The 538,459-nt window shown below is 41.9% G+C and overlaps 4 protein-coding genes and 1 pseudogene across 12 annotated transcripts; 3 read left to right on the plus strand and 2 right to left on the minus strand.

The window, feature by feature from the left end:
- Nucleotides 1–29,020: 29,020 nt before the first annotated feature.
- Nucleotides 29,021–101,684, plus strand: TM9SF2 (transmembrane 9 superfamily member 2). Its single transcript, XM_049867212.1, has 17 exons — nucleotides 29,021–29,374; nucleotides 42,650–42,717; nucleotides 44,949–45,042; nucleotides 56,529–56,656; nucleotides 61,021–61,150; nucleotides 62,490–62,614; nucleotides 71,288–71,399; nucleotides 75,321–75,400; nucleotides 76,202–76,310; nucleotides 81,415–81,547; nucleotides 82,170–82,289; nucleotides 85,424–85,481; nucleotides 91,004–91,163; nucleotides 91,656–91,807; nucleotides 92,806–92,917; nucleotides 98,083–98,254; nucleotides 100,997–101,684. Exons 1-17 carry the CDS (start codon nucleotides 29,204–29,206, stop codon nucleotides 101,062–101,064), a joined length of 1,992 nt encoding a protein of 663 aa, XP_049723169.1. The 5' UTR covers nucleotides 29,021–29,203; the 3' UTR covers nucleotides 101,065–101,684.
- LOC126066212 (chromatin target of PRMT1 protein-like) lies at nucleotides 95,871–96,564 on the minus strand (annotated as a pseudogene).
- A 44,016-nt stretch (nucleotides 101,685–145,700) lies between the features above and the next one.
- On the plus strand, nucleotides 145,701–487,224 carry CLYBL (citramalyl-CoA lyase). Of its 9 annotated transcripts, none has more exons than XM_049867122.1 (10): nucleotides 145,723–145,770; nucleotides 151,318–151,438; nucleotides 313,111–313,297; nucleotides 418,246–418,434; nucleotides 422,533–422,634; nucleotides 424,393–424,486; nucleotides 425,726–425,893; nucleotides 430,869–430,993; nucleotides 449,738–449,857; nucleotides 487,147–487,224. In XM_049867122.1, exons 2-9 carry the CDS (start codon nucleotides 151,347–151,349, stop codon nucleotides 449,831–449,833), a joined length of 1,053 nt encoding a protein of 350 aa, XP_049723079.1. In that variant the 5' UTR covers nucleotides 145,723–145,770; nucleotides 151,318–151,346; the 3' UTR covers nucleotides 449,834–449,857; nucleotides 487,147–487,224. The 9 variants fall into 9 exon arrangements, with proteins under 9 accessions (XP_049723081.1, XP_049723079.1, XP_049723080.1 ...); XM_049867123.1 differs by lacking the exon at nucleotides 487,147–487,224 and adding an exon at nucleotides 451,255–453,156; XM_049867120.1 differs by lacking the exon at nucleotides 487,147–487,224 and adding an exon at nucleotides 450,847–451,167.
- Nucleotides 487,225–517,278: 30,054 nt separating this feature from the next.
- Nucleotides 517,279–523,596, minus strand: ZIC5 (Zic family member 5). The gene is made up of 2 exons (XM_049867482.1): nucleotides 522,147–523,596; nucleotides 517,279–517,721 (listed from the first exon to the last, which is right to left on the minus strand). The coding sequence occupies exons 1-2, from the start codon at nucleotides 523,579–523,581 to the stop codon at nucleotides 517,279–517,281; spliced, it is 1,878 nt and encodes a 625-aa protein (XP_049723439.1). The 5' UTR covers nucleotides 523,582–523,596.
- A 10,682-nt stretch (nucleotides 523,597–534,278) lies between these two features.
- ZIC2 (Zic family member 2) lies at nucleotides 534,279–537,782 on the plus strand. The gene is made up of 3 exons (XM_049867454.1): nucleotides 534,279–535,350; nucleotides 537,120–537,283; nucleotides 537,438–537,782. The coding sequence occupies exons 1-3, from the start codon at nucleotides 534,279–534,281 to the stop codon at nucleotides 537,780–537,782; spliced, it is 1,581 nt and encodes a 526-aa protein (XP_049723411.1).
- The last annotated feature ends 677 nt before the right edge of the window (nucleotides 537,783–538,459 follow it).

The following is a 538,459-nucleotide window of genomic DNA, read 5'->3' on the forward strand; positions in this document are numbered from 1 at the left end:
GAACGTATCCCTTCCTCTCCTGTTGATCATTTGTACTTTGTTTATACCCCTGATTGTCGCACCTCTCTGTTTGTTCCTAATGACAGTTTTGATCAAATCTCCCTTTTCTATTATATTGTGAGTCCCCAGAGGGCAAAGTCTATGCCTATCTGTTTGGTGCTCCCCACAGCTTCTCAGCAGAGCACCTCACACTAGCCAGCACTAAACTCATGTTTCCCATTCAACGTGAAAGAATGAGTGAATTAAATGAATACATGCGTAAGGGAAGAGCACTTTTCTCTAAAGGGAACTGTTTTTCTTCTAATATAGAACGACCTATCACCATTCTGAGAACTCTATGTTCTTAGGGACACTAAGTATACTTGCAATTAGTAACGTCCTTAACAATCATTGCCTCAAATTTGAATAAAGGGAAAAAATAGAATTATTAATACAGAGTTGTACATGTATAGAAGGTCACACTGATTTTTGTATTACTTATTTTTTATTATTAAAACATGTCAGGTTGTACCCAGAATAAAAATAATGGAATTTGAGAGAACCATCAAGGAGTCTAATTTTCTTACTTAGAAATTCTAAACTCTTAAAAGTGGGCTATATTTAATATTATGGTATCTTATTTTAGTGACTTGTCCCCTCCATGGCAGAACATTCTTCACTGGTACTTCTGTGAACGTCTTTTAACTTAACACAGTGATTCATTCTCCTGCGCTGAGTCACTGATCAAAATTTCCTAATAAAAGGGCATTGCATTATAAATATTCTCATTCTTGGTCCCCTGGAAGAAGAATTCCTTAATGGTGATGAAAGGAAGAAAAGAAAGACAAAGCCTCCTACTTCATTGTTACCATTACTCACCCAGGTGCAGAAGCATGCTTCTTAAAAAAAAAAATAGCTAAGCAGTGACTCAACCCTTTAGTGTTTTCTTGAGATTGACTCTTTAATTCACTTTCCCCTATACCGTGGGAGTTATTAACATCATATACTTCTTACAACGTTCCTCTAGGCATGATACCTGAGGTTATTCTTTCCCTCAAAGCTCTTCGCCAATTCTGATTGCTTTTATTATGTTGAACCTCGAAAACCCTCAGTTACCATAGCTAAATTTCTGGTCTTAGCAGTCCTTGTTTTTCCTCATAGTCCAACGGCATCTTTGGCGCTCCACAGTCATACTTATCTTTTAGATAGTAACCCAGTTTTCAAGTCCTCTGAAAAACTTTCCACATAATTTTGTCACCATCTCTTCTTTGTTCTCTTTTCACTTTGCGCTTCTTCTTTATGGAATTGTCACATTGAATTATCATCATTCTTTTGTCTGGCTTCCTCACTAAGCAGTGAGCTCCTCAAGAACTAGACTCACATTTTTCACTTTTGTAACCCTTTCCTGAGTAGGAATTCAGTGAAAGCCTCACATCATCCTTTCTTTTCACTTCCTTCCCAGTACAAAATGTTGCCACCTTCTTTTCAAGCTGACACACAAGCTTTGTTAATCTATATATCAGAAGGCCTCATGTGACCTTTTATGGTTCTTCATGTGAAATCTAGACACTCTCATATGACTGAGGATAGTTCTGAACCTATTGCTCCTACGCTGGGTCACTGCTTGCTCTCTTGTCTCCATAGGCTATATGCTCCCTTCCAGACCTCACATCTCTTCTCTCATGAGGTCACTCTTTGTTCCTGGATATTCTTCTGCTTTACATTCGCTCAGCAGTAAGAACGGAAATAATCCAATCTGAGAACTGTTTGAGTATTACAGACCATAAAATTCTATTGTATCATTTCTCCAAGGTTCTTTTCACAACCATCAAACCACCTTCCTATTCAGTTCTATTAAAACCCCATTCCATCTTTGGGTGTTGAGTACCGCCTCAAGGCTTCCATAAGTAAAGAAAGAATGGAAGACAACTTACTCCTCTCAAATTCGTTTGTCCTTAACTCTTTCAGAACACCTGTTCTGATAAGATGACAAAATAGTGAATTTATCCATCTTTTAAAAAAAAAAAAATGGTAAGAAATGATTTTAAATTAATTTTAAAATTCATAGATGATATAAGTTGTAAAAGCCTCAATAGTTAGACAAATCCCTTCACTTTCAGTCTTAATTATTGTCACCAAACTGGTAATATATCTTCCAGACCATATTCTATGCATTTACATACATACACACACACACATACACACACACACACACGTATATGTGGGTAGCTGGGTAGCTATGGAAATACATAGCAGTTGTTCTGTTTTGTTTTGAGTTCCACAACTACTAATGAGTGTCAGGGCCAAATCCCTATGAACTTATAACATTCCTGTCATAGTGTCTTGCAATATCGTTGCCCCTCTGTGGTATAGCCCCCATAGGCAGACAATTGCTCATTACCAAACTGTCAAACTGAAGCATAATGTCTGATAAAGGCTGTGGACTTTTGAGAAACAACATTGGCCTTAGGATGACTATGGCCTCATTTCCTGCTGGTAGCCATGGCAGGAAGAGATGAGGAAGGCTAGGGTCCCCAAAAGACTGATAAGAAGTATTGATTGCCCAGCCAAAGCAGGGGCCTGCTTCTCAGTGTCAATTCTGCTATCAAAATCTCGCTTCTCTCCTGGATGCCACAGAAAAAAACAGTTGTTACTATTAGGTTCAGTCGAGTCATTTCTGACTCATAGTGACCCAACGTGCAACAGAAGCCAACACCGCCCAGTTCTGTGCCATCCTCACAACCATTGCTGTTTAACCCCATTGTTGCAGCCAACTGTGTTAATCCATCTCATCGAGGGTCTTCCTTTTTTTCACCGACCCTCTACCTGACCAAACATGATGTCCTTCTCCAGGGACTGGTCCCTCCTGATAACGTGTCCAAAGCAAAAAACTAAAAAAGTGAAATGTGCTTGATTTAAGCTTATTTCCCTAGATCTTTGAACAAAACAATTCTAAAATTTCACCTAGCACAACTTCAGTTACTTTCTTAAAGCAAACTCAAAAAAGCAAAATAGGTTCTAATGCTTAAATCTTGATGAGAGACGGGAGTTGCTTGTAAGCGAGAATTGATGAGAAAGAGAAGTAAATACTTCACCTGTTACTGCATCATCACTCCTGATTTTTTTTTTTTTTTCCTTTTCATTTCATAAGGAATTCTGGCTGCATACCAAGAAGCAAAGTTGTGGGTTAATAGCAGCTAATGGGAAACATAATGAGGCAGCAGTGGGCAGCACACTTAGCGCTCTGGCCCATGACAAAGCACATCAAGATTTATCAAGAGAGGAGAGCACTGCCAGTTCTTTAATAAGTAAAAGAAACATCTCATCCAAACATATTTTTACAGCAACGTGATGAAGCCCCATTGCACTCAAATGGCTGAAACAGCAGGAAATAATGGCAGGTCTTATTCAAGTTTTCCTACAAAAAATATATTTACATATATAAATAAATATGTATGCTACCTATTTAGTGAGCCCTGGTGGTGCAGTGATTAAGCAATCAGCTGCTAACCCAAAGGTTGGAGGTTCTAACTCACCAGCTGCTCCTTGGAGAAAGATGGGGCATTCCGCTTCCGTAAAGATTGTTGTTAGGTGCTATCCATTTGGTTCTGACTCATAGCAACTGTATGTACAACACAACAAAACACTACCCGGTCTTGCACCATCTTAACAATTGTTGCTATGTTTGAGCCCATTGTTACACCACTGTGTCAGTCCATCTCATTGAGGGTCTTACTCTCTTTCACTAATCCTCTACTTTACCAAGCATAAAGTCCTTCTCCAGGGACTGGTCCCTTCTGATAACATGTCTGTCTTAGTTATCTAGTGCAGCTGTGATGGAAATACCACAAGTGGATTGCTTTAACAAAGAGAAATTAAGTTTCTCACAGTCAGGTAGGCTACAAGTCCAAATTCAGGGTGCCTGCTCCAGGGGAAGGCTTTCTGTCTCTGTCGGTTCTGGGGGAAGGTCCTGGTCACCAGTCTTTCCCAGTCTAGGAGATTTTCAACACAGGAATCCTGGGTCCAAAGGACATGTTCTGCTCCTGGCTTTTCATTCTTGGTGGTATGACGGCCCCATGTCTCTATGCTCAGTTCTCTCTTTTATAACTCAAAAGAGATTGACTTAAGACACAACCTAATCTTGTAGATTGAGTCCTGTCTCATTAACATAACTGCTGCTAATCCCACCTCATTAACATCATAGAGGTAGGATTTACAACACGTAGGAAAATTGCACCAAATGACAAAACGGTGGACAATCGCACAATACTGGGAATCATGGACTAGCCAAGTTGACACACATTTTGAGGGGGGGACACAATTCAATTCAAAGCAATGTCCAAAATACGTGAGACAAAGTCTCAACATCTGCTTCTAAGAAACATTCTGACCGTACTTCTTCCGAGACAGATTTGTTCATTTTTCTGACAGTCCATGGTATATTCAATATTCTTCACCAACACCATAAATCAAAGGCATCAATTCTTCCTCGGTCCTCCTTATTCATTGTCCAGCTTTCACACGCACAAGAGGCAAATGAAAATACCGTGGCTTCGGTCAGGTGTGCCTTAGTCTTCAAAGTGACATCTTTGTTTTTCAACACTTTAAAGAAGTCCTTTGCAACAGATCTTCCCAGTGCAATACATCATTTGATTTCTTGACTGCTGCTTCCATGGGTGTTGATTGTGGATTCAAGCAAAATGAGATCTTTGACAGCTTCAATATTTTCTCCTTCTATCATGATATTGCCTTATTGTTCCAGTTGTGAGGATTTTTGTTTCAGAAAACAAAAATCTGTAAACATTACAGCCTAGGAAACCCTGTGGGGCAGTTCTACTCTGTCCTACAGAGTCGCTGTGAGTCAGAATCGACTCAATGGCAACAGGTTTTTTTTTTTTTTTTTTAACCTATCCATCTGTATAAAATATCTTTACCAATTAAACATATATTCTTTTTTTTTTTTAAAGAAGTATTACTTAAGCTAGGAAGGAGTCACCTTTATTCTACTGCATGTAAACACCTACCGTTACTATTTCCATACACGTCCTTCTGTTCATCGTTCCTATGTGTATCCATACCTTTTCAGATTTTTTTAAACTTTTTTTTGTTGTTTAGTTTGTGAGTTTTAACAGGTGTATAAATCCATGAGGGTCCCTGGGTGGTGCAAATGATTTGCACTGGGCTGCTAACATAAAGGTTGATTGTTCGAATTCATCCAGCAGTGCCATGGAAGAAAAGCTGTCGATTTGCTGGTAATAGGGCACCCAGGGTTGAAAAGGGAGAGTGTCGACATGTCGTGGGGTTGTTAACCAATGTCATAGAACAATGTGTGTACTAGCTGTTTGATGAGGAACTAGTTTGTTCTATAAACCTTCATTTAAAGCACAATAAAAAAAAGTTTAAAAAAAAAAAAAAGATTACAGCCAAGAAAACCCTATGGAGTGATTCTACTATGTAACACAAGGAGTTGCCATAAATCAGAATCAACTCAACAGCAGTGGGTTCTAGATTCATGTATTCCCCGACAAAATGTAACCCCTACATGACAATTGTATCACTCCCTAAAATTCCCTCTTGTTATCCACTGGTAGACAAACTTTTCCCTCACCCTGCAGCCCTGGTAACCACTGATTTATTCTCCATTACTATAATTTTTTAATCAACTCTACAGCAGCCTTTTTTTTTTTTTTACTATAACTTTGGGTGTTCGAGAACGTCATATAAATGGAATCATAAAGCATGTAACCTTTTGAGACTGGGTTCTTTTACTCGCATAGAGCCTCTGAATACCCCGGCCAAGATATTGTGTGTATCAATAGTGCATTCCTTCTTATTGTTGAGTACTTTTCCACTGTATGAATGTGCTGCCATTTTTTTATCCACTTACCCATTGGGAACATTTGGGTCGTTTCCATTTTTTGTGCTTATGAACAGAGCTGCTATAAATATTTGTAAATAATTTTTTATGTGAACATAATTTTTCATTTACCTAGGATTTAAGTACGTAGAAGTGCAATTGCTAAGACATATGGTTAGTGTATATTTAAATTTGTAAGAAATGGTCAAGCTGTTTTCCAGAGTGGATGTACAATTTTACATTGCCAACAGCAATATGTGAGAGTTCCAGTTGCTCTACATTCTCATCAGCACTTAGTATTGTCAGTATTTTTTATTTTGACCATTCTAATAAGTACATACTGATATTTCATCATAATTTTAATGTGAATTTCCCTATATGGTTGATAACGTTGAACATCTTTTCATGTACTTATTTGCCATCTATGTAACATCTTTGGCGAAGTGTCTTTTCAATCTTTTACCATTTTTAAACTGGGTTTTTTTTTTACTGTTGAGTTATGAGAGTTCTTATATTCTAGAATCAAGTCCTTTGTTGGCTATGTGATTTACAAATATTTTCTTGTCATTCTCTTAATTGTGTACATACATTTTTTTTAAAAACAAAACTGGAATCAAAATGTACATACTGTTTCATTATATATTGTTGTTGTTATTATGTGTCCAACTCACAGCAAACCTATAGGACAGAGTAGAACTGCCCTATAGAGTTTCCAAGGAGTGCCAGGTAGATTCGAACTGCTGACCTTTTGGTTAGCAGTCGAGCTCTTAACCACTATGCCACCTGGGCTCCTCATTTTATACATATATATATATATTTTTTTTTAATTTAGCAACACATCCTAAGCATCTTCCATGTCATTAGATAGTTACATCATAATTTTGATGGCTGCATTATTCCATTGCACAGATACACCAGAATTTGTTTAACTAAAATCCTTTGTTAGACACTTAGGGTGTTCTCTCTCTCTCTTTTTTTTCACTGTTGAAAACATTACTGTGAACATCTTTAATGCTAAATCTTTTTGCACATTCTAAATATTTCCCTAGGATAGATTCTGAGAAGAGAAATGACTCTTTCAGATTATGTACATTTTTAAGGCTTTTAAGAAATACACAATGCCTCTCCTCCAGAGAGGCTGTTTAACTCCCATCCTCAGAGGATGAAAAGAGTGTTGGGAACTATCATTCCTTTTTAACTTTGCTTCCTTAGCTTAAAAATAAAGCATCTTATTGATTTTCTTCTTGTTTCTTTTTTTCATTATAAATAAGACTGAATATTTAAATGATTATTACCACTTGTATGTCTTTTTCGTGAATTGGCTCATCATGCCCTTTATGCGTTTTTATATAGAGCTAGTTCATCTTTTTCTTATGATCCTGTTACTGCTTTTTCTTTCATTACAAACGTTTGCCCACAAAATTTTATTTCAATGGACCTTGGTCATGCAAGCCTCTTTGAGTCCTTGTTTGAATCTTTGTAAACTAAAGATCTGTTAGAGGAAGGTTGCTAGATTTAACAAATAAAGATGCCAGAGGCCCAGTTACATTTCCATTTCAGGTAAATAATTTTTTAAACATAAGTATGTCATGTTGTTTTTGTTAGGTGCCATCAAGCTGGTTCCAACTCATAGCGACCCCGTGCACAACAGAACGAAACACTGCCCGGTCCTGCACCATTGGCACAATCATTGTTATGCTTGAGCCCATTGTTGCAGCCACTGTGTCAACCCATCTCATTGAGAGTCTTTCTCATTTTTGCTGACCCTCTACTTTACCAAGCATGCTGTCCTTCTCCAGGGACTGATCCCTCCTGATAGTATGTCCAAAGTATGTGAGATGTAGTCTCACCATCCTTGCTTCTAAGGAGCATTCTGGCTATATTTTGTCCAAGACAAATTTGTTGGTTCTTCTGGCAGTCCCTGGTATATTCAATATTCTTCACCAACACCACAATTCAAAGGCACCAATTCTTCTTCTGTCTTCCTTATTCATTGTCCACCTTTCACATGCATATGAGGCGATTGAAGACACATTGGCTTGGATTAGGAGCACCACATCTTTGCTTTTTAACACTTTAATCAGGTCTTTTGCAGCAGATTTGCCCAATGCAATGCATTGTTTGATTTCTTGACTGCTCCTTCCATGAGTGTTGACTGTGGATCCAGGTAAAATGAAATTCATCTTTTCTCGGTTTATCATGGTGTTACATATTGGTCCAGCTGTGAGGATTTTTGTTTTCTTTATGTTGAAGTGTAATCCAGACTGAAGGCTGTGGTCTTTGATCTTCATTGGTAAGCGCTTCAAGTCCTCTTCACTTTCAGCAAGCAAGGTTGTGTCATCTGCATAACACAGGTCGTTAATGAGTTTTCCTCCAATCCTCATGCCCCATTCTTCACATAGCCCCGCTCGGCTTATTTGCTTAGCATACGGATTGAATAAGTATCAAAAGGATACAATCCTGACACACAACTTTCCTGACTTTAAACCATGCAGTATCTGTTCTGTTCAAACGTCTTGTACGGTTCCTTATGAGCAGGATTAAATGTTCTGGAATTCCCATTCTTTGCAATGTTATCTGTAATTTGTTATGGATACCTGTTGAATACCTGTGCAGAGTCAACAAAACACAGGTAAACATCTTTCTGGTATTCTCTGCTTTCAGCCAAGATCCATCTGACATCAGCCATGATATCCCTTGTTCCATATCCTCTTCTGAATCCAGCTTGAATTTCTGGCAGTTTCCTGTTGATGTACTGCTGCAGCTGCTTTTAAATGATCTTCAGCAAAATTTTACTTGGACTTGATATTAATGATATTTTTTGATAATTTCTGCATTAGGTTCGATCACCTTTCTTGGGAATGGGCATAAATATGGAGCTTTTCCAGTCGATTGACCAGGTAGCTCTCTTCCAAATCTCTTGGCATAGACAACTGAGCACTTCCAGCACTGCATCCATTTGTTGAAACATCTCAATCGGTATTCTGTCAGTTCAGGGAGCCTTGTTTTTCACCAATGCCTTCAGTGCAGATTGGACCTCTTCCTTCAGTACTACTGCATCCTGATCATATGCCACCTCCTGAAATGGTTGAGCATCAACTAGTTCTTTTTGGCATAGTGACTCTGTGTATTTCTTCCATCTTCTTTTGATGCTTCCTGCGTCATTTAATATTATTTAAAATTGTTTAAAATATTCATAGGACAGCAAAATTATTCGTTGTTTTTCTGAAATTCACTTGTAGATGGCATCCTGTATTTTATCTGACAACCATAGTTAGAAGTCACAACTACAGTGGAAAATGACTGAATTGGGCACTAGTTTCTAAAGTCAGTACATGTGACAAAAATTGCATAAGGCCAGGGGCTGCGGAGCATGGTGTCAGGAGACATCTAGCTCAATTGGCATAACATAGTTTATAAAGAAAATGTTCTACATTCTACTTTGGTGAGTAGTGTCTAGGGTCTTAAAGCTTGTGAGCAGCCATCTAACATATATCTCTTTGTCCCATCATATTCGGAGCAAAGGAGAATGAACAAAATCAAAGACATAAGGAAAATATTAGTCCAAAGGACTAATAGACCACATGAACCACAGCCTCCACCAGCCTGAGCCTGGAAGAACTAGATGGAGCCTAGCTACCACCCCGACTGCTCTGACAGATTACAATACAGGATCCTGGACAGAGCTGGAGAAAAATGTAGAACAAAATTCTAAGTTAGAAGACCAGGCTTACTGGTCTGACAGAGACTGGAGAAACCCCAAGAGTATAGCCCCCAGATACTCTTTTAACTTAGTACTGAAGTCACTCCTGTGGTTCACCCTTCAGCCAAAGATTAGACAGTCCCATAAAACAAACAGTAATACACGTAACTCAACCATGTATATAGGCGACTAAATGGGCACGCCAGCCCAGGGGCAAGGACGAGAAGGCAGGAGGGAACAGAAAAGCTGGACGAATGTTAACGGGGAGCCCAAGGTCAAAAACAGCAGAGTGTTGACACATCGCAGGGTTGGCAACCAATGTCACAAAACAATATATGTATTAATTGTTCAACGAGAAACTAATTTGCTCTGTAAACCCCCATCTAAAGCACAATTTTTAAAAAAATTGTTTAAGGCGAAAATAACCCTTGGAAGTCCTTTCGATAGTTTTCAAAGTTAAGTATGCATGTTGTTCTGCCTTCAACCCTATATTGTAATTCTTATGCACAATGAAGTTAAAAACTTCTCAAGGAATAAAAGGAAGCTCATGGGTATATGCTTGGTCATTCAAACCATTTCACTTTTGTGTGAATAGCTATAGGGAGGGGAGGAGTGGGAAAGTTTAAAATGTTTCTGCTTGCCTTCAAGCTTTATTCTATTTTAATTATCAGGTTTCTATAAAATGTTTAAATAATGTATTTATTGGTAGTTGTGGTGGTTAAGCAAGATACATTATAAAATTCGTCTTACATGGGAATTATATGTAAAGTTAGCTCTCAAGAAAAACATGACCATGTTGTGACTCCACCGAATTATTTTTATACAGTTACCCTTCAGTCTATACTTCCCAACTCCCTCAATCTAATTTTTATTTCCAATAAACATTCCACCCCAAATTACTTTTTAAATATTTTTCTTCTGGAAGAACTTGTGTACTTTGGAGCATTTAGCAGCTACTTAAGAGTAATCCCGGAGCCTTAGTGGCATAGTGGTTAAGAGCTTGGCTGCTAGCCAAAAGGTCAGCAGTTCAAATCCATCAGCTGTTCCTTGAAAACTCTATGGGGCAGTTCTACTCTGTCCTGTAAGGTCACTATGAGTTGGAATCGACTCAAAGGCAACTGGTTTTAAGAGTAATTATGATAAAGAGCCTCCTGTCTCTTTCTGTGCAATAGTGTCCTGTTTCATGAGCTCATTGTCTTTGTTTCTTTTTATGGATTCTTTTCTAAAAACTTTGCCTAATATTTTACATTAGTGAAGTATACCTAGTGGTGCTCAGCAGTTTCAAATCAATCATCAGCCAGGAGTGCAAAGTAAAAGGTACAAAATAATGTATTCATTTCTCCTCAACACATTTCGTGAATGGCATTCAAATCTCATTGATGTCTAGCGTATTCAAAACACTCCCATGAAATAAAAAATTTGTAATTCAAACCAAAGTTCATTTTGATAGGATTTGACCTGTAAAAAGACACTGTCATATTGTCTACATTCTCTTCAAAATATTTAAATCACTACATATATATAATTGTATTACATTACGTTAGACTACACTCCCCCACATGTCTGTCAGTTTCTCATACTGTGGGGGCTTGTGTGTTGCTGTGATGCTGGAAGCTATGCCACCGGTATTCAGCTACCAGCAAGGTCACCCATGGCAGACAGGTTTCAGCTCAGTTTCCAGACTAAGACAGACTAGGAAGAAGGACCCGGCAGTTTACTTCTGAAAAGCATTAGCCAGTGAAAACCTGATGAATAGCAGCGGAACATTGGCCGATGTAGTGCTGGAAGATGAGCCCCCCAGGTTCGAAGGCACTCAAAAGATGACTGGGGAAGAACTGCCTCTTCAAAGTAGAGTCGACCTTAATGACATGGATGGAGTAAAGCTTTTGAGACCTTCATTTGCTGATGTGGTATGACTCAAAATGAGAAGGAACAGCTGCAAACATCCGTGAATAATCGGAACCTGGAATGTACAAAGTATGAATTTGGAAAACTGGAAATTGTCAAAAATGAAATGGAACACATAAACATTGATATCCTAGGCATTAGTGAGCTGAAATGGACTGGTATTGGCCATTTTCAATCGGACAATCATATAGCCTACTATGCTGGGAATGACAACTTGAAGAGGAATGGTGTTGCATTCATTGTCAAAAAGAACGTTTCAAGATCTATCCTGAAGTACAACACTGTCAGTGACAGGATAATATCCATACACCTACAAGGAAGACCAGTTAATACGACTATTATTCAAATTTATGCACCAACCACTAGGGCCAAAGATGAAGAAATAGAAGATTTTTATTAGCTGCTACAGTCTGAAATTGATCGAGCATGCAATCAAGATGCATTGATAATTACAGGCAACTGGAATGTGAAAGCTGGAAACAAAGAAGAAGGATCAGTAGTTGGAAAACATGGCCTTGGTGATAGAAACAATGCCGGAGATTGAATGATAGAATTTTGCAAGACCAATGACTTCTTCATTGCAAATACCTTCTTTCACCAACATAAACAGCGACTATACACATGGACCTCGCCAGAAGGAAAACACAGAAATCAAATTGACTACATCTGTGGAAAGAGGCTATGGAAAAGTTCAATATCATCCGTCAGAACAAGGCCAGGGGCTGACTGTGGAACACACCATCAATTGCTCATATGCAAGTTCAAGCTGAAACTGAAGAAAATGAGAGCAAGTCCACAAGAGCCAAAATATGACCTTGAGTATATCCCACCTGAATTTAGAGACCATCTAAAGAATAGATTTGATGCATTGAACACTAGTGACCGAAGACCAGACGAGTTGTGGAATGACATCAAGGACATCATCCATGAAGGAAGCAAGAGGTCATTGAAAAGACAGGAAAGAAAGAAAAGACCAAGATGGATGTCAGAGGAGACTCTGAAACTTGCTCTTGAGCGTCGGACAGCTAAAGCAAAAGGAAGAATCGATGAAGTAAAAGAACTGAATAGAAGATTTCAAAGGGCCTCTCGAGAAGACAAAGTAAAGTATTATAATGACATGTGCAAAGAGCTGGAGTTGGAAAACCAAAAGGGAAGAACATGCTCAGCGTTTCTCAAGCTGAAAGAACTGAAGGAAAAATTCAAGCCTCTAGTTGCAATAGTGAAGGATTCCATGGGGAAAATATGAGACGATGCAGGAAGCATCAAAAGGAGATGGAAGGAATACACGGAGACATTATACCAAAAAGTATTAGTTGACATTCAACCATTTCAAGAGGTGGCATATGATCAGGAACTGATGGTACTGAAGGAAGAAGTCCAAGCTGCTCTGAAGGCATTGGCGAAAAACAAGGTTCCAGGAATTGATGGAATATCAGTTGAGATGTTTCAACAAACAGATGCAGCGCTGGAGGTGCTCACTCATCTATGCCAGGAAATATGGAACACAGCTTCCTGGCCAACTGACTGGAAGAGATCCATATTTATGTCTATTCCAAAGAAGGTGATCCAACTGAATGTGGAAATTATAAAACAATATCATTAATATCACATGCAAGCAAAATTTTGCTGAAGATAATTCAAAAATGGCTATAGCAGTATACCGACCGGGAACTGCCAGAAATTCAGGCCGGTTTCAGAAGAGGACGTGGAACCAGGGATATCATTGCTGATGTCAGGTGGATCCTGGCTGAAAGCAGAGAATACCAGAAGGATGTTTAAAAAAAAAAAAAATTTTTTTTTTTAGAAGGATGTTTACCTGTGTTTTATTGACTGTGCAAAGGCATTCAACTGTGTGGATCATAACAAACTATGGATAAAACTGCGAAGAATGGGAATTCCAGAACACTTAATTGTGCACATGAGGAACCTTTACATAGATCAAGAGGCAGTTGTCCGGACGGAACAAGGGGATACTGATTGGTTTAAAGTCAGGAAAGGTGTGAGTCAGGGTTGTATTCTTTCACCATACCTATTCAATCTGTATGCTGAGCAAATAATACGAGAAGCTGGACTATATGAAGAAGAATGGGGCATCAGGATTGGAAGAAGACTCATTAACAACCTGCGTTATGCAGATGACACAATCTTGCTTGCTGAAAGTGAAGAGGACCTGAAGCACTTACTAATGAAGATCAAAGACCACAGCCTTCAGTAAGGATGGCACCTCAAAATAAAGAAAACAAAAATTCTCACAACTGGACCAATGAACAACATCATGATTAACAGAGAAAAGATTGAAGTTGTCAAGGATTTCATTTTACTTGGATCCACAATCAACAGCCATGGAAGCAGCAGTCAAGAAATCAAAAGACGCATTGCATTGGGCAAATCTGCTGCAAAGGACCTCTTCAAAGTGTTGAAGAGCAAAGATGTCACCGTGAAGATTAAGGTGCGCCTGACCCAAGCCGTGGTATTTTCAATCACATCATACGTGTGTGAAAGCTGGACAATGAATAAGGAAGACCGAAGAAGAATTGACGCGTTTGAACTGTGGTGTTGGCAAAGAATATTGAATATACCATGGACTGCCAAAAGAACAAACGAATCTGTCTTGGAAGAGGTGCAGCCAGAATGCTCCTTAGAGGCAGGGATGGCAAAACTGTGTCTTACATACTTTGGACATGTTGTCGGGCGGGATGAGTCCCTGGAGAAGGACATCATGCTTGGCGGAGTACAGGGTCAGTGGAAAAGAGGAATACCCTCAACGAGGTGGATTGACACAGTGGCTGCAACAATGAGCTCAAGCATAACAACGATTGTAAGGATGGCACAGGACTGGGCAGTATTTCGTTCTGTTGTGCATAGGGTCGCTATGAGCTGGAACCAACTCGACGGCACCTAACAACAACAACAACATATATATAATACATATTACATGCTTAATACATTTATGTTGATATATATAGAAAAATTTTCGCATTGTCATTTTACATGTTAGATATATTGCTCCTTTTGTTGGTTAGTAATATCTGAGAACACTGACCTCCTTATATGTTACTTTCCAAATCCCACATGGCATGAAAGAATCACATGGCTCTTGTCATATCCTTATGGTCTCTGGGAAATCTTGTTCACTTTTAAATAGATTGGCAGGTTGAGAAGCAACTCAAAAATTTACAAATAAGTATACATACACATGTACATATATAAATGTACACCTAAATATTTAAACTTTCTATCATGGACATTTTCAAACACATGAAAGTAAAGAGAATGACGTAATGAGCCTCCCTATACCCAATACCTGAAACAGCTCTGATGGCTCAGTGGTTAAAGCGATCGACTGCTAACGGAAAGGTTGGCAGTTCAAAATCGCCAGCAGCTCCGTGGGAGAAAGGTGTGGCAGTCTGCTTTCACAGATATTTACAGCCTTGGAAAACCTGTGGGGTTGCTATGAGTCGGAATCAACTCTATGTCAGTGGGTTTGATTTGGTTTGGTTTTGTACCCAATACCCAGCTTCAGTGATAACCAGCATTTTCATAATAATGACATATATTTTAATAAACTTTTTATTGAAATATATATGACACATACAGAACAGTGCACAAGTCATAAGTGTACAGCTCTATGAATTATCATAAAGTGACTGCCTCCAGATAGAAAAAAAAAAAAAAACCAGTGCGGTAGAGTCGATTCCGACTCATCGCAACCCTATAGGACGGAGTAGATCTGCCCCATAGAGTTTCGTAGGAGCGCCTGGCGGATTCCAACTGCCGACCCTTTGGTTAGCACCCGTAGCTCTCAACCACTAGCCACCAGGGTTTCCTGTGTATCATAGTTGGTTCATTTTCACTGCTGTGTAGTACAGTTGGCCCTCCTATCAGAGTGCTCTGCATCTGAGAATTCAACCAACCACACACGGAAAATTTATAAAAAAGAAAAGAAAGTTCCAAAAAGCAAAACTTGGATTTAGGGCCTGCTGAGCACTACAATGAATCCACACAGATGAGATGATGTGTAGGCATACCCTCCTACAGCCCCTGCCATTTCACAGATCCTCGGACTCTGTCCAGCGCTCGATGTTTGAGCGTTATTTGTCTTGCGTCTTGTTCGTTCGCTACTTCTATAGTGTGCACTGTATGATGGTTGCGTCTGTACTAAACATATACAGACTTTTTTCTTGTCATTATTCCCTAGACAATACAGTAGAACAATTATTTGCATTGTATTAGGTATTATAAGTAATTTAGAGATGATTTAAAGTATCCGGGAGAATGTGCATAGATAAGTTATATGCAAATACTCTACTCCATTTTGTATGAGGGACTTGAGCATCCTCAGATTTCAGTATCCTCGGGAATCTTGGAACCAATTGCTGCGAATACCAAAGGATGACTGTAGTCTGTTATAGAACTATATTACAATTTATTTATCCATTCCGGCTGGACATTCGAGTTCTGTTTTGGTGTACAGGCCTTTTGGTGAATATATGTATGCATTTGGAACTAGGAGTCAAATTTGTGGGCCACAGGATATGTGTACCAAATAATTTTCCAGTGATTGAACCAATTTATGCTCTACGAATGTTCCAGTTGTTCCACATCCTTGCCAACATTTGGTATGGTCAGTCTTTTAAATTTGAGCTATTCCACTCTGTGGATAGCAGCATCTTATTGAGGTTTTAATTTGTAATATCCTAATGATTAACGAATTTTATGGGGCAGTTCTACTCTGTCCTATAGGGTCGTTATGAGTCAGAATCAACTCGATGGCAATGGGTTTTGGTTTTTTTGGTTTAATGATTAATGAGGTTGACCATCTTCTCCTTTTTGCTGACCCTTGGCTATTATGGTTACATGAGTTCCATTATGTGACCTTTTGCCTTAGTTCTTTGAAAAAAACAGCTGGAGAGATTTTTCCCCTAAGCCCTGAGGAGTTACCTTTCCTCTAGTTTTCTACCCCAGATTTGTTACTTTTGTCTGGGTTGATTGACAGTTCCTGGATAAACTGTAAATGACTTGTGGTTTGATACTTTTTGTCTGGCCCAAGGCTGAGCGTGTCCTATGGTCTATTTGAAGCACCTTGCAGGGATTGATCAATATACTTATGCAAAAGAAGTGAATATAGCCTACTATGCAAATGAAGTGTCTGTGACCTACTGAGAGGAGATTGGTCATTTTGTGGCCCTGGTGGGAGGGCCATGCCTTGAAATTGGCAAGGAGTTTACTTATATATGAAGCCAACCCCACAGAGGCTGGCAGATACAGACAGAAAAAAGAAAGAAAGGAGAGGCAAGAAGACAGAAGATGCAGAGAGAGAGGAAGCAAGGAACCTCCTAAAAGAGCTGTCACACAGGTCAAGGGCTGTGTCATGAATTGAATTGTGTCCCCAAAAGATATATGTATCAATTTGGCTAGGTCATGATTCCCCGTTTGCGTGATTGCCCACCATTTTGTCATCTGATGTGGTTTTCTCATGTCTTGTAAATCCTGTCTCTGCGATGTTAATGAAGCGGAATTAGTGGCAGTTATGTTAATGAGGCAAGACAATCTACAAGATTAGATTGTGTCTTAAGCAAATCTCTTTTGAGGTACAAAAGAGAGAAGTAAACAAAGAGACGTGGGGACCTCACACCACCAAGAAAGCAGCTCTAGGAGCAGAGTGTGTCCTTTGAACCTGGGGTTCCTGCGCGGAGAAGCTCCTAGTTCAGGGAAGCATTAATGACAAGGACCTTCCTCCAGAGCCAACAGAGAGACAAAGCCTTCCCCTGGAGCTGACTCCCTGAACTTGGACTTCTAGCCTACTAGACTGTGAGAGAATAAATTTTTCTTTGTTAAAGCCATCCACTTGTGGTATTTCTGTTATTAAAAAAAAAAAAAAACACTAGTTAACTGAGACAGAATTTGATACTGGGAGTGGGGTGCTGCTCTAACAGATCCTAAAATGTGGAAGCAGTTTTGAAATTGTGAATGGGTAGAGATTGGAAGAGTTTTAAGATTGCCTTGAAGAGACTGTTGGTGGAATTATGGACTTCAAAAAGGATTCTGGTGAGAACTCAGAAGGAAGTGAAGAAAGCTGCTACACTAGAGATGGCACAGATGGCAAAAAGTAGCAGCATAGAAATGGCAGCAGCAGAAATTATCGTAGTGTGAATTTGAATGTTGGGGTTTACTCAGTAGTCTAATATTTTTGCAGAAGTTTCAAGAAAAAAGACAAAAATCTATACTGGTACAGAGGAAGGAATGGCTGGCTGATTACCCAGACAAGGCACCTAGTCTATGGCATTATCTTCATGAGAAAGAGAAGAGCAGCCCCTCAAATCAGGAGCTGGCCTGTCACTCACAACTAGACCTGGGCATTCTCCTGTTGAAAACAAACAATTTCACAGAGCATCATCATCAAGCAAGCCCACTCTGTGACCATGATGGATCAGGACAAAAATATGACCACTTTTTTTTTTTTTTTAATTGTACTATGGTTGAAGGTTTACTGAGCAAACTAGTTTCTCATTGAACAATTAATGCACATATTATTTTGTGACATTGGTTGCCAACTCCCGACATGTCAACACTCTCCCTTCTCAACTTTGGGTTCCCCATTACCAACTTTCCTGTCCCCTCCTACCTTCTAGTACTTGCCCCTGGGCTGGTGTGCCCATTTAGTCTCGTTTTGTTTTATGGCCCTGTCTAATCTTTGGCTGACGGGTGAACCTCAGGAGTGACTTCATTTCTGAACTATAACGGTGTGTGGGGGCTGTACTCTCAGGGTTTCTCCAGTCCCTCTCAGACCAGTAAGTCTGGTGGCTTTTTTGTTTTTTGTGAGCTAAAACTTTGTTCTACATTTTTCTCCACCTCTGTCCAGGAATCTCTATTGTGATCCCTGTCAGAGCAGTCGGTGATAGTAGCCGGGCACCATCTAGTTGTGCTGGACCCAGTGGTGGAGGCTGTGGTACATGTGGTCCATTAGTCCTTTGGACTAATCTTTCCCTTTCGTCTTTGGTTTTCTTCATTCTCCCTAACTCTAGACAGGTGAGACCAGTGGAGCATCTTAGATGGCTGCTCACAAGCTTTTAAGACCCCAGACGCTACTCACCAAAGCAGAATGTAGAACATTTTCTTTTTAACCTTTATTATGCCAATTGAGCTAGATGTTCCCCAAGACCATGGTCCCCACAGCCCTCAGCCTTGTAATTCAGTCCCTCAGGGAGTTTGGATGTGTCTCTGGAGCTTCCATAACCTTGTCTTATATAAGTTGTGCTGGGCTCCCCAGTATTGTGTACTGTCTTACCCTTTACCAAAGTTACCACTAATCTGTTGTCTATTTGGTGAAACCCTGGTGGTGCAGTGGTTAAGAGCTAGGGCTGCTAACCAAAAGGTTGGCAGTTCGAATCCACCAGGCGCTCCTTGGAAGCTCTATGGGGCAGTTCTACTCTGTCCAGTAGGGTCGCTATGAGTCAGAATTGACTTGAAGGCAACGGATTCGGGGTTATCATCTATTTAGTGTTTTTCCATCCCCACCCCTCCCCTCCCTCATAACCATCAAAGAGTGTTTCTTTTTGTGTGTAAATCTTTTCATGAATTTTTATAGTAGTAGTCTCATACAATATTTGTCCTTTTGTGATTGACTTATTTCACTCAGCATAATGCCCTCCAGATTCACCCACGTTGTGAGATGCTTCGCAGATTCATCATTGTTCTTCATTGTTGCATAGTATTCCATTGTTTGTATGTATCTCTATTATTTCTCTAGGATATATTCCTAGGAGTGGGATTGCTGGATCATATGGTATTTCTATTTCTAGCTTTTTAAGGAAGCACCATATCGTTTTCCAAAATGGCTGTGCCATTTTTGCATTCCCTCCCTGTAGCCTCTCCAACATTTTTTATTTCCTGTTTTTTTGATATGTGCCAGTAATGTTGGGTGAGGTGGCATCTCATTGTGGTTTCAGTTTGCATCTTTAATGGCTAGTGATCACAAGCATTTCCTCATGTATCTGTTAGCCACTTGAATGTCTTCTTTGGTGAAGTATCTGTTCATATGCTTTGCCCATTTTTAAATTGGATTATCTGTCTTTTTGTTATAGAGGTGTTGGATTTTCCCGTAGATTGTAGACATTAGACCCTTGTCAGATTAGTCATAGCCAAAATTTTTGTTCCAGTCTGTAGGTTCTCTTTTTATTCTTTTGGTGAAGTCTTTTGATAAGCATAGTGTTTAATTTTTAGAAGATCTCAGTTATCTAGCTTATCTTCTGGTGTTCATGTATTGTTAGTTATGGTTCGTATCCTGCAAATGCCATGCATTAGGGCCTCTAGCATTGACCCTATTTGTTCTTCCATGATCTTTATATTCTTATGTTTAGGTCTTTGATTCATTTTGAATTAGCTTTGGCGTATGGTGTGAGATATGGGTCCTGTTTCATTTTTTTGCAGATCAACATCCAGTTTTGCCAGCACCATTTGTTAAAAAGACTGTCTTTTCCCCATTTGATGGACTTTGGGCCCTTGTCGAAAATCAGGTGACCATAGGTGGATGGATGTACATCTGGGTTCTAAATTCTGTTCCATTGGTGAATGTATCTATCGTTGTACCAGTACCAGGCTGTTTTGACAACCCTAGCTATACAGTAGCTTCTGAGGTCAGGTAGTGAGAGTCCTCCTACTTCATTCTTCGTCTTCAGTAGTGCTTTACTTATCTGGGGCTTCTTCCCTTTCCATAAACAGTTAGTGATTAGTTTTTCCATCTCCTTAAAGAATGATGTTGGTATTTAGTTTTGGATTGCATTGTATTTGTAGATTGCTTTGGGTAGAATTGACACTTTCACATTTTTAAGTCTACCTATCCATAAGCATGGTATGTTTTTCCATTTATGTAGGTCTCTCTTGGTTTCCTGCAGTAGTGTTTTGTAGTTTTCTTTGTATGGGTCTTTTACATCCCTGCTTAGATTTATCTATTTTATTTTTTTAGGGGCTATTATAAATGGTATTGTTTTCCTGATTTCCTTTTCATAGTTCTCTTTATTGATGTATAGGAATCCATCAGATTTTTGTATGTTTATCTTGTATCCTGATACTCCGCTCAATCTTTCTATTAGTTCCAGTAGTTTTCTCATGGAGTCTTTTGGGTTTTCTATGCAGAGTATCGTATTATCCACAAATAGGGACAGCTTTACTTCTTCCTTACCAATTTGGATGCTCTTTCTTTTGCTTGCCTTATAGCTCTAGCTAGGACTTCCAGCACAATGTTAAACAGGAGTAGTGATAAAGGGCATCCTTGTCTTGTTCCTGTTCTCAAGGGGAATAATTTCAGCCTCTCTCCATTAAGAATGATGTTGGCTGTTGGTTTTGTATAGGTGCCCTTAATCATGTTAAAGAATTTCCCTTCTATACCTATTTTATTGAGAGTTTTTATCAGGAATGGGTGTAGGACTTTGTCAAATGCCTTTTCTGCGTCAATCAAGATGATCATGTGATTCTTTTATTTATGTGGTGAATTACGTTGATTGGTTTTCTAATGTTGAACCATCCTTGCATACCTGGTATGAATCCTACTTGGTCATGGTGTATTATTTTTTTGATATGATGCTGAATTCTATTGGCTAGAATTTTGTTGAGAATTTTTGCATCTATATTCATGAGAGATATTAGTCTCTACTTTTCCTTTTTTGTGCTGTCTTTGCCTGGTTTGGGTGTCAGAGTTATTCTGGCTTCATAGAATGAATTCGGAAGCGTCTTTTCCTTTTCTATGTTCGGAAATAGTCTGAGTACTATTGGTGTAAGCTCCTCTCTCAATGTTTGGTAGAATTCTCTTGTTGGGAGTTTTCTTTATTACCTTTTCTATCTCTTCTCTTCTTATAGATCTGTTCAAATTTTCAATTTCAGTTTGTGTTAGTTTGGGTAGGAAGTGTATTTCTAGAAATTTGTCCATTTCCTATAGGTTTTCAAATTTGTTGGAGGATAGTTTTTCAAAATGCTCTGTTATGATCCTTTTTATTTCAGTTGGGTCTTTTGTGATGTCCCACATTTCATTTGTTGTTTCCTTTATTTGCATCCTCTCCTGTTTTTCTTTTGCCAGTTTGCCCAGTGGTTTGTTGATTTTGTTGATCATTTCAAAGAACCAACTTTTGGTTTTGTTGATTCTTTCTATTGTTTTTATAGTCTCTATTTCATTATTTTTTTTTATTTCATTTATTTCTGCTCTGATCTTTATTATTTCTTCTTTTTTGATGTTTTTTCCATCCTCGATTTTTAATAAATTTATGTCTTTGTTTCTAAGGTGTGTCTCTTATGGACAGCATATTGATGGGTCCTGTTTTTTTATTTACTCTGTCACTCTGTCACTTTATAGGTGCACTTAAGCCATTTACGTCCAGCATGATTATTGATAGGCATGGGTTTATTGCTGTCATCTTGTAGTGGTCTTTTTCACGGTGCTGACATTTTCTTTGGTCCTCTTACTCTTCTCTGCTGAATTCTTTTTGTCTGTGGATTTTTTTTTCATTTCTTTCATTTTTGTGGATTTTGTGTTTACTGAGAGTTTGTTTTTCTTCTTTATTTTGATGAGTAGGTTTGTTAACTTTCTTTGTAGTTACCTTGAAATTTACCCCTATCTTCCTAAGTTTAAGCCAGTCTTTTGTTACTTGACAATGCCTTGACTTCCTCTCCATTTGAAAGTTCTATACCTATATGATTTAACCCCTCTTTTATTGTTCTGACATTGTCATTTACAGATTGACCTCTCTGGTTCCCTGCTGTAAATGTTTTAGTTTTGTTTTATCCTTGAAAGTTCATTATTTAGGCTGGTATCTGGCTGATGCTGTCTTATGTCTAGATTCAGTCTGTTGTCTGATGTTGGTTCTCTAACCGCAGGACTCCCTTTAGTAATTTTTGAAAAATATGACCACTTTGTAGTCATATCTAACCACAGACAAAAACCTGAGTATTGTCCAAATTACAAAATGTCCAAGGATCCCCTGTGTTGGCTAAGTATAGAGACTGCTGCTTCTTTACCAATTACAGCTTTAGCCTTAGTCTGGTCTTCCATCCTTCTAAATAAGATTTATTAAGATATCCAATCTTAAGAATCATTCTTGATTTCTTACAGTATCCAAACCAGAGCAAAGCTCCACTTCTTTAAACCCTCCCCCAAATCACCAGACTCAAGCCTAAATCTTACAATGAATTCCTTTCTAACACAGTCTTACTGAGACACCCCATGATTCCACATAGTGTGCATTCCTCATTGCTACAATGAGTAATAAATCTAACTTGGTCAACCGCAGATGTGTTCCTGGTAGAATTTGGCTAGAGGGCATTGACAATGGAGAATCCAGGACAATCCAACAGCCTGAGACAACTTGTCAGGAGACTAAAAATACGCCTATTTCTCAGAGGTGAAATTACATTAGTTGTCGTTGTTGTTATATTTGCCACAGATACAGAAACTAGTGGATAAATAAAATTATAAATTTATTTATTTATAAAAAGAAGTAAAACCCCAGAGAAGGCAAAAATAGGATGACAAAAAGTGTATCAGTGGTTGCCTGGGGTTGGATGTAGAAAAGGGAATTAAATATAAAAGGGTATCTTATTGGGGTGATGGAAATGTTCAAAAACTGTATTATCATGATAGTTGCATAACTCAGAAAATTTACTAAAAATCATTGATTTGTACACTTAAAAAGAACGAATTGCACAGTATATAAATCATACCTCAACAAAACTGTTAAAAATCCAGAGACCAGGTATTTGAATCCAGCAGCCAAACATTCTCCCTTTGTAAACAAACTTCATGGCAAGCCAAATTGGAATTGGTTGGTGGCATAAATTCAGACCAAGTAGAATTAATTATGTGCTTAGAATGTACCCATTTGTGTTACAGACATTCCATCAGCAACACTGCAGAGGCAGAATCTTTAGGGTTGCCTGTTGTCTTACCAGAGTGTTAATTTCATGTGTGCCTCTGTAGCTTTCATGTTTCTGGGTTCTCGTGGCAGAATAATTCCTCTTCTGCTTGGCACTCCTACTTTAGCTTATAAATCAAGTCATGCTGTCCTGGGAATCATTCTGAATCTTAAAACTTAAGATGATCTCTCATACCTTGGCTCTGATCTACTGTAAATTGGGTTTGTAGCCTATCAGTTAAAGCTTATTTATTTTCAAGTTGAGAGATTAGGCTGGGAGGGAAGGTAGTCAGTGATGACTCACTTTTTCTCCCCTGGATTATCACAGTTTTATATCAGAAGACAAAAGACAACAAGGTGATTTTTTTTTTTCTTCTAGAAAATCTTGAAAGCCCACTCATTTACAGGCATAGAGCTGGCAGAATGTTCAATTACTGCAAATGGAAGCGGCTTTGCTAATAATTTCAACTTGATACAGAAGTCAAATTGCCAGATAAAATGCATGCAGGTCCCGTGCCATACTTGAGATGTACTAAAAAAATTATTGTTTATCTGAAATTAAAATTTAACCGGGCATCCTATACTTTAATTTGCTAAATCTGGCAACCCTACACAAAAGTTGTAGAAAAATAGGCTGTCCAAATTATTTTGGTGAAGAGGCGTGGAAGAAACAAATGCCAGATTGTTTTTGGGTGTCATAGTCAGTCTGACTCATAGCAACCCCATGTGATAGAACAGAACTTCCCCCCAGAGTTTTCTAGCTTGGCAAAGTAGAGGGGCAGTGAAAAAGAGGAAGACTCTCAGTGAGATGGGTTGATACAGTGGCTGCAACAATGGCCTCAGACATAGCAATGACTGTGAAGATGGCACAGGACCAGGCAGTGTTTTGTTCTGTGGTACATAGGGTTGCTATGAGTCTGAAGTGACTAGACAGCATCTAACAACAGCAATCTTCAGGGAATCGCCATAGCCGCTGGGTGGGTTCAAACTGCCAATTTTTTGGCTAGCAGCAGAGCGCTTAGCTGTTGCACCACCAGGGCTCCTTTGCCAGATTATTAAGAGTCGTAAATCTGATTGGGCAAATGCCATCTGGGGCATAGGAAAGGAGAAAACCATATCCCTCAAGTTTCACAGCAGAGTCAGAAGTATTAGTACTTCGAGAAAAGGAGCGTCACAATTAGGGAGACAATGGAAAGAAAACTTCGTTTCTTTCTAGTTTCATATGGAAAACCCCACTTCTCCTTATGCCTTTCTGACTGGAGTCAATAGCAAGGGTTAGAGCCTGGGACAGAAGACCCCACGAGGCAAACCTGTTGCCCTAGAGTTCATTCCAAGTTACAGCGACCCCATGGGACAAAGCAGAACTGCTCCACAGGGTTTCCAAGGCTGTGATCTTTACAGGAGCCCTGGCGGTGCAGCGGTTAAAGCCCTTGATTGCTAACTAAAAGGTCGGTGGCTCAATCCACCAGCTGCTCCACGGGAGAAAGACCTGGCGATCTGCTTCCGTAAAGATTTCACAGCCTTGGAAACCCTAAGGGGGCCATTCTACTCCGTCCTATAGGGTTGCTATCAGTGAGAACTGACTGGATGGCAGTGGGTTTGGTTTGGGTAATCTTTACCCAGGCAGACGGCCACATTTTTCTTCCGCAGAGCGGCTGGTGGGTTTGAAAAGCAGACCTTTGGTGCGCTTAACCGCAGTGCCACCAGAGCGCCTGCCCACCAGGATGTGACTTCATTTAGTGGCCTGGTAAGGGTGGGTCATCTCTCCGCCACGCCCAGGCACCTCGCAGACACCAACCAGATAACCCAGGAGACCCCAGGCGACGAGCTTCCCTCAGACAGGCTGAAGCCGGAAAGACAGCGCGCTCCTCTTCCCGCGGCCGAGCCCTGCCCGGCCCCGCCCACCGGCCCCGCCCACCGGCCCCGGGCCGTGCGGGATGACGTGTCAGAACTCCGGAGGCGGAAGCGGGGAAGAGGTCGCAGGAGTAGGAATCGGTGCGGGGCGGCTGGTTGGATCTGCGCATGTGCGATACGCGCGCTAGTCGGACGGACTGTGTCTGGAGTCCAGAAACCAGAAGTGCTCCACCTCTCCAGGTTTTTGCTGATGCCTAGCGCGGCGGACTGAGGAGGTGGCGGGGTTTGGGACCGCAGGGCTTGTGGAGCTCTCGCCGCTGTGCGGGTCGGACCTACCTGTCCGCGGCGGGCTCTGCCTCGATCGTGGGGCAGTGTCTTCCTCCTTCTGAGCCTGGTCTTCCATTAAATAAATAAATAAAGGAGGACGTTAAACTTGTCTGGGAACCTCTTCGCTTTGTTTCAGGGCTAAAAGTCTGCGATTCAAATTCAGATCAAGAACTTCTGGGGTACCACTCACACAGTACTTTCGGATTCCTTGCTACTTTTGTCCTCTTTTTCCATTCGTCCACGATTATTTATTGAGATCCTACTGCGTGCTAGACACTACTGCTCTAGGCCCTGGGGATATAGAGGTGAACAAGACTAGGTTCTTAACTCTCATGGAGCTTATAAAAATGGGGGGGGGGGAGGTGATACAGTAAACAATTCCCTCCCCTTGCTGGGGAGTCGATTCCGACTCATAGCGACCCTATAGGACAGAGTAGAATTGCCCCATAGGGTTTCCAGACAGCGGCTGGTGGAGTCGAACTGCTGACTTTTAGTTAGCAGGCAAGCCCTTAATAGTGGTAGAATCTGTGGGATGCCAAGACGTTTAAGCAGAAGAGTCGTATTAAGGACTTTTAGGATTTTATAACATCACTCTTGGCAAGAGTGGAAGCTGGAAAGCTATTGCAGTAGTCTAGGGGAACTATGATTTTGAACTAGAGTGATGGCGCACATGGTTAAGCGCTGGACTACTAACTGAAAGGTTGGTAGTTTGAACCTACCCATAGGTGCTTTGGAAGAAAGGCAATCTGCTTTGAAAGGAGTTCAGTTCTCTGCAACACATGAGGTCACCGTGAGTCAGAATTGACTCACAGCAACCAGTTTGTTTTTTTAGGGAGATGGTGTCTCAGTGGTTAAGCGCTGGCTGCTAACCGAAAGGTGGGCATTCAAACCCACCAGCTGGTCTGCGGGAGAAAGATGTGGCAGTCTGTGTCCATAAAGATTTACAGTCTTGGAAACCCTGTGGAGTAGGGCTACTCTGTCCTATAGGGTCGCTATGAGTTGGAATTCAAGTAGAGGCCAGTGGGTTTCTTTGTTTTTGGCAGTGGAGGAGGAAAGCAGTGAAAGGATTTAGTCTATAGTTCCGCAGCCCACCGAACAGGCTTAGCTGATGAGCTGCATGGGGGAGTGAGGCAACCAGAAATTAAGGTTACCACCTAGGTTTGGGGCCTGAGAAACAGTGGACTGCTGTGCCGTTTCTGGAGGTGGGGAGAGCTGAGGGGGAAGAAGATGCCATGGGGGCGGTGAGACAGTGAAGGCCAAGCAGTGCAGTCATCAGGCGGCTGGGTTTATATGACAAGATATTAATTTGCCTAAAATATTATCAAAACAAACTAAATGTCAAGTTTTAAGTTAACTTCAGAAAACTTTGAAATTGTAATCAAAGTTATAAACCTTCCTTGGGGAAAACGTGTAAACACCCATAAGAATTTAGATACGATTTCATGGGGCTCAAAGGCCTCCTGAAGTTCATCCTTGAATTCTGAGCTGGACGTACCCCCAGGTTATGCCAAAAACCTATTGCCCTCCAGTCCATTCCAAGTCATAGCTGATCCTACAGGACAGAGTAGAACTGCCACATACGGTTTCTAAGGAGCTGCTGGTAGATTTGAACTGCAGACCTTTTAGTTAGCAGCCTAACGCTTAACCACTGCACCACCAGGGCTCCCCAGGTTATAGATATTCCCGAACTATGTGCCTTGGCGCAGTGGCATAAGTAGGGTGTGTGAAACGTGCTGTAGAAAATATTCTTGTACTGAAGAAACTAATTAGTTTTAATCTCGCCTGAAAACTTCACTGTTATGTTGGAATGATTCCAGACAGTTTCCCAGGTGTACTTCCCAAGTGCTATCCCTGTGAGAGGCGGACAGAACTGGGACGGAAGCAGGAGCACCGCCGGACATCGCTGGACCTGTTAGGCGCCCGAAGCTGTAAGAATTAATTGACAAGGATGCAAGCATATTTTTATTCAATTATTTTCCTTAATTTGTCCATTTGTTATTTGAAATAAATAAATAAGTAAATTTTTTTTTTCTGGTCCTTTTATGGTGCGTGCCGCCTACGCCCTCTGCCTGGGGCTGGGAAACGTCTTCCGCCTGGAGACCAAGCATTTAGCGGCATCAGGTAAAGAGAAGGTAGAGAACACCTAGACACTTTTCCACTGCTCAGGCCCCTACTTGATTGACTTGTGTTATAAAAATGGCTGCCATTCCTCTTTGCGAAGCAATAGGGACTTTACACGCATTTTTCATTTACTCTTCACCACCTTAAGATGGGCGTTCTTTTCTCTCCACGTCTCAGTTGAAGAACCTGGGACTTGATTCCTTCACTTGTCCAAGGTCACGTAACTGGAAAGTTGTGTCCAAGGCTGGAGCTCTTACGCAGTGCATACTACCTTTGTAAGCAAGAATTTTATTTCGTTGTTCTGTATAGATCAGTGGTTTGTCACCTTTTTTATTTTTTTTGGGGGGGGCGGTTGTCACAAGACTCCTTTGAAAATTTAATGAAAATTACAAAAGCTTCCCTGAGGGAAATGTATGAACACCCTTAAGAATTTAGATACGATTTCACGGGTCTCAAAACCTTCCCGAAGACCATCCTTGCCCATCCTTGAATTCTGAGTTGAATGTATCCCCAGGTTATGATTTCTTGCTAATAATATAGGCTAGAATGGTACACTCACCTAAGTCTACAATTGAAATATAAAGTTCAGTTGAACTGACTTTGTTATGTCACCAAAAAAGCAAGTTTCTCAATGAAAGGTGCTCAGAAAATGCACACACACACACGTATGTGCACATAAACTGACATCATGTCACGTCATCAATGGGGAAAGTGACAGGGCAGGGACTCACTTAAGTTTCTCTTTACCCAGAACTACTTTCCTTGAGCTCTCGTGTGTGCCCATGTTTTCTTTACAGAGATGTGTCCACACTACCTTTTTCAAACGTCTACTCCTTTTTCTCCCATTTCATTTCCACCTTAAAGAGGTCTGTTTATTCTGTGAACACAACCGCTGTCCCAGGCAAGAATGCGCCCCAACTCTTGGAAAACGCATCTATCTCTGAATAGCTGGCTATTTGAGCGTTCGTGGCTAGTTCCTCCCTGTTTGCTCATCTTGCTTCCAACCAGGTGTATCTGGAACTTTTCCTTCCCGCTGTGCCACCACCTCCATCTCCATCAGCAAATACTTTCAGGAGCACCTACCACTCTGTGATAAGGGTGCAGCGGGCAGTGTAGTGAGAAAACCGAGTGTCGTTGATGGGACATTTAGCACACAGCAAACGGCGAGCGCGGGACGAGCGGGACGCTCCACTGCGCCCCCAGGGAGTTCTAGATCTGAATCTGGAATCAGAACGGAAGCGCCGAACAGCTCCGAGTCCGGCTGGCGCCCGGAAAACCTGGAAAGTGGATTTCCCTCACGCTCCCTGCCGGAAGCTCCTTGGGCCTCTCGGGCAGCCCTCACTGAGCATGTGCAGAAGGTGCTGCGCATGCTCCGCTGGGATTCCGTTCGGCGTCTGTTGCGGGAGGCGCGGTGTTTCCTAGCGCAGCCGGAACTCTCCGTCGCTGGGCCGGCCTCCTGGGTCTCAAGTGGGCTCGTCGTCGTCTCCGAGCCTCCCCGTCCCTCCTTCCCTCTTACCCCGTAGGCTCGGCTCCTCTTTCCCCGAAACAGCCGTCATGAGCGTGAGGCTGCCGCCGTCGTCTCCAGCGCCGTGGCCGCGGCAGTTGCTGCTGTCGCTGCTCCTGCTGGGGGCGGCCCCAGGCCCGCGTCGGGGCGACGCTTTTTACCTGCCGGGCCTGGCGCCCGTCAACTTCTGCGAGGACGGGAAAAAGAGCGGCGAGTGCAAGGTGGGTGAGGCCTGGCGGACCCCAGGCGCCCTGGCGGACGGGGACGTCTCCTCCTGTCGGGGAGAGCTGGGGTCCCCGGGCCGGAGCCAGGGAAGGGGGCGTAGCCGTGGACGGGGTCAGGTTTCCCCAGAAGCGCCTGGGCTCGGCCGCCTTTGGAGTGGAGGTTCTGGAACGGTTCTGGTGAGGGTGGGTTCTGGAGGACCCGCTGGGCCTGACGTCTTGGCGGCCGAGTGGCGTGTGGAGCTGTGTTCAGCTTCCCTCGAGCGGGCGCTGTGTGAGTCGCGCCCCCTTGGAGTTGGGCTTCGCGCCTCCGAGCCTGTGAGTGGGATGATTGCTGGTCAGCAGTCGTTGCACGAGTGAGTCTCACGCCCGCTGAAGAAGTGGACGGTCAGGCCCCTGCAAGTGAGCGGCTCCAACTTCTTACAACTTCCATTAACTTTTAACTTCATTGCTTCCTGTTTCATTGTACTTTCCTGAACTCCCGGTTAGTTACGAGAGCCTGTTCATACCAGCACTTTGGTATCCTACTTCGCGATTAGCGGCTGATGCCTTGTATATGAATTGCAACAGTCAACTGCAAAAATTGCCGCGATAAAGAATTGTGGTAGTGGTTGAGACAGTTTTTGCCTTTGAAGTGTGAACAAAATTTTTAATAGACAAAAATATATAAAACCCCAGTATTTAGTTTATCTGAGGTTGTTTTCAGCGCCTAAAAAGGCACATGATAGGAGACACTGGTGGTTTCTTTCTAGGGCAGGTGTTGAAAACTTGGATCTTGTAAGACAGTCACACTCAAGGTGTTCAATTTAACTGATAGAAAAAGACACAGGAAGTAAAGTACCTTGCTTTTAGGTTACTCAGCGTAGGGGATGACAATGTACATACACAGATCTTTTGTTAAGGTGTTAAAAGTTCCTGTTTGGGGGATGAGGATTCTCTTCGAAACCCTTAATAGTAACAATTCAAGCTTTTACTGCCTATAAAACCCATAGCTATCCAGCAGATTCCAACTCACAGTGACCCTGCAGGACAGACTAGAGCTGCCCCACAGGGTTTCCAAGGCTATCACCTTTACAGAAGCTGACTGCCACATCTTTCTCCCGAGGAGCAGCTGGTGGGTTCTAACTAACTCCCAGCCTTTCAGTTGGCAGCCCAGTGCCTTTACCACTGTGCCACCAGAGCTCCTTTTACCACCTATTTTATTTACTCAGTGATTTTTTTTTTAAAGCTGGTGTTTATTTTATTGCTGCTAGTTTTACAGTAGCCGTGAATCTTGGTCATAGTTTAGGGCATTAAAGAGGCTATTAAATTTTTCATAGCGTTTTTCGGTTTGTTTAGATTTGTCACCTGTCTGGAATGACATATGGCTAGATCCATTCAAAAATTAGGTTCCGTATAAATATCTAAGGGTTTTTAAGGTTAGTCAAGTCAGCTGATAGCACTTGAGTGCTGAAAGTCTCACACCCTGCAGTGCAAGAAGCTTCCTCCCCGTTTTGGGAGCTGTGACTGAAAGAATATAGTGCTTTCAAGCAGCTGGAAGGAAGAGCTGTGCTTGCAAGCACATTGGTTTTTCCATTAAGTATCTTGGTGCCCTTAAACCCTAGCATTTAGCCTTTAATTTTAGCTGCAATCATATATTGTATTCTTTGTGTCTCAAAGATGAAAAATATATTCTCTGCCCTCTAGGAACCTCAGAGTAAGAGTCATAAGCTTACGAACATGATTACTGAAATCTGATAGGTTTTAAAAGATGTATGTCCAGAGTATTCTGGAACATAAATGAGGAAACATCTGTGGATTGAAGTCTTCAGGGAAAGCTGCAGGGAGGAAGTGATATTTGAGATGGGCCTCAGAAAATGAGTATGAATGAAATTTACAAGTGGTCTGCCAGTTGGATGATTTTTGCTTTCTCAGCAGGTCCTTTGATAGTGGATACTTTTTTGTTAATTTCAGAGAGCCTTTGGATTTTTCATTTTTATAGGTGTAAAACAGACATGGCAGATAATTTTTCTGAAATTTTGGATTTTCATCTTTGTTGCCAGGTGCTCTCGCATCTTGGTCTCAGTGGAAACAACTCTTATAAGAGCAAACGAATGTGCTTTTTTAGTGCTTTCTCACTGCAGTTTGACTAACTGGTGTAGGGCATTTGATGTAAATTTTACTACTCTGTTTGCCTCTTAAAGGAGAAACTGTAAATAACAGTGAGCAGTTTAATTTTTTAATTTCAATCAGGGTATGAAGCTCTTCTCCCCCATTTCATATTTGTTGAGGAGGACAGTCTTATACACCTTAAGAAAAGCTGGAGGGATTTCTTTTGAAGATTAGAAATAGGAATTGTGACATGGGAGTAACTGTTTTCGGGAAGATGCTGTCCAGAGTTGGATGGATTGGGCTCTTACTTGTTAGGCAGCCCATTGATATTGTCTCTATCAGCTTTTGCATCTGTAAAATAGGGATAGTCATATTTGCTTATTCTGTATTTCACGAGAAAGGAAAAGTAGAATATTTATCGTTGTAATATCGTAAAATAAAAGCGTAGAGATAAAACAAGTACCCTGGTGGTGTAGTGGTTAAGTGCTATGGCTGCTACCAAAAGGTCAGCAGTTTGAATCCGCCAGGCGCTCCTTGGAAACTACGGGGCAGTTGTGCTCTGTCCTATAGGGTCGCTATGAGTCGGAATCGACTGGATGGCACTGGGTTTGGTTTTGTTTAGATCTTCATCGTAAGCGTAGTTTATGTGGTAATGGCCTTTACGTGTATTGCAAAGCACCATGTCCTGCATTTAACTCACTACGTATGTTGAGAGTCAGAAGAACCCTGAGGATTTGGTCATTTTCTCCCCTTCAAATTATTTTATGTTCAATTTACCTCCAGAGAAACAGGACTCCAGTGAACATAAACTTTATATAACTCTTACTTCTGATTTGTGATCTTTATTAGGCTTCATAAATAATGAGTAACTATGCTCTGTGACTTGGACTTTTTTTTTTTTTTACTTATTATCATCGCAAGTACATACATTTATGCTCTGTGACTTACTTTTTTTTCTTTTTACTTATTATCATCGCAAGTACATACAATTGAATGTCAACATGGTATGCATTCTTCCTGTTTTTATTAACTGTAGTATTAGCGACCCTATAGGACAGAGTAGAACTGCCCATAGAGTTTCCAAGGAGCGCCTGGTGGATTCGAACTGCCGGCCCTTTGGTTAGCAGCCATAGCACTTAAGCACTACGCCACCAGGGCTTCCATGTAGCATTTCAAGGAGCCCTGGCTGTGCAGTGGTTAAGTGCTCCGCAGTTCGAGCCCACCAGCTGCTCTGTGGGAGAAAAATGTGGCAGACTGCTTCTGTAAGGTTTTACAGCCTTGGAAACCCTGTGGGGCAGTTCTACTCTGTCCTATAGGGTCACTATGAGTCGGGATCCACTCAACAACAATGGGTTTGGGTTTTTTTTTTTTTGTTTACTTGCATAGACCCAAATATGAAATTACTAGGTCAGTGGGCAGTTTTATAGCAGTGTTTAATATTGCCAGATTTCAAGAAAGATAGGTTTGATTACAGTACTGTTTACTAAATGATTGCCTGTAAGTAGTCTCCACAATGTTTTAATTTTTATTTATCAATTTAATAACTATGTGATGGTACTTAAACCATTTTTTTTTAAGCATTGCTTTTGTTGAGGTTTCTGTGTCTTTTTATTTTTCCTTTTAATTGTTAGTTTTTGAAACTATAGTAGTAAAGGGTTGGGACCTGGTATTCTTTTCTTGCAGAATCCATTTTACTTTCTTAAGATGAGGGGACGATATGTTGATTGCAATAAGTAGAATAAAGCCATGGTTGGCAGTGAATAGGTCCTCACAGAGTGAAGAGTGAAGTTCTTACTCTACAGAGTTAAGTATTTTTGCAGTTTCAGTTTGGTGGCACGCTGTTCAGCACATCTTAAGTGTGCTGTGTGGAACCTTGAGGGTTCATAGTTGAAGATTAGTGAACAGTTCACTTTTGCAACTTTTTAAGTTGCAAGTAATTCTTGGCTCCTCAACAAGAATTCAGGCCAAAGAACTAAAACTAGCAGAACTCTAAAACATCTGCCACTCTGGAACTTTTGTCTACATCATGTTCTTAGAGGAAAGACGAAGAGCTTCTTTCCTGTGCACTAGTAAAAATGACTGAATATATCCCCTGGTGGTTAAAAAGGCAAAATAGGATGTTTAAATGAATTAATGACCACGCTATGAAAAAAAGGAGACTTAACTCATAGTCCTACTTTTAACCTTCATTTCTTGGTAGTTATTTTTAGAAGCTTTTTATAAACACTATGTTATTTTGGGAGCAGTTCCATATAAATATGGAATGAATCAAATTACCAATCCTGAATGTTGCTCTGAACAAACAGAAGAATAAATGTATATCTACCTGTTTTAATTTGACCATAGAAGTAGTTTGAGGATTTTGAAGTATTAAGAACACATATAAATTAATTTTTTATCAGTATGATATATATTTATTGATTTATGGTTTCGTGTTTTCATAGTTTTCTCTGGGATAAGAGCATCGATTCTCAGCGTCTGGAAACTAGCTAGAGTGAGTGTTACTGGTACCATTTCAAATCTGAAATCTGTCATGGAGAATAATCGCCTTGACTATGAGAAATTCACACCCCAACAAACTGTTCTTACTTCATCTGAAAAAAGTACATGAAACCAAGTTAAAAAATTTGCCTTTCTTTTAAAACCCGGTGATCATTTATTATATTGGATTTGAGATGCAGGGTTGGGAAAGCAAGAAAAGTTGATAGGAGTAAAATGCTGTCTTGCTGCCTTTGGTTCCCCACAAAGGGAAGCCCCTTCTAAAGGCATCTGAAACGGAATCACAAACACACAGGTGTATGTAAATTCCACAGAGGCTGGTCTGTGCTCTCTGTCAGCCGTAAAGCCTTGGTTCCCCAGCCCCTACTTTCTTTTCCTGTTCTTCCTTGAAGTTTTCTATCATGATACTTTAAGTTTTGCAGTTAATTGTAACTACCTTAAATGTGCTCAATGAAGTCATCCTTTATTGTCATTAAAGTTAACAAAGTCTAGATGGAAGACTTTGGAAGAAATTGATGGAATATTTTTTCTTTGCTTCTCTTATTGTCATCTTTCAAATTTATTGATTTTCCTTTTCAGATAATAATGATAGAAACTATAATTTGTATGCTTTGTGTGTTCCAGAAATATATTAATTTAGTTAATCCTTGCAACAGCTCTGGTTTTTAGATGGGGAAACTGAAGCTCAGTAAGATTAAGTAACTCTCTCAAGCGTACGTAGCAGTGAGTAGTGAGGCCGATGCAAACCCACGAATGCCTGATTGCCAAGGCTGGGCTCTTACCCACATTGCCATGCTACTGTATCTTCCACTCTAAACATTCTTCTCCTGCCCTTGGAATCTCCCTTGAAGTTCATGACTGCTTATAATCCGGGACTTCCACAGTTAATGCAGCGCTCATCTAAAAGCTTTTTATGTACGTAGTTAATTTTTAAGTAGTCATATTTTATATTTATTACTTACTTTGATAAAGTCTAAAATTAAGATTTTTCTTTTTCCGGGAGAAGGGGAGAGAACCCTGGTTATCTAGGAGATCAACTCCTTGGCATGGCTGGTCAGATTAATTTAAAGCTCATGCAACATCTATTTGGGAGTTCCAGCATTCCTGTTAGGACTTTTTTATGATGTTTGAGGTACGACTTGCCTTCCTCAGAGTTTTTCCCACTGAAGACTTCTCTAACGTCAGGCACTCAGAGCTCCCATAGCTTTTCTTTCCCATGGCTGTGCTCCGTGTCTGAAACTTTGTTGTGACCAGTTGCTTGCTTTGGTTCTTGTACAAAAGTCACATTTCCTCACTGAGATATTTTTCTTGAAAACCCAATCGAAGGTGTGGGATGGGAGAAATCCGATGGCAGTTCAGTAAGGAGGAATAAAAGCAGAAACAAAGGAACTAGGAAACAGGAAAAAAATGTGGTCTTGTGATGTGGCCCTGTGTGTAAAGCAATAAAATAGAGTGTAGCAGTGACGAAAGTTGGAATCAGATGTAAAATGGGCAGATTAGGACTAGAAATGAAATTGTACATTTGGGAGGAGAAGAATTTAAAAGGGAGGTCATAGAACTCTAAATTAAATAAACCATTTCCAAAAATCTCTTCGTGTGGAATTGCTTTGTCTAAGTGATTTAGGATCACTTAAAATGTTAAACTTCGTAGCTTCCTTAAAATGTTAAACATTAATGTTGCATGCTTGTGATAACTTAGTTCCAAACAGTTTGAAAGTGAGAATGAAGTAAATAACCTTCAAGGCTATTTCTATAATGATAGAAACTATAATTTGTATGCTTTGTGTGTTCCAGAAATATATTAATTTAGTTAATCCTTGCAACAGCTCTGGTTTTTAGATGGGGAAACTGAAGCTCAGTAAGATTAAGTAACTCTCAAGCGTACGTAGCAGTGAGTAGTGAGGCCGATGCAAACCCACGAATGCCTGATTGCCAAGGCTGGGCTCTTACCCACATTGCCATGCTACTGTATCTTCCACTCTAAACATTCTTCTCCTGCCCTTGGAATCTCCCTTGAAGTTCATGACTGCTTATAATCCGGGACTTCCACAGTTAATGCAGCGCTCATCTAAAAGCTTTTTATGTACGTAGTTAATTTTTAAGTAGTCATATTTTATATTTATTACTGACTTTGATAAAGTCATGTATTTTGAAGTTAGCTGTCTCTACTTAGGAAAAATTTCCAGAAGGAGATGGACTTAATTGATTTTTGAATGGGGAATAAAGATGCTTAGACTGGAAAAGCACCTTAAAATTAATCAAATACTGCCTTCTTGTAAGCCCACCCTCTTTTAATGATAAGAAAACCAAATCCCACAGAGGTTCACTAGGTACCCCAAGAACACGTTAGTAACTCTGACTGGTTTCTTTTCCTTGAATGTATGTCTGCCTTGTTTCCTATTTGGATTATAAATTCTGCGAAGGCAAGTATTTGTGTGTTTTGTTTTTGTTATATCACCCACAATGTCTAGTGCAGGACATTGTTGATGTTAAATAAGTGTGTCGATTGAATGAATTTTTCATGACTTTTCAAGATTTGTTGCTGTTGTGAATGTTCTTCAATTTTCACATATATTGCAAATTATACTATTTCCCCCATTTAATAAATGGACTTCTTGTAAGGCCATTTTCTGCTTCTAGAACATCTTTCCACCCTAATTTTTACTCTTTTATTGCTTTGATTTGGCTTCCATCACTTTGTAATAAGACTAAGGTCTACACTCAACTTTAAAGCCTTTTTCTAATTTTTAATTATGACAATTTTCAAAATTCAAAAATCTTATAATGATCACTCATATACTCACATAGACCCCCTAGAGTTAACAGTTGTTTATATTTTGCCATATTTCTTTTGTCTGTGTGTATTTGCATTTTTAGGGATGACTGTCAGTATGTCTGCAGCATACTTTCATACGGTTCAGCTTTGAAGCACTTTCTTAAACCACATAAACTCTCTAGCAGTCTCATTTCCTTTCTCCACCCAGTTTTTTAACATTTGCTTACTGCCGTATTACTACCATTTCATTATTCTATACTACTATTGAAATTTTTTTGTCTTACTTTAAGTCAATATTTAAAAATAGAGTATATGGGGTGGTACGAGTCGGAATCCATTTGATGGCAACGGGTTTGGTTTGGTTTTTTACTGTAAGTGAAGCACATTTACAGGTATTGTAAATTGCTCTGTTTCATGTTAAGTATCTTTAATTCTCATTTACATTTCTGAGCATGTCTTAAGTGAGACAATAGTTCTTAAATTTTCAGACTCTCCTAATTTAAAAAAGGAAGCACGAATGAACGTGCCGTGGAAATAGCCAAGGTGGACTGGATACCCAGGACATGCTTGATTACCTCACTGAAAAGCAGGAAAGGCCCATGACTTAGGAGAGAATAACAAATAGGTATAAATAGGAAATAAGAAACTTACTGTCCCTTAAAAACACAAGGATAGTGTATTTCCATGGCTTTGATGGGAGGGAGAGAGGGACAGCCCACTTCCCACAGAAACCCTCAAGATTGTTTTTATAGTAATGAATATTTATTCAAATCCAGAAATGTTGTAAGCTACACTCGTTCATTTAACTTTTAGTCATTGTGTGCCAACGGTGGATCAGCGTTTACACTCTTTTCTGTTTATTATTACTTCAGTTCGTCCTTATATTCAAAACTGTTACTTGCCCAAGAGCACATATGTTTTAAGAGTAGACCTAGAATTTAAAATGAACCCAGCAATTTTTATGAGGCAGAGCATGACTGTGTAAGCATTGCACACTTCCACCCCCACAAGACATTCAGAAGAAAACAAGCAAAATAATTGGTGGAATCGACAGTCTCAGAACTCTGGACACCAGTCAAAGGGTTGGAGAACCATATGTGAGGCCTGAATCAAGAAAAGGGTAACACATAAACGATGGGAGAGCAGTGGTTCGCCACTCGTCTGCCCTACCCTTCTCCCTGGCTCAGTGTGGACATCTTGAGGTGGCTGCGGCAACTGGTGCCTCCAGGCAGGAAGTGGCACAGTGACAGCTGGAGCAGTGTCCGGTTGGCACACCCAGTGCAGTGAAGGCAGGTGTTTCTCGGCAGTGAGTCTTGTGTTGAGCAGCACAGACAAAGCAGTGGCTGATGCTCCCAGGTGTTGATTCCTGTGTCACAGTGGCACAGTTGGTGCTCCCTGCATGGAGAATCTTGTGCCACAGCTGCACATTCAGAGCGGTGATGGATGGTACTCCCGAAGGTGGGTGGTTTGTGTTGGAATGGCACAGCCAGCGCTCCCAGGCAGGGAGCCTATTGGTGAAAGAACCCATGCTCCTGGGGAGGGAATGCCATATTGGAGTAGCAAAGCAAGTGCCCCTACCTGGGGAGATTTATCAGTGAAACAGCTATGGCTGGTGCTTCTGGGTCAGGAGTCTGGTGGTGAATCTGCAACAGCTGCCATTTCCAGGTCAGAAGTCTGCGACTGGACCTGTACAGCTTCTGCTCCCAGGTGGGGTGTCTGAGACTGAAAGTCCATAGCGAGCACTTCAGGCTGGAAGTCCTGTGGTGTGTTTGCAGTGGTTGCTGCTCCCAGGTAGTGAGTCTGGTGCTGGAGTAGCAGAAGAAGCACTTATGGGCAGAGAGGCAAGTGGTGAATCGGTGACCACTGGCAATCCCAAATGGGGAGTCTGGTGCCAGGGTGGCACATAGTGTGCTCACTTGAGGAGGCTAGTGCTAAAGCAGTGACAGCTGCTGTTCCCAAGCAGGGAGACCAGCGGTGAAGTAGCCATAGCAGATACACAAGGTGAGGAGTCTGGAGCTGAAGCAGAGAACCACAGCCTTCAACAAATTAATAACAACAACAACAATGATAAAGAAGGAGAACCAACCCTAGGGAAGGGGAAGAAGCTAATCTTGAGAGTTACCACAGTATAATAGTTAAATGTCCCAGTTACAAGAACAAGAATAAAATCACAAGGCTTACTAAGAAATAGAACAGATAGCCCATGCAAATGGCCAAAATAAAGTGACAGAAACTGTCCCTGAGGAAGGTCAGATAATGGAGTTACCAGACAAAGACTTTAAAGCAACAATACTAAGTATTCTCAAAGGAAAACATATACAAAGAACTAAAGGGAATCAGAAAAACGATACAAAAACAGGCGAAAATTTCAATAAACAGTAGAAATTAAAAAAAAATACTAGACTGAAAAGTATAATGACAAATGAAAAATTCACTGGAGGTGTTCAACAGCAGACCTGAATTGGCAGAAGAAAGAATCCATGAACATGAAGACAGGGCGATTGAGATTGTCAAGTCTGGGGCACAAAAAGAATGAAGAGAAATGAAGACCCTAGGAGACTTGTGGGATACCATCAAGCAGACTAATATACACATTATGGGAGTCTCAGAATGGGAAAAGAAGAAGAAAGAATATTTGGAGGAATAATGGCCCAAACTTTCCCAAATCTGATGGAAAACATGAATCTACACATCCCAAGAAGCTCAACAAACTCCAAGTAGGATAAACTCCAAAGAGAGCTACACCGAGACACATTTTAATCAAACTCTCAAAAACCAAAGAGAGAATTTTGAAAGCCGCAAAAGAGAAGCAAATTTTCACACACAAGAGATTCTCTCTTGTGTTCTCTGTCAGGGCAGTGGTCTCTTGCAACCAGGAACCATCCAATTCTTCTGGTCTGGGGCCCTTTCTGTCTCTCGGGCTCATAATTACCTTGTCTTTGGTGTTCTTTATTCTCCTTTGCTTCAGGTGATTTGAGACCCATTGATGCATCTTAGATGGCTGCTTGCTAGCCTTTAAGACCCCAGACGCCACTCTCCAAAGTGGGATGCAGAATGTTAATAGATTTTATTATGCCAGTTGACCTAGATGTCCCCTGAAACCGTGGTCCCCAAACCCCTGCCCCTGCTACACTGGCCTTTGAAGCGTTCAGTTTATTCAAGAAACTTCTTTGCTTTTGGTTTAGTCCACTTGTGCTGACCTCTCCTGTATTGTGTGTTGTCTTTCCCTTCACCTAAAATAGTTCTTGTCGACTATCTAGTTAGTGAGTACCCCTCTCCCTCCCTCCCTCCCTCCCCACGCTCATAACCATCAAAGAATATTTTCTTCTCTGTTTATTTCTCGAGTTCTTATAATAATGGTCTTGTACAATATTTGTCCTTTTGCAACTGACTAATTTCACTTAGCATAATGCCTTCCAGATTCCTCCACATTATGAAATGTTTCATGAATTCGTCATTGTTTTTTATCGATGCATAGCATTCCATTGTGTGAATATACCATAATTTATCTATTCATCCGTTGATGGGCACCTTGGTTGCTTCCATCTTCTTGCTGTTGTAAACAGTGTTGCAATGAACACAGGTGTGCATATATCTGTTTGTGTAAAGGCTCTTATTTCTCTAGGATATATTCCAAGGAGCGGGATTTGTAGCATTTTAAGGAAGTGCCAAATCAATTTCCAAAGTGATTGTACCATTTTACATTCCCACCAGCAGTGTGTAAGTGTACCAGTCTCTCCACAACCTCTCCAGTATTGATTATTTTGTGTTTTTTGGATTAATGCCAGCCTTGTTGGAGTGAGATGGAATCTCATTGTAGTTTTGATTTGCATTTCTCTAATGGCTAATGATCGAGAGCATTTCCTCATGTATCTGTTAGCTACCTGAATGTCTTGTTTAGTGGAGTGCCTGTTCATATCCTTTGCCCATTTTTTTAATTGGGTTATTTGTCTTTTTGTAGTTGAGTTTTTGCAGTATCATGTAGATTTTAGAGATCAGGTGCTGATTGGAAATGTCATAGCTGGCAACTTTTCCCAGTCTGTAGGTAATCTTTTTACTCTTTTGGTGAAGTCTTTGGATAAGCATAGGTGTTTGATTTTTAGGAGCTCGCAGTTATCTAGTTTCTCTTCTGGTGTTTGGGCATTGTTAATAATGTTTTGTAGACTGTTTATGCCATATATTAGGGCTCTTAACGTCCCTGTTTTTTCTTCCATGATCTTTATTGTTTTAGATACTATATTTAGGTCTTTGATCCATTTTGAGTTAGTTTTTGTGCATGGTGTGAGGTATGGGTCTTGTTTATTTTTTTTGCAGATGGATATCCAGTTATGCCAGACAGTCTTTTCCTCATTTAACTGACTTTGGGCCTTTGTCAAATATCAGCTGCTCATATGTGGATGGATTTATGTCTGGATTCTCAATTCTGTTCCATTGGTGTGTGTATCTGTTGAGGTACTATTACTAGGCTGTTTTGACTACTGTGGCGGCATACTAGGTTCTAAAATCAGGTACTGTGAGGCCTCCCGCTTTGTTGTTCTTTTTCAGTAACGCTTTACTTATTCAGGGCCTCTTTCCCTTCCATATGAAGTTGGTGATTTGTTTCTCCATCTCATTAAAAAATGTCGTTGGAATTTGGATCGGAATTGCATTGTATCTATAGATCGCTTTTGGTAGAATAGACATTTTTACAATGTTGAGTCTTCCTATCCACCAGCAAGGTATGTTTTTCCACTTATGTAGGTCTGTTTTTGTTCCTTGCAGTAGTGTCTTGTAGTTTTCTTTGTGTAGGTGTTTTACATCTCTGGTGTGATTTATTCCTAAGTATTTTATCTTCTTGAGGGCTACTGTAAATGGTATTGATTTGGTGATTTCCTCTTCAATGTTCTTTTTGTTGGTGTAGAGAAATCCAACTGGTTTTTGTATTTTTATCTTGTATCCTGATACTCTGCTGAACTCTTTTGTTAGTTTCAGTAGTTTTCTTGAGGATTCTTCAGGGTTTTATGTGTATAACATCATAAAAAAAAAACCCAGTGCCGTCAAGTCGATTCCGACTCGTATGAATATGAGTATAACATCACGTCATCTGCCAATAGATGTACTTTTACTTCTTCCTTACCAATCTGGATGCCCTTTATTTCTTCATCCTGCCTAATTCCTCTGGCTAGGCCCTCCAACACAATGTTGAATAGGAGTGGGAAACCAGATTTTTTAAGACATATTAGTGTGATGAATGCTTTTAGTTAGAGTATGTTTAAGTTTTTAGAAATTTTAAAGCTTAAACACATTTAAAAATTTTGGAAACATTTGCAACCATTAGCTATTTTGGTATAATTTAAATGCATATGAATGGATTTATAAGAGAATTGTTTTAATTGGATTGATGTTATAGTTTGAATTGTGTCCCCAAAAATATATATATTGTAAATCCTAATTTCTCTGCCTGTGGTTATAGCCCCATTGGGGAATGGGTTAACTTTGTTAGGTTAATGAGACAGGATTAGTGTGAGATGTGTCTTGAGTCAGTCCCTTTTGAAATACAGAAGAGATTAAGCTAGCAAAAGAAGCAGAGTTGGGGGAAGAGAGATGCCAAGCCACATGAAGATTGCCCAGGAGCAGAAGCTTTCAGAGACAGAGACCTTCCTCCAGTGCCAACAGAGAGAGAAAGCCTTCCCCTGGAGCTGGCACCCTGATTTCTAACTTCCAGATTTCCTAAACTGTGAGAAAATTAATTCTTCTGTTTGTTAAAGATACCCGTTTGTGATATTTCTGTTATAGCAGCACTAGGTAACTAAGACAATTGTATACAACAAAATTTTGTATGTCAAGTTTTTTTTTTTTTTTTTTTTTCATTCTAAAAGCATGACTAAATTTTTCTCCTAGAGTTGACATTCTGTGTTTTCTCATTTCAGGCTGAAATAGAACTATTTGTGAACAGGCTTGACTCAGTGGAATCTGTTCTTCCTTATGAATATACAGCGTAAGTTTTTCAGCTTGGTTTTTATATAAAATTTACGTTGACTTATTAGAATTTTGTACATTTGGATCTTGATTTTTTCTATAGTTATAAGTTTATGTGCATGTACAACTGTAGAGAGCCTGAAAACATTTTTTAAGAAGTGCTCAGTTACCATCAAGCCAATTCCTCTGCTTTCAGAGTAGGGTTAAAATGTGATCCTCATTTTATGTTGCTTTATGAATACAGAAGTACCAACTATAACAGTGAATTTCATTTTTTACCTGACTAGCTATTTTCTTTGGAATTTTTAATAGTTGAAAAAACCTATACATTTTTAAATGAAATTTCTATGTTCCACATAATCGGTCCCCAGAAATAACTGCTTTGATGTTTAGTCCTCCACATTTTTTTCCCTGAATGACGTAATGTACATAAACACATTTCTGTATTTTTATTTTAAACCAGAGTAGACTCATACTGTTATATCTGATTTATACTCTGTCCTTCACACTGAATCTGTGATGGACATCTTTCCGCCTTAACACATACACAGCTTCCTCAGTCTTTTCAGTAGCTGGTTGTTATTTCATTGTAGAGATTGTATTGATTCCATTGTTAGATTCCATTTATGAATTTTTTCAGTAATTCCCTACTTATGAACTCTTGATTGTTTTATGAACATCTTTGTACTTGTAAGCACAAGTTACTGTATTCATTTGACCACTATATACCATATGAGGCATAAAACATAGTTCCTGAATTTTTCTTGGCTTCCACATTTCTCTAGTGTCTAAAAGTTTTGACAGAAAATGTACTCTTACTGCAGAGAAAAGCACACACAAAAAAGTAAGAATATCCTGTAAGAATCCATATGCCTAAATATGAGAAGAAAGTACAAAACGCATGCCTGGATTGACCATAGTTTAACTATTAGAAACCGAAATTCTTTCTCTAGTTTTTGTTTGTTCCTTTTGTTAAATAAACAACCGTCTTTGTACCTACATCTTCCTAGGTATTCTTAGAAAAAGTCAGTGGGTCTTTTGCACTGCATAGATGAAGAGTCTTCATTTGGGAACGGCCCAGCCACCGTTGTTTCATTTTTCCTCAGCCACAGTCTTACTTAATTACTTGAGATTCATCTTACCCTTAGCATCTCACTGATTTGTTGCCATCACTGTACTGGCCTCAGGTGCTCCCTGTGTCATTCCAGGCCGAACACAGAACTGTCCTTTAATCTTCTGTAGCCAAGCTGCAATCAGGCTATAGCATTTAAACAAAATTTAATTAAAATCTGATAATGCGAGGAGGCAGCTGGATGGTACAGATGGTTAAGCACTCCACTACTAGCCAAAAGGTTGTTGTTTCGAACCCACCCAGAGGCCCCTCAGAAGATCCGCGTGGTAATCTGCTTCCAAAAGGTCACAGCCTTGAAAACGCTATGGAGTAGTTCTACTCTGCACGCATGGGGTCACCATGAGTCAGAATTGACTGAACCCCTACTAACAGCAACAAAAATACAAGAGAATTAGAACACAGGGAGAAATTCACAGCTGACTGAATATGGCTTCTCCACAGCTCCCTACTCTCATAGGGTTTCTCTAGCCATGCTTCTCATATCGGGGTGTGTTGGTCAGTGTATCAGGATGATGCAGAACCCCAGGTAAACTTGACACATCCTCCTGAAATGTCACTTTTAAGTAAAGGTTTGGATTAGAAAGTTTTGACTAAAGATATATTGTGCAAAGTTTGCTTGATGAACAAGAATGCATTATTTTATCATTGGAATGAACAAAACTCTTAATGGGTTAAGAGTATCATAAGGAGCCCTGGTGGCGCAGTGATTAAGTGCTTGTTTGCTAACTGAAAGGTCAGCAATTCAAACCCACCAGCCACTCTGCAGGCAAAAGATGTGGCAGTCTGCTTCTGTAAAGATTTACAGCTTTGGAAAACCTGCGGGACAGTTCTGCTCTGTCCTGTAGGGTCGCTGTGAGTCAGAATCAGCTCGACGGCAAGGGGTTTGGTTTTTTAAGAATATTACTCAGAAATCAGTGTATCCTAAGGCATAATTTTCAGGGCGTTTGTTTTGTTTTGAGTAGATGTGATACACAGAGCTTGAAGTGTGGATGTATTTCTTACTCATCTACAAGAGCTACTGGAATGGTCAGTACATGATCTGCCCTTGAGATAGACTAGGTGTTTGATGTTTCATCGTTTCCTTTTATACTTAAAATTCTAAATGCTCTTCCTCCCAGGTTTGATTTTTGCCAAGCATCAGAAGGAAAACGCCCATCTGAAAATCTTGGTCAGGTATTATTCGGGGAGAGAATTGAACCTTCACCATACAAGGTTTGTACTTAGTATAATATAGAAACTAATTACTTAAAAAAAAATTTTTTTTAAGACAAAAGCTTGAGGTAACTTAGCTGTCGTACCTAAGGTAGAATTCATTTTCATTTTGTATCCAGGAATAACTTCTTAAAATCACAGTTTAGGAAAATCCTTTTCCTTCTCATGGTATGTCATGGATATGTCTGTCTCAACGAGCATGCACATAACCAGTGTTATAACTGGTAAAACAATGGCCTGAAGGAGAGTGCTCAGGCCACTCCTTCACCTCACAGAGGGACCTGAAACCCAGCTTTCAGTCATGAAGAGTCGTACCAGCTGCTTCTAAAGCTCTTTCCCCTCTTTGGGAGCAACACCTATAGACTTTCTGTATTAGCAAATACAGCAGTAGGCCTTGGGCGGGCTCTCACATTTTCAGAAGCTAACCTTCCTATTTTGACCATTGAAAGTATATTTGGAGTATCTTTGAATATATATTTAGGACATCAGTTAAACCAGACAAACTAAGCACAAAATAAAATACTGTCTTCATATGTGTACTTCATCATCACCCAGAATTATTCTACTTTTTAAATCTATTATCTTTTCGCATTGCACAGTCTCCTGGTCACTTATATCTGTTCTCCTGCTGCCCGAAGAACAGTGTTCTTTTTCTTTTAAAAATATTAGTTTATAAAAATAACATACGACCATATAAAAAATTAAATGGTACAGAAGAAAAGAAGATGAAAAGTCTCTCTTCCTCCCAGTTCCGTTTCAGTTTCTTGTTAAACTTTCTTGAAATGTTTTTTGCGCTTATGAGCATATTTAAATAAAATTACATATATATTTTATATTTTAATATATTATCCTGCACTTTTTTTTTTTAAACTTCGTACCTTGGGCTAAAGGAGCCCTGGTACCATAGTGGTTAAGCACTCAGCTGCTAACCGAAAGGTGGTCAGTTCAAACCTACCAGCCGCTCCACGGGAGAAAGATGTGGCAGTCTGCTTCTGCAAAGATTTACAGCCTCGTAAACCCTATGAGGCAGTTTTATTCTGTCCTACAGGGTCATTATAGGTTGGAATTGACTCAAAGGCAATGAATTTTAACTCCACCTCAAGTGTCCACCCCAACATAACAGCCCCCTCTCTTGGCCTCACATCCTCCTCTTATATGGCTTAGACCCCCTGGTTAGCCTCCTCCCACACTTTCTCACTAAGCACCCCTACCTGCCTCCGTACATAGAGCACCTGTCAGGGAAATTCGCAAGGCTTGACTAGTTCACTCACCATCATATTCCCTCCAGCACCTGTTCCCACACTGTGAAGCACTGGTGGGGAAAGACGCATAATGGTGCGAGTTTAACCCACGACAAGTTTATAGCTCTCAGTCTTAATTATACCCTTTTAAAATACTCTGCTATGAAAATTCATATTAAAAAAAATGCCAGTAATTTTTCCAAAGACCTAATGGTATGAAGGCATTTGGGACAAGAAGAAAATCAGTGTATGTGCACGGGTAGCATTGAGCAGGGCAGGCATGTTAACTGTGTAACATCTCCCTGATATGATCTTTCAAAGTCATTACTTTGAAAGTTACCATATTCTTTTTATAGCAGACAGCGATTTATAGCCATATTGATTAAATTGTGTGACCAGCTTCAATATTCCTCTGGTCTCTCAGCTCCATCTTTCTGTTTACCTGTGCCTTGGCCAGACCCCTGGTGGTGCAGTGGTTAAAGTGATCAACCGCTAACGGGTAGGTCGCCAGTTTAAAACCACCAGCGACTCCATGGGAGAAAGACGTGGCAGTCTTCTTCCATAGAGGTTTAGAGTCTCAGGAACCCTATGAGGTTGCTGTGAGTCGGAATTGACTCGACAGCAGTAGTTTGCTTTGAAGACCCTGGTGGCATATTGGTTTAGTGCTACGGCAGCTAACCAAAAGGTCGGCAGTTGGAATCTACCAGGTGCTCCTTGGAAACTCTGTGGCACAGTTCTACTCTATCCCGTAGGGTCGCTATGAGTTTGAATCGACTCAAAGGCAACGGGTTTTTTTTTTTTTTGATGCCTTGGCCTTGAGAAACAATGGGAGGGAAGAAGTTCAGTTACACTATCAGTGAATGTGAGAGACTGTAGTGGTCTCTTAACAGTAAACAGCCCCTACCCAATCATAAAAGGAAAGCCAGCAAAGTATTCCGACCCATGGAAAGGCTTTGTCCCTTTGGGACAGACTTTAAAGCCATATTACTTCCTTTACTGAGATCACATTTGTGATATAGTTCTATTTATGTGTAAAGACTACATGTTGCTTATCCGAAGGACCCTTCTTTAAGGCCTGGTACTTTTCAGATTTAACCCCAGGAGTTGTAAAATAGAAGAACTGAAGGAGTGCTTTAAAATGGAGAGAGGTGTGCATCTTAGATTTTCCCTGAGTTTCCGAGAATTTTTGAGGATCAAGATTTGTGCTAAAATTCTTTAGGCCTCAAGTTTAAAGGAACAAAGCAGGCATTTATTAAACGAAGGCATACATAAACAGAAAGTTGGGGCTGAAAGATCAGAATTTTTCCCCACGTTGTCTGTCAGTTTGTCGTACTGTGGGGGCTTGTGTGTTGCTGTGATGCTGGAAGCTATGCCACCGGTATTCAGATATCAGCAGGATTACCCATGGAGGACAGGTTTCAGCTGGATCCAGACTAAGCCAGACTAGGAAGAAGGACCCAGCAGTCTACTTCTGAAAAGTATTAGCCAGTGAAGACCTTATGAATAGCAGCGGAACACTGTCTGATATAGTGCTGGAAGATGAGCCCCCCAGGTTGGAAGGCACTCAGAAGATGACTGGGGAAGAGCTGCCTCTTCAAAGTAGAGTCGACCTTAATGATGTGGATGGAGTAAAGCTTTCGGGACCTTCATTTGCTGATGTGGCATGACCCAAAATGAGAAAAAACAGCTGCAAACATCCATTGATAATCAGAACCTGGAATGTACGAAGTATGAATCTAGGAAAATTGGAAATCGTCAAAAATGAAATGGAACACATAAACATTGATATCCTAGGCATTAGTGAGCTGAAATGGACTGGTATTGGCCATTTTGAATCAGACAATCATATAGTTTACTATGCTGGGAATAACAACGCGAAGAGGAATGGTATTGCATTCATCGTCAAAGAGAACCTTTCAAGATCTATCCAGAAGTACAGCATTGCAGTGATAGGATAATATCCGTAAGCCTACAAGGAAGACCAGTTAATACGACTATTATTCAAATTTAGACACCAACCACTAGGCCCTAAGATGAAGAAATAGATTTTTATCAGCTGCTACAGTCTGAAATTGATTGAACATGCAATCAGGATGCATTGATAATTACTGGTAATTGGAATGCAAAAGTTGGAAACAAAGAAGAAGGATCAGTAGTTGGAAAATATGGCCTTGGTGATAGAAATAATGCCAGAGGTCAAATGATAGAATTTTGCAAGACCAACGACTTCTTCATTGAAAATACCTTCTTTCACCAACATAAACAGCGACTATACACATGGACTTCGCCAGATGGAACACACAGGTATCAAATTGACTACATCTGTGGAAAGAGACTATGGAAAAGCTCAATATCATCCCTCAGAACAAGGCCAGGGCCGACTGTGGAACAGACCATCAATTGCACATATGCAAGTTCCAGCTGAAACTGAAGAAAATGAGAGCAAGTCCACAAGAGCCAAAATATGACCTTGAGTACATCCCACCTGAATTTAGAGACCATCTGAAGAAAAGATTTGACGCATCAAACACTAGTGACTGCAGACCAGATGAGTTGTGGAATGACAGCAAAGACATCATCCGTGAAGAAAGCAAGAGGTCATCGAAAAGACAGGAAAGAAAGAAAAGACCAAGATGGATGTCAGAGGAGACTCTGAAACTTGCTCTTGAGCGCCGAGCAGCTAAAGCAAAAAGAAGAATTGATGAAGTAAAAGAACTGAACAGAAGATTTCGAAGGGCCTCTCGAGAAGACAAAGTAAAGTCTTACAATGACATGTGCAAAGAGCTGGAGATGGAAAACCAAAAGGGAAGAACACGCTCGGCGTTTCTCAAGCTGAAAGAACTGAAGAAAATATTCAAACCTCGAGATGCAATAGTGAAGGATTCCATGGGGAAAATATTAGAAGATGCAGGAAGCATCAAAAGGAGATGGAAGGAATACAGAGAGTCATTATACCAAAAAGTATTAGTCGATACTCAACCATTTCGAGAGGTGCCATATGATCAGGAACCAATGGTACTGAAGCCAAGAAGTCCAAGCTGCTCTGAAGGCATTGGCAAAAAACAAGGCTCCAGGAATTGATGAAATATAAATTGAGATGTTTCAACAAAGGAATGCAGCACTGGAGGTGCTCGCTCGTCTATGCCAAGAAATATGGAAGACAGCTTCCTGGCCAACTGATTGGAAGAGATCCATATTTATGCCTATTCCTGAGAAAGGAAATTAGAGAACAATATCATTAATATCACACGCAAGCAAAATTCTGCTAAAGATCATTCAAAAACGGCTGCAGCAGTATACGGACAGGGAACTGCCAGAAATTCAGGCCGGTTTCAGAAGAGGGCGTGGAACCAGGGATATCATTGCTGATGTCAGATGGATCCTGACTGAAAGCAGAGAATACCAGAAATATGTTTACCTGTGTTTTATTGACTATGCAAAGGCATTTGACTGTGTGGATCATAACAAACTATGGATAACACTGCGAAGAATGGGAATTCCAGAACACTTAATTATGCTCATGAGGAACCTTTACATAGATGAAGAGGCAGTTGTTTGGACAGAACAAGGGGATACTGATTGGTTTAAAGTCAAGAAAGGTGTGCATCAGGGTAGTATCCTTTCACCATACCTATTCAATCTATATGCTGAGCAAATAATCCGAGAAGCTGGACTTTATGAAGAAGAACGGGGCATCAGGATTGGAGGAAGACTCATTAACCTGGGTTATGCAGATGACAGAACCTTGCTTTCTGAAGGTGAAGAGGACTTGAAGCACTTACTCATGAAGATCAAAGACCACAGCCTTCAGTAAGGACGGCACCTCAAAATAAAACAAAAATCCTTACAACTGGACCAATGAGCAACATCATGATAAACGGAGAAAAGATTGAAGTTGTCAAGGATTTCATTTTACTTGGATACACAATCAACAGCAGCAGTCAAGAAATCAAAAGACGCGTTGCATTGGGCAGATCTGCAAAGGACCTGTTCAAAGTGTTGAAGAGCAAAGAAGTCACCCTGAAGATTAAGGTGCGCCTGACGCGAGCCATGGTATTTTTCAATCACATCATATGCATGTGAAAGTTGGACAGTGAATAAGGAAGACTGAAGAAGAGTTGATGCCTTTGAATTGTGGTGTTGGGGAAGAATACTGAATATACCATGGACTGCCAATAGAACGAACAAATCTGTCTTGGAAGAAGTGCTGCCAGAATGTTCCTTAGAGGCAAGGATGGCGAGAGTACCTCTTACATGCTTTGGACATGTTGTCAGGAGGGATGAGTCCCTGGAGAAGGACATTATGCTTGGCGGAGTACAGGGTCAGCGGAAGAGAGGAATACCCTCAACGAGGTGGATTGATACAGTGGCAGCAACAATGAGCTCAAGCATAACAATTGTAAGGATGGTGCAGGACTGGGCAGCGTTTCATTCTGTTGTGCATAGGGTTGCTATGAGTTGGAACCGACTCAACAGCACCTAACAACAATAATATATAAATAATGTAATTTTATTCATATATCCTTGTAAGACTGCCACATCTTTCTCCTACAGAGCGTCCAGTGGGTTCAAACTGACGACCTTATGGTTAGCAGCCAAGCACTTAACCACTGTGCCACCAGGGCTCCTTTTGCCCAAGATAGAAAATTAAAAAAAAAAAAAGTATGGAATAATATGTTAAAATATAAAATATATCCGTAATTTTATTTATATATGTTTGTAAGTACATAGAAATTTCAAGAAAGATTAACAAGAAACTGAAATGCAACTGGGAGGAAGAGAGACTTATTTTTCATTTTCTATTCTTCTGTACCATTTTATTTTTTATATGGTCATATGTTATATATTTCATTTCAGTATTGATTTTCAGGTCCTTTATTTTCAAAGATTTTACCATTTTTAAGATCTGCATTAAAAACCGTGGTAACAACCAGTAACAAAACAAAACCCCACGTCTGCTTTGCTGTTTTTTATCTATGACTTCTGCTTCGGTCAGGAAAACAGCAGTGCAGGACATTGTCTGCATTATGCGAAGTTGGAGCCACATTTCATGGGATCATAAAATGTCATCTCAAACCTAACCACTCATTTATTCATTCCCTCAGTTAATACATTCATTGAATGTTTTCCATATGCTAGGCACTGTGGGAGGTATGGAATACAGCAGTGAACAAGAAAGAAATCGCTGCTCTCATGGATCTTATATTCTGGTGGGGAGAAGGAGACAAAGAAGTAAAACGTATAGTGTGTCAGTTGCTGATAAAAGAACTCCCCATGAAAACAGATCAGGGAAAGTAGACGGGGAATTGTAGTTACAAATAGGCCAGAGAAAGTCTCACTCACTGAGAAGGTGGTAGCTGAGTAAAAGACCTAAAGCAAGTAAGGGAGTGAGCTGTGTCAGTATCTGAGGGAAGATGATCTAGGTGAAGAGAGCAGCAAATGTGAAGGTCCTGGGGTATGAGCTTGCCAGGTGTGTTCAAGGTACAAAAAAAAGTAGTTGAAACTCAAACAGGTGAGCAAAATAGAGAATAGTAGGAAACGAAATCAGAGAATAGGGCCACATCTGTAGTGGCTTATAGGCCATGATAAGGACTTTGGCCTTTATATCGGATGAGATGGTTAGCATTGGAGTGTTTTGAGGAGATTTGGTTATAACAGTATCACTGTGACTGCTGTGTTGAAAACGGGCCATGAGAGGGCAAGGACAGAAGCTCGGAGACCAGTTCAGAGGCTTTTGCGGTGATCCAGATGTAACCTGATGTTGACTTAGACCATGGTGGTGGTGGCAAAGGAGTTGTGAAGTGCTCAGAATCTGGCTATATTTTGAAGGTGGAGCCAACAGAGTTTGCCGAGGGATGGGATGTGGGTTATAGAGTTTCTGTTTTCTGAGATGGGAAAGTCTGGGGGAAGAGCAGTTTGTGGGGGCAGGGAGGTGAGGGAGAGTTAGTTTTAGATATGGTAAGTTTGAGGTGTTTATTGGGCATCCAAGTAGAGATCTTGAGTACACAGTTGAGTAGTGTTTGGAGTTTGGAGGTGGGGTTCAGGCTAGAGATATATATACACTACATTCTGATGATTCTCAAATGTATGTATTGTCAATATATATGTATGTATTTTTTAAATATATATTTGAGAATCATCAGTGTGTAGATGGTATTTAAAGTCATGGAATTGATGACATTCCTAACAGAGTAACCCAACCCCAGTGCCATTGAGTCGATTCCAAGAGTAGGTTTAGATAAAGAAAAGAATAATTCCAAGGATTGAGTCCTGGGACAGTCATCTGTTAACGGGTCAGGAAGATGATGTGATGGAGATACAGCAGTGTGGGCTGAGAAGAAGCCAGTAGTGCAAAAAAAGGAAAACCAGAAGAGCACGGTCCCATGGCAGCCAAGGTAAGGAAGTGTTTCTGGGAGGATGGATTGATTCTGTTACTAATAGGTCAGAAATGGTGAGGACAGAGAACTGACCATTGAGTTGAGCAACATGGAGATCACTGATGAGAAAGCAACTCGGGGGGAATAACCAGGTGGAGAATAGAAAGAACAGTCGCAGACGGGCCTTTATACAACGCTTTTGAGGACTTTTATTGTAATGGCAATGAGAGAAAAAGAGTGGTAGCTGGAGAATGACTTTGTGTCACAGAACTTACATATATTTTGAAAATGTTTGTATCCTGATGGGCTGATGGGAATGATCCAATAGAGAAAGGAAAAGTGATAATTCAGGAGAGAGGAAGGATTGCTCAGTATGCCCTTGTACAGGCAGAAGATGGGATCTAGCGTGCGTACGTGTGGAGAGGTTGGCCGTAGTAACCTAGTTCATCCATAGTGACTGGAGGGAAGGCAGAGATTTTGGACATGATGCCGGAAAGTAGTCTGTGTAAATGTTGAGATCACTAAGAATCAGGAACAAGGAGTAGTGTTGGAGAGTGTGACAGTGAGCCAGGTACTAAAACTTTCAAGGAGCGGGGGGGCAGTGACCCGTGGTCAGTAGATGACAGCAACCAGAAGGAACAGCGGGCAGTGTAGTGTGATGACATGAGAGTCAACGCCGGGGTTTTCAGGAGGAGGGAGAGTGGGCTAGCCCAGTGCTCTGGGCCATGTGAGAGAAAAAAGCCACCCCTTGAGAGGACTGCAGCAGAGGTAGCACCCTTAGGGGAGAGCCAAGCTTCCATTAGAACAAATTTTCAGAGAATGTTCTGAGACAAAGCTGAAGATACATAGAGGGTTCTGCTGATGACACAGTGAGTTAGTTCCAAAGGACATAGGGAAGGGTTTAAGTAATTGGGTAGGGGTGGGAGGTGGGGCGTCAGAAAGGGAAATGTGTGCATCTATCTTGGCATTCAAGCATAGGAAAGGAAAGATAATGTGGAAAACCTGGGCTTACTGTGGTGACTAATATCAACGGGTTTAAGAGACATGATGAGATTAGTCCTGGTGGTCTCGAGGCAGAAAAGCCCGCATAGATATCTAACTAGGAACATGCAGCATTCTGGGTCTCCCTCAGAACGTGTGGGACTTTGATATAATTTCTCTACCATTTACTAAAAGATGATGAGGTATGGAACAATAACTATCGCTTAGTGAACAGTCGATTGTTGTCAGCATGCTAGGTGTTTTGCACGTATTACTATACTTAATCCAACAACCTTAAAAAAAAAACAGTGCCTTCAACAACCCTGCAAGACAGGTATTATTAAGCCCATTTGACACTTAAGGTAATTGAAGGTAAGGTGGATTAAGCCATGTGCCACAATCTTGTAACAAGATGGAGCTGGATTTGAACCTAGGTCTGACTCCAGCTTGATAAAGTATTTGATTTAATAACTTCCATAAAATTATTCCAGAAAGAATTTTAAACCCTCACTGCAATAATTCAAGAGAAATCATATAGCCAAGCATTTTTCTAAATAATTAAATCATTTGTTTCTGTATTTTAACGAGTTATATATAAGTAGAATAATAGGCTTTCATGTTATACGGAGAATTTTATTACCTTGGGGGCTAAAAGTATTTCTTAAAAATCCATAACTAAATGTAAAATACTGTTAAATCCATAGCAAAACTTGATTTAAAACATTATAAAACTCAGTTCCCAGCTGAACATTTTATAGGGAGAGACAGCAGGGTGTAGGGATTAAAAGCATTTTCTCTAGAGCTTATCCTGCTTGGGTTAAAGCCTGGCTCCGCCATGCTATGTGAGGCTTCATTTTTTGTGCTTCAGTTTTCTAATCTGTAGAAGATGAACAAGAGTAGCTACTTGGCAGGATTGTTGGGAGGATAAGGGAAGTTTTGTACACGTGGCGTGCACAGAGCATAGAAAGTGCTGGATGCGTGGTGACTGCTGCTGGGGAACGCCGCCGCCTTTAGTTCTGGTGTTTTCCTTCACAGTGAGACACACAGTTGACCTCAAGCCAGTGAGCACGGGGCTGAGGTGTGAGATTGGCCGCCTTCAATGTGACTGATAATTTCTGTCTCTGTTAAATGTAGGTTAGCTGTGAAATATATTTATTTTTAAATTTTTTAACCATTTGCCTTTTCAGTCATTTATTAAGTATATAATTCAGTGGCATTAATTATATTCACAATATCGTGTGACAGTCACCACTGTGTATTTCCAGAACTTCATCATCAGCCCAAATAGAAACTCTGTACCCATTAAGGAGTAGCTGCTGATTTTCTCCTCTCCTCAGCCCCTGGTAACTTCTCATCTACTTTCTGTCTGTATACACTTGTGTAGTCTAGATATTTCGTGTGAGTGGGATCGTACATGTTTGTTCTTTTCTGTCAGGTTTATTTCACTTTCTACTAAATTTTTCAAGTCTGACACCTATGCCTCTGGATTTTTAGTGTCTATCCTTCCCCCTTCCCCCCCACTTTTTGAAAATGAACATTTAAGGTTAAAAATATCAAATTTTGCACAAATATTTCTTTGCCATATTGACAGAGGTAGCAGTGTAGCCAAAACTAAACTGTTGGCTGACAGGTGGCAGTAGTGGACTGTACTTGAAACATTCGTTTGTCAGCTGATACACAGAAACTGGGTTAGGGATGTTAACATAAAAAAAAAAATTTTTTTTTCATAGACTGTATAAAAGAATGAACTGCTTAGAAGTGAAACAAATGCAAGTTGTTGGGGGTTTTGTTTTTGTTTTTTAACCACCTGTTATAAAGTTTGAATTTATTAAAAGATAGTCATGGACTGTCTGTAGAGTTAGTCTAGTAAGTTACAGCTTTCTGAAAACTAGGAGATATAGTGTTTAAAGTAAGACATAAATGAGTCCTGATAATTCACAGTAAACCCACATTATATGATACATTGTGAATATCATTATTTTCACACACGTGAAGTAAGCACTGGACTCCAAAATTGAATGCATGTTGAAGGAACCCTTAGTTTTTTAACTTTGGTTTAAAAAAAATTACCAGTTTCTGTTTCAGCTTTACTATTAAGAACCCAAAAATTGACAATCTTTTCAAATGTGTGTAAAAAGAATCATATTTATCCTGTTTTTATACATCCAAATTCAACTTTTTTTGTGTCATCAGTCTACCTTGTTAGCTTTAGAATCTCCATCACCTGGTACATTGGGAGCACTTAACAAGTAACGTAATTTTATGCAAATAACACTTACCTTCCATGTTTGTTTGCCAACCACACCCTCCCCCCTCGAGGTATTTTCGTAAGCACTATTATGCCAATTATTTTTTTACATGTTGCTGTTAAAAAAAAAAAATTAACATGGCATGCTTACGAAAATACCTCACAAGGGGAGGGCGAGGTTGGCAAACATAGAAGGGTGTGTTATTTGTGTAAAATATGGTATTTATTGAATGAATATACAAATTCTTCTGCTTATTACTAGAAAGCCATCAACTCCAGAATTTCTAAAATGTGATCATAGGACATTACTGTAATTACCATGCATTTTGTTCTACATATGGTTTTTTTCTTTTAGGATTCATTTACATTTTGAAGGTGTGTATATTGGGATTATCAAAAAAAAAAAGAAAAGAAAAACTTGGCTATCAAAAGGAAAATAGATTGCAACTTTTTAGAGAAACGGATTACAATTGAAATTTAAATCTGATTGAGCTATGAGGAATTGAAAAATGTTTGTTTCGCCAAGATGTAATCACTTAAGTAATTTAATGAAATCAGTAATTTTATACTATTTATAGCATAGCCGTGAAGGACCTGAATATTTTTTCTTAATTTACTTTCCACTTTGTTTTAATGCAGTTTATATTTAATAAGGAGGATACCTGTAAACTTGTTTGTACGAAAACATACCATACAGAGAAAGCTGAAGACAAACAAAAGCTAGAATTCTTGAAAAAAAGCATGTTACTGAATTACCAACATCACTGGTAAGACATGGAGATTTTAAAATTTTTGACATTTTCCTTTTCAAGATGCAACCTCTAAGCTATTTCACTGACTGTATAAAATAGAGCAGATTAACCGAATTTTGTTTTGTTTTAGTAGCTGCATGAAATAGTGAATTTTACTTGCCAAATGATTATTAAGGTTGATAGCGTCATTTGAAGTAGCATCTTTAACTGCGCTTATCTCTCTAATATCTGGTACTTCTTTGGCACGCAGAAGTATAACAGTTTTATTCATGTATAGTTAACATGAACATGTTATGCTTTAAGGAAAGGAGATGGATCGGTCTTCTAGAGAAATATTATATTCATAGGTGGTGAAGAAGACCATAAGAACACAAAATTTTTATTTGATGTTTGATAAATAGCATCTCCTTCAGATAAAATGGTTATATTTTGCTTAACCTTTTATTTTAAACATGATGTAACATTAACAAGGTCTTTACCAGTTTTTGTCAAAATCAAAGAACATTTAAAACTTATTTTTGCTTCCAAAGTAATATGTGCTTATTATGCAACATTGAAGCATGGAAAATAAAAGTCTCTCAGAATCTCACCTTCAAGTATAACCGCTCTGCTCTTCCAGATAATTTTGTTTGCAAATGCCTGTACTCTATGGGAGTTCATATTTTGCTTGGGTTTTGTCTCTTAAAAAGTATAAGGTGCTGGAGGTGGTGAACAGGAAGACTGTCTTCATAAATTGTCTCTTGAGCATCTGTTCTATCAGTGTCTTAAATTGAATCATTTGCACACTTCTGGGAAGGCTGGGAGCCATGGAATAAATAAATTTGCAAAGTTTGAAAGCTTTTGATAGTAAAGTTTACTGTACAGTTTATAGTGGGTCTATCAGTTGTAAACTTAAACCAATCTGCTTTAAAAAAATAAACTGGAAATGTACTAGCAAATGATGATTTTGCAGTTGAATCAGAAAAGTTTATTAATATAACTTCCATTACCAAAAAAAAAAATCTGAGTTGTATCAGAAATATACAATCTGGTAATTCTAGGCAGAGTGCTTCAATTCTTAAACCAGGTCATTACACGTTTAGAAAAACGTTGATTGACATTGATAAATTTATCTAAAACATGAGTTAAGTATGTTTCTGTCTTTGACTTAATTTCAGAAAGATTTTACTATGTAACTTGATTTTAAGCATAAATAGCCAAGTTGACAAAGAAGTATGTACCCATGGAAATTTGAAAAGCCTTTAAAAATACAGGGTTCCGTTATGGACTTTTACTGCGAAGGTAGCATGTTTTATTTTACCCTTTGCATTAGAAGTTCTTCTAAATTAATAATGCAGTATATGCCTGTAAAAGCGTAAGCAGTAGCGGAAAATACTGACTAAAAAGTAAATGTTCTACCACCCCAGTTTCTTTCATCCTATTCCCTACCAAAACCTGTTGCCATCGACCCTATAGGACAGATTAGAACAGCCTGATAAGGTTTCCGGGACTGTAATCTTTATGCAAGCAGACTGTCACATTCTTTTCCCTGGAAGCAGCAGGTGGGTTTAAACCGCTGACCTTTTGGTTAGCAGCCCAGCACTTAACCACTGCGCCACCAGGGCTCCATCCTTTTCCCCAGCACCCTATTATTTCTTAGGTGTATTTCGACGCGACGGCACTGGGGTTTTGGGTTATTTCCAAATTTTCTCTGCCTGTGTAGACGCTCCTTGGAAACTCTATGGGGCAGTTCTACTCTGTCCTATAGGGTCGCTATGAGTCGGAATCGACTCGACGGCACTGGGTTACTGGGTTTATGCAGGTATATAAAAGAGTATATACTTTTTAAAAAATAACACAACTGAGATATTGTTGCACACATTATTCTGCAACTTCTTTTCATTTAACACAGTATTAGGGGCGTCAGCTCCTGTCAAGTACAGCTGTAGATCTGTACCTTCCTGTTTCACAGCCGCGTGGCATTCTGTCACGTGGGTGAACTGTGACTTCTTTCCCCGGAGGTTATTTAACCTTACGTTTTAACTATGCCACCTTCTGAGTGATTAATAATGACTGGCTATTAGTTAATGCACCAACTCATTATCCTTATTATAGAGAACGATCAGTTCATGGACAGTATTTCCTTACCTGAACGGAGGAATTTTTTTCATTCCTACTTGGTGCTGTAGAACGTAGTCTGAGGACCTTGGCTTACTCCTTCAGTACCCTCAGCTACTTCCTGATTGTTAAGATTGACTGGTGTTTTGATACCAGCACCAGGCACCTGAATTCGTTCAACTGTGCCCTGCATGGTTTGTAATTATATTTCTTGTCTATTTACAAATCTTCGTGACATTTATACAAGTTTAATTATTTAACCAGTTATCAGAGTACTGATAATTTTTCGTTTTATAGACTCACTGGTTTATAGTCATGGGGCAGAAATGGGTTTCGAAGATTTCCAATCCAGGAGCCCACCAAGTTAGCAAAGGCAAATGATGAGCTGTTTTTAAAAATTCAAAATTTATATGTACAGTATGAATTTGCTCATGTTAAAACTGTGAAGAGTAACAGGAATGCCAAGATTCTGTACTTGGGGCTGCAGTTTTCTGAGTGCATTGTGTCAACATGGGTTATTCCATTGTGATCAGAAACCTAGAAATTTGATTAACTTATTAGGAAAATGAGTTATGAATAAATGCAGCTTGTTTGGTAGACACATTTCAAACAGAATCTATGGAAAGGAATCCTTAGTGGTAAGAAGTTGAGACCAGTCATTCACCCTTTGTCCTTTTGAGCCTTCTTCTCACTATGTAAGTTTGGGAATGTGATTTTTAATTTTTTTTTTATGTTAGAAATTCAAATAAATACTACTTCCTAATTTAGGAATTAAGTAATTTTAAATTATATTCTTTCAATTTTCTTATATTTATTTCCAAGATTTTTTTTTTCTTAAATACTTCTTATTACCAGGAGAGGAGTCCCTGGGTGGTGCAGATGGTTAACGTGCTAACTACAAGGTTAGAGTTCAGGTCTACCCAGAGGTATCTCAGAGGAAAGGCCTGGTGATCTCCTTCCTAAAAATCATCCATCAAACACCCTGTGCAGCGCAGCTCTACTCTCACACACATGGTGGTGCCGTTTGAGGACGACTGGTTTTATTGCCAGGAGAAGTCTTTTGTGTCGAGGCATTACATAAGTTTGAAATTTAAGATATTTGCTTTTACAAGATCTAAATTGTTGCCTGATTGCTCATTTTGTAACTAGAACTATCATTTTTATGTGGTAGAGATTGAACTTCATTCTCTATTTTAAAAAATTAAAGCAATTAACTGATTCTTTAGGTCTCTAGAAAATCTGAATTACTTATTTTATGTAGCATTGCTTTTATGCTCCTAATATTTTATAGCCTTTTCATTGCAACTGCTAGCCTACTGGCTATAATAATAAACAACTTAATAGTATAGGTGGTTCTAAAATTTGATACGTTGGGTACTATTAAATAGCATTTAAATGTGGCAAGACATATTTTATTAGGTTATAAATGTACACCTTGTGTGAATATAGAATCGTAATTTTACTTCCTAAGCCACACGTTAATTAACACATAAAACATTCCCTGGAGTGTCGTCTTATGACTGTAATATAGCCAGTGTATTTTTAGTGATTTTTTAATTTATATCCAGCAATATGCTCTAGGCAGAGGGGGGCACATGCTTGAACTTTAATCTTGTTATCCAGCATTGCAGAGCTTTAGTCTTTATTTTTATACTTTAAAAAAAAGAAAAAGTTCACTTTCATTATAGAATTTGAAAGATTTGGTTCTCAGGGCTTTAAAAGCAGTATTTCTTTCAGAAATAACTTGGGTTTACACATTTTTAATAGATAATATAATTCTCACCTGGCCCTTCATTTGAGTATTTTCCCATACTTGCAGTTACATTCTTCTCTTTTTTATTGAATATAAATACAATAAAAGACATTTACGTCTGTTCTGGTCCATGAGCTGGGTCCCTAGGAACTGGATATATTGCTTTGCAACTGTTGGGAGCCTTAAGTGTTCTGCTAAAGGTAAATTATATTTAAAAGTCTACAGAATGATCTTCTTAAATTACTAATTGCAATAAATAAATAAATTTCTAAAACTCTGCTTTCCTATATAAATTTATATAGTTTCAAAGAAATGAAAGTTTTCCCCTCATTATGATGTATCATATATTGGCATAATGTCATTACTTTATTGTAAAATAACCACATTTCATCAAAATCCTTTGTTGTGGTTTTTGAAATCTTAAGGTATTTGTTAGACGTTTAAATTTTATGAAGTGATGACACTTGAGTGGTAATTTTTAATCATGTTTGATCATTTCTCTTGTAACTTAACTTTTCTTTCTATATAGGATTGTGGATAACATGCCTGTAACATGGTGTTACGATGTTGAAGATGGTCAGAGGTTCTGTAATCCTGGATTTCCTATTGGCTGTTACATAACAGATAAAGGCCATGCAAAAGATGCCTGTGTTATTAATGTAAGTTCATGGTAAACTCTGTGCTGCTTTAAAATGGGGCTTTTTGGTAGAGGGATTCATTCCATCTTTATTGCACAAAAAGTGTTGCATCCATTGAATGAACACAATTCAGGTATTCTGAAGTACAGGTACTTAAGCCAGGTTAATAATGTATAAATTAAACTCCAGAATTAAAATAATGCAGATTCAGTTTGCAACTTTACCTCTTGTCAGAGGTCCATCTAGCTTTATAAATACACCGTTTACTGAGAGCATGTTGTATTCCAAACACTATGCTGAGGACTTGAACTTTGTTCTAGTTCTATTAAAGTTTCTAGCTCTACTAAAAGTTAGATCCTTCAATCTTATATTAAAAAATATAGATAATAGAGTATCCAAAAGGCCTTGTTATGAGGATTTTAAGTTCATGAAATTTGTATTACAAATTGAATTTAAGCCCATGAAATCTTGTTTCATAAAATTTTGGAATACCTTAAAGTCCTATCTCTCATTAAGGCCAGCCTTTTATTTTTAAAAATACTAATAAAATGAAGACATTAATATAGAAGGTAGCTAAAAATTATTTGAGAATAACCAAAACCAAGCCAAACTGATTGCTGTCAAGTCGATTCCAATGCATAGAAACCCCACAGGACAGGGCAGAACTACCCCATAGGGTTTCCAGGGCTGTAAATTTTTACAGAAGCAGACTGCCACATCTCTCTCCCGTGGAGCGGCTGGTGGGTTCAAACTGCCGATCTTTCGGTTAGCAGCCAAGCGCTTAACCATGGTGCCACTGGGGCTCCTATTTGGAAGTACACTATGTAAAAATAAATTTGTATAATCAGATCAGCTTGATTTAATCTCTTAATAGATATGATATGGTAGTAGAATTTGGCATGAACTGGATCATAAAACCGATTATATTGGTTAGTGCTTTTGTGAGAGTTGATTAGAGCTGCTTGAATAAATTAGGTTATTGATTTAGTGTGAGGTTATAAACTGCCATGGAGGAACAGTATTTCAAAGTGAAAAATCTAGCATGCTTATAGCATGCAGTATCCAGAAACTAATTTTTTTAGTTTTATCATAAACGAATACCTAGAAAATAGTAGATAAGTGTTCTTTTTAGCAGGTATTAAGTTTTATGTAAATATTAAAAAGAATACCTTGTACTTCCTTCAGATTAATTTTTGGCTTACAAAGATTTTAAGCTTAAAACCTAAACATTTTTATGGGGAAAGGTTAAAATTCTTTCTAAGCTTAAATTTTCCTACATGTAGTGGCCCAGCTTAAAGTTTGATGTTTTGACTACTGTATAGCCTGTTTTCTACCTTTAACTTTAAGTTCTGTTCTACAGTCAGAATTCCATGAAAGAGATACATTTTACATCTTCAACCATGTTGACATCAAAATATACTATCATGTTGTTGAAACTGGGTCCATGGGAGCAAGATTGGTAGCTGCTAAACTGGAACCAAAAAGGTAACTATAAAATTCATAAAAAGTAAATAAATATAAGTGAATTTGGGCTCAAAGTATAAGTCATTTGGGCCCAATTAACTTATTCCTTAATCAGTATTGGTCGTATAACCTGGGATTTCAGAATTGATTTTACTTAAACTCCCTGTACCATGATTTGTTAGTGAGTTATGGGCTGTCCGGAGAAACCCTACAAATACTTTTTTTTCTGCCATGCTAAGTGGTCAAGCCAATGTGCCGTTTTATTTTGTTTTTCAATCTTAAAATTTTGACAGCTTTTCACTTGTCAGCTTGGAATGGAGGACATGAGCGGCTGGGCCAGTGTTCTCCTTTATAATGCAAAGAATATTGCCTCAGATATTTGCAACTTTACCCTTTGTCATAGGTCCATCTGTTGCTATAATTGCTAAAGCCGTTACACAGTGTTAGATGCCAGTGTGAGATGAGCCATTGAATATCTCTTCAAGTTGTTAATTATTTTTTACTATGAAAGTATATATTAGTTATTTCTGAGATCCTTTTTTGATTGAATATTCCATTTTCTCCCTTACTTTTCCCCCTCGTTGAATTAGCCATTTTGTCAAGACACTGACCAGACCCGCTTCTGTCAAATCGATTTTAACTCATAGCGACCCTGTAGGACAAAGTAGAACTGCCCCAATAGGGTTTCCAAGGAGTGGCTGGTGGATTCGAACTGCCAACCTTTTGGTTAGCAGCCAAGCTCTTAACCACTGTGCCACTAGGGCATATGGCACTGATGGTTTTAAAAAAAAAAAAACTGCTTGCCATACTAAGATAGCAGTTAATTTGAACTCACTCAGTGATTTTTTTTTTTTTAATTTTTATTGTGTTTTAAGCAAAAGTTTACAAATCAAACCAGTCTCCCATACAAAAATTTATATACACCTTGCTTTATACTCCTAATTGCTCTTGCCCTACTGAGACAGCATGCTCCTTCCCTCCACTCTCTGTTTTCATGTCCAGTCGGCCAGCTTCTGACCCCCTCTGCCCTCTCATCTCCCCTCCAGACAGGAGATGCCAACTTAGTCTCATGTGTCTACTTGATCCAAGAAGCTCACTCTTCACCAGTATCGTTTTCTATCCCATAGTCTAGTCCACTCCCTGTCTGAAGTGTTGGCTTTGGGAATGGTTCCTGTCCTGGGCCAACAGAAGGCCATGAGCGTCTTTCTACTCTCAGTCAGACCATTAAGTCTGGTCTTTTTATGAGAATTTGGGGTCTGCATCCCACTGCTCTCCTGCTCCCTCAGGGGTTCTCTGTTATATCCCCTGTCAGGGCAGTCATCAGTTGTAGCCAGGCACCATCTAGTTCTTCTGGTCTCAGGATGATGCAGTCTCTGGTTTATGTGGCCTGTTCTCTTGGGCTCGTAATTACCTTGTGTCCTTGGGATTCTTCATTCTCCTTTGGTCCAGGTGGGTTGAGACCAATTGATGCATCTTAGATGGCTGCTTGCTAGTGTTTAAGACCCCAAATGCAGGATGTTTTCTTAATAGATTTTATTATGCCAATTGACTTAGATGTCCCCTGAAACCATGGTCCCTAGACTTCTGTCCCTGGTACACTGGCCTTCGAAGCATTCAGTTTATTCAGGAAACTGCTTTGCTTTTGGTTTAGTCCAGTTGTGCTGACCTCTCCTGTATTGTGTGTTGTCTTTCCCTTCACCTAAAGTAGCTCTTACCTACTATCTAATTGGTGAATACCCCTCTCCCACAGTCCCTCACTCCCCCCTCTCATAACCATCAAAGAATATTTTCTTCTCTGTTTAAACTATTTCTTGAGTTCTTACAATAGTGGTCTTAATACGATATCTGTCCTTTTGCAACTGAATAATTTGACTCAGCATAATGCCTTCCAGATTCCTCCATATTATGAAATGTTTCACGGATTCATCACTGTTCCTCATCGATGTGTAGTATTCCATTGTGTGAATATACCATAGTTTATCCATTCATCCGTTGATGGACACCTTGGTTGCTTCCATGTTTTTGCTATTGTAAACAGTGCTGCAGTGAACATGGGTGTGCATATATCTGTTCGTGTAAAGGCTCTTAATTCTCTAGGATATATTCCAAGGAGTGGGATTGCTGGATTGTATGGTAGGTCTATTTCTAGCTTTCTAAGGAAGCGCCAAATCGATTTCCAAAGTGGTTGTACCATTTTACATTCCCATCAGCAGTGTGTAAGTGTTCCAGTCTCTCCACAACCTCTCCAACATTTATTATTTTGTGTTTTTTGGATTAATGCCAGCCTTGTTGGAGTGAGATGGAATCTCATTGTAGTTTTGATTTGCATTTCTCTAAGGGCTAATGATCATGAACATTTCCTCATATATCTGTTAGCTACCTGAATGTCTTCTTTAGTGAGGTATCTGTTCATATCTTTTGCCCATTTTTTAACTGGGTTATTTGTCTTTTTGTAGTTGAGTTTTTGCAGTATCGTGTAGATTTTAGAGATCAGACACTGATCGGAAATGTCATAGCTAAAACCTTTTTCCCAGTCTGTAGGTAGTCTTTTTACTCTTGGTGAAGTTTTTGGCTGAGCATAGGTGTTTGATTTTTAGGAGCTCCCAGTTAGCTAGTTTTTCTTCTGCGTTGTTAGTAATGTTTTGTAGACTGTTTATGCCGTGTATCAGGGCTCCTAACGTTGTCCCTGTTTTTTCTTCCATGATCTTTATCGTTTTAGATTTTGTATTTAGGCCTTTGATCCATTTTGAGCTCGTTTTTGTGAATGGTGTAAGGTATGGGTCTTGTTTCATTTTTTTTGCAGATGGATATCCAGTTATGCCAGCACCATTTGTTGAAAAGACTGTCTTTTCCCCATTTAACTGATTTGGGACCTTTGCCAAATATCAACTGCTCATATGTAGATGGATTTATGTCTAGATTCTCAGTTCTGTTCCATTGGTCTGTGTATCTGTTGTTGTACCAGTACCAGGCTGTTTTGACAACTGTGCGGTGTAACAGGTTCTAAAATCAGGTAGAGTAAGGCCTCCCACTTTAGTTCTTTTTCAGTAATGCTTTACGTCTCCGGGGCCTCTTTCCCTTCCATTTGAAGTTGGTGATTTGTTTCTCCATCTCATTAAAAAATGTCGATGGAATTTGGATCGGAATTGCACTAAATCTATAGATTGCTTTTGGTAGAACAGACATTTTTATAATGTTAAGTCTTCGGATCCATGAGCAAGGGATGTTTTTCCACTTTTGTAGGTTTCTTTTGGTTTCTTGCAGGAGTGTTTTGTAGTTTTCCTTTGTGTAAGTCTTTTGCATCTCTGGTAAGGTTTACTGCTAAGTATTTTATCTTCTTGGAGGATACTGTAAATGGTATTGGTTCGGTGGTTTCCTCTTCGATGTTCTTTTTGTTGGTGTAGAGGAATCCAACTCATTTGTTGCATGTTTATGTTGTATCCCGATACTCTGCTAAGCTCTTCTATTAGTTTCAGTAGTTTTCTTGAGGATTCCTTAGGGTTTTCTGTGTATAAGATCATGTCATCTGCAAACAGAGATACTTTCACTTCTCCCTTACCAATTCGGATGCCCTTTATTTCTTTATCTAGCCTAATTGCTCTGGCTAGGACCTCCAGCACAGTGTTGAATAAGAACCCAGTACCCAGTGCTGTCAAGTCGATTCCTACTCATAGCGACCCTATAGGATAGAGTAGAACTGCCCCGTAGAGTTTTTTGCTAACCCAAGGGTTTGTTGAATAAGAGTAGTGGTAAAAGGCGTCCTTGCCTGGTTCCCAGTCTCAAGGGGAATGCTCTCAGACTCTCTCCGTTTAGGATGATGTTGGCTGTTGCCTTTGTATAAATGCCCTTTATTATGTTCAGGAATTTTCCTTCTATTCCTATTTTGCTGAGAGTTTTTATCATGCATCAGTGTTAAACTTTGTCAAATGCCTTTTCTGGATCAATCAATAAAATCATGTGGTTCTTATCTTTTGTTTTATTTATATGATGGATTACAGTCATTGTTTTTCTAATGTTGAACCATCCCTGCACACCCGCTATGAATCCCACTTGGTCATGGTAAATTATTTTTTGAATATGTTGTTGAATTCTATTGCCTAGAATTTTGTTGAGGATTTTTGTATCTAAGTTCATGAGGGATATAGGTCTGTAATTTTTTGTGGAGTCTTTACCTGGTTTTGGTATTAGGGATATGCTGGCTTCATAGAGTGAGTTTGGGAGTATTCCATCCTTTTGTATGCTCTGAAATACCTTTAGTAGTAGTGATGTTAACTCTTCTCTGAAAGTTTGGAAGAAATCTGCAGTGAAGTCCTCCGGGCCAGCGCTTTTTTTGCGGCGGGGGGAGCTTTTGGCTTACCTTTTCAATCTCTTCTTTTGTTATGGGTCTATTTAGTTGTTCTACCTCTGTTTGTGTTAATTTAGGTAGGTAGTGTATTTCTAGGAATTCATCAATTTTTTTCTTGGTTTTCAGATTTGTTAGAGTATAATTTTTCATAGTAATCCGATGTGATTCTTTTAATTTCAATTGGGTCTGTTGTAATATTGCCCATCTCATTTCTTATTCGGGTTGTTTGCGTCCTCACCTGTTTTTCTTTTGTCAGTTTGGCCGGTGGTTTATCGATTTTGTTAATTTTTTCAAAGAGCCAGCTCTTGGCCTTCTTAATTCTTTCAATTGTTCTTCTCTATTCTATTTCATTTAATTCTGCTCTAATTTTTATTATTTGCTTTCTTCTGGTACCTGAGGGTTTCTTTTGTTGCTCTCTTTCTGTTGGTTCAAGTTATAGGGATAATTCTTTGATTTGGGCCCTTTCTTCTTTTTGTATGTGTCTATTTATTTATTGATATAAATTGACCTCTGAGCACTCTTTTCACCATGTCCCAAAGGTTCTGATAGGAAGTGTTTTCATTCTCATTGTATTCTGTGAATTTCTTTATTCCATCCTTGATGTCTTCTATAACCTAGTCGTTTTTGAGCAGGGTATTGTTCAGTTTCCAAGTGTTTGATTTCTTTTCCCTGCTTTTTCTGTTACTGATTTCTACTTTGATGGCCTTATGGTCAGAGAAGATGCTTTGTAATATTTCGATGTTTTGGATTCTGCTAAGGCTTGCTTTATGACCTAATGTGTGTTCTATTCTAGAGAATGTTCCATGTGCACTAGAAAAGAAAGTATACTTGGTTGCTATTGGGTGGAGTGTTCTGTGTATGTCTCTGAGATCAAGTTGTTTGTGGCATTTAGGTCTTCTGTGTCTTTATTGAGCTTCTTTCTGGATGTCCTGTCTTTCACCGAAAGTGGTGTGTTGAAGCTTCCTACTATAATTGTGGAGCTGTCTACCTCACTTTTCAATGCTGTTAGAGTTCGTTTTATGTATCTTGCAGCCCTGTCTTTGGGTGCATAAATATTTAATATGGTTATGTCCTCCTAGTGTATTGTCCCTTTAATCATTATATAGTGTCCTTCCTTGTCCTTTGTGGTGGATTTAACTTTAAAATCTAATTTGTCAGAAATTAATACTGCCACTCCTGCTCTTTTTTGATTGTTGTTTGCTTGATATATTTTTTTCCACCCTTTGAGCTTTAGTTTGTGTCTCTAAGTCTAAGGTGTATCTCCTGTAGGTAGCATATAGACATCATGCTTTTTTATCCATTCTGCCGCTGTCTGTCTCTTTATTGGTGCATTTAGTCCGTTTACATTCAGCATAGTTTAGTGCTGTGATTTTGATGTCTTTTTTTGTGTGTGTTGTTGATAGTTTCTTTTTCCCATTTAATTTTTTGTGCTGAGTAGTTTATATGTTGTCTTTTCCTGTCATTCATTGTTGTTGATTTTGTTTCTGCTGAGTTTCTATTTTTTTCTTGTATTTTATTTTGCTAAGTAGGATAGTTAGTCTCATTTGTGGTTACCTTAATATTTACCCCTATTTTTCTAAGTTTAAACCTAAATTTTATTTCTTTATATCACGTTGTCTTCCTCTCCATATGAAAAATCTATGACTACATTTCTTAGGCCCTCTTTATTGTTTTAATGTTGTCTTCTTTTGCATAATAACGTCACTGTTGCCCTGTTTAGCGTTTTTTAATCTTGATTTATTTCTGTGATTTTCGTGTCTGGGTTGACCTCTTATCGTTCTGTCCAGTGTTCTTGTCTTGGGTTGATACCTGATATTATTGATCTTCTAACCAAAGAACTCCCTTTAGTATTTTTTGTAGTTTTAGTTTGGTTTTTATGAATTCCTTAAACTTCTGTTTCTCTGGAAATGTCCTAGTTTCATCTTCATATTTGAGAGACAGTTTTGGTGGATATATGGATCTTGGCTGGCAATTTTTTTCATTCAGTGCTTTATATAAGTTATCCCATTGCCTTCTTACCTACATGGTTTCTGCCAAGTAGTCCAAGCTTATCCTTACTGACTATCCTTTGTAGATGACTTTTTGTTTATCCCTAGCTGCTCTTTAAATTCTCTCTTTATCTTTGGTTTTGGCAAGTTTGACTATAATATGTCTTGATGACTTTCTTTTAGAATCTACCTTATGTGGAGTTCTGTGAGCATCTTGGATAGGTATCTTCTCATCTTTCAAAATACCAGGGAAGTTTTCTGCCAACAAGTCTTCAACAATTCTCTCTGTATTTTCTGTTATCCCTCCATGTTCTGGTACTCCAGTCAGTCGTAGGTTATTTCTCTTGATAGAGCCCTACATGATTCTTAAGGTTACTTCATTTTTTTTAATTCTTTTATCTGATTTTTCTTCAAATATATTGGTGCCAAGTGCTTTATCTTCAAGCTCACCAATTCTGCTTTCCACTTGCTCAGTTCTGCTCCTCTGACTTCCTGTTGAATTGTCTAATTCTATAATTTTATTATTAATCTTCTGAATTTCTGATTGCTGTCTTTGTGGATTCTTGCAGCTTATTAAATTTTTCATTATGTTCTTGAGTAACCTTTTTAATTTTTTCGGCTACTTTATCTGTGCATTCCTTGCCTTGTTCTGCATATTGCCTGATCTTCCTGATTTCGTTCCTGATATCTTGAGAGTTCTGTATATTAATCTTCAGAATTCTGCATCTGGTAATTCCAGGAAGGCACCTTCATTCAGAAGATCCGTTCATTCATTGTTTTGAGAGTTCGTTGAAGCGATCATGGTCTCTTTTCTTTATGTGACTTGATATTGAGTGTTGTCTCTGAGCCATCTATAAGCTATTGTATTAGTTTATTTTATGCTTGCTTACTGTTTCGTAGCTTCTTGCTTTGTTTTGTTTTGATGTGCCCTAATGGGTTGCTTGAGTAAGCTAACTTGATTATTTTTGCTGTTGAAGTTCTGAAGCCCTGTCACCAGATGATTAGAGCTGTTATCAGGTATACCAGTCTAGGAGTCCATTCACTTTTCTTGTATGAATTCGGCTCAGGTGTCCAGGTAGCTGATCATCAAGTGTGTGGTACAGGCTCTGTCCTACAGTCTTAGAGGGGCAGGAGTGATTGGTGTAGGTACTGGTATCTGGTTGCAGCAGGGGTCTCGCTCTGAACAAGGCAAGGGGCTGAGAACCATCCCCCGAATTTCTGTGAGAAAAGCACGTCCCTGTTCCCTAGAGTGTACAGGTGGGTGGGTTCTGCAGACAGACCATAAGCACCCAATGATTTTCGTATGTAAGGACTGGGAGGTACCAGTCCTTAGGCCCCTGATGTGGGTAGGCGAGGACCCTATTTAATAGGCAAAGCAGTGTCAAATATCAAATATCCACCTCTTCACCGCACAGCTGAAACATTTGCAGTCTGCCAGCAAGGGCCTATTCTCCTTAAATAGGCCCACACTGGTCCATGCAGGGGGAAGGGTATTCAGAGTCCACAGACCGTTTATGCCTGGACAGGAGCTACTGCTGTCCTAAGTTCCCCTGGTTAGTGGAGCTGGCAAATTATCTTTTCCCCTAATTGTGAATTTATTCCTTCTCCAAGGCCAAAAGGATGGCCCTAGGCACTCAACAGGGCCTATTCCAGGGCCAGGGAAATCAACAGCCACTGAAAACGGCACTGGGGGTAGGGCGTGGTAAAATATACGCAAGTATTTAGCTTTTCCCAAGAGTGCTGTTCTGTTCTGGTTCTGGAGGTGTGGGTAGGCTGTGCAGCTGGCTGCTTCTCCCGAAGGAAATTGTGGTCGAACACTACCACCAGTCCGCCACAGCTGCTCCTGTTGAATGGTGTCTGAGGGATCCCAGCGATTCAGGTCCAGTGACTCCTCTCTGCTTCTGAACCGTCTCTCCCTCCCCCGCAGTTCAGTCCATTTTCTAACTTTACCTTTGATGTTCAGGGCTCCTAGCTTGTCATAAATATAATCGTTTCACTTGTTTTTTCGGGTCTTTGTTGTAAGAGGGATTGCAGGAAGCATCTGTTTATTCTGACATTTGGCCTCGCCTGTCAGTGATTTTGTTTTAAAGATTTTATCCTGTTCAAATACAGTGTTTTTCAGTGTTTGAGTAATAATTTTGTATACACTTAAAATTTTTTTTATTATGGTAAAATATGAAATACACATACTTTTTACTATTTATGTGAAATAAATATTTCTACTGTTAAATGTGGCATGATTAATTAGCCTTTGGCTCTCATTGGCATTGTGAAATATGTACAGAATCTCTAACCTTTATTTTATCTTATATTTAAAACTGTACTTTCTCAATATCTTAACCAAAATGTTTCTTCCCACAGCTTCAAACATACGCATATAGATAAACCAGACTGCTCAGGACCCCCCATGGATATAAGTAACAAGGCTTCTGGGGAGATCAAAATTGCCTATACTTACTCTGTTAGCTTTGAGGTGAGTTTGTTTTTATCTTTAGTATAACTCAGAAATTGATTTTAAATTTGTACTACTTGAGCTAATTAAAAAATATTAATGATTGAACTTGTCAGATAAGCTTTTAATGAGTTGATTTTGGAATAGCTTGTCAATGCACCTTACAACATAGTCATACTGTAAACTAAGTCTTAGTTTAAATGAGAAGGCATAGGAAATCGGAAAATTGAGCCAGATTGTTTTAAGCATAAATGTACATAATATAAGGCAAAAAGGTAGAAAATAAGTGTGGAGGAGATAGAAAAACTAATCACCAACTTTACATGAAAGGAAAGAGGTCTTGGATAAACAAAGCACTATTGAAGAAGAAGAACAAAGTAGGAGATCTCACACTCATCAATATCAGAACCTACCGTACAGCCACAATAGTCAGAACAGCCTGGTACTGGTACAGTGGCAGACACATAGACCCAATTGTACAGAACTTAGAATCCAGAAGTAAATCCAGTCACCCATGGACAACTGACCTTTGACAAAGGGTTGAAGTCCATTAAGCGGGGAAGAGAAAGTCTCTTTAAAAAATTGTGCAGGCAAAACTAGATACCCATTTGCAGAAAAACGAAACAAGATCCATACCTCACACCATACACAAAAACTAACTCAAAATGGGTCAAAGACCTAAATGTAAAGTTTAAAACTATGAAGATCATGGAAGGAAAAAATAGGCATAACACCAGAAGCCCTAGTATACGGCATAAATAGAATACCAAACATAACTAAAAATGCACAAACACCAGAAAATAAACTAGATAAGTGGGAGCTCCTGAAAATTAAACACTTATACTCATCAAAAGACTTTGCCAAAAGAGTAAAAAGAGAACCTACAGGCTGGGGAAAAAATTTGGAGCTACAACATATCCATCAAGGGTGTCCTATCTAAAATGTACAGAAAACATCAACACGTCAACGACAAGAAGACAATCCGGTTAATAAATGAGCAAAGGACATAAACAGTTCACCAAAGAAGACATTCAGGTGGCTAGCAAACACGTGAAGAGTAGTTCACGATCTTTAGCCATTAAAACCAAACCAGTTGCCATTGTGCGGATTCTAACTCATAGCGGTCCTGTGGGACAGAGTCGAACTGCCCCGTAGGGTTTCTGAGGAGTGGCTGGTAGCTTTGTCCTGCTGATCTTTTGGTTTTAGCAGCTGAGCTCTTAACCGCTGTGCCACCAGGGGTACCCATTAGCCATTAACCCAGTGCCGTCGAGTTGATTCCGACTCATAGCAACCCTATAAGACAGAGTAGAACTGCCCCATAGAGTTTCCACAGAGCACCTGGTGGATTTGAACTCCTGGCCCTTTGGTTAGCAGCCATAGCACTTAACCACTATGCCACCAGGGTTTCCATTAGAGAGATGTAAATCAAAACTACGATGAGATGCCATCTTACCCTGACAATAATGGCACTGATCAACAAAACAGAAAACAACAAATGCTGGCGAGGTTGTGGGGATAGTGGGAACATAACGTTGTACAACCACTATGGAAAACAATATGGTACTTCTTTAAAAAGGTAGATGTAGAATTACCATATGATCCAGCAATCCCACTCCTAGGTATATATCCTAGAGAAATAAGAGCCATCACATGAATAGACATATCCACACCCATGTTCATTGCAGCATCATTCACAATAGCAAAAAGATGAAAACAACCTAAATGTCCATCAACAGATGAACAGTACACAGTGGAATACTATGCAGTGATAAAGAGTCATGATGAATCTATATAACATCTCACAACGTGGATGAATCTGGAGGGCATTGTGTTCAGTGAATTAAGTCAAATCACAAAAGGACAAATATTGTATAATAACCGCTATTATAAAATGTCAAGAATAGGTTTCCACACAGAAAGAAACATTCTTTGATGGCTACCAGGGATTGATTGGGGGAGGGAATCTCTAACTAGATAGTAAACAAGTATTAATTCTGGTGAAGGGAAAGATAGTACACAGTATGCGGAAAGTCAGCACAAGGTGACCAAGGCAGAGGAAGACACTGAGAGGTACGTGAGAATAAAGGCCAAATATAGTAAATGCTATAACATACACAATCCCGCAGCAACAGTAATAAGAAACAATAATTTATGAGTGGATACATAGGCTAACATGTATGCTGAATAGGTGAGGGAGGTCATACACCTCATATGTATTTACGCATGGTTGTGGATATTTTTATATGCATATTTGTAAATGCATGTATACATATATATATGTATACATATATATGTAAAAGAATAGAATACATGGCGGGGGGCAGTTAGAGAAACTACCTAGACATCAAGACGGAACAACTGGACTTGAAGGCTAAGGACCATAGTCCCAGGGGACATTTAGGTCAATTGGCAAAACACAGCTCATAAAAATAATGTTCTGTATGCCAACCTGGTGAGTAGCATCTGGGGTCTTAAAAGCTTGTGAGCAGCCATCCAAAAAGCAACTGTTGGTCTTTTCCGACCTGGAACAATGGGGAAGGAAGAAGACTGAAGGTGCAAAGAAGCTGTTAGTCCAAAGAACCAACGCTCCACATGAACCACAGCCTTCTCGAACCTGAGACCGAAAGAACTAGATGGTGCCCAGCTACCGGTAACCAACTGTTCTGACCAGCATCACAATAGAAGGTCCCAGTTAGAATGGGTAAAAAATGTAGAACAAAATTCATATTTAAAAAAAAAAAAAAAAAGACCAAACCTACTGGTCTGAAAGATTGGAGGAACCCCCGACTATTGCCGTAGTACAGCCTTCTAACCTGAAACTGAAGACACTCCCAGAGGCCACCTTTTAACCGACTAATACAAAGGGCTCTAAAATAAACAACAGCACCGGTGAAGATTGTGCTGCTGAGAATAACCAAGTATACAAGACCAAAGGGGCAACATTTGTCCAAAACCAAAGATGAGAAGGCAGGGAGGGACAGAGAAACTGGACTGATGGAAATGGGGAACCCAGGGAGGAAATGGGGACAGTGCTGACACATGGCAGGGATTGCAACCAGTGTTGCAGAACAGTTTGTGTAAGAGTTATTTGTAAGTAAAATGTTCAAAAGAAGAACAAAAAAATAAGCATAGAGGGTAGTATGAAAATGTCAAAGACATATGCAAAAAGCATTTGGGAAAACACCATTTTTAAAATCAAGATTTGAGTATAAACATTTAAGCATTTCCTATTGATAGATTATTTTACATGGGCTCTAAGGAAATTGAAAGGAGTGTTTTCCTTAATGGAGAAGTTTCTCGGGATGGAATCAAAAGTTCGTTTTTGTGAGACTCTTAGCCAGTATTCCACCTCTATTTAAAAAAAAAAAAAAAAAAATTGGCCATTCATTATAGTTGTGATGTTTACGATTCCTATGTAGAGTTTAATCTTGCAAGTCTCCAACAGCAGACGGTATATATTCCTTCTAGATATTAAGAGCTCGGTGTGTGTGACTACCGCCAGAGGCCCACTGTGCCTGAGTGATGGCTTCGTGGTCTGCTTAGGTGCCCCATGGGCATAGAGAGGTGGCATCACACAGAGTAAAGAATAAGTTATTCCATTTAGTTATTTTTTGAAAAATTTAAATACAGCTCTAAATTTTGACATCTGAAATAACCTTTACTAATTATCTTTTAAAGCAAGACTTACAAAATCCAACTACCTATGTACTGTTAGGAACTCATGTATTTTATTTACTGCTTAATCACATCCTGATTTCCTGTAGACTGGAGTAAATCTACAACTGTCTGAATCTCACCACTAACCCAAACTATGATAATTGGAAATTACAGTCAGTGACGGAGCAGAAGGCCTAGCTGTGGATTGAAATTTTGGGGTTCATAATGTGCTGTGTCAGCAAATGCGTATTTCAAGAATGTTCTTCTTTTTCCTCTCCCCTGTAGGAGGATAAAAATATCAGGTGGGCATCCCGATGGGATTATATTTTGGAATCTATGCCTCATACCCACATTCAGTGGTTTAGGTAAGAGTACACTTAACCTGCTTTCTGTTTTGTACTTACTGTAATTTTTGTTCCTTTGACCACCGCCTTTGCTCTCTAATCCTCTCCAGTTACTCAGAAGTCTGGGCTTTTGAATCACATAGACTTGTGTTCAAATCCTGGCTTCAGGTCACTGACTATGGGCCAGGGCAGGTCACTCTTTTTTTCAGAGTCTGTTTATTTGTCTAGAAATAATCACCTCGTGGGATTGTTGTAAGAATTAGATAATTAAATATCGAATTTAAGTGAGTACCTGTCATGTAAGAGCGTTCCATGCCTGTTATAAGCTGCTGTTATTGTTATTACTATTTTTTTATTATTCTTTTCAAAGCCTGACTCAAAACTTTTATCTAGAAAGCTATTCATGGTGCCATTACTCTTCTTTTCCTATTTTGCTGACTAATCTTTTTGATACTCATTAGTTTGCCACTTAAATGGTTCTTCAGTTAATTTATCAGGGTAGGGACCAGTTCTTTCTTAATTCCTTGCAGCTTGTGCTACAGTGATTTGGGGACAGTGGTTATTTAATAGTGTTGACCAGACAAAAAAATTCTACTTCTAAATAGACTACAAAATTGTACTGTATTATGATAAGTGTATAAACTTATGAATCTACTTAGAAGGAAACATGGAAAAACAGTTCATTGAATTTGTGGGGCTTTAGATAAAGTTTAATTTTGATTTTTCATCAGTGCTATTTAATGTTACTCAATAAACAGTTTAAGAGTTTTACTACTCCCAAGACAAAGCTAGAAATTAATCATGGTGTGCTTATTTCTATAGCATAATGAATTCCCTGGTAATTGTGCTCTTCTTATCTGGAATGGTAGCTATGATTATGTTACGGACACTGCATAAAGATATTGCCAGATATAATCAGATGGATTCTACGGTGAGTAGAAACATTTTAACTGCTCTCTGACAGCAGTCTTTATTTTTACTTTGGGAAAAGTTTAAATAGCTTTCAACAGAATCTGGTTCTAAAACACTGTTCTGAAAAGTTATCTTGAATTCACATTTTCCAAATAAGAAAGCGATACTTAAGAATTCGTGTTCTCTAGAAATCTCATCATTGCAGCATCCTAGAGAAGGAAACAAATTCTCAAAGCCGAACTGTTCATAATCTCAGCTGTGTCAGTGGATTGGTGCAGGAGAGGAGTAGTGTAAACTGTGTCCTCCTCCTTCACTCAGGCGCCACCAGCTTGGTCAGGTTCTCCATTGCCAACACACACCCAGTTTGTGAAATGGCGGAGTTGAGTAGAATATCTCCCAGGCAGTAGTTATTTGTGTGTATACGTAATTTTTTTTAATTACTTTTAACTGAGTTTTCAGTCATTTCAAACCTTTTGATATATTCAAAGCAATTTAACAACCCAGTCTTATTTATTCTCAAACATCATAAATTGCATAATGTTATGCATTTTATATATTTTCATTTTATAGCAGCAAACTAAAAAAATTTCCACAAGAATCACAGTAAAAAAAAAAACAGAAACTCAGATTTTTATTATTTCCTTTTCCCCAGTTTCTTCAGCCTTTTTCCCCCAACCTTTCCATCCTGTTCTAATTAGAAAAAGAATATGTTAACATTTATAAACTTTAAGCATTTCTACTTGTCTTTTTTTTCCCTCATGATTTTTATTGGTTACATTAAATGTTACTGATATAAGTCTTATTAAATATTTTATTAAAATAATTTCAAGATACTCTGTTCGTAATTGGCTATTCCAAATAATTGCTAGGTTAGTGGAGTTTTTTTCTTCATTTGTACGGAGACACCATATGGAATATGACCTGTGGCAGCCCTGCTTCCATTCTCGCTCCCTCTCTTTTCCTCCCTCCAGTCTCTTCAGCATAACAGTCAGAGTGAGATCACATCATTCCTGATCACAGCACTCTAGTGGCTTTCCGTTTAACTCAGAGCCAAAGTCAGAGCCCTCATAATGCCTGTAATACCCTGGATAATCTCACCCTCAGACCTCTGTTCCAACCGTCCTGAACACTGACCAGGTGCTGTCGTATCTCCAGTATTTCAAACAGTGCCCAGCATATAGTTGGTGCTCAGTAAATATTTGTTAGATGAATGCATAAATAAGTCAGTCAGTCATTGATGTACCACAGTTGTTGATGCATTGCTGGGCTTATGCTAGGTAAAAGTGGTCTCCAAGAACCCCCTCTCCATCCCAGCCCCCGAAAAGGTGAGCCGAGGCTAGAGCAGGAAACAGAATGCAAGCATGAGATGTTGGGGTCACCGCGTGGGTGGGTGTCTAGATCAAGTCTTTATGCATTTGGGAGACTAAGCCTTGGGTCAGTAGTGAAGTTGCTGAACGTCACTCTCCTGTTTGAAGACTGGATTCTGGAAGTGGGATCAGAACGGTTCTAGGTCAGTACGTGCCATCTGATTCTTAGCAGAGTCAAGTAGAAATCCTCAGAAGGAAAGTCTACCATATTTAAGTTGTCAGAATTCCTACAATTTAAGATCAATTAAATATGAGCTTTCCGTCAGAGTCACAAAATTTAAACTGGATTTAGACCCCCAAAGATTTCAGATACTGGAATTATTAGTTACAGAGTATAAAATACGTGAAAAAGTAACAGCTAAGAAATTTCCAGAACAGGTGAAAAATAAGACTCCATAGATAAAGGAAGAACAGTTTATCCCAAGCATAATAAATATTAGGAAAAAAAAATTCACACGTAGATCAGTTGTGGTAAAACCATAGAACATCAGGGACAAAGAGAGGATCTTAGAATTGGCCAGAAGGGGAAAAAAAAAAGGCCAAGCATCTGCAAAGGAATAACAATCAGATTGACAGGGGAGCCCCAAGAATAATGTGTTTACACTGGTGAGAGAAATGAACTCTTCACCTGGAATCACGTACCCAGAAAATTCATCTTTCACGAATGGAGGTAAAATACCTTTTTCAGACTAACAAAAACAGTTGACCACAAACAGACCTTCACTGAAGGAATTTCTAGAGAAATACTTTAGGAGAAAGGAAAACAATCCTAAAGGAAGATTTAGAAGGATGGGTGAGTGAAGAAATCCCAGATAAACATTTTCTGTATATAATAATAATGAGTCGAAATTTGGAATTTAGCAAAGGTGTATCAGCAGAGAAAAGACAGATTATTTGACAGATGGTATTGGGACAAAGTGGGTGGCCATCTGGAAAGTAATTAAGGTAGATTCCAACTTGACTCCTTATATTAAAATCATTAATGATTTAAATGCAAATGTGGCACACTAAAATACTAGAAGAAAACATGGGAAATTATCTTTAAATCTTGGAGGTGAGTGGAGTTTTGCAAGTATGACAGCCAGAAGTCATAAAAGAAGTGATTGCTACATGATTGGTGTATTAAAAAATAAGTGAATAGTGAACAGTGCCATAAACAAGTGGAGTGGAAGGGAAGTAGACAGATAAATACAGGGGCTGTTCAGGAGATGGTATGGAATGGTGGTTGACTTGTTGGCCCTGGAAAAAGGGCAGAAGAGAGAGTAAAGCCAGTGAATGACCCCAGCCAGGTTTCTGACTTAAGCCACCAGGTTGATGGTTGTTCCATTTACTAAGATGGGAAATAATGAAGAAGAACTAGGCCCTGGAGGGAGGCCAGATGAATTTTTGGACACAAGTGTAAGATGTTAGTGAGACAGCAGTATAGCTGTTAGCAAGTGAAGAGATAACAAGGATCCAGTAGTATAAGAGCAAGGTCTGGGTTGGAAGTGATCATTATAAACGGTAGCCAGACATGTAAAAAGATGTGCATATTTACATGGAAACATGTTTACAACACAGTAAATGCGAAAACAAGTTTTAGAACAATATTACAGCATTTCTTTTTTGTAGCAGAGAAAGAAGTTCCCACAAAGGTCTGGACGAATCGATCTTGAATCATTACAGAGCTTGGATTTTATATTCTTCTTTGTACATTTCTTCATCATTTAAATTTTATTTTACAAGGAGCATGTACTGTTTTTATTGTTAGAAAATAAAGAGCTTTCATTTTGTAAATTAAATAAATATCAGCATGCCCTGGTCAGGTGTCTTAATGCAGCAGTAGTTTAGAGTAGCAGTTTCCAAGTCGCGGCAAAAATCTTCGTCTCCTATTTCAAGTCATCCCAGGTGGCTCCATGTCATCCATTCTGCTGTTGGAACGACCCTGTTGACCACCGCTTTCTCATCTTTTAACTGCCTCTGCCTTAGAATAAACTCCTAAGAATTTGCAATGATTTAGAAGTGGTTTTCATAGAAGAAATATTTGAGTGCCTGTTCTAGGTACTGAAGATACTGCCTCGTACAAAACAGACAGACTCCCTGTTCTCTAGTGGGAGGGCATAGATAGTAAACAGCTGGTAAATATATAGCATGTTAGATTCTCGGAAAGGTAAAGCAGAGTAAGGAAAACCTCGTGTCGTGGATTTCATTTCATCAGAGACAGCCTCAGTGCAAGGGGACATTGAGCGGAAACCCAGCGGAGCTGAAGGGGTGAACCGTACACACATTGCAAAAGGGGAGAGCTTTCCAGGGCGGGTCGCAGTAGCTGTGGAGGCCCCAAGGTGACAGCACACCTGGAACTTTGAAGGAGCAGTGTAACTAGAGCAGTGTGATAAACACAGGCAATGGAGAGTCGGAGGTGACCTCATAGAGGTAGTGAGGCTCCACATCATGTAGGGCTGTGTAAGAGCTGTGTTTTTGTTTTTACTCTGAGGAGAAAGGGAAGCCATTGGATTGGAAGGAGGAGCGACATAGTCTGACTTACATGTTGAAAGGATCCATCTGGCTGAAGTATTGAGAATTGACTGACAGGGATAAGGGCGGGAGCAGATCAGCTTAATGTATATTGAACCAGGGGCTAGTGGTGGGTCCTGGGTATATTTTGGAGCTAGAGCTGTAAAATTTGTTAAAGGGTTGTACACGAAGTATGAAAGAAAGGGACAAATCAAGGATGACTGTGAGGTTTTGGGGCCTGAGTAACTGAAGGATAGATTTTATATCCATTGAGGGAGGCTGTAGGAAGAGCAGGTTGAAGTGGGGAAAGAGAGTCAGTTCAGTTGTGGATTCTTTTCAAGACGTCTCTTAAACCATCAAGTGAAGATGTTGATTGGGCAGATGTGTCTGTGGGCAGTGGTGGTTCAGTGGTACAATTTTCGTCTTTCATGAGGGAGGCCTGGGTTGCATTCCTGGCCAGTGCCCCTCAAGCACAGCCACCACCCATCTATCAGTGGAGATTTGCATGCTGCTATGATGCTGAACAGCTTTCAGCAGAGCTTCCAGACTAACAGACTAGGAAGAAAGGCCTGGTGAACTGCTTATGAAAAATCAGCCAGTGAAAACCCTATGGGTCACAGTAGTCCAACCCAGATGTGGTTGGGGTCACCACGAGTCAGGAGCCAACTCAGCAGCAGCTAACAACGTCTGTGTGTGTCTGCACGGAAGCAGTTTGGGCCCTAGTGGCACAGTGCTTAAGCACTTGGCTGCTAACCAAAAGGTTGGCAGTTCTACTCTGTCCTGTAGGGTCGCTATGAGTCGGCATTGACTCGATGGCAACAGGTTTGGTTTTTTTGGTTTTATAGCTAAGCCTATTGCACTAGCAAAGTAAGTATAATATGAAAGCTAATACCATTTGTGTATTTTTGAGATTAATAAAAGTAGACTGAAAAGGATAGAGTGGAATTAAAAATTAAATCAAGTTGGATCAGAAAGCTTGACTTAAAATAGAAATAGGTAAGTATCGTGTTGTCTTTATATTTCTTTTTAAAGTTTCTCAGTAGCTGTATTTATAGACCTTACTACATGATATTCCTTTAAAAACAATTTAAGAAATACATATAAAGCTCCAAGTCAAGCTTTATACATCAAATTTGAAATAGATGTTAGCATTTTTAAGTTTTTTCTTTAATTTTCTGTAACAACATATTCAACAGTGAACAAACTGTCTAGTTGTCTTGGTGATTCCACATGAAAATTAAACTGATTTCATTCTGGTTTTAGGAGGATGCTCAGGAAGAATTTGGCTGGAAACTAGTTCACGGCGATATTTTCCGTCCTCCAAGAAAAGGGATGCTGCTCTCCGTCTTTCTAGGATCAGGGACACAAATTCTAATTATGACTTTTGTGACTCTGTGTAAGTGTTAAGTGAAAATTAAAAAGTTAAAAAATACTTTTTCTAAATAATTATTTGAAAACAAGTTTTCCAAAGTGAGGTAGCTAGGCTAGATAGTTTCCAAAAGTCCTTTCAGCTCTCAGAATCTGCGTGCTTTGACTATAAATGACTGAGAAAGGGTTAGCTATGCCCAGAGGCTGACTCCTCATATCTTTGTTTAGTTCTAAAGAGCCCAAGTTTGAATGTTTCACCCTAAAGGAACCTAGTGTTATTTTTAAATAGAAGCAAAGTATGATTCATAGTGGGAATATATTTTATTCATATTCATTTTAAAAGCTGTATTTGAATCTCAGAAAAGCTGAAAACCTCTCAAGCATTTGGTCAGCCTCCCCCAGTGAAGAGAAAGCTGGGGTCTTAGGAACTCTGATCAACTTCCCAAGTGGAGTTTGCCATGCCTGTGACCAGATGAACACAGCGCATTAAATTTCACTAAGATTCAGCCGGCCTGCCGCCTGGTAGCATAGTGTGTACGTTTTCGTGAAGTTGTATTTTCTTGTTTGAAACCTGAGAGGCCACGTCTAACATTTCACGACAAAGGAGGCAGTAATATATTTACAATAACTTTGAGTTACTTATTTTATAGTTTTCGCTTGCTTGGGATTTTTGTCACCTGCCAACAGAGGTGCGCTGATGACGTGTGCTGTGGTCTTATGGGTGCTGCTCGGAACTCCAGCGGGTTATGTTGCTGCCAGATTCTATAAGTGTAAGTAAAAGCTACCCTGGCTGTGTCTCAAATCAGTCATCTGATTTGTAACATCAATGGCTCTGAACCTTTGTGCCGGATAATTAAAGCTGTTTGTAGTAGGTGTGTGTCATTATTTTAAAGGAGCCTGATTGGTGATTTCTTTTGTGAAGCAAATAACTATCCTTAGATTTATTTTTTCAAAAATCCTTTGGCAGTGAAATAAGCAAATTTAGGTATTGCTTATCCACCACTCCTTCCCTCTTTTTTGTTTAAAAAAGTTTTGAACTGAGAAGAACACATACTTTTGTGGTTACAAGGAGGGGAGGGAGGGAGGGGGTTTTTTACTGATTAATTAGTAGATAAGAACTGCTTTAGTTGAAGGGAAGGACAACACTCAATACATGGAAGGTCAGCTCAATTGGACTGGACCAAAAGCAAAGAAGTTTCCGGGATAAAATGAATGCTTCAAAGGTCAGCGGAGCAAGGGCGGGGGTTTGGGGACCATGGTTTAAGGGGACTTCTAAGTCAATTGGCAAAATAATTCTATTATGAAAACATTCTGCATCCCACTTTGAAATGTGGCGTCTGGGGTCTTAAATGCTAACAAGCGGCCATCTAAGATGCATCAATTGGTCTCAACCCACCTGGAGCAAAGGAGAATGAAGAACACCAAGGCCACACGACAACTAAGAGCCCAAGAGACAGAAAGGGCCACATGAACCAGAGGCCTGCATCATCCTGAGACCAGAACAACTAGTTGGTGCCTGGCCACAATCGATGACTGCCCTGACAGGGAGCGCAACAGAGAACCCCTGAGGGAACAGGAGATCAGTGGGATGCAGACCCCAAATTCTCCTAAAAAGACCAGACTTAATGGTCTGACTGAGACCAGAGGAATCCCGGCAGTCATGGTCCCCAAACCTCTGTTGGCACAGGACAGGAGCCATCCCCGAAGACAACTCATCAGACATGAAAGGGACTGGAGAGTGGGTAGGAGAGAGATGCTGATGAAGAGTGAGCTAATTGTATCAGGTGGACACTTGAGACTGTGTTGGCATCTCCTGTCTGGAGGGGGGATGGGAGGATAGAGAGAGTTGGAAGCTGGCAAAATTGTCACGAAAGGAGAGACTGGAAGGGCTGACTCATTAGGGGGAGAGCAAGTGGGAGTGTGGAGTAAGATGTATATAAGCTTATATGTGACAGACTGACTTGATTTGTAAACATTCACTTGAAGCTCAATAAAAGTTAATAAAAAAAAAAGTTTTGACTTACTGGGTTTGGGTGAACAACTTAGGTTTGTTATTTTCATTGAAGCATATGTAGACTAATAAAGGAAGAAAACTATACAAACAAGCAGTTGCTGATTTACTAACTAAAACAGGTAATACATATAGGTATATGTTTTCTTACATATGAGATGTCATATTTAAAATTGTATCAATATTTATAAACATCGTCTGTATTTAAAGTAAACTCCCTGCTTAAAAGAGCCCTAGAGTGAGTTACTTTTGTAATATAATTAGTTACAATCTCTTGTGTTCTACTTTTCTGAAATAAAATAAAGTTCAATGAAAAAAAGGGTCAGGGCCACAGAGTAAGGATGGGATGTGATTAGACGATATAGAAAGCAGCCTTACCGGGGTCAGTGAATGCCAGATTCTTCCCTTTTTAGGAATGCTGAAGCCCCTTGAGATGGTCCCATAGGTAATCTGTGATTTAAAGTGCCAGGGAGATGCAACAGAGCTGGGATTCCCCACAGCTTTCTGAATAAATTTGAGGTAAAACCCAGTAGGGTTACATAGGTGACCTTTAGGTGGGAATTACTGGTTTCAGCCCCAGGTAGGAACATTGGCTAGACTTTGCCAGATGCATTTCTTTCCTAAGCGTGAGAAGTACTATGTGTCAAGTGTATTAATTTCTGAGTATTTTGGGAGGTTTTTTCATTTTTCTTTCATGCTTTACTAAAAGACATAGGATTAGGGTAGTTACATGCGTATTTTAACACGTATTAGATCCAGTCAGGACTGTCCGCCCACCCCAGCCATCTCTCCTCTGCTGCATCCTTCAGACCTCCCAGCGGCAGGTTAAGCAGCGTGTTAGAACAGCACTGAGAGGGTCTGTCACATGATCCCAGTCACAAAAATTCTTCATTTTATAGAAGCATTTCTGTTTCAAAAGATATTTTTTAAGTTTTGATTGGAATTGTATTAAACCCAGAATTGGTAATTTCACAATTTTTTTGTCAGTAATGCTACGAATTCAAATCATGTTGTGTATGTATGTGTATGTATATATATATACGAAATTTTGTCATTTCCTTTTTTTTTTTAAGTGGTACTTAAATTTGCTTATAAACTATGTTTTTAAAAAAAAAAAAAACTTTTTTTAAAAAACCAAAGCTGTTCTCAGATCTCAGCCAGTTTCATCTCTTAACTTTTAAACTGGGAACAGAGGGAGTACCTTCATTTTTTACTCTATATCCTTCAGTATTTGATTTTTTTTTAACGAATTTTTTTACATGAAATAAAAAAAAAACACAAATTGGTAAAGGACAAAGTAGAATTTTTAAAGTTCATAAGCAAATTTGTTCTGTCCCGTGGCTATAACCCTTCTACTCTTAATCCCCTTACCTGACATGCTAATCTCCCCACCATCACTACCATTTACTAGAAACTACACTGCAGTGCTAGAGGAATCCTAAAGATTGAGACCTTTTATGAATATGTAAATGTGTTGCATATCAGGGTTGGGGGTTCCTAGTTTTATAATAAATTCTGCAACTGGCCACAAGATAAACCAGAATCCACGTTGTGCTTTTTCTGTACCCAGTCCCCTATTGGCTTAGAATTTAGGGGGTTTGTTTTGTTTTAAGTTTAAAAAATTAGAAAAGAAAAACTGGTTCAGATGAATTTCTTTTGATAAATTGAACTTGTTTTATGCTGAAGCAGGATTACTCAGGGCAGACCTTTGACGCTGCACATCCCTGGTTTGGATCACTTGATGAGGGAATAGCATATCATTGGCTGGTATCATCTCTTAGGCCGGGGCACCCAGGGGTATATAACAGTTAATGGAATGCCACTTGGAGTGTGGATTTTTGGTTTGCTTAATGAAAAGTCTGTAAGTTACACTACTTTTGTTTTCTTCCATAGCCTTTGGAGGTGAGAAGTGGAAAACAAATGTTTTATTAACATCATTTCTTTGTCCCGGGTAAGTGAATTTTTTCAGTAATTACTTTCTTACGATAGTCGTAGTTTAGTCCCCGAATTATCTGTTTCTTAAATCTTTAATTCTGTCTGTTTCTAAACCATGTAATTAAGAAAGTGAATTTAATTTTAAAAAAGGATAAAAAGCAAATATTTAATAAACACTTGTTGAATGGCTGTTACACCCATTATCTGAGAAAAGCACCTTTTAGACATGAGAATTTTTTTATTCCTTTCTTAATCGTCTTTGTATTCCTTAGTCTGCAGTAGTTAGGCTGACCTGTTGTCATGTAAGACTACATTTGAAGCTTTTGACTTAATCACAGTAAGGAATCCTCACCTGAAGTTAGCTCAGGCAAGTGTATGTTTTCAGATTTTTATCAAAAGTATCATTTTTTTAGAGTCCATTCCATTAAGTAGAGGAACATAAACCGAAAACAAAAAAAAAAAAACCACCACTGAAAAAAACAGCCCTTGGCCCTCTAAAGGACAGCTTCTGATACCAAGTATCTGATGTGCTTCTGCTCCTGGAAGTAGAGCCCACTTCAACCCCCAGATTTCCAGCAGCCAAGAACTAACCCCTGAACAGTCAGCAGTGATATTTAAAAAAAAAAAAAAAGCCAAAGGTTAAATCTAGAATACTAGGACTGTATACTTTGCAGGTCAAAAGTGAAAGAGCTTTCTGGCTGGAAATGACTGATAAGTGACATTTTTATACAAGTTTGGTATAAACATTCTCTCAGATTATTCCACTGAAGATTCACGTGCCTCTCAGCCGTTCGTGTTCTGTTCAAGTTTTTATGCTTTTCTCAAGCCACATCCTTTGTCTTCTTTCCTCTGCTGTAGACTCAAGAAGTGTCCCTCTTCACCAAGACTGTCTCTCATAAGTTCCTTCAGAATCTTGTTGTTCAGGCATTCTCCCAGCTTCCATTTCTCCTTTCTTCCCTTTCTCCTTTCTCTGTTCTGTTCGTGTGTTTAATCTTATTCCTACAAATATGCATCTTGTTGTTGGCTGTCGAGTCAATTCTGACTCATAATGACCCCATGTGACAGAGTAGACCTGCTCCATAAGGTTTCCTAGGCTGTCGTCCTTAAAGGAGGAGATCATGAAGTCTTTCTCCTGTGGAGCTGCTGGGTGGGTTTGAAGTGCCAGCCTTTCGGTTAGCAGCTAAGTACTTAACCATTGCTTAGGCCTCCCAAACCCTAAAAAGAGCTTCCCATAAGCAATCATCCCTTTTGTGCTACCTCATTTCTTTCCATCCCCAATAAAATGCCTTGGAAAAAAAAAGTCTACAGTCCTTAATTTTCATTTTTTCAACATATATTTATAGTATATATCTGTCTTTTTTCCCGTATCACTGAAGCGTTTTTCTGCGGTTTCTGGTGATGGTCCCATTTTCAAATCTAGAAGCCATTTTCTTTGTCTTTACCTTTCGACATTGTCTAACATTGGAATACTTTCTCCTTGAAACTCTTTCCTTTTGGGCTTCATAGAAATTATCCCATGCTGGTTCTTCTTTTACATCTCTGATCAGCTCTTCTCTGATTTATCTTCTTCATCCCCCCTTAAAAGTAGGTGTTCACAGCAGTAGGGAAGGTAAGTAGAGAAAGAAAAAGATCTAAGAACCTGAGTATTCCAGGGACAGAGAGGAATTGATGTTCACCTAGGATTGCAAGGATCATTTAATAATAGGAAGCCTCTTCATGTAATTGTACATAAGTAAACACCTGTATATAATTATTGCAATACGTGCAACACAATGGCATTTGATAACATAAAGCCGTTTCCATATATATTTTTTTTTCTTTTTTTAATGGATAGAAAAATACTTGCCTTATTAAAAAAGAAAAAACTCTTGTCTATAATTCAGAACCAACATCATATAATGGTGACACACTAGAGCCATTCCCATTAAATCGCTTTTATGGCTTAAGTTATTTAAGTTCTGTTAAACACAGTAAGGCATGAAACAGAAATAAGAGGAATATGTTTCAAAAAGGCAGAGACAATGTTATTATTTATAGATTTATAGATAACATGATTTGTATAAAAGAGCATCCAAGAATTTCAGCTGTTAAACTTAGATTTAATACTAGTTTGTCAAAATGGCTGGATATCAGCTAAATATTCCAAGATCCTGAACACCACCAATGACCAATTAAATGTTTGAGTGGGGGAGGACTCTGGTCACAGCAGTATTAGCAACAAAAAACCTGCACAGTAGGCAAAATAGCCTCTCAAATATGCAGATCCATATGAAAAGCATACAAAGCTTATTAATTAACAATAGACACCAGTTCACTCTGTTGCTTGATAAGAAGACCAAGTACTGTGAAGGGGCTTAGAGATGTGCAGTGGCTGCTGAGTGTAGAACACAGAGATAGACCATGTGTACATGGAAGCATGCTTCATGTGGTGTCACAAAGCAGAGGAACTGTTAAATAAATGACGCTGTTCCTGCATCACACACACAAAATCAGTTCCAGATGGATTAAAGCCGAAGTGTAAGAGGCAGGCATGACTCTTGGATGAAAATATAGAAGAGTATTAGATCTTTGTGACCACAGGATAGGAGTTTTTTTAAGCAAGGTATACAAGGGATAAAGAAAAAAATGATGAATTCGATAACATTAAAAACTGGGCTATATGGAAGTGATTACAATTGATTACAGCCGTGTTTTTTAAAATGTACTCAGAAGAAACAGAGGAAATCAGCTACGTACATTGAGATATTTGGGCTGAGAAAAAGTCACAGATGGGGAGAAAATATTTTCAAAGGAATTAGTAGGTGAAATATACAAACAATTCACATATATGATTTTGAAAAAAAAAAACATGAAACCCAAATGAAAAATGCACAGCGGGTGTAGCCAGGAGGTCAAAGAATGTGATACCTAAAAAGCGAACAGACCCAGGATGCTCAGCAACAGTTGTCAATAGGAAAGGCAAGTTACAGCAACAAATTTCATAATTCCATGTGCGATGAAGATATGTAAAAGGTAACTTTCCTAAACTGCTGGTAGGAGTTTAAGTTAGACAAAACTGATCTGAAGAGCAATTTGGCAATTTCTAGTAAAGTTTTAAATTTGCATAGCCCTTTTTAGTAATGACTCAGCAATTCCACCTTCTGTATATATATCCTAGAAACACATGGGCTCAAAGAGTTATGTTGAAAAATGTTTGTTGCAATAGGGGGAAAAAAAAAATTTCAGGGAGCCTAGTTTTTTTAGTGTCTATCAACAGGAAAGTGGATAAATTGTGTTACACTACATGGTGGAGTACTTTTCATCAGTTAATATGAATGCAGTAGAGCTACATGTTTCAATGTGGATAAATCTTAAAACCATAGTGATTTTTAAAACATGTTGCAGATTGATAGGTATAGTATGATATTTATATAAACTTTAAAAACCTACAGAAAAGCTTCTGTGAGTATGTATAATAAATACCAAGTTCATGATAGTGGTATTTTTGGAGAAGAAAGGAGTGAAATAGGAAGGAAGAAGGATTACACAATGGCCCTTAGCTGTAGCTACACTGTTTTCTTCAAGAAAAAAATGTTTTGAATCAAATATGGCATGATGTTAAGATTTGATAAAGCTGGGTTTGCATTTTTTAAATATTTTCAAACATTTTCTTAAAGTGTGAACCCGAGGTGACTAAGAAACAATAGTAGATGAAAGTTTGGCAGGAAGGAGCTCCGAGTAATGGAGTGGTGGCTCGAGGCCAGTGTGGGATCAGAGAACATGATTATATCCTAGTGGAAGTGATCTTTCAGGAGAAAAACTTTGATAATGGAAGAGGGAATGTGTGAAGTTCTTGAGAAAGTGAGAAAAGGGGTAGGTTTGGGACAAATGGAGGTATTGTAGGAAGAGCCAGAGCTTTGGTCACTTTCAGAAGCCTAGGGTTGAGGCATTTACACACACACACGTTTATGTGTATGTGATGGTAAGCTAAAGGACAAGCACATGGATGTGTTCATATTAGAGCCCCTACAAATACAGAGGCTTCTCTGTAGAAATATATTAGAAGCCAGAGATGTACTTTACATATTTCTGGTAGCCATTAATTTAAAAAAAAGGCTAAGTGAAATTAATTGTAGTAATATACTTTATTTAACCAATATATTCAAAATATTACCATTTCAACCTGTAATCCACAATTATTAATAGTAAGATGTTTTCCATCCTTTTTTTTTTTTTCCTTTTCACTGAGTCTTCAAAATTTGGTATGTATTTTATATACATCTCAATTCAGAATAGCCACATTTCAAGTTCTTAATAGCTACATGAGATTAATGGCTACCACAGTATAGCCATAAAACATACATAAAATCAAAGATGCCTTGATTTCTGGCCAGTTGCTAATTTAAAAAATATTCAATGCGGTATATTTTCATGTGTTGCAAGTGACTGGACTGGAATTGCTTCTGTGTAAGGCCTAAGAACAGAAACCTATGTCTGGTGTTGAAGCGCTGTGCAGTGCCTTGCACATAGTAGAGTCAGTAAACGTGTATTGAAAGAATACCTTCTGCAGGATGTTTTTGGGAGATGGTGTAGTATAGTGATTAAGAGCTTGTGTTTAAGTCTAGGATCTGCCACCTCCAGTTTCTGTGATGTAGGCAAGTTACTTAACCTGTCACGTATCTTTGAAATAGGGGCAATATTAGTACCTCTCTCATAGTGTTAGTAGATGATATTATAAAGCATTTAGTGAATGTCTGGTATTAGAAACCAGGCCCGTTACTGGTGAAAAATGGAGAGGTCATTTTTGAACCATCTGCCTCTTAAATGTAGGTTCTCTTGTAGGTGCTTTACATCTTCAATCAATTGGCTTTGAGTTTAGCTATACTGGCAAGAAGTATTCTTCTCTAGGTCCATAAAATAAAAGCTTTCGTAATTGGAAAGAATTATCCTTGTGAATTTTCAGAGATGTTACTCACTTACCTATGGCTTATAGAGAACAAATTAACAATGGTATACCTTTCCCCCTCTGGCTGGCTATTTAGTATTTTTTAACTTAAATTAATACCTTAATTATCTTTAGTGAAGAAACATTTCTAAACTATGATTTCTCAGTTCTTTTGCTTTTCTTTCACTAGGCAGTGATAGAAGTCACCTTGAGGAATCAGTGTTTGTGCTTGGTGACCCTCCCTTTCTACTCTCAGCCTCCTTTCCCTTCTTCCTGTATAAAAGGGCTCATCCTGTGGACCCAGGTGTTACTCAGTATTCGAAGTAGTAGCACTTCGGATGCGTGTAGAGGCTGGTTTGGTGGTGGGAGAGAGCAGTAGGAGACCAGTTAGGCCATGACTATAGCTTAGGTCAGCGACAGGGACCATGCATGTAATGCCAGAGCCGGTGAGTATGGAGAGGCAGGAGCCGAAGGGATTTTCCCCGAAAGCAGGTTTTCGTCTACTTCTTATTGGCATTTTCTTTCAAATTGTATTATTAATTGCATATTATATTGTTACTGTATCATTTTGCTTCCAACTCTGGTTTTACCCAGGAGCCTGTTGTGTCTTTCAGGATTGTATTTGCTGACTTCTTTATAATGAATCTGATTCTCTGGGGAGAAGGATCTTCAGCAGCTATTCCTTTTGGAACACTGGTTGCCATACTGGCCCTTTGGTTCTGCATATCCGTGCCTCTGACGTTTATTGGTGCATACTTTGGTTTTAAGAAGAATGTAAGTTTATAGGTGTTAATTTATTCAAATGAATTTCAGCTTAAAGTATATCACGAAAGTGCCTAAAAGATAGAAACTTACCCTGTGGGATCTCACCACCTCCAAATAAAAATGCATTGACAAAAATTTCAGAATCAGCTCTTCCCTTACAGTAAGTATGTAATTAAAAGGAAAAGCCTAACTCTCTCTTTTTGCTGACTGTTATTTTCCAAGTACTGTATTATTCGCTTCTGTGTATTGCTTCGTATAAAGCCATTAGTCAGTGGATAACTGCTGGAAACAGTGGTGACTTGTTCCAGTATTCAGAGTGAATAGTGTACCTGAGGCTAGCCTGGTTCATTGCTTCTAAACACAGATTTCAGTTTGTTGACTTAACGTAGATGTTATTGCCATCAGTGTCAGCGTGGAAGCTGAGGAAGAGCAGGCAGATAGGCTAGTACAGAGAAGAATATTAAAATAGATAAGTATGAATCCTTTCTTTCTTTGCTTTAGGCCATTGAACACCCAGTGCGAACCAATCAGATTCCACGTCAGATTCCCGAGCAGTCATTCTACACGAAGCCGTTGCCCGGTATTATCATGGGTGGGATTTTGCCATTTGGGTGCATCTTTATACAGCTTTTCTTCATTCTGAACAGTATTTGGTAAGCTCTGGACAACATCCTCTTATTTCCATTGACTTTCTATGTGATACTAGCTTTCTCTTTTTTTTTAATATGGATGACTATTTATAGCTTGTAAACAAAAACAGCTCTCCAGTAACCAGCCAACTTAAGGTTATTTTACCTTTTCCAAGGGGGAAAAAGAATTATAGTAACAATACCTATAAACTGAAGGCTTGTTACTTCTTACTTAATTCTCAGAACTTTCCCCATTTTACAGAGGTGAAAATGAGGCTTTTGAGGTTGATTTGCCTTTGTCACACAGCTGCCATGCGACAGAAAATTAACCTAAGGTTATCCAAACCGATGTTCTTAAAAGGCTAATCTGTACTGCTTCAGAGAGGAGATGCTCTGAGCCCTCGATAGAGGGATTTGACAAGCATTGGAGGAAGCCTTGAACTAGATCACCTTCGGAATCCTTTCCAGTCCCAAGATTGTTTCATTTAGTGATTTCATGTTTGCATGGAAAAACTCATAGTGGTAATTTTCAGCTGCTGCAGTGACAGACAGGGTTTGAAGTAGCATAAAGTTAGAACTAAATTTGAGGGTTTTAGTGATCAGAACCTGTCTCTCCTTCCAGATTGTTTTTATAGTAATTTTCAGATTCAGTGATTGTTACTGTATGTAACAAGAAACCTTATGTATCAAATGTGGCCTTTTCTTAGTTTGGCTCTGCCTGTCCGTTAACGTTTTGTCAAATGTGTCTGAGTCACTAGTAGACAAATCGACTAAGCATATTTGAGTAAACCTGAGTTTCAGGTTCTACCTGAGAAGAAAGATAAAGCCTGGTGACGTTCCCATATCCTTTCTTCCCCTGCCTGGTGCCCAACCTCCATCACCATCTAAACCTATTAGAACTTGTTTGATTAACTAGGAGAAAACGCAAACATTTTCAGTTCATGAAAAATGAAAAGAGTATATCATTTACTGTGTTAAAGAGAAGATATTTATAATTTTATCAATATGTCAATTTATTATAGGTCTCATCAGATGTATTACATGTTTGGCTTCCTATTTCTGGTGTTTATCATTTTGGTTATTACATGTTCTGAGGCAACTATACTTCTTTGCTATTTCCACCTATGTGCAGAGGTATGTATTAGCAATATTTATTTAACTTAGACTTTTTTTGTAGATTTATTTATAATTTTGTCATATGGCAATCTTGAATACTATTAATTGAAATATTTCTGTTTATTATGATAGAAATTGACCTGTATTCCTAAATCAAATGTAGGCCACTTTAAGATTGAACGAAGATAGTACCTAGTTCAGTATATTCATTTAGAGCTTGCTATTAGAGACTTTAAAATGTTAATTTCTTGAGAATAACCTCTTATAGAATTGTGCTGAATTTTCCTTGTTGAGTTTTTTTAAATGCCTAACTTAAAAATTAATTCTGTTTTTATAATACAGATATTTGTAGACTCAGAGTTTAGTAAAAATAGATGTTCCAAGTGGGACAATTCATTAAAAAGTTTCAGTCATTACATTTTAGTGAATTATGTTCGTGGCAATATGGCAGATGATGGCATCTCTATGTATAGGTAAAATTGAATTTTTAAGAATAAGGTTGTGTTAAATTCATTCTTTTATGGTTAATTTCTGTACAGGAGATGATATCTAAGCTTGTTAAACTTGGTATGTTTATATTTTTAAATTGCAGTGAAATTGACATAACATTGAAGTAACCATTTTAAAGTGTACAGTTCAGTGACATTTAATATACCTCACAGCATTTTGCAACCAGCACCTCTGTCTAGTTCCAGAACATTTGCATTACCCCTAAATAAAACCCCATACCCAGCAAGCAGTTACTTCTTATTCTCCCTGCTTCTGGCCCTGGCAGCCACGGTGGGCTTTCTGTGACCGTGGGCTCACCTGTCCTGGACGTTTCATATCATTGGAATCATACGATATGTGACTTTTTGTGTCTGGCTTCTTTTACTTAGCGTAGTGTTTTGTGGTTCATCTGCATTGTAGCATGTGTCAGTACTCTTCGATTTTACTGCCGACTCATATCCCATTGTATGTATATGCCACAGTTTGTTTATCCATTTATAGGTTAATAGACATTTTGATTATTTCCCCTTTTTGGCTATTATGAATAGTGCATCTGTGAACATTGGTGTACAGGTATTTTTTTGAGTACCGGTGTTCAGTTGTTTTAGATATATACCTAGGAATAGAACTGCTGGGTCTTAAAATTCTATGTGTAACTTTTTGAGAACCATGAAACTTTTCCATAGCAGCCGAACCAGTTTATATTCCAGCTAGCAGTGTCCAAAGATTCCAATTTCTCTACATCCTCACCAACACTTGTTAATTTCTGTTATTTTGATTATGGCCATCTACATCATCATCACCATCATCCCATAGCTGTCAAGTTGATTCTGACTCATAGCCATTCCAGTGGGTGTGAAGTGGTATCTTATGTTGGTTTTATTTTACATTTCCCTACTGAACAGCTTTTCATGTCCTTGTTGGCCATTTGTATGTCCTTTGCCTATTTTTTAATTGGGCTTTTTGTTGTTGAATTGTAAGAGTACTTTATATATATCCTAGATGTTGTTGTTGTCTTATGCCGTTGAGTCAATTTCAACTCATAATGACCCTACAGGGCGGAGTAGAACTGCCCCATAGGGTTTTCCAGGCTGTAAATCTTCATGAGAGCAGATTCCTAGGCCTGTTCTTCACGGAGCCACTGGTGGGTTGGAACCATGGACCCTTCAGTTAATCAGCCGAGGACCTTGACCATTGCACAACCAGGACTCCTTATAGTCTGGATACTGGACCCTTGTCTGATGTATGATTTTGCAGATATTTTCTCCCATGCCATAAGCTGTCTTTCTGTTTTCTTGATAATGTCCTTTGAAGTACAGAAGTTTAGTTTTGATGAAGTCTGATTTATCTGTGTTTTCTTTTGTTGCCCGTGCTCTTAGTGTCATATCTAAGAGTCTGTGGCCAAATCCAAGGTCATGAGACTATCTTCATGTTTTCTTTAAGAGTTTTAGCTCTTATATTTAGGTCTTTGATTCATTTGTAGTTTGTTTGTTTTGATTTCATGTCGTAACCAATACGAGATTCCACTGAAATTGCACCAGCTGACAAAATAAAGCTGACCTTAATTACGTCTTCAAGGGAAACGAGAGGGTCAGACAAAGCAAACGAGTGGGGACCCCGAGACTGGTGTGGAATAAACGTAAGGGTGAAAGCATTTCAGCAGGAGTCTGACCTGACCCCTGCCAGCGGTTAGTCCCATCACCCTCCCACACCCCCCTTCTGCAGCGTCTGCCAACTCAGGTGGCTCCTTTCTCTGTTGCAGGTAGAAGCCAATTCAGCAGCACGTCTTTGTACATGATACAAAGCAAAAGGTTTATCTCATTTGAGGGTAGAAAGTACACACTGTTTGTCATCTGTGTGGTGCGAACACACGTGGTAGTAACTTTAACCGGATCAGAGCTGCTGTCACTGTGTAACCTGTTATGTGATCCAACCTGTCACGTGGTCCTGTAGCTAAGTCAGTGTTCCCAGTTTGCTATACTAAATTGTCACTACAACAGAATGCATGTTTGAGTTCTGAATTTTCTAAACATTTCCAAAAGGCCATTAAAGAACATATAGAACAGAACTGCGTTTCAGAAACCTAGACATGAGGGAGGACTATTGATTGTAAAGTGAACCCTCAGTGACTCTTTCTGGGACCTCTCTTAGGGGGTACAGAGATGAACAGAGGAAACAGTAGAATGTCAGAACATAGAACAGGCATGGGAAGATGGAGCAGGGAAGAGGGAGTTCTAGCCACAAGGCCAACAAACATATCCATGTTCAAAGAGAAATCTGGGTGAAAAAATATGTATATAATACATAAAACGAAGTCAAAGGAAAAAGGGTTCCGTATAACACAGTATCAGAAAGGAACACACTAAATGCAGACGGGCAAGTCAGTCCGTAGCCTGTTCTGACAGGTCCTTCCAGCATCACTCAGGTTTCTTCTCTTTTATCTCAAGGGTGTTGACAGATGTGGTGACTCAACAAGAGTCTCTCACAGGAAGGTGAGCAGGCTTTGATCATTAGTTTCCGAATCTGTCTGCTCCATGTAGCATCCAACTCAGCATCCAGGTGTCCTTTTGTTTTTGACATAACACATCCGCCTGGTTGTCCACTTGCTCCTTGGTCAGCACAGGGTGAGAAAGGGCACCTCTCCCTCATCCACAGCCTCGGCCTCTGCTCCCAAAGCCCCCTCTTTCCCTACCTATCATACCCTGACCTCTACCTCTGATTCTGCCACGACGCATAGCTCCATGCCACGGGACCCCTCTCCCAGGACCTCCACCACCTCCACACCACTGCTTCTTAAGCCTGTTCAGGGAGCTATGGCTTGTCCACCTCAGCGCAGGTTTTGACCTGGGAGTGACATCCCACCCCTAAGTAGGGTACTCCTGGCACGTCCCCCATGTAGTCCTCCTCTGGGAAGGCCTCTCTGGATTAGGGGCAGGCCTTGTCCTCTCATCACTCCTCGCTGGGGCCCCTATGGGTTGGCCAGACTGTGCCTGGATGTTACTCTCACCCAGGCACTGCTTTAAGCTCTGCTTAGTTGTAGTGCTGCATGGACGGGGGCCTATTCTGTCCCTGCTGGGCCGCTCTTCTCTTTCAAGCACTGGCCAGCTGCTGCATTGCTGCGTCGAAGCCCAAACGTTCCCTGGCATCAGCTGTTTATTCTTTAGCGTATAGGTCATGCAGTTGCTGTTGAGCCGATTCTGACTTAGGGCGACTCCGTGTGCATGAGAGTAGAACTGCGCTCCGTAAGGTTTTCAGTGGCGGATTTCTTGAAAGTAGATTGCCAGGCCTTTCTTCCTTTAGTTAATTTTTGTATGCTGCGAGGTAGGAATCTAACCTCATTCTTTTGCATGTGGAAACCCAGTTGTCCCAGCACCATTTATTGAAGAGGCTGTTTCCTCATTGAGTAGACTTGGTACCTTGTCGAAAATCAACTTGCAGTAAATGTGTGGGTTTATTTCTGGATTATCAGTGCTGTTCCTTTGGTCTGTGTGTCTGTTCTTATGCCAGTACCACACTGTTTTGATTATGATGGCTTTGTAGTAAGTTTTGAGACCAGAAAGTGTGGTTCCCTCCAGCCTGTTCTTTTTCAGTATCGTTGTGGTTATTTGGGGCTCCTTGCAATTCCGTGTGAATTTGAGAGGCATCTTTTCCATTTGTGCAAAAAAGGCCATTGAAATCTTGTTTGGGATGGCGTTAAATCTGTAGATCTCTTTGAAGAGTATTGCCATCTTAGTAATAGTAAGTATTCCAGTCTGTGAACACAGGATGACATTTATTTAGATCTTTCGTTTCTTTCAGCACTATTTTGTAGTTTTCAGTGTACAGGTCTTTCACCTCCTGGCTAAATTTATTCCTAGGTATTTTATTCTTTTGGGTGCTTTTATTAAGTAGAATTATTTCCGTTTCCTTTTCGGGTTGTTGATTGCTGACGTACGGAAACACGCTGATTTTTATGTGTTGATCCTGTACCCTGCAGTTTTGCTGAATTCATTTATTGGCTCTGATAGCTTTTTTCGAATCCTGGCCACCCCATGGGACATAGGGTTGCTATGAGTCGAAATTGACTAGACGGTGCCTAACAACAAACAACAGTAATTTTTTTGTGAATTCTCGGGAATTTTCTAAACTTAGGATGCTTTTTAAGTCATGTGTTACAAAGGGTTGGAGAGATAGTGACCTGTCTTCTTTTCAAAGCTCTCCTAAGCTGTAAGCTGCTTTACATAAAAGCAGGAAGAGCTGTTTTAATAGCCTACCGTGTTTAAACCCTGTGAGTACTGAGAGGGAAGGAAGTTCAAACAGACCTTAGCAGAATAACCTTTCTAACAGAGAGTTAACTGGACCTGAAGGTAGGTAGTACAAATGTTTAGCTGTGTAACTAAGCTATTTGTACATTGCTTTCTTTGAGAAGCGTAAATTTTCAGCTATAGCCTAATGCTGCATTATTCATAAACAGTTTTAACAGTTTTTTAGCCAGTCTTTAAGTACTTTCACCGGAGATGCGAGTGCCTTTTAGCACCTTAAGGAAGAGGGAAATAAACAAAACTCAAATAAGAAAAAGAGGCTGGAACTTCTCTCAAACACTAGGTTTTAGGGGCTACTTTACTTTATGTTTCCTTGGTAACTTTGTTTTGCTACCTGTCATCTCTTACTTGGAAAGTAATTCTTGCCCTTGGCTTTCTTTCTCTTCCATCTAGGATTATCATTGGCAGTGGCGGTCCTTCCTCACCAGTGGCTTTACTGCCGTGTATTTCTTGATATATGCAGTACACTACTTCTTCTCAAAACTGCAGATCACAGGAACAGCGAGTACAATTTTGTACTTTGGTTATACCATGATAATGGTTTTGATCTTCTTCCTCTTTACAGGTAAGAATTGAAATGATTCTTGTTAGTTTTTAGACAAATAATGTATAAGTATTTTCCTCTTATAAAACCCATGAAGGTTTCTGCTACCTGGTGTTCCTGTATTTAGTCCTCACCACAGCTAAGCATAGTGGTCTGTCCGCCTGTGGGTTGAATATCAGTAAACCAAAAGTGATGAAACAGAACCTGAAGGAAGAAGGCTGATGGGCTCCTTGGGCTAAAGGCATAGGGAGCCCTGGATCAGTAAATCTCAAGATTTCCTTCTGTTAACCCCTTCATGGTACACACAGTCTTTCTTTTCCCACTTCAGAAATGGGGAAAAAAGCTATAGCTACCTAAGTTTGGGAGGAAGTAGAGATTGGAAAGAGCCAAAGTCAAGATGAGACTGAGAATAAGGCAAGATGATAATGGGGCACTCTTCATTCTGGAAGTTTTTATCTCCACTTTAAAATCCAAGTGCCTAATGGGACGTAGCATGTATTGATATTTATTTTATGTTTATCTTCTCCATCCAACTAGATAAAAGCTTTCTGTATCTCAGATCCCTACGGGTGCTTGGTAGACAGTTATGAAGTGAGTGACTGAGTGAAAATAAGGAAACTGGGACTTTGGTCACAAAAATGTAATATTACATTAAGTGTACACCTAAGATTTTATCTAAGATTGTCTTGAATGCCATATGAGGAAGTATCGAAGCCAAAAAGAAAAGACCAAATCTTTTGTTATTTTTTAATTAGACCTGTTCTACTTTTTACTTGTCTGTTAAGGTTTAAGAGCACCAGGTGGGGTTTGGGTGTGCCTCTGCTGCTGTATCAGTGCGTCCAGCACTGACGTCCATCTGTGTCCCAGGACACCGAGGAGACATGGCGGTGGGAGGGCTGTGTATCGTGGTGCCATATGATACAATAGTGTGATCCACAGCCATAGATCTTAATAAATGGTCTGTGAGATAGTCGTGGCCTACGAAACAGGGAATTACCCTCTTTGTGCATCTGTATTTGTGTGTCCATAAATGCATGTATGGAATCGTTTATTCCAGACCAACACACGGAAACAGCGATCTTAGTGAATAAAAAAAAAAAAGAATAGCTATTGTTTATCCAGGCATAGGATAAAGAAAATGACAGTTCAAACACGACCTAAATTTTATTGTTCCTGACTTTTAAAGTGTCATATTTTCACTCATTCAGAGTGAGACGGCTTTTGTAATCTAAACTCTGCAGCCACATCAAATTGAATCAGCCAGTTAAGCTAATAAATTGTGGTGTGTTTCTCTTTGTGAAGAAGGTTCTACATAAGGGAGTGGTGAGCCCTTTAAACGTATTGCATTTGTCTAAAGTAGGGTATGTCTGTAATTGCTTCGGAACATTCCAGACTGCAGTTATTTAAGTCAGTCCAGTTTACAAAGCAAATATAATTATTCTGTCACATAAGGAAAGATGCTATATTTAGTATGTACACTATCCAAAAACTAAAACCAATCCCGTTGCCATTGAGTCAATTCTGGCTCATAGCAAACCTATAGAACAGAGTAGACCTGCCCCCTGCAGTTTCCAAGGAGCCGACCTTTTAGTTAGCAGCCAAGCTCTTAACCACTGTGCCACCAGGGTTCCCTGTACACTATATCTGCCCCCTAGTAAGAATAAAATAAAGCAACTAACTTTCTTAGGGTTACCAGGATGGTGATAAAATATTTTTGTCTTCTTAAAATATCTTTTCCCATCATCTTGAAATTCTTGGTAAGCACAAGGTTAATTAAATGTATTTATGTTGCCACTATTAGTTTTACCAGTCCATAGTAAACATCTCAAATATCCAATGTGAGTATCTGTCTGTCTTTACTCTAAAACACACACAGTGCCTTGTAGGTTGTAGGTACTCAGTACATGTAGGATATACAAATGAGTGTAGTGACAGAGTGTGTGACCCCACACAGTCATGTTCCACATCTAGTCTCTTGATACAGAAAATCTCCTTTAATGCTTTTTCTCTATGTTACACTGAAAACAATTGTGAAAAGCATTTGGGACTTTAAATATAAAAATTACACAGAGTATATTGTATCACCTTATGTATTCTTCTACATTCCTACCTACTGAATATTTCCCAGGAGATAATCCTGGAAAAAATGGTATACCTTAGTTTATTTTTTAAATGTGTTAGGTGATTTCACGATTTAGTGTATATCTTTTGAAAAATTCTTTGAATCTGTGTTTAGTAAACCTGACCGTAGTATAACATAAAAGACTGCACTTGAAATCAGAGAAAAGTGAACTTGAGTTCTGGCCAAGTTCATTTACCAGCCACATTAAAAGTACGTGCCTCCCTTTTGCCTCGGTGCATCCTGATTAGCAGCCACAGCCCCTAACCACTGTACCACCCAGTCTCCTTAGATGAGTGAAGTTATCTGAAAATTCAGGCATTCATGTTTTCATGAATTATCTCATGTGGTCTAGATGACAGTCTGTGGAGGTAGCTAGGGCAGATAAATTTATCTCTGTTTAACACAGTAAAGAAAGAGGCTTGGAGATGACAGAGCTAAGTCTATAAAGGAGCTGTCGCTCTCTCTGGTACCACACGGCCCTCGTGGTTAGCTGCAGAGCATCTTTGTTATCCCCTAATTATGTAACTCTTAACGTTTTGTAAAATATGTTATTTTATTGTAATTCTTTGAAAACTAAGAACTCCCAATAACTATACTTAGAAAATATCTAATTTATTTATTTTTATTCTTTCTTTTTATAGGAACCATTGGCTTCTTTGCATGCTTCTGGTTTGTTACCAAAATATACAGTGTGGTGAAGGTAGACTGAAGAAGCCCAGTGTGTCCAGTTCAAACAGAAATAAATTAAATTCTTCATCAACAAAGACCTGTTTTTGTGACTACCTTGAGTTTTATCAGACTTATTGGCCTAGTATTTCATCAGAAGCAACATAATTCTGAATACACCTCTACCCTACACCTGTCCCCACAGAATGTGTTTTCAACACTAAACATTTGTATTGTGATTTGATTAAGTATATTTTCAGTTGTTCTCAGTGAAGAGCAAATTTAAATATTATGTGCGTTTGTAAATACAATAGCTAAGAAATTTTCAGTACTTCTAACAGCAGAATAGAGGAGGCCATATTAAACAATACTGATGAAATGCAGGACAGCTGATTGTAAATAGAATTTTCTAGGCTCGGTAGGTGGAAAGAATTATTTTTCTTTGAAGGAAATAACTTTTTATCATGGTAATTTTGAAGGATGATTCCTATGGTATGTTCACTGGGGGATGTGGCTTTTAAAAAGAATCTTGTAATGGTTGTAATTGTTCAGATCTTTTCCTTTTCTGTGTTGACTTCATTATTCCCATGGTATTGGCCTTTAAACTATGTGCCTCTGAGTCTTTCAATTTATAAATTTATCTTAATAAATATTGTAAAAACGTCTTCATTGCATCATTACCTGTTATATGTTCAAGGAGATTCTGTAAATACAAATCTATTTACTATGGGTATTTTAAAATGGTTTATACTCGTTTATCAGATTTTATTGAATTTTGTTAATGTAATGCTTTTTGAGTTTCAATCTAAATGAAATTCTAGTCTTCTGGGCTTTGTGATGGTTCTAAAATTATCATTGTTAGGCAAATATGGAAGTTTTAATCATGCATATTTGGCCAAATTATGATGTAAATTCACTACTTAATGCAGGCCTTCTAACTACATTAAGGATTTTATGTTTGTCTTGTTTTTCAGAATACAGTATTTTTTAATTTTTAATAAGTCAGTTCTTATGATCTATACATTATGTATACTAGCAAGTCTTCATCTTTTCCTTATAATTACATCATCTTAATTTGGATTTCACAGTTTTATTTCCTAGAGTTAAGAAGTATTTCTGTTGCATATTCATTTGACTAATTTAAATTAATTTATGTGAAATATGGAGATTTGGGATGATTGCAGAGATGTCTGCTTATAGCTATGAAGATACTCGTTTGTATTTTAGGAGCTGAATGCTTGCTGCTTACGAGAGCATATCAGATACCGTCATTAAACTTACAACTACAATTACTGGTGCCTATATGATGTTGCGGGGTTCTTACTGAATAATTTTATGTTAATATCCTTTTTTTATAAAACTGATCAATGTATTTGAATAGTGAAACTGTAAAAGTATCATTGTGTAAGGAGCCTCTGATCTTTTTAACCACTCACATAGAGGATTTCAGTTTAAAAAATTTCTTTCAATTTTATTTCAGATATCTCTTACGGTGTATTTCGTTTTTGTATAGTGTATTTATTTTTGTATATGTAATTCGGCTAAGGTACTAAAAGGGTTTTATTCAGACTTTTAATTGAGACGGCAACCTAGTTTTATTGGTCAACACTAAGTTTCTTCAATTTTTTCCTTCAGTGAACTAGTTTAGTGACTAAAACAGTCACCTTTATTGGTTTGATATAACTTTTATGTATTTTTTCTTTATACTTTGAAGTAATCGTATTTCACACTTAAATAATGGAGAGGAAGTTGGGAAAAGTATTAAAGGAAAAGACTTAGAAGGGAGGAAAGAAACATTCAAAAGGAAGGCAAGACCAGTGGTAAGAAGGGAAATGGAAAAAATTAGCCTCTTTTCTGTGACTTTGATCATGACTGTCTTCAGGAGATAGCTGCCATGATTTGTTTAAGATGTTTTCCAGGGAAAAAGTTAAGCGGCAGTGGTGGTTGGTTAGAACCTGTAGACCCTTTTCCATAGTTTTAGTATAAACTAAACCAAACCCATTGCCATCGAGTCGATTCTAACTCTTAGTGACCCTATAGGACAGGATAGAACTCTACCCTATAGGGTTTCCAAGGAGTGGCTGGTGGATTTGAACAGCTGACCTTTTGGTTAGCAGCCAATCTCTACCCCCAGGAAAAAAAAGAGTTGTGTTACAGTGTTTTGCGTGAGAGCCCAGAAACCCCTGGGAGAAGTTCTTTCCATGATCCCTAATAGCTGGAAATGTTAGTGGAAGAGAAGTGTAGTGGAATAAGATGATGGAGGTGTTTTCCTGCTTGAGACATGTTAGAGAGCTTCACTCTTTTTGTCTGATAATCCAGTGTCTACCTGGGTCATTTCTAGGATCTGTCCATTTTGCAGGACTGGTCCTGAGCACCATGTTAAAGAAAGTGTCATTTTGTCTTCAGCCTGTTGTCCTTGCCCAGAACATCAAGAAAGTAGCCTGGACTTTCATATAGAACCCTGAATGCCAAGGGTCTTCTTGTTCCTGCCATCCCTTCAACCCACAACCAAACTTACCTCACCTGTCTTTGTTCCAATCTGTTGAAGAATGGTTCCTCCTGCTATGTCCCAGTCCCCTTTCTTCTTCTGTTTTCCCTTCTACTCTGTATCAGATCCTTCCTCTGCTTCCTCTCTGCTTTTAAATACATCCAACATTTTTCCATGTTTAAAAAAAACCTTCCTCTTGACCCATTTCTCTGTCTTCTGACCCATACCTTTGTCCCATCCTTTTTTTGACATCCTGGCTTCTCACTTTCCCAGGATTTTACTGAAAATGATTTTAAAGTCTCCAGAGACCACCTAATTACGGCATGCGGTGGGTACTTTTCAGTCCTAATTTTACTAGATCTTTGCTGCACATGATTACTCAGTCTCTCCTTGAAACCTGTCCTTGAAGCAGTGTTTCTCAAAGTCTGGGCTGTAAACCACTGCATAGAATCTCAAGGAGATTGTTACAAACATGCCCTGACCCAGAGATGTATTCTGGAGAAGTACATCAAAACCGGAAACCCTGTAATTTTCCAGTTGGTTTCATTGTGTATGAATTCTGTTACAGCCTCTGTGGGTTCCCTTTCCTGCTCTCCCAACAAGATAATGGTGGTCTCCAGCTTTGGCCTACTTGTCTGTTGGTATTCTCTGTCTCATTTCTTGCTCTGGTTTTTATAAACATCACCTGCATCTCCAGGTAGAGCTAACTGCTTGCCGAACATCGCCTAAGTGTCCCTCCGGAACCTCAAGTTTCTTATCTACAAAAGGAAACTTATTTTTTCTCCATCCTCCAAACCTGCTCCTCATCCTGGTTTCTTCTTCTCAATTGAAGCCTTTCAGCTCTGACTGGAAGCCAGGAACTCAGGTCATCCGAGGCACCTCTCCAATTAGTCATCAAGTTTAGTGCATTTTACCTCCAAAGTCCTCAAACCCATCGCTTCCTCTGCCCCCTGCGCCCCGTAGCCTGCACTGTCATCTCCCCAGAGGACTGCAGGACTTCTGGGTGGCCTCCCTCACGCATTCCCTTCAGTGAGACCTGCAAGAGCTGCCAGAGGGCACCGTACCATCCACCTCCTTCCAGAATGTGTCCGTCACCACCAAGCTGTTCGCTCATGTTGTTCCGCCCTCATTTAGGGAGTTAGAAAAACTCCCACAGGTTTAAAGAAACAACATACAGATTTTAATATTAAAGCATCTTAAAACATAAAAGTAAGGATAATTTTCAAACCAAAAACCAAACCCGCTGTCGAGATGATTCCAACTCTGATCCTATAGGACAAAATAGAACTGCCCCCATAGGGTTTCCGAGGAGCGGCAGGTAGATTCGAACTGCCAACCTTTTGGTTAGTAGCTGTAGTTTTTAAGCACTGCGCCACCAAGTCTCCCAAGGCTAATTTATGCAAACTATAAAAAAAAAAAATTTTTTTTTTTTAATTTTGTTTGTTGGTCACAAACATTACTATATAAAGTTTATAGCACATTGGAGTTTGTAACAGAATTTGGTCTTGAGAAGAAAACGTAAAAGCTTTTCAAATGCCTTTGCTTCAGTCAAAGCCCAGTATGACATGTTAACCTCATGTTGCCAAAACTCTTGTTTTAATCCTGATAAAAATAACAAAACAAAAAGTCACATTTTATTTTAACATAGATCTGTTTCGCTTGTTTTATTTTAATACACCTTCTGATGATGTATCTAGTGGAAAACAAAGACTAGTAAGTAAGCATTCTCTCTTTTCTTCTTGACCGGAATCCTACAGCACTGAAGTTAAAAGCATCCATTGAACTGAATGTCATAGGGAATTCGTTTCTCTGATCACTGTTAAGTCAGTGACCCCTGTTGGAAGGAACCTGGTGTTTGGTGTCCGAGGTGGCACTCCTCTGGCCTGGGCTCACACGCCCCGACAGAAGACAGCTTCATGATTAACAAGACAGCAAGAGTATTAGCTCCGTGGCTGGGTTTCCCTGAGAGCAATTGTAGAGAAGTTGACCCCACAGAGTACAAAAGGATCTCAGGGCTGGGTTTGTATTCGTGCTGAGGCAAGTGTGTTGTTTGAGACATCCTGTTTCCGGTATCACCAGAGTTCCTCAGAAAACCCATGAACGTCAGCTCTTGATTGAAAAGGCTTTTAAAAACCCTCATAAAATAAATGATTTTTTACTTCATACTTTACAATGTAATTATTAGGTATCTATCTTCCCCCACTAAAATTACAAGTAAGTCCTTTTGGGACTGGGTCCTATCTTACTCATCTTGGTTGTCATGGTGCTGTCAACGCAGGAGGCAATCACACATTTTTTGAATAAATAATTGAATGCTTTAGAATCTTCTTCCTTTTCCTGCTACTTCAGAATTTACCTAACTAAACCAACAAAAAAGCCAAACAAACCAAGCCCGTTGCTGTCAAGTCTGTGGTGACTCACAGCAGCTGTAACTAGCTAGGTCTCATTTATTCACTGTTGCACTCTGTTGGCTGACTTGATAATCTAAGCAATACCATTGGCTGATTTGATAATCTAAGCAATGCTAATATATAAAATAATCTTAATAATGTTCCTTAATATTTGCATTTCAAGTTTTTTGGTGTGTATTCAGTGCTTTAATTGAAAGGATTGCCTTTTAGGTCATGAGACAGTTTGAGGGGAGGAGGGGGATGTAGTTTTTTTGTTATCCATTCTACCACGTGAAGTACGAAGCTTATGCGCAGATGCAGCCCAGTCTTCCTGGTTGCTCAGAAATGGGTATCTGGTTACTTTGTTCTATTTGATGTTGCACTTGAAAATTACTAATACCTTAATCTTTGCAATATCTTATACTTTTCAAAGACCTTTGCATGTACTAAGATTAGGTAATACCACAAGTCCCAAAACCCTTTAAAAATTATAAAGCTGTATAACCTGTTAAAAAAAAAAACCCATTGCCATCGAGTTGATTCCAACTCATAGTGACCCTATAAGACAGAGTAGAACTGCCCCATAGAGTTTCCAAGAAGCAGCTGGTGGGTTCAAATTGCCAGCCTTTTGTTTAGTGGCCAAACTCAACCACTGCTCCACCGGGGCTCCCATAAAGCTTCAAAGGTCTTAGCTAAAGATTTTTTTTATTGTTTGTTTTTTTGATGATCAGCTTTAGAAGGCTTTATTAAGTCCTGCTTTTGGTCTTTAATGGACAGAATGACCTTAACAGAGTACGTTCTGGACCTTCAGCCTATGAACAGCAGGACATTTTGGCAGTTCATTAATACATAAATGTATGTTACCCAGAGAATCTTTTTCCATGTTTATATTTTTCTCCTTTTAGCCCAAATAAATGCCAACCATCACATACAGTGCAATCAATATGCAGAAAATAATGCTGTTTGTCTGATATTTTTACTTTGATAGAAGTGAGGCCTCTTCCCTCCTACTGATTTGTTCTGCCTTTGACTCTGTAATCTGAAGTCTAAACACATTGTTTCTGTACGGTCCTCTACCGTTCCAAATTCTACTGGCTTTCTTCAGCCTGATCATCTGAACTTCTGATCTGCATTCTCACATTTGATTATCTTTTTCAACACTTCTTTCCTTGACCCACTGATATATTTGACATTCTCATTAACAGTGACTTATTTTACTTTGTAAACAAAACACAACTCTGGATATTTTTATCAAAAAGCCGTCTAGGACACATTGTCTTTGCCATGGTAAATAATAGCACTGTAATAGGTCGTATAATCAGTTTCTCTGGAAATAGTTAAGAATATGCTAGATACAAATTAAAAAGCATAGATTTAAGGATTAGTGTTTACTTTTTAAAAGCTAGTTTTTACAATTAACAATTCATATCTGACTGTCTAAATGTAAGCTAAATGGTTTTTGATTGGCATTATTACCCAAGAAAACTTGAGGCAGGTCAGGTCAGAGTGAGCAAGGGCCTTTTGGCTAACCCTAAAGCCAGGCAGGTTGTGCTGGAACATCTTAACTGTGACTCTCTCATATTCGGAGCATTGGTGGCCTAGTAGTTAAGAGCCTGGCTGCTAACCAAAAAGGTCAGCAGTTTGATCCACCAGCCTCTCCCTGGAAACCCTATGGGGCAGTTGTACTCTGTTCTACAGGGTTGCTATGAGTCGGAATAGACTCGACGGCAACGGGTTTGGGTTTTGGTGATGTCATATACAGCAGGAAGCTGTTTAACTCTAGGGCCAATCACAGTATAGAGAGTTGCTGCCCGATTTCATGCTTCACCAATGCTAGGGTGGAAGGAGCTGGGGACTCCCCCTTTCAGCCCCTCAGAATCCACCCCATGACACTGCTGACTAGCCATGGCCATACCTCAGGGTACCCGCTCAGGTGACCTCCACCGCCAGGATACCTTGACCGGTTACTGCTCTGCCCTGGATGTGAGTCTGGAGAACTTTGCCAACCCCTCAAGGAGAGGGCACAGGATGAGAAACTGATGAGACTGCAGAAACGAAGTGGTAGAGTCTTCTTTCAGGACGTCAAGAAACCAGATAGATGGTAAGGACAGGAACACCTGAGTGCTATGGTGCTCGCTTTGCAGGTGGGGAGAATGTGAATCTGTCATTGCTGGAATGGCACAAGCTAACCACCATCAAAAATGACCCCCACTCATATGACTTCCTTGAATCCATGAAAGAATTGGGTGATCAACTTGTGCAAGATGGAGACCCAAGAATCTGGCATGGTGGAGCATCTTTGACAAACACCCTTGGGAGATAGTGGCAACTAGAGACAAGCTTCAGGCTGGCTTCCCCAGAGCCATGGAAGGTGTTTTCGGAATTTCACCAATGCAGCTTTATGTTTTTGGGTTACCTTCAGCCATTCTAGACGCTGTTCATCCATCTTTGTAAGCTTCATACCCAAAATGTGTGTGTGAATATGTGTGTGTGTATAAAATGCCAGTAGCGGTAATATGGAAGGGACACAGGCTTTAGAGTCAGATGGGGTCATATTCCAGTCCTGCTCTACCACTAGTGAGCAAACCCTTAATGTAAAAAGTTTTTGACCAAAGTAATCCTTTTCCATTCTCTAAACTTAAACTCATAATAATTCATTAAAAAAAAAAAAAAAAACACTAATATTTGACAGGGCTCCTATTATTGTCTTAAATAGTACCGAAATTGTTATTTAACTTTGCAGGCTTATCCTCCTAGGTAGATGGCAAACTTCTCAAGTCCAGAACTACCGCTTATCTTCATCTTTGATTCATGCCCAGGGCATAATGGTACTTTGCATATAGTAGGTGTTCTATAAATAGCTGTTGATTGAAACTAGGAATTTAGATGATAAAGTAGTAAATTAGTTTTAAATATTTAAATATTGCTTAATAACTTAAAGACACCATTTCGGTATTTTGTTTAGTTTTAAGATTCCAGAACGTGCTATTTTGATTCTGTAAAATTATGCATTTTAATGTGTATCCAGCAACGTTGTCTTGTACACTTGTTCTATGTTCATTGACAGTTGTTAAAACAAATCAGCACTGGCAGAACTTGGCCAGCTCCTCTCTACACTTAGTTTGAACTGTTACCTTTGGAATCAGCCCAATCATAAAGCTACAAAGAGGCTAATTGAAATCAGAATGCTGGGTCATTTCTCATTCAAACAAAACAGATGGCCCTCCTTGCCACACTTCTGTCCAACTTGGGGGAGAAATGATTAAATGCATTTTTGACTCCCACACATGCTTACTGGGCTCCTTAAAGGAATTACACATGGCGGTTGGAATGCGGGGAGTCGGGGAGGAAGGGCTGCTGTAAATAGCAGAGCTGTTGTCCTTTATTTTGAAGGCTTAAGAAAAAAAAAGCACCTTAACAGGGATATTCAGTAACAGAGTTATCAACAGAGTTTCCGGAATATTTAATTTTCATGTATTTTAACTTTCCTTTGGAATAAGAAATGCGTGCACTTGTTACAGATTCAAAATGTACAAAAGAATAGAAAGGAAAGTAAGTCTCCTTTCATCCCCCAACCACCGAGTTCTCGCCCCTGGAGACCGCCACTGCCAGCAGTTTCCAATGCATCGTTCCAGAAACTGAATCTTTACCTTCAAATTATGTACCTGAATCCTCTTACCTGGATACTTATTTAATTGAAAATATTAAAAGTATTTGGTTTCAAAATTTGCCATAAGGTTTTACGGAAGCAGTTTTACAGGCATGTCCCTAGTACATGTGTTTGGGGTATTAATACCAAGCATCACTGGTAGTGTTATTAAGTGACACTTTTTATGAAATTTAGTAAATACATAAAGTGACATTTGAGGAAAGAAATGAGTGTATTCAGAAATTTGAAAAGGAAACTATTGTTTCATATCTCAACTACCAGTAGGCTGTACATAATGACCAAAAACCCGAGTAAAATCACTGCCAAACTCCAACTAATGGATGCATCATCTAAGTCTAGACATTGCTACATAGAAATATGGCCCATTATTAACAATCTTTTAATTTTCACCCTTTTAACTCAGTACTGAATTCACTCCCAAGGTTCACCCTTCCCCCAAAGATTGTTGTTGTTTTTAGGCGCCATCAAGTTGGTTCCGACTCATAGCGACCCTATGTACAACAGAATGAAACACTGCCTAGTTGTGCACCACCCTCACAATTGTTGCTGTGCTTGAGCCCATTGTAGCAGCCACTGTGTCAATCCATCTCGTTGAGAGTCTTCTTCTTTTTCACTGACCCTCTATTTTACCAAGCATGCTGTCCTTCTCCAGGGACTGATCCCTCCTGATAATATGTCCAAAGTATGTGAGATGTAGTCTCATGATCCTTGCTTCTAAGGAGCATTCTGGCTATATTTTGTCCAAGACAAATTTGTTGGTTCTTCTGGCAGTCCCTGGTTTATTCAATATTCTTCACCAATACCACAATTCAAAGGCATCAATTCTTCTTCTGTCTTCCTTATTCTTTGTCCAGCTTTTGCGTGTATATGAGACAACTGAAAACACCATGGCTTGGGTCAGGCGCACCTTAGTCCTCAAAGTGACACCTTTGCTTTTCAACAGTTTAAAGAGGTCTTTTGCAGCCAGTTTGCCCAATTCAGTGGGTCTTTTGATTTCTTGACTGCTGCTTCTATGGATGTTGATTGTGGATCCAAGTAAAATGAAATCTTTGACAACCTCAATCATTTCTCCTTTTATCAAGATGTTGCTTATTGGTCCAGTTGTGAGGATTTTTGTTTTCTTTATGTTGAGGTGTAATCCATACTGAAGACTGTAGGCTTTGATCTTCATCAGTAAGGGCTTCAAGTCCACTTTAAGCAAGCAAGATTGTGTCATCTGCATAGCTCAGGCTGTTAATGAGTCTTGCTCCAATCCTGATGCCCCATTCTTCATATAGTCCAGCTTCTCAGATTATTTGCTAGCATACAGATTAAATAGATATGGTGAAAGGATACAGCCCTGACATACACCTTTCCTGATTTTAAACCATGTGGTATCCCCTCGTTCTGTTCAAACGGCTGCCTCTTGATCCATGTACAGATTCCTCGTGAGCGTACTTAAGTGTTCTGGAATTCCCATTCTCCGCAATGTTATCCATAATTTGGTACGACCCACACAGCTAAATGCCTTTGCGTAGTCAATAAAACACAGGTAAACATCTTTCTGGTATTCTCTGCTTTCAGCCAAGATCCATCTAACATCAGCAATGATATCTCTGGTCCCATGTCCTCTTCTAAATCCAGCTTGAATTTCTGGCAGTTCCCTGTCAATATACTGCTGCAGCCACTTTTGAATGATCTTCAGCAAAATTTTGCTTGCATGTGATATTAATGATATTGTTCTATAATTTCCACATTTGGTTAGATCCCCTTTCTTGGGAATAGGCATAAATATGGATCTCTTCCAGTCAGTTGGCCAGGTAGCTGTCATCCAAATTTCTTGGCATAGACTAGTGAGCACTTCCATTGCTGCATCCATTTGTTGAAACATCTCAGTTGACATATTCTGTCAATTCCCAGAGCCTTGTTTTCCGCCAGTACCTTCAGAGCAGCTTGGACTTCTTCCTTCAATACCCTTGGTTCCTGATCATATGTTACCTCTTGAAATGGTTGAACATCTACCAATTCTTTTTGGTATAGTGACTCTGTGTGTTCCTTCCATCTTCTTTTAATGCTTCCTGCGTCATTTAATATTTTCCCATTAGAATCCTTCAGTATTGCAACTCAAAGTTTGCATTTTTTCTTCAGTTCTTTCAGCTTGAGAAATGCTGAGCATGTTCTTCCCTTTCAGTTTTCTATCTCCAGCTCTTTGCATGTGTCATCAAAATACTTTGTCTTCTTGAGCTGCACTTGGAAATCTTTTACTTCATCATTTTTTCCTTTTGCTTTAGCTACTGGACATTCAAGAGCAAATTTCAAAGTCTCGTCTGACATCCATTTTGGTCTTTTCTTTCTCTCCCGTCTTGTTAATGACCTCTTGCTTTCTTCATGTATGATGTCCTTGATGTTATTCCGCAGATTAGACAGGCCTACAGGGCAAACAGACCCCTGGTGGCCCAGCAGTTAACAGCTTGGCTGCGAACCAAAAGGTCAGCAGTTCAAATCTACCAGCTGCTCCTTGGAAATCCTGTGGGGGAGTTCAACCCTGTCCTATAGCGTTACTGTAAGCCAGAATCCACTCGACGGCAATTGGTTTGGTTTGGGGTACAAGGCAAGCAGAAACAAACGTGAGGAATGCGCTTTATAGTTCAATCATGTATATGAGACTAAATGGGCACACCAGCCTAAAAACAAAGACAAGAAAGCAGTTTTACTGGATGAATGGGAACAGGGACATTGGTGTGAGGAGAAGAGTGTTGACATATCACAGGGTTGGCAACCAATGTCACAAAACAATTTCTATATTAACTGTTTAATGGGAAACTAATCTGCTCTGTAAACTTTCACCACGAAATCATATATATATATAAAAACACTGACCCCTGGCTAAAATGGGCCCTGGTGACACAGTGATTAAGAGATCAGCTGCTAACCAAAAGGCGGGCAGTTGGAATCCACCAGCTACTCCTTGGAAACCCTCCAGGGTCACTGTGAGTCAGATTCAATTTGACGGTATTTATTTATTTATTTATTTTAGTTTGGTTTTCTGGCTAAAATGTGTAATTGACAATTTTGTCTTGATGCTTTCATCCCAGTAGGCCACCTCCCCCCACCCAGAGCCCAGTGCTCTCCTGTGTGATTTCTCTCCACCTCCCTACCCGCCGCCCCGCCTCGATTTTATCAAACCTTAATTTCAGGAAATATTACAATGTATATTTCTACCTTAGGTGTGAATTTTATTTAAATTTTTTTTTAAATGTCTTTCAGGATAGTTGCATTTTTTTTTAGCTATATGAGTAATATTGAAATGGTAAGCTTTATTTCTTGTATTAAATAAAGGATTAGTGTGAACAGGTGGTGTTATGGATTGATATGTATTCTCCAAAATGTGTGTGTCAACATGGCTAGGCCATGATTCCCAGTATTGTGCAGTTGTCTTCCATTTTGTGATCTGATGTAATTATCCTATGTGTCGTAAATCCTAGCTTCTATAATGTTAATGAGGCAGGATTAGAGGCAGTTATGTTAATGAGGCAGGACAAACTCTACAGGATTGGGTTGTATCTTGAGTCAATCTCTTTTAAGATATAAAAGAGAGAAGCTAGCAGAGAGGAGAGGGACCTCCTACCATCAAGAAGAGCCGGGAGCAAAGTGCATCCTTTGGACCCAGGGTCTCTGTGCTGAGAAACTCCTAGACCCAAGGGAAGATTGATGACAACCTAACCCCAGAGCCAACACAGAAAACCTTCCCCTGTAGCCAGCACCCTGCATTTGGACTTCTAGCTTCCTAAACTGTGAGAGAATAGATTTCTGTTTGTTAAAGCCATTCACTTGTGCTGTTTCTGTTATAGCAGCACAAGATAACTAAGTCAGGCGGGGAGGCATAGTTCTCAACAACCTTGAAATAGCTCCACTGAGGTGGATGCCTATTCTACTCAGAAGGTCCAGTTGTGGCTAAATTTATGTCTCTGGAGTAGCCCCATCTGGGCTGGTTTGAAGTTCACTCACCTTTGTTATCTCCCTCACCTGTGCTCAGGGCTGTGTTGAGGAAAACCCAATTATTGGACCCTGTCAGTTGCCTCAGGAAACGCTTCCATCTCAGGCTCCAAGATTCCGGCAATTTCCCAAACACATCCTAACTTACCCTTGCATCCCAGGAGAGTCTCCAGAGATTTTGGCACCTCCCAACAACCCAACCCAAATGTGCAGTGGGAGCCTCCTGTGAGAAAGGAAGGATAGACCTCCTGCACTTCATGAGTTGCCTTATTACCCTGTAAGACATAGCCTATTTTCAAAGCTGTGAAAAATCTGCAAAACCTGCTTTAAGCCTTTCTGACTTACATTCAGATGTTTAACATTTAGGTTGTGATGGTTATATATGAGTAAATATAAGTGAAATTCTGTTGACAAGTGACAAAGAACTGTAAGGGAATTAAGTAATGACCTCATATTGTCCCTCACGATGTTCAAGATACACAAACACAGTGTTTTGGCATCTGCAATATTTATCCTAATTTTACCACATTTTCTATAATTAGATTTTCTATACATTATGTACCTACTGCATTGGGCAAATCTACTACAAAAGGCTTCATTAAAGTATTAAAAAGCAAAGATGTCATCTTGAGAACTAAGGTGCGCCTGACCCAAGCCATAGTATTTTCGGTCACCTCATATGCATGCAAAAGCTGAACAATGAATAAGGAAAACCAAAGAAGAATTGACGCCTTTTAATTATGATGTTGAATATACCATGGACTTCCAGAAGAACCAACAAATTTGTCTTAGACACAGTGCAGCTAGAATGCTCATTAGAAGCACTTATATTTACCCATATATAACTTTGACTCACAGACTTTGGACATGTTATCAGGAGGGATCGGACCCTGGACAAGGACATCATGCTTGGTAAAGTAGAGGGTCAGCGAAATATAGGAAGACCCTCATCAAGATGGATTGACACAGTGGCTGCAACAATGGGCTCAAGTGTAACAATGATTGTGAGGATGGCACAGGACCGGGCAGTGTTTTGTTCTGTTATACATAGGGTCTCTATATGAGTTAGAACTGATTCAATGGCACCGAGGAACAACATACATTATCTATATTATAAAAAGTAACATGGAAAGGATATGAACATGCACTTCACTAAAGAAGATATTCAGGCAGCTAACAGATACATGAGGAAATGCTCTTGATCATTAGCCATTACAGAAATGCAAATTAAAACTAGGATGAGATTCCATCTCACTCCAACAAGGCTGGCATCAGTCCAAAAAACACAAAATAATAAATGTTGGAGAGACTGTGGAGAGATTGGAACACTTATACACTGCTGCTGGGAATGTCAAATGGTACAACCACTTTGGAAATCAATCTGGCATTTCCTTAAAAAGCTAGAAATAGAACTACCACACGACCCAGAAATCCCACTCCTCGGAATATATCCTAGAGAAATAAGAGCCTTTACACGAACAGATATATGCACACCCATGTTTATTGCAGCACTGTTTACAATAGCAAAAAGATGGAAGCAACGAAGGTGTCCATCAACGGACAAATAGATAAATAAATTATGGTATATTCACACAATGGAATACTATGCATCAATAAAGAACAGTGAGGAATCTGTGAAACATTTCATAACATGGAGGAACCTGGAAGGCATTATGCTCAGTGAAATTAGTCAGATGCAAAAGGACAAATATTGTATAAGACCACTATTATAAGATCTTGAGAAATAGTTTAAACTGAGAACACATTCTTTTGTGGTTACAAGAGGGGGGAGAGAGGGAGGGAGGGTTGAAAGAGTTATTCACTGATTAGATAGTAGACAAGAACTACTTTAGGTGAAGGGAAGGACAACACTTAATACAGGGGAGGTCAGCACAACTGGACCGGACCAAAAGCAAAGAAGTTTCCTGAATAAACTGAATGCTTCGAAGGTCAGCGGAGCAGGGGCCAGGGTTTGGGGACTATGGCTTCAGGGGACATTTAAGTCAATTGGCAAAATAAATTCTATTAAGAAAACATTCTGCATCCCACTTTGAAGTGTGGCATCTGGGGTCTTAAACGCTAGCAAGCGGCCATCTGAGTTGCATCAATGAGTCTCAACCCACCTGGATCAAAGGAGAATGAAGAACACCAAGGTCACAAGGTAATTATGAGTCCAAGAGACAGAAAAGACTACATGAACTAGAGACTACATCATCCTGAGACCAGAAGAACTAGATAGTGCCTGGCCACAACCAATGACTGCCCTGACAGGGGGCACAATAGAGAACCCCTGAGGAAGCAGGAGAAAAGTGGGATTCAGGCCCCAAATTCTCATAAAAAGACCAGACTTAATGGTCTGACTAAAACTAGAAGAATCCCAGCAGTCATGGTCCCCAAACCTTCTGTTGGCCCAGGACAGGAACCATTCCAGAAGCCAACTCATCAGACATGGAAGGGACTGGACAATGGGTTGGAGAGAGATGCTGATGAGGAGTGAGCTACTTGCATCAGGTGGACACTTGAGACTGTGTTGGCATCTCCTGTCTGGAGGGGAGATGGGAGAGTAGAGGGGGTTAGAAACTGGCAAAACAGTCATGAAAGGAGAGACTGGAAGGAGGGAGCGGGCTGACTCATTAGGGGGAGAGTGAGTGGGAGTATGTAGTAAGGTGTATATAAGTTTGTATGTGAGAGACTGACTTGATTTGTAAACTTTCACTTAAAGCACAATAAAAATTACTTAAAAAAAAAAAAAGATCACAGCCTAGGAAACCCTATGAGACAATTCTACTCTGTAACACAAGGGGTCGCCTTGAGTTGGAATTGACTCCATGGCAATGAGTTTACTTGCTATGCTGTACAGTTTTACCCATTAAACCTTGTTTTCATCTTCAAAAAAAAAAAGTAACATATTACTCCTTATTTTCCTGAAAATTGTAATGTGACCATTATAAGGAGAGAAACTATTAGAGATGCCACAGCTGGAGATTTTTTGAAAGTATGGAGAGCACCGTATCCCTAATCTTGCTCCCAGGCATCTTAGCAAGAACCAATCTTAGTTTGTTATGAGGGTATGAGTTGCTGATTGGCTAATGGGTGGCAAGCCTGATCCCTTCCAGTCAAGGGAAGGGATGGTAGTGGAGACTGGTTTGGAAGTTGACCACACATGCCCATAGAGTAGGATCTGCTGATTGAGGAGCCCAGATCTACTCATCTGCTAGTGAACAAAAATCAAACCCATTGCCATCAAGTCTCTCCTGACTCATAGTGACCCTATAGGATAGAATAGAACTGCCCTATAGGGTTTCCAAAGCTGTACCTCTTGTAGGACAAGCTGTTTTCTCACCACTCCCAAATGCCTTGCATTTTCCCAGTAGTCACTACCTATGTCTGTGTGGAATGATTACACCTTCGGGCATCCATCTCTTTCCCACTTCACACCTATTTACCTTTCTACCTGTTAAAGTATAATTTTTCAAAAGTAAAGTCATGACTATCATACAATATAAAATACTTGCATGTCAAAGACTATATTTAGATCATGAATTAATGAGAGAACCAATAGATGTTTAAATCGGGCCAAAAGAGATTTTGACTTTCAGAGATTTATATTCTCTACCGGACAAAATTCTTTTGCAGCACACCAGGAACAGGAATCATTTGCATTGCTATGGGCAGGAAACGTTTGCATTAGTAGCTGTTTCTTTGTTTCTTTTTAATTAGTTTATTTCTATCTCTACTCATTGTAAAATAGCCCAATCAGGGACAAGCAAAGGTGTGTGCACACACTCCTACAGGGCCCAGTAATCCTGAAGGGTCTGCTGGACAACACCTAGCACTCCACTGAAAGGATGCTAATACTCTCTTTTGCCCTTTCCAAATTTTGACAATTTTTCATGGCATATCTATTCTGCAATTATGTGAATGAATCCACAGAGCCATCCTTATATTCCCATCCAACTTTTTGGGTTAGGGAAGGAATCTGTCACTAAATCCCGGACTACAACCTGAACAAAATCCCTGTGGGCCTGGTCCAATCTGTCTTTCTGGGCTGAGCTGAACTCATCACTAGCTGACCCCTTCCAAGGCTTGAGTCCAACTTGATCCATACCTGCATCCCACAACTATTTGGTGACCCTCTGTGAGCCGTCCAGAATTTTCTGCTTCTGCATTTGTCGCTTTATCTTTTAACCTGTTGTTGTTAGGTGCCGTTGAGTCAGCTCCAACTCATATAGATCTTATGATAATAGAATAAAATGTTACGTGGTCCTGCACTGCTTGTGGCCAAAATCTTGAGCATGGTACCTTGTAGCTGTGGGGTGTTAGCTAAAGCCCTCAAGTTTGGTATCCACTTCCTCAGTTCCAAGTTAGGGAAAAAAAATATCTCTTCCTTTAGTATAATCCTTTCTCGCCCCTTGCTGTTTTAGTGCTCATTCCATTGCATTGGTGTGTAACAGCTCACAATGGGGCAAAGAAAGGAGTTAGCAAAAGAAACATTTTTTTAATTGAAACATGTTTATTCAATTTGAGTGCTATTTATGCATTAGGTTTGCTATTAAGAGCTAAGGTAGTTACATAGCTAAAAAAAGGTCAGCCTTCATAATCCAATGGGAATAACAGCCAGGAAAGCAGATAATTACCAAACTCTAAGTATCTGTACACGGTCTTCTGAAGTCCCCCTATTTTAGAGGTGTGTTGCTTTGCTGGATTCCTCATTGCTATAAACTTCTCAAAAGCATCTTCTGTGAATTACCCCAAGTACCCATGGTTGCGCACAAGGAATAATATGTTGGGAGACGCCATTACCACGTAGGCTGGGTCTTCCCAATCTCCACTCTAATATTTTTATTCGTAGGTATATATTGCTTAAAGAGCTTTCAGAAAAACCTAGGTTTGATTAGGAAGGAGAAAGAGATAAGAATCCTGAGTAGGCAACAAATAATGTCCCATATCCAATAGGGTAATTCTGTAATGTGGGGAAAGAACTGAAATAAAAATACCCCTCTAGGGAGCCTTTCACTGCCTAGGTCTTGACTTGACGCTAACCTAGATGACAGACAAATAATAGCCGTTTTCAGAAGATGACTCTTTTGACATCTTTCCAAAGTAATTTTGATTATTTTTAGTTTCCATCCTTTCGAAATTTGTATCAGGTTACAAATGCCTTTATTGCACTGAATGCCTTTGATCTGAAGAGAGTTTTAGCTGAAAATACAGGATTCTGAAAGAGACAGATGCTGAATGACCCATTAACCAGCTCAGGCCATTCTTGTCAGGTCCGAGTGTAAGGGCAGTATGGTAACAACTTTCATAAAGAGAGCTCACCAATCCTACTTGCAAAGTTGGACAATGGGGCATTTTCCCAAGGGTCAGAAAAAAAAGTTTCTTTTTATTTCTTTCAGGGGGCAGGAAGCAGCAAAATTTGCTCTTCTCTGGAAATCATAATTTGAACTGGCAACATAGAAATGTTCTCAATCTATCCGTTACTAGTGCCAAGGTTCTGAGGTATTTTATTTTCTGCGCCACTCACTTCTTGAAACTGGTGTTTCTCATTGTGGTTCCCAGACCAGCAGCATCAGCATCACCTGCAAACTTGTTAGAAATGCAAATTCTCGGGCACTACTAAACCAACTAAATCAGAAACTCTGGGGATGGGGCCCGGATAGCTGGGTTTTAACAAACTGTCAAAGTGATGCCCATTGCAATTTATGGGTCCCCAAGACCACTCTCAGGTTCAGTAGTTCACTCGAAGGACTCACAGAACTCAGAAAAGCCATTATACTCATGGTTATTGTTTGTTACCATGAAAAGATACAGACTAAAATCAGCAAAAGAAAAAGGTGCATAGGGTGTAGCCCAGGAGAGACCAGGTGTGAGCTTCCACCTGTCCTTTCCCTGTGGAGTCATGTGACAGTGCTTAGTGACAATGCATGATGATACACGCAGAGCATTACCAACCACAGAGGTTCCCCTGAGCCTTTGTGTCCAGGCTTGTTATTGGGGGTTGGTCACATGCGAATGACTGAGCATGCATGTGGCTGATCTTTGTCTCCACACTCATCAGAAGTCAAGCTAATGCAGAATGGCCCAAGACCCCACCATAAATCACATTGTTAGCGTAAACTAGCATGGCCCAAGTCCCCGAAATAAACACTCTTATTACACAGGATATTCCAAATTATTAGGGAAACATTGGTGGCATAGTGGTTAAGAGCTATGGCTGCTAACCAAAAGGCTGGCAGTTTGAATCCACCAGGCACTTCTTGGAAACCCTGTGGGGCAGTTCTTCAGTATCCTATAGGGTTGCTAAGTTTGATATTTTAAAATGTTATAAATAAGCTTAAAGGAAGCTATTGTTATTTTAATACTGTTAAAACTCATCAGCTTTACTACAAACTAAGAGATATAAAATAATATAATTCTAACAATTAAAAGGAGTTGGGCAAGAGCAAAACCTTTCTTTGGGCAAGGTTAATCCTTTACTGAACACCCACTAAGAACCAAAGCTTGAATCCATCACCATCCATGGCAATATATCATCTTTATTTTCTTCCTGCCCCTTCAGCTGCTTCTTTACTGTGCCCATCTTGTCTCATTCCTCCTATATCCCCCTGCCTGTATGTTATATACGTGTGTATGTATCCATTCATTCAGCAGACATCCAGGAGAAGATATCGACTTGAGGACAACTGGTTTGTTTATTTGCTTGTTTTTTAATGCTTTACATAAATTACCTTATTTATTTCTTAAAACAATCTGTGTGCTAGATATTATCACTATTTTCCAAAATTTACAGATGAGAAGAACAAGGCTAACAAAGATCAGGATAAGACCATTTGTAAATGGCAGAGCTGGGATTTCAATGTGGCTTTGTCCAACTCCAACGTTCTTGCCCTCGCTACTATACACGAGCCATGTTGGTATCAAAAGGAATGGTCTGAAACACGGTGGGATAATCAGGGAGAAGAACATTTTCTTGAGGAGGTGGTTAAGAGAGAAAAGGTCTAAAAAGTGTCTCTTTGGGTAATTAAGAAGTTAACATTTCAGCTTCAGTTGGGAGGGTCAGATTGCAATGAGCTGAGAAGGTTAGACAATGCAGACTATGAATATCAGCTGCAAAGGTAAGAGAGAACAGGGATGGGAACCTAATTTACTGTGTAACATTCCACCAAAAGCACAATAAAATATTATTAAAAAGAAAGAGAGGGAAGGTTTTTTGTGTTACTATTTCACTGTTAGGCATGTTAGTGATTGAATGGTGTCCCCCCAAAATATGTGTTGTAAATCCTAACCTCTATGCCTGTGGGTATAATCCCATTCGGGAATGAATTTTCTGTCACGTTAATGAGGCAGGATTAGGGCAGGGTGTGTCTTGAGTGAATTTCTTACAAGAGGTAAAAGGGGCAAGCAGAGATGGAGGAAGATAGATGCCAAGCCACATGGAAATCCCCAAGGAACAGGAAATAGAAGCTGAAGACACAAGGATCTTCCCCCAGTACCCACAGAGAGAGAAAACCTTCCCCTAGAGCTGGTGCTCTGATTTCAGACTTCTGACCTCCTTCCTGAACTGTGAGAAAATAAGTCTCTGCTTGTTAAAGCCATCCACTTGTGGTCTTTCCATTATAGCAGCACTAGATAACTAAGACAGATGGTATATGAGTTAGGGCTCATTCAGGAGTCAAAAACCACACCAGTAATTTGAACATGAAAAATTTAACATAAAAAATTGTTAAATTTGTTAAAGGGAATTAACTACTAAGAGGAGTAAAGAGAATAAAGAATACGAGAATAGCAGCGTAGGAGAGACCACCACCTCTAGGACTGAGACAAATTACCCAAGGAAGACAAACCCCCTCAAGGCTGAGATTAAGACCTCCTTGGAGAGAGTGGGGGCCCTGGTGGTGCTGTGGTTAAATGTTTGGCTGCTAATCAAAAGGTCAGCAGTTTTAATCCACCAGCCACTGCTTGGAAATCCTGTGGGGCAGTTATACTCTGTCCTGTAGGGTCTCTATGAGTTGGAATCAACTCGATGGCAATGGGTTTGCTTTTGGTTTTGGAGAAAGCATAGCTGAGGTACGGCAGCCCATGGCTGAGGTTGAGCATTTCTTCACTGGAATGCTGGGAAATCTCACTAGGAAGCCACCCACTGGGGTGCTGGTAAAGTGTGCTGGGAAGCTGCCTGCTGGGATGCCTGTCAAACATCCTAAAGGGTGTTCATCACTGGGTCTCCCACTGGCCCCTCTGGTTTCTATACAGGGTTTTGAACCAGTTTGTTCTGGTTTGAACCCCTGCTGAGAATTTTCATTTCTAACAAGTTCACAGTTAATGCTGCTGGCTAGGAATCAATCCTAAGAACCACTAGTAGAGCCCAAAAATCAAACGAAACCCACTGTTATCAAGTTGATTCCAATTCATAGAGAACCTACAGGACAGGGTAAAACTTCCCCATAGGGTTTCCCAGGCTGTAAATCTTTATGGAAACAGACTGCCACATCTTTCTTCCTTGTAGCACTGGTAGGTTCGAACTGCTGAGTGCTTAACCACTGCACCACCAGGGCTCCTTACTAATAGAGCAGTGGTTCTCAAAATTTATTATACATAAGAGTCGTCTCAGGGTCTTGTTAAAATGTAGATTCTGATTCAGTAGAATCTGGGGTTGAAAGGCAAATTCTTAACAGGGGTTCGTACTGAACAAACCAGTTTGAAGCCCTGCTTCTATGTTGTAGGAGCAAGAAGAAAAACATTGGAACCAAGAAGAAAAGCCATTTCCTCCTTCAGGGTTCCTCCAGTTCCTTCTACGGATAAACCTTAGCACTGTGGCTGTTGGAGATGGAGAAATGCTTGCAGGGTCTAGTTCTAATGTCACGAAGCAGGCAAAGAAGGGTGAACTTGGTGCTGAAGGGCAATCAATTGCTAACTGGTACACATGGGATATACTGCAATGGAATAGCCAAGAGAGATAAAAAGTTAAATATTTCTACCCATGAAAGTCATTCATATTAGGGCTTAAAATTACATTCTATGGATAACTCCCAAATTTTCATTCCTCGCCTTTATCTATTCACCCAAGTTCTATTCTAGTCCAGGAGCCACCACCACCATCTCTGATGATCTTCTAGTTCATACAATTTTGGAACCTAGAAACAGAGAATTTAGCTAATTTCACTTTTATCATCTCTCTGTATACATGCCCTTCGCATGTATGGCCCTTCTTTTATTTTTCTCGGAATCCTTGAACTCCACTCTGATTCCTACTCTACTCCGTTCTCTGTAATATCTTCGGATATGTATATAACTTTGGAAAATACACACAAATGTTTTGTGTATATTGCCTTACGCTGGCTTCTCTAGAGAAGCAAAACCAGTAGAACATATAAATATATAGAGAGGTATTTATATCAAGGAAATGACTTATATGGTTGTAGAGGCTGGAATGTCCCAAGTCTGTGGATCAGGATGAAGGCTTCTCCTGATTCATGTAGCCACAGGACCTGGCAAACCCAAGACTGGCAGGTCGGAGAGCAGGGCTCTTGCTCACAGGCTGTGAAAATCAATGAATCCCAGCTTCAGCCGGTAAGCTGCTAGCTCAAGTCCTAAGAACTGGAGGTCAGACGAACAGGAGCCAGCTGCAGGATCCAGAAGTCAGAATGTCGGCTTACATTCAGATGCAGGCCATACACCCAAGGAAACTCCCTTTCAACTGATTAGCTGTTCACAGCAGATCCCATCATGGGGATGATCACTTATAAACACTGACAGTCACAGCCCAGGAAAGTCGACACACAATCTGAACCATCACATATATGCACAGTGTTAAGCTGTGAATTTCATTCTGTTTCTAGCTTTCCTCCTCCACAGTGTGTTTTTAAGCTCTGTCTACATAGCTACATGTACCTCTTGCTCATTGCTTGTGATTGCTGCATAGCCTTCCACAGGATGCACCCGCAGTTTATTTATCCTTTTTTCCCACCTAATTTTACTAGGCTGACTCTAATAGTCAGCTACCACAAACCACCGGAATGAACATCCTTGTACATATTCTCTTACAGGCCAGGGTACAAGTTTCTCAGAAATACACCTAGAAGGGGGGTTGCTGGGCCATGGGGTATACACATACGGCTTTTACTGACTCCTGCTAGATAGCTCTCCAGGAGACTATGTAGTCTACACTCCCTCTGTAGGTATAATCATTTCCATTTCTCTATGTCCTTGTCAGCAATTGCTGTCATTTGACTTCTCCTTTGTCCTATGTTGTGGGTGTAAAGTGGTATCTGTTTGTTTTGTATCATTTGTATTTCTCTAACAGTGAGGTTGAGCATTTCTTCATGTTTTTCCTTTTATATCCTTGGCCCAGTTTTCTACTGGGTTCCTGACAGTTTCTTGTATAGTCTAGATAAAGCGTTGATAAACTTTTTCTGTAAAGGGCCCAGTGTTGTGGGTTGAATTGTGTCCCCCAAATATGTGTGTCGGCTTGGCTTATGTGATTGTCCACCATTTTGTCATCCGATGTGATTTTCCTGTGTGTTGTAAATCCTGCCTCTATGATGTTAATGAGGCAGGATTACAGGCAGTTATGTTAATGAGGCAGGATCAGAGGCAGTTATGTTAATGAGGCAGAACTCAATCTACAGGATTAGGTTGTATTTTGAGTCAATCTCTTTTGAGATATAAAAGAGAGAAGCAAGAAGAGAGACAGGGGGACCCCAAACTACCAAGAAAGCAGTACCTGGAGCAGAACGTGTCCTTCGTACCTGGAGTTCCTTCCCTGACAAGCTCCCAGACCAGGGGAAGATCGATGGCAAGGACCTTCCCCCAGAACTAACAGAGAGAGAAGCCCCTTCCCCTAAAGCTGGCATCCTGAATTTGGACTTCTAGCCTCCTAGGCTGTAAGAGAATAAATTTCTCTTTGTGAAAGCCATCCACTTGTGGTATTTCTGTTATAGCAGCACTAGATAACTAAGACAGCCCAAAAAAACCAAAGACAGCCCGGGTAGTAAATATTTTAGGTTTTGCTGGCCATATGTTCTCTGCTGCATCTACTCAACTCCGCCTTCGAAGTGTGAAAACTGTAGACACAATGTAAATGAATGAGTTTGGTTGTGTCCCAATAAAACTTTATTTACAAAACCAGGTGGCAGGGCCAGATTTGGCCTGTGGACCATAGTTTACCAGCCTCTGTCCTAGATATTAATTCCTTCTTGGTTTTTGACATTACGGTTATCTTCTCCCACTCTGTCCTTTGTTCAACGGAATGATTTTACTTTGACGGGTTCAAATCCATCACTTTTTTTTTTCAACATTTTATTTTGGTTTAGGTGAAAGTTTACAGAGTAAATTCATTTCCCAATCAACAATTTATACACAGCTTGTTTCATGACATTGGTTACAAGCCCTGAATGTGTCAGCACTCTCCTCCCTTCCTCCCTGAGTTCCCTGTGTCCATTCACCCAGCTTTCCTCCCCAACCTCCCTTCTGAACTTTGCTTTTGGGCAAATGCTGCCCTTTAGGTCTCATATAGTTGATTGTTCAGAGGCATACATTCATCACTGATGTTATTGTTCGTTTTATAGGCCTGTCTATTGTATGGCTATAATGTGATCTCTGGGAATTATTTCAGTTCAAAGTCTGAGGGTGTCTAAGGGCCATAGTCTTGGGTGTTCTACTAGTCTTTATCAGATCAGAAAGTCTGGTCTTATTTATGCATTTGAATTTTCTTCTACTTTTTATATTGTTTTTATTACTATGGCTTTGTAGTACGACTTCCTATTTGGTGGTGTGAATTTTTTTATATCTCCCACAAATCCATGTCTATTTCAGTGACGCAGACTTCTTCAGGCCTTCTCTGCTGCCACTTCACTTCAAGTCATTTAGAGGAAGAAGCAGGGAATATGAAGTGGGCATTTACCTATTGAATGTTGTGTAGCTACCATTTCTTGACTACCTGCTGTATTAGGACTTTTGGTTTCAACAGACAAAAACCCAACTCAAACTACCTTAATTAAATATACATATTGGCTTATGTAGTTGGACAGTCGAATGAATGTCACCGTCAAGTCTAAGTGTACAAACAATACCATTAAGGCTCTCTCCTTCTCTCTCCATCTCTTATTTTTGCATTTCTCTGTATTAACTTCACACTCAGGCAATCTCTTCCCTCAAAGCAGCCTCAATGATAATATGATCAGGCTTACAATATCCTTAAAAATCCATTGCCATTTAAGGGAACTTCTAAGTCAATTGGCAAAATAATACTACTATGAAAACATTCTGCATCCCACTTTGAAATGGGGCCTCTGGGGTCTTAAAGGCTAACAAGCGGCCATCTAAGATGCATCAGTGGGTCTCAACCCACCTGGATCAAAGGAGAATGAAGAACAAAAACACCAAGGTCACACGACAACTATGAGCCCAAGAGACAGAAAGGGCCACATGAACCAGAGTCTTACATCATCCTGAGACCAGAAGAACTAGATGGTGCCCGGCCACAACCGATGACTGCCCTGACAGGGAGCACAACAGAGAACCCCTGAGGGAGCAGAAGTTCAGTGGGATGCAGACCCCAAATTCTCCTAAAAAGACCAGACTTAATGGTCTGACTGAGACTAGAGGAATCTTGGTGGTCAGGGTCCCCAAACCTTCTGTTGGCCCAGGACAGGAACCATTCCCGAAGACTACTCATCAGACATGGAAGGGACTGGACAATGGGTTGGAGAGAGATGCTGATGAAGAGTGAGCTAATTGTATCAGGTGGACACTTGAGACTGTGTTGGCGTCTCCTGTCTGGAGGGGAGATAGGTGGGTAGAGAGGGTTAGAAACTGGCAAAATTGTCACGAAAGGATAGACTGGAAGGGCTGACTCATTAGGGGGAGAGCAAGTGGGAGTATGGAGTAAGGTGTATATAAGCTTATATGAGACAGACTGACTTGATTTGTAAAAGTTCACTTAAAGCTCAATAAAAATTATTAAAAAAAAAAAAATCCATTGCCATCTAGTCAATTCTGACTCATAGCAACCCTATAGGACAGAGTAGAACCATCCCATAGGGTTTCCAAGGCTATAATCTTTACAGAAGGAGACTGCCACATCTTTCCCCTCCGGAGCATCTGGTGGGTTTGAACTGGCAACCTTTTGGTTAGCAGCCAAGTGCTTAACCACTGTGCCACCAGGGCTCTTTACAGGTTCCTTACTGTCCTTTATATCAGAAGAGGCTTCTTTCTTACATGTTCATATCTACCCCCTCAAAATGGTCTCTGATTACCTGAATTGGTCATGTGCCCATCTCCAGATCAATCATGGTGACAGAGATGTTGGTCCTGTGAATGAATGACAGCCCTGTCAGGTAGAAGAGGAGCATTTCCAGATGGAAAGATGCTGAGCAGATCAAACACCCACAGATACCTCCCTCACCTCCTGCCTGCCTTATATTACCAAACTCTTGACCCTCTGAGGATTGTTACAGGGTCGGACATTAAGGCTCAGAGAGTTTAAGTTACTTGTAAAAGCCCCACAACCTGTTAGGGGTCAGGGCAATATCAGCAAACTGGTCTGCCTATTTTAATCAGTGACCTTTGCACTTGACCACCCCACCATTTGATGACACTGCTGTCACTTCAAACTCACCATGGTACAAACTAAGGTCATCATTTTTCCAAAGTTCAAAGTGTCCAAAAGATACCATCATTTCCTTGGCCTCCCAAATATGAAAATGTGGTGTTATTGTCCATTGATTCAGCCTTTTCTTTCATCCTCATAGCCAGTCCTTTGTAGGCCTCTTCCACCTTCCTGTTCCTTCTCATAGCCACCATCTCCACATTGTTCTTGGGCTTGTCACCTGACACCTGGACTAGTACGCTACCTATTCCCCAATGCAGTCTATCCTGTACAAGTCACATGTTAAAATCCCTAAAGTATAGATTTTTAAGTATTAATATTCTGATTATTTTTGCTTAAAAATATGTAGCAATTTGTATCACCACAACAACACAGCATAACATAGAACTCCAGAACTCAAGGGCTTGAAACAACATATTTCTCATTGCTCTTGCATTAGTGTGTCAGGTTCTGCTGGCCTGGGGTGGGCTGGGCTGGAGGCTCTGCCTCAGGCTATGGCTGCTGGGCAGATTTGTTTCTCACTACAGGTTTCCCGGGCAGATCTGCTTCATGTGTCTCTCATCCTCCATGGCATATTGGGCTTTCCAAGTCTTTCCTAGGTGATGGCAGCAATGCAAGAATGCAAGTGGAGATATGCGAGGCCTCTTAAGACCTAGAGTTGGAACTGGCACACAGTTGTTTTCCAAGCTCAAAGTCAAGGGACAAGAGGAATACTCTCTACTCCCAGTGAGGCTATGGCAAGGGTGTGGATACAGGAAGGGGAAGTATTGGAGTCATCCACTCAATCTACCACCCAGAGAGTCAAGTCTAAACTCCACTGCCTGGATGTCAAAGTCCTCTATTGTCTTGTCCCACCCCATCTACCAAACCCAAGCCCCTTTGGGCTATTCGTGTGGAATACAGTTCAGAGACCTTGGGAATTTTCAGAAGCTGCACAAAATCAGACAACTCCAGACAGAAAACTATATTCCAACTTCTTGCTAAACTTAGCGTGCCTTCCTGACTCCCCAGCACACAGACAAGAGGGAGCCATTGTCTACTTTCATTGCTATTGATAGTCTTCATAAAATACACAAACATTAAACAATTTCTCCTCTAGGAAATGAACTGAGCCAGCGGTCTTATTTGTGATTTTTTTTCTTTCTTCCCTTTTTAAGTCTTTGGGGGGAAAAAAATCTCAGGCAATCTTCAACAAACAATGGCAATAGTTTATTTTTGTTGAATTGACTTGGATCCTCTACCACTTCCTTTTTGTGGATTGAGAAGTTGACTAGAGAAATGAGGCAGAGAGAGTTTTTTATTCTTTTTTTTTTTGTTCAGCTTCTCTGGCTGGAAAATAAAAGCTCTTCATTCTTCCTGTATTCAGCACACTTCAAAGTTATAAAAATTTGGATATAGTACATCAGGGCTATGGTTGTTCTAGATTTCAGTCTTTTTATAACTTCCTCATATTTCACATTCGTTTGACCATAGGTTAAAGGAACACTTTTGAAAAGCATAATGATTTGATCCTAGCAATGGAAGGAGCAAAAATACTGGGGTCGATAAGTTAAATTAAAAGGCTTAAAATAAAAAAAGAAGAAGCAAAAGCTAGATTTTACAAACTTTAAGCTTAGGACTACATGCCAATCGGAGAATTTCCCAGCTATATTCTTATTTAAAAAAAAAAAAAATTTATCATGAAAAAAATAGTTTTTGAAGTTTATCAGAGTAAAAGAGTTTGGATTAGAGGCAACAAACTTCATGTTGTTGTTGTCATTAGCTGCCTTCCAGTTGATTCCAACTCCTGGCGAACCCATGTGACAGAGTAGAGCTGCTCAATAGGGTTTTTTTGGCTGTAATCTTAAAGGAAGCAGATCACCAGGCCTTCTTCTGTGATGCTGCTGGGTGGGTTCAAACTGTCAACCTTTAGGTTAGTAGTCAGGGACCTTAATTTCATGATACCCTGGATTATTTTCATGGCTTACATAGGTACTTTCTCTGGATCTGTCTTTGGTATTTTCACACATGTGGGCTTTTTTTTTCCCCCCCAAAAAAGGCTGAATATCCCCTTGTGTGTTGGGGTTTTACGGTATTACCTAAAATGTATGTTTCAGTGATTTATCAAGGGGAGGAAATCAAGTTTTAAACAGTGTGCATATGTGATGTTATTTTTGTTAAGAATAATGTATGCATGTGTGTCTGCACTCATGCACACGTGCATGTGTGAAAAATGAGGCTACTCACACGGAGCCCTGGTGCTGCAGTGGTTAAGAGCTCAGCTGTTAACCAAAAGTTTGGGAGTTCAAGTCCACCAGCTGCTCCTTGGAAACGCTGTGGGGGCAGTTCTACTCTGTTGTATAGGGTTGCTATGAGTTGGAATGAACTTGATGGCAATGAGTTTTTAACACACACACACACACACACACATACACACGTACACACACAGAAAATGCCTAAGAAAAATATCTAAAAGGAAGACATCAGAATATTAAGTCACTTTTGAGTATTAGCTTTCTTCTTGTCCCCTACTTATTTAATTTTATATGTTGCAATTTGTCTAGAATTAATATATCTGATTTCCTATATAATACTGAGTGGGATTTTTAAAAAAGATACAGCTGTTTAACAGCTTGGACTTTTCACCTCAGGAATTCTAAAACTCCTCTACTTCTAAGGAAACTAATTAGAAAACTTCCAGTTGGGGCCTATTTGGCTAGCTGTCTTGTTTCCTTCAGGAGAAAATTAGAACGAATACAGTAGAGATGGAGAGAGATGAGGCCTTCTTTGTCAGGCTGGTACCAGCACATTGCCAGATACCATGTAGGGGTCAGGGGAAGAAGTGCTCGGATTTTTCTCTGAGTCCAAGCCTTGCCTGTCTGTAGTCCATCAGCAACTTATTTAGGGAAGTAGCCAAATGACCAAGGGCCAGACAGATCCTGCAAAGTGACACATTCTCTTAGAAACGTTGGCTTGTGCAGAGATACTTGAAAACATACATCTATTGCCAATGTAATGAATAAAGTTAAATACTAACAGTATGTACTGTAAAAGTTTAATGTTTGGCATATGGCATTTTATTTCTTACAGATCAAAAGAGAAGTACAGAGCTAATTTAAATTAGTCTCTATTTGATTTTCCAAATGTAGCCTACTAAAATTTAGATAGCTGAGACCATTTTTTTAACTCAGAATTTTTTTATTTGAGGTATGCTTCTTCTTTTCTTATTCCATGGTAGTAGCATAGCCATATACAAGAAACTTTACAATACAAAAAACTTTTCATAAAAATATCTGCCTTGAACCACATTTTTTTTTTTTTTATTCTTCAGTGGTTACTACCGAAACCAGCTATTTTATATGATAAGTTAATTTCTTTGTGGTAGCAAGTATGTATGAAAAGGAATATTGAATAGCGACAGCTGAGACCATTTCACTGGAGTCTGTAAACAATTCGGTCCCACAAGGGTCTTAAAGAACCCTCTATGTGTTGTTGCCAGGAATACAGAGATGAATGAAGAAATGGATGGTGCCTTCAGATCGTCCAGCTTATCACAGCAAGAAACTTAAAATTCACTTTGTTCTTTTATTTTAAATAATTCTTAGAAGAACAAATAAAAACAGGGAAGAGCCCGCTACAGAACCTGAGTCACATAAACAATTATGAGGCTCTTGTTTGATGGACTGTCACAAAACGTCGAGCCATTCCAGATCAGGGTCATTTACGCCATCATGCACAGGGATGTGAAGGTTTATCAAGTGGGGATTACAGAACAGCTCAGAGCAAATTAGATAATATAAAGTCCCAAATGTCTGATTTATCAGGGTGGGTCCAAGTTTGGCTCCTGTGGCTAAAAGAGTAAAAAAAAAAAAAAAAAAAAGTGATGCGCAGAGGACTTATAAGCAAAACTGGGGGAGTGCTGTCTATCACCAGCAATAAACAGATTTGAGTCTTTTGGAAATGAGATTGTCAAGGTCCAGGGGATTTGTCAGCAGCCTGATAATCCGCAAACCATCTGCCCGCCCTACCATGGTAATAGGAAATTATCAGTAATAAGGCTGGTTAACAATCTTCGTGTCTGCTGCATTAAAGATAATTCCATAAAACTCAGAGGGTCTTTACCCAAATAGGCTTCATCAGATGGTTCCGTATCACACATCTTACCAAGCATCAAATCCATAGAGGCAGCGAGAGGAATCAGTTCCCTGTGCCAGTGGCTGGGCCCCCACCATGTGGGAAACACAGGCTGGGTTTTCGGGAGTTTTTAATCCGATATGGGATATGGAACAAACACAAAGCTCAGCAGCCACAAACATGCAGAAATCCATCTAGCAGCTACTCTGTACAAGCAAAGATGATACACTGGAGAGGTCTGGGTCAAGTTGAATTAGTGACCCAAGGCTTCGTGAAGGTGAGACTGCCATTTCTCTTTTCCTTTCTTTGCCTTATTGTTTATATGAGTTAAATTTAATGCTTCGAATTGGTGATATATTCACAAGGTTCAAAAATTTTTTAATTGCAATAGAGGTCTATTGAAAATCTTTCCATTCCTAGCCCCATTTTTTTCCCTTCCTACCTCCCTCCAGGAAACCTCGGTGGCGTAGGGGTTAAGAGCTGTGGCTGCTAACCAAAAAGTCAGCACTTTGAAATGCCTTTGGAAACCCTGTGGGGCAGTTCTATTCTCTCCTTTAGGGTCACTATGAGTTGAAATTGACTGGACAGCAAGGGGCTTGATTTTTTGGTTTTTACCTCCCCCAAGAGGCAATCCCGTCATCATCATTACTATTTTAATCTTCTCAGAGTTTTTTTAAATTGAATACAAGAAAATATAAAACTTTTTTATTTTACTCTCCCTTTTCACACAAAAGGTAGACTACAAGACAAATATTCTGTGCTTTGCCTTTTTACCTAACAATGTATCTTGGAGATCTTCCTATGTCAGCACAGGTAGTCCTCAACGTACAAGAGGGTGCTGTTCCATTGACTCCGTCCTAAGTCGATTCTGATGTAAGTGCAATACCTCTTTTTTGTTTTTTACGTTTTCATTATTATTGGATTTTATTATCAGTACCTTTATAAATCCGATCTTTGAACATCTGCAAGTGAACACCTGAGAATGATAAACCCAGATAGTCTTAAGTGCAGGTTCCTAGTTACTCGAATATGTCCTAAGTCGGACTACCTGTATATTGAAACAGTCCCTATTCTTTTTATAGTTTCATAATTTTCAGTTATTTCATGTATCATACTTTCAAAATTTGGTCTTATGTTAATGACATAGAGATTTTTAAAAGTATTTTGTTATAACAAACAGTGACATAATGAATGGCCCTGCACATACGTTCTTTCACATGGTATGATTACATACTCTTTTATAGGGCTGCCTGGTAGTGGCCAAGACAGAGCCTGCTCTCCCTGACTCCGTAAGTGAAAAACTAAAATTTTTAATATTGTCATTGTTGTTAGGTGCCGTTGAGTCTGTTCCAATTCATAGCTACCCTGCATAGAGCAAAACGAAACACTGCCCAGTCCTGTGCCATCCTCACAACCATTGCTATGTTCGAGCCCACTGTTGCAGCCAGTGTGTCAATCCATCTCATTGAGGGTCTTCCTGTTTTTCACTGACCCTTTTCTTTACCAAGCATGATGTCCTTCTCCAGGGACTGGTTCCTCCAGATAATATGTCCAAAGTACGTGAGATAAAGTCTCGCCTCTTCCTTTCTAAGGAACATTCTGGCTGTACTTCTTCCAAGATGGATTTGTTTGTTCTTCTGGCAGTCCATGGTATATTCAATATTCTTTGTCAACACGGTAATTCAAAGGCATCAATTCTTCTTCAGTCTTCCTTATTCACTGTCCAGCTTTCACATGCATATGAGGCGATGGAAAATACTATGGCTTGGATCTAAAGATTAGAGCCTAGAAAGCCCAGTTGACTTCCCCAACACTTGAACTGTGAATAAATGCTATGGGAAAAAAGGAAGAGTGGATGGGGAAAGGGGTTTAGGAGTGCAGCTATGCGGGAACCAGAAAAGGAGAGCCATCTGCCTTCTGACACCAGGGGGCGCTGCAGCGCATTTTTGGCCTTTGAGATTAAAAAAGTATCTTAGTTGGGAAATCATACTTAGGGTATTTGGAAGCCCAGAGGAATTTGGAAGGCCATCTAATCTAATTTCCTCAGTTTATGGAGAGGAAGCTAAGGCTCGGAAGGCCCACAATGTGGTCATTAGTTATTCTGCATTTGGCCTAAATTTGAGAGACAGTCTTCCCACTTCCAGAGAAGGTCAGACTCAGTCAAAGGCAGCGTCTGCGGGAGGTGAGGCTGGAGGGTTTTGTATTACAGCAGCAGGAGGGATGGATGATCTCAGGTGTAGTTCTATCGGAGCCAGTGTTTAAAAATCATTCCACAGAACTTCTAATAGGCCTCTTTCTAAGTGCAGTATTCTGAAGTCTTAAAGCAGTGATACGGACCCGCTCAGCCTTTGAGACTCAACTTTGGAGAAAATAACCTACATCAGCCAGACACCAAAAGGAGGGAAAAAAGGGATGATAAGAGAACCTCTGGTGTCTATAATGAAAGAATAATACAGCTTAATTTTCCTAATTGGTCCTGCTGTTTAAGCTTTCAGTGGTTACAGTAAACCATGGATTGATTCGATTAGATGTTTTTATCCCAAATCTCCTTGGCCCTGTCTATTTGCCAAAAGTATCGTTGAGTCAACAAAAAAGACAAATATTTCTAAGAAGACCAAGTGGTAAAAAGGTAACACGTTTCCTTTCAGGAGGCCTGTAGTTTTTAAGGGCAACGTTGGTTAAGACTTGAGCACACAGGTCCTGTCCTTTACCGGCTCCAGACGATACCTCCGAGCCTCTGCTGTGCTCTGCTCTCCTCTTTCCCTAAACACTTCCCCTACTCACTCTCCAAGTTCCAGATGGCTATCCCCCTCTCTGCAAACCCTTCCTGGTATCCCTCCCCCCAGACCTGGTGACGCAAAGGGTTAAGCGCTCAACTGCTAACCGAAAGTTTGACGGTTCAAATCCACCAGCCCCTCGGAGGGAGAAAGTCCTGGAGATCTGCTATCGTAAAGATTACAGCCTGGAAAGCCCTATGGGGGAGTTCTACTCTGTAACACATGGGGTCGCTATGAACCAAAATCGACTGGAGGGCACCTAACAAAAACTCATTAATTATAGCATCCTAAGAAAACCAAAAAAAAAAAAATTTTTTTTTTTTTTTTTAAGAAAACCTGGTGGCATTGTGGTTAAGAGTTATGGCTGCTAACTAAAAGGTTGGCAGTTCAAATCTACCAGGCACTCCTTGGAAACCCTACGGAGCAGTTCTACTCTGTCCTACCAAAAAAAAAAAATTTTTTTTTTTTTAAGAAAACCTGGTGGCATTGTGGTTAAGAGTTATGGCTGCTAACTAAAAGGTTGGCAGTTCGAATCTACCAGGCACTCCTTGGAAACCCTACGGAGCAGTTCTATTCTGTCCTATAGGTTCACTATGAGTTGGAATTGGCCTGACAGCAATGGGTTTGGTTTTACGCCGAGAGGAGCCCTGGTGGTGCAGTGGTTAAAGCGCTTGGCTGCTAAAGAAAGGTTCAAGCCCACCAGCCGCTCTGCAGGAGAAAGATGTGGCAGTCTGCTTCCATAAAAATTTACAGCCTTGGAAACCCTATGGAGCAGTTCTACTCTGTCCTAAAGGGTCGCTATGAGATGGGATTGACTGACAGAAGCGGATTTGGTTTTGGCTTGGTTAAGGGTCCACATTCCCTCCTCTCAAGCCACCAGCAGACCATTCAAACCATCAACTTTTTTGCGTTTATCTGTCTGCTGCTCTGCTTCCCACTAGACACCCAGTTTCTTGAAGTCAGGAACCATGACAATAAATGTTTAAGTTGAAAAAAGAGTAGCAGTGAATGTAACGAGATTGACAAATAATCTTAAAATGGGGGACGTTAACACTGACTGCGTACTTTACCATGTTAAGTCCTAGCTGTCTGTTTGCATGAATTACATTTTGAATAAGATTTATCACATAATACCCATTCATTTTTTTGAAAATGGGTTGATATGTGAGATTAAACGCAGTTTTGTTGAACTTCTAGGAGCACTTGAACCTGCTTACTAGTTTCAGAGACCACGTCTACTGGGGCTGTCGAGTGTTTACATCATGGATGTGGCCCTCTGTTCCGATCATCTACTTGTTCTGGTCACCGTGCACCCAAAGCTATGGAACCTCAGATGCATGCCAAAAAAACCTGTTGCTGTTGACTTGATTCTGACTCATAGTCGGACCCCATAGGACAGAGTAGAACTGCCCCATAGGGCTTCCATGGAGCAGCTGGTGGATTCGAACTGCCAACATTTTGGTTAGCAGCCAAGCTCTTAACCACTGCACCACCAGGGCTCCTCAGATGCATAAGGCATGGTTTTTTCCCACTAGTTGGAAACCCAAAATGAAAACTCATGAAAAAATTGGAAAGCAGTAAGTGCTGAACTGGTTGTAAGTACAACTGGAGTTTGGATAAGGGAGATAGTGTGAGGACGAGAGACAGAGAGTGTGGTAGAGGCTTCAGAGATGAATGAGGCATGAGCCAAAACCTGAGGTAGCCCTTTGGTTCCAGGTGGGAGCAGAAGTCTCAGAAATGGGAATAGAAATAGAACTGAGATTGAGTGTTGTAGTGAGTTCAAGGGAATCAAGGAAAATGACATGACCACAAGATAGCAGTGTCACACAACAAGCCATTTATTGGAGCCAAAGCATTGACAGCCACGTGCATGGGACGGTGGTCCCCTACAGCAGGAGGTCTTCCAGAGGCACAGGGAGCCAACAGAAGGTAAAGGTGTGAAACCCTTGGGGGGAGGGGGTGGTAAAGCTTACATGTCCCTAAGTGGTATCCTCCTGTGCTAAGGTGGGGAGACACTGGGTCACAGAGCTCCAAAGGCAGTAGCGCCTTAGGGTCCTTGTAACTACAGTGTTTCCTCTGAGGTGCTGTGGAGTCAATTCTGACTCATAGCAACCCCATATGACAGAGGAGAACTGCCCCATAGGGGTTTCTAGGCTGTAATCTTTATGGGAGCACATCGCCAAGTCTCTCTCCAGTGGAGCCATTGGGTGTGTTGAAACTGCCAATCTTTCAGCTAGCAAATGAGCACTTAACCGTTGCCCTCTTTCAGGTAACAGACCTTAGGCCCTGACTCTAGGGTGGGCATGTGACGAAGCCCATGGTTCATACTCCTTCCTCTGGACATAGTGACTAGTTCAGGGATGAGCGCATGATCCAATCAGAGCCCTTCTCTAAGGTTAATATATTGACGTTAACCAAAAAATCAAACCCACTGGCATTGAGCCGATTCCAACTCATAGCAGTCCTATAGACATTAGGAAGGAAAAATGCTCTTTTCACTGCAGTTGATAAATTGGAAAGCTGTGATTCTGGGATTCATCTTTCCCATAGCATGGAGAGGGCTTGTCTACAGGAAGAAACCAAGCAGAGACCATGGAGGTTTTATGTCCTGGTTTCAACCCCAGAAGCCCTTGGTCCTATAGATTTTTCTGCCATTTTATGAGCTATCCTATAATCCTTCCCAACGAAAGCTTACCTCTTCCTTGAGGGATTTTCTGCTCTCCCTTCTGCTACCTCCCCTAAGGCAGTGTATCCGTCTCTGGTATCAGTCAGAGTTCCATCAGAGAAGCAGAACTGCCAGGAGTGGTATAGAATATGGGGTTTACTAGAGGGATTAGACTTTATGCAATTGTGGGAGCTGGAAGAAACATCTATGCAAAGCCTCTGTTTCTGGTGTTGGAGTTTAAGCATTTATTTTGATCACCTTCACTTTACCCCATTGGGGAGGGAGGAATTCCCGTCCTATGGTTACAGGGATAGAAAAACACAAGACACCTAACACTAGACAGATGAGATGACAGCAGCTTATTAGTCACATATATCTCATGCCTGGGAGGAGGACACCACAGGTCATGCCAGGCCACATGGTGGTTGCCTTTGGGAGCATAGTAGACAACGAAGGACTGAGAGAGGCAGGCTTTGTAGTATCAAGAGAGTGAGGTGACCTCTGGTTCCCATGGGAGGTTGTGATTGGCTTGTTGAATAATTCCATGGCTGGCAGGGAAGTAAAGCATACTGCTCAGGGGTAAACAGGAATTGTGCCTGGTCCCTATGATTAAAAAAAAAAAAAAAACAACCCGTTGCCATCAAGTCAATTCTGACTCATAGCAACCCTATAGGACAGAGTAGAACTGCCCCATATAGTTTCTAAGGAGCACCTGGTGGATTTGTACTGCTGACCTTTCGGTTAGCAGCCATGGTATTTAACCACTACACCACCAGGGTTTCCAGTCCCTATGATAAGGAAGGTTATTTGGCGGGGGACCTTATCTACAGGAGCAGAGCGGGGAGGAAGACTTGCAACTAGGCCATTCAAGGTCCTCCCAGTTTTCCCATATATCAAAGCAGTACATCATATTAATTTTAGGCCTTATGCCACAATGCTATAGGTCATCTGGGCCAAAAGGCAGGAAGGAAAGCTGGACACAAAGTGGAAGAAAGCAAGGATAAACTAGAACCTATGTCTGTCCTTCCAGCCTCAGAGACAGGGGTGAGGTACAGGAGAAGCCAGTGCCCTTGCTATGGAGCTGTACACACGCCTAGATTAGGACTCAGAAAAGCTAGAGGAGGACAGCTGGTGGGAGCTGGAGGAGCTTCAGGCCAGGTGGTGCCCTGTACCAACAGGGTGAGCCCACAGATCACAGTTACCTGCACGTGCAGCCGCAGTGCCTGGTGCCCTATGCCAACTTTCACAGCATAATGGCTGCTGCGTCATGTCCCCTTCCAGATCTCCTGCAAACCTGCCCTGCGAACAACCCTAGCCAAGACCCACACGAGGAAAGAATCCTGGGACACGTGATTCTAGCTGAGCTAAACTGACACTGCAAGAATAACCACAACTCTATTAGACTATATTCCAGACAGGACAGAACTTCCATTTTCACCAGACATCAATAAGATGCAAACTCTGTTTGCAATTTTACATATCTGATGACTAAAAGAATTTTCCACAGATGATTTTCTGGTTTCATATATTTCAAACTTTGATTCTCCCTACTACTCGCATCATTCTGGAGCCAGGCTCCCTAGGGACATACTCTTATTGGGATATGACCTCTGACCTTGCACCAACACCAGGTGAGTCAGAACCATGGACAGGGGAAATATTTCTGGAAGTCATTCTTATACCCAGACTGCTAATAATAACTACACATGGAAGTGATTGCAAACCACATCAAGTTGCAAACCACATCAAGTTATTCTACTAAATCTAAGCCAATGTGTCCATAGCTCAATTTCCCCTTAGCTGAACCAAAAAAAATGCCTACAGTCACTCCAGTGCTACCCAGCACAGGGGAAGTCAGAGTAGACAGAGACAGCATCTCAACCAATGGCAATAAAAATATCTTACTTTTTTTGCATGAGGCCATCCAAGGTACAACAATTGGTCTCTATTTGCCTGGAGCAACAGAGGAAGAAGAAAAGTCAGGAATAGGAGGAAGAAATGAATGCTTGGCTAATTGCTTCCATAAACAACTGCCTCCTTTGATATGAGATCAGAGGAACTGGTTAGTGCCCAGTTACCATTACTGAATGTTTTGATCAAAGATTTTACAGAAAAATCCTGATCAAAAGGGGGGAAATGCGGAACGGAATTTAAAATTTGTATGGAATCCAGACTTTCTAGAGCCACTGAAGCCGGATGAACCCCTGAAACTATTGCCCTGAGATAATCTTTAAACTTCAAACCTTAAACCAAAAATATTTCCTGAAGCCTTCTTTAAACCAGACAATAATTCAGCTTAATTTGTAAAGAATGTCTGCCTTGAGCATTGTGCTCATTTAAGAGCTATCTATATGTGATCAAATTAACAATAACAACTCAAAAATATAGATAGGACACCTAGGGGGCAGTGAGTTTATGTTAATGGGGAAGAAACAATTTGGAAAAGGAGGGGGAGAATGGTTGCACCACTTGAAGAATATAATCAATGTCACTGAATTGTACGTGTAGAAATTGTTGAATTGGTATATGTTCTACTGGATATATTCTCAACAACAACACAAAAAAATATAATAAATAATTAAAAAAAAGAAGCAGTAGTTCATACAGGGGATACTTGATAGTTTAAAATTGGAAAACGTATGCAGTTGGGTTGTATCCTTTTATCTTACTTATTCAATCTGTATGTTGAGCAAATAATCGAAGAAGCTGGATTGTATATAGAAGAACAAGGCATCAGGATTGAAGGAAGACTCATTAACTACCTGCAATATGCAAATGACACACGTTGCATGCCAAAAATGAAGATGACTTGAAGCACTAATAAAGGTGAAAGACTACAACCTTCAGTATGGATTATGCCTGAATATGCAGAAAACTAAAATCCTCACGAAAATAAACAACATCATAAGTAGACAAAAATTGCAGTTGTCAATGATTTCATTCTACTTAGATCGACTATCACTGTTAGAGAAGCAGCAGTCAAGAAATCAAATGATGTAATTCATTGGGCAAAAAAAAAAACTTTTATGAAGTTCTAAAAAGCAATGATGTCACTTTGGTGACTAGGGTGTGCCTGACCCAAGATATGGTCTTTTTAATCACCTCGTATGCATGTGAAACCTGGCAGTGAAAAAAAAGAATTGATACGTTCGAATTGAAGTGTTGGTGAAGAATATTGAATATACTGTGGACTGCCAAAAGAACTAACAAATTAGTCTTAGAAGAAATACAAGCAAACTCTCCTTAGAAGACTTGGTCTCGCTTACTTTGGACACGTCATTAGGAAAGACCAGTCATTAGAAAAGGAAATCACGTTTGATAAGGTAGAGGAGCAGTGAAAGCTAGGGAAACCCTCAATGAGATGGATTGACACGATGGCCACAACAATGGACTCGACCACAACGATGATCATGAAGATGGTGCAAGACCAGGAGACATTTTGTTTTTTTTATACCTAATGTTACCATGAATCAGAACCAACTCAACCACAGCTAACAACAATAACAGCACTTTGGCTCAAGAGTTTCCCATCTCTACCAAATGGGCTATTTTAGTGCACTGTCTAGGCTGAAAAAAATTTTTTTTAATAATAGTCTAGGCTGTTTTAGTGCACTGTCATGGATTGAATTATGTCCCCCCAAAAATGTGTGTATCAATTTGGCTGGGCCATAATTCCTGGTATTGTGTGATTTTCCTGTATGTTGTAACTCCTGCCTCTATGATGTTAAAGAGGGAGGATGGGTGGCGGTTGTGTTAGTGAGGCAGGACTCAATCTACAAGATTAGATTGTGTCTTGAGGCAATCTCTTGAGATATAAAAGAGAGAAGCGAGCAGAGAGACAGGGGGACCTCATACCACCAAGAAAGTAGTGCCAGGAGCAGAGCACATCCTTTGGACCTTAGGTTCCTGCACTGAGATGCTCCCAGACCAAGGGAAGACTGATGCATCACAAGGAACTTTCTCAACAGAGAGAGAAAGCCTTCCTCTGGAGATGGCACCTTGAATTCCAACTTCTAGCCTACTGGACTGTGAGAGAATAAACTTCCCTTTGTCAAAGTCAGCCACTTGTGATATTTCTGTTATAGCACCACTAGATGACTAAGGCATGCACCAAGCTCAGAAATACGAAATTTGTTCTAATAAAATGCACCAAAAAAAAAATCTTATTTTTGCACATCTTATGAGAACAAATGACCTTGTGAATGCATTTCTGGGGCCTTGAAAAAGGCCTGTGTGAGTGAGGGGCACTGAGGCTTAATGTCCACGTCCATGGGTGAATTTGCCTTCTGGCTCTTGTATGCAAAGCATTGGTTGAATTGATTTTTGGTTTCGCTTTTTATCAAGGATATTTTCCAACATTCACGACAGTAAAGTAACAAGCATAGTAAACTCGACCTCTACTCCATGTATTCACCATCCAGCTTCAACAATTATCAGTGTTGCTTGTTTATTCTGGTATCTACCATTTCCAACCCTGTTACAGATTAAATTGTGTCCTCCCAAAAAAGATATGTTGAAGTCCTAACCTCCACCGCGCTGCACCTGATAATGTGACCTGGTTTGGAAATAGGATCTTTGAAGACATTATCAGTTAACATGAGGTTAAGTTAACATTAAGGTGGTTCTAATTCCGTCTCAATGGTGTCCTGTGAAAGAGGAGCAGAGACACAGAGGGAGACAGTCGTGTGATCATGGAGTTATGCTGCGCTGGAAGCCAAGGGACACCTGGAGCTATCAGAAGCTGGAAAAGATAAGAAGGCTCTTTCCGTAGGGCGTTTGGAGGGATCATAGCCTCGATGACACCCTGAATTCAGATGATAAGCCTCCAGAAAACAAGCCCCAATTTCCATCATGCTTTAGAGGTGTGATGTTTGTATCCCCTGTCTTCCTTTCTGAGATCCCTGCCGAGTTCTTACCCTGTAATACTGCAGAATTGATGATGGGTCTCACAGAGTTACTTCACTCTGCTGAATTTCATAAGTTCTCTTGCTGTCCTTGGGCAAATATGTTCTTTCACTTCCATTACAGTTGTAGAGGCAGTGAGCAAAGACAGATTTAGCTAAGCTCAAAGGGGAATGTCTGGATCCCTTTTTCTATTTTATCTGGAAATATCCCTCCAAGAAATCCGCACACTATGTAGGCAGATTTAATAAAGCTTTATTTTAAGATACACCAGCAAATAAACCGGTTCTTAAAACCTACAAAAGAGTAATCTCACTAAACCACCAAACCCATTGCTATCGAGTTGATTCCAACTCAAAGCGACCCTACAGGACAGAGTGGAACTGCTGCATAGGGTTTCCAGGGAGCGGCTGGTAGATTTGAACTGCCAACCTTTTGGTTAGCAGCCAAGCTCTTAACTACTGCACCACCAGGGCTCCCTAAGAAGCTCAACAAAACTACAATGTTCCTGGTGAGAATGAGCACAGCTACAATTTCTTCATCATTTAGCAAATACAGGCAGTCTCCAGGTTTCCAATTTCCAACCCATATTTACGAACCAACCCCCCCCCCAGCCTATTCTATTAAAAATTCAAGGTACATACAATGGTTATTTGTGATGTACATCAAAGCATTATTATTTTCATTAATGTATTATTATGTTAAAAATGTTTTATTGCATCTGGAAGTGTTTCTTTAGTGTTTTTTATTCATAGAAAGGCACCGTATATACCAAGACAGACATTTGACTAACTCACGTTAGATACGAACCACACCTGACTTTTCCGATTTACGTACTAATTCAACTTAAAGACAGGTTCAGGGACAGAACTTTCTTATAATCCGTAAACTGTTTGTAAGTCACTGGATGACCTGCTTACTGAAAAAGGTCATTTTTAATAAGGGTAACTACTCATATAAGGAGCCCCAGTGGCGCAAGGGTTAAGCGCTCACCTGCAAACTGAAAAGTTGTTGATTTGAGCCCGCTCAGAGGTTCCCCAGGAGAAAGTTCTGGAGATCTGCTTCCATAAAGATGACAGCCAAGAAAACCCTACGGGGCAGTTCTACTCTGTCACATGGGGTCACTAGGAGTCGGAATCAAATCTACGGCACCTAACAGCAACAACTACTCGTATGGTAGTGCTCAGAGCTTTATTGAGGCTGGTGGCACATTTTCACCATCTATTCACTGAGCCAGGCCCTGGGGGCACAGCAGTGAACCAGATGGACCAGGTTCCTGCTCTCAAAGGGCTTACCGTCTGGTGTTGCGGGTGGTGTTTCCAAACCAGGGCACTAGCAGCCCTTATACAAGGGGGACTGCCCAGCATATCCTTAGCCCTGCCCACTAAATAGCAGTAATGACTCCATTGATTGTGACAACCTCTGCCCCCATTCCCCAAAGCTCATCTGATAAATGGTTGATAATTCTCCCCACCACTGAGGAAATGCAGCAATAAGTAAATAAACACACATAAAGAGACACGATGATGAGAGCTGTGGTGGAAACGGTCAAGCTGCTGTGCAAAAAAAAAACCAAACTCACTGCCGTCGAGCCAATTTCAACTCATAGCGACCCCATAGGACAGGTGAAATAAATAAGGGGGCAACTATGAGTCAGAATCAATGGAACGGGACTTTAGTTTGGGCTATCAACACAGGCCCCTTGAAGCAGATCGCGCATAGGCTAGAAGACTTGGAGGATGAGAAGGTGTAGCCATGAGCCTGGTGTGGATGGCAGAAGTGTGTGTGAAAAGGCTTAGTGAATTTACAAAAAACAGGGAAAGAAGACAAGCAGGGCTGTGAGATAAGATCGGAGGGTCAGGCAGAGGCCAGATCATATAAGGCTTGAGGGCTGTGGTGAAAATTTTGGATTTAATCCTAAATGTGTCTTATTAAAAGGAAACCCAGGTGGTGTAGTGGTTAAGAGCTATGGCTCCTAACCGAAAGGTCAGCAGTCTGAATCCACCAGCTGCTCTTGAAAACCCTCTGGGGCAGCTCTACCCACCCTGTAGGGTTGCAATGAGTTGGAATAGACTCAACGGCGACAGGTTTGCTTTTTTGGTTTTCTTATGGAAAGGTGCCAAGGGGTTTTAAGAAGGGAATCAAAGTGATAATAATAATGAGAAGTAGTTGACATGATCAAGCCCTTACTCTGGGCCAGGCAAGGTTTTAAGCTCTTATATATATTAACTCAATATAGGGAAACCCTGGTGGTATAGTGGTTAAGTGCTACGGCTGCTAACCAAAGGGCCAGCAGTTCAAATCCACAAAGCACTCCTTGGAAACTTTATGGGGCAGTTCTACTCTGTCCTATAGGGTCACTATGAGTCGGAATCGACTCGATGGCACTGGGTTTGGTTTTTTTGGTATCCTATAACAAGTCTATAATTGTACTATTTATATCCCTATTTTATAGAAAAGAAACTGAAGCACAGAGAGGTTAAATGACTTGCCCAAAGTCACGCAGCTAATAAACTGTGGAACTGGGATGGGTGTCCTGCTTTTAAAAGATCAGCCTGGCTGTGGAGCAAAAGGGTTATTATAGGAGATAAGAATGGACACAGGGAGGTTTTGGAATAATCCACCTAAAAATGATAGCAGCCTGGACCAGGACTGGGACTAGGGTGAGGCAAGTGAGGCATCAGCCTTGGATACCAAATTAAAGGAGCGGGTACCAAAAAACTCACTAATTACAATAAATGGTATTTCAGTATAATATTTAAAACATCCAAGTTCATGTAAAAAAAAATCCATTCTAAACAAAATATCAAAATTGTAAATAAAGACAGAGTCAGCATTACTGATTTTTCCTTTTTCTCCGTCTCCAATATGGCTTGTGTGGGGACAAGGGAGGCAGCCTTGGATGGACTGGGTGTGGGACCAGGCTGGGGGGCAGGAGAATTGAGCACACATCTCCTGCCAGTATTGGATGTAACAATATTACTTCTGTCCCTCAGAAGATGAACGTCCACGCGGAACAGGCAGTAAATTGTTGCGTTGGGGGCCATCCAGTCCATTCCCACTCATAGTGACCCCATGAGACAGAGAAGAACTGCAGAAGGAGATCATCAGGGCTTTCTTCCGCAGAGCGGCAAAGCAGCTGGGTAGGTTCCAACGCCAACCTCTCTGTGAGCACCGAGCGCTTAACCGTCGCGCTACCAGGGCTTTTCAGGCAGAGGGAGGTAGAAGTACTCGTTGGATTAGGTATGGATTAGGTAACGTGGAGAAGCAGATGGCGCACAGTGGGACAGGGCCGAGCGCCCCGTCTGAATACCTTAGCCCTCCCAGGACCGAACCCGAGAGGAGCAATGGTCGCTGAATGACAGGCCGGGCTGAGAGGGAAGGGTGTGTCCGCGGCCAGCCTGCTCGGCAAGCGTTCCTGTGGCCCGGAGAGCGGCCCAAAGCTGCCTCTGGTCCTGTTACGGGCACGTGTGCCCCGCAGCGCAGCTCTTCCCGCCTTCCCTTGGGTCCCTCTCAGATTGATTGTTAACCAGGCTACGCACACGGTGAGGCTCACAAACTGATCGAGGCTGCATTTTAGCAACAGCCGCAGCAAAGAAATCCCCAGAAAATCTGGCCGGCTTCTGGCGGGGAAAATGCAAGGATCAGTGGTCTCAAAAAACCATTCAGATCGTCTCCTTCCTCGGGTGGGCACCTAAGCGAGGAAGAGTATTCGGAGAACTCGGCCCATCAGGCCAGCGACCTTGGGCCTCCTGGTCCCGACCTGTTAGGTCGTGCCTGGAGGAGGGAGGAGCGGCACGGGGGAGTGGGGGCGGAGCCAGAAGGGCGGGCCGAGGGGCGTGGCGTGGTCGGAGGGGCGTGGCGCCGCCGGAGGGGGCGTGGCGCGGCCAGACACGCGGCCGACAGGACGGGGCGGGGCGTGGCAGGTGATGTGGTCGTGCGGTCGGTGGGGGAAGGTGGGGCGGAGAGAAGCGGGATCTGGGCGTGTCGGGGGCGTGTCGGGGGCGTGTCGGGGGCGTGTCGGGGCGTGTCGGGGGCGTGGCGTGGCGGGGGCGGGGACGTGGTGGGGCGGGGCGGGGGCGGGGCGCGCACACGGGGAAGATGGCGCTGCGTCTGCTGCGGAGGGCGGCGCGCGGAGCGGAGGCGGTGCTGCCGAGGCTGTGAGTTCGGGTCCCCAGTTCCCCGCGGGCACCCCGCCGGCTGGTCTCCGCGTGCCGGGCCGGCCCTGCTCGGCCACCCACACCCCGCGAGGCCGCTCATACTGCATCCGGGAGGGCCCCTGCAGAAAATGGGTAGAAAATACTAGCCGGCGTAAACTGTACTCTTAACCCTAGTGCCGTCCAGCCCCCAAAACAAAACTAGGGTCTCCCCACAAATGTAAACCTTAACGTGCGCGTGATACTTTGTAAAGGAGCCCTGGTGGCGCAGTGTTGGAGCACTCTATTTGCCAGCCGGAAGGTCGGCGGTTCGAACCCCCTGCCCTTCTGCTGGAGAGAGTGGCAGTCAGCCTTGGAAACCTATGGGGCGTTTCCTCTCTGTCCTGTGGGGTCCCTGTGAGTCGCAGTCCACCTCGGGCAGTGGGGTTGGGTTTGGTGGGTACTCTATGGAAGAAACGGCCCCAGGTTGAAGAAGCTAGCAAGAACACGCTCCACTGGTTTGTTTAGCATAGCAGTTGCCAAACTTTTTTGGTCCCGGGACCCCTATCGAAAATAAAAAAAAACCAAACCCACTGCTGTCGAGTCGATTCCGACTCATAGCGACCCCTATACACTACTAGAAATTGAAGACCCCAAAGAGCTTTTGTTTTTTATCTAATGTTCGTGGTGTGAGAAATTAAAACAAACTTAGAAAAATTTTTATTCATTTAAAAATTAAACCCATTACATTTTAACACACATATTTTTAATGAAACGTAACTGTATTTTCCAAAATAAAAATATTTAGTGAGAGGCATCTTTTTACATTTTTAAAAATCTTTTTGTCTTAATAGAAGACAGCTGGATTCTCCTATTGGCACTTTTTTGGGGAAATATACAAAGAAATTCGGGGCTCACATAAATGCTGATAAAGGAGATTTCCCCAGACCTTTTCAAAGGGTCTCGGGGGACGGACACCCACCCCTCCACCCCATGTCCTTGGAGCGCACTTTGAGAACTGCTGGTCTAGCACTCACCATTTGCCAGATGAGGAAACAGGCTCAGAGAAGTTTAGTGACTCTCAAAGCTGAATGACCGGATATGGTGTTTAGAAACCAAGTCTATGGCTCCTGGTCCAGAACTTTTAACATCTGCTTGCTCTGTGCTTTTTGACTCACCAGTGCCCTGTGCCAGTACCCACCGGGTCTTATGCAGCCCATCTTCCTGTTTCCTAGATCCAGGCCTGGAGGAGCAGCCAGGGCTGTGTACCCAGACACTTCCAGGATGTTCCTTTTCTGACCTGTAGGGGGCCTGCTTCTGTGGGCCGTTCAATAATGTGTCCAGTAACCACACACAGTCACCCACCCCTAACACACGTGGGCCTCAGCTCACAATGCTTCTCACCTACCTTAGGACTCTGGCTCATGGTCAGCACACCTCCACAGTTCACCAAGACCACAGGCAGCAGATTTTCAGCAATGGGGTTTCGTGGAACCTACGGAAAAACCAAACCAAACCTGTTGCCATCAAGTTGATTCCAACTCATAGTGGCCCTACAGGAGAGAAAGAGTAGAACCGCCTGTAGGGTTTCCAAGGAGTGGCTGGTGGATTTGAACTGGCGACCTTTTGGCTAGCAGCTGTAGCTCTTAACCACTGTGCCACCAGGGCTCCAAGGAGCCTACACCAGGCGTTATATCAGTACAGGTTGTGGCCCCTTCAGAACACGGAGGCTGGGAGAAGTAAAGGAGCTGAGTGTCAGCTTGGGAAGGTCTGCTTAGAGTTACCTTAATTTCTAACGCAGTTGGTTTGTACTTCTGTAGCTTCAGATTGGTGGATAGCTTCTGGCGGCTTTTCCTTCTGTGTGTAGAGTATCGGCACCGTTGCTGATGTTGTTGTCAGTTGCTGTCAAGTTGGTGCTGAGTCATGGCAACCTTAGAACAAAAGTTGTCCAGTCCTGTACCACCTTCATGATTGTTGGTGTGTTTGAGTTCATTGTGGCTATTGTATCAATCTACCTCATTGGGGGTTTCCCTCCTTTTCGCTGACCCTCTACTTTACCAGCCGTGATGATCTTTTCTAGCAATAGGTCTTTCCTGATAATGTGTCCAAAGTGAGCCACAGTCTCACCATACTCACTTCTCAGGAGCGTTGTGATTGTATTTCTTCTAAGACTGATCTGTTCATTCTTCTGGCAGTCCACGGTGTATTTAGTATTCTTCGCCAACACCACAATTCAAATGCATCAGTTTTTCTTCTGTCTTCCTTTTTAATTGTCCAGCTTTCTTATGTATATGAGGTAATTGAAAAGACCATGACTTGGTTGAGGTGCACCTTAATCATCAAAGTGACACCTTTGCTTTTTAAAACTTTAGAAGAGGTCTTTTGTAGCAGATTTGCCCAGTGCAGTATGTCATTTGATTTTTGGACTGCTACTTCCGTGGGCGTTGATTGTTGATCCAAGTAGAATGAAATCCTTGACAACTTCAGTTTCTTCTTCACTTATCATGGTGGTGTTTATCAATCCACCATGGACGGTAGGTGGGGACCTTTCCTGACCTCTCCTTGCAGTCCTCTACATTTGCTCCTGTTGCAGTGCTCTCTCTGCTGCTTTCCTGCCTACCTTGTCTCCAGCCATGATAGTCTTGAGTCCCTCTTGCCCCGTGGCCTCTGCTCAGAGAAAGGCAGTGCCTCAGATTGTGGCTTCTTGGAGGGAGAGCTTTTCCTGCCCACTGCAGCCACAGCTGTTACCCACCATGTGCCAGGCATAGTAAGGCTCTTTGGCACCTCCCTCCTGAAAGTTGACTTACTCTTTGGTGAAGAATTGATTTGGAAATATTCCAACAACTTGGCCTCCTTTTCTCAGACCTTGCATATTCACTCCCACCTCTGGTCATTTGTACGACTTCCCTGTGCATGGTACGCTTTTCCCTAGATAGCCTCATGGCTGTTCCGTCACCTCTTCCAAGTCTTTGTTCAAGTGTCCCTTTCTCAACGAGGCCTTCCCTGACCTCTGATTTAAAACTACAGCTCCTCCTGTCCCAACACACACATCACCAGGATTCCTCCTTCCCTGTACAGGACGACACTCCAGATCTGTGTGGTGCACACAGGCTGTGCCCAGTTTCGAGGTAGCCAGGAGGCCAATAGAAAAAGGGCACCAATAACTAATACGAATTTCTCCATAAATATCACATCCTTCTGATCAGAGCCTGAACACACGTTAGCACGTGGAAAGTAACTTTTATTATTTTACAAGAATCAGACGGCATACAACCGGAAACATTCTGTAATGAGCCCAGTTGCCTCGACTCACTCCTGACTCATAGTGACCCTATAGGACAGAGTAGGACTGCCCTGTAGGATTTCCAAGGAGCCACTGGTCATTCAAACTGCCCAGCTTTTGATTGTCAGCCGAGCTCTTAACCACTACGCCGCCAGGGCCCCTCTGTAATGAGCAGTCCCCCCAAAAGCTGTCTGGACAGATAATGATTCTTCCTTGCACACCCCACTTTGTGTTGTGGGTGAAGGGCTTAAATGAGGCCCTACCTGCTGCTGGTCTTCCCGTGACCAGGTGGGTCCCCTAGGTGGACTGTATGCTTATGACATTTTGGGCTAAGTGACTGGGTGTATCTTTTTAATTTAACCCTGCTAACAGACATCCTATTGCATCATGCCCCCTGACTTCTTGGTGGGGGTGGTGGGGTGGGTGTGATTAGCCCAGAACTGTATCTTTTTAGCCCTGCTAACAAGGAGCCCTGTAGTGCAGTGGTTAAGCGTTCACCTGCCAACCAGAACGTCTGCAGTTCCAACCCACCAGCCGCTCCTCAGGAGAGATGTGGCAGTCTGCTGCGGTTAAGATTTATAGCCGTCGAAACCCCACGAGGCAGTTCTGCTCTGTCCTATAGGGTCGCCGTGAATCAGGATTCGACTCAATGGCAGTGGGTTTAACAAGCATCAGGCCTCAGTAGGCGTGGTGGTTTGTTCTGAGGCCTGAAGAAGCCAGCTGGGAGAGGAAACCATATCCGTCTGGCTTGTCTGAAGGACTGACTCCTCACACCTATTTTATTTTTCTCCTCAGCACTTATTCTCATTTCACATATTTTACTTGTTTACCTTATTTATCGTCTGTCTCCTACCACAAAATATACTCACCATGAGGCAGGGATTTTCATCTGTTTTGTTCAGTGCTGCATCCCCAGTGCCTAGTAAGTCAAATCCAAGTCATGGGGACCCCATGTGTGCAGAGTAGAACACTGCTCCACAGGGTTTTCAAGGCTGTGGCCTTTTGGAAGCAGATTGCCAGGCCTGTTGTCTTCTTAATTTTTTTTTAATTGTGCTTTAGACGAAGATTTACAAATCAGTTTCCCATTCAGTAGTTTATATGTGAATTGTCCCGTGACATTGGTTGCAATCCCCACGGTGCGTCAGCACTCTCCCCGTTGCCTCCCTAAATTCCCCATTTCCATTCATCCAGTTTTCCTGCCTTCTCATATTTGCTTCTGGGCAGATGTTGCCCTTTTGGTCTCATATAGATGATCATTCTAAGGAATACTTTCCTCACTGGTGTTATTATTTATTTTATAGCCCGGTCTGTTACTTGGCTGAATGGTGATCTCCGGGAATGGCTTCAGTTCCAAGTTAGAAGGGCGTCTTGGGGGCTCCTCCAGTCTCTCTCAGAGCAGTAAATCCGGGATTTTTTATGAATTTGAATTTTGTTCTACATTTTTTCCTTACTCTAACTGGGACCTTCTACTGTGGTCCTGGTCAGAGTGGTCAGTAGTGGTAGCCAGGCACCATCTAGTTTTTCTGGTCTCAGGCTAGTGGAGGCTGTGGTTCCTGTGGTCAGTTAGTCATTTGGACTAATTGCTTCCTTGTGTCTTTGGTTGTCTTCACTCTCTGCTGCTCTAGATGGAAAGAGACCAATAGTTGTATCTTAGATGCCTGCTCGTAAGCTTTTAAGACCCCAGATACTACTCACCAAAGTAGGATATAAAACATTGTCTTTATAAACTGTGTTATACCAGTTGACCTAGATATTCCCTGAGACAGAACTGTCTTCTAAGATGCCTCTGGGTGGGTTCAAACCACCGACCTTTCGTCTAGTAGTCGAGCGCCTAACTGTTGGCACCACCTAGGGGTTCCTGGCACAGAGTGAAAAAAAAAAAAAACACCTTGCCATTAAGTCAATTCTGATTCATAGCGACCCTATAGGACAGAGTAGAACTGCCCCGTAGGGTTTCCAGGGAGCAGCTGGTGGATTCAAACTGTTGACCTTTTGGTTAGCAGCCAAGCTCTTAAACACTGCACCACCAGGGCTCTACCCTCTCAATAAGTTATTGCTGAATGAATGAAATTCCAGAATTATTTTCTGAACACCCCATTTACCTAATATGCTTACATTATATACACTTTTCCTTCTGACCCGCGTCCCTTTCACCCCAGCTGTATTTATTAGAGACCCGTACTTCAGATAACATCAATATCTATGTGGTTGTGCCTTTTTAAAGTAAGGGATATTATGACTGCCGGGCCTTGGGAACTGGAACAAGCATTTCTTTTGCTTATTCACAGTTGAACGTGTCAGTTCTCTGATTGGCTTGATGTCTTTGGCTAAAGGGTGTGAATCTCAGCCAGTGGTGTGTTATTACCAGCCCGTAGCTGCTGTATGTACTGTTACCATCAGAAATCCTTGGTGAGTAGATTTATTAGAGAATGAATATATATGACTTTTGAGTTATGGAACAGATCTTGTCTAGATGTGAAAAACCTGAGCATGTTGGTATATGAAAACGTTCAAAGCAAGAAGTACAGGGATAAAGTTAACTTTTGAGATACAGACTTACAGACGCAGATAAACTTGTCTTTGTTTCTGTTATTATCTACTTCTCTGTTCAACAGAAAGGCAACAACTGGTTCTTGAAATTTTAATGTGTGCTTGTATTAAGTAGTCTTGACTTTCACTGTAGGATTTTTTTTAGGGGGCATGGTTGGCTTAATTTACATATAGTAATATTGACTGATTTTCAGTGTTCAATGAGTTTTGACAAATATTTAGTCACGTAACCACCACCAGAATGATGGCTGTAGAACATTTCCTTCACCCCAAGCTTCCTCATATGAGTCACTTTGCAGTTAATCCTTTCCTCCCCCACTTAGTGATGTGTCACTGTGTGACAGCTGGTTCTCTGGGGGAAGCAGTTGTGGGGAGACCTCATTTGTAGCATTTGCTGGATGGTGTAAACACTCGCACCCTGATTAATGGACTCTCGTGAGTCATTATACGCTGACCTGTATATGGCAGCCCAGGCATACCATTGCTGCAGTCGCTGTTTCCTGGTTGTCACTGAACTTTCACTATCATTTTGCCATTCCTAAGATTTTTAATAAGTGGAATGGTACAGTGTGTGGTTTTTTGTGTCCGGCTTCTTTCACGTGGCATAATGATTTTGAGATTCATCCGTGTTGTAGGTATCAGTAGTTCATTCCTTTTCTGTTGGTGAGAAGTATTCCTTGTATGGATATGCCACCTACTGCCGTCAAGTCAATTCCGACTCATAGTGACCCTACAGGACAGAGTAGAACTGCCCCATAGGGTTTCCAAGGCTGTAAATCTTTATGGAAGCAGACTGCCACATCTTTCTCCCACGGAGCTGCTGGTGGGTTCAAACCACCGACCTTTCGGTTCGCCGCAGAGTGCTTTAACCACTGCACCACCAGGGCTCTTTGGAGATACCACCACAGTTGGTTTAATCCATTCATCAGGTGATTTGAGTTGGGTGTTAGTTGTTCCCAGATTTTAGCTATTATGAATAAAGCTGCTGTGAACATTCAGATTCGTGTTTGGACACGTTGCACTAAATATCTAGGAGTGTAATTGCTAGGTCACATGAAGAGTGTATGTTTAACTTCAAAAGAAACCATCAAACTGTTTTCCAAAGTGTCTGCCTGTATCCCATTTTGCATTGCCACCAGTAGTGTATGAGAGCTTCAGTTCCTCCACATCCTTGCCAACACTTGGTATGCTCCGTTTGTTGTTGTTGTCATTGTGTGCCATCGAGTTGATTCTGACTGATAAGACAGAGTAGAACTGCCTGCTGGGGTTTCCTAGGCTGTCATCTTTACAGGAGCACATCACTGGGTCTTTTCTCCTGCAGAGTGGCTGTGAGTTTGAACTGCTGACTTCTCTGTTAGTAGCTAAGCTCTTAACCGTTACACCACCAGGGCTCCTTCTATTTTTGTAGCCTTATCTTTTTTTTTTAAATTAATTTTTATTGTGCTTTAAGTGAAAGTTTACAAATCAGGTCAGTCTCTCATACAAAAACTTACATACACCTTGCTATACACTCCTAATTGCTCTCCCCCTAATGAGATAGCACACTCCTTCCCTCCACTCTCTCTCCTCATGTCGGTTCAGCTGCAGACCCCCTCTGCCCTCTCATCTCCCCTCCAGACAGGAGATGCCAACATAGTCTCATGTGTCCACTTGATCCAAGAAGCTCATTCTTCAGCAGTATCATTTTCCATCCCATATTCCAGTCCAATCCCTGTCTGAAGAGTTGGCTTTGGGAATGGTCCTGTCTCGAGCTAACAGAAGGTCTGGGAACCATGGCCTCTGGGGTCCATCTAGTACCAGTCTGACCATTAATTCTGGTCTTTTTATGAGAACTTGGGGTCTGCATCCCACTGCTCTCCTGCCCCCTCAGGGGTTCTTTGTTGTTTTCCCTGTCAGGGCAGTCATCAGCTACGGCCAGGCACCATCTAGTTCTTCTGGTCTCAGGCTAATGTAGTCTCAGGTTTATGTGGTCCTTTCTGTCTCTTAGGCTTATAGTTACCTTGTGCCTTTGGTGTTCTTCATTCTTACTTGTGTAGCAGTATCTTATTGTTGTTTGAGTTGCATTTCCCTTATGCCTAATGATACTAAGCATCTTTTCATGAACTTATTTGCCACCGTGTATCTTCTTTGGTGAAGTATCTGTTAAAATCCTTTGCCACCTCCATTTTAAAAATGACTGGTTTGTCTTTTTAGTGTTGAGTTTAAGGAGTCCCTGGGTGGTGCAAACAGTTAAGCGCTGAACTACTAGCCGAAAGGTTGGTAGTTTAAACCCACCCATAGATGCCTGGGAATACAGGCCTGGTGATCTGATTCCAAAAGGTCGTAGACTTGAAATCCCTATGGAACAGCTCTACTTTGCACACAGAAGTCACAGTCACTTCAGTGGCAACTAACAACAACAACAACAAGAGTTTTTTATATATTCTAGATAAAAGTCCTTTGTTGAATATATGCTTTGCAAACATTTTCTTCAAGTTTGTGGTTTGCCTTTTCATTTTCTTAGTGGTGTCCTTTAAAAAAAATTTTTTTTGGAGATAATTTTAGACTTATGAGTTGTAAAAATAGTACAGAGAGCAGCCCTAAGGCCAGCTTCCCTTTACATTCGCATCTTACATAAAACCATAGAACTAAGAAATTTATTTAATACTAAGAAAGTAACCTTGTTATAATACTGTTAACTGAAGTATAGAACTTATACAGATTTCACCAGTTTTCTACTGAATGTCCTTCTTCTGTTCCAGGATAGAGTCCAAGATCTCACATTGCATTTAGTCATTGTATCTCTTAGACTCCTCCAATTTACGGGTTCCTCACTCTTTCCTTCTCTTTCGTGACTTTGACACTTTTGAAGAGTTGTTGCTGTTAAGAGCTGTCAAGTCCGTTCTGACTCATAGTGACGTTATGAACAACAGAACAAAACACTTCCCAGCCCTGCCCCATCCTCACAGTTGTTGCTATGTGTTAGCCCATTGTCGCAGCCACTGTGTCAGTCCATTTTGTTAAGGGTCTTCCTCTTTTCACTGACCGTGTACTTTACCAAGCATGGTGTCCTTCTCCAGTATTGGTCAATTATTTTGTAGAATGCACCTTAACCTGGTTTTTTCCAGTGTTTTCTCATGATCAGACTGAGGTTCTGCATTACTGGAAAGGATACCACAGGGGGCGTGTGCCCTTCTCAGTTCGTCATATGGGGTGGTGGTTATGATGTTGCTATGTATTACTGTGATATTAAACTTGACCACTTGGCTAAGGTGGTATCTGCCAGGATTCTCCACTGTAAATTTAATATTTATTTTATTGTGCCTTAGATAAAAGTTTACAGTGCAAATTAGTTTCTCATTCAAAAACTTAAACACAAGTTGTTTTGTGACATTGGTTGCAATCCCCGCAATATGTCAGCATTCTTCCTCTTTCTACCCCAGGTTCTCTGTGTCCATTTGTCCAGTTTTCCTGTCCCTTTCTGCCTTCTCATCTTTGCTTTTGGGCAGGTGTCACCCATTTGGTCTTGTATACTTGATTGAACTAAGAAGCACATTCCTCACATGTGTTACTGTTTGTTTTATAGGCCTGTCTCATCTTTGGCTGAAAGGTGGTGTTCAGGAGTGTCTTCAGTTCTGAGTTAGCAGTGTGTTTGGGGGGGCATAGTCTCCAGGGTTCCTCCAGTCTCTGTCAGACCAGTAAGTCTGGTCTTTTTTTGTGAATTTGAATTTTGTTCTACATTTTTCTCCCGCTCTGTCTGGGACCTTCTATTGTGATCCCTGTCAGAGTGGTCAGTGGTGGTAGCTGGGCACCATCTAATTCTTCTGGGGTTAGGCTGGTGGAGACTGTGGTTCATTGGTACATTAGTTCTTTTGGACTCCTATTTTCCTTGTGTCTTTGGTTGTTTTCATTCTCTTTTGCTCTGGATGGGGGGACCAGTAGATGTAGCTTAGATAGCTGCTCTAAACTTAGTACTTTTCCCTTTCTAAAGACTAAATATTTTGAGAGTGATACTTTGAGACTATGCAAATATCCTGTTTTCTGCTTAAATTTTCAGCCACTAATTTTAGCATACAACAGTGGCTCTTTCCTGCAGGAATTAGTATGGTGATATTTTAATGGTGATTTTATATTTCCCTCATCTCTTCTACATTTATTAGTTGAATTATTCTGTAAGGAAGAATTGTTGCATCTTCACTTATTTATTCGGTTGCCTTTATGTTTATTCCCCCACGTGTCTGTGAGTTTGTCATACTGTGGGGGCTTGTGTGTTGCTGTGATGCTGGAAACCATGGCACCAGTATTCAGATACCAGCAGGGTCACCCGTGGAGGACAGATTTCAGCTGCGCTTCCAGACTAAGACGGTCTAGGAAGAAGGACCCAGCAGTCTACTTCTGAAAAGTATTAGCCAGTGAAAACCTTTTGAATAGCAGCGGAACACTGTCTGATATAGTGCTGGAAGATGAGCCCCCAGGCTGGAAGGCACTCAAAAGATGACTGGGGAAGAGCTGCCTCCTCAAAGTAGAGTCGACCTTAATGATGTGGATGGAGTAAAGCTTTCGGGACCTTCATTTGCTGATGTGGCATGACTCAAAATGAGAAAAAACAGCTGGAAACATCCATTAATAATTGGAACCTGGAATGTACGAAGTATGAATCTAGAAAAATTGGAAATCATCAAAAATGAAATGGAATGCATAAACATCAATATTCTAGGCATTAGTGAGCTGAAATGACTGGTATTGGCCATTTTCGATCGGATTATATGATTGGGAATGCTGGGAATGACAACTTGAAGAGGAATGGTGTTGCATTCATCGTCAAAAAGCATGTTTCAAGATCTATCCTGAAGTACAACGCTGTCAGTGATAGGATAATATCCATACGCCTACAAGGAAGACCAGTTAATACAACTATTATTCAAATTTACACACCAACCGCTAGGGTCAAAGATGAAGAAATAGAAGATTTTTATCAGCTGCTGCAGCCTGAAATTGATCAAACATGCAATCAAGATGCGTTGATAATTACTGGTGATTGGAACGCGAAAATTGGAAACAAAGAAGAAGGATCAGTAGTTGGAAAATATGGCCTTGGTGATAGAAACAATGCCAGAGATCGAATGATAGAATTTTGCAAGACCAACGACTTCTTCATTGCAAATACCTTCTTTCACCAACATAAATGGTGACTATACACGTGGACCTCACCAGATGGAACGCACAGAAACCAAATTGACTACATCTGTGGAAAGAGACAATGGAAAAGTTCAATATCATCAGTCAGAACAAGACCAGGGGCCGACTGTGGAACAGACCATCAATTACTCATATGCAAGTTCAAGCTGAAACTGGAGAAAATCAGAGCAAGTCCACGAAAGCCAAAATATGACCTTGAGTATATCCCACCTGAATTTAGAGACCATCTGAAGAATAGATTTGACACACTGAACACTAGTGACCACAGACCAGACGAGTTATGGAATGACATCAAGGACATCATACATGCAGAAAGCAAGAGGTCATTAAAAGACAGGAAAGAAAGAAAAGACCAAGATGGATGTCAGAGGAGACCCTGAAAATTGCTCTCGAATGTCAAGCAGCTAAAGCAAAAGGAAGAATTTATGAAGTAAAAGAACTGAATAGAAGATTTCAAAGGGCGTCTCGAGAAGACAAAGTAAGGTATTATAATGACGTACAGAGCTGGAGATGGAAAACCAAAAGGCAAGAACATACTCGGCGTTTCTCAAGCTGAAAGAACTAAAGAAAAAATTCAAGCTTCGAGTTGCAATAGTGAAGGATTCTATGGGGAAAATATTAAACGATGCAGGAAGCATCAAAAGAAGATGGAAGGAATACACAGAGTCATTATACCAAAAAGAATTAGTTGATATTCAACCATTTCTAGAGGTGGCATATGATCAGGAACCGATGGTACTGAAGGAAGAAGTCCAAGCTGCTCTGAAGGCATTGGCGAAAAACAAGGCTCCAGGAATTGATGGAATATCAATTGAGATGTTTCAACAAACGGATGCAGCGCTGGAGGTGCTCACTCATCTATGCCAAGAAATATGGAAGACAGCTTCCTGGCCAACTGACTGGAAGAGATCCATATTTATGCCTATTCCCAAGAAAGGTGATCCAGCAGAATGTGGAAATAATAGAACAATATCATATCACATGCAAGCAAAATTTTGCTGAAGATCATTCAAAAACGGCTGCAGCAGTATATCGACAGGGAACTGCCAGAAATTCAGGCCAGTTTCAAAAGAGAACGTGGAACCAGGGATATCATTGCTGATGTCAGGTGGATCCTGGCTGAAAGCAGAGAATACCAGAAGGATGTTTACCTGTGTTTTGTTGACTATGCAAAGGCATTCGACTGTGTGGATCATAACAAACTATGGATAACACTGCGAAGAATGAGAGTTCCAGAACACTTAATTGTGCTCGTGAGGAACCTTTACATAGATCAAGAGGGATACTGATTGGTTTAAAGTCAGGAAAGGTGTACGTCAGGGTTGTATTCTTTCACCATACCTATTCAATCTATATGCTGAGCAAATAATATGAGAAGCTGGACTATATGAAGAACAGGGCACCAATGTACAAGTCTCTTTTTGAGTCTCTGCTTTCGAGTCTTCTGGGCATGTACCTGGGAGTGGAATTGCTGGGTCATATGTTAGTTCTGTTTTTAGGTTTTTGAGGAATTGCCTTACCGTTTTCCACAATGGGTGTACCATTTTGGATTCCCACCAGCAATAGATAAAAGTTCCAATTTCCTCGCCAATATTTGTTATTTTGTTTTTAAATCCTAACCATCCTAGCGGGAATGAAATGGTATCTCATTGTGGTTTTGATTTACATCTCTCTGAGGCTAATGACATTGAACATCTCTTCATGTGTTTGGTGGGCATTTGAATATCCTCTTTGATGAAATGTCTGTTCAAGTCCATTGCCTTTCTACCACTGGGTTATTTGTCTTTTTGTTATTAACTTGTCAAATTTTTCCATATATTTTGGTTATTAGTTCATGTTGGATGTATGGTTTCCGAAAATGTTCTCCCAGTCAGTATCTTGTCTTTTTACTTTTTTGGTAAATTCTTTTGATGAACAGAAGTTTTTAGTTTTAATGGGGTTCCACTTATTTATTTTTTTCTTTTGCTATTTATGCTTTTGTTATTATATTAGATAATCCATTGTTAAATGCGAGGCCCGACAGTGTTGCCCTACATTTTCTTGTAAGAATTTTATGGCTTTAGTTTGCACATTTAGGTCTTTAATCGATTTTGAATTTGTTTTTGTGTATGGTGTGACACACAGATCCTGTTTCATTTTCTGCATGTGGAAGTCCAGTTTTCCCAACACTGTTTGTTGAAGAGAGTCTTCTTTCCCCATCGAATGGACTTAGCACCCTTGGCAAAAATCAGTTGACCAGAGATGTATGGGTTTATTTCTGGACTGTCAGTTCTATTCCATTGGCATATATGTCCATTTTTATACAGTACCAGGTTGTTTTGATTACTGTAATTGTATAATATGTTTAGAATCAGGAAGTGTGAGTCCTCCAACTTTGTTCTCTTTCAACATGACATGAGCTATTCAGGGCCTTTGGTCCATAGGGTTTTCAAAGGCTGATTTTTCCAAAGTAGATCACCAGGCCTTTCTTCCTCTGGGTGAAGTGAAACCTCCAACCTTTTGGTTAGTAGCTTAGCTATGCTAACCGTTTGTACCATCCAGGGGTTCCTTTTGGAGAACAGCATTTAGAAATCAAGGTCTGGGCCCTAGGTTTCCCCATTGCTACTTCTAGCCTCTCTCAGTTAATAGAGCTAGGAGATATATGCATACTAACTCACGCATACATAGACATCTCTATCTATTTGTCTGTCTGTTTAAACAAAAACTTGAGTCCATTAATACCAGTGACTCCAACCCAACATTCCAGGCTCCAGTCTGGCATTATTCCTATCCTTACTTGTAACTTCTCTCTCAGACAGTGAGAAACCTAGTTCTCATTATCTACAATATTTTTTACTCATTTATTCAACCCTAGTATACAAATAAAAAAAAAAAAGTATACAAATAAGGAGCCCTGGTGGCCCAGTGTTTAAGAGCTACAGCCACTAACCAAAAGGTGGGCAGTTCATTTTCACCAGTTGTTCCTTGGAAACCCTATGGGGCAGTTCTGCTATGTCCTATAGGGTTGCTATGAGTCAATCAGCTCAACGGCAATGAGTTTTAGTACACAAATAGTTTTAGAATTTTTAACCTATATCCATATGAGAAATGAATTTAGAAACTAAAGTACTGTATTTGTGTACAGTTCTTTCTATTTTTAATCTTAAAGTATCCAGTCAAAAATGCACATTTTCTAAAGTTACTTAGGTCAGCTCCTTTCTGTCCCGACCCTTACAAGTGTGATTATGTGGTTCATTTGTCATACAGCTAGAGTCATTTGTCAGTCTGCATTCTACCTTTCCCTGCACATCCTAGTTGATTAAAAAAAAAAAAAATTACAGTCAGTAAAATACGCTTTTCTCTGGTTCTGTGATTTTAACAAATGCATAGAGTTATGTGTCTACCACCACACTTTCATACACAAAAGTTCTTCCACCTCCAAGTGCTCCCCCAGGCTACCTCTTCATAGACAGTACGTCTCTGTCTAAAAGCCTGGCACCACTGGGCTGTTTTCCTCCCTATAGTCTTACCTCTAGCAGGGTGTCATATAAATAGGATCAAACAATGTGTAGCCATTTGGATCTGGCTTTTTACTGACAAAATGTATTTAAGATTAAACTGTGTTATTGCATGGATATTCCTTTTTTTTTTATATAATTTATTTTTGTTGTTGTTGAGAATATACACAGTAGAACATATACCAGTATAGCAATTTATATATGTACAGTTCAGTGACATTGATTACGTTTTTTTGAGTGGATGTTCCTTTTTATTGCTGAGTAATATTTTGTAGTATAGATACACCACAGTGTGTTTATCTGTTCACTGGTCTCCAGTTTTTGGCAATTATGACTAAAATTCCTATAAAATGTCTTGTAAACATATTTGTATGAAAATGTTTTAACTTCTCTTGGGTAGATACCTAGGAGAGAGTGTTCTAGGTTATATGCTAGTTGTCTTAGTTACCTACTGCTTCCGTAACAAAGAATAACTACAAATAAAACCCGTACAACACCTGTTGCTGTTGCTGTCAATTCTGACTCATTGCAACCGTATAGGACAGAGCAGAACTGCCCCATAGGGTTTCCAAGGAGCGGCTGGTGGATTTGAACTGCTAACCTTCTGGTTAGCAGCGGAGCTCTTAACCACTGCCCTACCAGGGCTCCAGACTACAAATAGGTAGCTTTAAAGAACAGGAATTTATTTTCTCATAGTTTTGGAGGCTAAAAGTCCGCTTCAGCATCTTGGCCATGTTGTTTACTTGTGTGGACCTCTCCCCTAGTCTGGAGTCTGCCACCAGCCCTTGGCGTTCCTTTGCTTATAGACAGGTCCTCACATGGAGCCTGTCTTCCCCTTGTGTGTGTCCTGTGTCTGTTCTGCTCTTTGCATAACTCAGAAGTGATTAGGGTAGGACCCACCCTACTCTGGCATTGCCTCATTAACGTAACAAAAGAAAACCCCTATTTCCAAACAGGATCACATTCACAGGGACAGGGGCCAAGACTTCAATACATATTTTGGGGGAATGCAGTTCAATCCACATCAGTATTTAACATTGTCTTTTTTTTTTTTTTTTTAATTGTGCTTTAAGTAAAAGTTTACAAATCAAATCAATCTTTCATATAAAAATTTATACACACCTTGCTATATACTCCTGATTGCTCTCCACCTAATGAGATAGCACACTCCTTCCCTCGATTCTCTATTTTCTTGTCCATTTGGCCAGCTTCTGACCCCCTCTGCTGTCTCAACTCCCCTCTAGACAGAAGATGCCAACATAGTCTCATGTGTCTACTTGATCCAAGAAGCTCACTCTTCAGTAGTATCATTTTCTATCCCATATTCCAGTCCAATCCCTGTCTGGAGAGTTGGCTTTGGGAATGGCTCCTGTCTTGGGCTAACAGAAGGTCTGGGGACCATGACCTCTGGGGTCCTTCTAGTCTCAGTCAGACCATTAAGTCTGGTCTTTTTACAAGAATTTGAGGTCTGCATCCCACTGCTCTCTTGCTCCCTCAGGGGCTCTAACATTGTCTTTTGAGTGGTAACATTTTTTAATTTTTGTAATGTTAAATTTGTTGACTACTTTTTCTTCTATAGTTCATGTTTTTGTGTCCTGTTTCAGAAATTATTGACTAACACAAGGTCATGAACATTTTCTTCTAGAAGTATATTCTTAGTTCTCACAGTTAGGTCTGTGATTCATATGATAAATATAATTTTTGTATGTGGTGTGAGCTGAGTCACATTTCCTTTTTTCACATGAGCTTATCTAATTGTTCCGAACCCTTTGTTGAAAAGACTATCCTTTCTTCGCTTTTGTAAAAAATGAATTGCCTATGTAAGTGTGGGTCTCTTTCTGGACTTTCTGTTTTGTTCCATTCATCTACATGTTTCTGTTTATGCCAGTATTACACGCACTTGATTACAGTAGTCTTGAAATAGGACTTATTCTCTGTTTTTTCACAGAAAGTCCTTGTATTTCCATATAAAGTTTAAAATCAGCTTATCCATTTCTACAAAAAAAAAAAAAAAGTTTGGCAATTTTGACTGGGATTGTATTTTTGGATCAATAAATCAATTTGGAGAGAAATGACATTTTAACAATTTTGTATCTTCCAATCCGTGAGGGTATATCTTTCCATTTGTTTAGTTCTTCTTCAATGCCTGTCAGCAGTCTTCTGGTTTTCAGTGCACAGGTCTTCTACATCTTTTGTCAAAGTTATCACTAAGTATTTTTTTTTTCTTTGGTGATTTAGATGAAGGTTTACAGAGCAAATTAGTTTCTCATTAAACGATTAATATACGTATTGTTTTGTGGCATTGGTTGCCAACCCTGTGGCGTGTCAACACTCACCCCTTCTTCACATTGGGTTTCCCATTTCCATTCATCCAGCTTTGCTGTCCCCTCCTGCCTTCTTGTCCTTGCCCCTGGGCTGGTATGCCCATTTAGTCTTGTATACCTGGTTGAGCTGTGTGTATTGTTGTCTGTTTTATGGGTCTGTCTAATCTTTGGCTGAAGGGTAAACCTCTGGAGTGACTTCAGTACTGAGTTAAAAGGGTGTCTGGGGTGATAATCTTGGGGTTTCATATATTTTAATAAATGTTATATTTTTTCAATTTCAAACTTAATTGCATGTTGCAAGTACATAAAAAAGGTAGATGATTTTTGCATATTGACTTTTTATCTTCCAAGCTTCCTAAACTCACTTATTGGTTCTGGTAGCTTTTGGTAGTTGCCTTGGGACTTTCAATATAGACAAGTATGTCATTTTCATACTTCTTACTGTTAAATCTACTTTTTTTTTTTTTTTGGTTGGGAGTTTTTTGATTACCTTTTCAATCTCTTCTTTCGTTCTGGGTGTGTTTAGTTGTTCTACCTCTGTTTGTGTTAGTTTAGGTAGGTAGTGTGTTTTTCTAGTAATTCATCCATTTCTTCTAGGTTTTCAAATTTGTGAGAGTACAGTTTTTCATAGTAATCTGATATGATTCTTTTAATTTCAGTTGGGTTTGTTGTAATATCACTCCTCTCATTTCTTATTCAGGTTATTTACTTTCTCTCCTGTTTTTCTTTTGTCAGTTTGGCCCATGGTTTATCAATTTTGTTGATTTTTTCAAAGAACCAGCTTTTGGTCTTGTTAATTCGTTCAATTGTTTTTCTGTTTTCTATTTCATTTAAATCTGCTCCAATTTTTATTATTTGTTTTCTTCTGGTACCTGAGGATTTCTTTTGTTGTTCTCTTTGTATTTGTTTAAGTTGTAGGGATAATTCTTTGATTTTGGCCCTTTTTTCTTTTTGTATGTGTGCATTTATTGATATAAATTGACCTCTGAGCACTGCTTTCACTGTGTCCCAAAGGTTCTGATAGGAAGTGTTTTCATTCTCATTGGATTCTATGAATTTCTTTATTCCATCCTAATGTCTTCTATAATCCAGTCTTTTTTGAGCAGGGTATTGTTCAGTTTCCAAGTGTTTGATTTCTTTTCCCTGCTTATTCTGTTATTGATTTCCGCTTTTATGGCCTTATGGTCAGAGAAGATGCTTTGTAATATTTCAATGTTTTGGATTCTGCTAAGGCTTGCTTTATGACCTAATATGTGGTCTATTCTAGAGAATGTTCCATGTGTGCTAGAAAAGAAAGTATACTTGGTTGCCGTTGCGTAGAGTGTTCTATATATGTCTATGAGGTCAAGTTGGTTGATTGTGGCATTTAGACCTTCCGTGTCTTTATTGAGCTCCTTTCTGGATGTCCTGTCCTTCACTGAAAGTGGTGTGTTGGAGTCTTCTACTATTATTGTAGAGCTGTCTATCTCACTTTTCAATGCTGATAGAGTTTGTTTTATGTATCTTGCAGCCCTGTCATTGGGTGCATAAATATTTAATATGGTTATATCTTCTTGGTATATTGTCCCTTTAATCATTATATAGTGTCCTTTCTTATTCTTTATGATGGATTTAACTTTAAAGTCTATTTTGTCAGAAATTAATATTGCCACTGCTGCTCTTTTTTGGTTGTTGTTTGCGTGATATATTTTTTTCCATCCTTTGAGTTTTAGTTTGTTCGTGTCTCTAAGTTTAAGGTGTGTCTCTTGTAGGCAGCATATAGACGGATCTTGTTTTTTAATCCATTCCGCTGCTCTCAGTCTGTTTATTGGTGCATTTAGTCCGTTTACATTCAGCGTAATTATGGATAGGTACGAATTTAATGCTATCATTTTGATTTTTTTGTGTGTGTGTTGTTTACAGTTTTTTTCCTACTTAATTTTATGTGCTGAGTAGATTATATATTGTTCCTTCCTCATATTCGTTGTTAATTTTGTTTCTGCTGAGTCTGTTTTTTTCTTGTGTTTTATTTTGATGTGTAGGATAGTTTGTCTCCTTTGTGGTTACCTTATTATTTACCCCTATTTTTCTAAATTTAAACCAACTTTTGTTTCTTTGTATCACCTTGTCTTCCTCTCCATATGGAAGATCTGTGACTACATTTCCTAGTCCCTCTTTATTTTTTTAATGTTGTCTTCTTTTACATAATAACATTGCTGTTGCCCTATTTTAAGCATTTTTTTTTTTATCTTGTAAATCTGCATATCTTTTATTTCTTGTTCTTGCTTGATGGCACTGTCTGGGACCTCCAATACGATTGAACAGAAGTGGTGAGAAACCATATTCTTGTCTTGTTCCTGATCTAAGGGGGGGGGGAGTTATAATGTTAGTTGTTGTGTGGTTTTTTTTTTTTTGTAGATCCCTTTTATTGGGTTGAAGAAATTGTCTTGTATTCTTGGTTTGCTTAGAGTTGTTTTTTTAAATACTGTACCATAAACTTCACTCTTTTAAAGCGTACAACTCAGTGTTTGTGCTATATTCACTATGTTGTACAGTCATCACTACTACCCAATTCTAGAACATTTCATCACCCCAAAAGAAAACCCTGTACCCATTAGCAGCCACTCTTATGTGATCCCCTCTAGCCCCTGGCACCATTAACCTATTTACCGTCTCTTTGGACTTGGCTATTTTGGATATTTGGATTGGTTCCACCTTTTGGTCATCGTGAATAGTGCTGTTATGACCATTTGTATACAAATTTTTGTGTGGACGTAGATTTTCATTTCAAGTAGGCATATTTCTAGGAGTGGAATTGCGAGTCATATGGTAATCCTACATTTCTCGTTTTGAGAAACTGCCAAAGTGTTTTCCAGAGTGGCTGCATTATTTTATATTCCCACTGGTAAATGTATTAGGGTTCCAGTTCCTCCCCATCCTCACCAACACTTGTTATTGTCTGTCTTTTTCATTATAGCCATCCTGGTGGGTATGAAGTGATATCTCAGTGTGGCTTCTATTTGTATTTTCCTAATGGCTAATGATGCCGAGCATCTTCTCGTGTGTTTATTGACCATTTGTATATCTTCTTTGTAGAAATGTCTACCGAAATTCATCGCCCATTTTTAAATTGAATTTTCTTTTTATTCTTGAGGTATAAGTGTCCTTTGCATATGCTGGGTACTAGACCCTTAGCAGATACATGATTTGCAAGTATTTTCTGCCATTCTCTGGATTGTCTTTTCATTCCTTTGAAAGTGTCCTTTAATACATAAATTTTTTTAATTTCGATGAAGTCCAATTTATCCAATTTTTTTCTTTGATTGCTTGTGCTTTTGGTGTCATATCTAAGAAACTTGCCTAATCCAGGGTCACAATGATTTCCTGCTTGTTTTTGTCTAAGGCTTTTATAGTTTTAGCTCTTACACTTAAACCTTTGATCCATTTTGAGTTAATTTTTATAGATATGACATAAAAAAATAGTGGGCCAAAATCTATTCTTTTGTATGTAGATGTCTAATTTTCCAGTACCATTTGCTAAAAAGACTATTGTTTTCCCAATTCAATTTTCTCGAAGTCTTTGTTGAAAATCAATTATAACTGTATATGGGTTTATTTGTATCAGTTCCATTCTGTTGATCTATATGCCAGTCCTTTTGCCAGTATCACACAGTCCTATTTACCATAGTTTTTAAATCAGGAAGTATGAGTCCTCCAACTTTTTTTTTTTTTTTTTTCTAAATTGTTTTAACTATTCAATCTCTTGAATTTTGAAATGAATTTTAGGATCAGCTTGTCAATTTCTGCTAGGAAGATAGCTGGAAATTTGATTGCGATTGTATTGGGAGTACTGTCATCTTAACAATATTAAGGTTTCCAGTCCATGGACACAGGACGTCTTACTGTTTATTTACGTCTTTCATTTGTTTCAGTGATGTTTTACACTTTTCAGTGTACATGTCTACACTTATTGTGTTAAATTTAGTCCTAAATGTTTTATTTTATTTCTGATGCTGTTGCAACTGGAATTCTTTTCTTAATTTCATTTTTGAATTTTTCATTGCTAGTGGTGGTGGTGTAGTGGTTATGTGCTATGGCTGCGAACCAAAGGGTCAGCAGTTCGAATCCGCCAGGTGCTCCTTGGAAACTCTATGGGGCAGTTCTGCTCTGTCCTGTAGGGTTGCTATGAGTCGGAATCGACTCGACGGCACTGGGTTTGGTTTTTTTGGTTTAGTGTATAAACACAGGAGAAAGATGTGGCAGTCGGGCCCCATAAAGATTTACTGTTTTGGAAACCCTGTGAGGCAGTTCTGCTCTGCCCCGTAGGGTCACTATGAGTCAGAATCGACTTGATGGCAATGGGTTTTTTGGGTTAGTGTATAAACAAGGAGCTGGCGGCACAGTGGTTAAGTGCTCGGCTGCTAACCAAAAGGTCAGCAGTTTGAACCATCCACTCTGGGGGAGAGGGATGTGGGAGTCTGCATCTGTAAAGATTTACAGTTTAACTGACAGGGCTACATTGCTGGGGAAAAGGTATTTTTTTTTTAAGATGAGGGCCTCTCCTCGAGACCAGAACAACTAGATGGTGCCTCGCTACCATTACCCACCACTCTGACTGGGATCACAACCAAGGGTCTGCAGCAGAGTAGGAGAAAAACTGTAGAACAAAAAATTAAATTTAAAAAAGACCAGACTTACTGGTCTGATAGAGACTGGAGGAACCCCTGAGATTATGGCCCTAAGACAGCCTTCTGAACAGAAACTGAAGTCATTCCCAGCGACCACCTTTCAGCCAAACCATAGACAAGCCCATAAAATAAACAACACCTGAGAGGAATGTGCACCTTAGAACAGTCAATTTATATGAGATCAAAAGGGCAACATTTGCCCCAAAGCAAAGATGGGAAGGCAGGAAGGGGCAGAAAATCAGGACGAAAGGAAACAGTAAACCTAGGACAGAAATGGGGAGAGTGCTGACACATTGTACGGAATGAAACCAATGTCATAGAACACTTTATGTGCAAACTATCAAATGGGAAACTGATTTGCTCTGTAAACTTTCACCTACTGTACAATTAAAAAAAAAAAAGGTAAGGGCCTTTTACGAGTTTATACAGTCATGTAAAGAAAGGCACCATTGCACATTCATACGTTGTATCACTTTGGCTTGGAAGTCATTCAGGCTTGTTTTAAAGTACTTCTGCTTGATTTGTCTTCTTATTTAATCTCACGATATTCTTTGAGAGAAGGAAGATATGCCCAGTGAATTTTTTAGACAAAAATGAAGCTCTAGGGAGGAAAAACAAAGTCCATGCCAAATGCAGTTTTTGTACTGAGGCACTGGAGGGCGCTCTAGCAATGCAAGATGTAAATTGTCTCTGAAGTCTTGCTGGGCGGCTCCTTGCAAATATGCCTCTCTTGGAAAAGATGTGATATTCGGTTCTCCTGTTAATTTTTTTTACATGAAAGACACATGAATTGATGGTAGAGAAAATATTCCTATACTGGTCTATAAACGTTCCCTTTAAAAGTAGCTCTGTGCAACCGCCCTCCGCCTCTTGGCGGGCCTTTGCCCAAGTTGTGTCCTCTGCCTGGGGCCTGCTCCCCTCGCTGCCTGACGCTGCTCCCTGGCTTCCTCCTCTTCCTCTTTGCCTCTCTTCTTCAAGTCTCTGATCAAATGCCGCCTTGTCGGAGAGGCCTTTCCTGACCACCTGTACAAGATGGCACCCCACCCTCACCAGTCTCTGCACTCTAGTCGCCCTAACCCCGCCTGATATTCTTTACCACCCTCTCCTTTCCACCTGACATTAAAAAAAAAAAAAAAAACACTCGTTGCCATAGACTCCTAGCGACCCTATAGAACAAAGTAGAAGTGCCCCATAGGGTTCCCAGGGAGCAGCTGGTGGATTTGAACTGCTGACGATTTTGTTAGCAGCTGAGCTCTTAACCACTGCACCACCAGGGCTGACATAGTGTATGTTTATTTGTTTATTGTCTGTCGTATCCCCACCCCCACCCCAAATATAGGCTCCATGAGAGCAAGGACTTTATTCCATTTATTCCGGAACCTGAAATAGTGCCTGGCGCATAGTATATGCCCAAAATAAATTTGCTGAATGAAAAAAGAACTGATTTAGGACATAGAATTTAAGAGAGTATTTCTGGAGATTAGCGTATGTTGTATATAGAGGGCAGAAATGTGATGTTGAGGTTTAAGCCTAAAGCGAATTTCTTTGAAATGGTGATAAAATCTTTGATTTTTAGCTGTGAATTACAGATCACCCTTGGCTGGTTTCCGCCTTTAGAGAAGTACTTTTGGTTCAGATTAAAGTAGAAACTTACTTTGGCTCCTAAAAATCAGAATTGGTGGAACATCTATTGACACTATTTAGGTTTTTCTTACAAATGTCAAAAAAAACCCACAAAATCAAATCAATAACTCTCTGCTGTAAGCAGAAAGACCCTAGATAGATACTGTGGGCTTCCTAGTGCAGTGCTGACCCTGCAATTAGCCCTTGACCTTGTTCAAGGCTCTTGTCTGCACTGGGCCTTATGATTCTCACTATTAAAGAGGGTGGACTAGATGGCTCCCACCAGTTGCCATTCCATATTCTAGAAAGGAATTATTGCCTTAAAGTAAGAGGACCTTGGAGAATTCAGAAATATAAAATGTATGGCTTTTTGAGCTTTGAGTTATTTTGGACAATTTCAGCTCAGTTTGACCAAAGATTGAAGATAATAAAAACTCTGCCTCCCCTAAACTTAGGGGTACAGTCTGCACTAGCAAATTGACTTTAACTGCTTCTCCTGCCATCTTGAGAGAGTTTGATGATTTGTTGGTGTGTCGTTTATCCTCCTCTTTTAGGTCATCAGCTCCTCAAGATGGGGAGGGTGTCTTTGTCATTTTTCTCTGTCCGTGTGGCAGGGAGTACTAACGGGCACTCAGTCCCCAGTTCACATGGCCGGTGGCTGACACGGAAAAATCTGGAGGGGATAGGATTTTAAAATAATTCAGGTGTACTGGGAATAAACCCAACCTAAACCAGTTGCTGTCGGGTTGATTCCAACTCATGGCGACCCCGTGTGTGTCAGAGTAGAACTGTGCTCCACAGGGTTTTCAATGGCTGCTTTTCCAAAGTAGATCTCCAGGCATTTTTTCCCAGGCACCTCTGAGTGGAACCCCCACCCTTTCAGTTAGCAGCCGAGCAGTAGTATTAACTGTTGGCACAACCCAGGGACCTACTGGGAATATGGAACCTGAAGAACTCAGGAGTAAGCAGGGGTAGATGTCTTAAGATGTCAAACCCTCAAGATTTCCCCTCAGTTTTCCCATCCTTGGTCTTTCTGCCTTCTTATTGGCCTCATGCCGACCCACAAATGCCCAAGAGCTTGGACCACAGCGCCCTCTTAGGGCCTGCCTGGTCTGGGCCCCATAACCTCCGCAGTCGACCTGGCAGTGACCGGGAATCAGAAAATGAGTGTGTTGATGTCATGTGTGTAGCCTCTCCCAGGGACTGTGCCCTTAAACAGATGCCTTCTGCAAATGCCTTAGCTGCGAAGGAATTGGGCTGCCGGAGGGAATTTCTCCTCTGCCAAAATAAAAAAAAAAAAAAATTTTTTTTTTTTTATTTTAGGGAAGAAAATCTGGACGTAGAGGAGAGGCTTGTGGTGCATCTCCCCCGCCCCCTTCAGTAACCTCTGGGCAAAGGTCCAGGCTCAGGGGTCACCCCATGATTTGCCAACATTGGTGACAGAGGAGGAGCCTTCTCCTTAAAAAGCAACAAACAGCCTCCTCTCCTCCCCCTGCCACACGGACATGCATATGCGTGTGCGTGCACACACACACACTTCTTACTGACTAAGCAGGACTCTGATCGTGTTTCCCATCCCCGCCCCCTGCATAATTTCTCAGACCACCAGTTGTTTGCTGTGTAGGGTCTGGACTCAGCTTGTCGTGTGTGGACTCCTCACCTGTCTTCACTATGTTTCCCCCACCGCATTGCTGACCTACACACACCCCGTGTCTGTTCTAACCAGAAGACTTCCTGGTCCTCACGCCACTTGACACTCTCCCCTCTCTGCTGGCCACACTCTTCCTTCTGCCCCTCATGTCCAGCTCCTACTCACCCTTCCCCAGCCCCTCAGACCACAGCCATCTCTGTCTGCCCGCTGAAGCCTCCCCTGATGGTTTGACAGCTTTTGCCTTTGTTAAGGGGATCCAGGCTGAAAATGCCGAGTCTGCTCGATACTGCCCTCTCCCTTTCCTGCCTGCATCTCGTCTGTTGTCAGGACTTGCTGATTGCTCCCTCCAGTGCCAGCTCTTTTTCCCACTCTATTAGTTTTTTATTGCTGATGCAGCAAATGACCACAGACCTATTGGCTTAAAATAGCACAGATGTATTATTATGGAGGTCAGAAACCCAAAATAGGCCTCACAGAGCAAACTCAGGGTGCAGCCTGCCCTGTATTCCTTTCTCTCCTAGAGCCCATTCCCTTCCCTTTCCCGCTTCTGGAAGCTGCCAGCATTCCTGGGCTCATGGCCCCCTTCTTCCGTCTTCAAAGCCAGTTCTTCTCACGCTGCTGTCTCTCCAGTTGTCTCTCTTCGGCCTCCCTCTGAGGCTTATAAAGATCTCTGTGAATACATTGTGCTGCTTGAAAATCCAGGCTAATCACCCCATCTCAAGGTCAGCTGATTAACAGCGTTAATTCCATCTGCAATCTTAATTCCCGTTTGCCATGTACTCTAACATATTCACAAGTTCTGGGGGTTAGGACGGGGATGTCTTTGGGGAGCCGTTGTTCTCCTGCCATACTCACTGTCCCCGTTCCGGTTCGAGCTTTTGGAGTGGCTGTCTAATTGGCTGCCCACCTGGCCTTCCTCATTGCCTCAGTGTTACATGCCACCTGCATAGATATTAAGATGTATATTTTATCATCAAGACTTGTTGGTTTTACCTCCAAAAATACATATTCAGTCTGTCCCTTTCTTTGTCTCACCCTGTGAAAGGGTGTTTACCACATCCACTTCTATCCCTCCAAGCCATTCTTTAATGCACAAAAGAAACTTTCACTCTGCTTAACAGCCTTTCCGATATTCTCTAGAATACACCCCAGCTCCTTCCCTTGGCCCCCTGGGGCATGGACAACCGTGCCCCTTCTCTGTCTCTCATCTCACGTTCCAGTCTGCTCATCCTCCACTCACCCCAGCCACATTTCCTCAGATGTGAAATGCAGAGACCATGGGTGTTGGGGCTCAGAGAGATCCAGAGACTTCCCTGAGGTCGCACAGCCTGAGCCAGGGTCCTGGCCCAGCCATTTGCCAGCTAGCTCCCTCCAGTGTCCTTATCTGTAAAAGGGGCTCACAGTATTTACCACAGAGTGGTTGGGATTAAGTGAGATGATGCATTGAGTGCTTGGCATGACGCCAGCTCCTAAGAACATCAGTAAAGAGTGGATGTAAAAATAAAACAGGATGGACACCTCAAAGCTACCTCTTCGGGGAGGAGGATTGGCCATCTGAAGCACATCCCCGCCTCCCCCCGCCACTGACACAGCTTATCATGAGGGAGGTACATGTGCATTTTCCTGTTAATGTCTGGTCTCCCCCGCTCGACTGGAAGCTCCACGTTCCCCTTTTATGCCCGTGCCCAGCCCAGTGCCTGACACATAGTAGGCACTTACCAAATGATTCTTGAATGAATAAACCATCATGGTTGCAGTAAACAGAATGCATTACTAATTACCCGCTTGACATGAGAGGGTGGAAAGGCAAACTTTCTGTGTGTGAGTGTGGGTGTGTGTATGTTTTCCTAGATTATAGATTTGTCTAAACATTCCTGCTAATTTAAGATATCAAACATGAAGGTTCTTTCTTGGCTTGAATTTTTGAACACAGGCCAGGGCTGTTTTCAGATTCCTCAGTACTCTCCTTTTTGTGGCAGAGTTTCCGAAAGTGAATGGGGCGCCTTCTGAAGATACTTGTTTACGTTGTTTACAGAACTGCGCTGCTATATACAAGTGAGTTGTGGGTGGAAGGTGACTTAATGTCTGAACAGGGCTTTACCCTAGCACCGAGGTGTCAACCAGGGAGAGCGTGGTCTGTCTGAGCCAGTGTGGCCTAAAGCTCCTCCCTGGCGAATGTTTCTGTCCAAGGTACCCATTGGCATGGAGTCAATTTCAACTCATGGCGACACTGTGTGTATCAGAGTAAAACTGTGCTCCATTGGGTTTTCAGTGGCTGAGTTTTTGGACATTAATTGCCAGGCCTTTCTTCTGAGGTGCCTCTGGGTAGACTTGACCCTCCAGTCATTTGGTTCGCAGCTGAGTGTGTCAATTATTTGCACCACCTGGGGGCACCTTCTTTCCATGGTACATTCTGTTTATTTCAGATTTTCTCACCTGCTGAACACACTTCTTTTCCTCAATTCAGGACCCAAGACCAACTCCTCACTCAGATCCAAACCCACTGCCGTCAAGGCCATTCTGACCCATAGTTACCCCCTAGGGTTGCCAAGGCTGTAAGTCTCTACAGAAGCAGACTGCAACATCTTTCTCTCCACAGAGCCACTGGTGGTTTTGAACTCCTGACCTTTCAGTTAGCAGTCAAGCGCCTTAACCGCTATGCCACCAGGGCTCCTGTCATCACTCAGAAGGTGTATTTTAAAAAGTTACGATCTTTCAGTTCAATGGAGAAATCTTAGCAGGAACCAAAACAGTATTCACTTTCTCTCTGAAATTTTGTTTTCTTTTTTTTTGCCCCAACTCTCTTCACCCCTCTACCCTCTATCCTCCACCCCAAACACACCTGGGTTATTGCTGTAATGAGGTGTCAGGAGAGGGTGTGGACTCACAGCTTTGGCTGTGCCAACTCCTCAGTGCCCACATGCTGAAACCCTGGCTGCTGCTATGGAAGAGTGCCTCTATTCTCATGTTTAGTCCACTCTGGAATTAATTCATCAGCCCACAGGCTTAGCCTGGGCAGCCAGCGCCCCCTAACCTCACACCGTTTGGGAGTGCTGCGGTTCTCTTGATGCCCTTCGGACTGTGAACTCCTCAAGGACAAGGTGCCCTGCTGGACACATTTCTGTCTCCTCCCAGAACATGAGTGGAATTGCTAACTGTGATGTTCTTGAAACCAGCTGGATGGCTCTACACATTCTATTTTGTGTGGGAACCGCTAAACGTTAGCAACTAGCCAGTGATCAAGAGTGATTAGCAGTTTTTAGGCTCCACAGACATTTACTGTGCTAAATGAGGATCCCAGGCATCAGTTCCAGAAACAAATTATAAAGATGGGAACAGAGCGGTTGGCACAGGGGCATTTTACTAATTAGTATACTGTTTTTGGGAATTAGTAAAAATGTTAATGTTTCAAAGATTATTGTTAATGAGGGATTGGAAACTTATCTTCACAACCATATGGTTTCCTGCTTGATGTGGGTTTGTGTGTATGTGTTTAAGTTTGGGGTTTTTTTGGTAAGGACAAAACTTTTCTTGCAGGACCTATTATTGATTTTATTACGCAGGTAAATGGGAAAATTATTTACTTTGTGGAACGATTTTTTTCTTTTGGCAATTAAACAGTTTTTTTCATGTACAGTTCAGTGGCATCGATTACGTTCATCATACTGTGCAGCGATCACCACCGTCCTTTTCCAGACTCTTCCACCACCATTAAATGAGCACCCCTAAGCAACGGCTCCCCCTTCCGCTCCCTCCCACCTCTGCTAACCAGGTCTCTATAGATTCGCCTATTTTATATGAGTGGGATCAGACAGTATTTGCCCTTCCGTGACTGATTTGTTTCACTCAGCGTTATATTTCTAAGGTTTACCCATGTTGTAGCATGTATCAGGACTTCACTTTCCTTTATGGCAGGGTGCTGTTCCATTGTATTTATGTATCATATTTTCTTTAGTCATTTCCTCTGTTGATGGCCATTAAGGAGCCCTGGTGGCGAAGTGGTTAAAGCGATTGACTGCTAACCAAAAGGTTGGCAGTTCAAAACCACCAGCAACTCCTCAGGAGAAAGAAGTTTCAGTCTGCTTCAGTAGAAGTGTACAGCCTTAGAAACCCTATGGGATTGCTATGAGTCGGAATCGACTTGATGGCAGTGGGTTTTTTGTTTTTGTTGATGGACATTAGGATAATTTTTATAACAAAAAACTTTGGGACATATCAATGATATTATTTTTAGTAAGGGTTACCTGTAACATATATCTTTTTATCATTCAGTCGTTCCTTCATCCATTCTTTGAAAGGGATGAAAATTATGCTACCTCCTAAACCCCAGGCTCTGTAACAGTTACAGAGGCAGCTCCAGAGAAGGGGGTAGAGAAGAAAAGACGCTGAGTGTTCAGATGCTAGGTGTCAGGAACGTGGGAAGTGCTGTATCTGGCACATTTCGTTTAAGATTTGGTCTGTGTCTCAAGAAGCATTGCAGTCCAAATGGGTGGGTATGAGGGGGCAGTCCCTTAAAGGGGTAAATCCACTGAGATTGTATCTTGTTCCACCAACCAGCATAGAACCTTGGCACGCGGTTGTTGTGTGCCATTGAGTCGATTCCGACTCATAGTGACCCTGTAGGACACGTTGTACTGCCCCATAGGGTTTCCAAGGAGTGGCTGGTGGATTTGAATTGCCAGCCTCTTAACCTCTGCAACCTGGTGGCATAGTGGTTAGATGCTAAGGCTGTTAACCAAAAGGTCGGGAGTAGGAACCCACCAGGTGCTCCACTCTATGTGGCAGTTCTACTCTGCCCTATAGGGTTGCCATGAGTCGGAATTGACTCGATGGCAGTGGATTTGGGTGTTTTTTTTTTTTTAAATAACTGCAAAAGGCTGAGAAGAGAGGGAGGGAACTGCCCCTATGAAGGCAGGACAGTGGTGTGGTGAACAGGTCCCTGTGAGTGTGAGGGGCCTGGTGGGAGGGGGTTGGACGTGGCACTGAGTGGTGGGTCGGGCCAGACCGTGAGGAGCTCTGGGGGCAGACCCAGGATTTCAGATTTATATCCTATTGGTAACAGGGAGGCAGCGATGTTCAGTCCCTCTCAGCATCCCTCAAGTTAGTTCTTCGCTCTGTAACTGGGTCTAACTGTAGTCCCATGCCAGGTCAACTTCTCACCTTATTCTTTGGCATTAATTACCTCAGAATGCCCAAGGAAACCTAACTGGAATAGAGAAAAAGTGATAAAGCCCTGCAGCCTCCAGGGCAGGCCTGTTCATCCTTTCTTTAATACCGTACTTGCTACGAGTAAATTGCTGTAGTTCTTTGGAGCTTCCAGGTGACTTCATTTCTCTGAGCCCTATGCACTTAGCTTCCTGCATCTGCAGTTCATTTGTTGAGAGACCTTAATGAGAAACTTCAAACAGTTTAAATGTCAATTACCAAAAAAGTGAAGTTTTCAACTTCTAGCAATCTGCCCACATTGGTCATCGGAACGTGATCCCAGGTGGATGTAATTCAAGACAGGTGACATTCCAGAGCTTCCGTTACAAAGAGCTTGTGTGTTTGCTGGGCTAACGAGCTCTGGCCAGTTGTCGCTAGCTCACAGGACCCTCGGTCTGCCACGAGGGCTGAAATGCTGGCCACTCGCTGCCTTCACATGGGTGCCAGTTTGTGGTGGGTGCCTTTGAACCCTAACAGATCCAAAGCTACTATGCATACAAATATATGAGAATATAGTAAAAGTTGCAATAATTCTAAATTATGACCCTATAGTTTTAAGAGGGAAAAAAATAGTATTCACCATGTGCTTTATTGTGGATTTATTCTCATTTAGCGGGATAATCTTAAGTTTCTCGCTCAGAGGTACTGGTTTGTTTCTTGCCACGGCCACATTTTTTCCCGTGTGCCGTCCTTTGCCTCCATTGTAGATGAAGATAAAACGCAGGAAGAAAGAGTTGAACATGGAGATGAGTGTTATTTTTACAGAAAGTAAAACCAAATGCACACAGAATGAACTAACCCTGCGTTTTCTCTGCAGGTCAGTCAGTGGGTGTTACATCCTCAGTCCTTTGTGCTGCAAAGTCAATAATTTGGGGCAGCTGGTTTAGTCTTCACCACTGCCCAGCCTGTGACAGGTGATCTTGGAGGATCTTTGGTCTTGAAAAGGGGTGTGAGTGTGTGTGTGTGTGTGTGTGTGTGAGTATATATATGTGTGAGTGAGTGTGTGAGTGAGTGTGTATGTGAGTGTGTGTGTGTGTGTAAGCGTGTGTGAGTGTGAGTTTTACGTTTGGCTTTGTTGGTTTCTGAAGGCTTTATTATGTAAGCCACTTATGTGGAATTTGGTTTTGAATTTGAAATTTTTTTTTAAAGTTGTAAACTACTTAGGGCCTGGCACATCGAGCTGGCTTTTACATTTTTGGCATTTGAAAGTGGGTTTGCCTTTTGTAAGAGATACCGACAAAATAAGGTTCTTCCCACTAAGCACTGATTATTCATTTGTCAACTGCTTTTGAAAGTTGAGGAATTATTTTTAGTTTTTATGATTTCGGGAGAGGCGATATTGCTCAACATTCCTAGACCTACATTCATCCCTTTAACCTGCCATAATTCATTGTCAAAACTAAGAAAATAGCCCTACAAAGTTAAATATACCTGAACATGGAAATTTTACATACAGTATTTTGTGGTGCTAATTAGCCCTGTTTTGAAGGCTTCTAGGAATTGTTTTCTTTCAAAAGTAGCTTATCGGTACGGTATCTGGCATGCAGTATGTTATTAAAACTTCATATAAATGCAGAGCCACTAAAAGGTGCTGTTTACAGAACCCTTGGGGCCGTTTTCACTAGTATCACTAACGTGATCACTTTTCCAAGCGCAATCATCTGTATGTTGCGAGAACAGACACAAAACTGATGTCTGGCTTATCTGATTGAAAGGTGAAATTTAACATTTTCCAGTAGTTATTTTTCAACAGGCAAGATTGACTGATACCAACTAACTAAAAGAACAAAAAAAGATACCAGCTAAAGGTGTCTCTAAATAAAAAGAGAAGGGGTCGGGTATTCAGTCAGCCTTACAGCTGTGAGTTTAGGATGCGATTTCACATCCCCTTCTCCCTCCAGAGGGACAACTTGATGACTTACTCCTGGTTTCTTTCACTAACATGGTGGAGCCTATTTGGACTAATCATCAGCCTTGGGAGCTAAAGCCATCATTTAAAATGCAGAGTGGAAAAGTTCGCTCCACCTGGAAAACTCTGAAGGCCGGTGGTGAGAGACGTGTTCTCATCCTTTCCCTTGGGGCTCCTCACCTGTGAATTCACACCAGGGTGGTAATAAAATCATAGGAGCGTGTTTTATGTGAAACCATTAGCAGCCTGAGAATTTGGCACTAGCTGCCTCTCCTACTTTAAGACACTGGAAGGTGTCATTTATAAGCATCGGGGGCCTGCGGGGAGGCAGAACAGGCTTGTAAACCGTAGCTTTAGGCTTTAGACAGTAATCAGTTTGTAATATAGTTTAAAGTCTTAGGTTATCAAAATCACAAATGTGCATTTAAGTGTTGAGGGCAAATCCCATGAAACATCTGTCTATAAAAGGCTGGTACGGTTTCCAGTTATTTCCTATTCATTATTGAGATGTCGTTATTTTCCGTTTCTGCCTTCTCAGATAGGGCAGGAGGGGGAGGGACAATGCTGCGAACGTAACAAGTAAGTCAAAGCTGAAGTTTTTTTGAGTTAATGTCCTCATTTGGTAATGTTGCTATAACAGAAATACCACAAGTCAGTGGCTTTAAAGAACACACATTTATTTCTCACAGTTCAGGAGGCTAGAAGTCCAAATTCAAGGCACCAGCTCTAGGGGCAGGCTCTCTCTCTGGCTCTGGTGGAAGGCCCTTGTCTCTTTCAGTTCCATGACCCAGTGACCCAGGCGTTCCTCTGTTCCCTGGATCCTTATGTGGCAGCTGTCTTCCCCCATTTGTGCTTCCTTGTCTCCTTATCACAGAAAAGTGATTCGGTTTAGGACACACCCCGAACCGACATGACCCCATTAACGTCACAAAGAAAACACTGTTCCCAAATGAGATCATACCCACAGGTATAGGTGATAGGATTCTAACACATGTTTTGGGGGACACACAATTAAATCCATGGCAGTTAAAAGAAGAAAAAGTTTACCCTGGTAACAGTTGTAAGTATCACAGTTAATATGGGAGTTTTAACCTCGCAACAGCCACCGTTGCACAGTTCCTGCTTCTGTGTGTCTCTGGCTGGGTTTCGAGGCTGGGGCAGTTGTGTGTGACAGGCAGGGCCCAGGGGAATGGAGAAGCACTTCCAGCTTCTGTGGTGGGCAGTGGGCTTGGCCTCTGAGGTGGAAGGCTCCCAGACATGAGAACAGGATTCAGGTGCTCAGCCACCTGTGGGAATGACAGAAGCCTCTCACAGTGGGACAGCGGCATCAGCATTTCAGCTGATGATCCCCAGGAGGGCTTCTTTGACTGCAACCATGAAGAAAACCAAAAGACTAGTTGGGAGTTCATGAATCTATTCTGTAGCAAGAACAGTCCAGAGGATCTACCCGAGCTAATAATCTGTGTTATCAGGGTGCTCCAGGGTTGCCTACTGATGAGTATAAATGTGTTGTATTTAAATCTCAGTGACCTAAGTCCCCACCTGTTTGCCTTCCTGACTACTCCTGGACCTTCTCGAGATGTGAGATGTGCTACCTGAACTTTGCCTGGTTGATGCCTCTGGTCTGGTCAAGCTGCTCAGTGGTGTCCTTCTAGCCCTGGGTGCTTGCTTCTCTGTCGTGGTGAAAGGCCCTGGTTCTGTCAACAGCCCTTCTCGGCACTGTGGACTTCCACTACTTGTCTTTTTTGTCTGTCCAGTATGAAACATCCTTTTTGATTCTTATGGACAACTAAGAGGAAATCATAGTAATATTTCTTTCCTTCATATCAAGGCCTAATTCTTTTCAGAGGGTACTGGTGGGATTGGGCTAGAGCGAGGTGGCCCTGTGTCCAGAGATCACTTTTATCTGGGAGAAACTTCTGGACACTGCCGCTCAGAGTTCCTGTTTTAAGCCTGGTTCATTTTTAACACTTCCTCCTATGCCAAGGATATGTCATGTTGATTCTCTCTTGAGGATCTCAGAATGTCCCAGTCGAGGCCTTTTTGCTTGGAGATGGTGCTAGTTCATTTGAAGGCAATCTGTGCAAATGCTCCGGCTCGAAGTCACCAGGCACAGAGTCTTCTCCAGTTGTCTTGTCAAAAAGGCTTTGCTGGTTCCCACTGCCTCTGAGAAGTGCCCAGATCTTGTTGGATGTGGCTTCTTATATAGCCTTGCTTGTTGCCTCTGTGCTCTGTCCCCTTGTGAGAACGGGGGCCCAAGCTATAAGTGGGTTGTTGCCAGTGAGCAGAAGTGCTTTGAAACCTATGGGTACAAAGCCCTGTCTTCTCCTTCAGAAGCAGCTGAGGACATCGCATGTTTAACTTTATGCGAACCACTGAAGCAATGCTTTTTGGGGGAAGATGAGAGATACTGTCCTGATAAATTATAAAATGCCTCTTTCAGATCCATCCCATTCTTTGTCTCTCGCCCTTCTGTACTCTAGAGTCACATGTAGTATAAGCAGTGATGTGATAAGTGCTCTTGCTAGGACAGGGGATGGCTGTAGTAGGGCTGTTGGCTAGTACCATCTCTGAAAAATTTACTGTTTGAAAGGAAAGCACCAGACTGGCAGGAGCCCAGAGGGTTCAGAGAAGTGCTGAAAGTGGAAGGGTTGGGAGCAGGGGAGTGCTAGCAAAGATAGACTTTGCTTCATTTCACAAGTGTTGACCAAAGTAGCCAGAATAAGAAGTGTTTGATGCAATTTTACCTAGGTGACTGTCTTAGGCTAGGTTCTCTAGAGAAGCAAAACCAGTGAAGCATAGAGAGAGAGAGAGAGAGATTTATTTCAAGGAAGTGGCTCACACAGTTGTGGAGGCTGGCAAGTCCCAAATCCATAGGTCAGACGTCAGGCTAGAGGCTTCTGACTCACATGGTTGCAGGGGCTGACAAATCCAAAACCTGCAGGTCAGATGACAGGCTGCTGGCTCACGACCCAAGAACCAGAGGTCAGAGGATGATGAGAGAGTGAGCTTTGCTACAACATCTGTATGTATTGGATGCAGGCCACACCCCCGAGGAGACGTCCTTTTCAGCTGATTGGCTGCTCACATCAGATCATAAAATGGAGGATGATTACGTATTATCTACCAAACCACTAAGAATAATGGCTTAGCCAAGTTGACACATAACCTTAACCATCACAATAACCAAAACCAAAAAACCAAACCCATTGCCGTCAGGTGGATTCTGACTCATAGTGACCCTATAGGACAGAGCAGAACTGCCCCGTGGGATTTCCAAGGCTGTAATCTTGACAGAAGCACACTGCCACATCTTTCTGCCATGGAGTCGCTGGTGGGTTTGAACCACTGACCTTTTGGTTAGCAGCCGAGTGCTTAACCACTGCACCACCAGTGCCCCTTTTTTACTTAGATGCAAAGACATCATTTTTGGCCTCTCTTTTTTCCTTCCTTCTTCGATCTTTCACCTTTCCCCATGACCTCTGATTCCATCTGAGTCCTTTTGTCCCAAATCCCTCTGTACTACCCAGTTTAACCCCAGCTCTGCCCTTTACTGAATCCTGTCCTTGTTCTTGAGGAAGACTGTACTTTATCAATCTCTTCCTGTGTGCCAAGCTCTGTGCTTTGTATACAACAGTATCATCATGCGAAAAGTATTGTTTGGCCATTTTACATATGAGGAAAATGAGATTCGGGGGAAGCTAAGTGACTTACCCAAATTTGTACTCCTTGTAAGGAACGGAGTGGACTTAAACCCCAATTTCTGAAGCCTGTTTGTTGAACCCTTACCCTCCAGCCATCTCTAGCCTGGACATCTTAGGAAAGGAGGATTCTTTTACTGTTACCAGAAAGGATACTAATATAAAATGCTCATAAATTGGGGATCGGTTAAATAAATTGTAGTGAAGTCATACCACAGTAGTCATGCAGCTGTTAAAAAGCATAAGATCATCTCCATGCATGGAGAAGTAGTTTGATTGGGCTAACCCCCCTGTAGATAACAATGATAAAAATCTACACAAAATATTTTTTAAAAGCAGATATTTTAAGGCACCAGAGAACAAGCAATCAGGCAAAAACTAGAGGAAAATCTACCCTTGAAAGACAAACTGCAATGAGTAAAGTTTGCAAGTTTGTGGCTTTTTGCCTGAAGGCACCCCAAATCCACATAGCTCCAGTGGTAAAAAGCCACAGCTTTACTTAGTGTTTTGAGGTGTTAGAAGGCAAAGTTAGAGGCCGACAGAGCAGCCAAAAAGTTAGAAGGGAAATCCCAGAAAGGAGGAGCCACAGAGGGACTGAACCCCAAAATATGCATGTAGAAATAGCACAAATCCTTGACTGACCACTAAACTATGTGTATGTGGGAATTTCCCAAAGGGCCTGGCAAAAAAGCAGCAGCCGCAAGCTGACAGCACCGAGCAAAGATCTCAGCTGCTGCCCACCACAGGAGAGGCATAGTCTGGTGTTTTTATTCAGCCAAGTTAACTATCTGCTGGAACAAAAATCACTTTTCAGAGGAATGTACAGAATCCGGAGTCTCTACAACATATCATTCTTAATGTCCAATGTCCAATTATATGTCCACTAGACATATGAAGAAACAGGAAAACGTCCCATTACCAAAGGGGAGAGAAAAAGTACCAAACTCAAAATGATTCTATTGCAATTAGTAGACGAGAACTTTAAATTATTATAAGTGCTATTAGAAATATGTTTAGAATTTACTGGAAAATATATGCACAATGAATGAACAGCTAGACTCTCAGCATAGAAATAGGAACTATAAAAAAGAGCTTCACTTCAGTTTGTTACATTAACTAAATCGAACATTTTACTGAATGTGGTTAATAGAAGATTGGAGACATCAGAGAAGTCAGTGAACTCAAAGGTAAACCAATAATAAATATTCAGTCTGAAGAACAAAGAGAAAAAGATTGAAAAAAATGAGTAGAACCTCAGAGACCTTTGGAACAACATCAAGCAGTCTAATGTGTATCATTGTTGTTTCAGAAGGAAAGGAGAGAGAATGAGACAGAAAAATATTTAAAGAAGTAATGGTCAGAAACTTATTAAACTTAATGTAGTACATCAGCTTATAGATCACTCAACAAACCCCAAGGAAGATAAACTTAAAACATATATACACACACACACACTGTTGAAATCCAAAAATAAAGAGCCTTGAAAGCAACCAGAGAAAAATGATAAATTACATACAAGGGAATAATAATAGTGGACTTCTTATCAGAAACAATGAAGAGTAGAAGATAAATGGATTGACATCTTTAAAGTACTGAAAGAAAAAAAAATGTCAACCCAGAATTCTATGTCCAGCAAAACTATCCTTCAAAAAGGATGGCAACCCACCTGGAGCAAAGGAGAATGAAGAACACCAAAGACACAAGGTAATTATGAACCTGAAAGCTAGAAAGGACCACATAAATCAGAGACTACATCAGCCTGAGACCAGAAGAACTAGAAGGTATCCAGCTACAACCCATGACTGCCCTGACAGGGAACACAACAGAGGATCCCTGATGAAGCAGGAGAGCAGTGGGATGCAAACCTCAAATTCTCGTAAAAAGACCAGACTTAATGGTCTGACTGAAACTAGAAGGACCCCAGAGGTCATGGTCCCCAGACCTTCTGTTAGCCCAGGACGGGAACCATTCCCAAAGCCAACTCTTCAGACAGGGATTGAACTGGAGTATAAGATAGAAAATGATACTGGTGAGGAGTGGGCTTCTTGGCTCGAGTACGCACATGAGACTATGTGGACAGCTTCTGTCCGCGGGAAGATAAGAAGGCAGAGGGGGACAGATGCTGGCTGAATGGACATGGGAATACAGGGTGGAGAGGAGGAGTGTGCTGTCTCATCAGGGGGAGAGTAACTAAGAGTAAGTAAGTAAGGTATGTATAGATTTTTGTGTGAGAGACTGACTTGATTTGTAAACTTTCACTTAAAGCACAATTTAAAAAATGGGCAAAAAAAAAAGCCAAAGTAAAGACCTTTTGGATTTCCGGCCAATATGGCACCATAGACAGAAGCACCACACCATCCCTCCACAGCAAAGACCCAAAAAACTAAGTAAAGCAGAGACAAACGTCACTTCTGGAACCTGAAGTGTCAAATGAAGAGATAAAGAACTCAGCCAAGCACCGAATGGAATAAGAAACTGACAGAGGACAGAAAGCATGGCCCCATCAGCTAACGCAGCATGGATCTGCCATCTTGGACTCCTGTCGGGGATCGGCAGACCGGGAGCATGGGAAAGCAGCTTTGCAGAACTCCCAGCAGGAGACAGAGCACCCAATAACCAGCAATACATGCTTTCCCACTCCCCATTCTCTCCCTACTGCTCTGCCTCTGAGGTCCCTGGCTGGCTGCGGTGGGCTCGGCCGGCTGGGAAGTGCAGCATTGGTGCCACTTGGATTCGCCGCACCCACGTTGGAGATCAGCAGACAGCTTCGTGAAGTTCCCAGCAGGAGACAGAGCACCCAGTAATGAGTGATATACGCTTTCCTAACCGCCCCCCCTCCTTCTTCTCCGCCCTCCCTTGGCCTCCTCTGCTTCCCACCAGCTGCAGTCTCCTGCCTGGGAGGCAACTGCTTTGGCCTCAGGCTGCTTGGATTTGCCCTGCCCACACTGGCTGGGCCCCTAAGCTGGTGTTGGTTCTTTCTGTCTCTTTGGTTTCTTCTGTGCCTCCTATCACCTCCCCCTCCTTTATCTGGAACACCTGGCTCCGTATGCCATCTTTGCTTCTTCTTGAAAGGCAATGTGAAGCCACGCTCAACTGGGAACCACTCCCCCAGCCTCCGACACCATGCTGGTGGGATCCCTGGGATTTTTTCCTTGTTTTGCTTTGTTTGTTTTCTTTTTTCTTTTCACAGCTCGGGAGCCCCTTCTAGCCAGGGTACACTGCATGGGTTAGGAGCCACTCCCCCAATCTGTGCAGCCACGTAGGTAGGATCCCTGGGGGCACTTCTTTCTTTTTTTTTCCTCTTTCTTTTTTTTCCCCTTTTCTCTCTCTTTTTCCCTTTCTGTCTTTCTCCATTTCCCAGTTCTCATCTCTCTACACTTACCTTCTTTTGCTGTCTCCTGAATACCTGGGGCTGTGTGACATCTATACACCCTGTAGCCAGGCTATACTGCACAGCCTGGGAGCCACTTCCCCAGTCTTAGCAGCCCCACCGGTGGGACTCTGGGATTCCTGGAGGCTTTTCTTTTCCAAATTTTTATCTAGTTATTTTTTCTTTCTTTCTTTCTTTTTTTTTGCTTTTTGCTTTTCTCCATTTCTCGGTTTCTTCTCAATCCACTCCAGTGGCAAGCTCCCTTAACACTTTTTTTTTTTAATTTATTTCTTTGCGTGTTTGTTTTTGGCTCCTGTTTTTCTCTCCTCTCTCTCCTCTTTCCCATACCTCTATTAGCTCCATACATCACAACCTCCCCCCTCTTTCCTGCCTACCTGCACCGTGCACTGAGCATCATGCCCCCGAGCAGCATAGGCACGGCCTGCTGGAACCTGCCCAGCACTGATTCCTGGCCCTCCCTGTTGGCCCTAGTATGTGCTACAAACAACCTACCCCAGCCCCTCCCCTTCAGCTGCATCTGCCCTTCTGCACCATAGCTGAATGGCTGGCCCCGCCCACTGAACAAAGAAGGTGAAAGGTACCATGACTATAGACGAGCAAACAACAAAGAATGCACAGCCTGCCAGCTAACACATAACCAAATAAAACAAAAAAGCAGGATGAAATGAACAAATCTGCAATTAAGAAATGAGGAAAATAACTACTGAATGTCCCAAAGACAACAGACAATATCAAAACATATTAAAAAAAAAAAAAAACAGGACAGGATGGTTGTAGCAGACATCCAAAATAAAACACCAAATGACTTTCCAGTAGAAGAAAAGGCCCTAGAACTACCTCATAGAGAATTCAAATCTCTAATATTTAGAGCAATCCAAGAGTTGAAGCAAAAAGCAGACAAAAATGAGGAAAGAATAGACAAATTTATGGAAAAGGTAGACAAATTCATGGGAAATACAGACAAGAAAAGGGAACAATTCAGGAAAATAATACAGGAACAAAACACCAAAATAAATTCACAACTAGAAATCATTCAAAAACAACAATTAGAAATCCAAAGGATAAACAAGATTTCAGAAATAGACAATGTCATAGAAGGTGTGAGGAGCAGGTTTGAAACAATGGAAGACAGAATCAGTAAAATTGAAGACGAACACTTGGCTACAATTCTGAGGAAAAATCAGAAAAAAAGAAGAAAGAAAAACAAAGAAACCCTGAGAGTTATGTGGGATACAATCAAAAGGAAAAATTTGCGAGTGATCAGAGTTCCAGAACAGGGAGAGAAAATGGAAACCACAGAGAGGATCGTTGAAGAATTGCTGACAGAAAACTTCCCTAATATCATGAATGATGAAAAGCTGACCATCCAACAGGCTCAACAAACTCCATATAGGATAGACCCCAAAACAAAATAAAGACCTTTTCAGAAAAACACAAATTGAGAGAATTTGCTGCTAGGAAACCTGCATTTTAAGAAATGCTAAAGGAAGTTCTTTAGGCTGAAGGGCTATAAACCAAAATCAGACCTACTGCCGCTGAGTCGATTCCAACTAATACCAGGTAATAAATCTTCAAGAAGAAATGACAATCATCAGAAATGAGGAAGAGAAGAATGAAGTAGATCTGTATGTCTTTATATGAATGTGTAATAATAATAATAAATATTTATGTAAGTTACTATTCTGAGAGCTTTAGGTATGCTAACTCATTTAATCCTCACAATAATCCTATGAAATGGATACCATTGTTAACCTCAATTTACAAATGTGAAAACTGAGGCACAGAGTAACTTGCCCAGTCTCACACAGCTAGTATGTGGCAGATGTAGGATTCAAACCCAGCATTCCGATTCCAGAGACTGTTCAGTCAGTGACTTTGCTAAACTGTCTCTTAAAATGCATTATTACACAAACAAAGCAGCATGCACGTAGTATGATCCCATCTGTGTAAATAAAAATACATACAAAGGTATTATATACTTTTTTCAGGAAGGATATACAAGGAACCATTAAGAGTGGTTAGCCTTGGGGAAAAAGATTAGGAGCTTGGAGTATGGAAAAGGAGGCTAAAATTTTTGTTTTGTACTTTTCTAGATCATTTGAATGTTTATTTTAATGTGCATTCATTACTTTTATTTTTTTAAATAAAATTTAAAATATCGTAAAATAACTGGGAAAAATAGAGATACTCAGTATGAGGTGGGAAAATAATATTGTGTTTCCACCTTATAAGGACTATGACAGAAATGAATAAAATGTAGCTTGGGAGTCAGGATTCTGAGTTTCTTTCCTGCCACCAACAAGACTCCGTGCCCTTTGGTAAAGGCTGTGAAGGAGATAACATAGTGCCCTCTGGGCAGGACAGTCTTCTCTCTTTCCTGTGTCTTCTTCCCCATCCCCAGACTTACTCACTCGGGGGCCCAAGGCTCTCGTGTTATCCTTGGAGTACTCCAGTGAAGCACCTCGTGCTCTGAAGTAACCCCAACACTCCCGGTCCCACGGACAGTCAGGCATAACGCTTACTCAGCTATGAATGACTGATAGCAGAGAACCAGTTTTGTTCTACCCCTGGGTTCCTCATCTCAGGTGGTGGCACCATCACTTGCTCTTTGCCCAAGCCAAGAGGTGGAGAGCCCTCCTCGGCCCTTCTTGTAAACAACCCCCAGATACATTTAGTCACCAGGTCTTGCCTGTTGATCTAAACACTTCTCAGATCCATCTTCTCTCCCTGCCATCATTTCCACTAATCCACCCTGTGTCTCCCAGGGCAGAATTGACACTTCCCTGTTTGAAGGATGAGGTCCACATTATATTTGTTTTTAGCACAAGACCTTCCTAGCCACGTCCCTGCCTCATGTCCTGCCTCATCTCCCATACTTTAGGTTCCAGCCATCACATTTCAGGTTCCCCTCGCCAAGCTTTCACTGTACCTGGCTTTGTTCATAGTATTCCTCATTCCTGTATTTCTTCCTTGTCTTCTTCACACAGCAAATTATTTTCACCTCTAGAAATACATTGTCCTAGAATGTTCTAGAACCTATCCTCTACCAGGCTGGACTGAGTGGTCCTCCTCTGTCCTGCCATAACTCTTGTTAATACTTCTCTCCTGCCTTGGAGAGACCATGTAGACTGGTGGGAAGAAGACAGAGTCTGGAGTTGGGCAGATTTGGTTTCAATTCTAGTTCTTCAATTTGGCTATGTGAGCTCAGGCATACAGCTTCGGTTTCCTCATCCGTATAGTGGTAATACCACTACTTATTTTGTTGAGGCAGAAAGACTGAAAATAATGTATGTAAAATTCTTAGCATGGTGCCAATCATAATTGTTATTCTTGTAACACTTTGACCTTGTATTGAATTTACCTGATTATCTCACCCATTGGACTGTACATTCCTTGAGGCCAGTGGCACTTAATAAATGTTTGTTGAACTGAACTCTTGAAAATAAGTTTGAATTTTAAGAGAGTAGACTTAAAGGAGTGATTATCATTAACCCTAATTGTGTGGTTTCATGTAATGTGAAATTCAGAGCTTTACACATATTTTCAGTTGACTCCTCAAATCATATCTTCTAACTAAGAATTTAATTTCTCCAAGCAAAACACCACATCTTTCTCCCGTGTAGCTGCTGGTGGATTCAAATTGCCGACCTTTCAGTTATCAGCCCAGCGCTTAACCACTGTGCCACTTATGGGACAGTTCTACTCTGTCCTCCGGGGTCACTGTGAGTCAGAAATGACCCTATGGCAGTGGATTTGGTTTTATTTTTTTAATCAAAACATGAACCCTACCTTTGACAAATACTCTACTTCACCCTTGCATCAGATTACTAAATGTATGGATAAATAAGGATTATTCATTTTTATCAAGGTCTTAAAGTACTGTTAGAAAAATAGTGACTCAGTGGCCTTAAGTAAAAGATCACCTGTTAGCTCATGATGCTTGAACACAGGGGCAGGAGCCCTGGTGGTGCAGTGGTTAAAAGATCACCTGCTAACCGTAAGGTCAGCAGTTCAAATCCACCAGCCCATCCTTGGAAACCCTATGGGGGCAGTTCTGCCCTGTCCTGTAGGGTCGCTGTGAGTTGGAATCGACTCGACAATAACTGATTTTGTTTTGTTTCATTTTTTAGTCAAGATCTTAAAGTACTGTTAGAAAAATAGTGATTGAGTGGCCTAAAAAAAAAGATCACCTGTTAGCTTGTGATGCTTGAACACAAGGGCAGGACCTGGTGGGGCTGACTGTGCCCTGGCTCAGCTCGTGCAGTGCCAGCAAACATGTGGGCCAGGCAGGGCCGTAAAGACATTCCAACTAAGGCAAGTCTACCTGGGCAGCCTGAGTCTACCTGGTCTGCCTGGTCAGCCCAAGTTGCTCCCTTGGGCCTTAGACCCCCTGCTGCCTGCTCCCCACAGCTGAGCCAATTCCTCTTGCCAGGATTGTTTGGGATTGCTGCCTTCTCCTCTACTTTTTTGGAGACAGACATTTGATTCTCAGGGACAAAGTTTAAAAGAAGAGGTGTTATGTAGTAGCGGGCGTGGCTAACTTTGTTATACTCACTGGGCTTTGGATCTTATTTTCTTGGCTAGTGTACAGATAAAATGGTGGCTCTACTGGGGATGCCCATGGGGAATAGGAAAAATAAATGGCTGTGGCTCCTGTTCACGCCCTAACCTACTCTGTCATAGTCACAGTGGCAACGTGGAACATTAGCCACTGGGTACAGTCTAACTTAAACGTTCGTCTTTGCAAATGCCAGGTGGGTGGAGACTGTCAAAGTTGACAATGCATTCACCTGAGCACAAAGGCGCTAGACTGAATGGAAGAATTCTCAGTTATTAAGCTATTCATCTTGCTGCATTCATAACCAAAACCAAACCCTTTGGCATGGAGTCAATTCTGACTCACAGTGACCCTGTAGGACAGGGTAGAACTACCCCATAGCATTTCCAAAGAGCAGCTGGTGGTTTTGAACTGCTGACCTTTTGATTAGCAGCAGAGCTCTTAACCACTGCGCCACCAGAGCTCCTCTGCATTCATTATACTGTGTAAAAACCCATCGTTAGTGGTAGCTCAAGCAGAGCTGTCGCTGCCCTGTGCCATCTCTGCAAACCTAGCTTCTCTGGGTGGTGTGCACTTCCTGTCTTGCCAGTGAAGTATGGTAAAGGAGAAATAAAGTTGCCAGAGTGTAATATAGAAAAGCCACAAAATTCTTACACAGTGTATCTGTATGTGTGTGTATAAATGTCATGTCTGTATACATGCGTGTTTCTGAAATATTTCTGAAAAACTTTAGAGTACAATTTTCAGGCACAGCAGATACATTAATTTGCGTGCAAAGAAGCTAATTGTAGATCATTCTTGTCTAGTTATTGAAGTCAGTTCGACAGTGCTGTTAAACTGCGTCTGTTAACGTCCGCGTAACTTGCTTTATGTGATCGAGGAGTGGTTGTAACTGCATTTCTTTAAAGCTTTTTACTAATCCAGAGGCGCTTCCCTTTCCTTACTATAAATTATTGAGAATTTTATTAATACATAATTACACAGACATATACACGTAGTACACACCCCACATAATTATGTGTCTTATTTTGTAAAATCACTTGAACAAATATTTATTAACCACCCACTATGTTTCTGTGATTCTGTGCTAGATATGAGGGATTTAACAATGATCGAGACATATATGCCTTCATGGTATTAAGTCCAGCAAAGAAATTTTAAGAAAGAAGACAGTCTGTAGCCACGTGTGTGTGTACGTTTGTTGGGAGCTTACTATGTTCTCTGCACTATGCTACTGCTTTCAGTGTTATTTCATTTAATGCACACAATGGCCATATGAGAGGAACTGTATTGTCACTGTTTTACCAATGAGGAAACTGAGGCATGAGGAGGTCAAGTTACCTGCCCAAGACTGTTTAGCTAGTAAGTAGGGGAGCCAGGATTTGAACCCAGACACTGTGAGTCCATAGGTTCCCTTAGTGACTATGGAGTCCTGTGTCGATTGGCATTACATCAGTCAGCCCTCCCGATTTGCTTGATTAGGGAACCAAGGAGCAAAAGGGAAGTGGCTTCTCCAATATCAAACTAAGAGGTAGAGCTGGGATTCCAAGCACAGGTCTGCTCTACAGCTGGGCTTCTTTTGACAAGGCCGTGCTGGCCTAGTCGCTTGTGCTTACTTTCTTTCCTAGTCTAAATTTTAAATGACAACCAGTTGAATTTTGAAAAATCACCCCCTTGAAGAATCTGACGAGGATAGTGATAAAGACTGTTAGAAAACCAGCAATCTACAAATCTTCATGTTGATGAAGAGGGTGACCTTATAATTTGTCATCCAAATCTGGACATGTTTGAGAGTGAAAGGGGACACTATGAATATTTAGGCTGGGATCCGAGAAGTCAGCCAGGCAGGCCAGGCGTGTGGCTACTCTGTATACACACATGGTGTTATCCAGTGCCCACACAGTGTGCTACCGTTGGGATGAGGGTCTCTGAAAGAGCAGAAACAACTCTACTGTGCTTCACTCATGCCTTGTTTCCTAAATATCAGTAATCAAAACCATAAATACTTGGCCAAATCCAGACCGAGGACATAAGCACTCACAGGCGTTCTGAGTGGAGTGCTGTGGCGGTTTAGCAGTCGTTTAAGCACATTTATCTGTAACAGAAGAGCTCAGCTGCTAACCAAAAGGTTGGCAGGTCAAGTCCATCAGCCGCCCCTTGGAAACCCTATAGGGCAGTTCTACTCTGTCCTATAGGGTTGCTATGAATCAGAATTCACTCGATGACAACTTTATGTCTGTGTGTATGTATATATATATATATATATATAAAACAAACCAAAGCCCAAAACAAAGACCTCATCCTTTTTGCCTACAAAAGTGACTATGTTTTTTAGACTCATGAATTGGTATACATAGCCTGAGTCCATAACTTGAGTACATGTATGGAAGTGGTTAACAGGACAGAATATTTGAAATTGGAATTATCTGGGACAATCCCAGACATGTGATTGCTGCATAAGTAGTTGAAAATTTATAATCTCTGTGTACGATAGACTTTAATTAAACAAAGTGGCCTAATTTTAATCTTTTGATACTATAGGAGTAAGTTTTGAATTTGTTAATTTGTTTTTGGTATTTTTTTTTTTAATCACAAAAACTGATGCTGAAAGTACCTATTAACTTAAAATAATTATTTTTTCATACAGAGGCGATGTCATAGACTGGACGATGGAATACTTGCCTATTTTTTTTTTTTTTTTTTTTTGCTGTTCTTATGAGTTTTAAAAATCATTTAGTTTGGCGCTAAAGCCATATTTCACTATGGTTTTTGTACACTAATAGACAAAACGTGAGCCTTAAGCTTTCATTAGCTTTACTGTATAAAGCTGAAGGTATTTTTGTCATATCAAATACCCTTTTGTGTTTCATTTAAATCCATATTTGAAAAAAAAAAGTTTGAATTATTGCTAAGGCTAGTGGGAAAATAAGTGTAAAAATGTGTTATTTCCACAGCATTCTTTGGGGTAGTTGATAGATGTACAAAGCATTTAGCAGGTTCCTCTCTTTTCTACCCTCTAATCAGCTTCTGCAGAAGTATTGCTAGCAGAACACGCTGCACTATGTCCGAAACTGTGCTCCGTTGCAGATGCAACATCGTGGAAAAATTGAGTGCGGGTTTGAAGTTGACAAGCGATGAAAGTAGCCCCGCGTTGTCAGTTAGAAAGCAGAGGCCTGGAACCCATAACTTAATGGGTAGCGCCACCTGCTATTTTGTATTGAGGCCTGGGAGATTTTTACTGCTCTTGAAATATGTATGTACATACCCAGATGTAGACGTACGTACGTAAGTGCACGCATATATGTATGTGACTAGATGGTAAAAAAAAAAAGATGGTAGGAGGTAAAAATCCAAACTATTTATGCTGCTGATGTATTTCCTAAAAGCATTTCCTTTATGGGGTGACTTAACAAAAAGTTGGTGGCTGGTTTGACTTTGTCTTCACATTGTCTATTTTCCTAACAGAATTTTTGTTAGCCGTTTTTATGAACCGTATCGCCAAATGCCAAATGTGAAAAAAAAATGTAAATTTTTTTCTGTTTCTGATTTCTCTGAAAATTCTTGCATTCAGTCCTGCTGGGAGTCTTTTCTCTAATCAGCAATTCAAGTCTACACCACACATTGTAATTAATGCACCTCCAATTGACATAATATGCTTTTTGCTGATTTTAAAATGAGTAGTTAATCATTTATAACCGAGAGATTAAATTGAATGATACGTGGATAAAGGTGGGAACCCAAATGAGTCAGAGTTATTTACATTTTGGCATTGACACTGTATTCACCATCCCATTATCCATTATACTAAAAAAAAAATACTTTATTAAAAATAATCTTACAACACAGAAAGGAAAGAAAATAAAGAAATGAAAAGCCAAGGATCGAAGAGTAGAATAAGATGTTTCTGAGATCGGTGAATTTTCCTTTTTGAAGAAAGAACCAAAATGGCAAGTCAAATTACATTTTTTAACTTAAATTTGAGCATAGTCCTCCCCAAACTCCTGGACGAAATTTTTAAATAAAATATGGCAGACTATACCAAATGATGAAAACCCAACGGACAAATCTCAAGGAGGACAAACCCCCACCGGAAGGGACACCTGTACGGGACCCAGGTTCTTGGACACAGTGAGAGATGATTCTGAGGGAAAGTTGGGAAGAGTCCTTTTATGACCATCAGCTGTGGGCAGGTTTGGATGGGAAGCCCCACTCTCACTGGAGTGACGGTGGGGACCTCAACCTTTGCTCCCTCCGACCCTTCAGTATTGCTCCTTTGGCGAATAAAAACAACAAAAGACCAGCTGTTGTCGAGTCAGTCCCGACTCCTGATGACCCCGTGTGTGTCAGCGTAGAACTGTGCTCCGTAGGGTTTTCAGTGGTTGATGTTTCAGAAGTAGATAGCAAGATTGCCTCTGGGTAGACTCGAACTACCAACCTTTTGGTTAGCGGCTGAGGGCATTAACCATCTGCACCAGCCAGGGACTCCCTCTAATGGGGATGGTCCTGGCTCACTGGGAATATCCAGTCACTGTCAGCCAAAGACAGATGTGGGAGGCCTGGCAGAGGCCTTGCAGTGCTCTTGTGGATATTGCTTGTATCCACCAACGGGGTGAAAACCAGAATATTGGCTCATTTCTAGTATTTTGTTTTTTCTTTTTTTAATTTTATTGTGCTTTAGGTTAAAGTTTGTAGCTCAAGTTAGTTTCTCATTCAAAAATTTATACACGTATTGTTTTGTGACATTGGTTGCAATCCCCACAGTGTGACAGCACTCTCCCCCTTTCCACCTCGGGTTCCCTGTGTCCATTTGTCCATTTCCTGTGCCTTCCTGCCTTCTTGTCTGGCTTTTGGGCAGGAGTTGCCCATTTGGTCTCGTATATTTGATTGAGCTAAGAAGCACATTCCTCACGTGTGTTATTGTTTATAGGCCTGTGTAGTCTTTGTCTGAAAAGTGGGCTTCGGGAGTAGTTTCAGTTCTGAGTTAGCATAGTATCTGAGGGCCATAGTCTCAGGGGTTCTCTGTGGGACCAGTATGTCTGGTCTTTTTTCATGAATTTGAATTTTGTTTTACATTTTTCTCTCACTCTGTCCAGGACTCTGTTGTGATCCCTGTCAGAGCAGTCAGCGGTGATAGTCAGGCACCATCTAGTTCTTCTGGGCTCAGGCTGGTGGAGGCTGTGGTCCGTAGTCCTTTGGGCTAATGTTTTTTTGTGTCTTTGGTTTTCTTCATTCTCCTTTGTTTCAGATGGGATGGGACCTATAGATGTAGCTTAGATGGCCGCCCAGACACTACTCACTAAAGTAGGATGTAGAACATTTTCTTTATGAATTATGTTATGCCAGTCGGCCTAGATGTCCCCCCTGAGACTGTGGTCCCTCAGCCCCAGCAACTTGGTCCCTAAAGATGTTTGGGTGTTGCAACTAAAGTCACAAAACCGTATGTGTATAAATTTTGGTATGAGAAAAAAAATGTTTTCCTTCAAAAAAAAAAAAAAAGAGGTGTTTGGATGTATCTAGGAAACTTTTATGACCTTGCCTTGGTCAAGTTGTGCTGACTTCCCATATATTGTGTGTTGTCTTTCCCTTCACCAGTGTTGACATTTGAGATCAACTAGTGATTTCCCCTCTCCCCTCCTCACCCTTGTAACTATCAAAGATTGTTTCTTCTGTATGCAAACCTTTCTTGAGTTCTTATAATAGTCGTCTCTCATACAGTATTTGCCCTTTTGTGATTGACTTATTTCACTCAGCATAATGCCCTCCAGGTTCATTCATGTAGTGAGATGTTTCAGGTATTCATCATTGTTCTTTATTGTTGTATAGTATTCCATTGTGTGTATGTACTATAATTTGTTTATCCATTCATCTGTTGATGGGCACTTAGGTTGTTTCCACCCTTTTGCTATTGTGAATAATGCTGCAGTGAACATGGGTGTGTATATGTCCATTTGTGTGACGGCTCTTATTTCTCTAGGATATATTCCTCAGAGTGGGATTGCTGGATCATATGGTATTTCTATTTCTAGCTTTTTTAGGAGGTGCCATAATGTTTTCCAAAGTGGTTGTACCATTTTCCGCTCCCACCAGCAGTGGGAATGTAGAATCTCTCTGCAACCTCTCCAGCATTTGTTATTTTGTGTTTTTTTTTTCAGTGCCGGTTATTGTCAGGGTGAGATGGTATGTCATTGTAGATTTGATTTGCATTTTTCTAATGGCTAATGTCGTTTCTAGTATTTTGAACTCAGTAGCTCACGGGGCATAGCCTTCATAAGCAGTTTACTCCAGTGGACTCAGAGGAGTTATTTTTTAGGTGCTTATTTTTCCTGAAATCACCATAGTTAGTCATTCTTTCACTCAGAATATTCTGACTTTTTCATAGAGAAAATGCGGTCTGTCTGTACCGAGAGGCTAGAAGGCTTTGGAAACTCTGCATCCGTCCTGCTTCCAGAAGTAACTCCGAGTGGAGAGTGATGATGTGTATTCATTACCAGCCATAGTTTGTATCATCGCTCTGGTGACAAAAGCCCAAGGTTTATTAGAAATGATATCCATGTATTCTGAATAACTAGAAATACATATATTTTTTAATTTCCAGTTCTTCAGACTTTTCATCAGCATGATTTACAGTCTCTGTCTTTGTTATCTAGTATCTACAATTATCTATATCCTCAGGGTTTCTGCCAATGCCTACATCTTCAGGGTAGTGGGTTGGGGACAGCAACATGTAGAAAAGGAAGGGAAAGGATTTGCTTAAACAGGTGGAAACCAGAACCAAGGAACGCATACATTCCTAAGACATTTGCAGGAAATTGTCTCAATTTTCTGCCTTCGTTCATAATTACATTAAAATTTAAGCATGCAGTACAAGAAGTCATGGGCACCCCCATCAGCAACTACCACTCACTGCCCTTTGCTCCTCAGCTTGGATCATTCAGAGCAATGTGTTTTAGATTGTGGTTCCCAATCCATTCATGGGCTGTGAAAGTAATTTATTGGGTCATGACAAGGGTTTTGAAGAGTGAACTGTAACAGAATAGAAACTTCAATTCAGAGTCTACTACATATTCAGTTTTGTCTCGCGAAACTTTTGCCTCTTTTATATGTATGTATTTGTATTTAGGAAACCCTAGTGGTGTAGTGGTTAAGTGCTATGGCTGCTAACCAAAGGGTTGGCAGTTCGAATCCACCAGGTGCTCCTCGGAAACTCTATGGGGCAGCTCTACTCTGTCCTATAGGGTCGCTATGAGTTGGAATTGACTCGACAGCGCTGGATTTGGTTTTGGTTTTATGTGTATTTATGTTCATTTATGGGCGCTTGGTATAAAATCTATTTCTTGCTTAGGTTGCAATAAAAGCAAAACTTCAAAAAATGCTGCCATTGGGGAATTTCCAATCCAGGCAGATGGCTTTGTTTGTGAGGATGTGGAACACTCGTAAGCTACTAGCAATGACCAGGGCGTCTCTTCCCTGCTGCAGAGGGGTACCCGTGAGCATGTTGTTACAGATAGTGGTCGGGGGGAGTCCCTGGGCAGTGTGTGGCGCAAACAGGTAACACGCTTGGCTGCTGACCGAAAGGTCGGCGGTTCAGGTTCACTCAAAGGCACCTTAGGAAAAAGGCATGGTGATCTACTTTTGAAAAATCAGCCATTGAAAACCCTGTGGAGCACAGTTCTACCCTGATACACATGGGGTTGGCATGAGTCAGAATGGACTCAACGGCACGTGGGCTTTTTTCTTATAGTTAAGCTAGCACTCTGATACACTGTGTGGGTTAAATGGGCTTTCGTGAGCTCTCCTGAGTGCCTAACCATCATTCGTAACATGTTTCCACTGGGAAAAATTCGTTTTCAGTTTCAAAGATTGAACTTATTGGTAATTTTTTTTTTTTTTTTTTGAGCAGAACCTGGTCATACATTTTTTGCTGTTGTTTAGTGCCACCGAGTCAGTTCTGACGTATAGCACCCCGTAGGACAGAGTAGAACTGCCCCATAGGGTTTCCAAGGAGTGGCTGGTGGATTCGAATTGCTGACCTTTTGGAAAGCAGCCGAGCTCTTAACCGCTGCACCACCAGGGCTTCGGTCATACATCAGGCACTGCTTTTATACATTTTGTGTATTGTTTAACAATAAAAAAATGTACCTTAAGTGATTTGTCACGTTCCTTCACCCCCTTTTGATTTCTGATGAAGCGAGATGTGTTGTAAGAGCTCGGGGTGGTCTGTGGTAGTAGAGAATTCCTGGAAGACTGAGCTTCTAAGGAGGGAGCCTTAGGCCAGTCTGAATGTCAGAGCATTAGTGGAATCCACCAGGAGTCTGGGCCCCCTAAAGAGGTTTGGAAAGAATGACATCTTCCCTGCATTTACAAAGACCAATAACATGCCTAATCAGGCTCTTCGTAGGTCTGAACATAGGTGCTCTTTACAAAGCCGAGCTCAGACCAGGTCTGCCTGCGCTTCTTTCAGTAGACGGTGATGGAGCCCCTTTCTGTGCTGGACCCTTTTCCAGGCCCTGAGATACCGCAGAGAGCAAGGTGGCACGGTCCCTGCCCATCAACAGCAAAGGGTGCTGTTCCACCACGTCCCCACTTCTGGCCTTTTGGACCCTTTGGCATGATTGTTAGTGCCAAGCTGTGCCATAGATTTAACCCTCCAATGTGAAAACTGGGCCTGAGAGCCACTCTGCCATCACCAAAGTGGAGCTGGGTGTCAAGTATTTGAAAGGCTCTCAAAAGAGATTGGACGGGTGTTCCTTTTTGAGAAATACTACAGATTAAAAAAAAGAAGAAGCCATAGTAAGATTTTGAGAGCCCCATCTCAAATGAACAGTAAGTTGGACAAAAGCTCGTTCATAGACAACAAGAAGGACCCCAGCAATGTGCATCAAATGAAGGATTTATTGCCCAGTCTCTGAAAAACCTTAGGGAAGCACTCCACCTGACCAATAGCTTCCTAATTCATAGTATCAAAATCCTTGTGAGATCTCTCCATGCCACCCCACCATCCCCAACACTCAATCCCATACTAGGAAGGACTTACTCCAGTGCCTATTTTCCTGAGATTTATTTAAAAAAAAATGTGTAAAGGGAATGTATGCTGATTCTCTTGGGACTAATTAAACCAACAGATTCAAGGAAAGAAAGCAGAGAAGATTTAGGATAGCTAAGATGTAAAAATGTAATTTTCAGGATAACAGCCATCAATTTTTCTACTTGAGTGTTTTTCCGAAGGGCAGAGGGCAAGAAGCATCTTACGTCCTCTCAAAGCTGAGACACATTTCAACATGGAGATATTAGAAGCAAATTTGGTGTCCAAGACAGGTGCCAGATTTTAATTACAGTTGGCATTTCTGAGCATGCTTTTGGCAGTGGTGGCCATCTTGTTGGAAAAGCCATAGATTTTGACACTAGCAGTATGGGTGCCCAGTTGAAAACAATTTGAAAATAATTTCCCTCCTATTTTCACCATGTCGGTTGTGAGAGAAAACGTCAGCCGTTAATATTTAAACAAGATATTCTATGTTCGGAGAAAACTGTTGTTCATTGGAATTGTCTTGGTGATTTGGTTTGTTAGCTCTGGGGGTAATAATTTGTATCTTAGAGCCTTTAAAAAGCCCAATTGAAACAATAAAATAGGATGTTTCATTACAAGAAGTGAAGTTGGCACGCACCAGGTTTTCCATTAAGTTCCAGGTCACAGACAAATAAAGAAAGTATGTTAGGGGGAAAAAAATCCTTTTTAAAAATAATTAGGGAGCTGTCTGTTTTGTTCACCAGATGGAAAATCCGTAGTTGTGGGTGGTCTGTGTGGAGAGGGCATAGCACAATTGGCAGGACTATGCCTTTAACTTCTCAAGTCCTAGGACAAAAATCTGAACGCCACCGACTGTTCAGAAGGCTCCGGATGTATGTCAGCCCTTCCTGACTCTGCTTTCTGAATTTTACCCATTTTCGAAAATAGCGTATAGGTAAAACGATTATGGGATGCCAGAATAGTTCCTTGTTCCTTGAATTCTGAAACAATATTCCTGTCAATCCTTGTTTTCTGTGACTTCTCTCCCTGTCAGTACATTATGGTGATAATCTCATTAGTGGACTGCCTGGGCTACTATTTAGAAGCCCCTTTTTTATTACATTAATGTATTCATGATCAGATCAGAAGACCAAATGTGCCTAAAGCTTAAGAAATCCTCATAAGATTGTTATTTATCGAAAAAGGATATTGTACTGTCACCGATGTTTAGGGTCTTTTACAAACTTGCTTTGATATCCTGGTAAAACTCACCCGGTAAAGAGATGGTGCGTTTCTTCCTGCTTTCTTGGACTGATGATAGACTTAGTCACTGAGTTCACTAGTAGGCAGATAAGATACACATACAGATTTTTTTTTTCATGCAAAGTATTTTTTTCAGCCCAAATCTGTCTTTGAAACAAACATGTTTTTGTTTGAACATAAGAATACATCTATGTTTATGTTAATATTTAATTCATAAATCGAACCTCTCCCCGTCCCCAAAAAAGAAAACAAACTGTGAATGACTACGGGAGAGTTAAATTAATAAAATCATTTCAGCTGCCTAAATGTATAAACTTTCAAATTGAGTGAAAAAAAGACCTGGAACGTAAATCATTTTTCTCGGACAGCAAATGTCCTTGGCTCAGGCTATCCTGCGCTCTTCTGCTGAAGCGGAGTGAAAATGGCAACGATTTATTAGTTCCATATCCCCCCAGCACAGATGCTGCACAGTCTGTCCCTTTTCTGGGCACTAAACAGTGGGTTTGAGAAAACATGATTTCCTTCAAGTTTTCCGTTTGCGTTCTGTGTTGTGCTATTAATAGCAACCCTTGGGTGTTCACGCCAACTCACTTCTAGCATAAGACAATGGTGAGCGGTAACTGGTTTTAAACGAAAATACTACTAATTGGCCCCATTTTCATATGACAGTCCAGGTGCACTTTTAGGAAGAAGGGAAGTACCCTTAAAAATTATGCCAGGAAGGTAAAAACGCTAAACCGTTGCACCAGGTAAGTAGACTTAAACGGACCTTCACAATGCCATTGTTCCTTTGGCATGTCTTACTTATTGAAGGGTGGGGACAATTTGAGACAGTGATGGAGGACTTAAATGTTCTTTGATTCTTAATTTGAAAAAAATGTTTAGTAAGGGGCAGTGTTGGAAACCTTGGGTGTTCATCCACTTTTCCCCTCACTGCCTAGGGAGTCAGAAAATGTATTTCTAAATTCTCCTTTCTGTCTCAGGTGAGTCTCGATGTGTCCAAAGGTAAATGTGCTCTTCAGGGAGTAGAGGAAGTGGGGTGGCCTCTGTGTTGGGTGTGTTGTCCTGGTCATGGCACCACTCGAAACTGTGGACTCTGAGGCCACACGGTTAAGTTTTGTGCCACCTCTCAGCTGAAATCCTTGGAGTTATCCTTGACTGCCTTTGATTCTGCATATCCCCAACATGGCTCTTGTCCATCCCCTCCCCACCTCCCCCTGCGGGCTGTCCTAGCCTGTCACTGGTTACACTGATCCCTGGTTTCTGCTCCTCTGATCCCTCACTGTCTCCCCTTTTCTGGTCCTCGTAAGAATGAAGACTTTACATTGCCACGTTGTTGTTGGGGTTAGTTGCTGTCAAGTCAGCTCCAACTCATGGCAACATACATGTAACAGAAGGAAACATCACCTGGCCCTGTGCCGTCTTCATGATCATTGGTATGTTTGAGCCCATTGTTGTGGCTATGTGTCAGTCCATCTCACTGAGGGTTTCCCTCCTTTGGGCTGACCCTCTACTTTACCAAACATGATATCCTTTTCTAGTGATTGGTGTCCTTTACACACTGACCCCAGGCTACCTTTCCAGAATCATCTCTTTCCCATCCCGCGTACCGACCCTCGAGCCACATTAAAATTCTCATTGTGATGAAGCACCTTGTGTTGGTTCCTGCCCCCTGGCTGTTGCTGGTGCCACTCTTTCTGCCTGTGGGGGCTCCTCTTCCCCATCGTCCACCTGGTGGAATCCTGCTGAGCAAACATCGCCTTCTCTTGTGACATTTTCACCCACACTCACCCTGCTAACAGACCCTTCCTCTGCATCCCTATAGCTTTGTTCATACATAATTATTGTTCTTTGTACCTTGCCCTGTCTCCCATATTAGATTAAATCTCCCAGAGGCCAGGACTGTTTCTTGTACCTGCTTGGTGCCTAGCACGTGGCAGTAATTGAATAAATATTTTCTGAATGGGATGGAATTCTGAGATGTGGCTTTGTATCAGTTTAGATTCTTGGTTATAAACAACAGATACCAAATCTGAGTCACTTAGGCAAAAGGGGGATTTATTGGAAGGATATGGGCATACTCATAGAATCAGTGGGAAGTCAGTCGTATCAGTACCACTCAGTCTTGTCTCAGCTCAGCTACCGGAATGAATGTGCTCCAAGCTTGTTCAGTCTTTAACTCTGCTCAAGATGTGGACTCCAGGGAGGGAGCATCTGATTGGACCTGACTGGGCACCTTGATGATAAGGCCAGCAGACGGTAAGCTGTGGGTGGTGTCTTAGTTTGTTAGTGCTGCCTCAACAAAAATACCACAAGTGGGTGGCTTTAAAGAGCAGAAATTTATTATCTCAGTTCTGGAGGCTAGAAGCCCGGAATTGAGGGCGTTGGCAAGGCTGTGACCTGTCCACTATAGGGAAAGAGCATTCCTTATCTCTGGCAGCCCCACACGTTTCTTGATGTTCCTTGGCTTATCAGCGGATCCTCATGTGGCCTCTTCCTCTGTGTATGTCACTTTCCATGTCTGTTTTCCCTTTTTGGAAGACACCAAAAACAAAAAAAACCAAACCCGTGGCTATGGAGTTGATTCTGACTCATAGCAACCCTATAGGGTACCACTCAGAAGGAATTAGGTTTAGGACACACCTTACTCCAGGATGAGCTCATTAACATAACAAAATTTAATAACCCTATTCCCAAACAGGAGCCCTAGTGGTCAGGTGGTTAAGAGACCAGCTACTAACCAAGAGGTCTGCAGTTTGAATCCACCAGCCACTCCTTGGAAACCCTATGGGGCAGCTCTACTCTGTCCTATAGAGTTGCCATGAGTCAGAATCCACTTGAGAGCAACACGTTTGGTTTTTTATTTTTTAATCCCAAACAGGGCCATGTTCACAGGTACAGGAATTAGAACTTCAGCATATCTTTTGGGGGGACACAATGCAATCCGTAACGGGTAGGATGAGGCAGTTCCTCAAGAGGGGGAGTGCTACTGGGGTGGCCAGTAGCCAATAAACGTTCACCACGGGAGTGAATCTTCAGTTTCCAGCACTCTAGCAACCTGACTTGCTTGTCTGGTATGACTTGTTACGGGTTCCAGAGGGAACAGAGTCCTCTATTAAAATGCAGATATCCCTGGGAAGGGATGATAACATAAGCCCCTGCTAGGCAGCATCATTTCTTGACACTTCATCAAAAGTAACATCTCTGGATTCAGGGGACAGAATAGGTGTAGTTGAGGTGGAAAAAGGGCAGTGAGTGTTCAAGTACTACCACTGATACCATTGTCATGTCCCCCAAAAATATCTATCAACCTGGCTAGGTCGTGATTCCCTTATATGATTGTATAATTGTCTACCATTTTATATTCTGTTGTGATTTCCCTATATGTTATCAATCCTATCCCTATGATGTGATAAGATGGATTAGCAGCAGTTATATTGATGAGGTCTACAAGATTAGGTAGTGTCTTAAGCCAATCTGTTTTGAGATATAAAAGAGAGAAGCCAGCAGAGAGACAGGGGAACCTCATACCACCAAGAAAGCAGCCCTGGGAGCAGAGCACGTCCTTTGGACCTGAGGTTCCTGTGCTGAGATGCTCCCAGACCAAGGGAAGGCTGATGCATCACAAGGACCTTCCTCCAGAGCTGACAGAGAGAGAAAGCCTTCCCCCAGAGCTGGTGCTCTGAATTCAGATTTGTAGCCTACTGAACTGCAAGACGAAACCCTGGTGGCGTAGTGGTTCAGTGCTACGGCTGCTAACCAAAGGGTCGGCAGTTTGAATCCGCCAGGCGCTCCTTGGAAACTCTATGGGGCAGTTCTACTCTGTCCTATAGGGTCGCTATGAGTCAGAATCGACTCGATGGCACTGGGTTTGGTTTTGGTTTTGGAACTGCAAGAGAATAAACTTCTCTTTGTTAAAGTCGTCCACTTGTGGTATTTCTGTTATAGCAGTACTAGATGACTAAGACAACCACTAAATGGTGTCATGTCCTCCTTCACCTCAGCAGTCTTGGGGGAAGCCACTGAAGATGCCACCACAAAAGAGCAATAGTCATCAGATTCTTGGCTGCGTCCTGGAGGTGAGGAAAGGATGTATTTGAAGCCTGTTTCTCTCAAACACATCAACTAGAAACAATGGATACCCTTTTCATGCGAAAAGGGCTGTGCTGGCCACCTTGAGGGATTGAGAGAAGGGTGGGAGGCACAACCTAAATGATGACAGCAAACCCAGAAAAAAACAAACCCGTTGCCATCAAGTTGATTCCGACTCATAATGATGACAGCAGGTGGCAATAAAATAATATTTCAGTGATGAACATGCGGAAAAAAGCGATGACATTGGGGGCGGTGGGATTATATGAGCAAAATCATGGGAGTCAGAAAAGGGTACAGTGTGCTGGGAAAAGGCAAATAGGCCTATTTGAAGGTCAAGGGTATTTATAGGGGAGTGATGGGAAATGAGGTTGGAGAACCTTGACTGCTAGGCTAAGGATTTTAAATGTTACTTTGTAGGCAGCTAGGAGTGTCCATAGATATTTCAGAAGTGAGTGTTATGATGCATATGCTCTTTTTTAAAAGAGTAGACCTAGGTAATGAGCCAACACTGGGGGGCCCCTGTCATGATGCTAATAACGTAGGGGCAAAGATGGTGATCTGAAAAAATTAAAGGTAGTTGATGCTCGTTATTTGTAGATTCTGGACTTGCTAAAATGTATTTGTAACCCCAAAACCAATCCTTGAGGCACTTTTCATGTTCATTCTCAAACATCTCGAAGAGGTGGAAAATTTCAGTCACCCCAACACGCTCCCAGCTGAGGTGGACAAGGTGACGCTCTGCCTTCTTGTTCCAGCTTTTATACTGTAAACAAGTGTCCTTCCAGTGGTCCCTTTAGTGCCACATGTTTCACATCCTGGTGCTCTTTGTGGGTGATGTCGCTGTTTAAAACGGCCCCCAAGCGAATTGCTGAAGTGCTGTCTAGCGTTCCTATGTGCAAGAAGGCTGTGAGGTGCCTTATGGAGAAAATACCTGTGTTAGATAAGCTTTGTTCAGGCATGAGTAGTAGTGCCGTTGGCCCTGAGTTCAGTGTTGATGAGTCCGCACTGTATATTAAATAAGGCGTCTTTAAACAGAAACATCAGGTTTTGTATTGATTGGGTTGATGAAAATAATGTGACCAGAGGCTCGTAGGAGCCTAACCCAGTATTTCCCCCAAGAGCACTGGTTCAGTATTTGCTTATTTAGTATTCACGGTGACTTTATAGAATATGTTGTTAGTTGCTGTCGAATCAGCTCTGACTCATGGTGACCCCACGTACAATAGAAGGAAACACTGCCCAGTCTTTTCGCCATCTTCACGATCGTTGGTACGCTTGAGTCCCTTGTTGGGGCTACTGTATATTTTGACTGCCTTCCAAACAGGGGGGCTCATCTTCCGGCACCATGTCAGACAGTATTCTCTTGTGATCCATAGGGTTTTCAATGGCTGACTTTCAAATGTAGATCGCCAGGTCTCTGCTGGCAACCGTGAGAGTTGGCTGTTCAATATTGGAGGAAGCACCTAGGAAGCTTGAGTTCTGGATTCACATTTATCACCGACTCACTCGTCACTTGGAAAAGCAATTCCTTATGTAGAAACAGGCCATCTAAGCTCCCTCTCCTAGCTCTGAAGATAGTAGTGTTGAATTAGTCATCATTATTATCATCAAATAAAATGTTTCATTTTAAAATGTCTACTTAACCACATGCATCCATTTGAAAATTAAAAATGCCACACAAGCAGATGCTATTATTATTTTTTCCTTTTCTTGGCTTTCCACTCATTCTATTTTTTCCTGTTTTTTGGTCTTTTTTTCCCCCTTGCTAGTTTTATTAACTTTCCCTTATACTTGGGAATCCCACAGTGGTTCATATCTCCAGCGGGCAAACTGTAATTTAGCCTTATTTGTTCCTTCTCCTGCTCAAATTTAGATTGATTCACAGGATAATATGTTAGGTACAGTGGGCTAGGTGCCCATTTCATTCAAACGAACCAAATAGCTAGTATTTAATTAGGATATAGGTGAGGGTGTTGTGGTCAAAAAGACCCCAAAATACAGCAACTTCATTAAAGAAAATTTACTTCTCCCTCTCATTTAAAATATATATAGCTGGCGTAGGGTGCTGCGATGGCTCAGCGTGGACCCGGGCTTCTCAGCCCACGGCATGCGTCTTACCATCCAAGATGGCTGCTGCAGACCAGCCTCCCCATCACGTGGGGAAATAAGAGGACCGGCCCCTTTCGGTTATAGGCATGCAATACTTAAGCTCATATCGTTTCAGCTCACGTTTCATTAATCAGAACTTTGTCGCATGAACACACCTAGATGTAAGAAAGGCTGGCAAGTGGTATCTTTGGCTGGGCACCCATGGGCCCCTTTTGGGTCCCTCCTCAAGGGTAGACAACGCATATGGCAGTGTCAGCATATTAGGCTTGAGGGGTAACTGAGGGGTGGGGTGGGGTGGGGTGGGGTGAAGAGGCAGGTGGGAGCTTGGATGGCAGGCTGGCATGTCCACACACATATGGACTGAGCTAGGGGTGCAAAGAGCAGGAAATTGGCTGAGGACCTGGTCCTTCCACGGTACCCTTGCCCAGCTCCACATAGCAGGGGTGGGCCTATCCCACCCAGATCTTCTGGTTTCAAGTTTTCTCCACTGTATTTTGCTGCTCCGTGTCAGCACATTACCGTTCACTATTAAGATCTCTAAAGTAACCGTTGGGGCTTCTGGGATTGGTGAGGCTATTGATACAGGGGAGAGGTGCACCATGTTCTTGGGGACAATGGAAGCCTTGTGCCAGGACTGCTCCCAGACCTGCCTTGGGTGAAAGCATTTCATCCATTTACGAGGCCTAACCCGTTACCCCAGTGGAGATCAGGAAAAGCTAACTTCTCCAGAGTATAGTTTGCTATTATGGAAGCACTACCTAGAACTCTGAGTAATGGTTACGTGGTGCTATTCTAAGGCCTGTGTCTTTTGGAAAAGGTTATAATGACTTAAAGGCTCTTAAAACTAATAATTATGACTATAATTTATATTCTTTTATTTAGCTGGTCAGCATGGGCAGCGGGAAATGTGAAGAGCTCTGTGGCGTCATTATATGATATGCAGTTCCCACGGTGATGCACACCCGACCCCTCCTTCCTGTCTAGCAGTTAATATGCAGGGAGCCCCTCCCAGCTCTGAGCTGGGTGCTTCCTGTGACAGGTGCCAAGGTCCCTGTTCTGTGTCGATGAGCCCGAGACCAGAGAGCCTTACTACCTTCTAGGTTCACATGCTCCAGAACCACGGTTCTGGCCCACACAGGCTCCAAAGCCCGTTCTTTCTCTGCAGTGGCTGACCTCTCTGGGGACCTCCCTCCCTTCCGGGCCTGAGAACCGTGGGAGTTAGGGCCAAGCTCTACAGTGTACATTTTGTGACGGTGGGGATCATTTATGCTTTTCTGATGTTTACACACAGTGTGACTCACGTAATGAAGGCAGCACAGCGCCCCCTAGTGGCTGGGACTAAAGTGAGGGCCAGCTGGTCCTGGGCATCTCTGTCCCCCACCCCCTAGGCCATGGTGCTTACACAGAGGTATTGCAGGATGCAGCCTTGGTGGCTGGAGGAACATCTACAAGGAGGCAGAGCTGGGGAGGTGTACTCTCACCTCAGTAAAGGCACCCCTGAAGTATGAGAAATTGTGTATGCCTTCTCATGCCGGTTGTCAGCTCATGGCACAGCCCTCTGTGGATGCCCACGAGTCAGACAGAAGGGAATGGCTTCATGTAATAAAAACGAACGCCACTTATATTATGTTGGACCTTACTTTTACAGAGCACATCCACACAGATGCTGTTTCATTTTCATCACCCCTCTCCGAGAGACACAAAGCAGATACCATATCCCCATTTTACAGACAGACAAATCCATGTTCGACATTGCGTGACTGGCCAGGGTCACATAGTTGGGGAGTACTAACTACACGGTTCCCTCTCCCCTGCATGTCTACTACTAACGATCATGAAGATGGCCAAGGACCGGGCAACGTTTTGTTCTGTTATACATACGGTCCCCATGAGTTGGAGCCAACTCTACAGCAGTCAACAGCCATCTGCCTGCATGGTTCCCTCTCCCTTGCGTATCTGAGGGCTGGCCCCCTTTTTGCGTTCTTTGTTTAAATGCTTTAAATGCACACATTGTATTACACGAAAGGAAACATACTTCTATAGAAGCAACATGGTCCACAGCCAGATGGCCTGTGTTTCAATCCCAGCGTGGCCACGTTTTGTTGGTGGCCTTGGCAAATGACCTCACTTCTCTAGTTTCCTCACCCATGAAACAGGGGTAATAACAGTGCCCATCTCATAGTATTTCTGTGAGATTAAGAGAAGCAAAATATTTAAAGAGTTCAGGACATGCGTGGCCATAGTAAGTACGATGTGACCATTTACTATTATTATTCAAGTGAAAGGATGGGGGAAGCTGTGAGACAGGTCATCTTATTTAAGGAAAACCTGTCTCTCAGTTTACCACGCTCATATGACAGTGGTGTGCTGGAGCGGCCTTTGACTTAAAACTATTGTGCATCCAACTCAGTGACGACCCCGTGTGTGTCAGGGTAGAACTATACTCCAGAGTTTTCAATGTCTGATTTTTCAGAAGTAGATCTCCAGGCCTTTCTTCTGAGGCACCTATGGGTGGGCTCGAACCGCCAAACCCTTCAGTTAGCAGCCGAACACTTACCTGTTGGGCCACCAGGGCTCCTTTGCCTTTGACTGACACCCTGTAAATCCACATGTACTTTTGGTGTGGGGCTTGTTTCTAGCACTGTCTATGAAGAACCTAGGTGTCCTCATTCTTTCTGAGCTGACCATCCTGTCTCACAGATGACCCCCTCATGAGCAGGAGGGAATAATGGAATGGGTCCCATCTAGGCTGGGCTGCAGAGACCTGGATTCTGGTCTCAGTGAGGCCATTGTCTACCTGGGTCACCTGGGGAGGAAACTTCTCCACCTCGCTGAGTTTCAGCGTCTTGAGCTGTAAATTGAGAGTTGGATTAAACACTTTGCTGCTCTAATATATTTCTCTTTTTTACCTCCAAGTACCTAAGGAAGTAGGTCGCCGGGGTGGTGAAAATGGTTAACGTGCTTGGCTGCTAACCCAGATGCACCTCAGAAGAAAGGCCTGGTCATCTACTTCTGAGAGACCGGCCGTTGAAAACCCTCTGGCGCACAGTTCTACTCAGACACACATGGGGGCGCCATGAGTTGGAGTCCACTCAGCGGCACCAGGTTTTACCTAGGAAGGTACATTTATGATGAAGTGCTCGCTCAGAGAGCTATTTTCCCCTTCAAGATTAATAGACTAACAACAGAGAGTAGACATGCGTGGGTGGCTGAGGTCTGTTCATGGGAGCTGGTCCTTCAGGTGTGATCAGAGCGCCTCCTTACGTAGGAACAGCCCATCTAATCTTCCCCACGTAGCTCGGGGGCAGTCCTCCACGGGGAGATGTGTGAGGTAACCACCCTTCTGCTCCGCAGGACTCACTCCAATCTTTGGGAAGAGCCTTCTTACTATTTTCTTTTCTCTCTCCTTTTTTTTTTTAAGTTTATTTTATAATTAGGACAGAAAAGCTACAACTGTTGGGTTGAATGAACCAGATGGGAGGCGGAAATAGGGGTAGGGAGCCACACGGGGAACGTTTCTAGGTGTAGGTAGCCTAGGGTGCAGTTCTAGATAGACCACTAGATGGCACTCACACATTAGCATTAAGACGGGCCCGGGCCACTGTTCCCTTTTGGCTTTTGTAAAAGCTCAGGAGACTAGCCAAAGCTTTGTATCTCACCATATCTCGGTCCGTCCGTTCACCTCTCTTTATATTTTACAGATGGGCATATATACGTCTCTTTCTAGTTGATTGCTCTTTTTTCTCTCTCTCAATACTTAGTGACCTTAAAACCAGCAAAAATACCTTCAAAGCCTCCCATCTAGTGCGCTACACCCGTGTATTTTTTGCTGGTCTCCTAAGTAAATGTTTGCCTGGCAGTTAACCCATTTTTAGAGTAGGTAACAGAGACCTTCACATCTCTCCTCAGTCATTCTGAGGGTATGTTCAATGAAGGAAGGGGGAACTGAAGGGAAAGGAGTTATTAAAAACGATAATAGGTAACTACAATATTTTCCAAATATTTTCATTCACAATGATGGATTAGTAAATTGTAATGAAGTATTTGAATCATTTAAAGAAATGAATGAGTTATTAATTCGTATTCTATTCTTAGGGAATTCTCAGGAGGCCGAGATTCAAATGCAAAATGCCTTCTTGCATACAGCTGGGAGGGAAGGAGGGCTAGGCAGGAAATCACAGTTGATAATTTTTTATCTTTTTCAAGGTACATGTTGTATGAAAGCAAGACCCCATCTTAAATTTATCATTTGTTCTAATGAGCCAAAGAAACAATAAATTAATTTCTGTCAACTGGAATTGATTCAGTTCTGTCTTAGCCGCCTGGACCTCTTGGGGAGCAGTTCGGAGCAGGGAAGCCGGTGTGCTTCGTTTTAGCTGACCTGACAGTGTGCTCCGAGCGCCGCTGCTGAGGTTAACCTGTACGCTGCAGAAGGACCACAGATGGGAATTCTGGTTTGCAGCCACTGCAGAAAAATACAAACATGTTCCAGAGGGAAAAGGATCTTGTATTTCTGCGTTTGAACCTTTGGTCTGCATTCACATCTGAAGGGAAGGCTAGACCTTTTGGTGGAGACACATGGCTTTGCATCTGTGAAAACACAGCTGTATAGAGCAAAACAAGGCTCGGGGAAGATACAATGGTTTTGCTGTGTCAGGCTAGCTGCGAATGCTCAAATTCTATACAAATATTGTCTTTTGACAAGTCTTTCAAAAATCCTCCTGGACTTTCTATGTAATTGTTCAGTGATGTTATTCTTTTAAATTCACCTTTTGAGCTTTAAAAAAGGCAGTGAAATAAATGGCTCTTGGGTAAGTAGATCGTAACAACGTTATCTAAAATCTGACCCACAAAGGGGAAAAGCAGAAAAAATTTAAACACTTAAAAAATTTAAAGTTGTAACTTCTTAATCCTGAAAAAAAATTTTTTTTTTTTTTTTAGGGTAATCTCACATGTGCTTTGTACTACAAGATACATTCTGAAGGACTTCCAAGCACTCCCTAAACTTCACTGCCTTGTTTTGAGCAATTAAGATTTGTTAGTGAGCGAATTAAGCATCTCGGCTTTAGTTGATCTTTAAATAGTCCTCAGCTCGGCGGCGGCGTGGCCAGTTTCTCTTTTCAGCGTTTCCCGGTAACAGAAGCCGAGTTTGTTTCGTTAGGGAGGTATTTGCCTTGCATCTTCGTATTTCCTCTCCATCCCAGGCAGAGAACCCAAGTCTGTGCGCCTGCCTTATCCTGCCCTTTACAGTTTCCTACTATTGAACTGGCGATATTTTTCCATCCCTCCCCTTCCCGTCGACGCTCCGGGCCCTCTCGGCCCTCTCCACCCTCCTCCAGGCCCGGGGTGTAGGGACGTGGTGGGAGAACGACGCGGAGCAGAGTTTGATGTGCGCAGCAGAAGGCCGCCCGAGCCCCCTCTCCGCAGAGGCGCGTAGCACGTTTTCTAAAGGGCCGCCGCTGAGAGAAGGCTATTGTGCCGTCACCCTCCCTCCCACCCGCTTTTTCTAACGCCGACAGCTTCATCAGCCGGCCGACGAAGGACAAGAAAAGTGGCTTTTTGAGAGCGATCATTTTATTTTTATCAACAATAACAACCTTAAGCGTTAGTCTCGCCGGTGGCAAGAGCGCGCGCTGGGTAACAAGTCCTGCGCACCCAGAAAGTTTCCCCTTTGAAGTGCGCCTCCCCGCCTCACCCTTCCAGGAGGGAAGGAGGGCAAAGAAAACAAGTGTGAAGATCTGAAGCCACCGAGGAATGCTGAGTTGATGCCTCTCCTCGGCATCCCGTCCCCTCACCGTCCTCCCCCTCCTTTCAACCCTCTGCCCTTTGAAACCGTGGCGTTGGGGTGGCCAGGCCTTCCAGCCAGGCCCTCTTGGGCGCAACAGGCGCTCTGTCCCCTACAGGCACTGGGTGACGGTGTAGATAAGGGAGAAGAGGGGGGAGAGGCAGGAATAAGGTGATAAGAAAGCATCCTGCAAGTTCCCCGGGAGTAGTGGCTGAAGGTTTTATCCATTTTGGTTAAAGGAAAAAAACAACAACGAAAAAACTGCCCAAACTCCAAACCCTCATTCACAGCTGCATTTTGTTCTGGGGACTATTGGTGTCGCCAGAGCCTCTATTTTACAATTCTAGAATTTACGGTGAAGGACTTGCAAAGCCTATTAATTTTTCAGGCAGAACAGATCAAGCTGCCTTTGATGCTGCTGTTTCCTAATTTAGTATTCAGAGGTAAAGAACCCTACTTTCTCTCCACTTTTTACATAATTAAAAGTCCCCCCCCCCCCAGCTGTGGCAAAGAACTAGTCTTGTGTAGTTTTTTTGTTTTTTAAGTAAAAGGTCTATCTAACTTTTTTATGTAACATCTGTTCTTAGGATCTTTACTAAATATAACCAGTACTTTTCCCTGTTAGTTCAGTAGCGTTCACTCTGCATTTCCACTTTCCACTTTATAAACAGCACTTTCCCCCTCTAGCTTAAACTGAAAAACTATACATACATTTCTGTTCTAACAAACTGATAGTGCAATTAAAAATAAAACCGTCTATAACAGTCGATTGCCCTAACTTGTCCATTTCTCTTGGTTTCATTTTACACTTCAGATTCAAAAGTTCAGTTAAGTTGACTTGGACCATGCTTCCATCTGCTGGGTTTCCCAGCAAATTGTGACTCTCAAAACCACCTCAAGGCCCTTTATATTCTTATCTGTGCGTTTCAATACCTTCTGGGGACGTGTCTTCTCTTGTGCTGCAAATGCAAAAATCGGGGCTGGAATTTTTTGACACCCCCCTCTCCGTCTGTTTTGTTTCCATTGTTTGATTGTTGATGTTGGCAAAAGTCACTTATTTAGTGGGTGCCAGTGACACTGTGCCTTTTCCTTCATCGGAATGAAATCGTCAAATATCCCGGAGTATTTAAACATTAATGCATGCCACTGAAACTGTTAACGTATTAGCATAATTTTATTTTCACATCATAAGGTAGATAACATTTTAAAGGTACTATGTAGCAATAATCACCAGAAGCCAATTAAAACCTCTAGGACGGTATCAAAAACCTGTTTGGCGGCATCAGTAATTGATACATGGAAATAAAGCAGCGGCTCTCGGCCCAGAGGTCTGCCGTACCGCCTAGGTAACGTTTGCAGGCTCTTGTACTTTTATGAGCCATGGAAAGGTTTCTGGGCATTACAGGTCACCTGGGTTTTTTAAACTTGATAATAAGGCCACACACACACGCACAAAATTTTTTTTTAATACATCTCCCTTCCTTATGGAGGGGGGGAAGAGAAAATTACATTATTTTCAGGTGTTTGAGCTTCTTAGTGGAAACAAACACGGAGTCCCCAGGAGCTAGGTATGAACGGAATACATTGAGGCACTGTACAGACTCATCCAGCCTTTTTAAATGATGCGATTAAAGAGGACATCTGAGAACAAATTTATGAAGTTGTTATGGCAACTGAAATACTTGGATTGAAATGTGTGTATCTAAAACATGAAAGATTGTAGGAAGCCAGAGAAACAAGCCTGGCATTGTATTAGGGAAAGTGAATTGAACAGTGGTAGCCAAATATTATTCCTCCATCAGTTGCCATTCAGGGTTACTGCCTCGATTTCCACCTTAAAAACGGGTGGTGATGGATGCTTTCACAAACTGTGTCGCCCCAAGTCCCCCTTGCCTTGTACCAGCTTTTGCTCATTGGTCATTTGACCTGTTGAAAACACAGTCTCCCATTGTGCTCAACGTGGAGGTTGCACTTAGATTTGCCTCCGCTTTTACCCATGAGTTTATACTTCTGTGTTCTCATATTAATGTCCTTGTTGGGGAGTAGCCTCTGTATTCTTTTCATTGACTGTCTTTCCCCAATCCTAACCTACCAGCAACCGAGAAATGGCCACACTCAAAGGAGTAAAAATGTTTTTAATTATTTCTTATCATTCTTTGTGCTCTTAAAAGCTGTTTATCCGTTCTTTATAATTTGATTATATTTTAATTTCTCATGCCGTTTTTTTTTTTTTTTAATTTTCCTTACCAGTGGTGGCAAGAGTATTAAATAAGCATTCTTTTAAAAACAGGCAAGGATATTTAAAATTAACACATACAAGTTTGTATTATAATGTGCTGGAAAGTCAATAAGCCACATTAAAGTGCTTCAGATTTTTTCAGTTATTAGATTTCAGACGCACACAGTGTCCCAAAGAGTGGTTTTTAAAAATGTTGTTGCAAATTCTTCGTCGTATATTTTGTTTCTTGCTTGAAATGAAAAAATAGTTAAATGTCAATTATAATAATTTTCTTAGGCTAGCCTGTATGAAATACGCTGTTCTAAAAGTTTGCCAAAACATACTTTTATGCAAAAAATTCAAGTGAAATAATTTCTTCTTTAACAATATTGATCGTTGAATTTGACGTTCTCTTTGATTTTAAGAATAATAGTTTTTACTCAGAGTAACCTTCCTAAAGTTAAGCAAGGTTAAGTCAAAGAGAAAAAAAGTAAAATAATTTTTAGAAAATCATATTTCCCTTACGCTCTGAATTGGAACTCTTTAATATTACTGAAATTGCTGGGCTTTTTTTAGTTGGATGTGAGGGTGTAATCAAACATTTCTTTTATGTAATGGATAGCTTTCCTAATTCTTTAAGGACTAAGATTGAAACATTTTTCTACTCTTGCAAGATTAACTGCTGTTAATCTGTCAGACGAATATATTCATTTAAAACATTCCAGTTTGATTAAACCTGCACGTTTGTGGGTTTTTTTTTTAATCCCTTTTTTCATATACACATGGAAGTGATTCCATTTTGATTTAACTGGCTTGTTTTGAAAATCCATAGGTCTAAGAGGATACAATCAAAATAATAAAAAAAAAGACTAGTTCAGGTGTGTAAACCTAAGAATTTACCGTCTTTACCTACATTTGACTGTAATAGAAGTCCTTTTTTTCCTTTCTTGCATCTTTCCATTTTAAGGATTTAAAAAACTCTGGTTCGCAGGGACCTTTTGATTCTACCAAAGTGGATACTATTTTACTTCAGGTGGGCCGTTTACTAGTTTGTTGATGTTTTCAAGGTCTCTAAACAAAGTCTGATGTGTTAACAGTCTTATTAACGATGTTAAAATAGAATTAACAGCTTGTGGACGCCTCCAGAGCACAATAGCCTGTCAGCCTCCCCTGCCCCCTCATAAATTGTGCCCCTGCTGTCTTCTCTTTGTTTCATGCCCAATCAGCAAACTCAACTTTTGTGTGAGCGAGAAGGCAGTTCAAGTGTTCCTGCTGCAGCTGAAGGGAGGAGCTAATGTGGAATTTATTGGGAGACCAATCCGTGCTGGAGGGAAGAATGACCCCAAATTGGGAAGAAGGACTTTCTTGACCAGCCTGGCTCCCTGACCTTTGCCTTGCTATTTTGCCTCTTTAAAAAAGGTTTTCTCTGGTTGTGGTTTACTTTATGATGCTTTCGCTAAAAGCCCCAGAAGCTTTATAAGTTTTAGATTGTTTAAGATCATCTCAGCACAGGTTTAATTACGTTGTATGATTTTTAGTAATTTGACTATACGCTAGCACTCGAAATCATTTTCTTAACTGACATGAGATACTGATAAAAAAAAAAAAAAAGAGAGAGAGAATTTCACCAGTTTTCTTGAGCCAAAATGATTCTAAATATTTTCTGATAGCTCCTTCCCACAGCTGCTTACAGAGAGTCAGATTAGCTACTGTTGTTAGGTCATCGGTTCTGTCTTGTCGAATCTATGCTCTAAAAAAATAGATTTATGTCTTCTAAGTCTTTCAGGCATTATCTTTGTCAGGCAATAGGCACCAAAAAAAATTTTGTTTTTTAATCAAGGTTTTTATTTTTTCATTAATATTGCTACTAAAAAATCTAACAAATTAAATTATTACATTTAAAAGTGCACATTTATTGGGAAACCTGACAAGTGGGTGATACCACTTTATCCTCTGCAGTTGTCCTATTTAATAATTTATAAAGTATAGCACATTTATGAATATTTCTTTGTTCTCAGGAGCACAGTGTTGGTAAGGGGTAATGAGACATTACAGAGAATTAAGTATTTTTTAGATTGCACAAGTACTTTTTTTGTTCATTTATTGGGGTTGTTCTCACTTGTCACGTGGTTTTTTGTTTATATTTACTTTTAAATGGGCCACTGTTCAGGGGTTTAAAATACAGTGCGGGAATCTGAGCTGGTTGCTGCTGGTACAAGGAAAACACCCCCGGCTGCGTGCAGGACCGTGAAGGTGTTCTTTAAATCAAGGCTAAATAAAAAGTATTCAAATGCGTCCAGATACGGGGAATGAGATACAGTTAAATGAACAATGGGTTCAAAATATGATTATTTGTCGAGAAATATGTTACAATAAAAAACGGGGAAGTGCAGGCTGATGACTTCTGTTAGCTCATGTTGTGCTCCTTAGGTAAGCCCCACGGGAATATTTTCTTAGACCTTATAAACCCTAGAGATATGTATCCATTGATTGGACAATGTCTGAAACTGGAGGAAACAGGGCCTCGTTTGATACTAGCCACATGCACAGGTGTAAGTAATAACGTTTGCTGGTTAGCACCTCTGAATGTGTTGTTGGTGAGGGTCTTTTTACCTGGCCAAGGAAGAATGGCTCTGTGGTAATTCTCCCACTGTAGTAACTAACCCCTTGTCCTTTCTACCCGCAGCATTCCGTGCTGCCTACCCCTGCCCCAGTGACCCACCGTGTGCCTACATTCCACAGAACCATCCATAACGAAGTGTAACTGACCTCTTATTTGGTGTGCCCACTGAGCCTGGTTCTGGGCCCTGGAGCTGGGGATACACTTAGGTTTGTGGACAGTAACAAGAGCAGCACCCCTCAGGAGGTGGTCGACCTGATATAAGTGTCCAGTACATGTCTGCGTGACTTGGGGACACTAAAAAAGCCAAAGGGATTAATAAAAAACAAAGAAAACTTGTCACCTCTGTGCGGAAGGCAGCTGACCCCTCACAGGAACCACCTGAGCCTCACCATTTTCACAGAAGCTGGACTTGGATGGGTCCCAGTTTTCCTGATGGTTTTCCAGGACCATATCGCAGACTTGGTCACCAAAGGGAAAGGGCAAAGGATAAATTAGGAGCCCGATGCCGGGCCCGTTTAATGTGTATCACAGGGGAAGTGCTGGAACGGCAAGTTTAATGACATTTTAATAATAAGAACGCTTTTTCTCCTTCAGGACTGTAAATACCATTTATCTTCCAACAGTCCTTTCTCTCCTTTTTTTATGATTTATTTTGTAAACTTGGAGGAAGAAGAGAAAAAGTCAGTGGTCGCGTTATCTGCCTTAGTCGTGACCTAACTCGTGACCACTGACGTGTTACCAAGGTAAATCAGCGTCCTAGGCGTAGAGCCTTGACTGTGATTTGGCTCTCAGACCAGTCCCCTCGGATACAATTGTTCGCGGGCTCTTAGGGTTCTGGATTGGCTCCCTCAACGCCCAGGGAGCTAAAGGGTGTAAATAACGTTACTGACAGTTTGACTCTTTGCTTCTGCGTTTTCAGATTTGTCAAATGCAGAAATAATTTTTTTTTTTTTAATTTTTCGGACTCCCTGAAGTGCATCATTAAAGCCAGTTGTGAAAGGCTGCTTTAAAACGAATCCATGTAAATATGCTTCTTCATTTAATCACAAGGGAGATTTGGGGGAAGGATTTTTTTTTCCCCCATCGTTTTTGCTCCGTAAGAATATGAAATTATTATTATTGTGGTCACTAATCGCTATGAGTCGGAATCGACTCGACGGCAGCGGGTTTCTGGTTTAATGATACCTTACATCGGAATAGCACTTTATTATTTTTAGAGCATTTTCACAATCGTTATTACTGTGATCCTTGAGAGAGTTCTTCAAAGAAGGTATTATTATTGTGGTTTTATAGATGAGAAAACAATAAATACACGTACGTCCGACGCACCATGCACGCAGTGTCTGCTTTGGTCTAGCACAGATTTCTGTTTTAGGAGATGTGTTTGTCATGCGATACGGCCAGAAAGCACGGTCGAGAACTAAAGAAGATACTTCGGCTCCACATAATATCTATAAAACATTTCCAAAAAAAGGATAAAAATCCTGTGAATATACACAGTTCCCCTTTTAATGCGCAGTTTTGTGAATCTTGGTTTTACAGGCATTTAGTCTTCGTGCGTTTGTGATATACTGTGATACACGATGTAATTATAGCCGAGTAATAAAATAGGGGAATTAGCCATAGTTTTAAAGGCAGAAATTATAATCACGGTGTCAAAGCAGAAAAGTGTGTTCCATTTCCAAGGTAGCCTGATTGGTACTTCGTTGCCATTGTTCTTGGTTGCCGTTGAGTCGATTCTGATTTGTGGTTCAAAATACGATTTTTTTTTTCTTATAAAAACCTCAAAATTGCCAAAATATACTTACTCTTAAAAATTAGTGTTTTTTTTTCCCCCTTGCTTGTTAAAGACTAGGTAGCCAGGTTATTTGTTTTGGGGCAATTTATTGCAACGGTTCAGAAACAAAACTAAATTATCGGGCCCAGGAAAACCTGATTAGTGTTTCTAAGAATTATTACAACACAGCAAGACCGGGAAGCAGTCCAAAGCACTAAAGGTTAAAAGCAATTTAAAAAAACTAGGAAAAAGCCTTACTTGTTAAAAAAAAAAATCATGTTTCTTAAGAATAATTAAAATTGTCTATGTGATGTATTCTTGACTGTACTTTTTCATAAAGTACATTGGCAGAAAAGGAAGAATTAAACTGAGAAAGAAGACCTATCTAAATATTTTCTATTTTATAACATTCAAACTCTTATCAGTTTAGCTTTTAGTGGAAAAAAATTATGAAAATAAATTTTCACACAATAATCCTAAGAAAAGTCTCCACAAAATGTTTCCGAAGGTTTTAAAATAATCGTCTTATGAGATAATCATTTTATGAAAAGAAGTATATTTAGAATTTCACTTAGGGCGGCTCTTAGAATCAAATCAAGCATAATTTCCATCTTTAATTGTGATAATCAAATGTACACTTTTGCATACTAGAGGCTTAAAAAGGGAAAAAACTATTGGTGTTGTATTCTCTGGTTTTCTTTCGACAGCCCTAACATCAGAATGGCCAAACTGTTGGACTGATTCATGTTAGATAAAACAGATGGGATTCTCAGATCGTGCACCGTTCAGCCGTTTGATGGAATTCGCGCCACTCTGACCAGCGAGCCCAGATGGCGCTTAAATCTGTCACTCTTTAACGACCCTACTGTTTTTTAAAAATATTTTTATATTTGAGCACATTCATTTAATCTGAGAGATTAATCATTTCCAAGATATGTCTGGGGAGGGATTTACTGAGATGTGATAAAAGAGTTTCGTTTCGAGAAGCTGAGGGTGAGAGCAATGAGGAGGTCCCCCAAACACAGGTCTACCTGCTAGATGAAATGTGAGAGGAAGGACCAGTTGACCTTGGCTTTGAAATATGTTACAGGGCAGCAAGACCAAGTAGTCCACATAGAGACTAGTAGGGATAGTGCTTAAGGGAACTGGGAGAGAGGAGAGAAACACTGGTATCTACCAGAGAAGCTATTATGGTTGGTTGCCAAGGTTAAATCCCAGCAGGGGGCAGAGTGCTGGCTGTGACCTAGAACCAGGGTGGCTTCAAGGGGTCTGACCCTGTATGATGACTGTGGGTGGGGGACACCTGGAGCAGACCCCAGAGATCAGGTCCAACGTGAGATGGTTCTAGAAACAAACTGTTCTGAACCAGAACTTCCACAAATCTGAACAAGTTTTTCCCTGAAGATTCTTTTATTCTTTCTTAAATTATTCTTTTGAGTCAGTCCATCTACTGAAATGCTTCAGTGATTTGGGGCATGAGATGCTGGCCAGCTCCTCCCTTCAAAATCTCTGACCTTGGATCCATTTGCAGAGTTGCTTGGAACTGGTTTCTATCCCTGCTGGGATGGGAAAACGAATGGTTTTTCATTACACAGACTTTTTTTTTTTTCCTGCATTCAAATCAGATGTAGGAGGTGTCAAAATATGGTGCAGAATTTACACTCTTAATGTGAGAATTTCCACTGCCCCTCAGAGCCATCAGAGACTGGAAGACACCCTTACGTTAACAGAATTTAAGGCGTCCTGCTGTCTTGAAGGATGTTCTTGGTGGTATCTGGGCTGCTCTGTGGTAGTTTTTCTGGTCATCACATGGTGCTGCCTATACTGGGGGGTCTTGTGGAAAGCACGCTGATATGCACTCACAAGAGCACACAGACACGGAGTCAGGCTCCACTGTAATACCACGTGTGACGATTCCCTGGGGCTGGAGCCATATACATTCTGAACAGTGCAAGAACGTCAAGCACATAGTAGATCTGTCTCATCTTGAACTGCTGTAAACATTCAACGGTCAAGGTTACGCCAGCTCACACACACATATACATACATATGCGTTCGCACACAGCCCGTCTATGGAGGGGATTGCAGCATGGTCCTGATTACAGGAGATTGCTTTTTATAGGCAGTAAGCTGTTGCCGGAAGAGTTGGAGAGAGTGCTTTGCATCCAATTCTGTAACAGGTTTAGGATCTGATAGTAAGAGCTAAGTGTGTATGTGTCTGTGTGTGTCGCCTCTGTTTGCTAGGTACTTTTTGGGTGTTTACATAGTAAAATTGAATGTTTTAGGGAAAGTAACTAATGGCATTTTTATTAAAAATTATTTTGATGAGGGCATGTACTGTATTTGGTATTATCCAAAAATTTAATTTCTAACCTTTTTGACTAGCCTCAGTCCCATTGCGGTCGAGTTGATTCCGATTCATATTGATCCTAAAGGTCAGGGTAGAACTGCCCCATAGAATTCCCAGGCAGTAATCTTCACTGAAGCAGACTACCATATCTTTCTCTAACAGAGTGGTGGGTGGGTTTGAACCGCTGACCTTTCGTTAGCAGCTGAGCACTTTAACACTGTGCTGCCAAGCCTCCTTTTGACTAGATTAGTTATTAAAACCAAAAAAAAAAAAAAAAACCTGTTCTTGTTGAGTTGATTCCTACTCATAATGACACCGTAGGACAGATTTGAACTGCCCCATTGGGTTTCCAAGGAGCTGGTGAATTCGAACCACCTACCTAAGTGCTTTAACCGATGCACCACCAGGGTTAAGAGTAGATACTACTAATAGTCAAAATAAACATTCACTTTAAAATTTTGCTGTTTAGCTCGTTCCACGCTCACCCAGTTTCCTCTGAAGACTAAAATCGTTCTAATATTCCAATTGGCAAACGGTCTGTTTTGGAATAAAAGGGTAAATATATTTGAGGAATTCTGTGGTCATCTGGGAAATAAAGGTTTTGTCCATCATTTTCCATTAATGCTTGCCAAGTAATTAAGTATGAAAAGATGAGGAATAAGAGTAAAACTTCATCTTTAGTGAAAGTTTGGTCATTTGGAGAAGGCAAATGTGTTTTGGAAGGTGGGAGGAAGTAAAGGGAGAACTGATCTGCTCCACCGCATGGGTCTGGACCCCCTCCCCAGCCACTGAGGCTGGCAGCAACCCCAGCCGAGCTTTCTGGGGTGCCAGCTGGGGGTAGGGGGTGTGTGAGGGGGCTGGCCCTGTCCAAGGTGCTGGAGCCCATCCAGGAAATAGGATTAAGGGATAAAGTCAAAATCAAAGGCCATGGTGCATTCGGATCAAGGGTGTCAGTCTAGATGATGAGTTGCAGGGACAGGAGCATGTTCAAAACAATCAGGACTCCAAGGCAAGGCAAGCTGGATGCAGGGCAGAAGGCAGGAGGTGGGGCCCAAGGAGGTGCCCCCAGCAGCCAGGTGGAAACACAGGTGCCTTTTCAGAGCCTTCTCTAAAACCAGCTGCTGCTGTCAAGTCAGTTCAGACTCACAGCGACCCCATGTGTGTCAGAGTACGACTGCCCTCCATAGAGTTTTCAGTGACTGACTTTTGCAGGTAGATCCAGAGTGCCTCTGGGTGAACTCAAACCACCAACCTTTCAGTTAGTAGCCGAGAGCATTAACCATTTGTACCGCTCAGGGACTCTGAGCCTCTTCTAGCCATTTGCAAAAAACACAGTATCCTTTAAGAATCTGGGAATAATGACCATAAGCCTTGAAAACGTTGGGTATCCCCAGGAACCCTGATTTTCCCAATAGGAAATGTAAAGTTGGGTGGTTATTTTTCAAATCACTGTTTCATTTTCTTCACCTCTGGAAGATTTCCTAAATTCACCGAGAGCCTATTTTCAATTACCTGGATATGGTAAAGTTTCTTTTTCATTCTCCATAAAGATCCCTATTTTTAGCTTTAAGAGCTGTTACAAGCAGAGATATAAACAGTACTCTGCACCCCACACATACACAGCTCACAATTAGAGGCAGAGTTCCTAGAACTGCAAGACACATTTGGGCTTAGTCAATCTGTTAAGATTTCCTTATAAGCATATTCTCTCATCCTATTATTTAATTTTAGTAAAAGGCCTGTTATAAATTTCCATGCGTATCAATGATGCTTAAAAAGTTCTGGCTGTCCAAATAATCTTATGTGTGGAATTTCCCTTGGCTGCTTTCTCATTTCCTGAAACATAACTTGTTTGCAGTTTCCAGACACATGCCCTGAAAACAGGCATCCGTCATCCCCACCCCTAGTGAGATACAGGACTCAGTGCCCTGTCTGTGCCTTCTTTTAACTGTTTGCATAAAAAACAGGGATGTTTGGGCATTTCACATTTGTGGAAATTTCCTGTATTACTGACTCTTTAGAATTGTATGTAATGGTTTTTTGCAAAAACAACAGCAATGACAAAATCAAACCAAAAACCTGTTGTCATTGAGTTGATCCTGACTCATAGCAACCCTATAGGACAGAGTAAAACAGCCCCCTAGGGTTTCCAAGGAGCAGCTGGTGGATTCGAAATGCCAACCTTTGGGTCAGCAGCTGAGCTCTTAACCACTGCACCACCAGGGCTCCCCAAATTAATCAAGCACTGGTTACATGGAAAATTAACCCACTGATCTCAGCCAAACCATGGTCACTTTCTAATACTCAGCCCTACATTCTACCCTTGGAAACATGTCCACCGATGGAAACATGATACGTCTTCGCTCATCAGGGATGCTAGGCCATTGAAATCTCAGAATTTTCCGTGCCCTTCACTCATTCCTATTCCTCTAAATTCATTCTTCAAACAGCAAGCCGGAGAATCAGATCGCATCACTCCCTGCATATAACCTTTCTAAGGCTTCCCAATGAACTTAAAATAAAACCCACATCACTTAATGTGGCCACCAAGGATCTGCAATTCCGGCTCCCGCTGACCTCTCCAACTTCATTTTATTCCCCGCTCCCCCTTGGTCACTCCCCTGAAGTCACATTGGCCTTCAAATTGTTAAGCACTTGGCCACTAACCAAAAAGTTGGCAGTTCAGGTTCACCCAGAGATAACCTCGGAAGAAAGTCCTCGTGATCTATTTCGGAAAAATCAGCCATTGAAAACCCTGTGGACAGGAACTGACGACCCAGAAAGCAAGCTACGCATGGGCTGACTTACTGATCTGTAGCGCCCAATTTCACCCTTTTTTTTTTCCGTCTTTAATATGGCGAAACTCATGAAATGGTGCACTACAGCACAAGGAGTAAACACAAATAAACCCTTGCATCCGTTGCTTAATGTCAGCCTGTGCGTACCTTGTTTACTGGTTTATCCACCCCACCTGTGGAGCACAGTTCTGCTCTGACACACATGGGGTCCCCCTGAGTAGGAATCAACTCGATGGCAACTGGGTTTTGCTTTAATAATGTCACAGGCTATTTCCTACTGCAGAATCTGTGAGCTTGCTGGTCCCTCTACCAGTTTATGTTCTGTAACTGGCTCCTTCTCCTCCCTGAGCCCCTAAAAGCCTTCCCTGCCATCCTACTTTTAGTACCCTTCTCCACCCACCCATTATCCCCTACCACAGCATCTCATTTCTTTCCTTCTTAGCATTTATCACCGTCTGTAAAACTTTTTTGTCAATGTCTTTGTTTTCTCAAATAATGCTTGTCTCCTCACTGCAATGTGAACTCCCTGAAGCCAGGGACCACATCTGTCTTGTTCCACCAGTGTATCCCTAGAGTTAGTGAAGAACCCAGCACATAGTAGGTGCTTAATAAATATTCACCCAGTGAATGAGGACGTGAAATGGCTGACAGTGCTCATGCTGCCTTAGGTCGGGCTCCCTGTGTTACATCTAACTCCTCAGCACTCACCGTACCGTGGGCACTGAGGACTCTCTGAGGAGCGACTCCTGAAGTATTTTACTATTGGTAGAACTCAAGATGGAGTCCCTGGGTGGTACAAATGGCTAACGTACTTGGCTGCTAACCAAAAGGTTAGAGGTTTGAATCCACCCAGAGGGGCTAGAAAGGCCTGGTAATCTACATCCATACGATCAGCCATTGGAAACCCTATGGAGCACAGTTCTACTCTGACACACAAATGGGGTCACCTTGAATCAGAATCAGCTCCGCAAGAGCTAGTTTTTTAGAACTCAAGCTGGCACTAGGTGATCCAAGAAAGACCTTTTGTTTTCTTTTGAAATATGTGTTTAATGTCTATTAGAAGAAAATATAATTAGCACTTAAAATCTAGAACTTCATAGGGAATGTTACTAAGACAAGATTAAAGAATGTATGTTCACTTTAAGAAGTGAGTTGATTTAAAGGAAAAAAAGTAATAGGACTGGTGGAGTGTGGATATGGCAGACATTGTGAATGTGGCAAATAACTAAGCTCAACATCTCTGCAATAATAGAAGATGTAGTTGAAAACGTAGGTAGGAGCCGTAGTGTGAAGGCCTTTCTTTGGAATACCAGGCCTAGGAGTTTGAACTGAGCAGGGAAGACCTGCTGAAAGTTTTAAATTCGGGGAGTGACATGATTGCATTTTAGAAGATTAATCCACAGTAGTTGTCAAAATGGATTTAAGGGCTTGTTGGAGGCAAGGGAAATCCTAGAAGCTGAACAGCTAAAGTTAGGAAATTATTTTAAAAGCCCTATTGGGAGGTGACAAGGGCCCACATTTGTAGGTGGGAGAGGCTCCCCTTCTGCCTGGGCTCCTTTCCCTGCTCGTGCACCCCACCCCACACACACACTCGTGTGTCTCACCTTCTCTCATGGCTCCTTCATGACTCAGCCAGGCACCACCTCTTAGGCCCTGGGCTCCCTGTGGGAGATCCCTGAGCTAGAGTAGGGCCTCCTTGAGGCCAAGGACTATGTCTTATCATACTTCTAATTTTCAGTGCCTAACAGAATAAAAAAAAAAAAATTTTTTTTTTTTTTTTTTTAATAGAATAGCTAAGGAGCCCTCGCGCCACAAATGGTTAGGCACTCGACTGCTAACCGAAAGGTTGGTGGTTCAGACCCACCCAGTGGCTCTTCAGGAGAAAAACCTGGCAGTCTGCTTCCATAAAGATTACAGCCAAGAACGCCCTATGGGGTAGTATATCCACAAAACTTGAAAGCAAAAATTCAAACAGGCTTGTACACCACTGTTCATTGCAGCACTATTCACAATAGCCAAAAGGTGGAAACAACCTAAATCCCCATCAACAAATGAACATGGTACATACATGCAATGGAATATACTCAGCCAGTAGGAGAAATGAAGTTGTGATACAAGTTACAGTATGGATGGAACTTGAAGACATTATGCTGAGTAAAATAAATCAATCACAAAAGGACAAATATTCTATGATCTGACTTACATAGAAAGACAAGAAAAGGCAAATGTGTGGAGACCAGAGTTTATTAGTGGTTACCAAGGGCCAGAGGGAGGGGGGAAAAAGGGGGTTGACAGTGATGGAAAAATTGCATTGATTAAGGGCAGGGTTGCACAGCTGATTATTGTCATTGCTATCAATAATAAGTTGTATACCTGGAAAAAGTTGAACTGGCAAAAGTTACGTGATAGGTATATTTACAACAACAACAAAAAAGAGTAGCTGCTTAGGTTACTTATGTACAACCAAAAACCTCATGGGATTTGGTTCCTTGGTTTGGAGGTTTAGGGTCATGGTTTCATGGGACACCCCAGTTAACTGGCCTAGTGACATGCTTAGTGTTTCTGTTCTACCTTCTGTTTTGTTATACAGCGTAGCTCGTAGGGTCTTAAAAGCTTGCAAGTGGCCATCCAAGCACAACAATTGGTCTCTATTCACCCGAAACAATGGAGGAAGAAGGAGAGTCAGAAATAGGAGGAGGAAATGGAATGTGTGGCTAATTGAACAACTGCCTTGTTTGCCATGAGCCCAGAACTGGATGGTGCCTGGCTACCATTACCAAAGATGTTGGTCAAAGGTTCTATAGAAGAATCCTGATCAAAAGGGGGAAAATGCAGAACGGAATTTCAAATTCTCATGGACTCCAGACTTTCTGGAGCCATGAGGGCTGGATAAACCCCTGAAACTATTGCCCTGATATAATCTTTAAAACTTAAACCAAAAATATCCCCTGAAGCCTCCTCAAAACCAAATAGTCTAGCTTAACTAGTAAAGAATATCTGTCTTGAGCATTATGCTCTTTTAAGAACTATATGGGATCAAAGTGACAACAACTCCAAAGATTAGATAGGAACCTTAGGGGGCAGTGAGATTATGTTAATAGGGGAGGAACAACTCAGAAAAGGAGGGTGAGAGTGGTTGCACAACTCAAAGAATACAGTCAATGTCACTGAATTGTACATGTAGAAATGATCGAATTGGTGTGTGTTTTGCTGTGTGTATTCTCAACAACAACAACAACAACAAAAAAAACCCTACTGTGCAGTTCTACTCTGTACTATAGGGTCTCTATGAGTCTGAATTGACTTAATGGTGTCCAACAACAACAACAATAGAAACGCTGGCACATAGTAGGAAAATGGATATTTCTGAATCAATTAATCAAACATGAAAGCAATTTGTCATGCAAACTTTGTAACAGTAAATTTTCTTGTTGTTACCTGCAGTCAAGTCAACCCCTGGCTCGTGGTGACTCCATGCACAACGGAATGAAACGCTGCTGGGTACTGTGGCATCCCTATGTTGGGTTTCAGATCAGGCCATTGTGATTCATAGGGTTTTCATTGGCTGATCTCAGAAGCGGACTGCCAGTCCTTTCTTCCTAGTTCATCTTAGCCTGGAAATGTCAGAGAGGGCACCAGTGAAGCATTGGTGGTTCAGCGGGAGACTCAGATACAGTTACTGGCCACTGCATCTCAGGCACAGCCACCACCCATCTGTCAGTAGAGGCTTACCTGTTGCATGTTGCCGTGATGCTGAACAGGTTTCAATGAAGCTCCCAGGGTAAGATGGACTAAAAAAAAAAAAAAATCCATTGCCATCAAGTCGATTCTGACTCACAGTGACCCCGTAGGACAGAGAAGAACTGCCCCATAGGGTTTCCAAAGAGTAGCTGGTGGATTCGAACTGTCAACCTTGTGATTAGCAGCCAACCATTAACCACTGCACCACCAGGGCTCCTTAGCTTTAACAAGTTAGAACATGGTTTTAATTTGTTGACAGAATGGTGAGACAGGAGTCAGCACTGGATTAGAATCCCAACACCATGTTTATGGTTATGTGACCCTAAGCAAGTTATTTGAGTTTTCTGAGTCTCCATTCTCTCATTTAAAAAATGTAAATACTGTTGTAATGATCAAATAAGACCATGTATCTGAACTGCTTAGATCATTGTCTATCTAGTTAGAACTGTCATATAACTGTTCATCGTAATTTGTTATAATTTTAAACCCATTGCCGTTGAGTTGATTCTGACTCATAGCAACCCTATAGAATGGAGTAGAACTGCCCCATAGGGTTTCCAAGGAGTGTCTGGTGGATTTAAACTGCCAGCCTTTTGGCTAGCAGCCGCGCTCTTAACCACACTGCCACCAGGGCGCTATAATTATAGCAGTAGTCATGGAAGTTAATAAATTTAGGTTTTAGATATAAAGTGTACTGATAATAAGGGACATGTTGGGGCTTGAGATGATAAGCATTGCTGTTTCATTCAGTCCTTCACATTCTCTGGGGTTACTCATCTTTTAAAAATATTCGTGTATAAAACGAAACTTCTGGCCAGCCATTAATGTTTTGCCTGAAAGTGTATTATAAAGAATTGCTTTGAAAATATTAAGAGCTTTGTATTGAGCTGGTACAAAACTAAAAAATGCTCATGTTTAGGCCAGTCCTACCCAGCGCAAACTACCGTAGTCCCTGAGTCCACTTGCCGTCAAGTAGATTCCAGCTCATGAGGACCCCTCACGTGTTGGAGCAGAACTGTGTGCCACATGGTTTTCAATGGCTCATTTTTCAGAATTCGATAGCCAGATCTCTCTTCCCAGGGGCACCTCTCTGTGGACTCAAACGTCCAACCTTTTGGTTAGCAGCTCCGTGCACTAACTGTCTACACCATCCAGGGACTCCGATTCCTGAGTAGCCTGGGCAAATACCAACTGTCCTCTTTACTTAGTACGAGGACATGACATGGACTTCCTGTAACCCTAAAAGAGAAGAAAGAAAGAAAAAGAGATGCTTTGGTGCCAGGTATGCTGAAGGTCCAGAGTATAAATCATAGCTGATCACTCATATTTTCATTTTAGCTCTAAGCACCCCCTGTGTTGGCTGCAGCTGGGATCACAGGGGTTGTGAGATGATTCTCCTTGGAGTTGTCTCCTCTGAGGCTTGCACTACGGGCCTCCCAGGTGGTTCTTGGATGAGGATCTGTCCCATGTCTTCTAGATGATATGGCTCTGTAATACGGAGTTATATTATTATTACTTTAACTATCTGTATCTCTTATTCAAGTCTTTCTCAAGAAAAAGCAAATACACTGTAGATAACTACTTTAGGTCTTCTTTGAGAATTTCTTTAGTCTTAATTAGAAAACTCCAAAACGATAAGTTTTTTAATTTATAATTTTGTTACTTAGAATATAGCAGTATTTCTTTAGTCTCATTGAAAAATTGCATATAACATTTCTAAAACTACAAATTGTAAATGAGATGAATCTATTCGTGTTGTTTCCAAACTCAGTAACACCAGGGAATTGTGTTCACAAGACCAACATTATATACAAGATGGGCAAGTCTCTTTAACTTTCTCCTTTCATAGCGTAGATGATTTTCAGAACCTTTTTCCTGTTTAAAGCCTGTCTCCATATGTCATTGGCGGGCAAGGGGTCTTTGTAGAGCTCTGAATGTCTTAAAGATGACTTGTGTCCAATGGAAATCTGTAATCTGCTCTTTCTTCTCCAAGCATTTGTGCTTCAGCTCTTGGGAACTCAAGAGCACATTGTCCTCCATTTCCTGAGAATTTTCATTTGCTGAACAAGTGTAAGTATCCCACAATTCCCTTGTAAAATCATGGAGTTGAGAGAACCTCCTCTGTGTTACTTAGCATATTTCAGGGCTATAATAAATATTAAACTGCAGCAGTAACCCTTTACCTCAATTTCTTCCACTGTTCATTGTGTTTAAAAGTCTGTGTGACCACCAGTGTTCACTGCAACACTATTCACAATTGCCCAAAGGTGGAAACAACCTGTCTTAGTTATCTAGTGCTGCTATAACAGAAATACCACAGATGGGCGGCTTTAACAAGCAAAAATTATGTTCTCACAGTCTAGGAGGCTAGAAGTCCAATTTCAGGATGCTGGCTCTAGGGGAAGGTTCTCTGCTGGCTCTGACAGAAAAATCCTTTCTTCTCAACATTCCTTGGAGATCTCCACATGGCATCTATCTTTCCCCCTTTCCTGCTTGCTTGCTTCTGTGCCTAAACTGCTCCTTTTATATCTCAAAAGTGATTAGTTTAAGACACACCCTACACTGATTTGACCTCATTAACATAGCAAAGAAAACCCTACTTCCAGATGGGATTAAATCCACATGTATAGGGGTTAGGATTTACAACACGTATTTATGGGGAGATGCAATTCAATCCATAACACAACCCAAGTGTTCTATCAACAGATGAATGAATAAAAATGTGGTATATGCATACGAGGGAATATTGCTCAGCCATAAAGAGAAATGAAGTCCTGATACATGCCACAATGTGGAGAGCCTTGAAAACATTATGCTAAGGGAAATAGGAAACCCTGGTAGTGTAATGGTTAAGTGCTACGGCTGCTAACCAAGAGGTTGGCAGTTCGAATCCGCGAGGCACTCCTTGGAAACTCTATAGGGCAGTTCTACTCTGTCCTATAGGGTTGCTATGAGTTGGAATCGACTCAACGGCAGTGTGTTTGGTTTTGGTTTTATTAGAAATCTAAGTGGAGATGTCCAGTAGGCAGTTGTGTATAGGAGTCTGGCATTTGGGAGAGAGGTCTGGACTGGAGATACACATTTGGAAGTTGTTAATATAGAACTAGTCTTTAGCAGTGAAGCAGCGTTGGGTCACTTAGAAAGTAAGTGTGGATAGAAAAGAGGTGTGGACTCATAGCTGACTGGCAATATTCCAACATTAAGGGGTTGGGATGGGGTGGAGTGTAAAGAGCCAGCAAAGGAGTTTGAGAAGGAGTGAGCAGTAAGATAGGATGATAATCAAGGAGTGCGTGTCCTACACGCCAAGTGTGCACAGTGTATCAGGTTGGGGGAGTGACTCACTGTGCCCTATGGTGCTGATAGGTCATGTAATGGGGGGAATGAGACTTGACTATTGGATTTAGCAACATGGGAGTCATTGGTGGCAGCATGGGCCTTTCCTAACTTTCTTGCTCTTTAGGGGAGGACAAAGCTGAAATAAAACTGTATTGGGAGTACTCATCCATCTTTATAGTTAATCTTCCATCTTTTACTGTTAACACCAGACCCCTTGCGTTACAGAACATAAACAATTTCTATTTACACATATATTTGTATAACAGATTTGTTCAGATATTTATATACCGTACAATTCCCTCATTTAAAGTGTATAATTCAGTGGTTTTTAGTCTATTCCCAGAGTTGTACAACCTGACCGCAGTCAACATAGGAACATGTCATCACCCCCAAAAGAGACAACTTATGCATTAATATTCACTCGCCATTTTCCCCCCAATCACTCATCTCCAGGCAATCACCAGTCTACTTCCTCTTTCTGTGGATTTACCTATTCTGGATATTTCATATAAATGAAATCATACAATTTGTGATCATTGTGACTGGCTTGTTTCACTTCACATACTTTTTTCAGGTTTATTCGTCTTATACCATGTATCAGTACTTCATTCCTTTTTATTGCTAAATAATATTCTATTGTTTGGATATATTGTTGTTATTGTTAGGTGCCCTAGAGTCGGTTTCGACTCACAGTAACTGTACGTACAACAGAACGAAACACTGTCCAGTCCTGCATCATCCTTATGCTTGTTGTTATGCTTGAGCCCATTGTTGTAGCTACTGTGTCAATCCATCTCATTGAGGGTCTTCCTCTTTTTCTCTGACTGTCTACTTTACCAAGCATAGTGTCGTCCTCCAGGGACTGGTCCCTCCTGATAACATGTTCAAAGTATGTGAGGCAAAGCTCGCCATCCTTGCTTCTTAGGAGCATCCTGGCTATACTTCTTCCAAGACAGATTCGTTAGTTCTTCTGGCAGTCCATGGTGTATATTCATCGTTCTTTGCCAGCACCGTAATTCAGAGGCATCGATTCTTCTTCAGTTTTCCTTATTTGTTGTCCAGCTTTCACATGCATATGATGCGATCGAAAACACCATGGCTTGAGTCAGGCACACCTTAGTCTTCAAGGTGACATCTTTGCTTTTTAACACTTTAAAGAGGTCTTTTGCAGCAGATTTGCCCAACGCAATACGTTGTCCGATTTCTTGACTGCCTCTGTGGGCATTGATTGTGGATCCAAGTAAAATGAAATCCTTAACAACTTCAGTATTTTCTCCATTTATCATGATGTTGCTTATTGCTCCAGTTGTGAGAATTTTTGTTTTCTTTTTGTTGAGCTGTAATCAACAATTGCTTGGATATAGCACATTTTATGTGCCCATTTATCAGTTGATGGACCTTGAGTTGTTTCTACTTTTTGGCTATGTTGCTATGAACATATGCATACAAGTTTTTGTGTGGACATATGTTTTTATTTCTTTTTTTTTGTATATACCTAGGAGTGGAACTGAATTTCTACTTCCTTGATAATACTCCCAAATGGTCTATATTAATATTGTCCAGTTTCAGAGATAAAGATTGTAACACAAGGCAAAGTTGAAAGAAGGACCTAGAGCACGTGTTGTCCTCTTTTCATTGCCAGCTCCCAGGTTCCAAGTGCTCTTTGTTGAGTGCTGACTCCGGGGCTAAATGAATGGTGTCAACAGCCCATTTCTTTTTACTGTTTTGGGGATAATGCAATAAATAGTAAGCCACATCCAAAGGGGCAGAGAGTGAGGGAGAAAATCCATCTTCATTTGCTGATAGAAAAAATAAGCTTATTTCAACATCCAGGTTATTGTTTACTTTGAACCACACAAAAATTGAAAATTTTTATGCATTTTCCTACGGCCTTTCCAAAATAAAGATGCCAGGAAAGACAGCCAAATACACGGACTTAGAGAAAAAAAAAAAACTTGAAATGGCTAATCACTCCTTGGGTTTACTTCTGGGAAGCACCAATGAAAAACCTCAAACATGTGGCTTTTTCAGTGGAAATATATTAATATGAAAGTGGTTTTATCAAAGATGTGTGTGTGTGTGTTTTAAACATTTCCATAATGAGTTCCCAAGTGCTTTTTTGGCTGTGGCTATTAAAGCTCGTGTGTTCGTGATTTATTTGGCAGAATGCCAGTAGTGAAGAAAGGATATAGTGTTCTCTTGGTTCTTTGCCCAAAGTAATTTTGGAGAAGTCTGTGACTGTGTTCAGTTTCTGTCATTCATTGGAGACAAGTCACTGTAATTACATTTGATTTCAATCAGTTTACAGTTGTTTTATCATGTTTTCATGCTGAATATCTACGCAGACATCATAGCAAAACTTAATGGCTACCGTTTTATTTCTACATAAAATGTTTTATAGCTTTTTTTTTTTTTTTGCAATACACATCAGGTTTCAATCATCACTGCTCCGTAGTGAGAGGAAAACGATGGATCAAGAACTATCAAAAATCCTTAACTGCATAAAATTTTTTGAGTCACCTTACCATAAAAGATATTGAACGTATTTTGTGGCATTTTCTCCTGACATGTGAACCATCGTAGACGGGTTATAATATTTGGAGGAAACCATATGAGATGTGGAACTTAATTCACCCAAGATGGTTTACATTTGTGCTCGTTTTCCATTGGAAATGGCTATGCCAGTGTTTCGAACGGACCTGGGTAATTCAGAGTAAAAGGTAGCATATTGATATTCTTGAGATTTACAAGTGGGTTATCTTCTTTCTTTCTTCTTCTTTTTTTTTAAGTGGGTTATCTTCTTAACTGTGAGGCTACGCTTTTAGCTACCGTTGTTTCAGAGCATTTGCTCTGACATCTGTACTTTGTGGCAGAGTTACATTAAAAACCGAAAACCAAACCCGGTGCTGTCAAGTCAACCCTGGCTCACGGCTACCCTACGTGTTTCAGAATAGAATTGTGTTCCCTAAGGTTTTCAAGGCTGATTTTTTTAGAGTAGATCACCAGGCCTTTTTTCCAAGGCATCTGTGGGGGGACTTGACCCTCCAGCCTTTTGGTTGGCAGCCAAGCACGTTAGCCATTTGCACCACCCAGGGATCCCAGAGTTACGTTGTGGTTGGTGTTGGGTGCCATCAAGTCTGTTTTCGACACATAGCGACCCAATGTGACAAGGTAGAACTGCTCCATAGGGTTTCCTAGGCTGTAATTTTTATGGGGAAACCCTGGTGACATAGTGGTTAAGAAATACGGCTGCTAACTGAAAGATTGGCAGTTCCCATCCACCAGGCGTTCCTTAGAAACTCTGTGGGGCAGTTCCACTCTGTCTTATAGGGTCGCAATGAGTCGGAATCAGCTTGACAGCAGTGGGTTTGGTTTTGTATTTTTGGCAATCTTTATGGAACCCCATAGCGACCCCATAAGGGTTCCAAGGCTGTAAATCTTTATGGAAGCAGACTGCCATATCTTTCTCCGGTGGAGCCACTGGTGGTTTTGAACCATCGACCTTTCGGTTAGCAGTCATTCCTTTACCCACTGTGCCACCAGGGCTCCTTTTTACTAATCTTCACAGGAGCAGATCAGCAGGTCTTCTTCCTGCAGAGCCTTGGGGTAGATTTGAAGCCCCAACCTTTCACTTAGCAGCCGAGCACTTATTCGTTGCAACGCCAGGGCTCACCAGGATGTTATTTACAGCTACCAAATGCTGTAGGCTGTTATGCCTCAGGGAGTCCCCTTGATTCACCAGTGAATTTGGGTGAATTCACTAGTTATTTCCCAAATGTCTGTTCTCACCACTCCTTATTTTTCCCAAAACTGCTGCGGGTCTATATGTTGGAGTCTACATTGTTAAAGAAGCTTCTGGTAGGTAGGAAAGTGTAATTAATAGGCAACTTTGACATCCAGCTGAGAAAATTAGTTTGCATCAAAAAAAAAGGCAAGATATAGGATCAAAGAAATTTTACTCCTAATCTAATTAACACCAATTAAAAGATCCGGATGAATTTGCACTAACAAATCTTAATTACATACCAATTTGCCTTTTCTGTGACCAAACCAAAATTAGGAAAATATTTATTATCTTTTCTGTTTTAGGAGACTTACGCGGAGGGTTTGTTACAATCATCTTTTGTGTAATTAAAGGCAAGGTAGGAGGTACAAGTGTGAAGTCTCTCACTCTCCTGGTATTTTAATTTCAGTTAGCTTTTAGAAAACTGAAAGTGCAGGATAAATCTCTGTCCGTTCATAACTTTAGTGAGAGCCTACTATGTGCCGAGCACTTGCTTCATGCAGCAATAAACCGGGCACATAGGCAGCGATTTTCTTTTCTCACTCGAGGCATTATAACTGTTTGTATTTCTGATAGACTACTCTTTAGAAAGGAGCTCTTTGACCTAAATTGTATAATAAATTAAACTCTTCCCTGCAAACGCGTGTTATAAAAGGAGAACGGGCGTTTTCAACCTCAAGACAAGCTCCATGTCCCAGGACTAGGACCCACTTGATATCCTGACCTTTCAGGGTTCTCGGTTTATGTCCTCCTCACTTGACGGGTCTGTGTTTCTGTTTACCAGAGTGTTACTCAGATGTCCACTGTACTGGGACTTTCCTTTTTCCTTTTGATTCACTCGTATAGCTCCTCAGATGATGATCTGAGTAGTCGTGTGGGGGTGGTAAAGCACAGAGCTGTTATAGCTGTAAATAACCCATCTGTCCTGGTGTCACAGAGTAAGTGATCACAATCCACTTTATATAAACCACATTTCTTCTGTTTCCAAAAGGGGGTGGGCAGGAGAGGAGATGGCTGGTAGAAGTGGAAAGAAAACCATGTCTGTGGAATCCTGTAGCCGTGGTTATGTGCAGCATTCAACCAAGCTTATACTTGGAAATTTCATTCAAAGAAAATGTTTGGCCAATTACTTCCTGGTATGAGAAACAACTTTCTAAAGAGCACTGCAAATTACTGTCTAGCGTGTATGCTTAGAATTTAAATCACAGTATTTAAATGGCCATATTTTATTCTTGGGGCAGTAGTCAATGTAAAAATTTAATATGCTTGTATGTAGTCTTTCAGTATTTGTGTGTGAAACTTCCGCATTCACAACTTTGGCAAAAACACAAACTGCTGTTAAGTCAGGTTTTACAGGCCAATATTCTCATTGGCAATGCCTAAAACAACAAATGGAAGGGATTTTGTAAAAATATCGTCTTCTTCCAGACATTCACAAGACAATATTTGATACCCATGTTTGGCTTCTCAAGCACTCTTTTTGCTTGTCTGTGCTCAGGTGAGACATCTTTGGGGATGTGGTTTACGTTTCCACAAAAACATGCTCCCACTTCATAGATTCCACTTTAAACTTTTGGTGAATCAAATTAGAAGGTGAATAGCTTTGCCTGATGAAATGGCATTGGTAGGGTTAAGATAGCAGAGTTGCTTGGCTGATGTTCATATTGCCTTGAAATAAAAGAATGATAGCTAAGGTTACCAAGCCTTATAAAGGGTACTTTTACATGAGACTTCCAACAATCCTTGACAAAGGCTAGTCAGCCAACAGACCAGACCTCATACCCCCAATCCAAAGCCCCAAAGTTGTCACCAATAGTAGAAAAGCCTGTTTGTTTTATACCTAAGTAAGATCTTGAGAATCTTATGCGTTTCTACTGTGGAATGACCTGCCAGGATGGAATAGGAACTCTGACTGTTTTCTCTGGTGCTTCTGTTGAGTGCCTACAGAATACCTATGCTTCATACATTCTGTATCCAGCCTTCCATCTGACCAGTAGCGCAGACCGAATGGCTGCTGAAATTATAGAGCCCAGCCTGTGGCCTTGGGACAGACTACTGTGTTTCTCTCAGTAGCCTGAAACCTTGGTTGCATTGGCATGAGGCTTCAAGCAAATAAACCAGCAGCCTACTTTATATGCATCACACTTTGCCTGATGTTTTACTGGGGCCTATCCTACATGCTCTTTCCTATTCCATGAAAAGAAGAGAACAATGATTTGATTTCTTCTATAAATTTTATTTTTTCTTTGGTAATTATTTTAGTCCAGTGTCATACACATCAGAAGATTAGGAAAGGAGTCATTTGATCATGAATAATGGCTTTAAGAAGAGCTTAGTACCAGAATTTACTGAGACTAAAGAGGTGTGAAAACTACATGCTGTGAGCGATCCGAGATTGAATCTTGGACTGGAAAAGAAATTTCTTGGACCAAAAGGGACATTATTGAGACGATTGTGAAATTTGGATAAAGTCTATAGAATAAATAATAGTATTGTATCAGTGTAACACTTCCTAATTTTGATAATTGTAGGGCAGTTGTATAGGAGAGTGTCCTTGGATTAGGGAAGTATTTAAGGTAAAGGGGCATGATGGATACAACTTACAAGTGGAGAAAAAATACATAGATAGATAGATAGATAGACAGACGTATGTATATATATATATATATATCTTAGATCCTAAGCCCCTAAAACCCACTGCTGTCGAGTCGATTCCAACTCAGCGACCCTATAGGACAGAGTAGAACTGCACCATAAAGTTTCCAAGGAGCACCTGCCGAATTCAAACTGCCAGCCTCTTAGTTAGCAGCCACAGCACTTAACCACTATGCCACCAGGATTTCCATCTTAGATCCTAGGTGGCACAAATGGATTACACCTCAACATAAAGAAAACAAAAATCTTCATAACTGGACCAATAAACAACAGCATGGTAAATGGAGAAAATATTGAAATTGTCAAGGATTTTGTGTTACTTGAATCCACAGTCAACGCCCACGGAAGCAGCAGTCATGAAATCAAACAACACATTGCACTGTGCAAATCTGCTGCAAAAGACCTCTTTAAAGTGTTAAAAAGCAAAGATGTCACCTTGAGGACTAAGGTGTGCCTGACCCAAGCCATGGCGTTTTTTAATCACCTCATACCATCTGAAAGCTGGACAATGAATAAGGAAGACTGAAGGAGAATTGATGTCTTTGAATTATGGTGTTGGTGAAGAATATACCATGGACTGCCAGGAGAACAGAGAAATCTGTCTCGAAAGAAGTATAACGAGAATACCCCTTAGAAGCAAGGGTGGCAAGACTTCATCTCACATACTGTGGACACGTTATCAGGAGGGACCAGCCCTAGAGAAGGCACCATGCTTGGTAAAGTAGAGGGTCAGCAAAAAAGAGGAAGGCCCTCAATGCGATGGATCGACACAGTGGCTACAACAATGGATTCGAACATAGCAATGGTTGTGAGGATGACGAGGACCAGGCAGTGTTTTGGTCTGTTGTAGGGTTGCTATGAGTCAGAACTGACTTGATGGCACCTAACAACAATAACAACTAACTGGAAGGTTGGTGGTTCAAACCCACCTAATGGTGCTGCAGAGGAAAGGCTTGGTGGCCTGCTTCCATAAAGATTGAAATTAAAAACCCATTGCCATCAAGTCGACTCTGATGCAGTGACCCTTTAGGGTAGAGTAGAGCTGCCCCATAGGGTTTCCAGGGAGCAGCTGGTGGATTCAAACTGCTGACCTTCTGGTTAGCAACCAAGCTCTTAACCACTGCACCACCAGGCCTCTGTAAAGATTACAACCAAGAAGGTCCTATAGAGCAGCTCTACTTTTTAATACATATGGTTATCGCCAGGAGTCGAAATCACCTTGATGGCAATGGGTTTAGTTTTATATATTGGTGGGGGTGGGGGGGCCATATGCTAGTGATAGAGCAAGTGGGCAGACTATTACCAGCTGGGGAATCTAGGTAAAGGCCATCAGTAGTTTTTTGTGCCGTTCTTGCAGCTTTTCCATTAGTTTGAAATTACTTCAAAATAATTTTTTTTAAGTAGGAATGCGAGCTTTCCCCAAAACGAATAAATCTTCTTGCAGATAATTCTGGAAAGAAGACAGAGATTCAACGACGATGGGGCTTCCCAAACACTACTGCCGTGTCACGCACAGAGGATCAGTCTTAGCTGTTCAGAGGGGCTCTTAGGATGACATTTAGCAGAGCAGACTGGGGATACGTTCAACAGTTCAATGCATTTCTTCAAAATCTACCAACTCTACTGTGCCGTGAACTAAATTGTCCCCTCAGAGACTAGAAATAGCAAGATAAAATGTTCCCAAGCCCACTTATTTCTCAGGCATACCCTCCCCCGCCCCGTAAGACGGAGCCAAGGGTTTAACTGAACAGGAGGACTGAATTTCACAGTGTTGTATGTTCCCTTTCAGGCAGGACTTCACAAAGACCCTCTTTTATAAAGAAAACAACCAGCCAATAAAAGAGTATTAGAGTACATTATATATGTGACCAATCATTTTATAAAGTCTGATGGAAGCCTTCAGGCATAATTGGAGTTCTTAGCAAAATACTTTGGTTTTTAATATTTCTATGACCCTCTGAGGGGGACTTAGCAATTACTCTTAAATTTTCAAAGTGGTTCATGGAGGTTTAGCTGTGTGACTTCCATTAAAGCCCATAGGAGCCTTGTTGCTAACACACCACACAACGCATGAAAATGTGTTCCTTCTTGTGAACTTGGTAGGAGTAACGGCTATACAAGGTAGCCCCAGCATTTCTGGAACATTTACGGGCTTCTGCACTTGTTTCAGATTTTATACTTTTACAAAGACTCAACAGTTCTATAGGAATTGGGAGGGAGGGGGAAAAAAAAGCTATTATATGTCTTCCAAAAGTGATGGATAGAAAATATAGAAGCATTGATTTAAAAAAAAAAAAAAAAAAGGTTTTAAAATAATTTTTCAGGAAAATCCAAATGTTTTCAAACATTCATCATCTTTTTTTTTTTTTTTTGGCCAAAATTAATATATCAATTCTGAGACTTATACCATAATCAACATTTTGGTTTTCTGATGTTTCACATACAATGTTTTTGGTTTTTAATGCCTCCTTTGTTGAATCCTACACAAGGGAAGCATCATATGAGCAGACTTCACTGTTTTATATTGGGGGCGAGGGGGAGTCTTCCCTCCTGGAGAGGAGTATGGGGTCAAGGTTTACTGACTGCCCTTTCTGCCAAAACCTGACGTATATTACTCTTGTGCACCAAACAACCTTGTGATATGGCGCTGTTATTCCTATCGTAGGAGGCCTGGTGGGACAATGGTTAAGCGCTCAGTGGCTGCTGACCCAAAGGTTGGTATTTTGAACCCACCCAGAGCCTCCATGGGATTAAACACCTAGCAACCAGCTCCTATAAAGGTTACAGCTTAGAAAACCCTATGTGGCAGGTCTTTCCCTTTCACAAGGGGTCGCAGTGAGTTGAAGTGACTGGAGGGCACCCAACAACATTCCTGTTATCAGCCGAGGAAACTGAGGCTCAGAGAGGCTGAGCCCAGATACAGAACCCAAAACCCATGGCCGTTGAGTCAATTCTGACTCATAGTGTCCCTATAGGACAGAGTAGCCTTAATTCGAACTGTAGATTCGAACTGCTGACCTTTTGATTAGCAGCGGAGCTCTTAACCACTGGGCCACCAGGACAGAGCCCAGATCTCCCCTGTTAGTCTGTTGTGCTACCCAGTGAGAAGAGGGTGTGGTAGCTGCCCGTGTGTTGCTGTTGTGGGCACACTCTGAGCCAGGAAGAGGGTTGTGACACTGGAGGAGACCTTCTCCCAACCCAAGCTATACTTATTCCCCGAATTCTCCAAGAGAGTACCGCAGCTTAATTTGAACAGTGGGCAGCCACATGGACCAGGAATAACTCAACAGGCAGCATCTGGGCACAGAGTCCTAGGCAAAGCACCCGCACTGCCACCCCTCTGCATATCTAGTGGCTTGCCCGTGACACACACTCAGACTTTTGGGTTGCAGCCCAGTTCCTCTTAGAGCAGAAACATCTTTGGAGTTCTTTATCCACGGTCCTTTGGGGGACACTAGAGGCCAGGAACTGAACTGACCTCAGCTCTACAGGCATTTATTTCAACTCATTCATCATCCTGTAAAGAGAGAGGGAAAGAGAAAAAAAGAGAGAGGAACTCAGTGAATAGTTCTTGAGTTAATGATTGGCTTCGTTTCAATGGCGCCATGGCCTACTGTAGATTCTTTTACTAAGCACTATTGAGTTATCGTTTTTATTCCTTACTGAATCTCTGGAAGATCCTAAAATAGGCATTATTTTCTCCTGGAATCTCTATTAATGTCTGGATAGTAGGTGTGAGGATAGGTTTTTAAAATGGAGAATTTGACGTAGAACCAGTTTTTTCAAGGTAGCATTGATAAAATAGCATCAATTGGAAATGAGCTATGCCACTGACTTAAAGTCAGTGGGGTCTGCGCCGGGGACTGTCTAAATAAGGAGATTTCAGAAGGGTAGAGCAGAATAGCAAGGTATGAATGGGAGGAAATAAGCCATTGTTCCTTTAAAAAGCATAGTGCCCTCGATAATGAGAGGCTGTGAAATAGGTTCTTTTTAAAACAGTAACTTCTTAACCCCACAGCTTTAAGAGCTCCAGGGATCGCTTGCAGAGAGCCTGAGGGCTACACCTGCCTTGCATAGATTAGGGCTCAGGGCAGCTGTCTTCATTTGCAAGACTAAGGTATAGCCGGGAGAGACTGTGAGTCTCAGCAGGATACACTCCTTCTGGATCTCAAAAGGCTGGCAGTTCAGATTAAGATGGCCATTGCAAGCCCGGCTCAGAAACTGCAAGAGGAGGCAGGCAACTGCTTCCTGAGTTTTACCCATCAGACCTCACAAGGTATGAAGCGGGTGCCCTTGCAGAAGCCTGGCTTGAATCAGCCATACCGTTTACAACCAGCCCTACTGAAGAGCGGCTGCCTAGTGTATATATCCCTGGGTCAAGTGTGTTGGCACACGAGCATGTTTGTAAAGAGCTTGTAAATGTATTGGAAGGTCTGTTGAGGAGGACGGAAGGAAGTGCTCTTCTGGAACCTATAAGCTAGTCAACGTCCGCCTGTGTGGTTGGATACGCTTTCCCTCTAATATGCATTTGTTTCACAGAAAATACAATTAGGCTAATTCTTGTGTGTTCCCTCCAGGAAGGAAGTAGTATACTGCTTGTGAATGGTAGACTAAATGAGGGAACCATTAAAGGCCTTTTAACAGACTTTTGAACCAAAAGACATAAGGGACTAGAGTTATGTTTCCTTAAGTGAGAAATATTTTGCAGTGTGAGGAGACGTAATCAAATTTTCATTACATACCTGGTCAGGGACTGGGCTGAGCCTGTCTTTAAGCAATTTGATAAGATGCACATTGAAGACTGGTTAGTTATGTGAGAATATGTATGAAGGGCTTATCATCTCTCGCTCCTGTGGGTGCCTGAGTATCAGATACTTGGTTTACTGTGTTGGGTTGAATGCTTCTGTTCTAATTTCTATTGAACTTTACCAGCAGACTATTTGATCGTGACTAAGCCCATGAACAATGCAAATGGAATTGCCCCCTGATGGTGAGGAATGGGCCCAGATGGCCCTTAAAAGGTGATAATTAGGAAATATAGCATATCTGAGTAGCTAGAAAGAGAGAAACTTGTTAAAGACAGTCAATCTGTTTGAAGCAATAGTATTTCCCTTAATTATATGCATTTTCATTTAGAGTTGCTTTAAAGTAAAATTTTCCCAGGAAAAATTTATGAGGCTAAAACTTAGAACCAGACATACACATACATATATATTTTTTGCTACTCTGTTTCAGATTATTTTGAAAATTCTTTCCTTCATACATCCCCCCCCACCCCCGATCTGTGTAACAGACTTGCTGTGTGTGTTTTAGGTTTTTTTTTTTTTTTTAGGTTACTTTAGCTCTTATGCTTAAACAGTGGGGAAGTGACTAAAAGTGAGAAAAAATATTGGTATATATTTGTAAACTAAGCTTTTTTTTTTATTAACTTTTATTAAGCTTCAAGTGAACGTTTACAAATCAAGTCAGACTATCACATATAAGTTTATATACACCTTACTCCGTACTCCCACTTGCTCTCCCCCTAATGAGTCAGCCCTTCTATTCTCTCCTTTCGTGACAATTTTGCCAGCTTCCAACTCTCTCTATCCTCCCATCCCCCTTCCAGACAAGAGATGCCAACACAGTCTCAAGTGTGTAAACTAAGCTTTTAAAGTTAAAATAGTCGCAGGATATCACAGCCTGTGATTTCATATACTTTGTAAGAGTGCCTTCAACATATTGCCTTCCTGGGAGCATAACGTCCACACTCTTCTTGAACCTGTCACTCAAATAATTTTACATTGAAAAGCTAGACTTTTATATTTTTATTTAATTAGCATGTTTGCAGTTGCTAATGATGTCATTCATTTGGCTTTTATTTAGCCAGGGTTTTTTTTTTTTTTTAGTGCACAAACTTGTCATTACTACAAGAGTGACAACTAAACTGGGAATAAGAAAGTGGTGACATGAAGGGAGAGAAGATATACACTCAACCTGTCTCTTCCAGCTTCTGTATGGAATTGAGGATGGCAAAAAGGGCTGCTTCTGGGAACTAAAGTGCAGTGTAAAACCTGTAGTGGCCAGAAGCCAACTTTTTCCCTGGTTGCAAAATCAGAAAGTAAAATTACACAGGAGTGGTAAATTATATTATTTCCAAATATTTTGGCAGTAATGTTTTGGCAGATGAGTTGCTTTCCTGAAATTACTCAACACCATCATTCATCCTGACAAATGCCAGTTGTACAGATGCATCTTTGGGATTGAGGCCAAGGTAAGACCTGCCATTTTCCAGGTCTGCCCACTCCAGATTTCAAGGACTCTCCATAAAATAAGCCTCACCACCCCTGTACCATCCCTCCCATCCTTAGAAAGTGCAGATGTAGGGTCCCAGGATCTAGACTGCGGGGGCTTAATACAGATTCACAAAGTTATCTTCGGCCACTCAAAAATCTTTCATGGAGTCTTTGACATTTTAAGCCTATTAATTGAAAAATGAATGCAGTCCATCTCGGTTTCAGGATTTGGGGAGCACATGTACCAAGACAGAATGGCAAGGCATCAGACTCTCCTTCAGCAAGCTTTAGGAGGAACTAGAATTGAGAATAAGGAGCCCTGGTGGTGCAAGGGTTAAGCACTAACTTTAGGTTGCTAACCTAAAGGTTGGCAGTTCAAACCTACCTAGCAGCTTTGCTAGAGAAAAGACCTGGCAATCTGCCCTCATAAAAATTACAGCCTAGAAAACCCTATGGGGGCGGTTCTACTCTGTCTCATGGGGTCACAGTGAGTCAGAACTCAATGACACCGAACAACAACAATTCTTCCAAGCCAAAAAAAAAAAAGAAGAAAGCCATGAGTTTTGAACTGTATCTTTGCAATCACTGACAGGTTGTCCTGAAGGAAATAATTTGGTTTGAGCTTCTCTTGTTATCAGTGCAAAACAAAAATTATTTAGTGCAGACATGCTTAAGGGAAGACATAGTCAGGAGGAAAACTGTAGATAAAAATCTTTGCTCTTTAATTCCATGATTCACAGCAAGGAAGGAGCATGGTTCAAAGCACGTGGGCCACAACCATACCTGTAAATGAGAGTATGCTTTCGAAAGATTGTATTCAATTATCTCAACTTTAATAATGGCAAATAAGATCTAGCACTATTTTTGACAAACAGCTATGTTTATTTACCTTTATTTTCTGGATGCAGCCCGGCTTGAAAACCTTTATAGTTGTTGAAGTTTTTTATCCATCACAGAATAGTTGCCAAGGAGAGTAGCAGCTTCAACTTTTTCAAGTGTTTTTCAAGGAACTGAAATTTGGCCAAAACTTGTCTTTTCTTACGGTAACTGACAGATGATTGTTAAAACAATACTTGCAATTTTGTTTAACAGCAAATGTAAAGCACTGAGTTAAAATAGCCCAGGAGGTGAAAGGCAATTAACTCTGCATTCTTTTTAGACTGTTTTATTAATCAGTTCTCTATACTCAAACAGGTTTCATCCTCTAAGCAGTCACTTGCATCCATTTCCAAGCCTTATGGATAAAATCTGCATGTGGCCTAAAAGCTATCCACATTGTTGTGTTAAGTAGCATTTTCTCTCTCTGGATGGCTCTCCAGACCTCACCTCCACCTCCACCTCCACCCCCAGTAGAAAGTTTTATCCATTTGTCTTTGGGGAAGGAAGATGGAGGGTAGCCTGGTCATTTGCCGCCACCTGCTTTTTTATTTTTAAATCCACTAAAGCTGGTCATGCCTGGTGGTACTAAGTGGGCTCTTACCAGTGTTGTGGTTGGCTAAGCATTTGGTGTTCTTTGCTGTTTATTTCACCTTCTCTCTTTGCTTTAAGAGCTGATTAAAAAGAATTTTTTTTTTTTTTTTTTAAAAAGGAAGTATTATTGGTGTAGGCTTTTTCTCTCTTGAATCACCCCTGTTCCCTTTCCCCTCTACCTGCCCTCCCCACTTTCCCCCTGCCCCCCAACAGCACATACGATTTTTTTGGCTTTATAAGCAAGTTAGGAAGCATGTTAACATTGCACAGCGTGGAGGACCAGGCAGAACTGGATGCACCCCCACCACCCATTGACTGAGTCATCAGTGTTCCAGTTCTGTTGATCATTATGATTTGACAGTGTTTCCTATCAGCTGCCCTTCAGAGGATGTCGATACTTGTACAGCGCTTGCTGCCATTTATGTGACTCAAACACAGAGCTCTTTGGAAAGGATGAAGATCAAACTAACGTGAAAATCTACCGTTTAATAGGATGGCTTCCTCTTCAATACATACTTTTCAATTCAACAGAAGGGAATCCCAACTATTTTAAAAAATCATTAATCACAAACTTCTGACATTTTCCCTTTGAATTTCCTCAGGGGGGAAAGTTATTTGAATAACAAGCAAACAAACAAAAAGCCCTCATCACAAATAGCTGTCAACCTCCTACTTCAACAAAAGCTTTCTCTCTTACTGAGACCTACAGTGTCTTGTTTGGTTAGAGGCAGCAGGGTGGTAGAGACAGGGTGCAGAAAGGCTTGAGTTAATAAGCGCTTTCTGGATTTAGTATCTCTCCTAATTAACGCTTAGGCCTCCTGCTTTGAGTTTCTAACCCACTTCACTATGACTGCCCAGTCCAGAATTTCCAACATGGCAGTCTCTTCCAGAGATGCCCTCCTTACTTAGGTTTACTGGCAGTAGACAGTATGGAAATTTGTAAGCACTGTGGTTTTCAACCCTGTGGAGCACAGTCCTACTCTGACACACGTGGGGCCACCGTGAAGGGGAGTCAACTCCATAGCAACTGGCTTGGCTTTTTGTTGTTGTTTTCAAATGAACTGAAAGCAAAAAGCTTAAGTACTGGCTACTTGTTTCCTTGACCGAAAGAACATTTTCTTAATATCTAAGTTGTTACAGAGTTGTAGATAAGCTGTGCAAACTAACGTTTAGACACAGGTCTTCAACTCTTAGAGTGACATTGACTTGTTTTTGTTTTTCAAGTGGAAGAAATCCAGAATCAGAGTCCCTCATTCTTGCTCTTCTTTTGATGCTCTCTGAAGGAGATTTCAGAGTCCCACGTTTAAAAATCACTTTGTATAATGAAATAAAATTAAAAAGATATTCTTTCTTGTGACAATATGTTAGCATGACCCATATGAAATCGCCACAACTTGGCCAATTTTGGTGTATAAAAACGGCACCTAAGTACTAAAATTTTTTTAGTGTGATCATACCTCCTGATAAGAAAATGGAGAAATGAGAAAGCTTGAAGTCTTAGACTATAAAGCCATTATAACCAAGTCGTGGTTTCTTCCTTCCTTTCGCCCTTCCTCCCCCCATTCCTCTCTCCGGTCCTTCCTTCCTTCTACAATCACCTGTTGAGTCTCTTCCATGTGACTGAGAAAAAGTCATAGTCGCTGCCCCAAAGTACAGTGTGAAGGATAAATACAGTGTGCTCCATGCGATGACAAAACCGAGCCCCTGGGGCCATGGGAACACAGAGCAGGGGCGCCTAGAACCCTGAAAACCAAGCTGCGTAGAGCACAAAGTCCCTGAGTTTTTCGAAGACTGTTTCTACGGACCATAAGTCATAGATTCAAAAAGTGGAAATTCAGTATCCATTCTTCTTAACCAGTAGTCCTCAAAGTTAGCAATGAATCCAGTAACTTATTTGTAGAGTTTGCTTCATTCATTCCTTGAATTTAAGAAAGTGCTTAGAATCCTTACTTTGATCTTAATACAAGCACGGTGCCATATATGACCTCCCAGCTCCTTAGTCATAATACCCGTAAACCATAAGTTCCCACAGTGTTCTCGATCATAGCTTTATTGAGGTACAGTTCAAATAGCATAATAGTCACCCTTTTAAAGTATACAATTCAGTGATTTTTAGTCTAGTCACAAAGTTGTGCCGCCATCACCGTTATCTAATTCCAGAACATTTTCCTCACCCCAAAAGAAATCTCATACCCATTAGCAGTCACTCCGCACGCCTCCTGGCCCATAGCAACAGCTGATTTATTTTCTGTCTCTGTGGATTTGCCTATTCTGGACATTTCCTATAAATGGAATCATGTGATACATACCCTTTTGTATCTGACTTCTGTCACTTAGCGTAATGTTTTCAAGGTTCATCCATGTAGCATGTATCAGCACTTCATTCGTTTTCATGATGGAATAATATTCCATTGTATGGGTATGCCACTTTTGTTTTTACCCATTCCTCCGTTGATGGGCATTTGGCTTGTTTCCACCTCTTGGCTATTGTGAATAGTGCTGCTATGTATATCTGTGTGCTAGTTTTTGTGAGACTATATATTTTCATTTCTCTTGGATATAGACCTAAGAGGGGAATTGCTGGATCATAAGGTAGCTATAAGGAGCCCTGGAGGTACAGTAGTTAAGTGCTTGACTACTAATCAAAAGGTCGGTGGTTCGAACACATCAGCTGCTCTGCAGGAGAAAGATGTGCAGTCTGTTTCCATAAAGATCACAGCCTTGGAAACCTTGTGGGGCAGCGTCCTGTAGGGTCACTATGGGTCAGAATGGACTCAGAGGCAGTGGGTTTGGTTTTTTCAGTTAAGGTAACTGTATTTAGCATTCTGAAGAACTGGGATGCGTGATATTTTATACCTTTATTATAAAGCACCTTCTACTTATCATTAAGTCTGTCTCTTCCAGTAGCTGTTAAGTTTGTATCCCCTGCAGTTCAGCATCCACTGTGGCACATAATAGGTTCTTAGAAAATTGTTGAGGATGGAACTGTTTAATGGAATGTCCTCCTGCCCAGGAAATCACCAGCACTCCTGAGAAACACACACACACACACAGTATACATTTCTCCTGTACCAAGTGACAGCTTATAGAAGCAGCCTGGTATTGTCCACCAGGCCATCCAGCTGGGAGCCGGCCCTCCTTATCTGCTGTGGGAAGTTCACCAGGATCTCGGGGTTCCTTCCGGCTGCCTCCTTCCCACAGCAGGTGTTACGTGACCTGCTCTGGTTTATGCAGATACTTTAAGATACGTTATTTTCAGCACCACAGAAGCCCATGCAGAGGCAGTGTTGGGGGAAAACACTGGGTTTTTTTGCTGCACACTCTGCTTGATCTGGTTCAGTAGTAATGCTTCAGACATCTACTTTCGGGTGGCTTTGGACAACGAGGCACTAAAATACCTACCCATGATTTGACTTGTGAACATCGTGCAGGAGGTTTAAGAAGGATTATTTTAAGACATCCTCAGAAAGCTAGAGCAGCTTCTTTAGATTTACTCCGCTACCTTTCATTCAGAGCCATGTGACCTGTACCATGCATTTCAGGTTGGGTTTAAGAGACAGAGTTTGCCTCTACTGAATTGGCCACCTTTGATGTTACAGTACTGAGGAGGGGAGGGACAGATGGAACAAAAGTCGTAATTGCCCAAATTTACAATAGGCTCCCAGCAGCAGCCAGCACAAAAGAGATGTTAATACAATAAACTGTAAATGGAAGGAAGCTAAGCAGGATTTATGGCTGCCTCAAACCTCCACCAAATCACTGAAACGCCTTTCTTCCTCTGTGAAGCATTTCAATGGTCACAGTAGAATTTAGCTCATTTGAAAGTCAGTGGCCACTCTCTGTCCACCCCCATCTATCCCCCAACCCCTTAAACGACTAATTTCTGTTTTAGAAAAAAGCAAAACAAACTAAAGAGAAATGAAGTCCTGATGCACGCCACGACATGGATGAACATTGAAAACATCGTGCTGAGCGAAATAAATCCATCGCAAAAGATCGAATCCTGTCTGACCCCACTCACATGAGATAAGCAAAGTACATAGAAACCAAAATTATTAGTGGTTATCGGGTGGGAGGGAGGAGGAGGAGAGAGGTTTTGCTTGCGTTTATGTTAATGGTGGTGGACTAATTTGGAAAAGGATAGAGAGAATGGTTTCACAACTTGAAGAAGGTCATCAGTGTCACTGAACTGTACGTGTAGACATTGTTGAATTGGCATGTTTTGTGTATATTTTTACCACAATCTAAAGAAAAAAAAAAAGACCAACTGGGAGATCTGATAGAACAGTTGGGGAAGATATCCGTTACTGAGGGCTTGAACCTAAAGTCCTGGCAGTGCCAAGTTCACACACCAGTTGTGAGCCTGTGTGCGTTACAGCTACACCCAAACCGTTCATTTTCCTTCTCCTGGTATGAGTTGCGGATCTCTGCAGACAGAGCAGATGGCTGCGGTGTTGCCGAGATCCAGCCATGAAGCCAGAGGGCAATATGTCACTCACCAGTCAGGCGGTTACCCATCCGTCAGGACCACTGCTATAAATGGCTGTTTTTCACATTTGGGTTCCTGCGGGTTTCATTTCCATTTAGGCTCACACATACCTTTACCTGCATTGTAATGTAGGGGGGTGTTTGTTGTCTCCTCGTCCAGATTGGTGTCCCATTTGGTTTTTTAATTAGTTCAGGAGCACAGTCTAAATTGAAAATTGCTTTCGGAGCTCTCTGTGCCCCGGCTCCACGCTGTGAGGAGCTCCCTGTAATTAAACACGTTTTAAGAGCCCTTCTCTTGGGTAAGTGCTAGTGGCTGTCACTGCCTCTCCCAGCCATCAGTACCATTAGCTGGCATTCCGGCTTCCGGCCCTAGTCTTAAATATTAATAATAGGTGTAATTAAAAGTAAATTTTTATATCAATTGATTAGGTATGGGGGATTTGTCCCCTCTTTAGAAGTTGGAGAGAATAACTTATTGGTGGGAAAGTACTTTTTAATGCCTTTTGTTGTTGTTAGGTGCCGTCAAGTCAATTCTAACTACAGGGACCTCGTATGAGAGAGTGAAACTGCCCTATAGGTTTTCTAGGCTTTAGTCTTTATGGAAGCAGATCACCAGGTCTTTCTCCCGAGGAGCTGCAGGGTGGTGGGTTCGAACTGCCAACCTTTCAGTTAGCAGCCGAGTGCTTAACCATTGCACTACCAGGGCTCCGTTTATGCCTTAAAGGGATAGGAAGATAGTTAAATATTGTGGAGACACGGAGAGGAAAGGCCATTGGGCAAGAACTCAGGTCAGGAGCCACAGATTTCAGCAAATACGTGAAGTCCTCAGCCTCAGATTACGTGTGTATCCAACACGAAGAGGAAGGTGGCTTGGCTAGGCAGCAAGTCTCACAGCTCTAGACTCAATTCTAAAAACCTAACTTTAAAAATAAGTGTCCATGTTAAAAACTTCCTGTTGAAGTTTCAGATATTACACAAGAAGCTCTTCATAGCTCGGGCATTAAGGGACTTATCACTGGGGTCACTTTCTTATGGGAGATTTGTTCCTTTTGTAATTAACAAAGGGTGAAGGAAGCCTTTTTGACGTTTCTGCATAGAAGTTCAAAATACAAATTTAGAGTAATGCTGACTCGGCCAGGATGGCCAAGAGAGAAAGTTTGTCATTCTGTGTAGAATGGCAAGCTCTCCTCTGGCAAATGTAATAAATATTTTCTGAAAAAGCTCTACAATTTCTTTCTAATAAATATGTGGACGAAGTTATGGTGTGTATGGAAGTTGTACACCAAGAACATGTTTTTTTAAAAAAATTAATTACTAAAAGTTATTGGAATTAAAATCTACTATCTAAGACACCCTGATGCTATAGTGGGGCAACGCTGGTAGCAGAGTGGTTAAGAGTTTAGCAGTTAACCAAAAGGTCAGCGGTTCAAATCCACTAGGCATTCCTTGAAAACCCTATGGGGCAGTTCTACTCTATCCTATAGGGCTGCTATGAGTTGGGATAGACTCGATGGCAACAGGTCAGCAGGTTATCTAGGCCTCACCAAAAGGTCGGCAGTTCAAATCCACCAGCTGCTCCTTGAAAACTCCATGGGGCAGTTCTACTCTATCTTGTAGCGTCAATATGAGTTGGAACCAACTTGACAGCATCTAACAACAACAACATCTAGGTATTAACAAAATAGGATACATGGCACATGTCAAAAATTTGTCGATTTGATCACATCCCAAAAGGTCTATACTCATGAAAGAAGGACACAGAAAAGGATAAAAAAGAAAGATGAGAAAAGAGGAAATACCTAGACATACAGACAAATACTTGATTTTTTTTCTCACAAATGTACACACCTATATTTCATAACCTACTTCGTCTTTCAACTCTGTCTTCTTTTCATTTTATAGCAGAGCTTATATTTTTATGTATACTTATGCTGATAGTACTTTTCCAAGTCATGGACCATTGTACGCCAATGCTATAACCCATTTGGCTAAGCCCACTTGGCTACTTTATTATTTTTTAGTCTTAGCTAATGATTAGGGTGCTGTGGGACAATAGGAAACACATGGGATTTGGGTTTGGAGACCACCTGAGTAGAAATTACAGCACTCTGGTTTCCTCATCTATAAAATGGGAATAACCAGAGTCTTTGTAGGGTGGAGTGTTTGTGAAGAGGTATACAGACAATGGAGTTGTTATTATTTGCAGCCACCCTCCGCTTTAGTTTTCTCTGCAAATTTCACTAGATTTGATCTACTCCAACTTGTATCCCATTTTGTGCTGATGTTGGCTTCTGCTTTGCCCAACAGGGCTTATGTCTAAAATCAGATTTTAAGGCACCAGGTCAACAAGTATATTTGGCAGCATGCTTTTGGTTTGATTTGTAATAAAAAAGATTAATTGTAAGATGTTAACATGGCCTAACACTAAATCTCATGGAGTGTCACAGGGTACATGAAACACAAAACCATATAACAACATGTATATATATTCACACGCTTTGAACACTTTGAAGAAAATTTTGCCGTGATAGATTTTCTAAATTGTCTTATCCATCGAGCCTAGGTGCTGCCGTGCCTTGACGGAGTTCCTAGTCCACGGATTAGCGTCACTTACAGGCCCCCACAAGGACTGCATTCAAGCTATAAGTAGTTATGCAAAGTCGTAGGTTAAATGATTTGGGAATAAAATGTCATTTGACGTGACAGAAATGAACCCTCTGAGGCCCGAGCTTCCTCTGGGATTTGCTTTCACTTACAGTTCTTGTGTTAAGCATTTTATTAACCGAGGCAAGGAGAGGCACGTGGTGACAAGGGGAATATTTTTTGCTAACATTTTAATCTTAATCACAAAATTTATTGTGTGTGGCTCCATACACATCCAGAGCTATAAAGCCCTGGAAGACGATGAAAGTAAAAATGAGAAATGCATTGTTTTTCTTCCCAGGTGTTATTTAAAGCATTGTATGAATTGTCAAAAAAGATTAATTGTTGTTGCTTGCAGCTAAACAGATGATAAATTTTAAAATTATATTATGACTGTGTGTCAGCATAAAAGCTCCATGTCCCAAGTGTGTCACCTTTTTATGTTGCTGTTGACAAGGTTCACATTTTATAGCACGCCACCAGAAGGTGTTGACATATATTCAGATCACTGATTAAATGTTTTAAAAACGTGCCACTCAGAAAGTAACCCTGGTGTTCTATGAAAGAGTCATTTTTAGGAATAAGTTTTTTTTTTTTTTTTGCTTTGACATGGAAGAGATTTTAAACATTACCATTTAAAAACAAAAAACCAATGTTATCATACTTTCCTCTTTCAAATTGCAGCCCATGAAAGAAAATTATTTTTAGCATTCTCCTTTGTTTTCATTTTCAGAGGAAAGGCAGCCAGGCGGTGTAAAAAATATCAAAGGAGAAGGTGCTAAATGGTTACTTGTAAACAGCCCTTGTCAGGCGCTGCCGTGATTCAGGAACCAGGGCTGTCCAGAGGTTGTCCTTGTTTTGACTCCTTCATGTTTCAGTGGCAGTGACTGCCCTTGCACCACAACGAATAACAACAGACAACTTTTGCAGCAGCTGCCTGGCGCAGAAGCTGCGTATTTTTCATAGCGCGATGCTTAAATCGTTGGTTGTGACGTTTTACATTTTGTGAGTGAAAGGTCCAAAGACCTCAGTGAATCCAAATGCATGTTTGCTATAGTGATGAGTAAACACTGTAATGCCTCAGGAATCAAATTCTGGTATTTTTGGGGTTGTGTGTGTGTGTGTGTTCATGTCTTCGTGGGATACCTTCCACATAACTTCTATCTCTCTGAACATAGCAGGCAAGAACTTTAAAACAAATAGTTTAATATTCATCATGGAAAAGTTGCCTTTTTCCCCCTTTCCTGATTGTCACGATACCTTTGTGGATGTCAGCTTGCGAGTGTGCCGTTTCCCCTCTGAGCACAGAAGATGTTGGCATCGGTTCAGTGATGCTGCAGAAGAAGATTTAAGACTCTGTCTTCACCGTCAGCCGTAAGCCCAGGACAATTGTCACTTCACCCTGGTGTGATGCAGGCTCAGGGATGTTTCAGTGACAGCCTGGAGCGCCTCGGGGGGCCAGATCCCCAAATGATCTCCAGCACCAAAAAGTATTTGGGATACTACGAATAGCTCCCGGCAGCCGTAATGACAGCTGCCATTTACAGAGCACTTACCGTGTGTCAGGGACTCTACTTTACATGTATTATCTCATTTAATTTCAGTGGCAGTACAGCAGCTGTATAAGAATGTGGAGCCCTGGTGGCACCATGGTTGAGAGCTCGGCTGCTAACCAAAAGGTCGGCAGTTTGAATTCAGCAGCTGCTCCTTGGAAACCCTGTGGGAGAGTTCTGCTCCGTTTTATAAGGGTCACAATGAGTCAAAATTGACTTGATGGTGATGGGCTTGGGTTTTCTGGTTTTATGTAAGGATATAGGAGTTTTGGCTGCTCGTTTTTTGTTCTGAGAATGTACTTTTATCCCTGTTTTACAAGCAGTGAAGACTTGGTGGCACCACCCATGAGTGACAGCCAACATATGAACCCATGTTACGTCGGATTTTAAAGACACGCTCACATTCACTCAACAACTACTTACAGGTTATCTGCTATGTGTTAGGCACTGTTTTCATCACCTAAGTCTTCTTCATCTGCTTTTTAATTTAATTTGCTTATTTCGGGCTTTTAAAAAATAGGCTCACTGTTGAAAAATGAAGCTTCCTGTAGAATTCTCTGTAAGTTCAAGATAAACAGTGTATTTAGAGGCCTGAAACTTTCTGCCCTAAAGAAGGAGTGAGGGGAAAAAGATGAAGCACCTCCCTGGAAAATGCCCTGTTGTGGCTCCATCTGTTCACTGCGGTATCTGGAGGTGCTCCGTGCACCTGGATTGACCCTAGGTCCAGGTACTTAGCTCTGTTACTAAGAAACTGGCGACACGGGTCGCCTTCGCAGAGGCGAACTGGGGGCTGTGGGGCAGGGTGGGTGAGGGAGATGTTGTACTGTGAACTCCTTGGTACCTTCTGGGGCCTTGTGAATACAGTATCTTTTCTAAGAAAAGGGCACTTTTTCTGAAAAAGCCACTGCCCGTCATGGAGTTGACATGAAAATTTCCCTGGAGCCAGACTACCCTGCAAACATCCGTAGTCCTCTACTTGATCTTTTGTGCTGTGGGTTGCTGGGCCTCCATTTGTGCTTCCGTGGGTACCTTTGTCCTTTCCTCCCTTGGCCACCATCCCCACTGGGCCTTCTTTGCTTACATAATTGACACCCAGTGATTTTTTTTCTTCCCATATCCTACTCTTGTTTTTTAATGTGTGGGCTTATTTGGAAGGCATTTTTTTCTTATATATGTTCTTTTCTCCACATAGGCAATACATTCAGACATATAACTCAATTTTATTTTTTTATATGAAACATTTGTTTTTTGCTCTAAAGCTCATCTTTTGGGTTTAGACTAGAATGGATAATTTGGCTTTCATTCCTCCCATTCAGTGGATGGGAACTTACTTTTATGCCAATAGGCATAAAAAACATGGACACTTATGGTAATATATAGCATGCATAAAGATATGTAGAATGACTACATGCTTTATAAACCTTAAGTTTATAAATTGGGACCTCAGCTTAAAAAAAAAAATAGAAATACTTCTGTGTTTGCAATAGTCAGTGACTTCCAGAGAAAGCAGTTGCTGTAAAGGATAAAAGCACCTGTGGAAGTTATTTATGTACGCACTCAAGCCATCAGTAAGGGAATTAGGCTTCTTCTTTATATTGCTAATGACATTCAGATTCTCTCCTTTCCTCTTCTTCTCTATGAAGGTTGTCATTCATTTCCCCCAAGCCTTCAGATGTCTTTTTTCTTTATCAGATACATTTCAGGGAAGCAGAAAGGAAAGATTTATTTATATGACTTTGATGGTTTCATTCTCTTTTTGGAAGTCCAGTGACCCAGTTATAAGGGTGTTCTTGGAACATTTAAAATCCAGTTCTGAGTTATAAAATAGCTCAATTGGTAGAGGTTGATGTCCCATAAATTTAATGATTGTAAACTGATTTGGATGTTAATTAGGACTTCATAAGTGATGATCAATATCCATGTATTAACTTGTCTAGCAGTAAAGCATTTCTTTGATAGGTTATATAATGAAATTATGACCTGTGAACAGGGAATCTGACAAATGTGTAGAGTACTTTCTATGCGCCAGGGGCTCAGCTGCTACAAACAGTACCAGAAGGACCAGATCCGTATCCCAGGATTGGGGGCCGTTTGATATAGTTTAAAAAAACAAATAAAACCAGTTACGTCCAGTCCAGTCAACCCTGACTCATGGCAACCCCATGTGTGCACCATAGGGTTTCCTTTCTTTCTTTCTTTTTTTTTTTATTGTGGTGAAAGCATGCATAACAAAACCTATACCATAGCAACAATTGCTACATGTGTCCATAGGATTTTCAGTGGCTGATTTTTGGGAAGTACATTGCCTGGCCTTTCTTCTGAAGTGCCTCTGGTGAGCTTTCGGTTAGCAGCCAACCCAGGGGCTTGGTGTAGTTAGCATGCAATCAGTATCTGTTGTCTAAATTAGTGAAATTAATTTAAAAGGAAGTAGCACACTATGGCAGAACATTCCAGTGTCCTAGAATATTAGCTACTTTGTCATCAGCAGACAGACTTCCTTCATCTGAACAGGTCATCCTGTTCCCATAGGTCACTATGAGTCGGAATCAACTCGACAGCAATGGTTTTATTTATTTATTTTTTTGCACTGTACACAGAGCCACACTACAGCGAGAGTCATCTAAGTCAGCTCTCAGTCAAGGCATTTTGAAACCTCAGCTGCTCCATTTGGGCTGCAGGACAATACAAGAAATCTCCTGGTGTTCTGAACGATGGCCCTTCTTCACTGTGTGGGAATTCTCAATTATCCATAAGTTTGTTCTTATATACTTCATTCATTCACTCAGGCATTTATTTCTTGATTTAATTACAAAGATATCTGAATGGGCGGATGTTACGGGTTGAATTGTGTCCCCCCCAAAAATATACCTTGTAAATCCTAACCTCTACGAGGGCACTGGGCACACCTGTGGTTATAATCCATTTGGGAATGGGTTGTCTTTGTTATGTTAATGAGGCAGGATTAGCATAGGGTGTGTTTTGAGTCAATCTCTTTTGAGATATAAAAGAGATTAAAACGAGTAAGCACAGAAGCAGAGATGGGGGAAGATGGATACCAAGCTACGTGGAGATCTCCAAGGAACCAGGAAACAGAAGCTGAAGGAACAGGGACCTTCTTCCGGCCGACACAGACAGAAAGCTTTCCCCCAGAGCCGGCGCTCTAAATTCAAATTTCTAGCCTCCTAAACTGTGAGAAAATAAATTTTGTTTGTTAAAGCTATGGTACTTTTGTTATAGCATCGCTAGGTAACTAAGACAGTGGAACACTGGGCTTTTTACACTGCCTTATTATGTGCAGGGACCCTTTGGGCAGTACCAACAATAAACACTTTTGGCTTCTAACTGAAAGGTTGGTGGTTTGAGTCCATCCAGAGGTGCCTCAGAAAAAAGGTCAGTCTTATCTACTTCCAAAAAATCAACCATTGAAAACCCTGTGGAGCACGCACACGTGAGGTCACCACGAGTCAGAGTCAACATGACAACATCCAGTTTGATTTTTCTTGTTTTCTTCTATACAGAGTAGAGTACAGCGGTAAGGTAATAGCACCTTATACCCATATTGACTAGGTTCTGAAAGCGTTCTCAGCTGTTTGACCTTGGGAAAGTTATTCAGCTTCTCTGTTTTCCTCATTTATAAAATGAGGATAGTAGGCTACGATGATCCCATGCCGTGTACTTTGCACAGTGCTCGGCATATAATAAGGGCTCAATAAGTATTAGCAGTCATTATCATCGCCAGTCTACTGTGTTTCTCCTTGACCCCAGAACCTGCCTTTGCATTTTCTGACCAATGGGAGCTATCTTTGTTCCTTTTCACTTTGTATTCCTGTCCTTTTTTTTCTGTTTCATGAAATAGTATGCTTGCACATTCACAAACAAAAAATTCCTAGTAATAGGTATGCAAGAAGAGCCTCCTTCCCCTTCCAGCGCCTCCTTCTAGAAAGCTATCCTTGAAAAGAGAGGGCTTGCTTTCTCTTTTGCAGCCTTTCTTCTCACCTTCTCAGTTTGATTTTCTTTCTTTGAAAGATCGTAACCCCTTATAAATTATCAGCTCCTACAAATTGCTTCTTCCTCTCCCAAGTTCTCCACAAGAGGTGAGAGTTTATTTTGTTGGCTTTTTTGTGTAAATTCTTTCAATGAAAAGATGTGCATATAAGCAACTCTGTGAACTGAAAGCAGCAGGAAAGGTCTTGGCAAGAAGTGAGGAGAGCCTTGCTACTGCACTTCGGTGGGTGATTCTGTTCTTACCCTGGTTTTAAATTTGTGGCTTGGGTTTTTTTGTTTCTTTGTTTGTAAGGAAACTTGAGGCTGGGCAGGGCTTCTGCTTCCCCTCCAGAGGCCCAGAGCAATGTCGCCGGGTTGCATTCTGCACTGGGTGGTCATGGAGTAGCACATGACATTTGTTCTTCCCCAGGACCGTCTGCTAGATTTTCTTGCCCCAGTGGAACTGGGAGAATAATAAAGCTGTTATTATTTATGCTGCCCTGGTCTTTGTCATTGAGACTTATGATGACAATGTAGGATGTGAGGAAACTTGTGCGTTTTTATCCAGGCAGGGGAGAAGGGTAAAAGAGAAGCTCATTTTTCCAGGGATGTTTCTTTCCCAGAGTCCTGCCTTCCCAGTCCTTTTCTTTGCCCTTTTCCTATACTATCTTTTTTCATGCTTTAGGGTGACCTCTGAACTCCTCCCTACCTCTAGCCCTTTGTCTCCTTCCCTCTAAAACCACTGTTCTGTTCTGCCTCTTCTCATCTGAACTGTCACCATAGCTCCCAACTGGTTTCCTTGCCATCAGGAGTATATAAAATCCATATTTTTTAAAATCAGGTTTTGCTATGGCTGATCTCTCATTTTCCTCTCATTTAAATACCCTGTTCTCTAGGGCAAAAAGAAACAATCCTTGGTCTCCAAAAATGCCTAGGCCTTGACTCAAATAAGGAGCTGTGAGTTGGAATCCTGGCCAATTGGTTTGGTTTGGTTTGGTTTGGGTGGCACAAACAGTCAAGCACTCAATGGGTTGGCAGTTCGAATCCACCCAGAGGCACCTTGGAAGAAAGGCCTGGCGACCTATAGCCACGAGATCCCAGCCACTGAAAACCCTACAGAGCACCGTTCTGCTCTGACACACCACGATTGGGAATCAGCTCAACAGCAGTTGGTTTGTTCTGTGTGTGTGTGTGTGTGGTGTTTTGTTTTTCTAACTCAAATATCACTGAAAAGGCTAAAATCTCCCTCAATCTAATACTCTGCCCCCTCTAAAGGAGCCATCTTATTGCCCTCCTAACTTTCTCAAATGAGAAGTATCACTCTTTCCACTGTCAATTGCTTTTCACTTCTTTCTCAGGGAATCTTGGTACACCAATTTTTTTTTTTTTTTAAACAGTATTTTTACCGCTTCCCTCTTTGTAGAATTCTAGAAAGATATTCTAGACCCAGTTCTGTCAAAAATGGAATAAAACATAAACTTTCCTTTATCTCCTTTCCTCAAGCTTCTGCATGTCTGCCATCTTCTCTTTGTGTGTAATGTCTTAAAGTCTAGTCTACATCCACCCTCCTTATTTCCTGCTTAAGTTCCATTTAATTCTTAGTCCATTAGAACTGAATTCATTCTAATTGACTCTAAAACCGTCCCCCCTCAGGTCACAAACGCTTTCACAGTTGCTGCATCCAAGGCCCCATTTTTAATCCTCATACTAGTTGATCGTGTTCAGCTCTTGGTACTACAGATCACCTTCTGTTTCTCAAAACTCACTCCTTGCTCTCCCATTGACCTCAAGGATACTAGTCTGTCTAGAGTTTTATCCTTCTATCTGAGCACTCCCTCTTGGTTTCCTGAAATGGTTTTTTACTCTTTTTTGGACCCTAAAATCCTGAGATTGCATCTGGTATCTTTTCGTCTCTTCTAGGCCATTTCCTTTGGTGATTACATCCATTTCATTTACGATGGTTTCAGTGTTTTATTTCAGCCTTCATTTGGGTGTTTGTATGGCTGCTCAAATGTTGTGTGTGACAAACTGACTTCATTAGCTTTCTCCAAACATGTTCCTCTTTTCTAATTTGGTGTCTAAATAATGGCTTGGTTTTAGCACTTACTGTGTTGTGTTAAAATGATCTCTTTACATGTCTGTCAACCCAACTAAAATTCGAGAGCCCAGAAGACAAGAATTGTGTCTTTTTCGCACAATCTGTGCTTGATTTTTACTGGTGTATGGGAATGCTGCTTGACTTTTTAAATGTAAATTTTAATTTTTATGAGATACCCGATGTACGGAGTTTTAAAAGCCAGATAATTTGCTAAGGCCTCCCAAACTGCAAGTCTGGCTTCCAAAGGCAGCCGCTTTGAACTCTGGCTGTTCCATCCACTTGTACCCCCACACTTCTAAATAATATACTGTTATTCTTGATTTTTCTTTTAATTTTAGACCTAATCTATTGATTTCCTAAGGTCCCTGGGTAGCCGAAATGGCTTGTGCTGGACTATTAACTGAAAGGTTGGTGGTTCAAGCCCACCCCGTGGTACTGCAGAAACAAGGCCCGAGGTCTGCTTCTGTAAAGACGACAGCCAAGAAAACCCGATGGAGCAATTCTGCACTGTAACACGCGGGGCTGCCACGAGTCAGAATAAACTTGACAGCAATGGTTTGCTTTGGCTATTGACTTCCTACTATGAAAGATGAAGACATAGTTCTCTTTTGTCATATTGAACCCCAGTACACACGTCAGGGTTTATACTATGCCAATGAAAATATTCCTCACAGCTGAGCCATCTAGTATGCTATAATTTTCTATCCTTGTACAACTCTTTTTCTTTCTCATACAGTTTCATATTCCCCTGGAATTAGTAACAGACTCCAATTTTTATTGACTTAATTTTCAGTCTAGCTAACACTAATTTTTTTCTCCAAACTCTCTGACAAAGTTGTCAATATGTGGCGAGCCCTCTTTTCCACCCCTTTTTTTGGCGGGGGCGGAGGAGGACAGAGGTGGAGGTGGAATCCCTCCTGGAGCCTTCTATCCTGAACTGGTTACTTTCTAGGCTTGCTGCATTCTGTTTCTAAAACCTCCCTTTACCCTTTTGGTTTTTACCCCTCCAGTGAATCTCCAGCGTCTGGAAGACGTATCTTCTTTCTTGGCTTATTTCTTCATTTGGGGTTGTGTATCTTTTATCTTCTAATAGTTATGTGAGAAAGGGTACATGAAAGGTAAATAAAAATTTTTGAGACTTTATATGTCTGAAAATGTCTTTAGTATTCTTCGAACTGAACACTTAACGTTTTCTTTTGCAAAACGTTTTCCCTTAGAGTGTTAAAGGGATTTGTTCCTTTATCTTGCTTCTAATGATGCGGTTCCTTCAAAATCATATCATTTTGATTCTTGATCAAAATGTGGCATTTTTCTCATCTTGGAAACCTCTTTATCAAGCTATGTAAGGATGTACTTTGATAGGGGTCATTTTTCATTAATTATGGTAGGTACTTGGTAGGCCTTTCAGTCTGGAAACTCATGTTTTTCCCGTTCTGAACATTCCTTGTAATTCTTTGATAAATACCTATTCTTTCTTTTTTTCCTTAGTTTCTCATTATGGAATTCTTATTGCTTTAATTAATGTTGGACTTAGGTTCTTTTTTTCCTCTAATGTTTTATCTTTTCTATTTTCCATCTTTTTATTCAACTATCTGGAAGATTTTCTCAACTTTATCCTCCACCACTTTTTAAAAAAAATTATTTTGCTCCCATGCCTTTTATTTCTGACAGCTTTCCCTTGTTCTCTGAATGTTTCTGTTTATTAAATAAATGACATCCTATTGTTGTTTTTTAGAGGTGACATATTCTCTTATTTCCCATAGAACAGTAATAGTTGATTTTTGGAGCTTTCTTCTGCTCCCTGCATTGTCTCTGTTTAATTATTTTTAATTTCTCTTGAGTCCTCTCCCAGGTTGTTTGTTTTGATCTTTATCTTTCAGGTTAGTGGCTTTCTCAATTGTCATGTTTGACTATCAGTCCATATTTAAGAAGGAGGCAGTTAAAAAATCCATGGACCGTTCTTTGTGCATGTTGATCAATGATTATCAGATGGAGGTCTGGTGCATGTTGATCAATGATTATCAGATGGAGGTCTGACAACTTCACAGATCCCCAGATGTCACAGATCCCAAAATGGGTGTCTGTAGAGTGTTTCTCATAGAAGAATCTGCCAATCTCCTCTTCAGGGGACAAACTTGGCCACCAGCATTCAGGAAACCCAGTGAGGAAGGGGATTCTCACTATCCATATGCTGACTTGCACTTAATCCCTCTTTTCAGCTCCTTGACTCCCCCTCCCCATTGCTCTGTTTTGCAGCCACAGTTTGGAAACCATTTTGATTCAGGTTCTCCAGGAAGCAACTTCCTTTGCATTGTTGGAACTAGAAGGGTATGTAGGTCAGGTCTAAGTGGTCTTTATACAAATTTTCCAACAATCCTTTTTGTTCAAATCCACAGCTCTGTCTTCAAAGATACCAGGAACCTCCAGTTCTTAAGCTTTTCCAGGGGTCTGCTGTGAATCAAGCTTGATTCTTTGTGCTTTGTCACCCCTCTTCCCACCCGGTGCCGGCAGGTAACAGGTAGCTTTGCCACTTGTTGATCCACTTATCATTTTTCAATAGTTTGTTGGCATCCCTTACAAGGTGTTGTTTCTTCTTCCATTATATTTGTTTCTTGTGGATTTATTACCCCCTCCCCTTTTAGTATGGGATTTTGAATGGAAACAGAAATAAACATTGATAAATATTGAGCAGCCATGTTTCTATTTTTGACTTTAATGTTTTGATCTTGTATCCAGCAACTTTTATCAACTCTCTTATTATTAGTTTTTTTTCCATTGTGAGTGATTATTGAATTTTTTTCAAATACTTTTCCCATATCTTTTGAGATGTTAAAAAGGTTTTTCTTCTGTGATATGCTAATTAAGTGAATTATAGTACTATACTTCCAATGTTAAATCATCCTTGTAGTGTTGGTATAGGACTTTTTTTCTTTTCTGGATTTGATTTGCTAAAGTTTAAAAATTTTGCATTTATGTTTGTATGTAAAACTGGCCTATGATGTTCTCTTCTTGTATTGACTTTCTTTGATTTTTATACTGTTTTCAAAAATCAATTGGAAAAATATGATTTGGGGAATTTTCCCCCTTATCCTATTTTCTAGATAAGCTTGTATAAGAATTATGAACTAGCAGTTTGGATAAGATAGTTTATTGTTAAAACTTGTTTAAAATGACCTGTATCAGTTGTGTTTGTGGGTGTGTGTAACTTGACTTCTGATTCAATATATTTAATAGCATACGATCTCTTCAGGTTTCCTAGTTCTTATTGAATCACTTTTCATTAGTTATATTTTTGAGAAAATTGTTCACATCATGTGTTCTCAAATTTATTACCACAAGGTTATTTCTAGCATTCTCTTATTTTTAATTTTTTCTGCATCTGTAATTTTAGTTTCTTTTTCATTCCAAATATTTATTTGTACCCTGTTTTTTTTTCCCCCTTGCTCTTGGAGAGGGTTATCAATGTTATTTGTCTACAGGTTGAGAAATATTTTTTCCCTCTGATAAAATATTCTTTTATCAATAAATAATAATCCTCTTTATTCTTAAGAATGTTTTTTACCTTCCTCGATATTAATGCTAATTAATTCAGCAGTATTTACTGAGAACCAGAACTTATTCTCGTTAGGCATATCGGTGAACAAAACAGGCAAACAGGCAGCATCACCTGGGATTTTTTTTTTTTAACCTCTTCTTTATTTTTTTACTTTCAACCCATCTGTGTCTTTATGTTTTAGGTATTTCTCTCTTTTATAAAAAAAAAATTTACCAATTCAGCATTTTTACCTGTGCAGTTCAGTGATGTCGATCACATTTGTCATGTTAGACAACCATTGCCCCACTGGTTTCCAAGTTATTTCATTAACAGAAACTCAAAAAAATGAACAAATAAAAACCAAACCCATTCCTGTGAGTTGACTCTGACTCATAGTAGCCCTATAGGACAAAGTAGAACTGCTCCGTAGGGTTTCCAAGGAGCGGCTAGTGGATTCAAACTGCTGACATTTTGGTTAGCAGCTGTAGCATGCTGTAGCTCTTAACCACTGCATCACCAGGGCCCCCAACAGAAACTCAGTGCCCCCGGATAAAGACTTCCTCTTTCCTCCTCCCTCTCACACCTGGTAACTTTGGTCTATATACATTTGTCTGTTTCACGTAAGTGGGATCACACAAATCCTTTTGTGACTGACTGACTTCACTCACCATAATGTTTTCAAGGTTCCTCCGTGACGTAACCTGTATCAGGGTTTCATTTCTCTATATGGCTGAGTAATACTCCATTGTGTGGATACACCATTTTTTGTTCATCCATTTACCTTTTGATGGATACGTAGGTTGTTTCCAGCTTTTGGTTGCTGTGACTACTGCTGTAATGAACATCGGTGTACAGATTCATATGTTTGTGTTCCCGCTTTCAGTTGTTTTGAGCATATACCCAGGATTGGGATTGCTGGGTGATGTGGTAGTTCTGTGTTTAAATTTTTGAGGAATTGCCAAATAGTTTTCCACAGTGGCCCTACAATTTTCCATTCCCACCAGCAGTGGATAAGGGTTCCAGTTTCTTCACACCCTATCCAACACCTGTTATTTTCCACTTTTCTTTTTTTATCATAACCATTCCGGTGGGGGTGAAGTGGTATCTCATTGTGGTTTTGATTTGTATTCCCTTAATGACTTCCCAGAGCCCTGGTAGAGCAGTGGTCAAGAGCTCAGGCTGCTAACTAAAAGGCCGGTAGTTTGAATCCACCAGCCACTCCTTGGAAACTCTATGGGGCAGTTTCCCATATGGGGCAGAGTAGTCCGGCCTGTAGGGTCGCTATGAGTTGGAATCCACTCGACAGCAATGGGTTGGGTTTGATAATAACTTCCCTGGGTGGTGCAAACAGTTTGCACTGGACTGTTAACCAAAAAAAGATTGCTAGTTGGAATCCACTCAGAATTGTCATGGAAGAAAATCCTATGGAGCACAGTTCTACTCTGAAACACATGGGGTGGCTATGAGTTGCAAGGAAACTCCACAGCAGTGGGTTTGGTTTTTTGTTTTGTTTTTTAAATTACCATGGAATCGAGGCAACAGCAATAGGTTTTTGGTTTAACATCTTTAAGTATCGTTTCATGTGCTCGTCGGACATTTTATTATCTTCTTTGTTAAATGTCTAATTCTTTTGCCCATTATTTATTTTTGTTTTTTTGTTGTTAATTTTTGGGAGGTATATCTCTTATAAACAGTATTTAATTAAATCGTTTTTGTTTAAATTTAATCTGTGAGTTTAATATGAATATTTAACGTTTATATTTGTTGTGATGGAAACCCTGGTGGCATAGTGGTTAAGTGCTAAGGCTGCTAACCAAAATGTCGGCAGTTCGAATCCACCAGGTGCTCCTTGGAAACTCTGTGGGGCAGTTCCACTCTGTCCAGTAGGGTCGCTATGAGTCGAATCGACTCGATGGCAGCAGGGTTTTTTGTTGTTGTGGTTGTTTATTTGTTGTGATTACTGATATAATTAATTTTTACCATGAATTTACTGTTTTTATCTACTGTCCTGTTTACTTACTATGTTTTCCTATTTCTTCTCATTGGATTTACTTAGTTTTATTTATTCTTTCTGTTTATTTCCTTATATTGATTTGGAATTTGTATGTTATTTGCTTTTGGTGATGACCTTTATAATTTTAATATGCGTATTTGCTTTAACAGAATCTCAAGTTAACTCACATACCTCTATTCTCCTTCTGAACAAAAAGTCTTAGAATATTTTAGTCCTGATATCTGCCCTCACTATTTGATGCTATCAGCCTAGTCTAGCATTTTATTTTTTTTGTTTTAAAACCTCCCAAATGAGACACCGTTATTATTGCTTCTTCTTTTTTTAAATAGTCACAGCTTATTTAGATTTACTTACATGTTTATAATCCTCTTTGCTCGTTATTGTTTCTTGGATCCACTCCTTTCTTCTAGGTTCAGTCTCTTTTTATCCTGAAATATATTCTTGGCTATTTCTCTCAGTAAAGATCCGAGAGCAGTAAACTCTTTCAACCTTTGTTTATAAGGAGATTGTATTTATTTTGCCCCTACACTCGAATGATAAGTTTGGTTAAATGTTGTCTTCCCTTGAAACTTGGAAAATATTATTATTATTATTAGCCTCTTTTGCTGCTCAGGACCATTATACTGTGGAGTAAAATTATTCTTTTTCGGGGGTAGTCTTTTCTCTCTGGTTGCTTTTTCTTTGTTTAGGTGTTCTGCAGGTTCATGGTGGGGCCCTGGTGGTGAAGTGGTTAAGCATTTGGCTGCTAACCAAAAGGTTGGCAGTTTGAATCCACCAGCCACTCCTTGGAAACCCTATGGGACAGTTCTACTCTGTCTTATAGGGACTCTATGAGTCGGAATGAACTTGACCGCCATGGGTTTGGTTTTGGTTTTGGGTAGCTCATTATGTTTTTTTGATTTGTGTTTATCCTGCTCTTGACTGTGATTCTTCAATCTAAGAACTTGAATATACTTGTTTTAGTTGTGAAAAAGTCTCAGTCATTAATCCTTTTCTTTATATTCTCTCTTAGACATTTATTCTAACTTCTCATTCTACCCTTCTTGTTTCTTAGCTTCCTTTTTTCCATCTCTTAGCCCTCCATGCTATGTTCTGTATGATTTCCTTTGATCCATCCTATAGTTCACTAATTCTTTTTTCAGCCATATCCAATCTACCATTTTACTCATTAATTTAAGTGACTATATTTTTTCCTTCTAAGAATGCTATTTGGTTTTTTTTTTCAAATTAAATTTTATTTTCAATAATGCCCTGTACTTTCAATGGTTGCTTTTTCTTCTTTTATCTCTTTAATAACTTTAAACATATATATATTTCAGGTTCTTTCTTAGGTTTTCACTTATTTCTAGTTTCCAGGTACTGATTTGCTCTTATATTGTATTTCTTGACTTGCCCTCTTGGTGGTTCATGTCCTCAGATGGTTGGACTTCATTATTGTGAGCTCATCTTCAGCTTCTTCATCTTCAACAGGGACTGCTTTTTCCTTTGTTGAATCCATGTGTCCTAGATTGTAGATACATTCTTATAGCACTGCTTTGCATTTTTCTTCTGCAAACCAAGACTCAGGTGTCTTAAGGTCTTTAGCCAGTTTTTAATTTTGATTTCTCTATTTGTGACTTCCAAACCATGCAGGTGTTACATGCTTAATCTCTGTACATGCTCTTAGCAAAAGCTCATGGTTCTGATCACTCACATGAGAGGTTTTATGTTTCACAGAGTCCAAGCCAGGCCTCAGACTGCTGTGCTGGCATTTATTTGTTTTTTGTTGTGTTTTTTTTTTTTTTTTAAATGTGCATAGTTTTTTTAGTTCCCTTTTTATGGACTGGGCAGCTTGTCATCTTATCCAGTTCCCTTACCTCGTACAGTCCCAAATTCATGACTCCTGTCCCAAGTGGGCCTTGACACTCTAGCACCTAATGCTTGTTTTCGGGGCTGTCATGGATTAGATTGTGTACCCTAAAAAGAGACGTTGAAGCCTTAACTCCTATACCTGTGAACGCGTGAGCTTGTTTAACATGTTATCTGTTAACATGAGGTCATACCAGGGTAGAGTGGGTCTTAATCCAATCCGAATAGTGTCCTTTATAAAAGAGGAGGAGACAGACAGAGGGCACACAGCCATGTGATAACAGAGTTATCCTGAAGCTGCAAGCCAAGGAGTTCTTAGGGTTATCAAAAGCTGAGAGAAACAAGAAAGAATTTTCCCCTAGAGCCTTCAGAGAGAAGTGTTTCTGCCAACACCCTGAATTTGGACCGCTAGCCACTAGAACTGTGAGACAATAAATTTCTGTTGTTTAAAACCACCCACTTTGTTCCAGGAAACTAAGGCACAGGCTGATACACCCCTGAGTGGCCACAGCTTCACAGTGAGTTTCTTTCTAACTCTGCAGTTCGTGCTTTGTTTCTGACACTTGAGGAGTTCGCTCTTCTTTTTCTCTCAAGCTCAAATATGCAATAACCCCCCTTTTGGTTTTAAACTTTATATTATCCAATTTTTCTGTGCATTTTAAGCAGGAGTAGGGTTTGCATCAACTCAGCTTGCCTTAAACCATGTTATTGTGGTTAGCTACCCTTGAGTCAGCCACCAACTTGTGGCAACTCCATGCACAACAGAACAAAATGCTGCCTGGTCCTGTGCCATCCCCATTCATTGTGATCCATAGGGTTTTCGTTGACTGATTTTGGGAAATAGATTGCCAGATCTTTCTTCCTAGTCCAACTCAGTCTGGAAGCTCTGCCGAAATCTGTTCAGCATTCATCATAGCAACATGCAAGCTTCCACTGACAGATCGGGGGTGGCTGCACATAGGTGCATTGGCCAAGAATCAAACCAGATCTCCCGCATGGCAAGCAAGAATCCTACCACAAAACCACCGACACCTCCATGCCATAAACCATAAACCTGCCTTGTTCATCTTTGTACTCCAGCACAGAACAGAAACTGGCCCACACCAGGTGCTGGATGATTGACTGACTGACTTGAGTTTTTCCTCTCCAGAAGCAGATGGAAGAAGCAATCCAGTCAGTGAGCCTCCTACCTCTTAAGGAGCCCTGTGGAAAGCAGAATTTACTTTTCTGTGAGGACATAAGTGAAGAGAGCTCCTAGTGGAAAAAAATGAAGAGAAAACAGGACTTCTTACTTGATTTTTATTTAAGTAATGGAGCAATAAAGAGCCCTTTTGGCCCAATGGTTAAACACTCGACTGCTAACTGAACTGTTGGCAGTTCAAACTCACCCAGTGGCTTTGCAGGAGAAAGACCTAGTGGCTATCTGCTCCTGTAAAGATTACAGCCTACAAAACCCTATGGGGCAGTTTACTCTGTTATATATGGTCACTATGAGTTGGAATCGACTGGATGGCACCCAACAACAATGCCACAACATTTAACTGCCTCACACTGCTTGATATATGAAGGTGGACTGAGGAGTGAGTTCCCATACCGTTTGCTGGTGGTTTAACACAGCATCATTACCAAGAGGAAAGATTAAAGAAATGCAGAGAACAGGACACTGGGCCTGTTTGTTTCTCCCTTTCTCCCCTATTTTAAGAAAAGCGTGCCTTTGATGAGATACAGCCACAAGTTGTTTGACATTTTATGTCAGCTACCTTTGTCAGAGGCTAGTTATTGATGCCTTGCCCTGTTTTAATTCACACTTCTGTGCTAATCAATTACAGCGTTTATCCATTCATCAGCCATTCCGACAGGGTCAATCAGACAGCGTTTTGGGTTTTGTGAGGGGCTGTATGTTATCAGGCAAGGAATAATTCTCAGGAGCTAACTTTCAAACGGTCTGACTTTCCCAGGCTGGTGGACTTCCGGAGCAGTAAACATTGAGCAGGGATTTCATATGGTTGGTTTTTCATAGATTTGGCTGATGGGATTTTCTCCCTGAACACTTCATTAGCAGGGCTCAGCGTTAGTGAAGTGTGGACAGGTGTGCCTCTGTTTAAGAAAAACAGAAACATCAGAGGGTAATTGTTCCCATCACATACAAATTACTGAATTTACCTAAAAGTAGCATTAAATCATGAGCTTCCCTCATTCATATTAAGTGTTTATAAACAGTGTCCCCTTGGGCTTCACCACAAAGAAACTTAAAGTCAAAACGTTTGGAGCCGCTATCAGATGAAGATCAATCAGAAATTTAGATCAAGTATCTCTATAATTATGTGAGTCAAGAGGAGACTATTTCAGAAACAAAGTATCTTATAAACAAAAACCCATCTTTTACATAGTTTTAAATCATTGTATCCATGTTCTTATGTAGGTACACACATTTTGGTACTCCTTAGCCTTCATAATTTGTTCCGACATATTCAAATGTTATAAATTGGCCTAGAAATGAAAGCTCTTCGTCTTAGCAAGGCTAAGAAACAGAGGTGGCAACGTCTAATTGGACAGTTACAATTTTGGTAGTGAAGTTACCATCTACAATGATGGTAACGGGTTTCATTTATCTTTTTTTTTTTTTTTATGACAGATGTACCAACATTTGATTGTTTTTCATCAAGTGTGGAGAGAAAAGACACTTGTGTAGATTTTTCAATTCTCCTACGTGTCACTTAGCTGTCCTCACCATTGTCTGCGCTCCTTTCTCTCATCCTTTTTGCTGCAATGAGCTGTGTCATTCCCTCATGATCAGTACTTTTGTTGTCTTTGTTTTTTGCTGTACCTCAGAAGTCCATCTTTTCTTTCATCTCCTTCCCATTCATGCATGAGGGAACAGTTGTGCCCTGTTGTGGGGATGTTCCACTGGGTTTCAAACAGTAGGGTTTCTTTTTATTCTCTTCTAAGTAGTACAATGGGGCTGAATGTCTGTTGCAGAATGCACACACTAATATGCCAGGTTATTTGGTTTCTAAGAAGTCAATAAAAATACTACATTTAGGCCCAGTACTTGGCTTGCTTTTTCCCTGTTTGCCTTTCAAGGCTTTGGTTATAAATCTGTTTGTTTGTTTCTGGTCATAAAATATAATCTTCCATATTAAATCTAAGCGTGGAATCAACAAACACTTTAGAGGAAAATGTTACTGGCTGCGGAGTATCTTCACACAAACGGATTTGGCAGCCTGCACCCTCCCTTGATAACAGCCTGGAAACAGCCACCAGAGTTAATTAATGGCAGCTTCAGCTCAGAGAGGGTGGAAAAAAGAATGGACCCCAAGTTGGTCTTGGCAGAAGTTTCGCGTGTAAGAGCTCGCACATCTCCGCACTGAGAAGCGTGCAGCTGTTTTCCTCCACATCACCTTCCTGCTTCTTGGTTTGAGGGCGAGAGGAGCGTTGCAAGCATGAGCGTATCTAGTTATAAACACAGATTCAAAAGCCATCACAGCGGTAAAAGGCTAAAGACCTAAAAAGCGGAAGATGTCTGAAGACACTTTGTTCTCACATTCAGGAACAATCTTCAAAATCCTCCTTAATGAGGTCATAAAAGAAAAAAAAAATGGAACAAGTGTTCCTTGTGTACCTCGCTAGGGCGTGTCGCCAGGGTCACTTGCCACCAGGTTATCCTTTTTAAAAAGGGATTGGGGTAGTTCACTCAAGCATTGCATTAAGAGAGGGACTTTGATTAATTCCTTCTCTTTTCTATTGTGCCACGGATAATTTCTGTAAATTTGTGATACTTTCTTCTTAACCATCACCGGGGCTTAGAGGTCTTGATGCGTCATGCTGAGTATTAGCATTTATCGGGCCTACTTGGCTATGGTGAAGAGGAGCGGATGCTGCAGACAGCTCTCTAATCTTTGACAAGCAAGGCCGTTCTTTAAACATGACCGTTACCTGAGGTCTGGGCTCACGAAAGAGCCCGCTTTCAGGTTTGTGGCAGAAACAAATCTTGATGTAAAAGAAGGGAAGACCCAACAGTAAGTAAGATGGTGGTTTACTGTGGTTAAGTTTTTTAAAGAGACAGCGGGACCTGCCTCTTTACTCCAGACTCACAGTTTGGATAAGCCTTAGGGATGTCTCTCAAGGGGAACAAAAGCAAGGAAGGGAAAAGTGAGGGCTAAGAATGAGTGATTTTGCAGGGGCTGCTGTGGGAGGGCTGAAGATTAGCCCAGGGATGGTCAGGATCAGGTAGGAGACTGGACTCCGTTATTATGTGTTTTCTTGTATTTACCAACTTGCTTGTTTATTGAGAGGCTATCAGAGATAGGAAGGGACATTTAGTACAATGCTGTGGAAACCCAGTGGGGAATGTTAACTCTTTTGGTTGTTTTGTTCTAGAGGCAGGTTAGGATGTATTTAAAGTGCTTAGTTGGAAAACCCAGCCACATACCTATTGTATTTTATAAGCTGATTTTGGAAATGTATCTGATGTTTACTTTATTGCAAAAGCAAGGTCTGTTAGGGATCCATACATTTAGGTGCCATTGAAAAGTTGGATTTGGGTTCTGATGGACCAAAACAGCTCCCAGGGCGGTATTATGGTGGTTGTATAAATCCTGTTTGTTTCTGTTTACTCGCTTGATACACTGGAACGGTTCATAGGGCTGTTGCTTTCTGTCCCGTTAATCTAGACGTTGCACATGCGCAAGAAGCCAACAGGTTAATAGTCTTGGTTTAAGAAGACTTTTTTTAGAGTATGGAGAGATAAAATTCCTTCTTTTCCAGTAGAGACATTTGTTTTTCCAGTGGAAAGCAAAGCTGTAGTTGGGTTTATTTTAATGAATTTATACATCAGATATATTTCTCAAACAACAAGGCAAGATTTTAAAATTAATTTTACAGTGTGGTTCATGGTCATTATTACTGCCCTGCTAAAGGTTTAATAGCCAATCATAGGAGTTTTTTTTTTTTTTTAATATTTTTTAAATTAATAGGATAGATGTTAGACTTCTCATTGATTCTCTTTTGGTAGTATTTCAGATTAAACCTGAACGTGAACTTGTTTGTCCATCCAAATATTATTTATTAAACACCTACTTTATGCCAGGCTCATAGTATAATGTTCTTACCGTAATAGTCAGTGTAATTGGTTTTAAATTTATGTTTACAATGTTTATTGTAAACAGTGGAAACCCCTAAGTAAGCTCTACCTCTGTTTTTTGATAATCAGCTATAACTTCTCCGTGGGTGTGAACCTGTTCTTCCTGAAGTCTGTCTTCTAATAGATGACTCTGGCTTTACCACAGTTCATGGAATGCTAACTGAAGTTGTATGATTTATAGATTTCTTCTCCCTTTGAAACCGGAGGGATCCACGGGAGCAGGGTGGTGTTGTGGGAAGAACACAGGCTGTCACTTACTTTTCTTTCCTGAAAAGGGAAGAGTCACTAGCTCACAGGCTTGGTTTGAGAATTAAATCCCAAAGTTCTGAAAGCAGCCAGCACCTGGCTTGGCCCACGGTGGAGGCTCCCTCACGCCCCTCACCCGCCCACACTCTTATTTGTACCAGAATGGTATTTATAGGGCACCAGGCATTTTGATTCTCCTCTTGTATGCTGAGGGACAGAGAAGTTACCTGGTCATTATTTTTCTGTCTCACGGAAAAGGGGTGAGGGGATGTATATGTAGAACCTTATTCCTATGGAAAATGCTTTAATGGCTTTTTAGGTCCAGGGAATACCCACCTCAGTTGCTTGTTTGAAGCATAAGTGCAGGTATTTTTAATACTCCATAGGTTTCCCCCACACCCTTTCCACATGTTGCTGTTTTTTTCACAAAGTAATCCTGATAATTGCTGAGAAGAAAATGGCCACAGCCTTAACTTCCTTAATGAAATAGACTGCCACCACATTTCTTCCAGGGTTGCGGTTCTTTTTCAGATAAAGGTCTTAGAGTACAGGCAGGGCAGAAGGTCTCAGAATCAGAGGATCATGGTTCTCTGGACACCTCATTTTCCAAAATCAAGTGGAAAAAGTAATAAAAACATATTTCACCCTTCCCCAAATCTCTCTCAGGTCAGACCTAGTATTCACTTGAGCAAAAGTCGGCAGCCTAGCAAATAAGCCATATTCATACATACATAGTTCCCTCTCTCCATGGCCAATATATAGTACCTCCTAGCTGAAAAAAAACGGTCCTTTTTATCTTCACCCTGGTGGCACAGTGGTTAAAGTTCCCAGCTGCCAACCAAAAGGTCATTGGTTTGAACCCACCAGCTGCTCCATGGGAGAAAGATGTGGCAGTCTGCTTCCATAAAGATTATAGCCTTAGAAACCCTATGGAGCAGTTCTCATCTGTCCTACAGGGTCATTATAAATCAGAATTGGCAGTGGGTTTGGTGTGTGTGTGCGTACGGTTTTTTGGTTTTTTTTTTTTTTTTGGTTATCTTAGAATAAGGGACTGATACATCTTGGTCTTCTCTATTTAAGGAGGATATTCTAGTTAATATTACAGATCAAATCATATAGTTTTTAATGTGTTTTACAATGTATATTCCTAAAACCCTTTCAATATAAATTAGTTCCTTCTCAATACTTAATTTAAACACAGCAGTTTTTCCAATGTCCAAGACAGTTCTTTCTGCTTTGGAATGCTGAAAACTTTTTTTGCATAATTGTGTTCTGGAAGTTCCATCAGGCCTTGCTATTAGAGCCAGAGAAAGCAAAATGGTAAGGACCATCAAATTGTCCTCTTCCTGTAGGTCAGGATGACAGCGCTGCGTTAAAGAGCTCTCTCAAGCTTAACCTGAAAATAAATAGCACTGAACAGAATGATCTGGACCGTTTTCTCTTGTCCTTTAAAAATGTGCACCCTAAAGGGGGGGGGGAGGGTGCCTTTGTGTGCTGTGGTATGCCTTACACACTGTTGGTTATCAACAAATGTACTCAACCATTTACATGGAGATAATGTACCTGTGATCTTAGCCAAAAGGCCTTCCACTTGTAGGTCAATTACTGAACCTTTCTTCAGCAGCCTTAGATTAGACTTCTTTGTCAACCATCTGCTTGACTATTAATTGTGCTTAAGGAAAAGATGGAGGGAATGGTGGTTGGTGGTGGTTGCCATAACTGGTTTCATTTCATAGGATCTGTAAGATGTGTGCTTTTGGATACACGGGTCTGTTTGGGGCTAAATAGCTTCAGAGTTTGATGGGCTAGGCTGTCAGCAGGGCTTTAGAAATGTATATAAACGGAAGGAAGGGAAAGAGAGACCAGAAAAAAACATCAACTCTCCTCTCCTACTCTCCAGAGCTGGATCAAAGAGAGTTCAAATGGCCATTGGCAGGCTGGCAAACTTCCCTCATGGGGCATTCCTGTCACTGGAAAAAAAAAAAAAAAAATTTTTTTTTTTTTTTCAGTCAGTTAGCAAAAGTTGATTTTCTTCTATTGATAAATTTTTGGAAGAAGGGGAAAAATCAAAGCATTGAATCCTGGAACACTTTCAACCTGTAGTTACAGGGTTTCACATGTATTATTATCCTCCCTTCCTGAGTGCCACCTCACCTCTGCTATTGTTAGTACCAGCTCTACATTGCACTGTTGCCAGACACACCGTCCTAGCATGGCAGTGGCAGGAGTACTACTGAACCATCTCTTTCCAAGGGGTGGTCTGAAGCCAACACGTCCACGCAGCCATAGATCTCAAGGTGAACCCGCAGGCGCTCCGGAAACCAGCCTAATGGTTGGGCCGCCAGGGACTCCCTTTCCAGCGTTCACGTCTTCTGTTGGATATCTAGGTCCACCTTTTAAAATCTGATTCGGAGGTGATGTAAAACCGATCATCACAAGGGCCTGCAAGTAAGCTAACAATCTGGCGGGCCCAGCGTGAGGCAGGGAGGCGCATGAAGGCGGCCTTAATGGGGCAGGCCTAGGCCTGGCAGGATGGCGGCGTGGGAGGATTTGGCGGCATGCTCTTTGTCAGTAAGGAAACCCGAGAGGGTGACTTGACGCACTTTCAGGCCCGTCTTTCCTCGGGACCGGCCTTACTAGGCCAGAGAGGAAGGCAAGGGGGTTCCTTCCCCGAGTGGGGAGAGGGGCGAGGCTGGGGAGAGGGAGCCTCTAAGCAGCAGCTGCCAGCGCACAGGCTCCGGACACCCAGGGGTTAGACCACCACAGCCCTGAGTCCTAGTGAGGAGAGGCCTAGAAATCATGACTGGGGAGGGAGGCCGCACAGCGACTTTCTCAGGCCCATGGAGACCCTCTGCCCCAGTATCCCACTACAGACAGCCCCCAGCAAAATCTCCTGTGACAGGAATGGGGATCCGGGAAGAGAGGAGGTCTGGTTTGATCATACTTGGTTAATGTAGGCCACATATTGGCAGGCTGTGCTATATAAGAAACATATATATGAAATACATTATATATATATATATATATATATATATATGAAAAATAAATGTGGACCAGAAAGTAATATGGATGGATGGGCACAGTCAAAATGGAGCTAACCAGGCCTTGTTGGAAAGTTCAAGACAACTTTAATTTCTTGCCTTACATAAAAAACCTAGCAGCAGAAGAAATGACTCTCTTGGTTGCTTTAAAGAAAATGAGTAATTCCTGAAAGCACTGAAGTAAAACTCACTGATGATTTCACCTGAAAGGCAGAAACGTTTGCAGCTGGTTAAAGCTGTGATAGATGGTAGGGGAGGCAATACGCTGAGCTTCAAAAGTGTGAGAAGCAGGGAGTGAATAGCAAGGAAGCTTTATCTGGAAAGTTCCCCAGATATTCCTAATGGGCATGTTTAATGTGAGTATGGGAAAACATGGACAGTAGCAATACTGGATGATGAGGGAGAAGAGAAGGGATCAAGACATCTCCTGAGACAAAGAACAGCCTGTGCTGTTACTTCCAACCCCACTGCTTTCCAGCCAAGTAAAAGAAATAACAAATTCCACACCAGAATGGTTTTAGCTGCGTCTCAGTGCATCAGTTCTTCAGTGAGGACTGTCGTTCAGTTGCTTCTCCTCTGGAGGCTGATGTGATGACACCTTTTGGGACACAGGAAGTGTAGGTGCACTCACGTGAATAGCACCGGAAGCTTTGGACTGCAGTATATTCTTCTGGGGTTTTGTTTTTGTTGGGATATATTTGATTTTTCCTTTTCTCTCTCTCCTTTTTTTTTTTTTCCTTTCCTTCTTTATCTTTTTTTCTGGGTGCAATATGTTATCTAAAGACTCCTACATGTTCTGGACCAAAATGTTTTAATGGCTTAAGGATTTATATGACAGCATTTTAAACGTGTTTTTTTCTTTGCTTTTCAGGGGGTAGGGGTTCCTGTGTATCTTAAACTAAGTCAATAGGAGAGTTATGGTAATAAATCACTGTTTCACAGTTTTGCTATTTTAAAAGTTTTAAAACTTGTAGCCAGTTTCTGATGTCAGGGAACAAGTTCCTAAATTTAAGGTGTCATAAGCATCTCAGGAGTTTAAAAAATAGAGCCAAAATAAGAAAATAGGCTGCCGTAATATGAAGAGGCATTTATTACTTTTTCCCTACCCATCAGTCTTAACAGGACAACTTTATACTTCATCCAAAGGTATTTAAAAATATACCAGCCTTAGAAATGACCTCACTCTGAAACTTTTTCATTTAAATGATTCACAGAAAGACATTGGGCAGTGGGTAAGGAACAGAATACCGTTTGCTCTTCTAGTTTTTAAAATTCTTTATAAATCATTACTATCAATATCATACTATTAAGGAAAGAAAAATTGTATAAAGCTAATTCAAGATGAATTCATTGATTTACTCATTTATGTATTTAATTAGTACCTATGATATGCCAGGCATAGTACCAGGACTAGCAAAAAAAAATCCTAAAATCGTGACTCTCTAAAATCATGGCTCTTAAAATCAGTTATTTGGTTCTATTCCCCTCCCCGCTACCCCCATGTATTACTCTCTGTTCTTCTTTGTCATTGTGATTGGAGATTTATATCAGTTTTTAAGATCTTGTGATCCTAATGACCCAGGGATTGTTAGAGAAAACTTTTAAGAAATTTTAATTACGAAGGAGTCGACCTGACCAGGGAAATTAATAGACTTCTCCAAAATTATCCCTGTAGACATAGAGCGGACTGCCAAGGCTGAACCCCTGTCGTAATTTGAACGTTTAAAACTTTCCGTTTTATTGTCAAAATTACTGCCTTGACTTCCTACTTCTCCTCATTTGCTTATTTCCCTTGCTTTTTATCTTGCGCATTCCCCATGTACAACCTAGCGGTGGTTAACAACTTCCTGAAGGCACCATTAGTCATCCAGCAAGGCGATTTCATCAGGGATGCAGATAAATGGGCATTGAGCCCATCAACTACAAGTTGGACTAATTTGGAAAATATGGGTCCTTCCCTCAAAAGAAACAGCTCATTCTGCTTTGGACACTTTTATAAAATAGCTGTGCACATTTTCTCTAAAAAGCTTGTTTTGAACAACTAGAAATAACATGCCCGGCTTAAGGCCAGAACTGGAATTTCATGCACAGTGGCAAGGCGGCTTCATCTAGAATGTTTGTCCACAGAAAAGGCGAGCCAGAGCTTTCCATCTTGGTCTCCTTTCCCGGTCCTGGTGGGCTGGTGACTTTTCTTCCGGATAACGATTATTAACGGGAACGGCACCCCGAATCTTTTACCAGATGCTATGTTGCCATTTTAAAGGGAAGAAGAAAATCATAGTGGGTGTTTTGAACGTGCTCAACTTTTATTTTCTGCAGTCCCAAACGGAATGAGGCAGAGGTTAAACTCTTTTCTTGTTCCATTTGAGTAGGCATGAAAGCCTACAGTCCTTAATCTTTTAAAAGAAAAAATAACCCTCCTCTGTTCGTGGGATTTCTGATTCATTTCTTCCACCCTGCTCCCCGACTCTGCATTTTTTTCAGTCAAATACTGTCTGGACTTTTGTGAACCAATAACCTCCCTCCTCTCCTGTCTTCCCTTGCCTCCCCCACCCCTACCCTGTGACCACACAAAGAGCCTGCAGAGGCAAAGTTTCTTAATTATGTATTTTAAAAGGAGGATAAAACCCTTGATGTATGTAGAAACACCAAACTAATCTGTTAAAACTTTACCAAAAGAAATTTATTTGTGTCAGGATAGGGGAAATAAGGAAAGTGGGAGAAATTGGGATTTAAAAAAAATTTTTTTTCAAGCAACAATTAGAGGAGACTATAATGTTGCCTGTTATGGTTTACACCAAGCTGAGTTGCCTTTAGTGCAGTACAGACCAGTAGGTGTGGCACTATCTTGCCAACCTCCCAAGTTAACAAAGCGATAAAGACAAGAGTCCCATGGGGGAGCCCTGAAAGCTTTCTATTTGTTGATATCTCTTTGAATAATAACTAGGGCTGATACTCTAGCCCGTGATTTAGAAACCAAGGTCTTGAGTCGTAACCATTCCGCCTGTCACCATGACCGTGGTCGAGTTACTTCTCTGTGACTCAAGTCCTCTCCATGATATACTGGGTCTCCAGGCCATATGCATTTGCATAAGCCTGTAGACAGATATTCTAAACACAGACGCCTGTTTTTGTGCAACTCTTGAACTAAGAGTCGTTTTTAAAGACAAACATTTGCAACTGATTTGGTGGTAGGGAAGAATACCTTTGAACCCCCCAAAAATCAAAATATTACCCCCCCAAAAGAGTTTCATTCTTCTCATTAGTAGAAATGTGTTATAAAAAATTGTGTTCAATTTTATTTTTAATTTTGTCAACAAAACAGCTATGTTCTCTCGTTACGTCAGTACCTATAAAATATCCTCATTTTGGAGGTGATAAAAAACTTTTGGAGATAGGTAATTGTGATGGCTGCACACCATTGTGAATGTAATTAATGTCACTTAAAAATGGTTAAAATGGCAATTTTAAAAATATATACTTTATACAGTAAACTAAAAAAAAAAAACCTAGAGTTTTCCTCTAGGTCCACAGAGCCTTAAATATTTACCATCTGGCCTTTACAAAGGAGCCCTGTTGGTGCAGTAGCTTAGCACTTAGCTGCTAACTGAAAGGTCAGTGGTTCAAACCCACCAACTGCTCCCTGGGAGAAAGATGTGGCAGTCTGCGTCCGTAAAGATTTACAGCCTTGGAAACCCTATGGGGCAGTTCTGCTCGGACCTACAGAGTTGCTATGCATTGACTTGAAGGCAGCGGATTTGTTTTTTTTTTTTTTTTTTTTTGTGCCTTTACCAAGTTTGCTGAACCCAGTTCTAAACTGTCACAAATACAGATAATTTTGAAGGAGGAAAAAAGTCATTCTCACTATATTTTTTGCCTAAATCTCATTTTTTTTTGTCCTGTTATTTTCTTTTATCTTTCTTTTTTTAAACTCAAATAAAATTAAATATACAGATTTTTGTTAAAAATAGCATTTCTACTATGACACTGCATTTACAAAATGATTTCTCTCTGGCTGTCTGTTGTCTTGTGTATGTGTAAACCCATGGCTGTCGAGTTGATTGTGACTCACAGAGACCCTATAGGACAGAGTAGAACAGCCCCATAGTGTTTCCAAGGAGCGGCTGGTGGATTTGAACTGCCAATCTTTTGGTTAGCAGCCATAGCTCTTAACCACTATACCACCAGGGCTTTATGTGTGTATGTGTGTGTGCGTATATATATGTATATACACATATGTATGTATGTATGTATAGATATGGTATTTTTACATAAACAATGCATGCCTTCTATGTTTGTTTGCCAACTGCTCCCTCCTCCCATACGGTTTTTTTATTATTATTATTTTTAAGAGTGAAGCTTTTCTGGTCAAGGTAGGTGTGAGTTAACGTTCTTTGGCTAATCCAATGGCCTGAAAAAAAAACTGATACCATTTGTGAAATGGGGCATAATATTGTCAGCAGGTGCCTGTTTGAACATTTAAAGTTACAGAATAAACTAAACCTCAGTGTTTCCGTATATAAAATAGGGGGCAATAATAGGATCCATCTCATAGGACTGTTGAGAGGACTAGTGAGATAACGCAAATAAAAAGCTCAATAATTTTTTTTTTTTAAAGAATCCACCAGAACAAAATCTACTGTTGAGAAGCAAAGTTTGCTTGCCTTAATACAAGCCCCAGCACTTTTTATTTTAGCATATTGTATCTGCGTAGTCCCTTGTACACTGTAGATGCCCAAATAGTGTTTCTCATAAACTTTAGTTAACACAGACTATAATCTGGTTGTATCTCTTTTCAACACAATTCTGATTTTAAATGAAGATCCTGTGTGTTTGAAGGAGAAATTCTTATTTAAGTCTTATAAAGTTCTAGGATAATTTTAAAAGCGTAAATAAATCTCATAGGAGAGGAAAGCAAGGGAGATTTTTTTGGCTCCAAGAATTTTGGAATATTGGGTGTCACTGTTTTGCTAACCATCCGTGGCAGACTACCAATTGCTGTCAAGTTGTGACTTGACTCATGACTCTGACTCATGGTGACCTCATGTGTCCCAGAGTAGAGCTGTGCTCCACAGGGTTTTCAATGGCTGAGTTTGAGAAGTTGATCCCCAGCCCTTTCTTCCAAGCCTCCTCAGGTTGAACTCAAACCTCCAACCTTTTGGTTAGCAGCTGAGCAAACACAGCGTATTGCACCACGCAGGGACTGCTTGTGACAGACTACAGGATCAGAAAAAGGACACTGTCTGGATAGTTTCAGTAGCTAACGTTTATACCTGGGAACCCTCCACGTGTATGAAGTCAACCGACAAGAGGTAGAGGCCTCCGTGGCATTTCCAGCGAAAAACATCTCTCTGGTAACTCTTGAGGAGGTGAAGTTATAGACCTGCTTGTGTTCTTCCTCCTCTGCTGCACCTGCACATATTTTTTTTGCCTCTGAAGTTTAGCCTTCCTCTTCCAGCCATTGTCACCTCCTCTGAGAAGCCTTCTCTGAATCCCCCCTTCCCTGAATTTCAGACCACATCTTTGACACCAGCATTGGCGTTTGTCCTCTTCCTCTTGTGTCTGTCTCCCCAGCTAGACCTCCACTCCCGGAGGGTAAAAGTCTCTCTTACTCAGTTGATCTCCCGGGACCTGGTTTATAGTAGGTACCCAATATGTATTTGTTGAATCAATGAAAAACTGAAGAGAAATTTGTCTAAAATTAAGATAAAACAAAAGGCAAAATCCTTTTGTTTTCCCTCTCTTTTTTAGACGTAGATTAATGTACATAATCATAAAACCTTATTTTAGCACTGACTAAAAATTCACAGATAAGCCAGAATTCATATATAAAAACCAACCAGAGAGCCAAACCTGTTGCAGTCGAGTCAATTTGGACTCATAGCGACCCTGTAGGACAGGGTAGAACTACCCCATAGCGTTTCCAAGGAGCTGCTGGTGGAGATGAACTGCCAGTCTTTTGGTTAGCAGCAGAGCTCTTACCCACCGTGCCACCAGGGCTTCGAATTTCTATAGCTTATTCAGATGTTAAGTTCCAAAAACTTTGGGAGGTGTCAGAGAGTAGATGTAATTCATCTTTTTTGTTTTCTACGGTGCCAGCCCCTAGGCATGTAAGTGGGCTCCTAGTCCCCTTGGTCGGCGTGTTTCCCAGAGGTGACAAAATGCCTGCCACCGTCTATCTCTGTGTGAGAACTGGCATGCCGATTCAGAGCCCTAGGTGACAGTGTCTAGCTTACAGACCCACATGTCTAGCTTACAGAGGCCCAAAAAGGGGAGGGGAGAATGTCTTCTCCTTAATAATAGTGGCTGTTATTGATTGGACTTCGTACGTGTGAGCCATTCTATTAAGTCATCATTTCATTGACTTCTCCCAACAATCTTATCATTATATCCACCTCATAATGAAACTGAGATTTAGAGAGGATAAGTAACATGCTTAAGGTGCCACGAAACCCAGGTCTGCCAGATTCAAGAGCCCATGCTCTTCTCTATGACCCTTTCCTTACCCCTCACTTCCTTTCCGGCAAGCGGGAAACATAGAAGGAGGTGTGGCAGGTTTTCTGGCTCATGCCCCTTCTTTCTCCTTGAAGCACAGAATAGCCATGCGTGCAAGTTCATTATTAATCACTATCCTGCCCCCTTCTCTGAGCTCAAGAACAACTAACTCTCAGAGTTAGGAATTGTGCCCTGGTCACCAAGTCCCCTTGTTCCTCGAGTAACTCAGTGTGGTGTCATCACACATGTGCAGATGTGACTGGGCTGTAAACTGAAGACGGCTCACACCAAGCCACCTTTGTCATGCCTGTGCAACACATGAAGTCCTACAGCTTCTAGAAAGGGCTACCGTGTACTTTAATTCTTGCTAACCTTTTTCAGCAGCTTATATGGAATTACATGCGTGTTAAATCCATTGAGTACCAAGTGCTGTAAGTTCCAGGCAATGAGAAATGAGCTTCATAGTAATTGAGAATGAAGTTAAGAAAGAAAATTGTATTGTTAATCAAGGGCTTAATTGCCTCTGGGACGTTTTAAATAAATGCTCTGCCATACAGTACTTAAGTGCTGTAAGTGAGATGGCAAAAATTCTTTAATTAAACCATTATGGATATTCCCTAATTGAAATATCTGCCTCCGTCCTAATAGTTAAACCTTCATGATTCATGTAATAACTCAGTCAGGGACTGAGTAAATTAAGGGCTCCTTCGATTGTCGAAAATTGATGGAAATTGTTTTCTGGAATAGTCTTCACTGTAATTATTTTTATTGATCAGAGAATGGTTTTTGTGCATTTTCTATTTAGCGATCTTGTGAAGTAAGTTATTTTTCAGCTTTCAGGAAACAGGTGATGGCTATCGTTTAGTATAGGGCTAGTATTGGAAAAGTTGGTCTGAGAAATGGAACAAATAGAAGAGTTTCTTGAGAAAGGAGGTATTTTCCCAGATTATGACTTGGATTGTCCCTACAATTAACCAATTAGGACGTTGTAGTTGCTGAACAAGTCAGTCAACAAACCTGAGTGCCTGCGCAGCGCAGTGTCTTGTACAAGATGGTGATGAATGTGTGTTCAGGTCAACAGGCCTACAGGGCAGAATTCTTAGTGCTAACTGAGCTGACTCAGACGCTCAAGGAGATTTGCTAGCCCTTTCATTGCACATGGAAAAATCCCAAAACTTTTGACTTACTAGATTGCACAGTTAATGTGTGGCAGGAGTGCCTGGCACGGACCTTGGTGAGGTCTCGGAAGAAGAAGGAAAAGAGGGGGATTAGGGTTGGCACCAAGGAGGAGGGAGGGAAACAAATGTCCAGTGCATCTGTCATTATAGAAACTGTGTTCTTACCAGTTGGACACTCAACTGTGACTCTTACTGTGCCATTAGCAGAAGTTATCATGAGAACTCCTGAAGGTACAGAGAAATGTACATAAGTGACATTTTTTCAAATGCAGCTTGGTTTTGCCAAGCTAGCACTGTGACTTCATTTAATTCTTAAAAAGAAAAATTACTATCTAAAGTTACTGAAATTGTAAAACATAGGATTACTTCTATTTTAGAAAATTTATTTAGGTCAAATGGCACATAAATAACTGAAATAGTCAGCGGGTGACAGTGGCTATGAAATGGATCCATACTGAAATTTTTACCTTCTCTTTTCAGCCTTCATGACAGGAAACAAATGAGCCCTTTAAAAGTGGTTTCATTTTCAAATAAACCAAACCACCTGAAGACACACCTTGTGGACTGAGTTCTTGAGAAAAGGAAGTGAGGGGAGGAATGAAAATCTTTGAAGTCATTCTCAGATAGGGCTCTGTGGTGTTCAACCCATGCGGGCAGGTAAGGCCAGGCTTAAAGTGACAAGTCAGATTTTTGCCCACTGTCTTAGAACCACACTGGCTGGTGATTTTCCCTGCAAAGTCTCAAGAGTCTTCAAGAATCCCTGTATGGGCCCGCGGAAGGCCTGTGTGACGGCCGCCAACTACTGAAGGGTCCCTGTGATGCTTAGATGTAAAATCCCACTCGTAATTCCTTATCAGTGTTCTAGAAGTCTAGCATTGGGAGCATGGCAATCCCTTTGGAATCCTACATGATAACTCAGAGCAGTTAATTCTGTTCTAACTCGTATGCCCTGGGAAGAACTACATCTGTATAAACCGGGATAAGGACAAGTATATCTGTACATCCTACGTGGACAGAGAAAAATGAGCCATATACACCAAAGCAAAAACTACTGCTTTCCCAATAAAACCCATTGCCAATAGGCATAAATAAATCTCACTCCTCAACTTATTTGCAAATCCAAACGATTCAAACATGTTTAAAGAAATTTATATGCGCCCAGGATAACAAAATTACATTTCAGCATCCTCTAGCATCAAAATTTTTTTTATGATTCTTTCACGTCATAAGAGATACATTTATGAAATCATTTTCCTTGACTTTAGTAAAATTAAAATCTTCCACGAGAGCTCAGTGCTAAAGACATCTATAGCAGGTGTAGTAAGAGGTCCAGGAGTCTGCTGACAAGTTCTCCCCTGCGCTTTGCCGAGTAGCATGTTCATGAGCTTGTTTTCTTAAGCGCCCACTAACTTACTGGCTACGATTCAGAGCTTCTCGGGTCATCGCAAGAAAAGCCCCATCCGGACATCATGTTGCAGGACTCTGGCATTAGGTGTTTTGGGGCTACTTGAGTTCTGTTTGATCTTTTCCTCTCTCTGCCTGTCTTGTGCGTTCTATCTGCTGTCTTCAGAGGCATAGGGGAGGGGAGGTGGAGGGGTACCCAGCGCCCAGGGGCAATTTCTAAATTGCACCCCTCCCCCTCAATTTCAAGGGGAATAGATGTTGATAGCAGCGACCCATCGGTACGAACGTCTTCGCCCCTCTTGTCCGGTAGCTTCAGTCAGGCGCCTTTCAAGATTGTGGCGCCTCGGAATGTCATTCCGTGCCTCGTCTGGCCCCCCCTTGGATTTGCGCCCGGAGCAAGTGCCCCGCTCTGGGCCCTCCCCTGCCCCCCCATGCCCCCGCTGGTCTTGCCTTAGTTCATATGCATTTGGGAGAAGGTATCATTCGTTAGTGAATCGATGCCCGTGTTACGACTTAACGAGCTGGAAAGTCGGCGTGCATAGACGCTGCGTCCCTCAAACGGAGAGTTTTTATTTGGTGGACAGGTCGCCTGTAGATGCTTCCCGGAGGCTTTGGCTGCTTGGGACGCAGATTGTAATCACAGTAATTAGCACTGAATTTTCGAGTCCTGCTCTCCAGCTTGACCTGGCAGCATTTAGCCAGCGTTCACACGGTTTTTCTTTTTTTTTTTTCACACGGCTGGATCAATGGCAGGAATTGAAGGGCCCAGTTGTGGGGCTGCTCCTGGCCACCTGTGGTGGGCACCATCCCTGGGGAATTCCAGGGGTGCATCAGGGACAAGGGGCTCGGTGCAGGGGCTGAGATGTGAGTGGAAAGAAACATGATATTGATAAAGCACCTGTCAATGGGAATTGTGTCAAAATCGTTACAGGAGATAGATTGCAGTACAAAGTTTTGCCCAAATTCGTTATAAATTAATTCATTTTTCTCTCCCTCTTGCTTAGTTAATTCTATTTGGGGTGTTCCCAAAATGTTCCTTGTTAAGTTTGCACTTCCTTTCCCTAAGAGAAAGTGCCTGCATGCCTTAATCAAAAGCCAGTGAGAAAAACTGCAGGATATGAAATGGATACTGTCATAAATTATGTTTATTTAAAATGTTTGTTGTTGTTCGGTGCTGTGGAGTCTAATCCTACACATAGTGACCTCATGCGACAGGGTAGAACTGCCCCATAGGGTTTCCTAGGCCATAATCTTTTCAAAAGCATGTTGCCAGGTCTTTCTTTCGTGGAGCCACTGGAGTTCTGACTTAAAGATTCTTGCCTTAAGCACACAATTGTGGCAAAGAAGCACAGATGCCCGTTTATGAAATCGAGTGTCTGGAAGGTTTAGCGTTGGTGAACAGACAGGTGATCCAGCTCAGGTAAATGTTAGGGCGCTCCTCCACCAACCACTTCCTCTTCTCAGTTCCAGGGAGTGTATCCTCTCACCAAGGCAGCTGGAAGATCAGGTGACAGGAGTCTGGGCAGGGGTGAACACCAGACCCCCACCCATCTGCAAGCCATATTTGCAGACTGAGTGGATGCTGAAAAAGAAGTGGGTTTAAACTTACAGGAAATTCTTAACTCTCAACACGAACCACTCGAGTGTATTTCCTTAAGCACAATTGTGGCAAAGCATCTAAGATCTGACGCAGTGGCTGCAACTAGGGGCTCACACGTAGCAGCAAATTGTGAGGATGGCACAGGGCTGGGCAGTATTTTATTCTGTTGTACATAGGGTCGCTAAGAGTCAGAACCGACTCAATGGCACCTACCAGTACCACCTATGATCCATATGATATATAATAATGTGATGAAAAATAGTTGTAAAAGCATGGTAGGTGGATTTAAAATAAATATTTTTAAAAGTTGAGTTCTCCTAGAGCCGGAAACATATTTGGTTCCATTCTACCATTTTGCGTCAGCATTCCTATAAGATCGGGTTTTTGAGGGAGCACGTTTGCATTTTTCCATTTAAGGCATTTACACTGAATTAAGTTGCTAGAATATTTCTGTGGAACGTAAGTGCAATCCTGTATTGAAGTAAACGTTTATTGGAAGACTCACTTGACAGTTACTTTGTGATTTGAACATTCACTTGAAATATGACCCTCACATTTTCACACACAGTGGTTTCCAGGCAACAGTTAGGTTTGCCACTAATCTGTACCTTTGGAGGTATTTATAGATGCTGCTGTGATGCTCTGCGCTGGCGATGTGAAGTGGAGCGTTTCCAACCATCGGCTGCTCTCCAGGATGCATCTTATGCCAGGAGTAAGCCAGTGTCTTTCCTGGAAAGTTTCTTACCATCCAACAGCCCAGTCAGACACTTTGCGCTTTGCATTGTCTCCTGAAATTCTTTCAAAACTCAACAGGAAGCCTTCTTTCCCGTTTTTTTTTTTTTTTTTTTTTAGTATAAAGGGGGAAATGATGGCACCACTTATTGTTATTTTAACATCTAGGCTTGCATCTGTTCGGTAGTTGTGTTTTTACTTAGAAATATTTTAGCCAAGAATCAAAATGAGAGAATGGTGCCTGTCCCCAGTGTTCTGTCTGATGGCCCTGCATTCTTTTAAAAGCAGACAACACTGTTAAACTCCTGTTGGTTTCAAAAGCCAAATAAGCATACCTAAAAGCCTTCAGCACTTAATTTCTTTTCCTTTTTTTTTTTTTTTAAAGTATTTGATTAAGTAAAGCGCTTTAGAAGTATGTGCCAAACTTTTAAAAAGCAGTTTGCACATCTTGCCTTTATAAGTAACTATGGAAAAAAAAAATTCTTTTTTTTTTTATGGAATTAGTCTCACCATAAATTTACTTTACATATTCTTAATAAGGATCAATTTTCAAATAGCCTCTATTTTTGTTACAGATCCTACAAAGCTGTTTCATTGTGGGCTGAAGGGCCACATTTTCTGCTTAAACGTAAGAGTTGGTTTGGGATGGGGACTGTTTAATTTGGAAAACTTAAGTTTTCTTTTTTTCTCCTTCCTCTCCTTCTGCATTGATTTCATTTTGTCTCTGGAAGTTGTGGATTTTTTTCACTTGAGACTTTTGCTCTGCTTTTCTTTTGCTTGACAGTTCACACTAGAAAAGGGTTGTGGGCTTTTTGGTTTGGGTTCCTTTTATTTTTTTTGCATATTCCTCCCCTTCCAAGATATTATTGCTGGCCGAATTTAAAACTCTGACGTGTTTAGGACTCCCGCAGGGCCATTTTAAGTATTTGGACCTGTAAAGGGCCCCAAGCCATAACTACCTGAATTGCTTTTAATTACACAATATAGCTGCATCATTTTACGTCAGATTCTTTTTGATTGATGCTGCCAGGCAATTGTAACCACGGATGATGGGATTAAGTGCCTCTTGAAGTGACTTTAGCTTCTTGTGGGAACAAAGGAAAGAGGAGAACACTTAGTCCCTTTTTGCCCAAGCTGCCTTTTCCTTCACTTGCGTCTAAAGAAATACAATTAACAAACATCATCCCCAGAGGTAAATTGAAATGTACATGCCGACAAGAACTGCTCTTGACTGCAATTAGACATATATGATCCAAGGTATTCTGGCCATTCATTAGTGCTAATTGTTTGAGAAACAAGCCCAGAACAAATGATTAAAATGTAGGCGCCATAACTGGGATTATTAGCGTGTGTGATAAAACGCGTGCTCTGCAGCTGTTCCAATAAAACTCTCTGGAAAGTGGCTGTGATTAGACAAACACTTGGTTTGTCTCTGTGGTGAGCTCTTGGTGTTTGCTCAAGATCTGGTGGTGTTTATAACAAACAACTTATATCTTTCTTAATTAGCAGGAATTACTATGCAGATGTTGGTATTTTGTAATTTAATATCCTTATCTGCTCTCCTGCCTTTTGGGTTGTTATTGCAGTCTATCGGTCCCGCTGGGAATCATGACAAACTGTTCTTCGCTCTGCTTTCTTCACAATGGTGGATGCTGAGAACTACTCGAAAGTTTTGCTTTCTTAGTTGGGTTTTGAGTAGTCACTCATCACGTCTAAACACAGTTAAGAGAGGAAGGTTCCAGTAGATCCCCTGGTATTAAGAACTTATAGTCACAGAGATTTAGCAAGAGTAACCTAGTCAGACATAAACTGGGTGCTAGTTGCCTACCTGGGCAGTCAGCATTCTGCAGGATTCTGATGGTTGAGGGGACTAGATTTGGGATCTGGTAGAAAGAATCTAAATTTTCTGGACCCCTCAGGAGTGGCGAATGTCTAAGCCAGGCAAAGTGAGTGGAACCAGAGGGAACGTATTCAGAGAGACAGATGGCAAGTACCTTACCCTGGAAATAAAAAGTGCCTTTAGGAGTTTTAGGAAACCCTGGTGGTGTAGTGGTTAAATGCTACAGCTGCTAACCAGAAGGTTGGCAGTTCGAATCCACCAGGAGCTCCTTGGAAACTCTACAGGGCAGTTCTGCTCTGCCCTGTTGGAATCGACTTAATAGCAGTGGGTTTGGTTTTGGGTTTTAGGAGTTTTAGGTTAGCAAAGAAATGTGAGCTTGACTAAGCGTCGAAGACGGGGAGAGATATTAGAGACACAAATGGAAGGTGGAAGAAATAAAGATACGAGATGGAAGCATGCAACAAGGGTGTCAAAGGGGACTCATTGGGAAAAGTGTCAGGCAGTCAGAAGTTGAAATCCAAGGTAGGTCTGTCTAATAACGGATATCATCAGGCCTGCTAATTTGTAGCTCGATCTTTCTCCGTCCTCTGCTTCTGCAACCAGACCCAGAGGAGGGACCATTTGGAGATTGTCCATTTGGTGCCATGAAAACCTGTGACAACAGGTTTTCTCAGTCTCAGACTGGCCTGTCTTTGTCATCCAACATACTTCTGAGCCAGCTAGCTACCTTTTTACTGTATCATTAGTACCTTACAAAGGAAGACAAGTAAATATTGGTGATAGTCTACATAGAACATAAGGTCAAATTAGCTTTTAAAATTAGTTATGCATTCCAGAAATAAGTGTGAATGATTCTCTGGCTAGCTGGGGCTCTGGATTACCTATCCCATGTCTCTTGCTATTGTCACAGAAAATGGTCAATCAAGTCACAAATAAACTATAACCGAGAATTATTATGGACATAAAGCTTGGGAGAGGATTCACCACTTAAATTTTTATTTTATTCCTCTTGTATTTACAATAAAAGCTTGTTACTCTCTGAATTTAACCAGTCCATTCCACCGGAAACTAAATAACTATCCAATCAATTAAATGGGTTTTTGAAGGAACTAAAAATGAAGGCGGGGAAAAAGATGCTTTGCCTTGTGAGCTGGTGCATTGCTAAATGTGGCACTGAATTAAGAAAAAATATTAAGCACTCCTAAAATTACGGCAAGTTCTAGGAAATCTTACCTTAAATAGATATTTACAGGAATTAGTGCTTGTAGCATATTAAACATACTTAAAAAAAAAAGTTATGTTAGGAAAAAGCCTTCATGAACACCTCCATATGTTTAGTTTTAATTTTCATCACACTTAGCTCTGCATAATTAAGAAGGAAAAAAAAAACAATCTTAATCTTATTGTGGGTCCCACACAATCAAAGCCACGTACACGTGATTCCTGATCACAGCTTGTATTCACAGCTTTCGTGTGTGTGGTATGGGTCTGGCAATTAGACTGAGACTGGGTTTTTTTTCTAAAAAATTATTCAGTGCTAGAAAGAGATCAATATTAAACCCTCCCCAAATCTACAAAATGGAATAATCAAGGGATGGGGGCTAACAAAACATCAAAATTCTAAATCTTGTAACATTTTGGGCTCGTTTTATTGAAATTGACACTGACACTTGAAAGGAATTTTTGCGAGAAATCCAGGAAGAAAAGGGAGGTTCCATGAACCCAGATCATTTTCATGACAGTTACAAAAAAATTAAGATACGGAAAGAACTGTTTCTCAAAATTGCAAAGCCATTTTCTGGAGGGAGAAAAAAATTCTCCTGTGATTACTGTCCTATCAAAGAACCCAGCCATGAGGGAGATGTATTAACTTGACACATTTGGCAGTCATTGAGATTAGAAGAATTCTGTAAGAAAATCCATGGTTACATCTGTCAGTTTGACAGTCTTCTTGTGCCACCTTTAAAACAGAAAAGTGAAGGAGAACTTGATCTTCCTACTTCACTTTGCTCAGTTACCTCTAAAGCTCTGAACAAACCAGAAAATTATAATCTCTGTGTTAAACATATTATTTTTGAGATAGAATAACCCAGTACTAATGACATCTCTAGATGAAAAAATTTAGTAAATATTTCTAGTCCTATTGGAGCCTTGATGGTGCAGTGGTTAAGTATTTGGCTGTTAACTAAAAGATCAGCAGTTTGAATCCACCAGCTGCTCCTTGGAAACACCATGGGGCAGTTCTCTGTCCTTTAGGGTCCCTGTGAGTTGGAATTAACTCAAGGATAACAGTCTTGGTTTTTTTTTTATTTATTAATTATTTCAAATGACTCTTCTGTAATAAACTGAATAGGAAGGCAGTGAAAGCCTTTTTTCTACCTAACCAACTCGGAGTGTTTGATGCCAAAATAGCATATATTGGAATTTCAAGATTCTGTGGCCTTTCTCTACTCAAGTAACGTTCTTCCGTGGTTCTAATATGGTGGTGACTGGCTTCACTGCCTGTTCTCTGGCACCTTCTTCCTCCACACCTCACTACTTATAAAACTACGGATCGCTAAAGGGTTCAGACGTTTTTCTTCCAACAAAAATTTTCACTAAAAAAAAAAAAAGTATAGAGGCAGAGGGAAGTCAGGCTGGTATGCCTGTTGGGTTTTAATGATAATTTACTAAAAGTTCCTAGGTGGTGTGCTGGGATTACACTGGAAACCCCATCGTCAAATCTCTATAGGTAGAGGGTACTAAGCAGTCATTTCCAGACCAAGTTCTCCACAACATTAACTGTTAACTATTAATGAACAGCATCTTTGACTTTTTTGTGTCTCTGGGAGCCGGGGGTAGAAGCAGCCCAGAAACAGAAGAGATGCTAATCACGTAGTGTTCTCAAACATGTTCAGTGAAGGAATGCAGGTTTCCCTCTTGACCTCAGCGTCAGTCCAGAAAAAAAAAAAAAAAAAAACTCCCTTCAGTTTTCCATTCAGATAAAACCTCTGCTCCTCCCTAACGGAATGTGGAACAGGAAAGTGCAATTAAGGTGAATGCCCACAAACAGGTGCCTGCTTAACATCTCCCTGTCTTCAAGGAGCTTTGCAGAAAAACATGCTCCTCTCGCTTCCTGTCCTTTTCTCTGCCCTCCCCCATACTCCCTTTCTTTTCCCTCACCTCCATCTTCCTTTCTCACCTCCATCTTGCTTATCTACCACAGCCTTTCTCTCCAGCACCCGTCTCTTCTCCCTCCTTTTCCTCTTCCTCTCCCTCACCCACTCTCAAATACCCTTTCCCCTTGCCCTCCTTCTCCTCCCCTCTGCCTTTCTGGTTTAGCTTGTACTGAACTCTTTCCTTGCCTTCGTTCTCCTTTGGGTGAAAAATCAGTATTTACTCTCAGAGGTAGTAGCAGGTGTCAAAGTACCGTGAGGTGGAGAGGCTCTGAAAGCTGCTGCTGCCCTGCTTCAAGCACATTTATTAGTCCAGACTGACCTGTATGAGATATAGAACATGAGTTTCTGTTTTCATGGAAAACTTGCCCTCTCATTTGGGATCCATTAATGGTCACCACAGCTGTGTGAGGTTTACCCTGTTCCTGGAACTTAACCCCTGTTATGGATTGAATTGTGTCCCCCCAAAATATGTGTTATAAATCCTAACCCCCTTACTTGTGATAATTATAATCCCATTGAGAGTGGATTTTCTTTGTTACATTAATAAGGCAGTTATATGGGTAGGGTATGTCTTGAGTCAATCTCTTTTGAGATATAAAAGAGTAGATTAAGTGACAAAGCAGAGGAACCAGCAGTAATGGGGGAATACAGATGCCAGACCACATGAAAACCAACAAGGAACCAAGGAATACAGACCTTCCCTCGGAGCCAAAAGAGAAAGAAAGCCTTTCCCTAGAGCTGGCACTCTGAATTTGGACTTCTAGCCTCCTAAGCTGTGAGAAACCAGATTTCTGTTTGTTAAAGCTGTCCACTTGTGGTATTTCTGTTATAGCAGCACTAGGTAACTAAGACACACCCCCACACAAGCCATGCACCTACCTCGAGAGCTAGAGCTCTGTTACCATCCCAAGCTGATTCACTGAATGACTTTGTGGCGCTACTGGACTGTTGGCTTGTCAATGTTTGTACACCCACGGCCCTGACTTGGCAAACGGCCAGCTTGTGGTAGACTCAGTATGTATTGAATGCATGATCAATATTGAATTTGATCAATACCTTTTTGTTGATGAAATGATAGCACGGATGTGACAAGGGGAACAGATTTGATAACTTTAATTATTGAGGTGGATGTTGTTTCCTCATTTTGTGTGAAAGAAAGATGTCCATTTTTAGGGTCACTTGTAATAACTTGCTTTGCCCATTGGCAAGCTGGTAATCTGCGGAGGCAGAGATCTATACTCAAACAGCATGACAAAAACACTACCAAACTGGGCAAAAGTAAGGATTCTGCTTTTTTCTCTATTCCCACTAAGTGTGTCCCTTGTCCAACAACACCCACTCCTTTTCCTGGCGTTCTGGGGCAAAGGTGGCAGGGAGAGACCAGGAGGGAAGTCTTCTTTGTACTCAATACCTCATAATGGCCCAAAGGCAGGCCCAGGGCTCATGGGTTGCCCCCACCCTATGCCCTGTGTCCTTCCTTAGACACAAACCCATAGCGGACCACAAACTGCTATCCTGTTCGTGCTGCTGTGGACACAAAACCCTATTTCTTCATTTCAGCACAAAACGGAGCACTTGATTGAGGTGTGATATAATGGTTTCATGAGAGAGTTTGCCCTGAAAATATCTTCTCGGCTCTTCCGAAATGGGCTGCACGCCTGTTTGTGTCTGCACCACGTGCTAACCTCAGGAATGGCCCTGTTCTGCCCATGGAAGGACTGTTTGTTCTCCTGCTCTTATGCCCATGGAAAGCTCCCCTTCTCCACGCACTGTTGCCATAGTAACCAAAACGGACTTCTTCAGACTGAGGGAAGGAATCTCTTAGGGTATCGGGAACTTAGCAAAGTGAGACCATAAGTATCACTCAATTATTATAGCTGCTGCTCTACATACCTGGTTATTAGTAGTCAAAGCGTGGTTGAAACTTGCAGGTGAATTTTACTGCCACAGGAAGGGGTCGGTGAATGGGTTCTTATCCTTGCTGCACTTGCACAGCAGCATTGTCCTACTAGGTGGGCCTGCAACCCAGAACCCAGTTCTCTGCAGCATAACCGAGGAAGAGTCAATGACAGAGGGCAGCAGCGCTCCGCCAGCCACCCCAAAGGATTGGAAACGCAGCCCCCAGTAGGCTAATCCATCATGAATCTGTGGATTTGTGCAGACTTTACTGGAAGCTATTTTCACGTTCAGTCTTTAGGGTCAAAATCTCGGTAAGCTTTTAAAGGGCCATGATGTTGTTTTGTGGTATCCCAAATGGAAATTTATTGGCGCATTTGTAAAAAATGATACTTTATATAATTTTTTTCTTATTTCTGAGGTTTATCGGCAAATGAGTATTTACCAAAATTTATTAGAAATGGTGGGCAAAAGAGTGTTTATAAAGGGCCAAGACACATACGAGATGATTCTTTTTTTCTGGCTCTAAAACAGTGTTCATAGCAGCACCCCATCAGAGGTCACTGGGCTTGACTCTAGCATAAAATACTTGAAAATATTATTTGACATAGCAGGAGTACAAACTGATAGAATAAAGATCAGCTCAAGGAGGGGAGGTGGGCACTGATTTTGCAGGGTTAAAAAGATCCGTGGACAATTGTTTCAGCATTACTTAGAGAAGGCAGTTTATGAAACTTTCCCCAGTGCTTCGAATCTCCAGTTCCTTTTACATGGCTACCCTTGCTCACTGTATCACACCGCTTTTCCTTGAATGTCCAAAATCCTGGACATTTGTGCTGGCAGGAGCACAAATTACTGTAACACATTGGAAAGGCAACTTGGTAAAGTCTATGAAGAATGGTACGATGACCATGCCGTCTGTCCTGCTAGCCCTCTGAGGACAGAGGCTAGTGGAAACACGTGGTCCTTTCTCTTTGGACAATTCCCACCGTGCTACCCAGGCTAGCTCAGAGTTCATTTTTTCAGTCATCCATTTACATTTTTGAGTTGCTGCTATGTGCCAGGCATGGCGTGCTAGGTGGACAGCAGACGGGAAATTAGACCATGTCCCTCCCTGCCCACAGGGGCCTGTAGCAGGCAGGGTACGGAGTGGCACATTAAGGTCCCTGGCTCTGGCTGACTTCACAGGAAAGACATTTCTGGGAGGGATGTGTGAAGGCTGGAGAACCAGGTCAGAAAAATGGGCAGTGATCATTCATAGCCAAGGTCAGGCCAAGAGACAAGCTCGATAGGACGCCCTCTCACCACTGCCCCTGGCACTACCACCTCCAGCAGCACCGTCACTGGGCACTTGCTGTGGCCACCACCAGCTGCCTCCGTCTTTGCATCACTCCCTCAAGACACAAAGTCCCCGTCCGCAGCACCTCGTTGGCCAAGCTTAGGCTACATGCCATCACCCTAGCTTTTAAAGAATGGGGAGAAGGACCCTTGGATTTTTGCCTTCTGCCAAGACCCTTCTTCCTCTACCACCAGATAGGAAGAGAGTTCCTGTATGAGACAGCCAAAAATTGAAAAATTCCCTCAGTCCAATGGAAGACAGTAAACAAGTAAGCAAACCAATAAATTCATTTGCAATTGGGAAAGTTTGTGAAGGGAATGGACAGGATTCTGGAGTAGGGAATCGCAGGGTGAGGTCTATTTAGATAAAGGAGTTGGGGAAGCCCTCGCTGAGGAGGGAACATTTAAGCTAAGCTTGAGGGATGACCCTGGCATGGTAAGGGAAACCCAGAAGAAGAGCCTCCAGACCAAGGGGACAGCAAGTCCTAAGGTAGGCAGGAAAAACTTGGTATGCTCAAAGACCTGGGGGGAGATCCCTGTGACTGGTCAGAAGTAAGCAAATGGGGGGCTGCCCAAAATAGCTAGGTGTTGTCTGGGTGAGGCATTGGGTTTTTGTGTAAGAACGCCAGGAGGCCATTAAAGGACTTCAAGAAGGTGAGTATCACAGTCCGATTTACATTTTTAAAAGTCTGCTCCAGTTGTATAGAGAAGGGACTGGAGGGGGACAAAGAGGAACCTGGAAACCAGTTGGGAGTAAGATGACGGTGTCTTGGGCGAGGATGGTGAAGAAGCAGTGGTAGATGGGATATCTGATAGATGAAATCATGGTGCTTGGAACCTGGTAAACTCTGGATATGTGTTGACTATCTAGTTAGTAACGTAGAGTGATATTAAGGCCCATTATAAAAGCACTGGTGGCGAGCTTGTCCCTTGGCCTTCCCTACGTTCCATCTGGGCCCCCTAGCCTGTGGGCCTGGCTGAGGATTGTCTCTAGGTGAGATAAGGCATCTTAAAGCCAGGCGTCAGGGTCAAGCAAAGACGTGGAGTTCTTGGTTAGGGTCTCTGGAACTTTGACCAGCATGCCCAGAGCGGCATTGGGTTCAGAGGGCTTCTGCTGCTTGTTGTGGTTCCACTCTACCCACCCAGCACTCTGGACCTAGAGGTTTGCCTGGGCCTTGAAAGCTTCCTGTCTATCTGTGTTGACTGTAGCTTGGGTGGAGTCCAGCCTTGGGGTACTCTGGAGCCTCAGCTGCCCAGGCCAGTAGAGAAGGGTGGAAGCTGGGCAAGGCAGCTTCAGGGCAGGGGGACCAGCCCACGGGGCTTGTCCCTTGAACACTTCCTACCATGCTATGGCAAGCTTGGATTTGGATGTTGGCTAGAATCAGTGCCGTGGCAGAAACACTTGGAGCGTAAGGCTTAGGAACAGATGTTTCTAACCAGTGGGAGTACTCAAAAGTGCTCTTAGTAGTCTGTGCTATGCTGACCACCCCAAGAGCCAGAGTTGAGAGTCCCAGCAAAGCAGGTGAGTCCTGGTGAGCAAGCAGCAAGGTGGAAGCCATGGCGTCCTCACACAGGTAGAGTTCAGGGGGTGGAGAGCGAAGGAAGCTGGGGCTGCAGCCACGCTGGCCCTGTAGAATCTCAGCATGCACCCCTGGCCAACCCAATCCCAGGCTAAGGAAAGCAAGTCTAATTGCAGCCGCAGCTTTTCTATTTCTGGCTGCCTCATCAGGATTGACATTCGGGCTTGTTGGTGCCGAGTCTCCACGTCCTCCGTACCTGGTGCTGGGAGGCGCTGGGGAAAGGATGTTCTGACTTAAGATAGGGGAGAAGGGGAGGTCCTGGGAAGGATCCGCTCTCAGACTCCTGAGGGGAGGACAGGGTCCCTAGTCACAGAATATGACAGAAGTTTCATCTAATGCTAGGTTCCTGGAGTGTTCGGTCTTCATAAAGAGGCCGCAGCTTGACTCCACGGGGTGGTTTGCACGGCACAGAGGAAGCTTGAGAGTCTGCAGTGGGCCTTCCACACCCTGAGCCCTCCATGATTCCTCACTCTGTGGGTCACACTCTCCCCCATCTCCTTGGGGACTCTGGCTTCTTTCAATGCCTCAGCCACCTACACAGTCTGAGCTGTCGTGTCACAAGAATTGTAGGGTCTTCCCTTTATCTTTGTACTTTTCCCAAGGAGCTGGCTGCTTTCACCGGAATCAGATCTGAGATTGAAAGCTGCATCTCAGCCAACAGGCACCAGTTCCTGACATAAAAGTAGCTATGTATGTGTGTACTGACATAAATTTCTTCCTTTCCTGAGTCACCAATGTACTTGAAAAGTCTGCCAAATTTTCTAACAAAAATTAAATATGATATAATATTAAAATCCAATTGCTAAAAAAGAAAAGAAAATCTCCCAGAATCACAAAGAGGCCAACCCTACCGTCTTTGGTATGCTGAAACAATACCAACAGTGGTTTAGCATCTGATTTCTTATACAGAAAGCAAACAAAAAACAAACAAAACACTGTTTAAACCAACAGTTTTCTATTATCTATAGCTTAAAATATTCTGACAGGAGAATTAAAGATAAAGAATTCACTGGTTCTCAAGAAAAAAAAAATTCAACTGCTCTACAAACACATTTCATCCAATTAAAAACACATTCGTTAAATATGAGCTGGCTCAACCCTTGTACAAAGGTCTTCTGAATAGGGTTTGTCTTAGTTATCTAATGCTGCTGTAACAAAAATACCACAAGCGGGTGGCTTTAACAAACATTTATTTTTTCACAGTTTAGGAGGCTGCAAGTCCGAATTAGGGTGCCTACTCTAGGGAAAGGCTCTCTCTCTCTGTTCTGGGAGGGAGGTCTTTGTCTCTTCTCAGCTGTGGTTAAGTGCCCAGCTGCTAACTGAAAGGTTGGTGGTTCGAACCCACAAGCTGGCTGCTCTGCTGAGAAAAGACGTGGCAGCCTGCTTCCATTGGAAACCCTATGGGGCAGTTCTGCTCTGTCCTATAGAATCGCTATGAGTCAGAATTGACTAGATGGCGATGGGTTTTTTGTCATATGTACCAGTGGTTTACCTACATTTTTAAGAAGCCGAATCCTTTTTTTTTTCCCCTCAAATGAAAGCTTACTAAGCAGATCTAAAAGTCTAACTTTTCTCATCCTGGAATTACATTTCCACTGAAACTCATGTGTTGATATGAGAGATAACATGTGAAGACTCCAAGCAGCCCTTATAGACCAGACTGTCTTCCAAAGCTGCTGCACCATTTTACATTCCTGCCATCAGTGTGTGAGAGTTGAGTTCCAGTTTCTCCACATCCTCGCCAACGCATATTTTTATCTTTTTTATTATAGCCGTCCTAGTGGGTGTGAGGAGTTCTGGGTGGTGTAAACAGTTAACACACTTGGCTGCTAACTGAAAGATTGGAGTTTCAAGTCCACCGAGAGGCACCTCAGCAGAAAGCCCTAGTGATCGATTTCTGAAAAATCAGCCATTGAAAATCTCGTGGAATATAGTTCTGCTCTGAAACCCATGGGGTCACCATGAGTTGGGATTGACAGCACTGGTAGCTGATAGTAGGTGTAAAGTGGTGTTTCATTATGGTTTTGATTTGCATTTGCCTGATGGTACAGTGGTTAAAGTGCTTGACTGCTAATTGAAGGGTCACTGGTTGAAAGTCACCATCTGCTCCGTAGGAGAAAAACGTGGCAGTCTGCTTCTGTAAAGATTCATAACCTCGGGAACCCTACGAGTCAGTTCTACTCTGTCCTATAGGATCGTTATGAGTTGGAATCAATTGGACAGTAACGGGAACAGATAGCTAATGATGTTGAGTATGTGCTTATGGGCCATTTGTTTATCTTTTTTGAAAAAATGTCTATTCAGTTCTTTTGCCCCTTTTTAAATAGGGTTATTTGTCTTTTTATTGTTGGGTGTAAGGATTCTTTATATATTCTGGATACTAGACCCTTACCAGATATATGATTTGCTAATATTTTCTCCCATTCTATGGGTTGTCTTTTCACTTTCTTAGTGGTTTTCTTTGAAGCACAAAAAAAATTAATTTTGATTATGTCCAATTTATCTATTAGTTTCTTTTGGTGCTTGTGCTTTTGCTGTCATGCCTAAGAAACCATTGCCTAATCTAAGATCACAAAGATTTACCTCTATGTTTTCTTCTTACTGTTTTATAGTTTTAGCTCTTACATTTAGGTCTGTGACCCATTTTGAGTTAGTTTCTGTGCGTGGTGTGAGGAAAGGATCCAGCTTCATTCTGTGCACATGGATATCCAGCCGTGCTAGCCTCACGTGTTGAAAAAATTATTCTTTCCTCACCGAATCTTCTCGGCACCCTTGTCAAAAGTTACTTGGCTTTATATGTGAAGGTTTATTTCGTAACTCTCGGTTCGTTCCCGTTGATCTCTGTGTCTATCCTTATGCTAGTACTCAACTGTCTTGATTACTGTAGCTTTGTAGTAAATTTTGAAATTGCAAAGTGTGATGCCCTACAACTTTATTTTTCAGGATTGTTTTGGCTATCCTGGATCCCTTGAATTTTCTTTTGAATTTTGAAAAAATTTTCTATTTCTGCAAAATAAGGCTAGGTGGGATTTTGGTAGAGATTGTGTTGAATCAGTAGATAAATTTGGGGTGTATTGCCATCTTAACAATACTAAGCCTTCTGATCCATGAACATGGGATATCTTACCATTTATTTTGGCCTCCTTTAATTTCTTTCAACAGTGTTTTATTGTTTTCAGAGTATAGGTGTTACAATTCTTCTGTTAAATTTATTCCTAAGTATTGTATTCTTTTTGATGATGTTGTAAATGAAATTGTTTTTATAATTTTATTTTCATATTGTTCATTGCTAATGTACAGAAATATATATATATATTTTTTGATCTTTTGCCCTGCAAGCTTGCTGAACTTGCTTATTAGTTCTAACAGTTATTTGGCGAATTCCTTAGGATTATGTATATACAAGATCATGGCAACTGCAAATAGAGATAGTTTTACTTCTTCCTTTTCAATCTGGATGCCTTTAATTTTTTTTTTTTTTTTTTGCCTAATTGCCCTGGCTAGAACCTCTAGAACAATGTTGAGTAGAAGTAGCAAGAGCAGACAGCTTTGCCTGGTTCCTGATGTTAGGGGGAAAGTTTTCAGGCTTTCACCAATAAATATGATGTTAGCTATGGATTTTTCACAGATTTTTTTTTTTTTTTTTTTTTTTTACCCTTTATCAGGTTGAGGACATTTTCTTCTATTTCTAGTTTGTTGAGTGTTTTTATCATGAATAGGTGTTGGATTTTGTCAAATGTTTTTTATTGTGTCAATTGAGATGATCATATGGTTTCTGTGAAAACTATAAATTTGAGTTAAATTGGTTCCATATAAGGGGAAATGTGCTTTAAAAAAAAAAAAAAACAGGCAAAAATAAACATTTATTCAAAAAGGATTATTGTAAGGGTCAGGGAGGGATAAAGGAGGGGAGGGCGGAGCACTAATGAGGGGGGAGGAGACCACTATAGTAGAGAGAGTGAGACATCAGAATTAAGCCTGAGCTCCAGCTCCCAAAATGTGACTTTTTGGAAAACATATAGAGTCAATAAGATTCAACAGTATACCCAAGTTGGAGGCACTGGTTTTGGCAGCAGTAAAACTCAACTGATGGAGCTGTTTTTTTACCTTAGAGCTCATGGGTTGTGAGTTAGAGGTAAGAATCCCTTTTTTTCTCCCCTTGGAGCTATATTCTCACTGTATTGCGCTGAAGACAAATAGAAACTCTTAGAATAAAGAGTTGGGGAAAAGGAAGAAGGAAAGGCCAGATAGAAGCAAGGAAAGTAATGGTAGAAGTGGGCTCTGTCAGAGAGAAAGGACAGGAGTGCTTGTGGACCTCAGACACTCAGGGCAACTCTCTTCTGATTTATAAGTTTCTCATAAACGTGGTCTCTTTTAAGTAAACACTCAATCTTTCTGGCCTTCTGCTCCTCCTTCTTCTTTCTGCATGGTAGGGCTTCAGGAGGAGTTTATATAATTAATATCATGGCAGCAGAGGAGAGGTGTCTGAACCATCTGCATCCTTCTCTGCTGGCTTCATCTGACCTCTGGTGAATAGTAGCTCATTTCTCTTGGCCCTTGGACACTGGTCTCAGATGCAGTACTGATGGTTGGTGGACTTGTGGTCTGTCCTCTGGGTCCTGGCTATACATGGGGTTTGCCTCCAGGAGCTTGGTCCTGTACCTGCTGACTGTGCTCCCCACCTTAGTGCTCACTAGTTCTGCTCAAATCTAAGGCTAAGCCGGGTCCGTCATCCAGCTCCAGCCCTGAGATCTTCACCCTGCCATCTCTCATATGGGTGTCCTTATTCCTGGACTGTGATGACTCCCTTCCAGGCGTCCTAGTCCAGTTGCCATCAAGTTGACTCCAACTCATGGCGACACCATGTTGGCAGAGTAGAACTGTACTTCACAGGGTTTCCAGTGGCTGGTTTTTCCAAAGCAGATCATCAGGCCTTTCTCCTGAGGTGTCTCTGGGTGGACTTGAACCACCAAACATTCATTTAGCAACCAAGCACATTAAATGTGTGCACCACCCAGGAACTCCCCTTGCAGGCATACTGACTCTTAATTTTAAGCTATTTTCCATGCCCTCCACTGTAGAAGGAGCTTCTGGGTTTTTTCCAGACCTTGAGGAGTTAGGAGCATATTACTCTAGGCCATCCTACTCTCCTCCCTTGACCCATGTTAGAACAGAGCTCCCATGAGGCATTCTTCCAAAATTTGAAATGGGAAGTTGGCACAATCCCTTTCTGCTGTTAGCTTCTATTCTCAGCTTATCTTGAATATTCCCATATCTCTCTAACTACCATCACTCCCTGCAGGTTCCCTGGTCTCATGACTTGAACTCTTCCCCTCTGAGCTTCTCTCAGCATCTGGAGGGCAGCAACTTCCTTTACTTCAAATCCTCCATTCCTTTCTCATTCAGCCTCCTAGGAAAAGCCTATGGTCAGACCCTCAGGCTATTGGAAATTAGAAGATTTCCTTCTCTGTCAACAAAGAAAGCTTATTGTCTCACTATGGACTTGAAATAAGAACCTAGTTTAAAGCTCAAAGCTCACCAAGGACTTCTTAGTATTCACTCTCCGTACCTCCACCCTCGACAATGATGGCCACTGATTCTTTGGGGTAGGGGTGGGGGGATATAGGGCAACATGATTTATAAGCAAGGAAAACTACTGCTCCTCTCAAAATTATCATCCTCCCTTCACTTGATTAGTGGGAAGTTGCATGATTGATACCCAGCTCCCCTGCCTGAATATATTGTTAGTTGCTATTGAGTTGATTCCAACTCATGGGAATCCCATGTGTACAGATTATGACTACTTCATAGGGTTTTAAAGCTGTGACCTGTCGGAAGCCTGTCTTCTGAGGTGCCTCTGGGTGAGTTTGAACCACCAACCTTTCAGCTAGTAGTTGAGCACTAACCATTCAGGGACTCCTCTGCCTAAATATAAAACTAAAAACTCAAACCTGTTGCCACAGAGTTGATTCTGACTCACAGTGACCCTATAGGGCAGAGTAGAACTACTCCATAGCTTTGCCAGGTGGAAACCCCAGGTTCTGCTCCACATGACTTGTCTCAGCCAATAAACGAGAGACCAAGGTGGGAGAGTGAAAAGACACCTTTATTTTGTTGTGTAAGGAAAGAACAGTCAGGGCTGCTACTGTCGGGACTGCTCAGCGGGGGCAAGGGGGAAGGTTACTTTCAAGCAGCTTACAAGTACAAAGTTCATACAAGTTACGTCAGCAACGGTCTTAATCTTACAACGCAGGAGCAGTGGGGTTTACATATAATTTTATGCATCACATGTTCACAAACAGCACTTAAACTCCACCCAGAGGCAAAGAAGTTACTATGTATGAGGTATTTAATGAGCTGAAACGTTATCCTGAATGTCAGCATGGTGCCTAAACCGGTTTCCACCAATTTCCTCTAGTTTTAGGGCAGCAGATAAGGAGGAGGGAACCAGAATTTTAATGTAAAGTTACTGGGGGAGAGCAAGGGGGGGACAAGCAAAGGAACCAAGATTCTAATGTAAAGCTATGGGGTGTGCCAAGCAAGCCCCTTGAAGCAGTGCTGAATTTTCAGCAGTTTGGGGACCTCTGTCTTAATAGGATTTCCAAGGAGCAGCTGGTGGATTCGAACTGCCAACCTTTTGGTTAGCAGCTGAGTTATTAACCACTGCGAAACCAGGGCTCCCTGCCTAAATATAACCCCCCCTCAAAAAAAATAAAATAAAAAAAGTAAATAATAATTAAATGCCTAAATATACCCATAGTTAAATGCCTAAATATAAAAAAAATATAGTAGGGTTAAATTCTGGCAACTGTTAATGTCCAACAGCCCCAAGTCCTTTCTAGGATTGAGAAGACACTTTGGTTGTGCTTACAGCCCCTGGCGTGGAAGCTCTTATCCTGGCTGCACTTTGGAATCTCCTGGGAAGTTTAAAAAAAAACACTGACGCCTGGGATTCCCCCAAAGAGACTCTGATTTAATTGGTTTGGGGTATAACCTGGGTTTTGTTTTGTTTTAAGGTCCCTTGGTGATTGTAATGTGCAGGCAAAGTTAAGACCTCCGTTCTAGTACTAACAGCCAAGTAAAGAAACCATTAACTTGCGCTTAGAAGTCATATACTAAATTACAGATTCTGAAATGGACGTGAGCTCGTTTATTACTACTATTTTAAATATCGTTAGCAATTTAAATATCAATTTTTTATTGGAAAGATTTCAACATGAAGTTTTCAAGTTTGCTGCATTTTTCAGTTATGATTTTATTACATTCACAACATCTACTTGTATATAATGGTTATTAGGTCCTGTTGAGTTGGTTCTGACTCATAGCGACCCTATGTACAACAGACCGAAACACTGCCTGGTCCTGTGCCACCCTCACAATCTTTGTTATGCTTCAGCCCATTGTTGCAGCCAGTGTGTCAGTCCATCTCCTTGAGGGTCTTCCTCTTTTTCATTGACTGTCTACCGAGCACGATGTCCTTCGCCAAGGGCTAGGGCATTTGAAATGGTAGCGTGTAATGGTATGCATATGAAATGGTAGCACATAGTGGTAGCAAACGAAAAATATGGTTTACTTAAGACAATTTTTCTTTGGAGCGAATCATCTTTCTTACATTATGACAGTGGTTCTTGAGCTTGACTGTACGTTGGAATCATCTAGTGCAGTGGTTCTCCAGCTTGGCTACACATTAGAATCACTTAGGGAGCTTTTAAAAGTCCCAAATCCTAGGCCTAACCCCAGACCAATTAAATCAGACTTTCCGGGGCTAGGGCCCTGGCATTGGTAGATTGCCTTAGGTGATTCTAATATAACACATTTGAGAATCAGTAACCTAGACTGTAGTCCCTGTGTGGTACAGACGGTTTACACTCTCAACTGCTAACCGAGAGGCTAGAGGTTCGAGCCCATCCAGAGGCACTTCGGAAGAAAGACCTGACAATCTACTTCTGAAAAGTCAGCCATTGAAAACCCTATGGAGCACAGTTCCACTCTGATGTACATGGGGTCACCATGAGTTGGAATCAAATCGATGGCAACTTATTTAACCTAAACTAGAGCTTCTCGCTTTCATGTGCTACGCATCACCTGGGGATCTTGTTAAAATGTAGATTCTGATTCAGTAGGTCTGTGGTGAAGCCCGAGATTCTGCATTTCTAACAAGCTTTCACATGATGCTAGTGGTGCTGGTCTCCAACAACACATTGCATAAGTAGCAAGGACTTACACAGCTTTAAAAAATTTTGAAGCCTGGGCCCTACCAAAAAACCTGTTGCTGTCAAGTTGATTCCGACTCATAGCGACCCTATAGGATAGAGTAGCACTGCCCCATAGGGTTTCCAAGGAGTGGCTGGTGGATTCGAACTGCCAGCCTTTTGGTTTGCAGCCATAGCTCTTGAGTACTGCACCACCAGGGCTCCGAAACCTGGGCCCTACTCCCAGTGAGTTTAATTTAATTGAACCGAGTGGGGCTCAGAAGCTGGCAATTTTGAAAAGCTCCCCAAGTGATTGTTATATTGAATTCCCAGGTGGCGAACCCCGAAAGCACTGGGGAAATAGCTATGCCTCTAGTTATATGAATGGTGTCATGGTTTGAATTGTATTCCCCAGAAATATGTGTCTACTTGGATAGGCCGTGATCTCCATATTGTGTGGTTGTCCACCATTTTGTGATTTTCCTATGTATAATAAATCAATCTCTGCTTGTGGTTAAAGAGATTTAAGGTGGGATGTAACACCCTTACTCGGGCCACATCCCTGATCCAATATAAAAGGAGTTTTCCTGGGGTGTGGCCTGCACCATCTTTTATCTTGCAAGAGATAAAAGGAAAGGGAAGCAAGCAGAGTGTGGACCTCATACCAGCAAGAGCGCAGTCCCCGGAGCAGATCACGTCCCTTTGGACCTGGGGTTCCTGCATGGAGAAGCTCCCAGACCAAGGGAAGACTGATGACAAGGACCTTCCTTGTCAGAGAAAGCCTTCCCCTGAAGCAGACACCCTGAATTTGGGCTTGTAGCCTACCAGACTGTGAGAGAATAAATTTCGCTTTGTTAAAGCCATCCGCTTGTGGTATTTCTGTCATAGCACCACTAGATGATCAAGACAAATGGTTAATAAATGGCGTCAGGTGGGGGCGGAAGGGGAGCAGACAAAAACAAGGCCAGGAGGGGTCCCCCCTGCAGCCAGCAGAACCCTTGGACCTGCCGAGGGATGTGGTATCTAAAGAAAGGTCCCTCTGTAAAGAGAACCCACCATAAGGCTACCAGATTTTTTTCAACTGATCTCAAGCCCCTGTTTTGCATATTTTTGAATACATTTACATGTTGACTATCAAGAGGCCCTAACTCCAAATATGTATGATAAAATAAGTTAGAACTTGTCACCTACTGCCATTGTATTCATACACAGTCATCAGTGGGTAACACAACTCCAGTACATAACAGATTTTGTAACAGCCGGAGACCAGGAAGGAGAGGACATGTGGGCAGAGGGCGGCGGCTGGGAGAAGCCGTCCTTCTCTCTCTGAAACGTGGCTGCCACGACTGTGTTCCTGCCGCCTGCCGGTGACAACCCTCTTCCTAGACTTCAGAGTCTGAAACCGTACCTGAAGCCCGAATTCCTCTATACCTTTGTTCTTTTTATTATTGCAAACATTCTGTTGCCTTTGATCTCCACCCCCTGCCCCCCCCCCGGAATGTTCTGGTCCTCAACCAATTATGGACTGGCCTTTGCCTTTCCTGACCCTGTCATTCTTCTGCGTGTTCCTCCCTCGACCTTGAGGGCATGTCCTGTTTCCTTTGGGCCACCTCCCCACAGTGCTTAGCACAGGGCAGGCCAGGGCCACCACATGTGGTGTGTAGAGTGCATCCCATCCAGGGAATGAAGCCAGGGGGCACCAGTATGGGCTGAGCTTCAGCTTTTCTCCCCACACCAAACTGTGCTGTATCAGGAGCAGGAGGCATTTTTTTTGCACCTCCACTAGCTGGAACTGGTGAGGGAGCACCTTTTTCTAATTTGCACAAATGTGTGAGCTGGCTGAGGCCCAGTGCAGTTCACCCACTGGGCGCTCACTGGGTGAATGACTGAATGAATGTATTAATGAGCAAAAGAGCAAAGGTAGGGCAAGGAAAATAGATAAGAGGCTTTCATAGTCATCTAGGTAAAGGTTAATGAGGCCCTAAACTGGGATGGAAAGGGTGGTTCGGTGGTAGCATTCTCAACTTCCACATGGTTCCTGGCTGGTGCACCTGAAGTGCAGTGTCTTAGTCATCTAGTGCTGCTGTAACAGAAATACCACAAGGAATGCCTTTAACAAAGAGAAATTTATTTTCTCACAGTCTAGTAGGCTAGAAGTCCAAATTCAGGGCATCAGCTCCGGGGGAAGGCTTTCTCCCTCTTTTGACTCTGAAGGAAGGTCCTTCTCGTCAATCTTCCCCTGGATTAGGAGTTTCTCTGCGCAGGAACCCTGGGTCCAAAGGACTCAGTGTGTTCCCAGTGCTGCTTTCTTCGTGGTATAAGGTCCCCCGTCTCTCTGCTCACTTCTCGCTTTTATATCTCAAAAGAGATTGACTTAGGAAACTAATCTTGTAGATCTCGTCAATATAACTGCCACTAATCATCTCATTACATAATAGTGATAAGATTTACAATGCATAGGGGAATCATATCAGATGGCAAAATGGTAGACAATCATAAAATACTGGGAATCATGACCTAGCCAAGTTGACAGATATTTTGGGGGGATACAATTCAATCCATGACAAGCAGCTATCACCTGTCTCTCAAGGCTTACACGTTGCTATGATGCTGAATAGGTTTCAGCGGAACTTCCAGACTAATATGGACCAGGAAGAAAGGCCTGGCAATCTAAAAATCAGCCAGTGAGAATCCTGTGGATCACAACACTTTGATCCTCAACTGATCATAGGGATGGCATGAACTGGGAAGTGTTTCGTTCTTTTGAGCATGAAGTTGCCATGAGTCGGCGACCTGACTCAATGGCAGGTAACAGCAACAAAACTGGGATGTAAACTGTGTTTATGGAAAGGAGGGGATGAAATAAGAAAAGAAGCAACAGGTCATGGATTAGATTAGAAGGTTCAAGGATGTCAAAGGGGAGAAAACCAAAACCAAACCCGTTGCTGTCGACTCATAGCAACCCTGTAGGACAGAGTAGAACTGCCTCAGAGTTTCCAAGGAGCGCCTAGTGCATATGAACTGCTGACCTTTTGGTTAGCAGCTGTAGGACTTAACCACTGCATCACCAGGGTTTCCAAACCAAACCTGTTGCTATGGAGTCGATTCCGACTCATGGTGACCCTATGGGACAAAGCAGAACGGCCCCATAGGGTTTTTAAGGAGTGGCTGGTGAGTTCGAACTGCCGACCTTTTGGTTAGCAGCTGAACCTCTTAACTACTGTGCCATCAGGGAATAAAAATTACCTTCTACCCATAACTATCACAGACGTTTGACTGTTCGATGAGAAGATTAAGTACAGTGTGGTTGCAGCTTAGTCCTACACACCCACTCCTGGAGAACTGGCTTTGGTTAGGTGATAAGTTAACATGGATTGTATACCTACTATGTGTGGGGCCATGTGCTGAGCAATACTGGGGGAGATGTATCACCAGCCCTTTCCCTCAAAGAGCTTGTAATCTAGTTAGAAGACTGCACCCAAGAGTCCTGGTGCTGGGCTCTGTCAACTAGCATCACACATATATGACTTAAAAAAAAAAAAATTCCAAACCTGCTGCCTTCGAGTCGACTCTGGCTCATGGTGACTCTATATATACGTTAAGTGCCAAAAAATAGTAGTAGCTATACCTATGTGGCACCTTACCGTTTATATGACCTTTCACCTAAATGAGGTAGCTATTGTTTCTTACTGAAGAAGAAATTGACACTCAGAGTGGTGGGGTGGCTTGCTTTTCACTCCACCGCCTGAATCCTAGTCAAACTACTTGGTTGAACCAAATAAGGTTGCCATTTCTGTAGGTCCAAAATGGTTGGATCAAAAATCTCATATAGTTTAGCCTGATACTTTTCACAGTATTATGCTGCCATTTGAGACTTTTTAAATGGTTCTGTTGGTTGTTTTTTCACTTGATTATATAAGGAATAAAGCTCTTTCTGTTAAATGTGCAAAATAGAAAAAAAAGTGTGAAGAAGTAGAAAAATCTTAGTTCTGGTATCTATACTAACAGTTTGGCGTATTTCCTTCCAGATATTTCTGTTTGCATTTTTTTTGCAATGTTGAGATGCTATGATATCTTCTGATTTAAAATAACATTAATCATAAACTATCTTCATATAACATGAAATAATTTAAAACATGATTTCAGTGATAACATAGTATTCCATTGAATGCAGGTACCATAATTCATCCAAATGCTGAAGCTAAAGCTTTCAATTTCTTAATATTCTATACATCTGGATCCTGTTCCTGACCATTTCGTTAAGACAGATTGCTCAAAGTGAAAGTCAATTGGCTTTGGAGGAAACTTGTCGGCCAAATCCCTCCCTCACCTTGTTAGCCTTACCCATGAGGACAGAACCAACCATTTATTTGCTGGTTCTTGCATGGTTGAATGATAAATGCTATAAGAGTTTAAAGATGAATGATCAAGGAAGCCTTGGGGCAGATGGACCTTGAACTGAGCTTGAAGGATCCAAAACAAAAAAAAACAAAACCTATTGCCATCAAATTGATTCCAACTCATAGCGACCCTATGGGACAGAGCAGAACTGCCCCGTAGGGTTTCCAAGGAGCGGCTGGTGGATGCGAACTGCCAACCTTTTGGTTAGCAGCCAGGCTCTTAACCACTGAGCCACCAGGGCTCCATGCTTGAAGGATCAGTGGCGTTCAAATAAGAAGAGGGAAAAGGTTTTCCATCAGCACAGCAGAAGCGGGGGTACCATGGAAGCAATGAATATGGCATGTTGGGGAAGACGGTTATAATCCGCTTAGGGTACATAGCTTCTGTTTGGGAAGAGCAGTTATAAAATTTGAGAAAAGGTTTGGCCTTGAATATCAGCTAATAGTATACTTAATCCTAAAGATAATGGAGAGCTGTTGACATTTTTTGAAAAGGGGAATATATTTACAAAACAGCTTTTCAACGACTATAGAAGACTATCTGGGAAACCAGAGACATCTTTAGCAACGGTGAAAGATTTTTTAATGCTTGCGTGTCTTAAAAACTACACCACCATATAAATAAGGAATGACTTGCTCTACTGTGCTCAGCCTATGGTGACGGTGTGACTTGTCACATTGACCTGAAAGCAATGTCTGGGTGGCCCAGGCTTTGAGATTCAGGCAGGGCGGCTCGGGAATCACAATGGCTGGATCCAAAATGGTGGTCAGAGGCTATTTCCCATTGAGAATCACCACTGGGACAGAGATGTTCCAGGTATTCAAGCTGTCAGACAGGCGGAAAGGAAAGGTGAGGCAAGAGGTGTAGGAAGGAGCCACTGAAGGACCTTCTCACCAGAGTCGCTTTCATCCTCTCCTTTGGCTTCTACACGTGTGGTTACAAATCCTGCTGAGGGGGGAGTGATCTTGCCTCAAGCATTTCCTGGTAAATAAAAATTTCATGTGTTTTAGTTGTATTTTCACCATCTTTAGGGAGATATATATGTCGCAAGGACTGCTGGTTGCCCAGTGCTTAAGCGCTTGGCTGCTAACCGAAGAATTGGTCGTTTGAACCCACCCAGTGGCTCCCTGGGAGAGAGATGTGGCAGCCTGTTTCTGTAAGGTTTACAGCCTTGGAGACCTTATAGGGCAGTTCTGCTCTGTCCTGTAGGGCTGCTATGAGTCAGAATTTACCTGATGGCAACGGGTTTGGTTGTTTGTTTTTGGTGTGTGTTACAAATTCTGATTTCCTGTGTGAGTGAAAAATAAAATGTCGATGTTACTGTTCCATCATTATATTTTCCCTGTTTTTTAGATAAACCAGATATTTTCAATCAGTGCAAAACAATGACAGATATTTCAGCCATTTGTCGAGTAGCTGGCCATAATTCAACAGTAACTTACAGCAACAACATTTATGTTGAATGAAATATTTTGTAAGACATGTGCACTTTGAAAATCCATCTGTATCTCACTGTACCATACCACACAGCACAGGGCTTGTGTTGTGGAAAAATAAGACCCAAAAACCAATTTTAGGGTTTATTAAGGTTGTCTGCAGAACGGAATGAGGGGACCCCAACATACTGAAGCTCCTTGGTTACCTTCACTAAAAAAAAAAAAAATGCCCCCCAAAAAACAGTAGTTTTTCTTGAAGTGCATTCATTTTAAGTCATTAAACAAACAAAAAAGCCCCCAAAGCCTGTTGCTGTCTAGTTGCCTACAGCTCCTGGCGACCCCACGTGTTACAGAGAACTGAGCCCCATAGGGTCTTGGCTATAATGTTTATGGAAGCAGATCGCCAGGCCTTTCTCTCAAGGTGCCACTGGGTGACTTCGAACCAGTTAAGCTGAGCACGTAATCATTTGTGCTACCCAGAGATCTTCCTTAAATCACAAGGCACACTCGCGCCAAATGTGCTGTCGATTATGGCAAAATGTTACAAAGCCGCAGAATACCTGGTGTCGTAATTTAGGATGATTGCCAAATACCAAGAGCTTTCCAAAAGAGTGTGGCTGACATTTTTGAAAAGGATGATGCTGTTTATATAGGGGGAGTAAAACAGGATGTTACCAGTTTGCTGAGGCTTTAACCTATCCTTAACTGGCACTCTTTGTGACATTTAAAAAAAAACAAAACCCATTGCCATTGAGTCAATTCCAACTCATAGCAACCCGATAGGACTGAGGAGAACTGCCCCATAGGGTTTTCAAGGAGCAGCTTGTGGATTTGAACTGCCAGCCTTTTGGTAAACAGCAGACCACTGCTCGTGACATGTAGCTGTCTATGGACAGGGTTGGCTTCATGGATGTGGGACCTGTGCAGTTGTTTGTGGCCCAGCACTTAGAAGGGCCCCACGCTTGGTTTAATGTTCTGTTTTTGCTATCTGGAAATTGGTAATAATTTCTGAATAAGGGGCTCTGCATTTTCATTTTGCACCATGCTTCCAAACCGTGTATCTGTTCCTGATTATCGAAGCTGATTTCATCTGCATTTACTATAGCTTATGGGCTGAGACATTGTCTTCACAGGACCAATCTATCAAACAGGTTAGGGGCAAGTGCAGTGGTGAGCAGAAGGGCTTCTGGTCAACTTTTCATCATTTCCACAGGAGGCTAAACAGTATGCTAGGAAAGGGAAGGAGAGAGTGTAATTTAAGCAGGGGCTATTGATAGCTGTAGGAGCCCTGGTGGCACAGTGTTTAAGTGCTCAGGTGCTGACTGAAAGGTTGGGAGTTCGAACCCACCAAGCACACTCTGTGGGAGAAAAATGTGACAGCCTGTTTCCATAAAGATTACAGCCTTGGAAACTCTATGGGGCAGTTCTACTCTGCCCTATAGGGTTGCTATATGTCGGAATTGACTCGATAGGCAACTGGCTTGGGTTTTGTTATTGACAGCTTGAGTTTCTCCGCAGCAGCTGCTTCTACTCCTGCTATGCCAACCGTCATCTCATGCAGCTAATATCTGCCAGGCTCTGGTTAAGTGCTTTATGCGCATTGTTTCCTTTAACTTAATCTTCTCATCAACTTGAAAAACAAATATTATTTTTATACATAGAGAATCTGAAGTTTCTAGTAACTAAGTTGCCCATGGTTACGTTCACTGTCCATTACTGCTCACTTAGAAGTGGTCAAACCACCCTTGTCTGTTGTTAAAATTGAACTTGAATCACAGAGTTACCTATTTTAAAAAGACCTATAGAGCAATGCTTCTATAGATTGCTTATTTTTTACTTTCAAATAATTGTAGATCATGTTGCTGTTTAGTATCTTTTGGATATAAATTTCTTTTTGTCTTAGTCATCTTAGCCATCTAGTGCTGCTATAACAGAAATACCATAAGTGGATGGCTTTAACAAAGAGAAATTTATTTCCTCGCAGTGAAGTAGGCTAAAAGTCCAAATTCAGGGCGTCAACTCCCAGGGTAGGCTTTCTCTCTCTGTCAGCCTACTCATGAATCTTCCCCCAGACTAGGAGCTTCTCCTCACAGGGACCCCGGGTCCAAAGGACACGCTTCGCTCCCAGCACTGCTTTCTTGGTGGTATGAGGTCCCCCCTCTCTGCTTGTTTCCCTTTCCTTTTTATCTCTTGAGAAATAAAAATTGCTGCAGGCCACACCCCAGGGAAACTCCGGAATGTGACCTGAGTAAGGGCGTTACAATCCCACCCTAATCCTCTTTAACATAAAATTACAGTCACAAAATGGAGGACAACCACACAATACGGGGAATCATGGCCTAACCAAATTGACACATATTTGGGAGGGAAGAATTCAACCCATGATACTTTTTCTTCATGAGTCTTCTCTGGAAAGCATATTAATACTAGAAGTGTTTTTCCAAGAAGAAAAAGGTATCTTCGTCTTAGAAGATTGTGTCAATATACAGTGTTATATATTTTTTTGAACTTCAGCCAAAATGATATTTTGTTGTTTATTTTTGTTGTTTTCCTAGCTTTTTAATGTGTGGTTGTGTTCTGCCATAATTTAAAAAAGATGATTTCATGTTTTATATTTTAATTTTGCTTAAAAACAAGGTTTTTCAAAAATTTGTAAAAAAATCCTATTCTGTCCTAACCCAAGATATCTCTCCTTCAGGAAAGCGTCTCTGGCAGCTGATGTGCCCAGACTTGGATACAGTTCCTCGTCCAATCACAAGTACGTTCCCCGGAGGGCAGTACTCTACGTACCTGGAAATGATGAAAAGAAAATAAAGAAGATCCCATCCCTGAATGTCGACTGTGCGGTGCTCGATTGTGAGGATGGTGTGGCTGTGAACAAAAAGGTAATGGCATGATTTTTCTTAAGATGAGAAAAAGAAAGGAAATTTGGTGTTCTTTCAGTAGCATGGCTCACTATTTGGAAAGATTCCACCGTACTCATCTTTTGCTGGCTCTGAATATATTTTTGATCCAACCCTCATATGAGTTCTGAATATATGAGTCTCTTTCCTCCAAGAGAAAGAAAGAAAGCAACCAAAATATATTTTCAAAGCATGACCTTCAGTATATGTGACTATGTGTGCGTTTAGGTAAAGAGATAGACCATCAATTTTGGCCATAATATGTGCTGGTTTTACTCAATGAGTTAAATAATTCTAGACTTGTGGTGTAAAATTTTCAGATTAATAAAATACACTTAGGAACTTATTCCTTCTTTTTGTCACCAGATATATTATCTAATCTATTTCCTATAGGAAATCAAGGTACTCTCAGGCACTTTATCAACTTTTTCTTCATAATAATCCCTGGCCCTGACAAAAGGTTTCTTATCTCTTTCGGACAAGTGCCAAGAAAATAAAAGATAGTCTTCTATGGATAAATCACCATTTCCCCTATTAATTAAAGGGAGACTACACCAGGACATTAGAGTGTAGGTTCTGGCTGATTTTTATAAGGCCGGACCAGAGAAAGGAGCCTTAGAAAATATCCAATTTATAAACAGGTACAAAAGGTTTTCACTGGGTAGTGGCATAATGGGTGCTTTTTGTTTCATTTAACTTTGTTTTCCAGATTTCTGTAATGAACATGGATTTGTTCAATAATTAGGTGAAAATATAAATCATTATAAAAACAACTTATGTTTATGTGGAACTTTTTTTAGTTAAAAATACGTTTTCACTCAACCTTTAACTATCTGGTCCCTAGACAGTGAGGTTGGGCTGGGAATGGGCTGTGGGGCTGGGGCAGAGGAAACTGACCATCTGGATTTATACCTATTTGGATAGTTCTTTGTCCCAGGTGATCTGAATAATACATGACTGTATAATTCAGCTTTCTTGATTAATTGCTGTCCTTGGAGATTCTAGCAAACAAATATTTGTCTTTAAGAAAAAAAAAAAAGCTAATTTCCAGCATCCTTCTAATGGTCAAACCAAGGCTTTCCAAGTATTTGGAAAAGGATTAGAATAAGCTTGTGGAATCTAAACAGCCTATTCAGCATAGTTGACATGTGCCAAGGAAAATACAATTAATCTTCTTTCTCCCAGAGATTAAGGTAAATAGGCCTTTTCTTGAAGGATATAATGTGATTCCAGTATGCTTTCTCCTGAAACTCATGTAGTTCACGCTAAGATTAAATACTAAATTGTAATTCCAGTTCTCTGTGAGCCAAGGCGTTCAGTTTACTTCTTTACCTCAATTTCTTATCTGTACCGTGGGGATGACAATATCTTCTTTTGTCAGGGCCAGGGATTATTAGGAAGAAAAAGTTGATAAAGCACCTGAGAGTACCTTGATTTCCTACAGGAAATGGATTAGGTAAGTCCTGTAGTAATCATGATTAGAGGAGAATTTATTTTAGCATGTAGCAGAGTGAGCCATTAGGTGCCCTAATAAACTTCTAATTAGATTTCTTCACATACCATGAGGATCTTTTCCCATATCCACCTGAGGATATTTCCTACCACCAAGTGGTTGGAAATATGGTATATTCCTGCCCCGCATTTCCTTACTGTTCATCTATGCTCCAAAGACCATCTTTGCACCCGTAGTTCCCACCAGTCCTGGCCCCAGAGAGGAACAAGAAGGTTCTTCTAATGCAACTGAACACAACATTAGCTGCTAGACACACTATCATATGCATGCTGAGCTTGTAGTCAACTAATTTTTTTTTTTCTTATCCACAGAATGTTCTGGTAAACCAGGTTATCGTTGTTGTTGTTAGGTGCTGTTGAGTTGGTTCCTACTCGTAGCTACCCTGTGTACAACAAAACAAAACACTGCCTGGTCCTGGGCCAGTCTCACAATCATTGTTATGCTTAAGCCCATTGTTGCAGCCACTGTATTAGTCCACCTCGAGGGTCTTCCTCTTTTTTGCTGACCCTGCACTTTACCAGGCATGATGTCCTTCTTCAGGGACTGGTCTCTCCTGATAACATGTCCAAAGTATGTAAGACATATTCTCATCATCCTTACTTCTAAGGAGCATCCTGGCTGTACTTCTTCCAAGAAAGATTTGTTCGTTCTTTTGACAGTTCATGGTATATTCAATATTCTTCTCCAACACCACAATTCAAAGGCATCAATTCTTCTTCGGTCTTTCTTATTCATTGTCCAGCTTTCACATGTGTATGAGGCTATTGAAAACACCATGGCAGGCGGAGCCAAGATGGCGGACTAGGCAGACGCTACCTCGGATCCCTCTTACAACAAAGACACGGAAAAACAAGTGAATCAATCACATACATGACAATCTACGAACCCTCAACAACAAACACAGATTTAGAGACGGAGAACGAACTAATACGGGGAAGCAGCGATTTTTTTCAGAGCCTGGAGCCAGCGTACCAGTCAGGTACGGCACAAGCACAGAGAGCTGCTCCACCCCCCTGAACTAACCCCGGGAGGGGGCCCAGTTGGGTCGCGCGGGCGGCATGGGACGCAGCCGGTAGGAGAAGTCCCCGGGAGGCAGTGACTGGTATTGGAGCGGGGAGAACAGCGTCCCAGCCGGGACACTTGGTCACGGCACAAGCACGGGGAGCTGCTCCACCCACCTGAACTAACCCCGGGAGGCGGCCGAACTGGTTCTCGGAGGCGGCACGGCAACGCAGCTGGAGGGACGAGAAGTCCCCGGGAGGCAGCGACTGATTCTGGAGTCGAGAGTGCACTGTCCCAGTAGGGGAGCCTTGACGCTGGGCGTGGGGCCGGAAGCGGAGGATCTGACCGTGACTCCAGCGGGCCAGACCCCCCGGGGGCAATCTCCACACAGCCAGCACACATAGGCGACGCGCCCCTCGGGAATCTCAGATATAATAGTCATTCCAAGCAAGACAAGCAACTCTGGCTATATTCTGAGGTGCTACTCTCCTATCTCTCTGTTCCCTCCCCCACCCTCCCCAGGCGGCTTCATTAACATCTGAATAGCCTGAGCCAGAGGGAGAACTCTGATAGGGATCTGACTGCATTTTTTTTTTTAGCGGATTTTCTGGAAAAACTAGTTTCCCAGTGATGGCTCGGAGACAACAATCCATATCAAACCACTTAAAGAAGCAGACCATGACAGCTTCTCCAAGCCCCCAAACAAAAGAATCAAAATCTTTCCCAAATGAAGATACAATCCTGGAATTATCAGGTACAGAATATAAAAAACTAATTTACAGAATGCTTCAAGACATCACAAATGAAATAAGGCAAACTGCAGAAAAAGCCAAGGAACACACTAATAAAACTGTTGAAGAACTCAAAAAGATTATTCAAGAACATAGTGGAAAAATTAATAAGTTGCAAGAATCCATAGAGAGACAGCATGTAGAAATCCAAAAGATTAACAATAAAATTACAGAATTAGACAACGCAATAGGAAGTCGGAGGAGCAGACTCGAGCAATTAGAATGCAGACTGGAACATCTGGAGGACCAGGGAATCAACACCAACATAGCTGAAAAAAAATGAGATAAAAGAATTTAAAAAAATGAAGAAACCCTAAGAATCATGTGGGACCCTATCAAGAAGGATAACCTGCGGGTGATTGGAGTCCCAGAACAGGGCGGGGGGACAGAAAACACAGAGAAAATAGTTGAAGAACTCCTGACACAAAACTTCCCTGACATCATGAAAGACGAAAGGATATCTATCCAAGATGCTCATCAAACCCCATTTAAGATTGATCCAAAAAGAAAAACACCAAGACATATTATCATCAAACTCACCAAAACCAAAGATAAACAGAAAATTTTAAAAGCAGCCAGGGAGAAAAGAAAGGTTTCCTTCAAGGGAGAATCAATAAGAATAAGTTCAGACTACTCAGCAGAAACCATGCAGGCAAGAAGGGAATGGGACGACATATACAGAACACTGAAGGAGAAAAACTGCCAGCCAAGGATCATATATCCAGCAAAACTCTCTCTGAAATATGAAGGCGAAATTAAGATATTTACAGATAAACACAAGTTTAGAGAATTTGCAAAAACCAAACCAAAGCTACAAGAAATACTAAAGGATATTGTTTGGTCAGAGAACCAATAATATCAGATATCAGCACAACACAAGGTCACAAAACGGAACATCCTGATATCAACTCAAATAGGGAAATCACAAAAACAAACAAATTAAGATTAATTAAAAAAAAAATAATACACATAACAGGGAATCATGGAAGTCAATAGGTAAAAGATCACAATAATCAAAAAGAGGGACTAAATACAGGAGGCATTGAACTGCCATATGGAGAGTGATACAAGGCGATATAGAACAATACAAGTTAGGTTTTTACTTAGAAAAATAGGGGTAAATAATAAGGTAACCACAAAAAGGTATAACAACTCTATAACTCAAGATAAAAGCCAAGAAAAACGTAACGACTCAACTAACATTAAGTCAAACACTATGAAAATGAGGATCTCACAATTTACTAAGAAAAACGCCTCAGCACAAAAACACCATTGCTTGGGTCAGGCTTAGTCTTCAAGGTGACATCTTTGCGTTTCAACACCTTGGAGGTCTTTTGAAGCAGATTTGCTCAATGCAATGCATAGTTTGATTTCTCGACTGCTGCTTCCGTGGGTGCTGATTGTGGATCCAAGTAAAATGAAATCCTTGACCATGTCAACCTTTTCTCCATTTATCATGATGTTGGTTCTTGGTCCATTGCGAGGATTTTGTTTTCTTTATGTTGAGGTGTATCCATACTGAAGCCTGCAGTCTTTGATCTTCATCAGTAAGTGCTTCAAGTCCTCTTCGCTTTCAGCAAGCAGGGTTGTGTCATCTGCGTAATGCAGGTTGTGCAGATGCCCCGTTCATCTTCATACAGTCCAGCTTCTTGGATTATTTGTTCAGCATACAGATTGGATAAGTATGGTGAAAGGATACAACCCTGACACACATCTTTCCTGACTTTAAACCATGCAGTATCACCTTGTCGTATTCGAATGACTGCCTCTTGTCTATGTACAGGTTCCTCATGAGCACCATTAAGTGTTCTGGAAGTCCCATTCTTCGCAATATTAACCATAATTCGTTATGGTCCACACAGTCAAACGCCTTTGCATAGTCAATAAAACACAGGTAAACATCTTTCTGGTATTCTCTGCTTTCAGCTAGGATTCATCTGACATCAGCAATGATATCCCTGGTCCCATGTCCTTTTCTAAGTCCAACTTAAATTTCTGGCAGTTCCCTGTCAGTATACTGCTGCAGCCGGTTTTGAATGATCTTCAGCAAATTTTACTTGATTGTGATAGTAATGATATTATTTGATAATTTCTGCATTCGGAATAGGCATAAATATGGATCTCTTCAGTCGGTTGGCCGGATAGCTGTCTTCCAAATTTTTTGGCATAGACAAGTGAGCGCTTCCAATGCTGCATCCTTTTTTTTTTTTTAAAACCAGGCTAGTACTTGTAAAAAAATAAAAATAAAAGATAAATTTTTTCTTCTTAAAATCTCTATCCAGGATTTAATTTCACCCTATATATTTTATTGTATAGCCTTAGCCTCTCAAGGTCTTTTTGGATTTTGATTTCATCATCCAATCTTTATATCATCTGAAAATTTGAAAGCACACCCTATGAAAATTTAACAAGTTTCTAAGGAAATGTTGAAGAGGTTGGAGCCAAGCGTGCCACTAATAACTTCTGTTCAAATTTACTTAACAAACATTTATATAAACCAAAAACAAAACAAAACCCATTGCCATTGAGTCAATTCCGACTCTCAGCTACCATATAGGACAGAGTAGAACTGATTAAATGTCAGGCACTGTTGTAAGAGCTTTAATTTGTATAACAGCCCTATGAGATACTATTATTATGCTTATTTTACAGATAAGGAAAGTAAGGCACAGAAAGGTAAAGTTCATGAATCAGTACTCTCAATATGGTTATTCAGTCACCTAATTCTTAAAATCCAGTCTTTTCACATGGATATTATGAGAGATTTTATCAAATTCCTTTTCAAAATGAAGGTACATTCCCCCATCTGTTGTTGTTACCTGCCACTGAGTTGGCGCCAGCTCATGGCCAACCTCTCCACCATGGGTGACCCTGCGGGTACTAGAAATACTGGTGGCATAGATTCCAGCAGTGAGGGCAGTGGTGGAATTCTCGACTTCCACATGAGAGACCTGGGTTCGATTCCCCTCCAGTATACCTCACGCATAACCACCACTCATCTGTCAGTGGAGTCTTGCATGTTGCTATAATGCTGAATAGGTTTTATCCAGGCTTCCAGACTAAGACAGACTGGCAATCTACTGCATAAAAAAATTAGCCAGTGAAAACCCTATGGGTCACAATGGTTCACATTCCCCGTGAGTTGGTCCCCATGAGTTGGGGTCCACTCAACAAAGGTTAACAACAACATGCTTCCAGCATCATAGTAACATGCAAGCCACCACAGTATGACAAACTGACAGACAGGTAATGGTTCCCCAACCTATCAATCAAGAAATACCTTCCCCCCACCCCAAACCTCATGAACAAAAATGAGCTTAGGTAGATGAGACTTGTTCTTGACAAGCCCATGTCAATACCTAGTTGTTACCACTACCTTTTTTGAAGTACTGAAGATACAGAGCGGAAACCCTTGTGGCGCAGTATTAAGAGCTACGGCTGCTAACCAAAAGGTTGGCAGTTTGAATCTACCAGGCAGTCCTTGGAAATCCTATAGAGCAGTTCTACTCTGTCCTATAGGGTCTCTATGAGTTGGGATTGATTTGACAGTAATGGGTTTTTTTATGGAGATACAAAAATGGTAATGACTTCCAACTATTGAGAGTTTTCTATGTACTATGTTTTAGATATATTATCTCATTTAGTCTTTACAGTAAGGTTTGGGAATATGGCCAAGGTCACATTGCCATTAAATGGAAAAACCAAGATTTGAATCTCCTAGAATTTTTGCCAGGAACCTGCCTCAAATTTACCTCTCAGTATAATCTTTCTTGCAAAATTAGTGTCCTGGCCTCTTTTTATCTTTTGTCACCTTTTGTGTTCTTCGTGATTCCTTAAAGTTTACCCACAGGAGCTCTGTGTTCACATCTGCAAATTCTTTCAGTGTCTGTGAGTGTAACCCATTTAGACCTAGAGACTTCAATCCATTTTAATTGTTTAGGTAATTCTGAGGAGCCCTGGTGGACCAGTGGTTAAGAGCTCGGCTGCTAACCAAATGGTCGGCAGTTCGAATCCATCAGCCGCTCCAGTTCTGTTCTATCCTGTAGGGTCGCCATGAGTCAGAATTGACTAGATGGCAATGGGTATGGTTTTTTGGTTTAGATAATCCTGAAGCTTTTTTTTTTCTTTCAAGAAGTCATGTTTCTTCCTTGAATTTTATCCTTGATGGAGGAGATAGTGCAGAAACCATTTTTAATAAGGTTATTACTTACTAATCAGAAATCCATATTAAAATGCTCATTCCAGATTATGTAGTTATGGTTTTGCTAGATGGAACTATTAATGCCTAATTTAGCTTTCTTGGAATCATTAAAACTTAAGTCATTTCCTTTTATATCTCATTTTGTTTCCTTTTCCTTAATAGACTTATTCCATATTTTGTTTGATTGACTCTTTTTGGACTATGGGCTTGCAATGAGAACAATAGGAGTTTCCACAAAGCAGTTATAAGCGTATAATACCTTCCAGCAGGCTCTAATCCTGTCCTGTTAATCCAATTTGTGCTTAAGTAGCTCCTTCATGTCAAGGATGGCACTAACAGCTTACCTTCCAAAACACGGGTGATGAAAGGACTGCCTCCATTCTCCTCTTATCTCCTCCTTTTCACTGTTAAATGCATGAGGAGATGGGGAGCTATCTCAACTACTGTTTGCTGGGCCACAAAGAAAATATGCCAAGTAATGCGCAGATCTGTGCTGAATCATGACACTGGATGAAGCCCAGGAATGTGGGAATATAGTAGGTAGAGGTAGGATTCCAGAGCTCCTATTTTAGTTGAGAGTCTCTAGTGGGGCAAACAGTGAAGAGCTGGCTTGGAAGAAAGGCCTGGCAACCTGCTTCTGAAAGATCATGGCCTCAAAAGCCCTGTGGAGTACACTTCTACTCTACAACGCGTGGAGCTGCCACGAGTCAGAATCAACTCAACAGCAACTTTTTTTTTAGTCGAGGAATATTTGTCAAGTATCTACTCAACTAGGCATCATGGCAAGCCAAATGGATACGAAGATGGTTGCATGGGCGCCAACCTGGAGGAATCATAGGCTGGTAGTAAGAAAGGCGAAAGAGTAAATAATTATAATCTGATACTGTAACTCTATAAGAATGCATACATTTTAGTATCATTTGGTTCAAAGTATTTTTAATTTCCATTTTGATCTTTTTTTGAACCATTAGTTACAAAAGAATGCTTCCCAAACTCTATGATGAAGAATAACTTTATTGTTTTGTTTTTATTTGTTGTTGTTTTGTTGGTTTTTTTCCCAACCCCTTGTGGACCAATACTTTCGTAAAATACAATAAAAATGAATTTCTAGAAAAATTAAATGCTACTTGGATGTTGCAGCCATGTCAAGCACTATAAAGTTTTTTAAACTTCTACTCCTCATTTCTATACTTACTTTATAGGGAGTTTGCGAGCCAATAGTGGTTCACATACCACATTTTGAGTAGCAATGACTTTGAATTTTTAAATTTCTACGTGCATGGAGGTTTTCTATTTACCCTTTTGTTGCTGACCTTTAGCTTAGTTGCATGGTGCTCAGAGAACAAACTCTGAATCATGCTGACTCTGAAATTGTTGAGTCCTGCTTTATGGCCTACTACGTGAGCCATTTTTTAAAATGCTCCATGTGTGCTTGATTGGAAAGTGTGTTTTCTACTTACTAGAAGCAGAGTTAAATGTATTTTCCATTAGAATAAATTTGTTAATTGTATTGTTCAGATCTCCAAATCTTTACTGATTTTCATCTGTGCTCTCTGGATTCTAGGTAGGGACCCCTCAGCTCTGGGCTTTGGCTCTGCCTTCCAGACCCACTAGACAGCAACTCTGCTCCCTTGGCTTTAAGTGGCCACATTCTCCTAGTCCCTCTGAGTGTCGACTACAGTCCCTTGGCACACCTTAATGGCCACCACACTCTGGAACCAAGTTGGTGAAGATCCAACTCTTTGAAATCTAGGAGGCTGTGGCCCCACCCTTTGAGATCCAGGAGACTGTGGCCCCCCCGCCACCCCCTTGAAACCAAGAAGGCCCTGCTTCCCATGCTCCTTCCACCAGTTCTGCTGATCTCCAGGTTGCCGCAGGGATGGTCCTTTTCTTTTTTTGGATGACAAGAGATACAACAGCTCCCTTGGCCTATTTCTCGTCTGTCGAATTCTAAGAGGCGGGCAGTGTTCTCTCCTTTCGTTCTTTCTCTGACCCCTTCAGTCTAAGTTGATGGGTTTTCTGCTGTGGTAGTTGGTTAGATCCATCAGTTACAGGCTTAATTTCTTAACAAAAGATTGTGTAGCCACATCCTTGGTGACCACTCTAGGTCATGTATCCTTAGTTTGTACAACAGAATTTTCCAAGTCTTTGAGTTCTGTTTTCATTTTGCACAGTTCATTTTTAAGTCCATCTCTTTCCTCTTGTATTTTACTATAAGCAGCAAGGAGAAACCATTCATCTCCTTTAAAAACTTGCTTAGAAATCTCAGCCAAATATCCAAGTTCATCACTTACAAGGTCTACCTCCCACCAAACATTTGAACATAATTCAGACAAGTTCTTTGCCACTGCATAGAAAGCATCACCCTTCCTCCATTGGCTAATCACGTGCTCATCATTTTCTTTTAAAACCTCACCAGATGCACATTTAACGTCCACATTTCTTAGCACCATTCTGTTGCTGGTGCCATATGTGTTCTCTAAGATGTTAGAAACTTTCTCTATAGCTCTCCTCACTTCCTTCTGAGCCCTCATCTGAATTGCCTTTGATGTACATAATTCTACCAACAGTCTCTTCAAGGCAATTTAGGTTTTTACAGTTATGTACCTTAAAACTCTTCTAGCCTCTACCCATTACCCAATTCCAAAACGATTTCCACATTTTAGGTATCTGTTAAAGCAGCACCCCACACTTTCAAAACTAAATTTTATCTTAGTTATCTAGTGCTGCTATAACAGAAATACCACAAGTAGATGGCTCTAACAAACAGAAATTTATTTTCTCATGGTTTAGGAGGCTAGAAATCTGAATTCAAAGCACAGGCTCTAGGGGAAGGCTTTCACTCTCTGTTGTCACTGGAGGAAAGCCCTTGTCTTTTATTCCTTGGAGATCCCCATGTGTCTTGGCATCTATTTTACCACATCTTTCTCTCTGCTTGCTTGTTTAATTTCTTTTTATATCTCAAAACAGATTGACTCAAACCAAACCCTACATTAATCCTGCCTCATTAACATAAAGACATCCCATTCCCAAATGGGATTAAAACCACAGTCACAGAGGTTAGGATTTACAACACATGTTGGGGAATAGGGTCGTTATGAGTCAGAATTGGCTTGACAGCAGCAGGTTTTTTTGTTGTTTAATTCAATCCATAACATTTAAGTATATGTAAATTTTAAATGATTATATCTTCCTCGTATGTTGAACCATTTATTATTATGCACTGACCTTCTTTATCTCCTATAATGCTTTTTGCTTTAAAGTCTGTGTTGTCTGACATTACTATAGCTACGCCAGCTTTCTTTTGGTTAGGACCTACCCAGTATACCCAGTGCCGTCGAGCCGATTCTGACTCATAGCGACCCTATAGGACAGAGTAGAACTGCCTCATAGAGTTTCCAAGGAGCACCTGGCGGATTTGAACTGCCAACTATTTGGTTAGCAGTTGTAGCACTTAACCACACCACCAGGGTTTCCACCCAGTTTATCATTTTCATTCTTTCACTTTCAACTTTTCCATAACTTTATGTTATAAATAAGTTTCCTATTTTTTTTTTTTTCCTGTCCATCTCTGTCTTCTTACTGGAATATTATCCATTTACTTTTAATGTGATTAGATTTAAATTTATGTCTACCATTATATTTTGTGCTATTTTTTCTACCTGTCTGTGTTTCTTTTTCTCATCTTTCTTGTCTTTTAAAAAACTATTTAGCTTTTTTGGTTCATTTATTTTCTTAACCCATTTTTCCTCTCCAGGTTTAGAAGTTATAACTGTATTTCAGTTTATCTGCATCTTAACTTACCCCTGGATGACACAAATCATAGAGAATTTTAAATCTAATCACCTCACATGTAATATATCTGCTATTTTTTTTGCCTGATATTTTACTTAAAAAATTTTTTTTCTTACCTCTTTTTAATTCCATAAATTTTACATTATTGCCATTATATTCTTCTATATGTACACTATTTACTTTGATTTTCCTATATATTTGACACTTTCTTTGTTCCTCATTCTTTCTTGCATCTCATGCCTTCTTTCTGGGATCATCTTTCTTTCTCCTGAGGCACAGCCTTCAGAATTTTCATGTTGTGAAAGTTTGTTGATGGTAAACTCTCAGTTTTTGTTCATTTGAAAGTGTTTTTATTGTTTGACTAGCTACACAAATCTATACTGATAGTTATTTTCTCTTAGAACTTTATATATATTTTTTCGTTGTCTTCTGGTTACTATTATTGATACTTAGAACTCCATTGTCAGTATCTAAAATAGGCTTTCTTTCCCCCCCTCCTCTGGCTGTTTTTAAGACCTTTTTTGTCTTTGGCATACTGACATTTTACTACAGTGTGACCAGATGTGAACTTATTGTTATCTCCTTTCCTCCCTTCTTTCTCTCTCTCTTTTTTTTTTTTGGCTTTGTATAATTTGTGCTTCCTATATTTGTGGAGTCATGGATTTTACCAGTTCTGAAAAAATATCCACTGTTAGCACTTCAAATACTGCCTCTGTTCCATTTTTTCTATTCTTTCCTTCAGAGATACCCAGTAAACATGTTTAGGAACTTTTTCTTTTGTCCTCCTTGTCTCTTAATGTATATTCATATCTTCTGTGTTTCTCTGTACTACTTCCTGGGTTATTTATTCATGTCTGTTTTTCAATTTTCTAATTCTTTCTTCAGCTGTGTCTAATCTGTTTACCAATCTTCTGAATTTTTAATTTAACAATTATATTGTTTACATCTAGAAGTTTTGTTTCTATTTCTTATCTACTTGATGTCTTAGTTATCTAGTGCTGCTGTAACAAATACCACAAGTAGATGGCCTTAATAAACAGAAATTTATTCTCTCACAGTCTAGGAGGCTAGCAGTCCAAATTCAGGGCTCCAGCTCCTAGGGAAGGCTTTCTCTGTCTGTCAGCTCTGATGGAAGGTCCTTGTCATCAATCTTCCCCTGGTCTAGGAGCTTTTCAGTGCAGGTACTCTGGGTCTAAAGGATGTGCTTTTCTCTCTGAGCCTCTTTCTTAATGGTTTAAGGTCCCTCTCTCTCTGCTTGCTTCTCTCTCTTTTTATCTCTTGTAAGATAAAAGGTGATGCAGGCCACATTTCAAGGAAACTCCGCTTACATCAGATCAGGGCTGTGACCTGAGTAAGATTGTTGCATCTCACCCTAATCCTCTTTAACATAACCTAATCTTGCCTCATTAACCACAGGCAGAGATTAGGATTTACAACACAAAGGATAATCACATCAGATCACAAAATGGTGAACAACCAACCACATAATACTGGCAATCATGGTCTAGCCAAGCTGACAAACCTTTTGGGGAGACGCAATTCAATCTGCAACCCTTGGTATATTATGAATCTGATAATTTCAATATTCTTTGATCTAAATTATTTTTTGTTGTTGTTTCTGCTGATTCTTACCCATGTGTGAACTCATACTGATTAGAATTAATTCATGAGAATCCCAAGGGCCTAGAGTAGGGGCACTTTCCTACAAAGAGAGTTTGTATTTGCTTCTGCTGGGAGTCTGGGAAACTATTAACCTAGGAGTTTGTTTACTCTTCCCTACCGTGCAGTGATCTCAAGGCTTAATAATCCTGATGCCGGGACTGGTATAGGCATTTGGTTCCTAGCTTTCCTCTTTTGCTTACCTCTCACAGCTCAGAATTTAACTCCTTTTTTTAAATTTTTTTTTTTTTTAATGAGGTCAGCAATGCGTTAAAAATACTTTTGTTGAAAGTACCAAGGATTTAGTTGTTTTGTAGTTGAATGGTCCTTCAGAGAATGTGGCTCACCATTTTGCCACAAGTACCCATCATTTAAAAATGTTTCAGTTATAAACTTTTTAAAAATTAGTCCAAAAGCGTTTACAGGCAGCCCCCCAGGTTGTGAACCAGATCAGTTCCTAAGTGTGTCTTTAAGAATTTGTAGGTAAGTTGGAACAGGTGCATACGGTTTTTATTTAGCTTTACTTTAGTGCAATAAAAGGCTCAAAGACTTTTCAGTAATTTAAAAGCTGCATGTGCAGCAGGTGAAGGTGATTATGATGAATTTGTTACCAGTAAGGGTTGGTTCAGTCATTTCAAAGTGAGGGCAAATACGAGTTGTTTGTAAATCGGATGCTCGTAACCCGAGGACTGCCTGTATATGCACAGAATTCAAAGAAACAGGTAGATATAAAATAAAACATCCCTTTCTTAGTCTGGGTTCTTTAGAGAAGCAAAACCAGTGAAGTGTGTGTGTGTGTAGATTTATGACAAAGAAATGGCTCACAAGGTTGTAAAGGCTAGCAACTCCCAAATTTGTATCTCGGGCGTCACACTGGAGAATTCTCCTGACTCACGTAGTTTCAGGGGCTGACGAACCCAAATCGGCAAGTCAGATGCCAGGCTGCTGGCTCACAGGGCTGCAGAAGCTGGCAAATCCTAGAATCAGCCGGTCAGATGATAGGCTGTTGGCTCATGGGGCTGTGGAAGCTGGCAAATCCCAGAATCAGCAGGGCAGATGGTAGGCTGCTGGCTCAAGTCACGAGAACTGGAGGTCAGATGATGTTGACGAGCTGGATGCAGGATCCAACACGAGAGAGAGCCTTGCCAGAGCATACGTATATATTGGATGCATACCACACCCTCAAGGAAACTCCCCTTACTTGAGCAAAGTGGTGATTTCAGTATGGGCATGACTCAAGATATGCCCCATGCTAATCCTGCCTCAATAACATATAGAGTTTTAGGATTCACAACACATAATTACCAAACCAAAAAAAACCAAACCCACTGCCGTCGAGTTGATTCCGACTCATAGCGACCCTATAGGACAGAGTAGAACTGCCCCATAGAGTTTCCAAGGAGCACCTGGTGGATTCGAACTGCCAACCTCTTGGTTAGCAGCCATAGCACTTAACCACTACGCCACCAGGTTTTCCCACATAATTACACAATACCATAAAATGGAGCACAATTACATCATATAACAAAGTGGAGGACAAGGACACAATACTGGGAAACATGGCCTAGCCACGTTGGCACATAACATTAACCATCACAAGCCCCATAACCATTACTTCCACTTCTCCTTCCCTAGAGTTAAAAAAATTTTTTTTTTTTTTTTAGAGTTAACCACTTTTAACTCTTCTAGCTTATTCTTGTGACATATACTTCCATGTCTCTAAATAATATACTTCTTAAATTGTTTTTCCAATTTCGGATGTGATATATTGATTCCCCACTATGAGGGATGAGGGTTTATCTCTCCCTCCCCACCAGTCTATCTCCACCATATATGTGAATCATTCCCATTCTTCAGTTGTCCCGATACAACTATATGGTAACTTTGGTTAGATTATATTCAGTGTTAAAACTATTTAGAACCTGGCTTAGTTATCTAATGCTGCTATAACAGAAATACCACAAAAGGGTGGATTTAAAGAACAGAAATTTATTTTCACACAGTTAGAAGTCGAAATTCAGGGTGTGGCTCTAGAGAGAGGCCCTTCTTTGTCTTTCAGCTTCTAGTATCCGGCAATCCTTGGAGTTCCTGGACTTGTGGATTCATCTGCCTCTTGTTCGTCAGATAGCATCCGTCTTCCGCATGTGTGTGTCTCAGTGTCTCTTTTGGCCTTTTTATAACTTAGAAGTGGTTAGATTTGGGATACACCCAACACTGATATGGCCACATTAACATAACAAAGGAAACCATATTCCCAAACAAGATTACTATACATCCACAGGTATAAGGGGGTAGCATTCCAACACATATTTTAGGTGACACAATTCAATCCTTAAGAGCTGAACCAACCATGTAATAATAAACTGATAACCCTTCCTTTTCTGCCCAACCTGTTGTTTTTCCTGGAATTAATAATTGTCTTTTTCCTTTCCTTTTTTTTTTTTTTGCTGGCTTAGTTTTCTATTCAATTATTTAGTTGTCACTAATACAACACCCCCATCTTTATGAACTGCCTAAAGTTCTTCTTAGTATGTTTGGAAGCATGCATCAGTTTCATCCTGGAGAAATCCCTCCTTAAACCTCTGCTCCCCTGTAGTCTAGACTGCTTGGTCTCCAGGCCTGGTGCATAGCTGGAATCCTGGGCTCTCCCTTCTCCACCATCATGGAAACTTCCTCACCTCTCTCTCTCGTGTTGGCTATCCTCTTTTCTGTATCCCATAACTTTTTATTTCTGGACATGCTTTCTTGTTTGGGTGAGGCACACCCTCCAATAGCTCTTGAGAGATGGCTCCCCTCTGAAACACAGGCACAATTTACGTGGACATAATCTTTTTCTTTTTTCCTGATTTGGTTAGTCAAGAGCCAGGATGTGTTGGAAGTGTATGGTCATGACAGGTCTTATGCTTACCTTTCAGGAAGGAAAAGGAGTAATGCTGAGCTCTTCCATGGGAACCTATGCTAAGAAAGTCTGGGATGTCACTTGGGGTGATTTCATTTAATATCAGCAACCCTGTTCAGTGGCAAAGGTAGAGGACTTGACAATAGGAACAAAACTAAACCTGTTGCCATGGAGTCGATTCCAACTCATAGCGACCCTAGAGGGCAGAGTAGAATTACCCTAGAGGGTTTTCAAAAAGCAACTGGTGGATTCAAACTGCCAGCCTTTTTGCTTATCAGCCAACCTGTTAACCACTTTGCCACCAGGGCTCCTTGACAACAGAAGGCCCATTTAAATTTCCTGGTGTCAACACTCTTTAGCCCGGTGACTTGAGTCCTGTAATCTCTTGCACCTCTGTTTCCTTATCTATCTCGAAGGTCAGTGATAATGAAATGTGCACCACCATCACAAGAGGCTGTGAGAATCAAACAGGAAAGCACTTTGTCAGCTCTCCAAAGCCAAAAAAACCCACTACCGTCCGTCGAGTCGATTCCGACTCAAAGCAACCCTATAGGACAGAGTAGAACTGCCCCATAGAGTTTCCAAGGAGCGCCTGGTGGGTTTGAACTGCCAACCTCTTGGTTAGCAGCCATAGCACTTAACCACTACGCCACCAGGGTTTCCGTCAGCTCTCCAGTGCTATATAAATATTGCTTTTTTGTTGTTGTTGTTGTTGTTTTTTGCAGTGGTGTCATTTTTAAAGGGATAAAGCTTAGAAAATTTGCAAGAATAGATACTTAGCATTTCCTTAATATGTTTTTTTTAATATGTCTCTTTCACATATAGAAAAAAAGAAAAACCCCACTGCTGTCAAGTTGATTCTGACTCATAGCAACCGTCTAGGATAGAATAGAACTGCCTCATAGGTTTTCCAAGGAGCAGTTGGTGAATTCGAACCACCAACCTTTTGGTTAGCAGCCGAGCTCTTCACCACTGCGCCACCAGGGCTAGAGGAGCACAATTTGATGGTCCAGAACAGACTTCAGAGCCAGATTGCCCAAGTGTGGATTCTGATAACATCACATCCTAACAGTATGACTTTGGGTAAATTACTCCACCTCTGTGGAGTCCCTGTGTGGCACAAACAGTTAAGCACTTGGTTAGTAACTAGAAGGCTGGCAGTTTGACTCCACCCAGAAGCTTCTCAGAAGAAAGGCCTGGCAATCTATTTCCAAATAATCACAGCCATTGAAAACCCCATGGGGCACGTTTCTACTCTGACACACATGGTGTTACCATGAGTCGGCATCAACTTCACCATAACTGGGGAGGCCCTGGGTCGTGCTCACCAAAAAGTGGATGGTTCAAGTCCACCCAGAAGCACCTTAGGAGAAGGGCCTGGCAATCTACTTCCAAAAAATTAGCCCCTGAAAACCCTGCAGAGCACAGTTCTACTCTGACGCACATGAGGGTCCCCATGGTCGATTCAATGGGAACTAGTTTAGTGCCTCAGTTTTCCCTTCTGTAAGATAAGGGTAATAATGGTAATAATAGTACCTATCCCAGGAAATTACATTAAATGAGTTGATATTTTTAAAGAGCTTAGAGTACTGCCTGACAGATAAGTGCTATGCGAGTGCCTGATAAATACATAAATAGCAATTGTCTTAATGGCCAAGGGTCTGATAGCCTGAATTCAAGTCTGTTGTGATTGCTTAGAATACAAAGGTTTACTCTGCATCTAAGGTTTGGTTAATACCTTAGAGTCCTGACATCTCATAGGGTCATGTATTGGGACAGGTGAGTTTTTCCTCTAAATGTCATGGAGTTTGCAATTTTTGCTTTTTTTTTTTTTTTTTTTTAACCATTCGCCTCAACTGTGATAGGCAAACAGAGAAAAGGCTCTGGAGACAAACCTTCTCACAGATTTCTTAACATTAGGGGGCTAGAAACATCTGTCTTAGAAAGAGCCCACTTTCTGTTTCCTTAGGAAACCAGAGTGAAATTTATCTTTCTGAAGCTGCTGAGCAATAGGTTTTTATTTTCCATTTCTGTGCAGAGTGCTTGATCAGTTCTAGGCACTAAGAGGAGCCCTGGTGGTGCGGTGGGTAACAGCTCAGCTGCTAATCAAAAGATCAGCAGTTCAAATCCACCACCTATACCTTAGAAACCCTATGGGGCAGTTCTACTCTGTACTATAGGGTCGCCAAGAGTTGGAATTGATTCAATGGCAACAAGTTTTTGGTTTAGGCAGTAAGAGAATAAGAAATGGACAGAGAACGGCAGTAAACTCTGCCTGTGGGGGTTAGGGCCTCCCCAGGAATGTTCAGAGCAAGTGGAGGTTGGGCTGGGTCCTGGCCCTGGTGGATGCCCATTTAAATGCTTCTCCACTATGGAAACAGGAGGAGAGCTGCCCTGATGAGGGGTGCCCTCAGCAGAAGTGATGGAAGGAAGCACCTGGTGAGTGGGCATTAGAGCTCTCTTCCACCCGCCTGCTCTGTGTGGCAGAGGATCCAAGGCTGCCGAGGCTCACCTTGTCACAGCTGCACTCTAACCACACAAACCAAGAGGGAGTTATATTTGCCTTCTAAGAAACAGTCAGTGCTTCCTGAGAAGCCTCACGTTCTCTTCCACAGTGGGCCAAGTTCTTTGAATGCTTCCGCTCCCGCAGTCCATTTTGGATATCAGGAGACACATGAGACCGGAAGGAAGGTCAGTGTCGTGGAGGGGAGGATGATTGGAGGCAATGCGGAGGAGGCGAGGGAGCATTACTGTGTTCCCCACACTGTGCCACTTTTTAAGTGCCTCTTACTCCAACAGTAATCTATAGAAGCACTCCTTTAGTTAATATTAGTCCCAGGGTGGCACAAACAGTTAAGCACTTGACTGCTAGCCAAAAGGTTGGCAGTTTGAACCCACCCAGAGGTGCCTTGGAAGAAAGGCCTGTAGATCTACTTCCAAGAGGTCACAGCCATGAACAGCCCACAGAGCACAGTTCTATGCTGCTCACATGGGGTCGCTATGAGTCAGAATTGACTCGACAGCAGCTGGTTTTGTTTTTTGTATAGTTAATAGTAGAGTCTGCACAACCGGCGTGTTGTTTCATTTGCGAGCTTGAGTTATTCATTAAGAAACACGAAGTATCAATCAAGGTTTTTATTTTATTGTTAATTTTTTATTTGTATAAATATGATTTCCAGACAGTCATGATTTTAAACCACTTAACTTGGAGTTACTCTGCAATGCCTTTAGTTGTCATGCAGATGGAAGAGCCTGTCTCCCACTGAGCATATATATACTCTGTCACTTGTGCTATCATTTTTGCACTCCCTCTGAGGCGTGTGTGCATGCACACACGCGCACAAGTACATAGACTGAACTCACAGTTGTACTTACATACATGTACCATATATATACAAGAATCCATTTGGCTAAATTTTAAATTCCTCAGTGCTGCCACTCTTGTTGAAATAAATTAGTAGGGTAGCTAGGTGTATTCTCCCCACAGGGAGAAATCTAACTGATGTGCAGTGAATGGTTAAATGTATATAGGAACATGGGGAGCTCCCTCCTCTTCAATAAACCAAAAAAACCAAACCCACTGCCATGGAGTCAATTCCGACTCATAGCGACCCTATAGAACAGACTAGAACTGCTTCATAGAGTTTCCAAGGAGCACCTGGTGGATTCAAACTGCCAACCTCTTGGTTAGCAGCTGTAGCACTTAACCACTAGGCCACCAGGGTTTCCTCCTCCTCTTCAATAGTAGTGTGAAATTAGGATGGGAAGGCTCTTCTGCCAGGTGTCTTGCCTTTATTAAAAGACTTAAGAGCTCGGGAGATTTCTTCTGTAGGAACTGGGGTATCTGTGAGTCTTTTTGTAAAAGGATGGAAAGCTGAACTGTGCATAGGTACTCTGCAAGGTCTTTTTGATCCTTAAAGGTTCTGATACAAAAACCTATCCAGTAATACACCACATCAATAGAACAAAGAAAAAGAACCATAGGATCATCTCTATGAATGCAGAAAAAGCATTTGATAAAATCCAATACCTTTTCTTGATGAAAACCATAAAGAAGATTGGAGTAGAAGGGAAATTTCTTAGTATGATCCAGGGCATATATGAAAAGCCAACAGCCAACATTATACTTAATGGAGAAAGACAGAGAGCTTTCCCCTTGAAACTGGGAACAAGACAAGGGTGCTCACTCTCACCACTTCTATTCAATATTGTATTAGAAGTCCTAGCCAAAGCAATAAGACAAAAAAAGAAATGAAAGGTATTCAGATTGGAAAAGAAGTAGAATTATCTCTATTCACGGATGATATAATCCGGTATATATACAAAATCCCAAAGAGTTCACAAGAAAACTTATAGAGCTAATAGAGGAATTTAGCAAAGTTGCAGGGTACAAGGTCAACAAACAAAAATCATTTGGGTTTCTATAACAGCAGTGAGAAATCTGAAAGGGAAATTAGGGAAACAATTCCATATACAATAGCATCTAAGAGAAAAAAAAAACCTAGGAATAAATCTAACCAGGGATGTGAAGGATTTATGCAGTGAAAACTATAAAACACTTTTGAAAGAAACTAAAGAAGACTTAAATTGAAAGATGTCCCATGGTCATGGATTGGAATATTTATTATTGTTAAGATATCAGTACTACCCAAAGTGATCTATTGATTCAATGCAATCCTGATCAAAATTCCAACAGCCATTTTTACCAAAATGGAAAATCAATCCTCAACTCTATATGGAATGGTGAGAGGCCCCAAATAGCCAAAAAAAATGTTGACAGAGAAAAACAAAGTAGGAGGACTGATATTTCCTGATTTTGAAATATACTATACAGCTACAGTAATCAAATCAGCCTGGTACTGATATAATAATAGACACATAGACCAATGGAATAGGAGTGAGAGTCCAGAAATAAACCCACATTTAAAAAAAAAAAAAAAAAATTTTTTTTTAACTATGGTTAACTAGTTGATTTTTGACAAGGGTGCTAAGTCCATTCAATGGGGAAAGAAGAATCACTTAAGTAAATGGTGCTGGGAAAATTGGATTCCCACATGCAGAAAAATGAAACATCCATGCCTCACACCATACACAAAAACAAATTCAAAATGGATTAAGGACCTAAATGTGCAAATTAAAACCATAAAATTCTTAGAAGAACAATCAGGGGCAACTTTCAACAATGAATTATCTAATATACCAAAAGAACAAACAGCAAAAGACAAAATAAATAAATGGGACCTCATCAAAATTAAAAACTTTTGTTCGTGAAAAGACTGGAGACAGGCTGCATGACCTTGAGAGCTGGAAAAGGACAGGCATTCTCATACTTCCTTCCTACGTTCAGCTGGAGGACAGGGCCTCCTTGAATTTCAGTACATTTCTGAGCAGAAGGCAACTTCCCCACAATCATTCATTTATGCCTTTGCCCTTCCTGAGACCAGGTCTTGATGCTGATCATGGTGCTGAAGGTGATCTAAGAAAAATGACTCTAGAGAACATTTATTGAGCATTTCCTGCGTACCAGCACTATTTCTTGGTGCTTTACACAAATAAATCATTTAATGCTCATAGCCCTTCTATGAACCTGTTGCTGTTGAGTCGATTTCAACTCATATTGACCCTATAGGACAGAGTAGATTTGCCCCATAGGGTTTCCAAGGAGCAGCCGGTGGATTCGAACCTCCAACCTTTTGGCAGGGCTCCATGAAGTTCTATAAGGGAAGTGCTATTATTACTCCCACTTGAAAGATAAGGAAACTGAAGTTCGGAGAGGTTAAGAAACTTGCCCAAGGTCACACAGCTAATAAATAGGGAAGCCAGACAGTCCAGACCCCAGAGCTGCAGTTTTGATCACTAGCCTTACTACAGAGGTGCATTTACAGAGCTATACAGAGCCTGCTGAATTTTCACTTGTCCACATATCATCCCAGCAGGCCCATCTCCCATTCCAGGTGAGCCAAGGTTCCATCTCTCAAATTTTTAGGGCAGATTGCAGTGGTTTGACATCAGGAGAGCTAGACGCAGTAGTAGAGACTGTCTTGGTACTCATAAAAGAGGCCAGCCCCCTACTTTATCATAATAGTCACCACACTTTATTGTAATGACTTGTTCTCTGTCTGCTTCCCTGGTAGACTCTTAGCTTTGTGAAGAGGGTGCCATTGTATCTCTTACTGCTTATCATAATGCCCAGAACACAGTAGGTCCTCGGTAAATATTTGATGAATAAATGAATTAGGGGTGATCATTATATGATATATAACATGATAATTAATACCATTATATAGTATATATGATATGTAATTATATATGTTGTTGTTAGGTGCCATGGAGCCGGTTCCAACTCATAGCAACCCTATAGGGCAGAGTAGAATTGCCCCATAGGGTTTCCAAGGAGCAGCTCGTGGATTTGAACTGCTGATCTTTTGGTTAGCAGCTGAGCTCTTAACCACTGCACTACCAGGGCACCATGTAAATATATATAGACATACTATATGATAACTGTTATTAGCTCAAATATTATTTCAACATGAATGGAAGCACTGTGTTGTGGAGATTATAATCCCTTTATATTTTATATTTGATGTACACCATCTTGGGAAGTATGTGGAGTTTGGGGTGCATTTTAATCTCTTACAGAGACAAAAAGAAACAAAGACGACTAAGGTCATGATGTGGACAATCTGCACGGCTACACACATGTATGATTGAATTTTTGTTACATTGTAGGTTTGGCATCTTAGGAAGGTAGCTCTCCTGAAAATAGAGGATGCAAGAGAGTTCCATTTTAACCAAGCTTGCAGTGGCTGTTGTAGCAAATTTCAATCAAATTTCCCAATTCAGAGCTGAGATTATTGCACATTTGTTTTTTGATTTTAGTAAAATCTTGTCTTTGTTGCACATTAGCATGCAAGCCTCCAGTATCTGCCATGTTAACTGTTTTCCTCTGTGTGTGTGTACGTGTATGTATGTTCTAAGCAACCTTGCACAGCTGAGCTCTTGGAGGAAGAGGCCTATTTTGACAGCTCCCCTTAGTCCATGGATCACCAAGCTCTTTTTCTGCCAATATGTTTCACATGATTTTGTAGACATGTGTAACGCGCTCCTGCAACTTGCAAACACCCATACATTATTACAATAATAATTGGGTTTTGATGCAACTGGAACTCAGTACTACCAAGCCGCCAGCATTTCCTTTTGGGTACTAGGCAGGAAAATTATAGTCTAACTGTCTTCCTGTTTATTGATAAACAAAGTGGCCAGCCCAGCAATGGAGCCTGATTAGCAGTTTGCACCCTTTGTGAAAGGATAAACAGAACCCTACTGTTTTCTGTGTTTGAGTGCAATTTGCATCTTTAAAGAGGTTTGACTGCCCTGAGATTCATGTTCAACTTCCGAGTGCCGGGATATTCTTTGATATGTTCCTTGTCAGCCTCCTTGTTTGCCTCGCCTTCATCTTGAAACGACATTTGCCAGAGTAGCTCTCCTCCCATCTGGCCTACCATAAGTTTCCTGATAGTCACCTGTCTGAAGGAGGCGGGCAGGGGAGGGGCGGGAGAAAAAATACGTCTCTTTCACCAAGCCCCAGTTTTACATTCCCAGAAGGCACTTTAATGCCGACTCCACTCCATTTTTGAAGAGGGTGTGAAGCAGAAATGAAAAGCCAAAGACAAAAGAGAATCTGCTTCCCAGTCTCTCTCGCCCACAGGATCATTTTTGCCCCCTTCCCAACTCCTTTACCTTTAGCTTTTTACCCGCCCCTCCCTATTTTACCAAAAAGTGCTGTCCCCTCTGTAAAGTGAAATACGGTAGTAGCTTTCTACCTAGTGTTGGTGTAGTGTTCCGTTGTAAACTTCGTTCTAATCTAATTACCTTCTTAAACTAAACAGTAACAAACCAAAGAGTCGAATCCCCCTATAATTATTTTCAAATAAAAGAGATGAAGATCATTTTAACTTGATTTGCATGACGTGAAAGGGAGCGTTAATACATGTAAACCTGGATTAAACTGTTTAAATAAACTTTCCCCATAATCCTTACCGTATGTAAACAACATTTGTTCTGCCTTAGAGATATTGCATGATTGGACCCACGAGACTCCAGCTATCCTACTGAACAGTTGCCTTTTATAACTTCAAAATAAACGTTCTATATTTATTGGAGGTTGGAGGGTGTCAAGCGCAGTTAGACATAAATTGTACCTCAGCGATTTCAGTAATGCCAATAGAGCTTAAATTAGGTTTTATAGCTGTTGTAGAAGTCTCTTTGGTAGCTAACAAGTGGGATTTTTAAATCCTGGAAAACATAATCCTATTATAAAACAGGCGGCTGAATTAACATTACCCAGGAAGGGATTCTTCATGGATTAGCATTTTTTGACAATAACCAAGAAAATAATCAAATTCTGTAGGGATATTACATGCTTTTCTCAAAAGGGAGAACAGCAAATTGGGGAAAAGGGAGCAAGCTAAATGACCAAAAATGTTATTACTTAGACTGTTTTTTTGTTTTGTTGTAATGGGAAGGGCCATGGAGGATGGAAAGTAAAGCTGAGTGTAGCCTTGTCTACAATAGCAGCAGACACCCCCATGGTAGGAATGCTGTGGCCTGGCTAATTTGCATGTCAGCTCCTCACCTCATTTGTACATAGTTTTTTACATCACTAATCCCCTACTCCTGGTTTCCTTATATGGTCACCGAGAGAGTCACTAAGAACCTGTCTGTTAACGAAAACACAATGTGATGGGAAGAAATGTCTGCTACTTCCTGTGGAGTCAATAACTCTTTCTCAGTTATTATTCAACCCTTAAATCTGAGGATTTTAGAGCGGGAAGGACCTTGAAATTTATTTTATTTCATTTTATAGTCCTGAGTTTTACTTTAAATACTTTAGAAAGATGGATCTCTCTTTCTCTCTCTCTCCACACGTAACAGTGTGTGTGTGGCCTTTTTACTTTTGAAGAAGAACCTTCCTTAAATCTTAGCTGGTGCGGGTTATTATTAGAGCTGTGCAGGCCTTGCCAGTTTTCATCTGCGGGTATCGTCTTAGCAGATAATCACATGCGTCTCAATCATTGTGTTAGATAATTGCATGGGCGTCAATCATGTGCGTATCTGGAACAAGTCATCACGTGGGCATCAGTTCCATCTATATCAAGGACGGTAATTGCATTGGACGCAGGGAAGGGTGTGTCTTCATGGCAGATAATCACATGGGTATCAGTCACGTAGGTATCCAGGTAGATAATCCTGTGCATAGCCATGGCATGTACTAATGTGGACAACTCCGTGGATATCAATCACGTCAACACCCGGGTTTTCTGGTGCAGGTTTACATGGGAGGCAATCATGTCATGTGTTTGGTTATGTTGGAGAAGAGGCTGAGGTGCCCGTGTGCACACGAGTCAGGTGTCCACAGGCTGGTGGCGTGAGTAGTCTTCAAGGAAGCAGTGCGTTCCCCAGCAGAGCCTTTGAAACCCCATTATTAGAGGTCTGTTCTTTTGGAGCCCTGGTGAGTGGTTAAGCCTTCGGCCGCTAACCAAAAGGTTGGCAGCTCGGACCCACCAGCTGCTCCTTGGAAACTCTGTGGAGCAGTTCTACCCTGTCCTACAGGACCTCTATGAGTCGGAATTGACTCCACGGCAACAGGTTTTATTCTTCTAAGGTTTTGTCTCCTGCTAAAATGAAAAAAAAAAAAATACTCCCAGTTATTTTCCTAGGAATGTGAATGAGTATAAAAGACATTTGTGATTTACCACGAGCATCCAGTTTTCCTTCTTTAGCTATTGGCCCCTTGTTTTCATTCTCAACCTTGTGGCTTTAGCCCCGCCTTCTGGGGGTGGAGTATGTGACACACACACAGCTAGCCAATCAGGGAGTTGCATTCTGCTGACCACTGTGATTGGCTTAGGCCAGAACATGTGACATTAGCCAGTCCAATCAGAGTGAGTCTCAGGACTATTGTGGGAGCGATGGGGGAAAACGCTTTTTCTCACTAAATTTTATCCGAAAGGTTGTGAGTGTGGCATTGCTGCGGCCATGCTCCTGGGAGACCCCTCGTGTGTCCAGGGCCCCCCATACGGAGCATGAAAATGAAAGTCAGGACTGATTTCAGCAGTGCCTGAAGCAAAATCCTTGACCTGAAAAGCACTCAAGTGGTCCAGTAAAGCCTGTTTTGGCTTAAGCTAGGTGGAATTGGTTTTCTACCACTTGCCATACCTGATAAAGAGCCAAAACTGGTATAAATTTATCAGACGCTGTCCTGAGAACAAGGTTTAATTCCGAGCAGGCAGTGAAAGAGAAGGAGCAGTTCTGGCGGAGGACGGACGAGAGGGCAGAAGAGGAAGGCTGGGGCTGAGTTAAAGAGTAGTCATTCCTGCCCTCAATCTCTGCCTGGAGTCACACTACCTGCAGAAGGCGACTCTCACCAAGGCGCCTGCTCACAGCCACCTGGGAGTGCCCCAGCCTCCTGGCCTCTAAGCATCTGAGCTCAAGCAGTGAGGAACATTTATTCAAGACTTTTAAATGCAGGCTGAGTGTTTTCCCCTTCCCCCTGCCTATTCTTATTACTTTGATATTTATTAAATGCTCACAATGTACTGCTTATAATGCTTGAAGCACAGTTTCAACCACCAAATTTAATGAAAAAAATATATAAATGCCCACATGACAAGAACCACACTGTTCTGAGGCTGAGTAGAAAGGAGCTACTAATTATGATGGTACAAATAGACAGTTGGGTTTTCCTGTCAGACTGAATGCTACATCTGATAATTATCAGTTGGTTTGCAAAGAGTCAAAAGTTTTGGAAAAGAAAGTCATAGAAAGAAATAATTCTCCTTGAAATACAATCTGCTACCCTGAGTAGAATGCCTCAGAACTAAGTGGAATTCATATGATTTGTTTACCAAATTCTGTGTAGTAAGCAGCTTGTTCCTTTTCTCCAGTTCGTGTTCTTGTTGCTGCTGTCACTTTCTGCATATGCCAGGGTTTGAAATCTGAAGTTAATGTGGCTATCCACAGAAACATCAACTAACAGAACACAAATCACTGAAATTCATTTATAATCTTAAATCCTCTTGTAATTTAACAATTCCTAATTCTTTTTCATCAAACTTTTTATTAAAACTTTAGAGATGGCAAAATGTACTACACCCACCCCTCACTTATCAGCATGGTTAGGTTTCAAAGACCAGGTCGTTACTCAAAAATTGGCATTATGCAAAAATGGAAGATGACCACCTGAGATCACAAAGTGGAGGATGACTACATCATTACATAACTCCCAAACCACTGAGAATCATGGCCTGGCCAAGTTGACACATAACCTTAACCATCATAGCCAGCGTTACTCTTGCCTCACACCTCAGCATTTGTTACTGCCTGACGTATGTCATTAATGCCAAAATGGCGGGATAGTAGATTTTTTACTATTGTCATAAATGCGAAATGTCAGATAATGAGATAGTCAATAAGTGAGGAGTACTTATGATTTGAAATTCACCTTTTTTTGTTTGTTTAGCCTCCAGCAGAAATTCAAATAAACAATGAAATGGTGTCCTAACTACCTAGTGCTGCTGCAATGAAAAATACAAGTGGGTGGCTTTAAAGAACAGAAATTAATTTTCTCACAGTTTTAGAGGCTAAAAGTCCAAATCAGGGTCTTAGGCACGTTGGTTCCTTCTGTGAACCTCTCTCCTAGTTTCTGGTGTCTGCCAGCAATCCTTGGCATTCCTTTGCTTGTAGAGAGGACCTCAGGAGCATCTCTCTTTTGCCTCTGTGTGTGTGTCTCTGTGTCTATTCTGCTTTTTTTTATGACTCAGAAGTGATTAGGTTTAGGGCCCACCCTACTCTAGTATGATCACATTAACACAAGCAAATAAAACCCCTATGTCCAAACGGTGTCAAATTTATAAGTACGGGGCTTAGCATTCAATGTTTCTTTTGAGGGAACACAATTTAATCCATAGTAGACGGTTAGAGGGAAAGAGGGGAAAAAGTAAGGCTTGGCTCATTCACAGACTAATCATCTCTTAGGTTCCTTTCACCAATGATCTACACATATTCTCACCTACTGCAGGCAGATATTTGTGAAATGAATGAATGCGTGCATGAATGATGAGTAACTGAATAAATGATTGGTCTCTGGTGGTGAGGTATCCCAAAGACTTAAGGGGGAATGTGAGAATTGTACAATTGATTCTTGACTCCACACCTTCACTTGTGCCCTTCCCTCTGCCCAGCATCCTTGGGGTCTCATCAGAAACATTCTTCTCCAGTAAACCTCCCAGGATCACTCAGACTAAGTTGTTTTCCCACCTCTATGTTCTACACGTGCTATATGTCCTTTCCCCTTTGTAACATGCATCACACTTGTAATACTTTACAGTGTTTCTCTTTCTCACAGAGTGGAAGCTCCATGAGGGCAGAGATAGGGTCCACATCCGCAGTACCCAGCACTGTGCCTGGCGTAGGTCACGTTGCTGCTCTCAGTGCTTCCTAAGATTGTCATTATTTTTAAGCCATGTGGAGTTGGGAGTGGCTTGATTGTGATGGAGTCTCAAGATCTAGTCACTTCTCTGACACCGAGCATGAGGTAATGCAGTTTGGGGAATTCAGTCCAACTCAAGGGCTAAGGCTGTAGAGGCCAAGGACAACTAACACAGTCCTCCTTGCCAGCGATGAATTTTTATAGCTAATGAGATGTGCAGAATGGTTTGCTGAAGATTTCTAGTAAAGTTTTTCCCTCCTCTTAAAAGAGAGCCAAGGTGAGTCGGTCTTCTTTTCCGCTAATGGTGACAAAGAGGTGTGTTGCCCCAGTGACAGCTGACAACAGCCTGTCTTACAGTGAAGGCCACATCGTGTTGGCAAGGTGGGTAGAAGACAGTGGGCATGCTTGATGACATTGCTGAACTGTCGCCTTCACCGACCCAGAAGCCCCCTGCCCCCAACTCTGCACATTGTCACATAAATGCCTTTCGTGTTAATTAAGGCAGGCTACATTGGATTTTCCATTCTTTGCAGCCAAATATATCCTAACTGAAATGGAACTGTTGAGAAAAGCATATGCGCTTTGGTGTCGATACATTGGACTTGACTCTGCTACTTATCCATATGAACTTGGCCCCACCTTTCCTAATGTGGGTAGTGGAGAAAGTAATACTTCTCACATGAAGTGTAGATTAAATGAAATTATGTGTGTAAAATACCTACCAAAATGCCTAAAGCAAAATAAGTATTCAAGGGATGTTATTTCTTTTTCTGTTTAGGAGATATTTTGATTTTGTGGTCCAGTGAGTTGAATTAATGAGGAATGAAATGACTAACCTCTCCCTACAACCGCCACCAGATCTTGTACACATGAACTGTCAAGTAGTTTACAGTCTAGTAGGGGAGTCGGACAGACATTTCAAACCATAATTACAGCAGAGTTCAACAGCAACCCCCATTGGAGAAGAGTGTCCAGCTAAAGGAAGGGAAGAGTACTGGTCGGATGACACTTGGAAGCTGATGTGCAGGTCTTGAACCCTAGACTAGAAGACAAGGTTGAGGAACAGTTGAAAATGCTGAGGATGTTAATCCTGAAGAAAAGAAGACTTGAAGACAGAAAAGACTTTAAGAGAAGAGGAAGTAGATCCATTCCAGAGGGCAGAATAAGGACAAGGCCCGTAAGTGAGTGACTCAGAGATAAATTTTCACTCGGCAGGACAAAGAACTGTCTAAGAATTGTTGTTGGTAGCTGCCATTGAGTCAGCTCCCAACTCATAGCGATGCCATACACAGTGGAATGAAACGCTACCCAATCCTGTACCATCTCCAGACTGTTGGGATCCATAGGGTTTTCACTGGCTGATTTTCAGAAGCTGATTGCCAGGCCTTTCATCCTGATCCAGCTTAGCCCGGAAGCTCCACTGAAAGCTGTTTAGCATCACAGCAACACACAAGCCTCCACTGACAGACTGGTGGTGGCTGTGCGTATGGTACATTGGCTGGGAATTGAACCTAGGTCACCAGCATGGAAGGTAAGAATTTTACCACTAAGCCACGACTGTCCCCATCTAATAATTCCAAAAAACCCAAACCCATTGCCCTCGAGTTGATTCCAACTCATAGCTACTCTATACGACAGAAGAGAACTGCCCCCTAGGATTTCCAAGGAGTGGTTTGTAGATTCGAACTGCCGACCTTTTGGTTAGGAGCTGAGTTCTTAAACACTGTGCCACCAGGGCCCTGTCTAAAAATTAGCAGTGCATAAATGGAAGAGAGTGAGTGCCCCATCAATAGGCTGAGGCTCACCTGCAAACACTTCTTTGCAAGAGCTTGGGCCATCTGGCCCTCAAGGCTGTCTCAGAGATCTGGACTTGACATTGAACTCTTAAGACTGCAGGTGAGTTTAGAGAGCTTCTTTGTTGGATGTGTTATTGCTATGGTTTTTCTGCTTTCCCTCCCTCCTTTTCCTGGCTTCCTGCCCTGCTGCCGCCATGACCACCACCACCATCCTGTCTCCAGACTGACCTTTTACCTCTACATTCTGTTTCCATGTCCCCTGGATGGCCAGAGGGACCCTGGACACTCGGCAGAGTAATGAGATTTGTGTAGCTGCAGTGCAGTTTTTAGGGGAGGAAAGGCCTATCTGCCCTTTAGTCTTTCTGTCTGGCCAGCCATGATACCTTTTTCTTATCTTTCACCTCCTGAAGGTACTCGGTAAGCTGTAAGCATAAGCTGTAAGCATAGTACTTGGTAATATGTTCATAAGTTGCCCGGAAGAGGTGCCGTATTGACACCATATGCTTTTTAAACTATATGCTAGCCAAGAAGAAAAGAACAAGGTAATTTTGATGAAAAAAAATCAAAGGTGAAAGTGCCCAGATCCTGTTGCTCTCTGGAGGTTGTGGATAAACACAACAAAAACCGAGAGAAACACTCCTGCTGAGAAAGAGAGCGGTACCGATGAGAAACTTCTCCTGCCACATCAATGTGACCAGTGTTGATTCTGCAATCTGAGGATATTAAAGCTGGAAGGAGGGAAGGGTGAGGTGGCGGGCATGTGGAGAGACTGTTGAGTGCCTGCAGGTCCTATTTCTAGGTGCTTTTACATCCATTAACTTACTTAATCAGCAAAACAAGCCAGCAGGTGTCCTTATTTTTACAGGCAAGTCTTGTTAGCTGCTTCAAATTTTTAATTTTTATTGCTTTTAACAGCCATAAAAGATATTTTTAAAAGGGAAGAAATCATTCTGAATCCACCAGTGTAGCAGAGAATTCACTTCCCTGTTTTCCTGGGTTTTTTCCCAGTCTTTGTTTTTTTGTAGGTATAATTTTTACATGATTGTATAGTTATAATTGTGTATTATGCTTTTTTTTACTTTCTATATTGCTATGAAAATTATGAAAATCTTCATAATTACTATTTTAGTAGATTATAGAATTGAGCAAGTGGTTTCACTTTAATTCAGTTAACCATTTCCCTACTGCTAAATATTTAGTTTGCTTACCATTTTTCGCTGTAATAAATAGTTCTGGCAATAAAGAGCTTCATGCATATAACTTTTTCCTTTTTGGGCCTATTTCTTTGGTTTTTTTTTTTTTAATTTTTCTTTTTTTGTGCTTTAGATGAAGGTTTACAGAACCAACTAGTTTTCTCATCAGACAGTTAGCATATACGTTGTTCTATGACATTGCTTAACAACCCCAGGGCATGTCAATACTCTCCCTTCTCAACCCTGGATTCCCTATTACCAGCTTTCCTCTTCCCTCCTGCCTTCCAGTCCCTGCCCCAGGGCTGGTGTGCCCCTTTAGTCTTGTTTTGTCCCATGGGCCTGTTCAATCTTTGGCTGAAGGGTGAACCTCAGGAGTGACCTCATTACTGAACTGAAAAGGTGTCAGGGGCCATGCTCTCAGGGTTTCTCCAGTCTCTGTCAGGCCAGCAAGTCTGGTCTTTCTTTTTGACTTAGGATTTTGTTCCACATTTTTCTCCAGCTCTGTCCGGGACCGTCTATTGTGATTCCTGTCAGAGCAGTCAGTCATGGTAGCCGGACACCATCTCGTTGCACTGGACTCAGTCTGGTGGAGGCCGTGGTAGATGTGGTCCATTAGTCCTTTGGACTAATCTTTCCGTTGTATCTTTAGTTTTCTTCATTCTTCCTTGCTCGCGAAGGGGTAAGACCAGTAGGGTATCCTAGATGGCCACTCAGGCTTTTAAGACTCCAGACGCTACTCACCAAAGTAGAATGTAGAACATATTCTTTATAAATTATGGTATGCCAATTGAGCTAGATATTCCCTGAGATCATGGTCCCCATAACCCTTAGTCCAGCAATTCAGTCCCTCAGAGGGTTTGGATGTATCTATGGAGCTACCATGACCTTGCCTTGTGAAGGCTGTGCTGGCTTCCGCAGTGTTGTGTACCGTTCTACCCTTCATCAGTGTTTCCACTTATCTATTAAGTGTTTTTCCATTCCCACTCCTCCCCTCCCTTGTAACCATCACAGATTGTTTCTTTTTGTATGTAAACCTCTTCATGAGTATTTACAGTAGTGGTCTCATACAATATTTGCCCTTTTGTGATTGACTTATTTTACTCAGCATAATGCCTTCCAGATTCATCCGTGTTATGAGATGCCTCACAGATTCATCGTTGTTCTTTATCGTTGCGTAATACTCCATTGTGTGTGTGTTCCACAGTTTGTTTATCCGTTCATCTGTTGATGGGCATCTAGGTTGTTTCCATCTTTTTGCCATTGTGAACAATGCTGGAGTGAACATGAGTGTACATATGTCTATTCCTCTTATTTCTCTAGGATATATTCCTAAGAGTGGGATTGCTGGATCATATGGTATTTCTATTTCCAGCTTTCTAAGGAAGTGCCATGGCGTTTTCCAAAATGGTTATATCATTTTGCATTCCCACCAGCAGTGCATAAGAGTTCCGATCTCCCCACAGCCTCTCCAACGTTTGTTATTTCCTGTTATACTTATTCGTGCCAGTAATGCCAGGGTGAGATGATATCTCATTGTGGTTTTGATTTGCATTTCTCTAATGTCTAGAGATCGTGAGCCAGCCTATTTCTTTAGAACATTTCTAAGACTGGGATTCTCAGTCAATGGGTAGGATTGTCAATCAATTTATGGCTTTTTGTTACAATTGCCAAAATGTTTTACAAAAGACATACATAAAAATTACTTTTCAAAATTGATAATACTTTTATAAGTGGCAATATTGGAGTATGCCAGTGTTTCTACTTTAGGTATTGCTTTTAAGTTTGCTTTCCTGTTTAATATATAGAAATTATACTTTACTGTTGCATTAATTTGCTTTTTTAAAAAATAACTCACGTGGTGGAGCATTTTTTGTGTGTTCAGTAATTGTGTTTCCACATGCATTTTTTTCTCTTTTTGCCCTTTACCCAGTTCCCTATTGGGTAACCTCAGCAGTATTGTATTGTAACTAAGACCTTAAGTACTGGAGTAGAGGTGGACTCAGTTCCTACCTTTGTTACTTCCTTAACCTGAGCAAGTTGTATTTAATTTCATTAAGCCTCAGATTCTTCATCTTTAAAAACAGGAACCACAATAGTACCTACCTCAGTGGATTATTGCAAAGATTAGATGAAATAATATATATAAAGCACTTCAGCACAGTGCCTAACACATAGAATATGCTCAGTAAATGTTAGATATTTTTACTGAGTTGTTCACCTACCTCATTTTCCCTTCCTCTTCTTCTCAAAAAAAATTTTTTTCTTCTTCTTCTTCTCTGTCACCTTCTAAATCTTTTGTTCTGTTTCCTCTCACCAGTGGGAGTTGGAATAAACTCAAAGGCAACAATTTTTGGTTTTGGTCTTGGTGGTTGAATTGCTGGGAGCTGGTTAGAGGCGATGGGATGTGTTCCAGGCAAGCCCTGACATCCTGTTCACACAGGAGTGGCATGGTCTGACTAGACAGCTTTTCACTCCAAATATCTGTGTCTCTATTCTTAGGTTAAGTGGATGGATGGTCAACAGTGGAATTGCAGGGCCGGAAGGATGTAACCATGAACGCGTTGCCGTCAAGTCAATTCCAACTCACAGTGACTCTATAGGACAGGGTAGAATTGCCTCATAGGGTTTCCATGGCTATAAATCTTTACAGAAGCAGACTGCCACATCTTTTTCCCAGGGAGCTGTTGGTGGGTGGCAGGTGAGCACTGTAACCACTGTGCTACCACGGCTCCTTGAAGGATGTACAGTGACCTCATTTTAGCAGCCCTAGTGCTCCCAAGTAGAGCTCACATTCACATGGGATTGGTGAGGTAGAGATACCCCATTTTCAATGATGTTCCAGGAAGAACGTAGCCTTCTCTTCTCTGGCCAACCCAGGCTCCACTGCAATTCCTGTGAGTGATCTCCTACAGCAGTTGCAAACCCCACTGCATCGTTTTCTCCTCAGGTAGAGCTAGAAGGTGCAGAAAGTCCAGTCCACGTTTATTCAGGACCCAGGACTTGATAGGCACTTTATATATGCTTTTGTACAGAGACTTCGAAAAGGCAGACAACTTGCCCCAAGATCCTGGCTAACTCCAAAGCCCATACTTTCCACTGCATCACTCAACTGAATATTAGTCATTCTTTGTGTACCTCAAGATATATTATATTGTATATTTTTATGGTAGAAAGAAATTCCTTTTCTTTCTCATTCATCCTTTTGTCTTCTTTGGGGCTTTAAAAATTTTCCTTATTTTTGCCCTGAACCTGGACTCATTACTTTCATAGCAACTTGACCCTTGGTGAGATGCAGGTCCCCCTCTTTTGATTCAGATACCCTCATGAATCATGCTCAGGCACCTGGTGTGAGCATGATGACTAAGCCTCGAAAGTCTGAATTTGATGCAGAATCTAATTGGTTAGCATTAGACTCTCTTAAGAATTAGGCTCCAACCAGACCAGAAGAATACGAAAAGAAGTTAGTTGAAAGAAGTTAGTTGAAAAAATTAGCTGTGACTTTCATGTGAGAAAACTATAACTCAAACCAGAGGAAAGAATTATGCTGGATTGTAATTTAGAGTCAAGAAAGCCAACTCTGTTCAAAGGATATGAACTTCAAGTTCCCTGTTGTCATGGCAACCATAAAAGGGCTGAATATATCTTCTTTGCAGAGGAAAAATCACCTGGGTCTGTGTGTGCCGAGAGAAGACCCCTGGCCTATAAGTAGTCTGAGTCCCCAGGGAGGATATCAGATTTACAGGCATTGTGGAAGTGTTTGGGAAGCTTTTGCTTGTCAGGTCAAGCATTTGAAGCAGTTGAAAAGAAAATGTATTAAATACATAAATATAGTTTTAGTTGTTTAACCAAAAAAAAAAAAAAAAAACCAAACTCGTTGCAGATTCCGACTCATAGCAACACTATAAGACAGAGTAGAGCTACCCCATACGGTTTCCAAGGAGCGGCTGGTGGATTCCAGCTCTTGACTCTCAACCAGTGTTCCACCAGGGCTCCGTAAATGGCGTGGATTGAGATTTCAACTAGTTTAAGCCTATTCAGTTTGAATTAATCAATTTTATTTGTAAGTAGAAAATAGAAATGTAAGTGGAACATAGGGCTTAAGGAAAATAGATTTTTGAATTTGTAATTTTTATTGTGCTTTAAGTGAAAGTTTACAAATTAAGTCAGTCTTTCACACAAAAACTTATATACACCTTGCTACATATTCCCAGTTGCTCTCCCCCTAATGAGACAGCCCGCTCCCTCCCTCCACTCAATCTTTTCATGTCCATTTTGCCAGTTTCTAACCCCCTCTACCCTCACATCTCCCCTCCAGGCAGGAGATGTGAACCTAGTCTCAAGTGTCCCCACCTGATCCAAGAAGCCCATTCCTCACCAGCATCCCTCTCCATCCCATTGTCCAGTCCATTCCCTGTCTAAAGAGTTGGCATTGGGAATGGTTCCTGTCCCGGGCCAACAGAGGTCTGGGGCCCATAACCACCAGGGTCCTTCTAGTCTCAGTCAGACCATTAAGCCTGGTCTTATGAGAATTTGGGGTCTGCATCCCACTGCTCTCCTGCTCCCTCAGGGGTTCTCTGTTGTGTTCCCTGTCAGGGCAGTCATCGGTTGTAGCCAGGCACCATCTAGTTCTTCTGGTCTCAGGCGGATGCAGTTTCTGGTTTATGTGGCCCTTTCAGTCTTTTGGGCTCGGAATTACCTTGTGTCCTTGGTGTTCTTCATCCTCCCTTGATCCAGGTGAGCTGAGACCAATTGATGCATCTTAGATGGCCTCTTGCTAGCGTTTAAAACCCCAGACACCACTCTCCAAAAGTGGGATGCAGAATGTTTTCTTAATAGATTTTATTATGCCAATTGACTTAGATGTCCCCTGAAACCATGGTCCCCAAACTCCCCCCACCCCACCCCCCCGCTATGCTGTCCCTAGAAGCATTCAGTTTATTCAGGAAACTTCTTTGCCTTTGGTTTAGTCCAGTTGTGCTGACCTCGCCTATATTGTGTGTTGTCTTCCTTGTCACCTAAAGTAGTTCTAATCTACTATCTAATTAGTGAATACCCCTCTCCCAACCTCTCTACCTCCCCACTCTGATAACCATCAAAGATATTCTCTGTTTAAACTATTTCTCGAGTTCTTATAATAATGGTCTTATATATGTCCTTTTGCAACTGACTAATTTCACTCAGCATAATGCCTTCCAGATTTCTCCATGTTATGAAATGTTTCACAGATTCATCACTATTCTTTATCAATGCATAGTATTCCATTGTGTGAATATACCATAATTTATTTATCCATTCATCCGTTGATGGGCACCTTGGTTGCTTCCATCTTTTTGCTATTGTAAACAGAGAGGCAATAAACATGGGTGTGCATATATCTGTTCATGTAAAGGCTCTTATTTCTCTAGGACATATTCCAAGGAGTGGAAATGCTGAATCCTATGGTAGCTCTATTTCTAGCTTTTTAAGGAAGTGCCAAATGGATTTCCAAAGTGGTTGTACCATTTTACATTCCCACCAACAGTGTATAAGCATTCCAATCTCTCCACAGCCTCTCCAACATTTATTATTTTGTGTTTTTTTTTTTTTTTTGGATTAATGCCAGCTTTGTTGGAGTGAGATGAAATCTCATTGTTGTTTTGATTTGCATGTCTCTAATGGCTAATGATCATGAGCATTTCCTCATGTATCTGTTAGCTACCTGAATGTTGTCTTTAGTGAAGTGTCTATTCATATCTTTTGCCCATTTTTTAATTGGGCTATTTGTCTTTTTGTAGTTGAGTTTTTGCAGAATCGTGTAGATTTTAGAGATCAGGCACTGAATGGAAATGTCATAGCTAAAAACTTTTTCCCCGTCTGTGGGTAATCTTTTTACTCTTTTGGTGAAGTCTTTAGATAAGCATAAAAACCCCATTAAACGGGCATAGGTATTTGATTTTTAGGAGCTCCCAGTTATCTAGTTTTTCTTCTGCATTGTTAGTAATGTTTTGTAGACCGTTCATGCCATGTATTAGGGCTCGTAGCATTGTCCCTATTTTTTCTTCCATGATCTTTATCATTTTAGATTTTATATTTAGGTCTTTGATCCATTTTGAGCTTGTTTTTGTGCATGGAGTGAGGTATGGGTCTTGTTTCGTTTTTTTTGCAGATGGATATCCAGTTATGCCAGCACCATTTGTTGAAAAGACTGTCTTTTCCTCATTTAACTGCTTTGGGGCCTTTGTCAAATATCAGCTACTCATATGTGGATGGATTTATGTCTGGATTTTCAATTCTGTTCCATTGGTCTATGTATCTGTTGTTGTACCAGTACCAGGCTGTTTCGACTACTGTGGTGGCATACTAGGTTCTAAAATCAGGTAGAGAAGGCCTCACACTTTGTTCTTCATTTCAGTAATGCTTTACTTATCCAAGGCCTCTTTCTCTTCCATATGAAGTTGGTGATTTGTTTCTCCATCTCATTAAAAAATGTCGTTGGAATTTGGATCGGAATTTCATTAAATCTATAAATCATTTTTCATAGAACAGACATTTTTACAATGTTAAGTCTTCCTGTCCATGAGCAAAGTATGTTTTTCCACTTATGTAGGTCTCTTTTGGTTTCTTGCAGAAGTGTTTTGTAGTTTTCTTTGTATAAGTCTTTTACATCTCTGGTAAGATTTATTCCTAAGTATTTTATCTTCTTGGGGACTACTGTAAATGGTATTGATTGGTGATTTCTCTTCGATGTTCTTTTTATTGGTGTAGAGGAATCCAGCTGATTTTTGTGTGTTTATCTTGTATCCCGATACTCTGCTGAACCCTTCTGTTAGTTTCAGTAGTTTTCTTGATTACTCCTTAGGGTTTTCTGTGTAAAAGATCATGTCATCTGCAAAGAGAGATACTTTGACTTCTTCCTTGACAGTCTGGGTGCCCTTTATTTCTTTACCTAGCCTAATTGCTCTGGCTAGGACCTCCAGCACAATGTTGAATAAGAGCGGTGATAAAGGGCATCCTTGTGTGGCTCCTGATCTCAAGGGGAATGCTTTCAGGCTCTCTCCATTTAGGATGATGTTGGCTATTGGCTTTGTATAAGTGCCCTTTATTATGTTGAGGAATTTTCCTTCTATTCCTATTTTGCTGGGAGTTTTTATCATGAATGGGTGTTGAACTTTGTCAGATGCCTTTTCTGCATCAATTGATAAAATCATGTGATTCTTGTCTTTTGTTTTATTTATATGATGGATTACAGTAATTGTTTTTCTAATGTTGAACCATCCCTTCATACCTGGTATGAGTCCCAGTTGGTCATGGTGAATTATTTTTTTGATATGTTGTTGAAATCTATTGGCTAGAATTTTGTTGAGAATTTTTGCATCTAAGTTCATGGGGGATATAGGTCTGTAATTTTCTTTTTTTGTGGTGTCTTTACTTGGTTTTGATATCAGGGATATGGTGGCTTCATAGAATGAGTTTGGGTGCATTCAGTCCTTTTCTATGCTCTGAAATACCTTTGGTAGTAGTGATGTTAACTCTTCTCTGAAAGATTGGTAAAAGTCTTCAGTGAAGCCATCCCATCCGGGCCAGGGCTTTTTTTGTTGGGAGTTTTTTGATTACCTTTTCAATCTCTTCTTTTGTTATGGGTCTATTTAGTTGTTCTACCTCTATTTGTGTTAGTTTAGGTAGGTAGAGTGTTTCTAGGAATTCGTCCATCTCTTCTAGGTTTTCAAATTTGTTAGAGTACAATTTTTCATAGTAATCTCATATGATTCTTCTAATTTCAGTTGGGTCTGTTGTGATATCACCCATCTCATTTCTTATTTGGGTTATTTGCTTCCTCTCCTGTTTTTCTTTTGTCAGTTTGGGCAATGGTTTATCAATTTTGTTGACCTTTTCAAAGAACCAGCTTTTGGTCTTGTTAATTCTTTCAATTGTTTTTCTGTTTTGTATTTCATTTAGTTCTGCTCTAATTTTTATTATTTGTTTTCTTCTGGTACCTGAAGGTTTCTTTTGTTGCTCTCTTGGTATTTGTTCAGGTTGTAGGGATAATTCTTTGATTTTGGCCCTTTCTTCTTTTCGTATGTGTGCATTTATTGACCCAAAGGTTCTGATACGAAGTGTTTTCATTCTCATTGGATTGTATGAATTTCTTTATTCCATCCTTAATGTCTTCTATAATCCAGTCTTTTTTGAGCATTGTTCAGTTTCCAAGTGTTTGATTTCTTTTCCCTGCTTTTTTTGTTATTGATTTCCACTTTTATGGACTTATGGTTAGAGAAGATGCTTTGTAATATGTCAGTGTTTTGGATTCTGCTAAGGCAGAATAGACCTAGAATAGACCTAATATTTGGTCTATTCTAGAGAATGTTCCATGTGCACTAGAAAAGAAAGTATACTTGGTTGCTATTGGGTGGAGTGTTCTCTATGTATGTTTATGAGGTCAAGTTGGTTGATTGTGGCATTTAGATCTTCCGCGTCTTCATTGAGCTTCTTTCTGAATGTCCTGTCCTTCACTGAAAGTGGTGTAGTGAAGTCTCCTACTATTATTGTGGAGCTCTCTATCTCACTTTTCAGTGCTGATAGAGTTTGTTTTATGTATCTTGCAGCCCTGTTATTGGGTGCGTGAATATTTAATACGGGTATGTCTTCTTGGTTTATTGTCCCTTTAATCATTATACAGTGTCCTTCCTTATCCCTTCTGATGGATTTAACTTTAAAGTCTATTTTGTCAGAAATTAATATTGCCACTCCTGCTCTTCTTTGATTGTTGTTTGCTTGATGTATTTTTTTCCATCCTTAGAGTTTTAGTTTGTCTGTGTCTCTAAGTCTAAGGTGTGTCTCTTGTAGGCAGCATATAGATGGATCATGTTTTTTAATCCATTCTTCCACTCTATGTCTTTTTATTGGTGCATTTAGTCCGTTTACATTCAGCATATTTATGGATAGGTATGGCTTTATGGCTTTAGTGCCATGATTTTGATGTCTTTTTTTGTGTGTTGTTGACAGCTTCTCTTTCCCACTTAATTTTAGGTGCTGAGTAGATGATCTTTATGTATTGCCCTTTCTTCATATTCGTTGTTGTCGGTTTTGTCTCTGCTGAATCTCTGTTTTTTCTTGTATTTTATTTTGATGTGTAAGATAGTTTGTCTCCTTTGTGGTTACCTTATTATTTACCCCTATTCTTCTAATTTTAAACCTAACTTTTATTTCTTTGTATCACCTTGTCTTCCTCTCCATATGGACATTTCTTAGGCCCTCTTTATTGTTTTAAAGTCATCTTCTTTTACATAATAACATCACTGTTGCCCTGTTTTGGGTGTTTTTTTAATCTTGATTTATGTTTTTGATTTCCCTGCCTGGGCTGACTTCTGATTGCTATGCCCAGTGTTCTGGCCTTGGGTTGATACCTGATATTATTGATTTTCTAACCAAAGAACTCCTTTTAGTATTTCTTGTAGTTTTGGTTTTTATTTTTGCAAATTCCCTAAACTTTTGTTTATCTGGAAATGTCCTAATTTCACCTTCATATTTGAGAGACAGTTTTGCCCGATATATGATTCTTGTCTGGCAATTTTTTTCCTTCAATTTTTTTTATATAAGTCATCCCATTGCTTTCTTGCCTGCATGGTTTCTGCCGAGCAGTCCGAGCTTATTCTTATTGGCTCTCCTTTGTAGATGACTTTTCATTTATCCCTAGCTGCTCTTGAAATTCTATCTTTATCTTTGGTTTTGGCAAGTTTAATTATAATATGTCTTGGTGACTTTCTTTTAACATCAACCTTATGTGGTGTTCGATGAGCATCTTGGATAGGTATCTTCTCATCTTTCACGATATCAGGGAAGTTTTCTGCCAACAAATCTTCAGCAATTCTCTCTGTATTTTCTGTTATCCCTCCCTGTTCTACTACTACAATCACTCATAGGTTATTTCTCTTGATAGAGTCCCACATAATTCTCAAGTTTTCTTCATTTTTTTTTTTAAATTCTTTTATCTGATTTTTCTTCAGGTGTATTAGTGCCAAGTGCTTTATCTTCTAGTTCAGAATTTCTGCCATCCACTGGCTCACATCTGCTTCTCTGACTTTCTATTAAGTTGTCTAATTCTGTAATTTTATTGTTAATCTTCTGAATTTCTGATTGCTGTCTGTCTATGGATTTTTCCAGCTTATTAAATTTTTCATTATGTTCCTGAATAATCTTTTTAATTTCTTCAGCTGCTTTAGCTGTGTGTTTCTTGGCTTGTTCTGCATATTGCCTCATTTCCTTTCTGATGTCTTGAAGGGTTCTGTATATTAATCTTTTGTGTTCTGCCTCTGGTAATTCCAGGAATGCACTTTCATCTAGAAGATCCCTGGATTCTTTGTTTTGAGAGCTTGTTGAGGCGATTATGGTCTGTTTCTTTATGTGACTTGATATTGACTGTTGTCTCCAAGCCACCTATAAGTTATTATATTAGTTTATTTTATGTTTGCTTACTCTGTCGTAGTTTCTTGCTTTGTTTTGTTTTGATATGCCCAAATGGGTTGCTTGAGTGAGCTACCTGGATTATTTTCACCTTTGGAGCTCTGACATCCTGTCCCCAGATGGTTAGAGCTGTTATCAGGTATATCAGTCTAGGAGTCCATTCACTTTTTTGTGTGAATTCAGCTCAGGTGTCCAGGTAGCTGATCATCAAGTGTGTGGTATAGGCTCTGTCCTACAGTCATAGAGGGACAGGGGTAACTGGTGTAGGCACCAGTATCTGGTTGCATCAGGGGTCACACTCTGAACCAGGCAGGGGGCTGGGAATCGTTCCCCACATGTCTCTAAGGAAAGTGTGTCCTTGTTCCCTAGAGTGTACAGGTGGGTGGGTTCTGCAGATAGACCATGGTTACCCAATGTTTTTGGTTGTAAGGACTGGGAGGTACCAGTTATCCTTGGACCCCATCACAGGTGGCTAGGTGACCTGAGTGGAGCTACCAGTCCTTAGGCCCCTGATGTGGGTACATGAGGACCCTGTTTAATAGGCAAAGCGATATCAAACATCAAACTTGCACCTCTCTGCTGCACAGATGAAACGGTTGAAGTCTGCCAACAAGGACCTGTTCACCTGAAATAGGCCCACACAGGTCTATGCAGAGGGGAAAGGCACTCAAAGTCCACGGACCGTTTATGCCTGGAGAGGAGCCGCTTCTGTCCTGAGCTCCCCCGGTTAGTGGAGCTGGCAAATTATCTTTTTCTCCAATTGCAAATTCACTCCTTCTTCAAGGCCAGGAGAGTGGCTCTAGGCGCTCAACAGGGCCTATCTCAGGCCCAGGGAAGTCAGCAATGAAGCCAGTTTGGGAGTGGGGGGTGCAATAAAATATATGCAAGTACTTAGCTTTTGCCGAGAGCGCCGTTCTTTTCTGGTTCCGGAGATGAGTAGGCTGTGTGGCTGGCTGCTTCTCCTTGAGGAAACTGCGGCCAAATGCTAGTACCAGCCCACTGCCGCTGCTCCCAGGAATCGTGCCTGAGGGCTCCCTATGATTCAGGTCTGGTTACTCCTCTCAGCTTCTGAACAGTCTCTTCCTCCTCCTGCCCCTCAGTTTGTTTCCTAAGCTTGCCTTTGATGTTCAGGGCTCCTAGCTTGTCATAAATATGCTTACTTCACTTGTTTTTTCAGGTCTTTGTTGTAAAGAGGGCTCGCCGGAAGTATCTGTCTATTCTGCCATCATGGCTCCGCCTCCTGAATTTGTAATCTTAATGAATATAATATTAATTTCAAACCCAAAGTAGCCTACATGGGCTTTTCTGTGCATAAAAACTGCCCTCAGACAGCAAACAAACTCGTATCGACAGCTCCAGTCATAGTCTTATTACTGCCCAGCATAGGTGCTGGTTTATTTGTGGGTTTCTTCCACTAGTGTTTAAATTCCTTGAGACCACACTCCGGTTTGCATCCAAAGCACCCGGCACAACACTAGGTATACGAAAGACATTGGACAGATGGTTGAAGGAGGTGGATTAAGGGGAAAGATATTCTTGAATTTATCTAAATGCTCTCCTTGTTAATTTTTTTACACATACATCTCCCAGGTACCTGTAACAACTTTTAATATCTATGAGGACATTTGCTAGATGAAGCCATCCACTATTGTAATGAATTAACAAAAATATACTAGTAATAAATATGATTTAACAAAGAAATAATTGGGAACTTTAAATTATTTTCTGATTTCCCAAAGGATCCTTCTTCAGTAGTCCCTACACAACAGGCACTCCAACCATGTTTGCTTACATACAGTCCTGAAAGCAATATGTTACTTTTGTAACACTCCCTTCCATGTATGCCCAGTGTCACACAGAACACCTTCCACCATACTGTACTCAAGATCATGTCTCTGAAGTCCAGAGGCACTTCATTTGGATGAAAGCATCATGATTTTAAGGGTGGTAATGAAGAAATAGAGGTCTTCCAAAGCAACTCGTGAACACTGGGGGAAGAAATTCCCTTTCTGTGAGGCAGGAGCTGTGTCTTTGTGCATAACTTCCTCTTTTGGCACCTTCCCCCTGTGGCAGGGCAGATCCTGAAGTGAAGAAAGGGATGGCTGTAGGCCCTTGGCTGTCACACTGTTAGTGATTAGCTGTTTTCAGCAATTATGCCCTTCCATCCAGGGTGTGACGCCTGGCACCTCTGGTAATGAGATGATTTCCAGGGCTCGTGTGTTTAAGGCTCTGCTGGCTTCCTCTTGGCCTTCTCTTGCTGCTCTCCTTGGCAGCTTCAGAGTTTACTGACATTATTCCCAATGTGACATGTTCCTCTTGGCCAACACAAAAACTCAGGGAAGACATGCCAGTCTGCCATCAGAGTAGGAACTTTAGGGGAGAAACATGAAACTGGATATAGCCATCTCAGTGAGTGGGGACATTGGCTCACTCATTCCAACTAGTGAGCTCCAAACTCTTTAAGAATAACACATGACTGAGTTTTGCTGGTAAGTGGAAATTTCCATTCTAGGATTAACATTGTTGGCAAACTCATCATACAAACTAGATAAGTGATTCACTCTGTAATTCATCAAATATTTATTGCAGAACCACTGTCTGGCAGTACAAAGCTAGCACTAGAAGTGACAATGGTGAGCAAATAAATGCAGTCCTTGCACTCAAAGACAGAGACAGAGCTGACTCCCAATAGTCACTCAGATAAGCGTGTAGATGTGAACTGTGATAGGTGATGAGAAAGCAAAGTATAAGGTGCTATGAGAGAATAAATCAGGACTCCTGTTTAGGGAGAAGGAGTCTCTAAGGAAATGATATTTGAACTAGGACCTGAAGGATGAACAGGCGATAACTAGCCTCATCAGGGTGCAGAGGGGAAGTGGAGCAGGGAAAGAGCTTTCTGGGCAGAGGGAGAGGCATGTGCAGAGGCTTGGCATTTCAAAGAGTTATAAGATGGCTAGTGTGGCTGGAGAGCCCAGAGTAGAGAGATAGTCATGCAAGATAAGGCTAGAGAGGCAGGCAGGGGCTAGGTGATGCAGAACCATGGGCCACGATAAGGATAATGGAAAGCCATTAAGGGTTTCCTCAGCAGACTGCATGCGTCATACAAAATATCGTTCTGAATGCAGCGTGGAATGGATGGGAGCGGGAAGAGAGTGGATGAGGAAGGCCATCTGCATGCCGTCATAATGGTCAGTGAGAAGAGAGGAGCGCCATAAGGAATACAGAGGATGTATGAGACAATGAAAAAGGAAGATAGAAGAACTAATGCATTCAAACTATGGTATTGGTGAAGAATATTGAATATACCATGGACTGCCAGAAGAACAAACAAATAAGTCTTAGAAGAAATACAACCAGAATGCTCCTTAGAAGCAAGGATTATGAGACTTCAAGACACTTACTTTGGACATCATCAAGAAAACCAATCACTAGAAAAATACATCATGTTTGGTAAAGTAGAGGGTCAGCAGAAACGAGGGAAACTCTCATTGAGATGAATTGATGTAGTAGCCACAACGATGGACTTCAGCATACCAATGATCATGAAGATAGCGCAGGACCAGGCAACATTTTATTCTGTTAAATATAAGGTTGCCATGAGTCAGAGGCAACTAACAACATCAACAAGGGAAACAGAATTCTACTTTGCTTCATATTTCTTCTCCTGTAAACACACTCACCTTGTCTGCTCCAAAAGGCAGAAATGGGTTCTTTTTCTTAGAAGGCCTTTATATTTTTTCTAAGTAAAAGTCCATTCTCCTGTTTCAATGGCAAAATTCCTCAAAGGAACAGATGCCTACAGTTTTATGTCAGATGAAGACATCTAGGAGAGCCATGTTCCAGACCTGGGACTGGAGGAAAGGGCCTCCTCACAGATGAGGTGGACTCTCTAGGGAAAACCCATACATCCAGGCCTGTTAGAACTCCGGAAATGCTCTGATTGCCATTAATCCCAAAGCCGGCCAACCAAGGTCACGTTTATAGGACTCCCTCCCAGCGACAGTCCAGAAAACAATAAAAACAGATGCAAACCCTGCTGTGGTACAAAAGCCCACTTTGGAAACCAGGGGGTCAAGTGCCCATTATCCAGGTAAGCAGGCTCTCCCTGGGAGACCAAAAATGCATGTCAACATGCCAAGTGGAGAGGGGCTGGGAAATCACAGTGGCCACCTGGGAAAGAAGTCCTCAGCCAGGCAGTACTAATAAAACCGGACAATGCCACAGCGCTGGGGTGGCTAAGCCAGGAGTGGGAGAAGGACAAGGGGGTGGGAGGAAAGGCCTCCTTTCTTCCAAAATCAATGTCCCTGTTAACTTGGGCAGAAGAAAGTCTGACAGCTCTGGAAACTTGCCCATCTGATGAGAAAGAGAAAGCTGAGAAGCAGTTGCAGCCAGAGAAAGCCCAGAAATGCAGGCAAGATCAGTTGCCCATTAGGGACCTGGTGGCAGGGCTTCTCTGCACTGCTTTTACTGATGCCCAAGAGGACAGATGCTGCTGCCAGTCTCCACCATGGCCTTGCCAGCTGCTTCACAAAGTAGCCTGTCTCTCCAGTGATCCTAGTTGGAACTGTTTTATAGAAAGTCCAAGAAACAGGGCAGTCAGCTTTTGAACCCAAGTCCCCTGAGGTAGGTACAGTTTGGGCCCATTCCATTTTGTTATCTGAGGTATAACTGAAAGGCAACTGGAATCAATGAAATCTACAGAGAAACCAAAAACCAAACCCATTTCCCTCAAGTTGATTCTGACTCATAGCGACCCTATAGGACAGAGTAGAACTGCCCCATAGGGTTTCCAGGGAGCGGCTGGTAGATTCAAACTGCTGACCTTTTGGTTAGCAGCCAAGCTCTTAACCACTGCACCACAGAGAAACTGGAGTGCTAATGAAAAACCATCCTTATTGATAAAGTATTGGTACTAGCCAACTAGTTCTTGATGTTTATTTAAGGCCTCATGTATGAGGAGAATAGTGTGAGTCGACAATCCTTTATCCACAATTCTAAAATCCAAAAATCCCTGAAAAGCAAAAGTTTGATCTTGAGTTTGAAGCAGATTCACTTGGCTGGCAACAGAACCTGAACTGATCTGAAGTGGTACTATTTATAGTCTTTACCTCTTCAGTGTGCCTATTCCTCCTACATTTTGCTGTAGAAATATTAATGTGTTTGAATTTGAGGTATTACTCCAGGTTTCAAGGAGGGGGATGATACAAAATAGACTGTCTAGGTACCATTTTACCTTTCTAAAGTCCAAAAAATTCTTAATTCCAAAACATGTTTGACTTCAAAGTAAGTCTTATCATAAGGGATTATAAACTTGTTTTGTTATGGGTTTGGGGACATATGTCCTAGTAGAAAAGTGGGAAATCCAAGAGCAGACTGATGGAACCTTTTACACTATAAATATTTTTATAGATATATAGACATTTGGGACTGATTGAGTTTCAGAAATTCTCTTTTATATACTCTGAGTACAGATTTCCATGGAGGCAGCACGTCGTGAAAAGAGCATGGGTTTGGAAATCAGAAGGTGACTGGGTCAGTATTAATTAGCTATGTGACCTTGTGTAAGACTTTTTTCCTCCCTGTACTTCATTCATAAAATGAAAGAATCAGACAAGAAATTTCTGTTATGGATTGAATTGTGTCTTAGTTATCCCCCTGGCACACCTTAACAGCAGCCCCACACTCCGGAACTGAGTTAGCTAATCTCCAACTCTTTGGAACCTAGGAGGCTGTGGCCCCACCTTTTGAGATACATGAGACTGTGGCCCCACCCTTTGAAACTGAGAAGACCCTGCTTCCTTTGCTCCTTCCAACAGTTCTGCTGATCTCTAAGCTGTCACAGGAATGGTCCTTTTCTTTTCTTGGAGAACAACAGATGTAGTTCCTTTGGTCTGTTCCCTGCCTGTAGAATCCAAGAGGCAGACAGCGTTCTTTCCTTTCGTTCTTCCTCTGTCCCTTCAGACTAAGCTGATGGGTTTTCTGGTGTGGTAGTTGGTTAGATTTATCAGTCACAGGCTTAATTTCTTTAACAAAAGATCGTGTAGTCACATCCTTGTTGAACGTTCTAGGACACATGTCCTTAGTTTATACTACAGAATTTTCCAAATCTTTAAGTTCTGTTTTCATTTTGCACAGTTCATTTATAAGTCCATCTCTTTCCTCTCGCATTTTAGTATAAGTGGCAAGGAGGAACCATGTGGCCTGTTTAAGATCTTGCTTAGAAATCTCCTCAGCCAAATATCCAAGTTCATCACTTACAAGTTCTACCTTCCACCAAACATTTGAACATAATTCAGACAAGTTCTTTGCCACTGCATAAAAAGCATCATCTTTCCTGCATTGTCTAATCACGTGTTCATCATTTTCTTTTCAAGCCTCACCAGGAAAACTTTTAACATCCGCATTTCTAGTAACATTATGTTGCTAGTGCCATGTGTATTCTCTAAGACGACAGAGACTTTCTCTGTAGCTCTCCTCACTTCCTTCTGAGCCCTCACCAGAATTGTCTTTGACATCTATAATTCTACCAACAGTCTCTTCAAGGCAATCTAGGCCTCTACCCCTAGAGCCTTCAGAGAGAACATGGCCCTGCCAACACCCTGAATTCAGACTTTTAACCCCCAGAACTGTGAAGCAGTAAACTTCTGTTCTCATACGCCATTCAGTTTGTGATATCTTGTTACAGCGGCTCTACAAAACAAACACAGTTTCTGAGAACACTTCCTGCTTTCAGATCCCGTGATTCTGAAATCGTCTGAAATGTTTCAGATTCTGTGATTTATAAGCAGGGTAGGGGAGATGGTAGCAAGAAGCTCAGAAAAGGCCTTTATTCCTCAGGATGTGGTTAAAGCAAGAACATAGTCATATGTTCTGATCTCTTAATAGGGATGGAAATAACAGAAACTGATCCATCAGGGTTCAGTGAATCGTCCCACCAGTTATGGACTCCTCACAGATCCTTGGTGCCTGGCTGATCAATAAAGCCCGTACCCTGGATGGCAACGGCCCTGGCGATGCGTGTGGCCGAGGAAGGTCCCTGTCGTGCCAGGGCTGTGACACTGCATTCTGCTGGAAATTGATTTGGCTTCATTTCATGCATACCTAGCAGATTTACCAGATTGTGAAAATGAATGTTTTCCATGCGCGTGGCTGATTTTTGCATGCATCTGTTCACTCATCTAAACCTTAGTTACATGCTGTAGGAGAATGAAAGGCTATAATTTCTTCTTTTTGAATCAAGAGTGGTAGAGGCACCATGATTTCGGCTTTAAAACCCTGCACCAAAATGGTAAACCACGCTTCTTACTATTGTTTCAGAAAAATAAAGGGATAAGGCCATATTTTCTCCCGGATTTGCAGATGGTCCCAACCTTACTGGGAGTGTCCTGCCTGAGAACATGATCTTCTGAATATAAATATCCAGTGGAATGTAAACATGAAATATTTAACCTTATTATTTTCACATGACATTATTAACCACTTTCTGGCTTGTCACGTTTACATTTTAGATGACAGTGCTTTTCTGTGTCAATGGTCACGTGTAAGAATAGTAATACTGGTATTTATTTAGCACTTGGCATTTCTGGGATGCTTTTATTGCTCTTAATTAGTAAACCCCAAATACTTTTTGCTAAATAGCTCATTACTACAATCTTCAATGTTCAAGAGACAATATGCTCTTAGGGATTAATAGGCTGGACTTTGGAATTGGACAAACTCAAATTTGGACTCTGGCTCTGAGTGTCTGACTTTTGGCAAACCTCCATTGTCCTCATCTGTAAAATGGGGACAGTGACACAGAGTAGGTATGAGAAATAAAGAAGAATATGCATGTGTTATGGATTGAATTGTATCCCTAAAAATGTGTATCACCACGGCTAGTCCGTGATTCCCAGCATTGTGTGATTATCCACCATTTTGTCATCTAATGTGATTTTCCTTTCGGTTATAAATCATACCTCTATGATGTTAATGAGATGGGATTAACGCCAGTTATGTTAATGAGGCAGGACTCAAGCTGCAAAGTTAGGTTGTCTTAAGTCAATCTCTTTCAAGACATAAAAGAGAGATGAGAGCAGATAGACAGGGGAATCTCATACTGCCAAGAAAGCAGCGCCTGGAGCAATGTGCATCCTTTGAACCTGTGGTTCCTGCACTGAGAAGCTTCTAGACCAGGGGAAGATTGATGACAAGGACCTTCCCCCAGAGCCGATAGAGAAAGTCTTCCCTTGGAGTCGGCACCCTACATGCAGACTTCTAGCCTCTTAGACTGTGAGAGAATAAATTTGTCTTTGTTAAAGCCATCCACTTGTCGTATTTCTGTTGTAGCAGCACTAGATAACTAAGACAGCATATTAAATGCTTAACATAGTGCCTGGCACATAATAAGGGCACAGTATATCTTAGTTGTAAACTATATGTTGGCCACTTTGCTGTCCCCAAGTCTTCCAACCAGTTGGAGTCATAATAGCGTAATAAAGTACTTAAATGGAAGCATCCATAGGCTATTGCCATTGACCAGATGCCACCGTCTTTCTGACTTTTCCTCTCAAGCCTCTCCATTCATCTTACTTTATTTTGCAGAGAAATTTGGTTTTCTTGGTCTCACTCTTAAATCATCCCAGCCTTGCCCTGAGGATTATCTTTCCACTAAAAAATGGCCCAACCAGGGTTATTATTATTTTTTTTTTAACCAAATAGAAAATAGTTCTCTATATCCCTAGTGTTTCTCTACTAATTGTATTTAAGGTGATTACTAAAATAACATTAAAAAAAAAAAAAAAAGTGCCAGGCTACCATTTCCCAACATTTTGATCAAAGATTCTGTAGAAGAATCCTGATCAAAAAGAGGAAAATGCACAACAGAATTTCAGACTCTTAAGGAATCCAGATTTTCTGGAGCTGTGGAGGCTGGATGAGCCCCTGAAACTGTTGCCCTGAGATAATCTTTAAATCTTAAATTTTAACCAAAAATATCCCCTGAACTCTTCTTAAAATCAAACAATAGTTTCGCTTAACTGGCAAAGAATATCTGCCTTGAGCTCTTTTAAAAATCTGTCTGTATGGGATCGAATTGGCAACTTGAAAGATTAGACAGGAAACTCCGGGAGCAGTGAACTGATGTTATTAGGAGGAGGAACAACCCAGAAAATGAAAGTGAGAATGGTTGCACACCTTGAAGAATATAATCAGTGTCACTCAATTGCACATGCAGAAATTGTTGAATTGGTGTATATGGTCAACAACAAAAATAAACTATAAGAAAGAAAAATGAATATAAACAGTTGAATTTATGTTAAAAAAAAAAAAAGACAATTCTCTGCCTGAAGAATTCAGACACGGCTTTTAAATTGCTGTTTCCCCCATCCTAAGTACATAGATATCATGGGTTGCTACAAGCCCTGGTTCAAGGACTGATAAACCCGTTGGAAAAATGAGGAATTTACCCAAAGTCATATATGGTCGGAAACAGATACTGGACTCAGCGCATAGGAATCAAGACTCCTAAAGCTTTCTTTATACGAAGGCAACATTTCCCCTTTTGAACATCAATATAAGAAGAAAGGAAATTGTAGGACAGTATCACCACTGCACATGGGAATCCCTGCGGGAGGCGTATCTGATAATATGCTAAAGATATGATCATAGTTTTAGTTCACTTTGTTTTTTATAGAACATCATTATATAACTGGGGTACATTTTACATTTAAAAAAAAAAAAAAGTTGCCATCAAATTGATTCCAGCACATGGTAACCCCGCGTGCATCAGAGTAGAACTGTGTTCCATAGGGTTTTCAATGGCTATGATCTTTTAGAAGTAGGTCACCCGGACTCTCTTCTGAGGTGACTCTGGATGGATTCAAACCACCAGCCTTTGGTTCATAGCCGAACACTTAACCATTTTTGCCACACAAGGACTCCATATTTCAGATAGATTTGCCTAATTTGGATTTACTGAAAAATATGTTGTTATTGGAACAATACAGTTGCTTCTCTATTATGAAAAAGAAAAAGGGATAGAGTGAGCCAGGGTGTCCCTCCTAAAGCACAGATTTCTCTAGTGGCCCAGGTGTAGCACACCCCACATGGATCATCCAACGTTGCCTCTGGGCAGGCACTGTAGACCCAGTTGCTCACCAAGACACTGAATATCACTCCACAGCACAACTCTGAGGATCTCCATTGGCAAGAACAGCTGATTAGAAGTCACAGTTCCAGAAGGGAGCTGTGACCCTGACAGCTACAGAAGGTCACACCGTGGCTGGTACATTGATGAGGGAATGGGTAGGGACTATAGGAATTCAGAGAGGACCTGTGAGAGCAAAGCATGCCAGCAGCATTTAGTATAGGTACATGTATCTAAACTTACTGTGCTAGTTTCTCAAGTATAGTCAAATGACATAATTATAATAATGATTCTGTCAGTATATACTAAGTACTTGTCTTAGGCTGGGTTCTCTAGAGGAACAAAACCAGTGAAGCATATATATATATGTATAGAGAGAGAGAGAGAGAAGATTTATTTCATGCAGGAAATAGCTCACACAGCTGTGGAGGCTGGCAGGTCCCAAATCTGTGGGTCAGGTGTCAGGCTGGAGGCTTCTTCTGACCTACGTGGTTGCAGGATGAATCCAAAATCAGCAGATCAGACAGCAAGGTGCTGGTTCTTAGGGCTTCAGAAGCTGGTGAATCCCAAAATCTGCAGGTCAGATAGCAGGTGCTGGCTCACATCCCAAGAACCATAGGTCAGAATATGATGAGTCAGATGTAGGATAGAGAGAGAGTGAGCTTTGCCAGAGCATCCATATATATTGGATGCAGGCCACACCCCCAAGTAAACACCCTTTCAACTGATTGGCTGCTCTCCTTATATCGCAAAATGGAGAATGATTACATAATATCTGCAATGCCACTGAGAATTATGGCCTAGGCAAATTGACACATTACCTTAACCATCACAGTACCTAAATGTTTAAGGCATCACACTGGTTAATCTTGGTGGGGAACGAAGAAATATAAAATAGCGGTGTTATTTTTCTCATTGTCTCATCTGAGCTCTGGCTGAAACTTAGGTATTTGATATAAACAATACTCACTAAGACTCCCAAAAACCAATAAGATACAGCTTTGGTGAAATGTTCTGTGTCTTGGTACATGTGAATACAGATTCCATAATACCAAGCTGAAAACATAAAAAAATAACTAGGAAAATCTGACACCGGAAATGCCAAACTAGGGAAAGACGTCAGTTTTGTGGAACGCCATAGCCTACCCCAAGATATTTTAATGTGCTGCTTTGGGTGTTGTTCCTTGAAGATGGCTCCCAAGGACTGTGTCCTTACTTCTGCTGGTCATGACCGCAGTGGAATTGCCCTGAAAATAGGCAGCTGCCTTAGGACCTGAAAAGTTGGGAAGAACCGGTGCCAGTTGCTGTTGAGTTGATTCTAACTCATGGTAACCCTGTCTGTGTCAGATTTAGAACTGTGCCCCCTAGAGTTTTCAATGGCTGATTTTCAGAAGTAAATCACCAAGCCTAACTTCTGAGACACCTCTGAATAGACTCAAACCTTCAACCTTTTGGTTGGCGGCCGAGTGTATTAACTGTTTGCGCCTCCCAGGGACTCCAAAAAGTTGGTCAAGAGCCTAATAAAACAGGACCCAAAGAAGGTAAACTTGTCAGTTCTTTTCTAGTGCCTCTTCACTGGGATTTCATGGGAAATGGTTGTTGTTGATGTTGTTAGGTGCCGTTAAGTTGGTTCCGACTCATAGTACAATAGAACGAAACACTGCCTGGTCCTGCGCCATCCTCACAGTTGTTGCTATGCTTGAGCCCGTTGTTGCAGCCACTGTATCAATCCATGTCATTGAGGGTCTTTCCTCTTTTTCACTGACCCTCTTCTTTACCAAGCATGGTGTCCTTCTCCAGGGACTGATCCCTCCTGATAAAATGTCCGAAGTATGTGAGGCACAGTCTCACCATCATTACTTCTAAGGAGCACCCTGGGAAGTGGTAGGGAGGTTTAATGTGTGCTATAGCTAGGATTTTATGTTTCTCTTACACATCAGTAATGGGGTACTGCCTAAACAAAGATGTGAGTGACACTGGAAATATGAATGAGGGCCATGTAATATGTAGGCATTTGCCCATTCTTTCTCAGCCACATTCTCTTGTTCTAGAACCTGAATTTATCCCTGGTAACTATTTCCTTCCCAGGGATGATTTTCACTGAGATCATAATGTGTTTACTAAAAAGACTCATAGATGGTATATTGAGAGTCCTGAGATGTGGGACATCTCTCTTCTGTTCAGATTTCAACAATAAGTCTTTTTCTTGAGAGGGAGAATGTGTGTGTCTGTATGTGTGTGTAAGAGAGAAAAAGCAAGAGAAAGACTGAGAGAGAGAAGATATGAAAATTTAAACACTAAGCTAATATTAAAAAAAGACCTGGATCCAGTTCTTGCCCTACCTCTGGTTAGATGTGAGAACTTGTGTGGCGAGATTAGTCAGCTATTCACCAAAACCTATTTGCCCTTCTTTCTGGCACTCAGACTATATTTCCCAGCCTCCTTGGCAGTTATATGTGGCCCATGACAAAGTTTTGGCCAACTGAATATGGATGGAAGCAATGTATACTTCTTCCAGTCCTCGCGTTATTAGGCTGATTGTTAATGGCCAGAGAGATCTTGGGAGTTATGGTTAGAAAATGATAGAGCCACTGGTCACTTGGGTCCCTGAAGACTGCATGGAGCAGAAAGCCGCCACCACCCTGACTACCACTGATTAGATTTGACGTGAACAGGAAATGAACCACTATAGTGTTACGCCTCTATGAGTGTGGGTTTTCTGTGTTACCACAGCTCACATCAATGTAGCTGAAACATGTTGTGAAGTCATTTAACCTCTTCAGCATCTGTAGCTGTAAGATAGAATTTGGTTTTTGCAATGTTCCACTCAATCCACTTGAGATTAATATGTAATTGTGCATAAAAATATTTCTGTATTCTCTGTTCTTTTCCAGCCCTTCCGCATGCATTTTTACTTAGCTGTAGTAATAGTTTAAATATGATTTAATATTTAGTTCTTTTTCACTTAATATGCCACAAGCATTTTTCCACGTTGCCACGGTCTTCATAATTATCCATGTTAATGACTGCTTAATATTCCATCAAGCTGATGGGCTGTTGGTGTGTAAAACAAGTGTGAGATGCTGCTGTTATACTCTGAGCAAATAAAATGGCCATTGTTTTAAGCCACTAGTTGTGACGTGGTTTGTTACACAGAAATAAATAATACAATATCCACACCATCGAGTCCAAAGGATAGGTGAGGATGTAAACAGAAGAGCAAAACAATAGGACTGGTGGCTGGGAGGCTTAAACCTCGGGCAGGATCAGGATCATAAAAGAAGGAACTGATTCCATTCATAGAAAGCACATCGCCTTTGTTTTCTTTTGTGGGTGGGCAATAAAGATATAAAAAATAAATCTGCTGTGAGCTTTCATTTTACTTGGAGAGACATCCATTTCCTGGAGAGCTCTGTAGTCCCCATTTGAGGGCTGCTGGCTGGAGATCAAGCAGGAGCCCGGAGCAGAGCCAAGGAAGGTGTCTGTGGTAGACCCTGATGATTCATGCCTCCTATATCCACACCCTTGTGTAGCCACATTGGTTCTGGGTTTGGCTGTGTCATTTACTTTGGCCAATGGAACATTTCCACAAAAGTGACACAGCAGAGGCTTGAAAAACACTCACACGCTGAGGCTTGCCTGTTTGGAACACTGCCACCTTGTGAAGAAGCCCAGGTTGTCCTTCTGGAGACACATGGCCCAACTGACAGCCCGCACCAGTAGTCAAACAGGTGAGTGAGGCCATCTTAGATCATCCAGCCCTGGTCTAGCAACCAGATCACTGAAGCCACATAAGGGACTCCCAGTGAGACTAGCAAAAGAACCACCCAGGCGAGCCAATAAAAATTCTGATCCACAGACTCATGAGCAAATAAAATGGCCATTGTTTTAAGCCACTAAACTGTAGTGTCGGTGAAGAACGTTGAATATATCACGGACTGCAGAAGAGCAAACAAATCTGTCTTGGAACTACAGCTAGAACGCTCCTTAGAAGCAAGGATAGCAAGACTTCACATCGCTTACTTTGGACATGTTATCAGGAAGGACCAGTCCCTGGAGAAGGACATCATGGTTGGTAGAAGGTCAGCAAAAAAGAGAAAGACCCTCAACAAGATGAATTGACATAATGGCTGCAACAGTGGGCTCAAACATACCTACTGTTGCGAGCATGGTTCTCGTATACATAGGGTTTCTATGAATAGACGTGAGACTTCTGCTGCCTGAAATTGTTGAACGTGCAATCAGGATGCATTGATAGTTACTGGAGATTGGAATGCAAAAGTTGGAAACAAAAAAGAAGGATTGGTAATTGGAAAATATGGCCTTGGTGCTAGAAACAATGCTGGAGATCACATGATAGAATTTTGCAAGACCAACAACTTCATCGCAAACACCGTTTTTCGCCAAAATAAATGGCAATTATACACGTGGACCTTGCCATGTGAAATACACAGGAATCAAATTGACTACATCTGTGGGAAGAGACGATGGAAAACCTCAATATCATCTTTCAGAACAAGGCCAGGGGCCGACTGCAAAACAGACCATCAATTGCTCCTATTCAAGTTCAAGTTGAAACTGAAGAAAATTAGAACAAGTCCATAAGAGCCAAAGTATGACCTTGAGTATATCCCACCTGAATTTAGAGACCATCTCAAGGATAGATTTGATGAGTTGAACACTAATTTCATGGGTTGAAGGCCAGAAGAATTGTGAAAGGACATCATACATGAAGAAAGCAAGAGGTCGTTAAAAGGACAGGAAAGAAAGAAAAGTCCAAAATGAATCTCAGAAGAAACTCTGAAACTTGCTCTTGAACATCGAGTAGCTAAAGCAAAAGGATGAAATGATGATGTAAAAGAGTTAAATAGAAGATTTCAAAGGCTGGCTCGAGAAGACCAAGTAAAGTATTATAATGACACGTGCAAAGACCTGGAGATGGAAAACCAAAAGTGAAGAACATGCTCTGCATTTCTGAAGCTGAAAGAACTGAAGAAAAAATTCAAGCCTTGAGTTGCAATATTGAAGGATTCTCAGGGGAAAATCTTAAACGACTCAGGAAGCATCAAAAGAAGGTGGAAGGAATATACAGAGTCACAATACCAAAAAGAATTGGTCAGTGTTCAACCATTTCAGGAGGCACCATATGGGCAGGAACTGATGGTACCGAAGGAAGAAGTCCAAGCTGCACTGAAGGCATTGGCAAAAAACAAGGCTTCAGGAATTGACAGAATACCAATTGAGATGTTTCAACAAATGGATGCAGCACTGGAAGTACTCACTTGTCTATGCTAAGAAATTTGGAAGACAGCTACCTGGCCAACCGACCAGAAGAGATCTATGTTTATGCCTATTCTCAAGAAAGGTGATCCCACCGAATGTGGAAATTATCGAACAATATCATTAATATCACACACAAGTAAAATTTTGCTGAAGGTCATTCAAAAGCTGCTGCAACAGTATATCGACAGGGAACTGCCAGAAATTCAAGTCGAATTCAAAAGAGGACACCGAACTAGGGATATCATTGCTGATGTCAGATGGATCTTGGGTGAAAGCAGAGAATACCAGAAAGATGTTTACCTGTGTTTTATTGACTATGCAAAGGCATTTGACTGTGTGGATCATAACAAATTATGGATAACATTGCATAGAATGGGAATTCCAGAACACTTCATTGTGCTCATGAGGAATCTGTACATAGATCAAGGGCAAGTCATTCAAACAGAACAAAGGGATACTGCATGGTTTAAAGTCAGGGAAGATGTGCGTCAGGGTTGTATCCTCTCACCATACCTGTACAGTCTGTATGCTGAGCAAATAATCTGAGAAGCTGGACTATATGAAGAAGAATGGGGCATCGGGATTGGAGGAAGACTTATTAACAACCTGCACTATGCAGATGACACAACCTTGCCTGCTGAAAGTGAAGAGGAGTTGAAGCACTTACTTATGAAGATCAAAGACCACAGCCTTCAGTATGGATTGCACCTCAACATAAAGAAAACAAAAATCCTCACAACTGGACCAGTGAGCAACATCATGATAAATGGGGAAAAGATTGAAGTTGTCAAGGATTTTATCTTATATGGATCCATAATCAACACCCATGGAAGCAGCAGTCAAGAAATCAAATAAGGCATTGCATTGGGCAAATCTGCTGCAAAAGACCTCTTTAAAGTGTTGAAAAGCAAAGATGTCACCTTGAAGATTAAGGTGTGCCTGACCCAAGCCATGGTGTTTTCAGTCACCTCCTACTCATGTGAAAGCTGGACGATGAATAAAGAAGACCAAAGAAGAGTTGATGCCTTTGAATTGTGGTGTTGGTGAAGAATACTGAATATACCATGGAATCCAAAAGAACAAACGAATCTGTCTTGGAAGAAGTTCAACCAGAATGCTCCTTAGAAGCAAGGATGGCGAGACTGCATGTTACATACTTTGGATGTGTTGTCAGGAGGGATCATTCCCTAGAGTAGGACATCATGCTTGGTAAAGTAGAGGATCAGCAAAAAAGAGGAAGACCCTCAAGAATATGGATTGACACAGTGGCTGCAACAATGAGCTTAAGCATAAAAATGATTGTGAGGATGGCGCAGGACCGGGCAGTGTTTTGTTCTATTCTACATAGGGTGGCTTTGATTTGGAACCAGCTTGATGGCACCTAACGACAACAACATGAATAGGAACTGACTTGATGGCTCCTAACAACAACAATAGTGAGGTGGTTTTTTACACAGCAATAAATAACTCATCCCCATCATAAAGTCCAAATGGATGAGTAAGAATGTAAAGAGGAACACAAAAAGAGAGAGTGGAGGGAAGTAGTGTGCTGTGTCATTAGGGGGAGAGCAATTAGGAGTATATAGCAAGGTGTATATAAATTTTTGTTTGAGAGACTGATTTGATTTGTAAACTTTCACTTAAAGCACAATAAAAATTAAAAAAAAAATAATGTAAAGAGGAGAGCAAAATGACAGGGCTGGTGGGAGGCTTAAACCTGAGGCAAGATCAGGGTTGTCTTAGTTATCTAGTGCAACTAAAATAGAAATACTGCAAGTGGATGGCTTTATTAAAGAGAAATTTATTCTCTCACAGGCTAGGAGGCTAGAAGTATGAATTCAGGGTGCCAGGTCCAGGGAAAGGCTTTCTTTCTGTGTCGGTTCTGGGGGAAGGTTCTTGTCATCAATATTCCCCTGGTCTAGGAGCTTCTCAGCACAGGGACTCCAGGTCCAAAGGGCTCACTCCACTTCTGGCTCTTCTTGCTTAGTGGTAGGAAGTCCTTCTCCTTTCTGCTCAATTGTCTCTTTTATTATATCTCAAAAGAGATTGACCCAAAATACATCCTAGTCCTGTAAATTGAGTCTTGCCTCATTAACATAGCTGCCTCTAATCTCGTGCCATTAACATCATAGAGATTAGGATTTACAAGACATAGAATAATTACATCAGAACACAAAATGGTGGACAATCACACAATACTGAGAATCATGGCTTAGGCCAAATTGATACATATCTTGGGGGGCAGAATTCAATCCATAACAAGGGTCATGAAAGAAGTCAAACAAATGGTTCAGAAATAAGGTTGAGACTTACATGTGAATGCTGGGTGTCCTTTTAGTCAGTATTTGGTGCATTCGCAGGGGCAGGTGCAGTGACCTAAAGAGCCATGCCCAATAAGATCAAATGCAACATATTTAGAAATCGGCCCAGTGTGCCTTAGTAAGCCTGGCCATTTCTTTGACAGTGGACACGGATTTGTGATGATTCCTCCACATGCTGTAGCACAATTGCCATTCAGACAAGTAGCACGTGTTCATAATGAGATGAGGAGTAAGGTACAGTTCATGTGCTCAGAAAGAGATCATACCTCTGATCTTGATAATATGGTATTATATCCACTAAACAACTGAACCCTCACATGCTGAGGAGTTGGAGAAACATAACTGATTTAGGGTTTTCCTTTCTGTTGCGATAATCTTATTGAAAAAAAAAAAATCAGCCAGCTCTGCCCCTCTCCAGGTCTTACTCCCTAGAAAAAACTATTTAAACTTTCTTGCTGTTTTAAATAGTATGTTTTTAAATAGCATTGTTGTACTGTTATTTCTTGATTGTTCAATTGACTTCCCTCTATGTACAATGAAGATTTAACTCTCTTATCTCTCTCTCCTACCCTATCCTCCCAATTTAAATATAATGTATTTTGGGATTATATAAATATTCAGTGTTTACTAACATGACTGTGTAAGTGTGTTCACGGATGAGCCATGTGGTATATTGTGGTTATGTTTGCTTTCTTGTTTTTCTTATAGTTAATAGTTGCCTTGGTTTTTCATTTGCTTTATTTTTTTATGTATCTATCACTAATTCAGTCTGGAATTCTCCAACAGAGCTATAACATGTCTTTAAATACACCTAGTAATGTATAAATTATATATCTTTTTCCCGAAGTCATCATCCACCTTCTCTAATCTGAACTGGCTACCTACTAAATTATCTAGTAGCTTCCCCTCCTGTCATTTTGGGAAGTCCTTTGGCCTGATTTCTGAGTTGGGTCTTCTGTTTATTGGATCTCATGTCTTCCTCTCTCTTGGTTTATTCCCTCATTTAATGGAGTATATTCTCTAGTCATTTCCTCAGATAGGATACAGGGGAAGTAGTTTTTAAAAAGATTTCACTTGTCTGAATAAGTCTTTATTCTGTCCTCATAGATAGTACTTTTCTAGACTTAAATTCCAAGAGAAAAATGTTGGATTAAGCATGGTTTAGTGTAAGCATGTTACTAAGAAATTCTTATGTGGTTGTTGTTGTGTGCCATTAAGTTTATTCTGATACAGTGACCCTATAGGACAAAGTAGAGCTGCCCCATAGGGTTTCTTAGGATGTAATCTTTATGGGAGCAGATCACCAGGTCTTTTCTCCCATGGAGCAGCTGCTGGGTTCAAATTACTGACCTTTTGATTAGCAGCCAAGTGCTTAACCATTGCACCACCATGGCTCCCTCCTAAATGGTTAGCACTCTACTATTTCTCATATCCTTGGCCTAAATTTTTCTTTCCTACTTGTTCGAAAGCCTCTAATAGCCGCCCACCTCATCCTTTAGTAAAATAGTTTGAATTGGCCCCACTTCATTAGTAGCACACTGGAAATGTTAACCCTCGTGTGGAGATATATATTATAGGATAAGAATGGTTATGTTCACTTATTAGTATTTCTCTCTCCACTTTTGGACTGAAACAAGTACAGAATAATTAGAGCAGAGACTATTTCTGGCAAGTAAAACAGTTAATAGTTGGAAAGGTATGTTTTAGTGAAGCTTGTTTATAAACACACCTCTTGCTGCCAAGATCTTCAAGTCTAATTAATTAGCACCACTCCAGCTCCTCCTTTCCTCCGCTATCACTTGCTTTCATCTTCCTCCATTTATACACACACACACACACACACACATACTCACGCAAGCACACGCCCCGCTTCTCTTGCTTTCTCTTTTCCTCTTTATCTCAGTCTGCCCAAGTCTGCACACAGAACTGGCTTCCCTTCTAGCTGTTTTGTCCCTGTGCTCCATCAAAAAATATTTTCTGCATCTCTAATTCCATCAAGATATGCCTGACTGAGAATGTCAAAACCACTGAGCAGAAGTGTTTAATCCAAAGTTGGCTCTGCTGGTGCGATCAGCTGAGGAAACAACCTCGAATTTCTTCCTAATTATTTGTTAGGACGTAAGTTTTCACTTTATGGAATAGATTCACATCCTGCTTCTCAGCCTCCACTCTTGATTGTGCAGAGACCTCCTGCTGATTTCCAGTAAAGCTCTCTGCACCCAAGAAAGACACATGGAGGGGAACAGGTACCTGGCCATATGTGGAAGCACTACCTTCAACAGAGATTTTCCACGGGCAAATAGTCCCTTCATGGTTTATTGGATTGTCAATTTCTGGCTACATTTATATAACTCTGTAACTGAGATTTGAGGGGCTTAGCTGGTCAGTAGCAACAGGCCCCACAGTGTTTGGGCAGTGTAGGGTGGTGGCAGGGCCAGAAGACCAAAGTTCCAGTCCTTGCTCAGCAGTCTGATGATTGTATGATGTCAGCAAAGTCCATTAACCTCACCAAGCCTTACTGCCATCATCTGTAAAATGGGATAATAGTATAAACCTCCCAAGGTTGCTGCAAGGATAAAAATAGAATGAGTGTACGTGAAAGCACTTTATAAATGATAAAAGTACCATGCCAAAACCAAACCACCAAACCCACTGCCATCAAGTCGATTCCGACTCATAGAGACCCTATAGGACAGAGTAGAACTGCCTGATAGAGTTTCCAAGGAGCACCTACCGGATTCGAACTGCCGACCTCTTGGTTAGCAGCCATAGTACTTAACCACTACGCCACCAGGGTTTCTGAGTACCATGCAAATGTTACTTATTATCATCTGACCTTAACGAATGCATTTTTATTTTAAGTTTTTTCCCCTTCGGTTTAATCCTTTTATATATATACATTTTTTTATATATGAGTGTTTTGTTGTTTAAAGTATACTGTAGATATAAAATTTATGAAAGAGAAAGTTTTAGAATGTTACAAGTGGGGAGGGAAGGTTATGTTTCTCTGGGATGAGAACACTCATGGATTGCTGACCTAATAGAATATATGCACAATCTAGTTTCATGAGGTTATCCCCACTTTGAGAACACTTCGTGCTTACAGGGTACAATTAATGAATGTTTAAGAACAGTGGGGGTGGAGAGCATGTGTGAGGAACTGGCCAGATAGTCAGTACAGACAAACATTAGTAGTCTATTGGCTCTATCAGAAACACTGGTAGGACCAGAATGGAAATCACAAAATAGTGTTTTCCTCCCTGTCTTACATGTCTAGTGCTGCTATAACAGAAATACCACAAGTGGATGGCTTTAACAAAGAGAAATTTATTCTCTCACAGTCTAGGAGGCTAGAAGCCTGAATTCAGGGCACCGCCTCCAGGGGAAGGCTTTCTCTCTCTCTTTGTTCCGGAGGAAGGTGCTTGTCATCAGTCTTCTCCTGGTCTAGGAGCTTCTCAGCCCAGGAACCTTGGGTCCAAAGGATGCACTCTGCTCCCGGCACTGCTTTCCTGATGGTATGAGGCCCCCCTGTCTCTCTGCTCGTGCCTTTCTTTTATATCTCAAAAGAGATTGACTTAAAACACAACCTAATCTTGTAGATTGAGTCCTGCCTCGTTAACATATAACTGCCTCTAATCCTGCCTCATTAACATCATAGAGGTAGGATTTACAACCCATAGGAAAATCACATCAGATGACAAAATGGTGGACAATCACACAATACTGGGAATCATGGCCTAGTCAAGTTGGTACATGTTTTGATGGGATACAGTTCAATCCATCACACTCCCCTCCATTTTTTTTTTTTTTTTCTTTCTGGCTCATTTTGTACATTTCCTTCCACGGACCCGTAAATGACCACTTTCCCAAGGAGCCCTGGTTCCTTTTGGTGGGTAGAGATTTGTAGAGTATTCCAACTTGTTTTCCGGGTTCTACTTGTTCCTCATGGGTCCACCGTAACATCCTTGTCAGGTAATCTTCCTGACACCCATGTGGTATATGTCCTCCCTCTGTTAAATACTGTTCAATGAACTTTGGCTGCCAACAGGATACAAGCTGTTCACTTTAGCCTGGAACTCAGACCCCCTGCCCCAGGCCCTGCTCTTGTCTTTCACCTCATCTTCACACGAACACTGCAGACAGCCATGTGGGTGTGCTGGCTCCTGAAGGTCAAGTGCAATCCCACGGCAGTGTTAATGCTGGCCTTCCCTCCATTTTGGCTAATTTACTGGTCCCCTTTCCGTTTACCCATCTGCATAAGGTTCCAGGCCTACAGCCCTACTCTAGTGGGTATCTGGTGAGGAAGAGCATAGAGGGCTTCAGATGACCAGTGTACTAAGATTCATGTGATGGGCCGTGCCTGGCAGGACACCTCGAAAAGGTCAGAGGCTGGAAGCTTCATCTATCTGGAGATTACACTTTCCTTTGACTCTTATTGTTGTTAGTGGCCGTGGAGTCAGTTCCGACTCATGGTGACCCCATGTGACAGAGTAAAACTGCCCCATAGGGTTTTTAAGGCTGTGACCTCTCAGAAGCAGATCACCGTGCCTGTATTCTGTAGTGCCTCTGGGTGGGTTCAAACCACCAACTTTTCAGCTAGTAGCTGAGGGCTTAACCATTTGTACCACTCAAGGTCTTTACTAATATCAAAATCTCAGTGGTCTGGGGTACAAAGTATTTTCTTTTCACTGAGAAAATCAAATACATTATAGGAACAACAAACCATGTAAATGAAATCTAGATTAAAGTCTAACACTAAAAAAAAAAAAAAAAAACACTGATCTTCCTAAATTCTACTAAATTATATATATATGTATGTGTGTGTGTGTATATATATATAAACCCATTGCCATCGAGTCGATTCCTACTCATAGTGTCCCTGTAAGTCAGAGTAGAACTGCCCCGTAGGGTTTCCAAGGAGTGGCTGGTGGATTTGAACTGCCACCCTTTTGGTTAACAGCCTTAACTCTTAACCACTGCGCACCAGGTGGGTCTGGCCAACGAAATATATATCATAACACCTTTTATAAAGTACACATTTTATTGTTTAAAAATTCTTATTAATTTTACTTCATCAAAACCCAGGAATTTAAATCACCTGCCTTCTAATGCCGTATGTGTCCGGGTTCTTATATCAGTGCAGTCTCTGATTATTCTTTCAGTCTCCCTGTTTGAGCGTGTGCCCGTCGGTAAGGAATCTCAGTGTAAGGCTGAGCTGCAGTTGTCTCAGCGTACCAAGGCAGAGGAGTCCCTCAGTGCTTTATGTCTCAGTGAAGTGCTCTTTCCTTTGCCACTCTCCATTTGAAAAAGAAGTGATCTCATAATTCCAGGATTCAAGGTCACTCAGGAGTGAAAAATTCTTCCCTGCTTAAGTAGTTATTTTTATTTGCGGAGCCAGTCCCAGAATCCTTTAAATACATTCTAGTCACGTTCACTCCATGAATCATAAATGTTATGAACCTCGACGTTGGTCAGACCCAGGCAGGCTAGTCAGGATCTGAGTTCCGTGAGTCATTTATTACACATTGAAGTTTTAAGCCGTTCCCAGTGGGGTTACGTGTAAGCCTTTTCAATTGTCCGTGACTGTATTCCATACACACATATTGATCCCCCTCCTCTAATTCCCAGACCTGGTGCCCTGCCCGTCTGTCTGGCGTGGGTGGAGCAGAATGGAGGCACCATGCTGGCCCCTCAGGGGTGGGGAAGGGCCTGGCACCACTGAGCAGACATCCCTTAATGGGACTCCTCCAGCTGGTCAACAGCCTCCAAAGAGACCATGAGTACAGCCTTGTTGATGAGGAATGTATTCACAGTCACACAAAATAGTCCCCAGTCTCTGCCTCAGGACCCATGCATGGCCCATCATCTCTGCTGCAGAAGGGAACTGGACAGGACCTCCCCTCAGGAGCCTGTCAGCCCTTGTCATCAGTCAGCCCAGGGGCTACTCAAAATGACTGGAGGCGCTGTCTTCCTCCCCCACCGCCTGCACCGCCCGAGCTCAGCCACTGCCACCTGGGGAGTCCCACACCAGGGCAGGGCAATCAAGCTTGGCTTCTGCAGGGTCATGCAAAGCTCACCACCAGCCACATTCCTGAAATATTTATATTTCTACTTGCAGAGTGCCGCCTCTCACTGGGGTTAGACCTCACTTTCTTCCCCTCTTCCAACCAACAGAAGCCGTAGTGTGTAAGGATCGAGTGTGGTTTGGGAGGGTTCGTTCCTCCCACCCTAGCAAACCTAGCAGCAAAGGCTCACCTGTCCAGGAGAGCAGGGATCTTGCTTACCAAATGGCCAAAAAGCTGGCCATTGTCACCAAACAATGCATTAAGAGAAATGTATATCGGAAAACTCAGAGATTTTATTTCATCCATGCACAGAGGAAAATCAAAATACCGCCCCCCCCCTCCCCCGCCATGGGGCCTCTCTACTAGGCTTTCTTTGCCTGCGTGTTGCAGGGTGACTGAAAGCAACATAAGTACATACTTTTAAAAAAAATTGCATGAAATGACACCATGTCACTGTTGCAGCTACCAGTTTTCTTTTCCAGAACTGCTAGAAAACGAGATGATTGGCAAAATCTATGGGGAGGGAGAGACAGGAAGATATGAATTTTCCACAAAGACAGATGAGCGTGCTTGAGCCTCAGTTAGCAATGGTTCCAAAATATTTCAGTTAACACTCCTTAGACGTAGGTTTCTGAGTGAAGACAACGATAAAAGCCTGAGGTTTAGGTGAATTTTTCTGGGCTAGTGACAGCTGTCTGCACTGAAGCAGCTCCATTTATCTCAAAACCGAAGGTTTCAGTAGCTTGGGCTCCTCATCAAACTGGTTTTGCAGGCATGGGGATTATTTGTAAGTACCCTAAAATGGTATCATTTCCTAGTTGCAAATTATTCGGGTGTATTTTGAAGCTTAATTAAAAGGGAAATGTCCTGTTTTGTAAAGAGCAGCATTTCTACATTTTAAAAATCAGATGTTCTCAGTGGGGAGCAAGGTTTTATCTTTGTCAGTGTTGGCTATTGCTAAGTGCATCCCAGATTGAAAATCTAAACGAAATAACTACAAGGAAAGGCATGGGGGAAGTTTATGTTGGAAAAGCAGGAGGGAGACACACACACACATAGATATGTATATATAATACATAGATGATTTATCTGTGAATGTAGAAAGCCTTTTCATGGCATATTTGTCCTCTCTTGCTAGTTACTCATTATTTCACTGTGAGCGCTGCAAACATGGAAAGCTGCAGAGGTGCCAGGCTCCATCGTGGTATCCAAAAATTGGCTTTGTACATATGCTAAATTAGAGATTGGCTGGCAGAAGCAGTTCACAGATCCTGGATTGGCAGGGATTCCTCATGAAAGAAGACAGGGCCGCAAGCCCATGGGACTCACTCTGCAGCCAGCAGTAATGCAACATGCTCCATCCAGCAAGCCAAAACCTGTTTTAAAATAAATCCTGAATCTTGATCAGGCATTGGGTCTAGCCTAGGTAACAGGTCTCGGAAACTCTATAGACTCCTCTCCTTTTTGCAGGAGAAAGGAATTGTATGGAATCTTTCACAGGACAGACCTGTGAGGTTTTTCACCAAAGGATCCAGGTCATTTTAGCCCCCTTCTCCAGGGAATAGCCAGCCAGCCTTGAAGGAGGAAGGTAGGAGTCTGTAAGATGAAAACCTCTCTCTTTTTGTCTTCCTTAGAATTAAGCAAACGGCCATGATGGTTCTGATGCAGGAATTAACACAGTGAAGAAACATATTAGACAGCCGGAGCAGATACGTCTATGCCAAGAGAATCTGCCATCTGGGCCCTTATCTCGCGCTGTGTCAACCAGAAAACGCTTCTATGCTTCTCTAATTTATGATTTTTTTTTTTTTTAGATGATAGTTTTATCATTTTCAAGAGATGTACTTTTTTTTTGTTTATGGGCAGTGATGAGTTTTAGTAAAAACAACTTTTGTTGTTGTTAGCTTTGGATTCATGGTTAATCTTAAGAAGAGCACTGGAGGGGAAATGAAGAAACTTATTTTCTAGACCAACAGATACTTTTGACTCAAATTATGACACCTGACAAGTTGAGGATCTCTTCTATGAGCCTCTAAAGTGGGGACATTAGCTCCAGTTGCTTTAGTTTCCCCTTAGGGTGCAGTGAAGGATCAGGGGCTAAACTAGGTGACCGTAGTCTCAATCAACAACTCGACATTATTGCTGGGTCAGAGCCTTGGCACTTCTCAGGTACTGTTCAATCATTCAGTCACCTGAGTGTGCAAGCACCGTGACAGCAGAGACCTTCTCTGCCGTGCCTGCCCCAGAGGACCTGGCATATAGCACACAGCTAGTAAACCTCTGTTGAACATATTTATTGGGTTGACTGTCTCATTGGGTGGCACCAATGAGGTCAACATCAGAGGCATAATTCATATAGGAGCAAGCTTTGTATCAGTTTCTGCATCATGTCTGATATAGTGAAAAAGTGCATGAGCAGGAGTCAGGGGACTTGAGGGCTAGTCCTGGTTCTGCCCCCATCGTGTTGAGTGACTTTCTGTTATTTGTTGATCTCTCTAGGACTTTTGTCTTGTTTCTAAAATGACCAGAGTAGATAGTTGTTGAGCTTCCTTCAGCTCTAAATTTGTATGATTTTATGATTCTGTGCCTTTGCCAACCATCTAAAAATATATTCTCTAGATGATGGAAGGTATCTACTAGGCCTAAATGGAAAAGCCAGCATTCGCGGTGGAAAGAATAGCTCCGAGCACACGCCCCAAAGACAGTGATTCAGAAATGTCATCTTCCCCTTCTTCTTGGCAGGTACTCTTTCAGCAAAAATGGAAAGATCAGGGACTGATGCATAGAAATAATGGAGAGGCTAATTGTGGCTTCAGACAGCGCTATGATATATAATGCAGTGTTTAGAGCTGACCAAGAACAAAGAAATGGGCTTAGAAGGCTTAGAAGCACTCGAGCAATTGCTGTGTGCTTCTCGGGCCAGGAATGTTGCATGGGGAGCCATGCCTCAGGTGAGAGTTACCCCAAGTCACTTGTGTGGTCTGAGGACACAATAGCACCCCTAGAGATCTTGCCAAAGACTTCAAATAGTCCAGACACTGTTTATCTAAATGAAGACGGGGAGGAGGAAGCATGGAAGAGGAAGAACTAACCTTCATTATCCTACTGTTTTCTAGGAGCCCTTTGAAGAAGCCATTCATTTCACTGTTCATGTAGTGAATTGAATGGTGGCCCCCTCAAAAGGTATGTCTATATACTAACCCCTGGAACCTGTGAATGTGGCATCTGGCAGATAACCCTTTGGAAAAAGGGTATTTGCCGATACAGTTATTAAGGATCTCAAGATGCAATTGTCCTGGATTATCTAGCAGGCCCTACATCCAATGACAGGTGCCTTTGTAAGAGACACACAGAAGAGAAGACAGAAACAGTAGAGAAGGCCACATGAAGATGGAGGTGAAAACTGCAGTGACCCAGCCATGAGGAATGCTGACAGCAACCAGAAGCTAGAAGAGACGAGGAAAGATTTGTCCCTAGAGCCTCCAGAGGGAGTGTGGCCCTGCCAATACCTTGATTTCAGACCTCTGGCCTCCCGAACTATGAGAGAATAAATTTCTGTTGTTTTAAGCCACCAAGTTGGTGGTAATTTGTTCTGGTAGACTCAGAGAACTATACACCCCAGATATACATCTTTCAAAGGATGGATATCATTAATCAGGAGCTCCAGTATCTCTCTTCCTATCAACATCATGGTTGGTCTTACTAATAATAAAAGTAAAAGAATGCTGATTTTGAAATGTATTAATAATATTATTAAATAAGGATATTAGATCTCTTTTGAAATAAGCATCTTTTGCTCACATAACTGTCTATAAATACTACCTTCTGAATGGAATTCCATTTTCTTAAGATTTTTTCTAGAAGGAAACACTCCACTGTCCGAGAAAAGGGACTTCATATCCAGCTTTGTTTTGGTAACTTCATTTCTGTATCAGATCTGTATGGATTGAACTGTGTCCCTCAAAAAGATATGTGGCAATACTAACCCCCGTACCTATGAATGTGACTCTGTTTGGAAATGGAGTTTTTCTTTTGTCATATGTTAATGAGGTCATAAAGGAGTAGAGTGGGTCCTAAACCTAATACTTTCTTTGTGGGTTCTTATAAAAAGGGAAACAGACACAGAGAGGCACGCACACAGAAGGAAGGTAGATACCACGTGATGATGGAGACAGATGCGCTTTTAAGCCCAGGAATGTCAAGGATTGCTGGCAGATACTAGAAGCTGAAAGAGACAAAGAAGGACCGTCCCCCAGAGTCAATGCCCTGATTTGGACTTCTAGCCTCCAAAACTGTGGGAAAATAAATTCTTGTTCTTTAAAGCCACCACTTTGTGGTATTGTGCTATAGCAGCCCTTAGAAACTAAGATACACACTCTTAATTAACCTCTTTGTTTTGGGCATTTCAGTTTCGTAGAGCAGTAGAATCAATAAAATGATGCTGTTTATTATACACGTATCAGACAGTAGGCTATCTGGTCTTTTGGCCAGAATTTGTTGGACTGTTCTCCAAGCTCTGTCTTAACACATCTTTTAGTAACTGTTTTTCAACATAGCCTTCATTTCAGATTTCGAATCTGATGTTAATCAGTTTACCAGCTCACAATTGAGAGTGAACAGCTTACAGTTTGTGACAATATTGGATGTATTTCTTTCCAAATGAGTGATGTTTAAACAACAGCACATTGTGTTCTTGTTTTTCACAATCCAATTTCAGTATCTGAGCAGCTTTGCTTTAATGATTGGTATCCACTGGGAAAACCATCAAAGCAATTACCTTGTATTGGTCTTGGTCCTCCCTGGCGTTTCCATGGTACTGGACCACAGGGTTGTACCGCTTATTTCTCCATCCACATCTTAAGATGTTCTCTTCAAAGAGCCTACTTTGGACCCCATTATTGCTTTACTTCTACTTCTTTTTCTTATTATCCAACAGCCATTTAGGAAATACCTACAACATGGCAGCCAGGTAGAAGAAACCAATATATAAACAGGTTATATCAGTAGGTGGTGATAAGGGCTGCAACAGAGGTAGGTGCCTAGAGAAGACACACTTAGATTGGATGTGGGGTTGAACTAGTATGTTCAGATTTGTATATAAAACTGAGAAACATACTGAAAAGGAATTTTATTGTCAGACAAATTTCTGTAGTCCTGAAATGAGCTCAAAGACTTATCCTTTGAGTGTACAGGACAAGCTGGCCATTTACTACTTGTCACAATCAGAATTGGAAGAGTGGATTTCGTAGTAACCTTTGGTTTCTCATAGTCATAGAGTGGGAGCAAAATAGAGGCCAACTGAATTTGGTACACATCATATTAAATCCGTTAAAAGAAAGAAGGAAGGGAGGGAGGAAAAAAAGAAGGAGAAAAAAATTCTTTATATAACCATTATATGTTAAATGGAAAAGTTTAACAGATCTTGAAATATTATCAAATTACATCATTAAATAATTTATATTTCTTTATTCCATCAGTCTTTATTTTTAATGGGAAAGAAGATTAAATAAGTCCTAAATTTTAAATTAGGAAACCCTGGTGGTGTAGTGGTTGAGTGCTACGGAGTGCCAACCAAAACATCAGTGGTTCGAATCCACCAGGCGCTCCTTGGAAACTCTATGGGGCAGTTCTACTCTGTCCCATTGGGTCGCTATGAGTCAGAATTGACTAGATGGCAGTGGGTTTGGTTTTTTTTTTTTTTTGGTTAAATTTTAAACTATATTAAAACATTTGAGTTAGTGCCGTAGGTACATAAGGGTGTAAAAAGTGGTAAACCTATTTTTTCCCCAATTTATGGGAAGGAACAAACTTAAAAATAAACTAATGAATGTGTCATTAGGATAGCCCTCAGGGGTCAAGCAATTAACTGATCAACTCCCCCAACACATGCTTGAAGACAAAACCACCCCTGAGCACATCATATGTGACAAGAAAGGGCCACCCTGTTGCTTATTATGAGGATACCTGGGTGCTTCCAGCCTTGCCTCTTTGGGAGGGGCGCTTATGAGAGTGAGAAAGAAGGGCATGACTGATCATACAGCATGGGGCAGAGCAAAGCCAGGGAGTCCTGAGGAAGGGAACCTCTTGGGCAATGTTAGCTCATACAGCTTAAGGTGCTCCAAGAGGGATGGGAGACTCTGGAGCCCATCAGAGCCTTGGGAGAAATCAGGCTGCCTCGCTCCTGAGGCTGCCATTCCAGTAAACCTTGAAAGCCCAGAAACTAACCCTTTCTCACAGACAGGAAGGTTGTACCAGGACTCCTGGTGACCTCAGAACCTTGGAGGGGTGAAAGAATAGGCCTTGTCCCAGAATAGACAGCTCAGTTCTGGCACATTTGGGGGGCTTATGAGAGGTGGTGGATCCGTAAGGTCTTCCCTGGTAGCCAGTAGGAGCCTCGAAGTCACCATCATTGTGTGAGGGGAGGACACTCATTCCCCATTCCTGAAGTGTCCTTCCCTAAGGAGGGAACCCCATTGGTGAAACACTCTTGCCTTCTCTCTAACCCCTCCTGTTCATCTCCTCTGAAGAAAGGGTGACTTGCTGAGAGTAGTGCTGGACACCTGTATCTCTGCCTCCTTCTCCTTTCTCATGGGGGCAAGCAGCCCACAGGAAGCGTGCATTCTTCCCTGCTGCCCAAGGGCGCTTTTTTTCAGGGGAACCAAAAACCCACTGCCGTCAAATCGATTCTGACTCATAGCCACACTATAGGACAGAGTAGAACTGCCCCATAGGGTTTCCAAGGAGCAGCTGGTGGATTCGAACTACTGACTTTTTGGCTAGCAACCAAGCTTTTAACAACTGAACCACCAGGGCTCATCTTTGAGGAAATGGGGTGCTATGACAGTCCTGTGCTGCCAGAAGAATAAATCAGCCTAATTCCGGGGTTCAGTATTAGAAAGTCAGTATGGCTCTTTCAAAAAACTGTGTCCTCGTATCTGTGGTTGTACGAGTACCAGGCTGTTCTGACTACTGTGGTGGTATAATAGGTTCTAAAATCAGGTAAAGTAAGGCCTCCCACTTTGTTCTTCTTTTTCAGTAATGCCTTATTTATCCGGGGCCTCTTTCCCTTCCATATGAAATTGGTGATTTGTTTCTCCATCTCATTAAAGAATGTCTTTGGGATTTGGATCGGAATTGCATAAAATGTATGGATCACTTTTGGTAGAATAGACATTTTTATAATGTCCAGTCTTCCTATCCACGAGCAAGGTATGTTTTTCCACTCATGTAAGTCTCTTTCAGTTTCTTGCAGAACTGTACTGTAGTTTTCTTTGTATAAGTCTTTCACATCTCTGCTAAGATTTATTCCTAAGTGTTTTATCTTCTTGGAGGCTACTGTAAATGGCATTGATTTGGTGATTTCCTCTTCGATGTTCTTTTTGTTGGTGTAGAGGAATCCAAGTGATTTTTGTATGTTTATCTTATATTGTGATACTCTGCTGAACTCTTCTATTAGTTGCAGTAGTTTTCTGGAGGATTCCTTAGGGTTTTCTGTGTATAAGATCATGTCATCTGCAAACAGAGATACTTTGACTTCTTCCTTGCTGATCTGGATGCCCTTTATTTCTTTATCTAGCCTAATTGCTCTGGCTAGGACCTCCAGCACAATGTTGAATAATAGTGGTGATAAAGGGCATCCTTTATCACCAGATGTAAATCCATCCACATATGAGCAGTTGATATTTGACAAAGGCCCCAAAACAGTTAAATGGGGAAAAGACAGTCTTTTGAACAAATGGTGCTGGCATAACTGGATATCCATCTGCAAAAAAATGAAACAAGACCCATACCTCACTCCATGCACAAAAACTAACTCAACATGGATCAAAGACCTAAATATAAAACCCAAAAAGATAAAGATCATGGAAGAAAAATAGGGACAATGTTAGGAGCCCTAAAACATGGCATAAACAGTATATAAAACATTATTAAGAATGCAGAAGAAAAACTACATAACTGGGAGCTCCTAAAAATCAAACACCTATGCTCATCCAAAAGAGTAAAGAGACTACCTACAGATCTCTAAAATCTACATGATACTGCAAAAACTCAACCGCAAAAAGACAAATAGCCCAATTAAAAAATGGGCAAAGGATATGAATAGACACTTCACTAAAGAAGACATTCACATAGCTAACAGATATATGAGGAGATGTTCACGATCATTAGCCATTAGAGAAATGCAGATCAAAACTACAATGAGATTTCATCTCACTCCAACAAGGCTGGCATTAATCCAAAAAACACAAAATAATAAACGTTGGAGAGGCTGTGGAGAGATTGGAACACTTATACACTGCTGCTGGGAATGCCAAATGGTACAACCACTTTGGAAATCCATTTGGCGCTTCCTTATAAAGCTAGAAATAGAACTACCATATGATCCAACAATCCCACTCTTTGGAATATATCCTAGAGAAATGAGTCTTTACAGGAACAGATATATGCACACCCATGTTTTTTACAGCACTCTTTACAATAGCAAAAGGATGGAAGCAACCAAGGTGCCCATCAACGGATGAATGGATAAATAAATTATGGTATATTCACACAATGGAATACTACACGTTGATATAGAACAGTGATGAATCTGTGAAACATTTCATAACATGGAGGAATCTGGAAGGCATTATGCTGAGTGAAATTAGTCAAATGCAAAAAGACAAATATTGTATAAGACCACTATTATAAGAACTTGAGAAATAGTTTAAACTGAGAAGAAAATATTCTTTCATGCTTATGAGAGGGGGGAGGGAGGGAGGGTGGGAGAGGGGCATAAGTTAAAAAAAAACTGTGTCCTCAACCCAGCCTTTATCAAACATGAAGGAGGTATTTTGATTCTCCTCCTGCCGACTTTTTTGTGTTATTTTTCATTTGGTTCAGAATTTTGGTGTCCTCAACCCAGCCTTTATCAAACATGAAGGAGGTATTTTGATTCTCCTCCTGCCGACTTTTTTGTGTTATTTTTCATTTGGTTCAGAATTTTGGTGCTCAATAGGTATTATTTATTGAGGCCCCAGACAAACACATCTAAAACTAAACTGATCGTCTTCATACACACTCCCCACAATTCCATCTGTTGTTCCCCTGGATTTCCTCCTCTCAACACACAGAGGAGTTGAGAAAGGGAGTTATCCAGGATCAGTCAAAGGACTGCCAAGTAATGCCGAGGGCTTGGAGACTGGAAAGCAGGACTTGGTGGCTAAGCTTGTCTTTATAGTGTTACATCTTCCCTGATAGTGTCCTCACTGTCACCTCCCCTTTCATGTGCATTTGATTAGTCACTCATTTTATATTAGAGTACAGGCTAAGCTGCTGCAACAAAAAAGACCAAAGCTACAGTGGCTTAAACAGAGTGAAGTTTATTTCTCTCTTACCTAATAGTCCAGAGATAGATAGGTGAGGTGGGTGGTAGGTAGGCAGCGATCTTCCTTGAAGTCATCCAGAGACCCAAGTTGCTTCTACCTTGTTGCTCTGTCATCCTCTTCTTGCAATGACATCCTTATCTGCATGGCTGAAACTGGTTTGCCACACCACGTATGGTCCAATCTGGGAGTTAAAGAGAGAGCAGAGGGCAAGTAGCTTCCATTTAAGGGATTAAACACTGAAAAAAAATTTTTTCTTTTTCTTTGTTCCATTGGGAGTCTAGCTGCAAGTGGGGCTGGGAAATCCAGGCTTTAAGTAGTAGACCACATCCCTTGTAAACTCAAAGGAAGAGGGGAGAATGGATGATGCGGGCCATCAGGAGTCTCTGCTACACTCTTGTGCACCCACTGTGTGATGTTTGTTCTATTATTACATATATCACCCTGCATTGCAATTTTTCATTCCTGTGTGTTTCCTTGCTGGAAGGGCACTTTTTTTTTTCTGTAAATAATATTTTATTGTATTTTTGGCGAAAGTTGGAAGGGTGCATTTTTCTATCCCTAGGACTTAGTATAGTACTAGTTGAGTAAACAAATGAATGAGTGAATGATGAATGCATTTTTTCCCCCAGCAAACCAAACTCTAGACCCAGGCAACAGTAAAAGAAAACTAAAGGGGAACAAGAATTGCGGGTGCTTGTGAGGGTATCAGTTGGAACAGTTAACCATGAGCTCCAGGTTAGGTGATAGAGGAGCAAGAAAATCTGAGAGGGAGCTGACAGCCCCAGAAGCTAGGACTTGGAAGACATGGCAAAGGCAAACTGAAGGATTAGGAAAAGGGGGCAGCAGAGAAAGCTGTCATCAAAAAGGGTGGGTTCAGGGTTTGAGAATTTAGGAATGAGGCAATTGTTACAAAAGTGAGACCAAGTCATCAAGGTGGGTGTTGAACAACACCCAGGATCATGAGAAAGGATTTCCCTTGTAGAGAGATGGAGAAACTTCCATTGATTAGCACAGCGGAGATTTGAAAGGGTGATACAACTGGATGGCATGGATGCCAGTGGGGGTAGGGGTTGGACAAGGGTGGTGGGAGAGAGTGACATGGAATCCATGGTCAGGATGAAGAGAAGGCCCCCTCACTCCTGGCTCTGCAATACTGGAGGCACCTTGAGAGAGTGGTGAGACAGTGTCAGCAGAACAAAGCCACGCTTCAGTTATAACCATGTATTCCAGGGCATGACCTAGGGGGATGTGTAAAATTCCAGAAGCTATAGTACAATCAGGTAGGAGGTTAGGGCAAGAGCAAATAGACCTGAGCCAAATGGAGGTGCAAGAAGAAAGGACTCAACCAATGCTGAGTAACTATCGATTAAGAGTTTGAAGGAAGCAGGTGGTTGGGACTTCAGAACAGTTGCACTAGGTTGTTGTCTTAGTCATCTAGTGCTGCTACAGGAGAAATACCACAAGTGGATGGCTTTAACAAAGAGAAGTTTATTCTCTCACAGTCTAGGAGGCTAGAAGTCTGAATTCAGGGCACGAGCTCCAGGGGAAGACTTTCTCTCTCTGTCGGCTCTGGGGGAAGTTCCTTGTCATCAGTCTTCCCCTGGTCTAGGAGCATTTTAGCATAGGGACCCCAGGGCCGAAGGACACTCTCTGGCCCTTGCTCTGCTTTCATGGTGGTAGGAGGTCCCCATGTCTCTCTGCTCACTTCTCTTTTATATCTCAAAAGAGATTGACTACATGATTCTGCTAATACTCAACCACAAAAAGACAAATAACCCAATTAAAAAATGGGCAAAGGATATGAACAGACACTTCAGTAAAGGAGACATTCAGGCAGCTAACGGATACATGAGGAAATGCTCTCAATCATTAGCCATTAGAGAAATGCAAATGAAAACTACAATGAGATTCCACCTCACTCCTACAAGGCTGGCATTAATCCAAAAAACACAAAATAGTCAATGTTCGAGAGGTTGTGGAGAGACTGGAACACTTACACACTGCTGGTGGGAATGTCAAGTGGTACAACAACTTTGGAAATCAATTTGGCACTTCCTTAAAAAGCTAGAAATAGAACTACCATATGATCCAGCAATCCCACTCTTTGGAATATATCCTAGAGAAATAAGAGTCTTTACATGAACAGATATATGCACACCCACGTTCATGGCAGCACTGTTTACGATAGCAAAAAGTTGGAAGCAACCAAGGTGCCCATCAACAGATGAATGTATGAATAAACTATGGTATATTCACACAATGGAATACTACGCATCGATAAAGAACAATGTTGAATCCATGACACATTTCATAACATGGAGAAATCTGGAAGACATTATGCTGAGTGAAATTAGTCAGTTGCAAAAGGACAAATATTGTATAATACCACTATTATAAGAACTGGAGAAACAGTTTAAGCAGAGAAGAAAATACTCTTTGATGATTATGAGAGAGGGGAGGGCGGGAGGGAGGGAAAGGGGTGTTCACTAATTAGAAAGTAGATAAGTTTCATTTTAGGTGAAGGGAAAGACGATACACAATACAGGAGTGGTCAACACAAATGGACTAAACCAAAAACAAAGAAGTTTCCTTAAAAAACTGAACACTTCAAAGGCCAGCATAGCAGGGGTGAGGATTTGGGGACCATGGTTTCAGGGGCCATCTAAGTCAATTGGCATAATAAAATCTATTAAGAAAACATTCGGCATCCTACTTTGGAGAGTGGCATCTGCAGTCTTAAACACTAGCAAGTGGCCATCTAAGATGCATCAATTGGTCTCAACCCACCTGGAATAAGTAATAATGAAGAACACCAAAGGCACAAAATAATTATGAGCCTGAGAGACAAGAAGGACTACATAAACCAGAGACTACATCATCCTGAGACCAGAAGAACTAGATGGTAGTTGGCCACAACCGATGACTGCCCTGATAGGGAACTCAACAGAGAAACCCTGGGGGAGCAAGAGAGCAGTGGGATGCAGACCCCAAATTCTTATAAAAAGACCAGACTTAATGGTCAGACTGGGACTGGAGGAACCCCAGAGGCCATGGACCCCAGACCTTTTGTCACCCCAGGCCGGGAACGATTCCCAAAGCCAACTCTTCAGACAGGGATTGGACTGGAATAGAGGATGGAAAATGAGACTGGTGAAGCACAAGCTTCTTGGATCAAGTGGTCACATGAGACTATGTTGGCATCTCCTGCCTGAAAGGGAGATGAGAGGGCAGAGGTGGCCAGAAGCTACCCAAATGTACATGAAGAGAGTGGAGGGAAGTACTGTCCTATCTCATCAGAGGGAGAGCAATTAGGAGTGTATAGCAAGGTGTATGTAAATTTTTGTATGAGAGACGGACCTGATTTGTAAACTTTCACTTAAAGCACAATAAAAATTAATATTAAAAAAAAGAAGTTTAAGACACAACCTCTCCCTGTAGATTGAGTTCTGCCTCATTAACATAACTACCTGTAATGCTGCCTTGTTAACATCATAGATTTACACACGCAGAAAAATCACATCGGATGATAAAATGGGGGACGATTACACAATACCAGGAATCATAGCCTAGCCAAGTTGACACATATTTTGGGGGGATACAATTCAATCCATGACAGTTATATATATTGAACAATCCAGCTTCAGTACTCCAAATAGTGATGTCATGGTGTGATGATGCAGTGGATTACAGGTGCCTGTTAAAATAAATGTATTTATAAGTGTATGTGTGTGTGTGTGAGTGTGTGTTTTTCTATATTTAAATTTTTTAATATAGAAAGATATTGTTTTTATAATAAAAAAAAGTCATTAAAAATCCTTTAAGTCTTCCCAGGTGGTGGTGGGCATTCCAGTGAATTTTAATTTGCTTAAATGTAAGATGAGGGGTCTAGCCTCAGTGGTCTCCCACTTTGATGTGTGTGATTCTCTCCCTACCAACTCATGTGCACAGGTAGACACAGAAAAATAAATATAAACCATCAACTGGTAGCAAACGCTATCATGATTTCAGCAGCACGCTTGCTAATTTATTTCTCTGAACACACTATTGGCCAATACTGTTGCAGGTAGAAACATCACGTAGCTAAACTGGGGCTGACTTGTGAGGATTTACGTGATTATTAAAATGCTAGGTGAGGATTGATGACTAGGGCTCAAGAGGCTGCTTGGTTGTTCTTCCCCAGCAGCCCTTTGGTCGCCAGTGCCTGGGGGCTGCTTGGCCAGCAGGCACAGCATTTACATATGTACCTTTAGGGGATTCTGTCCGTCAGAATCACCTAGGGAGTGTTTTTTAAAATACGCATGTCCAAGCCCCACCCAAACCAATTAAATCAAGTAAGCCAGATATTATCAAGAAGAGCAAAGAATTGCTAAAGGTGAAAAGGGATACCTTTTGTGTATAGCTTCCTAATTATAAATGAGAAATATATTAAAAAATCATTACAAATATTATTTTTCACTTGGTATCTCTGACTTGCCTTCCTCTAATTCAACTGGTTTATCTCTGACTTGCTTTCCTCTACTTCACCTGGTTTTAAGTTCTCAAAATCCCAGGGCTTTTATGTCCACTAATGTTTCTTTGAAGCCCTGGTGCCGCAGTGGTTAAGAGACCAGCTGCTAACCAAGAGGTTGACCATTCAAATCCACCAGCTGCTCTTCGGAAACCCTATGGCACAGTTCTACTCTGTCCCAAAGGGTGGCTATGAGTCAGAATCGACTTGACAGCAATGGCTTTTTTTGTTGTTTAATGTTTCTTTAGTACAGTTTAAAAAGGGTAAAGATTATTCTTTGAATATAATTATATTTATAATTATATTTGTATATAATTATTTATTAGGTGTATTTATAAAGGCAAATACTAAATATCAGCTAACTTCTTAAAAGCATCATTTTTCTTCTAAAATGGCAAAGATTGAAAGATTTTATATTTAAAGCAAAACATTAGATATTTTACATTGTTCTACCATAAAATACATAGTAAGTTGAAATATTAGGTCCTGTAAGGACCAGTAACATGTTATCATTTCTACCCAAAAGGAAGTAATAACTGTGGGGATTTCTAGTACATACTTGGAGGAGGGGGATCTCTTGAGACAACTGGTCAGAGTAGGATTACATAGAGAATGTCAAATTTTAAAGCCAAAAAAGAACCTTAGAGTTCATTTTGCAGGTTTAGAAGCCAAGGCCCTAAACACTTGAATTTTTATCTTAGGAATGCCACCATTTGTGGCATATTTTCCATGACAGTTAAAAAAAATAACTTGCCAAAAGAGTAATTCTGAATATGTATATTATTTAGCTTTGGAAGACTATTAAAACTGACTTTTGTGAAATAGGGTGAGACATTACCCTATGTTATTATAAATTATTAAATATTTAACCTTCTTAAAAAAACTGAAAAATTGTTGTTAAGAATGGCTGGTTGTAAGAGGACTATAATAAATGTAAGGAGCCCTGGTGGGCACAGTGGTTAAGTGCTCTACTGCTAACTGAAAGGTCAGCAGTTTGAACCCACCAGCCACTTCTCGGGAAAAAGATGTGGCAGTCTGCTCCCATAAAGATTCCAAACGAAAACCCACTGCCATTGAGTTGATTCCGACTCCTAGTGACCCTGTAGGACAGAGTAGAACTGCCCCATAGGGTTGTTGTTGTGTTGCTAGGTGCCATTGAGTCGATGCCGACCCCATGTGACAGAGTAGAACTGCCCCATAGGGTTTCCTAGGCTGTAATCTTTATGGGAGCAGATCGCCATGTCCTTCTCTCACAGTGCCCCTGAGTGGGTTTGAACTGCCAACATTTTGGTTAGCAGCCGAGTACTTAACCATTGCACCACCAGGGCTCCTTAGTCTAGCAAAGTAATCAATTAAAAATTTTTACCAACCTCCAAATGAGTCAGCAGTGTGACAACCAGCCAGAAAGTAGTGCACTCACGGCTGGTGTCCTTTGGGCACCGTAGTTTACAAGAAGCATCCCGAAACGTGAGTATAGCCATAGAAGGGCAACTCAGAGGTGAGAGAATGTTGAAACTGTATTGTAGGGTTTCAGAGGAACAAGTATTAGAATTAAGAGTGTTTCAAAAAAAAGAAGACTTAGGAAGACACAATAACCACCTTCAGATATTTGAGGGGCTCTTCAATGGCCATGTTTACACAGAAGTGGGATGATCACCCACCAAGAGGCCAGGAGGGAGCCCTGCCCTGGACAGAACTTCTTGTGGATAACTGCAAAGACCCCCTTCCCCAACTCAGAGACCCTGATTCTCTGAGATTCTTATTCCAGGACCTAAATAACAGTTCATGTTAACAAAATTTAAGAAAGAATCCACCACACATAAGAATGTGTGTGTGTGTGTGCGCATAGATACCCCATCTCACTGTCTAGCTAATTGTGTAAGAATATCCAAGGTAGAACAACTACTCTGTGTCCCACTATGCCAAGAACTCTGAGGGCTTCAAATCATGGTCCCTGATCTCAATGAATTTATCTCATCTGTCTAGTTATAGAAGGGGCAATGGTGGTTCAGTGGTAGAACTCTTGCCTTGTGTACAGGAGACCTTAGTTTGCTTCCTGGCCAAGGCACCTCAAGCACAGCCACCACCTGTCCGCCAGTGGAGACTTGCCTGTTGCTATGATGCTGAACAGGTTTTAGCAGAGCTTCCAGACTAAGACCAGAGTAGGAAGAAAGGCCTGGCAATCTCCTTCGGAAATCATTCAATGAAAAACCTACGGATCACAATGGACCAATCCACAACTGATCATGGGAATGGCACAGGACCAGGCAGTATATCATCCCATTGTGCATGGGGTCACCCTGAGTCGGGGGCCGACTCAATGGCAGCAAACATCATCTAGTTATTGAGACAGGACTAATGTACCTGAGAAAACCAGAGAAACCAGGAGACACCATGGAACTCTTCTTCCTGCAGTCCTCACCTCTTCATTCTCCCGACTGCCCTTTGCTGTCCCTTCTTTACCAAAACACAAAAAAGCGTAAAATAAATTAACTCACTCTGTAATTCACTCACCTTAACTCCATTCAAAAAGGTTACATAGGCATTAGAAAAAAAAAAAAAAAATCTGTTGCCTTCAAGTTGATTCTGACTCATGGTGACCCCATGTGCTACAGAGTAGAACTGCTTCATAGGGTTTTCTTAGCTGTGACATTTCAGAAACAGATCACCAGGCCTTTCTTCCTTGGTGCTGTTGGGTGGGCTCGAACCACCAACCTTTAGGTTCCTAGTTGAGTGCAAACCATTTGTGCCACCCAGAGACTTCTTAGGTACATATGCATGAAACCTGGAAAAAAAAGTAGAAAAATATCTCTTTCTATTCTTCCTTCTTAGTTAAGCAGTACCAAGATAGTATTTATTGTCAAAACATAATAAATATGGCTTGAGAAATCAGCTTACATGCAGTCCAAGTTTAAATTTTTTAAATCATCCCCACTTGTCCGTAACAGCAGCAGATGGACAAAGGAAGAAGTGGAATGTGGTCACATTTCGTACCAATAGTACAGAACCTTTCAGATTGCAGCAAGTAATTTGCCATCTGCAACCTGCAGCCTTCGGTTCCTGCTGAGGCACTGATTCAAGATTCAGGGTTTGGGTTTTCCAAGTTTGAACAAAAGTATTAAGCAGGTTACTACTTGTGGTTTTTATGGATGGATGGTAAACACACTAAGCTACCTGCCCTCCTGAAGAATCCAGCAACCTGAAGGCCATGCTTTCATAGGAAAGTGGACTCTTTAGATAGAATTTGATTTCATAGAACATGAGAGGTCTAAGATTAGATGGGTGAGACAGTGGTGGTTCAGTGGTAGAGTTCCCACCTTCCATGCAGGAGACCCAGGTTCAATTCCCAACCAGTGCTCCTCGTGTGCAGCCACCACCATCTGCCCGTAGAGGCTTGCATGTTGCTATGATGCTGAACAGGTTTTAGCAGAGCTTCAGACTAGAAAGAAAGGCCTGGCAATCTACTTCCAAGAATCAGCCAATGAAAACCCTGTGGGTCACAAGGGTCCAGTCCATAACCAATCATGGGGATGGCACAGGATTGGGCAGCGTTTCATTCTGTTGTGCGTGGGGTTGCCGTAAGTTGGGGGCCAACTCAAGGGTGGCTAACAACAACATCAACAGGATTAGATGGACAGACTAGCTTCCCATTATCCTTGAGCAGATTGTCCTTTCTGGGGACTCTGCTCAGTGCCAGAGATCAGCTTCCTATGGTTTCCGTTCAGTGACGCCCAGGAACACAAGAGCTACAAGGTATACTCCCTGTCCTCAGTGTGGTTATAGCCCTGGTGTAAAGATACTGGGTTTTGAAAACAGGGTCAAGCTAGTGTAAGTTTAGAACCAACAATAAGTAGGTAGGCACAAGGAAATGGGAGTTTAAATCTGTGAACCCTTTTTAGGCAGTTTTAGTATACATATATATAAAAATGAGCGTTTTTTTTTTAATATTTGTCTTTTTTTTTTTGTAATTTAGATGAAGGTTTACAGAACAAACTAGTTTCTCATCAAACAGTATACACGTTTTTCCATGACATTGGTTAATAACCCCACAACATGTCGACACTTTCCCTTCTCAACCCTGGGTTCCCTATTACCAGCTTTCCTCTTCCCTCCTGCCTTCCAGTCCCTGCCCCAGGCCTGGTACACCCCTTTAGTCTTGGTTCATTCCATGGGCCTGTTCGATCTTTGCCTGAAGGGTGAGCTTCAGGATTGACCTCATTACCGAACTGAAAGGGTGTCTGGGGCCATACTCTGAGGGTTTCTCCAGTCTCTGTCAGGCCAGCAAGTCTAGTCTTTCTTTTCGAGTTAGAATTGTGTGCTACATTTTTCTCCAGCTCTTTCTGGGACCATCTACAGTGATCCCTGTCAGAGCAGTCAGTGGTGGTAGCCGGGTACCATCTTGTTGTACTGGACTCAGTCTGGTGGAGGCCGTGGTAGATGTGGTCCATTAGTCCTTTGGACTCATCTTTCCCTTGTATCTTTAGTTTTCTTCATTCTTCCTTGCTCCCGAAGGGGTGGGACTATTCAAGTATCCTAGGGATGGCACTGGGTTTTTGGGAGGTGGCCACTCACAGGCTTTTAAAACCCCAGACATCAGCGTGTGTTTTGACCCAGCATTTGAACTTCTAGGAGTTTATCCTAAGGAAATTTTCAGACACATGGTCTACAATGAATTTTCTGGGATATCTGTTCTTAACTTTGTTTATAATCCTTCAGGTATCAATGCAAATGTCAAGTCCTCAAAGAGGCTACTCGGCTACCCTGTCTAAAGCACACCACTGCCCTCCCCCATCACTCCTGTCCCATTACTCAGTTCCTTCCCTTCATAGATCTTTGTACACCCTGCAATTGTTTATTGGTTTACTTGTTTGTTAGCTGTTTTCCTGGCTGGATTGTAAATTGCACGTGGGCAGGGAGTCCTTATCTCCAGTTCCTAAAATAATACCTGGCACGTAAAGAGTATCCTGTAAATATATATCTGTGATGGTTAAGATTTTGCGTCAACTTGGCTGGGCCGTGATTCTCTGTGTTTTGGGAGTGGTATAATGTTATGATCACTTCCCTTTTGAGATTTGATCTGTGATCACCCCCCTGATGGGATCTGCTCTGAGTAGCCAATCAGCTGAAAGGGAGTTTCCTTGGACGTGCGGCTTCCTTTGAATATAAGCAGACATTCTGGCAAAGCTTGGAGGCTTTTTGCTCATGCTGGATCCTGCAGCTGGTTCCTGTTCATCTGACCTCTAGTTCTTGAGACTTGAGCTAGCAGGTTACCTGTGATCTTGCCTGGCAGTCTTGGGATTCATCCATCTTCGCAGCCTGTGAGCAAGAGCCCTGCTCTGTGACTCGCTGATCTTGGGTTCGCCAGCCCCTGTAGCTACATGAATCAGGAGAAGCCTCTAGCCTGACCCATGGACTTGGGACATTCCAGCCTCTACAACCACGTGAGCCATTTCCTTGATATAAATCTCTATATAACTAAAATACATATTTATATGCTTTACTGGTTTTCCTTCTCTAATGAGCCCAGCCTAAGACAATAACTGTTGAGTGAAATAAATGAATGAATAACAAAAAATTGGGGAAAATTTAAATCCTAATCATTAGGGGATTGATTAAATAAACTATGGTATATCCATACAAAGAGGTACTGTGCAGTCATTAACAATGATCATGTAGATTATGCCCTACATAAAGATGTACCCTACCTGTTGTTGAGTGAAAAAGATAAGTGAGAGAATGAGTCTGTAATATGGTCCCTGTATTGGTCAGGCCTCCTGGTAACAAACCACAGCATCTACTCTGCAGAGTTTAAGAAAGAGAAAAGAAAAGTTTATTATAGGCTATTGAAAGAGACCTAGTTGCACAATGGTCAGGCACTCGGCCACTAACCAAAAGATCAGAGGTTCAAACACAGCAGGCACTCCGAAAGGGAAAAGACCTGCTGAAATTCTCATAAGACCAGACTTAATGGTCTGACTGAGACTGGAAGGACCCCAGTGGTCATGTCCCCTAGACCTTCTGTTGGCCCAGGACAGGAACCATTCCCGAAGCCAACTCTTCAGACATGGATTGGACTGGACAATGGGTTGGAGAGGGATGCTGGTGAGGAGTGAGCTTCTTGGATCAGGTGGACACTTGAGACTATATTGGCATCTCCTGCCTGGAGGGGAGATAAGAGGGTGGAGGGGGTTAGAAGCTGGCGAAATGGACACAAAAAGAGAGAGTGGAGGGAAACAGCAGACTGTCTCATTGCAGGGAGAGTAATTGGGAGTGTGTAGCAAGGCGTATATAGGTTTTTGTGTGAGAGACTGACTTGATTTGTAAACTTACACTTAAAGCACAATAAAAATTATTTAAAAAAAAACCTGGTGACCTGCTTCTATAAAGGTTACAGCCTAGGAAACCCTATGGGGCAGTTCTACTGAGTCATGCAAGGTCCCTATGAGTCAGAATTGACGTGATGGCACCCAGCAACGACAACATGGGCTGTTGGGTAACTCACAGACCTTCCAGGGTACAAGGAGGGGTTCCATAGACAAAGTACAAATTGGGAACCAAGACATGAGTTCTGTGCCACCTTGACTGCTGATGAGGTGTGTAAACTGTGGGTGAGGCTCCTAACCTCTCTGTTCTTAAGGCAAATGTGAATAATAAAACCTTCCCTGTCTCTACCACAGGACTGCTGTGAGGACAAATAAGATGACAGGCATGAAAGCCCTTTGAAAAGTTAAACAAACAGGAGTGTATACATTTGCATCATCATTGCCAGGTGATTTGGAATGTCTGAGCACAAATACTTTATACCAAAGTCTCATTACTTGGCATTGGGATGCCATTAGCCCTCTCCATTAACTAACTATACATCACTAAGCATTAGATTGCCGCATGACAATGCTCTGGACACAAAGGTTGGTAATTCTAGGCTATTGTGTGTTTGCTAAGCTTGTCCTAAAAGTATTTTCTGTGCCCTTTTGTGACTTCAGCCACTGTTTCTTTGGGGTGACCTGTGCCTCTGCTTTGGGCCTTGTCCTTTGCTCCAGCCTTACCAAGCTTGCCATCTGCAGGTGTCTTAGTTACCTACTGCTGCCATAATAAAAGATACAGGTGGGTGGCCTTAAAGAACAAGAATTTAATTTCTCACTGTTCAGGAGGCTGGAAGCCTGAATTCAGGGTGTGGCTCTAGAGGAAGGACTTTTTTTTTACTATTTTAGCTCCTAGTCGCTGTCAGCAATCCTTGGCTTTCCTGGGCATATGGATGCATCTGCCATGTGTGTCTGTATTTATATGGTGCCTTCCCCATGTGTGTGTTGCTGTGTCTGTTCTGCTCTTTTTATAACTCAGAAGTGATTAGGTTTAGGACCTACCCTACTAGTGTGTGGCCTAATTAACGTAACAAAGAAATCCCTGTCTCCAAACTGATCACATCCACTGGCCTAGGGGCCAGGACTTCAATACATATTTTGGGGAGGCTCAATTCAATCCGTAACACCAGGCGACATGCTGTTCTGATCTCTGGTATCTACACTGTGACAGCCACAAAGCTTGGCTTCTTCTCTGACAGTCATCATCCTCATTGCCATGTGAGCTGACGCCTAGCACACCAGTGTTCAAAGTCTCTGTCAACCAGGGTTTCATGTATGTGTTAAGCAACTGACTACGTATATAGCAAAGGCTGGACTCAATGAGTTTTTATATTTCCATACAATTCCATTTTTTGTGTATCTTCCATATATATATGTAATTTTATTTGTTTTGTTGTTAAGAATATACATAGCAAAACATACACCAATTCAACAGTTTCTATACGTACCATTTAGTAACATCGATCACATTCTTTGAGTTGTGCAGCCATTCTCACCCTCCTTTTCTGAGTTGTCCCTCCCTCATTACCATAAATTCACTGCCACCTAAGGTACCTATCTAATCTTTTCAGTTGCTGTTGTCAATTTGATCCTATATAGATAGCTCTTAAAAGACCATAATGCTTAAGGTAGATATTTTTTACTAGTTAACCTGAACTATTGTTTGGTTTTAAGAAGACTTCAGAGGATATTTTTGGTTTAAGGCTTAAAGATTATCTCAGGGCAGTAGTTTCAGGGGTTCATCCAAACTTCATGACTCCAGAAGTCTGGATTTCATGAGAATTTGAAATTCTGTTCTGTATTTTCCCTCTTCTCATCAGGATCCCTTTATGGAATCTTTGATCAATATGTTCAGTAATGGTAGCTGGGCACCATCTAGTTCTTCTGGTCTCATGGCAAAGGAGGCAGTTGTTCATGGAGGCAATTAGCCACACATTCCATATATTCCTCCTATCCTGCTCTCCTTTTTCCTCTGTTGTTCCAAGCCAATAGAGATCCATTGTTGTGCCTTGGATGGCCGCTTGCAAGCCCATAAGACCCCAAGCACTAGGAGAGAGAACAGAGGCACTAAACATGTTATTAGGCCAGTTAACTGAGATGTCCCATGAAACCATGACCCTAAACCTCCAAACCAAGAAACCAAATCCCATGAGGCTTTTTGTTGTACACAAGTAGCCTCAGCAGCTACTCTTCTTTTTTTTTCCTTGTTAATGTTTGACATATATTTTGATTATTAGGTTCTGGTCAGATATATACTTTCTGAAGATACTCCCCCAGGCGGTATCTTGCTTGTCTTTTCACTTTCTTTGTAAAGTCTTTTGATGAACAAAAGTTTTTAATTTTGATGAGATCCCATTTATTTATTTTGTCTTTTGCTATTTGTGCTTTTGTTATTACGTTAGATAATTCATTGTTGAAAGCTAGGCCTGACATTATTGCCCCTGCTTTTTCTTCTAAGAATTTTTTGGTTTTAGTTTATATATTTAGGTCCCTAATCCATATTGAGTTTTTTTGTGTGTATGGTGTGAGGCATGGATCCTGTTTCATTTTTCTGCATGTGGGAATCCAATTTTCCCAGCACCACTTATCGAGGAGAATCTTCTTTCCCCTATCAAATGGACTTAGCCCCCTTCTCAAAAATCAGTTGACCTTTTCTGGACTCTCAATTCTATTCCATTGGTCTTTGTGTCTATTGTTATGCCAATACCAGACTGCGTTGATTACTGTAGCTGTATAGTATGTTTTAAAATCAGGAAGTGTGAGTCCTCCTACTTTGTTATTCTCTTTCAACATTGTTTTAGCCATTTGGGGCTTCCAGCCATTCCATGTAAGGTTGATGATTGGTTCTTCTTTCTCTGTAAAGAAGGCTGTTGGAATTTTTTTTTCTTTTTTTATTGTACTTTAAATGAAGGTTTACAGAGCAAATTAGTGTCTCATTAAACAGTTAATACACAAATTGTTTTGTGAGATTGGTTGCCAACTCCACAGCATGTCAACACTCTTCCCCTCTCAACCTTGGGTTCCCTGTTACCAGCTTTCCTGTCCCCTCCTGCCTTTTCCCTGCCCCTGAGGTGGTGTGCTCATTTACTCTTGTTTTGTTTTATGGGCCTGTCTAAGCTTTGGCTGAAGGATGAGCCTCAGGAGTGACTTCAGCAGTGAATTAAAAGGGTGTCCGGGGGCCATACTCTCAGGGTTTCTCCAGTCTCTGTCAGGCCAGCAAGCCTGGTCTTTCTTTTTTTTTTTTTTTAAATAATTTTTGTTGTGCTTTAAGTGAACGTTTACGAATCAAGTCAGTCTGTCACATATAAGCTTATATACACCTTACTCCATACTCCCACTTACTCTCCCCCTAATGAGTCAGCCTGCTCCCTCCTTCTAGTCTCTCCTTTCATGACGGTTTTGTGGTCTTTCTTTTTGAGTTAGAATTTTGTTCTACATTTTTCTCCAGCTCTGGGACCCTCTATTGTGATCCCTGTCAGAGAAGTCAGTGGTGGTAGCCAGGCATCTTCTAGTTGTGATGGACTCAGTCTGGTGGAGGCTGTGGTAGTTGTGGTCCATTAGTCCTTTGGACTAATCTTTCCCTTGTGTCTTTGGTTTTCTTCATTCTCCCTTGCTCCAGACAGGGTGGGACCAGTGGAGTATCATAGGGGGCCGCTTACAAGCTTTTAAGACCACAGGCGCTACTCACAAGCAGAATATAGAACATTTTGTTTGTAAACAGTGTTATGCCAGTTGAGCCAGCTGTCTTTTGCCCTCAGCCCAGTAATCGTCCCCAGCCCTCAGCCCAGTAATTCTGTCCCTCAGGGAGTTTGGATGTATCTATGAAGCTTCCACAGCCTTGACTTGGTCAAGTTTTGCTGACTTCCCAGAATTGTATACTGTCTTACCCTTCACCAAAGTTACCACTTATCTATTGTCTACGTAGTGTTTAGGCTGTTGGAATTTTGATCAGGGTTGCATTGAATCTATAAATCACTTTGGATAGTATTGACATCTTAACAGTATAAGTCTTCCAATCCATGAACATGGAACATCTTTCCATTTATTTAAGTCTTCCTTAATCTCTTTCAGCAACAACAGCAACAGGTTTCGTTTTGCTTTTTGGTATTGTATAAATCCTTCACGTCCTTCATTAGATTTATTCCTAGATATTTTTCCCTCTTAGACACTATTGTAAATGGAATTATTTCCCTAATTTCCCTTTCAGATTTCTCATTGCTGGCAGAGAGTAACCCAACTGATTTTTGTTTGTTGACCTTGTACCCTGCAACTTTGCTAAATTCCTCTATTAGCTCTAGAATTGTTCTTGTGGACTCTTTGGGATTTTCTATATATGGAATCATATCATCCACAAAGAGAGATCATTTTACTTCTTCTTTTCCAATCTGGATACTGCATATCCTCTTTAGATATATATTTTTAAATCCTGGGTTCTTATTGCCTACGTGTCATTAGAGGAAAACAGCGTTGTGCTATATGACTTGGAGATTTTAACAGGGTGCTAATATCATTCTGGAGGGTCACTATGAATCAGAATTGACTCAACTGCAACAAGTTTGGTTTGGTTTTTAATATCGTTCTACTCCGTCACATGGAGTGATGATGTGTTGAAATTGACTTGATCACACCTAATAACAAAAACAACTATCATTACGGAGAACTTTAATGTTCCTAAAACCAGGCCTGTGTCACAAGGTGGGGTGATTTTCCCATCTCTTCTACGTCCAGAGACCTCTTCCCTGGCAGAGCTTCTAGCCCATGAGACTGTTATCTTCTTCTCACAAGAAAGATACAGTTTAGTTTTGACACGTAATTTAGAGAAGCTGTTGAATGTCCAATCTGTTATGCTAAATCACACCTGGTGTCAGCATAGAAAAGGCTCTGGCAAGAGTCCTTGCCACTGGGACCACGGCCTCTGACTCAGAAGCCGACACATGGCAGTGTTGCAGAGAGCCTGGCTCACTGGCGGGGTAAATTAACCTGCTTGTTCTCATGTTTAATGCTTTATGAAAATTTACTGGACACAAAAAGAGGGAAGAGAAACCAAGTCTTTGCACAGTGAGCCTGCCTGGCACCAGCGAAGGAATGAATCTTCTGAGAAAGTTGATGTGAAGAGCTGGCAAGGGGAAAAGGTGCAAAACGCAATGAAGATCGAGCTCGACGCCAGCCATCTCATTGTTTCTATTAGTGTTTTCTCTAGGAAAACACTTAATTATAGAAGATCACATTGCGGTTGCCATAGGCTGCAAAGAGAAACCTTCTCCCATGTGGCTGGGCTCTTAAGAAGGTCCTTTGCTATAACCAAACCATGGTCCTAAAAGGACAGAATGTACCTGTTTAAAAAACTAAAATATCCTGATGGCATCACCATCCTCCATTCCCTGGTTTTTTCACATTGTGTTTTTCTTTTTCCTTATGTATTTTAGAAGAAAATACAATAGCTGATGAATAGAATGGCAAAGGCTGCATTTGAAATACCTACAAATTTGCCCCCCAAAAGAACCAATAGTGTTTTTTCGATCATAGTTTTCTTTGGCAAATAATTAAGGAGCAAAACAGACAAAGAAAAACCTGAAAAGCGATTAACTACCGCAAACGAACACATATACTGAGCAACAGAAATCAATATATACAAAGGCAGAACCAACTGATTATATTTTGTGGGGAGTTGTGTACTCCTTTTAGTGTTAAAGCCTCACCTAACCTCAAAAATAGTTTGTGAGAATAATGATCCAGTTTAATGTACCTGCAAGAAGTCTCTTTTGCATTCTATTTACACCATCACATCGCTTATTTCCTTACCTGATTTCTTCATTCCTGGCTTCCAGAAAGACTAATTAACACACTAACGACTCTACAGACTCCTGTTTTTTGTCGCTGCTCTGCTGCAGGCCGACCAGAAGTCAAGGGCTTCATCCTGCAGCTAGCTGGAATTAGTGCGCACTTGGTTTGTTTTAATTACAAGGTTGTTTGTGCCTCCTTGTTAGACATTTCTACTTCTATCTGTAAACTTTTACAACCTCATGCTTATGTAGACAAGATTCTTTGTGTCAGCACCTCAGAGAAGTGTTGTTGAAGCAATTGGCACACAGACAGGCAGCTCCCAACGGCAACGTAGGTGCGACGAGCACATTTAGAACCTACCTTGACACAGTTGGGTTCTTGACACAGTGGTGGAGAGAACTGGGCCCGCAGGCCTGCGGAAGTTGGTGGTGGCCAGGGAAATGAAGGTTTCCCTCCCTAAAAGTGCAGGAGCCCGTTGGGGGACACTGAGCTTCTGTTAAGGGTGATGGAAAAATTCCCGGAACAGTTAATGAAGATGATTGAGAAACATGACGAATGTAATTAATGTCACGGAACTGTACATGTGAAACCTGTAGAAATGGCACGTGTTCTGTTACCTGTATATTCACCACAGTTAAAAAAAAAAAAAAAAAAGTGAAGGAGCCAGGGTTTTTCTTGTTGTTTTTAGTTGGTTCTTGACATTTACATTAAGGAGACAGTTTGGATCAACGTTGAGTTGAACAATGCATCTCGAGTGGGCTGGAGCACTAAAGGAAGTCATCAGCCAAAAACCATCAGCCAAAAACCGTTGTGGGCATCACCGTAAAACTGGTCAGGCCAGGACAGGTGAACAGTCAGTTATCTGATGCGACTGGGGACTTCAGCCAGGCTGCCTCACTAAATTATGAGCTGAGCACTCTTGATTTACTGTTAAAAAGAATGAAAGGCCGTGAAGCCTACCCTGTCCGGATAATCCGGGGCACCTGCAGCACACCACGAGTTCTCATCCGCATAATGCAGACAGGTAGGTGAGGAGTCCTTTGATGACCCTGTTCCCTTTCCCTTGCTTATTTTCCTTCTCCCATGCAGACTGCAACCCAGCAGGAGGGCTTTTAAACCCAAACAGCTAATTACCTCCTCTAACCCAGAGAAGTCATGAAATAAAATATAGCAAGTTGAGAGGGAGAGGGCCGCCTTTGCTTCAGGCTGTACTTTGTACCACTTGGAGAAGTGAGTGCCCCTTCTCTATCCTCAGAGGAGGAGGGGAGAAGGAGACCAATTAGAAGGAGCAAAGAGGGGAGGTGGGCATTCCCAATTCAGGGCGAAGCTTCAGTTGTTGTTTTAAAGCCTTGTACTGCGAATCCCCCAAACCAGAAACCCATGTACAAACACCCATCCCACAGATGACATTGAGTTGCTTCTGGACTAGAGGCCCTCTGAGGACAAAGCTTATGCTTCACACCCATCCAGAGATGGAGAAGGAGCTCGTGGCAGGACAGGACCAAGCAGGGACCTCCTCTTGACACTCGGAGGGACTGCTAAGAATGGATTGTCCTCCAGCCTACAGCCAGGAGCACAGGGCAGCTTCTCAGGAGGTGCTTTTCAACTAAACTGGAATTAGTACTCTACCAGCACCTTCACCCCTGTTCTCACCCAAAGGATCGGCGCCTCAGGCCTTGTAGTTCTTCATCATGGGCTCACACCTGCCTTTTCCGAATCTCCATTGTCTTTCTGTTCACCTCCTGCTATGAGCATCCTCCTCACCTGACATCATATGTATGTGCCAGATGCTGTGGAGTTGACTATAACTCATGGCAGCCCCATGTGTATTAGGGGAGAATTGTGCTCCCTGGGGTTTTCAATGGCTGATTTTGGGGAAGTAGATTACTTGTCTATGCCAAGAAATTTGGAAGACAGCTACTTGGCCAACCTACCAGAAGAGATCTGTATTTGTGCCCATTCCAAAGGAAGGTGACCCTGTGGAATGCGGAAATTGTTGAGCAATATCACTAATATCACATGTAAGTAAAATTATGCTGAAGATAATTCAAAAACAGCTGTAGCAGTACATTGACAGGGAACTGCGAGAAATTCAAGCCAGATTCAGAAAAGGATGTGGAATTAGGGATATTATTGCTGATGTCAGATGGATCTTGGCTGAAAGCAGAAAATACCAGAAAGATGTTTACCTGTGTTTTATTGACTATGCATATGACTTGTGTGGATCATAATAAATCCTGTATAATATTACAAAGAATGAGAATTCCACAACACTTAATTGTGCTCATGCAGAACCTGTACAGAGACCAAGCGGCAGTCGTTCAAACAGAACAAGGAGATAATGTGCGGTTTAAAATCAGGAAAAGTGTGTGTCAGAGTTGTATCCTTTCACCGTATTTATTCAACCTATATGCTGAGCAACTAATCAGAGAAGCTGGGCTATGTGAAGAAAGACCACGGCAACAGGATTGGAGGAAGACTCATTAACAACCTGTGATATGCAGATGGCAGCCTTGCTTGCAGAAAGTAAAGAGGACTTGAAGCACTTACTGATGAAGTCAAAGACCACAGCCTTTAGTATGAATTACACGGCAATGTAAAGAAAACAAAAATCCTCACGACTGGACCAATAAGCAACATCAAGATAAACGGAGAAAAGATTGAAATCATCAAGGATTTCATTTTACTTGGATCCACAATCAATTCCCATAGAAGCAGTAGCCAAGAAATCAGAAGACGTATTTCACTGGACAAAACTGCTGCAAAAGCCCTCTTTAAAGTGTTAAAAAACAGAGGTGTCACTTTAAGGAGTAAGGGGCTTCTGACCCAAGCTATGGTGTTTTCAATCACCTCATACGCATGTGAAAGCTGAACAATGAGTAAAGAAGACTGAAGAAGAATTGATACCTTTGAATCATGGTATTGGCAAAGAATATTGAATACATCATGGACTGCCAGAAGAATGAAGAAATATGTCTTGAAAGAAGTGCAGCCAGAATACTCCTTAGAAGCGAGGATAGCGAGACTTCATCTTGTATAATTTGGACATGTTATCAGGAGGGACCAGTCCCTGGAGAAGGACATCATGCTTGGGAAAGTAGAGGGTCAGTGAAGAAGGAAGACCCTCAACGGATGGATTGATATAGTGGCTGAACAATGGACTCAAACATAACAATGATTGTGAGGATGATATAGGACTGGGCAGCGTTTTGTTCTCTTGTACATAGGGTCACTATAAGTCAGAACCGTCTTGCTTGCAGAAAGCAAAGAGGACTTGCAGCACTTACTGACGGAGATCAAAGACCACAGCCTTTAGTATGAATTACATGGCAATGTAAAGAAAATAAAAATCCTCACAACTAGACTAATAAGCAACATCAAGATAAACAGAGATAAGATTGAAATCTTCAGATTGCCAGGCCTTTCTTCCAAGTCACCTCTGGAAGCAGCCAAAATGTGCATCAGCTGATGAATACATAAGCAAAATATGGTACATATATACAGTGGAATATCACTCAGCCATGAAGCAAAATGGAGTAGTGATACGCACTACAACGTGGATGAATTTTGAAAACATCATGCTGAGCAAGATAAGTCATTCGCAAAGGGACAAACACTGTATGATCTCACTTACATGAAATAGGCAAATATATAGAAAACAGGGATTATTTGTGGTTACCAGGAGCGGGAAGGAGGGGGAGAGGGATGTTTTTGCTTAGAGGGCATTGAGTTTATGTTAATGTGGTGGAATGATTTGGAAAAGGATAGTAATAATGATTGCACAACATGAAGAATATAATCAAGTCACTGAATTATACATGTAGAAATTGTTGAATTGGGGAAAAAAAAAATCCTATCATCTTCAGAGGCCAGTCTGAATCCCCACTGAGTCTGCACTAAGCCCCCTGCTCATCGCAGCCTGGAGTGCTATCTCCTGCCTCAAACCCCCATGGCCTCTATGGTCTGTTCTACTGGACTATTATTTCATTTCTCACTTGTGTATCTTTCATTGCCATAACTCAATTGCTACAACTCAATTACAGATTCCTAGAGTTCAGCAGAATGAGTTTCGTACTTTTTTTTTCTGTCTTTCCTGCACTTATCCTAAGCACCTGCCATGGTGGACAGCATTTAATTAATCTCTCTCATGTTGGTTCAAAAATTTTTAATTACCATACCAGTGATACCAGGTAGAATCTGGGGACGGTATTCAGGAAGTGTTCTCAGAATCACAAGTATTCCTAGAGAAAAGGGACAAACCTGTCAGTTATCTAAATGTTTTCAAGTATCTGCATGTTTGGCCTTAAGTACATAAAATCCATAAATGAGTGGTTGTGTTTTTCATTTTCCTCTGGATCCTTCTAGTTATGTAGACATGGGTAGTGAACCTCTCAGGAGAGTGTATACTAAAGCACTCCTGTGTGTCCACTCACTGAGCACCCCACCTGGAACAAACCCATGGCTCCCCTGTGCTTTTTTTGCCCTGTTCCAAAACAGAAATTATGATATTGCCCCTGTGAAGCTGTGAGAAGAATCAAGGAATGAGAATACATAGAATAAGAGTGGAAAGAGCCATGAGCTTGTGGATTCCAAAGCTCTACAGACAAAGCTGAGCATGATGGTTGTTACTAGTATTGAAAAAGGCAATATAAGCCTTTAGGAGGTAAATACTTTGTCACTTAAAAAAATTGTGTACAAAGACTAAAATAATGTTTTTAAGTTGTGTACGAAGTGTACTTCAAAGCTACACTACTAACCCAGCGATCTTAAAGCTTGGTATATACCCAAAGGATTGAAAGCAGGAATGCAAACTTGTACACCAATGTTCATTGCAGCACTGTTCACAATAGCCAAAATGTGGAAACCACCTTAATGCTCATCAGTAGATGAATGGATAAACAAAATGTAGTGCGTACACACAATAGAGTTTGACTCAGCCATAAAGAGAAATGAAGTCCTGACACATACCACAACATGCACAAACCTTGAAAACATTATGCTGAGTGAAATCAGTCGCAAAAGAACAAATATTGTATGATCTCACTCATATGAAATAGGCAGATGTAAAGAGAACAAAGCTTATTGGTGATTACCAGAGGTGAGAAAGAGGGGGAGAAAGGGAGTCATCGCTTGGGAGGCACTGAGTTTCTGCTAATGGTGGTGGAATAATCTGGAAACGAACAGTGGTGATGGTTGCACAACATGATGAATATAATCAATGTCACTGAATTGTACATGTAAAAAAGGTTAAATTGGGAAGTATTTTGTTATATATATATTTTACCACAGTAGAACGATTTTTAAGAAGCTACACTACCATATCATAAAGGTAACAAGAAATGTAAAAAGCACAGGCAGCAAATGGCCACAAGGGGCATCTTCTGAGCGCTAGTCTACATTTCCCTATGGGTTTGGGTTGAATTCCCTGAGAGTCCCATGGGATGCCTGACAGGGTCCTTCAAGAAGCACAAGGCTTGGCACATACAATTGAGGAAAATCAATCAGGAGGAGGTGGTGAACAGGCAAGGTAAAAAAGGAGGACAGTTGGGGAAGGTGGCTGATAGGGCTGAGGCAGCAGGAAAGCCAAACGCAGCCAGTGGACTGTTGAGGCCCCCTACCTCACACCGTATACAAAATTAACTCAAAATGCATCAAAGACCTAAACGTAAGAGCAAAGGCTATGAAACCCTTGCAAGAAAACGTGGGTTTAAATATATATGACCTTAAATTAGACAAGACATGATTTCTTAGACATGACACCAAAAGCATAAGCAACGAAAGGAAAAAAATAGATAAACTGGACTTCAAAATTAAAAACTTTTGTGTTTCAAAGGACACCTATCAAAAAGACAACCCACAGAATGCAAAATATTTGCAAATCATATATCTATCTGATAAGGGACTTGTATCTAGAATATGTAACAAACTGTTACAAAAGTAAAAAAAAAAACAAAAGCAACCCAATTTAAAAATCAGCAACAAATGAAGAGAAATGAAGTCCTGATACATGCTATAATATGGATGAACTTTGAAAATATTATGCTGAATGAAATATGTCACTCACAAAAGGACAAGTATTTATGATCTCATTTATATGAAGTAATAGGAGGGAGGGAAGGGGATAGGAGGAGCCATTGTCTGGGAAGCGGTGGCTTTTCAGTTATGGTATTGGGCAAGTTGCCAACGATAGATGGTGGTTGCACATAATTAATGTATTTGATGTTGCTAAATTGTACACCTGAAAAATGTTGAATTGGCAAATGTTACATATTTTTTACAAAAAATTTTAAAAATGGGCAAAGGATCTTGCCTTAGCTCCCTCATGTTACTGTAACACAGATCCACAAGTGGGTGGCTTTAAGGAGCAGAAATTTATTTTCTCACAGTTCTGGAGTTTAAAAGTCCAAATCAAGGTCTCAACTGTGTCCGTTCCTTCCTTCTAGGTGGTCTTGAGCATTCGTTGGTTCCTTGTCTTATAGAGATGATCGATTCTTAAATGGCATCTGCCTTCTCCTGATGTATACTTGTCTCTGTTTCTAATCTGCTCTTTTTATAACTTGAAAGTGATTAGATTTAGAACCCACCATACGTGGGTATGATCTAACTAACGTAAAAAAGAAAACCCTATTTCTAAATAGGATTACATTTGCAGGTACAGGGGTTAGAATTCCAACACATATTTTAGGGAGGACACAATGTATTCCATAGCAGATCTGAACAGACTTTTCCCTAAAAAGTTATACAAATGGCGAAAAAGCACATGAAAAGATGTCCAACATCATCAGCCTTCAGGGAAATGTAAATCAAAACCACAATGAGATCACACTTCACACCCACGACGATGGCTATAAGAAAAAAGGCAGAAAATAACAAGTGTTGGTGAAGATGTGGAGAAATTAGAACCCTTATACATAGATGGTAGGAATGTAAAATGGCACAGCAACTTTGGAAAACAGTCTGGCAGTTCCTCAATGGTTAAACATATAGTTACCATATGATCCAGTAATTTCAGTCCTAAGTATATACCCAAGAAAAATTAAAACGTATGTCCACACAAAAACTTGTACATGAATGTTCATGGCAGTATTGTTCACAATAGCCAAAAAGTGGAAGACCCCAACATCCATCGACCAATAAATAAAATATGGTATATCTACACTGTGGAATATTATTTGGCAATAAAAAGGAATGAAGTACTGATACATGCTACAACATGGGCAAACCTTGAAGACATGGTGCTAAGTGAAAGAAACCAGTCACAAAGGACCACACATTGTATGACTCCATTTCTATGAAATATACAGAATAGGGAAATCTAGAGCGACATAAACTTTATTAGTGGTTGCTGGGACTGGGGGCTGGGTGGGTAATGGGGAGCAGCTGTTTGAGGATAGGTGATTCGTTTGAGGTGATGAAGATGTTCTTAAGGTGATTGTGGCGATGCTTGCACAACTCTGCATAGACTGAAAACCATTAAGTTGTATACTTTAAATGGACAAATTATATGGTATATGAATTATATTTCAATAAAGCCATTACCAAAAAAAAAAAAAAAGCCTAAAAATAATCTTCCTAAAACTTATGTCCCACAAGTAACGAGTAAAGTGAAATTTAAGGCATTAATTAGTTTTTAGCTTTTTATTATGGAAATGTTCAGTTATATGCAAAAGAGAGCCAGCATGTACCCATTTATCAGCTTCCACAAATTGCCAACATTTTCAAGGCATTTAAAAGATTTTTCACCAATTTTTATTACGAAAATTTCAAACATCAGAAATATTTGAAACATGGTACAGTGGATACCCATATGCTACTTCCCATATTCTCCGGTTAACATTTTACTCTACCGTATTTATTCTAAAATCTATCCACCTGTCTGTCCCTCTGTCCATCTTACTTTTTTTATTCATTTCAAAGTAACTTGCAGACAGCATTACACTCCCCCTTAAATACTTCAGTGTGAATGTTGTTGACTGGGGTTTAATATGTGTTTGCAGTTCTTTTTTCTTTTGAGGTAAAATTCACATACAATGAAATGCACACATTTTAGGTGCACATTTGGTGAATTTTGACAAATGTACAGACCCCTATGACTCAAATTTAAGCCATTGTTTTATCTTTTAAGAAATATTTTTAATTGCTTTGAGACCTTCAAAATAAATTGCTTTTCATAAGTTTATTGTATTTTAGTGCTAGTTGATGTGGGTTTTTCTCTGTTTTGAATTAAATCTCTAAAAAGCAAAAATACCAATTACATGTTATGAGCTGCCCCTTCATCTGCATCCTGAGCCCTCTTACCCCTTGGAAAGAAAGCTGGGTAACACTGGGCCATAAACCTGCGTTTTAATGTCTCTCCTGATGGACACATCAGAACTCTGCCAAAATCTGTGTGTTCAGAGTAAGCAGGGGGATGTGTGGCGCGTGATAGTTCGTGGAGTGAACCAATGAGTGAGTACTAAAACCAGTAAATGCAGAGTATATTCAATATTGTTGTAGATTTTCTTCTTTCAAAAACAGGCAAATTAACATTTCTTTTTCAGGTAGAAAAAACAATGGGATAGAAAACTAATTCCTTGCATAAAGAAACACTATTGGGCTGTAATAATCATTTAGAATTTCTTATTTGCCTTTCTTCAATACCGCCACTATAGCAGTCTCTGTGATAATTGAATTTTTACATATTTACGTGAAAACTGCAGTGGTATATTTTACTAATAATGATCTTTTTTCTGTCACAAGCACTTCTGTTTTTAATATAAAGGCTTGAAATGAAGTTATATGAAAAAGGAGCTCCTAAAATGGGACAATTCACTCAGAGACTTTTATAGGCAACCCAAGTTGATCTTGAGCTTTTCCAACCCATTTTCATATAGATGCTAATAGCAGGGTCTTTTCCTCAAATTTCTGAACTACTCAATGTCTGTGACGTCATCTTATAAGTTACGTAAAATGGAAATGAGATGAGATGGACAGATTCAGAAAGGACAGAATTCACCAGAATTTTTTTTTTAACATGTGCATGGCAATTTGCCTCCTATAGGGTGAAAATATTAATTGTATACTTTTTATCACAAAGCGTTCTGCACTTCTTTGGAGTCTAAAAACTCTCCTTGTATTTCTTAATCACTAAGCCTCAACTCGTCTGTCTTCCTTTTCATTAATCTGCTGCTCCTGTTGCATGCAGGGTTGTCTAAAACCACCTCTTCCCGATTCCCCCTGAAAAACCCCATACATTAACATACAACGTTTGAGTGCAGGGAGATGGGAAAGGTGTTAATTCAGATGTTATGAAACTGTGATAATGCTATTATTTAAGGCACTTATTTGGGTATGTTTATACTTTGTAGTTTTATAAATAAGCCCAAGGGGCTCCTCTTGGTTGTCACTATCCTCCTTGGATCTCGGATCCTGTCTGTCTTATCCTATCCGACAGTCGAATCGATGCCGCTCTAATCCCTGGAAGTTTGGAACTAATGAACTGACTGCTGAGCTGCCGCCACGGAGCTTGGTCCCAAACTATACTGTACTTCACACTCGATTTATTCTCCAGATGGCGAGACTGTGCCGCCCCGCCGCGAGGGACCACCTCTTCCACTGGAGTGTAAAAGTGGACGGATGTTGTTTTCTTTGCAGATTTGATAATTCTGAGCTAGAAACTTGCGAGGATGATTAGTTATTAGCTTTAATGGGCGCCCATTGAACCAACCGCACACATATTTTCTTCTTTAATTTTGGAGTCGGCAGGTCTTGGTGATGCTTGATTTATCCACTCTCTTACGTCACCGGAGCGTGTCTCTTCCCCCAAGTGATCAGAACCCAGTCCCTGAAATCATAGCACGCCTTGGTTCCTGGCCCAGACAGAGTCGCATAATACAGAGGCTTATGTATAAGGACAAGTTTATTAGCCACTGGTCCACTGCACTGAGCGGCCCATGGCACGAAATACCTATCGAGAGTGGAAGCCTTGGTAGCACCACTGTTCAGAACAGGGGCCTGTGCAGACTAGCTGTGTGCCAGCCTTCTTTGTGACCTGTGCTCTGAAGAGTTTACCTCTGGAATCAAACATGGGGCAAGAAACACTATGGTAATGAGCATCTTCAAAGGTCTGATGTAACTGCTGATAAAGGCTTTAATTCCATTATTCCGTCTTTTCCAGCTTGTCAGATTTTAGGTGAACAAGTTCATTCCACGTTGAGAACTGTTTACCAAGGCTGTCATGTGGTGTTAAAGTATTTAGAATGCTATTCCCTTTTAGACCTCATTTTCAACAACCTCTTTTGCTCCCAGAATATAAGACCCCCCAAAAAGTTCCTTTTTGAGCAGTTCTTTTTGTTTTCATTTCCTTTTCCCTTCTTTCTCCAGGAAACACTTGTCTCCCAATGATCTCAGCAGTTCACCCAGACAGCCATTTGGAGGAGACAGGGTCTACCAAGCCATTTCTTACTAACCCACCTAACCTGGTGGAAGTTGGGAGAATGGTCAAGGCTAAACAGGAGCCAAAGAAAAAGGGGGAAAGAGAAAGAAAGAGAGGTGATGGAGATGAGAGAGATGTAAAAGAGAGATGACCCAAAGTTGTGTGTTGGAGACAGAGAGGGAAACACAGAATTTCTTTCTTTTCACAGCTCCGTGGAATGTGACTCTCTCTAGCTAAACACCAAGAACTAAACTTAATTGTTCTCAGAAGCTGCTTTCCTCTCAACCCAACAGATGGCATGGGTGTGTTTGCTAGCACAGTAACATATTTCACCATTAAAATACCAAAAGGAAAAAAAAAAATCAACATACTTGTTGGTTGATGTAAATTCTGTGAAGTTGTTGGATATTTTGGGATACATACCAGGGGGACGCACACTTAGTGTCTGTAAATTGCATCAAGCAACAGCCTGTTAATAAGGGTTTGTGTGGCAATATACCTCAAAAAGCATCATCTTTTTTTTGGAAAGGTACAGAATGAAATCCTGAGCATAGGCTGCTCATTATTATAACCTGAAACATACTCATCAGATTAGCCTAAAATTGGAAGTAGTTACTTCATTTGCAGCTGGTTTCACAAGGTCTGAATTTTACTAAGTAAACCGGAATGTGCTGAAACCATGGCAATCTGACTTTACATAAAATCTCAAACAGGTTTAGAACATGAGCTTTGAACAAACTGTCCCCTTCAAATCCGAGTAGGACAAAAAAAAAACAACTTAGAGGTCAGATTTTGTTTGCCACCAACATTAACAATGTGGGGCATGGCTGTTGCCAGAACGTAGACAATTATTCAAATAATTCAGGTATTAAAATACCTTTTAGCCTAAACCACCACCCAGTTAGTTCCCTTCAATTTGCCACTCACTCTGTCCCAGCAGTCCCTTTACAAGCCTGACCTGCAGTATTGAGAGAAAACCTCACAGTTGAAGTGCTTACAAGCTTGAGCGGTCCTCGGCTCGGAGCTGTATGGCTACAGTGAACACAACGTGTTTCAGGTTCTCTGAGGCCACAGATTTGTATAAACGCTCTGCTGAAGGGCTAGAAACATTTCTTTCTGCAGCTCTAGAAGGCTTCGTTGTTAGTTGCCGTTGAGTTGGGCCCCTGACTCATGGCAACCGCGTGCACAACAGAATGAAACGCTGTCCAGTCCTGTGCCATCCCCATGGTGGATTGCAGATCGGACCATTGTGATCCACAGGGTTTTCACTGGCGTTTTTGGAAGTAGATCACCAGGCGGTTCTTCCTAGATGGCTTTAGAACCATGACATTAGGCTAGCTTCTGCCCTCCACCTTCGGGATTGTGGTATTTGGTGGGTGAATAAAGAGGGCATAGAAGCACACGAGGATGGGTAGGTAGAACAATTGTGGGATGATGTAGAACCAAGTCACCCTTGGCTCTCTCATCCTCTCTCTTGCTTTTATCTAAACTTAGCCTAATTATTGGCAGTCAAAACCCCGTAAATCAGGACTCCACAGAGCTGTCTCAAACTGGCCCTCAGTACTCTTATTTCCATCTGACCTGACAACTCTAAGCTACTGTTTCCTCACACTGTTTAACTTAGACCACATTTGGAAGCCATCCTTGCTTCCCCTCAGTCATAGACCTACATCTATCCGTCGGTTTACGTCTGCTGTCCTGGCTCGTCTCATTGATTGGAAATGAAATGAATATTGGCTTAAATAATTCTTTTTTTTATCTCCACTTTGGTTTGCTCTTTTCCAAGATAAGAATTGCTGTTCAAATGGCTGTATATCGTCCAAGACTGTTTTTTTGTTTTATTTTGAAACTACATTCATCAGCAGTGAGAACCTTTAAAGTTTTATTAGTATCATAAAAACCCTTCCCAAATGAAACTGCTTTTGATGAGTGTTCATTCGACAATGAGAATTTTCTGAGGGCTGTTTGCAACTGGGAGGAATTTGGTTTTGAAACTGAAGTTGGCAGGAAGTAATGACTTCAAGTACTTCTTTCTCTTGACTCCACCAGCTACCCCTCAGTGCACTCCTTTCTCTTTCCCCATCCCCTTCCCCACCTTCACCACCTCCAGCCCAGAGCCAATAAAATAGCATGTTTGATTTCGTATCATTTTTTCCCTCCCTGGGGACAATTCAAATCCTGAAGTAGACCTTTCAGCCTTTCAATTTTGCTTAACTGTGAAGCAAAGACTGTGAAATCAAAGAAAAAAATGTATTTGTCTACCACTTCATGGGATTTCTTGGTGTTATTATGTATTGTCTTCCAGCTGAATAAGCTGGAGCTTTTTTTTTTTTTTTGTAGTATGGAGTGTCATTTTTCTATGAGCACCTTCTTAATTGAATGTCAAGATTCAACTCAGTTTCAAAAAAAAGTACAATTATGACGCATGTGAAAAAGAAAAGCAGGCCCTTATTTTTTCCCCTAATGTGAATATGCTGAAAGATGAGAGTACTATTGTCCAGATGTTATCTAGTTTCTTATATTTATTAACTGAGAAAAATACGTGCAAAGGACTTAGAATCCTGTCTAAAAAACATAGTAAATGCTCAATCAGTGTTCTCTCTTCGTTAGTTATTACACTTTTCCAGCTGGAAAGTAATGCTAATGAGCAAGATGACACTCCCATTTAGAAGGGTACCGCATGTGTTATAGTGGACATTATGTGTGTTACAGTAATCTTGAGTGATGTCTGGAAATCAATTGTCTGCCCATCAGATTGGATGCTTTACTTCGAATATCATTTACTTGGTGGACAGGAAATTTGTAACTATAATAATGGTGCTCACACTCTGAATCCACAGAACACTTTCACAAACCATTCAACTGTGTTTCCTCTCAAGGATGAAATAAACTCAGCATGTAAATTTTCTCAATGCTTATAGAATGAAGCTCGACTGAAAATAGTAAAAACTCTCGAAGACTTTGATCTGGGCCCAACAGAAAAGTGTGTGAGAATCAACTCAGTATCTAGCGGTCTTGCTGAAGAAGACCTGGAGACCCTTTTGCAGTCACGGGTCCTTCCTTCCAGCCTGATGCTACCCAAGGTGGAAAATCCTGAAGAAATCCAATGGGTGAGTAGCTGATGCTTTGCTTTGATTATAGACTCAGGACCAGCTAAGGAGTAGTCAGAAAGGAAGAATTTAGGTGCCACAGGTTTTGAAATGGTATACACACAGCAAAGAGGAAGGGAAGTGAAAAAAAAGGAGACCATTTCCTTCACCCCAGAAGAATCTGGCTTCTCTCACAAAGTGCGATGGGGAGCAGCCCCACGTTTTAAATGATGCTCCTGCTGGCTGATCAGGTATGCGTTTTGGACATAACAGCCTCCTCTGTGTCCCTCACAGAGCAATCCCTGGAAACGAGCTTACCAGAGAATTGGGTCCTGTCTTGCACCCTGCCAGGCCCTAACCCAAAGCTTCCACGTGGAAGAGCAGGGATGCAAATGGCTTTTACCAAGATTCATTTGAAAGAATCATGGACACCGAAAGCACATTAGCCAAATATATGAAAAAATGAACACAAAGGAGGGACGGAAAAGGTCACTCTGTAGGGCAGCTGGGGGAATAAACAGGAAGCTTTTAACTAATGGTTTTAATTAGCGCAGGTATTATTTCCTGAGCAGTTCTCCATGTCTTCCCTTTTTAATTGTTGACAGGTGTGTTTGTGTTTCATGACAGACCTTTCAGCCAATAAAAGCCTGAAATGTAAAGTGGTTGGCATGTCAAATTACTTAAGAAAACTTTGAAATGGGCCTAATTATGCTATGATTGTTTTAAGTGTTAAAGGGGGGAGGCTAGATTTTATTTAGGGATTACTATTATCCTGCAGATCTCTGCAGAATAAAAATAACATTTCATTGCACCACTCCAGGGCAGAGAGACCCTGGAGGTGGAAACGTTGGAAGTGTTGTAAGGCGTGTGAACAGTGCTAGTTTCTGATGCCACATCTACTTTTACCTGTAAGGCTGCCGATGCAATATAGAAATATGTTTAGTGGTTATAATACCTGAGGAAATGCTCACCTCTTTAATGCATCTGGAATCACTGGACCTGAGCTGTCCAGTGCAGTGACCACCAGCCATGTGTCGCTATGGAGCACTTGAAATGTGGCAATTCTAAATTCAGGCATGCTGTACATGTAAAATACACCCCAGATTTTGAGGACTTAGTACCAAAAAGAAGAATGTGAAATATCTCATTAATAACTTTTATGTTGATTACATGTTGAAATGATCTTATTTTAGATATACTAGATTAAACCGTTGAGTCGTTGGGTCGATTCTGACTCATAGCGACCCTGTAGGACAGAGTAGAACTGCTCCATAGGGTTTCCAAGGCTGTAAGCTTTACGGAAGCAGACTGCCACATCTTTCTCTGCTGTTGGATTAAATACAAGATATTATTAAAATTAAATTCATCTGTTTCATTTTACTTCTTTAATGTAGCTACTAGGAAATTTGAAGTTACTTGCATGGCTTCCATTATATTTCTGTTGGATAGCTCTATGTTGGCTTCTTCCTGAAGACTCATATTCAGGAACCAGTGTTTACTTACTAAACAAGTTTTCCTCTCTCAGGTTACCCTAAGAAGCTGGAGATACTGGTCATAGTATGTTAATATCTTTGAGGGCTCCTACCCCACTCAAATCTGCCTGAAGCTGATTGAAATGGAATCTGAAGTCACTGTTCCCTTCTGGTTTCATAGTTAATGCCTATTTATCACTGTTATTACCCTTAATTTGGGGGGGAGGGGAGCACACCAGCCTTTTGCTGCAGCTTCTGTTCACTCCTTTAAACCCTTGTTTGTGAGCAACATACTGCAACGTAGACAACCAGCGATTAAATGATTTAAATAGGATTTATAGTTAATAGAAGTCTCTTTGGCTGTTTATTTTTTCCTCTTCGTTTGTATTTATGTGAAGCGTAAAACCCAGAGCCTGACGCACAACGGAGAGATGGGCTTACTTGTTTTCTTTTGTGTGAGAATCTCTTGCCCGCCTTTTGTCGCTAGTGTGGGTTCTTGTTTGACTGGCACCGCTTATTGGACTATAACAAGCGTAACTCTGCCTCCTTTGTCGTGGGACAATTCTCCCACAAATCCCGAACAGTGTGCATTCTTCCAGCACACTATTGGGTGTGCACTGGAATTGAAAGGATTGCTGAGCCCTGCTACTTCATCTCCTCCCCAATCTCTTTGTGATTTTCCCCCCTTCTTCCCCTCCCCCCCCTCCCCAGTCCCCTCCACCTCGATGAAATGAACATTTTACCAGGCCGGAAACATTTAATCGTGTCCTTTTGAAAAAATTAATTGAAACTTCTCCACTAGTTACCTTTTGTGTTAGCGCTTAATGCAATTTTTAAGCAAGGGGGGGAGTGGGCTAGAATATTTCATTTCTAAATGCCCCTCTTGGCTTAAAAACAAAAGGCATTATACAGATTTTTCCCACTCAGAGCAGAGACTATAATGTAAAGTGCGGACCTCATTTTAACTTTATGATTTCTGTAATTATAGCTATCATCACAAAGAACGGGGCAAGGAATGTTTCAAATTTTTAAAAATTAGAAAAAAAAAAAATCCCCCACTGTGTATTGAACACCAAAGCCTCTAATATCTTATGACCCATTTTCTAGCTTAAACGTGACCTAAATTACGTTTGCATTTTCCTTTCCATCAAATGCTATACATTTTGTCCCCTTCCGTGGCAGCCATCCCTTCATTTTGGTGGAGTTATTCCTTCCCTTGAAAAAGTTGCTAAGGAGGTGATGATGGGGGTGTCTGAGGAAGGAGCAGAGCAATGGGAGCAACTGGGAATAATTCTTCATTACTGAAAGCTGTGATTTATTTTAGCCTAATTGTAAAGTTACTGCAAATTGCTCAAAAGCTTTTTAAAGATCCCAGTGATTAGATTTTTTTAGGAAGGGGGGCGCACAGGCAAGGAGGGGGCAGCTAAAAGGGGAAATAACGCCTCTAATCCCGCTTCTGGTAAATAGGCTGCCAGCTTTTAAAATGAGTTTCCTTTCTATTAGTCAGAATATTATGCTAAGCCTTCAGCATTAGTTTTTTTATGTTGCCATAGCAGCCCTATTCCTGCAGGGTTGTGACCTGTGATGATTACAGTACAAAGCTTATAGGGTCTTGAAACCCCCTTTGAAGATGAAAAGTCTTTGATGGTTTATATTTATGCAAATCTCTTAGATATGATTTACCCAACTGAGACTGAATGGAGAGATGATTAAAATTCCCTTTTCCTTTGATATCCATTAATGGCTGAATATTCCTTAAATTTAAAATGGATATATATGTTTTCATCTTTATTTACAAAAATATCTTTATCATACCTGTGGGTTTTTGTTTTAATCTCCCCACATCTTATTAGATCTAGACAGACAGAATAGATTTACAATTTAGAGTGTGCGTGTGTGTGTGTGTATGTGTGTGTGTGTTTCCCCCTTTTGAAAGGGGGGGGTGGGTAGAATCTGTGCAGGAGCTTTTGTGTGTTTCCAGATGATAGATTTTGGAATTTGGGCTACCCCACTGGCAACACAGAGCTAGCTGTGAACTGGTCTCATGGAAAAAATTGGAGAGCTTTGGTCTTCAAAGAATTAAACTTCCTTTTTAAGGTCTTCCTAGGTAAGCTAAAAAATTAGGAAGAAAAACCTTGTGAACAAAGGGTAATGGTGCTATAATGAGTCATATGGATTCCACGTAGAAGGCTGCTGAAGAGTTAGCCTGATGTCGGGGATAGGCAGGCAACAAAAACAGATGGCAGGTAAAGTAGGACTTCATTGTTTTAAGGGCCCACATTTGCATTTAACCAAGTCAGGGCAAGAGGCCTTAAGTACATATGTTTTCAAGGAAAGCTTTCAAACTCTGAGAATCTCCCCATCCAGTTCTAACTCCTAGGCCTCAAATTGCTCCTTTGAGGGGGAAGAAAAAAAAAATTATAATGCTCAGGGCTTTCCTATTTAGTTTGGTGAGAACTTTGTTACCTTTTTTCTTTGGGTCTTTCCTTTTTTTTCTTTCTTTCTTTTTTCTTAATTCTTTTGTGTGGACGAAAGAGGCTGGGATATTACTTCCTCAGGTCAAAGACTTAAATAACACTTCTCTGTCTCCATTTCAGAGATTGTACATCCTTTTCCCCACTAATCACCTCTGACATTTCGATTTCAGTTTTCAGATAAATTTTCATTCCATTTAAAAGGCCGAAAACTTGAACAACCAATGAATTTAATCCCTTTTGTGGAAACTGCAATGGGTTTGCTCAATCTTAAGGTAAGAAAATCATAATGTGGTTGATAAGCTAGTATTTTATTTATCACCTAAAGAGAGCTTTCATTTTCAATTTTAACATCTACTTAAAATATTTTTCTAGAAAGATTTATAAGCAAAGTAAATCTTGAGCATCATTTGTTATCTGTATTAGCCCAAAAACCAGGTAGAAAACAAATTGGTTAAGTAGAAAAAGCTTCACAGTCCTAAATATTTCAGTGAAATATTTATATAATCTTAATAATAATTTAAATTATATAATCACTTTATAAATATATGCTTTGAATTATTATATTTATAGAATGAAAGAACATGGAAATTTATTTTGTCACCATCCTGAGTTAACTTTGAATTATTCTTTTGTACCAACTGTCTTTTCATTGGGAAATTTTCCAGCCTCTTTGTCGAAACATTACCCATAATAGTCCAGCAGATAAGATTCATATTTATAAGTTAATGCACACAAATAATTTGTCGTATATTAATACAATTTGCCACGTTGGAACCTGAAATATTTTCTAATGTACATCCATTCAGGAAGATTCCCCGAGCCACGTGTTTTCAACCATTGCATGGCTGCAGTAAACGACCTGCCTTAATAAATTCATCGCTAGCTCGTTTTTTTCCCCTTTATCAGTGGCCATTTATATTGTTTTCCAAAATGTGCTTTTTCCACCTGACCTGGGGACGTCGAAATACCACCGCTTTCTCAGAGGTTATAGCCTACCTATTTTTTTCAGCCCCCCAGAGTGCAGGAGAGAGGTCACTAAAAACAAAGGGCAAAGACAGTTGAACTATACTGGAGAGGTTCTATGGGGCCAAATTGTCCAGGAGGAGACTTGGAGACCCACTGGACTCTGCAGAAGGGCCAGAGAGCTGCTGCGAGCCTCGAGCCTCGTGATCAGCGTGTTTACACAATAACCACAAATTCTCCCAGCCCACCCTGGCGCTCCCAGAATATCATCAAAAGCACGTCCCTTAAACGCAACCAGATTCACACAGCGATTTAATTTCGAGAGCTGCTTCACCATATATTATTCCGTAACATACTTAGAAGGCTTTACAGCCTTTCCTGAAATTCATCGGCAGAGTCCTCACACAGTTCTTTCTTCCCTACCCACGTCTCTTAGCTGCATCTCCACCTTTGCAGATTCAGTCCTATCTGTGACAGGTGCTATTTCCTCTGTATTTTCCTCTATAAATGTTGAAGCTACTTGTCAACTTGGATGACTTGTTGCATTTTTATTTTCCCCTCCGGAGTTGTAGATTTTTTGTCATGTAGTTATTTAATCCTTAGAACATTTGCTAAGAAATCTTGATCCCAATGCAAATAAGCCAATTAGTTCATTTGATTGGAAAAGCCCTTCCTTCTCTCCAGCAGTTTTATGTTTGCTGTTTGACAGTCCCTTGAAGCAAAAGCAAATTTGGGGAAAAAAATATATATAAATAACGGATAGTACAATCAAAAGGAGTTACCTCAAAGTTTCCCTGGAAGTCTGATGCACTATGATTTGAACATTTTAAACTACATTACTGTACATTAGTAGCCACTGATCAATTAAGCAAAGTAAATAAATAACAACATACTTAATCTTAGACAATATTGAATACCTTTCAAAAGGGGTAAATTTGGGCTGTTTTAGGACTGCTTTCAGCCAAACTGTCGGGAGTCAGAGCCTTCTGTCGCTGCGAGGCAGCCTGCTCCCTCCCTCCAGCGCGTGTGTTTCTCTGGAAGCTGCTTCTTCTCTGCTTTCCTTACAGGCGGTGTGTGAAGAAGCACTGAAGACTGGCCCTCAAGTGGGTCTTCTTCTAGACGCTGTCGTTTTTGGAGGCGAAGATTTTCGAGCCAGCATAGGTGTCAAAGACATATTTTCTCTCTCTCTCTCTTTCTCTGTATACCTGTGCGTATATTTTTTTCTTTGCCTCCTGTCAGTCAGTGGACATTTACATGACAAAATGTATTTGCCAGCCATGACAGTGGTTCTTCAGCTGAGCCCACAGCACTTCCTGATGATTTAGGACTTCTCCTAGCTGCTCTGCTACCAGAGCACTACATGATTACTTTGGTTCATTTATAAAATAATAAAAAGCCTGTTGCAGCCCCTGACGTGATCAGGAACAGGCAGGATATACTTTGTTCACGATAAATATATTCTGTGAACAACCTCTCCACAGCTTAAATGGTTTTGTTTTCATGTCAGCCTAAGGACTGAATTCAACGCCGTTTCACATTGGCTTAAATTCATTATTTTCTACTTTAAATGTAGTATGTAAATATTATTTAAAATAGAGCTTAAATTTTTCTTAGAGTATATTTCAGAGCTCTTGCTACATATTCACTAAGATGTTTATGCTGGTTTTCATTGATCTTCACCATCCCTGGAGCACTATGCTTTGGGCCTGGGTGTGTGTATAACTAGAAACTGTGAGGTCAAAACCACATAAAGCATTTCCAGAACCACAGTCCCAATGAACCAAAGACATGAACGTCCCCTGAGCAGTTTCATAGGCCCCATATACACAGTGACTGTCACAGGTGAGAAAAAAAAAGAAAGTTAATTTAATACCAGAATTTCCAGGACTGGTGGACTACAAAAGGCCTACCAACAGTTTCTGCCTCTGTGAAGATGGGTCCCCTCCATTTCCCCAAGTTTCCCATCCAAACCCGGAAGCCTTAGACCCAGAGCTTCTGCTAAGACAGGGCATTGCAATGCCAGCACGTGCAGTTCTGTGCTCAGTGCGACAAGCTAGCCATTGTGTGGTGCTGTCCTTGGACTGGAGCTTCCAGGATGGCAAGAGGGAAGCAGTACATAAGGAATCACTTGTGACCAGGTTCTAGCTCCTGAAATGGGGGCAGGGCCTTTTCTTGCATGTACAAGTCATCATACTAACAGATGCCTGGCAAGATAGACACATAGGAGATTTAAGTTTGCTTCCACAATCCTTCTCTTCATTTTTATCTGAATAATTATTTTGGTGGGGAGCCATTCCCAAGGAGATAGGTGTCTTCACAAACTGAGTTTTTTTATAAGAAATGTCTGGGTTCGGTTTCCAAAGTTGAAGTCTCCTTTTTTTGTCAATTTCCCATTTTTAGGTGCAACAAGTAGTAAAGAAACCCAGGACATCCTCTACGCCCGACAAAAGATTATTGTTGTAGCGAAGGCCTTTGGTCTACAAGCCATAGATCTTGTATACATTGACTTCCGAGATGGAGACGGGTTACTGAGGCAGTCAAGAGAAGGGGCCGCCATGGGCTTTACTGGTATGATTCCTTCAAGAGCTCTTAGAAAGTGGGGTCTAGGTTAGCAAGCATTTCAGAAAAAAATAGATATTTAACCAGAAGTTAGTATTGCTCATATAATTAGCTATTTCATATACTTGTTCCACTCTTTGGAATATGAAAATGCCATCCAGGGCAAGAGCGTGACAAACAAATTGTAATGTTTTTCTTTGGCTCGTCAAGTCAAAAGAAAAACAAATCACTCGTTTTATTTCCTCTTTAATTACAGGTTTTTTTCAGCCCTGGTAAGTGTTTTGTTGCAGCTTTTGCTGACCTGAATAAGAGGAGGGCTAAAGGTATTATAGAAGTATTTCTGAATGAGTAATCATGAGAATTTGGGCGAGTGGGGGTTTGTGGGGTACAAGAAAAATTTGCTAAAATATGCAGAATATTAATTCCTTTCTGAAAACAATTTTGGTGAGGTCTTCTTTGATGTGTTTCGTGCTCATAACTAGTCCCCGCCCCAACTTCAAGCCCCTCCTTTCCCTCATTCCCACCACTCACCTCCCAGTAAGTGTCTGTGCACCTGGTGACACCTCCGGGCATTGGCAGGCACTAAGGGCAGCGGGTCCATTGCAATCCAGGCCTGGAGTGCAGGTGGACAGGTATCTGTTGGTTGCTGTGCCCGATCACTCAGAGACCCGTGAGCCAGCGGAGCAACTGAAGATTATGTTTTTGCAACAGAAGCCCATTTTTGAAAAGCACAATAGAATTCTACACACCAACACCTATGTGTATAGTGCAGTTGCACACACATAAACACACAGTCATGGATAAAACCACCATAAGCTCTGTTATTCTTATGTGTACTTGGGCTTAAAGTCCTAAGGATATCAGCATCAGAAATGTTCCCAGCCTCTGATAGAATGGGAGAAAAATGTGGAACAGAACCTGAAATTCCTAAAAAAATTTAAAAAAAGAAAAACAGACCTACTGGACTGGTTGAGACTAGAGGACTCCCCAAGACTATTGCCCTGAGATACTCTTGAAACCTTGAACTGAAACTATCCCCTAGGTCACCTTGTAGCTAAGTAACAAATTGGCTCAAAAAATAATGCCTAGCACCTGTAAGACTGTGCTCCTTTAAAAAACCACCTATATGAGACCAAACAGCAACAGTTACTTTAAAACAAAGATGAGAAGGTAAGGGGGCAGGGAAACTAGATGAATGGAAATGAAACAACTAGAATGGAAATAATGAGAATATTCACGCGTTATGAAGAATGTAACCAATGTCACTGAACAATTTGTGTAGACATCGTTGAATGGGAACCTAAACTGCTGTGTAAACCTTCACCAAAAACAATATTATTAAACAAAAAAGAAATACACCCAATTGATAAGGAAAGGAAAAGAGAAAAGTATCCATGTTATTCCTTTTATAAATATGCTTGAAATGTATCAATTTAGGAGTTTTGAAAGAAACATTTCATAAAGTAACCTTGAATTTAAAATGATTTAACCCAAAGTACAATTGAAAGACTTAAGAAGTAATTTTAGTGTTATATTACAATTGAGTAAAGTGCTGACATTTGTTTTTGTGTTTTTAACATTAGAGTTAAAATAAATATAACCCCTTACAGAGAAATATATTTTAATTATCTGAACTATTAATAAGTGAACTGCCTTTACATTTCGTAGTGACTGACAAAGAGAGCAGTCACTCTGCCATATCCGTGGTGCTCTTTGTCCCAGCGGCCTATTACACCTGACTCTTTCCAGTGGCTGGTTAGGATGTTGCCCAGATGGAAAACTTGGGGAGAAAAATGCCATGAAATCTCTCTAATCTACACCGATGTTGTCAGCCTAAAATATGTGGTATTGGTTCCCAAGCAGCCAGAAGTTGCTCGGAAATGGAAACTAATTCAATAAAAAACAGAAAGCACTGAGTTGATACTGGCTTCTGTCATTGTCACTCAGTATGACCTGGGTTTCTTCGGCTTCCTCTGGGGTAAATGTTTGCTCCAGAATTGATAAGGTAGCTTGAGAGTTTGTCCGACACAAAGGACTGAATTAAATTGGTCCCTAATTCAATCGCAGAAGAGGAGTTATTTCAGATGAGGTTTAAACTTGTAGACTGTGCCCAAGTCGGTATAAGGAGCTTAGGGGCCTGGCACGATTGTTTCGCTACAAGAGGGAGTCACAAAAAAATGGAAGAGGGGAGAATGGGGAGGCACGGAGGGTGCAGTGCCCATTATATACGCAAGCCTGCTAGTCAGTAAACTAGGTGTTACACTTCATAAAAAATAGCCATTTTGAAATTTTTAAAGATCCTCTCTTGCCCTAATTATATTTCTGCATCCCAACAAAAAGATAGTTAATCTGATAATGGAATTATTTGTAGCATTTAAAAAAAAAGTGTGTTATAAAGAGTATTTTAGCCCACTCGTGAACTGTTTGCCCTACTTATTTGACATTTAACAGCCAGACTTGGGCTTTGCACAAGAGGCAAGGAAGAGAAGAAGGAGAGACGGAAAGGGAGGAAGGGAGGAATACACACCTATCTGAAACAGGTGGTCAGAAGGTTTAAAATCCAGTGAAAGACTTATGTTATCCATGACACTGATGAGGAATGCTAAGTCTGTGCTGTGTGGATTTTCTGTGCTTTTAAAAATTAAACACATTTTAATGAGTTGTAGTTTCTTAAAAGTTAGTCATGCAGCAAACAGTGGGTTAGAGTTTGTTTTCTGCACTGTTGTTTCACAGGGCCGCGATCCCTGTAGGCTGATTCTAAATCAGGGCATTGCCCGTGTAAATGGCCATTAACTTTAGGGATATTTTCATAAAAAGAAACCCAAAATAAATCTTGCAGTAAAGCTTTAACAGCTGACTTAGTCCTTGCAGCTACTGCACTACTGCATGCTGAGAAGAAAGATGATAAATATGAAACACTATAGGTTTTCTTCTCTTTTTTGCAGTCTTTTGTAGAAGACAAAAATGACACCATCATACAGTTACCTAAAAGACTTGACAGGTATTGATTTAAAGCACGATATATCCAGTGGTACTGTAAAAAGGATTTTCATGGTCATAAATTTTAATGTCTTCCAATTTTGCACCCTCTCAGTAACTTGTCAATGACAACTCTTCTGTATAAAATATTTGCTTCATTCCCACATGGCATTAAAGTCTGTTCTACAGTCGTTGGAATACGTGAGATGTAGCAAAAGAGACCTTCACGTAGAAAATGAATGCTCATAAATTTCTAAAACCTAATGCGTATCTTACAATTAACCTCACTACCAAAATATTGGTACTTGGAAGCCATTAGCAACCTCACAGTATTATTACAAGTAGTTTACGTTTGCTCCTCAAATTATAGTGCCCGTACCAAGGCGTTCCCATGAAATCTGGCTTTTTATACATCAGTACAAATTATGTACATAAATTATAAAATTCAGGACTAACAATTAGTCGGAAATGACTACCAGAACTGACATCCTTTATTAATAATAATATAACGGCTATTAGATTCTTTATATATAATCTCACTACCTGCTGTTGAAAAACCTCTCGTGTATCATCACCAGTGTTATTCGTTCCCAGAAATTATTCCTCAAATCATTCAAAGCATCTTTATTTATATAGGTTTTTCATGTTTAATTAGTAGGCTAACAGTCAGGTAAGAATGAAACAGCAATGTGAAGATGTTTTAATTATGCCACTGTAAAGAAAAGACAGTGTCATATTTATCTCTTTCAACACTTTTTCATAAAATACTAAAAAATGTTTTCTTACAAAAATATTGTTCCTTTTTTATTCAATAGAATAATGACAATAACAGGATTTGACTCTTCAGAATATAATATGTACTTGCTAAGTGTTGAAACAATTTAACGATTTCAAAGGCAAAGCAAGTGAACATAACAAATATACTTGGAGTAAATTATCATTAGGTGTACATTGGTTTGTAAGCGGCCAAGTATGTCCATAATTTTATCATATAATAAAATATAATCTCATCATTATTATAACATGAAATTATGTTGCATTTTGTTAATGGCCTGATTAGATTCCACATTTCCCTGAATGTTAAATTTTTTTTTTAATGACTGCATGATTTCACAGAATCCTGTGACTGTTTGTACAGTGTTTTTATTTAAAACCCTTAAACTTCAAAAAGAATCATAAAGCTTTTTTGAAGCTATTAGTACAGAGGTGTGTAAGTAGCCATCTGAAGGGAAAATATATACTCTTCATTCTATAAGCAAAAAGGGTAAATCTGGATATACTTCTGGATAGAGAAAATTTCTGTGACTTTATTGTAAAATTTTTAAATGATGTAATCTAGAGACCACAGTGTTCAAATTTGCCTTTGCTTTTACTGTACAGAATAAAATATTTTCATTGAAATTCAGTTTTCTATTAGTGGTTATAAAGGATCCACTGTATTTATCAAAAAGAAAGGAAATTAAATATATTACTGAGAGACACTATTTGATGTTAACATGGTTGAAAAGCTTTGTAAGCTTTATGAAAAACAATAGACCACTTCTAAAAGACATCATGGAAGGTAGGGTGCTCTCTACAAAGTAAGCAAAAGACAACTGATAAAATTTGAGAGAATTATTGCTTAATTTTTTTTTTTTTTGTACTTTAACTCAAAATAATCACTCTAATTTGCAGACATTATCCTTTAGAGTTCCAGCCAAAGCAGTTATTCAAAGAGCTGCCCAGTCAATCCACCTGTAACTAAAAATGAGAGATTATCCGCACTTAGGTGGCATTTCTATAGGATCGGAAACAATTACTTCCATTGTTGTATTGGTTCTTATGTGGTTTTCTGGAAAATCCTGCCTGATTGCAGTTCTCTTTAAAAAAAAAAAAAAAAGTTCTAAAATAATTAGTTATTTAACAGACAGTCTGTGAGGCATTCAGGAGCCTGGTGTGGTTGAAACATTTTGTTTGAACATCTGTTTGTTGTTTCGGGTTGCCAGTGTTATTAATCTCCTTGTAGGTAAGCAGGTGATCCACCCGAACCAAATTGTCGTGGTCCAGGAGCAATTTTCTCCTTCTCGTGAAAAAATTAAGTGGGCTGAAGAACTGATCACTGCCTTCAGAGAACATCAACAATTAGGAAAGGTAAACGTTTTGTTAATACTTTGGGTGTAACACGGGTATTCCAAATACTATTCAGCTGTGGGGAAGAATGAAAAAGAAAATTATTGTCTGAATAGTTTTAAAAAAACTCATTGCATTTTTTTTTTTTTTGGAGGGGGAAGGGCAACATTCATCAGTGAGAAAATTGCTTCAAGTAGATTTGTTTTTCCCACGTTCCTAAATATTTCCCTAACTGCCTCTCAAGTCCCTTGTTTTATTCTTTTCATAAACTATATTGTCAGCCTCAGAGAAAATGAAAAAGTCTCTTTAGTTTTGCTCTGTCTACTTCGATGCAGCATTCAGATGAAAATAATTTTAGATCAAAGTGAGAGCAAGTTGTAATGAAATAAACACAGTTTGACCAAATGTTTCTTGTGGAGAGGAGAAATAAATTTCAAGTTATTTGAATTTGGGGGAGGAAAAAAAAAAAAGTACAAAAATCTCCTCAGGTTCCGTCACTTAGGAGTGGGAGGTTGGAGAGATGTGTCTGTACCAGTTTCTGGACCTGAGATTTGGAGAGAATGGAAAGCAAATTCACGCTGGACCACGGTTGTTCCTAATTTAGTGCATCATTGAGTCTGGCGTTTCCTGCGCTGTGGGTTTCTGCTATGTAAATATTGCGGCAATGATGCACAATCTGTCTCCACTTTGTGCCAGTAACACTTAAATTAGGTGTCGCCTCAAGGAAGATTTTATGCTAGTTGCAGCATTGTCGGTTAATTATCTTAAAGGTTATTTGCAATAATGCCGTGTGCCTCTTTTTAAGTGGAAAGGGGGAAAAGTTGCCTTCATAAACCTGTCCTGGAGTAACTGTCTAGACGCGGCCTTGTTACTCACAGGAGAGGTGAAGTTTTGATGTCTGCGGTGCAAAATTACGTAGAAGAGAAAGATTATTGAACATTCATTAAGGGGCTGAGGTTCACGGCAAACAAACAAAATCCTTGCTTTTCAGCGGTGAACCTGTGAAAAGTGCCTCATCAATGCGAGAAGGGTGGCTTGCACTTTTCACCGGCAGTAAAAACACCTGAAAATCCAGGGACTTGCTGAAGTGGGTATCAGTATTAAAAGGGTCGTTCCCTCCTTCTCGCTATGGCTACCTGTCTTCAACTCTGAAAGTGCACACATGCTTACCCTCTCTCTCTCTCTCACACACACACGCACGCATACACACACACAGGTTCATCTTTGCACAAACTTGCACTTAGTATCCAAAGTAAATTATGTGAAATTAGAAACTTCTGATTTGGGTTTACAGCAGTTCCTTTCGTTTCCAACCCATAGTGGCCATCAGAAAAAGGTTGTGCTTCCTAGAAAAATATTTTATATCGACATTATGTTTTGTATCCATTTCTTTATCTTAACCAAAAAATCTAAATCCTACATGAATAAACATAAATATTTGCCTAAAGAGTACAGCTATGTACGTTTCATTCATATTTGCAAATAACTCTATCTACTCCCCTCTCAGTGCTTGCCTGTACACACTTAATGCTTCCGTACCTCTGGTGTGGACCTTAGGCCAGCTGGGGGTATGCATATAATAATATGTCCTGCTGAAATAATAAACTGAGGCAGGAGATGGACCACAAAAATGGCAGACCTAGCAGAGTTCCAATCTGGACCAGCACTGCCTCCAGGAACAGTCTAAAATGGGTTTCACATTGGACAACATCAAAGAGGCCACCAGTCATTGTACACAGCTGGGGGGGCTGGGAGCAACCGGTTACCCTAAATTTCAGTAGCCCAGCAGACAAAATTCAATCGAGAAATACCCTTATTTTACTTACTTTTAAGTTCTTGGATGTTGAAAACAACACTTTTCCATTGTATTTTGAAAGCGTTGTTCGTGGGGATAATTGTCCCAGAGTATCCGGTGCCTTTTGATGATGGCAACTTAAATGTTAAATTATGAACTGTTTTTTAATAAGAAACGCCCTCTTGTTGAGCCATAAGCTTTCACAACAGTGTGGCAGCCGTAGAAATTAAAGCAGAGGGGTGACTAACTATTAGGTCATTTCTTCCCTGCCCCATTAGTGTAGGTTTGTTTCCTACAGCAAATTCTCTTGGTGCTTTGTCCAGCAAGGTTTAAATGATTCACGTAATGGGGCTTCCAGGGGGGACGTATGGTTATTCCATCCAGTTAGCATGTGTCTTTCACTTTGCCTATAAATTGGCTGGTCACAAAAATTGGGTCCGCAGGTAGGTGACTCAGGGTCTTGAGGGGATCTTGGGGTTTAAATAATGTGGGTTCTACTTGTAAAGATTTAGCATAAATAGGTTGCTCGGTTGTATAAAGTATTGCTTCCAACAAACATCTAATCTGTTTTATTTCAAATGTGAATGAAAACACGAACACTCTTGATACTTTATCTAAAGCACAGGTGACTCTCAAAGATGGAAAACTATGGTTCGTGTCCTAGTGAGACACTCATAAATTTCGAAAAACCTTTTTTTCCCTCTTCTGAGGAAAATTTCATCCAAATAGTGCTTTTAAGTAGAAATGATCCAAGAAAGCAAAATTGTCTATTTTTGCTTTTGTCTACTTCTTCCTGCTCCTGTCTTAAATTATGTCTGCCCTGAGGCCAAAAATATAGCTGAAGTTCACACAGTTAATGCTGGGTTATTTGTGTTCTCTAAAAAAATTATTATTATAGTAATAAAATAAGCATTCTGCCTTTTCTTCCTGTCCCCTCCAAATAACAAAAATCACAGGACTACTTAGATCATGAGCAGATAAATTACTAGGGTTTGATCTTTAGTATACTGAATTTTTTTTGTTTTAATTAGAAATTCTAAGGAAATAAAGTTTGCCACCTTTAGTTTAACGTCAAGTGAAAAATATTTCATATTAAAAAGTAATAATCAGCTGGTATAATCGATCACTGTTTGACAGGGGTTGATACTTGTGGCTGCCTTGTTTCAGGAAACTGAAAGGTATTTTGGAACTAAAAAATTTTACTTGGCCCAGCAGTCCTCACTAATAAGAATTAAGACTATAGATTGGCATTAGGGACTGTCGGTCACCTTCTTTTATCAAAATATGTTGGAAAAAATTAAACATTCTACACGGCGTATACTCCTGTTTTATTTCCCATGAACTAAAATATTTCTGCATTAGCTGATACCAGCTGTGAGATACCCATGCACAGTGTTAATCAACCTGATTCTTTTTTCTGTCCTTTTTGGTTTTTTAAGAAACATGTAGTATGAGACACAACCTGCACGTCATTAAATTTTTCGGCTTCAAATTATTTGGTAAAAACACTTCATCCAGGGTAAATCGCTTCCATGTGATCTGTTTTAAATTTATAAAGCATCACCTTAAGAGTTAATTCCATTTTTTTGCCCCTTTCTTAATAATCACAGTCATTCCAATAATATTTGAAAAATCTGCATGCAGAACTAAATTTAGTATTACTTATTAAAGAAATGTGGTTTTTAACAGTTGTTTTTTATTACCTAAGATTTTTTTATGCTGTATAAAAATTGGATAATTGACATAAAAACATAGAATAAAACAGCTAATATTAACTGATATGAATAGAAACCGTAATTTGTTTACGAATAAATGCACACATATTTATACTCTGTATACATTCGGGCAGGTATGATAGTGTGTATTTTCAGGTTTGTATTATGTATGAACTTAGTGCTTTTTTTTTTAAATTGTGTTATTCATCACTCCGTAGGCAAAAACGACATATAAAGGAAAGAGTCCATTGCTTTTTAAGTGATCACTAATCACCAGAAATCTTAATATAAGCATTTACCATTTCTTTCCAAATGAAGACTTTAACAGAAAACTAAAAGAATAGTAAAACGTTGATAGATTTTTTTAAGGTACTTTGCTAGAATAGTCTTACTTCTGCAGTATCCAGCTACAAACATGGCTTTGCTTCATTTTTAGTTTTCCTAAGGACTCTTCCCCCCTCCGCATATAATTGCTGTAATGCTTTTATTCAGCTTTGGAGAAATTTTGTTAACTTTTTAAAATATTTTTCATTCATTATAATTTTGCAAGCTGGATAAGGCTTAAGGAAGGGGAAGCATTCATCTTTATAAAAATTTAGATTCAGTCACCAATTATAAAGGTCAAAAACAAGGTCACTACCTGAGATAACATGGTAAATATCACACATAATTGAACCATTCTAATTTCACTCAATAATAATAATTACTATTATTCACTCAAAAACAATGCAAATTAGTAAGTTTACATTAATAAGCAAATCCTCTACTGGAATGTAATTAGGAACCTATATCTTAAGAAAGATAAAAAAAGAAGGTGGCTTTTATTTTCCTTACGTAGGTCTTTTCAACTAGGAAATTACAAACAATAATAAATCTCTACCACTGCCCCCAATATTGAAAGCAAATTATTTTCATAGGTATCGCACACCTTTCATTTGCATTTCCAAATACAAGGCTTTACAAGAGAAATACTGTTTGGTCCAGATGGCCTTCTACAAGGCTCCCTGAGAGAACTCAGAAGTCTCTCTAGCCAAAAATACTGTTTCCGGTTATTCAAGTGCCAGAAATCCCACTGCCACTCTTTCACGCAGATCAAATAAACCATCTAAAGATTTTTGGTTGTTGCCTTTGTCAACTGAAAAAGGTTGGTTCCACTTAAAGAAGACCATGTAACCTCCCACACCCATCCATCCTCACCACCCATAGGCAGCCTCTCCCCTCTTTATATGTGAGCAATAATACTAAAATCAGAACCAAGTGATTTCTGTGATAATGAAAAGATGAAGGGACGTAACTCTACTCTTGAGGTTTTTAATAACTACATTTATCCCTGTATTTCCTTGCTCGCTCACATTTTCAGAACGATATGCCATAATTTTGACTTTAAACAAAGTCTTAGAAAACCTGCTGATAACGACTACTTTAAGATTGACTTGATTGATAACAAACTGTACATCTTAAATATTCAAAGCAAGGTAATAAAATTCTAGCGTTGCTCATATTCTATTTCGTATATAGAGATATGTGGACATGGTTTTTTTTTTTTTTTTTTTAAATCACTGTCAGGACTTAGGAAACCAGATAGCTAAACAGTATTTACAAATTGTCTATTTATTGTATACCTATTTCTGTCTAAGATGTTACAGCATTGCAGGGAGGTGTGTGATGTGTGTATGTGTGTTATTTTTTAATACATATTTTAGTGGCAAATGGCTGGATCAGTATTAGAGGGCTGGAGCTCATGTATGTAGGTTACATCTGGTAACTTTCAAAAGCACTTAATGTATAACATATCCTTAAGGACATTTTAATCAAAATATTTTTATTCTGGTTTATACAGTTCAAGTTTTTTTTTTTTTCCAAAAATTTCTTAAGCTGGATGAAACCTCAGAAATCTTCTAGTCCAATCCCTTCAGCTTACAATTTCATAAACTGAAACCCAGTAAGGGCCAAGGTGATGCTAGAGCCGGGTCAGAATTCAGGGCTCAGTTTTGAAAAAGATGTGAACATAGTTAGCATAAACGTGGTTTTAGTTTGGTCACCATGAATCCCCATGCAAGCCACCAGCACTAGCCAGAGCCTTAGAAGTATTCAGTCACAAACGAAATATGAATCCAGATTGCTCAGATGAGTATCTTTTTCGTAGTCACGTACCTTTTTTTTTTTTTTTGGCATGATGAGGAAGGACAGAAGACAGAGCCTGGTGCCTTCCCAACCCTCTCAGCTGTCATCCCACTTTCCTCCCTCCTCCTCAATTCTGTCCTTCACGTGTCCACCCTCCTGCCCCCCAAAGACTTCTACTTGGCTCTCATCACTGCAGACTCCATCCCATGTTATCAGTTATCATTCATTCAGTTGGAAACTGGAGCAGGACTGGAGAGCCTTTGGCAGAGAGGCCATATTTAGCCCGTTGCTTCGTTTTTTTTTTTTTTTTTTTCATTTCATCTCAATCAAAGGCTAGATGCCCAAAGTCATGTTCTCGTTTATGCCTATGGCTGCCCAGACACACAATGGCTTTCAGTATCTCTAATAGCAATATCCAAATAAGGGCCAGGAAAGGATGGTTTCACTCCTCACACCTCTCATCCTCTCTTCTTCATTTAGTATTTCTCCCTTTTAATGCGTATGGGTCTGGATGTGTGTTTCCATGGATGGCTTTCCTGTTTCTCCCTCATTTTCCTTTGAATGAATTCTTTGTTATTTCCTCCCTTTCTTTATGCCTGTCTCCCCCTTTCCCGCCATGTCTTCATTCACAGCACACTCCACCACCATCCCTTGACTTCTTAACTTGAAATGACTAGAAGTTCAGACCATACTTATTAGACAGTTTTATAATCCTTTTTTATATTACGATCAGGTAAATGCAATTTTATCTCATTAAAAAATATATAAAACAAGAATTTCTATAATCATCAATTGTCGTTTCACTTTGCATTACTGATCCTCAGTAGAAAAATAAAGGAAGGAGTTGTTTCTCATCACTCCCCTAGAGAACAAAGAATTATTTCTACTGTATCACATACTTGCCTGCAACATCTTGGACAGAAATAGGCATACGATAGACATTTAGTAAATACGGTTTAGTAACTGGTTTTCAAATTCCTGACAGTGATTTAAAAAAAAAAAATTATCGGATACACTTGAACAGTATGTGATACTGAATTTTTGCTCTCCTCTAGAAAAAAAAAGAAAAAAAATTTCATCAATTCTTGTTCATCAGTTGTATTTAGAAACACCAGTATTTTAGTTAAGTCTTTTAAAGCTCAGAATACTTTCTAGTTAATGTTAGTTCACATATATTTGTTTTCCAAAGAAAGAATAAATCTACAGTGTATGAAATAGAAGAAGTCTAGAATTAGTGTCTTAAACTGCAAACAAACTGCTATAAATGGCCTTTATTCTTTGCCCTCATAGACAATCCTAGTTTAAATTTAGCATAAAATATTTTAAATACCCGGAAATATTTAAACATTTGGCCTGCTACATATTTATGTAAATATGTTTACAAATAAAAATATTTTAAAACAAGGCTTCTTGTTTCAAAAAGGTATCTCAGGTTGAGGTGAGAGTTGCAGAATTCCATATAATTACCACACACATAAAAAAAAATCCAATCAATTATACACTGAAAACAATGGATTCATTTTATGGTATGCAAATTATGCCCCAATAAAACTATTTTTTAAACTGAAAAAAAAAAAAGCACAAAATTTAATTTGCTAGCAAATGTATGGAATCGCCTTTAGATTTCAGCAGGCTTACAAATCCAATTGTTTTCTCTCCCTCGGTGGGCAGCTTCTCAGAGAGTCGCATACTTGACTGGCTTTTTCAGACTTTCTTATCGAAAGATTTCTAAAATAAAGACTCGTCTATTCCTGTCTGACCGTTTGCCGGAATTTTTATTAAGGTTAATCTTGCTGCCTCCATTTCATGGACTCTGAGAATTCTAAAAACAGAAGGCACCCTTGGGCTCCCCTCCATTTGTGAAGTAAGGATAACTCTGGTCCAGTAAAAACACTCCATCATCTACCTGGGCAGGTAGATGACTCCACACTGGTCACATAGTAAGATAATTGACCCAAACATTCATTCCAGCCTTCCTCCCTTCTCTTCCGCCACCTTGACCTTCCCTGCCTTGCCCCTGCCAAATCTAACTTTCCAAATTTTCTAATGTTTCTTCTTTTCCCCTCTGACTTCCTCAAGCTATTGATAAAGTCCCAAATTAATCTCCTTCCCGTGGGAGCCTTACCAATGTACAACCCATTGATTTTCCTATTTTCTATCTGGGGCTAAAGCTAAATAATTTCATTTTTCGTTTTTTCAAAAACCAAATTTTTTGAGTGGATAATTTTATATCCACTCAGTTCCCCATTCCAAAGAATGGCCCCTTTTTTCACAAACACATCTGGCCATTAGTCTTTGCTGGACCTCTTCCTTCTCCTCCTTGTCCTCTGCCGAAAAGTCTATCCACTGTCTCAGCACAGTCCTCCAGTATAAGTGATGCTCCCAATTTCAGATCGCCTACATTTGGTTTGTTGCTCCTCCAGCTGGTATTCTAAGTTTTTTAATTCTTCGAAATTTATTTGTTTTCCTACTGATACTGTGCCACGTATATAACACCCCTGAGAGTAGCTTCTGTAAGGGTCATTTCATCTACGGTGTATAAGAGTTTAGAGAGGACTGCAAACTTGAGGCATGCGTCTGCCTTTACGTATTGCATCTTCAGGCACACTGGTGTCTCTCAGTACCCTTAAAGCTACTATGATGTCATAAAATCCTGTTATAATTCAAATGCTCTGCTGCTCACTGGGCTTTTATGTGATACGTGGAGTTAAATAATCTCTGGCTAACAAGAACAGTAGCAGTAAAAGTAGCGGGCATGATAATAGTAATCAGGGTAGTAGTAATATAGTCAGGGTAGTATTAATAGTAATCGGTGTAGTAGTAATAGTAATCAGAGTAGTGGTAATAGTAATCAGGGTCATAGTAATAGTAATCAGGGTAGTAGTAATATAATCAGGGTAGTATAATAGTAATTGGTGTAGTAGTAATAGTAATCAGGGTCATAGTAATAGTAATCAGGGTAGTAGAATAGTAATCAGGGTAGTAATAGTAATCGGGGTCATAGTAATAGTAATCAGGGTAGTATAACAGTAATCAGGGTAGTAGTAATAGACATCAGGATAGTAGTAGTAGTAATCAGAGTAGTATAATAGTCATCAGGGTAGTATAATAGTAATCAGGGTAGTAGTAATAGTAATCAGAGCAGTGTAACAGTAATCAGGGTAGTAGTAGTGGTAGTAGTAATCAGGGTAGTAGTAATAGTAACCAGAGTAGTATAACAGTGGTCAGGCCAGTAGTAACAGTAATCAGGGCCATAGTAATCAGAGTAGTGTAATAGCAATCAGGGTAGTATAACAGTAATCAGGGCAGTAGTAATGGTAATCAGAGTAGTATTACAGTAATCAGGGTAGTAGTAACAGTAATCGGGGCCATAGTAGTAGTAATAAGGGTAGTGGTGTAAGTAATCTGAGTAAAGGCATTGGTAATGGTAGTGGTACCAGTTGAAACGGTGATAACTGTAGTGGTGGTGGCAGTAGTTGCAGATCCCCTTTATCAAGAGCCTATTATGTAATAGGCCATTGCAGACATTATTTTATATACATATATTTTATCTTTTTTTGTTATCGTTGAGAATACACACAGCAGAACATACACCAGTTCAGCAGTTTCTACATGTGCAATTCAGTGTGCATATGTTGCTTTATTTAATCCTTGCAACAGCCCTACAAAATAGGTATTATCCCCATTTTACAGATGAAGACACCGAGGCTCAGAAAGGAAGTTTACTCACTGTAGGTCATACAGCTAGGAAAAGCCAGAGCCTGGATTCGAATTCAGGTGTAGTTGATCCCAAAGCCCACATTCCTAACCTCAGTATCAAGCCACCTCAAACAGGGAACCCAGAGAAGCAAGACCCTTTTTCTCTCTGTGTATCTCTGTGTACCTTTTGTTTCAGCCACAGGCTACTGAACACCCCCTCAGAATGCGCCCATCCTGTAAGCCGTCCAGTTTCTGTTTGTTGGGAAGCCACAGAGGAGCTGCTTGGAGCAGATAGTCACTGGCATCCCCTCGGGGCCAGCACTCACCTGGCAGGAACTATCCTGGGAGCATGGGTGCCCTCCGCTCCCATTCACCACTGATGGGCCCAGACTCAGGGGTTTTAAAGCCAGAAGAGCTTCAGGGTAAAGCCGGGCGGGGAGCAGGGGGGTGGCGGGGAAGGGAGGGATAAGGAAGGAGCTGCTTCAGGTCATTTCCATCCATCAGAACTTGGAAGATAAATCCAACAGTGTCACCCAGGATGCGGAACCCCACCCCACTCCCACCTTAAGACCAGCTCAGGGTGCGAGGGCTGAAGGGGTCTTCCCAAGCAGTTCAACGTGTTGCTCCAAGGCCAGAATCCTTACTGTACTCCCGAGTCAGATACGAAACTAACCCCCTTCAGACGTTCCAACACTTACATTCTTATGAATTGCTTAAAGGTCTTCCCCTTCAAAGGCCATAGAAAGTCATCTGTGTGAATTTCAGCGATAGTGGTAACAACAGGTTAGCACAACATGAATTTTTGTCCATGTTGAGGGACGTCAGCCTGAACTCTTAGAAATTTCACATAGAGATACATTTTTAAAAAAACCCATTGCCTTTAAGTCAATTCCAACTCATAGCAACCCTATCGGACCGAGTAGAACTGTCTCGGTAGGGTTTCCAGGGCTGTAATCTTTACAGAGGAAACCCTGGTGGCATAGTGGTTAAGTGCTACGGCTGTTAACCAAGAGGTCGGCAGTTCGAATCCGCCAGGCGCTCCTTGGGAACTCTACGGGGCAGTTCTACTCTGTCCTGTAGAGTCACTATGAGTCGGAATCAACTCAACGGCAGTGGGTTTGGGTTTTTTGGTTTTTGGAATCCTTACAGAAGCAGACTTCCACATCTTTCTCCCCAGGAGCACATGGTGGGTTCAAACCACCGACCTTTTGGCAACCACTATACCGCCAGGGCTGCTAGAGACATAAAAAAAAAACTAAACCCTTTCTCATCAATTCTGACTCATAGCAACCCTATAGGATAGGACAGAACTCCCCCATATGGTTTCCAAGGAGAACCTGGTGGATTTGAACTGCCAGATATATTATCTGGCAATAGGAATAAATGGCTGAATTAAAATACTGATTTCAATACAAAATATTATTACTTATCACATTATCACTATAATTTAAAGTGTTTAAGAAAAAGTATTTTCTCTATTTCTCAAGTCTTAGTAATATTCTTATATTCATGACAATTTTTAAAGATGTTTATCCATAAAATAGAGGGTTACTGATATTCAGAAGCATATACAAGGATCAAATGTCATCACCTTTAAACCTTCTAACAAATGTTTTTAGGATTTAAAAAGCCATTCACATGTTGTATTCTTGAATTTTTTCCTCATTGAAAATATTCTTTGGCATTTCCGATTATAATTATAGCAAGAGTTTTCAATTGGAAACTTAGGCTGGAAGCATGTTATATATCAGTTTTTTTTCCCCAAATTCAGTTATTAAAATTGCATTTTCACACTTTTGCTTATCTGAATATTACCTATCTGTTAGTATTTAACATCGTTACTTAAGTCAACTCACATTTTTTCAGCCTCAACCTAATACTATCCCTAAACAACAGTTTAGATATGCCAGTTATTTTGTATAAATCACATTAAAATAAAATTTTTTAATGTTACTATATAAAATAAATACGTAAGGTGAAGAAGCCTTAGATTTTAGTCCTTTCCTTCTTATAAGTTCCTTAAAACAGTTAACTAATACTGGATCCCAGTTCTTTTATTTGTAAAGTAGAAATAATCTCGTCTTTCCTACTACAAATGAGCAAATGTCTTTGAAAATATTTTGTAAAAGTATAAAGCACCATCAGATGAAATCCCCTTTTCTGGTAATGGGTCTTCGTAGTAATATTTCACCCCCTCGAATTTTCAGTTTGGATGCTACTATCCTACAGCTGACTGAGGGCTGCAGTTAACTAGGGGATAGGTAGCTTATGGTTGCTAAGGGAATTTTTCTGTCGTCTCCTCTAGGAAAAATTAACATCCTTTCCTCCTGCTACCCAGTCCCTGGTGCATTACCTCAGAGTCCATTCTGACTTATAGGACAGAATAGAACTGCCCCATGGGGTTTCCAAGGAGCGGCTGGTATATTCAAACTGCCAACCTTTTGGTTAGCAGCCGATCTTATAACCACCGCGCTACCAGGGCTCCCGTGCCCAGGTGGCACTGGGCAAAGCCAGGAGCAGCAAAGGCAGGGTGCATCTGTCCATGACAGTCTCACTCCAAACAAGACTGAGCTGGGCCAAGCAAAGTCTTAATTGCCCCATTATCGGAGCCTGGGTCCACCTCTGGACAGGGTGAAAATACCCAGAATAAAGGAAAAGAAGTAAGTGGCCAGGTTTCCTCCCGACAAGGTCCATCTGGGAAGGATCAGTGCATGCAGCAAGAACAGGGGTATTCCGGTGGGTTTAAGTCCAGCTCAATCGAGCAGAGACCAAATCCTTATGTACTTTGTCATAAGGAAAGTCAAAAGGCTAATGAGTAGCAGAACCAATATTTTAAAACATCGTCTCTCTTCCAGAATGTTTTCACTTAGTCTTGATTGGGCTCCAATTCCATGGGCCCTGGAGTAACCTCTTCAGTCACAGATAGAACCATAAATGGATCCAGTATCTTTCATCCTTATTTGCTTGCTATGTTGAGTCACGGTGACTGCAGACATGGCAGCTACTGCAGAACAGAGAAAGCAAACCCCACATATCAGCTCCTCTCTGTGCCCCAGGCCCCTCTCTTGGCATTCATTTGGCATCCGTTACCTTCAAAGCATGACTTTAAAAGCACCTGTTCCTGGAAGCTCTTCCCTGGCTAAGCCACCCTCGTTTTGAGGTTTCCTTCTTTCTGGGGCTCCTTTGCCCTCAAGCACCACAAATGTGACATATGCTATTAAGTCATTTACATGAGTTCCCCTAACCCCAACCCAACACTGCATTTTTTGAGGTCTGCCACTGTGTCCTACTGGGGGTTTAGCAAATGCTGGCCAACGGGCCCATGACTTTTACTACACCAGGGAACAATCAAGTGGTGCAGACAGGAGCTTGCAGGTAAGGAGAGGGGAGAAAGGTAAGATAGGAGCTGGAAAGGCTTCTGGGACCCAGGATGACTCCATTTTCTGACATCACTGTCCCCTCAACCACCTGGCTTGAACTCCACAAAAAAGCCCAGCCCCACTCTCAGCAATCGCATCCCCTCGACCCTCTCCCCGCATGCTCTCCCTTCCCTCCTGCCCCTTTCCCCTGGGTAGCTGCTACTCACACTTCACATCTCAGTGTAAACATACTTCCCAAAGGAAGTCATCGCTCATCCCTGTTGAATACTCTCCCATTACCCTGTGCTTTTTGCAAATCCTTAACTCACTTGTAAGTAAATAATCATTTCTATATTTATCTAATGTCTTTTCCCTCTATTAGACTGAAAGGTCCATGAAGGCAGGGACCATGTGTGTCTCATTCCCTGCTGTTGTCAGTCCCAATGGTAACCTGTGCCAAGCACGCAGTCAGCCTGAATAGGTGCTGGGTGGTGAATGAGCAGATGATCTTAGACACAGGTGGGGGGGTGGGGGGGTGCTGTACAGCATCAGGGGATGGGGCAAGAGGCAGAGCCCCAAGACCCCGAAGCCAATTGTGTAGAACCTCACTGCACACGCGCAAGTGACTTAGGGACCTGGTAGTCATTTACAATAGCACAGCTTTGCCCAAACAACCACAGTGCCCCCCCCAAAAAGACGAAAATGACCAACTGTCTAATCTGTGCCTCCACAGTGCATCAAGTCTGTGCTGCTCCTCTTTGTCATCTTTGTTTTTGTTTAGTTTTTTGTTGTTGTTTGTTTCCAATCATCATCAAGTCAACATTCATTGAGCAACTTCTACGTACCTGGCATGTAATGGGTGCTGGGTTCTGGGGATCCAGAGATGGGTAAGACATGGCCCTGCTCTCATGGGCCTCACAGCACAATGAGAAAGACAGCAATGTAAACAGATAATTACAACAGAGTGTGACCGGTGCTATAAAGACAAGTTGTGTAAGGAGAGGCAGGAGAGATTAGCTCCACCAGGGAAGTCTTGAAACGCTGCACAGACCTAACATCTTCTGATGTCCTTAAGCATAAGTGGAGTTTGCCAGACAGACAGAGAAAAGAGCATGTGTGTGAGGTGGTGAGGCATAAAGCGACCTGCTATGCGTTGGAGGTGGGGTGAGGGCAGGAGACAAGGCTGAGAGAGGAGGTAGGGCTGTTCTTGTCATGTAGAGCCTTGGAGTCCCTGCTAGGACATTGGGCTTTATTTTTTAAGTCCAAAGAGAGCCAAAGCAGACTTTTAAGCACATGAATGGGTCTGACCAGATCAGTTTTAGAAAGATAACAGCATGATCCCAACGAGGAAGGTACAACTCCCCAATAAATGTCCTGGCACTCTGCCAGTAAGACCCCTGTTAGCCAGCCTAGGAGCCAGGGAGCACTACGTGCCTAGTAACCAAACTTACATCCTTAAAAGGAGTATCATAACCGAATTCTGAGACGAGGCCATACTAGGGTCTGTCCAAGGATTCTCCAAGTGTGACAGATTGGAAAATAGGAAAGAAAGAAGAACAAAATGGTGCCCATCAGAGTGCCCTGTGGTGAGCATCATCTTCCCCCTTTCTTGAGGAGCATCAAGGAGCAGTTGCCTTGTTAGTAAGGAAGAACCGCACACATCATCACGGAAGGTCATAGTGAGGCTGAGAATGTTAGCAAGTAAAGGGGATAATCTTGAAGAGCGATTTCTACAGATGGTGGCCAACACTGGCTGAAAGTTTTAGGGATTCATTGGGAACCATTGTGAGGTAAATAATTAATTCATTGGGCAAAAGACCTAGTGCCACATAGGAATAGGTTGTCACCTTGAAAAAAGAAAGACTATGACAGCTTTACTCAAATATTATCATTAATGTCAACAGAGAAATGCCTATCTTAGGGAAGACAGCAGCCCCATCATCAGAATGTGCCAGGGAGAACTCCCTGGATGCCCGAATAATTTATCTGAAAATAGACTGAGTAGGGAAGGAATTCAATCAATTTGTGGTTTCTAGGAAATTAGGAAAGAAATTCACGAGTACTAAATGCCAGACAGAGTCCCTGGATGGTGCAAATGGTTAAATGAGCTTGTCTGTTAACAAAAAAGTTGGAAGTTCAGTCTACCCAGAGGCATTTGAGAAGAAAGGCCTGGAGATCTACTTCTGAAAAATCAGCCACTGAAAGTCACATGGAGCACGGTTCTACCCCGACACACTTGGAGTCACCGTGAATCAGAGTTGCCCCCACGGCACCTGAATTTTTAAGTGCCAGACATGCAAAATAATATGAGTATCTCCCATAGTTGTAATTACTATGTCATCATCACCAGCATCATCATCACAATTTTTGCCACCAAATAGTCAGCTACTCCCCAGGAACATCAGGGCCTGATAAAGGTAACGGTACTTCAATACCTATCTTGTCACCGGACAATGACTGAGGCGTTAGAAAAACAAGAAACAGCCCAGTAGTTACTACCTTCTGTTTACGCAGATAATACGTATGCAGTGGTGATACTGCTCTTCTCTTCTAGACATCTGGAATCAGAGACATGGGTATGATGAGATGTACCAAAGTAATTGGCCGGTGGTTTATTCCAACAAACAACTCGATAGGTATTTGTTGAGTAAAAGCTCACTCTGTCCCGAGCACCATGGCAACTATAGCGGGGAGTGCGTGACATTGTGATAGGTATACAATATCATATCTATGTGAACGCAAAGATGATCCTGATTTGATAAGAAAGGCAGCCATTTAAGACCTTCAGATCTTTTTTCAGTGCCCTGCTCCTTACATTGTCTCTTTCTCTAATTCTTGTTGTATTTTATGGCATTTAGTGCATTTTATGGCACTTGCTCCTTTTCTTTCCTATCTCCTCCAGCGAACTATAAGCTACTTGAAGACAAGGGTCAGTCTTATTGATCTGCGACCCCAAGTGTCTTACTCAGGGTCTGACAAAAGAAGGTACGCCATAAATACTTGATAGATGAATGAGTGAATGAATTATGAATAACTTAAGAAAATTAAGTTATTGGGCATATCTTTTACAAAAGGCTAGCAGAGGACTCTTCACTTTATGTACCTGTGTATCAAGCCGGCCTAACCGTTTCTATCCAAGGGATAACACAGAGGTTCTCAAACCTGAACGTGCAGTAGAATCATCAGGGTATCCCTGGCCAACCTCCAGACCCCCTGCATCAAACCATACAGGACTGGGCCCAGGATGATTCTGATTTGGATGGTCAGAGAACACTTTCAATCGATAAGGGCTTAAGGGCACAGGCTTTGGATCAGAAGGAGCCCAGTTTTATCCCAGCATGTTACTTACTAGCTCCAGGGCAGACTTGTACAAGTTTCTTCATCTCTCTATGCCTCAGTTTCCTCTGTTATAAAATGGGATGGATAATAGCACCTACCTCACAGTGTTGTTCTCAGGATGACATGAGGCAAAGCATGTCAAGTGCCAGGTACAGTCTGTGGGACTAGGAACTGCCCCATAAAGTACCCAAACCAAAAAACCAAACCCACTGCCATGGAGTCGATTCCGACTCATAGCAAGTCCATAAAGCACAGCTATTATTATTACTGTTGTTGTGGTTAAGGTCTTTAACCACAAAGAAATTACTATTTGAAGGCATTTTAAACAAAATTAAGGTCTGACTCTTCAAGCTGATAGAAGTCCCCTCGTACCTTAAAATTATTTTTAAGATGGTGTGACAGTTTCTCGGGACGGTGTTGCACTGTGAAACTGAAACTTATCTATAACCATGCCTTAAGGAGTGTTCCGAACCTCCCTACAATCCAGATAGCTTTTGACAAACTGCATTATTCCAAATCCTGGCCAACAGTTGACATTTCACATGTAAATCCCGACGTTAAAAAACCAACCATATATTAGGTTGATAAGCGAAAGCATGAGGATATCCATACCAGACAGTCTAATTCTGAACACTAAAGTCCTCAAATTGCAGAGGCGAAGGAAACATGGGACGAAAATGCTGAATTTGGTTTTCCAGATTAAGCTAAATAAAGGAAATCAAGCATAGCCAGCTACCATATAAGACAGACGTTATCTCCCTGTCTTGAGAGACTACATGACGTATTTTTCCATTTGTCATGTGCTTGGGGAACCCAAAGCAGATTCAGGGGACAAGACATAGACCCAGGGCTGTCATTTTGGTCGGCTGTGCATCATTTCAATTTTGTAAGCGTTTATGTGAATTTGGTCTCTCTAGCCTATCATTTAGGCCTTAGCAGGACAGATGTGCTGTTTTACAGGGCCATAATCCACTTGGTGGGCGGATAACCAGGAGGCCTTTGGTCTTCATCATCTACTCCAATAAGAAAACGAGACTATTGCCTTGTAAAACAGCATGTGTCCCGTGCCCTGATTCCACATGGAATGCTAACCTACAGAACACCCTCTGAACTTCTAACAAAATTCATAAAATACAAAGCAACAGAGATGCAGCTAGGAAGAAAGTAAGTATTTAGATCATAGTTAAAATCAACAGTAAGGGTTCATCATTGCCACAGATGACCAAAACTAGCTCTAGGCTGAATGACGTTAGGCAAAGGCCAATCTGGGGGTAGAGATAGTAAAAATGAGAGGGCTGGAGAGAGACTGACAGTATGGGATTTTAGGACACACAGATTTTCCTGTGAATCAGACTTCTCGTTGTAAGGCTGAGAAGGTTAGGCACTGTATGTGAAAATTCTAATTCTAGTAAGTTTTTAAATCTCTTTTGGGTCAAAGATAAATTCCAAAGACATTTATAATCCACCAATTTTTTTTAGCCTTCAGCCTACGTACAACCCTCAGTTACCACTCCGTATCCCACATTGTGGGAGATGAGGGTTTCTAGAGAGCCCAGCAGATACATCCCAGAGCCCCTAAGTCATGGGAGCATTGACTGTTAAGACAATAGTTGTGAAACCCAGGAGTGGACTGCAGTCTATGCAAATGGACCATCAGCAAGACCATGACTGCTCCAGCCCACCACCAGGGTCTCAAAAGACCACCTGCTCCCCACTCCCACCAGCATCCTTGCCCACAGGTAGAAGGAAGGAGAATTGAGGTGAAGGGCTGTGGTTGTAAGTGTCAAAAAGAAGTGATTAAAAGAACATCAATAACCTGGCATTTACATCGGGCTCTGGGTATAAAAAAAAAAAAATTTTTTTTTTTCTGGGTGTACTGCCTCCTGTCCGTTTAGCTCTCCCCCCGCCCCATGCACTAAGAAATGACCTTGTTATCTTATTGTGGGGTCTATGATGAATGCTTGCAGTTCCTGAGACCCAGGGTATTAGCCCAGCTCAGTCACATGACCCTGGAATATCACTCACCTGCCCTGGGCCTCAGTTTCCTCATCTAGAACAAAGCCTAGATCACAGGACACAGGCAATAAGTATTTGTTGAAGGTTAAAAAATGAATCTGTAAAATGAGGCTAAACGAGAAGGTCTCAGGTTCCTTCCATTCCTAACATTCAACAGTTCTGTGATTTTTTTCCTTACAAACGCATGTCCCTTGTCATTCTAATTCTCTCTGCAAGTGTCTATCAATAGACTAATCTCTCTTTACTCAGTACAATCCTACCTTACACATACATTCTTACCACCTTACAGTGTTACAGCAAGGAGGAAGCATTTTGTGTCTAACTTCATCAGTTTTTTTTTTTTAACAATAATCAGTTGCCACAGAGTATTACTGCTTTTTAAAGTTCTATCCAATATTCCAAAAGCTATATAAGAAAGTATTTACATTTTCCTCCCACCATTGTTTTCTGCTTGATTTCAACCGTTAAATGAATACAGTTCCCCAGGCCTTCTGTCCACTTTGTTTTCCTCTCCGTAAAATGCTGAAGGTTTTTTTTTCACCCCAAGAGGGGGGGAATCTTTCCTTTGCAATTTACTTTGGCTTTCTCGAAAGTTGGGTAGAAAAGTCAGTGTAATTCAGGTGGAGGCTCAAATGTTCTTGTTGTACAAGTGTGTGCAGAAAGGAAGCCTATAATTTCCGCGCGTTCTTTCAGGAAGTTTGTATTCTCTGTTTTCCAGGGAGCCTTTACTTTCCAGGGGAGTATGATCGACATGCCATTACTGAAGCAGGCACAGAACATTGTTACGCTTGCCACAGCCATCAAGGGAAAGTGATCTGTTAAATGAAGCTCTCATCAGGTGGGCTGAACATATACAGTGGGTTTCTTAAAGACAAACTCTAAGACTCAAGACAGTGTGTTAGTATGCCAGACTGGAACCTTATTCTACTTACGGCTCATGTTCATCATGATTTGTTGTTGTTGTTATCTTACTGGCTGGTTTTTCCTCTTAAAAAATGAACTTTTTAGCTCCCAGCTTGTGATTTTATTGTGGTTTATCAATGTGTTGTAAATACGGACTTATAATTTCACAGGGATAGAAAACAGTGGGGAAAGATGGGCTGTAAGGGCAAGTTAGGTCTTTAATGAAATGCATCTTTCTGGACTATGTAGACTCCATTCACCCTTTTCATATTAGTAACTTTCCAGAGGAAATGGTCCCTTTGTCCAGATGACACCATAAATAGTTTTAAGGCCAGGCCTTTAAAAAATAATAACTAAACGAAGGGGCCCTGCCTATTTCACTAGTCATATGACAAAACAGTAGAGATGGCACAGAAAAAGTTGATTAAGTATTTTATTGGCTTATAAAGATGCCTTGTAAAAATAAAATCTTCAAGGACTGATTGCAATTATCCTCTACCCACCCCGCCCCCCAAAAAAATTCATATATGTGAACTGCTAAATGATGAATACGAAGCTCTCATCCTGGGTGAATGCCCTGGGTCAACACTTACCAGCAATTAAAAAATAAATGTGCAGAAACACAAGGCCATCCATTCTCCCCCTTTGTGTCCCCGTTTAACTGTTTGCCATTGAGGCCATTTCCCCTGTAAATGTAGGGCCGGGACAAGACTTCCTCAGCAATAAACTTGTAGTGTCTAAGAAGACCCAGTGTGGAAGAGCTGGTACTATGGTCGCCTGTGAGATTTGCATCACATTAGTGATGCGGCTACAGGTCAGATGGGTGGTGTGGTTAACGGGCTTAGTGAAGCTGTTTTGAAGAGGTTAACCCAGCTTGTAGTAAGGGTAAATAAACATAACAACCAGCCATTGTTCCCTATTCAGCCTGTACCCTTATATTGAAGGCTAAAGGGTATTGAAGCCTCAGAGGATCAACTTGGCCTTGCCAGAGAGCGCCCATGAAGTCTGAAACAGCGACAATCAGAGATTTTGTTTCTGTCCCTCATTAAATCGTGAGCTTTTGTGTTGAGACTCTGAACGACTGTTCTTTAAGAAATTAACAGAATGGGCAGTTTTAAACTCTGCACCAACCTCTTCCTGACCTCCACAGCAGCAATGCTGCTACTTTTAGACAGTCACCGCGGGGAAGGCTGTTCTGTTTATTTAAATGGGTAAATAGAAAACAGTTGTTTTTTTTATTTTTCACCTCCTCCTACGCCCTTTTTGTTTATTTCCTGTGTGGCCCCTGTTGGGTGTCCCCAACAGGGATCTCCTTTTCCCCACCCTTTCTAGTTCCTACAGGAAGCCGGAGAGGCCAGTATAGTTGAAGGTTACATAGACTGAAAGGCCCCAACAAACCAAAGGAGAATCAGACAGTCCCACACACGATCATGCAACAGCCACCCAACCCATCCACCCCAATCCACCAGCAAGTAGGGGAAGATCCAATTCTTCCGGGCATGCTGAAGAACCTGACCCAAAGCAGGACAGTTCCCAGATAACAACTAATATTCTTAAACATGGGATCCAAGGAGACAGCTCTTAAAACTGACTGGGGTGTGCTAGGCCGGGGTCCAGACCTGCTTTGGGCAGCACCTCTCTCCAGCCACTCATTAGACTCCTGTCACCCTTCACCATGGCTACCTTGTGCTGCTCCAAATGGAGCTGGACAGGAAGGTGGGAACTAGCCCCCTCTTCACTCAGAGGAAGATGGCGTGTCAGTCAACTTCAGAGGCTGCTGGCCTCCAACAAAACAGCTTCAGGACTTCGGACAGTGGCAGTAGGCAGCAATTGCTGGAGAAGCAGTCCCCTCCCCATCGCCTCAGCTGTGCTCCGAATCGTGGAGTCCAGTGTGTACAAGGGCAACCTGGGACCACAGTGTCCATACACAGGCGGAGCCCTCTGCTGAGAACACAGAGAGACAGGAGTCTTCGCTTTGGAGGACTGATTGCCCAGGAGTCAGAAGGCAAAAAGGAAGGCTTCTTCTTCTTCTTTTGACCCTGTCTTACACACCCACTCACCCACCCTCAGGGTGCTAGAAGCCACTCAGGCAGGGCCTGCCTTCAGCAAAAGGAGAAAATAACTTCTTTCTCACTTCCTTACTGGCAGGCCCCATTTCCATCTTACCACACTTCCTGTCCTCCAGTGTTGATCCAGACAACCCCTCCAGGCTTTCAGAGGATAAAGGACAGACCTTCCAGCCCCTAACCTAGTTACTTACACAGGCAACCATGGAACCCAGCAGAAGTGAACTGCCTCCAGCCAGGGGCTCACTGAGAGCCCAGCCCTCCCTCTGAGAGAGCCCAGCAGGCAGGGCTAAGGGTATCAGGACCTTGGGAAAAGCAAGCCCCTAGGAAAGGTCCCTGGTGGGTGCTAAGAGTCTGGACCTGGCTAGGTCTCCCAGCCCCCCATCACCAACAGGCCCACAAGCTCCTAGGTCGCTGACCATGTTGGACTAGTCACCATGCCCTTTATCCTGTACTTTGTTCAAACAAGACCACTATGCTGTTTAAATCTCCCCAAACATCAGATTTATCATTTTACACATAACCCACCCATTGCCATGAGTCGATTCCGACTCATAGCGACCCTATAGGACAAAGTAGAACTGCCCCATAGACTTTCCATGGAGCGCCTGGCGGATTTGAACTGCCAACCTCTTGGTTAACAGCCATAGCACTTAAGCACTACACCACCAGGGTTTCCACTCGTAACCCAGTGGTCCCAATTAGGATAGGATCATGAGACTAGGACCCACTAGAGCCAAAAATCTGGACAAAGGTTCTACTGTCTGAACAGAGACCCTGACCATAGCCCCAAAAGAGAGTTTAGTCAGTGTCAGAGGCTCACATTTGTGATCCATTCTTTGAAGACTAAAACTCCAAGACAAGAAGATGGTGGGAGAAAAAATTGTGCCAGTGGCCACCATTTGGTGCCATTGGTGGGCAAAGGTACCACAGGGAAGTTGTGAGGGTAGTGGAGAACTGGGTAGGCCTAATCTCCATTTGGCATGATGGAAATGCCTGACATGGGGAAACGAAGTCTCCCTCAGCTCCTCTAGCTGGTAATGTACTACAAGAGGACCTTGCAGCTAATCTGATTAATTAAAAACCATACCTGTTTATATTTTGTGTAGCTCATCACAAGCAGCTTTTCTATATCACCCCCCTGTTATTAATTCTTAGGGGCTAAATTATGGGTAACACTATTAAAACATTATCAGAACTAATGAGAAACAATTACTTAGAAAATGAGCTGGGACAAGATTGAGTTGAAAACATCAGTGGTGATCACTGTAGATTAGTTTAATAAATCATCAGGTGCAGGGCAAGGCTGACCGTATGTATGCAAAGCCTTGTCTCGGGAAAATGAAATCGAGATTTTTTTTTTTTTTGCATAATTTTTTCATTAATCTCAATAGGACCCGTGTGGTGTAGATTGTTTTATTCCCCTAATACCTTGCCTGAGGGGGGGTGCCCAATAATGTCTTCATTGTTTTACTGAGGTCTTAATGACAATCTGTGACAACCTCATTTTAATGTATAGAGGATTATATCAACACCATCACGTTTTATTGAAATGGAGTGGGGAACTCCAATCCAAGTCAGCCATTGTCTGTGTGCAGAAGTTAGGAAGTTCCTGGTAGCTGGGAGCCTTCCCTTCAAATTTCTAAGTGTTAAACCCCTGGCTGCCCTCACTTCCCATCATCCACGGACGACGCGGGGCTCCGAGATGTCCTCTGGAATGAAGACTTCACCGCCTCCGATTTGAATTTGAAAGTAACTCTGTCGCCTGGCATATTTTGCTGGGTATATAGGACAGATCGTATAGTTCCCCCACCCTCGAAAACATACATATTGTCATGAGCATCTTGGCACCCACTAGTCTGTGGCGTCCAGAAAACTGACCTTTGTTATTGGGGACGTCGAGTTTTCTAACGATGCCATAGAGGAGAAAAGGGAATTCACGTTCTTTTCCCTGTGAAGGACGTACTGCTTTAATGGTTTCAGTTTACCTTGGAAAACGAAAGGTCCCCTCCCCCCCCCCTTAGGAGTAGGAAGGCATTTGATGATACAAAACAGGTTACCAACCAGATTAGCAGCAAGGGTTGTGTGTATATTAAAACTAGAGAGGGTCACCGAAAGGGGCTGTAACTGTCCTCCCACACAGAGACCCCCAGTGCGCTTTTCTACATTAGAATTTAGGAGAAGTGGGGGAAGGGAATTCCCAGATTCCAACATTTAAATGTTAAAGCCTTATTCTTATTCATTATTTCTGCGCTTTATTTTAAATGGGGGAGAGGAAGGGGTTAAGAGAGCGAACAAAATGGAAAACAAATGACTTTCAAATACCTTAAGTCAGTACCTGAAAGCTGGAGTGGCAGTCCTGTAACGAGTGATTTTTGGTGGTGGTGGTTTAAATTCCAGCCATTATTGGGCAGCATATTTCCTCCCCAATCAATAAAAATGGCCAACGACATAAAAGAAAGTGACCTGTCGGAAGGAACCGAAATCTCCGCCAGCACCTTTCTCCTGTGTGCTGCCGAGGAAACCAGTTTCCGACAAGCGGTCTGAAGCCTGCGGATGTTTGTTTACAAAATCTTTAGGGATTTTGTTTGTCGCTCGCCCCTTCCTGTTTTTCTTTTTAAATGATGAGTGACCGACTGGGTTTTACCGTTTGCGCCTTGCGACGGCAAGGGCCGCTGACCGTGGGCGGGAGCCGCAGAGCCCGAGCGCCCTGCTCCGCCGGCGGGACCCGCGCGTTGGCACCGCTGCGCCCTAGGCGTCGCCGGGGTCACAGGGCGCAGCGCGGCCCTCCCGGGTGGGTGGCGGGCTTGGAGAGGCTGCGCCCCGGTTCCGGGCGGCCCGGCTCCAGAGGGCAGCCGGGCGGGCGGCGAGGCTTCTGGTCCCGGTTGCGCGCGTCCAGTCCGGCCCTGCGTACGGCGCTCGGGGCGCAGCGGCCGTTGGGGCCACGGTTGCAGCCCGAGGCGGGCGGCCAGGCCAGGAGCCCTGCGCCGCCCAGTGGGCCGGGGCTGCGGGCCCCGCTCGTCCGCCCACAGCCCGCGAGCCTGTCGCTCAGCCCGGCTGTAACGGTGGAGATCAAAGACTGCCCCGTGTCCCTGCGGAGCACGGGACAATCCTGCGCCTTTGTGCGCTGTTGCTAGGAGTCCGAGAAACTAAGAGAAAGTGTCAGGGGCATGTTAATCAGACTCGTTACAGTGTAACAATAACGTCTCTCTCGGGTCTCCCAGGCCCTGATCACCCCCCGCGCACTGGCGGGACACCTGCGCTGGGCCCTCGCCCCGGGCCTGGGGTCCCGAAGTCGGCGTCCGGGCCTCGCGCAACTGCGGCGCCAGCGCGTCTCCCGCGTCCTGGGCTCCTTGGTCGAAGCGCCGCGCCCCAGCCAGGAGGCTTTGGGCGGGCCCGGTGGCTGAAGGGACCTGGGGAGGATCCGGGATCCCCTTGCCTCCTGCCTTGCCTTGTTTCTGAAGCAATGACTAGAATTACCCACGTTGTTGAAACACAGTAACAGATTCAAGAGAAAAATGAACATTCCATTTCAGATAGATTTTTGGTTGAGAGCTTTTCCAAAAGACTATAAAGTAAATTTTGCCGATTTCCCCCTTAAATTCATAGACGATGCTCTAAGTGATAATAATCCTGAATTTCGGAAAAATAACTTTGTTGAAAGTAAAGATGTCTCTGAAATTTTTCGAGGGGATTACTTCAGTCCTTCGTTTATTCATTCAACAAACATCTGTTGAGCCCGACTGGGTGCCAGACAGCTAGTTTGAAAGTGGGAGGACTGGCTCTGGATGCACTTTTCAGATTAAAACGCCTTGGTGTGAGGTCAAATGAGGAGCAAAGTCGTCAAATCATGTCAAATATTAAAACAAAAAGAAGTGCCATTCGCTACAGCGGTGATCATAACAAAAGAGGTGTGAATTAAGAATTGAAAACTATGCACCCTATGCTTTGAAAGCCAGCCACTTTTCTCACCTATTTCATCTCCTCCCTTTTCTTTTGGTGGTTAGGAGTTTGGCCAGGCTGCAGTCCTCTGAAGCCAGTTAGAGTCTTGCCTGAGGTCTGAGGAGCAAGGTCAGACCTTCCTGCTTGTTTGTAAATGCCCCTCAGACTTGCTAAAAGAACATACTGCATGATAGACCCCATCTTCCTCTGGGCTGTGCACAGGATATTAGAAAGTCATGTTCAGGTTTTGGGCAGAGTTTGGCCAACTTGAGGTGCTTTTTTTCCCATATGAGCCCTTGTTCAAGAACCAATCCATTCAGGAAGGGCAGGAGGGGAGCCAGACTTCCAGAATCTTACTGCTTCACCCCAAGTCAGAAGACAAAGCTTTCAATTACCAGGAAGAGTAGAAAATTCCTTCTCAAATCACCTGTACCTCCCTATTGACTGAGGAGTCCCATAACTACGTTCGGCTTCTCCATTAGTCAACTCCACATGATTGCATGCAACGTGTATCCATACAGTAAAACTGGGAACGTCCAGAGATCGGAATCTTAGCCCTGGAAAGAACTTCAGAGTCCCTTCACTACGTAGATTACAGAGTTGATATACTGGAAAACTCAATCTGAAGAAAAAGAAGGACTCTGAACACTGACTATATCATGATGTTAAAATACCTGCCTAAAAGGGCGGGGGGCGGGGGCATTTAGTAAAAAGAAACCAGATCTTTTGGTCTACATAATGCTAAACAACTGGTTTTCCTGCGTTTTTGTTTTGTTTTTAAACACTGCATCAAATTGCCTTAGTTATTTAGACAAGTAATAGAATCAAGAGAAAAATAAACATTCCATTTCAGATGGCTTTTTGGTTGAGAGTTTCTTCAAAAGACTATAGAGATCTGGCTTAGTATTTTTTAAAAAGTGGCCTCTTTCGAGTTTCATGGGAGGAAGAACATAAAAGCCACATGAACAGCTGGCTTAGATTCTTTGGGAGAACCGTGCTAATGACCTAAGCTCCAAATGAGGAAAGGACACCGTTGTTTTCCCATCAGATTTCCAGGGACTGAGGCTCCTGTGGCAGGGGACCTCTGTGATGCTTCTCCCAGGCTGGTGTAAGGGAGCCCTGGCCGGGAACCCCACCCGAGCTTCCACACAAATGACAGCATTGCCTCTCTCCGGGGCTGCCAGAGATCGCTTCTCTCTGGGGCTGCCAGAGATGCCCTGGGCACCACGCAGCTGGACTGTGCTCGGGCTGTAGCTCCCAACCCTCCAATTATGCTGGTCTTTTCACTCCTGGACCATGCAAAGCCTTTGCACAAGCTGTAACCCCTGACTTGAATGTCTCTACCTCTTCATCATACCCAACAAATCCCTAATCATTCTTCGAGAGCAACCTACAGGCCACTTCTGTGAGGTCTCCCTAAGTTCCCCGGAGACAACTTGCTAGTCCTCTGTCAGTCCTTCCATTGCATTGGCTCACACTTCTGTTGTGGTACTTGTTTCTGCAAGTGTGTCCCCAAGAATAGTGTGGGTGCCCTGAATATCCGACACCGCCATGCATCTCCGGACCCCTCTCCTGCTGTTGTCTCTCACCCCCAGCAAGAGCTGCTAAAAGTGCATTCGTTTAAATCAGGAACCAAGTCTTTTCCCCCATCAGATGTAGGTTCTAATTTTGGCTCTACCAGTAAGGAGTTGTTACATTCAGACGTTTGTTTATTCTCCGAACATATTCTCTGAGCATCACTTTCTTCAACTATACAGATGATAATACCTGACTCAAAGAGTAGACTGTAAGGATGGCGCAGGACCAGGCAGTGTTTTGTTCTGTTGTACATAGGGTCGCTATGACTCAGAACCAACTGGAAAACACCTAACAACAACTCAGTTACTATGAGGATATGATAGTCACAGAGACGTGCCACCCACATCTCCCTTTTGGGATCCCCGCTTGCCCAGCTAAGAAGAGTGAGACCAGTAGGCAGCCTCCAGCTGTCAGCTCCCTCAGAGTCTGTCTTGTCTAAGGTCACACCCTTCCCAGGGCAGCCTTCCCCGGTGAATAAGTGAGACATTTTGGATGAGCCATACATGTTTCAGGTCTCCCAGTGGAGTTGGCCAGGACTTTGTTGGGTCTCTTCAGCAATTTGACTTCTCCTTCTGCTCAATCTTTTTTTTTTTTTTAATTTTTATTAAGCTTCAAGTGAACATTTACCATTCCAATCAGTCTGTCACATGTAGGTTTACATACATCTTACTCCCTTCTCCCACTTGCTCTCCCCCTATTGAGTCAGCTCTTACAGTCTCTCGTTTCGTGCCAATTTTGCCATCTTCCCTCTCTCTCTATCTTCCCATCCCCCCTCCAGTCAAGAGTTGCCTACACACTCTCCCGTGTCTACCTGATTTAATTAGCTCACTCTTCATCAGCATCTCTCTCCCCCCCACTGACCAGTCCTTTTGATGCCTGATGATTTGTCTTCGGGGATGGTTCCTGTCCTGTGCCATCAGAAGTTCTGGGGAGCATTGTCTCTGGGATTCCTCTAGTCGCAATCATACCATTAGGTGTGGTCTTTTAGTGAGAATTTGCGGTCTGTATCCCATTGGTCTCCTGCTCCCCCAGGAGTTGTCTGTTGTGCTCCCTGACAGGACAGACATCGATTGTGGCCGGGCATCAACTAGTTCTTCTGGTCTCAGGATAATGTAGGTCTCTGGTTCATGTGGCCCTTTCTGTCTCTTGGGTTCTTAGTTGTCGTGTGACCTTGGTGTTCTTCCTTTGCCTTTGCTCCAGGTGGGTTGAGACCAATTAATGTATTTTAGATGGCTGCTTGTTGGCATTTAGGACCCCAGGCGCCACAATTCAAAGTGGGATGCAGAGTGTTTTCATAATAGAATTGTTTTGCCCATTGACTTAGAAGTCCCCTCAAACCAAGTTCCCCAGACCCCAGCCCCTGCTTCGCTGACCTTTGAAGCTTTCATTTTATCCCGGAAACCTCTTTACTTTTAATCCAGTCCAATTAGGCTGACCTTCCTTGTTTTGAGTGTTGTCTTTCCCTTCACCCAAAGCAGTTCTTATCTACAGATTGATCAATAAAAAGCCCTCTCCCTCCCTCCCTCCCTCCCCCTTTGTAACCACATAAGTATGTGTTCTTCTCCGTTTTTTCTATTTCTCAAGATCTTATAATAGTGGTCTTATACAACATTTGTCCTTTTGCAACTGACTCATTTCGCTCAGCATAATGCCTTCCAGATTCCTCCATGTTATGAAATGTTTCAGAGATTTGTCACTGTTCTTTATTGATGCGTAGTATTCCATTGTGTGAATATACCACAATTTATTTACCCATTCGTCCATTGATGGACATCTTGGTTGCTTCCAGCTTTTTGCTATTGTAAACAGAGCTGCAATAAACATGGGTGTGCATATATCTGTTTGTGTGAAGGTTCTTGTATCTTTAGGGTATATTCCGAGGAGTGGGAATTCTGGGTTGTATGGTAGTTCTATTTCTGACTGTTTAAGATAACGCCAGATGGATTTCCAAAGTGGTTGTACCATTTTACATACCCACCAGCAGTGTATGAGAGTTCCAATCTCTCCGCAGCCTCTCCAACATTTATTATTTTGTGTTTTTTGAATTAATGCCAGTCTAGTTGATGTGAGATGGAATCTCATCGTAGTTTTAATTTGCATTTCTCTAATCTTCTGCTCAATCTTGATGCCTTCTCCTTCCTTTAATAGGCATGGATCACTAAAATTTTGCGTTTTAATATCTGTCTTCTTCCAGAGAACCTAAGCTGGGGGAGAGGCATAAACGAACTAATGCATTTAAAAGCACAGTGGTCAGTAGAGGCCAGCTTATTCCACCCAGAGGCTAAGCCTGCGCTACAGTAGAGAATGAGAATCCCACAGCAGCAAACGTGGCAGTAGAATGAATTTCTATGAAGCGAACCTATTTTCTCATTTATTTTTATTTGTAGATGGTGATATGTTCTCAAAGGAAAACAAGCAAATGGTGGGCCCAGCCCTCAGACATGCTGGGTGTGGTGGCACACTCTGGCAGCCATGGGCATTCCAGACAGCTTTGCTGCTCACTTGTTTTTGTGGTTAAGAATCTCCTACCCCATTCCCAGACTATGGAAATTTCTCTGTGTTGGAGATAATTCTGACTATAAACTCATAGCTGATCATTTTGTCCAAGCCCTCTCATTTTGTAGATGGAGACCTGGAAGCCTGGGAGGATTATGCAGTACCAATTCCTAGCTAAAGGGGGCGCCACTCACATATAATAATAAACACCCTGGATAAAATACAACGTGAAAGGTGCCTCCTGGGGTTGTACAGCTATTGGCCCCGTAGGTGGCTTGCTCAAGGTCACACAGCTGGCGAAACCAAGATAACAACTAAAGTCTCTAAGTGTCCAGCCTAGTGTTTCCCCCACTAAGCCGCAGGGCACCACACCCGAGAACTCTTGGATATATGGGTTTCACATTCATCTTCCTAGTCCCTCAATTCTGTAGAGTAAGGAAGCTCCAAGGGAATGTTTTGAAACATTGAGGGGGGGAAAAAAAAGCTGAAGCCTCTTTTCCACAACTGCCTCTCTCTGAAGCAGTGTCTGACACCGACCCCCGCCCCGCAAAGATATGTGAACCCATTACCATTCAACCAGTCATCAAATGCGGAAAGGATGCTCCCCACCGGGCAAACTGCACCTGGCCTTATGCGTCCACGTCCCACCTGCCCCTGTAGGCCCCTACAACCCCCCGCTGGAACAGTCACTAGCACGCGTAGCAGGATTGTCCACTGGGGGACTAGACTGGCTGATGAATGTCCTGGATTGTCCTAGGAGTGCCAGTGGAGGGATGAAGGAGCAGGGCAGAGGCTCAACTGCCAGGATGCACTTACGGAGCCCCCTGGCTCTCCCCTGGCCTCAGCCTCTGTTCCTTCATCACTGTTCGCGCCACACCTCTCATTCTTCCTCATCCCTCTTTCTATGGCCTTGCTGCTTCTTCTCCTCTTTTCCTTTTTCTTAAAATTGTACCTTCTCTCTCTTCCTCCCCCTCACAACTGCCAAGGCAAAAATAACAAAAGTAAGGAAGAAAACAATACAATTGGGTAAAAAAAATATTTCTAACTCTGTGTCCATGTTTTGGATATAAATCTAGTGACTCAGGTTGTGAGCTGCCTGCAGGGCACCCCTTTATTTACTGTGGACTCAGCACCGGGGAACTTCCCATTTCACTGTAGACTGCCTGAGCACACAGGAGGACCGATACTTCAGGCACCCAAATAGAAATGTCGAGATGGCTGCTAATTAGTCAGTAAATTAAATATTGCTGCCAATGCTGCTTTTCCTAACGGTCCTTACATTTGATCATGCTGTCTTAATGCAAAGCCAACATTCAGATTCTATTTAAGCAATAAAGGCGAGGATCTGGCAAATTGGTTATTGTTTTTTTTATGTTTTAATAGAAGTTACTTGACTATGCCACCTGAAACTCCTGTGGTAGTCTAGAATGATGCTTATAAATAATAACCATTTAAGGGTATAAATTTTGATCTATCCTACTTTTAACCTTAGTCTTTTTTTTAAGGGACATTCCCAGAGAGGTAACAATATATGATTATTTCCAAAAAAGATAGTTTGAAAATCATGATAAACAGTCCACTTTAGATTAATGAGAATGTGACCAAAAAAAATAATTTTTCTAGCTTTGCCTTGTCCAAGCCTTTTTAAAATATTACCAGTTTTTGTGCCATCCGAGGAATTTTAAATTGTGAGACCCATTTCTGAGAATATAAAAGAGGAATATTTCCCAAAGAAGTGGCAATGAGTGGGTCACAAATTTGCAGGCACCGCCTCTGAAAATGAGCACATTCTTAAATGGTTTGTTGAAACGGCGCCATTGGCCTTTTTCCTTCTCAGCCTTACATATGTGTTAGATTAGTCTGCAGAGAAGAGAGCCTGTTTTCATGGCCCCTGGTGCAGCGTTCATAAAAATCGTGATGATTTTAGGACGGCACCTTCATTTTTTGAATTTTCAAAACTTTTCCCTTTTTACTCTTTTATTTTCTTTCCACAAAACTAAGACCTCAGAACCCCTTTAAGAAATTGTATACATTCCCACAGCGTCCCAGTTTGTTGACCTTCAGGCCACGGAGTAAAATCTTTCTTTTAAGTCAAGCATTCCCCATTGGGAAGCACTCCAGCCCTTCCTTTTTATGAGGAATTTTAACTGCTGGACTTAATTTAATTATTGTATTTTGTACAAACTCTCCAAAGCCCTGGGGCATGAGCTTTACTTTTTCCCAAACTTTAAAATGCACGTTTCTGATTGCCGTGTTACTTCTTTTGCTTGTATTTCTAATCCAAATAGCAAACACGGATCATTCTATTTCCTGACTTATGTGTAGATAGGTTTCAGCCTTAGCATCGCTTTGCCACAGACACTCTTTGCGAGCGGACATAGGCTGCAGTCCTTTGAGCTCTTAGCATGGGTGCCTAGGCTTCATAACAAGAAAATAACCACCATCTCTAAAGTGGAGCTACATTTTAAAAACCGGTTGTTTTTGAGGACACAGTCTTCAATAAGAAGGGTCCCTTGGCGGACACGGCCATGAGATCAGTAGCATGAGGGCCCCACAACGGCAGTCTGCCACCATCTGTCCTTCTGTTTCTATGGTGCTCCCCCAACATCGACCGTCAGTTCCTAGTTGCTGTCAAGTGGATAGCAACTCAGGAAGCCCCATGTGCGTCCGAGTAGAACTGTGCTCTGTAGGGTTTTCAGGCTGTGACCTTTGAGAAGTAGATCACCTGGTCTTTCTTCCAAGATACCTGTGGGTGGACTCAAATCTCCAACCTTTCAATTAGCCGTCAAGCATCAACTGTTGTTGTTAGGTGCCCATCAAGTCAATTCCAACTCATAGCGACCCTATATGACAGAGTAGGACTGCCCTGTAGGGTTTTCTAGACTGTAACCTTTAAGGGAAAAGACTCCCAAGTCTTTTCTCCCAAGGAGCCACTGAGTGGATTCAACCACCGACCTTTCAATTAGCAGCCAAGAACTTAACCATTCAACTAGTCCTTCCTAATTTCAGCTGAGGCTCTGAGACTCATGTGCAAACATCTCACACACACACACACACACACACAGGGAATTGTCACCCTAAACAAATAGCCAATATCTTCATTTCTCATCTATCTTTAAGCATGAAGGTTTTCGTTTGACCCTTAAATACATCTGGGAATCAAAAACTTTGACTATATCTTAACTCTTAAAGGTGAAAAATAATTTCTCTCTCTTTTTTTTGGTAACTGATTTAAAACCTATTTAAGAATATTGAAATGTGGAAAGAACGAACTCATAAGATCTGCCCAAAATACTTCATGGGGGTTGGGTCACGTACAAAGCAGGTTTTATTTTAGCAGTTCTGTTGAATTTTTAAAATAAAGCATGCTTGTATGGATGGTTTTCCACCTGTACATTGCAATTAAGAAAAAAAAAAAAAGTTTGGCTCTTCAGCAGCAATGTCATTCTTCATGACAGCTACTCCGTGAATTTCTCACAAATACTTAAAATACACAGTATTAAAAGCAAGACTTGTCCTAGTTTCATCTGAAGATCTCAAACCACCTGAACTATAAAGCCTTATACTCTACAGAAGCCCAGGTGGCGAAGCGTAACGGAAAGGTCAGTGGTTCGAACCCACCAGCCCTTTCTGGGGACAGCCTGCTTCTGTAAAGATTTACAGCCTTGGAAACCCTACAGGACAGTTCTACATAGGGTCACAATGAGTCAGAATCAACTCCATGGCAGTGGGTTTTGGGTACAGTTTTTATAAAAGCTGAGGCAAAGAGAAATCAAATAACAGCTCATAAAATCCCGTGATCCACCAAAAGTCAAGTGAGCTTGGCTATCTTCTGTGATGGCCTCAAGACAGCAAGAGAGGCCAGGCTGAGAACAAGGAGCTCAGCAGGACTTTGAGCCATGTTTACAAATACAGCTGGCCCCTTAACCTGCCTCTGCTCAAAGACGGTACACCTTTCTCACCTTTGCCACTCGCCCTAATCTCTTTTACCCCTTTCTCCATCAGGAATGATGTGCTTGCAAATCCCAAAGGGAAGGAGAGAGCTTCAGTCATTTTTACTTGAGGGTCAGGATTTAAACCTGGTCCCTGCCCGTGGTTCTTTTCTCAGGCCAACGACCTCCCTGGAAAACTTGCTGAAGCTTTGATCTCCATGATTTGCCTTGGGCTGAAAGACCTCTGGTTGACCACTCGTCTAGGATCCCAGTAAGGGCCAGACCTAGGATCACAGATGTGAACCTTTTTTTACAAGGGAAAGCTGAGATGCAATGATTAAAGCTAGAGCTACTACGAGGGGATAGATTAATATATGGCAGAATTACATTTTTTTAAGGAGCCCTAGTGGCGCAACGGAACCCTGATGCCAAAGCGGTTAGAGCTATGGCTACTAACCAAAAGGTGGGCAGTTTGAATTCACCAGCCACTCCTTGGAAACCCTATGGGGGCAGTTCTGCTGTGTCCTATAGGGTCACTATGAGTTGGAACTGACTCCATGGCAACGGGTTTTGTTTTAGGTTTCGAAATGGTGCAATTAGGAGCCCTGGTGGCACAGTCGTTAAGCACTCAACTGCTAACCAAAAGGTTAGTGGTTCAAACCCACCAGCCCCTCTGCCAGGGAAAGATGTGGCAGTCTGCTTCTGTAAAGATGACGGCCTCGGAAACCCTCTGAGGCAGTTCTGCTCTGTCCTGTAGGGTTGCTATGAGTCGGAATCGACTGGACAGCAACGGATCCGGTGGCACAATGCTTAAGAGCTCGGCTGCTAACAGGAAGTTTGGTGGTTCGAACTTACCAGTGCCACGGGAGAAAGACCTGGCGATCTGCTCCAATAAAGATTATAGTAAAGATTACAGCCTAGAAAACCTTGGGGGGGGGCATTTGCTTTTTTTTGGAATCAAAATGGTCCCCCTATATGCATATAGAATAACTGCTCAGAATAAAGCTTACATTAAAAAAAAAATCCTATGAGGTGGTTCTACTCTGTCACGTGGGGTCACTATGAGTTAGACTCGATGGCACCCAACAACAGCAGATGTCTATTATATGCCTGTGGTAAGTGATGTCACTGAGTTAGTGCCTGGGGAAGTGGGATGGACAAGGATGGGGAAGCCCAGAGCCAGCACTGAGGCCCCTTCAGTCTGTAGTTCTCTCCAAAGTGAAAGCAGAGTGGGCAGTTGAGGTCTTTCTTATTCTGTTTTGTGTGTGTGTGTGTTTCCCCCTCATTCCATTTTAATTACTCTTCATTATTCTTTAAAACAAACACTCGAATTATCCAAGAACACAGTGCCATGCCTGAAACAAAAAGGAATACAAAGAAAGAAATCTAAAGTATCTTAGAGGTCGATTCTCATGAAGCCATAAAAGAGAATGTTCATGAAAAGACTTTTGAGGGCAAGAGAAAATGCCAAAAACTTTGCTCTGAGGAATAGGATTCGATTATTTCACTTTGTGTTTCTTTATACTTCTCTGCCCCGAATTCACTACAATAAACACATATCGCTGTGATAATCAAGAAATAAGGTTAAAAAAATAGGGGATTTTGGATTTCCATATTTTCCAAACTGGACATCTATAATTCTTATAATCATAAAAATGTGTGTTAACATTTATCTTTTTATTTTTTTAGTAAGAATAACTAAAAAAAAATAATAATAATTTTTTTTTTTTTTTTTAGATGTGAGAAAAATAAAGTCTGGGTAAAAATCAGAATTTGAATGAAAACTAAAAGCCATCCAGAGTTTTTCAGTGTACTGTTTTTACAATAATAGTAACAAGTTAGGCTAGAAAAAAATTTAAAAACAATATAAGTTTTTTGGCTACCAGGTTAATTAATCATTTTTTTGAGTGATAACCTCCAAGGACGCCACTCACCTGCCTGGTGACAATGAAACAGTGCAATCCTCTTGGAAAATATTTGGCAACATGTATCAACAGAGTTATTGTCATTTTCTTTTGCCCTTTAAATCTAGATCTGGAAATTTATCCTAAGGAAATATTGTGATCCAAAATATAGAGAAAGCTTCATTCACAGATATTACTGTAGAATAGAAATATTAGTTATATTCTAGGGGTATGGTTAAGTAAACTGTGGGAAAATTACTTGATGAAATATTAGGCAGTCATTAAATCTGATGTTTCTGAAGAAAATGCCTTTTTTATGAAGATGGCATTGTATTACTTTGCATTTTTCTTTGATCATCAGTTTGAGTGGAACTTGTTGTAAAATACATGTAGATATATATATATATGACACAACATTTGCCAATTCAATGCTTTTCACATGTATAATTTTTAAAAATGCTTTTAATCCTGATCAAAAGGGGGAAAATGGAAAACAGAATTTCAAATTCTCATGGAATCCGGATTTTCTGGAGCCATGGAGGCTGGATGAACCCCTGAAACTATTGCCCTGAGATAATCTTTAAACCTTAAACTAAAAATATCCCCTGAAGTTTTCTTAAAACCAAACAAAAGCTTAGCTTAACTAGTACAGAATGTCTGCCTTGAGCACTGTGTTCTTTTAGGAGCTATCTATATAAGGGATCGAACTGACAACAGCAACTCAAGAGATTAGATAGGAAACTCAGGAGGGAGTGAGTTTATGTTAATAGGTGAGGAACAACTCAAAAAAGGAGGGTGAGAATAGTTGCACACTGGAAGAATGTAATCAGCGTTACTAAATCGTACATGCTGTAACTGTCGATTTGGCGTATGTTGGGCTGTGTATATTCTCAACAACAATAAAGATAAAGTAAATTGTATATATATATATATATATATATAAAAGAAAGTGCTTTTAATATAAAGTTAAGTTCAAAAACATAAATAGCAAGCTGCATACACAGAATCTGGAGGTGGGCTGCCTGGCTTTACTGCTCATTAACTGAGCAATGCTGGGCAAGTTACAAACCTCTCTGTGCCTCCATTTTATCATTTGTAACCAAACCAACTAAACCAAAGCCATTGGCGTCAAGTCGATTCCGACTCATAGCGACCCTATAGGACAGAGTAGAACTGCCCCATAGAGCTTCCAAGGAGCGCCTGGTGGATTCGAACTGCTGACCTTTTGGTTAGCAGCCAAGCTCCTAACCACTATGCCACCAGGTTTTCCATTATCTGTAAAGTGGGGTTATAATAGGATTAGATAGCAACTCCCAGGACTGTTACTCAACCTAAATGAGTTAATAATACCAATAAAGAACAGTGCCTGAAACATGATAGGCCCTGGACAAATGTTAGCTGATATTATTATTATAGTATGATTACAACCATGTTAAAAAGAAATCACAGCATTGGAAGAAAAGTACACGAAAATGTTAGCAATTACTGTATTTGGATGATAGGATCACATTTTTTTCTTCTTTTTACATTTTTATATTCCAATTTTTCATTAAGTATATTCCAATTTTTCATTAAAAAAAAAAAACCCACTGCCGTTGAAGTTGATTCCGACTCATAGCGAATGAGTTATATCATTAAGTTAATTAAATATATATAATTGATATATATAAATATATACAATATAATATATATTATGTTAATATATATAATTAAATTAATTAAATATATATATCAGCTTTAAAGAAACAGAGTTGGAGCTCATTACAAATAAAGATCGTTGAAACACTGCTTTTGATTATTGTATGGTTATGTCTGAAGCATCCAGCTGCCAGGACTCTGGGCATGAGCCTCCAAGGGACTCCCTCTGGCTTGTACATCACGTTGCTTGTCTTCACAGTGAAGGGTTTGGCTGTGTGGAGTAGTGGAAAGTGCCCAGGACTGGCAAGAAAGTAACCTAAGTTCCTTCCAATCCCTGCTCTGCCATTCGCTGCCTGTGACCAGTTGTCCTGCATGGGCTGATTCCAACTGATGGCAATCCCGTGTGTGTCAGAGTAGAACTGTGCTCCACGGGGTTATCAACGGCTGATTTTTCAGCAGTAGATCACCAGACCTTTCTTCTGAGGTGCCTCTGATGGACTCGAACCACCAATCTTTCCATTAGCAGCTGGTTGCACCAGCCAGGGATACCCCACTCCCTGTAGATCCTTGGGAAGAGCCTTTTCCTTCTCGATAAGGAGGGAGGGATCTCTATGGATCTTTCAAGCTAGAGCATACAGACTGTATCCTTAGTAGTTAACAGAAAATTGGGAAAGTAGTCAAGAGAATTTTAGCCTTGGTGGTAGAGAAGAGGTATAAAAAAAGGTCCTGAAAAACACTCCAGCTGTCCCTCTAGGGATTCCTTCTTCCAGGGTGGAGGGCCCATCTGCTCTGTTTTTGCACCTGGACCTGGTGCGAAGGGAGGTTTGGCTCCCTGACCGTTTGTGGAATTGCTTTTGCCTCTAAGCAGCACACTACAGACAAGCCCTCAAAGAGATGCTACAGGAGCCAAGTGTGGTATGTCATCATTTAATACAGCTTGAAGGTTTTCATATAACATTTCCAGAGTCCAGTCATTCTTCCATCAGCTCTATACCAAAAGGGCCTTCCCAACACTTTAAATATTAGATCTCACTAACCTGGGCAACTAATGCCCTTGCTAAGTAAAATAAGACTACAATAACTGTTTGTAAGTTTATTGCCTCATGCACTATGTGAGAAAGGCAATTGCTAAGTTGCAATTACACGTTATTTTTTGTAGACTGGATATAAATGTGTCAGGTTTAAAGACTATCGGTATCATTTTTCTATATCATTCTCTTGTGTGGTTGGACTTATACCACAGAGGCAGAAAATTTTCTACTTTATTCATTACTGGCATCTAGCATAATGCCTGCCCCTGAACAATTTCTGCTGACCGAGTAACTGAATGAGCTAATGAATTAAGGAACAAGTGAATAATGTTCTCCTCTAGGTAGTGTGTCAGATGCTGGGATATAGAAATATGTAACTAAGAGATCCCCCTCCTAGAAGTTCACTCTAGTGGTGGAGCCAAACACACAAATAACAACTGACTCAAATAGAATGTGATTAATTCCTAAAATTATACTACTGATATACTACTAAAAGTCAACAAATCTGTTCTGGAAGAAGTACAGCCAGAACGCTTTTTAGAAGCGAGGATGGCAAGACCTCGTCTAGCATACTTTGGACATGTTATCAAGAGGGACCAGTCCCTGGGGAAGGGACTCCTGCCTTCTTGTCCTTGCCCCTGGGCTGGTGTGCCCATTTAGTCTCATATACATGGTTGAGCTACATGTATTATTGTTTGTTTTATGAACCTGATAATTTTCGGCTGAAGGGTGACCCTCACGAGAGACTTCAGTACTGAGTTAAAAGGGTGTCTGGGGGCCATACTCTTGGGGTTTCTCCAGTCTCTATCAGATGAAAAAAAGGAAGGCCCTCAACGAGATGGATTGACTCAGTAGCTGCAACAATGGGCTGAAACATAGCAACAGTTGTGGGGATGGTGCAGGACTGGGCGGTGTTTTGTTCTGTTGTACAGGGATGCTATGAGTCAGCATCTAACAACAACAATAGTCAGGATTCATGTTTGAGCTTCTTCTATATGTCAGGTACTTAGAAATAATCCCTTCCCTTAAAAGCTCACAGTCTAGTCTGGAAAACAAACAAGCAGCAAAGAAAGTACAATACCACTTGGAAAGCAGAACAAATATGTACATGATGGGCAGAACAGTGCAGATTAAGTACATAGATTCTGCTGACAGACAGCTTGTGTTCACAAAGCTGTATGACCTTGGGCAAGTTATTTAATCTCTCTGGGCTTCACTTGTCCTATTTGTATAATGGGAAATACTAATCACTATCTCACAGGGTTGTAATGAGAATTACATGAGTTAATATTCATTAAACATTCAGGACAGTGCCCAGTACGTATTAAGTAAGCGAACATAAATACATCTTTTCCTGTGTTCTTTGAATTTGAAACTCCCATCCAGAACTTTCCATTTGGCTTTCCGTTTGGCAGGTTTCACCCATCACTCTGGTCCTCCTTTGTACATGCCAGGTTATTTTCCTCTGAGCTATGGACTCAGGCTGATAACGGGTGAATGGTTAGATTCCTATCTGCTTGTGGAAAATAACAAGAATTTGAGAGAAAGAAAAAAATCCCAAAGTAGAGAAACACCTAAACCAGGAATTGTCAGAGGTACAGGGAGGGGTAACGAGCGCTCAGGGGCAATCTCTAAATTTGTATCCCCTTACTCAGTAGAGTTTTTTTTTTTTTACCCAGTAGAGGGGGCGCCTGGGGGCAAATGCCCCCCTCTAACCACCCTCCCTGGCTACCCCTCTGGGAATTGCAAATACATTCTAAACAACCCATGCTTCCTTCTCCCTGGTCCAAAGCCAACATTGTTAATCAACTTAAGTATACTTTGCAGCTGAGTCAGAAACCTTTTCTGAACACGGCCAGGCAGTGACTGCTAATCAACCAGATATAATACAGGACCTATGGGTTGTCTCTGACCTATATGTTACCTTTATGGCCAGCCTCGGGGTTGCTTTACCTATTGCACACACAGGGCTGCTTTCCAAGCCCCCTGCTGCCGGGAACCACACAGCAAATGCCCTTCTCCGGTACCTGATGTCCAGTTCCCATGACGCCCTCCCAGCCCCCACTCCTGAGACAGCACCAGTAAAGTGGGTTCTACTTTGCCCTCCCTTCTGGGGTCTGCAGTGCACAAGGTCGAAGCACAATATGCAGAAGAACGAGCACAGGCTTTGTACACGGTCCACAGCCACTAACCAACCCTATGACCTTAGCTAAGCAAGTTACTTAACCTCTCTGAGCCTCAGATGCCTCCTTGGTAAATAGGAGAGTAAATAGAGCTCTCACTCAGGTCCTTGTGAGGATTAGATGCTCTAATGTATGCAAATGGACTTGGCTGGAGTAGGCACTCAATAAATGGTTGATGCCATCGGTGTGAACCCCAGCTTTGCCTGTCTTCCCACCAGTAGGGCACAGGGACTTCATGACTCTCTCCCCAGAGCCCGGCATAACATAAAACATCCCCGAGAGAGGCTGGGGTGCTACTGTTTAAGCCCCTGTTGCCCCCACTCAAACCCACAGCATGAACTGCAGATAAGCACAAGGTCAGCTGAGCTAAGGTACTCCTGGGAAGAGGTGGAGGCTGGTGAGGGGCAGGCGACACAGGGCCTCCATCACAGACCCCATTAGGAAACAATGGGAGCAGGGAGGAGGGGGCATTTTGCTCCAATAAGCAGAAAGGGTGCCTTCTCCTGGCATGGACCAGTGAACAATGTCTCTTCCTGTCTGCCATCTTGATTCAGGGCTCATTACCTGAGACTCTCCATTCCTGGGGTCACTCTCATTAACTCATCCAACTGGACCTCAGGATCTGAACAAGACATTTATGAGTCCTATTCCTCCTCAGGAGCCCTGGTGGCACAGTGGTTAAGAGCTTGGTTGCTAACCAAAAGGTCGGCAGTTTGAATCCACCAGCTGCTCCTTGGAAACCCTATGGGACAGTACTACTCTGTCCTTTAGGGTTGCTATGAATTGAAATCAACTTGACGGCCACGGGTTCGGGGTTTTTATCCCACTTCAGGAGCCCTGGTGACATAGTGGTTAAGAGTTTGGCTGCTAACCAAAGGTCCACAGTTCGAATATACCAGCTACTCCTTGGAAACCCTATGGGGCTGTTCTACTCTGTCCTGTAGGGTCGCTATGAAACAGCATCAACTCGACAGCAATGGGTTTGTTTTTTTGGTTGATATTCCATTCCAAGGGAGTCCCTAGGTGGTATGAACCGTTAAGCACTGGACTAATAGCTAAATGGTTGGTAATTTTAACTCACCTAGAAGTGCCTGAGAAGATAGGCCTGGCAATCTGCTTCTGAAGGGTCAAAGTCTTGAAAACCCTGTAGAGCAGTTCTACTCTACACACATGGGGTCGCCATGAGTGGGAATCAACTTGACAACGACTCGCAACTTTGCGCTTGACTGCTAACCAAAAGGTTGGCAGTTGGGACCCACCCAGGCACCTCAGGAAGGCCTGGTGGTCTGCGTCCGTAAGGACTGTGGTTGTTTCTGACTGGAAATCTTATGGAGCATAGTTCTCTGTAATACATGAGGTTGCCATGAGTTGGAACTGACTAGACACAACAGGTCTGGGTTTTTCGTTTGGTCCCTACTTCTACCAGGATGGTTGTTCCCTGAGAAGTTGAGCCTTGGCCTCCTCCCTTTGACTCAGCCTCCTCCCTTTGAGCTCGCCCTGCTCTTGCCAGGTACAGGCATGAGGCCCTCGCCATCACACAAAGGAGCAGAGAAGGTAGCCCTGCACCCTTCGGACCCAGCCCATGCTCAAGTGAGGCAAATCAATCAAGGGCTGGCTTCCCTTGGTCCTCCACACGACGGCTGTGTGACCCTTCTCTCCTCCTGAGGTGAGCCGATATGGAATTGACTTTTATCAGCTGGTCAAGAGTTACCAAGGCAAACACCACACGAGGCCATTCTTCCTGGGCCAAGCCTGTGATACAACTCTAAACCTTCATGTAAAAGGCTTTGTCAACATTTTCATTATAGGCTTCTCTTCTGAGGGTTTATAAGTCAACTGGGAAAACTAAATCAGTCCAGGTGGAAAGTTGCCTTACATGCCTTCCAGGGGAGCAAAGCCACGCAAAGAGAGCACCAGGCAGCTGTGTTCTTGCAGAGAGAGAGACTCGAGACTGAAATCTTGGCCAATTTAATGTCGACCTTAAAAATAGATTTGTGTGAAATGCAGCCACTTGTTTTAATTGCTCCAAATAAACATCCTGGGTGATTTTCAGGAAGCCTTCTGCAGTAGCTTCCCAAGCAATGCAGGCCATGTATTACCAGGGAGTGCTTTGGGGCATTGTTTGCTGCGAAAGGCAGGACATAAATTGAAACTCCTTTTGCTCGGAGCTGAGTCCAGGAAATTCATGCCGTGAGAAGCATTTCTCACCGTGTACAAACTGTGAATTGTATATAAAATTAAATTTTCTGATTAAAATCTGCATTGTTGGACCTCCTGTAGGTTGCCACCATTTTGCTGAAATAAGATACTATTTGCAGTAATGGCGGCGAGGGAAAGCTGTTATCATTGATTGTAAACTGCTTTCACTCCTACTGCCTGAAAATCTGGAGAGCTTTATTGTGCAAACATTGCATTTTCCGTACAAATATTACAGAGCAAAGCTCTACTACTGACTCATCAACCAAGGTGCCTGCAGGTTTACAATCTGACCCCGACAGCCCTGGAATCTACTGTAAGCCTGACCCTGGGCTGCCGTTGGGATTCTGCAAGGTGGAAGAAACCAGCAGGCAACTGAGACAAACATATATAACCCGCTGCTGTTTTTTAATTTGAAAAAATATCTTTCTTCACAAGAGCATCATTATTTGGGAGAGGAAGGAAGATAAAGGGAGAAATGAAGCCTAAGAGGAGTTCAAGCTGAACAGCCCACCCTTCCTCTCACCCCTGCTCCAGAAAATCTATGGCATTTCCTTCTGTGAACCTATCTGCCACCTTCAACCTTGCCACTGCCAAGCCCAAGTTCTGAGACTCAGGCTGACGAAAATCAACTAACAATTCTGCACAGCGTTACTGACAGAGAGGTCCAAGCTAATAACGTCATTTCATGAATGCAGAAACTGAAACAAACAAAAAATGTCCCCCCTAAAAAGATGTTCACTCAGAATTGGAACCCCAAGAGGGCTGGCTTTTCAGCTTTCAGCTTTCTCAGCCTTCGGTTTATAAGCGAAGTCTCCAAAATTCGACATCAGTCAGGCTCACATAAATATTTGTTATTGCCTTCTAACCATTAGAATAGATTGTCCCTGTCTTTCAGTTTGTAAATCATTTTGTTGCTCGGGTAATACAAAATAGCTTTGACTTAAGAGAAAGAAAGAGGGAGAAAAGAAATAAAGGAGAAAGATTTAGCAAAATGAGTGATCCAGAGCGGTGTATCTCCTGTTTTGACAAATAAGATAAAGCCAAAATAAACCCATTTCTTAAGGACATCACCTAGTCTGAATACAATGAATCTCACCAAACCCTTTTCTAGCAAAGAGCACCCAGCATCCAGGCAAAGCCAGTCCAACAGCAGAGTAAACTAAGCCGCTCCCTCTGAGAGAGCACAAACAGGGGAAGTAGGTTGAGGTCTATGGGTACTCAAAGACTGGAAGTTCAAAGGCACAGACCACATGGAAGGCACATGGGCAAAATGAGTGGGATCTCATTCTCTCTTTCTCATACACACACACACACACCACACACACACACTATATAGGACTCAGAATGGCCTTTTTCAGCTTCTTTTCCCTAAGAACCAGCCCTGGGTATTCATACTCATTAGGCTAAGCTGGTCTCACCTTATGGAAAATATCTGGGGGTAAATAGGGAGCTCTGTGGGATTTCTTGACCCCATCTCTTGAGTATTGCTCTGTTTATAGAATAGAGAGTTTGGGAAAACTGCCAATATTATGCCTATTTCTGTTTTAGTTGCATAATGATTAGCTGAATTAAAATACAAATCCATGGGTTAGCTCTCTTGGAAAATTAGTCTACTGGCATTCTTTTCTCCCTTTAAACTCATATATTCTAGTCTTTCATAGTTTCTGCAACTCTAAATTGTGCTTTCTACATGATCATAGAGTGAAGAAAAAATAAAAGATAATCTGTCCCTTTTTCTCTTCTTACCTACCATCCATATACATGCCCTCTATTTGAAAACAAGAAAATCAGTTGCAATATTTCATTCATTCCCTTTCTTTTTTCTTAAATTTACTGTGTGCTAAGAGCAAAGATGTCACCTTGAGGACTAAGGTGCGCCTGACCCAAGCCATCGTGTTTTCAATTGCCTTATAAGTGTGTGAAAGCTGGACAATGAATAAGGAAGACCGAAGAACTGATGCCTTTGAATTATTGTGTTGGCGAAGAATACTGAATATACCATGGACTGCCAGAAGAACAAGCAAATTTGTGTTGAAAAAAAGCACAGCCTGAATGCTCCTCAGAAGCGAAGATGGCGAGACTTCCTCTCACATACTTTGGACCTGTTATCAGGAGGGACCAATCCCTGGAGAAGGACATCATGCTTGGTAAATTAGAGGGTCAGCGAAAAAGAGGAAGATCCTGAGCGAGATGGATTGACACTGTGGCTGCAATAACGGGCTCAAGCATAACAATGATTGTGAGGATAGTGCAGGACCAAGCAGTGTTTCTTTCTGTTGTACATAGGGTCGTTATGAGTTGGAACTGACGCAATGGCATCTAACAACAACAAAGAGCTGTAGCCCCTCTTTCACTCAAGAATTCCACCCATCTGTGGAATACATCAGAAGTTCCAGCTTTACTAGCTTTTGGACTAGGGTTTGAGGAACCCACGTGAATCTACAAAAGCAACTTGAAGCTGATGGTGCCTCTTTCTCCCAATTTTACCTCCTTCCTCTGTCTCACTTCCTGCCTCCGTCTGAGTAACCAAGCATCGTTGGTCATCTCCCTGTTCCCCATAGGGCTCTGCTTCTCAGAGGATTCCTTGTTCTCCTCTAGTCTTGACCAAAGATGGAATGTTCTAGCACCCATGCCTCTGCCCAAACTTTGCTCACATTTTTGTTCTCAGCTGCCAGTAGTTTCTTTGAATAGTTATCAATTGATCATTTTTATAAAGAATATCATCAACAATATTTCACTGACTTTCCACAGTTTGTGGCAAGAAAAATAACCTCTGCCCCTGTATAGGGCAATAAAACTCAATGAAAGGACAATACCTCCAAAAATGATTCAAGACTTACAGTGTGGTTGAGCCAGCCATACTCTGCTCCAAGTGCCCTGGCAAGCACAGCCAGATTGGGCAGAGCCTGGCAATGGGGCAAGAGGGGAAGAGCTGGGGTAAGGAGAAGCTTCAGGGACCAGTGGTACTGTCCCCACCACCCCACTTCCCCATCAAGGCCCTCATGCCTCGGCATATATTGAAGGACTAGACAATGAGGTCTAGGGTAGGACTGGAGATCCCTAATGGGAATGGGAATCAGCCTTCATTTCAAGGAAGAGATGGGTTTAAAAACAGGGGTGTGCAATTCTGAGGGCATCGGAGATGGGTTAAATTTGCTGGAGGGAAAGAGGTTTTCTCTATCTCCCTCTCCTGATCTGTATTTCTGGTAGTTTGGAGGTTCTTCAGAGGGCCCCCAGGGACAGAGTCTAAAATGGCCTCTGCTACAAGCTATGAAGGCCTTCCATTGGCAGACACACAACTAAATGAGTGAGTTGTATCGTGAAAGTCAGATTCATGTAATTTATCCTTTTTTATCATTGAATTGTCCTCAAGGATAAGGAATTTCCCTCCACTCCCAGCCCCGTGGAAATTTCCTGAAGGATGGGAATATGACTGGCCACCATCCAGCTCTGCTCCTCATTGGTTCCCAAAAGAGAAAGGCCAAATCCCATCCCTCAGTGAATTCACTCTTCTGCATTACAGATTAGAGACGCTCCTGCTTTATCAGGCACATAACCCTGGCGGGATCATTCCCTTCCTCAGCCAGGATGGGGCTGTTGGAATCCTACCGTTTACCAGAGGAGAGAAAAGAGTCCAGTGGGTATAGCATGCCATGTTCACCTCCCTTCCTTCTTCATTCCCTACCTCTCCATCTCTACATCTTTTTCTTGGTACCTTTGTCTTTCTACCTTCATCTTACTTATCCCCTTCCTGAGTTCCAGTTCTATTCTTTTGGGTTGGCAGACACCAGAGGGCAACATAATCTCACCTATTTTTCAGTTCTCCCAGTTCACCAGTAGAGGGAAGAACTTGAGAGAACATACATAAACTAAGAGGTATGTAGAAATTATTTTGAAATATGGAGTTAGCCAGTGCAATAGAATGACGCTCTCAAAGGCATCTCTGTGCCAAGGGATTCTGTTCCAGTTGGTAAATAATCTGTTATAAAACTGCTTAAATGCATATTAACTCAGTAGAGCACGACACTGGAAAAATTTCCCTCCAGGCTGTGTTTTGCAAAGACAGAACTTTCACATAATGTGAGGACTGAGGTTAAACTAACAGAAGTCATACGTTTTTCAAGGTAATACTGACGCTCCATCCCTTACTCATCATTTTAGGGTCTTACGAGATCTTGTTTGTATTTTGTTTCAGAAATAATTGGTAAGGCGTTTAGCCCCCAATGTCTTTTTATTTTGAGTATGTGTCATTTTAACAATGTAGGTGCTTTCAGGGTGCATATGGACTTATTTGCGAAAGTTAAATTGAGTCAATCAGAACAACTGATTATGAGCCAACAGCAGAGTCCTCGGAACAGTAAGTGTTCCTTCCAGCAGCCCCTGTTAAACTTGGAAGTCCATGCAGGGAGCATGCTCACTCCATCGTTCCCTTCCTTCCCCATTCTACCGTACACATTGAGGAAATTAGAGACAATGCTCTTTGAAAAACGTTTGGAAGGGAGCGATCCAAAAATCAAACTTGTGTCACTGAACTACAGAGCAAAAAATCAATCCTGACCAAACTGACATTAACGCCTGAAAGGCGACAACATAGAACAAAGCAATCCACTCAACCATTCCAAGGTGCTGGATTGTTTGTACCTAATTACCTGGCCTGGGAATTTTCTACTTGGTATCCACAGCATTCGAATCTTTTCCAAAGCCAGAGCTTTGTAGAAAGAGTCTTTGAAAACCCTAAGAGTCTGTGATTCCATCCTTCTTTGGATGAATTTTTTATCCTAGTTGCTAAATGTATCCATATGAGTTTGCTTTCATTTCTTCAACAACTTCCTTTCTTTGATTAATGGTCTAACATAGGAGTTTTTATCCCAAAGCCTAGTGTATAAGCAGATCTGAGCATTTCCATGAATCCCGCGAAATTGTATATGCGTGTTTATTTGTGGTTTTCTGGGAAGAAAGCCCATAACTTTCATTAGATTCTCAAAGGGCTCCATGACCTCCAACTTTTCCCTGTGCATTTGCGGTGGACACTAGACCAGTTTCCAGAGCAGTATGCAGGAATGTATCACAGACGTGTGCCTGGGCCGCTGACCTCTCAGCCCATCTGCACAGTCAGGAATGGCTGGAGCTCCCAAGCTGGTCATCTCCTGCCAAAAACTGCCCAGCTACCATAAAAATATTATCATTTCCTGTGTGTGCCCTTCCTTTCACTCTAATCCTACACCTTTTATCCTTTTCTGTAGTAGCTGTCTCTCGCCCAAATGTCTTGAAGAATCTCTATGCCAGTTCCCTAGCCTGACTCTAAGCTTCATTAAAAATATTCCTCAAAGTACCTTCATGCAGAAATTCTTTCCAACCAAGAAAGGCATTTAAATCTTATACAGAATCCATGTAGAGTCAAATTAAAACACAGACAAAACAAACAAGGCAGCAAATTCCCATGACTACTGGCTAATAAGAAAACAAAACCAAAAACCAAACCCATCTCGTTGAGTTGATTCCAACTCATGGCGACCCTACAGGACAGAGTAGAATTGCCCCATAGGGTTTCCAAGGAGTGGCTAGTGTATTCGAACTGCTGACCTTTTGGTTAGTGGCCAAGCTCTTAACCACTGTGCCAAAAGAGTGTGCTCCTCCAAGTCTTCCTCTTTGTCTAGCCTCCAAAACACACAAAAGTCCTCATGGTTCATGACCAGGTAGATCATCCAAGTTTCCTAGTGCCTGATCCATTTTACTATTAAAAATTTCAGAATCCTGGCCACTTAAGGAGGTACGACATTCCTTCAGAATTAATTCATGATTCAGGTTTTTATCTGAATGACTTCTACAAAATGTTGACTCTCTGCTGCACTTCAACAGTTCATCCAAAGGCTTGTTCACCTAATTTTTAGATACTCCTCTAACCCACACTCACATTTCTGCTGAAAAAATGAAACTTTCTTCATTTTAGCAGATAGGTGAGCTGACATCTCACAATGTCAGAGATGGTTTCTAACATCTTCAAAACTTTTTTCCTTCCTTCTTACCTGAGCCACCTGACCCATAACTTTTTAGACAACACATCATTTTAAAAAACCTTAGTTCTGATAAAATATAAGGAATTGTGAGTCTAAAATAAGCTCACGTTTCCTAAATACTTAAGTACAGTGTTATTAATCAGGAGGTTATATTAAACAAAATAAAGAAGGTGGGGCCAAGAATGTAGGTGTGGCCTTCTTTTGGGGGAGCAATAGGAGAATCTGCTAGTCCTGCTAATGTCATAGAACCCTAAGGTTTGCAGATTTCACCTTGCTCCCCAAGAAAAATCACAACCCCAGAAAGAAGCCTTTTCTTAAAACCTTCTACTAACTGTATAATAAAATGATTTGTCTTAGAATATTTTTCAGCCATGGTTAGAAAAAGGTCCTCCATCTGGGTGCTGTTTGCAAGCATTACTTTCTGCATTACAGGAATTGTTGAAGAATATTTATCCAAGATGAGCTACTTCCTTTGTCTTTTTTTTTTTTTTTTGTAATTTTATTTATTTTGTTGTTGAGAATATACACAACAAAACATACACCGATTCAACTGTTTCTACAGGTACAATTCAGTAACCTTGGTTACATTCTTTGAGTTATGCAACTATTCTCATTCTCCTTTTCTGAGTTGTTCCTCCATTAACATAAACTCATTGCTCCCTAAGGTCCCTTTCTAATCTTTCAAGTTGCTGTTGTCAGTTTGATCCCATATAGATAGTTCTTAAAAGTGCATACTGTCCAACGCAGACATGTTTTACTAGTTAAGCTAAACTGCTGTTGGTTTTAAGAAGACTTCAGGGAATATTTTTGGTTTAAGGTTAAAAGATTACCTCAGGGCAATAGTTTCAGGGTTTCACCTAGCCTCCAGAAAGTCTAGAGCCCATGAGAACCTGAAGTTCTGTTCTACGTTTTCCCCATTTTGATAGCTACTTCCTTTTTAATGACACTGACAGCCATACTGAATTCAGGATCTCTTTACTTGAAGGATATAATTCCTGGAAAATCCCTTAAGAAAGCAGTCATATTACTTTTGAAAATGTATTTTAGAAGTAGAGGGAAATATTTGAATGGATGTCTGAAAAACACAATGGTCATTTTACAATTTTTTTAATTATTTTTTACGAGTATACTCACTATAACCTTTTTTAATACAACCACAATAAGATATACAGAAAGACATGCACGGACAAGGTCTGGGGGGAGTTGCTGGCATGGAACTTCACATCCCCAAAGACATACGTCATCAACCTGGAAGCTCTTAAAATTTATTTTCTAGCCAAAATCTGTAGTTGCAAAAAGACTATGTGAAGGATTTCCCAAAAATAAAAATATATATATAAAAGCATTACATTTTCATTTGTAGAACCATAAAATAATTCATATAGATTTACATGCTACAAGAAACTTATATCTTGTTTTAAAAATATTTGTTGAGTTGGAAGAAAATGAAATAGAGTTTCCATTTACAGCCATTATAATTGTGGATTATTGTCAACTAATCCTAAATCCAGAGCCCTGGTGGTACAGTCGTTAAGAACTTAGCTGCTAACCAAAAGGTCAGCAGTTCGAATCCACCAGCAGCTCCTTAAGTGTATAGGAAGAGAAGAATGGATTTTTTTTTTTTTTGGTAGAGGGAACCTACTTTTTTTTACACATAATAGAGACTTGCAGGATGACCATAAATAAATGAAACTCTTTTATAAGCACACCCCAAAATCAGTCTCTTACTCAAATCATATATAATATAGGCTCTGCTGTTTTAACTTGATCCAAATATCCAGGTCCCAATTCTCAAGGACCTAAAAAAATTGCATAATACTGATGAGAACAATATTCCTTATTTTGTCAAGGAGAGCCACTTGAATTTAAATCATGGTAATGTTTGTTTCCATTTTCTATTAATTTTAATGGCTAAAGTTTATATGTAGGGAAAGTTTCCTTCTTTTGTATTTTTTGTTTACTTATGAGTTTAAAACTAAAATGTTTTAAGATCTTTTCATTTTCCTTTTGATCTAATAGCTAAAGTTGCTTTCAATTATACTTCCATTGTTTGACCATCTCTAAGTAAATAAGAGTCCCTAGGTGGTTCAAATGGTTGATGCGTTGGGCTGCTAACCAAAAGGCTGGAGGTTCGAGTCCACCCAGAGGTGCCTTGGAAGAAAAATCAGCCATTGAAAACTACAGAACACAGTTCTACTCTGACACACATGGGGTCACCATGAGTTGAAATCAATTAGAGAGCAGCTAGCAAAAAAGTAAATAAATGCTTTCTACTTGGTGCTAACCTAATATACATTTTTCAATGCAGAGTTTTCAAATCTTCATGAACATCAATTTGCAAATCTCTTAACTATCCTGTAAGGAGACACAGCAAGCATGTAACACCACTGCTATAGCCTGGAACCCCTGCTGATGACCCTTCATTTTCAATTATACTTCTCCTCTTAAAATATAAACCCACAATAGGAAAATTAAGTAGGGAAATAATTCAGTGTATAGAATAGCATGGTATATTCCCTGACTCTGTCAGGGTCCAAACCCCAAATATGTCCTCATTTAGTGAGCTGCATGTCAACTTCTCTTTGAAGCCTTCCTGGATCCGCCCTTCCCAAACTGATCCTTTGTGCCCTCATTGAATCCTGTAACATACTTCCATTATTGCACCCCTGAAACAAACCCATTGCCACTGAATCGATACAGACTCATAGCAAACCTATAGGACAGAGTGAAGCTGCCCCCATAGGGTTTCCAAGGCGTGGTTATTGGATTTGAACTGCTGACATTTTGGTTAGCAGCTGAGCTCTTAACTACAGCGCCACCAGGGCTCCATTATAGCACCAATCGATATAGTGTCCACATTTCTTTGTTTTTGCATTTGCCTCCCAGGCTATACAGCAAACTCCTCAAGAGCGGGGGTGAATGTCTTAGCCATCTGCGTATTCCCATCAACTGCCATGGTTACTCTAACAGAGTGCACTCAATAAATGTTGCTGAATGAACAAACACTTGGGTTCTCCAGAATCCTTGTTTTGCTCTCTAAATCTCATTCAGTGCATTTAGCCCAAAGCTACTCACCAGTTAGAACAAGGATTATGACGACAGGAGTAGGTTACATGGGTGTATCTTTCATGAAGATTGTACAGTTAAGTCTTCTGCTCTAATGTGTATAAATTTTGCCTCAAAGAAAAGAGGACTTTAACAAATGATCAACATTTGAATGGAGGGGTGGGAAGTGGGTGGAGATACAGATGAAACAATCCATTTGGGTTTTCTAATAAGATCCAGGTGATGATAAATACAGGTGGGGGTGGTTGTTGCTGGGTGCCGTGGGCTCAGGTTTGACTCACAGTGGCCTGATGTAGAACTGCCCCACAGGGTTTCCTAGGCTGTAATCTTTACAGGGGCAAATTGTCAGGTCTTTCTGCCACGGAGCTGTTGCGTGGGTTTGAGCCACCAACTTTTCTCTTAACCATTGAGCCATGCCCCAAAGAATTAGGAAGTAGAGACAAGTAAGTGGAGGCACATTCAGGAAAGGATGGAAAGAAGGAGGAGGAAACTCAGAAGAGATCACTGGAGAGACTGGGAATTGTGCAGAGGTGTTCACATGGGAATTCTGACAGGGAGTGAGGACATTTCCCACTGTTACAGCCACTGATCCAGGAGCAGAAATGTTGACCCTAAACAATCCACCACCCCATGCTATCCAAGGCCTTCCCTTCTATCCCCAAGCTGCTTGGCCTATGTTGCCTGAACAAAGTCTCCAGCTTCAAACACACTCCCTGCCTTTCCCAAACATGCATGTCCCATACCACCTTCTCAGGGCTCTCTGCCAGGTGACAGCCAGCCACTGTGCTCACATTAACATGTTGTGTTACTCCTCCCAGGTAACTTGTTTCCATGTTAACAGATAACCTTCCTGCTAGGGATCTCAGCCACGAGGCCAACCTGGTAAAGACCACCTCAGATGGACATTTTGGTGCCCATTAAATCCCATTGCCAAAGTTGCCACCTGTCTCCAAATAGGGCTTACCCTAAAGATAGCAAAGAATCTAGTGAGCTGAAACCACTTTGTCCTATACACTCAAATTGCTGGTCCTTTAAAGCAGGGACATTTATTAACCATTCAGTAAATGCCAGGCACTGTGCTGTCTTTTGTTTAGAGTCTCAAGTTTATAAACTGACTCTTCAATGAGGCCTTTAAAATCAATCCCTATTCCTGCTAGCCCCAAAACTTAGCCTGAATGATCCATGCACCCCACAGAGCAACCACCTGGGACCTTCACCCCAGATTGTCTTTGTCCTCCATCGTTCAGACCTTGTCCCTCTCTGACACCAAACAGAACCCTTGGTTCCACAACCCTGGCCCTCTGCACCCTAGCATTCAGACCTCGGCTTTTACCAGCTGACCTCATCGTGACTTGGCCTTCTGGCTCTTTGAAGCTTGTGCTTCTGCTCAAACTCCAGCTCCCCAAAACTAAAGAGTAGACCTTATACTCCCCCAAGAAGCAAAGGTGGATTGAGAAAAAATTAAAAAATAATCCCCTAACTTACTGACACATATCACATTATGGGTGAATCTCATAGACATAATGCTGAGTGAAAGAGTACATACCGTATGATTTATGTGACGTTCTAGGCTCGGCAAAACTAAGTTGAAAAAGAAAATAATGGTTGTCTAGATGTGTGTAGTAGTGGTGGTGGGTGGGGTGAATGGGAAGGGACATGAGGGGTCTTCTGGGGAGATGTAAATGTCCTACATGATGATGGGAGTAGATTATAAGGACATAGCTTTAATCAAGAGTGTACAGTTAAGACTTGTGTTCCAATATGTGTAAATGTTGCCTCAAAGAAAAGAGGACCTTAACAAATGATCAACAGCTGAATGAAGGGGTGGGAAGTAGGTGGAGATATAGATGAAACAAGAAGGATAGGCTGTTGAAAATTCTAGAAACTGGGTGATGGGTACATGGGATTTTGTTATGCTATTATGTTTACTTTGTATATGTTTAAATTTTTCCATAATAAAAAGTTGAGAAAAATTTACATTTTTATCTTCAGTTGACACTCTAATAATGCACTAAGTGCTTACTGTGTGCCAGGTACTGTGCTAAGTATTTTGCTGATCATCTCATTTAAATCTCATCATCATCTAAGAATTTAGTTCTAATTGTTATCATCAACCTCATTTTATAGATTACAAAGCTGAGGCTTGAGGATGCCAGGTAACTTGTCCACAGTCAGTCCCACAGCCAGGAAAGGGCAGGTTTAGAATACAGAACCAGCACTCATTCACAGTTCATGTTCAGCTACTTGGTCAGCCAGTGCTGCGTGGCAGAAATACCACAAACTGGGTGGCTTTAAAGAACAGAAATTTATTTTCTCACAGTTAAAAAAAAAAAAAAATCAAACCCGTTGTGGTTGAGTGGATTCTGACTCATAGCGACCCTATAGGGTTGAATAGAACTGCGCCATAGGATTTCCAAGGAGCGGCTTGTGGATTCAAACTGCCAACCTTTCGGTTAGCAGCACCATGCCAGCAGAGCTCCTTCTCACAGTTAGGAGGCTAGAATTCCAAATTCAAGCACTAGCTTTAGGGGAAGGCTCTCTCTCTGTTGGCTCTGGTAGAAGACCTTTTCGAAGCTTCTGTAGCCCTGGCGTTCCTCAATTCCTTAGCAATCCTCAAGTGGCATCTATCTTCCCCGTTAGTGTTCCCTTATTTCTGCACCTATGCTGCTCTTTATATCACTCAGAAGTGATTAGGGTTAGGATATACCCTACACTGACAATGGCCTCATTACCATAACAAATAAAACCCTATTTCCAAATTGTATTACATCCACAGGTATAAGGGTCAGGATCCCAACACATATGAATTTGGGGGGAGACAATTCAACCCATAGCAACTTCTATGCTATACCATGAGAAATCTTTTATAAACCCAAGTCCTGGACTAGACCATCTCGATTCTTTCCCTCACTGATGCTAAAGTTAATATTTACGGGAAAAAAGAAAATTCTTGCTACAATCTGAGCAGTGTTCACCTCTGAAAAAGCGGTCACAAAAGGCCAAACGTCAGTGAGAGGTCCCAATACGCATAAAAACAGTAAGAAAGTCCCCATCTGACTGGATCATAATAGCCCACTTTAGGAAATTTTGAGTCCAGAGGTTCAAAGCAGACTATTTTTGAGTTTTTCAACAACAGCTCCACTGGTCTCTTAGCTTCAAACCCCAACATCTAATTTGTGAACTTGGGAATGCTTGTTAGGAGGGTTTCAATATGAAAGCAGCAACTACAGTCAAGCCCTGGTCTTCCCCAAACACGAATCAGTATGACCAGACCGCCTTTCCAGCAGGCTGGCAGCACCTAGGTGTTTAATTTGGAATTTGATAGCTGTCTAAATTTCGAGATCTCCCGTAGGTGCCACACACAAAGAGTCCTCAACAGCCACTGGCAGAAATTCTTAGGAAAACAATCCTCCTGGTTGTCAGAATCACAACCGCCACTTTCATTCCCCACCTCCCTGTCACCAAAGAGGCTGTTTTGACTTGAATTATAGGGGCACATGTGGACTACCTGCGGTACAAACGTGAATGTGACAATGGACACTCCTTTGCTGGCCGTCCGGTGTTATTTCAGACACTGTTGGACATATGGGCTCTGTTCCGAGTAGAGAAAATCCACACCTCACAGAGTGAAGTTTGTTATAGGGCTATGTCCTCACCACACACAAAATATCCTCCATGGCTTTGAGAGGGTGGGGGCTGAAGTGGGGTGGACTTCTTCAGAACTTTGGAAAGACAGTTTCTTCCCCAGCATCCTCTCTCCAGTCTTGGAGCCTGGAAATAATTGAGGGGATCCTGGTTGTCTGCTGGGCCTCCCGCCATGTTCACACTGCAGCCATGTGTGGGGCATGTGTTTGGGGTCTGCAGCTGTTGGAACACAGTAAATCCATTCACATACTGACATATCCCAATGACTAATACGGGCTTAGCAAGGAAACACAGAAGCATTTGACAAGCAGAAACAACTAAATTACTTTTGGAGGGGTGAGGAAATGACACCCCCCAATGGGCTTGATCTCACCATTTGGTTTGTACTGGGGAGCCCTGGGGAGCTCAGATGAGAGGTCGCATGGATGTCATCCCAGTTATCTGCCATCATTAATTCTGAGCAGAAGAGGAGGGAGGCAGGTGTTTGGGCAATAGGAGTGAAAGATATAAGGAGAATACAGAAAGGAAATAAATCATTCAAACCTAAAGATTCGAAGTGAACAGCAGTCTAATTTGTAGTTATGAGCATGGACTTTGGAACCAGAGAGAAATGGGTTCAAATCCTGATTCTGCCACTTATTCTATGAGCAAGTTCCATAACCTCTAGGCTTCTATTTCCTCATCTGTAAAAAACCAAAAACAAAAAAAAAAAAACAAAATCCATTGAGGTGGAGTCGATTCCAACTCACAGCAACCCTATATGGAAGAGTAGAACTGCCCCCGTAGAGTTTTGGAGGAGCAGCTGGTGGATCCGAACTGCTGACCTTTTGGTTGGCAGCTGAGCTCTTAACCATTGTGCCATCAGGGCACCATCTGTAAAAGGGAAATAATAATGATTCCTGGGGCCCTGGTGGTGCAGTGATCAAGAGCAGTTCGAATCCACCAGCCACTCCTTGGAAACCCTGTGGGGCAGTTCATATAGAGTTGCTATGAGCTGGAATCAACTCCACAGCAATGGGTTCGATTTTGGTTTTAATATGATTCCTCCCTAACAGGACTATTTTGGGGATGAATGAGGCTACTGTGTAAAGGACCTAGCACACGTGTATACAGTAAGCACTTAATTAATGATAGGTATTAATCAAATATAGGAGCTCTTGTGGTGCAGTAATTAAGTGTTTGGTTGCTAACCAAAAGTTGGCGGTTCAAATCCACCAGCTGCTCTGCGGGAGAAATATGTGGCAGTCTGCGTCGTAGAAATTTACAACCTTGAAAACCCTACAGGGCCGTTCTACTCCATCCTCTAGGGTCGCTGTGAGTCAGAATTGACTCAAAGGCAACGGGTTTGGTTTGGTTTGGGTTTATTAATCATAATAATACATTTTAAATAGAATAAAGTGAACTTAGTGTTTGCTACATATGCAGACAGGCACATAGAATTCAGATTGCACTAACTTAGCTCCTAAAAAATACGGAACCAGAACAAAATTTGACACTCACTGCTCCAAAATATATTCTCTCACCCAGGTCCACTACCCTATCTCCTGCATCAGCCCAGAGGCACCTCTGCCACAAGGCCAGCTAGAAAACCATCTAGGGCCCTGAAGACATCGGGGCCCCACCAGACGTTGCGTTTTGAGTCAGGCCTCAGCAAACACTCTCCTCCTTAATGTGGAACACCATCATTCCCATAAACTGTAAGCCCTCAATACACATGTGTCTTCAGGCATTATGTTTGGAATGCTGCATCCTGCAGAATCTATTGGACTGGATATTCTGAAATAGTTGAAACAAATAAAAAGTATTACATGCTACATCAAATATAAAGGGGAGCCCCACCCCACCCCCCACAGCTTGGGAGGGGGCAGGTGGGGAAGGACGGTCCTGGAGATCCTAAGGCCAGGGTTGCATGCCCACCCCCGCCCTGGTCCCCAGAGCCTACGCACCCAGTGGGCCTGACCCACCCCTGATCAAGTAGACCCTGATCTTCAACAACCATGAGAAGCCACAGCTCTCCAAGTTCTACCAGCCCTATAGTAAAGATACACAACAACAGATTATCAGGGAGACATTCCACTTGGTACCTAAGAAAGATGAAAATGTTTGTAATTTCCTAGAAGGAGTATTGCCTGTCTAATCTTTGGCTGAAAGGTAGACTCTGAGAGTGGCTTCAGTTTTGAGTTGGTAGGGTGTCCCGAGCCCATAGTTTCAGGGGTTCCTCCAGTCTCTGTCAGATCAGTTAACAGGAGGATCTGACAACAAATGGAGGTATGGACAACCAAGGAAAGCAGATTCTTATCTTTTGGGCCAGGGCCCAGTGACACACCAGTACAGAGACATGTTACCAGAGAAAACAACCCTGTGCAGTCAGAACGTTGAGGCAACTCATTGCAACCAGGGAAAGACCTCAGAACAAACATCCACGGACAAAAAGAAGACATCTTGGAGATGGGAAATCACCACAAACTTCAACACTTACAAAGAGAAAATTAAAATGACAGCCCCTAAGTTAGCGCAGAGACGATGCCTCCTGCCACATGGCCTGCTAGGCCTTTTTCAGGTGATTCATTTGTTGTGGGCTGGTATCTATTTCTTGGAGCAAATTGTTAGAAAAATGAGACATTTCATCATTGGTATTCTATGAATTGACCAGAACCATACAAACAAACAATAAAAATCAGCTGACCCTGTGTCATTCTATCTTTTATTGATTAGCCTGTATGAGCCCCTTCTGAGGGCAAGGGATTAAATCCAACAAGAGATACCATGTTGTTTCCTTTCCCCCAGGAGTTCACAGGTATGCTTGGGGGGCGCTGTTCGCTCCAGGGTATACTCCAGGGAACGGGTTATTGTATTTCTCAGTATCAGAAGACAGTCCAGATACTTAAGTTTTTCTATTAACTTTTCCTCTTTCATCAGGAATGAGTCATTTAATTGTACTTGGCCTGGTCTGCATGTCAAAAGAATTAATACACCTTTTAAGGAATTTGGATGAACACTAGGGATAAATCAACTAGTAGGGAATTAAAAAAAAAAAAAAAAGTTTATGATTAACCCCTAACACAGGAGTATTTAACTTATAATTTCAAAGCAACTTACTAGATTGTTGTTTTTTGTTAGCTGCTGTCAAGTTGGCCCCCAACTCAGGGTGACCCCATGCACAACTGAACAAAAACACTGCCCAAACTGCCTGGTCTTGTACCATCCCCATGATTGGGTGTGGATCGGACTTTTGTGATCCATAGAGCTTTTCCCTGCTGAGTTTCAGAAGTAGATTGCCAGGTCTTTCTTCTAGCCCATTTTTGGAACCTGTTCAGCATCATAGCAACACACAACCTCCACTGACTGGTGGTAGTTGTGCATGAGGTCCATTGGCCAGGAATCAAACCCAAGTTTCCCACCTGAAAGGTGAGAGAATTCTTACACCGAACCAGCATCGCACCTGCTTTGCATAAAGGATCACATTTAATACAACAAATCTATGAGGTGGCTATTTATTGTACCCGTTTCATTGATGATGAAAGTGAGGCTCGGAGACAGCAAATACCTTGTGCAAGGTCACATAAATGAACTAGAGTTTGGTCTCGAAGACCTGATTTATCTGTCTCCAGAGCCCATGCTTTCTTCACAACCCATATTGTCCTTCAATCTATAAAACTACAAAACCAAGAGCCAATAACCCAGAACCCTAAAAAAAATAGGATTTTTTCCTGCCCCCCTCCCCCCATTTGAGAGGAAAACGCCTAATCATAACAAGAATTTGGTTGGGAAAAGTGACCTCAGAGCATTCCCTGGAGCTGAAATCTACCCACCACCCTGGTGTGGTACAGAAATGGTTCATGGGTGAGCCAAGACCCTGAGCACCCCCTCAGCCTTCAGCATGGTTGGAATGCAGCCTGGGACACAGGAGTCCTAGGCCAGAGCCGTTCAGATTTCCAGCAGCTTTGTCGTTTATCCCATTGTACCATACGAGCATCACTTCCTGTGATGCTGCTGTAATGTGAAGATGGCTGGGAAGCACTCTGCCTGGGTCAAAGCAGGTTCAAGCCCGTCCTCTACGCATGCTAGGCTGGGAGACGTATTTTGCAGGCAGTATAGAGCTTGGACTCCAAAGGCAAATGATTCCACTACTCAGTGGCTGCACAAGATTAGCTCTGCGTGCCTCAGTTTCCTCATCCGTAAAATGGGAACAAAAATAGAACTTACCTCATGGGGGTAGTTGCGAGAATTAAATAAGATAGAATACGTAGAGCTCTCAGTATACCTTCTAGTAGTAATCACTCACCAAACATTAGTTAGGCCAATGCGTATAGCCACACAGACAATGCAGAGGCAGCTTATCCAACAGGCAAGGTTAGCACAGTGCTTACCTCACTTACCAGATCATTTGGAGTGACCAATTTCACATCAAAGATACGGTGAAATCCATATGAAATCGTTCACTACAGACTAGTAAGTAAGCACAAGTAAGCCCAGGTATACCTTGCCTATTGGATAACCCACCCCTGAGACAGTGTATGCCCCAACTCCAGGGGAACCTTCCACTTTGACTATGCTATGAATGGCACCTTCTGGAATTGTGCAACTGTGCATCCCTGACCGTTAAGTTTGGTTTTGAACCTATGAGTGCTCTACACAGTCAAGCTCCAGCCTCATTCAAACCCCAACCTTCATCCCACTCCTCCAGCCAGACTGAACTTCTTACCCAGTGCTCAAACACAACAGTCCCATTTGCAACCCCTTGGATTTTCATCTGCTGTTTCTTAATCCTGGACTATTCCCCCTACTTTTTGCCTGTTACCATTCTTAGTCATCCTTTAAGACCCAGCCTAAACACCACCTCCTCTTTGAAGCTTTCTCTTACTGTCCCCAGCAGAGTTGCCCCATCCTCCATGTCCCAAAACCAAACTACCAAACCAAACCCATTGCTGTCAATTCTGACCCATAGCGGCGCTATAGGACAGAGTAGAACTGCCCCATAGAGTTTCCAAGGAGGGGCTGGTGGATTCAAACTGCCAACCTTTTGGTTAGCAGCTGAGCTCTCAAGCACTGTGCCACCAGGGCACAATACGTTTTTAAGAAAAACCACCTTTTCTGCGGTTCACACAGTTTGTGTACAGGCCTCCTTTGCTCAGCTATGAGGTCCTTGCGATCAGATGGAATCTTGTTCCTCTTTGCATGAACTTGAGCTACTAGTTCTGTTCTTCTGCCTGCTAGAATCACCTGCGTGGGAGATGACCGAAAGTAGGACTCAGTATGGTCAAAGAAAGTTTGGAACGCCAGGCACACAGACCAGCTTCAGGATACAGAAAATATGCTTGACCCTGTCTGAGTGCGGCTAGTTCCCCTGAGTATAATACTAAACACGTCAAAAGGTAACAGAAAGGGGTAGGGGGCCTCTGAAGGGTTTGTGGTGTTAACGTACGTCCCATGGCATAACTGAGACAGCAGACTGTTAGCAATTATCTACATTGGGCTTCATTTGATATGTGAGAGTAGAAACCAGGAGATGTGGCCCAGCTTCTCCTTTGAAATTTCTCCCTTCCTTATATTTGAATGTCACGTCTCTATGCTTTGTTTCCAACTAAATATCAAAAGTCTCTCACTTCTGTTATCTCCCTGACAGTTCTTCAATATACTGTATTTAAAACTCTCCCAGGACAAAACTACATTTTCAAGTGATGTTTAGGAGCTGGCCACCCCTCGCCTTTCTTCATTTCTGAGTCTCTTAGATGCTTCATAAAACAAAAGGAGAAAAATACCAAAATGTGTTGTTTCTGTGATAAATACCTATACAGGGTTCCTCTCTTTTACTGAGAAAACAATACAGGCCCAAATGGCCCACAATAGTCATATAATTCATACCTAATGCTACGGTACCAGTCAACATACTTTCACAAACTCGATCACACACAGAACATATAATTTCTGTGCACGATAATTAAAGAAAATCACATTATGCTGGCCGGAATGTCCTCTCCTTACTGGCCCACCCCACCACAGTGGGTAGCTACGGGACCCGAATTTAATAGTGTTTCTCTTTGCTCTTCTTTGTGTTATGTAAACTGAAGATACAACTCAAGAGTAGCTCTGCCTGGGTTATTCAAATGCTTCTCTTGTAAACGTTCGTTCATTTATTTAATTAATGTTTATTGGGTATCTACTATGTACATAACCCCAAAACAACCCTTACATAGTCATTGATTAAAGAAATTCCTTCTTAGCCTCTACATCAAGGTTTCTCAGCATTGACACTATTGACATTTTAGGCGGCGAATTGTTTATTGTGGGGACAGAGCTGTGCCTGATAGGATGATTCGTAGCATCTCTGCGAGCACCTCTATCCACTAGATGCCAGTTGTGACAATCAAAATGTCTCCAAACATTGCCAAATATCCCCAAATTACTTTTTATCCCATTAATAGACATTAATCCTCCTCACAACACACTTTTTTGGGGGGTATTTTTTTTTTTTATTAATTTTTATTGTGTTTTAAGTGAAAGTTTATAAAACAAGTCAGCCTCATACAAAAATTTACATATACCTTGCTATACACTCCTAATTGCTCTCCTCCTAATGAGATAGCACACTCCTTCCCTCCACTCTCTCTCCTCATGTCCGTTCAGCTGCTGACCCCCTCTGCCCTCTCATCTCCCCTCCAGACAGGAGATGCCAACATAGTCTCATGTGTCTACTCGATCCAAGAAGCTCGTTCTTCACCAGTATCATTTTCCATCCCATATTCCAGTCCAATCCCTGTCTGAAGAGCTGGCTTTGGGAATGGTTCCTGTCTTGGGCTAACAGAAGGTCTGGGGACCATGGTCTCTGGGGTCCTTCTAGTCCCAGTCTGACCTTTAAGTCTGGACTTTTTATGAGAATTTGGGGTCTGCATCCCACTGCTCTCCTGCTCCCTCAGGTGTTCTCTGTTGTGTTCCCTGTCAGGGCAGTCATCGGTCGTGGCCGGGCACCATCTAGTTCTTCTGGTCTCAGGCAACAAACACTTTTAAATGTGATAGTTTTCAGATCACCTTTTGTAAGAGAATGTATGATGTCACAGGGAATTATTTGGTCAGTGGGATCTAGAAAGTAATACCGTACAGGGGTTTGACTTTGGGCTGCAGTAGCAGACCATGGATTCACATCCGGCTTCTACCACTCACTGCCTTGGGCAAGTTACTTCATCCCCCCACAATTTAGTTTCCTACTGTGTAAAAAGAGGATGGTAAATACAGTACCTCCCTACCTGCCTTGTTGTGAGTATGAAGTGAGGTGGTACATACAGAGCTAAGACCATAGCTCCTGCATATAGTAAAGGTTCAATAAATGCTAGCTCTCACTAACCCTAGAGTGGTCAGATCACACTCCCAGGCCAGGCAACCTTCTCCCTGGCACACACTATGGCAGACCCTGCTTGTTGCCTGCCCAGTGTCTAGACCCCTCTTCTTTTCCTCTTTTACTAAAGCCTCATTGTGTTTGGGGGAAACCCTGGTGGCGTAGTAGTTAAAAGCTATGGCTGCTAACCAAAAAAGTCAGCGGTTCAAATCCACCAGGCGATTGTTGGGAATTCTATGGGGCAGTGCTACTCTGTCCTGTAGGGTCGCTATGAATCAGAATCGACTTGACAGCAATGGGTTCATTGTGTTTGGAGGGGTAACCAAAACCAAAAACCAAACCTGTCACCATCAAATTGATTCCAACTCATAGCGACCCTATAGGATAGAGTAGAACTGCCCCATAGGGTATCCAAGGAACAGATGGTAGATTCGAACTGCTGACCTTTTGGTTAGCAGCTGAGCTCTTAACCACTGTGCCACAAGGGCTCCAGAAAGGTAACATACCCAGCTAAAATACTGATCTTCCCACATGTTCCTGTAGCCAAAGTACCGAGAGAGAGAAAATGAATAGGTGAAGCTTTTTTTTTTTCTCCTTTTTTATTTTACATTTGGCTGTAAAAACATTTACATGATTCCAAAGTCAAAAATACAAAATAAAGCACATTCACAGATGCTTCACTTCCATCAGTTTTCCATACGTCGTCCTGCCTCTCCTAAAGGTGACTGTTGGAATTTTGTGTGTCCTGGTTCCCCTTGAAAATAGAACCAAGCGTTGTGTGTGGTTGTGGCTGTGAGTATGATCATTTGAATTGTTTAATTGTTACGGGAGAAATATAAACCCCTTACCTGTTTAAGCCGTGGTCATTCAGGTTCCTTTTGCTTGCAGCCAAGGACAATCAAAACAAATTTAATTGAAACTATGTTAAGTTCATTGAAAAGCTTGTAGCTCAATAGTGAGTTGGTACCCACTACAAGCTATGCTGGCCTATCTGGTAGCTACTAGCCACATATTTAAAAATTGGTTCTTCATTGCACTAGCCTCATTTCAAGTGTTCAGTAGCCACACGACTCTTAGTGGTTACTGTGTTGGACATTACCGTCATCGCATAACGTTTAGCAATGTAGATATACTATTCAAAGTAATACCATGGAGAAGCTTGTTCCTGTTGTTGTTAGGTGCCATTGAGTCAGTTCCAACTCAGCGACCCTATGTACCACAGAACAAATCACCGCCTGGTCCTGTGCGATCCTCACAGGGGAAGCAGCAGTCAAGAAATCAAAAGACACATTGCATTGGGCATATTTGCTTGCAAAAGACCTCTTTAAAGTGTTGAAGAGCAAAGATGTCACCTTGAGGACAGGTACGCTTAACCCAAGCCATGGTGTTTTCAATGGTCTCCTATGCAAGTGAAAGCTGTACGATGAATAAGGAACACTGAAGAAGAATTGACGCCTTTGAATTGTGGTGTTGAAAAAGACCAAATATATCTTGGAAGAAGTACAACCACAATGCTCCTTAGAAGCAAGGATGGAGAGACTATGTCTCACATACTTTGGCCATGTTGTCAGGAGGGATCAGTCCCTGCAGAAGTTCATCATGCTTGGTAAAGTAGAGGGTCAGCGAAAAAGGGTAAGACCCTCAATGTGATGGACTGACAAGGGGCTGCAACAATGGGCTCAAGCATAACAACGACTGTGACAATGGCGCTGGGCTGGGCAGTGTTTCATTCTGTTATACATAAGGTTGCTATGAATCAGAACCAATTCGATGGCACCTAACAACAACACCGACAACCCTGAGGGATCACTCTACTTGTAACCATTTAGGAAGCTGCCCTTCTGATCATGTCCTATGTTTCTAAAGTACTACTGGAAGCATAACTCTATGTGAGATTAGGCTTACTTATTGAAACCCTGGTGGCGTAGTGTTTAAGCGCTGTGGCTGCTGAGCAAAAGGCTGGCAGTTCGAATCTACCAGGTGTTCCTTGGAAACTCCATGGGGCAGTTCTATTCCATCCTATAGGGTCGCTATGAGTCGGGATCGACTCGATGGCAACGGCTTCGGTTCGGGTTATCGATCAATTAATCCAATATTACCAAACAAGTGACCTGCTTCAGCTTCTTCCATTATAGAAAAACCCAATTCTAAGGCTTTCTGTCTTCTCATCAAGTGCACACGTGCTGAAAATAGCCCCAGTCAACATTCACTTCAAAGGTGTAGCCCTATAAGCAATGCAAGTTCCTCTTTCAGGAATAAAAAATAGGCACCAAAAATAATTTTTTTTTAGACAAAATCAGAAAACATGATTACCAGAAGGGATAAGCAGTGCATCTGAGTTGATTTCATCAACACAGCAGAAAATAGCCCAGCAGTATGAAAACCACAGAAGGGGCAAGCTCAGAGGGAATTTCAGGATAGAGAGGCCATAGCGATTGACAAAGGCCTTTTCACTTCAGCTTTGAAAGGCAAAGTAAGGCCTGAGACGCAGAAAACAAGGAGGATGTTTGCAAGTTTCTGAAGCTTTGGGGGTTTTCACACAGTGTGGGTGCCCATATTGTGTGATCAGATAAAGTGAAATCATCTGTCAGCCTGTCTGTTCACATAGCTGGGCTATTCATAGAAAACGTACCTCTTTCTTCATATAAAACACCATATGCCTCTTCTCTTACCTAATTAGGTGCAGGGTGTACAGCATCCTAGGGACCTGTAACGTTTTCTGAGGTCTACGGCGCACAGGGTGAGGAAGCAATGCTGGGTGATTCAAGTGGCCATTTTAGGCCCTTCTGTTGAGCATTCTTCAGGGATGTCAAGAGCAATAGGCAACCATATTAATTAATACATTTTAAATGAAATCTGACTCCTGCCATCTACGGCATGGCCATCTACAGCATCATGAGAAAAACGAAAGAAGATATCACCATCTTTGGGACATCAAAGATTCTAGCAGTCACCTCTTCATGCCCCCACCTGCTAATCCAGCTTTAGTTACATGGTTCACCATTGTAATCGCTACCTTGCAAATACCCTTTACTCCCTTAGTCCAGTCTGTCTTGCCAACCCTGTGTAATTCAGCTGTCCATCCACTCCACCCAACTTTGTAGGATGGTCTCACTTTCAATTCAAGTGCACAAATAGCAAATGGACATTTCACATTGACCATCAATCCTAATAAACTGCCCTAGTTTTTTCTCTCTCTCCAAATGGCATTTCACACTTCCTCCTGTCTCCTCCTACACCCTGACCCCTTTTCTCACCCCCAAGCTTCAATGATAAAATATGAGCAATTGGACAGGAGCCCCTTTATCTTACCATCCACAAAACTACTAGCCCACCCTCACTTCTGTTCACACTCTGACTTCCCTCCTGTTTTAAGAGATTAAATGTCCATCTCTTACTTAAAAAACAAAACCCAGACCCTCAGCTATTTGAGCTGTATTCCTGAAGTGTCCCTTCTTGCACACATACCAGCGATCTCTCACAATCCTGTTCTATCTCCTCCTACCCCCGACTAGTGGGCTCCACCATCTCTTATGTTGAAAAAAGTCTTGTGATCCTACACCCACCCCCTACTACTGCCATTCCTCTGTTTCTTCTACAGCACCTCCTCTTCAAAGGGTCTCTACAGTTTCTCTCTTTCCTTGCCTCAGCCCACCCAATCAGGCTTTCGCCCTTATATCTCCATGGAGACTATCCATATAAAAGTCAACTGTGAACTCTATATCACCAAATCAACTGACCACTCCGCTCTCTGGATATACTTTTGGCTTCCACAACACCACACTTTCCTGTTTTACTTCCTGCCTTATAGAGAGCTCCTTCTTGGTCTTCCTTCTGGTGCCTCCTCCACCTGCTAAAATGTCTCTATGACGTTCTTCTGGGCTCCCTTCTTTTGTCGATTCACACGATATCCCTAGGTGATCTCTTACAGTCAGGTGATTTTAAATACCAGTAAATGCCAATATGCCCCAAACTTTCAAATCTGTGTCTCCAGCCCTCACCTCTCCCTGGGGCTCCAGAATGTTATGTCCTACTGTCTGCCTGGCATCTCCACATAAATGATGTTCTGTCTCAAGCCTGCTCCTGCTCCTGCTCTTACTAATGGCACCATTAACCCATCCAATTGCTAGAGTCAAATCATTAGTCATTTCCTTGATCCTTCTCTCCTGCACCTCTCACTGTTGATTCAGCAAGTGCTGCCAACTGTTCATCTAAAACATATCCTAACTCTGTCCACTGTTCTCCAGCTTCACTCCACCATCACCTGGACCACTGCAATAGCTTACTCCCAGGACTTGCCTGTCCCGCTCTTGCCCCAACGCAACAGCCATACCTTTAAACAGTAAATGACATTACTCTATGCCAAAATTTAAACTCTTCCAATGGCCCGCCATTGCACCTACAATAAAACCTAAACTCTTTTCTTGATCTGGGCCCAGCCTTCCTCTCTCCAGACTCATCTTGAACCATACTCCATCTCAAGCACTATGTTCTCGCCACACTCATCATCTTTCTATTCCTCTAACTCAGTGGTTTTCAATCAGGACTTGTTTTGTCCCCCAGTAGACATTTGACAATGTCTGGAGATATTTTTGATTATTACTACTTGGGGGGTTGCTGCTACTGGCATCTAATGGGTAGAGGCAGAGATTCTGCTAAACATTCTACAAGGCAGACCCCCACAACAAAGAATTATCTGGCCCTAAATGAAAGCAGTGCAGAGGTTGAGAACCCCTGCAAACTGCTAAAGATATGTGGGCACAATCTTCTTTCTACCTCAGGGCTCTTGCGCAATCTATTCCATTGACTTAGAATGCCCTTCCTCTGCCCTCTGCATGGCTCACTCCTTCTAGTCATTCAGATCTCTCCTTAGATATCACTTTCCAGAGAAGCCCTCTGTGATCACCCTTTCCGAAGTAGCACCTCTACCCCTGTCACTCTCTATCTTAATTTTCCAAATGTACTACCTGAGAGGTTTTTTGTTTTCTAATCTATGTGCTTATGATGTGTCTCCCCACTAAAATGTAAATTTCTCTATAATATCAGAAACCTTATCTGACTTGTTCACTATGGTCTGATAGTACCTGTTGCATAGTTGGTGCCCATAAATATTTGGTGAACAAGTGAGTTTTCTGATTGAGTTAGCTTGATTCCAGAAATGTACGTGAGTATCAACTACAGGTCATTTAAAATTAAGACAGTCTCCATCCTCAAGCAGCTTAGGATCTCATAAGAAGGATAGGATGTGTTTTTGTACACCTTAGGATACATGCAGAGTTCCTGGGTACTACGAATGGTTAAGGTGCTTTACTGCTAACAGAAAGGTGGAAGATGAGAGTCCATTTAAAGGCACAGAAAGGTGGAAGATGAGAGTCCATTTAAAGGCACCTTGGAAGAAAGGCCTGGCTATTTACTACTGAAAAATTAGCCATTGAAAAACCCTATGACTCTTATCCATTGCTGGTGGAAATGTAAAGTGGCAAAGCCATTGTGGAAAACAGTGTGGCAGTCCCTCAAAAACCTAAAAATAGAACTACCATATGACCTGAAAATTCTGCTCCTAGATATATACCCAAAAGACTTGAAAGCAGAGACTCAAACAGATACTTGTACACCAATGTTCTTTTAGCACTATTCACAATAGTCAAAAGGTGGAAACAACCTGAATGCCCATCAGCAGATGGATGGATAAATAACATGTCGGACATACACATGTAATGGAATAGTACTCAGCCAGTAAGACAAATGAAGTCTTGATACATGCTATGTTATGAGTGGAGCTTGAAGACATTATGCTGAGTGAAACAAGTCAATTACAAAAGGACAAATGTTGTATGATATCACTTATATAAAAAGACAAGAAAAAGCAAATACGTAGAGACTGAAGTTTATTAGTGGTTACCAGAAGAGAAAGGGAGGGAAAAAGAGGGAGTTATTGCTTATGGAGTCCTGAGTTTCAGTTTACGGTGATGGAAAAACCACATTGACTAAGGGTAGGGTTGTACCCAAAAACCCAGTGCCGTCAGCCAATTATTATCATTGCTGCCAGTAAGTTGTACACCTGTAAAAAGTTGAATTGGCAAAAGTTGTGTGATAGATATATTTATAACAACAACAACAAAAAGAGTAGCTGCTGAGCCTGCTTATGTATAATCAAACACCTCATGGGATTTGGCTCCTTGGTTTGGAAGTTTAGGGTCCTGGTTTCAGGGCACATCTCAGTTAATTGGCCTAGTAATGTGTTTAGTGCTTCTGCTCTACCTCCTAGGTCTTAAAAGCTTGCAAATGGCCATCCAAGGCACAGCAATTGGTTTCTATTTGCCTGGAGCAACAGAGGAAGAAGGAGAGTCAGGAATAGGAGGAAGAAATAGATGTGCAGCTAATTGCCACCATGAACAACTGTCTCCTCTGCCATGAGACTAAAAGAACCGGATGGCACCTGGCTACCATCACTAAACATTGTAATGTAAGATTCTGCAGAGGAATTCTGATCAATAGGGGCCAAATGCAGAACAGAATTTCAAATTCTCATGAAATCCAGATTTTCTGGAGCCATGGAGGCTGGATAAACCCCTGAAACTACTGCCCTGAGATAATCTTTAAAACTTAAACCAAAAATATTCCCTTAAGTATTCTTAAAATCAAACAATAGTTTCACTTAACTGGTAAAGAATGGCTGCCTTGAGCACTACACTCTTCCAAGAGCTGTGTATTATGGGATCAAAATGACAATGGCAACTTGAAAGATTAGATAGGAACCTTAGGAGGCAGTGAGTTTATGTTAATGCGGGAGGACCAACTCAGAAAAGGAGGGTGAGAATGGTTGGACAACTCAAAGAATGTAATTGATATCACTGAATTGTACATGTAGAAACTGTTCAATTGGTGTGTTTTGCTGTGTGTATTTTCAACAACAAAATGAATGAAATTTAGAAAAAAATAATCATAAAATAAAACTCTTCACTGTAAGAGCAAGAAAAAAGAAAAGAAAACCCTACAGAGCACAGTTTTGCTCTTACACACATGGGGTCACCATGGGTTGGAATCAACTCCAGGGCAGCTGGTTTTGGTTTAGGATACACGCTGTAGAGAGATAGCAACATGTGGTTATAGGCGTTCATTGGGTTGTGAGATAATGCATGCAAAGCGCTTAACAGTCTTAAGGCTGTCATAAAAATTGAACGGCAGCATAGTACAGGAGTCAGGAGCATGGATTCTGGAGCCCAGACTAAACCCATTGCCTTCGAGTCAATTCCAACTCATAGCCACCCTATAGGACAGAGTAGAACTGCCCCATAGGGTTCCCAAGGCTGTAATCTTTACTAGAGCAGACTGCTATAACTGTTTCCTGTGGAGCCACTGGTAGGTTCAAACCACTAACCTTTTGGTTAGTGGTCAAGTGTTTAACCACTGCACCACCAGACTCCAAACCCACTGCCATCGAGTCAATTCTGACTCATAGCGACCCTATAGGACAGAGTAGAACTGCCCATAGGGTTTTCAAGGAGGAGCTGGTGGGTTCGTACTGCCAATCTTTTGATTAGCAGCCAAGGTCTTCACCACTGTGCCACCAGGACTCCAGGTCACTAGACTAAAATTCAAATCCCCCCTCAGCCACTTCTATCTATGTGACCTTGAGCTAACTATCTAATCTCTCTGCGCTTCGGTTTCCTCATCTGGTACATGGAGATAATGAAAGTATCTGCTCCACTGGCTTGTTGTGAAGATTAAATGTGTTATACCATGTCAAGTGCATGTCTGTGGAAGACACTGTGTAAGTCTGGCCACTATTATTCAAAGAAAGGAACCATCACACATAAGATTAGAGGTAGGAATGGTGGAAGTGCTGACTTCTGAGATAAGGTGAATTTCAATAGGAAAGATGGCGCGGGCCTTCTCAGTGAAAAGTTCAACTCTATGTTATACATCAAAGAAGGTGCACCATGACCTGAAGTGTTGCGTTTTTTTCTGTCTACCCACTGAAGTAAAGAAGAACAGTCTTTTGAAGGAGAGCAACTGATGGAACCATGTTCATCTGCTGATCCCATTGATTCTGAAGGTGTGAGTGACCGGGTCATGAAATCGCAATGTCACCATTTCTTTATTTCTGACCATTACCCTTTGGTAAGAAGATCCTGGGATTTGGACTCCTTTGATTCTACGCTTACTACTGTGTGACGCTAACCATTCTGAATTGGTTCCTTCATCCAGGAAATAAGGATAATAAAGCCTACCCACTCTATTCTGAGAAGTATTATGTGACTCAAATCAGAGAACATATGCAAAAGACTTAAAGGGTTAGGAATAATAAAGATATATTACTTTTATGACTACAATCCTTTCCCTGAAAATCCCACCCAAGGTATTACTCAGAAATATTATATACATTTTAATATAGATGAAAGAAATTAAAGAACTTAATTTTTTTTTTTTCCTATCTAGATCTTTTAGAGAAGAGAAGACAGAACTGAGGCTGAGAGAGCTGGGTTCCTTGAACTTGGACCCAGCCAGTCACACAAATATTTCTGTAGCAGATCAGGGAATAAGAGAACTCTGCTTCTATTTTATACCACTTTGGTGGCATCTGGGTCTACCCTTTTAAAAGGAAAAGCCAGACCCAGGATCCAACTCAAAAAGGAAATGCCAATGAAATAGCCTCCCTTCTTTCTTGAGGGGGAAAAAATGATTTCCTTTTACTGTTTAGTCTAAGAAGCAGGAATCTGGGAACCTCTGGCTCCATCCTACGCACTGTGGTGTAGGCGAGAATTTTGCACAATTTTCAAGCTGTCGAAGACCTAAAATAATCTCAGAAAGGCAAGCTTGGGTAAGGCATTCCTAAGAATTTTTTGTAACTTGTGGACATTTCAAGACATGTTAATTCATGTTGTCTTAGCCTCATCCTAACTGGGGTCTTTTCTTTCCCTCTTCCCAACTACAAAACTAAACAGCAGGAACACAAATATTCTTCTAAAAGGGTAACTAAAGAGATACTGAACTAAATGCGCAACTATTATAGGAAGAATACTGTCCCAAGTATCGAATAGTCCTGCCTTTGATGTTCTCCGAGACAGCCTGGCCATCACAGAACTGAGGGAGAAGGCAAAGTTCCTGCCTAAGGCGGCTGCTCTCACCTCTGTAGGGTTTATCCCCCACTTGTTGTTAAGTGCCATGGAGCCAGTTCTGACTCATAGCAACCCCATAGGACAGAGTAGAGCTGCCCCATAAGGTTTCCAAGGAAGAGCTGGTGGATTTGAACTGTGACATTTTGGTTAGAAGCCATAGCGCTTAACCACTGCGCCATCAGGGCTCCTATCCCCTTTATAGTTACTGAAAGGAGCCCTGGTGGCACAGTGGTTAAAGTGATCAACTGGTAACCAGAAGGTTAGCGGTTCGAAACCACCAGCTAACCCGATGGGAGAAAGATGTGGCAGTCTGCTTCCACATGGGGTTGCTATGAGTCAGAATCAACCCGACAGCAGTGGGTTTGTTTTGTTTTGGTAGAGGGACATTGGTGGTTCAGTGGCAGAATTCTGGCCTTCCAGGGTCCTGGTTGAATTCCTGTCCAATATACCTCATGTGCAGCCACCAATCAACTGTCACTGGAGGCTGGCGTGTTGCTGTGATGTTAAACAGGTTTCAGTTGAGCTTCCAGACTAAGACAGACTAGGAAGAAAGGCCTGGCAATCTACTTCCAAAAATCAGCCCACTTAAACTCCATGGATCACATGGTCTGATCCACAACAGGTCATGGGGATGGCATGTTGCATAGGAAGAGGGCAGCATTTGGTTCTGTTGTGCAGGAGGTCACCACGAGTCGGCGCCAAGGGGTCAGCAGCTAACAACAACACTCAGTGAGTTTTATTTCTGTCAGGTGCCCTGATGAGACAGTTCCTAAATAAAAGTCAAGTGTCAAAAATGCCTGAGAGTGAAGACAAGAAAACAGGCTTCTGCATATAATAAGGAGACCACACCCAATAGAGGAAGGGTGATTTTAAGATTGGGGAACTGAATATAGGACCCAGGGTGGAATCAAGCTGAGGGAGGCCAAAGCTTCTGGTATCTAGTCAACAACAAGAGTCAAGGAGAAAAAGAAAGAAGGCCCCCCTCTCACCAAGCTCTGACGGGTTAAAGAAAACGTAAAGCGGGGGGTAGGCTTTGAGAAAGCTCCCAGAAGAGATGGGGGGAGGTAGAGGAAAGTGCTGCGGAAAAAAAAACAGAGTCAGAGAAGGACAAAAGAGAAACTGGGAAGGAACTGAGAGGAAGGACTGAAAAGAAGGTGTGGGGGAGGGGAGGAGGCTGGGGGAGAAGAATACAAATGCTCTGGGCTGGAGCGCCCAGGCGCTGTTGGCAGGAGGGGAGAAGGCTGGCTGTGTGTGCTTGGTTGGCTACAGCCCAAAAAAACTTTAACTCAAAGGAGTCGTTTGAGTTTAATACTCCCTCGGGACTGTGGAAGAGGAAAAAAGGAAGGGAAAAAAAAAGTCAAAAGTCTCAAGAGGACGGAGCTTTTTGTTTAAAGGACTCCCTCTTGGGCCTGTCCCTAATTTTCTGGGGTTTGTTCCTAGTTTAAAAGGAGAAGTTTTATGTCACCCGTGAGGGTCTGCATTTTTGCGGGATTCAAATATTCCTTAATTAGGTGTTGTCTCTTTACAGAAAGAAAAGACGCCTTTTATTTCATTTTACTTTGCCATTTTAATTTACTCCCTTTCGTGTTTAATAACTAGGTAGGGAAACGTTAAACAGCTGCTGTAAAATATTGCAAACCCTGCTCCCTGGGAACGTTGAGAAGGAACTTTTGAGCACTATCTCCCAACCCAGAGAGGAAGGCCTGGGAGGGGACCAAAAAATCACAGCCCTGACAAGTTTTCCTCTCCCACCCCACCAAGCTATATACCAGGTTCTTCATTTTCCGTTGATGATGGGGGTGGAAGGGTGAAGGTGGGATGGGGGTGCGGGCATTTGAACGGAGAGGGAGGTTACAAGATTGCTGGGAGTCCCCGGGCAAACACACACACCCACCTCCTCCAAGTGACCTGTTTGTGCCTCTCCTTTAGTACCCTGGTTTTAAGGAGGGTTGAACTGCCCGGAATTTGCTCCTGTGAGACCCAGGAAATAGGGAAAAACCATAACAAAAAAGCAGAAGTGGACGGAAACATGTTTGGCCTGGGTCTACTGGATAACTGGCTTTCTTATTGCGTTTTAAATTTAAGGAAAATGGTAGAAAAGGAAAGGAAAGTTCTTCTACCCATAAAAATGGTGGTGGGGAGAGGGAGGGGCACTCCCTATCTAGTTCGTTCTGGGTTGGTCAGCAAAGGGTCAGTAGTTGTCTGCAAATCACAGAAGCTTCCCAAGGGACCTGGAACACAAATTAGCAGGGCAGTCCAGGGCACCAGTTCCAGTCTACCAAGCCGTGTATGATGCTTATGCACTCATTTTGCTGGCAAAAGAGCCTGTCATAAAATGTAATACTGACTATAAAACAAATCAGCGCTTTGAAACGACTTGCTTCAGATGTTTTAATAAATCCCTGATGGCTCAGGCACTGCCTGCTATTGATAATATTAATGTGTTAATAGTTCCTCTGAAGCAGGAGTACTGGGTAGGGCTGGACACACACACACACACACACACACACACAACAGGCAAAGATGGGAATGTAATGGAACTGGATGACAATGGTCTGGCTCTCCCCTGAATTTTGCTGACCATGGGAAGCCAGGTCCAAGTGAGAAGTCTGATCCTCTGAATTCTTGGCTGGAGCTCCCTGTACTACATAGGTACATAGAGAAGCGTGTGAGCAATGGATATAAAGCTTCTCTATGACTTTCCATATCCTTTCCTACTTGTACTCTCTCTATAGCAAGGTCCGAACTAGAAAACACTTGACTTCCAGCTCTGCCCCCAGGGCCTCAGAGCTCCCAGCTCCAAGGCAGGGTGATGCTCAGCTCAGTCCAGGACCCAAGCAGGGCTTCCTTTGCCCTTCAGGAAATGAGAAGTTTTGTGTCTGCAATTCTCCAGACACCCATGGGGCCCGTGGAAACCGTCCCATTAAAGCCAGTCCCAATCTCAAAAAGGAACCTGAAGGAACCAAAAAACCCAGTGCCCAAGAATGACATTTTTCATGATGGAGCTTCTCCACTTCCTTCCCAACAGGCATCAGGCAGGTTGGAGGTGTCTCAGAAAATAAAAACTCCAATCTCCCTGTCCATGGCCAAAGACACTAAAGTCCTTTCAAGGCACATTGCTGTCTCTGAACCAACCCAAGCCTTCTGATTTATGGGGTGGTTATAAAGGGTCTAAGGAAATAACAGGGGAACTGGAGGATATGGGGAGGGAGGATGCTGGTAGATCGCTGTGTTTTTCAGGGGACTTGTTCTCTGTCTTCAGGTAGACTTCCTCCCTGAGAAGGGCTTGCCTACAATCACATCATGATTTTGCCCCTCACAGGAATGAGCAGACCTTCTCCTGGGAGCTACCGGAACTGCTGAGTCTGAGAACAGAGAGAGGTGGCCCAGACTGAGGCCCATTCCCACCCAGAAGTTTCTCTCCATAACACAACAGACGCTTGACCTAGACCATAGATTTTTCTAAGGCTTGCTCTGTTTGGGTCAGTTTATTTAAGAAATGACCAGAGCAGTCAAACCTTTGCCCTCTCCCCTAAAGGGACACAAATATTGGCATAGCCCCTCCCATTCCAAGTTTTCCCAGGGCCCTCCCTTCTATTTCCCTTAGGCACCGTTTCCGGAAACCAGGCTGTCAAGGACTCCAGGATCCCCTCCCTCCGGCTTTTGCCCAGCTTTTGAGTCTACAATACCTCGGTGCCAGAACTTTTCTTTTTCCTGCCAGGTTGGGAGGTGAAACCTGTGGCTAGGTGGCAAGAGAAGCCTATTCAGAACCCTCCTGGACAGGTGAGGACAGACCATGAGCATGGTAGATATTGGTTTTCATGCTGAAAGGGTCCAATGGCAAGCACCTCAGTCAAGTAAGGGGAACAGGCTAGAACAGTCCAGCATATACTGTCAGGGGAGCCCAACTGAAAGGAGGCCAGGAGGAGAGCACCGGCTCCTACTGATAGGGGGAGAGCTGCAGGTGGAGCTGCCAGGGATGTACACCCATAAGGTAGAGTCAGAACATATTCAAGATGTAGGCCAGCTTTTAATCCTAAAAGCTTTTAGGATCTGGAGTGGAGAGAGAAACGCATAATTTGAGTATTACCGAGAAAACTTTGTGACCAGCATCCAGATTTTCTAAATTAACCACTTCACCCAAAACCCTACCAGCTCCTAAAATGCTCCCCCTGCCTTTCTTTTTCCAAATGCTGCTATTTTGTTAAACAGTGTAGAGGGAGGGAGGCAAGGAGGAAGGGAGGGAGGGAGGGAGGGGGAGGAGTGGAGAGAGAAGTCAGGGGTAAATTACATTTTAATTTTATTTTAAATGTAGTCTTTCTTCAGTCTCTTTTCCAAAGCTGTCCTGAATTTGGTTAGGTCCTGGGTGTGTAAGGCCCTGATAATTTGCAAGGTTGGATTTTAGATGTGCTATAAACCCTGGCGGCGTAGAGGTTAAGAGCTACGGCTGCTAACCAAGAGGTCGTCAGTTCGAATCCACCAGGTGCTCCTTGGAAACTGTATGGGGCAGTTCTACTCTGTCCTATAGGGTCGCTATGAGTCAGAATCGACTCAAGGGCAATGCTTTTCACAATTGTATACAGACTTGTCGGATCAAATATACATTTAACTAGCACAGGTGTTCCATATACCCAAGTAGACATGTGTACAACAGACTCTAAGGAGTGTTTGTGTTTACAGTGTTTGGGTCCCAGATATTTCCCAGAAAATAGTATTTTGCTTTAGGCACACATTTGCTTTTCCTGGTAATTCTGAAAGCCTGACCATTTTAACTAGTTCAGTGTGGACTCCCTCTTGGGGGGGGGAGGGGGGGAGGGGGAAGGGCAGGGGAAGGAGAGGCTTATGCAAAATGGTTTTATATTTTGAAGGTACTCCCAGGATTGCAGACAGACTGGTTGGTGGTCCTTCTCTGGTTCCATTTCCTGTTTCCAAGGCTGACTCAAGTTTTCAAACCAACCTGATGGGTCAGCAGCAGCTGGCATCTGAGTTAGATCTCTGCAATTCACAGGGACGGGAGGAAAGCCTATTTTGAAACAGGATCCAAGCTGCCCCCTGTCTCTTTCTCATCCTTGTGTCCAGCAGGCACAAGGATGCATAAGACCCTTGGGCAGAAGGTTAAATGACCTATAAGTCAACTTGGTGAAAATACGAGCAGAAAGAGGAACAGAATAAGTGGAGGATGGTGAGACCTGAGGAAAGGGGAAAACCAGGAGAGGAATGGGGGGACTGAGGAAGCTGGGGCCTTACCATACCAACCTGGGAGCCCAAAGCACTGTCATGTGTATTAGGCCTCAGGAGAACCCATGTCAGGATCCCTAGCAAGCTAAGCTACTATTCCCAGGAGCACAACCACCCTCACACACCACTGCCCCCAGACACAGCCCACAGAATCAGAAAGCCTTTCGGCCATACCTCCACCCTGTCCTCCCACCTGCATCCCAGGACAGACACTGTCACCATGCAGTCACCCACTGATGCACTGTGTTCTCAAGAGTCTTCTACTGGGCCCACTTGAACACAAATACTACAAACACTGATTCGGTCTTTATCAAAACCAGAGGTCACAAAATCACCAACAAGGCTATAACCACCTTTACTTATTCTTTGCCTCCAAATAGTATCCCAGATCGATCTGGCCTGGCCATAAAAGCCAGTTGAGAAATCCAAGACCCAGTCCTCAAAACCTCACATATACACCGTGTATCTAATACACTGACCTCAAAGATCCCCTGGGACCCCTGTTTCTTCTGGAAGCCCACTCGTTGGGTGTATGTCCCAACAGCCTTTTCCTAACGACACACTTGTGCACACAGCCCTTACAGCCCCGCCCTGTTCCTGAAAGAATCGGAGCCGGATCATCAATGACCCCTCACCTCCCGCGCCCTCCCCCTGGCTCTCCCCAGGCCCCCTCCATTTCCTGAGCTTGGATCGTCCGCAGAAGTTGAGTGTTTCCTGTGCTGGAGGGACTTCTCCAACTTGCAGCGGAAATCAGGTCTAGGGGAAGAACGCGGGAACGCGTCGCCCACATTTTTGGCACCGCGAACCGAGACTCCTGCGATCCGCACGGTATTTGGACGGCGCTGTAGCGTGTGGGGAAAGATTATTACACTCGAAAGGAATCACGACCCCTCGCGGAGCCATTACTCGCGTCGCTCCGCACGCGCAGGGTCTGGGCGGGCTTGCCATAACTCCCCCTCCTCGCTAACCACTCGCTCGTAATTTGTGGGCTGCCGCGTAGCTGCGCCCGGGGCTGCCGCCCCCAGATGAAAGCACTTTTGCAGCCGGGACACCCAGCGAGCTGCCTCCGCGCAGGCCAAGCAGGCATCTCCTGCTCCTACTCCCCTCTCTGCGCCCCGCTCCTCGGCAGCTGAAATGGATGTTACCTCACGCGCATCCTGCACACACACACACATTTCCCCTCCAACACCGCCCGCGCACACGCACGAGACTGAACGTTTCCCTTTTGTGCTCGCTTCTCAAGACTTGCTTTCCCGCTCCTTTTTTTCCTGCTCGGGTTTCCTCCTCTTTTCGCGCCTTCAGCCACTGGTCCTTCGCCCTTTGCCTTCTCCGAATCCCCGTGCTTTCTCATTTGCCTCCAGCCTCGCTCCCCTCTTTGCGCCCCTCGGCCCGCTCCGCTCGGGAGGAGAGGGGACCGCGGAGACGCGCCCAACGCTCCCGAGTAGAGGGGCGCGGCGTTATGGGGAGGCCGAGCCCGCAGGGCTGGCCTCCGGCCTGCGCCCTGTTTGTTTTCCCTTCGCCCCCTGAATGCTAGATTAAGACGTAAAGATTACCCGGGCCGAATAATGCCGGGAGTCAACACTCGAGCAAACAAAAGTGCTTGGAGAACTCCGCCAATCCCGCTGGGACCTGGGCAGCGGGCTGGGGGAGAGAACGCGCTCCTCGCTGCTAATTACAAATAAATGATGATGTGCTCACGAAGTAATTGATTTAATGAAGTTCCTATGAAACTATTAAACCCGGGTGGAGGTCAGGCTGGAGGCGCCCCAGAGCGCCCATTGAGGGCTGTTTAACTCCACCAGGCTGCTCGGAAAGACATCGGGGCTAATAGGTGAAGTCACAGCTGCTCGCGCTGACTTCTCGGAGCGCCCGGCCGGCCGCGGGCACCCTCGCGCCCTCCTCCTCTAGCGCCCTCGTGCCCCGCCGCGCGCGCCCCGCGCGGCCAGCTTACCCACGCCACTCCCAGCCCAGCCGCCAGGTCCCGAGGGTCTCTCCAAAGGGATCCTGGGTCTCGTTAAAAGCGGGAAGTTGAGCACTGAACTTGTGCGCACCGCCATCCGTCAGCGGCGTCTACCGCCGCCCACCCCTCCCTCCTTACCCCACCCCCGCCACTTTGTGCAGGAACACAAGCCAGTGTGCCACGCAGGGTGCTCGCGCGCTCTTGGCAAGGTGCCTGGAGCCCGAGCGTGTGCCCAGTGCACTGGCTGGGGCGGGGGGGGGGAGAGGACTGGGGGTTGAGTTGTGCATGAGTGTGTGTGTCTGTGTCTGTGTGTGTACACGAGCGCGCGCATGAGTTCCAGGCCAAAAGGCATCTTTTCCGCAGCCTTAACCTGGCCTGGGGCCTGCTCATGCCAAAAGAGAAGTAGAGGAAAAAGAGGCAGGAAGAACAAAGCAGGAAGAGGGGAAAGGCAGGAAAAAAGATCACCCAGGTCGGTGATAGGGCCTGCTGGTTTTGCGGGAGACACGATGGGGGAGGGGGCGTGGTGGCACCGTGCTGGTGAGGCCCCCTCTCACTCTCCCCACACCCCACCTCTGCCGGTGTCCTGACCCTAGAGCGGTGCCTGCAGCTCTTAGGGATGACGAATCCGAAACTCCCCTCTAGCGTTAGAGCCTAGCCTCCGTAGGAAGGGTAGGGACTGTAACCGTCCCTTATCCAAGAAGCCCGAGGGAACCCAAGATGGAGAATCGGACTCGGCAAATGAATCTGGAGTTAAAGACGCTAAACCCCTGTATCTGGCAACCACTGGGGAAGCGGCCACTCTAAGCCCAAAGGAGGCTCCAAATCACACATCCCCCTCTCCAAGCAAAGAGCGTTTGGCTGCCTCTCCCCCACTCCCCACGCCCCCCACCTCCAAGGGGCCTGTGATTTAAAAAAAAAAAAAAAGCCTGTGTCCAGCTGGAACCCACACCAGGAGAGACAGGGGCACGGGTAGGGCCTCTGGCTGCAGAAATCAACCGGCCTGGGCGCGCTGCACCCCTCTGCCCAGCCAAGTCTTGTCTCTCATCAAGAATTGATAGTTAACAGAGTTTCTTAAAGCATGCACTTCATGTATGCTGCGGTTAGTTGGCAGTAGGCTTCGTTTCTTTTCCTTTTTTTTTTTTGGTTAGGAATTACCCGCTGCTGAAAATAATATCCATTTGCTTTTGAATCCAACCCTTGAAATTGGGGGACAGGGTTATTTTGCCGTGGTAGTTGGCGACTTTAACCAGAACTCTACTTCTGTCTAGGTCTTTGGCCTCCATAAGGGTCTCAGTTCCTCAGGGGAATACTGACAAAAATCTTTGCTGAATCTTGCATGAGCTCTCAGTGTCACCATCTGTAAAATTGAATTGGGAGATCCTTGGCTGAGGTTCTTTGGGCTGTATTTGTGATCTGTGAAGGGGGACCTTAGGGAGAAGGAGGAAGCCAGGAGAGAGGCCTGTTTGCACCGAGCTTTTGTCTTTCTTTGTAGAAAGGAGTCCCTTTGTAAAATAACGCCGTGCCAGTTTGCCTAACGGATTTTTGCAGGGCTAGGGTTTTAATTTTCCCCACGCGGGAGCGAAAGAGAGGGGGTGCTCAAACCCAGGGAGTTTCGTGTGATCCTTGTTTGCTAAACGACAGTCTCCAAAACGTGCCAACAGCGGTGCGCGCCGGCCCACTCTCTCCTCCCTAGCCCGGGGCAGCTGTTCCCGTTTTGTTCCCGCCTCCCCTCTCCTCGCCCCCAGGCCCTCGTATTCCTTTAACGCCTGCTGATGACTGCGTCCCTGCTGCCCCTAATATAGGATGAGCACTTTTCTTCAGCCTCCAAATGAGAAGTGACATTTGCGCTCGTCTCAGCCAACGCATGAGCAGAGCGCAGGGACATAGGCCCATTGACCAAGCGCAGCCGAGGGGCCGGCCGGCTTGGCGGCATCCGAGGCTGCCTTAATTAATACCATCTTAAATAGTCCAGCAGCCACCGAAGACAAAGTTGAAGAAAGACTTTAAGGCTGAATGCCCCTGGACAAGCTCTTTTTCCCGTGTCATTCAATATTTAATGCGCCCGCTTGTAATGCTACTACTGGTGTTCCTTTCTCAGTAAGGACATTATTTTTTCACGGTGCCCATAGCCAGGGAAAGCCCTTTAGGCAAAGAAAATCAAAATGTTTGTTGTTTTGGATGACTTATAACTCTTGTTTAACACAAGCACTTTCAGGAAAGTATAACAGGCGCAGCCTGCAAAGCAAACAACACAATCCTTGTGACAGAGTCGGACACAAAAAACACATTGTCTCGCGAACTTGCCCTTTTCTGTGATGCTAGATGGGGGCCTGTCTCTGAGTGAACACCACGATGCCATTTCACTTTTGAACTATTGTTTTTGAGTTATGCCATGTGGTCAAAAGGAGCGAGAAGGGGGTTGTTTCCAGGCTCATAAGACAAACGAGTTGCCTTTTCATTGAAGTTCCCCCGCGATCCTTGAAAAAGGAGTTTAAATGTCACCTCTGCCTTTCTAATGGGCACAGGGCTGGAGGCGACCCTTCAAAGCGACTCAGTGATAAACAACCCTTATTAAATATGGCCCGGACTGCTGGGAAAGTCCCGCGCCAAGCCAGCGCGCGGAAGAGCGCCCCTCGCTGGAGGGCCCTGGAGAAGCCAGCGTCTCCCCGGAAACCGGGAGAGGCTAGGGAGGCAGAGGCCCCAGCCCCGGAGAGCTGGGTGGAGGTGGGGAGCCCGGGTGAGGGGGGCCAGTTGTAATACAACTTATCTGCCGCCCCCAACACACCCGTGCGTCCCCATCCCCAGAGCCTGGGCGTGAAAGGTTGGTGCGTTTCCCCCCTGACTTCTTTTTGTCCGTTGCAAAGTGGCGTCTCCAAGTCTGAGCTGCAAAGTTACTGATTTGCAGGCTGCATGTTAAGGCAGCCCGTGTAAGTAATTTCTCCGGGCACCCCAGCAAAGGAGAACAAATCGCTGACAAAGGCGAGCGCTTTTCGATTCAGCGGCGTTGTTAAGGCAACCCCAAAGTATTCCTCCTATAATAAGTTCCACTTCAAAGGGTTTCTCATTCAGCGGTGACTGCTTCGCACTTTTATTAAGTCCGGGCTTTTTCACTAGGAGGAATCATGTGTTTGGTTATTTTTCATCGTGTTTATTTTTCACCATTCACACAGTACTTGTATTAAATAAACAAAGAACAATCGCTCTGCAAATAAAAGTACTTAGGTGGGGAGAGAAGGAAGAGGAACTGGGGCTCTGGCACCCCTGCCCCTCTCCGCCTCCCCCACCCCCAACGTCACCCCTCACCCCTACTCAGCTTTCTCTCCTTCTCTCTTCATTCTTCCTCTCTCCTTTCTTTCAAGCTAGGATGTGCTGGAGGAGGGTGGGGGTGGGAGGGAGAATCTTAACCAAAATGTAGCTGGATATGTATATCTATGTGTGTATGTGCACATATAAAAAGAAATATATATTTCTGAGGAGGTGAAAATTGACCGAACTAATAGGGCATGAAAGCAAAGGTCGCTGCACCTGTATCCTAAGACGGTGGCTCAAATCGAAGCCGAGGCTCTGCCAGGGACTGCCCTGGCCCTGCCCATGGCCATAGCAATCCTGACTCCTTGTCTGATTAGCCACTTGCTTTGTGGGTGAATGTGTGTGTACTCAGCAGTCTTTGTGCCGTGGGCTTGAGGGGGATGTGAGCTGATATGAGTTTTCTGTTCACTGAGGGGAAGCGGGAGCCAACTCCAGGGTGTTTTCACTGTGGGTCTCCTTAGTCATCCCGCAGACCTGGAAAAGTGGGTATCCATGGCCATGTATCCTGTTTTGGTATACTAGGGGTGGATGGGCAAGCAGGTAAGGAGGTGACCAGGTGAAAATGTGTCTGGGTTGTTTTGTTTCCCTTGGGATCTACCACCCTTTCCTCTGCCTTAGGGTGATTATTTGAGAAACTAGATTCTCTCCAAATCCTCCCCCACCCCAACCAAACTGGAATAGAAAATACTCTGGCAAAATTTCTTGTCCTGTTTCATAGAAGCCGATAGTTGATAGATAGATAGTTGGTAGGTAGATAGAATCAGCTACAACCATTTCCAAGAGTTTCCACAAAATGAAGGATGTAAAGAATGAGACTGCAGTACACATATGTCTGTAGATAGTTGGGCCTGGCTTTCAAGGGGTTTGGGCCCCCTCTTTTCCTGTCCCAATCCAATCACACTTGTGTGGCCGTCTCCACCTCCTTAAGAGAATATAATTCCCACCCTCGAGCTGTTTTCAAGTACTTTAGATTTTAGAGCATTTGCTTTTCCCAAAGAGCATTTTGAATGGGGAAAAATATACATCAACTACAAAGAATCATGTGTCTGAAGACTCTCCTAGCTTGGAAAACAAAGGTAGATGAATGATTTAAATAGTGTTTGAGAGGGCCACGTTTTGCTTAGGAAAGATGAAGTCTTTGAAGATAGCCAACTTAGTGTCAATAAGTGGCTTTCTTTGAGACATACTCAGATGGGAACGTCTTGCTTGCCAATTGCCATAGAAATCTTAACACACCATGAAGATTGTCCAAGCGCCAAGCCTTCCGTCGTGGACTAAATTACTTTGAAGTGGCGCAGGACGAGCAGTGGTCAATTTTAACTCTATAGACTGGACAGAGAACGCTGGGAGTGGGAGATTGTGCGTTCTAAAGCAGAAAATAAGAAGGGGAAACTTGTTTCATACACTCTATACAAGGTTCCGCTCATTGTCAGATATCTTTTATCTTTTATATTTCCCATGAATGATTCATGTCTCTCGGTGGCTTTGTGTCACCCTTCTTTTCACAAGAAACTTCATTAGAGAGCTATAAGTTTTCCCATTGATTGGGGCCCTCATTTATGAGTGTTTTTCTCCTTCGTGTGCTGGTTATTGTCATCTTGCTTAAAACAACTCTTTGCAACCTGTTTCACCTTTACTACATTTAACAAACCTTTTAAAAACCACTCTAACCTTTTGGAGAAACTCTGACTGACATTACTTTTAATTGTTTCACTATTTGCCTTTTATCAGTTTTGTATCAGCAGAGATAAAAACAAGCAAATGATCAGCCTTGTTAACGTGGATACCAAATTCACTAGTTTAAGCCACTTGAGTATTTTGTTGCCACCAATCTAATTTCTCCCTAACGCCTGCCCCAAAATTCTGAGCTGGTGCTTACATCCACTCAAGTCCCAAAGTAAGCCACAATGTTTTATCCCCTCATTACCTGATGTAAGAGGAACTCGATGCCCACTACCCAACTTCATTCAGGATGTGTTTAACTCAATACCCATCACGGCTCCTGAACGATTTGGCCTTCACCTTCTTTGTGTCTGGGAGCCCATCCATCTTTCCTTTACTTAGAGGCCAGGCACTCTAATGTCAAAATTCACTTTTCAGCTTTTCACTGACTTAAGAGTCACTAGGGATATAAATTTTAACCTTGCTGTTTAACAAATGAACGCAGGTAACTCCTAAGATCTGTGCTAGTGTATTGCAACCTGCAGCGACTAGTCTTCATACATATATTGCACTTTCTAGATTAAATCATAAATTAAACCAAGCTGTAAAAATATTTTATTGCTTGGGGAAGAATCTACGAAATCAAGAGACCAAAGGAAGAGAATCTAAATGTTTACTACGTCAACCTGTTCTGTCTGTGAGAAAATGGCAAATGTGCCGTTATGTAAAACATAAGCAATCCATAGGAAGAATACCTTTATTAAATTATTACTTCGTAACCATCCTTTCTTTCTATTGGAGGTACACATTTTAAGTTTTTATTTTAGGTGTATCAGGAACCAATAAATCTGTGGCAGAGTCAACCTATGCATGGCGAAATACATAAAATACATATTCCTTTGTTTCATAATAAATAAACGTGTAGCATAATATAGTGCAAACTACCATTGAAAAAGTTGTATAAATAAAACAACTCGTTATAAATCAGGAATATTTTGTTCTAATAAGTTTACAATACATAAATTAACCCCCCCCAAAGTTCATACCTTCTTATTTTGTCCATTTGAAAGGGCTTTGAAAGTAATATGAAAATCAAATAAACTTTTTAAATGTAGAATTATTTTATATTCAAGTTTTATGTTCTTTATAAAAGAGGGTCTGCCATGTTTTGTATTCACGGTAGCAATCCGAAGACAACATTTAAAGGCTTTCAAAGTGACAGCACCATGCACTGTACTAGTAATATATCTATAAACTATATATAATCTCATCAACACAATGCAAAAAAATACATGCAGGAAGAGTCTTGGTTTTCACATTACATTGTTCATTCAAGTAAGCTTAGAAATATAATTTTTTCCATTTTTTTTTAATAAACCATGGATCATAAATGACAAATCTTTCACCAAAATGTATAATGTAATTCTTTGGTGTGCTTTGAACTCTTCCGGGGGGGTGGGGGGAGGTGATCTCTGAAAATAAATTAATTCAACTGTACAAACAATAGTGTTCACATACAAGTTATTAACAATGACAAGACTACATCAACCACTTACAGCACACAAAACAAATTTCTATAAACCCTGGGGAGGGGGTGTCTTCAGGGTCTCTAAGGATAAATTAGTGCTCTTCAGTGTATTTGTACGATGTTTATGATGGGCTACATTTTGCACGAGATGTGTCGTACCAACCGAAAATAAATTGACTAAGAGTTATTGTCCTAGGTCCTTGACCTTTTTCCTCCCAGCTTGACAGCTGTGGCAAAGGTCACACATTCATCAGTGTTTGGTGGTAACTATAAACCTTTTAAAAATTTTAATATGTATAGCAATTCCTTCCCCTCTTTTAATGTAAGTCATATGCTTCACACATTGTCATTTACAAATGGAATAGAGTTTTCCGGTGTGCTTAGTGCTCAGGTGGAAAACTGTATTAAAATGGAGTTTCAGGCATTGAAAAACAAAGACTTTTAAAAGGTTGATACAACAGCATAAAAGAGAGGTTGGCCTGATTTAAAAACAGCCTTCCAAAAAAACAGTCACGAGCCAACTCACACCTCCTCAGACTTGACTATTAATTTTGGCATCCCAAAGAACTTACGATCTAAAACATCTCTTTATTACACAAGAAGTTTGGACACAATAGAGAGGCGGCATCTGAGATTTCAGATGGATTTAAAAAAGGAGGGAAAAAAAAAAGCCATAGAAAGAAAAGAAAGCACTTGAACTTCTTGTTGTATAAAACATCAGTTTCACAGTTGGTCTACCGCAGCAGCTTTTTTCTTCACTTTTGCGTCAACAATCACAGGAGCACAGTAAATATTCGGAGATATATTAAGGTTGCTGTACCTTTTTTTTTTTTTAATCATAGTGTACTGAAGAAATAATCCTGTATAAAAATACCAAGTTAAGGTGAGAGCAGTGAGAAAAGAGTGGAAGTTAGAAATGACAAATACTAGAACTCAAAGGGTTTTTACAAATATTTTTGGACACAGGTACAGTCCAAGATCTGTTGGCAATGCAGCAAGTATGTGGTTTACAATCACGAGGCCTTTGCAGAATTAGGGCCCCAAACAGGGAAGCTCAAAAGCAGCCCACATTATGGTGTCAAAGGCATTCGAGAGGCACTCTGGGAAATGCAGAGGGCCTTGTAGCTGTGTTAAACTCTGACTTAATTCTTTCCCTCCTCCTTTAAAAAAAAAAAAAACATTGCGTCGACAGTGTGTATCTTGATTAACTAATCTTCCCAATCGTTTTCCTTGGTACAGTTGGCCCCCAGCTCTGTCCCCCTGCACTGTACAAGTCCAGCTTGGTTGGGCTGTTTGTTTTTTTTAAGGGGAAAAAAAAAGTCCAAATATCTTAATTAAATTAATTAAATGTACAAACACCATAGGGTTTCATACTGAATAAATAGGGCTAATTAGACCTGGTGGCAAGTCTGAGTCATGGGTCTGTCACAGGCTCAGCATTGTCTTAGGTCAGGATATAGTCTAAGGACTCCCACTTATTACGTTACTTATTATTATTAATAAATTCTTAATGTATAGTCCGCACAACTTCAGAGTTCCCATAAATTTCTTCATCTTCAGACTCAGAGGTGGTTCCATTACTGGAAGGTGTGTGAAGGTGGCTGGCGGCCCCACTGGCCTGGCAAACATACCACTCATTGAGGTTGGTGACCTGAGGGGATAGAGTGCTGGAGCGACTCCTGGTTGGTTCCAGCACAGGGGACAAGGGGGTGCCCACCGGAGTCCCCACTGAAGAGTAACCAAGGGTTCCTGGAGAAGGTGGTGGAGACTTGCAGTGAATTTTCATGTGCTTCCTCAGAGAGCTCGGGTGAGTGTAGGATTTGTCACAGCCTCGAATCTTGCAGTAGTAGGGTTTGTCACTGGTGTGGACATGGGAATGTTTCTTTCGATCACTACTGTTGGCAAACTTCCTGTCGCAGCCATCAAATTCACATTTGAAAGGCTTTTCCCCTGAAACAAAATGCAGACAAGATTAACAACTGCTTTCCAGAAAGCTCTCACTTGACAGAGAAATCTTGGATACCTTTTCCCAACTCCCATTCTAATTCCTGTGACGCAGGATGAAATGGGGGAAGGGATAACTCAGGGATGGGCCGGGTGTCCATTGGCCTAGAGGCATTCCTTGGACAGTAGCAGCTCTTGGCTTAGAAGAGGATAATGTCAGCTCCTGTAGTACCACTGGGGTCAGTCTCAGAACAGCTGGAGCAATGTCCAGGACGTAACATTGAAACACACCTAGGACCCCCATAACCAACCCAACTCCCCTAAGGATACATACAAACAAAAATATCAACAGGAGATCCCCTCCACCGAGATAAACACTGATAAAGCGATACCTCCAAAGTCATAGCTAGGGGGAAGAATACAAGGAAAAAGAAAAACAAAATAAACATACATACTACAGTAAAAGGAAATTAGGAGTTCAGTAAAACTGTAAGAAAATAATGTCATTTTGTTTTAGAGTGTTCCCCAGGATTTCACTGATGGAAAGGGGCAGGGGTGGGGAGGATGTGGAGTTGGGGAAGGAAATGAAATAAAACGATCCTTTTCAGAAATACAGGCAAGTGTAAAACACACAATCCCACCATGAGATTTTACAGGCCTAGCTGGGCAGAGAATAGGTTACTGGCCTCTGTGTTCTACCAGTTTTCCTCACAACCTACAGCGCAATTAGGAGCATGGGGACCAGGACCCTAACGAGTATTAATGAAGACTACACGCCAAAACCTACCCTTTACCTGAGACCACAAGTCAACTTATTCAATAACTAGAGAAATTCAGCCACATGACCCCTGGGTGGTAAAAAGCCAATAAGAAAGAGAGCAGGTGACAGGGTAACTGAATTTTCCCTTTCACTTTATGTATGATCTTTGAGGTTTATATCTGAGTCCACAGTTGACAAGCTGTACATATTATTGTAAAATAATATTTTCTTCTTATATTTGGATGATTTAAAAAAGAAAGTTGGCTTTGTCCATGTTTCAGAAGCTACTCAGGTACCACGCTAGGTATTGCCTTTTTCTTCATTTTGGATCATTTATTTTTTAAAAAAAAAGAACTCCATTATAAAGACTCAGCTTCCTGTACATAAATTCCATGGTGAATTTTTTTATTCTCTTTATACAAAGGTTCAGTATAGTTGTTTTTTTTTTTTACATTTCACCAATAACAATTGCTTCAATATGAAAATATGTAAATACATTTACAGTATTCAGATGCCTAGAATATACCTTACTGTCCTTGGAAATTTTGTTTACAAATGAAATTAGACATTATTCAAGTATACCTCCTACATTGAGCTGTAAGTAGAGGAAAAACTCAACAATCCCAATGATGATCACAGCCTTTGAAAATTCTTTGTGGATATGATATGGCACATTCCCTTTTATCAAAACATCAATTATTTTTCCTGATTTCTGTATTCCACTTTAAGTTGGAGAAAATACTAATTTAACACTGTATTCTTTAAAAAAAAAAAATTATAATCAGCCTCCTCTTTTTTTCTTCGTGGAGATTTAAGTCACTTTACTTATTCACAAAATGCACACGTAGAACGTTTTTTAGAATTCTCTTGTTTCTGTACGACCTACATATCCCGGATTGTGGAGACAAACACTTTGAACGTTACTGGCTCTTCCACTGCACGTGATAAAGGGAAGCAATTAGAACCAAGAAAGGGAGGAATGGAGAGGAAAGAAAAGGTAGAAAATTAGGGATGAAGAGGAAGAAAGTGGAAGAGAAAAAAAAGGGGGTAATAGACTTGCCCATGTTATTTAGACGCCTTACGGGGCAGTGAGCAAATTCTACCAAACTAGAAAGGCTCCAAGACCCCAGTGTTTACAATTCAGATTCTGACAGGGGGTCACGTCAGAGTCAGAATTTAACGACATATTTACAGAGTTTTAGAGACGTGGTGACCATCGGAAAGTTAGGGAAGCTATTTGTAGGTTAACTTCCAGGTCTTAACAGTTCTTTGAGAGAACTTTGAGTCTGGCCCAGAAGAATGTTATCAACAAAACTGGCTTAGGCACGTGGGTTAGGAAATGGGCCTTCAGGAGTGGCTCAGGTTATTTCTTAGATCGCTCTGTTGCAAGATCCCTGGTAACCCTCAAAAGGGAAAGCAGTGTGGTGTGGAGAGTGACATGAAGTCCCAGGATAGTTCCTCTCTGGATACAAGGCCCAGTGGCTAAGCTGCCCAGGGACAGCTAAAAAACAACAGGCACCGAGCTCCAGAAGTTGAACACGAGACGCCCGAGGGCCCCGGATTTCTTCACCGATGGGGGTCCACGGAGCTGCGAGAGGGGGGCAGGAAATGCAAAGGCCCCCACGTACTGTTGCCCTCAACCAAGCCCGCATGGGTGCCCTCACCGATCGGGCGGAAGTGGGTCTCCGGGGAGGGTGGCCGGGGTCTCCCCGCCCCCCACGCGCGCGCGCACGCAGCACCGGCCCCCCCCTCCCCGCCCCGCCTGGCGACGCAGGGGTGGGGCCCGCCAAGCCCGCGCCGGGCAGGTGCCGGAAGGCTGGGATTCTGGCTTAGCTTCCGCGCCAGGGCGCCAGGGGTTTCCAGGTCCTGGCTTTACGGGAGCGGAAACTGCCCTGAGCTCCCGGCAGCCGCGAGGAGATGCACTTCCCCTCCGAGGCCTGGAAAGGCGAAGCGCGCCCGAGGCCGCCGGCCCAGCCTTTCGGCTTCCCTTTTGGGACCGGGTTGGGGAAGGCTTCACGCCCCCGCGCCCGTCGGGCTCCCCATGCTCACGGGCCCAGACCCCGTGGGCACGTGCTGGGCGCAGGGGCAACCAGCTGCCTTAGCAGGCCGGGGAGGGGGTTTACTAAGGGGCTGGCGGCAAATTTCTTTTCATAAAAATCATTAAGGCAGACCGATCCAGATTAGAAAAAATGGGGCTCCTCGAAAAACATGCTCCCAACCCATCATCAGCCCTGTCTGGAAGAAGATTGCTGTCAAGTGTGGGCCTCCAGGAGCAAGGCCCGGGGTTCCAGCCTCGGCTACGCCCCTACACGTCTCTTCCTGCAAACGAACCGGATCCTCTCGCCCCGGCCGCTGGCCTGGTGTTGAGGCCCACGCCCAGTGGCTGCCTCCTCGTCGCTGCAGCGCCGATAAATCAGCCAAGTAATTACTGAACGTAAACTCCAGTTACTTAAGTATCCTCGGAGGGGTAATACTGTGTCCCTATAAATTCCAACCGTGCCAGCGCTCAGCAGCGCTTCCATCCAACGCGCTTATCCGTTCAAAGGGGTGCACACCACGAATAGACGCGATCACCCCTACGCTGCATCCTCCCTCACCCGGGGCCATGACACCCCCAAAGGCAGGGCTTTGGGGGTGATGGGAGGGATTCTCACGGCGCCTGGGGCTTCCCTCAAGATCCAAGGCAGGGTTGGCTCCAACGACCGAGCGGTGGCTGTGAGTCCTCCCCGTTCTCCCCCAACTAGAATCTTATTTAAAAGGTCAGATGCCAACTTATCCAGCACGCTCTGGGCTATGTGTGATAAAATGTATAAGAGGGCACTGTGTGACGGTGTGTGAGTGTGGGTGTGCATGAGGGTGTGTAAATGAGGAAATGTGAATGAGTATATATGGAAGGTAAATGTGTGAAGGCATATGGGCGTCCAGTGAATGGGGGGTGGGCGAGTATGAGTGTGTGAAGTTGTTTGGTATGTGCGTGTGAAGATGTATGTGTGGGGTGTGTGATTGTGTGTGTGTGTGTGTGCAGGGGGGTCTCCTAGGGCGCGGGCCTCTCCTAGCCTTTCGCCACCTGCCCCATAATGACGGAACCCCCTCCCCTCCAGGAGGGGCCTGACCGAACTCGGCCTGGTGGCCCCAATACAAGCAACGAATCCTCACGCGCCCCTCCACGCCCGCTCTCAGGAGCGCGGCGAACGCGTGGGGTCTGCGGCCGTGGAGGTGGGGGCTCCGTCAGGGCGGCTTCCGCCCAGGTGACCCCTTCCCCGCCATGCTCCCGAGTTCCTGGGGCTGGACGGATGGGGGCTGCCGACAGTCTTGGGCACCTTCCTTCTCTTGCTGCTGCTTCTGCTCCCGGGCGGCTGCGGAGGCGGCTGGAGCGCGTTGCCGGTCCCGGCGCAGAGGCTGCGGACGCGCTGGAGACTCCGCCGTGGGGGAACCCAGCGCGGGGCCTGTGTGTGCTATCGAATTACTTATTCATAGAAAAAAAAAAGAAGGGAGAGAGAAAAAAAAGAAGTCACATGTCCGGGTTATACATATGCGAAGAGAAGCAGCAGAAGGAAGAAAAAATGAAGGCGAGCAAGAGACGAGAAGCAGCGGCGGAAGCTGTGGCGGCGCAGGAAGCGGCGGCAGCGCGGGAAGCGGCGGCAGCGGCGCGGACTGGGACAGACACCCACCTGTATGAGTGCGCTTGTGGATCTTGAGGTTCTCCGAGCGCGCGAAGACCTTGCCGCAGCCCGGGAAGGGGCAGGGGAAAGGCTTCTCGCCCGTGTGTACGCGGATGTGGTTGATGAGCTTGTATTTGGCCTTGAAGGGCTTGCCTTCGCGCGGACAGTCCTCCCAGAAGCAGACGTGACTGCTCTGCTCCGGGCCGCCCACGTGCTCCACCGTGACGTGGTTCACCAGCTCGTGCATGGTGCCGAAAGTTTTGGAGCAGGGCTTGGCGCCGCCGGCCGGGGGCGGTGGCGGTGGCGGCCCGGCCAGCTCGTCGGGGTCGATCCACTTGCAGATAAGCTCCTGCTTGATTGGCTGCCGCATGTAGCGCAGGAAGGCCCCGGCCGCCCCTGGGAGGTGGGGGTGGTGCTGGTGCGGGTGCGGCGCGGGAGGCGGCGGCGGCGCCGGGGGCGGTGCGTGGTGTTGCAGGTGGGGTCCGGGCCCGGCCGCTGCGGCAGCTGCCGCCGCCGCCGCCAGGTTCAGGTTTAAGTTCACGGCTCCGTAACCGTGCAGGGCTGCGGCGGCGGCAGCAGCCGCCACAGCGCCGTAGTGCGCGTCCCCTGAGCGCGGCGCGAAGGGCGGCTCGCCGCGGCCGTACAGTTCGGCGGCCGCAGCTGCCGCTGCCGCCGCCAGCCCGAGGCGCATCTGGCCGTTGAGCGGGTGCGGGTGGCCGCCAGGGGCCCCCGGAGTGTCGTGCAGCGCAGGGAAGAGCGTCGGACCCCCGCCGCCTCCGCCGTCCGGGCCCGCGTAGGTGCCGCTGGCGGAGATGAACATGCCGACAGGATGGGGAGGCGGGGCGGGGTGCTGGGGGGAGTCGGTGCCGGACCGCTGCTCCCCTCCGAGCGGGGCCCCGTGCATGGCCGCCGCGGGGGCCGTGGCGGAAAGGTCCCTCCGGAGGACGAAGTCCCTGCTGTGGCCTTTGCCGCTGCTGCCGCCGCCGCCACTGTTGGTGGTGGTGTAGCCCGAGAGGGCAAGAGGAGGGGGAGAGGGGGAGGGAGGAAGAGGAGGGGCTGGGGGCGGGGGCTCAGAGGGCTGAGCGCAGCTGCTGCCCCCGTTGTCGGGGTGGGTGCCCGCGCCGGGGTGTGCGACCGTGGCTGTAGTGCTGGCGGCGGCCGCCGGGGCCTTGGGCTGCGCCAAGAGCGCCTGGGAGGGAGGGCTGAGGCTGAGCGCGCTCGCCTGGGCCATGTGCTCCGGTCCTAGCGGAGAGACGGCCACGCCGGGGTCAACGCCCAGGTCCCTCGGGTGGAGGTACGCGGCGGCGCCGCGGAGTTGGGAGTGGGCTGGCGGGCTCGCCAGCGCCAGGAAGCCTGTCATATTCTGAAGAGGCTGGGCCTTAGCCGTTGCCAAATCCGCTAATCTCAGCTCTGGCGGGTTCCTCTTGCCCAAAGGGAGCTCCATCAGAACTACATAATCAGGCCCATAGACCCTCACTGGGGGGACTTTTTTCCCTGTGTCCGCCTTCAAAAACATGTATATATAAAGCGCTCTTTAACTTATTTGGTTCTGGCCTCCTAACTGCTTATTCCTGTTCCCACTCTGTCCTCCAGCGATTGGCAGAGCGAAAACCACATTTGAGCTGCGCAGTGGGACCGAGATTTTGGAAATGGCACGGGTGGGATTGGAGGCAGCGGCGTGATTGGCAGCAGCCGCGGCTGCCCGATTGGCTCCCTTTCAGGCCCTCGGCCCAGCGGGAAAGCGCCCCCGTGCTCGGGGCCGCCTGCGCTTTCGCTTCGCGCTCCCTCCTCCCCCCTCCCCCCCGGAACCCCGCGTCCCCGCCTCCCCGGGGATGCCCAAGTTGCACTTGCACAAAGTTTGAGCTGGGCCTGCGCGCGCAGCGCCCCGCGCTCCCATAACGCGCGTCGCGGAGAGCGTGCGCAGGCACGCGGCCGGAGGGTGCGGGGTGGGGGGAACCTGGGGACCCCCTGAGCGGCAAAGGGCGGGTGGCGGGGGGGCCTCGGTTTCAAAACCCTCGGCTTCACGGCTCACTGTGCCGCTTACAGCAACCAAACGCTTTCCACCCTCTTCTGCCCTGGAAGAGCTTTGGGCTGCCCTCGGTGGGAAGAGGGTGAACAGATGTACGCTGTCATGATACCTGTAGTGTTGATGCTGCTGTTGTTAGGTACCGTGAGGTCGGTACCGACTCTTAGCGACCGTGTGCACAACAGAACGAAACACTGCCGGGTCCTGCGCGACCCTTTTGCGCCATGCTCACAATCGCCGTTTGAGTCCGTTGTTGCAGCCACTGTGTTGATGCTAGAAACTACTTATTTGGGAAGGAGACCCAGTCTACTCAGGGCTAACGTAGGGGGCACAGACAGGAGACATAATGACGAAGGATATTAAAATTCTATTGGTTGTAAAACAACTCGAGTGATTTGGTTCCACAAAACACCAGGTGAGGTCAAAATAAATCTTTCCCATTTTACCTCCACTTTTTAGCTCATGGAATCCTTTTCAACATGGTTCAGAGGAGTTGGCTGGAAGTGTAATCTCACTGTTCATCGGTTCCAGATCTGCCACTTTCAATTAGATCTATCGTGGGGGGTGGGTGGGAAGACATCGGGAAGCAATACAGTGGCAGGACAGGGCGAACGGCAACTCTCCAGACAATCAGCCAAATAAGCAATGTCTTAAGCAGAATTTCTTCTTCTGGTTCAGAACACACTCCACATTAGCGCCTCAGTTTTTCTGAGAGGACCACAAATTAGAATTGATCCAATAAAATAATTATTTTAAAATAAAAAAATGTCTTCACTATTAATTTGCCAACGGAATAATCTTTAATCTTATCCTTTTGTAATAAGCCAGTCTACCTGAAGAAAAAAACGTACTTGACAACCATAAAAACAGAATTTTTCTTTTTTCGGATAGTCCCATTCCTTTCAAAATTGGTTGCTATTATATCAGTTTTTTTTTTTTTTTTAATGGAAATAGATCCCTGTGTCAGTTTTGGAGGGTGGACAAAAAATTTAGAGTTTTTACTGTCCAAACATGTCACTTCAGTTTTTAAAAAGAAAGTATTTTTTAAATTTTGTAAAGTTCCAAAATGCTCACAAATCAAAGTCAGGAATTTTTGTTTGTTTGTTTTCTTTTAAGGGTTTTGCTGTTCTCCATAATGTTTTTGCTTTAAGTGGTAACGACTAGATTCTGGACTTTTTTTTTTTTTTGATGCAATAAAACATGTCACTAATTTAATTTGCTTGCTGTCCAACTAAAAATAGACTGCATAAAGCCATCATCTGGGAGATGGTCCTGGGAAGTAGTAAGAAATATTTTCAAAAGAGTTGATTCGATAGCACCATTTACGTTGATCCGAACAATGTTTAACAGGGAGCTTCTCCATGATCCTTGGGAGCATCATTTCTCTTATAAAACTGACAAGCAGACAAAGAAAGTACTGCAATCAAATTTCGAATGGGCTTTTTCTTTCAGCTTCAATGGAAGTTCAAATATGGAGAAACCAGAAAGGCAAGAGTGGCAACACAATGACAATTTTTAATAAACAACAGTGACAAAATCCACATTTATATTTGGAGAAAACAAGTCCATTCACAATTTTCGTTTCAAAGACTTAACATCTCAGGCCAATCAGGCAAAAGTTGGGTGAGGACTGTACCATCTCTATGGATGGTTTATGAAGGATGGTTTACGTGGAATGGTCACCATTGTCTTCCTTTTCTCAGAACATCTCAAATGTATTTCCTTTATTTGAACTTCTTGGCAGTGAGCACCAATACTTGCATAATAGCAGCTTTGCATTTAATCCTTCAGGTTATAAATAAAAACCAAAAATGAATGAATAAAGAAAATCAACACAATCTAGCCTTTTATATGGACGGCTTAGTATTTTTATTGTGTAGTAAAATAGGTACCTCCACCCCCCTCAAAATAGCTTTTCCTCAAAATTATAACTGCTTTGTTTTACCGAATTGGGGGAATTTAATGGTTTAATGGGTGAAGGCATGAAGGAAAGGCTGTAAAAATGTGAATAACGGTGCAGCAGGGCCATGCTGACTCTGGAACCTGCCTCCTTGTCCAACTCTTGTTAAACTCAGCGTGATGTGTATCTGTCATTGATTTAATATGTCTTCATTCAAATATAGCTCCCTGATCAATTTCTTTTTATGGAAACCTTTAAAAAAGCAAAGACTTTTCTTAGGATATCATAGAGATTCCGGGGAGGATTGGAAAAAGGGATGTTTACAAAGTGAGCTTAATGAATATTTGCAAATTTATGACCAAACCCAGACCCTAAAAAGATAATTGACTCAGGTAAGTCGACTTGAGATGCTAATTCTTAAAAGAAAGGACTGGGAACAAAATTTCAATCAACACCAATCAGGCGCCAATAAACTGCATGCCAATTAAACCAGAGAATAGGCCTAGCTAGATGGTCTTCAGGAAGGCTCGCCATGGATTTCCGGGATTGCCTTTCTTTATAAAAGACCTTTTTATTTTGTAGAAGCGCTTTTTGTTATTGTGATGACCCCCCTGACCCCAGGTGCGCTGTTTCTTTCTTAAGCTATTTGAGAGCCAAATCAAACCCCCTTAACATCCCCAGTTCCTAAGAACCTAGAACTGTGTTGCACTCCCTGAATAAACACCAACAATTTCCAGGGCCTTGGAGGAAAGAATAATAATAGTAATAAAAACAGGGGCTCTAGAGATCCTTAGGCCAGCTCTCTTTCTGGGGATCCAGCCTCACATGCCGACTGTGGCACTGGCCGGCAGGGCCCATCCCCAAAATTTACGCCCCAGTCTGCGCTTTTGCAGGAAAGGTGCTTGTGAGGGGCGCAGCAACAGGGTAAGCCTTGGAAATGCCCTTTCTGGAGTCCACAGGGGCTCTTGGTGGCTCGATTTCCAGACCTCTACATTGCACCCGAACCCTAACCTCCTTCCAGCCCCAAACAAAGGCGCCAGGAGGCTGGGGAAGTGAGAGGAACAGCAAGCGCCGAGCTGGCCCGAACCCGGCAGGTTTGTCGCCCTGAGCTGCCTAGAAGCCACAGGACCCGGTCTCTGGGGATGCCCAGCGGGGGCTCCCGGCTTCCCGCTGCGCAGAGGGGGGTGTACGGCGGCCCCACGGGTCCCTGGTGCCCTCTGTTCATCGCTGAACACAGCCAAGTTTCCTTGTGATGGGTGTGGGCAATTAATAAACTCTAAAGGCAGTGAATTGGACATTTCCTGGCTTTTGAGCCTGTGATTGTTTCTGCAGGTGGGGGGAGGGGAAAACCCCGGGGACGGTGGGGTGGAAAAGAAAGGAACTGGGGAACACAACGGGCCGCCTTTTATAACCCCTGCAATTGCTTTACGACTCGCCGGTCCCGCGTAGTTCCCCGAGGGCGGCCTCCTTGCAGAAGAGCTGGGTGCCCGGCGGACTCGAAGCGCCTAGTGCTCTTTGGGCCGCCCTGTAGGCAGGTTCAAGGGCGAATGGGGAGCCCTGAGTTACTGGAGGGATCAAAGGACCATTAAAGCTCAGCTCAAGAGGGCAAATGGGTGCTGGATAAGGAGGGGGTACTGCTAGCAGACACGGAAGGGGATGGTTCTTTACTCCGGGCTCCCTAAAGCCCGGGCGAGGTGGGCAAGGGGGCCCGCAAAGCTTCATTTTAGTTGATCTTTGTCACGGCCGGAAGTGATGGGGACTTTGGGTTCAAGATCCGAAAGCCTGTTCAAATCAGGCTAGCCAGGTGTCTAGGCATCTGAGGTCCAGAGCCGCCTGGGCCTCCTCTCCCCGCGGACTGTCCTGCTAGCATTTGGCAGGGACCTGATTCTCTAACTTCCGGCCTTCACCACTCGCGATCTGACCAACTGGTGGGCTTCTGTCGGGCCCAGGGTCCTTGGGTGCGCCCAAGCGCCCCACAGGTCGCAGCCCTCCGAGCTGCTCCTCGGAGTCGCCCCTCTTCCCCGCTCTTCTGAGCTCCTGCTGAATCCTAAGGCTCCACGGATACGTGTAGGGCTAAGAGTAACCAAAAATGTGCCTTTTGCTAAACTTCATGATCCCTGGCATGTGGACTTAATGCCAATAAGAAAGCAGAAGATCGAGGCCGGGTGGCCATGACAGAGACATTGGATTGGGGACAGTTGTTGTTAGTAAAGAATTGAACTCATCCCATGTCCATTTCCACCTTAGTGGTTAACAACAGTCCACTGAAAAATCATCATTTTCTCTACTTCCCCAATGCTAAAGAAAAAGTTGAGTAAAATTAGCCCATCATCAAATACTCCCTTTTGCTTATCGTTTTATACCTTTAGAGATTAGGGGTTGTTGGAGAAAGGCCCTTGAACTATATTTGACCATTAGGACTGGTAATTTCTTGGGTGCCTCATCATTGTTATGTGTTAAAATATGCTCAGAACATCAAAACAAGAACCACAAAACTTCCCTTTCATGTTCACGGTTCATATAACCACGCAATATTTATTTATGTTGGCCCGGAGATGTTCTTCTCTTCCCCTTCTTTCCCTATTCTTTAGGATTTTTTTTTTTTAATGGGGGAGTAAGGGAGAAATAGAAGTTGTACAGTTAAAAAAAAAATCTCAAATTCGTGGGGAGCCCTCCCCCCACTCCCACATCCCTTCCAATATCCATACTTCAATATTTGAAGAAGCTGTTGGGATAAATTAAATAGTGACACATTGACGGATTTACTTGTGTAAGCAATATGGTTGACATATGGCATTGTTATTTATGAATGACAGCATAAATTGTATTACAAAGTCTATTGCAATAATACTGTGGTTTACTGGAAAGCTGCTCGCCTGTCACCGGTATTCAACCTCCCCGGATGTAGTGCGCCTAAGAGCCGAAGGGTGAGGATTCTCAGAATAATTAAACACATTAGGTAAGCTAATGCCTCCGGTTTTACTTTTTTGTTTTCTTTTGTTGTGTTTTCGCAGTGGTAGAAACATGCTCGTTAGGAAAGAGGCAACAAAGTGAGGACGGTGAGTTCTCTTCTTTTTGCAAAACCACAACCGCTATCAACAATGCAGTAGTAAAGGCAGGAGCAGCTGGTTGTCTTTTTTTTTTCCTAAGTCCCTTTTGACAAATACACAAATGTCTCCATCCCTGTCACTAAATTGCTGCTGAGCACATATTTTATATAGAGACTTTTTATAAGCCCAGTTAGAGAACAGTAAATTTTATCTGTTGGAAGGAGTCCTTTCAGCTGACCAGAGAGGGCCTGCCTTAGCCTATGACACCTCCCCACCTCCTCCTTAAAAGTGGTACTTAAAAGTTACAACTTGGGCTGAGATTTTCACAATTCCTCCCCCCCCTTTTTTTTTTACATTACACTTCCCTAAAGCCCTGACAAAGAACTTTTGTTTTAGGTGGGTTTTACAGAGGGGGCTCCCCCACCACACATGTGGTCTTTCATGGGTCAGGGGTCGTCCAGCCCAGGAGTGGCTGAGACGGCTGAATCAAAGGTGACCTGCAACTTAATATCCTGTGGATGATCTTGTTGAATTTATGAGTCTGTGATACAGATGATGGCCCTGGAATGCTGTGAAATCCTTTATTTATTTATTTATTTATTTTGATTCCACATTTGTTTCTCCTATCTCTTCCCCCAGCTTCTCCTACTCCCATTTCCATCCCTTGCCTTTAGAAGAGAATCAAAAGTTTGAATGGTAGGCAACCAAGGGTTTTTGCTTTCCAATTTAATGGTCAGTTTTGCTCCAGTTCCCTCCCCCTCGCGTCTTGCAGCAGATACCTGTGTGTGAGACAGAGTATGTTGCATGTGTGTATACACTGTATTTATGTATATGTACACAAAATACACACCGTACAACAAAAGAACTCAGTCCACACTTCACGGACGTCCACAAACTGCAACGAGGCGCTCGACTGACGAACGCACGGGTGTTCGGTGGGATTTTCCATTTCTGGAAGACAGCCCGAATCCTCACTCGCGCTGTCATTCTCTCCGCTTGCCCAGAAATGAGCGCCGGCTTGTCTGCCCGTGGGCCCGCCACGCAGAACCATGCCACGTACAGCAAAGCCGGCCACCGACCCTCACCAACCTCCCCCACCCCAGGTTCCGGCCCAGCCCAAAGCAAGCTCCGTGAGATTTCGAAAGAACAATTTTGGAAAACTTACAAAGAGGGGGCGTGTTTGCCCGATGGAGATACCGCCTCAGACCAGCCCTTCCAGAAACCTGTTGAAAAATTGAATTCACTCATACCGTCTGTAACGCAGCTTGGCCGTTTTTTTTTTTTTTCCCTTCACCAAAGAACCCAAGTCTATTTTGAGTTTTGAGGCAATAACTGTAACTCTGAAAGCCTTTACAGTTTTTTTCCCCCTTGCTCTTTCCTTTCCCTCCTTAAAAAAAAAAAAAAAAAAACTATCATGAGGGAAAGGGGTTTTGCGGTTTGTAGAGAAATAAAGCACTTCTGAGAAGGGACGGCGACGTGACTTTGAACTTGGCGCAGCTCCTCTGTGTCCTGCAGAGAGAGGAGAACTGGAGCCGGGAAAGAATAGCCCGGAGGGCCCAGCCCTCGGGGTCTCCGGCGGGAATTAACGCGTCCCCACCACTCGGCCGCGCGCAGCTCCGGGAATCCGGCGCCAGCCAGCGCCCAGCAGCGCCATCCCAAGCCTGGGCACAGAAAAGGAGGAATCAAAGCGAAAGGCGAGAATGGGTCTTAGAGGAGAGCGAGGGGAGAGTGGGGAGGGGGCAAGAGAGGAAGTGAGAAAGTGAGGAAGAAAGAAAACTTGAGGACGTCAGATGGTGAACTCTTTGGAGGTGCAGGACTGCTATTTTCATAATCAATCTCTAAGAAAGTATTTTCTTTTGAAAATATATTTGGAGGAAACCTTTCCAATTATTCTCCTCTCGCCCCCTTCCAATATAAATAAATTAATCAACAGATAAATTAAGTAAGCACGGGTAAAAACCGGTGTGTTGGACCATTTTTAACTGATTCAACGTAGCAGGGCAGACTTCCTTCCTGGAGATTTTCTCTTTTCTCTCTCTCTCTCTGCCAGGTCCCTCTCTGTCCAGGGGGCCAGTTTGGCATCTGCTCTCCCCTCTCCCTTTATGTAGGGCTGTGGAAGAGAGGCAAATTTCCTCCTTTCAGGGAAGTCGAGGATCTCCAGCTTCCAGGCAAACCCCCGTGCCTTCAGACACGATGCCGGGGCCTCCCTCCTTCTTGCTTATCTCCCCACCCCCGGCCCCACGCACGGGAGTCGGGAAACAGCCCGAAGGCGTAAGGCTCCTTGTGTTAGAGGCTTCGGCCAGCTCCGACCTGCAGAGATCCGCCTAAACCGACAGAGGCGGCCTGTGCCGGCAAGAGTGCCAAATCTGCCCTCAATAGTGACAGAGGGGAGTCTTCCTGCGTTTTTGTTGATTTCATTTCAACAGGAAATTTTGAAATTCATGTTGACTATTTTATATTAGTTAAATTTTATTTCAACTCCTAGAAGTTTATAAATAAAAGCAGTTTTCCACACCAGCCAGGCGAAGAAAGAAACTGGCCTCAGGCCGTCCCTTCACACTTCCGCCGTCTCCGGCCTGGCCATTTCACCCTGCGGTTACCTCGGGAGCGCGAGCTTTGCGCAGCGGGACAGGAAATACCCACGTTCGCCAGCCTGGGACACCGGGCGCGTCCGGAGCATCAGGGCCGCGGGGCTGACCTGACCCTGGCGGTCGCAGCGCGCGTAGCAGCTTCGCGGCGGCGCCACGGCCGGGGGAGGCGCTCCCCGCTCTCGGAGAAGTGATAAATACCTCCTGAGAAGGTTTAAACCCTACTTGAGTCTCGTGTTTTCTTCTCCTGAGGCCTTAAGCCTGACCCGCAGCCAGGCTCCAGTCTGAGCCTCCTTTGGCCGCACGCCGCGGGCGTCCCCACACTTCCCACCCCAGGATGGCTGCGGCCTCGGCTTCTAGGCATCCGCCCCGAGGGTGACACTGTCTTGTAAACCACTTCCAAACAACCCCCTGCCTCGTGGGGCCGCTGCCCAGTGTTTACAGCTGTAAGAGGAGCAGGACGCGAACGGCGCGGGGAGCTAAGCGCGCAAGGAGGGGCGTGGGGTCCACGGCCCGGGGTACCGTGTCTGGATGAGTGTCCAGTGAGAGACAGTAAGGGGTATGTTTGGTTTCATCGGTGCCCACCGTCCTGTACCTGTGTTTTCAATAACACAGAACAAGTTTACAAGAGGGGGGTGTAGGGAGAGTGACATCTGTCATGAGAGGGGGCCCCGGGCAGCTCCCCGCGGCATGCCCGGCGGGGCCCCGGGCCTGCAGTGGCCCCGTGCGCGGTGCCTCCCGCCGGGCGGCCCGACTGAGCAGCCACGGGTGCCCGGGCCTGTCGTCCCCAGGATTTTAAGTGCCCGCCGGGAGCGGCTCGGATCCCCGAGGAGACGGTGGGCTCCGTGGAAGGGCGCAAGCGAGTGGTGCTATTACCCTCCCGGTCCAGGCACAGCCGAGGGCGCTGTGACCCCACGGCCGGGGCCCGCGCCGCACCAGCCGCCCAACTCTGAGAGCGCCGCGGCCGGCCAGAACCAGGAGTAACAGCGCCAGGCGCGCGGCGAGGCGCAGGAGGCTAGCGAGCCGGGCCCGCGGCCTCGAGAGCCTGCGGCAGGGCGGACGGAGAGAGCCGGGGGCGCTGGGGAGGAGGGTCAAGCCCGGCGCGGGGCGGGGACACCGGATTGACGGGACCGAGGCGACCAATGGCGGCGCCGGGAGGCGGGCGGGGCGGGAGCCGCTGTAAAGGGGGCGGTGAGACCAGGAGGCCGGGCCGGAGCGGGAGGGAGAGCTAGGGGAGGCCGGGAGGACAAGGGGACGCGGGGGAGGGGAGAGGAAAAGGAGGAGACAAAAAGTAAAAAATAAAAAGCTGCGGCGGCGGTGGCGGCGCCCACCGAAGTGAACAGAGGCGGAGGAGGGGGTGACATCCAGAGCCCAACGCAGCCGAAAGGGTGGAAAAGCCGCTTTGGCCTCCTCACGTGTGCTGCCCAAGCCGCGAGCTCGGCTCGCTCCTCGCGGGTGCGGCCACCCGATCCCAGCTCGGCGCCAAGGGCCGACCGGGAGAGGAGGGAGCGAGAGGGCGATCACTTTTTTATTGTTGTTATTGTTTTTCAGGCCAGCCTCCCCCTCCTCCCCTCCCCCTCCTCGCCTTCTCTCCTCCCACAGCCTCCTCCTCCTCTCTCCTCCCCCGCCTCCTCCTCTGGCACAACTTAAAGAAAGAGGGAGCGGCGCGCCTGCTTCCTTCATCTGGGGGAATTCGTGGCCGCTGCAAGTTTACTACGCGAGGCGCAGCCAATGCCAAGCGCGGACGACAAGGAGGGATAAACAGCGCGGCCGCAGCGCCGAACAATAACCGCCGCGCGCGGGGCGGTGCGAGCAGGGCCTCGGGGGAGGGAGCGGCCGCGGAGCGCGCAGCGGGGAGGGCGCCCGGCCTCCGCCCGCTGCCCCGGCGCCCCCGCCGCGGTCAGGTGGAGCCGCGGGAGCGCCGGGCCAGGGCGCCGAGCGCAGAGCTCGCCTGCGTCCTCGCATCGCCCGCGTTTCTTGCCTCCGCAGTGCCGCCGCGCTCCGACTCCGTGGCCTCACCACTGCTGCGATTTTTTTTCCGGGTACCGATTTGCGCGGCTGGACCCCCTTGGTCCGCCGGCCGTGTGAGCGAGTGAGTGTGTTCGTGCGCGCGCGGGTGCGCGCAGGGGTGGGGGCCGCGGCGCAGCACCGGCGCTGCGATCGCCCCCCGGTGTCCCCCCGCTCCGCTCTGCTCTGCTCCCCACACCTCCCTCCTGCTCCCTCCTCCCGCCCGCCCTCCCCTGCCCTGCCTGCCCGCCCCCGCCGCAGCTCCTTTAATACACTTTGGTTCTCCGCCTGGCTTTGGACTCTTCTCCTCCTCCACCTCCTCCTCCGCCTCCTCCTCCTCCTCTTCCTCTCCGCGTCTTGTCTCCGCGCCGGGCCGCCAGAGGCAGATCCAGGCTGCAGCGGCAGCGTCGGCGGGCGCAGGACCGCGGCTCCCAGGGCTGAAACCGCTACCACCGCCGCCTGCGCCCAGAGCCAGGCGGCCGCCGGACGCACAAAGCGCAGATCGGGAGCCGGGGCGGCGCGGAGGTGCAAGGCTCGCCGGGGCCGGCGGGGCGGGCGGGCGCTCTGGCCATGCTCCTGGACGCGGGGCCGCAGTTCCCGGCCATCGGGGTGGGCAGCTTCGCGCGCCACCATCATCATTCGGCTGCTGCAGCGGCGGCGGCGGCCGCTGAGATGCAGGACCGTGAGCTGAGCCTGGCAGCGGCGCAGAACGGCTTCGTAGACTCGGCGGCCGCGCACATGGGCGCTTTCAAGCTCAACCCGGGCGCGCACGAACTGTCCCCGGGTCAGAGTTCGGCGTTCACGTCGCAGGGCCCAGGCGCCTACCCCGGTTCCGCTGCCGCGGCGGCAGCAGCCGCCGCGCTCGGGCCCCATGCCGCGCACGTCGGCTCCTACTCTGGGCCGCCCTTCAACTCCACCCGGGACTTCCTGTTCCGCAGTCGCGGCTTCGGGGACTCTGCGCCTGGCGGCGGCCAGCACGGGCTGTTCGGGCCGGGAGCGGGCGGCCTGCACCACGCGCACTCGGACGCGCAAGGCCACCTCCTCTTCCCTGGCCTCCCGGAGCAGCATGGGCCGCACGGCTCGCAGAATGTGCTCAACGGGCAGATGCGCCTCGGACTGCCTGGCGAGGTGTTCGGGCGCTCGGAGCAGTACCGCCAGGTGGCCAGCCCGCGGACCGACCCCTACTCGGCGGCGCAGCTCCACAACCAGTACGGCCCTATGAATATGAACATGGGTATGAATATGGCAGCGGCCGCGGCCCACCACCATCACCATCACCACCACCCCGGTGCCTTTTTCCGCTACATGCGGCAGCAGTGCATCAAGCAGGAGCTGATCTGCAAGTGGATCGACCCCGAGCAACTGAGCAATCCCAAGAAGAGCTGCAACAAAACTTTCAGCACCATGCACGAGCTGGTGACCCACGTCTCGGTGGAGCACGTCGGCGGCCCGGAGCAGAGCAACCACGTCTGCTTCTGGGAGGAGTGCCCACGCGAGGGCAAGCCCTTCAAGGCCAAATACAAACTGGTCAACCACATCCGCGTGCACACAGGCGAGAAGCCTTTCCCCTGCCCCTTCCCGGGCTGCGGCAAGGTCTTCGCGCGCTCCGAGAACCTCAAGATCCACAAAAGGACCCACACAGGTAACCGCGGGCCAGGGCAGAAACGGGGCGCAGAGGGGAGAGAGGCTGTGCTTGGTTTGCTGGGAGAAACGAGCCGGCCGCCAACCCCGGCCCTGGAATGGGAGATGTTTTTGTGTGTGCGAGAGAGCCAGCAGCTTATTTTTGTTGGAGAATGAAAGACTATTACTGGGCTGAGTTTTTCCATTTGCGGAAATTGAGTTTTAAATGGTCAGGGAAACATCAAATGTATGTTTTGGGTGACGGAATGGCTTCGTTTGCTCAGCCCTGCTTAATAATTTCCGTCTTAAATAGAATGCACAAAATAAAACTGGCCCCTCACTCGGTGCCCGGGAATCCAGCCTAGAGAGGATTTTGCCAGCTTGTCTGAATGTGCTTTTCTGCTCCGGGTGTGTGTCTGTGTTGGAGCGCTCTATGTTTTCCCACTTATTTTACTTGAGGTCCAACCGCCCTTCCTGGAACTGTTTTCCATTAAATGAGTCTGAAGCTGTAAAACATTTCTCATTTTTAAAGTGTTTTTAAAGCCTGCCTTGGGGTGGATCGCTGGGCTTCACGGTGGTTTCGCAGCAGTTTGTGAAATTCTCTAATGGGCACCAGAGGGTTTGAGATTCCAAACTTGGACCCACACAGCCCGGTCAGCCAGAGCCCGGGGCAATGCGGCCCCGCCGGGGAATCGCGTGAGAACAGAGAGCCGCAAAAGAACGTGCCTGCTGCCTCATAGATTATTCATCTATGACCAGGTCCCAGCCAATATCGTGCCAGACGATTTCCTAAAAGAAAGCCAAATGTTTTAGCAACTTCTCCCGTCAATATTTACTCCAAAGTGGGGATGAGCCAGCGGCCTATTGTTCTCTTCCGGGAAGGGAGGGAGCCGAGGTGCGAGACAAGCTTTTAACAAGGTTTAAAATTTGAGAAATTTATTTGCATGAAACGCTCGTTTTGAGTCCTGTGTCTAAGCGGATGTCTTTAAAAAACGATTTAGGTGCTAATGGAATCTAACGTTAAATGGCCCCCTTTCCAAGTGGAACGATGTTTGAGTTCTCACACCTCTAAATGACTCCAAGCATTTGGTATTGTGGCAACAGGATGCAGGAACCGCCAGAAAATTAAACGGGGAGATTTTAAAGCCTTTGCTAACCCCCAAGCCCCAGGCTGTGCTTCTCAGCAATCACTAGCTACTGCCTTTTCTTTAATATTTACCTTTTATCCAATTTATTCTTCAAAGACTAGAGGTGAGGCTGAAAACTGTGGTTAATCCAATTTGCAGAATTTTGGATGAAAAATTACTGGCACAGTCACTGTCCACCACCCCATCCCCAAACAACACAGCAATTCCAAATGTAATTGCCTACTGGCCGCAAAGAGAAACCGACAGTAGCCCAGCAGCCTGTGTGATTTTGATAATGCCCCAAATATTTTGTCATAGTAACAGCTTCTCCATGGCGAGACCAACTTGTTAGAAGCTGCCAATCCAGGAAACCTTATAGAAAGGCGGGCAGGCTGGGTGCTACCCCAAATTCGTTAGCAATTTGAGGAAATGGGCATCAGCTTGGAATGAACTTAAATGTGGAGTAAATGAAGAAGGCTGTCAGGTGGGAAGGTGGTTAACTTCATCTTGGGTTTGCCAGGGAAGGGATCCCACCTGTTTAAGGGACCAGCTCTCTCTCCTCTTATCCCCTCCGGGAATCCCTTCTCCCTCACAGCCTGAATGGAGGTTCCGAGGGCTGTTTCTGTGGGTGCCTGCAGCCAGCGCCCGTGTTTGCCTTCCACAGGGGAGAAGCCATTCCAGTGTGAGTTCGAGGGCTGCGACCGGCGCTTCGCCAACAGCAGCGACAGGAAGAAACATATGCACGTGCACACGAGCGACAAGCCCTATCTCTGCAAGATGTGTGACAAGTCTTACACGCACCCCAGCTCGCTGAGGAAGCACATGAAGGTACCACCGGGGCGGCCGGGAGGAGGGCGACGGTCCCCAGGCTCCCGGGGCGGTGGGCATCTTGGGGGGCGCTCGTCCTCGGGGGCCTTGCCCCACAGCAGCTGCACTCACACCCAGTCCCCTCTGCTCTCCCCTCCCGGTTTTTCTCTCGCAGGTCCATGAGTCCTCCCCGCAGGGCTCTGAGTCCTCTCCGGCCGCCAGCTCCGGCTACGAGTCCTCCACGCCCCCGGGGCTGGTGTCCCCCAGCGCCGAGCCCCAGAGCAGCTCCAACCTGTCCCCGGCAGCGGCGGCGGCGGCAGCAGCAGCAGCGGCCGCAGTGTCGGCGGTGCACCGGGGCGGAGGCTCCAGCAGCGGCGGCGCGGGCGGCGGCTCCGGTGGCGGCAGCGGCGGGGGCGGTGGCGGGGCTGGTGGCGGGGGCGGCGGCGGCAGCGGCGGGGGCAGCGGGACAGCCGGAGGCCACAGCGGCCTCTCTTCCAACTTCAATGAATGGTACGTGTGAGGCGCCGGGGCCTCTCTCCCTCTCCCTGTCCCCACCCTGGCGACGGCGCCCTCCCGGTGGCCAGCGCCAAGGGGAACTTGTGATCTTGTAGTTATAATCACGAATCTGATTTTTATGATAATGAACATGATTTTATCAGCAGGAGGATTTTTAAAAGTTTTTTTAAAAAAAAAAAATCTGGGCATGAAAAGCAAAAATATCACTTCGGGAGTCTCTGAAACGAAAACTATAAAATAAGAAATAAAAATTAAAAATTAAAAAAAAATTAAAAATATTGAACGAAACCTTCCGGTTCCCCTCCATGCCCACCTTCCTTCCCGCCCTCTTCCCGGACTTCCGACAAACCGTGTACATAGCAGACTCCTCCTTCCTTCTCTGAGGTGGTTTTAATGGGTTCTTGGTGTATAGAAGTTTGTCCATTTGTAAAGCTCCAGATTGCCTTCCTCCCTGCCTTCCCTCTCCTTCCCCAAGTGATGGCCTTTTTCTTTTCTCTTTTTAGTTCACCCAGTTTCTTTTTAAGTACTGTGGAAGGAAATGGCTTCTTTTGTATTGTGGTATTGAATATTGTGTTCCTTTTTATGAGGCAACTTGATTGTAAACTTCATGCAACTATAGACTGGAAAAAACGAACCGTGCCAAAGTCTCCCTCCTGTTCCTTCAGCACACCAATCCACAGC

This window comes from Elephas maximus, chromosome 23 (genome assembly GCF_024166365.1).
Source record: "Elephas maximus indicus isolate mEleMax1 chromosome 23, mEleMax1 primary haplotype, whole genome shotgun sequence".
Taxonomy (NCBI): Eukaryota; Metazoa; Chordata; class Mammalia; order Proboscidea; family Elephantidae; genus Elephas; species Elephas maximus.

Coding starts and splice junctions, on each gene's coding strand:
- TM9SF2 (XM_049867212.1), top strand. CDS start 29,204: ATGAGCGTGAGGCTGCCGCCGTCGTCTCCAGCGCCGTGGCCGCGGCAG. Junction 91,164..91,655: donor ACTTTGGTTTTAAGAAGAAT/GTAAGTTTATAG, acceptor TCTTTGCTTTAG/GCCATTGAACACCCAGTGCG. Junction 91,808..92,805: donor TTCATTCTGAACAGTATTTG/GTAAGCTCTGGA, acceptor AATTTATTATAG/GTCTCATCAGATGTATTACA.
- CLYBL (XM_049867122.1), top strand. CDS start 151,347: ATGTCTTTGGCTAAAGGGTGTGAATCTCAGCCAGTGGTGTGTTATTAC. Junction 151,439..313,110: donor GTTACCATCAGAAATCCTTG/GTGAGTAGATTT, acceptor TCTCTCCTTCAG/GAAAGCGTCTCTGGCAGCTG. Junction 430,994..449,737: donor AACATCAACAATTAGGAAAG/GTAAACGTTTTG, acceptor TCTGTTTTCCAG/GGAGCCTTTACTTTCCAGGG.
- ZIC2 (XM_049867454.1), top strand. CDS start 534,279: ATGCTCCTGGACGCGGGGCCGCAGTTCCCGGCCATCGGGGTGGGCAGC. Junction 535,351..537,119: donor CCACAAAAGGACCCACACAG/GTAACCGCGGGC, acceptor TGCCTTCCACAG/GGGAGAAGCCATTCCAGTGT. Junction 537,284..537,437: donor CGCTGAGGAAGCACATGAAG/GTACCACCGGGG, acceptor TTTCTCTCGCAG/GTCCATGAGTCCTCCCCGCA.
- ZIC5 (XM_049867482.1), bottom strand. CDS start 523,581: ATGGAGCTCCCTTTGGGCAAGAGGAACCCGCCAGAGCTGAGATTAGCG. Junction 517,722..522,146: donor CCACAAGCGCACTCATACAG/GTGGGTGTCTGT, acceptor ATTTTGTTTCAG/GGGAAAAGCCTTTCAAATGT.